General features: G+C 42.4%; 4 protein-coding genes, 3 long non-coding RNA genes, 2 other non-coding genes and 2 pseudogenes across 33 annotated transcripts in view; 4 read left to right on the top strand and 7 right to left on the bottom strand.

Annotated features, from left to right (window-relative positions):
• Positions 1-1,143: 1,143 nt before the first annotated feature.
• Positions 1,144-1,249, bottom strand: LOC127492191 (U6 spliceosomal RNA). The gene has a single exon (XR_007921351.2). It is a non-coding gene; the product is annotated as a U6 spliceosomal RNA (small nuclear RNA).
• An 11,061-nt stretch (positions 1,250-12,310) lies between these two features.
• On the bottom strand, positions 12,311-79,321 carry LOC127492122 (uncharacterized). Its single transcript, XR_007921195.2, has 5 exons — positions 79,108-79,321; positions 51,686-51,747; positions 21,949-22,251; positions 19,161-19,251; positions 12,311-15,715 (listed from the first exon to the last, which is right to left on the bottom strand). It is a non-coding gene; the product is annotated as an uncharacterized lncRNA (long non-coding RNA).
• A 50,977-nt stretch (positions 79,322-130,298) lies between these two features.
• On the top strand, positions 130,299-149,584 carry LOC100352252 (neugrin pseudogene; annotated as a pseudogene).
• A 4,922-nt stretch (positions 149,585-154,506) lies between these two features.
• LOC100352499 (tubulin beta chain pseudogene) lies at positions 154,507-155,926 on the top strand (annotated as a pseudogene).
• A 7,942-nt stretch (positions 155,927-163,868) lies between these two features.
• Positions 163,869-221,157, bottom strand: AKAP11 (A-kinase anchoring protein 11). 15 transcript variants are annotated; one of them, XM_070048750.1, is made up of 13 exons: positions 220,589-220,652; positions 217,368-217,464; positions 205,762-205,870; positions 201,386-201,502; positions 198,944-198,991; positions 195,540-195,674; positions 193,303-193,564; positions 188,266-192,751; positions 183,331-183,486; positions 178,174-178,260; positions 177,378-177,424; positions 173,180-173,340; positions 163,869-167,831 (listed from the first exon to the last, which is right to left on the bottom strand). In XM_070048750.1, the coding sequence occupies exons 2-13, from the start codon at positions 217,391-217,393 to the stop codon at positions 167,691-167,693; spliced, it is 5,775 nt and encodes a 1,924-aa protein (XP_069904851.1). In that variant the 5' UTR covers positions 217,394-217,464; positions 220,589-220,652; the 3' UTR covers positions 163,869-167,690. The 15 variants fall into 15 exon arrangements, with proteins under 15 accessions (XP_069904851.1, XP_051706595.2, XP_051706594.2 ...); XM_051850635.2 differs by lacking the exon at positions 220,589-220,652 and adding an exon at positions 220,445-220,553; XM_051850634.2 differs by lacking the exons at positions 217,368-217,464; positions 220,589-220,652 and adding an exon at positions 220,884-221,151.
• Positions 220,774-260,984, top strand: LOC103349063 (uncharacterized). Of its 3 annotated transcripts, none has more exons than XR_011378783.1 (4): positions 220,774-220,911; positions 222,008-222,079; positions 228,223-228,290; positions 260,103-260,984. It is a non-coding gene; the product is annotated as an uncharacterized lncRNA (long non-coding RNA). The 3 variants fall into 3 exon arrangements; XR_011378782.1 differs by lacking the exon at positions 260,103-260,984 and adding an exon at positions 247,450-247,586; XR_011378781.1 differs by lacking the exon at positions 260,103-260,984 and adding an exon at positions 232,945-233,080.
• On the bottom strand, positions 225,399-459,457 carry DGKH (diacylglycerol kinase eta). Of its 9 annotated transcripts, none has more exons than XR_011378780.1 (31): positions 459,092-459,456; positions 452,009-452,212; positions 364,766-364,876; positions 361,877-361,957; positions 328,024-328,128; positions 327,608-327,740; positions 319,675-319,781; positions 318,889-319,014; positions 314,121-314,223; positions 312,986-313,145; positions 310,016-310,124; positions 309,766-309,905; positions 305,540-305,624; positions 300,419-300,504; positions 290,152-290,251; positions 288,139-288,412; positions 287,261-287,380; positions 284,450-284,581; positions 282,045-282,162; positions 280,644-280,754; positions 280,406-280,502; positions 276,879-276,986; positions 273,928-274,041; positions 273,537-273,671; positions 271,625-271,788; positions 268,723-268,842; positions 267,679-267,771; positions 264,380-264,499; positions 263,581-263,689; positions 262,011-262,141; positions 253,895-256,122 (listed from the first exon to the last, which is right to left on the bottom strand). XR_011378780.1 is itself a non-coding variant. In XM_002712967.5 (31 exons), exons 1-31 carry the CDS (start codon positions 459,149-459,151, stop codon positions 256,033-256,035), a joined length of 3,732 nt encoding a protein of 1,243 aa, XP_002713013.5. In that variant the 5' UTR covers positions 459,152-459,457; the 3' UTR covers positions 253,895-256,032. The 9 variants fall into 9 exon arrangements, 8 of the variants coding, with proteins under 8 accessions (XP_051706604.2, XP_002713013.5, XP_051706602.2 ...); XM_002712967.5 differs by having other exon boundaries at positions 268,737-268,842; positions 459,092-459,457; XM_051850642.2 differs by lacking the exon at positions 459,092-459,456 and adding an exon at positions 453,117-453,218 and having other exon boundaries at positions 268,737-268,842.
• On the bottom strand, positions 445,747-449,442 carry LOC138843790 (uncharacterized). The gene is made up of 2 exons (XR_011378784.1): positions 448,499-449,442; positions 445,747-447,991 (listed from the first exon to the last, which is right to left on the bottom strand). It is a non-coding gene; the product is annotated as an uncharacterized lncRNA (long non-coding RNA).
• On the bottom strand, positions 459,403-461,009 carry LOC138843639 (uncharacterized). Its single transcript, XM_070048329.1, has 3 exons — positions 460,346-461,009; positions 459,527-460,199; positions 459,403-459,456 (listed from the first exon to the last, which is right to left on the bottom strand). Exons 2-3 carry the CDS (start codon positions 460,085-460,087, stop codon positions 459,403-459,405), a joined length of 615 nt encoding a protein of 204 aa, XP_069904430.1. The 5' UTR covers positions 460,088-460,199; positions 460,346-461,009.
• A 19,703-nt stretch (positions 461,010-480,712) lies between these two features.
• Positions 480,713-480,844, bottom strand: LOC127492225 (U6atac minor spliceosomal RNA). The gene has a single exon (XR_007921384.2). It is a non-coding gene; the product is annotated as a U6atac minor spliceosomal RNA (small nuclear RNA).
• A 60,097-nt stretch (positions 480,845-540,941) lies between these two features.
• The window catches only part of VWA8 (von Willebrand factor A domain containing 8), a 407,530-nt gene continuing 371,755 nt past the window's right edge, over positions 540,942-576,716 (top strand). Inside the window, exons 1-2 of the mRNA XM_008260014.4 lie at positions 540,942-541,289; positions 568,258-568,335. Coding sequence (XP_008258236.2) covers positions 541,127-541,289; positions 568,258-568,335 — 241 coding nt within the window. The 5' untranslated portion in view covers positions 540,942-541,126. The remainder of the gene's footprint in view (positions 541,290-568,257; positions 568,336-576,716) is intronic.

Raw genomic sequence — 576,716 nt, 5'->3', positions numbered from 1 at the left:
AGGTGAGAGGTAGCGAGTCCATAGAGATGCAGATAGCAGTGGGCAAGGAAGAAGCTTGGTGAACTCTGTTTGAAGCTCCAAGTAGGAAGAAGGAGAAATTGTAGGGAAACAGGCAGAGAGGTTGGGCAAGCCATGGTCTTTCTGTTTCTCCCCCTTTCCCCCCAACCGGACCTACAGCCAGTGAGAAGAAGCCATATTGATGGTTTACATTTTCGAGTGTAAGCAGGGGACCACCACATCTGCCTCCTGAGCACACACCCATCAATTGCAGGGGACACCTCACAACACGCACCACCTGGGAACAAGGATCACAACACTTCAGAGTGAGTTCCTAAACCACCACGCAAGCTGTACAACATAGTCCTAAACAGTGAAAACCCAAGCTCCTTTCATGAACCAGTAAGAAGTGCACCTAGCCCAGCAGGCGGGGATTAGTGAACCAAAGCCCTGGTACCCACCTCCATCAGGATCTAGAAGTAAACAGGGCTCCAGGAGATAGGGCTGCATGCTTCCACTTGCAACATACAGATGGGTAGCAGCTCACAGCAGACGGAAATCGATTTAAAAATAAAATCAACCAGAAATACCAAAGAACAAAGGAAAAATCCTGAACAAGAATAAGGAAGGCTTTATGAACTCATCAGAGGAGCAATATAAATCCTCAATAATGGAAGCTGAAGAAGAGATCGAGGATATGCCAGAAAAGGAGTTAAGAAAATTAATAGTCAGATTACTTAGAAGCAATCAGAGCTGTGGCTCACTTGGCTAATCCTCCGCCTGCAGCGCCGGCACCCCAGGTTCTAGTCCCGGTTGGGGTGCCGGGTACTAGTCCCAGTTGTTCCTCTTCCAGTCCAGCTCTCTGCTGTGACCCGGGAGGGTAGTGGAGGATGGCCCAGGTGCTTGGGTCCCTGCACCTGCATAGGAGACCGGGAGGAAGCACCCAGCTCCTGGCTTCGGATCAGCACAGCATCAGCCATAGCGGCCATTAGGGGAGTGAACCAACAGAAGGAAGACCTTTCTCCCTTTCTCTTACTGTCTATAACTCCACCTGTCAAATAAAAAAAAAGAAGCAATCAGAGACAAATTCATGATCTAAATGAAAAGCACTCCCAAGAAACTGAGATTTTATTTTATTTTATTTTTTTAAATATGGAACGCTTCACGAATTTGCGTGTCATCCTTGCACAGGGGCCATGCTAATCTTGCTGTATCATTCCAATTTTAGTATATGTGCTGCCGAAGTGAGCACAGAAACTGAGATTTTAAAGAGAAGCCAGAATGAATTACTGGAAATGAAGAATCCAATGAACCAAATAAAAAATGCAGTGGAAAGTCTTAGCAATAAAACAGATGAAACAGAAGAAAGAATATCAGAACTAGAAGACAAACTTCCAGAAATAATATAGTGATACCAAATACAAGAAGAAGAAATTAGAAGATTAAAAATCACTGTTGGAGAGTTACAAGATTCCATCAAACGACCAAACTTACAAATCCTAGGAATTCTGGAAGATGTGGAAAGAGAGAAGGGATTAGAAGGCCTTCTTAATGAACTAATAGCAGAGAATTTCCACAATTTGTAAAGAAAGAGACATCCAAGTAGAAGAAATACACAGAACTCCCAATAGACAGGAGCAGAAGAGAAATTCACCATGAAACATAGTAACAAAACTCACCTCAGTGAAACACAAAGAACAGATCTTAAAATGTGCACAAGAGAAATGATGAATCACATTCTGAGGAAAGCCAATTAGACTCACCCCAGACTTCTCATCGCAAACCCTATAGGCAAGGAGACAATGGTGAAACATATTAAAAAGTCTTAAGAGAAAAAAACTGTCAACCCAGAATACTGTACCCTGCAAAACTATCATTTGTGGAAAAAAAAAAACACCAAACCAGAAACAAGGACCTTCCACAAAGAGCAGAAATTGAAAGAATTTCTAACTACAAAAGATGCTCAAAAAAGATGCTGCACACAGAAACAGGAACATCACTAAAAAAAGAAGATGAATGCAGAAAATGACCCAGCAAAAGTAAAAATGAAATTCAAAATACATAACCAGGACTATTTAAGGAAACATGGCAGGGCAAAAATGGTATTTAACAATAGTCACACTGAATGCAAATGATCTCAGCTCCCTAATTAAAAGTTACCCCATAGGAGACCAGGATAAGTACCTGGCTCCTGCCATCAGATCAGCACAGTGCGCCGGCCACGGCGGCCATTGGAGGGTGAACCAATGGCAAAGGAAGACCTTTCTCTCTGTCTCTCTCTCTCTCACTGCCACTCTGCCTGTCAAACACACACACACACACACACACACACACACACACAGTTTAAAGACACAGACTGGTTGAATGGATGAAAAATGATAACCCATCTATTTGCTTCCTACAAAAAACACACCTTACCAACAAAGAAGCACACAGACTGAGAGGATGGAGAAAGATAATCCATGCTAACAAAAATCAAAAAAGAGCTGGTGTGGCCATCCTAATATCAGACAAAATAGACTTTAACAAAAAACCTATTAAGAGAGACAAAAAAGGATACTATATAATGATGAAAGGATCAATTCAACAGGAAGATATGACTATTATAACTGTATATGCACATAATTACAGGGTACCTGGCTATTTAAGAGAATTGTTAAGGGACTTAAAGGGAGATATGGATTCAAATACAATAGTAATGGGGGACTTCAATACCCTACTTTCAGCAATGGACAGATCAACCAGACAGAAAATCAGCAAGGAAATAACAGAGCTAATCAACACCTTAGACCAAGTAGACCTAGAAGATATCTACAGAGCTTTCCACCCTAAAGCCACAGAGTACACATCTTTTTCTCCAGTGCATGGAACTTTCTCTAGGATTGACCATATGCTAGGCCATAAAATGAGTCTCAGCAAATTCAAAAAAATGAAGTCATACCATGCATCTTCTCAGACCACAATGCATTGAAGCTGGAAATCAGTAATTCAAGAATCTCTACATTATATGCAAACACATGGAGAATGAACAACATGTTTCTGAATGAACAATGGGTCATTGAAGAAATCAAAAGGGAAATCAAAAAATTTCTGGAAACCAATGAAGATGGCAATACAACATACCAAAATTTGTGGGATACAGCAAAAGCAGTATTAAGAGGAAAGTTGATAGCAACTGGTGTCTGCATCAAGAAACTGGAAAGGCAACAAATAAATGAACTATCTATGCACCTCAAGGATCCAGAAAAACAACAGCAAACCAAACTCAAAACTAGCAGAAGAAAAGAAATACTTAACATTAGAGAAATCAACAAGATTGAAACAAAAAAAAAAAAAACAGCAAAATAAAGAGCTGTTTTTTGAAAAAATAAAAACAAAATTGACACACCATTGGCCCAAGTAACTAAAAAAGAAGAGAGAAGACCCAAATCAATAAAATTAGAGATGAAAACGGAAATATAACAACAGATAACACAGAAATAAAAAGAATCATCAGAAACCACTACAAAGAGCTGTATGCCAACGAACTGGGGAATCTAGAAGAAATAAATTCCTGGACACATACAACTTAGCTAAATTGAGCCATGACGACATAGAAAACCTAAACAGACCCATAACCAAGACAGAAATTGAATCAGTAATAATGGCTCTCCCAACAAAGAAAAGCCCAGGAATGGATGGTTTCACTGCTGAATTCTACCAGACATTTAAAGAAGAACTAACTCCAATTCTTCTCAAATTATTCAAACAATTGAAAGGGAAGGGATCTTCCCAAAATCTTTCTATGAAGCCAGCATCACCTTAATTCCTAAACCCAGAAAAGATGCAGCAGAGAAAGAGAACTACAGACCAATTTCCCTGATGAACATAGATGCAAAAATCCTCAACAAAATTCTGGCCAATCGAATCCAACAACACACCAGAGAGATCACTCACCTGGAGCAAGTGAGATTTATCCCTGGTATGCAGGGTATCCCTGGTATGGCTCAATATTCACAAATCAATCAATGTGATACATCACATTAACAAGTTGAAGAACAAAAACCATATGATTATCTAAATAGATGCATAGAATGCATTTGACAAAATACAATACCCTTTTATGATGAAAACTCTAAGCAAATTTGGTTTAGAAATAACATTCTTCAACACAATCAAGGCAATTTATAAAAAACTCATGACCAGCATCATATTGAATGGGGAAAAGTTAGAAGCATTCCCACTGAGATCTGGTACCAGACAGGGATGCCCACTCCCAGCATTGCTATTGAATACAGTCCTGGAAGTTTTAGCCAGAGCCATTAGGCAAGAAAAAGAAATCAAGGGATACAAATTGGGAAGGAGGAAGCCAAACCATCCTTATTTGCAGATGACATGATTCTATATATAGGGGATCCAAAAGACCCCATTAAGAGGCTATTTTTTAAAGATATATTTATTAATTTGAAAGTCAGAGTTACAAAGAAAGAAAGAGAAGAGAAGAGAAGAGAAGAGAAGAGAAGAGAAGAGAAGAGAAGAGAAGAGAAGAGAAGAGAAGAGAAGAGAAGAGAAGAGGAGAGAGGTATTCCATCAGCTGGTTCACTCCCCTGTTGGCCGCAACAGCCAGAGCTGCATTGATCTAAAACTGGGAGCCAGGAGCTTCCTCCGGGTCTTCCCACATGGGTGCAGGGCCCCAAGGATTTGGACCATCTTCTACTGCTTTCTGAGGCCATAGCAAGAGCTATATCAGAAGCAGAGCAGCAGGGTCTTGAACCGGTGTCTGGATGGAATGTCAGCACTGCAGGCAGAAGCTTTACCCATTACAACACAGCGCCAGCCCCCCCACTAAGAGACTATTGGAACTCATAGAAGAGTTTGGTAAATTAGCAGGATATAAAGTCAATACACAAAAATCAACAGCCTTAGTAAACACAGATAATAACACAGCTGAGAATGAATTTCTAAAATCAATCCCATTCACAATATCTGCAAAAAACATCAAATATCTTGGAATAACTTTAACCAAGGATGTCAAAGCTCTCTACGATGAGAACTACAAAACATAAAAGAAAGAAATAGAAGAAGATACAAAAAAATGGAAAAACCTTCCATGTTCATGTATTGGAAGAATCAATATCAACAAAATGTCAATTCTTCCAAAAGCAATTTACAGATTCAATGTGATACCAATCAAAATACCAAAGATATTCTTCCAGATCTAGAAAAAATGTTGCTGAAATTCAAATGGAGGCACAGGAGATCTTGAATAGCTAAAGCAATCTTATACAACAAAAGCAAAGCCAGAGGCATCACAATACCATATTTTGAGACATACTATAAGGCAGTTATAATCAAAATAGCCTGGTACAAAAATAGATGGACAGACCAATGGAACAGAATAGAAACCCCAGAAATCAATCCAAACATCTACAACCAGCTTATAGTTGATTTAGAAGCAAAAGTCGTCGGCACTGCGGCTCACTAGGCTAATCCTCCGCCAGCAGCGCTGGCACCCCGGGTTCTTGTTCCGATCAGGGCACCGGATTCTGTCCTGGTTGTTCCTCTTCCAGTCCAGTTCTCTGCTGTGGCCCACGAGTGCAGTGGAGGATGGCCCAGGTCCTTGGGCCCTGCACCCGCATGGGAGACCAGGAGGAAGCACCTTGCTCCTGGCTTAGGATCGGCGCAGCATGCCAGCCGCAACACTCCGGCCATAGCGGCCACTTGGGGGTGAACCAAGGGAAAAAGGAAGACCTTTCTCTCTGTCTCTCTCTCTCACTGTCTAACTCTGCCTGTCAAAAATAAATAAATAAATAAAAAAGAAAGAAAGAAAGAAAGAAAGAAAGAAAGAAAGAAAGAAAGAAAGAAAGAAAGAAAGAAAGAAAGAAAGAAGCAAAAGTCAATCCCTGGAACAAGGACAATCTTCCAACAAATGGTGCTGGGAAAACTGCATTTCCATATGCAGAAGTATGAAGCAGAACCCCTACCTAACATCTTACAAAAAATCCATTCAAAATAAAAAAATTCACTCAAAATTGTGTGTGTGTGTGTGTGTGTGTGCTTGTGTGTGTTTGTGTTTGTGTGTGTATGTGTGTGTGTGTGTGTGTGTATGTGTGTGTGTGTGGATTAAAGATCAAAATCTATGACCCAACACCATCAAATTAATTGAGAACACTTAGGAAACCCTGCAAGACATTGGCACAGGCAAAGAATTTCTGGAAAAGACCCCAGAGGCACAGGCAGTCAAAGCCCAAATTAACAAATGGGATTACTTCAACTGGAGAAGATTCTGCACTGCAAAAGAAACAGGAAAGTGAAGAGGAAACTGACAGAATGGGAGAAATTATTTGCAAATGATGCAATTGATAAAGGATTAATAACCAAAATCTACAAAGAGATCAAGAAATCTCCACAATAACAAAACAAACAACCCAGTGAAGAGATGGGAGAGGGAGTAGGAGGTGAGATGGGCATGGGGGTGGGAGGGTTGGTATGGGGGGAAAAAACTACTATATTCCTAAAGTTGTACCTATGAAATTTGCATGCATTAAATAAAAACTTTAAAAATAAATAAATAAATAAATTTGTGGCAAAACACATAAAAAATTGGTTATAGCAACTATTTTTTTAAACTTTTATTTAATAAATATATATTTTGAAAGTATAACTTTTGGATTATAGCAATTTTTCAAACCATAACCACCCTCCCACCCGCAAACCATCCCATCTCCCACTCCCTCTCTCATCCCATTCTTCATTAAGATTCATTTTTAATTATCTTTATACAGAAGATCAACTTAGTATATACTAAGTAAAGATTTCAACAGTTATAGCAACCATTTTTAAAAACACAGTTCAGTTATGTTAAGTCACATATCTATGCAACTCATCTCAAGAAATTTTTTTCATTTCATAAAACTGAAATTATGTGGATACTCAATAACTAGTAAGTCACCATATCTCCCTTTCCAAGCCTCTGGCAACCACCATTCTACTTTCTGCCATATGAATGTCACTACACATATTTGTCCTTTGGTGACTTATTTCACTTAGCATAAAATCCTCAAGGTTCATAAACATTGTAGCATGTGCATTAGAATTTCCTTCCTTTTGAAGGCTAAATAATATTCCATTTAATATACAGACCACATGTGTCCACGTTTCATCAGTTGATGGGCACGTGGGTTGTCTCCACTTCTCAGCTACTGTGAATAACACTGCCTTGAACGTGATGTACAAATGTCTCTTTGAGTACTTGCTTCCCATTTTGAGACTATATACTCAGAAGTGGGTTTGGTCATATAGCAGTTCTATTTTTTACTTTGGAGTAGGAGTATCTACCATACTGTTCTCCATGGGAACTGTACCATTTTACATTTGCCCTCCAATTATGCAGAAGGGTTCCAATTTCTTCACATTCTCTGCTACACTTGTCACTTTCTAGTCTTTTCATAATAGCTGTGCTAACGGACATGAGGCGATGATATCTGTTTTTATTAGCATTTCTCTAACCACCAGGAATGTTGAGCATCTATCCAAATATCTTCCATGGAGACATTTCTACTCAATTCCTTTGCCGAGTTTTTAATCTGGTTGTTTAGGGGTTTTGTTTATGTATTATTGGGGGTTGGAGCTCTTTACTTCTCCTAGAATGTAACCGCTTATTAAATGCATGATTTACAAATACTTTCTCCCATTCTGTAATTTTCCATTTCACTCTGCTGATTGTGTGCTGAAACACAGAAGTTTTTATTTACATATAGTCCAATTTATCAGTTTTTACCTTTGTTGCCTGTGTATTTGGTGTCACATCCAAGAGAGGTTTTGCCCTGTATTTTCTTCTAAGAGTTTTAGATTTTTAGATCTTCTGGATAGGTTTTTGATCCACTTTGAATTAATATTTATATGTAGTATAGGGTTAAAGTCCAATTTCAGTCTTTTGCTTGCAGATTTGAGAAGTCCGTCCTTTCCCCGGCTGAATGGTCTTGGCCCCCTTATTGAAAATCATTTAGCCATATGCGGGAGAGTTTACTTCTACATGGCCTATTGTATTCCATTGCTCTGTATGTCTGTCTCTTTGCCAGTACCATACTGTTTTAATTGTTGCGGGTTTAAAATAAAGAAGTGTGAGGCCTCTGGCTTTGGTATTTTTTTTCCTCCAAAATTGTGTTGAATAATTGGGTTAATATTTAGCAATTTTTAAAAAAGATTTATTTTATTTATTTGAAAGACAGTTACAGAGAGAGGTAGAGACAGAGAGAGAGGTCTTCCCATCCGCTGGTTCACTCCTCAAATGGCCGCAACACCTGGAGCTGTGCCGATCCGAACCCAGGAGCCAGGAGCTTCTTCCCAGTCTCCCACATGGGTGCAGGGGCCCAAGGACTTGGGCCATCTTGTACTGCTTTCCCAGGCCATAGCAGAGAGCTGGATTGGAAGAGAAGCAGCAGCCAGGACTAGAACCAGTGCCGATATGGGATGCCTGTGCTTCAGGCCAGGGCTTTAACCCACTGAGCCACAGTGCCGGCCCCTAGCAATTTTTTAAGATCAAAATTCAGATTCCTGTCATCTTCAAAGCCTGCAGTATCTTCCAAAGACATATACAGTTCACACTTCTTACCAAGAGGACCTCAACCCTCTGCAGCACCTGTGAGCCACATCTGCCTCTCCACCATCACCTCTCAGCACCCTGTCCCATCCTGTACATGGTGCTGCAGCCCCACTAGCCTCCTTTGTGCTCTCTAGGTCATTCTTCCTGCCCCAAGGGCTTTTTACCCACACATCCATCTACCTGTTCATTCTGCACCCGCCTACTGAGTTCCTAATCTGTGTTGGGACCTTTTACAGGGATGGACAAATGCTCATGGCCGATGCCATCCCAGCTTTGAGCTGAAAGGCATTCCTCTTCACCTGGCGTGAATTGGTTCTCCTCCCCTCCCACACCCATCTTCCACCCTGGTTCTCTGCTTTTACTGCCTTCATGCCCTTACCTTAGTTCTTGTGTTGATCTCTACATTATCTGTCTCCTACACCAGACATTAAGCTCCAAAAACCAGAAGACACTCAGGGAAGACCCCATACACTTTGCTGGAAGAATAAAGTGAGTTTGTTAGTGATTTTCTCCGAGGACATTAAAGCTCCCTTTTTGAGAACAAAGAGGTCACTCCTGTTTCCAAGCAAAAAAATGGATTGGGATGTTGCTAAGTCACTGTTTGGAAAGCTGTGTTAAAGTTATACTAGACACAAGTAACAGCACAACAGCCTTACTGTTTAAACCTTTGGCCAGAGGTTAAGATGCCAAGTTGCCATGCCAGCACCCCACATCAGAGTGCCTGGGTTTGAGTCCTATCTCCACTCCCAATTTCACCTTCTTGTTAATGCAGACCTTGGGAGGCAGCAGGTGATGACTCAAGAGGTTAAGTCTCTGCCATCTACATGGGAGACTCAAACTGAGTTCCTGGCTCACACCTAGCCATTGTAGGCATTGGGGATATAAACTAATGAATGTGAGTGCTGTCTTGTACGTGTGCTCTCTCACTTGCTCTCCCTCTCTCTCTCTCAAATAAAAATTAAAAATAAACACTAAAAGTGTCTTCTAAAATTGAAAAGCAATTTAATTGAGCAACATTTCTAAGGGCCCTAAATCCCCACCCCACCCCACCCCCATCTTCTGATCTGATCCTTATCAAGGAAATTTGGGAGAGTAAGCATCTAGCATTTTCAAAAAAGGAAGAAAAATTTTCCCCTGAAAGTCTAGGTTGTATTTTTGTTGTGGATGTTACCGGCTGCTTGAAAGTCACTGACAAAATGTAGAGTTTTCAGATTCCATTATTCTTCTGGACAAAATGCTCTAAAATGTGAGTCAATCCAGGTTTAGCTAAAAAGAGGGAATGCTTCTCAAAGAATCCCATTTTTGATGGTAATTTGATTAAATTTGGTCACTGAGATTATAATCCCCCAAATTAACAATGCACGTGTACCATATCATGTTACCTGAATAAAAGAGATTTGTAAGGCAAAAGAAAATTTTTTAAACCACTTTCTTCCACTGGGTTTATAATTCAAAGTGTTTCCTCATAGTTAATCAGAGCAAATGGACACATATTTGTTGTTTTTTGTTTTTTTTAGAAAGCTTTTGTTAATAAACATAAATTTCATAGGTACAGCTTTAGGAATATAGCAGTTCTTCCCCCCATACCCACCCTCTCACCCTGACTCCCATCCCACCTCCTACTCCCTCTCTCATCCCATTCTTCATTAAGATTCATTTTGAATTATTTTTATATACAGAAGATTAACTCTATACCAAGTAAAGATTTCAACAGGTTGCACCCACACAGAAACACAAAGAATAAAGTGCTGTTTGAAGATAAGTTTTACCATTTATTCTCATATTACAACTTATTAAGGACAGAGGTCTTACATGCGGAGAAAGTGCACAGTGACTCCTGTTGTTGATTTAACAATTGACACTCTTATTTATGATGTCAGTGATCACCTGAGGCTCTTGTCATGAGCTGTCAAGGCTATGGAAGCCTCTTGAGTCCACAAACTCTGACGTTATTTAGACAAGGCCATAATCAAAGTGGAAGTTCTCTCCTCCCTTCAGAGAAAGGTACCTCCTTCTTTGACGACCCCTTCTTTCCAGCAGGATCTCTCTCACAGAGATTTTCATGTAGGTAATTTTTTGACAGTGTCTTGGCTTTCCACTCCTGAAATGCTCTCATGGGCTTTTCAGCCATATCTAAATGCCTTAAGGGCTGATTCTGAGGCCAGGGTGTTGTTTAGGGCATTTGTCATTCTATGAGTCTGCTATGTGGCCTGCTTCCCAAGTTGGATCATACTCTCCTTTTTAATTCTATCTATTGTTATTAGCAGACACTTGGGTCTTATTTATATGATCCTTTTGACAATTATTCCTATCTTTACAATCAGTTATGCACTTAAAAAGGACATTTTAACTAGTAAGATGGCATTAGTACCTGCCAATCTAATGGGATTTGGAGTCCCATGGCAATTTTTTAGCTTTCCCCTTAGGTATAAGTTCAGGGGAATGTGTGCTGAACTATATATCTCCTCCCTCTCTTATTCCCACTCTTATTTTTTACAGGGATCAATTTTCAATTGTATTAAACACCTAAGACTACGTCTGTGTTAAGTAAAGAGCTCAACCAATGGTATTAAGTAGAAAAAGAAAATAGTAAAAAGAATAAGATAATAAGCTGTTTCTTGACAACGGACACATAAGTAAGTTCACCTCACAATGAACCACATGGTAAAGTCATATTATACTATAAACCAAAAATATCATAACTTTACATGATAAAAACCTGCTAAAACCTCTTCTATTCAAATTGAAGGTACGATTCGAAATTATCATTTCTTAAATGAATATCAGACTCACCCTGTGTAAGACAAATCATATGAATTCTATCATCTTATCATACTTTATTTTCATTCAGACAACTTCAATCTCCCGCTACATGGGTGAACTCAGCTGTTTGTTTAGAGCACTCTCCTGGCATATTACTCATGAAAAAATCAGACACTCTAATGCTTACCTTGTCGGGACTCACTCATGGCTTTTGGAAACTGGCCACAGATGAAGTAACAAAAACCACACTGATGGGAAAAAGAATATATACTGGCAACACAATATTGTGACAACAGATTTCACCCTGATTTGAAACTGCAGGGGTGGTGTTCTGGCTTTTTTCTCTTTGTATACACACTTATCACTTCCCTTGACATTCTGTCCCCATCTACCATCCATAAATCTTCATCCAAGAAAGATAGTCTAAATTGTCCCCAAGGATCTCCATAAATGACCATCTAAGCATAGTTGGCAGTACATGAGAAATTTTATTTCAAAAATAAATATTTCCATTATGCTTCCTTAGGGGATATATAAGGTCAAGATATGTTGTAGAATTTTGCTTCACAGCACATAATTTCCCCATTTGTACCACAATTATTCCTTTTCAATGAACATATTAGAATGCTTGCCAGAATGTTCACCGCAACATTGCTTGGAGTAAAAAAAAAAAAGCAATTCAAATGTCTAATAGCAGGGGATTTGTTGAATAAACATGGCACACTTTTCAGTGGGATATGATACAAGTATTAAAATAAGTAAAACGTTAATAAACAAATAAATCTTGAAAATAAGAGAGATGTTAACACATTTATTAGAGTGGAAAGATTTCACATTCTTTTATTCATGTGCTATATAACACATATTACACATGTAACATATGTACAACATAATAAATTATGTTAGTGTTATAAAAAGGTGAAACATCACATTTTATAGTATATAAAATATAACATATTACTTCTTTATGACCATTTTTCTGAGACCCATGCTCTCTTGTTAAACATTCTCCTAGTATACCGTATTTTCCTTTAATAGCCATTATTATAAGTGGAAAAAATGTTTAATTGCTTCATAGTTTTCTAAGTCTGTCTTCTTATCACAGTATAATCTCCTGGATGGATATGACTTTTTGATACTCTGATGTATCTAGTTACACCTAATTTTGGATAAGCAGCTCAAAATCTATTTGTTGAATGAAAGAATAACTGAGTGGCTGAAGTAATATGCATATAAAAATTCTGGGAAAACTATAGAAAATGTTAACAATGATTTTTCTGAGGACAGTGAAATTATAGGTGACTTTTTCCTTTATTCATTTTTATTTTCTGTATTTTCTAATTTTTAAGTGAAATATGCCAAACCCAAAAAGACAAAGATCACATCTTCTCTTATTTGTGGTTGTTAATATAGAGAGCATAAAAACTTGTGGCTAGCATATCATTTGGTATATAGTTATCAATATTGCTTCACTGTGTTGCCAAGATGGCTGAATAGGGTACAGCCACACTAACATAAGCTGCTCTGGGATATGAAAAGAACAAAGGAAGGACTATGTTTACAGGGGACCGACTGGTGTAATTTTCAATGCAGAAGTGAAGAAAACAAACAAAAAAACCCACAATGACTCTGTGGGACAAGAGGAGAGAAGACAGAGACACCACAGCAGTGAGCCACGAGGCACAGGCAGCTGCCACTGTGAGCTGCCATCTTACCATGTCAAAGTAGGAAGAAATTGCTGTGTGCCCTCTCACTTGCAGTTTAGCTGAGAGGGATTTCCACAGCCAATCACGGACATTACTTCAGCCTGGTGAGCTGACTGGGGTCCGAGAAGCTATAGGGCTTGGAGCCAGGAGCAGACTTGCTTCCTTCCCTTCCCCTACTCCTGCAGAGCACCATCCTAGGCAGCCAAAAGTCAGGCAGCATGCCTCTGTTCTCCTACCAGCACCATAGACAGAGTCAGGGTAGCAGGTGGGGCAAAGGACAGATCCCCTGAATATTGCAACTGTGGAAGTTTTGGGGCAGCAGCCACAGAGCTACACTCATACACTCTACATTGCCTTAGCTTCTGGGGGCTAACACTAGAAGCAACCCATTAAAAAAATCTGCTCCCACACTGGGAGATCCAGTGAATGACCCCACTACGCCCTGCAATACCAGGGCTGTAACCACTTGTTCTAAATTTCTTGGTGTCACCGGAATCTACCTGCTGGACATAGGGAAGAACTTATCTGCATTCCACCTCTCTGGACTCATACCCTCCAGCGTAAAATATCCTGTATATCTTATAGTCACCCTGCAGGACTGGAACAGAATCCAACTCACACCCCCTGGTCCTAGGACTAGTACTGTTGGTATTAGAAGCCACAGCACCAGTTGGACTCTCCTAGCAGGACCTGAGGAAGGGTCCATCCATATCACACAGTCCTAGAGCCACGCCACAGTAATCTGTGCCCAAGCTCCAGCATCACTCAGGCTTGCTAGTAGGAAAGTGGCAGCCACTCCTGTCTTCCTCAGCACCAAGAACAAGGCCCTGGCTATCCTATTTGCCAGGGAGACTGACACTGAACTCTGTGGAACAAATATACACACCCAAGGAACAAAGAAGATGAACCTCTAGTCAGGTTAACAAAGGAAAAAAGAGAAAAAACTCAAGCAAATAAAATTAGAAATGAAAAAGGAGGCACTACAACTGACACCACTAACATACAAAGAGTCATAAGAAACTACTATGAAGAACTAAATGTTAATAAACTAGAAAACCTAAAAAAAATAAATTCCTGAATTCGTGTAACCTACCAAAATTAAATCAAGAAGATACAGACAATCTAAACAGACCCATAACAAGCAATGAGATTGAAACAGTAATTAAAATGTCTTCCATCAAGGAGAAGTCTGGGACCTGATGGCTTTATTACTGAATTATATAAAGCATTCAAAAAGGAAGTAACTCCAATATTCTTCAAACTATTCCAAAATACTGAACAGGATGGAATTCTACCAAACTCTTTTTATGAGGCCAGCATTACTTTGATACTAAAACTAAACAAAGACACAACATGAAAATTACAGATCTACAGCCTTAATGAATATAGATGTAAAGATTCTCAACAAAATAGTAGCAAATCAAATCTAAAACCACATCAAAAAGATCATATATCATGATCAAGCGGGATTTATCCCAGAAATGCAAGAGTGGTTCAATATTCACAAATGAATAAATGTCTTAAATCACATCAATAGAATGAAGAACAAAAACTATGTGGTCATCTCAATAGATGCAAAAAAAAAAGCATTTGATAAGATTCAACACCTCTTCATGATGAAAACCCTCCACAAATTAGATATAGGAGGAACATTCCTCAAAATTATAAAAGCTATTTATCACAAGCCAACAGTCCATATCATACTGACTGGGAGAAAACTGAAAGAGCATTTCCATTCAGATCTAGAACAAGACAAGGATGTCCACTTTCACCACTCTTATTCAATATAGTACTGGAAATTTTTACAAGAGCAGTCAGGGAGGAGAAAAAAATAAAGGACATCAAAATTAGAAAAGAGGAAATCAAATTATCCATGTTTGCAGATGATATGATGTTGTACATGGAAAAACCTAAACACTCCACCAAAACGCTGTTAGAATTGATAAACCAATTCAGTAAAGTTGCAGGTTATAAACATACAAAAAATACAGATTTTTGGTATGCTAAAGATGAACTCACAGAAAGAGAAATCAAGAAAGAAATCCTATTCATAATAGCCACCAAAAATCCAAATATTTAGGAATAAATTTAATGAAAGAAGTGAAAGATGTCTACAATGAAAATTTTCAAACTTTGATGAAAGGTATCATCAAGGACACCAAAAAATGGAAAGATATTCATTACTCATGGATCAGAAGAATCAGTATCATTCAAATGTCCCTTCTACATTCTCTCCTGATTTGGCCAACATATCAGTCGAATAGTAAGGCCAACCAGCAAGCCCATCAGCTATGTGTAGCCAAGTGAGGGAACCCAGGGAAGACTAGCAAAAGAACTGCCAAGGTTAACATAGCCCAAATAGATCACAGAATCATGAGCTAATGAAACTGTTGTTTTAAGCCACTATGTATGGAGGTAATCTATTACAAAGAAAAAAAAACATTGTACTTTTTAGAAAAAAGGCTAAAATATTATAATTCAGAGAATCAGACATATACAAGGAATTATTTATTTATTTACTTAGACCTTCCACGTAATGATTTACAACTCAAATGTCTGCAATGGCCAGGGGTAGGCCAGGTTGAAGCCAGGAGCCAGGCACTCAGTCCACGTCTTCCAAGTAAGTGACAGGAACTCAGTTACTTGAGTCATCACCTGCTGCCTCCTAGGGCACACATTAATATGAAACTGGAGTCAGGTACCAGAGCCAGGCATGGAACACAAGTACTCTAACTGTGGGATATGGGGGTCTCAACCACCAGGCTGAATACTGATCCCACATATTTTTTTAAAAAATACATATTATTGTGGAAATTTTAACCCATTAGAATTCACCCTCAGTGTTTCCATCCCCTGCAAACTCATGTCAGTCCATCACTAAGCCCCATCAACCAGATCTCTAAAGTCTACTTTGAATGTGGTGCTTTCTCTTCATCTCCTGCCACCATGATCTTTCTGGTTTCCTAGCTACCATTTCTGTTTCCTTGCTACCATTTCTGTTTCCTCACAGTCAATCCTCCCCTAGCTACTAGGAGATCTTCTTAAAAAGTAGGACCCTGTCATGTAAATTTCCTGATCAAAACTGGTCAAAATTCTCAGTTGCCCAAAAGTTGGACATGAGCTGTGAGGTTCCGTGTGATCTGGTTGACAATCTTCAACCTCATCCCATCCCTCTTTCTGTCATCCAGTCCTTGACCTTCATCCAGTTCCCTCGAGAAGCCAAGCTCTACTATCTTACCTTCCACAATCTCATTTCTGTCTGGAGATGCCTCCTCTAGACCTACCAGTAATCCCATCTCATTCTTCAGATGGCAACTTAAACATTAGACAAATATACACAGTAAAGAGCACATTACAGTAAAAACAATTTTTTTCTGGGAGGAGAGGTTCTAGATGGCTTTTATTTCTTTTTTATACTGACATTTTCTAAATTCACTACTCAATAAAAATATATCTCTTTGGTAATCCGAAAAAAATTTTGGACATTTTCCTGGTCTACGAGGTGTTGTTACAAGTATTCTGTGAAATGAGGTACCTTCCTCCAGGAGCAGTGTCTTCCTGTTTCCAGGTGTTTTTTCATTGCCTTTTATGCTCCCCCAAATCTCCTCCTGCTCTTTCTCCAAGTCTCACTGCTCAAGTTTGACAAAATCCCAGCTCATCTCTCTAGGCTCAGCTCAATGCATGCCCTCTTGATAAAGCATCATTGTCCCAGCAGAAGAGACTTTTTGGACCACCATATTCCTAGGACTCTAGGCTTGTATCTCTAGGTTGTGTCTGAATTCATCCCTGAACAATGACTCCACCTAAAGGAAAAGAAGTATGTCCCAAGTCAGTGCCCAGTAGAGGGAAATGCTCAATCAATGTTTGCTAAGTAAATAAATGAACTCTATTATAGAGGTGAGGAAATAAAGACATGACGAGAGTCTGAAAAAGTTGCACACCCATTCACTTACATTTTCTTCTTTAGTTTTGCACATTTAGCAAAGTTAAGCTATGCAATGTTTGTCACATAAATCTCTTCTATATCCTATATTCTTGTATCCCACTTAGCTGAAAAAAATACTTGGTAGGAAATGTTTTCCCTTAAGTTCTTTTTAAAATCCTGTTACCTTCTCCTTTTGACATTAGGATTAGATCTAAAGAGATAATCAAAAAAAGATTTTTCCTTTTTGTGTATAAATTTTGCACCTCCATTTCCTGCCCTAACCCCTTTTCCAATTCTGTATTATTTTGAGCATGATGAGCTATTAGATCTGATCTTCCAATGATGTGGGGAAGTTTTCCTGCCCCAGGAAATGTGACCTTTTCTGCATTTCTGGGAATTCTGTCATTGACCATAATCATTATTTACACCAGATGGACTTCTGGGACTGGACTTATTAACCACCAGTGATCTAAATTCAGTCACTAACACTTTTCTTGGAAGCATCTCACTGTTGCCCTGAAGTTCGTCACTGTCAGATGCATTTTTAGTTGGCCATAATGATGCTTTTTTCAGCACCCATTTCTTCCCAATTTCATTTTCTTGAGATTTTTTTTCTTATCTGGCATTGTTTAATCATTAAAAGTATGTATTTCTGTATCCATTCTTGGCCTTTTTCTAATATTGACATCTTTTCTTGCATTTGAATTTTCAATTCATTTCCTAACTCTGGTGTTTTATTCTCAAACAACTATTTCAATACTTCCTGTTCTATGTACAAATAATTCCTTCCTTCCCTCCCTCCCTTCCTTCTTTCCTTTTGATGACTGCTCTTCTGTAGAAAGAAATTAATTTGTAGATTTTTTTTCACATTTATTTTAAATCTGTAAGTAAGTAATCTCTCATTTTTTTTGTCTAAGGCTCATTGTAAGATAGATGCTGCTCCTTATTTTTCCACACTGAGGGTGTAGAACAAGACATTTCTAATTTTGTGATTTGAATGAAAGCATTTCTTGATTTACTCCATCCCTTTCTCTTTGTTGAGAAACGACTGAGGGTAATTTGAATGGAGTTGGTCCCACTGATGCTCAGAGGTCCATCTCTACTTTCATTTACACCTGGGAACTTAGCTGACAAAAGCTGATAGATAGGAATTTTCACCCTAATGCTTGATATGACTATTATTACAGCTTATTCGTTAAGTTCCTTATAGTACATATTTCTTGTGAAAGCATTCCAGATTATTATTTCTTCCTAGAGATTTTTATTTCTTTGGCCTTTCCATCAAGCCCAGCCATGTTTGTGCTTGTTCCAAGTCAGTTTCAGCTACACATGTTGTACTGTCCACTAGGGCACTCAGTGTTAATCTGTTCTTGACTGACAAGCCCTGCAAAAGCCTTGGTCCTAGAGTTGTCTTTGATCTTTGAAGCATATCCATGATCGAATGAATCCATTATTTCTGATAGTCTGCGTGCTTGGGGCAGCTGTTGCGGTGCAATGGGTTAAGCTGCCCTCTCCAACACTGGCATGCCATATGAGTGCTGGTTCACATCCTGGCTGCTCTACTTCCGATCCAGGTTATTGCTAATAACCCGGGAAAGTAGTGGAAGACGGCCCAAATGCTTAGATCCCTGCCACCTACGTGCAAGACTCAGATGGAGTTCCAAGCTCCTGGCATCAGCCTGGTCCAGCCCCAGCCTTTGTGGTCTTTTGGGAAATAAACCAGTGGATGGAAGATCTCTCCCTCTCCCTCTCTGTACATCCATCTCTCTCTCTCTCTGTAACTCTGTTTTTCAAATAAATAAATCTTTAAAAAAAAATAGATCTGGGTGCTTGTTATTCCTATATCAATAACATAGTTTCCAGGAGATGAAAAACATTTTTTTATTATTTTCTTCTGTTATCACCACAGCTTATTCACCTCCAAAAACAACTACTGAGCTTAATGTCTTGGGCAGCTTGGCACTTATAAATATAAATCTTTTCCCCTTGAAGATTTGTTTTCTTTCCTATTATCCAGGTAGATCCGCGTTTTCACTCCCACTAGCTAGCTCATCAATAGGTAAATAACAACTTTCAGTTTGTGGACAGGAACTGCTTTGAGAACATCAGTTAAACACTCCGGCTTTACAACAGGGTGTCCACAATTGAGTCAACATGCTGTTTTCATGATCACTTTAAGGGATACCTTGGCAAGGTGAGTGCACTCTTCTGTCCAGCTGCTTGCAGGAAGTCCTCCAGGTTGCCACAGCCTTAATTTTGAGTTTTCCCAGGAACATCTAAATCAGACAAGCAAGCAACCACAGGCTTATACTCCATTCTGAGTGTGCTTCCACATACTCCAAAGTGAATGCTACCCTGTGGCTTCCAAGTTCAGGAAAGCCTGTTCTGCCTTTCTCAGTTCATCAACCAAAGGACCAAGCTTCAAATTATCTTTTCCTTCCAATGTGTGGATTTCATCTGTTTGACTCACATTGGTTACCAAGAAGTTCACAGTTAACCCAGCATGATGTCAAATGATTGATCGTGTTCAGTTAAAAGGGCAGTTTGTCCTTCCCCACCTTGTCCTCAACACCAGTCAAAAGTCTATACAGTTCTCTTCAGAGACCATCTAGGCCAGAGCTGGTCCCAACTAGGGAAAATCTGGCAATAGCCATGGCTGCTACGCTGACTCCACTAATCCCGGCTAAAGTCTGCTTTGAAACCACCATGGAAGCAGGTGAAGATATTTTCTTTTTAGTGTGAGAAATAAGTCCATACAACAAGCAAACTGTTCTCACAGGAAAAGAAAAGAATTAAAAATAAATTGAAAACACAAAGGACTCAATTTATGGATGGTGAGTAGGGGGCGGGGCCAGCAGCCCGACTTTCTGATCCGAGCTCTGTGCTTTTCTACAGCACGATGCTCTTATGAAACATGAGTCTTTGGATCCGTGTTGATTGGCAGGGGTCTCTGTATCCCTGTTTACTGTTTAGGTGACTTCCGTCTTCACTGAGAGCCGCATGTTTTCCCCTTGATATGTGGCTACAGACCCAGCCATGAAACCCATGGCTTCCATCCAATAAGCCCCCTCAGTTACCGCAATTGCACAACGTGGCCAATGCAATGGTAAACAAAACGGCTTAAAACCCAGAACGTGGATTCAGAACTTACAGCCACGGGAAGCTCTCAGACACTTCCCCCTAACAGAGTTCTGAGCATACAGCGCAGCGCGTTTGTCCCGTGGCCGCGGGGCTCCCAGAAGGCAGCTGGCTGAATGACTTGGCAGTACTCCCTGGGGCCGTGCTCATTCCTGGTGGCACCGGGCAGGGTGCCAGGCATCACCCTCCGCATGCGAGACAGCAGGGCAAGGTGCCCGAGGCTAAGAAACAAAAACATCTGGCGGAGTCACTGAGTTGTTGGTTGCCTGAGTTCTCTCGCAGTGAACACTGGGGGAACTGAATTGTGTTTCCAGGATGTATTCCCATCCCTGTCCTTGGGAGGGACACTGAAGGCTTGAGAACCCAAGCCGAAGGGTCAGCCAACATGGAAACAAATGCAGAAGCTTCCCCATCACCATCAGCAAGTGGACAAGAGTGGGGAACTGACTCTAACAGGATCCAGGCACAGGCTTGAGGCATCTTAAGATGGCAGCCAAGCCACTGGTGGAAATATAAAGAAACAAGTCTGTCATGATCTTTTCCCTAATTTTGCTTTCTTGCTAAGACACCCACTAACAGCTTGATTAATTATTTTTCATAGAAAATACTGGTTCTGGAGGTGGGGATTTTCCTATTTTGGTGGTTTTTGTGGACTGAGAATAACTCAGGGACAGCCTGCCCTAAAAGGTCATCTCGGCCGGCACCGCGGCTCACTAGGCTAATCCTCTACTTTGCGGCGCTGGCACACCAGGTTCTAGTCCCGGTCGGGGCGCCGTGTTCTGTCCCGGTTGCCCCTCTTCCAGGCCAGCCCTCTGCTGTGGCCAGGGAGTGCAGTGGAGGATGGCCCAAGTACTTGGGCCCTGCACCCCATGGGAGACCAGGATAAGTACCTGGCTCCTGCCATCAGATCAGCGCGGTGTGCTGGCCACAGTGCGCCAGCTGCAGCGGTCATTGGAGGATGAACCAACGGCAAAGGAAGACCTTTCTCTCTGTCTCTCTCTCTCACTGTCCACTCTACCTGTCAAAAAATAAATTAATTAATTAATTTTTAAAAAAAGGTCATCTCCCTCTGGTGCCTGGACTCTTAGAGTGGCTGTGATTTTCTAATGAGTCACTCCTCTCCTGTCTGATACAGTCAGCAAGCTATAGGCAGGGGGTAGCCAGGCAGAGCCACTGTTAGCTAAAGCAAATGAGCTCACCTTGCTGGAAGGAATTTAAAGTTCAGAATCCAAGTCCTCACTGGAGAGTCATCCGAAGGCATTTGTCATTCGATGCACTGTTTTATCTCTTAAATCAGAATGTATATATATTTCACATGATGCCACACCTATAGCATGTTCCATGACAATAATGCAATTTGGAGGATAAAAGCTAGATGACCAATTTATTTCCCAAAGAGCCTATTTGCCAAGCAGCCACAAATAAATATATGCTGGCTTTTCCTGAGTGGTTTCCTTTGCATTGGCAAACCTAAAATTGCTCATTTACTAAATCAAAATCCTTAAATGTCCACTATACATTGGGTACCATGCCAGGCCCTGGAGCCACATCATGCTGAATGAGATGACACTTCCCCTCAGGAGACAATGGGTTCAGCGAGGGATTCTTCACCCATCAGATCAGCAAGCACCAAACGTGGAGACCAAATAGAGGCTCTGGATTGGTCAGATCTACAGCTAAGAGAGCAGCATAGCCCTGTTGGCTTTCAAGTAACCATTTGCTCAGGGAATTCAGGGAAAACACAGATTCAATTATATGCACCTTTCGTTGTTTTTTCTATTTTAAATCACTCACCTTAAATCAGGCTATACATATGTTGAGGTTAAAATACTTACTCAGGGGTTGGCATTTGGTCTAGCAGTGAAGCCACCAGCTGGGATGCCTGTGTGTGTTCCATATCTGAGTGTCTGTGTTCAAGTTCTGGCTCTGCTCTTTCTTCCAGCTTTTGGATAATGCACATTCCAGGAGGCGGTAGGTGGCCATTGAAGTAGTTATGTCTCTGCCACTCCTGTGGGACACTCAGATTGAGTTCTCAGCTTCTGGCTTTGGCTTGGACCAGTCCTGGTCATTGTGGACATTCAAGGAGTGAAGTAGAGAATGTGAACTCTCTCTTTCTCTCTCCATTTTTATCTCTGTTTCTCAAATAAATAAATTTAAACAAATAACAAATGGCTAGCTATCAAAATGCAAAAGCAGAGTTTTATTTATTGGGTAATTGAAAGTCATAAAGCTCTTTAAATGAAGAATACCATATGTAGATAGCTCGTGAGCCCAGAAATGAAAACCAGAACATAAGCCTGGAGTAGGTTGTAGCTCGTGTGACTGGTTGTGGTTGCTGTAACTATAGCACTAAAACTGTGCTGTACAATTGTGATAACAAAAGATGCAAATCATTAGGTCAATGTAACGTGTATTTTAACTACTGCCCAGCTCAATATCCTCGGTAAAATCTCTATATTATGCCACTTGGCAAATTTTCTTTCCTTGCATTTTTATTTGTTTAATTCAGAACCTATTTTCTGGGGCCGGCACTGTGACGTAGCGGGTAAAGCCATCGCCTGTAGTGCCAGAATCCCATATGGGCACCGATTCAAGTCCCAGCTGCTCCACTTCCTATCCAGCTCTTTGCTATGGCCTGGGAATGCAGCAGAAGATGACCCCTGCACTTGGGCCCCTGCACCCAGGTGGGAGACCCAGAGGAAGCTCCTGGCTCCTGGCTTCAGATCAGTGCAACTCCAGCTGTTGTGGCCAATTGGGGAGTGAACCAGTGGATGGAAGACCTCTCTCTCTCTGCCTCTCCTCTCTGTGTAACTTTCTCTCTGACTTTCAAATAAATAAACCTTTAAAAAAAAAAAGAACCTATTTTCCAAATGGGCATTTTGCTGTATGGTTTGGTTCACTAGCATGAGAAGATGGTAGAAGTCTTCCTGAAAATTTGTGTCGTCCCTGGAGACATTGCCCTCACAGGAAGCAAGCTGTTAGGTTAAGAAAACATATAGGCCAAACATACAATGACATCAAGCTTCCTTCCCTGACGCCAGCCGGGTGTTTGATGTGGTGACATCCTGAAGCCATGTGATGCCAGTCTCAGTTGTATGATTCACATGGCTAACCTTTGGAAATGCTGAACATAAATGAATGACCCTCAGTTCTACCCAGCTGTACAAGAAACACTGTTTGTAAATAGTCTGTTCCCTGTTGTAGTGCTGTGACTGAAAGAAATCCTGTAGCTACCCAGCAATTTAGGCAGTGAGTTCAATAGTTCATTAAACAACCGGTGTCAAATTTGCAAATGGCTCTAGCTCAGCTTTCTTTTGCTGCTAATGAACCTCATCCACATTCATCCTCAAGGCCCATTATCCCCAAATATCTGCCTAACAGAAATGAATCAGAAGCAACAACTTCAAGGACTGGAGGCCAACCAAGCTCCCTTGGTGTTAGCACCTCATCAAAAGACAGGAGAAACTGCTCAAATCCATAATAATTACATTATTTGAATTTTTATACTCCTTTGATCATGCCACTATGCAGGGTTTCAGGAAAGATGGAGCAGGCCTGTCCTGAAAGCATTTATTGTCTTTTCAGAATAAAACATGAGGAATGCTATGTTGTTTTAATGCTGATGAGATTTCCATGACATCTACTCATTCAGAAAAGTCAAATGATAGCATTTGCTTTGAAAATCATAACCTGATAAAGAACCATGGGAAGCCGGCGCCACGGCTCACTAGGCTAATCCTCCACCTTGCGGCGCCAGCACACCAGGTTCTAGTCCCGGTCGGGGAACCGGATTCTGTCCCAGTTGCCCCTCTTCCAGGCCAGCTCTCTGCTGTGGCCAGGGAGTGCAGTGGAGGATGGCCCAAGTACTTGGGCCCTGCACCCCATGGGAGACCAGGAGAAGTACCTGGCTCCTGCCATCGGATCAGCGCGGTGCGCCAGCTGCGCAGCGGCCATTGGAGGGTGAACCAACAGCAAAAGGAAGACCTTTCTCTCTGTCTCTCTCACTGTCCACTCTGTCTGTCAAAAAATAAAAAAAAGAACCATGGGATACAAATAGTTCTGAAGATATCTATTCTAAATTTCAACTTCAGTACAATAGAAAAATCCATAGATATCCACCATGCAACATTCAAGACTGTTCAACGAGCCTCAGGGGGTGGTGGCAGGGGTCCAAAGTTTATAGCCATATTTCTGAGCCTCATTCACAGTTTAATTCTTTTATTAAGACTTCTAGTCATAACTCCAGAACAGGCAAGAAAGTGAATAATTTACCCAAGTCATATCTTTATTGTGTTTTCCTTTCAACACATCTATCATTCTCTAACATCTAATCAGCTTGATCCTTAACTTTCCCTACTTTGATATGCCTCTAATATGCAGGCATATTAATAAGTATCCATTTTAAGCATATACCAATCGCAGATGTGACACCACAACTGTGAATCAAAATAGCCACTGACAGGGCCAGCACTGTGGCATAGCAGTAAAGCCGCTGCCTGCAATGCCAGCATCCCATATGGGCACTGGTTCCAGTCCCAGTTGCTTCACTCCCGATCCAGCTCCCTGCTATGTGCCTGGGAAAGAAACAAGATGGCCCAAGTGCTTGGGCCCCTGCACCCCTGTGGGAGAACCAGAGGAAGATCCTGGCTTCGAATTGGCCCAGCTCCATCCATTGTGGCCATTGAAGGAGTGAACCAGCTGATGGAAGGCCTCTCTCTCTCTCTCTCTCTCTGTGTGTGTGTCTGTGTGTGTGTCCCTCTCTCTCCAACTCTGCCTTTCAAATAAATAAATGAATTTTTTAAAGATTTTATTTATTTATTTGACAGGTAGAGTTACAGACAATGAGAGAGACAGAGAGAAAGGTCTTCCTTCAGTTGCTTCACACCCCAAATGGCTGCAATGGCCAGAGCTGCACAGATCCAAAGCCAGGAGCCAGGTGCTTCCTCCAGGTCTCCCATGTGGGTGCAGGGGCCCAAGTACTTGGGCCATCTTCTACTGCTTTCCCAGACCACAGCAGAGAGCTGGACTGGAAGAGGAGCAACCAGGACTAGAACTGGTGCCCATATGGGATGCCAGCACCGCAGGCGGAGGATTAACCTAGTGCACCATGGCACCGGCCCCAATAAATGAATCTTTAAAAAAAATAGCCACTGACATCACTGGCTGCTTCCTCTAGGTCAGCCGCTGAATCTGATGCTCTGTGGACCAGATCTTTTAACTTCATACCAGCCATGTTATTTTTTAGGCATACTGTTGTTTGACACATCATATTAGGTTATTATCCTATCATTATCCTAATCTCTCAGATGCTTAGAGATTTTAATAAGCTCTTCACAGCCAGTCAGCAAGAAAATAGCAGAGTTGGGAGCTGGGATGCAGTTTAAGGGACTGTGAGATGGCCACACATTCATGGCCTGCCCTCTATGAACTCTTTTATCACCTTCACACCTTTTCTCATGAAAATAATCCTGTGTTACTCTGTTGACTTTGTTTCACCTTGGCTCAGTGATTGGGATGTGGTAGAAAAAAAGGCTGATTGCTCCTTTGACAGATGACCCTTTTAGAGCAGCAGAGTTGAGTTGATGCTGCTGTCATGACAACTGACTACAATTTCCTGATAGTTAAGAAACTGCGAGGGAGGGAGGGAGGAAGAGAGAGAGAACTAGAAAGAGAGAGATCCTCTCTGGCCAACAGGCTTGTTTAAATGGAGTAAAACATTTTCAAGTCACAAAAGGGTAGCTATATCCTAATCACAGACCCTATGTGCTATAGCTTGCATATTTTAATGTATTCTGAATTGGATTATGTCACCAAATAGAGATAAGCTGTCAAGATAACCTGGAAAATAAAAATCAGCTTGACTGAATTTTGAATGGCTATATTTATTGTTTCTATAAAAAAAAGATAGCAGAACCTAAAAATAAAATAAATGACATTCATAAGTATGAAAATGATGCTAAAGTGAGACACTTGGGTAAAAGTTAGTTCATTTGTTTAGGGGAAGAAGATTTTGAGAGAATCTTATAGTCTCGACTCTTCCATTACCAGTAATAAAAATACAACCTGAACTGACCTAAGGAAAAAAAAAAAAGGAGGCTTAACTGGTTCACGTAACTGAACAATCTAGGAGGTAAACTTGGCTTAAAAGAAGCAGGTGCTCTGATGTCAGCCTCGGGAGTCTCCTTTTCACCTCCCAGGTTTGTTCTCCTTCATGTTGCCTCCTCCTCAGATTGTTTCTCTATGGTCGTCCAGATAATCCCTCCCAATCCCAGGCTTATATCTCATCAGCTTAACATTGACAACAGAAAGAAAATTCTACCTTTGGAGTAACTTTAGAGAAATTCCCAGGGCAATCACCCATAGACTCACTTAGAGCCACAGGTGTATCCCAGATCCACCAATCACTGTGAGAGAGGTGGGTGCTCTCTGACTCTGAGTCTGGTCCAAAAGTCCCCTTCCCAGGGGAGGGGGAGGGAGAGGCACTAAAAGCAAATCTGGCTGCTGTTACGAAAAGAAGGAAGTCACAAGGCTTTGAAGGCAAAAACACATATTTCAGGATAGCGAAGAAAATTGTACTGCAGGACTAATTCCAATTCTGGCAGATAGAGGGTTTTACTCCTTTGATAACCTGCAAGTTCTAAGTCATCCGAGTCTCGCTGTGAGCAGGTCACACAGCATAACCACTCTGCAGCATTAGGGGTGGAGGTGACAGGAACGGCCCCTCCTCCGTCCACCCTCAGCATCTCTGCCACCAGCACCTGCAAACCCACCATTACAGTCTCATTCCTTTGGGTCTTCAGACTCTCTCAGATTTTAAAAATCTTATATTCCAATACAAGTGTCTCCGCAAAGAAGCTGTAACTTCAACTTTCATTGACTGTCTGAGACATTGAAACGGGGTAAGAAAGGGGATGAAAGACACTGAAATGTGCTGAGGAGAAAATGTGCCAACCACAAGTTCACCTGGTGCTGACCTGGGCAACCGCACTTGTATGTGACGGCTCAGGATTTTCATCATCATAAATAGTACAAAAGTGATGCACATTCATTTGTAGGAAATAGATACAGATGAATTTTACTGGTATAAAAATAAACTCTTCCTCCCCAAAATCCATAATCACAGTCTAAACATGAGAGAAATATCAGAAAAAAATAGTCCCAGTGGAGGGATGTTCTACAAAATCCTCATCAATCCTCGTCAACACTATCAAGGGCAACAGAAAGAGGAAATGTCTGGAAAATGATCATGGCTAAGAGGGGCTCTGGTGTTCTGGATGGGATCTAATGTCATTTAAGAACAAAGAAATATGCAGCAATAATGATGTTTTGCATCATAATCTGCGCCAACTACTAAGGATGCTTCAGTATCAGTTCATCAATTAAATGTATAATATTAATGTAAGATGGCAACAGTAGGGGAAACTGAGTGTGGGATATATGGGAACTCTCTGTACTGTTTCCTCAGTTCTCTAAATTTAAAAGTGCTCTGAAAAACAAAATCTACTTAAATTTTGTTAAAAAAAAAAAAAAAAAAAAAAAAAAACAGAAACTATACCACCCAAAGTAAGCAAGTGAACATATTATTATCTATAGTTCTAAATGTTTTTGTCTAGGTATAAATTCCATTTTATTAAAAAATAGATTAAACTATTTGGGATTGTTTTATCACTCTTTTTTATTTAATTTTTTGACAGGCAGAGTGGACAGTGAGAGAGAGAGACAGAGAGAAAGGTCTTCCTTTTTGCCGTTGTTTCACCCTCCAATGGCCACCATGGCCGGCGCGCTGCGGCGGGCGCACCGCGCTGATCCGATGGCAGGAGCCAGGTACTTATCCTGGTCTCCCATGGGGTGCAGGGCCCAAGTACCTGGGCCATCCTCCACTGCACTCCCTGGCCACAGCAGAGAGCTGGCCTGGAAGAGGGGCAACCGGGACAGAATCCAGCGCCCCGACCGGGACTAGAACCCAGTGTGCCGGCGTCGCAAGGCAGAGGATTAGCCTATTGAGCCACGGCACCGGCCTGTTTTATCACTCTTAACACTAAGTTATGAACATTGTCGGTATCAGGATTTTTTTAATTTATAATTTTGCTTGAGAGACAGAGACAAAGAGAGTGTGTCTATCTGGCAGTTTACTCTTCAAAGCTCACAGTGGCCAAGACCAGGCCAGGCTGAAGCCAGGAACATGAAACTCAATCTAGGTCATAGGTAGAAGTGGGTGGTAGGAGACCAATCACTTGAGTCACTCTGGTGTCTCCCAGAGTCTGTGCTGGCAGGAAGCTGGAGCCAGAAATTGAATGCAGGCCCTCCAGTGGGGGACAGAGGCATCTTAACTGTCTGCTGACCACTCAGCAGGTGCCTGCCCCTCTCAGTGTTAGGAAATTCTTCCAGAGCAGCATTTGTAACGACTGCCCAGGCATTTGCTTGAACTTACTTAACCAGTGTTTCACAGTTAGTTGTTTTCCATTTTCCAGTTCTAATAAATAATTCTGTTTAGAGTTTTGTTTGCTTATTCTTTTATTTGACAAAATGAGACTAAATCATACCTGGTGTTTTATACTTAAGTCTCTCAAAATATGCTGTAAACATCTGTCCAAGTCAATGAACATGAGCTACAACATAAAAGGTCAAAATCAGAATCCTGTCAACAACTGCATTCACAGGTTAGCAATACCCAAAAAAGTTCTTCTAAGTTGCAACTTCATAAAAACCATGAAAGACCATAGAAATATATCATGAGGCCGGCGCCGCGGTTCACTAGGCTAATTCTCCACCTGCAGCGCTGGCACACTGGGTTCTAGTCCTGGTCGAGGCACCGGATTCTGTCCCCGTTGCCCCTCTTCCAGGCCAGCTCTCTGCGGTGGCCCAGGAGTGCAGAGGAGGATGGCCCAAGTCCTTGGACCCTGCACCCCATGGGAGACCAGGAGAAGCACCTGGCTCCTGGCCTCAGATCAACACGGACATGATCAGCGCGCCAGCCACAGTGGCCATTGGAGGGTGAACCAACAGCAAAGGAAGACCTTTCTATCTGTCTCTCTCTCTCACTGTCCACTCTGCCTGTCCAAAAAAAAAATATATCATGAATTAAGTATACTTTATTAGCAGATGAACTGAAGTAGGAATTCATATTAAATGACCCATAATCACTATGCTTGTTTCCTTATGATGTAATTGTCTTCTTAACTGTCAATCTCTCCCCATTTGGGATGTGTGGCCAAGAGCTCTGTCCTGGCTCTGGTTCTCCGTTAGCCTGTTTAGGGGGTCGCCTGCTGACCCTCGGCACACCCCACCTGGGCCAACAAACCACATGAGCATCAACAGATGGCCTCAGGATTTACCTACAAATATCAGAGAATCCCAGACTTTTCTGCAATTACACAAAAGTTGCTTTTTTGTTCAGTGCAGAATCTTTATTTCCTTAGTTGTAACCATGTCTATTTTTATTTGCTACTTCCTTGCTTCTAACCACGCGATTTCCTTGGTTCTAACCACATCTGTTATTTGCTAGCTTAACGATTCCAGCTATATAACGAGATAAAGTATGTCGAGTGCTCAATGTGGCACACAGCAATTATTCAGTAAATGTTATTTGTTACTATTATCTCTCCAATGCATAAACATGACTCTGGGAGCTGCAGAATGACAGCTGCAAAATGGCTCATTGTGACAGGAGGAAGGGGTTTAGAGCCTCCCCCAACTTTTGGCAGGAAAGGATCCATTTCGAATCTGTGTAATTCATGAAAGACCTTCAACCTCTCCATTTTGTGGAGATATTTACTCTGTATGTATTTCTCATTCTCACAACAAAATAAGGGCTACATTGCAACTCTTTTTCTGCATCACCAGGCCCTTTGATGAAACATTCATCGTAAGGCTATGGGTGGACATGGGTGCATCTCAACAATAAACTGGGCGGCAGACAGAAGCACAAGGAACACGTACATCTGTCACACAAGTCATCGTCTGGCTGGGCCTTCATCATCTCATTTGTAAACTGGGAATGACGAAGTGTTTACAGCATCCCTGTTTCCACAGCAATTTTGGAAACACTGAAATGACAGTAATTAAGCTCTGGCCTTCAGAGAGAAGTGCTACACGTGTAAACTTGCTTAATGAGGTAGTGCTGGTTTTGCTACTACTGTATGTATGTGACTATAGGAGAATATACCTTCCTTTCTCTTTTCACATTCTGATTAACAAAAGCTAATTTCTGATCTTGTCACCAATCAAAATTGTGTTTGAAGAGACAAACAATGCCTGCTTAAGAATTCCAGGGAATGACTACAAGGAAATGGCTAGAATCAGAAGACTTAACGGGAGCTCTACCTGCTGGGAACAGTCCAGCCTTGAATCTAAGGGACCACCTATCAGGTTTCAAGTTGACCTTGGACATCAGCTAGTCAGTCAGCTGAGGCCATCATTCTCCCTAACTTTTCTCTTCTTTCTTTCAAAATTGTTCTTGCGATAATTAGCAAGGCAGGGAAAGCATTTGAGACAAGATTGCTGGCCTCTTGAATAAATCTTGTTCCTTGCATCAACTCCTACATTCTGGACCCAATTAGTAGTTTTTCTTATATCACACACCAGAGTTTAAATGCAAAACATGCCTCTATCTGCCTAGTTTGCTCTTCTTCAGACCCTATATTTCTTTATATATATATATATATATATATATATATATATATATATTAAAAGGCTGTTTATATTTCCACTTCTTATATTTATTTGCAACCAACTTATCCTCAGGCGTCCTGGTTCTCCACCCACTGGCAATTGCTATGTCGGAGTTATGCTGCTTTCCTTATTTTTTAAATCAACCTACAAGGACTCTGATGTCTGTGTGTCAATAGTAATTTGAGTACTTGACCCTGGTAGCTCCCTCTCCATTTCTATCATCCTTTTTATTCTTCTTGTGACCCATTGCATACACAGATCCGCTGAAACCTTCTCTGAGTTTGCATCTGATGACACAACAGGACAGAGCTACATCAGAGCTCATCACCATAATCTGCTCCTGCCATAGGCTCAGTGCAAGGTGTCCATGGCACAGGGACCCACCACCCACTGGGCTCTGAGAGCCCCAGGGAGAGGCTCCCTAGGCTTGTTCTAGTTCTGCTCCTGGAGATAGGGGAGCTGCCTGCACAAAGTGGGTTAATAGACCCAGTCTATCCTGAGCCCATGTGGCACACCCTGCCTGCTTCATCCCACCTTCTTCCCTCTCAACAACTCCAGCTTGTCCTGCTCTCCTGTCTGCGTAAATCCACGGTTCCCACCCTCCGGTTCTGCAGGGTCTTCACCTGCATGAATCCATGCTGATGTGCAGATGACAAGAGACTGTTACTCAGGTAAGACAGCTGCACTCCAACAAAAACATCTGGAGATAATACTGTAGCCCAAAGGAAAGCCTCAGAGGAAGTAATATCCCAATTCTAAGAAGTATGCTAAAAAAGAGGCATTTGAGGCAAATAAAGATTTCAGTGCTCCTGAAATTACAGGATGTGTGTAGTTCTTTATTCTTGCTAAGCATAGGGCCAGTCTCCATGGCATAGTGTCCTTGTAAGAAGTGTCACTAGATGCAAAGTAGGGGAGGATGGAGGGAGTGTTAATCTTATACACATTAGGCTGAAGGGGGAGATGATCAGTAAGCATCCAATTTACTTTGCTGCTCTGCCTGGGAGGAAAGTAAGGGAATTAACATTTATTGAAGCTCTTCTATGGGCTGGCCATTGTCCTGGACACTCCATATTCACCATCTCATTAATCCTAAGAATAGCTGCCATTTATTACATGCTTGCTCAGTGCTATACCCTACACTTACACTCTTAAATATATTACTTGTCTCACTCTTCCTAACAATCCTATAAATAAGTGTTATTTCCCATTTTATCAGCCAAGAAACAAGGTTAGAGAAATCAACTTGCTCCGTACCACAGAGTAGTTCAACTTTGATTCAACCCATGCTCTTAACAGAGTTCTGTGACCTACAAATTATGACCCGGTTCTTCAGATGAGGAAACTGAGGTTCAGAGAAGTCATGTAATGTGCCCTATGTCACAAAGCCCATCAGAGAGGCACCTTGCTTCTTCAAACCCTGGAGTACCTGAGTAGAAAGCCCAACTGTTCCATCCTGGTTGATTGTTGAAGGACTGCTCTCCTTCCAAAGACTTTTATTCAAGAACATGTGCTTTTTTTTCCAAAACCAAAAACATGGATTTAAAATGTTAAAAAAAAAATGGATAGAAAACACAAGGATCAGTCCTCCAAACAAAAATTGACCTGAATGTTTGAAACGTAGTCTCTGTAATACCATGTTGATCTCCAAATGTCATTCTCTAAAGTTCAGTATCACTGTACTTAAAAGTATGATGCAGAATGACTTAGTTGTAGAGGGAAGACTCCAGTCAAAATTGCAATAGGTAATTACTTATGTTTCTTATTCCTATGAAATAAAAAAAAATACTAGGAGTGTGTAGGGTAGAAATTAGAGCAGGGTCAGTGTTGAAATAAAATGTAAAACAATGTCTAGAGGAAAAGATTGGTGGTGATCTGGGTGAAGTGGCCGCTGGCACAAAGAACTGCACATGAGAATGTAAGAGGGAATTGGAAGAGACATGAAGAAACAGGTCAGAGAAAGAAGTTCCACACCATCCTGGGGCAAGAGAAAGACCTCATCTTCCCCAGAGCTTTGCTTCGGTAACTGCTGGTTCTTGGGCACTTTCTGCATGCTCCCAGGTGGCCTTTGTCCTGCCCTTCTTTGGGGTAGACTTCATAATACCTAGGTGGGAAGCCCAGGAGGCCTAGCTAACCTCAATGAATTCAACACACTCAGGGTCAGGAAAGGTGGTGGCTACAGCAAAGAGCACTAATTTGGGCATCAACAGATTGGGTCCAAATTTCAGCTCTACCCCTGGAGGTTGTTTTTTTTAACTTCCTAGTCCCTGAGTTTCCCTATGGATGGAAGAATAACTCAACAGTGTATGTGAAATCATCCAGAATGATGTCTAGCACATGGTAGATATTTTATGTCCTGTCACCTGGTATATGTTCTTTCAATGTAAAGATATAAGTTCTCCCTATCCTGGGCTTAACTTATACCACATTGTTTCATTTCCTCCTACTAGTTTTAGGTGAAAACGATATCCCCTTCAGAATCAATGTCAAATTATTTTTAATATATACATGATTCTAAGTCCTAAACCTATAATCATGTGGTTGGTTCTGAGAACCATTCAAAAGTCATCCAGCACCAAATCTGGTGAATAAACTAGATTATATACATATGCATTTTTGGTTTAAAAGTATGGATAGAGGGGGCAGGCGCCGTGGCTCACTTGGTTAATCCTCTACCTGCGGTGCCGGCATCCCATGTGGGCACCAGGTTCTTGTCCCGGTTGCTCCTCTTCCAGTCCAGCTCTCTGCTGTGGCCCCGGGAGTGCAGTGGAGGATGGCCCAAGTGCTTGGGCGCCTGCACCCGAATGGGAGACCAGGCAGAAGCACCTGGCTCCTGGCTTCGGATTGGCATAGTGCCGGACGTAGCGGCATTTGGGGAGTGAACCAACTGAAAGAAGACCTTTCTGTCTCTTGCTCTTTCTCACTGTCTATAACTCTACCTGTCAAATAAAAAAAAAAGTATGGATAGAAGAGAGGGAGGGAAGGAGGATGAAGACAGTCGAAAAAAGAATTTCTGCAAATGGAGTTAGCAGTAGCAGCAAATTCCAATAAGGCCATACTGAAAGGAACAAGAGGACAACACTGATTTGGATATGGATGTCTTCTTGTAGTGACATCCATATGTAGTGATAATGTGTAAGCATCTGAAAATAGGACAGAGGGAGAGGATCCAATGATGTAAAACCTCCCATTCTCACTCTCTCAGAGATCCAGATGGGTTGTGGGGTCACCTGATTACAGCTACCCTCTTTATTGGCTTTCAGCATACTTCTATATGGGGAAAGAACCTATAACATGTTTGTCTTGCTAACCTGAAAAATAGCGCCAGAAATGCCAGTCTGAATAACTGAAGTTACAAGAAGTTAATTCTACTGATTATATAAGTAAGTTTGAGTATTACTTGTCCTCTTTGAACCTCAGCTTCCTCCTGTCTACACCTGTGAAATGGCAGGATTCATCTGGGGTCTGCTTGGCCTAATGCATTCCTGAAAATTTCCATCCTTTACAGGGAAGCACCATGACGTCCATCTTCTACAGATGCAGAAGTGAATTTACTGGGAAGTACCAAAGTGTAAGATTTGGAGCCACTCCAAATCTTTACTACCCTGTGAGGAGAAAATGCCTTCATGGGGTCATATGTTTTCATAAAATCTGCTAAAGTCAATCCTTTTGTGCTCTTAAAAAATAAAAAGGTATTCAAGAGCCCCCAAAAATCTTGATCTACCCGTATTAAATACATATTTCTTGCCAAATCCACCAATAAAATTTAGAGTTCATGAAAAGTAGAGAAAATTACCCAGAGATCTAATAAGGCCAGAAGAAGTTAGTTTAAAAGGAAACCACGTTCAACTTCCTGCATTCCCCATGGCCCCTCTGGCATATGCTGGTTTTTTAGAGCAAGAAATGGAAACCTTAGACAGCAACATGGCTGACCCAAATTCACAACCTAGATTGAAGTCTGAAAATGCACTCTTGATAACAGGCTGTCATGCTCTCCACCCCAGTGCTGAGGGCACCAAATCCCCTGAAAGCAAATGGTGCTCAGCTTCACTAACAGAGTCATGAGTTTCGCAGCACAACCAGGGAAACTGGATACAGTCATTCCTAGAAGGCCAGTTTTGACACCCACCTAGTGTTTTTCTACGTAATTTAAAATAGGGTAGCTGGTGGCTGTCTTTCAGCCATGGCAGAGATTATTTTTGCTCTCAATTACAGTGACCGAAATAGCAAGCACTACTCTGGGAATACAGAATGGACTAGCATTTGTTTAATTCGTTTTCAAGACAGAGTCAGTCTTTCTAACGATTAGCTGTGCTTGGGTTTGCAAGCCTGTGTGTGTGCATGCATGTGTGGTTCCTCCTAGCTGCTTTGCATGCCCTGAGTCTTGCCCATGCCTCTGGCTTGCCTTTGAGGTGCAACCAGCTCTACACATTCTCCTGCTGAAGCCTCTGAGGCCACCCTAGTCTGTGGGAGCCTGCGTGGAAGTCCCTGGATGCACTGTTGAGCACTCCATTAGAATGCACCCAGTCTATTTACCAGCCGCCCGCCTCCCAGAGACCACCAGCCATGGGGCTACCCATCCTGGAGGGAGAAATGAGTCCATTGCCACACAATTACTAAATACCAATTTTGAATCCAGCTGTGGGGGAGGCAGGAGAAGCATCCTTGGGGGGTTAACTACACACAAATATATTTATTCAACTTGTGGGGAATGTGAGCTCTGATGTTCTATTTCACAAGCCACTTATGCAATGGTCAGTCTGCTTCCCGAAACTGATACCACTGGTGGTGCTGGTAGGAAAGATATATCAAGGAAAATTTCTAAACCAACAATAATTAGACAAGTATTAAATTCGACATTTTTCCCCCTTGAAAATTGTTTCTTCTCCTATTTTATCCCCTGCTGTGCCTCCAATATTGTCCTCTAGAGACATTAGTTGTCAAACTCACTTAGCATTCATTCAAAAAAATACTTACCAAGTGCCTATCTTGTGCCAATACTGTGTTTTTTCCTTCGGAGAAAAAAAAAATTTAAAAGGAAAGGCTCCTAGCCTCATTGAGTGTACAGTCTAGTGGGAGTGATGGAGGATACAACAGAAGAGTATGGTGTGTTGTAGTAACTGTTGAAACCCACAGGGAGGTTGGCTGGTGAGGCACTGACACCTGAACCTATGCAACTGCATTGATGGGCTGCCTGGGAGAGGCTTTCAGCGGAGTCACACTCTTACCCCACCCCCAGATTGGCCAAAAGGCTTTGTGGTGATCCAAATAATGCATCTGAAGAAAATGTTCTACTCTGTTTAACAGGAACAATTAATGTCTGGTGTTTGGATTTTTATTGGTGCCATAATAAATTACTACAACCTAACAACTCAAAACCACCCTCACTTATCATCTCTCAAGTCTATAGGTCAGATGTTCAGTCCCATGGGTCCTATAGCAATGGGCAGTGTACTCTGTCTAGGATCTTACAAGTCTAGAGTCACCATGTAATTGGCTGAGGCTCTTCCCCGGAGGCTCTAGGGGAGAATCCACTCCCTAATTCATTTATGTTGGCAGAATTAACTTCCTTTTCATGGTTCCATGTGAGCACTCCCACCCTCAACCCAGCAGTGGAAGATAGGGTCCTTCTCACACTTTCAATCTCTCTTGCCTTCCTCTTAAGATTTCAAGGATTCAAATGACCACCTGGCTCATCTGAGTAACAATCCAAGGTAGCTGTCTTCATTTTTTTACAGTCAGCTGATTGGCAACCTTTATGATATCTGCAAAATCCTTTTGCCACAAATAATAACCACTGTAGTGAAAGAGGCACAAGGGTCTGACATTCTACTTATCTCAGTCACACAGTGGCCTCTGTGGCTCACATCCATCCCACAAGTAAAATTTGTTTACCCAGGGCCAGCACTGTGGCATAGTGGGCTAAGCCCCCACCTGCAGTGCTGGCATCCCATATGGGCACCAGTTTGTATCCCAGCTGCTCCTCTTTCAATCCAGATCTCTGCTTGTGGTCTGGGAAAGCAGAGGAAGATGGCCCAAGTGCTCGGGTACCTGCACCCATGTGGGAGACTCCCAGGAAGGTCCTGGCCCCTGGCTGCAGATGGGCTAAGCTCTGGCCATTGTGGCCATCTGGGGAGTGAGCTAGTGGATAGAAAACCTCTGTCTGTCTGTCTGTCTCTCTCTCTCTCTCTGCTTGTAACTCTAATTCTCCAATAAATAAATAAAATATTTTTAAAAATATGTTTACCTAATATTTAGGTTCCAAAAAGTTTTATGCAATTATAGCAACAACAAAAATCCCACCTAAATCTCATCATCACAAAAGCCCTTAATCTCATTATCAACATATGAATCACATACAGTTGAAGCTTTGGGTGTATTTATGTAAGTACAAACTCTGGCACATAATTCTCCACAGGTGGACCTATGAAACTATGAAACAAGCTCTCTGCTCCCAACATGCAAACATCAGATAACAATCATAGACATCCGAATTCTGAAAAGGGGAAATGGAAAAGTAAAGTTGAAAAAGTAGAATCACCCATCCAAAGCAGATTTAAAATCCAGCCAGGCAGACACCATTAGGTTTCAGTGCCTGGACATAATTCTCTGTGACTGTCCATTCTACCCTCTGACTTACCAGGCAGGTGGAAATAGCACTACGTTCCAGCAGTGCGCTAACAATTTTATATATGTTCACTCATTTCCTTCCAAGGGACCCCAGAAAGTACAGCCATTTCTTAGTACCCATGGGGAATTAATTCCAGGACCCCCAATCCTGCAGATACCCAAACCTGCTGATGAAGTCCCTTACAAAAAGGCATCGTATTTGCATTTAACCCACAACCATCCCTATTATATACTTTAAGTCATCTCCAAGCTACTTACAATACCTAATACTATGAAAAGAGTTGTTGTACTGTGTTGGTTAGGAAATAATGACAAGAAAAACTTCTGCACATGCTCAGTACCAACACAATTTTTTCCAAATTACATTCCATCTGTGATTGGTGGATTCCATGATGGCAGAACCCATAGATATGGAGGTCCAAGTATATGGTGTTTTTTTTTATCTCCATTTCATAGATGAAGACACCAAGGTGTACACAGGTTACACAGTTTTTCCAAAGTTATGCAACCAGGCAGTGGGAGATCTAGGCTCAAACACCAGCAGTTTGGCTTCCAAACCACTAGACTGCACTCCACTCTCACAAAGTCGATAATCATTTTAAACGGCCGAGTTCTGCAAGAAAGCATTTAGAAAGCATTCCAAGCTTTCCCTATTATACCACACTATTTCCTCCGAGACACGTGGGGATGTTTGTAAACCAAGGCCCAGTGCCCCAGGTGCCGTACAGTTGGTTTGAAGACACCTGGCATCCCAACAGAAGAACACGCAGGTGAGAGTGTAAAGGAAAAGCTGAGTGTTAGACTGCTTGCACACAGGACTCTGTGAAAGTCCCCTATGACATGAACTTGCGTGTGAATCTTCCCCTCCTCCCAAAGAATCTGTCTCCTCTCTTTAAGAAAAGAAGGTCATAACTCTTCCTCTATTTTCCAGTTATCCTTTAGTCTTTGCTCCTGAAGGAGAAACACAGTTCTTTAACACTTCTTCATGGGGAGGTAAAGAAGGGAAGAAGGGAGGTTAAACTCTTTGGGTTTGAATCCTAGACCTGCCTCTTCAGATCTGTTTAATCCTGGGTTACTTACTTAACTTCTCTGAGACACTTCTGTGAAATGGGGAGGATGGCAGAACTTACCTCAAAGAGATCTTGTGATAATTAAATGCATAAAACTTTGTGCCTGGACTCTAGTAAATAACTCAAAACTATCTTATAATTTTTCTATATTTGTGATTTTCCATTTAATTTTTTGTTTAATAAAGATATATTTGAAAGGCAGAGTGACAGAGAGAGGGTGAGACTGAGAAAGAGATCTTCCATCTAACGCTTCACTCCCCAAACGGCCACAATAGCCAGGACTAGGCCAGGACAAACTCAGGAGCCTAGAACTCCATCTGCGTCTCCAATGTGAGTGGCAGGACCCCAGGCACTTGAGCCATCAACTGCTGCTTTCCTAAGGAAAAGCAGGGAGCTTGATTGGAAGCAGAATAGCTGGGACTTGATCCAGCGCTCTGATATGGGATGCCAGCATTAAGGCAACACCTTAACCCACTGGGCCAAAACATGGGCCCCATTATTTCTCTATTTAATTTCACTTTCTGAGATGTGCATTTGGCCTACTAATTAAAACGCTCATATACAACATCAGAGTGCCTGAGACTGAGTCTCAGCTCCACTCATGACTCCAGTTTCCTGCTAATACACACCGTGGGAAGTGGAAAGATGCCTGAAGTCCTTGGGCCCCTGCCACCCATGTGGGAGACCTGGCTTGAGTTCCCAGCTGCCAGTTTCAGCCTGGCCCAACTCTGGCCTTGCAGATTATTTCAGAGTGAACCAGTGGATAGGCGCGCTCGCTCGCTCGCTCTCTCTCTGGCTTTCTTACTAACTCACTCTGCCTCTCAAATAAATAACATCATTTCCTTGTTTTCATTTTGTATCTTTAGTAATTCCCTTGAGACTAAATTGTAGATAATATAGATACAATTTTATGGGTCAAAGAAATATTCTTTTTATCTTATTTTATTGTTTGAAATAGGATGAATTTGAAAATTTCATTATAAAAATATTCTGTAAAATATTTTACTGCATTTTCTAATAATGATCCAAACTAAAACAACAGGAATTCTTCGTAAATTTTACATTTTGTACTCTAAATTCACTTTCATACAAACTCCATTTTATTGTGGCTACTCAGGAATAATTTATTAATTTACCTCTTCCCCTTGCTTTATCATTTCAGTTTTCTCCAATATTTTGTCTGTAGAATTTTTGTTCCAGTCCTAAATAGAAGTTGGCAATAAGTCCTAACCAAATGGACAACCAAAATTCTGTAGAAGTTTAATCATGAGGGAAAAAAAAATCTGTGTTACACTTAAAAATTCTTAATCCTATAGCTTTAAATCTACAACACCCATCATGATGGCTATTTAAAAAAACAAGTGTTGGAAAGGATGTGCAGAATTTTGAATCCTTGTTGGTGGGATTGCCAATTGTTGTAGAAAACAATATGGCATATTTTCAGAAAATTCAAAATAGAATACCTATATGATCACACACTCCCACTTATGGGCATAAATATCCAAAAGAATTGAAACATTTATCTAAAAAATATTTGTACACTCACGTTCATGGTAGCATTACAATCCAACAGACAAAAGATGGAAATAAAGTGTCCATTGACAATGAATGGATAAACCAAATACTGTACATGCACACAAAAGAATGCTATGCAGCCTTACAAAGAAGGGAAATCCTTTCACATGGTATAAGATGAATGAAACTTCAGAGTGCTAAACCAGAAGAAATAAGCTTGCCATTTTCCTTGTATATGTGGTATATGCAGTAGTCAAATTCATAGAAATAGAAGATTAGAATGATGGCTACCAAATTGAGGAAGAACAAAAAAGGGAGTTATTGTTTAAAGAGGCAAAGTTTCAGTAATGCAAGGTAGAAAAATTCTAGAGTTCTGATTCACAACAATATGAATATACTTAGCCCTATAATATGAAACTTAAAAGTGCTTATGTATACTTAAAAATAGTTAAGTAGTAAATTTTTGTTATGTGTTTTCATCACAATTTAAAAAATAGAATATACAGTACCAAGAATGGATCCTAATATAAACTATGGACTTTGGATGACAATTATTTGTCTGGGTAGGTGAGTTAGTTTTAACAAATGTACTGTACTACTGCCAGATGTGGATAGTTAGGCGGGATGGGATAAAGTGGGAGCAGAAGGTGGATGAGAACTTGTGCTTTCTGACCAACTGTGTGAACATAAAACTACTATAAAGAAATGTCTGGGGCCGGCGCTGTGGCGCAGCAGGTTAACGCCCTAGCCTGAAGCACTGGCATCCCATATGGACACTGGTTCAAGATCCGGCTGCTCCACTTCCCATCCAGCTCTCTGCTATGGCCTGGGAAAGCATTAGAAGATGGCCCAAGTCCTTGGGCCCCTGAACCCACATGGGAGACCCAGAAGAAGCTCCTGGCTCCTGGCTTTGGAGTGGCACGGCTCCAGCAGTTGCAGCCAATTGGGGAGTGAACCATCGGATGGAAGACCTCTCTCTCTCTCTCTCTCTCTCTCTCTCTGTCTCTCCTCTCTCTGTGTAACTTTGACTTTCAAATAAAAATAAATAAATAAATAAATAAATAAATGTCTTTTTTTCTTCAAGTTCTGAATTCTAGACTATGCAAATGCTGCAAACATTCAAAAACAGCTTCAGAAAGACTTGGCTGTGCCAGGGGTGAAGACAGCAGAGGGTGGCCACAAAGGCACTGGCAATGTGTGGTAACAGAAGCTCTAACCTATGGATGATTCTTGCTCCTTTGGGACTCACTTCTTAGGAACAGTATGACTCCCTGTTTCATCATCTGTAACATAAAGGGCCCCATTATGACCACGTAGGCAAATTTGACCAACACACGATTTTACAAGGCTGTGAGTGCTGGCCTCATACGTGATTTTCAACACGTAAAAAGTTGTAAAATAGATGACTTCAGTTGGGATTTGTGCTTGTAATTTATGGTTATGTAATACTTCCCAAATTCCCCCATTTAGACCTACAACAAAAATGACTATTTCTGTGAACTACCATTCAGCTATAACTGGAATTTTCGTACGTGAGACCTAAAAGCAATTCTGCCGTCATCCCTTATAATTACATGAAGTCACAAAACAAGTTGCAGAAAATTCAAAATGAAATTATACAATGTATCTTTTCTGATCACAATGGAATGAAATTAAGACAAAGCAGAAGAAAGACTAGAAAATCCAAAACCATGTAGAAATTAACACATTGTCTTCTTAAAATTTATTTGAGAGAGAGAGAGACCTCTCATCAGTTTGTTCACTCCCCAAATGTCCACAGTGGTCAGGATATTGCCAGCCCAAAGTTGGGAGCTAGGAAAACAATCCAGGTATCCCACATTGTGGCAGGAACCCAATAACTTGAGCCATCACTACTGATTCCCAGTGTCTGAACTGACAGGAAGCTAGAGTCGGGACTCACAGCCAGGAATTGAACCCAGTTACTAAATGGGGAATGCAGACATGTTAACTGCTAAGCAAATGATTGTACCACAACACACTGTTAAACAACCAATGAGTCAAAAGATAAGTCACATGGGAAATTTGATAAAACCTGAAATATACAGACACACACATTTATGGAATGACATGAAAGCAGTGCTCATGGAGAACTTTATAGTTATAAATGCATACAATTAAAAGATAAAAGATCTCAAATGAACAACCCCTTGTAGGACTAGAAAAAGAAGAGCAAACCAAACCTAATTCCAGCAAAAGGAAGGAAATAATGAAAATTAGAACAGAAAAGAATGAAATAAAGAATGTAAAACCAATGGAAAAGCTAAACAAAATTTAGTGTTTGGTTTTTGAAAATATCAACAAAATTGACTTTCTAATATTGGGGGAAATGAATATCCACAGGCAAGAATGAATTTGGACGCTTGTTTTAAGCCCTATACAAAAATCCAAATAGATTAGTTCTAAGGGGAAGCCTCAAAATTGTAAAACTAGAAGAGAGAGGAGAAACTCTTCAGACATTGGGCTCTTTATTTCTTTAGCCTCACCCTTGATGTCTCCGTTTTGAAACTCTTCTAAAACATATCCTCCACCCCAAGGACTTTGAGTGAATATTAGTTCTCCCTGGAAAATGTTCCTGCTGCTGGGAGTTTTTGGAAGAGAAGCTAGAATGCTACCAGCATCGCCTTCAGAATACCTCTTGAGAGAGTGAGTTAGTGAGCAGAAAGAGTGAGGTCAGGGTGGCTCCACTACAGTTTCATGGTACCTCATAAGCCATCTCTCCCATCCTTCCCAGAAGTTAGTCTTAATCACCTCTCCACCTCCTTTACCTTCAACTTCAATCTCCTTCCCTCCCTTCCTCCCTCCCTCCACCTCTCTCTCCATTCACTCCTCCCCTTCAGTACCTATGTGTGTTCAAGTCTCGTCTCTTAAAAAAAAAAAACCTTCCCCCATGCCCTACATTCATTTTCCTCTCTTTCATTTTCTTACCTTCTTCGCATGTTAATTTTCTTAAAAAATTTATCAGTGCTAGTTATCCCTTTCTCAAGTCCTACCTTGTCATTTAAAGAAATGTTGTTATGACTTTATGAACACTGACAAGTTTACAGAATAACACTGCAATATACATATCACACATTGTTAAATCTTTCATTTTTATTTTTATTTTTTTGACAGGCAGAGTGGACAGTGAGAGAGAGAGAGACAGAGAGAAAGGTCTTCCTTTTTGCCATTGGTTCACCCTCCAATGGCCGCCACAGCTGGCGCGCTGCAGCCGGCGCACCGCGCTGATCCGAAGCCAGGAGCCAGGTGCTTCTCCTGGTCTCCCATGGGGTGCAGGACCCAAGCATTTGGGCCATCCTCCACTGCACTCCCGGGCCACAGCAGAGAGCTGGCCTGGAAGAGGGGCAACCGGGACAGAATCCGGCACCCCGACCGGGACTAGAACCCAGTGTGCCAGCACCACTAGGTGGAGGATTAGCCTATTGAGCCGCGGCGCCGGCCCACATTGTTAAATCTTAACCTTCTATATCTGCTTCAACTCCTATTTTTAAAGAAATAAATCACATTATGATTCAAGTTCCTGTGGATATCACCATGACTTCATTTTCTCCCTTTCTTCCCAAAAATTTTCATATTTATCAGTTTTATGAAAGCTGGTATGTTACTAATGCAATATAAGTATTCATACACAATGTATAGTATTTCTATAGATTTTTGAGCTTTTTATAAATAGCATTTGTTCTCTGTCTGGCTATATTTCACTTATTTATTATTTAAAATGGCGTATGTGCCCATAGTTCACTCCTTTTTACCAATAAGCATTATTCTAATGTCTGAATATGCCTAAATTTGTTCAATCATTCTACTTGCTTTGGGACATTTGAGTTGTTTCAAGCACAGGTTATTAAGAATAAAACTGGGCCGGCACTGTGGCGTAGCAGGTAAAGCTGCTGCCTGTAGTGCCAGCATCCCATATGAGCACCGGTTCAAGTCCCAACTGTTCCACTTACAATCCAGCTCTCTGCTATGGCCTGGGAAAGCAGTAGAAGATGGCTCAAGTCCTTGGGCTCCTGCACTCATGTGGAAGTCTTGGAAGAAGCTCCTGGCTTTGGATCGGCACAGCTCCAGCCACTGTGGCCATCTGGGGAGTGAACCAGTGGATGGAAGACCTCTCTCTCTCTGTCTCTGCCTCTCTGTAACTGACTTTCAAGTAAACAAATAAAGTCTTAAAAAAAAAAAAGAAAAAACTACTATTAATCTTCTCGTAAGTCTTTTTATGAATGAATATGTTCATTTCTCTTCTTGAACAAATACCAATAAGCCACAGTGTATGTTTATATGTTTAACTTTACAATAACTTAATGTTCAAATTAGCTATATGATTTTACTTTTCCAGTAGCAAAATATGAAAATCACAGTTATTCCACAAATTTGCTTGTATTTGGCATCATGTGTTCTCTGACTTTAGCTGGTATACAGAGGTATTTCCCTGTGATTTATTTTATAATATTTTCTTAATATTAAATAATGACACACAATACACCTATGGAACCATTATTATAATCAAAACCATGAACATTTTTATCATCCCTCACCTCAAAGTTTCCTCATACTTTTTATAACCCATCACTCCCTCAACCTCTCTGCTCAGACAACTACAGATGTTTTTGTCACTGTACATCAGTTTGTATTTTATAGAATATTATATAGATGGAATCATACAATATGCACTCTTATTTAATATGGTGGGATTTGCTCAATATAATACTTTAAAATTGATCCTCATAGATTTGTGTGTAAAAAGTGTATTCCCTTTCATTGCTGAGTGGAATTGAATGGATGGATACAGCTTATGTGTTTACCCATTTACTAACTGGTATACACTTGGATTGCTTTCAGTTTGGAATATCACACAAACAGTTGCTATGAAAATTCATTAGACGTGTCTGTTGGACATACTTTTTTAAGTTCACTTGGGTATATAACTAGAAGCAGAAGGACTGGGTTGTATGGTAAGTGAATATTTAACTTTTGGAGACCCTGCAAAATCGTTTTCAAAACTGTCAGCAGGGCCATGCTTACTCTGAAGGCTCTAGGGATGAATCCTCTCTTGCCTCCCTTCCAGCTTCTCATGATTTCAGAAAAATCCTTGGCATTCTTAGACATAGCTTTATCACTCCAATCTCTACTTCTGTCTTCACATGGCTTTCTTCCCTATCTTTCCTCTGGGTCTGTGTACCAAAATCCTTCTCTCTTTCTTCTTGCAAAGTCAACTCCTATGACTACCTCTTAACTTGATTGCATCTGCAAAGACTATTTCAAAAATACTTTTACAATAATCAGGGGTTAGGACTTAAAAGTATCTGTCAGAGCCAGAATTTAACCAACAAAAATAGATATTTACCAATCTAACATCTGATACCATTTCTTTCTCTGAAATTACTTTTAGAAAAATGGAAAATCATTAACATAAGAGTCATATCTTTCACATTCATTTTTCATGATTTTGAATTTCCTTGTCTTTTTCTTCTATGTCCTAGGTGAATTCCTCCATGCTATCATCCTATATTCTAATGCTTTCTTTATATTGGGTTCACTCTATAATTGATTGTATCTACTGAGGCTTTTTGTTTAGTTAGTTTATTGGTTTGACTTTGTGTTTCAATGACTATATTTTTGAATCTGGATATGTCTTTTAAATTTGCTTCTTTTATATTTTCATTGTTATTACTACTGGTATGGAGTAGATAAAAAGTGTATCAAAGTAGCAATTTATGTAGTCACCTATATCAAAAGTCTTCAACTAGCACCTCAACTCCTTCCAATAGGTTTCTAACTCCAAGAATATGGCACTGTTTGCCACACTCTTCCATTTTAAAATGCTCTTCTCTTGGCACTCCAATAACAAAACTCTCTTCTTTTTCACCTCTCTTTCTTTTAAAGTTTTTTCAAGATGCCTCTTGCTATGTCACTCCACTGAAATTCAGGGTGATCTCTTACAATTATGCCATTTTATAGGCAAGAAGGGATGATCACAGGCTTTAAAAGAGGACTAGACTATTTAAAACATCCCTGGGAAAAGAATTTTTTAAAAACTTCTATGTAGAAGAAACTCTCTGCTCTATTCAGATATAGCTATATAGATAAACACAGGAAAATTGCTCTACCCAGAGTTCTAATCATTCTTTTCTGTAGAATCAGTGTGACAAATTATCTTGTGCAGACATAGATTCTTTCTCCATGGCAACTATAATTCACCTTAGAAATCTGACAGAATGGAATGCCAAGTGCTGTGTCAGGTTGGCAACTGGCAGAAATCAAAACACAGGGCTACTCTGAAAAGCAGATGCTTTTTCTCGGCAATTCATTTATTTAAAGCAAGATGGGTACTTCCTGTTTGGAAATTATCTGGTATCCAACATGCAGATAATAGTCACGTGTGTAACTCCCTTGGAAAAAGAATGGGGAAGTTTCTCCTTTTCCCACCTTTCCAAATAATGGAAATACAGATAATTACAAAAAAATCTAAAGGACTGGCCGGCGCCGCGGCTCACTAGGCTAATCCTCCGCCTAGCGGCGCCAGCACACCGGGTTCTAGTCCCGGTCGGGGCACCGGATTCTGTCCTGGTTTCCCCTCTTCCAGGCCAGCTCTCTGCTATGGCCAGGGAGTGCAGTGGAGGATGGCCCAAGTGCTTGGGCCCTGCACCCCATGGGAGACCAGGATAAGTACCTGGCTCCTGCCATTGAATCAGCGCGGTGAGCCGGCCGCAGCGCGCCAGCCGTGGTGGCCATTGGAGGGTGAACCAACGGCAAAAAGGAAGACCTTTCTCTCTGTCTCTCTCTCACTGTCCACTCTGCCTGTCAAAAAAAAAAAATCTAAAGGATAAAAGACTAAGATGTACCTGGTTGCTTTGGAAAAACATTGATAATCCTAAAAATACTAGCAATTATAATAGTTAACAGAGACTAAGATTTTATGTGCCAGGTATAATCCTGAGAACTATATATATATATATATATCCTTAGGATCTAAATCCTTAGGAATCTAAATATATATAAATAATATAAATAAATAAATATATAAATATATAATGCATATTGGCTAACTTAATCCTCATTACTCTTTCTATCAGGAAAGACTATTATTACTCACATTTTGGACATTACAAAATCAGAAACAGAGAGGTTAAGTAGGTTTATCATGGAAGCCATATATCTTAGAGGCCTGCACACTGTCCTTTCCCTTTTCTCTCACTCAAACATACCTCCACTCCTCCAGTCACTCAAGATATGCTTGACAGACAAAACACAGGACACTCCATTATATCTGAAATCCAGATAAACAGCGAAGAGCCTTTCAATAGAACTATGTCTTATAAAATATTTGGGGCATATTTTCCCTAAAAAATGATTAGTTGCTTATCTAAAATCCAAACGTCACTGGGCATCTGATATTTTTATTTGCTAAATCTGGTCATCTACACAGGCACTTTGTGTTCTCTCTACCTCATCAAAATTTCTTATCAAGAAAATTGTAACTGCCCCATTTATCCTTTGAAAACTGGGGTCAACCTGTCATCTTCCCAGCTGTGGTCACAATTTAAACTTCATTTCAAATTGCTGTAAGTGCACTGATGACATAATGTGAGGCTTCAGTGGAAAGTAAAGGATATTTTTGAGGCGGGGCTGAGGAGTTTGTTGCCAGGACCCTGGAGTCCCTGGGATGCCTTCTTGTCTGGGTCCTATCTGGATGTCCTGGATGAAGAGTTGGGATGAGCACAGGAGGGCCCCTCCCCACACTATCCCTGTCAGGCCAAGAGCATCTATTCTAGGGCTTTTCTGCCTTGGTACTGTTGACTTTTGAGGCCAGATAATTCCCTGCTGTGAGGAGCTGTCCTGTGCCTTTGTGGTGTTCTGCAAGAGCATCCCTGGCCGGTTCCCATCAGAAACTTCCACCCTCAACCCAAGTTGAGAAAACTAACACGGTTCCCAGACATTAGCAGATATACCAATGTGAGGCAAAAATCCCCTTTGTTTGAACCACTGACCAAGGGCAGTGCCAAAGACAGGAGCCTCCTGAATGTAAATCTAGGACATCTTGGGATTGAATACACACCCAGCTTCCTGCTCAGAACAAGGGCCTGCAATGACACTGGGACTGAATCAGTAGTCAGTGACAGAAGTTCCTTTGTGGCATTTGTCTAGTTTCTTTACATTGAGCCATAATAGGACCCACATTTTTTTCAAGGAATGGCTTCGTCCATATAAACAGATAAAAGATGGTTAAAGGAACTGCCTTATCTAATGAATTTATATACAGACACTGTTACTGTAAATCAGGATGAATTCTGTTCCTAGTTGCCTTGCTTTCTGCAAGCCTGTTTAAGGTCACTGGGATAATGGGTCATTTTTAGGAATCTAAAGCTGTTTATTTAGATCTAAGATAGCTTGAGAATGGAGAACATTATATTTATAAAGCTATCTTTTGAAACAAAATTATTTTCCCCATGCTTAATTTACACATGGAATATTTAACATTCACAGTATTTTTGCTTATAGCTGTATACTCTAAATCATGAAGTTTTGATGCAATAAGGTGAAGACCACAAACATGTAAAATACTAGAATGTACAGAACCCAGAAACCATGTCAATTTTTGTAGCTTTGGTAATACTGTTCCAGGTTAGACCCAGAATAATCCTAATCATTGTTCTAGAACACATTCAATATATCATCCACTCTTGACTTTAGTTCTAGAAAAGGCTACCCCATGCATCTCTAGCTAATATGATCGTTCCCATCACATTTTCACCATCTCCTTTCTCTCCCACACATACCCACTCCAGAATGGAGCATCATTTCCTTAACACTTTTTCTAGATTGGGGTTCAAAAACGATGCAGTTTTTAAAAGTATTAAATGGAGAGATGGATAGAGAAAGACACATACAAACAGAGACAGAGAAATTTTTATACATTATTTCACTCTTCAAATGCCCAAAATAGCTGGGGCTGGGTTCTGACAAAGTGAGGAGCCAGGAAATCAATCCAGGTTTCCCAACTGGGTGGCAGGAACCCAATCAATCTAGCCATCTCCACGGCCTCCAAGGGCCTGCATTAGCACCAAGCTGGAATCAGAAGCTGGAGCTGGGGATCAAAGTGGGACACAGGCATTCCAACCAGCATCTTAACCACTAGACCAATCACCTGCTCCAACGGAGTTCCTTAAAAGTCTTCAGTTCCATTATCATTGTAGATTTAGAAAAGAGGTTGCTGTTGTAGCATAGCCAGTAAAGCGACAGCCTGTGATGCTGCCATCCCACACAGGAGCCAGTTCCTTTCCCAGCTGCTCCACTTCTGATCCAGCTCCCTGCTACTGACCTGAAAAAAGTAGCCAAAGATCACCCATGCAGGAGATCTGGATGAAGCTCCTGGCCCCTATTTCAGCCTGACCCAATCCTGGCCATTACAGCCACGTAGGGAGTAAATTCACAGATGGGAGATATCTCTCTTTCTTTCTATGTCATTCCCTCTCTGTCTGACACTCTGATTTCCAAATAAACAAATCTTTAAAAAAAAAAGTTAGATTTTAAGTCTCTCCCTGACCTCCCAGCAGGAGGCAGCTGGTTGTGGGGCCTCAGTAGCTAACTAAAGGCAGTTGGCAGTAGCAGTCAACATTTTTGAGCATTTGTTATATCTCAGTCTCTGTTCAGAGTGCCAATATGTACTATCATATTTAATCTTCAAAACAATCTTATGAGGTCCCATCATTACCCCTATTTTACAGGTCAGATAACTGGTACCAGAGAGGTAAAGTAACTTATTCAGGGTCACATGGCTAGTAAGTGGAGGAGCCAACTTGTGTGCCCAAGTATCGATTCCAGGGTCATCTTTGCTACCAACGCGGCCACACTGCACATGAATGGAAGAGCATGGAGTTTAGCCAAAGGGCTACAGGAGTCTTTACTGAGCAGATGCTTGTTTCAGAAAGATGGCCCCATTTGTAATGGATGAGCAGTGACTGCAGGCAGAGGAGCCAAACCAGAGAGGCAGCAGGTAGCAACTGAGGGGGCCTGGACTGACAATGCCAGTGAGGAAGGAGAGAAGAAGAAGATAATGCTGGGGAGGACTGTGGAGGTGGATGCCTCAGAACTGGAGACCACATAGCTAGCTGTAGAAGAAAGGATGAACAGGATCGAGGATGACGCCCAGATGTCAGTTTGTTGGTGAACTGACTGATCCAGAGCACACAGAAGGGAAGACAGCCAGGGGGATTAGTGAATTCGATGTGGGATATGTTGGAATCCCCACAAAGCTTTCCTACATAGAAGCTTCCAAAGCAAACCATTCTTTTGAAAGTCCCATTAAATGGCATATCACTGTCATGAGGGTGGGCTAATGTGTAAGTGGCATCTACGGGCAGGCAATGGTGAATGTGCAGGGGGCTCCATGACACAAGCTGCCTCTAAAAACTGTGAGCCTGGTGGAGAGCTGGCAGCCACGTGCCTGATGGAGCAATCAGTGATTCCACTGTGGGCCAATCCTTCGCTTTCACTGGCCTCCAGATGTTCTGGACATCAACCTTGGCAAAGACAAAAATCTCTCCAGTGAACTTGGGAAAAAGATATAGGAGAGCTCTTGTCCCCTAAGAGAGTCAGGGTAAAAGAAGAAGCAGGAAAAAAATGAAGATGGAAATAACTTTTGATACGCAGAGGTGTCAAAGGCCTAAAGGGGATTTCCACAGCTATAGTACATGGATGTTAAAGCAAGTGCTGGACTGTCGGCCAATGCCCCCATCACCCTATCTATCTATCTAATGTTCAATTCCAGAGATACACAGGCAGCCAGAGAACATCCATTAGACATGAACTCGTTCCAAATAAGTTCTTTCCCTTGCCTCCTATCACATGGAACTTGGGACAAGGCAGGAAGGGAGAGGGAAATGTAGTTTTACCATACAGAGAATATTAGTTATCCAACATCTCTACAGTCTGAATAAATGTTGCATAGAGCATATTCTAGATATTTATTGAGTGCTTATTAAGTACCATAGCAAAGTTCTGTGCTAAGTGTTTTTAATTCATCAACCTATTTACTTTTTACAATGAGGCAGACAGTGCTAATGACACTCCAAATAAAAACAGAAGTCAAGCAGCTTACCCAATATCATACAACCACTCAGGGACAGCATTGAGATTTGAACTCAGTTCTGCCTGACTCCAGAACTGGAGATCCCAAAACACAGTACTGTAATCATGACTTTGCAGCTAACAGAAACATGACATGGTTCTTGGACTATCCTTGTCACCATTGTGAGAAGTCAGGGTGAAATTGCCTTATTCAGTACCAGGTAGAGGCGGTGCCTAGCTTCTGCTACCAGAACGAGCCTCCTTCTCTCTTCTCCTAGCACTACAAGGAACTGCCCAGGAAAACGAGGCTCATTATGTTGATCACATCTCTACTGCCTTACAAATTGAGAACACAGGAATGAAGATATTTAACAATGAAAATGCAAAGCAGCCAGACATGTCACTAAGCTCTTTTTTTTTTAAAGATTTAGGAAAGAGAGAAATGTAGATCTTTAAAGAAAGAATTTGAAAGGACTCTGAAAGTATGGGCTCCTACAATGCTAGTCTAGACTTTTACTTTTTATCCACAGACTCTGTATTAGAATAGAATCTGAATATGCTTAATAGATTTCATTTGGACTTACATTAAACTTAGGGAACTTACCTAGTTCAATTTCATTTTGACAAAGCAAGTCGGATTCTCCAGCTGATGTATTGAGCAGGCATCTGGAAGCCAAAGCAAAGTACTCAGAGAAAAGAAACCCAAGGCAAATTGTTCCTTCCCACTTTGGTTGACATTCACTTGATAGTAAAGGGGCAAGGGTTGTGGGCTCCCTTCATACAACCAAGCTGTTATTTTTGTCTTTGGAACAGATAAGAACAATAGTATCGTGCCCAGGTAGACTACAAATACATGTATTTGCCTGTGTGGCTTGCAAAGTTGCCAGTGTGCATTTGGGGGATCCAGTCCTATTTTTTTAACCTTAAAAATTTGTTTTATAACATGATGGAACATATAGACATTGGTATTCATTTTCTATTACTGTCATAACAAATCATCACCAGCATGGTAAGTTTAAAAAACACAAATTTAGAACTTCCCAGTTCTGGAGTCTTGAAGTCCAGAATGGGTGGAAGTGCAATGCTCTTTCTGGGGGCTCTGGGAAGAGATGGTTCCCTTGCTCTTTCTAGTTTACAGAAGTTTCCTGCATTCCTTTGTCCATGGCTCCTTCCTTCTTCCTCCCTCCTCAAAACCAGCACCTTAGCATCTTCCACCCTCTTTCTGACTTTGACCTTCCTGCATCCCTCTTAAAGGGATTCTTGAAATTATATTGGTTCCACTGTATAATCCAGGATAATCTCCTCATGGTCAGAAAACTAATTTATTCATAACTTTTATCGTGCAAGGGTAGTACACAGGTTCCAGACATGAGGAAGTGAACATTTTTGGTGGTGGTAGAGGCAGGATAGGGTGCATTTTTGCACATACCACAATGATGGCTGCTTTTAATGAAAATTTCTTTTTTATTTTTATTTTTTTTAACTTTTATTTAATGAATATAAATTTCCAAAGTACAGCTTATGGATTACAATGGCTTCCCCCCCCCATAACATCCCTCCCACCCACTACCCTCCCCTTTCCCACTCCCTCTCCCCTTCCATTCACATCAAGATTCATTTTCTTTTTTTTTTTTTTTTTTTTTTTTTTTTTTTTTTTTTTTGACAGGCAGAGTGGACAGTGAGAGAGAGAGACAGAGAGAGAAAGGTCTTCCTTTTGCCGTTGGTTCACCCTCCAATGGCCGCCGCTGCAGCCGGCGCACCGCGCTGATCCTGGCAGGAGCCAGGAGCCAGGTGCTTTTCCTGGTCTCCCATGGGGTGCAGGGCCCAAGCACCTGGGCCATCCTCCACTGCACTCCCTGGCCATAGCAGAGAGCTGGCCTGGAAGAGGGGCAACCGGGACAGAATCCGGCGCCCCAACCGGGACTAGAACCCGGTGTGCCGGCGCCGCAAGGTGGAGGATTAGCCTATTGAGCCACGGCGCCGGCTTAAGATTCATTTTCAATTCTCTTTGTATACAGAAGATCAGTTTAGCATACATTAAGTAAAGATTTCAACAGTTTGCTCCCACACAGAAACATAAAGTGAAAAATACTGTTTGAATACTAGTTATAGCATTAAATCTCAATGTACAGCACACTAAGGACAAAGATCCTACATGAGGAGTAAGTGCACAGTGACTCCTGTTGTTGACTTAACAAATTGACACTCTTGTTTAGGCATCAGTAATCACCCTAGGCTCTTGTCATGAGCTGCCAAGGCTATGGAAGCCCCCTGAGTTCACCCACTCTGATCATATTTAGACAAGGCCATGGTCAAAGTGGAAGTTCTCTCCTCCCTTCAGAGAAAGGTACCTCCTTCTTTGATGACCCGTTCTTTCCACTGGGATCTCACTCACAGAGATCTTTCATTTAGTTTTTTTTTTTCCCCCCCAGAGTGTCTTGGCTTTCCATGCCTGAAATACTCTCATGGGCTTTTCAGCCGGATCCGCATGCCTTAAGGGCTGATTCTGAGGCCAGAGTGCTGTTTAGGACATCTGCCATTCTATGGGTCTGCTGTGTATCTCACTTCCCATGTTGGATCGTTCTCTCCCTTTTTTATTCTATCAGCTAGTATTTGCAGACACTATTCTTGTTTATGTGATCCCTTTGGTTCTTAGTCCTATCATTATGATCAATTGTGAACAGAAATTGATCACTTGGACTAGTGAGATGGCATTGGTACATGCCACCTTGATGGGATTGAATTGGAATCCCCTGGTATGTTTCTAACTCTACCATTTGAGGTAAGTCAGCTAATGAAAATTTCTTATCAGAATAATATATTGGAAACACTATGTTAGTCTTCAAGGGTCAGGGTTTGTTTTGTTGAAGCTTTGCTATCTATGACTTCCAACGGTTGGGTTACCATTGTGATGATTTTCCACTCAGCTTAGGTTGAACTTGAGCTTGGATAGGAAAGAAAATGGCAGAGTACAGAGAACATGCCACCCAAGGAGGAAAGTGTACAATTAACAATAGTGTTTCACTTATGCATTCAACAAACATTTACTTATCAAGTCATAATCAAAGAGTCTAACCATGTACTTAGCAAGTACTAAGCACTAGGAAGATGTAGAGAAAGATGAGTCCCAAAAAGGCGTCCAGGATTTTTAGAGTAGTTGCATCTGGAAACCAGAGGAAAACCCAATTCTCAAAATCAACTGTTTGATTTTGAATGCACAGTCTAGCTCTGTCATTCCTTTTATTTTGGCTGCAACTATGCAGGAGCAGGAAATCACTAGCTATCTGTGGTAGATATTCCAAAGGTACACACCATCAGAAATAGAACACATACTTTAGGTTCACCTTGGAATTACATCAATGTTTTGGCTTCCAGAATAGAGAATCAAACCAAAAATAGAGAGCCACTGACCAAATGTTTTCACAAATATGCATTTTAAAAGGAATGAACCAGTACTTCTATGTGGCTATAACCCAAGGAATAGAACTATTAAAAAGATACTATTCCTAAATAACTATATATGTAGCATTTAAAAATTGGTGATGTTTTAACCACCAGTGAATTGATGACACAGTCTGAAAAGCCTAGTTGAGCTTGAATGTATTCTCATGCTCTTGTTGCACATAAAGGCTATGAAAAGAACCAGAAGGCCAAGGTCACCTGACTATTGCCACCATCCCCATGTGATGCCACCTTCAGGAGGATCTGTGATTCAGCTGTGGAAAGGGCCTCATCCTGGCTCAGAGTTAAAGCAGAGTGAGTACCTTCCAGCCTATCCTGCAAGTGCCCCCCTCCCCATGGAGCCTCAACAACATATCAAGGCAAGAGGCACACAGTTCACCATGGCCTTTCACCTGTGTGTGAGAAACAACCTTCCACCTCCACTGCCAATGCTTCAGTAAATGCTGTGAGGAAAATTAAATGGGTGGCATGGTGATAATAACAGCTAGCATTTATTGGGAACCTACTGCTGCATTCTAAGCAATGTGCTGACATTCACTCTTCCAACAGTCTTATGAGGTAGGTAGCAGGATGATCATTGTTCTCCCTCATTTTACTGATATGAAATGAAGCATTTTAGAACTTATGTAACCCGCCAAGTTAGCGAGTAGTGGAGTTGGTGTTTGAGCCTATATAATGTGGACCAGATTCATCATCTCAACCCTCACACTTCAGTACCTTGCTTTAAAGAGGGCATCCTGGGGCCAGGAGCATGACTTCAGTGGGTGAATGAGAGATATCCCTAGAGAAATAATCCAAGTAGGTGAGAAAAAGCTCAGAAGTTGGATTCCTACACCCCAGGCTGAAATCCACGGCAGCCACAGTTTTGAGGACGTAAAGATAACTGTGGAGTTCATATTATGGCTTTTGCAGGGCCTCTCTCATCTGGAATGGAGGGCAGCAAAATACAGAGAACATTCTGACTTCTGGATGGAACCCAAAAAGTTCATCTTCAGTGGAAGAACCCAGCCAACATCCATGATGAGGTCTTCCTTCTTCATATCTGCTAACTGAGTACTGCATCCAATTCTTAAGAACAAACTCAAATCAAGCTGCAGAAAATCTGAAACTCTGATACAAAAAGAGGGCTTCCTCCTCGGGGATCACACAATAGGCACATTTTCAGTTTGCTGGGACCTGCTCCATAAATGTCACCAGACTACCATACAGTACCTAGATGGAGGCCAGCACTGTGGCGTAGCAGGTAAAGCCGCAGTCTGAAGTGCCAGCATCCCAGATAGGCACTGGTTCAAGTCTCGGCTGCTCCTCCTCTGATTCAGCTCTCTGCTATAGCTTGGGAAAGCAACAGCAGATGGCCCAAGTCCTTGGACCTCTGGATCCCCATGGGAGACCCAGAAGAAGCTCCTGGCTCCTGGCTTCAGATTGGCACAGCTCTGGCTGGCCCTTGTGGTCTTCTCTCTCTCTCTCTCTCTCTCTCTCTCTCTCTCTCTCTCTCTCTCTGCCTCTCCTCTCTCTGTGTAATTCTTTCAAATAAATAAATAAATCTTTTTTAAAAAGTACCTATAGTCCCTAAGGGAGTTTCTTGGCTCTTGGAATACAATGTCTAGGAGAAGCAATGTCTTCCTTAAACTTTTTCAAACACGTATTTCATAGAGAATCAAAGAATTTTTTGCATCTGTCAAATTTTTCAGTTAATCCCCCAAAGCACCCACAAACCATCATTATATTAACATTTTCATTAAAGAGAGTTGTTTGGCCAGATGATTAAAAATAAATAAAAGCACATGTCATGTACAAGGGTATGCCAGTTTCAAGAAATAAAGGTGGTATTCTCATTACCTGTTCATTAGGTAGATTTTTGCTATTGGATTTGTCTTGGTTGCCTGTCACATGTGAGTTCAACTATAGGAAAAAGTGTCATAAAAACCTAACACTGTGACAGCCCAGAGTAATTATAATCAAAGAAGCCACTGATGCTTTCAGGACTCCCGTAGAGTCCACTGTGTGGAACATCATGATGAGTGACCTATGGCACAGACCCGAGATGCACAAATCACCACAAAGGCTTCTTCAACCTAGTGACTGGAAATTTCCTTCTGAGCCCAAAACAAGATTCTGTCAAATCAATCAGGCCAGTCCTAGAATTAATTCTAAATTCCTTTTTAGTTGATTCATAATGAATGTGTTGATTTATCAAGGGTATTCTATGGCTATAAATGTATCTTTTATTCTTCATAAAGGACTTCAAATTATGTATATATGTATTTATTTTGAAAAAAATACTACATCAGATGATTTGTGCTTCAAGACCAACAGTACTTAAAACTCACTTGAACTTGATGGTTACATATTTAAAGAAAATACATTTTGTCAGATGGCAGCATCTTTGAAGAAAAAGGTACAAGATATCATGTAAGCTATAACAAAAAAAGTAAATAAAAGACTGGAATTTAAGGGTTAGTTCACTACTGCTGCTTTTATTTCACAAAGAGCCAAGTGATTGAAATATGACTTCTTCATGCAGGGTGTACATTGTACATGTGTGACACAAGAGTATTTGATGCGCTTAACTGATGTGAAAAGCAGTGGCAAATAGAAAATGAGATAATAATGGAGTGAGATTTAGGTGTCAGCAGCCATAAAGCACAAACAAGTCATGAGTCTACAGGGAGTGTACATGAGCAACTGAAAAGTAGACTTTTCCTGATGGGAAGAGTGGTGGTGTAGGCTTAATGCAGTGATTTCTGCCCTGAGAGACTCTGCTAGGTTGAAATCAAGGCAACTGGCCCTGAATGCTATGTGGCGTTTGTGTTCTCACACTGATATTTGAAAGCTAAATATTTGCAGTGTGGGGACGTACCTGGCCATCTCCCAAGACTGTTGTTCAAGCCCCTTAGAGGTTTAGACACTCTGCTTCCTGAGAGCAACCATGGCCTACACAGAAGAAAAGGATGGGAGGAGTTCCTGATTTTTCTAGATCCTTCTTCCCTTCTCATTTTCTTCACAAACACATCCTGATTCCTCTCCTGTTTTAATTCTGAAGCCTGCTTCAGGCTGCATGCGATGCTATGAACCATGAGACAGGCAGCCAGCTCTTTACAAAGATCACCTCTGCCTGAGCCCAGGCACATCTGCTAAGCTGCTCCAGGGACAAACAGCAGTCAGGGTACATTTCTCCTTCATTCTGTTTGGAGGGAAGCAAAGATCACTAAGCACCCAAATGAAACTACTAAACCTTCCGTGCTGTTCAATAGAACACTTTATTCCAAACAGTCAGCAGTGCCTACCAGAAACAGAGACCTGTGCTGGCTAAACTGGACAGCACACACCTTACAAAGCATACACCTAGTACAGATGTTTGCAACGTGGCTGAGACTGAAACATTCATGTACAAACTCCAATCAGGCTATGAGTAAACGCTAAGAGATATAGACTGGGAGTTGTCAGTGTAGAGTTGGCAGGATGGTTAATTTATATGGCAACTTGACTGAGCTAAAGAATGCCCAGATAGTGGATAAGACATGATTTCTAGGTGTGTCTATGAGGATGTTTCCTGAAAAGCCAAGCATTTGAAACAGTAGACCTAGTAAAGACATTCTACCCTCAGCAATGTGGGTAGGCATCACCCAATACATTGAGAGCTTCCATACAGCAAACGGAAGAAAGGCAATTTCTCTCTTTCTCTCTTTCTCTCTTTCTCTCTATCACAATCACTATCACTATCACTATCACTATCACTATCACTATCACTATCACTATCACTGTATCTCTTGAATGTGGGATATCCATCTTCTCCTGCCCCAGACATTGAAACTCTTGGTCCTTGGGCCTTCAGACACCAGGCCTCATTACACCAGCAGCCCCACCTCACCCCGGGTTCTTAGGCCTTGGTTTGAGAATCATGCTGTTGGCTCCCCTGGTCCTTGGGCCTTTGGACTCAGACAAAATTACACCACCAGCTTCCCTTGTTCTCAGCTTACAGATGGCAGATCATGGGACCTTTTGTGCTCTCTAACTGCCAGTTTTCACAGTAAGTCTCCTCTTGGATAACCTATTGGTTTTGTTTGCCTGGAGGACTCTGACTGATACAGCTGGCAGCTGAAGTCAACTGGGAGAGCTTCTGTGCTCTAGCCCTGTTGACCTTACCCTAGTTCTGCACACTGCCAATCTCTCAAACCTCCAGGTCTTTGTAGATGCTTTCCCCCAAACCCTGGCCAACTATAAGAACTTTATTTTCTCTGGAAAGAATTTTCTTGTCCCTCTTGTATTCTCCTACCACCTCCTGTACTTCCCATACCAAAGCATTTATCACATCACATTGTATTCACATATTAACAGCTCCCTGATGAGACTACAACATTGTAGACTAGAAACTATAGGACATAAGATTAAGTTCGCTTTAAATCTTAGCTCTACATGTGACTAGCTACACAGTATTTCATGAAGTTCTTAACCTCTCTAAGTATGCATTTCCTCAGGAAATAATTCTTGCAGTTAACTCTGAGTAGTAATGTCAACTGAATGAAATTCATGGAAATTCTAGCACAAAGCTGGCACATGGAAAGTGGTCTGGAAGTGCTACACATGCAGACAGTTATAATTGTATCGCAAGCTGTTGAACTTGAATTCTTTATTCTATAAATATATTCATTCATTCATTCATTCACCCAGGATTATGAAAACTTGTTCCTTGTTGTATGTCAAATATCAGCATAAGGTTTACATACACTGTGTACTGATGTTCACTGAATGAATACATGAAAGAATAAAAATTCTACTCATGAAGCTTGGGCAGACCATAGCATAGGGTTAGGATTAGGGTTAGGGTTAGGATTAACTTGCTTCTTATATCACAATTCTATTAACTTTGCATTTCTGAGTTGTTCTATATTAGCAATCAGTGTGTGTCTTTACAACTGTGTGTCTGTGTGTGTGAACATACAGGGACTACACATGAAACTCATCCAGCTTCCTACTCAGGAAATAGTGCTCAACCTACAGTGTTCAGCAGTGATTCCCCCTACAAAAGTCAGCCTAAATCCCCACTTAGATCCACTTGTCGAAGGCCACAAGTCTTGAACTGCTGTCACATAACGCAGGTCATAATCCAGAGCTTTCTGCAGCAGGCACACCTTAAAACCACCTTCCCATGTTTTCACTCTGCCTGTGCACCCACTCCCTAGTTTTTATCTTATTATTTATGTGCCTGAAGTTAAAATACATTGAAACAGGGAGAATTTTGGTGGTTTGGTACAATTTAAATTGCTTTTCAGTACCTTATATATTTACAACATCTTATAAATATTTAAAATGATCACAATGATGCATCCTTTGACTCATAATAAATTGTGTTATGTGTAGGGATGATTGCCAAATTGATAATCCAGAAAATTGGAAAACCCCGTCAAACTTTATGACCTGTTGGTCCCCAAGGAACAGTGTCCTAATTACTGGAAAAGCCTGGGCATTAAGTTTAGCTGTCTTGAGGCTGATCCTAATAGATAAACATCCTGAAATTTACCTCTTTGGAAAAGATAAGTAAAAGAAATATGTCCTGCTGTAGAATTTGTCCATTTAACTACATCTTAAATGTCAAATCATTTTCAGGCAGTGTGCCCAGGCATGCATGTGTGTGTGTGTGTGTGTGTGTGTATATACACATATTTTTAAAAGTTCAGAGTGGAGAATCCCAGAGGTAATGGGCAGAGTATGTGAAGCTGCACCACGGGAGCCCTTAGAAAAGATCCTTGAATACCCTAAAGGCAATGGCACTGCACGTGTGGCCCCTGAGCCAGCCACATCAATATCACCTGGGAGCTTAGTAGAACTGAAAATTCTCCAGCTCTAGGTAAGAAAAAGAGAGTTGAGAACCTGTTTCAAAGGAGATATTTCTAAGTGTTAGAATAATATGATCCAGGGACAGCGCTATGGTGTAGCGGGTAAAGTCACCACCTGCAATGCCAGCATCCCATATGGGCGCCAGTTCGTGTCCCTGCTACTCCACTTCCAATCCAGCTCTCTGCTATGGCCTAGAAAAGCAGTAGAAGATGGCCCAAGTCCTTGAGCCCCTGTACCCACGTGGGAGACCCGGAAGAAGCTCCCGGCTCCTGGCTTCGGATCAGCACAGCTCCAGCCTCTGCGGCCATCTGAGGAGTAAACCAGGGGATGGAGGCCCTCTCTCTCTCTCTCTCTCTCTGCCTTTGCTTTCTGTAACTCTGCCCTTCAAATAAAATAATTAAATCTTTAAAAAAATAATAATAATATGATCCGATCTGAGTATGCTGTTAGCAGTAGGAAACATAGGTCAGAGAGGAAGAAACTGAAGGCAAGTATGCCCGAATAGGATGGTGAAAGTATTGATTGATTAGAGAGATTTTTGTTTATCAAGTCTACGATGCCACTGATTGTGAGTCCCACCACTGCTTTGTTCATCTCTAGGAAGAAAATTCTGCCAACTAAACAGTAACATAATGCTTTTTATCACCACTTGGACTGTCTTATACTTGTTGAAAGGGTTCTTTTAGACTCATATTGCAGATTTTTATCATATATAACACTTGCACATACATAAAAAGGAAAAATCAGCAAAATAATTTGAGTAAGGTATTCCTAATACTTTTTTCCATTCAAGATCGTACTCTTCTAAAGTACTTTCCATTCAAAAACCATCTAAAATGTGAATGGTGCATGTTTTCCTTTCAAACTGCTCCACTGTTGCTCCTGGGACTTTTCTTCCACACAACTGATGCCCATTCCCCAAGGCTGGATGCACAGGCCCACACTATGATGGCAGCCACATGACTGCTCAGCAGACAGCAGAACTACACAGTGCATCCTGACTCTGTAGATGTCAGAACATGGGAGGTGCAGAAAAAATCAGTACAGTCCCAATGAGAGCTCGCGCTGGCCAAAGGCAGTAATAGGAATAATAGGAAGAAGGGAAGAGAAGCCAGTAGCACTTCAGTAGTGGGTATTAAAGTAAAGTACGGGTAATAAATTAGAATTGGGGAAAGGGGAGAGGCAAATGACTCTGAAGTTTCCAATCTAAGTGACTAAATGGATGGCAATGCTCCTAATCTTAGTAAGAAATTCAAGAGAAGTGGTGGATTTTAAGAGCAGGAGAGGGGCCGGTTAATGCTTTCACCTGAAGCGCCAGCACCCCATATGGGCACCGCTTTGAGACCCGGCTGCTCCATTTCTGATTCAGTGCTCTGCTATGGCCTGGGAAAGCAGTAGAAGATGGTCCAAGTGCTTGGGTCCCTGCGCCCGTGTGGGAGACCTGGAAGAAGCTCCTGGCTCCTGGCTTCAGATCAGCACAGCTCCAGCCGTTGCAGCCAATTAGGGAGTGAACCAGCGGATGGAAGACTTCTCTCTCTCTCTCTCTCTCTCTCTCTCTCTCTCTCTCTGCCTCTCTCTGCCTCTTCTCTCTCTGTGTAACTCTGACTTTGAAACAAATGAATAAATAATAAAAAAAAAAGAATACAACTGCAACCCTTTAAAAAAAAGAGCAGGAGGAAAGAAACGGATACAAGTAAAATAAGTTTGATATCAGACTTTTTGAGTTGGGGAGGTCCCTGTGGGATATCCAGGGAGGGAGAGATGATCAGGATGCACAGAGGAATACAAATCAATCACTGATAGAGATTTAGAAGGTCATGATTAAAGAGAAATTTTTTAAAGATTTATTTTATTTATTTGGAAGGTGAAGTTTCAGAAGCAGAGAGAGGGAGGGAGGGAGGGAGAGAAAGAGAAAAAGAGAGAGAGAAAGGTCTTCCACCCACTGGTTTACTCCCCAAATGGAGCATGGCGGTTCTTCTGGGTCTCCCACACAGGTGCAGGGGCCCAAGCACTTGGGCCATCTTCTACTGCCTTCCCAGGACATAGCAGAGAGCTGGATCAGAAGTGGAGCAACTGGAACTCTAGCCGGTGCCCACATGGGACGTCAGTATTGCAGGTGGTGGATTTACCCACTATGTCAACAGTGCTGGCCCTGAGAAATTTTTTTTAATTAACAACATTTAAATTGTAGTTGAAATCCGGAGGATGAGTAATATTTTCCAAGGAGAGAATATAGAAAAGTTGAAGAAAGCTGGGGACAGAACAAAAATAAAGGAGAAGAATAAAGCCAAGAAACAGCAGCCAGAGAAACAGATTAGGTTTAGATTATGTTTACACATCTTATGAGTGCCTCAAAGACAAAAAATGTCCTATGCACACTCTGAATAGCCAGGGCAACCCCTAACCTAGTAATTTTTGTGGAACTAACTTGGAATTGGTGGTGCAAAATCCAAAAAAGTTGAATACTTTAAGATGAAGGAAGTGGTCAAGGATACTGATTGCCTTAGCTGACAGAATAAAATGATCAAGGGGCCAGGGGACAGAGTTAACTTGCACCACTACTAAAAACTTCATTTCATAGATGAAGAAAGGGAGGCCTACAGATGTGAATGGACATGTCCAAAGCCAACCCCCGGCAGACAGGTGAGCCAGAAGTAGGACACTGGTCTCCTGACTCTTGTCTTGGGCTGTTTCCTCTACACCAAGCTCATTTGGAGGTCAACCCCAGATCGACTCCTAATGAGCAAGCCCAGCCATAAAAACAAGCTGTACTAATGGCCACTCAGCAGAACAAGAGAGAACACAGCAGGGGTCTGGTATCAAGTGTCCATTCCAAATTTTGCTCTAAATCTAAACGTGGATGTGGATCTTCCCTGTGAAAGAAACTATTCAAGTGACTTGAATCTCTGGGCACACCTTGAGGTAGAGTTTTCTCTAACTCCAGTTAAATATAATGGGACAAAAAATCATGCCAAGGGCAGGTGAATACAGAGCAGGCTTCCCTCTGTATTATGGTATCGTTAACTAGAAAATTTGCATCAGATTCTATATATAAGGGAGTAAAATTTGAATTCTGTGAAGGCAGAACAAACATATCAACATCATTCTATATCAACATCATTCTCTAGGCTGACAATCGGCTCAGCTGTATTACTGGTTTTTCGGTGGATGATCTTCTGAGAAAATGAATGCTTTCTCAAGATTAATGACTTTCAAACAGCAGAACACCTGAGAGCACCCATCCTTCAGAGATCTTTGGGGAGGCAAAAGTCAGCTGTGTCCTTCAAGTTCAAAATTCTCTGAGAGGCCAGCCCTGTGGCTCAATAGGCTAATCCTCTGCCTGTGGCGCAGGCACACCGGGTTCTAGTCCCAATTGGGACGTTGGATTCTGTCCCGGTTGCTCCTCTTCCAGGCCAGCTCTCTGGTGTGGCCAGGGAGTGCAGTGGAGGATGGCCCAAGTGCTTGGGCCCTGCACCCGCATGGGAGACCCAGAAGAAGCACCTGGCTCCTGGCTTCGGATCATCGTGGTGCGCCGGCCGCAGCACACTGGCCAAAGCAGCCACTGGGCGGTGAACCAACAGAAAAGGAAGACCTTTCTCTCTGTCTCTCTCACTGTCCACTCTGCCTGTCAAAAAAAAATTCTCTAAGAGAAATGGTGAACATGACATTTCCTATATTTCAAAACTCAGAACTTCCAAAGATCAAGCTTCACAACTCATTCACTTCTTTGTGATTCTTGCAGGTCCAGGGGGTCGGCAGGATGACACATGTGTGGCCACAACTCCTGTGGCTTCTGTGTTTTCATTAATAGACACATGTACAGCCATGTGAAGGTTTCCAGAAGCCCTCATCTGGCAAGATGACTAACGGGGCTTTCCCACTGACATCCCAGCAAAGGTGCCAGAAGTCTATTTGTTCCAGATCACAGCCCTGGGACATGATCCTGACAGATGACCCATCTTCCTTTGACAACCTACGTGACTCCCCCATGTGGGATCCTCCTCTCCTCCACAGTAGTAGACACAGAAAGGCATACCTGGACCTCAAAACCAAACAGCGTCACAGCAAATGTCAACCTTTCTATAAACCAGAAAGTGAATTTTTTTCTTCCATTATACAGATTGCTATTTTCACCACTTTTTATATTCTTTGGCAAAAAAAAAAAAAATAGGAAAATCAGATAGGGTTGATTTAGCTAGAATTTGTGATCAAATGAGTTCTGAATGGGTTCAAAAGCAGATGCATACTTACTGGCTGATTGCTGAAAACCATCAGACTTTCTTACAATGCTGGCCAAAGGAACTGAGGGATTAGGTGATGTGTTTGGTGATGGCCTCTGCCTAGTCAGAGCTTGTAAAAATACTCTGAACTAAGAAATACAGACTCATCATTACAGAACACACACTCACAAAGGCAGACAAGATTTCAAACTAGAGATAAAATTCATACTACCACTGACACAATCCTAGTCTATTAATAATTTCCCCCCTTTATTTTGGCTTATGATGAGAAGACACAACAAGAACCTTTTTTTTTTTTTTTTGACAGGCAGAGTGGACAGTGAGAGAGAGAGACAGAGAGAAAGGTCTTCCTTTGCCGTTGGTTCACCCTCCAATGGCCGCCGCGGCCGGTGCGCTGCGGCTGGCGCACCGCGCTGATCCGATGGCAGGAGCCAGGAGCTTCTCCTGGTCTCCCATGGGGTGCAGGGCCCAAGCACCTGGGCCATCCTCCACTGCACTCCCTGGCCACAGCAGAGGGCTGGCCTGGAAGAGGGGCAACCGGGACAGAATTCGGCACCCCGACCGGGACTAGAACCCGGTGTGCCGGCGCCGCTAGGCGGAGGATTAGCCTAGTGAGCCGCGGCGCCGGCCCCACAACAAGAACCTTAATAACAGAAAGTGAGAGCACAGACTGCCCTACTCACAGAGTGACCCTGGGAAAGTCACATAACCTTTCCGGGTTTAAGTGTCTTCATAAGTAAAAGAAGTTTGAACTACAGTCCCTCTTACATATCTTCCACTTCTACAATTCCAAATCTGTGATGGAAGGAACACTGGCTGTGCACAAGTTTAACAGACACATAGTGAGGTATGTCTCATAATACCAAAATAATTAACCTTTCAACAGGAACAGGAGCTTAGATAACTATGACCCTGGGTGTATCAGGAACAGGATTTGAAGAGTTGTAAAGATATAGAGCCTGCCGAGCAGGTCCCTGGAAGACTGGATCCATCTCTCTAGTGATGCCAAATCATATTTTCTAAACAGTGTCGTGTGGAATGGAAACTCTTCTGGGTATTAAAAGGTTTGAGAGGCCGGCGCCGCGGCTCACTAGGCTAATCCTCCGCCTTGTGGCGCCGGCACACGGGGTTCTAGTCCCAGTCAGGGCGCCAGATTCTGTCCCAGTTGCCCCTCTTCCAGGCCAGCTCTCTGCTGTGGCCAGGGAATGCAGTGGAGGATGGCCCAAGTGCTTGGGCCCTGCACCCCATGGGAGACCAGGAGAAGCACCTGGCTCCTGGCTTCGGATCAGCGCGGTGCGCCAGCTGCAGTGCGCTGGCCGCGGCGGCCATTGGAGGGTGAACCAACGGCAAAGGAAGACCTTTCTCTCTGTCTCTCTCTCTCACTGTCCACTCTGCCTGTCAAAAAATAAAATTAAAAAAAAAAAAAAGGTTTGAGAGATGCAGAAAGTCAAGTAAGTTATTGGACTGCAGGCAATCTCAGAGTCTTTCTTGCATGGCACAAACAGAACTTTCTGCAATGATGGGAATGTTCAGTATATACACTTTTCAATGTGGCAGACATTACCTAGAAATGACTATTTAGCCCTTGAAATGTAGCCACTGCAACTGAGAAACTTCATGTTTTATTTATTTATTAACTTCTAGTTAAATAGCCAGATAAGGCTGGTATCTACATATGAGACAGTCCAACTTATACAATACATATCTATAATGTTAGTGCATGTGACATTTGCCAAACTTTTGGGGGCATAGAATTCTGCTTTCAAAGAACTGGAATTCTTTGCAAAATTATTTGGGGAGGCCTAGACTATGAGCCACCGGCTAGGTGGTTGCAGCCCCTAGACAATTCTAGCTTTGATATTCTAACTAACCACTATAGGCATCAGTCACCATCCAGCAAGAGAAACCAGGATGCCCTCTGTTCTCCATGCATGACAATGTCATCTCACAACTCAATCACATCCAAATTTCCCAAGTGCCAACAGACGCTCCATGCTTCCCCATACATTAAATCCACACAGCAGGTCCCAACCAATAGTAAGCAATCAGCTGTTTCTTTGCATCAAACATAAACCTACTGCTACTGGGCTTTACAGCTGACCGCTGTTAGATACACTGCAAACCATGTGGTTACCACAAAAACCCAATGCTGTAGGTAGAAATCTAACTTATAGGCGAGAAAAGTGGGGATTAGACTACTAAAGTGACTTTGTTGCTCAAGGCCACACACTTAGTTAAGGACACTTAACCTCAAATTTCAAATTATATCTCATCAATAACTCTATCCTTTTGAATTGAATAATTTGAATATTTGCTAAATGTTTAGGTCCTTTTAAAAATATTGAATTAATACATACTCAAAATACTAGAAAAAATATACATATCTGATAAAGATAGTTTGTTTTCTAAGGCTTGCTCACACATAACTTGAAAATTATAATTAATTTTCAAGCAATGTTTAATGATAATGGAATAAAAGATGCTAGCATGATTATTCACAAATACATGTAATTCCTGTTAGCTAGGAACATTTCCACCAGATCTGGAAAAATTATTTGCCTCTCAACTGAAAAATTTACATTGGTGTGTAAATCACCAACTACAAATTACATTCACCCAATTATTTCCCCTTTCCTGGGTAAGCAATCCATTTGATGCTTCTGAGTACCATTCATTTAGACCACAATAGCACACACAACTACTCATTTCTGCATCTAATTCAGGCTTGACTCTTTAAGAGGCAGCCTGTGGGCCAAAGTCCTTGAATCAATTTGTTGTCCTATCAGAGACAAGTGCATTCGACTTTGACCTACACAACTGTAGAAATCAAGGTTTTTCAGCAGAATATTGTTTCTTGAACCATCACTTGGCCTTGTAGGAAATTGCCTGGAATATGTTTCTATGACTCAGCACTCCAATACCAGCATTGCCAAAAGTAGACAGTGTAGGACCTGAAACAGTCTGTCAAGGAGACAGCCCTCTGCAAATTATACAGGAACTGCCAGCTTTTTTTTGTTTTTGTTTTTGTTTTTGACAAGCAGAGTGGACAGTGAGAGAGATAGAGACAGAAAGGTCTTCCTTTGCCATTGGTTCACCCTCCAATGGCCACTGTGGCCAGCGTGCTGCGGCTGGCGCACCGCGCTGATCCGAAGCCAGGAGCCAGGTGCTTCTCCTGGTCTCCCATGGGGTGCAGGGCCCAAGCACTTGGGCCATCCTCCACTGCACTCCCTGGCCACAGCAGAGAGCTGGCCTGGAAGAAGGGCAACCGGGACAGAATCCGGCGCCCCGACCAGGACTAGAACCCGGTGTGCTGGTGCCACAAGGCGGAGGATTAGCCTAGTGAGCCGCAGCGCCTGCTAAGAACTCACTGTACTCCGTTTGGCTCTTTAAATAACTACTTTCATCAAAATACCTACCAGTCATTGTTTTATCTGTAATAAATTTTATATGTTTAGGGGCCTATGTTGTGACTCAGTGGATTAAGCCACCACTTGCAATGCCAAGCGTCTCATATCCGAGTGCCAGTTCAAGTCCTAGCTGCTCTGCTTCTGATCTTGCTTCTTGCTACTGAGTCTGGGAGGGGCAGCAGAAGATGTCCCAGGACTTGGGGCCCTGCTACCCATGTGGAAGATGAGGTTGGGGTTCTGGACCTCTGGCTTTCACCTAGACCAGATCTGGCTGTTTTGGCAATTTGGGGAATAAAACAGCAGAATGAAGATTTCTCTCTCTCTCTCATCACTCCCTCTCTCTTTTTCACTCTGCCTTCAAATAAACAAATAAATAAATATTTTTCAAAAATTAATTTTATTAATATAAATATTACTGGACTTTATCATATCATGCCCTGAAAAAAAAAAACTACAGTTTTCATGACAATACTGGAAGCACATATGCCACCTATGATATCTAAATGATTCCAAAAAACCTAAAAGAAAAGTGGAAGGTGCAAAATGAATGAATGAAGAACAAAAAGTTGGCTATGGGAATGGAATTCACACTGATGCCTGGATGGTCAGGAAGAAGTCTGGAACAAACTGACCAGGCACATAAATGGTCTGAGAAACCTCAGAGAGAAGATGAGTAAAGTTCCCATTCCTCTCAAAGGCACTGTGGGGAAACAGGGAATGTTTTGGGAAGGAAAAGATGGGCTAGAGGATTGGGAGTTGGGAAGCCCTGAGTGGGGAGAGGAAGTAAAAGAGCTCTGAATCTAAATCCATTTACACGCATGAGAGTGGGGGAACTTCGCTAGATCACCGCCATATCTTACCACCTGGGGCCCTGTTAACATCACAGATTCCTGCTCCCCACTCTAAGGGCCTAGGAATCCTGTCTTCATCAGGCACTTCCAAGTAGTGCTCCTTGATGGGCATATTTAGGAAGCAGCACTAACATTAAATGGCCCTCAAGGGAGGCTGACAGACTGCAGCTTGAATTCAGACTCATCTGCTCACCAGCTCTGTGACCTTAGACATACAGGCGACTTTCTGAGCCTTTTTTTCCTCATCTACAAAAACAAGAGTATGTTTATTTCCCACGCAGATCTTCCAAGAGAGGTATTTTGATTATCAACCCCATTTTACAGATAAGGAAACCAAAGCACAGAATGAGGAGTGCAAGAGCTCCAGCAAAGACATGCTGCTGGGTACAGAGCAGACTTGGCATCAGAGCAGAAGACATCTGGCTCCAGGTGCTATGCTCTTAGCTGTGACACTGCTTTGCCTCTCTTCCTGGAAAACAACACTGTGCTGAGAAAGGCAGGAGGGATATTTCCCGACAAAGCACTTCGTGTTCATTCTTATTCACGTCAGGTTTTAACTGATGCTCCTCTTATGTAAGTTTCTCTGCAAACTAGCCAAGTTTACTCAAATTAATTTTTGAATCAAGCTTTTCTTCCCCAAGATTAATAATTTATGAGAATCAAGCCATGACTCCACCTGGGAGATGGTTCAGGCATATTAATGCTTCAACAAACTCCTTGACGAATAATGGCACCACAAGTGGTAGAAATGAATATAAAATCAATTACCCATAGTCAATGGCATGAGTCCAGACTTAAGTCAAGGTTGCTGGGAGTCACCCCTACAGACTCCCTGCCCCACAGGCCTTCACCTCCACATGACCTTCTAGAACCTTGCAGATACCTCAACATATTCCTGGGCTAGAAATTTGCAATCTCTTTGAAATCAGGTCTTTTAGCTCATTTCTGAAGACACTGCAGTATACATCAAAATGAAGATCTAATCACCTGCTGTTTCAAGGAGAATATTTATTTTACTGAGATGTGGGAAATGATTGTTTCTCATTTATCATCACGCTCTGCACCCCAGGCAGAGAGGAACATGCATCCTGAAAGATAGGACATGACACCAGAAACTAATTCTGAATTTTCTGTTTAAAAATACATTTATATACTACATAAGATAGAGTCTATTGGGGGCAACTTTTTAAAAGCGCTTTTCAGAGTTCTGAGAAAAAGCAAGAGTAGGAAGAAGAAAGAACAGCTCAACTTTGTAGACCAAAGAAAACACAAACATGTTTAAGTAAAGCAAAGTAGAACTGAGCAAATTAAAATAAGCGACAGATGGAGGTTCTGTGTCATCATAAAGAAGACAACAACCTGGAATCAAATAAAAGGGACTAGATAGGGACCCATGAAGTAAGATTCAGAGGACTTTTGTTAAGTCTGCTTTTATGAAGGGCTAAAAATCCCACAACTAGACAACTAGATAATCTTCCTTTTTTTTTTTTATTTAAGATGAGTGTCTAATATAGGCAGTCTAAGTGTTGCCTTTCCTAACATACTTCTTAAAGAATCTGTCTCCACTGACCCATGAAGCCCTGTGTTCCATAAGCTGTGGATGATTGGAACAGGACCAGACATGCCAGGTGAGCCAATCCAATGATGGGATGCAGCCAAGCTGTTTCTCTAGACTTAGAACTAAGAGATAGAGAGAGATTAATCTTCTGTGAGAGGGTGAGAGGGTGAGAGGGAAGTTCAAGTAGAGCTGGGATTACAGGAGGTAACTTGTCAGCCAGAAACTATGGGGGAGAGGTCAGGAGTAGATGGGCTAGGGGAGCCAAGCTGAAGAAAAGAAGAAAGCAATAGGGACAAGTAAAGGAAACTATAAGGTACTCTTTAATCCTGGTTCTAGAATTTCTAGTTTCAACTTCAGTGGTCTGCCCATACTTTGTTTCTTGTTCTTAAGGGTCAATAAAATGGACCATCTTATTCTTACCTCGGATATTTTTTCCTTGAACTTGCCTCAGAGATTTTATATTTCTTGTAACCAAAGAACCTTATTCAAGTGAGTATAAATAAATGCAGCATATCTTGATATCAGTAGGAAACTTATACTTGGCATAAAAGTCAACTTCCAACTATCCTCAGATTTCACTCTGTGGGGAGCAACTGGGAGCAATTCGGACTAGACTAAGTTACTGGAATTAAGACTTATTCTATGCATCTGCTCTCCCACAATATGGCGCTGGGAGAGGAGGAAACAGCTTCTACACAGCTGCCTCCAGTTCAACCAATAAACTGTAGGACCTGCTCCTGATTGGAGGAGAGCAGCGTACTCGGCGTGTGGGTAGCAGAGTTGGGATTGGTGGAAGAGGACTATAAAGGAGGAGAGAGACAACATGCACCGGGAACACCTGAGGAACATCTGAGCAGCCCCCGAGAGAGCAGGCCGGCGGTGTGCCGCTCCCCCGCGGAAGTGGGGAGAGTGGCAGGGGGAACCGCCCTTCCACGGAGGTGGAAGGGACGGTAGCCAACCCGGGAAGAACCAGCAGAAAACCCGGGGAGGGCCGAGCAGACAAAAGAACAGCGCAGGGTCCTGTGTCATTCCTCCACGAAGAGGGGGAGCGACATCGCTCAAGGATTTTTTTTTTCTGGCGATAGAGAACCAAAAGAATGCCTTGTTCTCATTCCTTCCCAGATGTTCTGCCTTCTGGAGGTCTTAAACCATTCCATTTGAAATATTTAAAAGTGGCTTCCATGGTTTGTAGTTCTGAGTAGTGAGTTTTCTGCCATTAGGGATATGAAGACCAAGGTCAGTTGATCATCAGGCAGAGAGGTGCAGAAGATAAAATCAGGCACCAGAAGCCTGGATCACCTGTATCTCCTAACCTTCAGATTCTAGAATCATCTTGGCCTCTTTCTGTAGATGGCAAAGAGCCCCCTCTTCTATCACTCTCTCTGCAACTCTATCCTATTTCATCAGCCTCATCATCTCACCCTCACTTAGTCCCTCTTAAGGATAACCCTCAAAATTTAATAATTTCATTAATAGGTTTTATTAATAAAATTAACCAATGAAGAACCCTCCAGAACGGCCAGCTCCTTAACCTACATTCATGTCTCTAAATGCGGCCTAGGAGAGTACTTCCTGTTGTTCAAACTATGCCTCACTGGTGGCGCCTGTGGAACTTGGTCCAAAGTAGGAGAAAGTTGAACACAGATTCTGATAGGATGTTGGGAAAACAGAGCCTGTGTACAAAGGGACACCTGTTTGGAGAGGTAATGCTATTTTGGGGAAGGTTGGCCAGGATGTGGGAAGAAAGGTGACAAACTTCCAGAGGTTAATTTCAGTTTTTCTTTTTTGCCTCTAGTTAGCTCTGAGAATTCAGGACCATGGAGACAGCCAGCCCAAAATCTCCAGAATGAAGTTTTCACCTGCCTTCAGCCTAAATCCTATTTTTCAAAAAAGCATCCCCTTCATACTCTCATCTCCAGATCTCAAGATTGAATGGGTTTGGCATTCTTCAAGCCTGGATAGTTGAACGCTCCACTGTGGAAGGATTCAGAGGAAAGAGTACCCAATACACCAGGAAGTATCCCAGGGTCCAGCATGTGGAATGATGGCATGATGGATGCTTCCTTTAAGTTGGGCACCAATTGTGTGTGGCTTCACTGTAACGCAATAATGTGTCCAATGTGCTCCCCACCGCAGCACCCAACACACACACAATGAATATTCATGTTCATGTTACATTTTTAAGCATTAGGAAAAATAAGGAACCTCTGCAGTTTCATGATATATTAAATTCAACCTATCTACCAGGAATGATTGCCCAACAAATTTTCATTGAAGTTATCAACAAGAATTCTATAGGGGCTCCTTCTTCAATTTCATTCCAATCAGACCTCCAACTCAGGTATGCACACAGGGCTAAATCACAGTTCCGCACTCAAAACATTTCAAAGGAATGCAACATCCTCTCTTTGTTCATGCGTTCAATAATTTTCAGCTTTACTAACCAATTTTCTAAAAAATATGAGAAAGTTGTTTCCCTCCTAGATCTCGCCATATTGCCACAGTCACAAGGTGTCCTTATACTCCAAATTCAACATAGCATAATATTTGGCAATACATGACCTACATCCAAATGAGTTATAAAAGCAAAGCACCCTGTAGGAGTTCAAACAGTAAGTTGAGTGTTGACCAGCTGCCACCTCGTGAAAGCAAAGGGGATCCAAGCTGGATTAAAGAGGTCCAATCTGACAACTAAGTTATAAAAGATCAGTGGAGTCTGACTGCCATTTCCACTATCAGCCTGAAAGGCTTGCAGGGAGTCACAACCATTGCAAGCCTAAAGAATTAGGTCTGGAGTTTTCCCGGCAACTCAATTACAGCATGCAAATTTTCCGCGGAGTTGACTTCTCGGCTATAGGAGCCACGCACACGCTCCTTTGGGCTTTTTGCACGAGGAAAACATTGTTGGGAAAGGGGCCTGAGGACCAACCACTGGAAAGTGCACTCAATAGCACTTTGGTTGAGATAATTGCTGCATTTTTTTTTTTAAATTGTAGGCTTTGGACGCGACCACAAGCAAAATTTGTGACAGACATTTGACACTGAGAAACTCTGCCGTGTTTGGGTGAAACTTTTCACATCCCCCCACCCTCAAAGACTGGTTTATTGACTAACAAAGGAAAATTATCTAAAACCACAAGAGTATGTTAGCCAAGTCTTCTCTTTTGTCATAGAGTTCTCTTGCTAGGCACCAAGGTTTCTCATCGTGTACAGTACACACTGCATGGGGTGACAGCCCAACAGCCCAGCTGTGCAATTTCAGTGTTTGCTCTGTGGACACAAACACACAGACTTGCAGCAAGCTGCCTCATGCACTGTGGACTCAAGGACCCCAAACCCCACCTAGGATCTTTGAGGCTACCTTCTTGTCCTCAAGACAGCAAGTGCAGTCTAGAAGATAAATTGCAGCAGGAACAGTGCAAAGGACACATGTCCATCAAGTGGGAAGGATCACAAGCCAAGGAAAATAAAAGACAGCTTGCAGAGGCCCTCTCCTAGCCCACAGGCATTAGGAGCCCATGATATCAGTTAGCATAACAAGGATCTAATCAGAAGAACTCAGCAGAGAGTTTAGACAGACCCCTGGGAGTCCCGTGGATCCTGCCAGCTGGCAGACGCTCCCCAGCAGCTGCACAGTCAGTCCCGGCAGGCCCTCAACAGTTCCTCGGCACTTGAGGAGCTGACTTCCTGAGCAGACTTCCCTCCAAGAAGACAAAGCTTCCCTGCCTCCTAGCCTCTGAATGATTCCACTCTATTATAAGGATGGCAATGCACATATATTCAATCTGGAATCGGGTTGAACTTGGCTCTACCATTTCCTGGCACGGAACATCCAGGATGCTTTTATGGCTTGGTGCCATCACACACACACACACACACACACAAAAAAAAAAAAAAAAAAAACCTGCAGTACTACTGAGCTCCTAGGGTCCTTGAGAAGATGAAATGAAGTGATGTAAGCAAAGGTGCCTCACATAGGGACGTGCACCCTGTTTGCCCTAAATGAGAGTTCATGAACACATCAATTACCTTAGCAAATCTGTCAGAAATCATGCCCCAGATGCTAGGCAAATGAGAACTACAAAAAGGGATGAAGCATTTTTCTTCCACTGGTGAGTTTATAGACTAGTTAAGGAAGTGATATAAACACATGGTAAGATAAATGGAAAGCACTGAACAGGGGAGGCATCTAGCCTAGAGGTCAAGATGCTGGTTAAAACACTCACATCCCTATCAGAGCACATGGGGTCAAAATCTGGCCCTGGCTGCTTACTCTAGCTTGCAGCTAGTGCACATTCTGGGAAACAGTGGTGATGCCTCAAGTAACTGGGTCTGTGCACCCATGTGGAAGACCTGGATTAAGTTCTCAGCTTCCAGCTTCAGAATGGACCAGTCCTGGCCCAATGTGAACATCTGAAGAGTGAACCAGTAGATGAAAGCCCGCCTACTCTCTATCTTGCTCTCGCTCTTGCTCTCACACATGCTATCTCACTTGCCTGCTCCTGCCTCTTAAATAATAACAAAAAGATTCTTAAAGCACTGAAAATGGAACTGCATGACATCCAAAAAGGATCTATATGGCAAGTGCCCCAGAAATCTTCAAGCAAGGACAAGGACAAGCATGGAAGTAGAAAAGAGGGGAATTTTAGCAGAATCACAATGGCTGAGGAGGCTGAGGAGGGTTTTGATGAGCTAAAAAGACATTTCAGGTGGAGATAGGATTATATTAGTCTCCTATGCATGCATACAATGCAAATGGGCTCTCCAAGGGCCCAGCCCAATTGTGCTTGAATAACTATTAGAACTGGAGAGTAAGCCCAGTGTGAGGGAAAGAAGAACGTCCACTTATGACCTCCAGGCTTGTGGCCTTGATTCAGTCCAGAAGAGAGAATATGTACAGTTTCCGAACCCCAGAAAGAGAACAGAAGGCCAAGGTAATGAAGAAAATGAAGCATGTGAAGAGATAACCATCTGTGCTTGCTGAGTTAGTCTTCCTTCCAATGTGTAATTACGATTCTAAGAGCTGAGCTGGCCATTTGGAGAGAGACGATCCAGGTCAAGCAAATACCCCACAATGGAGTAGGTCCACCTACAGACCACGGCCTGTCTCTGTGTGGTTTTTCTCTTAAAGGAGATGGGTGGTTGGCAGCTTAAAAGGAGGTACTTGCTCCATACGTTTTAATTTGGTAGGAAACACCAAATTCACAAGTCTGCAGCAAAGTCTAAAGTGACGCCAACCACTTCATCCCTAGAATAAAACATATGGCTGTATTATTTTCTTTTTGTAAGAAACATTCAAGAGTTCAGGGCTGGAAAATCGTGTGTGGGCTGATGGCTGATGGCATAGCCGGTTATTATGCAGTGACTCACGGTAAATTTCCACAGCTACCACACCTTAAAGTTAAACTCACTCAAGCCAGACAGTAAACTATTAGCAGACATATTTTTGTCACCATAATTTCTAGTCTTTTAACTAATTTTTTTTAAAAAATCTGCAGCATGGCCAGTTTTATAAAAGTCCTAGAGTGCTTTCTTTCTGACATCTGTGTTTAGGAATATTTATCCTTTCAAAAACAACACAAAATAAAAACATGCCCCTGGGACATTTTTAAGAACTTTTTCAGCTGACCAGCTTGGTCAACCAGCAGAATCCTGGAGCATTGGCTCAGTCATGTCAGCCAGCCCGAGCTCCTGGCCACAAGGGAGACTCAGCGAAGGAGTCTCGTGGTGTGATGGCGTCTGCCCCAGGTGCCCGAAAGGAAATCGCTTCGTGGTGAAGCCAAGCAGGAGACGGCACCACGCACGGAGGCAGCCCAGGAAACAACACTCGAGACTTCTAAGAGAGGCTAGGGCTCCAAGGAGGAGCTGCCCAGCTCTCCCCCAGCCCTGACACACAACAAAGCAACTGGGGTAACGCTGCTGTCTCAAGTACAGCCCACCCTCCTCAGCCCATGTCCCGTTTGGGTCACCTGTGTTAACAGACCACACAAACCCGCCAGGAACCTGAGATGAAATCACACGCACCTGTGCCCAGGAGCCCAGTGCTGGAAGCCCCTGTTTAACATAAATGTGTGTTCTGGGGCTGGTGCTGTGGTGTAGAATGTTAAGCCTCCACCTGTATTACCAGCATCCCATATGGGCCCCTATTTGACTCTCAGCTGCACCACTTCCAATCCAGCTCTCCGCTAATGCACCTGGGAAAGCAGCAGAAGATGGCCCAAGTCCTTGGGCCCCTGCACCCACATGAGAGACCCAGAAGAAGTTCCTGGCCCAGCCCCAGCCATTGCAGCCATTTGGGAAGTGAATGAGCAGATGGAAGACTCATCTGTCTCTTTCTCTCCCCGCCCTTCCATCTCTGCCTTTCAAACAAATAAATAAATCTTAAAACAAAACAAAACAAAACGCCCCACAATCAAGTGTTCTAAGAACCCCTGAGAGGCTCTAGAGAGATTCAGGATGGAGGCCTTATTATCACTCCTGAAGCTACTTGCACCTCTTTATTTATGTTCAATTCACTTTTTTTTTTTACAAAGTTATTCCCTTTTTTAAAAATTTTTTTTAATTTTATTTTTTATTTTTATTTTATTTTTTTTGACAGGCAGAGTTAGACAGTGACAGAGAGAGAGACAGAGAGAAAGGTCTTCCTTCCATTGGTTTATCCCCCAAATGGCTGCTATGGCCGGCGCGCTGTGCCAATACGAAGCCAGGAGCCAGGTGCTTCCTCCTGGTCTCCCATGCAGGTGCAGGGCTCAAGGACCTGGGCTATCCTCCACTACTTTCCTGGGCCACAGCAGAGAGCTGGGCTGGAAGAGGAGCAACCGGGACAGAATCCGGCGCCCCAACCGGGACTAGAACCTGGAGTACCGGCGCTGCAGGCAGAGGATTAGCCTACTGAGCCGCGGTGCCAGCCTTTAAATTCTATTTTTAAAAAAATTTATTTATTTGGAGAGAGAGAGAGAGATCTTTTATCTGTTGGTTCACTCTCCAAAAGGCCACATTTGGGCCAGGCCAAAACCAGGAGTCTGGAATTCCACCCAGGTCTCCCATATGAGTGCAGGAGCTCAAGTACTTGGGTCATCTTCTGCTGCTTTCCCATGCACGTTAGCAGGGAGCTGGATGGGAAGTGGAGCAGGCAGGTATTGAACACATGTGCAGATATGGAATGCCAGTGTTGCATGTGGCGGCTTAACCTGCTGTGCCACAACACCAGCTACTCTATAGTTCAAATGGTGTGCTATGGGGTCAGTGAAGGGGAGGGTCTTTTTTAGCTACTATGTTCAGCTCTTTGTCTCTATTTCGAGCTTGGGGTTTCACACGAATATATGCATTGTTCAAACAAATGGATGAGACAGAAATAATTTATCATATGTCTGTTGCCCATGTATTCCCATCTTTAATACCAGCAGGGTCTCACATGTGTTATGAAATTCATTGCTAGAATAAGATCCCTCTCCTTGTTTTCATGCATTAACTTAATGGAGCAAATGATTGCTTAGGGGCCCTTCAAAAACCCTCCTCATTTGGGAACCAGGCTGGCAGAGTGGTGGGATGACCTTGATCGTGTGGAGGCGAGCCAGAGGGCTTCCTGTCGACCACGGCCAGCCAGAGGAACCGCATCACCCTGGCAGAGGCTGCTCACAGGAGACGGGGAGGAGGCTGACTGGAGGCTGCAGACAGAGAGCAGAGTCTCAATCAGGAACACAAACTTGTACACCCTTCAGTCATTAGCTCCTGTAAAGGGGAATCTGACGCAGATTAAGGGTATGGGGAAGTCAGAAAGGTGAGAGCAGAGGCCACATCTGTGCCTTGCTCAGCTCTTGTCCTGCCAACCAAGCTTGGACACAACATGTAGGCACTGAATGAAAGTTCCAGAGCTGAGTTTGGGGAGGAGTGGACTGGACACTGCAAGCAGACAGACAGGGAACGAGCCACACAAACCAAAGTGGCTGCCTCCTACACAGGGTTGGCAGCATGCTCTTCCCATTCAAATGTCAACCATGGGTAGGATGGGTTAGCTGAGTAGGACCACCTTGTGCTAGGAAATCCCATACTAACTTAGTGGGTTCCTCTAATTTCTGATCAGTGGTGCTCCACTACAATAAGAACCTAGATCCAGGGTCTCCCTAGAAGCCCAAAACCCCATCATGCCTTGCTTACCCACCTTGCAGGCAGCTGCTGGCAAAGAGAGGGTTTCCCTTGCTTCTCTTTCATTCTCCTACGAAACCACTTCCTCCCCCACCAACTGTCCCATCCTCCTGACATCCCCTATGCTGTGCCCCAATGACAGTTTCAATGTTGTTTAGACCCATATTAAGACTTAGGGGTCTTATTATCACACAAAAAAGATCCCTGATCACTGATTGGTCCCCCAACCCAATTCATTCTGCTTTTCCCAAATGCTTGACTGCATCTATGCGCTCTGAATCACAGCTGCCACAGCTCCTAGTGAGAAGAGGGAGGCTCAGCAGTTCCCTGTCCTGTCCTCTTCCCTTTAACCTTCTAGAAAGCCCACCTGCTCCACAAAGGCTCCCCACCACACAGACCACACACACTATATCACCTACATGTGGGACATTTTCTCCTGCAGTTTGTAGACCCAGTTATGCTAATTAGTAGGTTAATCTTTTTTTCTTAAGGTAAAAAGGAAGTTGGATGAATGGAGACCTCACCTGAAAACTGGGAGATTTTGAGTTCTCAATCATCTCACGGTGGAGAAAACACTTTGACTCTCTGGGTCAATGGACATCTCAGCAGCCTTGGGTGAGTAGGAACAAAGTATGTCAGAGGAGCATTCTCAGTTGCTGACCCTTCCTACAATAGGCACCCAACAGCTCCATTTCCTGTACTGTTCCTAGGCTGAGCAGGCATTCTTGTTCGTGGTCCTCTTCCTTCCCCTTCTTTCCCTAATCTGGACTATTTGGCACCTTCAGCATTTATTTAAAAAAAAAAAAAAAACTGAAGCCTTAGACATTCCAAACGTCAATGCTCATCCAATAAGCTTGATGAATATCTACTCTGAGAATGCCTGAGGGCCAGCTATGTATCATAAACAGTGTGAACCTGGAAGGAATGAATATGTACCTGGTGTTTGCAACCAAGAATTCTTGTGACTTCTCATCCTAACTTCCATACATAAGAGCCAGAACATTTAATAATCTCAAATAATATAATTTGATCCAACCTAGCTGAAATCAAGAAAGCAATCCATGGGTTTACACATCTGGATGCATTGGATTACAGGCAAAGGTGCTTATAATGTCTCAAACAAGGTCATCAGAACTCTGCCTCTGTCTCCATCTGCTGGACAGGTGTTCTCCAAAGGTGGGGAGACTTGCCAACTCCAAATCCCAGTGGAATGAGGACTTTCTGATGATCCCAACAGAAATATCCTTGGAAGATTCTCTAAGGTTGGGTGCCCATTCCTCTATCTCTCCTGAATCATGAGGCCTCCAGTGTGGCAGGGTGGACCAGGCTCAGGTTGTGGAAAATTCTCCATGAGAGAGAAGTACCCAGTTCCTAGAAGGATGGAAGCAGGGATGCTGGAGAGGCAAAAACATCCATTGTCTCCTAAACTACCCTGAGTGAGCATTGCAGCAACACATATCAGACAGGGATGCCCCCATGCACCCCAGGCTCACCTTCAAAACCTCCAACACAGGGTAAAGAAAGCCCCGAGGCCGTGGGCTAGACAGGCAAAGCATAACCACGTGGCACTCAATTTCACTCTACAGTGGGATCAAGCTTTTCCAGCTTGGAGGAGCTAAGTACAAACAGCCTGAGACTTTACAGCAATCATCAAAATATTTCTATGACTCATGAGATAAAGAGAACAGCACAGGGAAGAGTCAAAAGTGACACTGAAGTTAGATTGCAATCACACCCTTTAGTTCTGACAAGCCACTGACAAAGTTTCCTGCTGAGAGCATACAAATTGACTCCTCTTTCTCCACAGGGAGTAGTGATGAGCCCCAAGCAGATTATCACCTCTAGGCATGATGAGATGAGCTTTTCACACTCAGGTATCCCAGCAGCAACCAGCCCAGCCACTGAGCCGCTTGCTAAAGGGAAACACTGGCCTGCTGGCCCCAGAACCCAAATTTGGGGATACCAAATTATCTGGTGAGCCACAGAGCTGCTTACAGGACAGCACTCTTTCTTCAAACACTAACACACTGGCTCCTAAGTGAATCAGGCTGCTTTTTGACACTAAGAGGATCAGTCCTCCTTCTAGCACAAGGACTATTTAACACTGGGGAGTAGGGCTCACTGGGGGAGGCCTCACTATCAGAGAAGAAAAGCTTCTCCTGGCTTTGTAGGAACCTGGATTTTCTCACTAAGTCTCTGTGTCTCCAATGGGCCCATGTCTCAGCTAATAAATCACCAAAATTCATGGTGCACAAGCTAGTTGACAAGCATGGGAATGCCAAAATGCATTTGGAAGAGCTTTTTTCCCAGCAAAAGGATATTGTGAGTGCAACTTTTTTTTTTATTTGATAGATAGAGTTAGATAGTGAGAGAGAGACAGAGAGAAAGGTCTTCCTTCCATTGGTTCCCCCCTCAAATGGCCGCTACAGCTGGCGCTGCGCCGATCCAAAGCCAGGAGCCAGGTACTTATCCTGCTCTCCCATGGGGTACAGGGCCCAAGCACTTGGGCCATCCTCCACTGCCCTCCCGGGCCACAGCAGAGAGCTGGACTGGAAGAGGAGCAACCTGGACTAGAACCTGGTGTCCATATAGGATGCTGACACCGCAGGCGGAGGATTAACCAAGTGAGCCACGGCACCAGCCCTGTGAGTGCAACTTTGGAGCTCCTTAGTTTTACTTTAGGCCCAGCAAGGATACAGGAATTGTTTGGGACACACATTTAAAACAAAACCACACTGAAAAATCAGACAAATATTTCCATAGAGGAGAAGCACATAGTGGCAAACAGAGTCAAAGCCCTGGACCTGTCTGTCAGTGTCCCACTCAAGAAGGCAGAAATGGCCAATGTGTGATATTTCTGGGGTACCAGGGGGTACAAGCTTCCAGGCATGGAAGAGGACCTGAGTCAGGATCAGGACCTGAAGCCAGGGTGGTGCTGAACTCCCTTGGTGGAAAAAGAGGTAATAAAGCTTATTTGGCAGTTCCTATAAAAGCCAGGAACCTGCAGTGTTGGGAGAAAGCAGGTACAACGCCAGAGCCCCATCCTGGGTAAAGCCACTCACTACCATAGTGGCTAGTGGTATACATCTCCAGCAAGCAACATTCCACCTGGAGCTGGAACAACACTGTAAGGGCCAGGTATAGGAAATATCAAACCTTTGCAAAAAGCAAAGGGCAAGAGGTGGAAGGAATAAAACCCAGTATCAGGGGTCAGTTACTGAGCTCTGGGATGGGACAGAGAGGAGGGATTTGAAGAACATACACGAGGAAGAATTGGCAGACAGACAACCAACTGGAGTAGGCTGAGTTTGGAGGATGTCTTGCAGAGAATTGGCAGAGTTTGATGCTTGGCATCATCATAGGTAGGTGGTGGCTCAAAGTGAAGGTATCAATAAAACTGCCCCAAAGCATGAGAGAAACCTAAGGGTACTCACAAAAGCCATGCAGAAGACAAGGATCTAACCATAAAACCCCCAAGGCAGACAAGATACAGAGAATTCTGTCATATAAGTCACTGATTTGGGGGATAGAGGAGGCAGTGTCATCAACATCAAATAATCCCAGAAGTTAAGTACCAAAAAGCATATGGAGGATTTGACAGTAAGAAATACCAGGGAACTTTGGTCTCATGGAGCTAACAGGTCTAATGTCAGACTGAATCTCAAAGAACCAATCCCATTTGCCCTCAGATTTCTCCCCATGTGACAATGGATGGTATGCTGAATTTAATGCCCTCATTAAATACTATCTTCCAGTAGCCCAAATCTTCTCTGAATGCTCTTGAGGTTCTCCAAACTTCAACAGTTCCCATGCAGTACACATGAGAGGGCTTCAAAAGGTTCATGGAAACATGGAATAAGATAATGTGAATTTTTATGAACTTTTTGAAGCCCTTTGTATACTCATATATCATATACACATACATAAACCTACTTCAACCTTTGAACAGAAGAAAATCCTGCCATTTTCAATGACATGGATGGAGCTGGAGGACACGTTGCTCAGTGAACTAGCAAGACACAAAAAGAGAAATACTGATGACCTCGCAGATGCGATCTAAAATGATAAAACTTACAGAGGCATAGAGGAGAAGGATGCCAGGGCTTGGGTGGTGAGTGGAGCAGAGGAAATGGGATGACGTGGATCAAAGGATACAAATATGGTACCAGACTATAAGTAGAAGTGACAGATGTGTTAATTACACAGTGCTACAGCTCGAGTATGAGTTGTCTCCCTGAGCTCAGACAGAAGTTTATACCCCAAAGTCATAAGTGAATGATAAGGCTGGAAACCTAATCCAACTACTATGTTGACAGAGAGACCCCTGGAAAAGGGTTGGATTCAATTAGATTGGTTCATTAGAGTAGGGCCCTCATGATCCAATCCTAGTGTCCTTATAGGCAGACAGAGACAAAATTAGACACATCTATCTCTCGCCATGAGATGCTCTGTGCCTCCTCAGGACCCTGCCAGCCAGGAGGCCACCATGAGATGAGGCCCCTAGCCCTTGAACTTCCAAATCCTGGAGCCCAAATAGACTTCCTTTCTTTATAAAGTTCAGTTGCCTCAGGTATTTCATTATGGTAGCAAAAAAGCTAACATAGCTGGACTGTGGTCATAATTTCATCATGTACATGAATTTTTTTAACTTTTATTTAATAAATATAAATTTCCAAAGTACAACTTTTGGATTATAGCAGCTTTTTCCCCCCACAACCCCCCCACCCGCAACCATCCCATCTCCCACTCCCTCTCCCATCCCATTCTTCATCAAGATTCATTTTCAATTATCTTTGTATACAAAAGATCAATTTAGTATATACCAAGTAAAGATTTCAACAGTTTGCACCCACACAGACACACAAAGTATAGAGCACTGTTTGAGTAGTAGTTTTACCATTAATTCAAATAGCATATACATGAATATTAAAACAACCAGTTGTACACCTTACATACATACAAATTCTGTATATTAGCGACAATAAATAAATCTTAGGAAAAAACAAGAATTCCTAATTCCTATCTTTCACCAACTTCAAAGTGGCTAGCATAGAGGACAGATTCTTTGAGCTTCATTCTCAGACTTCTGTGCTCCTATTTCCAGGATTTTCTCACTTTTTCTCTTTCAAGAAAGGGATCAGTCTTACTTTATCTTGGAGGAGGGAAGGAAGTCACCCAACTTGCTTTCCTATTCAGCGTAACCAAGTGCTAAGTTCCTTCCGTATACCAGGCCCTTAACTGGGGCTTTCACATACTTCATTTTTCTCCTTACCAACTTTTGAGGAGGAAGGCACTCTGTCCTATTTTGCTGAAGAAAAAACTGATCAAGAAAAGTTGACAAAAGTTGCTTCTTTTAAGCTAAGGACAAACAGGAACACCCCTGGGGCCATCCTTCCAGAATCGAAGTTCTGTTGCAGCCACACTGAACATAAGTAATATCCCATGGGTCTAATACTCTGAGCCAAATTTTGGAATTATGAATAGCTTCTTAAACACTTGGGTATGGAGTGCAAGTGGAACTGTTCAAAGAAGTAGACTTCAGAAGGAAGGGAAAGAAAGAGGAGCTGGAGGGAAGAAAAAGCAACAAGGGATTGTGGGAATCGTGGTGAAGACTCTGGTGGCACCAGGGATGTGGGCCAGAAATGCACAACCACCACAGGAAATACCCAAACAGGACCCAAACAGCCTCCTGGCCAGGAAGAGGAGACAGCTCACACCTGGCTTCAATAAACAGCCTGTGCTATAAACCCTGCCTGCTCTTGCAATGGTCATGAAATATCAGTTATTTTAAAACCCCAAAGGCAACTTGCCTGGCACTCTGCCATTTGAACTGAAATCCTTGTATTTTTTGGAAGCAATGAATTTATTGATGCTTGGCTCATTAAAATGCTGTTTGAGAGAAAAATCTGCTATTTAAAATGCCCAAATCGAAATGTCCTTTTCCAATGTGGGCAGAAAAACCCATTGACCATTCATTGTTCCTTGCTACCCAATACATTAATTTTTCAGTGGATTTCCAAGTTTGACAAATTAAAAGTGTTCCTTCCACCCCTTTTACAGCCTGCTCACAAAAGCACTTGGCAAAAACACTTTAATGGTCTTTCTCCAGTCTCCTTTCTAGCTTCTCTGTCATCAATATCATTTGAATATTCTCTATTTTGTTGTCTGGACTTGGGAAAAAGCCATTGTCAATCTGGTCACTTATGGTTTCCTTAACTTAGTGATTAAGCCAGAAAAGTTCTGTTTGAAATGACATCTAATTTCAGGCTTCAAGATCCAACCATGTATTTCCACTTGCCTGTGGTCCCAAACGATTTCAGTATTTCTTAACGTCTCAAAGTCTCCCCGGATCCGCAGATGTGACCTCCAGCCACCCCACTCAGCAACCTAAAGAAACTGGTGGGCTTTTTCCACCTAAGGCCACAATTTCTGAAACCACTTCCTCCCACTCTCCTTGACCTTACTTCAGCATTTGGCTATATTAACCACACCCTTTCCTTCTCTCTCTCTCTCTCTCTCTCTGTGTGTGTGTGTGTGTGTGTGCGTGCGTGTAGAGCAAAGATTCTTGCATCAACAAACCTGGATATGAATTGCAACCCAACAATTTCTAACTGCAAGAAATTGAGGAAGTTGCTTAAAAACTGAATCTCTGTTGCCAAATCTGTAAAAGAGGAATGATTGTCCCTGCTTCATAGCAGTTGTGATGAAAACTAAACCAGCTGCTTGTAAAGTGTTTAAGTCTCCATGAAATAACACTTGACTGATTTTCTCACCTTCACAATCTTTTTTATTTACATTGAGAGACAGAGGGCCAGACAGACACAGAGAGAGAAAGTTTCCACCTGCTAGTCCCCAAAATGCCTACAACAGTCAGAGCTGGGCTGAGATTGAAACCAGAGCCGGGGATGCAATCCGGGTATTCTGTGTGGGAGGCAAACACCCAATTACTTGAGCCATCACTACTGCATCCCAGGATCTGCAGAAGCAAGAGGCTGGACACAGAAGCAAGAGCCTGAATTCGAACACAGTTCCTCTGATGTGGGATGCATGAGTTTCGACTGCTAGCCTACACATGCACCCCCAACCCACGTACCCCTGCACATTTTTTTGTCTCCTCCACTCCCTCCTAAATATTGACATTGTCAGGATTCAGTCTTCAGCTGCCAGCTTCAGTCTTCAGCCACCTACTCATGCTAACCTCTTTCTACCCTCTGCGTATGTCTCCAACTTCCCCTTCCTATCCCAAACCTCATCTGGGAGTCAGCAAACCAGCACAGTAGTCTTCAACCCACAATATAAGTCGTGCAGAAGTGGATTTATCCCTAAGTCTTGGTTTCTATGTCTGTAAAACAATAAAATGAGGAGGTGAATGATAAGGCATGATTCCTCATTGTCCCTTCCTGAATAAATGAAGTAATTTTCCTCACCTCTTTCTTAATCTTTCAATTATACCCTCATTATTCCTCTCTTCTTCTTCTATCCAATTTCCTAGACCTGAAGTAGAATTTGGATAGTTTGCCAGGCTGCAAATAGCCTAGACTGGGAAATACTGGTATAGGATTTTCTCTTATCTCCAATCACCTGGCTATGGTTTTGGAGATGTGGAGTGACTTTGATGCCTCTGGTAAGAAGGTTTTAAGAACACTCTAAATAAACTTAGTTCAGCCTAGTGAAAGGCATAAAATTCATTAAGGACAATGAGGTGTCCTCCCTTGTTAAGCACTGTATAAGAATGGTCACTATGGCATAGACGAGGTGAGCAAACGGGTAAAAGGAGTGATGGTAAAGGATGCAATTCAACAGCAGAAGCTAATAATTTGATGTTTACATAGCAGTACAACTAGACCTTAAAAGCACAGTGCTGAATTTCTGTAAAGGGAATACACATAATGCAATATTTAGCTCAATATCATTTATGTAATTAATGCCTGCCTGCGTAATTGGCCACCTTGGAGAATGCAAGGGAATCAATCATTACTTTTTTTTTTTTTTGACAGGCAGAGTTAGACAGTGAGAGAGAGAGAGAAAGGTCTTCCTTTTTCCGTTGGTTCACCCCGTTAAATGGCCAGTACAGCTGGCGCATTGTGGCCGGCATGCTGCACCAATCCGAAGGCAGGAGCCAGGCGCTTCCTCCTGGTCTCCCATGCGGGTGCAGGGCCCAAGGACCTGGGACATCCTCCACTGCATTCCCAGGCCACGGCAGAGAGCTGGACTGGAAGAGGAGCAACAGGGACAGAATCTGGCACCCCAACTGGGACTAGAACCCGGGGTGCCGGCGCCTTAGGCGGAGGATTAGCCTATTGAGCAGCAGTGCCAGCCAATCATTACTTTAGAAAACTCATCAATAAGCATGAAGAATCAACCATTTATTATGACTTTCCTTGATGAAAATTATACCATGGATAATCAAATAGTATAAGGAGGGGGGAGCTTCTTTTTATAGATGTATTCCAGGAAATAAACACAGAAGAAATGTTCAAATTGGAATATCACTGTTTTGCCATGCCAATTGTGGCAGATAGATTCTAAGCTCCCAATCATCCCTGATATTCATACCTTGTGCAATTCTATCCCCTTCAGTGTGGGTAGAACCTGTGACTTGCTTCTAACCTGTGTAATACATAAAAGCAATGTGATGATACTTCCACAGTACGTTATGTGGGACTGTTGCTGCTTCCTGCTTTCTGTGTGGACTCTTTCTCACTTCGATGAAGTAAGCTGCTGAATGGAGAGGCTCACGTGGCAAGCAACTTAGAGCAGACTCTGACCACCAGGAGCAACCAGGCAACCCCCAAAGAACCAACTGCCAACAGTGCAAACAACCACTAAACTTGGAATTCGGTGCTTCCTTAGTCAACCCCTAGCCTTGTCTATAAATTTCTGAAAGACCTGGAAGCAGAGAGTCAACTAAATTCTGCCTGGATTTTTGATCCACAGACACTGTCAGATACTTAATGTGTTTTGTAAACCACTAAATCTGTGGCAACAGTGCCATACAACAACAGATAACAAATTGATAACTAAGTGGGCCTAGGCTTTGGTCACCAATATCTGCTGAGATGACATACAAAGAAGAGACAAGTAGAGATTATCTGCATCCTGATGGAAGAACACAAGATAAACCATGAAAACACCTTGTCAAAAAAATAAACATGAATCTGATCAGATCCCTAAGTCCAGTTACCAACTCAATGAAACTACAGAGTTCAGGGGACCTTGTTAAACTACACCACGAAGATAGAATCAGGCAAATCCATGCTGTGGTAAGTTCTACACCACAACACCTAGGCTACTCAACAAATAAGCAGCAAGAAAAAAAAAAGGTTCAGTGGGAAACCTATTGATCAGAAGAGACTTAAATACAACCAATCAGTATGCATGAGCCTTATATAACCTTCAGATCATATAAACAAACTTCAGAAGAAATTACATTTATGGCAGGATGGGGAATTTGAGTGCTGGCTATTCAATGATATTAAGGAAATGTTGTTCTTTTCAAGCTATTGATAAGAATATTGTGTTTCTGCTGTCCTGTAGAGCTATGCATTTAAATACTAATGAACGAAATGATCCAATGTGTGGGAGCAGTGCAGTGGATGGGAGGCAGCTAGGACAGGAATAATCATGGGCTACATAATGGACACAGGGGGTTCCATTCTTCCATTTACTTCTGGGTATGTGAAAAAATCTTCATAAGAAAAAGTTTTTAAAATTACACACAGACAGGAAAACAACTAGCATTTTGTAGGAACACTTATCAACCAAAGCAAAATTCTAGAGTGGTTGCATGCAGGGAAGGAAGAACGAAGAATGATAGCGAAAAGGATAGGTAAACCCATTGATGAAGTAAATTAGGGTTCTGAGCACGCCTGTGATGATGATGGTTACCAACTGAAGAGTGTGATTAACTCGACTTTCTACTCATTGAGGCCCAAGAGGAGAAAGAAAAATATGGCAAGTCCTGTCCACTAGTCACTATCACCCCCTGGCCCAGGTGTGCATCTCAACCTCCAACAAGATACAGTTAAAATCTTTCAATATTCAAGGCCTTCAAAAATCATGCTACAATTTCTTTTCCTACTTTTTCTCAACCTGACCTTAACACCCTCCCCACATCCATCCACCCCAGCATCCCACCCCTCCTCCCCAGCTCAGCCAAACCCAACAAACCCATTCACATCCTAGGCAGCACTGCCCGCTGAACTCTGCTCACTAACCAATCTCTAGCAGAGACCAACCACCCCCCAAACCAGCTTTTAGCCCCACCCCAAGAGGAGGACTGTGAATCTGATTGGGTTGCATCCTCTGTGTATGTGCTAGGAGATATGGTCTGCAGAGAGCTGGGGTGGGTTTTCTAGCAGTGTGGCCTCCCCTTGGCTAAAGTTAAAAGTTGAGCTCCCTGCCCAGACCTGCTGAGTCAACTCCCTCTCATGCTCTCCCTAAGGGCTTTGTTCATGTCTTACCCCAGATGCAGAAGGGGTAAACTGAGGTACAACTGCTCACTCTGAACAGGCTTAGATGTCTTGCTCTGCATCCCCTCTCCGTGTGTGCCTCAAGTTCCCAGGCAGGTGGGTAGGAGGAGTAAACAGCTTGGCTTAGGCTGTGAGCCTGTGCGGCCCTCTGCTCTGCTCTGACCCTAGAGCCCTCACAGTAACAGAACAGAGCAGTGTCCTATGACGATGAGTTAGGTGAAAATCTTGAAGAGTTGAAATTACCCTAAAAAGTTCCTTAAACTGCCCCTCAGATTCTGCCTGGAGTAATAAGATATGTGTATATATCCTCTGAACATCCTCCAAATATTTTGTTGGTCAGTGTTTATGTGCCTTTCAACTAATTCTTTGATTTCTTCCTCCGGGATGCCACTGTGTGTCAGGCCTCCCGAACAAAGTGCTTCCTTTCCCTGTCAGTGGCTGGAAGACCAATAAATCATCTGCAGAGGCAAGAGGGTAGGCTGAGGGGTGGGGCTCTGACACTGCTCTATTTCTTGTCTCAGGCTGTGGTTACACAGGTGCTTTCACTCTGTCATAATTCATCAAGCTGTGCTCTGGTGACAGGTGTGCTTTTTATATGCAAATTGTTCTTCAAGTTCTGAGCAGTTTATTTTAGACATGCATATCCTTTCCTTGGATTTCCCAGTAAGCTTTGCCCTGTGTCAGGCTTGACTGCCCAGGAATCATCTCATTCAACAAAGATCCAAAGATCTATTCCCTCCCTGTCTCGCGTGTGTGTGTTTTCTTTGTCTCAATAGTTGAATTACATTCAAGTAATTAAGGATCGGATGAGAATAAATGCGAAGGCATCTCCTGGGCTCCATCTTCAACTTGCTGTGACTTCTGACAAACATCACCTAGCCTCCCTCTGCAGCAGTCTCCTATCTGCACAGTGAGGGTCATAGGAGTACCACTCCCCACTGCCTCCTAGGGTTGTTAAAGGACCCCCTGGCATGTATGTAAACTGCTTGGAAAGGAATGGCACCTAGGAAGCACCTCATGCATCTTATACTTTTGTTTCCCATTTGTCATTTCCCCCTGAGCATATCTTTCTGCTCAGGAGGATGCGTGTGGCATCCGAACATTTTCACAAATAGGAATCCCTTGAGCCATGACCATGAAATAGGACTCAAACTCTCCTAACTCATCTAACACCATTCTCCCATCCAAATGTTTCTGTCTCCAAGTCTCTTGTCCCACTTCACTCTTTAGGACTTTTCCCTAAACACTCCAGCCCTGAGATTTTTCTTGCCTCTGAACTTGGCATGATCATTGGATCCACTGAAAACCAAACCTCTATGGCTCAGGCCAGCTCTGTTGAAATGGAAATTCCAGCTGTGTCTCTACCTGCAGCTGCAGAAGCCAAAGACTAAGTCCCATCAGGCCCAGAGATTAAGTGACAGATGTGGAATTTATACTTTGCCTGTGGTCCTAATTTCTTTCCTGAATCTTTTCCTCTCCTCCTTAGCCTCTACCTCCTCCTCCTTCCCAGCAAGGTAGGTGACCAAGGATGTGCTTCTTCATCTTTTCCTGTCATGCAGACAAGCTAGACTGCAACCCCTGACTCACTCTCGCTAAATTATGTCCCCTCCGAATTCAGATTACCCCAGTACCTCAGAGTGTGGCTCAATCTGGAGATGGAGTCTTTAAAGAGGTCATTAGATTACGAAGCTGTCACATGGATAGGCCCTACTCCAGTATAACTGGTATCCCCATATGAAGAGGAAATTAGGACATAAACATGGATGAGGGGCCATGTGAAGACATAGGGAGATGTCCATTTCACAAGCCAAGGAGAGGGTCCTCAGAAGAAACCAATTCTGGCAACACCTTGATTCCAGACTTCTGGCCTCCTGGACTAAAAGGGAAAACAAACATTGTTTAAGCCACCCGTAGCCTCTGCTGTTTTGTTACAGCAGCCTTACTAATTAGCATAAGCATCAGTCTCCCTTGCAAGCAAACTATTGCTATAATAAAAAACACAAATTTTCATGCTGTGTGAACTGTCTCCAAATGAACTGGAAATGTCTTGATTTTAATAACTATGATTTTTATTCCATAAAATCTGTCTTAAAGCATGGCACCATCTAGATTCTGAGATGCTCAGTAAATATTTATAACTTGTTTATTTTTTAAATTTATGTATTTATTTATTTATTTGAAAGAGAGACAGAGACATATGGACATGCAGAGAGAACTCACACACATTTCACTACCCGAATTCCACGACAGCCAGGGGTAGGTCAGGACAAAGTGGGAAGCCAGGAACTACATATTGGTCTTCCATGCAGGTGGCAAAGATCCAACTATTTAAGCCATCACCCTTGCCTCCCAGAATACACATTAGCAGAAAGCTGGTATCAAACCTGGAACTTGAACCCAAGCACTATGATACGGGATGGGGGCATTCCAAGCAGCATTCTAACCACTAAGCTAAATCCCCACCCCTAGAACCCTTTTTGTAAACTACCAAATATAAGGAGGACTTCTTTGTCTTCTTCTACTCTAGGGTTTCTCAACCTTGGCATAAGTGACATTTACGACTGGACGATTCTTTTTTGTAGAGGGCTCTCCTGGAATCTGTGGGACATTTAAAAACTCCCTAGACTCAATTCAGTTGATGCCAGTAGTGCACACGCCCTCCCCCATGTTATTATAACCAAAAATGTCTCCAGACCCTGTCAAATGTTCCCTAGGATTAAAGCACTCTGGGTTGAGAACTACTGAACTACTGTGGCTCTATCTTCTTGGACATTTTGTCCAAGTATTCTTGCAAGCATTATATGAATCTGAGGATTCCTTAGAAAAAGTATGCTAAGACTTCTGAATATCAGAAGGATCTCAAAAACATAAGCCCACATTTCTGGGGTGGAACGAGGAGGAATGACTAGGGCAGCCCAGAATCTGGTCTTTTAGGGCTATTTTGTCAAGTTTGGCCTGTAGGAAGAAGAGTCCAGTAGGATAGGCCCAAAGAAGAGGCTAAAAATGGCAAGACGGTGGTTTCTGCTGAGTCAGAAGCCCAGGCTTCTCTTCCCAAGATTTCACCTTCTGGTCTTGGTCACTAGCTGGGATCAACACAGACAAGGAGTTATTTCTATCTACAGTAGTATTGGCTATTTTAAATGACCTCGCGGTTTCTGGTCATTTCTTAGTGGACAAATCCCCACATCACAGAAACCACCAGGGAAATTGCCACTAATTAGCGTGCTCGTTAACGACCTTAGTAAAGAAGGCAGTGGCTGGAAGGGCTGGGGCTCCAGAACTGTGGTCTCCCCTCCAATGTTGGCCTGGCAGCCTGGGGCTAAGGTTGAGAGTGAGCAGACAGCATGGCCTTGTACTTCCTAACCACCTCCCTCTAGGAGAAGCATCTCAGGGTCTCAGGATTATCCTCTAGATTCCATCAATTCACCCCAAAGTCTCTCATGGGTGTTAAGTAAACAAAATGATGATGGTCAAGGCCATGGGGTTGTTCTATCTACTAAGAAAGAATGATGGGTCATCCTTTGGGGCTGAAAACTGCAGTCTAGACTAGTGCTTCTGCCATCTGAGATCAGAATTCATGAAGAGGGCAAGCAGGGGTTAGAAATAAGGCAGCCTGGAGTTGAATTATGGAAGACCTCCATGCCAAAAATAAAGAATTTGGACCATTCCTGGATTCCCATGTTAAGAAGTCATTGTCTCTGATATTGTGGAAATATGAGTGGTATTAAAGACACTACCTTGGGCCCAGCGCTGTGGCTTGGTGGGTAAAGACACCACCTGAAGTGCCGGCATCCCATATGGGTGCTGGTTCGAGTCCCGGCTGCTCCACTTCTGATCCAGCTCTCTTCTATGTCCTGGGAAAGCAGTAGAAGTTGGTCCAAGTTATTGGGTCCCTGCACCTGTGTGGGAGACCCAGAAGAAGCTCCTGGCTCCTGGCTCCAGATTGGCACAGCTCTGGCCATTGCGGCAAACTGGGGAATGAACCAGCGGATGAAAGACCTCTCTCTCTCTCTGCCTCCTTCTCTCTCTGTATACCTCTGACTTTCAAGTAAAATAAAGCTTAAAAATTTAAATAATAAAGACACTACCAGGGGTTGACATTGTGGCATAGCAGGTAAAGCCACTGCTTGCCATGCCAGCATCCCATATGGGCACCGGTCTGTGTCCTAGCTACCCCACTTCCAATCCAGCTCCCTGCTAATGGCCTGGGAAAAGCAGCAGAAGATGGACCAAGTCCTTGGGCCCCTGCCACCTACATGGAAGACCTGGATGAAGCTCCTGGTTCCTGACTTGCGCCTGGCCCAGTCTTGCCATTTGGGGAGTGAATGAGCAGATGGAAGATCTCTCCTTCTAACTCTGACTTTCAAATAAGTGAATACATTAAAAAAAAAAAAGACACCACTAGTGACTTTGTTAGATAGCAGGGAATTCGTGTAATCACCACACTTCTTAAACTCCCAGCTCCCCATTGATAGGTAAGCAATAAAAAGTGACCCAGACAAAAGAGAAGGAAGCACCAGACTCACCAAGCTTCTCTAAAAGCAAAGATAGTGCTTTTGATGCAAGGTGGGTCCAGTACAGACATAGTGACACTTTCTGTTTCCGTTCTCTGAATTACTCACTGCACCATTTACCAGCCTCCATGCACCAAGGGGAGCAGTGAGACACAAAATGTACCGCATTTGGACTTCACAGGAAGTCTGGGTTCTGTTCCACACCTGCTCCCTCTGCCTCTGCTCCGCCCTAGGTGACAGATGCAAAACTCCCTCTGGTTTGACTAAAGGTAACCCACACTTCAGGAGTTTGAATACCCACAGGCCACAGACTAAATCTGTCAGAGGGATTTTTCTAGAGTCCCCACTGGTTCCCCATTTCCTTTCACCTTTGCAGCAGAATGCACAGGGTCCCGCTTGTGTGGCAGCCTGGGGATTCAATAAAGACGAAACGATGAATCGCTTTCAAGAAGGCCGTGATTAGCTGCCCTCAACCATCACACTCCATTCAAACTACACCTTATTCACATCATCACTGTGCACATTGTCCTCTCTGCCATTTTCTGTGACACATTAAATTTCTCATACAAAAGTCATTTTTCCATCCAGTTATTTCCTGTCTCCCTACTTAGCCAGTAAAAGAAGTCAATAATGACCACTTTGCTTGGTGCTTACAATCGTTTCACTACTTTTGTACTCGATTATAATAGTCACAGCACAGTCATTTTAATTCCATTTCACAAACAACAGAAATAAATCAAAAGAAATGAAATGGAGTACTTGAGCTCGTGACATGCAATATACTACAAGTGCCTGGAATGGAAAGTGAGCCGTGTCCATTACCTTGGAATACAGTATTACAAATTTCGAAGTCATTTTTCTTTTTCCTTTTAACATACACTGTGTCTTACAAACCTTCATCCAATGGAAGACTAACAGGAAAATTCAGAATACTTTTAATAAATAAGGCATAGTCCAATGTGCTGTAACCCAGCTACCCCAAAACACAGGGCCTCAAGCACAGCAGAATCACATTTTCCCATTAGCAGAGGAGAGTGGAGGTTGTGGGCAAGACAGGGCAAGGATGTGACTGCCCCGTGAGGTGTTCCAGGGACACAGGATCTTCTTCTTTTTTCTATTTAAGTCTAATTTATATAGAGTCAAACTCACCTTTTTAAGTGTACCCTCAACTTTCTAATCCACCATTTCCTGAGCCAAATGTTTCTCTCAACTGTAGCACCTGTTTCATTCTCTCCCATAGGAAGAGTAAAACAGGGCAGGGCCTTCTTTTTCAAGGGTATAGCAAGAAGTTAAAGCTCACAACCTATTGGCCAGAATTTAATCACATTCCTAACATAAGGAAACCCGAGAAATGGCTGTGTGTGCCCAACCAGACTTTGGAAGATTTCTATTACCAAAAGGATGAGGGTAACAGGAATATAATTAGGGTACTGTGTCACAACATCAAAGTCTTTACAAAACTTGGGAACTGCATTCTTGTACAGTATCTTCAAACAAATGAGAGCAGAGTAGAGTATTAATACTATCTGCAAATAATCATGAAGCAAAGGTTTTGTACAACATTTACCTCTGGCAACCTTGTTTGTTGCTAATTTTTTTTTTGTTAAGCTATTTATATTTCTTTATTTCAACTTAATAGTTTATTTATTATTTTTGAGATATTTTAAATTTACACTGTAGTCAAAGCTTAATGTGCCACAAATAAAGAGTTCAAGAAATAAAAGTAAAAAGTCCATAATTTAGACAGGAAAATAGGCAAGAGCTAGAACATTCATCAAATGAAAAATGTTTGACTTCACTCATATAAATTTTAAAATATCATGATATAATTAATTAACAAATTGACAACCATTTAAAACAAAGTTTAGCAAAACACAATTCATAGCAAAACTGATACACATAGGCATTTCTTTCTTTTTAATCTTTAAAAAAATGTACTTCCCACATATAAGGGAGAACATGCAGTATTTGTCTTTCTGTAATGGCTTACTGCACTCAACATGATATCCTTCAGTTCCAACCATTTTGGTGCAAATGAAAGAACTTCATTCTTTTCTTTAGCTGAGTAATATTCCGTTGTATGCATGTGTACGTGTGCAGGCCACATTTTCTTTACTCATTCATCTGGTGATGGATGCCTTGGTTGATGCCGTATCTTGGCTATTGTGAACAGTGCTGCTATAAACACTATGGTGCAGGTACCTGTTTGATATTACAATGTGTTCATGTCCTTTGGATATATACCTAGTAGTGGGGTTGCTGGATCATATGGAAAGTCTATTTCAGTTTTTTAAAAGAAATCTTTATACTGTTTTCCATGGAGGCTGTGCTAATTTACATTCCCACCAATAGTAGACAAGAGTTCCCCTCTCTACATTCTCACCAGCATTTGTTGCTTTCTGTCTTTCGGATGATAGCCATTCTGATGGGTGTGAGATGATATTTCATTGTGGTTTTGATTTGTATTTTCCTGATGCCTAGTGATATTGAGCATTTTTTTATATATGTGTTGGCCATTTGTATTTCTTATTCTGAGAACTATATTGAGGTCCTTGCCCATTTCTAAACTGGATTGGTTGGTTCTGTGTTGTTGAGTTTTTAAGTTGCTAATATATTCTGGATATTAATCCTCTGTTGGATAAGCAGCATGCAAATATTTTTCCCATGCTGTTAGATGTCTCTTCACTATAGTGATTGTTTTCTTTGTTGTGTGAATCTTCTGAGTTTAGCATAACCCCATTGTTTTTTTTTTTTTTTTTTTTTTTAGTTAAGGCATTCTGACATGTAATTAAAGATGATTCAAAATACACACCTAACATTACGTCAATTTAGGAATAGCAGATAAATTACTGAACGGCTTACAAATGAATAACTCATTCTTATAAATGAAATGCCTGTTACAAGCATGATGCACTGAAATATAGTAATGACATGTACATGGTACATGTTAAACAATTTTAAATAAAACAAAAGCTCGACAGTTACTCAAATATACAGTACAAATTCACAAAACAAAATCTTTTAAAACAAGTTGAGGTAACCGCAAACGTAAGTGTGAATGCAATGACCCAGGGAGTCAGCATCTCCTCGAGAGAAGCCTTGCTCAGTTCCCTGCCAGTAGATTCACATCAGGTTCCATTGCATTCCCATCTACACACCAGCGAGCATAACCCCATTGTTTAGTTTTGCTTTTGTTGCCTGTGCTTAGGGAGCCTTATCCAAGAAGTTATCACCTACACCAGTGTCATGCAGAGTTTCCCCTACATTTTCTTCTAGCATTTTCATTGTCTCAGGTCTTCAATTTAAGTCTTTGATCCATCTTGAGTTCATTTTTGTATATGGTGAGAGATAGGGATCTAATTTCATTCTTCTATATGTATACATCCAGTTTTGCCAGCACTATTTATTGAACAATTATCCTTCCTCCAATGTATGCTCTGGGAACTTCTGTCAAAAATCTGTTGGTTGTATGTACATGGATTAATTTCTGGGCTCTCTAATCTGTTCCATTTATCTATGTGTCATCTTTTATGCCAGTGCCATGGTGTTTTAATTGCTATACCTTTGTAGTATGCTTTGAAATTAGGTATTTTTATACTTCCATCTTGTTTTTTGTTTTCCCTCAGGATCGCTTTGACTTATTCTAGGTCTTTTGTGATTCCATGTGGATTTCAGAGTTATTTTTTCTAATTCTCTAAAGAATGTCATCGGTATTTTGATAGGAATCGCACTGAATTTGCACTTTGCTTTAGGTAGCATAAATATTTTAATGACACTAATTATTCTAAGCCATGAGCCAAACACATTTTGTATACATATGTTTTTTATTTCTTTCATTAATGTTCTATAATTTAACTGAAGAGAACTTTCACTTCTTTGGTTAATTTTATTCCTAAATATTTGATTTGTTTATGTGTGTACTGCTATTGTGAGTGGGCTTTCTTTCTTGGTTTTGCTTTTGTTAAGTTCATTATTGGCACATTGAAAAGCTACTGACTTTTGATCCTTGTTTTGTAACCTGCAATTTTACTGAATTGGTTTATGAGATCTAACAGTTTTTTTATAAAATGTTTAGGTTTTTCCAAGTACAATATCATGTCATTTGCAAACATGGGTATTTTGACTTCTTCCTTTCCAATTCTTGAGCCCTTTATTTCTTTCTCCTCCATAATTGCTCTTGCTAATACTTCCAATATTGTATTGAATAAGAGTGGTGGATGTGGATATCCTTGTCTTGTTCCAGATACAGAGGAAATGCTTTCAGCTTTTCCCCCTTCAGTTTGATATTGGCTGTTGGTTTGTCATAGATAGCCTTTATAATTGTGAGGTATTTTCCTTCTATACCTAATTTGTGGGTTTTTTAAATTTACCATGAAGCAATGTTGAATCTTATCAAATGCTTTCTCTGTATCTATTATGAGGATCACACGGTGTTTGTTGATCATTCTGTTGATGTGAGTTACGATGTTTATTGATTTGCATCTGAGATAAATCCTATTTAATAGTGATGTATGATCTTTGTACTGTGGTTTTGGATTCGGGTTGCTAATATTTTGTTGAGATTTTTTGCATCTATATTCATCATCTTGGATTCCCTTGTTAATTTTTGCAAATCACTTACTTCCACTTTTTCCATAGATGGGAATCAGAAGCATGAAGTATTTTGTCAAACAGAGGAGACAATGTTTTTATTATTTCCCTTTAAGACAATCCAAAATTTTTTTCAGTGACTCTAGTTATCCCAAAATGAAGAAATCTGTGTAGCAAAAACCCTTCAGCCCAGAACATTTCCACAATGTTTGGCAAGTGTCTATAGTTCAGAGTTATCTGGCAACAACATAAAATATCCTGTGTGCTTTTGAATCATAGATTTCCTAATTATAAGCTATGACTCTGATGCTGATCTTAATTTCTCATAACTACTATGAAAATGCAAGAAGAACAAAATTCTGTAGAATGTCAATATTCTTTAGGTAATCATTTCTCTGGATGAAAAAAATGACTAATTTTTAGTGGGGGAAATTTCTGATTGAGTAAAGGAAAGTAAAAGATGCTAGCAGCGTCTTTGTGAAGAGATTCTTAATGTTGTGCCTACAAAACAAATATATGATGATGTCATTTCCAAATGATAAAGAGAGCAGTGCCACAATGCTTTATCTGTTTAGAAAATGTCGATGCCTAAGAGCAGTAACTGCTGTAATTTGTCGTCATAACATGTTGTGCTGATAGCTTAACAGAAGTAGAAATCCTGCCAGGCTCATCAGAAATAATAGCAACAACATCAATACCAGTTGCAGCAACAATTTCTTTAATTCTATTTATTTATTTATTGACCATGATGGCTATTTACTTTTCACATAATCTGACAATTTTCATAAGAGTGTTGCAATGCAAATACAATAGGCATTTTTCTCAGAGAATTAGGCTCAGAGAATAATTTGCTTAAGCTCATCAGGTGGGGCTGGCAATATTGATAACTAATACACTGAACACACTGTCCAATGCCAGGTGATGTGCTAAGCATATTGAAGCCAAGACTGGAATTTATGGCATCTTTGGTGCCTCACAAAATGAGAGCCTTATTAACACAGACTGAAGCCATAGGCATCATCCAACTGCGTGCAACCATGCATGTTGTCTACACGAAGTGTGGTTTCTGAGCATACCAACAAGTCCAGCAGTGATGTGCCACCTTAAAGTAAACCTGTATCATGGGGCAGTTGATATTCATTTTTTTCACATAGAGTACACACTTTCTCTTGCAATTTATTAAATGTGGTCAAATTGGGATGGGTCACAGGGGCAGGTAATAACAAAGAGATGCTAGAGTGGAATTTATGGCTATTAACAATTGTGTTTTAATTCAAATCCCCCCAGTTTGTCTGAAGCAGATAAATAGTGTTGATCAGAAGACATGGTAAGCTGATTAAAGAACTGAGATGATGCTGCTTACTAGAAAGGTTGAATGGCAGATTTCTCCACTGATTTTCTTCCATTAAACAGACAGACATTAAGAATACAGGAGCCTACATTCACTCATCTAACTGTAAGCTTTTGTTTGTAAAACATGCTTTAATAGGTTGTAGAAAGTCATGACTGACACATGGCTAGGCGAAGAATAATGATAATCACCAATTAGACTTATCATCAACTCCTTTGGATATAATTGAATTTAAAATAAACTTGCTGAAATCTATTTCCATCATTGTTACTATGAGCAGTGGTAGTTGCATTTACCTGAATCATACCATGCTATGTCTTTGTTCTAAAAAAAATTTTTTTAACCTAGAAAAGTGCTTCATTGTTCAAATAGCTGTTAGAATTTTGTCTCCCTTCTAGAGAATCTGACAGCAAATACTAGTAAGTGCCAATCAAATAACAGTACTTCTTATGGTCTCTAACTCTCAGCATTCAGGCCTCATATTGTTTATGTCATCAAACTTGTCTCCCCACCCACTCAAGGGGACTTTGCAGGGTAGGGTTTCTGTCTTAACAATTCATTATACTTGACCCACCTTACCACAGTCCAGCAAATTCCCCCAAGTCTTTCTAAAATAGAATGATCACCTTAATTCATAAATTCCTTGAGGGGTAGAATTTTTAATTATTTTTTCAGTAGTGCTTAAATTTCTCCCAATTGCTTGTTTAGGCATCCAATTTGATAAAAGAAACAGAAACCAAAGTAAATGTGTCAGCCATTGCATCAGTTGATAAGAAAACAGAAGCTAATTTGAAGTAAATAGGTTGATGTTTTACATTTTTGGGTACACACAGGTTTTTAAGAATACACCTAGGGGCCGGCGCTGTGGCGCAGAAGGGTAAAGCCCTGGTCTGAAGCGCCAGCATTCCATAGGGGCGCTGGTTCTAGTCCTGGCTGCTCCTCTTCCGATCCAGCTCTCTGCTATGGCCTGGGAAAGCAGTAGAAGATGGCCCAAGTATTTGAGCCCCTGCACCCACGTGGGAGACCTGGCGGAGGCTCCTGGCTCCTGGCTTCGGATCAGCTCAGCTCCGGCCATTGCAGACATCTGGCGAGTGAACCAGTGGATGGAAGACCTCTCTCTCTGTCTCTGCCTCTCCTCTGTCTGTGTAACTCTGACTTTAAATAAATAAATAAATCTTTTAAAAAAAGATATATTAAATTGGGAGCTATGACTGTAATTGCAGGGTCTGTTGTTGCCACAAAAGCTACAACCACATCAGTGGAGCTTATAAAGTTGGTAAAGAAATTTACATGAATTCTGATCATACTTATTGAGTACTTAAAAGGCCCAGCACTGTAAGAAATATAAAAAAAGCAATAAAGAAGAGGTTACTAACAATCCAAGCTATTTACCCCTAAAGATAATGGTATGTGTAGACCTACTTCTTGTGTTTTCTAGCTGTTTATTCTTCCAACCCTTTGACATTCTTAAATACTAGTGAGGCCCCCAAAGAGCTTTATTTGTGAGTTAATATCTATCAGTATTTAATCATTTTATCAATTAAAGCTAAATTTTTTTTTTTTTTTTGGACAAGCAGATTTAGACAGTGAGAGAGAGAGAGAGAGAGAAAGGTCTTCTGTTGGTTCACCCCCCAAGTGGCTGCTACGGCTGGCACACTGTGCCAATCCGAAGCCAGGAGCCAGGTGCTTCCTCCTGGTCTCCCATGTGGGTGCAGGGCCCAAGCACTTGGGCCATCCTCCACTGCCTTCCCGGGCCCACAGCAGAGAGCTGGATGGAAGAGGAGCAACCGGGACAGAATCCGGCGCCCTAACTGGGACTAGAACACAGGGTACTGGTGCCACAGGTGGAGGATCTGCCTAGTGAGCTGCGGCACCGGCCAAAGCTAAAACTTCTTTAACATATATTAAGAGAAAGTAGCAAAAATAAAACCATTGCATGTTATAAAAATAACATACCCATATGGGTAAAAAAATAACAGTTTTCCATTTTGGCAAAACTTGTTAGTATCTGGCTTAATAGATTAAGTTGAACTGTTAGATCCACTTATCAATTCAATCTGCTACCATGCATGCTATTGGTTGAAGAATAGGAATAATATTGATACTTCAAACATCAGCAACTGGTAGTTTCTTAAAGATGAGTTTCAATATAAAATCTAAAACCATCACATGAATAATTCACTGAGCTTTCTTGCAATTTGAATTTCATGCATTGGTAATGCATGATAACGTGTAGATCTTCAAATGCTAATGCTTCCATTATATAATATTTAAAAATTACACTCCTTCATGTCACCACTGTTCTATCAGAAAAATGTCTGAGACTGTGAAGCTGCCAACCTCATGATGGCATGTCCAAGTTTTTTGAAATTCTAATTCCCACTTAAAAGCTCAAATTATATCTTTGTCATTCATTCCCCTTGAAGTGTCAGACTCAGGTTTCTCATTTTTGAGAAATTGTTTGCCAAACCTACAAGTCTGGATAGCCATAGCCTGTCTTGTCAGTCATCCTTTCAAAAAAATATGACATTATGTGGAAAAAGCAGTTAACTGAGCTAACAACAGTATCTGCTTTTCCTTAAATCTGCTTTTCCTTAAAAGCCTGCATTTAGGGGCCTGTGCTATGGCACAGTGGGTAAAGCAACCATCTGTTATGCAGGCATCTCATGTGGGCGCCGGTTCAAGTCCCAGCTGCTCCACTTCTGATCAAGTCTCTGCTAATGTGCCTGGGAAAGCAAAGGAAAATGGCCCATGTGCTTGGGCCTCTGCACCCATGTGGGAGACCCAGAGGAAGCTGCTGGATCCTGGCTTTGTACTGGCCTAGCCCTAGTCGTTATGGCCATTTGGGGAGTGAACCAGCAGATGGAAAATCTCTCTTTTCTTAACGCCACCTTTCAAATAAATAAAAAATATATTTAAAAAAAAAAAAAAAGAGCCTGCGGCCAGCGCCACAGCTCACTTGGCTAATCCTCCACCTGCAGCACAAGCACCCTGGGTTCTAGTCTCAGCTGGAGCACCAGGTTCTGTCCCGGTTGCTCCTCTTCCAGTCTAGCTCTCTGCTGTGGCCCAGGAGTACAGTGGAGGATGGCCCAAGCACTTGGGCCCTGCACCCACATGGGAGACCAGGAGGAAGTGCCTGGCTCCTGGCTTCAGATTGGCACAGCGCGCCAGCCATAGTGGCCATTTGGGGGGTAAACCATCGGAAGGAAGACCTTTCTCTCTGTCTTTCTTTCTCACTAACTCTGCCTGTCAAAAAAAATTTTTTTTTAAAAAGAGCTTGCCTTTACTCTTCTAAAATGTAAAATTCTGCTTGTAAGACATATTTCAGTAGTTGTAAGAGTTGTGAAAGAGAGGCGAGGGCAAGACATAAAGATGCTCACAAATTACATTGCAATGCCTACTAGGAAAAATACACTGACAGATAGGACGATTGGCAACCTGCCTCAACTTATCTGAATATACCAGCAATTTTATCCACCATCAGGGCAAATGTCAACCTAGTAGAATGGACAAATCATGGCGTTGCAGTATTATCAAAATTGTTTTTATCTTGAGGCTCAACTAAAAGGGCATGAGGGCCTTCCCTTAGAAACCGTCAAAGCCCAAGGACTTATGACATTCAACCTGACTTAGGAATTTAGGGTTCTTGGTGTCCTAGGACTTCATTAGCTGCACCAGTGACTATTATCTCAAGTATAAAGCTATTTAACATCCCCTGATCATAGATCACTGCTTCTGTACCATTAAAATCATGGTGGTTTGCAACTGGCCACCACTGCTACTGTTAGGTACCAGAATAAAATTAAAAACCCCATTGCCAATTCTTTTTTTATCTATAAAAGCAAATGCATTTTCTGACCTTCTTTCTCTAAATTACCCCGATGGATGGCTAGCAGGATGAGTTATCCTTTCTGATCTCAGCAAGCTCTCCAGTAGTGATCAAAAAAGGAAAAGAGGGTTAAATGTCACCAGCCCTTCTTACTGAGATCAGAAGGGCTGCTTTCAGGTTTCGTTTTCAGACCTTTTATCAAATGTACCTGGGTGCTTGCCATACACTAACTGAAAAGCAAGAGTGTTAGAAAATGATGGGAGATTTACAACAAAGAATGCCAGAAAGGGATTCTAACTTGGTTTTCAGCCCTGGAAACTTCTCTCTTATATTACAAAATAAGTTTAACACAATAAGTATTTTTAGATATTTAATAGAGATAAGAAAGTATATTCTATTTCCAGCTATTTTATTACATAGGAACAAACGAGTTTGAACATTCTAATTGTAAAGGCAAAACTAACAGAGATACATATATGTGTGTCACACACACACACACACGCTAAGAAGTTCCACAGGTTATTAAAGGGGCCCTGATTTCATCAGATAACGGACTTCTCCATGCCTGGTGCTGACTGAACCTAGTTTGTGTCTTCCTGTACCTTGCTCCATCTGTAGAAAAGGAATGTTTGGACCAAAAAAATGGTGAATCCTTTAATTCATAAATTTTCTTTTTATGGCAGTTCTAATTATGTAGAAAAATGAAACAAGTAGCATAGTTCATATCTACTCCCCCAAACACACTTGGTTTCTTTTATTATCAGCATCTTGCATTAACGGGATACATCCGTTACAATGAATGATTCAGTATGCATGTATTATAGTAATTAAAGTTCACAGCTTACTTTAAGATTCGCTCTTTGTGTCACAGAGTTCTATGGGTTTTGATAAGCACAAAATGTCATGTATCCCTCCCTAGGATATCACTCAGAAGAGTTTTTTTCCATACTCTAAAACCCCCTGTTGCTTCACCTAAGTCATCCTTTCCTTCCCTCCCACTGGGCCCCTAGCAACCAATCATTTTTTCCTGTCTCTATAGTTTCACCTTTTCCAAAATGTCAGAGTTGTAGTCATGCAACGTGTAGCCTGTCTAGACTGGTCTCCCTCACTGAGAAGTGAGCATGTAGCATAGGAGTTTCCTCCATGGTTTTCCAGGGATTGTTAGCTCCTTTCTCTTTATTGCTGAATAATATTCCATTGCGTGAATGGACCAGTCTGTTTACTCATTCACCTGTTGAAGGACATTCGAGTTCCTTCCAGGTTTTGGTGTTAATTAACACAGCTGCTGCAAACATTGGTTGGACATTTCGTATGAGCACGTTTCAACACATTTGGGTGAACGCTAGGGAAAATGATTTCTGGATTCTATGGTAAGACTATGTTTAGTTTTATTTTGGATTGGTTTTTATATGAAATGTTATTTTTTCATGTTAATGTAATATTAATGCAGAGAACAGATTCAATGTAGTTCATAGATAAAATTCTGAATACAATATTCCCTTCCTCCCTTCTATCTTCCCCTCCCTCTGACCTTCCCTCTCTCTTCTTTCTTTTTTTATATTTTTTATATTTATTTTTATAAATTTTTATATTTTTATATTTAAATTTTTATATATTTTTATATTTTTTATATTTTATTTTATTTAATGAACATAAATTTCCAAAGTACAGCTTATGGATTACAATAGCTTCCCTCCCCCATAACTTCCCTCTCACCCACAACACTCCCCTCTACCACTCCCTCCCCCCTTCCATTCACATCAAGATTAATTTTCAATTATCTTTATATACAGAAGATCAGTTTAGTATATATTAAGTAAAGATTTCAACAGTTTGCACCCACACAGAAACACAAAGTGTAAAATACTATTTGAGTACTAGTTATAGCATTAATTAAACACCTAAGAGTAACTGTGTATTAATTACAGAGTTCAACCAATAGTTTTAAGTAGAACATAAAAAATACTAAAAGGGTAAAGTATTAAGTTCTTTTTTTTTCTCTTTTTTGTTATATTGTTATTTTTTATTTAATAAATGTGAATTTACAAAGTGCAACTTTTGTATATAACACACTTTTAATTAACATTAATGCTCCACTAAATAAAGAGAATGGTGGTATGGTGTCTGTTGTTGGAATCTGCATCAATGTGTCGTGCCTTAATGACATAGGTCATTGAGAACCTTTATATTTGCTTATTTGCCATCTGTGTGTCTGATTGGTGGGATGTCTGTTCAGATCTTTTGCCCGCTTGTTCATTAGCTTCTTTTCTTGAGTTTTAAGAATTCTTTGTGGACTCAACACAAATCTTTTATTAGCTCTATGTCTTGCAAATATTTTCTCCCAGTCTGTGGCTGGCTCCTTTTTCTAACAGTGACTTTGGCAGAGAAGAAGTTTTTAATTTTAATGAAGCCAACTTAACAATTTTTTTCTTTCACAACTTGTACTTTTTGTATTGTCTCCAAAAGCTCATTACCAAACCCCAGATCACTCAGATTTTTCTCGTATGTTATCTTATAGAACTTGTACAGTTTTGCACAGTATATTTAAGGTTCATAAATCCATCTGAGTACACTTTTGTGAAAGGTATAATGTGTGTTGAGATAGTTGGGTTTTTTTTTTTTTCTTCTACGTTTGGCTGTCCAATCATCCCTGCACCATTTGTTAAAAAACTGTCCTTTCTCTGTTTGGTTGCCTTTGGTCCTTCTTCATACACCAGTTGACTTTATTAGTGGAGTTTCTGGGGTTTTGTTCTGTTTCATTGATCTATATGTTTATTCTTTCACCAATAGCATGCTGTCTTGATTCCTGTGGCTGTATAATAAATTTTGAAAGCAGTGACTATTCCACTATTGATCCTTTGACTTTGTTCTTTAATACTGTATTGCCTAGTCTGGATCTCTTGCCTTTTGATATAAACTTGAAATCAGTTTATCAATATTCACAAAATTGTTGAGATCCCAGCTTCTAGCTTTGGCCTAACCCAGCCATGGCTCATGCAAGCAATTGGGAGTGAATCAGCAGATGGGAGTACACTGGCTCTTTCTCACTGTCTCTCAAGTAAATATAAATAATCAACTGACTATTACAGAAAAAAACATACACACCTCCCTGGAAACAAGTACTTGATCTATAATTAATTCTTTGGTAAAGGGAAACTAAAACAAATCATACACCATTTAGGAACAGCTATAGAAATATTCCATAGACAACAACTGGCTGAACACCAAAAAGGAAACCTGTTGAAGTGAAATGGACACTATGAGAAACGGTGACTTGATCAGCATAGCCCTGACTGTTAATGAACAACTTAATACATTATCCCTCTTAGGTTTTTTTGTCTGCTCTACTTAATATGACTGGTTTAATTCTGTAATTAATACACAGTTATTCTTAAGTGTTGAAATTTAACTGAAATGTGATCCCTGTTAAACATAAGAGTGGGAATAAGAGAGGGAAGAGATGTACCATTTGGGACATGCTCAAGCTGACTTGCCCCAGATGGTAGAGTTAGAAACATACCAGGGGACTCCAATTTAATCCCATCAAGGTGGCATGTACCAATGCCATCTCACTAGTCCAAGTGATCAATTTCAGTTCACAACTGATCATAATGAAAGGACTAAGAGTCAAAGGGAGCAATAAACAAGTCTAGTACCTGCTAATACTAACCGATAGAATAAATAAAGGGGAGAGTGATCCAACATGGGAAGTGAGATACTCAGCAGACTCATAGAATAGTGGATGTCCTAAACAGCACTCTGGCCTCAGAATCAGCCCTAAAGGCATTCCGATCTGGCTGAAAAGCCCATGAGAGTATTTCAGGCATGGAAAGCCAAGACACTCTGGCAAAAAAAAAAAAAAAAAAAAAAAACCTAAATGAAAGATCTCTGTGAGTGAGATCCCAGTGGAAAGAACGGGTCTTCAAAGAAGGAGGTACCTTTCTCTGAAGGGAGGAGAGAATCTCCACTTTGACTATGACCTTGTCTAAACAAGATAAGAGTCGGAGAACTCAAGGGGCTTCCATAGCCTTGGAAACTCATGACTGGTGCATAGGGAGATTACTGATGCCATAAATAGGAGTGTCAATTTATAAAGTCAACAACAGGAGTCACTGTGCACTTACTCCTCATGTAGGATCTCTGTCCTTAATGTGCTGTACATTGAGACTTAATGCTATAACGAGTACTCAAACAGTATATTTCACTTTGTGTTTCTATGGGGGTGCAAACTGTTGAAATCTTTACTTAATGTATACTAAACTGATCTTCTGTCAAAAAAAAAATAAATAAATTATCAATTCCCAACTTGACTCTCACTGGGATTAAACATGACAATAGGTCTGATCTGATTTCATCATCATTTAAAAAAACCATCTATTATTTTTCACTTTATGTTTCTGTGTGGGAGCAAACTGTTGAAATCCTTACTTAATGTATACTAAGCTGATCTTCTGTATATTAAGAGAATCGAAAATGAATCTTGATGTGAATGGAAGGGGAGAGGGAGTGGGAGAGGGGAGGGTTGCGGGTGGGAGGGACGTTATGGGGGGGAAGCCATTGTAATCCATAAGTCGTACTTTGGAAATTTATATTCATTAAATAAAAGTTAAAAAAAAAAAAAGAAAAGAAATATTCCATAGAAAACTTGAGAAATACAGCCAGTGTCATTTTTAATAGAAAATATATTACTTTTTATATTGTTATTTGTAAGAAAGATTTCAAAAGAAAAAGACATTCAAGAAGCTAAAAAAGAAAAGGAAAAGAAAATAAATTATAATCACAAATAAATGATTTAGAAAGAAAAATTATCAGAATAAATGAGTTATCAACGAACAGATGCATAAAATAAACTAGCCTGAAAAAAATTTTCTATGTGAAAACAGAAAGAACCTCACAAAGCATTGATTTACATTTTAAAGATTTATTTATTATTTGAAAGTCAGAGTTACAGAGAGGCAGAGGCAGAGAGAAAGAGAGTGAGTGACAGAGAGAGAGAGATTTCTTCGATCTGCTGGCCCATTCCCCAAATGGCTGCAATGGCCAGAGCTGGGCTGATCCAAAGCCAGAAGCCAGGAGCTTCTTCCAGGCCTCCCACGCCGGAGCAGGGGACCAAGGACTTGGGCCATGTTCTACTGCTTTCTCAGACCATAGCAGAGAGCTGGATCAGAAGTGGAGCAGCCGGGACTCAAACTGGCACCTATATGAGATGCTGGCACTGCAGGCAGCAGCTTTACTTGCTATGCCACAGGGTCAGCCTCTTGGTTTATATTTTTAAAAGAATGTATTAACATAGAAGTTAGATTTTTTTGTAAATAAATACTATGTAAAAACCTATCATTGTTATGATTCTTTCTAAGACAACTGAAATTAATGGAGTTCAAAGAAATATAGAAAAACTATATTTATTTAATGTTTATTATTTAAACATTGAAAATGTAAAGATTTGCCCCTTGAAAGTAAATTTTAAAAGGCTTGATTAATTTTATAGGTGAATTACAGCAAACATGCAAGGACTAGCTAATTTCTATGATATTTTCTGGTTCTGAACAAGAGGTCTAGAACATTGCCACTTTCTAATTTGCATAACCCTGACCCTAAAACCTGACCATGACAAACGGAAATAACTACCTTTCAGTTTTCCTCCTGAATATTTATGCAAAACATAAACTAAATATTAGCAAATATTTTACTACCCAAAAATGAAAAGGTAAATATTTATGATACATTCAAATAATGCAGAGCTGGCCTTGTGGTGCAGAGAGTAAAGCTGCCATCAGCGATGCCAATATCCCATATGGATGCCAGTTTGTGTCCTGGCTGCCCCACTTTCGACCCAGCTCCCTGCTAATGCACATGGGAAAACAGAAGATGACCCAAGTGTTGGGCCCCTGCTCCAACAAGGGAGGCCTGGAAGAAGCTCCTGGGTCCTGGCTTCAGGGTGGCCCAGCTTTGGCCACTGTGGTCATATGGGGAGTGAACCAGCAGATGGAGGACTCTGCCTCTCCGTCTTTCTCTCTCTCTCTGCCTCTCCCTCTCTCTCTCTCTGTTACTCTACCTTTCAAATAAATAAATCTTTCTAAAATATAAAATAATGCATTATAATTAAAAAGAAATCTTTTTATAAAAGCTACAGTGCAAATTGTCATAAGAGAAAAAAATTATGAATTCCAAAAAGATTTTTGATAAACATTCTTACTGCTCAAAATACTCTGTGAAGTAGGAATAGATGGACACTTCCATATCAAGCTACTTATTTCTGCGTGTGTGTACACCTGTATTTGCCTATAATTTACCCTCTAATATAAGACATGCTCCAAATTAGCAACCACAGGGTGTCCTCCATCACCTAATGGAAGCAATTCACAAAAATCCAAAATAAGAGTCGGTTTTAGAAAGGAAGTGGTCAAGTTATCATTATGTACGGTTAAAACAATAGAGTTTGGTAAAGGGAATGTCTACTAAACCTTTATGTGGATAATCAGTAGATTTCCTTTAGACAAGTAAATCCAGTTAAAATTTTTCATATAAGCCACATATGCCCACACTCAATAGTAACAAAAATCTGAAACAGCCCTATGATGAGAGGAGCCACTTAGCTCCCAGAGGACTGCTGCTGCCTCCCTCAGGACCTCAGCAATGCTGACTCAGCAGAGACTTTCCCCAAGTGAGCAGTGCGTAATCAGAGATTAGAGGTAAGTCACGTCTCACATCAGCAAAGCTCTGAATTCACTTGCAAAACAGGTCCTGCAATCCTGAGTAAATGATCCTGCCCCTCCCAACTCCTCTATAAACATGGAAGGCCCTGGAAAGATCCAGGTCCCTCTCCTGGTGTTCAAACCCCAGAGTGTTCAGTCCTGGTGTAATAGCCACATGCCTCCTGCTGGCCTAGCCTCTGAAGCTTTCCTCACAGATCTGCCTGAATCTGTCCAGCAAGACATTCTCTCAGTCCTTTGGGTACCACTTAGGGTTTGATCAAGGAAGCAGATCCACCATCAGTATTAAAGAATAAGGAACTGACTGTAGAGTTTGACTTTCAATTATAGCAAGAGAAATTAGGAAAGATAAGGCGTAATCTTCAAACGATTGGAGAAAAGTCAGCTACCTAGCCCTGGGTAGGGAAAGTGAGCTGGAGGCTGCAGGAAACAAGGCACACCCAGTTGCTGCAATGGAACTGAGAACACTGCTGAGGTCCAGGGATGGTTTCTGGCTCCTCCCTGCAACCACTTGTGTGAGTCGCAGTGAAATACCTTTCTGGTGGTGCCCACAGACTCACCGTTTGTCAGTTTTGTCTGCAGAGAGGAAGGAGATGGGGAACTGAAGAGAGGCAAGGACCCACTGGAATCCAGCAGCACCTCTTCATCCATACCTCTCCACTTCTAGCCAGAGATGAATACAGAGCGCAATAGCCATAGAGCCCTTTCTAATTTCAAATCCTGTGCAGACGTCTCTAGAGGCCAACCAGAGCCAGGGTCCACAGAGAAAAGAATTCTGGGAAATGTAGTTCTGGATTAGTGACCTTGAGATCATAACTAGAAATAAACTTCATCAGCAATGCTTAGAACTTACACAGAAAAGAACACAAAACGGCGAAAGACATTAAAGAGAATATGAATAAGAAATAGTGATGGATAAAAGGAATCACTATTATAAAGATATTTATTAATTCTGCCAAATTAATCTATACATTTGGTGCAATTCAAATCAAAACTAGTTAATCAAGAATGCTTCTGGGCCGGCGCCGTGGCTCACTAGACTAATCCTCCGCCTGAGGCGCCAGCACCCTGGGTTCTAATCCCGGTCGGGGTGCCGGATTCTGTCCTGGTTGCTCCTTTTCCAGTCCAGCTCTCTGCTGTGGCCTGGGAAGGCAGTGGAGGATGGCCCAGGTCCTTAGGCCCTGCACCCGCATGAGAGACCAGGACAAAGCACCTGGCTAGAAACATACCAGGGGATTCCAATTTAATCCCCTGGACTGTACCAATGCCATCTTACTTGTTAAAGTGATCAGTTTAAATTCATAATTGATCAAAAAGATAGGATTAAGTGTCAAAGTGATTACATAAATAAGACCAGTGTCTGCAAATAATTGATAGAATTAAAAAGGAGAGAATGATCCTACATGGGAAGCAGGATACACAGCAGGCCCATAGAATGGCAAAAGCTCTAAACAGTACTCTGGCCTCAGAATCAGCCCTTAAGGCATTCGGATATGGCTAAAGAGTTTCACAGGCATGGAAAGCGAAGACAATGTGACAAAAAATTACCTTAATGAGAGATCTCTGTAAGTGAGATCCCAGCAGAAAGAATGGGCCATCAAAGAAGGCAGTACCTTTCTCTGAAGGGAAGAGAGAATTTCTACTTTGATTATGGCCTTGTCTAAATAAGATCGGAGTTTGTGAACTCAAGAGGCTTCCATAGCCTTGGCAGCTCATGACAAGAGCCTCGGGTGATTACTGATGTCATAAATGAGTGTCAATTGTTAAATCAACAACGGGAGCCACTGTGAACCTGCTCCCCATGTAGGACCTCTGCCCTTAATGTGTTGTACTACGAGAATTAATGGTAAAACTAATATTCAAACAGTACTCTATACTTTGTGTGTCTTTGTGAGTCCAGTCTGTTGAAATCTTTACTTAGTATATACTAAGTTGATCTTCTGTATATAAAGATAATTGAAAATGAATCATGATGAAAAATGGGATGGGAGAGGGAGTGGAAGATGGGATGGTTGAGGGTGGGAGGGAGGTTATGGGGGGGAAAGCTGCTATAATTCAAAAGTAGTACTTTGGAATTATTTATTAAATAAAAGTTGAAAAGAAAAAAATTGCTATCTTTAAAGGCTTGGATATCAAGCTATTTCCCCTCTCTTCCAATTAATTATATGTTTACATTTAACATGCATAATCTAAAAATATTTAACTTGGGATTTTTTTTAAATAAGGTCATTCAGTTCCACAATGATCCATATGCAGCTCTGCTTCCTCCTTAGCTCTTGGAGACCACTGTCAGACTTCACACAGAAACTTGTTCCCCTAGCTGGTCTTCCTTCCTTCAACTTTTCCCTTGGATGAGCTCTCGTAGACATCACTTGTAAAAGTCTGATTATACTTGTAACAAATGTTGACCAGAGACTTTTTTTTTTCAATATAAAAAATTTAGCAAAATCATTCATGAGCCACCTCATTTCAGTGCCTCAACTCCTATTGCGAAGCTTCTATTTCTCATGTCTTTAGTGTAATCTGAGAACTACAGTAAGTCATAGCATGCAGTTCAGCAGCTTCTTTCTAGAAAGCTCTTGTTTTTCTTTATTATGCAGCAGTGACATTTGAACAGTGGTCTTTTCACATAGACTTCTGGGTGGAGAATCTCAGAAATGAGTTTGTTGTTCTAATACTCTAACCGCCCCTGTAAAGAGCTGTATTCTGGGCCTGAGCTCATGTTATACGTGGGATATGGTGCCTATCACCAAAACACTTCAGTGAGGAGACACCTGTTCCACTTATACAACAGTCATGTCCCTTTGGAAGGATGCAACCACCAACCACTTGCAGGCTCTTTTCTGATTAGAAACATTCACATTAGGAGAATGAGATGGGACTGAAAAACAAAAGTTCATCAGTACTAGCTACTGCCCTGGAAATCAAATAAGAACTCTCTAGACAACCTAAATGTCTAAAGCAAGGACAATTTGCTATCCTTGAAGTGATGAAAGAGAAAGAGGGAAAAAGATTAAATCCCAATAGGAAGCAACATATATGGTATACCGTGTGCTTGATGTTTTAGTGGTGCTTTCAGACATTCAGCAATGCACATACAATACTCTTGGGCATCTGAATTTATTGTCCTTTCACAGAAAAGAAATATGAGGCCTGGAAGACAGGAAGAAACTCATCCTAAGGTCACACAGCTAGAGATGACTTGGAAGTTTCCCCAAGGATAGGGACAATTCCAAATGTATACTGCATTTGTAGGAATCACCTGATTTTTTTTTTGAGTGAGAGAAATGTTGAATATTGAGAGAAACTCTCTAGTTCTTTGATTTTTTTGATAAGACTAGACTACAACACTGCAGTACAGCTGACTGCAAGTCAATATGTTACTTATGACTCTCCTCTGTGTACAAGGCAATATGCTTTAAACTGAAAACTGTTCACTAAAAAATGCAAATCAAAATATTTATGAACTTAATGACCAGAACTGATGGCACCTGGAAATACCATTTTTGAAGTTCAGTTTTCTGGAGTCAGTTTTTTCAAGACTTCTAGTCTACTTACCAGATGGTAAAAAAGAAAAGAAATTTCTTGATTTACTTTACTCTCATGATCAAAAGAATGTCAGCTAATCTATATAAGTTTTCCTGATTCATTTATTGAAAATTTTCCACTAACCTATTCTATTCCCTTGTCCACCATGACAGATTTCCACTATGATCCACAGTAGGCAACCCAACACACTGGGAAGGGCACAATGCATTGATAACACAAAGAAAAAAAGGCTTGACAGGAATGAGGTGGCTACACATCTAATTTTATATTATCACAATTAATTACAATGGTAGAAGTAGACTAGAATGAACCCAGCATCCACACAGGTCTTGATTTTGACACAAGTGGTCATGCAACTTTAGCAAAGCCACTTCAACTTTCTTCAATTATAGAAAAGGAAGCAGAGATCTGATGAGTTAAGATGCCAAAAAAACTTTCCAGTTCTCACATGTGATTTAGTAAACAGCCAATACTTTTGAATATTTATACATTCAGTGCTTCGTTTGCTAGCCAAAATACTTGGAAAAAACAAAAGCTTTTCCAACATATCTTTTAGAGGCTGCCCCACTTTTTTTTCCTCTATGTATCTATAGGCTAAGCTATTTTTACTCTATGTCCATGTGCTAGTACTCATCTTTGGACAACAATTGTATAGATTACTGATTTCTTATAAAACTAAGACTTGCCGATAAAGCAGAAAATTATGGATCTAAAATTATTTCCATCCTATCTTATAGGTTAGTTCTCATATAGATTGCACTTTTTCAATTCAACTCCTCACACATTTACTCATTGTCAAATAAGACAGGCAAGGTTCCAGGTCTCAGAATTCAGAGCATCAACACCCCAGTCCCTTCTCTGGACAGCAAATCATAGTTATCATGTATTGAATATTTACCAAGCCTTTCCATGGGCTTCCCATGTATCAACCATTTAACCCTCACAACTTGTGAGTGTTATTACCTAATTTATAGAGAAGGGGAAAACAATTCCTTGAGATGACTCAGCAACCGGATAGCAAAGGCAGGATTCAAGCTCAGGTAACCTTGCTCCAGAACCATGGCTCCTCACTGTTATGGAAATAAATCAACACATAAACAGAGAAATTCCATGCCACCGGCCTCTCCTCTCCTGTGGGACTGTACAAACACAGAAGCCCAGGTCCCATCCCCAACCTTGGAATCAAATATCAAGCAGTAGGATCCAAGCATCATTAATCATATGTGTTCCACAGTGACTCTGACAGTTGGCTCCAGTTAAAAAGTGCCATCAGGAGCAGATATTTAGTCTAGCAGTTAAGATACCAATTAAGACATCCATGTACCATATCAGAGTATTGGCTTTCATACCCAGTTTGAGCTCCTGACCCTGGCTTTCTAATAACAAGTACCCTTGGAAGGCAGTAGGTGATGGTTCAATAATTGTTCTCATGTCACCCATGTGAGAGATCTGGATTGCTTTCCAAGCTCCTGCACATTTGTGGAGTGAATCAGCACATAGGAGCGCCCTCCCCCTGGTTTCTCTTCTTTCCAACATAAACACAAACTTTAAAAACGAAAAAGACAAAGCAGTGCCACTATCCAGAGACTGTAACAGATGTAGGATTCAGTAAAGTCCAGTTCAATAAGATGAGGTCAGCAAACACTTGCCAGAGCAGTAACACACAAGACAAATGAGTAGTAATTTATCAGGAGGCCAAGGAGAGGAGGAAATGTGCACAACATCAGAGAGGGATATAGTATTAGGTTTTTGCATAGCTGATTTTGACGCCAAGGGAAGAGCAGAGAGGTGAATCTAAACCGGATCATAGCAGATGTGGACAGCCACAATAGAGAGTTGACCTTATGCTATTGGCAAAGAGGATGTTAAGCAAGAAAAGACCTGGGTCTGATTCGCCTGTTTCAAAAAACGCCTTGATCACACCTTGGAAGAAGGAATGGCTGCAGAGAGATTGGAGGTGCAGTGACCAGTCCAGATGCAGCCCAGGTGAGAGGTGAAGAGAACTAAATTGGGACAGTCATCTACTGCTTGATATTTGATTCCAAGGTTGGGGATGGGACCTGGGCTTCTGTGTTTGTACAGTCCCACAGGAGAGGAGAGGCCGGTGGCATGGAATTTCTGTTTATGTGTTGATTTATTTCCATAACAGTGAGGAGCCATGGTTCTGGAGCAAGGTTACCTGAGCTTGAATCCTGCCTTTGCTATCCGGTTGCTGAGTCATCTCAAGGAATTGTTTTCCCCTTCTCTATAAATTAGGTAATAACACTCACAAGTTGTGAGGGTTAAATGGTTGATACATGGGAAGCCCATGGAAAGGCTTGGTAAATATTCAATACATGATAACTATGATTTGCTGTCCAGAGAAGGGACTGGGGTGTTGATGCTGTGAATTCCAAGACCTGGGCACTGGGAAGAATGAACAATTCAAGAAGAGTTGGAGGTAAGAGGAACGGGATGAATCTAAGAAGGTTCTACAGCTTCCAGTTTTGGTAAGTGGGTGGTTAATGGTGTCACAAACAGAGTAAGGAGAAAAGAGAAATGCTGGGGCTTAGGGAGCTCCTGAAGAGCTCAGTTTTGTACAAAGCTTCAATCCCTCCGAGCAGTGCCCAGGCAGAAACAGGCAGTGGGCTACTAGAAATGTAAGTGGAACACACAGGAAAGTAAAGAATAGCAAGCTTTCAGAGCGCATCCTCTGATGTCAGGGTGTATGGATGGTTCCTGCAGTAGACCCAGAAGCATCTCTTGGTTCTGGGTCTCCCTCAAACCCCAGAAGCCTTACCACCCACCCACCTGTTAGAAATAATTTTGGATGTGGCACCTCTATATATCAGAAATGTTGGTGCTCCACGTGGGAGACCAGGAAGAAGCACCTGGCTTCGGATGGGTGCAGTTCCATCCATTGTGGCCATTTTGGGAGTGAACCAATGGAAGGAAGACCTTTCTCTCTGTCTCTCTCTCACACTGTCTGTAACTCTACCTGTCAAATAAATGAATAAAAATCTTAAAAAGAAAGAGAGAAAGAGAGAGAGAGAGAAAGAGAAAGAGAGAAAGAAAGAGAGAGAGAAAGAGAGAGAGAGAGAGAAAGAGAGAAAGAGAGAAAGAAAGAGAGAGAGAGAGAGAGAGAGAGAGAGAGAGAGAGAGAGAAAGAAAGAAAGAAAGAAAGAAAGAAAGAAAGAAAGAAATAAATGTTGGTGCTAACAATCCTCACTTCAAAATGAAAGCCTAACCTTCAATGACTCCCCATTGCTTAGGGATAAGGTACTTCATTAAGGCAGCAGGTCCAACTTCATTCCCCAGCCTCACCTCCTTCAGCTCCCCATTAAAGATTCTATTCTCCTTCCTCCAAACCAATCACATTCTTTCATGCTTCTCTATCTTTAAACTTTTCATTCTTCTGCCTAGAATGTTCTCTCCCTCTTCTCTGAGGGCCAATTTAATGCCCAGGTCCAGTGCTGGTCCTATCTGAAGTCCTGCACATTCTACACAGCTGTCCTCCATGTATCTGTGTTACAGTGGCCATCTAGAACTGCAGGTATACCTATCTGCCTCCTCTATAGGTGAGGAGCTGGTTGAGGGCAGCAATATCCCTAGCACCTAATACAATCACAAAGCAGGCATCCCTGACATGTATAATGAGTAAGTGAGGGAATGAATGAATGAGCATAAAATCTGCACCTTGGATCCTCACATTGCATTCAAGAATAGCTCAGTAGCATGAAAGAAGGGAGCAGTAACTCACACCTTGGAGAAGCACAGGAAGCTTAGTCTAGGGAAAACAAAAAGCCGAGGTTTAAGCAAAGCTACAAAGAAGTTTCCAGGGCACTGGGATCCAAGGTGGCCTGGTAAGTTACAGCACACAATGTTCAGCATGACACCTGAAGTCTTTGCTCAACTGAGCAGCCAGAGTGATCCTGGTAGAAGGTACGTCAGAGCCCACTACACCCTTTCTAAATCCTTCATTTTCTCCCTGGCTGCTTCAGTGTTGAAGCCAAGTACTTATGACGACACCTCAGGCCCTCCCACCTGGCAGTCCCTGTTCCATCTCTCACCATTCCACTCCCATCACTACTCTTTCTTCTCCATTTGCTCCAATCCAGCCACACTGACCTCCATGCTATTCCTTTGAGTTCTGCACCACCCCCTACCCCCAGAGCCTTTGCACTGGTTGTTCCTTCAGCCTAGAATGGTCTTCCCCCAAACAGTTCCCAAAGTCGCTCCTCCAAAGTCACTCCACCTCCAACTCTCTAACCTCCCCCTGCCCTCTTCAGGGTGCTGTTGAGATAACACCTCCTCTGTAAAATGTTGCCTTAACATCTTATTCAAAATTACAGCCTCTTCCCCTCACGCCCACCATAGCCCCATTCCCCTTCCACACTTAACTCTGTGCCATGGCACCCATCACCATCTGACACTCTACATACTTTAGCTAGTTGTCTGATTTGTTGTCCCTGCTCCCACTTTGAGAAACAGCACAACTGTGTGTGATGACTTGTATCCCAGCAGAAACAGAGTCATACAAGCTGAGACCAAGAGCAGGACAAAGGCATGAGGGAGGTCCAAATTGTCTCCTTCCCATGAAATATGGCAGTTATATTCATTTTATTTCATTTTTGATTCAGAATTGCTGACTGCTAAAGCTATTGCTATGGATGGAAGCTGATGCATTGGAGGCTTTCTCTGTTTTCTAAAACATTCAGCATGGCAAAATAATTATAAGCCATGAGGAGGAGAGAGCAGCTCTGATCATCTGCCTGGTAGCCTTTGTACTAAGAACCCCAACTGTTTGATCCACACAAACACTGAAGTTCATGACAGAGCTGAAATTAGAACATGTGGCTCCAAACTCCCAGTTCACTGCTTCTATCCACAAAGCTTCCTATCAAATGGAGGAAGACGATATGCACATTAAAAATGTTTACAGTGGTGTTTACAGCACTGTGGTGCAGTAGGTTAAGTCTCCTCCTGCTACACTAGCATCCCATATGGGTGCCAATTTGTGACCCAGCTGCTCCTCTTACAATCCAGCTCTCTGCTATGACCTAGGAAAGCAGTAGAGGATGGCCCACGTGATTGGGCCCCCGCAGCCATGTGGGAAGACCTGGAAGAAGCTCCTGGCTCCTGGCTTCAGATCGGCCCGGCTCTGGCCATTGCGATTATTTGGGGAGTGAACCAGTGGATGGAAGACCTTTCTGTCTCTCTCTCTGTCTCTCTTTCTCTGTAACTCTACCTCTCAAATAAATAAAATCTTTTTTTAAAAATCATATAAGGGGGCCAGCACCATGGCTCACTTGGTTAATCCTCCGCCTGCGGCACCAGCATCCAATATGGGCACTAGGTTCTAGTCCTGGTTGCTCCTCTTCCAGGCCAGCTCTCTTCTGTGGCCCAGGAGGGCAGTGGAGGTTGGCCTAGGTGCTTGGGCCCCTGCACCTGCATGGGAGACCAGGAGGAGGCGCCTGGTTCCTGGCTTTGGATTGGCACAGCACTGGCCATGGCAGCCATTTGGGAAGTGAAGCAATGGAAGGAAGACCTTTCTCTCTGTCTCTCTCTCTCTCTCTCTCACTGTCTATAACTCTACCTAACAAATAAATAAAAAACTTAAAAAAAATCATATACGTACAGCCATATTCATGGGCCAGTGAGGCATGACCCAAGTGGTTAATTTCTTGAGGACTGAGGAACCTCTTGGGAATGACAGTAACCCATTGGGATGATGACAGCTATCCCCAAAAAAGGACTTCATTTGGTCTCTCCAGCTTCCCACATAACTACTTGCAGTTCCTCCACCAAACTACACCCCCTCAGTTCCTTCCACACACACATGAATTTTGACACAGCTAAGTTTTGCACAAATCTTGAAACTTCACTAAGGTATTGCCTTTGTTTGGATTAGATTTGCCCAATGGGTACCCATAATACCACATTATAATTCCTTTATCACCTTATCTGAATCTTTGGGGCTACAACTTTATTTTTGATCTTTGTGTTTCCAGCTTCTAATACAATGAATGGATACACAAAGATGGGTAGATGACTGAGCAAAAGAGAGAAATCCCACCTATGCAGTGAGAATCAGAAGGTACTATTCTTACATAAAAGATGGAAAATAATAGGAGGTAGCTTTTGCAGCATTAACAAACTGCTGCAGAACTTAATAATGTAAATCAGCCACTGATTTCACTAATGATTCCACAGGTCCCAATTTGGGCTGAAATGAGCTGGATCATTTGTTTGATTTAAGCTAGGTTCTGATTTTGCTGGCTTACTTATGCTTCCACTAATAGTGGATTGCCTGAGGCTGGCTGGGTTATGACAGCCTCGGAGGTCAGTGGAGACATTTAGGGCCTCTCTACACGTGGTTTTCCAATCTCCAGCGACCTTCCCAGGTGTGAGCACATGAAGGTTTCAGGGTTTCCAGCAGTAACAGCAGAGACTATGTGGTCTCCTGAGGTTTACAGTCAGAACTTCTGCAAAGAAACGTGGTCAAAGAAATACACAAGATGAAATACTATGGATGGGAAAAAATATTAGACTCTACTTCTTAATACAGGAGTTGCAAAGCACTGTGGTCATTGAAGAAATCTTCCTTTGGGAAGATGGAAGGAATAACTGACTTTTAATATCCCATGTAACATTTATGTGGTCCTTTTAATCTGGTGTGTATCTTTTTATTATCTTCAATTAATTAATTTGAAAGGCAGAGCAACAAAGAGAGAGGGAGACACAGACACAGACACACATATACCTAATCTTCCATCTGCTGGTCCACTCCTCAAATGACCACAACCACCAGGCTGAACTCAGGAGCCAAGAATTCCATTCAGGCGGCTGGGGTCTAAGCACTTGGGCCATCATCCACTGCTTTCCCAGGTGCATTAGCAGGAAGCTGGGTCAAAAGCAGAGCAGCTGAGACCCAAAATGGCATTCTAATATGGGATGACAGCATCACATGCAGCAACTCAACCAGCTATGCCACAACACCAGCCTCTCTGGCATCTATCTTTTTATCCCTAATCCCCATTTCTACTCCTTTCTCCCTATCCACAGGCAAGCATTCTGCTTTGTTCATTTGCATCTTTTTGTTTCTATATATTCCTGAAAACAGTATAGTGGTATTTTGTGCACATGTACTTTCATCTTACGTAAAAGGTATTTTGTGGACAAGTATAACATTTCACTCTGTTTTTTACTTTACTGAATTTTATGCCCTTAAAGATCTATCTATGATGTTATGATACCTTTAATGTTAATATTGTATTTTGAACTTACCCTACTTGATCAAGATATGCTAATAAAATCCTTGTTGAATTCAGCTAATTAGTATTTATTTAAGGATTATGCATGTACATTCAATAGTGAAATGAGCCTATGTTTACAATTGTAGAAACATACTTATACTCATCCTTTGGTTTTTATGGTAAAATCCTTTATGGCTTAATAACTGGTCTATTTTCTTTGTCTTGATCTGCTTAAATTTCACTATAATCAGTCTAAGTGTACGTGTCTCATTATCTTCTATGAGACTTCCCATCTGCCTTTCCTTCTGTAATTCCAGGAAGTTAATCTCTGTGATTTCTCCAGGTATTTCTTCTTTGATGCTTTTCTCTTTCTGTGATTTCTATGAGATGAATAATGGTGTTTTTCCTTCTATTCTCTGTGCCCTGGGCTTTGAATTTTTTTTAATCTTCTATTTCTTGACCCTTCCATGCATTCTTTGAGATTACCCCAATTTGATAGTCTAACTCTCAAGCTTAGTCTCAGTTACATTCTTCTAAACATTTATCTTTTCTCCGTGCTATTTTTTTTTTCGGTATTACATTTCTCATGGATAATTCCACTTTTTTTTTATTTCTCAATCGTGTTTCCATAGCATTGATATTGTCTTTATCTCTCTGTGTACTTTATCATGCTCCAATGTTCCAGTGACAGTTTGTGATGGTTAATGCTGTGCGATTCATAGTCCTTTGGGAAATTGCTATGACTTGGTAGTTCATTTCCTTGGGAGTGTTAGTTCCTGTTTTCTGGAAATGTGTTTTGGGAGAGAACCAAAAATAAGACCTTAGTCCATATCACTGGGTTTGATCTTAAGAAGGAATGGGAATGGGGATGAACCCCAAAGGTGGAGCCCCAGAAGCATTACTGGTTGCTCTCCTTTGCTCCCTCCTTACCAAGCAACGACTCCAGCCAGCGCTGTGCATGTAAATCCTACAGATGCACAAAGCTAACCCCAAGACCTAGAAGAAGGCTCCAGTCTGCAGGCCAGGCTACACAATTTCCTTGGCTTCTCAGTCCAGTAGGACCTTTGCACTACTGTGAAGTCACCCTAAAACCCTGGTGGCATGCATACCATAGATTCCTACTGCTGTTCTAACAAATTACCATGAACTTCATGGCTTAAAACAACAGAAATGTATTCACCCCAACCTCTACTTGCAGGGTCATATTCCCTTTCTCTTTGACTCCCTTCTGCAAAGGATCGTTGTGCTAACAGCAGGCCCACTCTAGTCATACAAAATAAATCCACAAATGCAAACTGGTAAAGCCACTGTGGAAGACAGTTTGAAGATACCTCAGAAATCTGAATATGGCCCTACCATATGACCCAGCCATCCCACTCCTTGGAATTTACCCAAAGGAAATTAAATTGGCAAACAAAAGAACTATTTGCACCTCAATGTTTATTGCAGCTCAATTCACAATAGTTAAGACATGAAATCAACCTAAATGCCCATCAACAGAAGACTGGATAAAGGAATTATGGGATATGTACTCTATGTAATACTATACAGCAGTAAAAAAAATTAAATCCAGTCATATGCAACAAAATGGAGGAACCTGAAAAATATCATGCTGAGTGAAATAAGCCAATCCCAAAGGGACAAATATCATGTTCTACCTGATCTGTGACAACTAACTGAGCACCTAAAAGGAAACCTATAGAAGTGAAACTATGAGAAGCAATGATTTGATCAGCCCTTGTCCTGACTGTCAAGAAACAGCTTACTATTTTATTCTTTTTAGTATTTTCTTTTTCTACTTAATACCATGGGTTGAACTTTTTACTTAACACAGAATTATTCTTAGGTGTTTAAATCCAATTGAAAATTGATCCATGTTAAAAATAAGAGTGGGAATAAGAGAGGGAGGAGATGTACAGTTTGGCACACGTTCCCATGGACTTATACCTAAGGGTAAAGTAAACTTGCCATGGGACTCTAAATCCCATTAGGTTGGCAGATACCAATGCCATCTTACTAGTTAAAGTGATCAGTTTAAGTTCATAATTGATCATAAAGATAGGATTAAGTGTCAAGGAGATCACATAAACAAGACCAAGTGTCTGCTAATAATAATTAATAGAATTAAAAAGGAGAGAACCATCCAACATGGGAAGCAAACTCACAGAATGACAAATACCCTAAACAGCACTATGGCCTCAGAATCAGCCCTTAAGGCATTCAGATCTGGCTAAAAAGCCCATGGGATTATTTCAGGCAGGGAAAGCCAAGACACTCTGGCAAAAAATGACCTAAATGAAAGATCTCCATGAGTGATATCCTGGTGGAAAGAAGGGGCCATCAAAGAAGGAGGTACCTTTCTCTAAAGGAAGGAGAGAACTTCCACTTTGATTATGGCCTTATCTAAATAAGGTCAGAGTTTGTGAACTCAAGAGGATTCCATAGCCTTGGCAGCTCATGACAAGAGCCTCTGGTGACCACTGACGTCATAAATAAGAGTGTCAATTATTAAATCAACAACAGGAGTCACTGTGCACTTGCTCCCCATGTAGGACCTCTATTCTTAATGTGTTGTACTATGTGAATTAACAGTAAAACTAGTCTTCAAACAGTACTTTATATGTCTGTGTGAGTATAAACTGTTGAAATCTTTACTTAGTATAGAGTTGATCTGTACATGAAATAATTAAAAAGGAATCTTAATGAATAATGGGATGGGAGAGGGAGTAGGAGGTGGTATGATTTGTGGGTGGGAGAGTGGGAATGGGGGGAAGAACTACTATAATCCAAAAGTTGTACTTGTGAAATTTCTATTTATTAAATAAAATCTTTCTATAAAAAATAATCCCCCATATCAAGATCCTTGGTGTAATCCCACCTGCAAAAATTCTTTCGCTGTACAAAGATAACATTCACAGGTCCTGAGGATTAGGCTAGCCATTATTCATCCTACCTCAGCCACCCAGGTTCATGGAGGCTGAAGAAATTTGGATGGTACAAACATTTGTGAAACACCCACTACACACAGAGAATTGTGCTGGGGAGGGAACTTGAAAAAGTTCATGGAAATGTGTGATACACATAGCTGCTCAGCCATTCATTCTTAGAATCATGTTGGAAAGCCTTTTAATAAGCTTATCTTTTAATTTCATTTTCCCATCAACTTTTTGAAGTGCTGTTAAAGATTGTATCTCAACATTGAAAGAGATTTGCAGTACAAAAGTAGTGCAGACATGGAGATGAATAGGATGTGGGTGGAATGCAACATTAATCAGATTGGAGTTTTATAAGACTTTTGGTTTCACCCTGCCTGGGTGACATGGCGGTACTTAAAGGAACCTCCAGCTCTGGTGCAGCCTCCTTGGCTTTGGCATAGGGGCACTCTTCTTGCAGGATCAATCTTCCTTCTTGGGCAGATACTTGGCATTCAGAAAGGCGGAGGTGGTGTAAAGATGAATATAGTCTAGCTCCCTCTACTGGCGAAACAGGCACACAACAACTCATGGAGAATAATACCACCAGCCCCAATACCAGTATGAGCTCCATCAGCCCTCAGGTGAAATAAACGTTGACACATCCTGCATCCGTAAGCAGCCTGGTGCACTTGGCTTTCTGAGAGCCTCTTTCCTCTTTCCAAGTCTTAGGAAGATCATGATCAAAGTCTTCAGCTTGCCTCCCCCTCCAACCTTCCTTCTTGCTCTCCTTTCTTCTTTCTTATTTCCCCAGTGGGGGAATGAACGAGGAGACATCACAGGCCATTATGGCGGCTTTCCCCTCTCAGCTCAGGTCCTTATGCTGCAACGTACCAAACGCCCAGGGCTTGGCAAGAGAGACAGAGGAAAACCAGCGGCAGTGATGTTTGTCAACTCTCAAAAGGGCTGACAAGTCATTTCATCTCCGGAAGCTTATCTCACATTCTTCCAGCACCTGCCTTCAAAGGCCTCAGAGCTTTGCAGATCTTCTCTCCGCCCTCGAGTGCATGCAGGGCTCAGCTCTCAGCGCTCTGCTTTACAGATGAGAAAGGAAAGCCAACAGGGTCTCAGCTCTCCCGAGCAGGCCTCCCAGGGAGCTGCCTCAAGCTCAGACCCCATCTCTGGGCACTGGGTCCCAAGGGAAGAGCCACCACTTTGTTGTCACAAGACGAACTGTGAAAACAATAGTCTCCAAAGCGACATGGGCCGTGGCTTTTTTTGTATTTCTACGCTGTTGTTAAATGGGAAGAGAAGACTGAGAAAGCACTGCCTTTGTTTTTTTCAATTTCCTCCACAGTATTTATTTCTGCAGTCTCACAGAGGAGAACACATTAAAATTACCATAGCAATGGAAAATGAAAAAAAGGCCTCTTGTATGATACAAATTGGACCAGATATCTTAGACCATTAATAACGTGTCTCCTTCATAAACATGGAGTCAGGAAATCCACAAAGACCAAACTGACATCAGAGTTCCATTCTGGCTAATAATGACTCCTTCAGTAGGCAGAAGCAAACAGCCACAACTCTAGTGCTAAACCTGTGTGTAGCCTTCTCCCTAGGAAGAACTGGGAGGCTGCCCACATGGCCGGTCTAGAGCTCCAGCCCTGAGATTGCCAATTAAATGCACCATGCCAAGCACCCATATGCCCTACCAGCACTGTCCTTGTGGGCAGTCCTCGCTGCTGAGGGTGTGCTGCAGCTGGAAGGCTTCCCCGGGCTGGGGGCATTAGATGGCCAGGCTCCACAGTCCACAGGGATTACTGTGAACAGTGCACACAGTTCAGGGAATGGCAGCAGGCTGGCTGTGACCCAAGCCCAGTGCAGAAGCCTTGCTACTGAGGAGGGGATTCTGGCAGATCTCCCATTGCGGAATGACTGGTGGCATTCAGAAAACCACCATCACCAAGTTGCCATGGTGATTTTATTCACAATTTCCAGGCTTACTTGAATGGGTTATACTTGCTCCATGAGTAACACAGAATGCACTGCATGTTTTCACACCAGATGTGCAATTAAATCACCCTATGCTTTTCGATCATGCATTCCTTATGCTTAAAAACAAGAAGTGGGTTGTGTCTCATAGGACTAGCATGGGGCTTTCCAAGGAACCTATAATTCTTAACCATTTGATCCTTACACATTTGTAGCATCTAAGGAAATACCTGAACCAGATGTGATTCTTTAAGAATATTCCTGCTCTTTGAAGCATATATTGCAAATTATAAAAGAACAAATGCAATGATTTTCAGTCTATGAACTTGGAATAGATTATAAAAGAAAAGATGAGGAAAAACTGATCTGTATTCTCTGTGAGGATGAAGGACCATTCCTAACTCCTCCAATGCCTTTTTATCTTATATTATATATAATGCTAGAGATAGAAAGCCAATATTGTTGTCATGCATTCATTTGTTCATTCACCCGTTGATTCAAAATCATTTTTTTGAGCATTTACTATGAGCTAGACACTTCTAATGACTGGTAATATATAACAGAGGGGAAAATACACTAGAGGATCTCTGCCTCATAGGATTGCATTTTCATCAGCAACTGGATGAAATTGAAGGTCAATGAAGTCCCTGAGATCACAGACCCTGTGTCTTCTCTAGCACCGTAATCCTGACCTTACAAGGGGACCATGGGGAAGAAGGAACAAAATATAGCAGGACGATAATTGATTGGCTGTGGTCTGTATTTATTGCATTCATTTACAGGGCTGTTATAAAGGAGGTTATTTTTTTCTAATGTCTAATATTCTTTCAAGAATCTCTGTGTAATTTTTTTTCTCCTCACAGAGCAAATAAAAATTTTTTAAAGTATCATTTCAAGTAATGCACTGGCGCTTTGCTAGTTGTATAAATACAACTTGACAGGTCCAGTGAAAGAACCCTGATTCAGAATGCTTACGGAAAATGGAGAACTTATTTGCTCACATGACTAGGATATCTAAGAGGTCATGCTAACGTCAGGCACATTGGATCCCAGGATTTTGAAGTCCATGTTCAAGATGCCAGGCTCTCAGCTCTGCCTTCCTCTGTGTTAACATCTTTTTTTTTAGTGTCACTACATTCGGTGATAAAGATATCCACCTACAACTCCAGGTCTTTGTGATCCTTTGTCCTTGCAATTGACCTGGGGGATAAAAATGGCCACTGGGACACTGGAGACTTTAGAAACATAACCAGACCAGCATGTCTCTCTGTACCCATTCCCACATGTCTTAGCTTGGTTCCTCTGTGCATGTTAGCCTTATTCTATCCACTGTCATGCATTTCCCCTAAGCACAAGGAGAAGGAGAGTGCAAGGTCGGGGGAGTTTCAGTCTCGCATAATCCCAACTGAGGAATTCTAGGGGAAATGATCGCAAGATCACCATCTCAGTGGTCAAATGCATTCCCTGGAGAGAACCCTGAGTGGTCTGGCTCAGGTACTAGACCATCAGGGAGAACAAGTCGTGACTGACCAGAGCTGGTTCTGTGCCCATTATTCTAGCTGGGGCACAAGAAGATTGTCTGCAGTTGGCAGCCCCATTGGGGCAAATATATGCCTGTCTCCTAACCCCCACGGATGCACACTGCTTTTAGGAAAATGACAACATTTCTCACAGTACTATCTCACTTGCCATAGCCAAAGTAGAACTTTCAAGTGTTCAACAAACACCTGTGGCTAATGGAGACCATAACCAACATGGTAGTGGTGTGCCACTGGCCTGCGTTCTCTTTGACTCTGGAAAGCACAAAGCATTTGTTCAAACAAGGAGGCAATGTGTTTATTTCCTACTGCAGCCACAACAATCCACCATGAGTTCGTGGGTTAACACAACAGAAACTTATTCTCTTACTAGTTCTGTGGGCCAGAAGCATAGAATAGGTTTCACTGATCAGAATCCATGGACATGGGCAGAGCCCCACTCTCTTAGGAGGCTCCAGAGGAGAGCCTGTTTCTTGGCCTTTTCCAGTTTCAAGAGCTTGGCCCATGGCTCATCCCTTTAAAGTCCACCTTTAAAGCTAGTATCACTGCATCTTCACACTCTGTTTCCATTATCACACTGCCTTTTGCCTTGTGTGTCAAATCTCCTAGAACACCCTTGGATTCACCTGGATATCCAAGATACTCTCCCCTGTTCAGGAGAGTCGCTTTATTCATATCTGTTGATACCCTGATACCATTTAAGGTCACCTTCATAGGTTTCATGGGTTAGGACTTGGGTATCTTAGAGGTGTTATTCAGGGGTTGGAGGCAGACTGAGCATTCTGAATAGAAGTAAAAGCCTATGTTAATACCCAACTACAGGGTGGAGAAGACAAGTACAGAGACAGGAAGAGGATGGATCAGATAAAACCAGAGAAGAACAAGAACCAGACGACCAGAGCCTATATCTGATGAAAGTTTTGGTCTTATCCCAAAGAATACTGCAAACCTACTGGGAGAGGGGAAGGAATGTTTTAGTATTTTCAAAAGATCACTCTGTATGTTGAATAGAAAAAGGTTTTGAGGAGGAAGGCCATGAAGAATGAAGGAAAATCAAGTCAGGATGCTGCTGCTGCCATCTCAGTGAGAGGTGATGGTGGCATGGACTGTGGCAGAGGGGCAGCAGAAATAGAGAGAACTAATTAGAGCTAACTAGCAGAAACACTGATTGGAGGAGCTAATAATTGCATCTGGAAGAAGCCTGAAGGAGAGAGCAGTCAAAAGAATGACTCCTGGACTCCTGGCTTACATAGATATGGTACATTCAGTAAATCTGGAAGCAAAGCAAGATCATGCCTTGGGAAGAGGGTGGGCAGCATTAGTCTAGTTTAGACCTGGTTTATGGTACTCAAGAGATCTTCAGTTAGGGACATCTAGTAGGTACTAGTCTGGTCCTCAGAAACAGGAATTAAAGAATTGCCAGTATAGATACAGTCACTACAGCCCTTTCTTTAGATGGTGATGGCACTGGGAGGGTGAAGAAGCAGATGCAAGAGGCTAGGGCCAAACTTTAAGACGCACCAATATTTAACAGCTGGATAGAGAAGGGAGACTCTCCAAAAGAGACCAAAAAGAGAAGTATGTGTTATGAAAAGAGAAGTATGTGTAATGAAGGCCAAGGGAAGAGTACATTTCAAGGAGGAAGTGGTCAACAGGGTCAAATGGTGATGAGAGATTTAATAGAAGAGAGCTAAAAAACTGGTTTAATAGAAGAGAGCTAAAAAATGTGGCATCTGAATGCCATATTTTTACACCTTCCTTACCAACACCAATCACATATGTACTGTAACATGTGCACAACAGGTATTAGTGATGTACAAATATAGCAATATACACTGAGTAGTAAGAGGCAGTGTAGTATAATGAAAGAGCATAAACTTTGAATCTCACATTGTTCACTTGCTGTAAGAATTAGTAAAATGAATATAGCAACAATGGACTTCATATGGTCTCAAGGAATGGTGAGAGGTAGGCACTTAGTGAATTGGTTAAGACAATGCTTAGGCTGCCCTCATCCCGTGTCCGAGTGCTGGGTTTTGAGCCCTGGCTACTCTGCTTCTGATACAGCTTCCTTGATAATGCACCCTCTGGGAGGCAGCAGATACAGGTTAAGTACTTGGGCCCCTGTCGTGCACGTGGGAGACCCAGTTTGACCAAGAGACCAAGAGACCCTGGTCTCTTATCTTTGGCTTGACCGAGCCTTGGCAATTATGGGCGCTTTTAGAGAGTGAATCTGCAGATGGAAGATCTCTCTGTGTCTGTCTCTGTCTTTCTCTCTGTCTCTGCATTTCTAATAAGATGAAAATAAATTAATCAGCTTTTTAAAATAGTGACAATTAATATTAGTGGCTCTTCATTCTTCGAGGTGTTTTCTTTGGCAATCCTTAGATTAGGCAAGCTGTCTAAGAGCCAATCAGCTGCCAAACCCAAGTCTCTTGATTGCTAGGGCAGTGCTCTGCTAAGGAAAAATGCTCTCACGGGATGTCAGAGTTGTTGCTTTGTACCTCTGCTGATGAATGGTTGTACAGCAGCCATTGTTGGAGACTGGCATTCTGGAAATGATGCTGGAGAGGTAAACATGAGTGAGACACAGACAGTTCCTCTCCTCTGGGGATCAGGGTACCGTAGCGGGTACAGACAATACGAGTGGATAATTAGAGGAGCATGTGATCCTCTCTACAGTGGGGGGACTTTAAAGGTAAGGCATGGTGGGAACCCAACAGAAGGGGTGGTGAACACTGTTGGGGGGGTAGGCAGGATCTGGGTGGGGGGGAGTCTTGGTCAGTAAGAACAACCAATCTGGACTGCAGTGAGAAAAGGCCTTTTAAAATTACAACACTTATACCAAGATATTGGAATTGAAGACACAAAGGTGAGGTAATTTCCTAAGGCCAAGAGTTGGCAAAAGACTCCAGGAGTCCCAACATTCTGTCCACAGATCTTTCAATGTGGCTTAGTGTGAGTCAGGAACACAGTAATCTGGCAGAGGGCTCTTCAGTGTTCAGATGGTCTGGCCCATGACTTCAGGCAAGGCTCAACTGACCTACTCTGAACTGGACACCTTGAATTGCAAGGACAAGAGCCTGAAGGCATTGGTGGGCACTCACTGGAAGGTTGTAAGAAATAGATCATTCTCACTCTGTGATAGAGAAAAGTGGTTCACGTAGCTGATTTTAGACAAATGCAAGATGTGGTAGGGTAGAAGAAGGTCTAAAAGAAGCTCTATTAACACGGGGGATACAGATTGGGAACAAGGAGAAAATGGCTCCTCATTCTGCATATATCAAAGTAGGAACCATTGTGAGAAAATCTCCAATGAAAACAGATGGACAAGACCCCTACCTTACACCTTACACAAAAATCCTCTCAACATGGATTAAAGATCTAAATCGATGATCCGAGACCATCAAATTATTAGAGAACATTGGAGAAACCCTGCAAGACATTGGAAGACTATCAAAGCCAAAATTAACAGGTGAGATTACATTAAATTCAGAAGTTTCTGTACTGCAGAAGAAACAGTCAGGAAAGTGAAGAGGCAACTGATAGAGTGGGAGAAATTATGTGCAAATGATGCAACTGTTAAAGGATTAATAACCAGAATATACAAAGAGGTCAAGAAACTCCACAACAACAAAATAAAAAACCCAGTGAAGAAATGGGCAAAGGACTTAAACAGACATTTTTCAAAAGAGGAAATCCAATTGACCAACAGACACATGAAAAAATGCTCAGGATCACTAGCCATCAGGGAAATGCAAATCAAAACCACAATGAGGTTTCACCTCACCCTGGTTAGAATGGCTTTCACACAGAAATCAACAAACAAATGCTGGTGAGGATATGGGGGAAAAGGTACCCTAACCCACTGTTGGTGGGAATGTAAACTATTACTGTAGCCACTATGAAAAACAGTATGGAGATACCTCAGAAATCTGAATATAGATCTACTATATGACCCAGCCATTCCAATCCTGGGAAATTTACCCAAGGAAAATGAAATCAGTAAATAAGAGTTATCTGCATCCCCATGTTTACTGCAACTCAATTCATATTAGCTAAGATATGGAATCAACATAAATGCCCATCAACCAAATATTAAAGAAATTATGGGATGTGTACAATATGTACTACTACACAGTGGTACAAAAAATGAAATCTGGTCATTTGCAACAAAATAGATAAAATATGGACTACTACACGGTGGTACAAAAAATGAAATCTGGTCATTTGCAACAAAATAGATGAGTCTAGAAAACATTATATTTAGTGAATTAAGCCAGTCCCAAAAGGACAAATATCATATGCTCTCCCTGATCTGTGAGAATAGAGCACCTGAAATGAAATCTGTAGAAGAGAAATTAATACTTCAAGAAGGGATTACTTTAGTGGCCCTTGTCTTGATTGTTGAGAAACAGTTTTGTGGGATTTTTTTGCTTCTTTCCTTTTTTCTTCATAATATTTGTTAAACTCTTTACTTAAGACAGAGTTAATCATATGTGTATAAAGTCAATTGAGGATGAATCTCATTAAAAAAGAGTGGGAATAAGAGAGGAAGGAGGACGCTTGTAACTGTAAAGCTGTGTAGTTCTGCATACATTCCTACAGACTTACTTCTAAGGGTAGAGTTCAAAAATTTGCCATGGGACACCAAATCTCATTAAGCTGGGTGGTAAAAATGCCATCTTAAGTGTTAAAGTGATCATATTAAGTCTTAAAGTGAACATATAAATAGAATTAAGTGTTAAAGTGATCGTATAAATAGGATAAAGTGTCTGGTATTAATAAAAGGATTAAAAAGGAGAGAATGTTCCAACATGAGAAGCAGTCCACCCAGCAGACTTATAAAATGACAATTGCTTTAAATAGCACTCTGACCTCAGAATCAGCCCTTAAGTCATCCTGGTCAGGCTAAAAAGACCACAAAAGTATTTCAGGCAAAAAAATGTTCTGTGGCAAAAAATGTTCTACATGAAGGATCTCTGTGAGTGAGACCCCAGTGTAAAGAAGTGGCCATCAAAGACGGATGCACTTTTCTCTGAAGGGAGGAGAGAACTTCCACTTTGCTTATGGCCTTCTCTAAATACTGACGGAGTTTGTGGATTCAAAAGTCTTCCAAAGCCTAGACAGCTCATGTCAAGAGCCTCAGGTGGTCACTGACATCATACATAAGAGTGTTAATTGTCAAATTAACAACAGGATTCACTGTGCACTAACTTCCTATGCAGGACCTGTGTCCTTAAAGTTGTATTATGAAAGTTAACCTTAAAACTTGTCCTCAAACAGTTTTGTGTGTGTGTGTATGTGTGCAAACTGTTGAAATCTTTAGAGTTGGTCTTCTGTGTACAAAGTTAATTGAAAATGAATCTTAATAGAGAATGGGACTGAGAAAGGGAGAGGTAGGAAGAGGAGTAGGGGTAGGAGTGTGGGTGGGAGAGCAGGTGTGATGGGAAGAATCACTATATTCCTAAAGTTGTACTTAGGAAATTTGTATTCATTAAATAAAAGGTTTCTTTTGGGAAAAAAAATAAATTGTGTAATAATTATAAAAAAGAAAACAGATGGAAAGGCCCTAATATCAAGAATATTTACAATATATTCACAAAACAGCCTATCAAAATGAGGTATTTACCTCAATAATTCTGATCCCTTTAAGGTATGAGAGAGGGTTAGGAGAAAATCTGACTCAATAGAAAATTAAGTAAAACAAAATGGATTATTTGGGATAGGTATTTGATCTAGCTGTTAAACCACCCCATATCCTGTATCAGAGTGCCTGTGCACAAGCCCCAGTACCACTCCTGATTCCAGTTTCCTGTTAACAATGTACCCTGTGAGACAGCAGAGGGTAGCTCAAGTCATTGGGTCCCTGCTACCCACATGGGAAATCTGTATTGAAGTCTTGGCTCCCTGTTTCAGGATGGCCCAGCCCCACCTGTTGTGGGCATTTGGGGCAATTAACCAGCAGAGGGAAGCACTCTCTCTCTCTCTCTCTCTCTCTCTCTCTCTGCCCATGTCTCTCTCCATCTCTGCTTCTCAAAAATTTTTTAAAAATTAAACCTATCAATTCACATAGATTAATAGATTGCTATCAAGTAAAGCCCTTGGAAGTTAAAATTTTAAAATTATACCGATCTGTAAACTTCTTATACTACATATCAATTGTTTGTTAGCACACACCTGTAACAAAACTTGATAATACTGAAAAAGTCTCCTTCCTGAAAGTGAAACACAGGGCTTCCTTTGAATAAACGTTATCTTTATAGACATTAAAAACATAAGCTTCTGTGAGTCTTTTTCTGAACTACAAAATTCCAAAATGGAATCCAAACGAATTAATTTGGAAAGTCCCTTGAATTCTTTGGAATAGAGTTAGACCTGCAGGTCATTTTTCTGAGTCTTGCCATGGCCATTATCAACAATTTACAGTGACACTTTCTTAAACAACTTGGACAGAGAAGGACAAATATAATCAAAGATTGTTAAGCAAGTACTAGCAAACAGATCTGTCTGAACATGGTATTTTTTTAAAGTAATGGTATATTTCAAAAAAATTTAAATAAAGCAAAGCCACATTTATCCAGCATTGTTAAGCAATGAGGTTGTCCATACAAGTGTATTTCTAGGTAGCAGCTGAAAAATTATCTTGATGGAGAATATTTTAAGATGTAATACATACTTCTTTACTAGTTTGTTTGATCTTCTGTCTTTGCTACGACTAATTTTCAAGACTCAAGACCCCCCAAACGTTAACAGCTATTGTGATAACTGTAGTACAGTTTTATCAACAGGGTTGGCCAGAATTCCCGAGGTTTTAGCTACAGACCCAACAGTTACATTTTCTTAATTCTTAAAGGTCTCTTTCAACACTTTATCTCAATTTTTTCCACATTGTTTTCTGCCAGCAATTCTTTCCCTAATTTGATGTGTTTAAAGTGTTTTCTTGTGTTTAGTTTTCAGTTATGAGAACTCATGCTCATTTCATAAAACTCAAGGAAACATGGAAAATTTTTAAATATTCATGTACTTGTACACAGATATTCCTTCCTTATCTTTTAACTTATGAATTTTAAGGGATATTGAAAAGCAATAGCTGCAATAATGAAAATGTGTTCTGCTTTTTGTACTGAAGAGAGAAAAATTATTTTTCATCAAGAGTAACAATACAACACTTCACATCACATCCCCAAAGCAAATCCACTTCACAGAACATGACTGAAAAATGCGGATTCTGTGGAAGGTTTTCTGGAAAGACAAGGAAGCATTCATTTCCTAATTTACAATTTAATAATATCCACCAAAATGAAAATGTATTAAAATCATCATGCACTATTTATAACAAAAAGGATGAGCACAACTTTTTTTTTGACAGGTAGAGTTATAGACAATGAGAGAGAAAGACAGAGAGAAAGGTCTTCCTTCCGTTGGTTCACCCCCCAAAATAGTCGACACAGCTAGAACTGCACTGGTCTGAAGCCAGGAGCCAGGTGCTTCCTCCCAGTCTCCCATGTGGGTGCAGGAGCCCAAGTACTTCGGCCATCCTCCACTGCCCTCCTGGGCGACAGCAGAGAGCTGGACTAGAAGAGGAGCAGCCAAGACTGGAACCAGCAACCATATGGGATGCTGGTGCCACAGGCGGAGGATTAATCAAGTGAGCCATGGCGCTGGTCCCAAACACAACCTTTTTAAGTGACTATTTTTATTTATTTAAAAAGTAGAGCAACAGTGAGAGAGATCTTCGATCTTCTGGTTCATTCCCCAAATGCCCACAACAGCCAGGGCTGGGTTAGGCTGAAGTCAGGAGCCCAGAACTCCATGAAGTTCTCCCACATGGTGGCAAGGACTCAAATAGCTGAGCCATCATGTGCTGCCTCCTGGGATATACATCAGCAAGAAGCAGGACTGGAAGAGAGGAGCTAGGACTTAAACCAGGCACTCTGATGTGGGTTGTGGGTGTCTCAAGCAGCAGCTATGCCATAACATTCATCCCTAGGCACAATCTTAATAATCCATTTATAAGGGAATGATTTCATATATCTATGAAATGAAATACTATTTTGCTATGTAAAGGAATTCTCTAAATCTATTCTAGAATGATCACTAAGATAATTTATAATATGAAGGTAGGAGGTACAAAACTGAACATTATATATATACATATACATACATATTCATATATGTATTCACACAAACATTTCTGAAATACATGCTGGGAAGTATACACATATATATGCTCCAGAAACTCAAAATGATTGTGAAAGATAAACAGGAAAGTGTGACCACCTCAGGATGGGGAGGTATCCAGAGCCTAGGTGTAGGAGTCACATTTACTGTTCACCTAGTAGTCCTAACAGAGGGTCCTGTTCATTATTTTGTTTAACCTTGTGCATAAATCACCCTGTGCATAATAAACATCACTGTGGATTCATTTAGTTTTTGAAAGTGTAATAGCAATAGTGAGTACTTACTGTTTAGCTTGTGCTAGGCAGCAAGAATGTGTAACCCCCATTGTCCCTTTTAATCCTGTCACCCCAACACACAGGTACACACAGCTATTATCCCCATTCTACAGATAAAGAAACAGAGAGGTTAACTGATGTACCCAGGATTTCACCTTTGGGAAGCAGAGCTGAGATTTCAACCCAGACAGATGCATCCCAGAATCTGCATTCTTTACTTATATATCTTTTAAAATTTATCTGAAAGGCAGAGCAACAGAGAAAGAGACAGACACACACACACACACACAGAGAGAGAGAGAGAGAGAGAGAGAGAGAGAGAACTTCCATCACTGATACACTCCCCAAATCCTACAGCAGTCAGGGTTGAGCCAGGTCAAAGTCAGGAGCTTGGAACTCAATCCAGGTCTCCAAGATGGGTGGCAGGAACACAAATACTTGAACCACCATCTTCTTCCTAACAAGGTATGAAAGAACAAGAAACTGGAATTGGAGGCAGTCCAGGACACAAACTCAGGAACTCTGATATGGGGTGCTGGCATCCCAATTGACATCTTATCTGCTGTACCAAACACCTGCCCCAGCATATGCATGCTTAAACCTCAAAATATATAAGCCACAGGCACAAGATGAAAATTAAAACCATAAAGCCATTTACAAATTCAAAGTAGACTCCACAAGTAAAAAGAAAATTTTCATCTTAGGAAATAAAAAATTCATAGAGGCACTAGGACACTGGGGCATATATTTTTTCCATAACTTTACAGCCCAAGATTGAAAGCAACAATATAATGGGGAGGACAGTCAAACTGGGCAAAGAATTTACTGCATATGTGTATATAAAGTATTTTATACACAGTTGGCCTTCCAAGTTTATGGGTTCCACATCAACAGATTCAACCAAGGATCAAAAATATTCAGAAAAAAATCGCATCTGCACTGAAAAAGTATAGCTTTTTTTTCTCATTATTCCCTACAAGGGGTGGAGAATTTTTTTTTCTGCTAAGGGCCACTTGGATATTGATAACATCACTTGTGGGCCATACAAAGTCATCAACTTAAAGATGACACTGCTATAGATTAACTGAATTTTGGAAGTCCTGCCTGCAGTTGCCTTGGCAGGCCCAAACCAAATGGTTTTGTAGGCCTTATATGCCCCACGGGCCATGAAGACAATCCCCACCCTGTGCCTAGATGATAGAGTAATGTTTACATTGTATTAGGTATTATAAGTGATCTAGAGATGGTTTATTAAAGTCTACAAGAGGCTGTGTGTAGGTTGTATGCAAATACCTGTACTTTATACGCCATTGTATATAAGGGACTTGAGCACTCTTGGGCTTTGGTCTCCTTAGGTGAGGGGAGGGAAGTTCTGGAACCAATCCCCTGTGGTTATCAAGAGAAGATGATAGCTGCCTCTGGATCCCCTGGCACAGCACCCTCTTGCTGCAGAAGCCATCAACAGCATCACTCCCATGTCCCATCCCATTCCCATTTCCCACACCTCTCCACAAGTGCCTTAGCAGCCACATGGGTCTACTCATGGTCCTTGAGGGAAAGCCTTGACTTGTCCTACTCCTGAGTTCTGTTATGCCTGAACTGCTCCTTCAACTGTATATTCCTGCCATTCATCGTCTGAGACATCCTTCAAGGTCATGACTAAATTCCACCTCTCACAACATTCACCTATAACAAACCTCCTATTTTTTTTTTCCAAACCTCCTATTTTTGTCCTTAAGGGCTTTCTTAACTCCATTCAATAGAATTACAAACACAAGTAAAGGATGCAAAGAAAATGAAGATTGTAAGAATATTTTTTTACCACTGCCTTGAAAGGTGACTCTCAGGAAAGCCACAACAACCTTCCCATTATTCGCACCACCACTTGCACACTGACACAATATTTGAATATTCAATGGAAGATTGAAAGGAATGGACTACTGTACAGGGAATGGTGTGTGAGTCATCAAGCAAAGCCATGGCAGATGGATATGTGGGAAGTGTGAGCAGTCCCCACTGAGCTCCAGGATGTTAGTCATCTTCATGCACTTCAAGGTATGAGATGGAGGTGCCCTTCACAAAAGAAGCAAGAATTGCTACCAAAGGAAGCCTGTGTTTTGAAAGAAGCAAAATGGAGAGGGAACCTGTTTCTGCTGCAGTGAGGCTTGCATGATGCAGCCAGCCCTCAAAGCAAGACCAAGCATGGAATCTGAAGGCTGCTGGAGAATGGGTCAAGCCACTAAACAAGCTTGTCTTCAACCTCACCCTCACAATCTCACCCCATTTTGTTTCTTTTGAGTGTTTAGGGTGGGAGTGCCTCTGCATATTATGCATCCAACTTTTCTATTAGCAAATTTGGTTTGATTTCCTTTGTTTTGCTTTGGTGGGGGATGATCTTGTGAAAAATATTAAGAACTCAAGGTCAACTGAACTTGTCCACACCTAAATAAGAAAAGAATATGTCCTGGTAGCAGGATGAAGCAGAACCCTGAAAGAGAGAGAGAAAAAGAGAGCGGAAGAACACGCAGGGGAAAAAGCAAGAGGAGAGAGGATGGAAATGTGTCCAAAGGAAACCCCCAAAGGAATGCTACACCACGCTCCAGCCTCTGTGTAGCTTCTGCTTGGCCATAATGGAGAATGGACCAATCCAAAGCCAGGTGGCAGCATATTAATGCATAAAGAAAGCAGGCTTCCTGAAGACTAAAACCTGCTTTCATTGTTAGGCAGCATTGTAGAGGATCTTTGACAGTATGCGGAGAAGAAATGAGTGAGGGGTTAGGGCAGAATCCCTCTGAGACCACCCAGAGGAAGGGAATGAAGAAGGTGACAACAAGGTCAGAGCTGGGTGGCTCAAAGCCCAGAGGAATGTCCTGGGGGAACAGACAGGAAAGTACCTCCTCAGTGTGTGTGTGTGGGGGGGGGGGGGGATGAAGAGGATCTGGCAAGGAGAAGCTAAGGCAGAGCAGCCAGGGTCACCATCCTAGAGGCAAGACCGCTAGCTCCGCCTAGTGCCCTGTTCAGATTCACAGACACACAGAGATCTCTTTTCTGACGCTGTCTCTATCCATTTGACAGTGGCTGTCACCATTTGGTTGCTTAGTTGTATTTAATTTGCTTCTTCAGCCAAATTATCATCCTCCACCGTTAGGAGCTTTAGAAAGTGAAGGAGAGAAGAAAACACCTCGAGTGGATACACAAAAGGGTTCCTTGAAAGTCTTCTCCCCGGGAAAGTCCTTTCTGGACATAGCTAATTGCACAAATTGTTGGAATTGCTGGATGGGAGATGCTGGAGTTGTTTAGCACACACTCACATTACATTATTTCAGATGTAGCTCTTTTTCCTCTTTCCTTTAGGAATGAAATGACAAATTCTTCCCTGGTGGCAGCAAAAAAATTAAAAGTACAGCCCATCTGTACTCTTGCCTCAAATGGAAAAAAAAAAAAAAAAGAAAGAAATCCCATTTTGAATGAATTTCCGCCATCAACTCAAGCACAGCAACAGATGTGAAAAAGCCCCTGTGAGACACAACACAACAATCCCAAATCCCAATAAAAATAATCAATACTGGCTTTGGTGCCAAACAACACAAGCGCCTCTGGAATACTCCAGGGTGTGCCAAAAATTGTACCTGGAAGACAGAAGCTGCTGACAAGGTAGCCCACCTAGGGGAAGAGTACCTGGGAAGATCTTCCATTTCCACAGCAGAACTGAGGGAGAACAGGTGAGGAGAAGTCGGTAAGAGTGGCATGGGGCACCGAAGAGGAATACAAAGCAAAGGGCACAGCTTGAGAGTTTATATACTTATATCTGACAAATGATCCTTGGCCATGAAACCAGGACATTCAGTAGTTTAAAAATTTCCTAAGGCCAAGGAGTGAATGTAATTTGTTGTTATCACTTAATAGAAATACTACCAGATGCATTCTGCAAAGGTAAACAGATGTTCAGCTGTGGTATAGGAGCCAAGACAAACATGGAAACCAAGAAGAGCCAAGATAAGCAAGAGCCAGTTAACCTGATGTTGGGGTGGTTTTGGGGGAAGTGACTGAATTTTCATCGTTGCTGTAGAGTGTTCAAAGAGATTGTGAAATGGGTGTTAGGTGCCCCTCTATGATTTGCTGGGTGAGCACAGCATGTATATTCTCTGCACCTAGCTATCAGTCTAAACTCAGTTACAAAGGCTAGATGGCACATTTCCAGGCAGACAGGAGAGATATTTACCCATGTGCAAGCCTACATGGACACACATACAGACACTTGCTTGGTGCCCAAGGCAAACACTAAGTCCCATTCCTACAGTGCAGGCTCACCCACGACCCTTCACTTCCCCTGCATAACTCCTCCCTGAATTGCAGCCCAGCCTCATCACACAGCCAGCCCTTAGCTTTGCTGTCCCTGGCTACTTTCTGAGCCTCCCTCTCTGGGAAGTCTCCAGAAAATTCTAAGGCAGCAGATGATATGACTCCAGATCCTCTTTGATGAGGGCTGGGTGCTAACTCACAACAACTGCTGTGCTCATCTAGTGGTGTGCCCAGATGCCATGCAGCTCCTGAGAAAAGACTTAAATGATGATTCTTCTCTGGTCTTTAACTTTCTTTTTAAAAAATGTTATGTTTTGAATGCTAACAAATAAAATTGTACATGAGGGGACTTCAAAAAGTTCATAGAAAATCAACAACCCACAAGTAGAAACACATGCACAAAGTTCATTTTAAACAGTGGTGATGGTACCAGCCTGTCCCATGGCCTCCATTTATACAAGCTTGCAAAGTAAAGAAAATAAAAAGGTGAATAAAAGACACTGCTTCCAAAAGCCTTCAAACTGAACATTACAATTCATGGACAAAAAGCTATTCATTCCCCAGAGTGGTAGCAAGATAGTGGAGAAAGTATGTATTTCTTCAAAGTTTGATCCAACTGTGCTTTCCTGTACATGGTCTCATAGTATTCTCCAAATACCAAACTTTAGGCTTGGTCAATTAGAATATAATTTTGGCTAATAAAATAGTCTTCGATATTTGGTAGAAGCTTTGAATGACTATGAAAATGGTTTGGAGAGGATAAACATATATGGGTATCATAAACTATACCCATATCATTACAACAGGTTGCTTTAGACTATAACAAAACAGTTGGATTTTATCTTTATTGTTCTCAGCACAGATGTTTAATGCCTTGATCCCTTCATTTTTAGCTTGCTTTTTGGCAGATAAAATATTCAACTATGACACTTTCAGTGATAAGATGGTCAGTTACTCTCAAACCATATTAGTTGTCCTAACTTCCACACTTTCTTGAAGCATCAGGAAAAATATAACTTGGTGTATGTGTGTGTATTTGCATGAATATTTAACTGACCAGTCATATAGCAGCACTTTGAGAAAGGGCTATGACTATGAACACAGAGTGTCTTAAATAACCAGGCCATCAGAGTTTTCCTCATTAGCCACCCATACCATGCCCCAGCATGGGATCCAGACAAACGAATGATCTCAGCCTGTTTCCCAGGCAACTGTCTCCACGGACAATGTTTTCATAACTAATTCTTATTGCTCTTGGGATTAAATTCTAACACCCTCTCTTTTGACCAAGGTGCAATGAGTTCTCAGCCTAACCAACCTAGGAAGGGGCTTGCTGTAATTTCTAACAGACCAGCCATCTTCTGAGGGCTCATGAGCAGGTTTGTTCTTGGAACATAGCCTAGATTTGGAGACTTTTGGTCTGAACCAGAGAAACATAGAAAACATTTTATGGAAGAACTGGAGCTCAAATCCATGTTGCTAACCTCAAATGATTAGTTTCCATATAGAAAACAAAAATAAAGATGAGGACAAGATAAAGTTGATTCCCCAGACCACTCTACTACATGAATCATCTCAACCAAGTAACCAGGATATTTCCGTCCACAATACCTCAAGATGGACTCAAATGACATTAAAATAAATTGTATTTCCCCATTTTTAATGGCACAAAGTTCACTTGAGTTAAGCAAATGACGTCACACAGGGGGTGAGTGGGGGAGAGAAACCAGCAACATTTAGCTACGTATAACCATGGGTGAGTGCTTTCAAATATGATATTTTGGACCTATAAAACAGTTGAACCATAACAGAATCCACAAATGTCAAGATCAAGGCCCAGTGAAACAACTATAAATTTCCCAAATCCTGTGCCAGGATAATTTGTTACTAAAGCAAATTATTCCTGATATTAAATATATACATATATTTTTAAGTATAAACCCTAATTAATCCACACAGAGCCCAGTACAAACATAAACATTTGCCTTTTACAGCAGGCATGATGAAGGACACTACAGGGAAGCAAAATAGATTTCGGAGCAAATCATTGGCAAACCAGAATTTCAAATGAAAAATTTGTCTCCTATCTCTAAGCTCAAGCTGTGCTTCTCTGTATGGGTGAGAAAGTGTCACAGAGATAAGAAAGGGGCCAAATAGGAATCACTACACAGAATGCTTCTTGGTATTTGGGCACAGACATCAGATGCTGCCTCTTGGCATCTTTCTTTGCTGGAAATGGTAAATGACCCTGTCCAGGATGGGTAAGATAAGTAACAAACACTAGTCAACAGGTGAAAGACCCAGTTGTTGCACCTTGCTTTCTGTTAGGCCAGCTTCAAGTTTCTTCAGGGCCACTGCTCAACACAAGGGTGCACTTACATCTCAGGGCTTATCAAAGCACCATCTATGGTCAGCAACAGCAACTGCATGCTCTGCAATTCTGAGAGCTTGAGCCAACCACTCTGCTGGGTGCTCAGTATATAAAGGTCAGTGCCATCTTCCCTTATGGTCCAGTTCAGGAAGATGCAAGACAACCTGACCCTTCCTTTTGGAAACCCATACCTGAATGTTCTCCCTGCTCACCACTTGGTTGCAGAATGGCCTGCTGTTGAAATGACAACCTCTTAACCTTCAGGGAGGCTTCCAAAAGAAGCATCATGCAGGCTGAAAGTACAAGACACACGTGTGTTTTCCATTTTCTGATAGTCACATTAAAAAATGTTTTTAAAACATGTGAAACACATTTTAATAATGTGCATCATTTAAGCCAATTACTCTCAATATTACTGATATGTAATATTTTTAAATAGTTTTTAAATATTGTTTTAATATAGTTTTAAATATTGTTAAATAGTTTTAAAATTTAAATATTTTTTAAATTGGTGAGATATTTTACTTTTCTCACACCACATCTTTGGTTTTTTTTTAACTTTTATTTAATGAATATAAATTTCCAAAGTACAGCTTATGGATTACAATGGTTCCCCCCCATAACTTCCCTTCCACCCACAACCCTCCCCTTTCCCTCTCCCTCCCCCCTTCCATTCACATCAAGATTCATTTTCAATTCTCTTTATATACAGAAGATCAGTTTAGCATATATTAAGTAAAGATTTCAACAGTTTGCACCCACATAGAAACACAAAGTGAAAAATACTGTTTGAGTACTAGTTATAGCATTAATTCACAATGTACAGCACATTAAGGACAGAGATCCTACATGAGGAGTAACTGCACAGTGACTCCTGTTGTTGACTTAACAAATTGACACTTTTGTTTATGGCCTCAGTAATCACCCTAGGCTCTTGTCATGAGTTGCCAAGGCTATGGAAGCCTTTTAAGTTCACCGACTCTGATCATATTTAGACAAGGTCGTAGTCAAAGTGGAAGTTCTCTCCTCCCTTCAGAGAAAGGTACCTCCTTCTTTGATGACCTGTTCTTTTCCCTGGGATCTCACTCGCGGAGATCTTTCATTTAGGTTGTTTTTTTTTGTTTGTTTGTTTGTTTGTTTTTTTCCAGAGTGTTTTGGCTTTCCATGCCTGTAATACTCTCATGGGCTTTTCAGCCAGATCCGCGTGCCTTAAGGGCTGATTCTGAGGCCAGAGTGCTGTTTAGGACATCTGCCATTCTATGGGTCTGCTGTGTATCTCACTTCCCATGTTGGATTGTTCTCTCCCTTTTTGATTCTATCAGCTAGTATTTGCAGACTCTAGTCTTGTTTATGTCACACCACGTCTTTGTAATATGTGAACTCTGTACTGAACATCTCAGTTTGGAACAGCCACGTTTCAAGGGATAAGCAGCCACACGCAGCTGGTGGCTGCAATTTTGGATGGTGCTGCTCTAAACTCTGGTCTAGCCTCTGTGCTTCTTCTAAAGTGGAACTCAAAGCATCCACTCATACAAGAACTCAATGCTCAACGTATCTGGTTTTTTTTTTTTTTTTTTTTTGACAGGCAGAATTAGACAGTGAGAGAGAGAGACAGAGAGAAAGGTCTTCTTTCCGCTGGTTCAACCCCCAAATGGCCACTACGGCCGGGGCGCTGCGCTGATCTGAAGCCAGGAGCCAGGCACTTCCTCCTGGTCTCCCGTATGGGTGCAGGGCCAAGCACTTGGGCCATCCTCCACTGCACTCCCGGGCCACAGCAGAGAACTGGACTGGAAGAGGAGCAACCAGGACAGAACTGGCGCCCCAACCAGGACTAGAACTCGGGGTGCCGGCGCCGCAGGCAGAGGATTAGCCTAGTGAGCCGCTTTTACTGTTATAACAAATTAGCACAAACAGTACCTTAACTCCCATAAATTTTATTACGTTACATTTATGATTAATGGAGGTCAGATAAGGGGCTCATTGGGCTAAAATGAAAGTGTCCTCAGGGCTCCCTCCCATTCTGGGAGAATCCATTTCCTTGCCTTTTCCAGTTTCTAGAAGTTTCCTGCACTCCAAGGGGCTATTAGCTCTCTTCCTCCATTTTCAAAGCCAACGAAGTTACCATTCTCTGACCTGCTCTGTAATTACATCTTCCTCTGGTCAGAGCTGGGGCAGGTTCTTCCAGTTTAAGGAGATTAGACTGGGTTTGCCTGGATGATCTCAGATACTTTCCTCTCTCAAGGTCCTTAACTTTATCACTTCTGAAAAGTCCTTTATGCTATGTAAAGTAACAACATATTTTCAGCTCCAGGGATCAGGACCTGGGCATGTTTAGGAGCCTTTTATTCTGCCTGCTGTTGGTTTCAAGTTTTGTTTTGTTCTCATTAAGAGAGTAAACATTTGAAACTGAGGGCTTGGAGAACCCACTAGTCACAAAGGAGAGGCACTGCCTTTTCCCCTCAGTCTCATTTAGAAGGAGCAAAGATTTCCTTCCTTGAATAAGAAAGGTAGAATCATTTTCAGGAAGTACTTCATGGAATTTTTTTCTCTAGCATGTTACTGACCATCATTCAAAAATTACTTTAATGCTTCTACATAGCAGACATGTATCAATCCCATAAAACAACAACCAAATAGAGAAAAACTATGGCATAGTGAGGGCTCTTTTTCAAAGGTAAGGGTTTTCATTATTATTATTTTATGTTTAAACCTTTTACCATGTCAGAAGCACACCAAGAACATGACAGCTTTCGCAAAAGGATGTTCCTACTGAGGAGGCATAGCCTAAGAGTTCAAATGAAGCAGAAAAATAAAAAAAAAAAAAACACTAAACTCTTGAGAAAAATTAAAATCATTAGTACATGGAACCAGGGGTCAACATGGAAACATAAACAAAGATCAATATATTGGAGATTTTCTTAGGGAAACAATTTTTTAAAGAGTGAAATATTATGAAGCAGTTCTGCTTATCCACACACATAAACTTATCTTCCAATGCAAGGTTATTACTTCAACAGTGCCCTGCTGCAAACACATGCTGTCTGTCACCCAGATACGCCCTTGGTCCCTTTCAGAAGCATAATCACAAAACCAAAAACTGTCAGGACAGGAAGGAACTTCCCACCACACTGTACAGCTTACTCACCTTACAGGAGGAACAGGACATGCTGACGAGCAGGAGACTGGCTCCCAGTCCTACAGGTAACTCATGGCTCAACTGCAGCCAGGCCCTACACATCAAACTCTCAAGACTGTTTTTCCCACGGGCCTTGGGGGGAGGGGCACGACTCTCCTAGCCATCCATCCGTCCACCTGTCCATCCAACAAATAGTTGCTGAGTATCTCCTAACTGCCAGACACAGCCCCATGGCAGAGACCAATACTAGCAAAATCCCAGCTCTCACGGACTTCACCCTCTCGGGGGTGAAGCAATAAAAAAGATCTTTGAATGCCAGGTGGTAGACAGGTCAGGAAGGAAAATCAGGTAGCAGTGTCCAAGGGACACTGAGTAAAGGAGGGTTCCTGCTAGTGGGTCCCAGGTGTTAGGGAAGACCTCGAGGATTAAGTGACATGTTGAGTGGAGAGTGAATTCTGGAGTCAGATTAAGAGTACTTGAGTACTCTTAATGGTGCAGACATAATGGGATGGTAATGCTGGACCCAGTGAAAATTTCAAAAAGGCTACTGAGGGGTGGCTATGGATGTGTGTGAAGGGGAAGCAGGTGGGAATGGGTAAAATAGGAAGCAGGTGTTCTCAACAGGGGAGGCAAGCTGGTGGTGACGGCACACCTGAGCAGGATGTGGCCATCCTGGGAGCCCCTGTGAACTCACCTGTGCTGTAAGCCTGGCCCAGGGCCAGGTGGTGCCCATGAGGCCAGCACCATTCCCCCAACACACACACACCCTGCCACCATAGGAGAGCAGTACTGATCTGAAAAGGAGGTTGCACCTGAGCAGAAGAGGCTTTCGTTTGCAGCAATCAAAGAATTCAGAAAACCACCCGGATTCTGGCTAGGAAGGGAAGCGGAAGAACCTGCAAGAAAGGTGAAGCTAGGGGAGGAGCCAGGAGGTAAGAAAGTGAGCCAGGGTTCAAGCAGGCAGGCAGGCAGGCTTATCAAGCCCTGGGAAGGTTTTTGCAAGTGTGAATGAGGCTTTAGGAGAGCGGTAGACTGTGCTGCTGTACCACCTGGAGGCTCAAAGAAACATTGCAGCCTAAGCACAGAGGCTGGTGTTTCCGGACAGGGTGTCTGGGCTTCTGTGGTCCATTTCCAAAGTCTGCTTCTGTCTCTGGGCTGCACGCAAGCACTTCCCTGGACTGAACCATGCGGGAGAGGCTACTGGAACACCCAGAGAAGGCAGCCCCCAAGGTGGCCAGCCCACCCTGCAACTCCAGGGACAGTCCAGCCTGGCTGTGGGGTGGAGGGTGCCACTGTCAAGGGCGACCTGCCACGATGGCCTCCTTAGCCCACCCAGAGTGCAGGCCCCTCAGCCCCTGGGTCTCACAAGCCAGCCCCTGAGCCCATCGGCTTTCCTCCCACACTGGCCACCCCTCAGCTTTGCGCCTCTCCTACCCCCAGGTCAGAGGTATTTATTTGTTCTTGATGAAGGCTCTGGCTTTGAGCTTCGCCCTCCCTCTCCTTCCCACTTGCCCCTGCGACCTCCTCCTCCAACGCAGTGCCTGTGCAGGATAGCAGGCACCTCTGTGTTAGAAGCACACAGTTGGAGTTGGGGTCTGGGATTTGCAAAGCTGAGCCTCTATGTCAGGAGTTGGGGTGGGAGTCCAGACGGAGGAATAGGGACTGAGAGGTTCAAAACAAGCAAAGATCCATCATTGCAAAGCTGCTCTTTCTCTACAAACTTTCAATTTTCATTTTATTTGAAAGGCAGATAGAGAAAGATCTTCCATCCTACTGGCTCACTCACCAAAGACCTGCAACAGCCAGGGCTGGGCCAAGCCAAAGCCAGAAGCCTGGAATTCCATCCGCATCCACACATAGGTGGCAGGAGCCCTGGCATCTAAGCCATCGACTGTGGCCTCCCAGGGTGTGCATTAGCAGGAAGTGGAATCAGTAGTGCAGGGACGCAAACCCATGCACTCTGATACGGGAGGTGGATGTACTAACTGCTTTGCTGAAAACATGCCCATAGCTTGTTTTTGACTGACTGCCCAGCAGCCAGCAGTCTCCGCCTCACCCCTGCCCACTCCAACTTTAAGAGACAGAACAGTCAAATCATGTGTCCTTTCCCCAGGAGGCAATCCAGGCAATAAAAGTTTTCTTTTTTAAAAAATAAACCATCCTCAGTTGTGCTTGAACAGTATTTCTCCTCAAAGCTCTTTTTTACTTTTGCAAAATTTCAGAAACCACCCAATTAGTACACCCAAAATTCCCTCGAACAAAGTATGCTCTTCAATGATAGATTGTAAATAAAATCTCCATTATGAAATACAAGGGTACTTCAAAACGCTCGCGGAAAATGAAATCCAAATCTGACACACATTTTTCTGTGAACTTTTTGAAGTCCCCTGGCACAGCATCCATTTGAAATAATACAGAGATAAAACGGCATATAAAGTATGTGTACCGGTGCTGCCACGTCCCGGGCTGCTCGCAGAAGCTTGGTGTGCGTCGACATGGCGGCTATCTTGAGCCCGTTGCTGGGCCGGCATGTCCGCGCTGCCTTCTCTCGCTGTGGGTTCGGGACCCCGGGGATGACAGACAGGGGCCCCAGTGGGCCCCAGGGCCAGACCCCGACGCCCACTGCGAGCCTGAGGAGCGGGAGCTGCAGGAGCTAGAGAGGCAGCAGCTCCTCCACAGGCCCTCGGGCGTCCTGCCCTGGCGTTCGGGCGGCCCCTGTGTGGCCTTCCCTCGTCAAGGCGCAGGGGAGGTGAGTTCAGCCCCCTTGGGCCCACAGGTCTCCTTGCTCTTGGTGTATTCCACCATCTGTGTAGCGTTTGGCATGCTTGTGGGCAGTTGCTGTGCTAGAGGTTAGATTCCAGGGGCGGTGCACGGAGCGGCTCCATGCGGGGCACCCTGGCCCAGCGGGCCTGGCAGACAGAAAGAAGGCTGGGTGCCTTGTGATTCAGCCCGAGGCAGGCTCTTCAAAACCCATCTCGCGTCCTCGCATGCTTTCTGCCATTGGTTTTCTCCCAGAACACCCTGCAACTGACTTAGGACAGCTTAGATAATTTTAAATTCATGAGGGGGAAGCCTCACCTTCGCTGTGTTGCCATGTTTATCTGTCAATCAGGGGACCCCCCCCCAGGAAGTACCTCCTCTTACCTGGGACGTGGGGGTGGTACCACGTAAAGACTTCCGTCTTTCTAAGGCGTAAAATACTAGGAAGTGCCCTTTCTCAACGTGGACTCAGGACGAGCACAGCGGGGTGTGACAATCTCCTTTCCTTGGCTCCATTCTCCCTTAATAAAGCCCTAATGGGCCTGCGTATTTTTTGTCATTTTTTAAATAAAGTTTATCACACTGCATGCCGTGTTTGGACCTGTATTTAGAATTCTTCTCTAAGTAAAAGGCAAGAGCCTGGAAAATTAATTTAGGCACTAAGCTAGCCCATAACAAAGGGACAGAAAAAAGCAATCCGATTCCAGAAAATCTTGGAGGCAAATGGAGGCATCTGGGGCCCCGCCCAGAACCCTGACTGGGAAGCCATGGAGCAGATCCCACATAAGGAATTTGCAGAGACCCAATCACTTCCCAGACTGGCTGAGGCTTTGATGTAAGCACCGATGTGATCTGAAGGGTTTTAAAAGGCAGATTTGTATGCTCATTGGAACAGAAATTGAAACAGGATCAAAAAATCCTTAAGAAGGCCGGGCTTGCCCATTCACTGCAGCGGCTCCAGGGCTCAGAGGCAGGAAGCCACCCGTTGCAGGCCACTCTTTGTCACGGGCTTTGCTGGTGCCAGGAGATGAAGCCTCATCCAAAGGTCAAGAGTACAGTTTTGAACGCAATTGTGGCAAACATGCCTCGAACAGGGATACCAAGGAGAAAAAAGGAAGGAATCAAGAAATCCAGGGCCCGGAGAAGGAGGGCTTTGTGCCTGATGCTGCAGCCTTGGGTCAGCAGAGAGAGCTACCAGTGTCCCCCACTCGTGACTGCACAGGTACCAGAGAAATGACGGTCAGTGGCCAAGTGATGAGAAGCTGGACAAGGTGAAGGCAGAGGGAGCAGGTGACCAGAACTTAAGCAGCAAAGTAGTGCAGAGGGGTTGGGGGTTCTTTGGCAGCAATGGGAACTTCCTGTGCAAAATGTGAGCAGGGCCTACCTTGTGGAAATGTCTTGTGACACTCAGATGGGCCAGTGTATTTGGAACTGCCTGGGTTTCTGCATATAGGTTATCCATCTTGGGATAGAGGAAGTTGGAGGTGGGAAGAAGCTGCTTGGGTAGATTGAAGCGTTCCTGGAGCACTGTTCCCAGTCTGAACCCTGTGAAGCTTTCATGCTCACCCTTCTTGCTTGGGCTCTGTGTTGCAAACCAGTGTTGCATGTGTTAGGGAGTTTCTGTGATACTTGTGTAGTATACATTTGGGAGGAAATGAAAAGTTTGCCTTCTTAACCTCATTTCCTTGTTGATTAGTGAACACCAGCCTTGTCAATTAGTTATTTCCTTATGTGTAGAAAAATAAAATGACATAGCAAAAAAATAATAAAGAGTATGTATAATTTGAAGAAAAAATAAACACCCAGGAGCACACAACTCATAAATTGAGTATTACTAGGATCGCAGAAGCCTGTATGGTAGCCTGCCTCCCCTCCCCCACTGCTCTAGGTAATTCACTATCCTGCATTTTGTCATTCTCTGACACTTTTGCATTCATATGTATTCATAGGTACATTTAATAGAATGTATTTTTGAGAGGCAGAGAGACACAAGGAGCTTCCAGCTTCTGCTGGCTCACTCCCCAAAAAGCAAACAATTGCTGGGATCCAGGAATTCAATCCAGGTCTTCTACTTGGTGGCAGGACCCCAACTGTATGAGCCATCATTGCTACCTCTCAGAATCTGTATTAGTATGAAGCTGGAGTCATGAGCAGATTCCAGAGCTGGGTATCAAACCAGATACTCTCACTTGGGACATGAATATCTTAACTGCTAGGCTAAAGACCTACCCTAAGTTTTGTCTGCTTCAGAAACTTAGCTAAGTGAGGTCACTCTTTTGCATCCTTTTGTGACTTTATTGCGACTATGTTTTATATAATCCACGTTGATGCATGCAGTTGTACTTTTTTTCATGGTTTTAACCAAATTCCAATAGATGAATATAGATATTCATTTCTTGCTATCCAGGGGAATTACTTCCAGAACCCCCACGGATACCAGTTCCAATGGATGCACAAATCCACAATGGCCTAATGTTGCATAGAACCTCATATACCCATCATATACTTAAATCTAATCTCTAGACTACTTATAAATATCTAATACAATGTAAATGCTAGATAGCTGTCATACTATATTGCTTAGGTAATCATGACATGGAAAAATTCTGTATATATTCAGTACAGGCAAAAATATTTTTCTAATAGTTTCAGTCTTCATTTGGCTGAACCCGTATGTTTGGAGAGTTGACTATATATCACAATTCATTTAGTTATCCAGTCTACTGTGGACAAACATTTGGTTGATTGTAATGGTATCCCACTGGGAGCAACTCCTCTATAAACATCTTTATACATACTTTCAGGTGTATATGCAATGTTTTCTTGGGAGTCTGTGTCTAATAGCAAAAGTGTGTCACAGGGCATACACAAGTCCAACTTCATGGATGTCCTTTTTTCCCAAGGGTGTATTAATTCCTACTCTTTCACAGCTTGGGTTGCCCTTGAAACAGATGTTCTTGTCCAGGAGTTTTATGGAAGAGTACTCTCAGGAACATCAGTGAAGGGAGAGGCCAGATTCTACCATCTTGTTTTGTTTTCTATTCTAGGCATCAGTCTGAGGCTACTACAGGTACCTATGAACATTCATATACAAAGTTTTATGCAGTCTGCACCATTTTAAATTCTCACCAAGAATACTCATCCCAATTTCTTCACATCCTTTACACACACACATGCACACCCTATGGGTTTGTTTCTGTCAAGAGTTTTCTTTTAAAGATTTATTTTATGTATTTTGAAAGACAGAGTTACAGAGAGAGGCAGACAGAGAAAGAGAGGTCTTCCATCCGCTGGTTCACTCCCCAGATGGCCACAACAGCCAGAGCTGCACCAATCCGAAACCAGGGAGCTTCTTCCGGGTCTCCCACATGGGTGCAGGGGCCCAATGATTTGGGCCATCTTCTACTGCTTTCCCAGGCCATAGCAGAGAGCTGGTTTGGAAGAGGAGCAGCAGAGACTAGAACCAGCGCCCATATGGGATGCCGGTGCTTCAGGCCAGGGCTTTAACCCACTGCACCACTGCGTCACAGCACCGGCCCCTCTCCCGAGAGTTCAAATAGACCAGCTTTTTCCTATGTGCCATTGGCTAATCAACCCTGAACCTCAGGTTCATTTGGTGGATTATCTTCAAAGCCAAGGTTGGCTTTACTTTCTACCTTCATCTCTGAATTTCTACTTCACTAGGGTTTTGGCCTGCATATTACTTGTGTTCATTTTAGTCCATCAATACATTTAAGACTTTTTAACATTTGATCCAGAATGTTCAGTTGTTTCCACTGGGAAGGCTGAGCAGGTGTCGTCTGCCATAACCAGTTAAAATGGAAGTTCATACAATACTGATTTACTGAGATTTCCCTTAACTTACCTTACAGACTATTTAATCATGAAAAGTAGCTCATCTCTCAGTGGCTCCTGGATATTACAATGCCATCTCCATTTTGTCATACTCAGCACATAATATCAAATACATAATGTAGCAATGATTAGCACTACACCTATTCAAAATCACTGAGAAGCAAGTTAGATCTTTACTGGCTGTCTCTGATAGCTGTGGAGTACAGGTTTCCATTGTATCTCACTATCCACTCTCCTACAGACCTTGGAACATTTTACTTTCTCTCCACATCCTTCTGAATGGAAGACTTTCCCTGACACCTGCCATCTCTCCTGTATCACCATCTCCATCTTCTCCCTCAGAGAAGGGAGTCAGGGTGGAGAGGAAGGGGTCTGAGACAATGAAGCAACCATTGAAAGAAGTCAAATTTGAGTGGCTAGGATAATGCTTGGTACATGGGAGGAGGTGCATATTTGCTGGACAGGATGAGCTTGGTTTGAGATATACTACAGTATAAAATGATGAGAGAGCAAGGGGAAACTTTTGACAATGGGCAAAGGGGGCCTAGAGCTTGGAAAGCACATTTGTTCTTTCTAGAACTTTTTGTTCACATCAGGTTCTGAGGGGCATGAAAAGCACACAAGAAATAGTATCTATTACTGTGAGCTCTTGAATGAAGGAAAGGAAAGAGGAAAACCACAGTTAAGCTGACAGAATAAATACTTGCGCCTGGTTTCTGGAAGCCAACCGGAGATTCTTCTGACATACTGTCCTTCTCACAAGATCTACTTAAAATTCTAAGATTGTAAAGACTGTCAGTTGTATCAGCTTGAAATTCACAGCAGCACCACATAGGAGTAAAAAGGAAACACAAGCATAAAGCAGAACGAAGGGCTCTGAGAAATCTCCAGTCAAGGAAGTGACCAGATTCATCAATTACCAAACTTGAAAAGTTCAAAGGCCAGTGTATGGTTTTAAAAAGTGGACAAACATTTCTGAAATAATTCTTAATTTTATATTTATATATTTGTATGTATATGTGTATGTATACACTTCGGGGGGGGGGGGCTAGAATGAAATACACCAACCTGAAAACAGTTGCCTCTATGTTCCATGACAGGTGTTTTGATTGGTATTTTATATATGTTTTAAAGTATTGTGGGATGGTGTGGTTTAATAGGCCTGACAGACCCAGACATTACCACGATGTTCAGTGCATAGAAACTCACTATGAAAACTAGGAAAAATGACAAGGCTGATACTGGAACCAATCATATGGAAGTGCTTGCCATTGATGGGGAATAGGAATTCTATTGAGTATGACTGCATTTGGGACATCACCGTCTCTCATTTTCTCTCTCAAACCATGCTTCTTCATTATTTCCTTACAAGCTTGGGTCCCTTCTTACAGAAGCACTCTTCTAGCACAGTTCGCTGTAAACTTTCAATCTATTGGAAATTACCTTAAAGGGGCATTCACTCCTGACAAATAGTTTAGAAAGATATAAACTCTTAGAAGCAACTTTTTCTTAACCCAGTACTTAAAGCATTATTTTTCTTTTATTGGAAAGACAGGGAGAGACAGACAGGCAGAGATCTTCCATTCACTGCTTCAATTTCCAAATGCATAGAACAGCCAGGCCTGGACCAGACCCAAGTCAGGAGCCAGGAACTCAATCCAAGTCTCCTCCGTGGGTGGCAGGGACTCAACTACTTGAGCTAGCTCTGTTGTGTCCCAGGGTCTGCATTAGCAGGAAGATGGAACTGGGAGTGGGGCTGGGACTAGGTACCCTGTTATGAGATGTGGGAGTCCCAAACAGTGTCTTAACCACTGAGTCAAACATCTACCCCTATCATAAGCGTTCAGCAGACCACTATATCAATTTTGTTTTGCAGATAATTCATCTGTACAGTCTCTGGTGGTTTGGTTTTTTTGTTTTGTTTTTGACAGGCAGAGGTAGACAGTATGAGAGAAAGACAGAGAGAAAGGTCTTCCTTCCGTTGGTTTACCCCCCCAAATGGCTGCTACCGAAGGCGTGCTGCACTGCTCCAAAGCCAAGAGCCAGGTGCTTCCTCCTGGCCTCCCATGCAGGTGCAGGGCCCAAGCACTTGAGCCATCCTCCACTGCCTTCCCCAGCCACAGCAGAGAGCTGGCCTGGAAGAGGAGCAACCAGGACAGAATCTGGCGCCCCAACCGGGACTAGAACCCGGGGTGCCGGCACCGCAGGCGGAGGATTAGGCTAGTGAGCCGCGGCGCCGGCCATCTCTGGTGGTTTTTTAAGACAATTGGTCGGTGGACCCCCACTCACAGGGTGCTTGGAATGCCTGGGCCGCCCAGTTGCGCCACGTTCCCACCCCAGGCTCTGGGAGGCTGTGGCTGAGTGCAGGGAAGGGCGCGGCCGGCACATAAAGGACTGTCAGGGCCGCTCTGCTCGCATCTGCGGTGGAAACGAGGGGCGCGTGGCTGACAGGAGCTCTTCCCTCCGCCACGCCCGCAGTTCTGGGAGGCGATCAGTGATGAGCACGGCATCGACCCCACTGGCACCTACCATGGGGACAGCGACCTGCAGCTGGACTGCATCTCCGTGTACTACAACGAAGCCACTGTGCTATCCTGGTAGATCTAGCACCGGGAACCATGGACTCTGTGCGCTCAGGGCCTTTCGGCCAGATCTTCAGACCAGACAACTTTGTTTTTGGTCAGTCCGGGGCAGGCAATAACTGGGCCAAGGGCCACTACCAGAGGGGGCGGAGCTGGTCGACTCAGTGCTCAGCGTGGTGTGGAAGGAGGCTGAGAGCTGTGACTGCCTGCAGGGCTTCCAGCTGACCCACTCGCTGGGCGGTGGCACAGGCACCCTGCTCATCAGCAAGATCCGGGAAGAGTACCCTGACTGCATCATGAACACCTTCAGCGTGGTGCCCTCGCCCAAGGTGTCAGACACCGTGGTGGAGCCCTACAACGCCACCCTGTCCATGCACCAGCGGTGGAGATCACGGATGAGACCTACTGCATCGACAACGAGGCCCTGTACGACATCTGCATCTGCACGCTCAAGCTGATCACACCCACCTACGGTGACCTCAACCACCTCGTCTCTGCCACTATGAGCTCAACGCCGACCTCCGCAAGCTGGCCATGAACATGGTGTCCTTCCCTCGCCTGCACTTATGCCCGGCTTCGCGCCTCTCACCAGCCAAGGAAGCCAGCAGTACCGGGCCCTCACCGGGCCCGAGCTCACCCAGCAGGTCTTTGATGCCAAGAATATGATGGCCGCCTGTGACCCCCGGCACGGCCGGTACCTCACCGTGGCCGCTGTCTCCCGTGGATGGATGTCCATGAAGGAGGTGGACGAGCAGATGCTGAACGTGCAAAACAAGAACAGCAGCTACTTCGTGGAGTGGATCCCCAACCATGTGAATGGCCGTGTGCGACATGCCGCCCCGGGGGCCTCAAGATGGCAGTCACCTTCATCGGCAACAGCACGGCCATCCAGGAGCTGTTCAAGCGCATCTCGGAGCAGTTCACGGCCATGTTCTGGCGCAAGGCCTTCCTGCACTGGTACACGGGTGAGGGCATGGACGAGATGGAGTTCACCAAGGCCGAGAGCAACATGAACGACCTGGTGTCCGAGTATCAGCAGTACCAGGATGCCACCGCGGAAGAGGAGGATTTCCGGGAGGCCCCCTCAGCTGCCCTGTCCTCTCCCTCAGAATCTGTGTTGCTGCCTCTCTCTCTTTTTCCTTTGTGGGGAGGGGGATCTAGAACAGTGCCTGGCACATAGTAGGGGCTCAATAAATCTTTGTTGAATGTCTCCTCTCTCCGCTCTGGGAAACCCAAATCCTGCCATGTGTTTCTTTCTGGTGCCCACTGCTCCCATCTGTCCAGTTAATATTTCCCTTCTGTTTCCAAAATAATTCTCCATAAGCCCAAGTACTAGACAAGAGAGAGAAGAGGTCGGAGCCCCTGCCAGGGAGGAAATCTTTGTTTCAGGTATCTCACGATCCGTCTCGGCTTTGGGGGTGTTAACAGTATTATCTCCGTTCCCAGTCTCTCTCCAGGCTCCGTCCTGAGCTCTCTCCCTGTCTCACATGCTCCATTCCTGCCTTTCCCCTGATGAAAGGAAGGGGACTCAAGAAGAAAGGCCAGTCTTGGTCCCTGAGCCTTCAGAAACGTCCTCCCTGACTTTTCCCACCCCAACACCACATCCCCCCATACCCCCCCCCCATCCCTGCCGTGCATGGGAGGTTCCCTCTGCCCCCTGCAGGAGTGAGTCACTCCCTAGAGCACAGGGGACAGGACAGCCTTCTGTCGGAGATATCTCAGCTCCTCCTTGGCTATTCTTCCCCCTGTCCCCTGTTCCTTTAGTTTTGTCCCACACTTCAGATTTCTATTTTGTGTTGAACTTGGTGTTTTTTTTTTTTCATATTGAAAAGATGACATTGCCCCAAGAGCCAAAAATAAACAGGAATTGAAAAAAAAAAAAAATCAGTCTTGCAGTTGTGTTTTGGGGTGTGTGTGCGTGTATGCACATGCAACTGTTATATGAAATGTATACACTGAATTGTACAAACTCCATACAGAAAGTTTTACCACAACGCAAGTAAAAAAGAATAGTTTTGAACCATAGGAGCTTCCTATATATCCTTCTCCCGTAGAAGTCACCACACACCTGACTAAATGACTGTGGCTGTCGCTCCCTATTTTTTGACACTTGAAAATTTACATCCTCCAATCAATTATAAGAGCCCACCCAAGCTTTGAAAGGGCCATATAGCATGTCATCATCAAAGCACAAACTGTAGAGTAGTTGTCTCCTGGAGGCGGTGCTTAGTGGTAGCAGAGCAGGAAGAGGGACACTTGTCACTGCACTTTCTTACACCTTTTGGAGTTTTTTATATATAAATATAAATATAAATATATATCCCTTCCAAAAAGATGTAAGAGAAAATAAAAAGGCACTAATGGCAAGGAAATAAACAAAAACTAGTAGAAGTTTTAAATGTAACTTAAAATATTAAGAGTGGTTACCAGCTGGCACCGTGGCTCAACAGGCTAATCCGCCTGCGGCACCGGCACCCGGGGTTCTAGTCCCGGTCGGGGCGCCGGAATCTGTCCTGGTTGCTCCTCTTCCAGTCCAGCTCTCCGCAGTGGCCTGGGAGTGCAGTGGAGGATGGTCCAAGTGCTTGGGCCCTGCACCCTCATGGGAGACCAGGAGGAAGCCCCTGGCTCCTGGCTTCGGATCAGCACGGTGTGCCGGCTACAGCATGCGGGCCACGGCGGCCACTTGGGGGGGTGAACCAACGACAAAGGAAGACCTTTCTCTTTGTCTCTCTCACTGTCCACTCTGTCAAAAAAAAAAAAAAAAAAAAAAAAAAAAAAAAAAAAAAAAAAAGGGTGGTTGCCTGAGAAGGAATGTTGGATAAACTATTAAAACATTATTCTAAAGGATAAGACAGCTAGTAAGACATCAAGGACTCACTAGCTCTCCCGTGTGGGTGGCAGGGGCCCAAGCACCCAGATCAGCTTCTGCTGTCTTCCCAGGCATTATCAGCAGGGAGTGGATCAGAAACACAGCAGCCAGGACTCGAACTGGTGGGATGGGCAGAGGCTTAACCCACTGCACAACACAGCCCATTTTTTTTAAACTTTTAAAGTTTTTTCAAGATTTACTTACTTGAAGGAAAAGTTATGGGGGGGGGGGTGGTGCTGAGAGACAGACACAGTTTTATTTTTTTCATTTAAACATTTTAATGATTTGTGGCTATTTTAAAATTTACTGTTTATGAGTGAAGTTGAGCATTTTTTCATCTGATTATTGCTTTAAGCCCCTGCCTATATTCCTGCTGAACTATGGTTTTTTTGATTTTTTATTTGTTGAATTCTTTATTTAGTGGGGCATTAAGCCATTGACTATAACATAAATTAAAAATGTTATCTCAAAAGTAATTAAATGCTGAAAAAAAAACTTGTAGAGCAAAAGGAAAAACATGTATTCCCACTCACAACAGGTCACTGGCACTAGCCTGCTTTCTCTCCCTGCAGCCTCTCAGGACAATGGTATCAGCCTTGGGAGCTTCCCCCTTGCCCATCTATGTACGACCCAAGACCTAGAACTCACCCTCCACCTTATCAGAGCACTTAGCCATTTGGGCCTTTTGAGGCCTCACTGGATCTCTCACACCACACTGACTGCATGCCACCTGCTCTGTGCACCTTGTGGAAGCCATGGCTTCTTAAAGAGTTCAAGGGTAGTGAAGACGTCCACTGGGTTATGCCAGCTAAGGCAGATTAACTAATCTCCCTTTTATTTGCCACCACCCACTGAAATCAGCCTCAAAGGAAGAGCCTCAGAGATTGGAAAAACCATTGTAACATCATAACCTCCTTACACCATGCTCACCCATCGCTCAGCCACCCACGTTAACAGAAAGGAAGTAAGAGGTAGATTGCAGGTATCAGTAGTTTTGTTTTGGCAGCAGCTTTTGCTTTTCTTTTCTGTTGTGGCCTTGTTGTCTTTTTCAGGAGCCCACAGCATTTTATGCCCTATGAGACCTCTTGTATCAGTTCCCATATTTTTAGATGACCTGGATTCACAGAATTTTATATAAATGACAGGGGAAGAATGAAGCTTGTATCAAGAAAGCCATGAAAATATAGTATCTGGAAGAAAATGTTCAAGCCCATAGTTATAAAAGGGCAATATGTAAATAAAGAACCTTCCCACACCTGGAGGCAAATGTCAAACCCATGATTCATGTTCACAGGCCAAAGAGAATAGATTCAAATCCCTCACTGCTCCCCCAGTTTATTTCTCTTCTATTAGGACATTATCCCTCCACATGGTTACTGTATTGCTCAGCAGAATGCCCAGAACCATCAACACCCCTGTCCAGCATATTCCAGCAAAATCTTCACAGCTATAAAAAGACTACACGAACCGGCTTCTGACATTTCACCGTGCTGACCTCCAGGGAGATAACGATCTATATTAACCACAGGTCTTAGGAACACACTCTCAAAACATTAGTAAGCCACAGTCATTTACTCTTTCTCGCCACAGAAAACACATCATTAAAATCTATATACAGGGTACTTCAAAATGTCTGTGGAAAATGTATATTATGAACAAACTATGCATGGATTTAAAATTTTTGCACGAAAATAAACATCCTTTAATTCCATCGTCCTGTGAGGTTTTGAAGTGCCCTTGAACTATGTCTCTAATTCTAATATGCCATGAGAATAATTCTGAAGATGAGATGTAAATCTATAGTCTGCCCTTGATAAGCCCATGCTGGCTCTCCCTTCTTCACAGACTTAAAGAAAACTATGCTCTGAACAGTTACTACTTGCTTCCTGCTCAGGAGCCATTAACTAACCAAGTCTACACTTTTTGGAAGTGTATTATCCACTCTTTGAATTCTAGAAATGGAAGAGCTGCTAGAATGTTGTTCAGTTTTTCAAAGCACATTCATGATCTCTCTGCTTTGTAAAAAAAAAATTTATCAAGGTTTTCTTTTTCACTCACAAAATACCATGGGCATAGATTTACTTTCACATAGCTGAGTATGTTGAGTTTTATACTTTCCTTCTTCTATCCTTGGACTTAATTCTAGTAGCTCTCATCTGCTTTAAGTCAGGGGTCCCCCCACAGACAACAGAAATGAAGGTCACAGAGCAAGTTAGAACAGAGGCAAAAAACAACCGACTCTAGCACTTTAAGAGACAATTATTCAGATCCTGCCAAACTATTGCCACATTAAGCAGGAAAAAAAGGCTAACCAATGTTCTAGAGCTCCAACTTTTCAAGAAGCTCAGAATGTAAGATGTATTTAAATGTGAAATCTCATTTTTAAGTGTGGGTAATTTTTTTTTTTTTTTTTTTTTTTTTTTTTTTTGACAGGCAGAGTGGACAGTGAGAGAGACAGACAGAGAGAGAAAGGTCTTCCTTTGCCGTTGGTTCACCCTCCAATGGCCGCCGCTGCAGCCGGCGCACCGCGCTGATCCTGGCAGGAGCCAGGAGCCAGGTGCTTTTCCTGGTCTCCCATGGGGTGCAGGGCCCAAGCACCTGGGCCATCCTCCACTGCACTCCCTGGCCATAGCAGAGAGCTGGCCTGGAAGAGGGGCAACCGGGACAGAATCCGGCGCCCCAACCGGGACTAGAACCCGGTGTGCCGGCGCCGCAAGGTGGAGGATTAGCCTATTGAGCCATGGCGCCGGCTCAAGTGTGGGTAATTTTTTTAAAATGCTCCCACCCCATGTCAAACATTATCACTGGACCAAATGCAGCACACTGGAGTCCAGTTTTAACCCCTTGCTCTAAGCTAAGAAATTCATTCAGGTGTCTGTTTAAAAGGGCAAGGGGAAGAGCTGAAGTGAACGCTGGGGTTTCAATCTCTTGAATGGGTTTTTCATTCTTTCCAGTCTAAAATGTGACCCTCTGGCATAGAGCACCAAAGTTAAATGAGTGAGATTACAGAATTACAAAGGATACTCTTCTATTCCTGCTATAAACATAATGCTGCACCAGCATCATGCAGTGTTCATCACTGATACAACACCTCTCCGTTTATCAAAGATTTGAGGTTAAATTCTCAAGCTCTATCCTAGCTTAGATACCAATCTCAAGTGACCCCAACTGCAAAAGTGTTCAAATATACACTGCCACACTTCCCATTCCACTGGAGCCATTTTTCCTTTCTAGAATTACACTCTATGGAATCTCATGCTTTGTCAACATTTAAAATTCTTAAACTGCTTTCTTAGTATATGGTATACACTCATATCCAAGCCTTCCCACTGCTGCTACTTCCTAGCATTTTGAAACATTCACAGAAAACTAAATTTGCTCTCTTGTTTCATGATAGGGCATTGAAACTATTTGTATACTACAATGGTGGAAACATATTACACATCTGTCCAAAACCATGAATAAGCAATACCAATAGGAAACCATAACATGAACTATAGACTTTGACTGGTGACAGTGTCTCAATGTGGATTCAGACTATAGAAATAGCACACTGTTGGAAGTGCCCACATGGAGACTGGAGAGTAAATGCAGGGGTACTTGTATTTGGCAATAATGCAGTTTATGCACAATTTTGCTGTGCACCTAAAACCATCATTTAAAAGGTTTTTTTTTTTTTTAAAGATTGTATTTATTTGCAAATCAGAGTTACACAGAGAGAGGAGAGGTAGAGAGAGAGAGAGGTCTTCCATCCGATGGTTCATTCCCCAATTGGCGGCAACAGCCAGAGCCGTTCCGATTCAAAGCCAGAAGCCAGGAGCTTCTTCCGGGTCTCCCACGTGGGTACGGGGGCCCAAGCACTTGGGCCATCTTCTACTGCTTTCCCAGGCCATAGCAGAGAGCTGGATTGGAAGTGGAGCAGCCGGGTCTCGAACATCCCATATAGGATGCCGGCGCTTCAGGCCAGGGCATTAACCCACTGCGCCACAGCGCCAGCCCTAAAAGGTTTATTTAAAAAGAAAAAAAAATTAAGACAAACTAAAAAAAAAAAAAAGCAGCAGCAGTTAACTTTTAGTATTTTAGTATTACAGCAGCAGTTAACTTGTAGTATTGCATGCATATGTAACAGAAATACGATCTATAGGAGCCAGCATTGTGGTATAGTGGGTTGGGCCACCACCCACAATGCCGACATCCCAAACGGGCACTAGTTTGAGTCCCGGCTGCTCTATTTCTGACCCAACTCCCTGTTAATGTGCCTGAGAAAGCAACAGCAGATGGCCCAACTGTTTGGGTGCCTTGTACCCACAGTGGGAGATCTGGAAAAAGCTGCTGGCTCCTGGATTCAGCTTGGTCAAACCCTGGTTGTTGTGGTAGTTTGGGGAGTGAATCAGCAGACGGAAGATCTCTGTCTCTCTAACTCTACCTACCAATTAAATAAATAAAAATCTTTAAAGAAAAAAAAAAGCAACAAGTATGATCTCCATATACTATGGAATGAGTGCTCAAACCATGTTCATATTCAAGGCAACCATAATACTATATTTTGCATTCAATCCAAAACAGACTGGGAATCAGCTTTTAAAGTCACTTATGCTTGCTTTATTTAGGTGCCTATAAGTGGGTAGAATCCAATATCCAATTAAAAATGTTCCATATAGGCAGCGCCATGGCTTACTTGGCTAATCCTCTGCCCGCGGCGCCAGCACCCTGGGGTTCTAGTCCCGGTTGCTCCTCTTTAAGTCCAGCTCTCTGCTGTGGCCCGGAAGGCAGTGGAGGATGGCCCAAGTGCTTGGGCCCTTCACCTGCGTGGGAGACCAGGAGGAAGCACCTGACTGCCGGTTTTGGATCGGCACAACACGCCAGCTGTAGCGGCCATTTGGGGGTGAACCAACGGAAGGAAGACCTTTCTCTCTGTCTCTATCTCTGCCTGTCAAAAAAAAAAAAAAAAAAAAAAAAAAGTTCCACACATGGTGCACACTGGCATAGGCAAAGGCTTCTTGGAAAAGAATCCAGAAGCACAGGCACTCAAAGTCAAAATTGACAAATGGGATTACATTAGGCTGAGAAGCATCTGCACTGCCAAAAACACTCAAAGTGAAGAGGCAACAGACAGAATGGGAGAAAATATTTACAAACCATGAAACTGATAAAAGATTAATATCCAGAATCTATAAAGAACTGAAGAAACTCAACAACAACAACACAATCCAGTGAAAAAACAGGCAAAGGTCTTGAACAGGCATTTTTCAAAAAAGGAAATTAAAATGGCCAACAAACACATGAAAAAATGCTCAGGATCACTAGCCATCAGGGAAATGCAAATCAAAACCACAATGAGGTTTCACCTCATCCTAGTTAGGATGGCTCTCATATAGAAATCAAAATGCTGGCAAAGATGTGGGGAAAAAGGTACCCTAATCCACTGTTGGTGGGAATGTAAACTGGTGCAGCCATTGTGGAAGACAGTATGGAGATACCTCAGAAATCTGAAAATAGATCTAGCATATGACCCAGCAATCCCGCTCCTGGGAACTTACCCAAGGGAAATTAAATCAGCATATAAAAGAGTTATCTGTACCTCTATGTTCACTGTAGCTCAGATATGGAATCAACCCAAATGTTCATCAACTGATGAATGGATAAAGAAACTATGGTATATATACATGATACACCATGGAATACTATTCAGCAGTAAAAAAAAAAATGTATTTTGCAACAAAATGGATGCAACTGCAAACCATTATACTTAGTGAAATAAGCCAATCCCAGAAAGACAGATACCATAAGTTTTCCCTGATCTGTGGTAACTAATAGAGTACCTAAAACATAATAGATTGGTGTAAAACTGACATTTTGAGATTTGATGACTGTTTACATCCTTTGTCTCTACTCCTAAGGAAGTGTTTTGTTTTGTTTTTTTCTTCATACTATTTGTTGAACTTTTTACTTACTGTATAGGGTTAATCTTAGGAGTACAAAGTAAACTGAAAATAGATTTTTATAAAAATTTAGAGTGGAAATAGGAGAGGCAGGAGGAAAAAGGTGGGAGCATGGGCAGGAGGGAGGGTAGAGTGGGAAGTATCACTATGTTCCTCAATCTTAAGTAAAATTTTTTAAAAATAAAAACTACTTTAAAAAAACATGGTATGAACATTTAGATATTTTTATGTGTCTTCCATTGTTAACAGTCCCACAAATATGCCTTTGTTTTAGATGAATACAAAACATTACAGAATGAAAACCACACCTAGGCATTTCTTATATTTATTGAAACATTCTTAGTTGGGAGAGGAAAGATCACAGGCTTAAACAATTGTAAGATAAAGGAATAATTAATCGCAAATTATTACAAAAGCAATTTGTGAATTTTTGAACCACTGCTAAAACAAAACTTTAGTGAATCTTGAAGTTCATATTTTGGAAAGAGAACATATTAAATTACTGAAAAGCAAACCAAAGTTACGTTACACAGTATGAGATTTTAATGTAGTAACTGGGCATAGCCAAATAAACAGCTATAGTTACACAAAGCTGCTTTTGTTATATATCTGGTGTATGAAACAAGAATGTGTATTACTTTTAACACTGCACAAGGAACCAAAGGTAGCAATATTAGAACCTGATATTAAATAGAATTCAAACATTACAACAAAAACAAAGCAAAAGCCCTGGAACTACAACTACTACCCAAATGAAAGGAATGTACATGGATGGTAAAAAAAATAAATAAATAAAGTGACATGAGTGACTAACACTGTATCTGCATCTTCAGAGCAGAAATACAGTCAATGAGTAAATGCTTGCAGGGTTTTTGCTGAAAATGAGAAGAAAATGCATTTCACTTTAGTACAATTTTTCTGATTTCCATTAAAGCTCTCATTCTCTTGTGCTGGTGACAGGTGAATAGGGTTTTAATGGAACATATTTTTCCTACACCCTGAGTATGGATGTGTCATTAGAAAAAAAAAAGTCTATGGAAAGTTTCCTTTGGAGACATAAAATTTTCAGTAATATAACGAAGGGAAACTGACAATAGTACTATGGAATAATATATTTACAAGTAGACATTTGAGTCTGGACTCTGATAACAAATCAAGATTAAATTGTACATTTGGGGAATGTGTACTAATGTCAAAATCACCTAATAAAAAATCAAATAAGTAAACTATCTTTCACTTTCTACATAAGTACACTTAATTAAATTCTCCTAACAGCAAATAAAATCCTTATTTAAGCAAAACTGAATTCATATCAAATGTCTGAAAGGATCAGTGGAACGCTATTCAGAATATAAAGATGTTCTCACATATATATTCACTAAGTGAACACTCTCAAAGGTTTTCGAATGCCATTAAGTCATATCAAACACCAAAGAGACAGTCATTTTCTTTATGATTTGTAAATAAGTCACTTCTTTTGTATAAATCAGGAAATATTTTCAAAATCAACATCATAATACCAAAAATATAAATGTAATTTAAAGTTGGCTTGAGAAAAGAACATGGCATTTCAGTCTGAAATAAATGCTCTGAAAACCCCATTTCAGAGGTCTTACTTACTTCTTTTCCACAGATCACAGGATGGTTTTGAAACTGGTAAACAGAATTCAGCTCAATGCACATCACAACTTTAACAGTACTGAATAAGACATATTTCATAGAGCCAAAATGTATAGAATGGCAATATTACAATGTCACAATATAAATACATCAAGCAGATTTGTAATAAAGTCAGAGCTGTCCTCAGCAGATTGAGCAACCAAACAGATCTGGAAAGTCTTTGGGAAAATACAAAGTGCCTTTAAAGAAAGTTTAGACTCTACTTAAGATACTGTTTTAAATTTAAATGTTTTCTCTCTGTATAAGGAAACTTAACTCAAGCTTCTTTTCACATCTGCCACCATGTCAAGGCCCTTCCACAAAGTCTCTGCCCCTGCACTGAATTTCCTCAGTGTGGAGTTCCACGATTATTTTAACCACAAATGCTAATGCCTAATGACTCATCTGCCATTATGTAGTGGTTAAATAAGGGAATGCTAAACCCAGCACAGATCCAGCGAAATGCAAAAGAAGTAAGAACATGAGGCAAACCTTACCTAAAAATGATTAAATAATTAACATAAAAAACATTCTCAAGCACAGAAAGTTTTACAAAACTAATGTACTGTTACTTTAGTATAACAGAAATTCAGAACTCAGTTTTGCTGTTAATCAAACCCAAGTTACTAAACACAATTTGACATTAGATACTTATAAAATGTACTCTAAACATAATGATCAATTAATCCATGTTATAATTAACAAGAACAACAAGTTCAACAAGTTAGATACTTGTAAAAATATACTCTACATTTAATAATCAATTAATCCATGTTATAATTAATAAGAGCAACATGCCCAGTCCTATAATCTAAATACCCCTCCTTGATGCTGTCACGGCTTAAAAGTTCTGAAAAGTTAAAGGCAGAAACAATTCTGATTATATATTCCCTATATCTCTCCACCTTAAAAAATACTTGAGGACATTTTAGGAAACTCGATGTTTAACATATACTCTTATTTCTATATCTTAAATTGAGATAAATCAAAGCTTACAGTGTAACCACCAAATATTTCAATAGCTTTGGGGATTTTTCTTAAAAAGCAAATTTGAATCTTTTACTGTAAATTACATTACTCTAGTATAATTAGTAATTCAAATGTAATGTAAGTGCCTTTATTCCCTACTCCCTGGCAGGTGCTGTGTCTTCTATATTTTGTGCGGCCTCTATAGTCAGTGCTCAGGAAAAAAGAAAACATGGTGGAGCAAAAATCAAAGTCCCCAGGAAAAGCAACTTATTCTACATTACAAAATCCACTAGTGGGAGAACCAGAAATGTACATAGAGATATCCACACGCACAAAACCGAGACATAATCCTGGTCACCAAGTCACATCAGCTTGCAGGTTCCAAAGACAAAGCAGTAGGAAAAATGCAGAGCACAGAGAGACCACATCAGAGAACTTCACAACCGCAAATATATTCTATCTGCTGGACAGAGGTAGAAGGGGATCCCAATATTTTTAGAAAAAATTATCCTTGGTAAAATGAAGAGCTTTTCTCAAAAATCCAACAATGAAAGTCACTATTGGGCTTCTTTAAATGCTCTTCTATATTAAAATTAAATATTAAAATTTCAACATGTTTTGCAACATAAATGTTCATCTACAGGATAAGCTGGGGATCCAAAATAGTCAAAAAGGAAAAAAACTTCTTACTGCACAATCTTTATAGACATTTTCCTTTTAAAGCACCTTTTTAATATTAACAGCAGATTTTTAACTAGAAAAAGAACAAAAAAACGAGGGAACAAACCACTAGTAAAGGCTGAAGTACCTTTACACACACACACATACACACACACACACTTTCACGCCAGAAGGATTGGCATAATTGGCAAGTAAGATAACTGCATGAAGGCCAGAGAAACTATCACTGATGGTGTTTACAGAAATCTAAACTACCAATGTTTCTGTTTTAAGTAGTTAAGAGGAATCACAAAGTTTCCGACAGCTGAACTATGAAAATAAAACTGATTTTCAAAAGCAGAACAAAAAGACTAAATCTACCAGAAACAAAAATTAGCCTCAGATTTGTATTCTGATGTCAGACTAGTTATTAACTGGATACCATTTGTTGGCAAAGGGGCAAATTACTAACACCATCACTGGACCCTCTCCTTGGCCACCTCAGTAGAGTTCCTAGCAGCACAATTTAGATGCACAAGAACGCTGTTAAGACAACGCCCAAAAAGCTCCCACCAGACCTGCCTTCACATACAAATTGTTAGGGTCTCAACACACTGCATATGTGTATAGAAGAATAACTGAAGGTACTATTTTGACAGAAATTACAAAAGTATGAACTATATACATCGTGTAATGACATAAAGCACTTAAAAAGCTGTTATTAACTTTCCTCCCAATTCAGTTAAAATGTTAATATTCAAATTTCATCCTAAGCATCTTTATCTGTTTTCCCCTCTCCCAAAACAAGCAGTAAAATATACTGGTTTGGGGTGTATGCATTTCTTCTATGCATTTTCCATGAGCCAATCAAACAGTGACTTGCTTTTCTCCTCGCTGGAAGTGTTTTCCATCCCTTCATAATATGTAAGCACAGCCTGCAGAAGGTCTCCCACTTTGCATCCTTTTTCCTGTAATCGTTTGGAAAGCTAAGAAAGAAAAAATATGTCAGATATTAACCACGAAATCACATAACAATAAAGTTTTCACTTTTATTTTTAACATCAAATAAAACTATGAATCCTGCCACTGACGATTAAACGTTGCTTCCCAGTTATAACAAGTTCTCTTCCCCTAAACCAATATTCTTTTACCCAAATTAAACATGTTCTCTTCCTGCCCTTCACAAACACACTTCCTGCACAGACTTCTGGAGCCAAAGCTGCACAAACTTCATCCAGCACAGAATCCGTGGCAAGTGCAGAGGCTTGTTTTCTCCGGGAAAGCCTTCACCCAGTGAAATACATCCACCGCACCCTCAGTTAGGAACAGCAAATAATAAAGGCAAGGTCAAGCTTAATAAAAGGATGTGGGTTTTCCTTCCACAACATGTAGTGTGGTTTTTTCCTTTTTTTCTGGAAAACATACTCTAGCCTCAACGGAAACATGGCTTTCTAAGTTAAGAAATGTTAATGTTTCAACCAAAAGCAACCAAAACATAAAGACAGGTTTAAGAAAATTCTACCATCACCAAACAGAACATGCATTCTTCATTTTTTTTCCAAGTAAGTTCTGCAAAAGTTCTCATGGGTCTTTAAGTTATTTTATCTATCTATTTATTTTTGTTGAAAGGCAGGAAGAGAGAAGTAACTCATCCGCTGGTTCACTCCCCAAATGCCCACAACAGCCAGAGCTCGGCCAGGTTAAGACAGGAGCCTGGAACTCAGTCCAGGTCTCCCAAGTGCATGACATGGACCCAAGTACTTGAGCCATCACCTGCTGCCTCCCAGGATGACATCAGCAGGAAGCCGGATAAAAAGCTTGAGCTGGGGAGCTGGCATTGTGGCACAGCAGGTGCAGCTGCTGTCTGTGACACCGGCATCCCTAATAGGCACCAGTTCAAATCCTGGCTGTTCCATTTCTGATCCAGCTCCCTGTTATTGGCCTGGGAAAGCAGTGGAAGGAGGCCCAAGTGCTAGGGCCTTGCACCCATGTGGGAAACCTGGAAGAAGCTCCAGACTTCTGGCCTCGGCCTGGCCCAGCCCCAGGCCACTGGGGCCATTGGGACCATGTAGGGAGTGAACCAGAGGATAGAAGACTTCTCTCTTTCTCTTTCTCCCTAACTCTGCCTTTCAAATAAATTTAAAAATCCTAAAAAAATATATATATATAAATGATCCAGCACTTGAATCCAAGCTCTCCAATATAGGATAGAGGTATACCCAGCAGCATCTTAACCACTGTGTCAAAGGCCCAGCTGAATTGTAAAATTTGGAAAGGTAAGTTCTGAAAAACCATTTTAATTTTTTGCAATATAAATATGCTTTCCATTTTTAAAGTTGGTTTATTGAGATTTAATTCACATAGCATATAATTTACCCAAAGTGTATTAGTCAATGACTTTCAGCATACTCACTGAGTTGAATGCAACCATCACCACAATTAATATTAGGACATTTTCATCACACCAAAAAGAAAGCTCTACCCATTAGAAAATACTCCCCCTCAACCAAAACCTGTCCACTCTAGGCAATCACTAACCTACTTTTGATCTCTATAGATTTGCCTATTTTGAACATTTTCTTACATATATGGAATCATAAAGTATGTGTACAGCCTTTTGTTGACCACCTTTTTTTTCATTTATTGTAATTATTTCAAGGTTCCTCCCTGGTGCAGCATGTTCCAATATTTCATTACTTGTTATTGACAAATAACATTTCCTTGCATGGGTATAACACATTTTATCCACTGTTTAGCTGATAGACATCTGTGCACCAGGTTATGATTTCATTTCTCTTGGATATATAACCTAGGAGTGGGAAAGCTGGGTGACATGAGAATATAGTTTAACTTTTTAAGGCAGTGGCAGAATGTTTTCCAAACTGGCCGTACCACTTTACATTCTCATCAGGAATACTCATATGTGAAGGATCAAATTTTTCCAACTCTTTGCCAACACCTGCAATCTTTCTGATTACAGCTATCCAGCAGGTGTATCTCTGAGTGGTTTTGATCTACATTTCCCTAATGGCTGAAATTGAATATCTTTTCATGCATTTATTTGCCATTTGTGTATCTTCTTTGGAAAAATGTATGTTCAGATTCTCTGCCCATTTTTCTAAGTGGAATATCTGCCTCTTTACTATTGAGTTGTAGGAGTTCTTTATACATTATGTGAATTGTCTTCATTTTCTTGATGATGTCCTTTGAAGCAGCGAAGTGTCTATTTTGATCTTTTCTCAGTTGTATACATATGCTTTTCTATTTTCTTGTCTCTACAATTACCTCTCATTTTGTTGTTAAACGGATGGCAATAGTGCTGTTTCTATTTACCAGTGAAGATTTAGAATTTATAGTATATTATTCAGGAATATACAAAATAAAGTATTTCCACTATCATCATTATCACCAAAGATATTCTGTACTTGCCTCATAATTGCTTCACAGCATGACAGTAGTGCTGAGGCGGGGGGCACTAGCTAGACATGACCAATGATGGTCATTAGTGAAAAGAAGTCACAGACATCACAAGACAATGCTGTTCATAATTAAGTATCCTATGTCACTCAATCTTCAGGCAAAGATCTCCTGATCTATGTTGACTGCCCTATTTCATCTGTACACATTACATATGCATGTATTGAAATAACACACTGTAACCCATAAATATGTACCATTATTAACAATTTTTTTCTTTTTTTTTTTAAAGATTTATTATTTATTTGAAAGGCAGAGTTACACAGAAGCAGATGCAGAGGCAGAAACAGAGAGATCTTCCATCCACCAGTTTACTCCCCAAATGGCTGCAACAGCCGGAGCTGTGCCGATCTGAAGCCAGGAGCCAGGAGCTTCCTCTGGGTTGAGTCTCCCACTGGTGCAGGGGATCAAGCTCTTGGGCCATCTTCTACTGCTTTCCTAGGCCAAAGCAGAGAGCTGGAACAAAAGTGGAGCAGCCAGGTCTCAAACCAGTGCCCATATGGGATGCTGGTGCTGCAGGCAGTGGCTTTACCAGCTATGCCATTGAACCAAAGAAATTGCACAGGGCTGGTGCTACAGCATAGTACGCAAAGCCTCCACCTGAGGTGCCAGCATCTAATATGGGTGCCAGTTCATGTCCTGGCTACTCCTTTTCCCATCCAGCTCTGTACCATGGCTTGCAAAGGCAGTAGAAGATGGTCCAAGTCCTTGCTTCTGCACCCATGTGGTAGACTTTCTGCACCCATGTGGTAGACCTGGAAGAAATTCTCAGCTTTAGATAGGTACAGCTCCAGCCACTGCAGCCATTTGGGAACTGAACCAACGGTTGGAAGAGCCTTCTCTCTGTCTCTCCCATTCTCTGTCTGTAACTCTACCACCTCTCAAATAAATTAATTAAATATTAAAAAAAAGTAAGGAGTGGGCATTTGGCTCAGTGTTTTGAGATCCTGTTTGGGATGCCCACATTCTATATTAGAGGGCCTGAGTTTAAGCCCCAGCTCTACTTCCAATTCCAGCTTCCTGCAAATGCATACCCTGGAAGTCAGTCCTGGCTTCTGTGGGCATTTGGGTATTGAGTCAGCAGATGGAAGATCACAATCTCTCTCTCTCTATCTGTATCCCTCTAGCTTTCAAATAATTTTTTTCAAAAAAATCCTGTTGTTCAAAATCACATTGTGTATCATAAATATATAAATTTTTATGTCAATTAAAAATATATATATAAGAAAAAGACTAAATGACTCCTGAAAATGTTTGTCTCCATAAGGTCTAGCACTTCCTCTGCCTGTTCTTTACCTTGACAATGCACTACCTGAACATCCTTTTCTGTCCTATTGTCTCTTTCTGTCCCAAAACAGAAACCCAAACTGGAAAAGTCCAAAATGTCTACACATAAATAAATTATAAAGTGCAAAAAAAGTTATTTTTATATAACATCTTCATCACATACTTCAATAATATCTTCATAAAATCTGAATCAGAAAATAAGAGTAGGGTTGGTGTTTGGTATAGCCACTAAGGTGCCGCTTAGGACACCAACATTCTATACCCCAGGCGGGGAGGAGACTATTGTGGTCCATAAGCTGTGCTTTGGAAATTTATGCTCATTAAAAAAAAAAAAAAAAAAAAAAAAAAACATTCTATACCCGAGTGCCTGTCTTGGAGTCCCAGCTCTGCTCTGATTCTGGCTTTCTGTTAAAATACACTCTGGGAGGGAACAGGTGATAGGTCACATGATTGAATCCCTGCCACTTATGTGGGAGACCCAAATTGATTTCCTGGCTCCTAGCTTTGGCCTGGCCCAACCCTGGCTATTGTAGATGAGAGATCTTTATATTTCCTCTTTCTCTCTGCCTTTGTTTTTAAATTTTTTTTTTTAATTTTAAAGAGTAACATGACTGTTTCTTTTTTATTATTGCTCAATCTATTAAAATAGTTATTTACTAAGCTATTTCATACCATGTGATAAGATTAAATCAAAGTTCTAATAAGAGGGGCTGGCGCCATGGCTCACTTGATTAATCCTCCACCTGAGGCGCCGGCATCCCATATGGGTGCAGCGTTCTAGTCCCGGTTGCTCCTCTTCCAGTCCAGCTCTCTGCAATGGCCTGGGAAGGCAGTGGAGGATGGCCCAAGTGCTTGGGCCCCTGCACCTGCATGGGAGACCAGGAGGAAGCATCTGGCTCCTGGCTTCGGATCGGTGCATCACCAGCAGTAGCGGACATTTGGGGAGTGAACCAATGGAAGGAAGACCTTTTTCTCTCTGTCTCTCTCACTGTCTAACTCTGTCAAATAAAAATAAAAGTTCTAATAAGAAAAATTATGGGACAAAATCAAGACTGTAAACTGAAATCTTGATTAACAAGGTGCTTGGCCCATACTAAGTGCTCAATAAAAGTATCTTTTAAAAGTTTTCATTGGTTTTTTGAGTACCAGAGAAAGATATTAGGTACAATTATGATCAATTAAATATATAACTCAATTTTCTCATAGAATGCATGAAGTGCTTAATGGCAGCATCTAGCTTTGAGAACTTGGTGTGTGCCAGGCAAGAGATTAAGTATCCTTTTTCTTTTCATCAGTTTTATATTTAATCCTCACAAACCCCTAGTTTTTATATTGATTTCCATAGTGCAGCTAAGGAAATTGAGATTAGACTGGTTAAACTGCCCCAAGCTATACTCCTAATGAGTGACAGAGTTGACATTCAAGTCAAATATTTAGACTCCAATGCTCATACTCTAAGCATTTAACTCATCTGCCAGTCACAACCATCTTAACTAGACCGACAACATGACAAGAACATCATGTACTGTTAAATATAGCCTCATAATCACTTTCTTAGGCAGGTACTTACTTGTATAAACTCCTTCTTTTCAGAGTCATGAAAATAAAGTTCTGTAACTTCAGCCTCAGAGGCAACAAGCCACTGCAGAACAATCCTTAGCTGGGGGTCTATGGTGCATGGCTCCATGTCAACATTCGTGATTAGCAGAGTCTTTCCTTCTTGCCCCAAACCTAATATTTATATTTAAACAAAGGAAGTAAAACTTATCAGTTCAACTCTAAATCTTCTGGCTTCCAAGTACATGCAAATATTTTACATTTCTTAAGATTCCAATGAAGGGTGAAAAAAATTCACATTTTCTTAACCACATCATAACATCAACTAGTATGTTTCTTCAAAATGGAAAATACTAAAACAAAGGGATATCAGTTGATCATTTACTGATAGTACAAATGTAAAACATTGTTTTAAAATACTAAATTCAAGTTCTATAAATACCACAATTTGTGTTAAATTAGGGCTGATTACTAGGAAAGAAAATACAGCTACCAAACTATCATTGAAATTAAAATAAAAATAAACACAAATAAATTAAGAACAGCAACAGACACTGTACAAGGGTACTTCAAAAAGTTTAGAGAAAGTGGAATTAAAATATTTTGGTTCAAAAACTTCAAAATCAGTGCAAAATTTTTTTATAATATGAATTTTCCATAAACTTTAAGACTCCTTGTATATAATGATTTCATATTTTTGTATCAAAAATGAACTTATCTTTTAGTTCCATCTTTTCACAATTTTCTGAAGTACTCTCAAATAGCACATATTAATGCTGAGTATTGTTTTGAGGTCTTTATACATACAAATACCCTTAATGCTCACAGCCTGCCTATGAGACAGGACCTATTATCATCTCCTGGGGCTGGCACTATGGCACAGCAGGTTAACACCCTGGCCTAAAGTACCAGCATCCCATATGGGTGCTGGTTCGAAACCCGGCTGCTCCTCTTCTGATCCAGCTCTCTGCTATGGCCTAGGAAAGCAGCAGAAGATGGTCCAAGTCCTTGGGCCCCTACACCCGCGTAGAAGACCTGGAAGAAGCTCCTGGCTCCTGGCTTTGGATCGGCGTAGTTCCAGCCATTGTGGCTAATTAGGGAGTGAACCATCAGATGGAAGACCTCTCTATCTGCCTCTCCTCTCTCTGTGTAACTCTGACTTTCAAATAAATAAATAAATCTTTATAAAAAAAAATTATCTCCATTTACAGGTGAGGGATTTGAGGTAGACAGACACAAGGTCTTACAAAGGGGAAATGGCGGAGCTATGATCTGAATACAAGCAGTCTGGCTCTATGCTCTTAGTCACTCCATTCTTTTAGATAAAATAGGAAAAATAAAAAGTCTTAGTCAACCACTTACTTACATCCCAAAAGCCAGGCCTGTGAGTTTTCTGGTACATCTTTAATATATAGGCGGATGCTCTCAAGTTTATTTTCTTTATAATGAACGAGAACATTTTGAACATAGAGAAGGATATCCCTGCTGACTGCAAAACTAAAGTTTGTGGACCAGTATCATGAGTTTACCATTCCTGCTTCAGAATTACTGAGCCTAAGGAATACTGAGACCTGGAGCCCACACCACACCACCAAAGGTGAGCACCTGATGTATGCAGGTAGGCACCGTGCCAATACCTACCATAATGGAAATGCTATACATGTCCTGATGCTCTCTTTTTTTTTTTTTCTTTTTGACAGGCAGAGTGGACAGTGAGAGAGAGACAGAGAGAAAGGTCTTCCTTTGCCGTTGGTTCACCCTCCAATGGCTGTCGCGGCCAGCGCACCGCGCTGATCCGATGGCAGGAGCCAGGAGCCAGGTGCTTTTCCTGGTCTCCCATGGGGTGCAGGGCCCAAGCACCTGGGCCATCCTCCACTGCACTCCCTGGCCACAGCCGAGAGCTGGCCTGGAAGAGGGGCAACTGGGACAGAATCCGGCGCCCCAACCGGGACTAGAACCTGGTGTGCTGGCGCCGCAGGCAGAGGATTAGCCTAGTCAGCCGCGGCGCCGGCCTGATGCTCTCTTGCAGATTGCAGGGCATTCTATGCCACTACTAACCAATTGTAGGATTTGCACTGTGATCTAACTTTTAATAGGAAAAATTCGGTCCATATTAAAATAAAAATAGTAATCTTTTCCTTCCCCTTTTCCTAATGACTCTCAATTAAAAAAAAATAGGTCTGATACACTAATGATACAAGACATGGTCTCTAACTGGTTTTGTAAACCCTGCAGAGTTGGAGAGGCTGGAAACCAGGTTACCCTATACCTCTCTGTACTGCTAGTGTCTCCTCAGATCAGGGCTCCTGGCTGCCTGACAGTACCTACCAACCACTAATGAAAAGGGAAGGGACTGAAATCCTACACAAACAAAAAGGAAAAAATAAAACAGGTTTGTTGCCTTAGGATTTCCATAATTTGCAACTTATCTCCTAATTTATCAATTTCTAATTTGACAAATTTGAAAGTTGCCTATAACTTTCTATACAATGACAGACTCCTATGACCTCAAAAGCTGACTAGTAACATATCTGCGTATAATTAATCTTCTGATTTCTACCTACTCAGAAAAGAAATCCTCAACAGTCTGGCTTTTGCTTAAATTATTTTAATTCAATTCATATGTATATTAACTAGCATATTTTTCTCTTAATCATCTCTCAATCAAATGAGTTAGGTAATAACTAGTTCACTACAGAAAATGCTCACAGGTTTTACAAAGATAATGCTTTACTCTGGCCTCAGAATCAGCCCTTAAGGCATTCATATCTGGCTAAAAAGCCCACGGGATTATTTCAGGCAGGGAAAGCCAAGACACTGTGGCAAAAAATGACCTAAATGAAAGATCTCTGTGAGTGAGATCCCAGTGGAAAGAAGGGTCCATCAAAGAAGGAGGTACCTTCTCTGAAGGGAGGAGAGAACTTTCACTTTGATTATGGCCTTATCTAAATAAGGTCGGAATTTGTGAACTCAAGAGGCTTCCATAGCCTTGACAGCTCATGACAAGAGCCTCGGGTGATTAGTGATATCATAAATAAGAGTGTCAGTTGTTAAATCAACAACAGGAGTCACTGTGCACTTTCTCCCCATGTAGGACTTCTGTCCTTAATGTGTTGTACTATGAGAATTAATGGTAAAACTAGTCTTCAAACAGCACTTTATACTTTGTATGTCTGTGTGGGTACAAACTGTTGAAATCTTTACTTAGTATAAAGTTGATCTTCTGTATATAAAGATAATTAAAAATGAATTTTAAGAATGGGATGGGAGAGGGAGTAGGAGATGGGATGGTTTGCGGGTGGGAAGTGGTTATGGGGGGAAAAACCACTATAATCCAAAAGTTGTACTTTTGAAATTTATATTTATTAAATAAAAGTTTTCTATAAAAAAAGTCAATGCTTTCCAGTGGAGAAAAATAAACAACATTATCTGATCAATAACTCTATTGTCCTACTACAGAACTTGGTATCTGGGGAGAAAAGCTTACTTCTAGATTCCCACTTGAAAATGGTTACTGACAGAGGCTTTAGAACTAAATACTAACACTACTACCAACAGTGATCTTGCATCTGAGGATTTTCCCTTGAAAACTATTACCTGGCCTCCATAAACATGGGAGTACAGTCAGTACAAAAACTGACTGGAAACTTAAGTGTCACAAAACACATCTTAAAAAATTCTTCATGGCATTTTCTCAGTTTGTCTGCTTCTAAATAAACAATTACCAAAAAACGCACTGGTTCAAAAAAACAAGTATCTCAAATGTTACAAATCTTTTATTTATATGTGTCACTCCATAGAATGCATTATGAGTATTTTCATAAATAAGAAAAAAATTGAAATTGGGGGAACAAACTCAACAACTATCCATATACAATGAAAACTCAGTTTCAATGTGGAAAGTTACTAGATTCACTCAGACAGTGTATGAACTACAAACTATAGTCCATAACTGTGACCAATGATATTGAGTATTTACATATCTGAAAGATAAATAAGACTTGAATATTTTCTACAAATACACGTACACCTGCATGAGTATAATGATCTGACTGGAATAGAGGGGGAGAAGAATTAATTGACTTACAAAGATCTTGTTTACAAAAATAATTTAGGACCTCTCTGATGAAAATGCACAAATACAAAAAAGCAAATAGAGTCCTTTAGGGAACATTATGCAAAAACACTTTCAAAAATAAACTGTCAATTACCTTCTACATCGTCCTCATTCTCCTCATCTTTATCATCTGGTCCATCACTTTTCGAATAAAATAGCAGAAGTGTGTAAAAAAAACTTCAATTAGTAATGATATTAAAATCAATTTTTAAATATACGGTAAGCAATGAGTGTTACAATATGACATATGACATTTAGAAAGAGAAGAAATGACAATAAAAAAGGAAGCTTTGCTTCTCACATCATTTCATGTTAAAATCTGAATTGCAAATAATGTCTAAAGTTAGCAGTAACCAAGAAGTCCTACTATGATATATAGAGCCAAGTAATTTCATAATAAAATTTAATTTATAATAATTTAAAGCTGAAATATTTTAATTTGATTTTACATAATAGTTTTTGAATATTATAAAATGCTGTGAATAATTATTTGTTAATGTTTCTGCTGATGCTATTTATCTTTTAACACAGTAAAAACACATCTTTCCTATAGTTTTCTCATATATAAAATAAAATAAAGCAACAAAAAAGGATCCAGAAATCCTGTAGGAAGCAAGCTCTTTTTAATGAAATAATTGGTAGGATGAAAAAGAGCAAGCACAGCAACACATGCATAACAGTAACATATTTTTGCAATTAGATGTCAGTCATATCTTAGCAGAGTTGAATTTTTTCATTAGATGTGAATTTATCAAGCAGAATCATGTCAGGATATAGGAGAAAAGCAGGTTGATACATATTGGCATTGAACCCACATTCTCTTAAGAATATGACATCATGCATTAGTGGTGAAAGACTCATCAGGTTTTAAGTTTCTAAACTGGACCAACCTGTCTGATGTTGGAAAGGATAAATTGTCCTCATACAAATCTCCTTCTAAACCAAGACTGCTCCAGCTACTGCTGTTACCATTACTGCTGGAGGAAGAAAAGAACAGGGCTGAACTAGCAAATGAATAGTGAAGAAGTCCTTCGGTTTCCTTGGCACAGCTTCAGTCCTTGTTTACTGTGGATATTCTGAAGCTGCCACAACGGAGCGGAGCATTCACCCAGGCAGGGACCATCCCTGCTACTTTTTTAAAAGGTAATGGACCAATGCGGAGATTCAGTGCTCTCAGTTGATCATGAAAATTATTCTAAACCTACATTTATTTTGCAGATTAAGACAGAATGACTTACAGGACAGCAAATGAACATACAAGTTTCATAATAAAAATCGATGCCTTAAGGCAAATCTTTGGATTTAATTGGTTAAAAGAAAAGTCAGGGGCCGGTGCTATGGTGCAGTAGGTTAATCCTCTGCCTGTGATGCTGGCATCCCATATGGGCATCGGTTCTAGTCCCGGCTGCCTGTCTTCCAATCCAGCTCTCTGTTATGGCCTGGGAAAGTGGTAGAAGATGGCCCAAGTGCTTGGGCCCCTGCACCCACATGGGAGACGGGGAAGAAGCACCTGTCTCTGGGCTTCGGATTGGTGCAGCTCCAGCCGTTGCAGCCGTCTAGGGAGTGAACCAACAGAAGGAAGACCTCTCTCTCTGTCTCTCCCTCTCACTGTCTGTAACTCTCCCTCTCAAATAAATAAATAAAATCTTAAAAAAAAAAGTCAATACTCTTCAGTTTGAATTAAGTTTAAAAAGAAAAAAAGACAGGTTACCTCTCTCTCAAGTCTTCAAAAACAGTGGTAAGGCTTGAGTGGGTGAGGCGGGAGGGGGCACAAAACACACTCACACACTGTCCCAAACAGAATTTTTCTAAATTTTTCAGGGAAATGATATACTCCAATTTTCAAATATTGTACAAATTACGTTCATTTCATATATTAGGTGTAATTCAGTAGGTGGCAAATAACATACAGTTCCTTCAGAATAAAGCTATAATAACCAAGTTTTAATCAAGCATTACCCTTGTCTGGCCGACCAGTCACCAGTGCCACGGACAGATAACTTCTTATGCTACCTAACCAAAAGAAGAAGCAAGCAACTATATTCTAAAACTGCAGCAAAGCAATGTTTAAGAAAGCAACCATGTTTAGAAATAAACTTAAATTCAAATTCAATGTTTCAGATTAACATCTTCAACATGCAATTTTTTAAAAAAAGTTCTTATTCCTAATTATTAAAAAAATTAGTAAGCACATTAGTTTGCAGTGATAAGCAGCTCTACAAGTATTTCCTAATATTAGGCTAGGCAATTAAAAGTTAATATTTATAAAAACTAGAATTTTGGTTCTAAAAATAATATAAAATCATTTTATATGCATTCATAAATGTTAATTAGGTAACAAAAAAGGAGAATTACACCAAGTTCCAAACAGTTTCCAATTTCAAGTAACTTGCATATCTATATTCATTTTAATACTACATCAAACTGTCACAAACCATAATGTATCTGAGAATCAAAGTTAAAACTGAGAAGAGCCTTTTCAACATATGTTCAAATAAATATATCTCTATTAAAAAAAAACATTAAAACAACCAGATTTTTGCCCACATAGTCTATTGTCAGACAAACTAAAAATGAGAAAACACAAATACATAATGGACTGCTGTGAGCTAAGGAAAAAGAAAATTAATGATCTCAAGAATTGATTTATTTCTACAAATATAATGATTATCCAAACAAAAAGTTATAAAATTAAAATCCTTGCCCATATTGTGAAATAACTAATGATTCCTCCATTCATTTAATGATAAAAATCTGTCAACTGATTGTTAGATGAACATAAAAAGAAGTATCAGTTAAATAAAGACTACAGATTCAAACTCTAACTACCTCATATCCTCTCCCATTTTGTACCTCAAAATGGGTCAGATGTGAAGTCAATTATTTATAAAATACCACCTCCGGCTTGGGTGGCCATATAAATTTTTCATCTAACTAGGAGATTTTTCAAAGACGAAAGAAGTCACCATTAAAAGCTACATGAGAACAGCAGAAACAATCCAGGACTATCCTGGGTAAACTAGAAGGTAGGTTCACTCTACATTAACCCCACATTTAAAAAAAAAAAAAACTTAATTCTTTTCACCTAACAGATTTCCTATTTCGTTCTTAAAACACTGTCCTACTTCCATCATTTTCTTGAATGTCTTTTTATCTTCCTCACACCTAGAATAGCCATACTTGCACCCTCAAACGAGTGGTAGTCAAGTACTAAAATTCTTTGTTTTCAGTCATATAAAGACCATGATGAATTCTGACACAACTCAAAAATTTTCTCCAAAATTACACAATTTAATCTAATACAGAATTTCTGAGATTCACAAACTACTGGAAATATTTAAGAGATTTACATACACAGACTAGTTTTTTTTTCTTTTGCCAAATAATTATAGAAGTCTCCTAAACACTTAATAAAAATCTGAAATTGTTTAATTGTTGCCCCACACTGAATTTACTCAGTAAAAGCGCCAAGGTGCTTGAAATCATTCAAGTCTATTGCCCACCTTGATTACTGTACCAGAAAAGAACAGTACCTACAGTAAATGTCATCCAAGGACACAGCATATAAAGCAATGGACATTCAAGTATGGTCTCCGAACCATCTGCACAAAAACAATCTGAGGTGCTTATCAAGCATGCAGATTCTCGGGACCCTCTGCTGACCTCATCAGTCACTTATTTGTGGAGGTGAGGACATGGAAACTGGTGTGCAAGAAGCACATCACCAACCCCAGATGAATCCACTCTCTTTTTCTTTTTGCCCAAACCTAAATACCACATAGCATCATTAGTTCATAATAAGACCAAGTATTTTCCTGACAAAATGCTTTCAAGCCAGGTTTGCTCCCCATCTGAATTCAAACAATTATTTTTTTAATTCTAAATGCAATTATCAATGTTAAATGTAACAATTTTGGCCTCAGTCCAATTTTTGAACCATGGTTCTACTAATAGGGTTATCTTTCAGGCTACTTTTCACTAGCGACAAATGAGTATTCTCCATCATTCATAAAACAGACTCCTCCTTCTTTTTGTCAAATTAGATAACACTCCACATAGAGCTGTTCAACTGGCTACAAGTCCTATTCATGTCATTAGCCTCTACCCACAGTTCTCCTGTTTTAACACCAGGATTTTCCTAAGCAACCCTCCCTGAAATCCTAGAAGCCTGTGTTTCTCAAAGATGAGGGAAGAAATTAAATGTTAATAGTCGAGTCTAAAGTTAGGGGAAAGGACCAGATTATGATTTGTGAGACTATTCCATTTGCTTCTACTACTAAGGACTGCCTTTTTGGATCCTGATTTTAAGAAACACTGGCAGTTGGGAGAACATTATGGCACAGCAGGTTAAAAAGCAGCTTGGGACATCAGCATCCCATATAAGAGAGGGCCAGTTCCGGCGCCGCGGTTCACTAGGCTAATACTCCGCCTTGCAGCGCCGGCACACCGGGTTCTAGTCCCGGTCGGGGCGCCGGAGCCTGTCCCAGTTGCCCCTCTTCCAGGCCAGCTCTCTGCTGTGGCCAGGGAAGTGCAGTGGAGGATGGCTCAAGTACTTGGGCCCTGCACCCCATGGGAGACCAGGATAAGTACCTGGCTCCTGCCATCGGATCAGCGCGGTGCGCCACCTGCCACAGTGCACCGGCCGCAGTGCGCCAGCCGCACCGGCCATTGGAGGGTGAACCAACGGCAAAGGAAGACCTTTCTCTCTGTCTCTCTCTCTCACTGTCCACTCTGCCTGTCAAAAAAAAAAAAAAAAAAAAAAAAAGATGGGGGGGGCAGTTGAGGCCTGGCTACTTTGGGATTCCAATCCAGCTTCCTGTTAATGCTCCCAAGAGGCAACAGGTGACAGCTCACATCCTTGGGCTCCTACCACCCATGTGGGAGACCTGGATAGCATTTCTGGCTCCTGGCTTCAGCCTGGCCTAGCCCCAGCTGTTGTGGGCATTTGTGGAGTTGAATCAGACAGAAGATCTCACTCACTCTGTCTCTGTCTTTCCCTCTGTGTGTTACTCTGCCGTTCAAGTAAAATAAATATTTTAAAAAGAAATACAGATGTCTTATATAGCATTGTAACTATGCAAAATAGATCCTTTATAAAAATATTTATAGCTACTGCTTAATACAAACATCAAACAAAATACTCAATTGTTTTAACAGGTGACAAGCCATTTCCTTTCCATATGCTACCTCATGACCTCCTCCAACTGTCTTCTTCCTCCTTCATCCTAGTAAGTCAATGTCAAGGCCTCTGTTTAACTGAGGCTCACAAAATCCTTTCCACACATGCCTGAAACTGAAAGTACACTGTGAACCCTTTCATCTCCCTACATTCAGTAATGGATGGTATTTATTACTTCCAATTATCAGTTAATGTGGACAAGATTTTATGGATTTTTATATGTTAACGCAAAGTGCCTTTAGGGTAGAAGAATGTAAGAAACAATGGTATCATAATTAATAAAATATTTCAAAGACTATGGTTATGAACAAAGTTAAGAAAGGTTATGCATGAAGTAGATGCCTTGTGTTACACAAAAATATATTTTTATGATGAGTTTAATTTACAAAAGTATTTTCAAACATTCAAGTACAAAAGCTCCAGAGCATTCTGTTCCTAATGGCAGGACAAGTAAGTCCCCTCCACCAATATGATTTTGAGTAATATCAAGAAAATCGTAAGACTATTTTTATGCCTTTTATAGATAACTGTCCTTTTTCCTAAGCACTAAAGAAAAAAAAAAAAACCTTTTTAAAGTGAAAAAGAAATATTTTCCTAGAAAGTTCACTAAAAAGTTCAGGAAAAGCTTAAAAGGTATAGAATCATATATATTTAGTATTTTTCTAATAAGTTATTGGCACAACCAAAGAAAATTAGCTTGGCTGATTACTGCATTTAATAAGTGGCAAATGTCAAATACACTATGAAAAATATATCTTAAATTAATGGCAGATTTTCAAATGTATAATTTTTAAATAGAACTCAATGTAAATTTATAACTCAAACTGGAGATCTGAGAACTTAAAACTATACACAAAATTTTAGTTACCTTTCACTCAGATGATGAAAACTGCTGCTTTCGTCTTGCTGTTCATCCTCAAAACTTAAGTTAGACCAGCTACCAGTGCTGTCATCACCAATACTGAGATTCATCTGCTGGCTAACAAAAGACTCAGTTGACTGAAAGTCTTCTATCTCTTTTGAACTAAGAAAAAAAAAAAAATAAAACCAAAAACATCATGGATCCTGAACCACAGAGACTACTGAGTTGACAATAAAGATAACAAAAACAAGAAGTGATATGCAGTCATTCCATTGGTCCATCCAATCCTATGTGTGAGAATTTGCAAAACAACATATTAATTTCAGAGTTAACTGAGGTCAACAATAAACTCACCTTGTTAATCTAGTATGGATCCATTCCCCAGGGCATCATTTATCTAAATTCTGATTTAAACAATTTAGACGGAGGCTAGTGCTGTAGAGTAGAAGGTTAAGCCTCTGTCTGCAGTGCTGGCATCCCATATGGGCACCGATTCCAGTCCCGGCTGCTCCACTTCCAATCCAGCTCCATGCCAATGCACCTGGGAAAGCAGCGGAAGACGGCCCAAGTGCTTGGGCCACTGCACCCACATGGGTAACCCAGGTGGAGTTCCTGGCTCCTGGCTTCGGCCTAGCGCCACTGTTGTAACCATTAGGACAAAGAACCAGAGGATGGAAGGTATCTCTCTCTCCTCCAACCCTTCTCTCTTTGAATCTCTGCCTTTCAAGTAAATGAATAAATCTTTAAAAAAAAAAAAAAAAATAGGGGCCAGTGCCATGGCTCAGTTGGTTAATCCTCCGCCTGCGGCACCGGCATCCCATATGGGCGCCGGGTTCTACTCCCGGTTGCTCCTCTTCTAGTCCAGCTCTCTGCTATGGCCCGGTGGGCAGTGGAGGATGGCCCAAGTGCTTGGGCTACTGTGCCTGCATGGGAGACCAGGAGCAAGCACCTGGCTCCTCGTTCCTGATCGGCGCAGCACCGGCCGTAGCGGCCATTTGGGAGGTGAACCAATGGAAAGGAAGACCTTTCTCTGTCTCTCTCTCACTGTCTAACTCTACCTGTCAAATAAAAAAAAATAGTTTAGGGGCTGGCCCTACAGCGGCAGTAGGCTAAGCCTCCACCTACAGCACCAGAATCCCATACAGCTGCTGGTTCATATCCCAGCTGCTCCTCTTCCGATCCAGCTCTCTGCTAATGGCTTGGGAAAACAGCAAAAGATGGCCATGTCCTTGGGCCCCTGCACCCACACGCGAGACCTAGAAGAAGCTCTGGACTTTGGATCTGCCCAGCTCCAGCCATTGTTGTGCATTTGGGAAGTGAACCAGCAGATAGGAGACCTCTCTGTCCCTCCCTCTCTGTAAATCTGCCTCTCAAATAAATAAATTTAAAACACACACATATACACACACACAGTTTAGACTGGGGATATTATGCAGGAATGTAAGTCTCTAAGTTTATCATCTTACTACAACAGTCCTTTCATTTATATTAAAGGAGGCTCTTTATGGCTTTTAGAACAACAAAAAAAGTAGTTTAAAGAATTCTAATATTATGAATCAAACCTATATTCAAACAAGCCAAATCTCTTCAAGATCTTTACCATGGATCATAACCTTTTCACTTTTCCTTCCAATGAAGAACCATTTCTATTTTTACTCCATCATCATAACCCACTCATTCAGTGTTCAACTATCATGACTGCCCCCTCTTCAATTTACCCTCAAAACAGTTTAAAGTGAGGTTGACATTGTGGTGTAACAGGTAATGCCACCACCTGCAATGAGAGGCATCCCACATGGGTGCTGGTTCTAGTCACGCTGCTCCACTTCTGAGCCAGCTCTCTGCTAATGGTCTAGGAAAAGTAGCAGAGGATGTCCCAAGAGTTTGGGCTTCTGCCAGCAACATGGGAGACCTGGATGAAGCTCCTGGCTCCTGGCTTGGGCCTGGCCTAGCACTGGCTGTTGTGGCCATCTGGAGATCTTTTTCTTCCCCTTTCTTTTCTCTGTAACTCTATCTTTAAATAAATCAATAAATCTTAAAAAAAAAAAAAAAAAAAAAAAAAAAAAAAAAAAAAACACCTATCTGCTTGCCTCCTAATATTTAATTAAAAAAAGTTCAAAGTGATGTCTTTAAATGTGAAGAGGGAAAATGTCAATCTTCTAATCAAAATCTTACACTGGGGGTGGGTATTGTGGCACAGTGGGTTAAGCCACAGATTAGGATACCCACATTTGGTACTCAAGTATTAGTCTGACTACTCTGCTTCTGATCCAGCTTCCTGCTGAAGTATCCTGGGAGGCAGCAGGTGATGGCTCATGCTAGGGACTCTGCCACCCACTTGGGAGACCCCAACAGAATTCTCGGCTCTTGGTCCAGCCTTGTCTGTCGTGAGCATTTGGAGAGTGAACTAGCAGGTAAAAGATATATGTCTGTGTGTGTGTCTGCCTTTCAAATAGATGAAAATAAACAAACAAAAACAGCTTCTAATGGCTTCTCACCAATCAGAACAGGAACAAAAGTCCTAAAATACCACCACTGCAATCCCTGCTACCTATTCAAAATTGCAAACCAGCCCAAACTACTCCACTCAGAGCTACTCTCTTTGATTTTTCCTCTGAAGCACTTACCACCAAGTGATATACTATACATTATACTTATCTATTGTCTATCTCAGTCTACTATAACCTTCAAGAGAGGGGCCAGTGCTGTGGCATGGCAGGTTAAGCCACCGTCTGCAGCACCAGCAACCCATATGGACACTGGTTCATCAAGTCCTGGCTGCTCCACTTCTGATCCAGCTCCCTGTTAATGCACCTGGGAAAGCAACAGAGGATGGTCCAAGTCCTTGGGCTTCTGCACCCACATGAGAGAATGGAAGAAGCTCCTGTCTCCTGGCTTCGGATTAGCCCATCTCCAGCCGTTGCAGCCATTTGAGGAGTGAACCAGTGGATGGAAAACCTCTCTCTCTCTCTCTCTCTCTCTCTGTTACACTCTTTCAAATACATAAAATAAATCTTCAAAAAAAAAAAAGTGTTAAAAAATTAAACTCCAAAAGAAGACAGATTTTTTTTTTTTTTTTGCCTTTTTTACTTAACTTCTGAATGCTCAATAGCTAGAACAACTCCTGAACTGCACTCTTTCTTTGGGCTATTTTCACTTTCTACTTAAGACACAACAATCAGCATTATTCTATTAGGCAGTCCAAGGACAGGCATATTACAGTTGTGGACCACAAGAGAGCATTACTTTCTTCTTTGAGCCCTTTTCCTGTTATGTGTCACATTCATTTGGCTTTTGGCTGAAATGATCCACAGGATGAGGTCTAGAGAAGAGTTTTTGATGACTGCTGGGTTATTCTAGCTCAGAAAAATGATAGTTCAGAATGTAGTCTAGAGGTTCTGCCCTTCTAAAAATTCACTTCCCAGGTTAAGCTGCTGCCTTAGGTGCCAGCATCCCATTTGGGCACTGGTTCATGTCCCGGCTGCTACTCTTCTGATCCAGCTCCCTGCTAATGTGCCTGGGAAAGCAGCAGAGGAAGGCCATGTGTTTGGGCCCCTGCACCCATGCGGGAGACTAGGAAGAAGCTCCTGGCTCCTTGCATCAACCTGGCCCAGGCCTGGCCATTGTGACCATTTAGGGAGTCAAACAGTGGATGTAAGACCTCTGTTTCTCCATTTCTCCCTCTCTCTCTCTCTCTCTCTCTTTCGAATAAGTAAAATAAATCTTAAAAAAAAATCACTATCACACAATTTCCCATGGACATTCACATGTCATACATAATCATTCTTAGTTTGAAGTCTATACAAAAACAAGCAGTGGAGTATATCTGGCAAACAGAAAGCTCCCCAAGTTCACCAGAAACCTGCAGCATCTCTCATCTCAAGAGGATGCCATGGAACAACTGGATTCAAGAGCCCTGGCCAAGCTCCCTCTTTGAAGATGACTGAAAAAAGAAGCAATCCTAGTCACATTTGACAAAAACTACTCAACAATCCAGGATAGCACACAAATCCATTAAATTCCACCTTAACTCCGAGCATTTCTCTTTCCAGTGAGACTTAGAAAATACAATCCTGCAAACAAGTAACACAGGTTGGCACCAATGTTTTCTCAGGGAGAAATAAGGTTAAAAAAAGAGGTTGGTTGTCAAGTACAAAAACACAGGTAAAGATGAGGAGGAAGTTCTACTGTTCTTTACAAACTAGAGTGACTAGGGGTTAACAATAATTTATTGTGTACTTTAAAATAGCTTGAAGAAAAGATTTTGAATGATCTTCACACAAAGTAATGATAAGTGTTTTGGGTAACAGATATGCTAACTGTCCTGATTAGATTACACTTGCATACACTGAAACTATCACTTTGTATTCCATAAATGTGTACAATTATTATGTGTCAATAATTTGAAAAGGGAAAAAAGTAAAAACATTAACTAAGTTGTTAGAATCACTGAACTCAAGAGACAGCTACTCAAAGACAAGACCTGAAAGACTATCAAAAAGAACTATCCCTTTAGATTGTGAGCTGATCAAAAGAGGAAGCATAAGTATTTGGAGAATTTCTGTTTTCTGCCCCAGGGCAGTAGGATTAATCCAAGCTGTCTACAAGAAAACTTACCTTGCAGGCAAAGAAAACATTATATGAAAATTTAACCTTAGAGTAGAAAATTAACATGGTAACATTCCAAATTCCCCAGCTATTTCTTTCATTCAACTTTACCTACGCAATAGCTCTGTGAACTTGTAAAAGTAATGATCTGCTACTAACTCATCTTCCAGCTCAAAAGGGATCAGGAGACAGAATCTATGAGTCTGCCACAGGATATGAAATAACAAATGGAATAGGGAAAATTTTTGTTAATTTAGGATTAAAAATAACAGTATCTCCAAAGAGGGCCTAACACAATCGAGTTTAACTTTTCATGTTAAATTTGAAACTTACCAGCTAACAGCCTGGCCAACATCTGTCATGGCTGATGTCATTATTTCTGTGGTAAGGCTTTCAGCGAAGCTAACACCATCTTGCCCAATGCCACTATCAGCTGCCAAACTGGCATTGCTCAGCTCTCTCTCAGCTTTTTCAATTGCTTCAGCAACTATCTTCTCAGCAAGCAACGTCTTCTTATCAAGGTTAACGTGAATTTGAGGGACATCAAGATGAAAAATTTTTGATTTCTGATAGACACTGCTAAATTTTGAATTTGAAATTGGCTTCCTACAAGAAAGTGAACTCTGTCTGGGAAAGTGCTGAGATGAATTTCCGGTGCAATCATGAAGTTCTTTAAGGTCACAGTATCTGCAAACTCGACTTATAAGTGGTGACAGCTTTTCAGCATAAGTGAGCCTATCTGCTGATCTTGTGGCATCAGACACTTGGGAAACTGCAGATCCTAAACTTAGCTCTATAGTGTCATCCACTACTTTTTTAGCATACTGTTCTATAGCTTGAACAACATTCTCTCCATATCCATGTCCAGTAACACTGCCCGTTCTTTGGTAAAATCTGTGATGCCGAGAGGAAGGCATAGGAGATTTAGGAAATTCTGGTTCAATGCGATGCTCAGTGTCTTCAACACACACCGATCTGTCATAAAGGCAAGGCTCTGTTAAGGATTTTGGCAAGCCAACTGTGGATTCTGTCAGTTCTTTTTTAACGTTTCTTGCTATACTGTGAGCAAGAGAGGCTGAAAAACTACACAGTTCAGAGCACTCACTTCTGTAAGTATCCTGTGTCCTTTCACAAGTGTGAGTTTTACAAAGGTAACCTCCATTTCTTTTACTTTGTCTTTGTTTATCTATTTCTTGGTGGTGCTCTTTATTTGAAAGCATTAGCAGCTCACTGTTTGTCTTCACCTGTGAGCTCTGCACAGGAAACACTGTTGCGTTGCACTTCACTTTGGCTGTCTTAGCTGCTTCTTGTAATCCTGACTTAACAGATCGATAAGCAAGTCTATTGGCATACTGATCCATTATTAACTCACTGTTACCACCTTCCTGTTTTAGTATTTGGATAATGTGGCCTGCATATTCATCTGTCACACTTTCACAGCTGGGATACTTATACATCAGCCCTGACATACAAGAACTTGGTGGTAATGAAAGAAGAAATGGGTCCACTTCTCTTGGGTGTGCTATAACGTCCATATTTAATCTCTCTTCTGATCGATAATCTCGGTCACCATCAAGATAACAACTGTTCTTCCTCTGCCTAAAAAGCATGCAACTTCTAGCTTTTGCAATTTTCTCAGCTTCTGTAATGACTTCTGTTGCCATATCACCTGCAAAACTGCACAATGTTTGCAAATTTTCAGCTGAGCAATTTAAAAAAGTAGGCGATGCATTTCTTTGACTCTGCACATCCAAGTAAGCACATTTACCCTTGGGTTCTTGAGTTATTTTATTATCTAAGTGGGAAGCTGCCATTTCAGTTGCCACAGAAATGATGTGTGTAGCTAATCCGTCGGCAAATTGAACTTTCTTCCCCAAGTGCTCTGACTTCACATCCAATTGTGGGTGCTCTTCATCTTCACTGCCTTCAACTTCTTCTGAAAGAGACCGCATGAGTTTCAACATGAACTCTTCTTTCTCTATGGTATTTTGTTCATTTTCAGACAAACTACCAACAGATGAGTTGTGAGGGGTGGAAGGTGGTGTAGCAGGTGCAAATTCTTTGGCTAATTCACCCTTCAGCTTTTTGGTTAACTTCTTAATATCCCACTCAGAACTGGCCTGGGATGGTAGCAGAGGAGTCGATGGAGGAGTGTCAGGTATTACATTTCTGTCTCTGATTTTTGGCTTGTCTTCCACATGAAAGCCATCTACACAGGTAAGCACTGAAGACGAGAAAGCATGTGAATGAGGAAAGGAATTTTCCTGTCCAAAAGTCAAGGGCTCAAGTGCTGTATTCTTCACATTATGCTTTTTCACTGTTTTATCCTTAGCAAGTTCTGTCAAATCAAGTTTCTGACCTGCCATGGTTGGATAAGTTGGCAGTGTCTCCAAAGGAAATCCATGAGCCATAGAACCTTTATGTTCTAGAACACATTCCTTTCCAACTGAAAGTGAACAGTCAGTCAAGTGATCTTGAACATCAAGAAATTTGGGGAACTTCTGGAAAGTCAACTGTAATTTTTCTCCAGGAATTGGTATGCCTTCCTTACATACGGTTTTATCTCTATTTGGGGTCACTGATTTGCTTTCATCTATGGAATGTTTAATAATAGATTTAGATAAACAGTCAGCAAACATGTCCCTACTGCTGATTTCACTCTGTTGCGACGTTGCTGGTTCACAATGGGACAAAGGAGAAGCTCTTCCCTCTACTGCTTTATTTAAACCACCTGTGTATTCACCAACTGGTTCTGTAACTTCAAATGATGCTACTGACTCTAAGGTTTCATTTACTAATGTATGTGCCATTGCTGAAGAAAAGTTGCTAATAATCACAGGATCACTTGTTAATTTTGAAGAACTCTGCATTTCAACATCATCATTAGCTGTTTTAAAATCATTCTGGTTAGGAGGATTGTGTTCTGAAGGCAAACAAATATTTCTTAGACAAGCTACTTCTTCTCCTTTGCTTTTTGTGGCAACATTTGCTGAGGTAGAATCACCATTTGAATTACTACCATCAGAGGACAGAGGAGACTTCGCCTGACATACAGATGAAATATGATATGGGAGAAGGGCACTTCCTGCCAAGGGCACTGGTATAGAAGTAACAATTCCAGAAGTACAAAACAAGGCCTGCTGCACTGTGTATTCCTTCTTATAGTCCTGTGTTGGTTTCGTCACCAGAGTTGCTTGGTTGTTGAAAGGAGAAACTGTGAAGGTCTGTGTCAATGGCACTACGCTTTCTGCACTCACATACTTGACATTATCCACAGAAACACTAACTGCTGCCTTGGTTGCGAAGGTCATATCAACTTGTGATAGTTCAATGAAGGCTTCCTGTATTACAGATTCAGACAAATCTCTTGCATACGACTTCACTACTTTGTTTTCAAAGTCAAATGACTTACATTGTGGAGATGCAGGTGTTGGCGGATACGAAAACTGACACACTTCCATGATGCCTTCAAAAACAAGCTCTTCAGCAAGATCTGCAGCAAACCTAGCAACTGTGTTTGTGAATATCTGCTTCTTTACATACTGTAAATCTTTTAAGGCATTGGCTAAAGCTTCACTCACCAAAAAATTAGCCAGGCTACTAATGGCACGTTCTTTCAGTGAAAATGCACGTTGTCTTCTCAGTTCATTAAATGCCATCTGAAAAACGGATGACGTCAATTTGATGGCTAAGTGGCACAAGGCATTGGTACACGAAGAGAGTCCTTTCTGCAAATCTTTAAATGCACTGCCCAAACTTTTTTCCACAAGGTCTGCTGCAAATTTCTGAATACTATCTTTAATCATTAATGATTTGTTTTTAGATTTACTTTGCTGGTCAAGGTTTCCATGCTTAAGAGCTACAGTTTTACTTTCTCCCCTTTTAATAACATTGATGTTTGATAGTGAATGACCGTGATGGGTATGAAGAACCGAGTCCAGCACTCCACATGAAACACTATCTGCATAATCTTCATAGGCGTAATAAATGGAATCATGATTCTCATGAAGCCTATCTCCTCCACCATCTGTTTGGCAGAAACATTCAGCAGGGGTACAGCCTCCAAGGGGACTAAAAGCAGAGGAACGAATAGGACTGAACAAACCACTGTCTTCTCCTGAGGCCTTCACTGGGCGAGGAGAATCTGGAGCATCACACGGATTGCCATATGGAGATTCTGGCTTCCGAGGAGTAGGCTTTCGAACATTAGCCGGCAGGGCCGGACGATCGAACTTTTGAGGATTCATACAAGACTTTTCAAGTTTGTGCGCTTTCTTTTGTGATGACTTTCCTATAGCAGGATCTTTTATAAACAGACAAGAAGTCTCTGAGGCTTGCTCTAGTTCATCAAACTGATCAAAACTATCAAAAAATTCACTTACTTCTGAGTCTGAATCTTCAATATCATCTTTCATCACAGGAATTTTAGGCAGCTCAAGTTTAGCCTTTAAACTTTTTTGATATCCTTCTTCATCCAAGAAAATCACAGGACTTGGGCTTGAGCATTCTGATTCAGAGGAGTAAGCAGGTGAAGAAGACAAAAAGGTTTTCTGTATGTCACTGCCTTTCTCAGCAGCTTTAGAAGATCTGTAGAAACTCCTTTGGATCCAAGGCTCTGAAATTGGTGTTGTGACTGAAGTTTTCACAGAAGGTAGTTCTTTATGTTCCAGAACATTTATTAAGGAGGTTGAAGGTTTAGTCAATGACTTCTGTTGTCCAGAACTAACCAGAATCCTTAAATCGTGGTTTTCTAAATGGTGACCAGAAATAGTCTGAGAAGCAGCATCACACTGGCTCCTTAATGCAATAACATTTATTCCTAAATGAAAAGAAATATTTCTATATTATTCCTTGCAGAGAAAGTTTAAATTTTTTTTAGAAATTTAAATCAGTAGAATAAAGTATGAAATATTTACTCCAAATGTGTCTTCTAAACTATGTTAACAAAAAGATTCATCCCAAGTAATACTTGAAAGCAAAATACACCCTTGACTATAACATCATTTTACCCTGTCTGTGGTATTTGGTCTACAGAATGGTTGGCATACTGTCACACATGTTAGAAACATACTAGGGTAGGTCTGCCAGCTAACTCTTCTGAAATCTGAACCTAAGCATGTTCCAGACACTGACGATAAAAAGGTAAACAGTGCTTGAACAGTAAATCCTAAAAACAGAAATAGCAAAACTGAAATCCAGTTAACAATGAACTTAAAAATCATAAGAAAATTAAGTCTTCAATCAGAAAAAAGGAGCTAAAACATTTAACTGGACCAAATTTCAGCTGAACAAGTCTGCCTTAAAACTTTCAAAACTGCAGTCTAAACTTTAAATCCCTAGTTTAAGAAAAAGTCTAGCAAAAGAACAAACCATCAGTATACAGTTTTGAAGTCTCTTCTTCCTCTAAGTGCTCAAAAGCTGTGACAAAGTCATCCTCTATGGAAGACACGGACTGGTTAGTATCATCATCTTCATCAGTTGTCTCAGGTTGGTGATTCTGATTCAAGTATGTGTCCAGGGTGTATCTTATGCCAGTAGTATATTTACTTAGGAGACTAAAGATAAAATCAATTCTGAGTCTTGGTAATGTAGGTGACACTCTCATGACACAAAGCATTCCAGAATGATGACTCTTGGGAAAGATGAAAGATGACAACAACAATTTTAATTTCAAATAAAAAATATATTATCTGAAAGTGAAGCCTATTAATAAGGGGATCTCAGATAAAAACAAAAACAAAACAAAACAAAACCAAGAAATACTGCATCCTGAGGGCTCCCTGGTTTTACAAAGTTTAATTCTTTTCTTCACTCTTTACATTTCTCACTTTCCAGGTCATCTTCTATTTTTATCTCTTATGGAGGTATTCAATTCCTACTTAGTTTCTCTCTTTAGTTATAGAACATACTATCTATCCATATCTTAACATAATTATGTTTTCCTGTACTATTGTACAAACCCCAGGGTAGAAATCAGGTTCTAGGGGCTGTGCTGTGGTATAGCAGGTGAAGCTGCCACCTGCAGTGCCAGCATCCCAATTGGGCGCCAGTTCGAGTCCTGGCTGCTCCACATCCAATCCGGCTCTCTGCTGTAGCTTGGGAAAGCCGTGGAAGATGGCCCAACTCCTTGGGCCCCTGCACTGGTGTGGGAAGCCCAATAGAAGCTCCTGGCTCTTGGCTTTGGATCAGCACAACTCCAGCCGTTGTGGCTATCTGGGGAGTGAACCAGTGGAGGGAAGACCTCCCCCCCCCCCCAACCTCGCCTTCTCTCTCTGTGTAATTCTGACTTTCAAATAAATAAATAAATCTTTTTAAAAAAGGGGGCGGGGGTGGCATTGTGGCGTAGCAGGTAAAGCCACCACCTGCATCGCTAGCATCCCATATGGGCGCCGGTTCAAGTTCCAGCTGCTCCACTTTCCATCCAGCTCTCTGCTATGGCCTGGGAAAGAGTAGAAGATGGCCCAAGTCCTTAGGCCCCTGCACCGGTGTGGGAGACCCAGAAGAAGCTCCTTGCTTCAGATCAGCACAGCTCCAGCCATTATTGCCATCTGGGGAGTGAACCAAAGGATGGAAGACCTCTCTCTCTCCCTTTCTGCCTCTCCTCCTCTCTGTAACTCTGCCTTTCAAATAAATAAATAAATCTTAAAAAAAAAAAAAAAAGAAGGTTCTATTTTATTTTTATAACCCGATTTCCAACAGCTACCACCTTATCTCCTATTACCATCAAATAACTATATCCTCCTTTTACTTAAATTTACCTAGTATTAAAATTTAGAATGTTTGCAGCTTTGATTAAAAATGCAAGTCAGAGTTTTACCTAGATAATATCTACAACATGCATATATTGATTGATTTGTTCAAAAACTAGACACTGAATAGCTAACCACCTCATATAAACTAGCAAATAAAGCAAAGTAAATATGAATATAGATTATAAATAAGGAAACAAGCAAGCATTCTTAATTTTATTGGTAGTCTTCATAAAGAACACAGCAGGTTTTCTATCTGGAATAACTAATCCAACATTGAAATCTATGAGTTCAATTGTAAATGATTTATCTCCTAAAACTCTGACTTACTATTAAAAAAGTCATACCCACTAAAAAACTAAGAAATGAATATTATGAAACTAATCACCTGTCTGAAATGGTAACATTTCTGTTTAGAAATAAAGAATATTATCAGGTATCTACTTTACATGGAATTATTTTTTTAAATAGGAAATGAATAGATATACATTCTCTAAAACATACAGCACAACATTTATGCAACTCTGGAAGTGGTCAGAAAGGAGAAAGTCCCTATGGCTTATATAAAGGTAGAGGTAGTTCAAGAAATCCAAAAATAATGAATTTGCTGAAAAATTAATATGTATTTTCATATCACTTATGGAATTACAGACAGAACATCTAATTCATAAGCTGTGACCAAAATTATTCTAGCTTTCAGAGATGTCAATATCATGGGAGTTAAGAGTTATGAATTAGATTTCCTTAAGATAGCATTTAAAAAGAAAAAAACTACATCCAAGCGCTTAAAACTTTTATATTCTTAATCAAATGTGGTAAGAGTCACCTTAAAGAACTCATTATAGCTAAAATAGTTACCTGGTGTAGAGGATCATTGCTAATATCTGATGATTTATTTATATCCTTCGTACAAATAATTTCATTTTCATTTAGGCTGCAGAAGTGGAGTGAATTCAGAAGCTCTGGAAGTTCCAAAGACACAGCAGCTAAATCCTAATTTAAGAGAATAAAAATAAACATCACTGTAAAATAACCATTTTGTTAAGGTTTCCATAATGAAGACATTATACAAGAAACATAACTGCTAAACAAATTTCCCTATTTCAAATAGTTAATGTAATCAATTTTAAACTCAAAATACACTAATATTATTTAATAGTGGCTTTTCTTGTTTTTTTTTTTTTTTTCTCTGTCTCTCTCTTTTTAACTTTTATTTAATGAATATAAATTTCCAAAGTACAGCTTATGGATTACAATGGCTTTCCCCCCCATAACTTCCCTCCCACCCGCAACCATCCCCTTTCCTGCTCCCTCTCCCCTTCCATTGACATCAAGATTCATTTTCATTTCTCTTACATACAGAAGATCAGTTTAGTATATATTAAGTAAAGATTTCAACAGTTTGCACCCACATAGAATCACAAAGTGAAAAATACTGTTTGAGTACTAGTTATAGCATTAAATCACAATGTACAGCACATTAAGGACAGAGATCCTACATGAGGAGTAAGTGCAGTGACTCCTGTTGTTGAGTTAACAAATTGACACTCTTGTTTATGGCCTCAGTAATCTCCCTAGGCTCCAGTCATGAGTTGCCAAGGCTATGGAAGCCTTTTGAGTTCACCAACTCTTATCATATTTAGACAAGGTCATAGTCAAAGTGGAAGTTCTCTCCTCCCTTCAGAGAAAGGTATCTCCTTCTTTGATGACCCGTTCTTTCCACTGAGATCTCTCTCGCAGAGATCTTTCATTTAGGGTTTTTTTTGTTTTGTTTTGTTTTGTTTTGACAGAGTGTCTTGGTTTTCTATGTGTGAAATACTCTCATGGGCTTTTCAGCCGGATCCGAATGCCCTAAGGGCTGATTCTGAGGCCAGAGTGCTGTTTAGGACATCCGTCATTCTATGAGTCTGCTGTGTATCCCGCTTCCCATGTTGGAATAGTGGCTTTTCTTGTAGCCTTTCAAATACATTGATAAACTAAGCTATTCTTCAAATTTTACATGGTGCTTCACACATCCATGACAATTCTGCATTTAATTCTTAGCAAATGTCAACCTCAGTTCTTCAGGTCTAACTCTGGAATTTTTCAGACAGGATTATCAATCACAGAATGAACTTCCTCAGAGCTTAAGTCTTAATTTTGTAAAATTCAAGTCCATTTTTCTGCCTTCCCTCTCCAGGGTACTATCAGACTTTACCTGAAAGTTTTATGAAACTAAAGAACATAGCTCTTACTTCTTTCTTATTTGCAGTTTTTGTGTCAATATCTTATCAGTTAAAGAATTATTAAAGTTTTTGATCCTTTACTGAGTACTGTGTTTTATAAACATGGCATCTCAGTAACTCTTCAAGAAGAGTATCAGAAATACTTGGAGTGGGTGGGAGGGACGGTATGTGGGGGAAGCCATTGTAATCCATGGATCGTACTTTGGAAATTTATATTCATTAAATAAAAGTTAAAAAAAAAAAAGAAATACTTGGAGTATTTCTCTTTACAGCCATAGTTTCAGGAATATGTCCTCTTGTGTTCCTTCCAAAGTATTTCCTGCAAGCAAGGGCACAATCAAGGCACACAGCAGAGTTTCCATTCATAATTATTCAGCACCCAGTAATCAGGAAGAATGGAATAATGTTACTTCTTCCTCTATCAAGAGACATTTTACTGTCACAAAAGAAAACAAGTAACAATGTAAATTATTTTTTAGTTATTCCAGAGGCAGAAAAGGAGAGAGAGAGACAAGAGACAGACAGAGCACTCATCTACTGGTTAACTCCTCAAATGCCTGCAACAGCTAGGCTGAGCAGGTACTGAGCCAGGAGGTTCATCCGGGGTTTCCACATGGATAGCACAGACCCAATTACTGGAGCTATCTCCTGTTGCCTCCCAGTCTACACAAGGACAAGAAGCTGGAATCAGCAGACAAAGCTGGAAATCAAACCCAAGCACTCCAATAATGGGATGTGGGTGCCTTAACCAGCATCTTAACTTCTAGGCCAGACATCTGCCCCATGATCACAAATGTTTAAGAAGCAGTGTGAGGAAAAAACTGAAGTACCATCTCCATGAGCTTCAACCACTTTTCACATGATGGTGAAGCTTTCCACTGTTGGTCCTCATCTCAAACATCAGTCACTCTGTAGACAACTGCTTAAATCAAACACGCTAAGCTTTTTTAAAGTTCTGTTACTTTATACAAATTTTATCTTTTTGTTTTAAAGATTTATCTATTGGCTGGCGCTGCGGCTCACTTGGCTAATCCTCCACCTGCGGTGCCGGCACCCAGGGTTGTAGTCCCAGTCGGGGCACCAGATTCTGTCCTGGTTGCTCCTCTTCCAGTCCAGCTCTCTGCTGTGGCCCGGGAGGGCAGTGGAGGATGGCCCAAGTGCTTGGGCCCTGCACCTGCATGGGAGACCAGGAGGAAGCACCTGGCTCCTGGCTTTGGATCGGCGCAGCGCGCTGGCCACAGCACACCAGCTGCACTGGCCATTTAGCTGGGTGAACCAACGGAAAAGGAAGACCTTTCTCTCTGTCGCTCTCTCTCTCACTAACTCTGCCTGTCAAAAAAATATATATATATTTATTTATTTGAAAGGCAGAGTTAGAGAGAGAGCAGAAGAGACACAGAGAGATCTTCCATCTACTGGTTCACTCCCCAGATGGCAGCAATGGCTGGGGTTGGGCCAGGCCAAAGCCAGGAGCTTCTTCCTGGTCTCCAAAATGGGATGCAATGGCCCAAGGACTTGGGCCATCTTCCACTACTTTACCCAGGCCATTAGCAGGGAGCTGGATCAGAAGTGGAGCATCCCATAATGGATGCCAGCATTGCAAGTTGTGGCTTTACCCACTATGCCACAATACTGGTCCCATAAATTTTATCTTTTAAATTTAACTCTATTGCAATGAAAAATACAAGAATTTTTAGTCATGAAGTCAAATTATGAAAATCATTAAAATAAAAAAACAAGTGTTAAGGTCCTATATTATGAACAGAATGGAGAAAAATGCTGCAATTTCAACCTACTCTGATAAATGCCTTGTGCTGCTTTCCACAACAAAATACTCAGTAAGAATAACCCAGGTGAAACTATGCAAAAGCACAATCAAAAGCTGACCTGAAAATGTCACTTTTTGACTTTAAAAAGGAAAGACCCTAGAAGAATTTAGTACAAATTCTTAACAACACAAGAATTCATGTAAATTTAGGACATCAAGGGAAATTTAGTCTCAAAATATGTTCCACAGTCCTTTGAGGGTCAACATACCTGTATATGAGCAGCATCTGTTTCTTCATTAAAACTAAGAAATGTGACCTAAATAAAAAAGCAGCAAAGTTCTATTAATTTGAATTTTTATGTCTTATCTCACATTTGTTGATACAGCTGAGAAACATTAAAAAAAAAACAGTAAGGGTAATTTTTTCAAAATGACCAAAAAGATTTCTCCCCAAGATTCATACTCACATCCCTCAACAGCAAATTCAGTCGCATCTACCCCACATATCTGAAGTACATCTACTTTCTCCATCCTTCCTCACATGTACTACAATTATCTCCCAGTTGTTCCTACTTTGATTCTACTTCCTTGTCACAACTCTTGAACACTTCCCAGTACAAAATTCCTAGTGGGAACCAGCTGATCCCTTCAGGCTTCCCTCATTTTCATTCATGCACACAGGCCTCCCTTCCAGGTCTGTAACATGCCCTGGATGTGCTTGCCCAGTCTGGATCATCCTTTCTTGGATATGTACGAGCCTGCATCCTCCTCATTCTTCAGGTTTCAATCCCAATGTTACCTCTTTGGAGAGGCCTTCTTAGAGTAGACCTCCAAAGCTACTTCTTCATTGACTTTCTATGATCATCAGTTACTCCCTTCAGAAATACACTTTTATAAAGATTACTCTGTAGAAGTTTATAATTTTTCTAATAACTACTAATGACATGAGGAAATGTCACAGTACTAAGTAAAAAAAAAGGTCAGAAAAATGAAGCATAACATATAAACAATTTTACCCTTTATGCATGGAAAATACTGAAAGGCAGTACACTAAACTATCAGTGAATAACTGGATGGCAGAGTTACAGATGATCTTTTTTTTTTTTTTAACTTTTTTTTCCTGTGCTTCCCCCCAATTCATAGGATCAATGATAGTCATTTCCCTTTTTACAGTTTCAGTGTTGTTTTTCTACCAAGAGTATGTATTACTTTTACGACATGAAAACATATTACTTCAAAAAGCCGTATTTTCTTTATATCTTTGACATGAACTTTTTTTCCATTTGAACAAAAATATTAAACTGTCTACTAAGCAAGGACTGTGGCTAAAAGCAGGTAATATTTAAGTGATAACATATGAATAACCAATTCTCAAGAGTTGGGGAGAAACAGCATGTTAAAATATAAAGCAATACCAAATAAAACTTCTGAGCTGTTTTCAATAACTGAGAAACAAATGAGAATCTTTACTCCAGGATCTTTATTCTACTCATGGTTATTGCCTCCCTGAAGTGTTGCAATTAACTTCCAGGTATCAAGGTAAACTGTTGGCTCTAGGAGCCTGTCCCCTCACCTATAAAAGCAGGGCAATGCAATTGCCATCCCACAGCTGTGAGGATTAATTAAAGTAGAGGAAAGTGTTGGGCACTTTCACAGGCAAGTAGTACTCAAATAACAAATTTCCTCCCTTTTTTCAAAGATACTTTGAAATATGCACACCTGAAAGTAGGACAGAAATTCCTTCTATTCTCTCAAGTTTCCTTTACTGAACACAAAAGAGAAAATGAGGTGACAGGGGGTTCTGAAGATGCTGGGGGAGTTTTTATTTCCCACTGATCAAGGAAGGCCACACCAAGCAATGTGCTGGAAACTGTTGGAGGGTAGGACATGGGAGACTCATCACACTCAGCAACGATGGAACAGAGTAACAGTGAAAAGGGACCACAAGAAGATGACAGTCAAGTTGAGGTTCAACAGAACAATCCAACCCTCAAAGGTTCGCTTATCTTCCTATGATATGACACCAAGGATATGAAAGAAAATCATTCCAGAGTAAACGAATAATCAAGTTTTCATTGGAACCCTTATTTCATCAGTTTGAAGCTGCAGTGACCTGATACCACATCTATTATTTTGGTTACAGGAATATGATGATAAAGTACGGATAAATTAAAGGAAAAACTGTACTCCTTTTTATAGTAATAAATTTAAATGAAGACTGGAAACTATGGCTGCAGCAGAGAAAAAAGCAAGCAAGCCATACTGGTGTATAGCTTATCCTCAAGTACTAGATTAACTATCTTACTTTCAAAGACAAATCTATCACTATCTTTTCATTTTGAATCAAAGCATTAAGTTTAAACAGTCAAGGAAACTAACAATAATCTGAAAAACAGGTAAGAGATAAGTATTTATGTTTCAGGGTAGAAAAATTTGGTATTAAAATTCTGCTTATTGGATATGGCAGGAATCATCTAATGCGATGCTGCATGTCCCATGAGTGGTCAACAGGCTCCACGCACTGAATGACATGTGTTCTTCATAACACTAAGACAATGATGTTAGCCAGTATAAGAAACAGATGCTTTTAATCCATATAATAAAAAGTAGAGATTTTAGACATTTTTAAAAATATGGCTTGCAGCCCTACAAATATGCATGAAAACGTGTTGTGCTTTATTAGGAAAGATTTAGAAAGCAAAATGTCGCACCTCAGTTAAATTGGCATGTTCATTCTGCTTTAGACTGCCCTCTGGTGCTACACTGCATAGTTCCTTTTCACTCTGTAACAAAGACTTTACAGACTGGAACACATCTTCACTGAAGCTCTGGAAAGAAAAAAAAAAAAAAGACGTTTTTACTTATTTATTTAAGATAAAGGAACAGACCCTGGAGACAATCTGTTTTTAAATGGAGAGTCACTGATCCTCCAAATAATATCCACTGAGCACCTCTTGATACTGGATGCACAAGACAATTTCAGGTCAGGAGTACAGCTCCAGTCAGCTGAAAACCACCATGTACCTTTACACATGCCAAAAACCCACACCCACACCTGAGCCTAGGCATTCAACTCACTGGAAGTCCACATACAGCCGTATGCCAGGTTTACTTTCTTACTCCTAGACTAAAACTTAAAAAACTCCATGTCTGACTTCCAACTCACTCGAAGAATAGAAGAAATAATTTATATAATGAGTGATAATACGGAGGCTTTGGTAAGGCACTCTAGCAGCAGCAATTATTCCTTTAACAAAGCTAGAGACAGAATAAAGGAGACAGTAACCCAAACTAGGGTTTGTTGGCAGTCCTAAGGCAGCTATATGATAAAAATGAGGGAGATTTCGGCCGGCGCCGTGGCTCAATAGGCTAATCCTCCACCTGCAGCACCGGTACACTGGGTTCTAGTCCCAGTTGGAGCACCGGATTCTGTTCCCGTTGCTCCTCTTCTAGTCCAGCTCTCTGCTGTGGCCCGGGAGGGCAGCGGAGGATGGCCCAAGTCCTTGGGCCCTGCACCCCATGGGAGACCAGGAGAAGCACCTGGCTCCTGGCTTCGGATCAGCGTGTTGCACCAGCTGCAGCGCACTGGCTTCAGCGGCCATTGAGGGTTGAACGAACAGAAAAGGAAGACCTTTCTCTCTGTCTCTCTCTTTCACTGTCCACTCTGCCTGTCAAACAAAAAAAAAAAAAAATGAGGGAGATTTCAATCTGGGGCAGTCATTATAAGTGCAATGGAATAGAGGGAAGAAACAGTTACATAAAGAAAATAATGAATACTACAGTCAGACACAAACAACATTAATTTCCTTCTACCTTACTCATCTTCTGCTGATTTGTTTATCTGTTCTTTTATTAGAAATGTCCTTACTCCCGAGTCTTTGCCTATAGAAATCCTATCCATTTAAAACATAGGAAGATTTTGTTCCATCCCGTAATCATAACGCACTCTCAAAGTTCCTGCTGTGTTGTTTGTGCATTAATATCATTTAATGTATATCACACCATATTATAATTACAATACTCACATGTATTTGTCTTTTCCACCCATTAAACCAACTTAAGGAGCTTAGCATTTCATTCACTTTATTTCCCCAGATTTCAGGACCTCACATACTACACGAACTCAAGAAAACAGGCAGCTTATTTATAAGCAAACATAATCAAAATCTATGATCCAAGGTAAGAGATACAAATATGAAACAGAATTTAAGAAAAACATAGTGTTACATTTGAATGTGATGTGCCAATATGAATTCATAATTCCTTAATTATATGTATTATGTTTTCCCACTGAAACGCCTTCGGAAGCAATGAGCATACCAATTCTCAGATTTTGGTTTCTAAATACCACCAGTTAAAAGAACTAGAGCCCCTTGGAGAAATGGTTGATACATCTGAGGAAGAGAAACTATGAAATGGGCATGGAACACCTTACTATGCCAGAATGCAAGGAAGTACTCCAAGAGTACTTGGGTTATTTAAAAAAGAAGAAAAAAGAAAATGGAAGGAAGGAGGGTAGGTAGGAAGGAAGGAAAAAAAAAAAAAAAAAAAAACCCTAAAAGCCAACTTGAAAGAATTTCCAAAATTTCCAATATCCCAAATGTGGATAAATGGGGCATCAAAAAAAAAAAAAGTAACGGATTTTAACTACTGATGTTTATAAAAATCTATGAGCCCATAAAAAGAGGGAAAAAAAGTCAAGGGGAGCATTCTCTATCTACAAATGCTGACATACATGGGCAGTATGGCAAAATTAGAAAATGTGTAACAACCATCACAATTACTGATAGGCAAATATCATCAATGTATACTAAATTTACAGGTTAAAAGCTTTTGGAGAACAAAATGCCCACATTATCTCAACCTATCACTCCACAGATTATTTACTAATCATATTAATTATAAAAGTACTGTATGATAAAAGTACTATACGCATTCAGAGTAGGGATATCTGGTGGTTAAATTCTTGACCACTTGATCAAGCTTGGTATCAACAATATATTCCTCCTGATCTGACATAGCAGGATGAATGCAACATGACCTTTGGGGTATTTCTGCTGAATCTAACCACAGGGAAAGACAAATGAACCCACAATAGGGTGATGCGCTACAAGACAACTAACCTAGACTCTTCCAAAGGTTTGCTGTCATGAAAAAACAATCTACAGCGGGGAGACCAAAAAGATAAAATACCCAAATGTAGCATGTGAACCCTGATTGGAATCCTAGAGAGGCAGGAAAAAACTGCTAAGGATATTTGAGACTACGGGGCAAACCTGTGTATAGATCACATTAGATGAGATTACTGGATTGATGATTTTTCTTAGAAGTGGTAATGATGCTGGCATTCTCAGAAGTACAAATGTATGCAGGCCAGTCTCATACAACTGCAAAAGGGAAGAGTGTTTGTGTGTGTGTGTGTGTGGTGGTGGTGGTGGTGAGGGGAGAAAATGAATGGGCATGGTAAAATGTTAATGGAGGGTGAAATAAACAGTATAAGATGCTCATTGCACTAGTTTTTCTTTGTGCAAAAGTTTCTGTGGATTGGATATATTCAATATTTAAATAATTTTGTTTTCATTAATGAATAGAGGTTTTCATACTAATTTATTACCATGAAATTAAAACAAGAAAAAATATAAAATGTGAACTCAGAATCTGAACTATCAATATAAACTCATGGCACTGTAGGAGTAAAGGGCACTCCTAGATCATGGTTTCTAAATATTTTTCAGAGTTCTCTAAGGAAATAGCCAATTCCAGGCAGGGAAGCAGTCAGAGTGATAAGCCCAAGACAAAAAGGACACAGGCAGCAGCTTGAAATTCTCCTAGGTATTTATTTTGGGACTTGAGAACAACTTAAAATGAATGAATGAATGTAAATAAATAAAAGATTGAGGAATATAGGAATGTGAAAATCTGTGAGTCCAGAGTAATACATATGAATGAATGAAGAGAAAAACCAGTATAATGAGCATGTCACACATTCTTCACTTGCCACTAGTGAAGGTGACTATTACACCCTGTATTAACATGAAAATTGATAATTAAAGGGCATTTATCCTTTCCTCATCTTCTTAGATGAACTAGATGAAAGCAGGAAAAACATTGCATTGAAAGAAGTCAAAGCCTGTCTTAACAGGTAAGGGCCGGTCAAGAGAGTCATATCATGCAGAAGACGTAGCCTAGAAAAAGCGCTACCAAGAGTAACCATCCTGCTCTCTTCCCTTGTTCTTTTAAGTAATGCCTCAATTTTTTTTTCTTCAGATTTATTTATTTGGAAGACAGAGTTACAGAGAGGCAGAGGCAGAGAGAGGGAGAGAGAGAGGTCTTCCATCCACTGGTCACTCCCCGATGGCCGCAACGGCTGGAGCTGCACTGATCTGGAGCCAGGATCATCTTCTGGGTCTCCCACGAGGGTGCAGAGGCCTAAGGACTTGGGCCATCTTCTACTGCTTTCCCAGGCCATAGCAAGGAGCCTGATCAGAAGTGGAGCAGCCCGGGGCCGGAACTGGTGCCCTTATGAGGATACCAGCACTGCAGGCTGCAGCTTTACCTGCTAGGGCACAGTGCTGGCACCAATGCCTCAAGTTTTATCAAAGACAAAAATGTCGAGAAACAGGTTAACCAACTCATCTTCAGAGAGGAAGTGAGGGGACTATAAAGAAGAAAGGACCAAGAATTGTATTTCATTTGCTCATTACTAATTACCCAGCAGGTACTATGGTATTTGACATATAAGTGCAAGTTAAAACAAACAAAAAGCACTCAAATTCACATTTACTGAATGAATAAGTGAATGGTAATACTTCTTATACAATTTAGGTTAAAGCTAAGAGATGGCCTACACTGCTAACAATACAGATGGAAATTATTGTTGGTAAGAAATGAGGAACAGGCATTGTGGTCTTCAGAAAATAAAATCTTCATGATCATGATTTCATAGCATTATTTTCATACATGCCAATCTTCGTATTTTACTGTTACTAAATAAGATTCATTTAAAAACAAAACATCAAAACAATAATACTCAAAAACGACCAACTTTTTTTTAATAAAAAAATTGTCACTTTTTTTTTAAACTTACTGTTCTGACAGGCGCTCTCATCTTCAGGTAACTGTTTCTGAGCTGCTGGGAAGTCGCCATAACTATGCTACTATGTGTGTCATCAACAAGGAGGAAATCCACAAAACACCTGAAGGAAACACATGGCGACAAATTACTCAGTGACTGATCACAATGACTCAAGCAAGCTCTTTAATGCTAAAATAAATTTCTTTAAACTTGGTCATTTAAAGAAAAACAAAAGCAAATCAAATCATTCTGTGTCCTAAAAATTTACTTCATAGTTCGACATGAATATCTGAAAAATGTGTGGATATCACAAACTTATTATAAAAATCTTATTTTAGGTTCAAAATCATAGTTTACCCTTATCCAATCTCATTGCACTTTTCAAATACAAAGCTGCAATAAGAGATATCTGAAAACTCTTTTTAAATCTTACATAGAAAATATCACAACAAAGAATCCCATCTTTCCTGCCTCCTAAAGTCACTTTTATCTCTACAGCACTAGTAAATGCTGCAGACATCCTTGGTTCTTGGGCAGAAAGGTGTGATAATACTCAAGAATATGAAATCTGTACATATTAAATTAGACAGATGAACAAAAACAAATTCCTTATATAGGAAGCCTAAGAACATACCAATGACTACAGGTCAGAAAACATCCAAGTTACATGATTAATAGCACTTACACAAGCACACACACCCCTGGGGAGAAGTTCTAAAAATGAAATCTCAATGTTTGAACAACACTTTCATAAAATATCTTTAAGAACTTAACATTTGGCTAATATAAATTTATACTGTGAGAAGATTTATAAGCAAAAGCAACTTAATCTAGCTCTCCCTTCAGAACTTCAAGCTCCATTTTAGTGAAATTCTGTATTCTTCCTCTACACAGAAAACACAGTGAGTGTGCTGCAGATGCACCTTGCTTTAAGGATTTCTAGATGCTGATTTTTAGACAAAGAATTATGATGGTATTCTGATCTGAACTAAGGTAAGTCACAGCAGTCTCTACAACAATAAAACGCAGCTAATTACTGAAAACCAAAGCAGCACTGGGAAAGAGTCTCAGCGGAGAACCAGGGAGCTCCCCTCAGCTAAAAGAGAACCACACGCCAGCATGCAGAAGAGTGCCATTCCTGTCCCACTTCTGCCTCGGGTTAGCTCTGTTCCTCTTGGTAAATGCAAAGTCTGTCTCTTCTAGGTAGATGGCATCCTATTTACCAATGTCTACTCTAAGAATCAAATGGGAAAGCACTGATGGGAAGTACTTTGTAAATAAGAAAACACAGACCAAAAAAAAAAAAAAAACATTTTAACATGTGCCTAAAATATTAAAATGATCTGGAGGAACCAAAACCCTCAAAACAAGGCTTAAGTAAAAAGGGTTACATAGCCAAAGCAAGAAGATAATCCTTTTATTTATCTCAGACCACAATGTTGTTCTCTTCACTGCCAGAAACCCTCAGGGGAAAGTGCACTGGCCTCAAACTTCACATAAAACATAAAATATAAAGGCCAGGGGCTCCAGAAAAGCAGAAACCCTCCAACTCAGCTCCTGAGGAAAGTCGCACCAACTTTCTGGAGGGTGATTTTGTAATACACTTTAAAGCCCTAAAAAGAGTTCTACTGCTGGACCCAGCACCTCTACTTCTGGGAATTCATCAAAGCAAATAATGAACCTGTAACACCTAGGGGCCTAAGGAGAGTTCATTTTACCTTACAACCAGTAGGGTAGTATTATCATTTTATAATGGGAAAAGCTGAGGCAAGCGTAAGTTAAGCAACTCATCCAGGCCCACACAGGAAGTATGGACATTTTCTAACTCCAGTCCTGACCACGTAGCCACTACTCTACAGGGCATAAAGGTTTGGTAAGCTGTTCCTCACACTGTGCAGCAGAAATAAGTAGAGATCTAGATGCAGAGACAGGAGGGTGAGGGAACAACCTTGGGTTCTTTCCCACGGTGATACCATTGCTGAAGTCAGAACGATGCTGAAGCACAGGGGACAGCACACACATCTGTATTTTCTCTGACTCCATTCCTAATGTTGCCTGAAGGAGTCCAGAAAAGAGATGGGAAACAGCAATCACCTTTGCAGCTGCTGGCTAAAGCTGACTGAGCAAAGGGGAACACTAACTTCTAAGAGACGTCACCACGAAAGGGACTAAGTAGATAGGCTGCTTACCCTACAGTGCAGCATGTCTCTGGCACAGAAATAGCTTCAAGAGGAGGTGGGGAGGCCACAGTGGTCTGAGACCAGCCCCTGGATCTGACAAATCCAGCTACCCCAGTTCACTGTACCCACAACATTCCTGAGCAGCAAGGCCACACAGAACACCTTTATTTATGGCTGAAAAATATGCACAAAAAAAATCCAGATAAATAAAATCATGTCCCCCTAAAATTCACATAATCTAAAAGTACTACAGAATTATATCACTGTCTGAAACTGACTTTTAAACTAAGTTTAATTCCACACTAACATTCTTCTTCACTTCTAGAAGAAAGATTACTAAACTCTACTCTACTACGTTGTATTTAACTTCAACATAAGTGTTGCCTCACAAGAAAAACATCAGAAAATATCTGTACAATATAAAAGTGGCTCCAATAAGAGATGACACATATAGGACTTGTAATTCTGGTAAAGGGAAGAGAAACAAAAGTATCTTGGAAATGATGCAAAGAGAGATGTGGGGAGAAAGACTAACAGCTAGAGCAGGGTGTTGTCTTATAGTCCACGAGAGGCAAAAGCACAGTATTCAGTATTTTCCCCGAGACTCCCCTTGTGGAATGATAAACCTTTCACTTAATTTTTTTTTTGCATTGTGCCCTATTCTGGATGAATAAAAAAGAGTCCTAGGTAGGGAATAACTAAGTAGGTTAGATATAGTAAAAAAAAATATAGTTAGATACAGTAAAAAATAACTAAGTAGGTTAGATATAGTAAAAAAAAAAATTAAAATGAACCTAGATCGCACGGGTGGGAAAAAAATCTGGGAGACTAAGTATAGATGGACAGCCCAACAATGGACAGATGAGCTCCAAGAGCTTAGGAAAGACAAAGAAAATAAAAAATAACATGACTAAATGTGAAATCCTCTTACAAGAAACAAAAAACAACAACAAAAAAAGCAGAACAGGTACTGCTAAAAACAGTGGACAACCAAGGAAGTTTTAAGAATAGAATATAGAAGAAAACAAAAGCAGCTAGAGAAAGAAACCCTGGGAACACTGACACGGAACACTCTGACTAAATATGCATACACCTTAATCCTGCAATTTCACCTGTTAAAATTTATCCTATACATACACTGAGACAAAATACAGACTGGTGAAAGAACAGTCACTGACACAAAACACAACACAACACAACACAACAAAAAAAAAGGGAAAAAAACCCTAGAAATGTTTCAGTTCAAATGAATTAGAATACACTTGATTATGACCTACCTGATGGAAAAATGGTTTAGAGTCAGACACACTGGTGCCGAACAGCAAGTTGTAAAATTGTGTAAATACTGTGTTCTCACTTAAGTCATAGACACATACAATTCTGACACATAAATGTACTTGTACACACCCAGGAAATGTCTTGAAGGAGGTATACTAAGGATGACAGGGACCAACCATGACAACTGAGATTCTTACAAAATGTTATAAGCTCCCATCTACCTATAAAGTGGGAAAATTATAGATTAATAAGTAAAATAAGAGACTGGAACATGTTGGTATTACCCCATTTTGTATAAAATCTGTATGTCTACATATGTATATTTATAAAGGCAATATAAAAGAAGTTATATTCTACATAGGCATAGACATTGGTTTTCTCTTGGTAGATGAAACTGTGTTTCCTTTTTGTCTGTGAAAGTGTGTTTTGTGTTTTTATGAATGATCACAAATTCTTCTAAAATAAAATTTTAAAAATCATCTCCAAGTCCTTCTCCTCTAGCTGAAGAACTGTTGAAGTCAGGAGCAGACATCCAGCGCAGTGGTTAAGATGCCACACAAGCACCTGGATCTAAGTTCTGGCTCTGCTTCCAATTCCAACTTCCTGTAAATACACACTGCGGGAAGCAGCAGGTGATGGCTCAAGTACTTTAATCTGTACCACCACGGAGGAATCCTGGACTAAGTTCCAGGCTCCTGGCTTCCATCTGACCCAGCCCCAGTTATTGCAAGCATTGGGAAAGCAAACCAGTGGATGGAAGATCGCTTGTCTGTTTCTGTCTCTCTGCCTTTCAAATAAATAAAAATTATTCACCTTTTTATAGCAGGAGAATTAACTGTGTCAAGGCACTTTTGAAACATGTTTCTTCTATCACAATTTCCTACCTTAATTTTCCTACTGCATCGATCTTCTCAAACTTCAGTACAGGCACAAATCAGCTATGCTTTTATTTTTATTTTTTTTAATTTCTGATTTTTCATTTATTTGAGAACCAAACAATCAGAGGATAAAAGATCCCATTTGGGGCTGGCACCATGGCTCACTTGGTTAATCCTCCACCTATGGTGCTGGCATCCCATATGGGCACTGGGTTCTAGTCCTGGTTGCTCCTCTTCCAGTCCAGCTCTCTGCTGGATAGCATAAGATGGCCCAAGTGCTTGGGCCCCTGCACCCGGATGGGAGACCAGGAGGAAGCACCTGCCTCCTGGCTTCAGATTGGCGTAGCTCCAGCCGTAGCGGCCATTTGGGGGGGGTGAACCAACGGAAGGAAGATCTAACTCTGTTAAATAAATAAATTAAAAAAAAAAAAAGGTCCCATTCACTGATTACCTCCCCAAATGACTGCTATGAGTAGGGAGGGGCCAAGGCAGCAGCTAGGAGCTGAAAATTCAATACTGGTCTCCCACACATGTGGTAGGGACCCAGTTACTTGAGCCATCATTGCTGTTTCCCAAGATCTCCATCAGCAGGAAGCTAGAATCAGGAGCTGGAAGCATGTATTGAATCCAAGCATTCCAATATATGGACTAGGATGTCTTAACTGCTTTTGTCAAATGCCTGACCTGAGTGACTTTATTTCTAATCCACTCACAGCAAGAAGATTCAGATTTGGTAGGTTTATGTGGAACGCAAAAATCTGTATTTTAGTAAGTGCTCTATGTAATTTCTGACTAAGAAGCACTTAGCTCTCCATTAATCTCCTTCCCTAAATTCCTCTGTAACTTAATACTCAAAGACTAATATTTTCTAACCTTCACCCCATCCTCTTCAGGTCTCAGTCTGGTTTGCCAAAGGCAAAGTACTACTCCTACCTCTGGTTTTAACTATGCAAATTTTTAAGTTTAGTTCTTTATATTCAATTTTCTGTTCAACACTTTCAACTGAATATTACAGTTACCCCAAAATTCTAAGTTCAAAAATTGAATAAAACTTCATTCCTAATTTCCTCTGATATTCTCTTAGTAAACCAATCCCAGACAATAGGCCAAGCTGGATCTTGCCTTTCCCCAGATCCCTACACAGCACCATGTCCAGTAAATTATCATGTCTTCATCTGCGCTCCTCCCAGTCTTCTTTTGCGCTCCTCCCAGTCTTTTTTTTTTTTTTTTTTTTTTTTTTTTTTTTTTTTTAAGATTCTATTTATTTGAGAGGTAGAGTTACAGACAGATAGAGGGAGAGACAGAAAGAAAGGTCTTCCATCCACTGGTTCACTCCCCAACAGCCACAATAGCCAGAGAAGAGCTGATCTGAAACCAGGATCTAGGAGCTTCTTTGGGGTCTCCCACAGGGGTGGCAGGGGCCCAACCACTTCAGCCATCTTCTACTGCTTTCCCAAGCCATGGCAGAGAGCTGGATTGGAAGTGGAGCCACTGGGACATGAACTGATGCCTAAATGAGATGCCGGCGGCCACAGGCACAGGGTTAGCTACTGTGCCACAGCACTGGCCCCACCAATCCTTCAAATTTACTTTTTCACTTTCCTCACCTGCACTACTACTTCCTCTTCATGCACCAATTCAAGGACTTCCCTCCCTGAGTACCGTTCTACTTCCTGGCCCATAGAGTAGACAGGAGGTAGAAGGCTTCGCCTTTTAATCCTTTGGTGCCACTCTTTGCATGCTTCCCTCCTGTTGTGAGTTTCCTGAAGACAAAAGTGTTTTTACCAATACCTATTTTAACACAGTAGGTATTCAAACAGCTGAATTAGTAAGAGTAACATATTTAAAGGGATAAAGTATGCCTTTAGATGTTTAAAAGAATATATGTACATTTAATGAGATTTTTGTGAAAATACATTTAAACATTTCCAATAATTTCTATGAGATATTTGTAATAAATGTTCCAAATACACATTTTGACCAAATGCCAAACAGCCAAGTATTTAAAAAAAAACCAAGATTCTGTTGACTAGAATTACAACAAGACAGCATAAACTATACAGAAAACACTGGTTTCCAAACAATAGGTAAGAGGCAACGCAAGACTATGATCCCGAGAGAAACACTGGCTGCCAGCTACTTCTAGGTTACCACACAGGAACATGGAAGCCAAGCAGTCAGAGTTTGGGGAGACCAGGGTGGCTGGAAATTACAAGGTCCAGTCAGTACTTGAGAGAAAGTTCAAAAAGAGTGAGAGCTCGAAAGATCTGCAGATGAGCTCCCCTGGGACCCTTGGCCGAATCCCAATCCGTGCGGAGTGCCTGAGGTTGAGGAAATAACAACCGGAGAACAGCAGGCCAAACAATACCTGGAGTCAGACTGGGCTTGGAAGGGTTTGCATTCTCACTAACCAGAGTGGAAAAATGCTGTACTGTTCAAGCAAAGGACAGGCTCCTCAGAAGGAAGCTGCCTGATTAGGTGGACTACGTACCGGCCCCACACTAACAAAACTTAAAAGCAAGCCTCAGGACAATCCAACAGATTCCAAATACCCTACTGTGCACCCAAACTAAATCACTCTTAAGGAATACAACAAATAAAGCAAGCTTCAGTGTAAGACTCAATGCTGGCAAACAGACAAAAATCACCAGGCAAAGGAAGAGAAAAACATGACCCAGAACCAGGAGAAAAACAGTCAATAAATGCAGAGCAAGAAATGATAATAGCATAAACAGAAAAGGACTGCAAAACTACAGAGGAAGTATGTTCCATACATACATTCAAGAAGGGATAAGAAAACATGATCAAGATATGGAGAAAACAGAAGATATAAAAAAGATACCAGAATGGAACTTGTAGGGATGAAAATAGAATATAAAATATATAAAATGAAAAACATACTGGCTGCAATAAACATCAGATTATTGCACCAGAGTATAAATGCTTGGACAACTTGTAGACACTGCAATAGAAACCATCCAAAAAGAAATACAGAAAGAGAAACCACCACCCAACCCAAGGCATCAGTAACTTACTAACCACTGTAAAAGGTACTCCCAAATATAGAGATAGAAAAAGAAAGTGAAGACAAAACACCCCAGAATTCCCCAAACTTGATGATGAAAACCATAAACTCACAGTTCCACAGAAACAAACAAAAAGAAGAAAGAATAAGCCAAGATACATCATAACCAAACTGCTCAAACTCAACGATGAAGAGAAAAATCTTAAAAGCAAGCAGAGGCCGGCACCATGGCTCACTAGGCTAATCCTCCGCCTGCAGAGCCGGCACCCCAGGTTCTAGTCCCGGTTGAAGCGTTGGATTCTGTCCTGGTTGCTCCTCTTCCAGTCCAGCTCTCTGCTGTGGCCCGGGAGTGCAGTGGAGGATGGCCCAGGTCCTTGGACCCTGCACTCACATGGGAGACCAGGAGGAAGCACCTGGCTCCTGGCTTCTGATCGGCGCAGCACACTGGCCACAACGTTCCAGCCATAGCGGCCACTTGAGGGGTGAACCAACAGAAAAAGGAAGACCTTTCTCTCTCTCTTTCTCTAACTCTGCCTGTCAAAAAAAAAAAAAAAAAAAAAAAACAGCTACAGAAAACAAGGACAGCAGACTTCCTGTCTCTGCAAGAAACAAGACAATGCAGCAACATCTCAGTCACACCCAATGAAGACATTTCAAAAATTAAGGAAAAATAACATTATGCAGACTAATAGAGCTGTTGAGAATTCACCAGTAGCTAACCAGCACTAGCATAACTGTGAAAAGAAATTCTTCAGCAAAGAAAAACAAAGCTAAATGGAAATTTAGAGCTATTCAGGGGTAGGGAACTCAGGGCCAAATATGGCCCACAAAAGCATTTGGTCTGGTCTTGCCACTGCAACCACAGGTGAGGTGTTTTTTGTTTTTTTTTTTTTTTTTTTTTTTTGAGACTCACTTGAAAGTTAGAGTTACACAAAGAGATGGGAGGCAGAAAGAGAGAAAGAAGAAGAAAGAGAGTTCTTCCATCCTCTGGTACACTCCCCGATGGCCACAACAGCCAGAGCTGCGCCGATCCGAAGCCAAGGGCCAGGAGCTTCTTCCAGGTCTCCCAGGTGGGTACAGGTGCCTAAGGACTTGGACCATCTTCTACTGCTTTCCCAGGCCATAGCAGAGAGCTGGAACGGAAGTTGAACAGGCAGGTCCTAAACCGGCACCCATATGAGACACTGGTGCTCAGGCCAGGGTGTTAACCTGCTGTGCCACGGCACTGACCCCAAGATTTTAAATTCAGTAAATCTACAGCAGGCTTATTTTTAAGTCAGTAATTTTGTATGATCTGTGAATGTTATAAATACCCAAATGGCCCTTGGCAGAAAAAAGGTTCCCCACTACGGTATAAAGGAGCAAAGAATACCTGAAATGGTAAATATGAGAGTATCATAAAAGTAATTTTCTAATTTTTAAGTCTTATCACATATTTAACTAGTTAGGTGTTGGCATGGTGGTGCAATGGGTTAAGTCACTGCTTGCCAACACTGGCATTCTCACATCAAAATACCAGTTCAAGTCCTGGCTGCTCTGCTTCCGATCCAGCTCTCTGCTAAAGTCCCTGGGAAAGCAGCAGAAAATGGCCCAAGTACTTGGGCTCCTGCCACCCATGTGGGAAACCCAAATGGAGTTCGAGGCTCCTGGCTTCAGCCTTGTCTAGCCCTGCCTGTTGTGGTCACTTGGCAAGTGAATTAGTGGACGAATAGAATATTTGTCTATCTCTCCATCTCTATAGTTCTGCTTTTCAAATAAATACATAATTTTGAAACATACATATGTATACCTGTATATAACTAATAACAATGTATTATCGGGTTTACAACAGACACAGAAGTAAAATTTGACAAAATAGCGCAAAGAATGCGGTGTGTGGGAGATTTAAAAATACCATCATGATTTCTATCTTATATGTCAAATGGCATTATCCAAGAAATCCCAGGATCAGTTTATCTTGTAAACTCTACGGCAACTACTAGCAAAATCAAACATCAAGTGAACAGTGGAATAAATGTGAGGTTATCTCCCTAAGGCTCACCTTCACTGACTGCAGTGAGAATACAATGCAATAACAACATATGTAAAAACAGTACTGATACAGCAGGAATTCAAAGACTAGCTCCTTCCTTGGGTATCGATCTACAAAATGTAAAATGCCATAGACATTCGTCATTATTATTTCATCATTCAAAACAATCATATTAAAAATATTTCAGTATGCCCTAAATGTCTATTAAGATAGTTGCTACTTTGTAGTTTCTGCCCTTTTGCTTTTTAATCCTAAGTCCGCCTCTTTCCTGTATTCACATTCTACATTATGATCTGACTGTTCCAGGATAGGAATGCTGGCAACACTGACATTTTGTTAGATGAGTCTTTGTGTTAGAGAACTATCTCTGCATTGTAAGACATCTCACAGCATCCTTGGCCTCTAGCCACTAGATGCTGGTAGCACCCACCCAGTTGTGATAGCTAAAAAATGTGTACAACCATTGCCAAATGTCGTCTTGAGAGCAAAACTATCACTGCTCCTTTTCAGCACTTGAGACTACAGTGTCTTACGTAACCGTCAAATATACACATGCCCCCACCTTGCACTGCACTGTAAACAACATTAACCAAGATTTCCAGATGTCTGTGCAACAGTGATTAGGAGACAACAGTGAAAGGAGCTCACATTCTATGGTCATGCCTTACTCTTTTATGCATTTCCCCAAGGCCTTTATCATGATAAACAACCATATATTTATTGAACTGGGCAAGCTTTAACGTGAGGGGAAACTTTCATCAAGGACATGAAATTCAGAGGGGCATTTGGAGGCAAAACTGACACCACTAAATAGAAAACACTTGGGGCAACCTACCTAATGACTTTTCAAAAAATTAACTCAGGGATGTCTGTTCCGCCCCTTGGTTTTCTCGAACATTCACAGAGGAAAGTTACTGGTCCTTCAACTACACTCAAGGTTGGGATTCATTTCAAAAGTATGTCTGTGCCTGGGTTAGTCGCTGGTATCTACAGTAATAATATGGGCCTAGTGTAAACTGCTATTGGCTTGAAAACTCCCTGTACAACAATAAACTTAAGGCACATGTGGATATGCTGCCTAGAAGCTGAAATAATGGTCTTATCTTACACATAATCTCATCTACAAAACTGTATTTAACCAAAAATAGGGGCAGGATCCAGGAACACATTTTTCTTGTTATCAGTGACATCTGTCCTTCCCTGACATCGAGAGCATATTGCTGAAATGGCTTTTTAGGCAGCTCTTGCAAAGACAGATATAGAAAAGTTCTTCCCCCAACTGCCAATGGCAGGAATGAGTGAAGGTACCTGGTTTGGAGAAGATATGGTGCTTACACACAGGAGGCATCTCACGATCCCATGGAGAACCTATGAACTAACAGGACATAATGCTGGAGGGCATAACAAAAAAGTGTGAAATCCATTTTAGGATTTCAGCTCTGGGGAGCTAGAAGGTAGTGTTTTATGACCATGTGGTAATATCCAAAGGCAACTAAAAATTAAGACTTAGTTGGGGCCAGAGCTGGAGATGTTACTTGAAGAATCACATTTATATAACTTCAAAGCTGATCCAAGAGACTAGGAGAGAACAGAAGATCAAGAGAAAATCTAAGGGGAAGTCATGATCAAGGGTTCCAGGGAAGGTAAAAAAATAAATAAATAAATAAATGGCAGTGTGAAAGGTGAACAGTAGCTACCACATGGTACACATTCAGTAAGGGAATACCATACCCTCAGTACTGTACCTGCCACGTGCCAGACAGATACTGGTTACTGCTTTCAATCCATGAGTTCCTAATTCTCCTAACAGGTGCTGTTATTACAGCCGTTTCAAACATAAGGAAACTGAAGCACAGATCAGTTAAGTAATCTAACTCACACACCTAGAGGAATCTGCTCTAAAAAGTAACCATTGGATTTGATTAAATTATCCCCAGGCCGAGAGCAGTTCAATGCTGTGCTGGTGGAAGAAACCAAATTGCAGGACGTTGAAGTACACCAGAGATACCCATCATTTCCTCCCTGTCCACACTCCTTTTTTAGGGAACTTGACATGGAAAGTCTAAAAAGTGCAGGCCTATAAACTGTGAGATACACCTGCATCTCCTGTCTATCCAATTTTCCCATTCCCATCTTCCTCCACCCCAGCCAACTGGACTAGATGTAAATACTAGACCAATTGGATTCCCTCTCCAGAAATTCTAAAACAAAGATTTGGAGATAACCTTTGAGAACCATGCTCCAAAGTCATAGTGAAGCTGTGTTGGCGCCACAGTAACCCAAAGTTTGGGGAAGCAGCAACCAGGAGCTTTCAAGACCGATCTCAAAGAAATTGCAAAAATCAGTTAAGGGCAGAGATACAAGATCATGTGTTTTTGGAGGAAAAATGAAGAATAACTGCCTGAAATCTTTTTGGTTTCCAGGACGCAGAGCTGGAATCACACAGCGGACTTCAGAAGCAGTATTGAAACTGTTACAACAAATGCTTTTTAAAATAAGCTAATTCAACGGCTTGTTGTTCCTTGCAGTCAAATAATCCTCAAGCTATTAAGAGAGGCCAAATGAAAAATACTGAGCAAGCAGCTCCTGTGTGCTTCACATTAACTTTCTGTGATGGGCATCTGAACTCGGGTCAAGGATGAGGAAAATGAGGCTCAAGGATATTAACTAACACATTTGCCCGACTCCAAAATCCAAAGTCTTTACACTGCACCTGATCACCACGCAAGTGTCATTCTCACTGTTCCAGATCACTTCACCACTTATCTCTGTCCCCCATGAAACATTTTCAGACTGATCAGAAAATGCTAACTTTTCTCCTTTATCATGCCAGTGTCTGATCTATACATTCCAAGTGACTATGTCCCCAGGAAATATTAATTTAAAAAAAAATGAAAATTCATGTATGAGTAGAAGAAGGAAGACACTTAGATCTGACCAGACTATTCTAATAAAACATTTTCCTTTCCCTTCCCCACATCACTATTTTCTTATGCCCTTAATTCATACCCAAAATAAGCTGAGATCTTTCCCTGACCTCTTTTCTTCCAAGTAGTTGATTTTGTTGATAAAATGAAAATCACCTGACACCTGACACGCCCTCCAAAAAAATCAGTACACCTAAGTAACTTATCCTAACCAAAGTTACTTCAATTACCTTTCAAAGTCAAAACAACACCCTAAACACTTGAAATCCTTGCCATAAGGTTATGACAGGCAAAACATTATATTTTCTGAGACTCAGTTTGCCAAGATGTAACGGGAGAGAACTTTTCTAATCTAGACTAGTCATCTCCGCCCATTCACAAAAACACATTTTCTGAGGCCCGCACTGAGGTGTAGGGGGTTAAGCCTCCACCTGTGGCGCCAGCATCCCATAACGGCGCCAGTTCATATCCTGACTACCCCTCTTCTGATCCAGCTCTCTGCTAAGCCTGGGAAAGCACAAGATGGTCCAAGTTCTTGGGCCCCTACACCGTGTGGGAGATTCAGAAGAAGCTCCTGGCATGGGATCAGCTCAGTTCCAGCCGTAGCTGCCGTCTGGAAAGTGAACCAGCAGATGGAAGACCTATCCCTCCCTCCCTCTGTCTGTAACTCTACCTCTCAAATAAACAAATTGTTTTAAAGCAACAAATTTTCTAAGTTTTTCACAGCTTCTTCAAGTGCAGACAGAGAATTCCTCTACCCGTTTACTGCCCTTAATGTGTCCTCGAATGTGCTGTCTGAAATGGTTAAAGTTCCTTTTCCAGCAGTAAGTTCCTGAAATTAAAAACACAGTACCATCCTTTTTCCAATCTACAGGCAAAGGAAGACTTCAGCTTCCAGACTCACCCCTGGAGTTCAAAGGCTTCAGAAGGCTCAAGGATTTCTGACTGTTGTTCTGGGTCTTAGGTAACTCTCATAACCTCAACGACTGGGAAATAACTCTTAGACCCTTATCTATCCCATCAACAGTGCAGTTATGCAGGTCCATGTACTAATCACCAGTGCAGCTTGGGAACTCGCTTCTTCCCTCATTCCCTTACATTCTTTAGCTTCTCCTAAATAAATCACTTCATTACAATGACAATTAATTGTGAAACACAAGCTCAACCTCTGGGTCACAGTTCTGCAAAGAGGAACATCAGAAAGTATGAATAACCAGTGTACACAGTGTGGCTGTGTTTTTAAAGGGCTCATTAAATTGCACTATTGCAATGGACATCAACAATGCTGGACAATGCACTGTCATTTACCCTAAAATTATAAACAAAACATTAACAACAAAATCATTTTTTGCATTACTGAGTTCCTTATCTTTTCTGAGTATTTTCCGACATAATAAGATCAGTACCTATCAACCGACAAGGTGGGAAGAAGCTAAGGAAAATTTGGGCGTTTTGCACACGACTGAAAAATTACAAAACTGGAAAGAGAACCGAAATTTTTAACTCCAGTTTGCAAAAGACCATTAGATATGTGTCTCTCAGCAGTATTTCTCACCATGAAATTCCTTAATATCTATGGCTAAACCATCTCCAACTAAGATTCTGGAAGAGAGGGAATGCGGAGGGAAGAATCGTTACCACCCTATACCACTGTAGCGGTTTACATCTCACTATTATTGTCATTTCCCAAAAGTTAAAAGGGGGGGGGGGGTATTTTGTCTACATCAGCGTTTTTAAATAAAGCCGTTTAAATGCCTGGAAAAACAGAAGTACGCTCAATCCTTTCGGATTAGTGAATGACCAGCATTTAAGCCACTAACAACCTAGCAGAGAATCTGACAGCAAACTATCGATACTCGAGGAGTCGCTGGATGCGTTCGGTTTCTGTGACAAGGCTGGGGCAGAGCCCGGCTCCGGGTCTCAGGGGTTCTGACAGCGAAGGATGCTGTTCGGGGTCCAGGTGCAACGTCCTTGCCCCGCTGCGAACGCTCCTGTGCGCAGACCGCGAACACGAACCGAGCTCACGCACCGAGGGCCCGGCTCCGAACACCACCGCGGGGTGGACACCGAGCCTGTCATCCACAGGAGCGACAGCTCGGCCACCACCCTCAGGACCCCCGGAAGACCCGTCACGCGCTCGAGGACACCCCCCACCCCCACCTCCTCGGGCCCGCGCTCCTCCTGCCCTCCTCCCACCGCCGGGAGAAGGCGCCGGGCTCGGGCGGCCCTGAAGCCAGAGCTGGGACTGCGGGGAAGGCGGAGGGGCTGGGACGTCGGAGACAGGCCGCTCCATCCATCCCCGCCGCAGGACCCGCCGCCAGCCCGGTCAACGAACGCGCTGCTTACGGCCGCGGGCGAGTCCGCTCCCGGCTCACCTGGCAGCCTCCGCAGCTCACAAGCATGTCACCGGCCCGCAACGCCCAGCCGCGCGAGCCGGCCGAGCAGGCGGACGCCCCCTCCCGCACCGGCCCCCAGCCCTCCCCCCTCCCAGCCCCGCGGCCCGCCCCCGCCCTGCCCACCCCTTCGGCTTCCGCCGCCGCAGCTCCAGCCAGCAACACCGCCTTCTCCCCACGCCTCCCACTCACTCTCGCGAGAGGCTGCAGTCCCTCTCTCGCGAGAAACACCCCGAGGCCAAGCCCGCGCAAAAGTGGGTGGGCTCTTAAGAAGGAAAGGAGGAACAAGAAAAAACCTTCCCACGTGCTGCGAGGCCGCTAGCGGGGCGGCCCTGCTGGTCACATGACGCCGGGGAGGCCTACCTATTGGCCAGAACCCGCTCAGCCGTGGGAGCTTTAAACTCGAGGCTGACCTACGAACCTGCGGCGGACGTCTTGCGCGCTTCCTGGTGCGTTGCCTTGGAAACGGCTTAACCCTTTCCGCTGGCCCAATATCCGGGCCTCGGCTGGTCCCACGGGTTAGGTTTCAGGCCTGCCCCCTCTCCTTCGACCTCTTCGTCTCAGCGCGGGGCGTCAGCTAGGCTCCTTCTTCGCCTCAAAGCTCGATTTGCTGTCTCCTGGAGCCCCGGGCCCCAGCCGAAGCCCCAGCCCCGCTAGATCCGACAGCCCACGACAGGCCCATCCTTGGGAATAGCTCCGCCCCTTCTCCCCAGCATCTCCAGGGAGAACCACTCACAGCGCCCCTCAAGAGTTAGCACCGAGCGGTCTCCGGGCCCTAGTGCTCGCCCTGATGGCTTTACGTGGTGCCTAAAATGGGAAAGTAAAGCTCTGGTCCCTGAGAAGCAGAGCCCGAGATGCATAACTAGTCTGTTGAGTATTTCCACTCAAAACTGGAAGGGCCAAGCACGTCATGCTGTATCCTGCATAGCCTGTGCCCCTCAGGACGGAGATCCTGAGAGATGATAAAGACCCTTTTTTGAGGTGGCTCGTCATCCTAGAGTTCAGTTTTGCCCTGTTGAGGGGAGAGGTGCGGGTAGGAAGGGGTATTCCTGGGTTCATTTCTATGGTCAACAAAGTTTGGTTGAGCTCCTATGAATGGTAGACACTTCTCCAGGCAGGTGATTGAGCGGTAATGAAGCGAGTCTAGGCTACACGGGCTTATCTGAGAGGGGAAAAGAAGAAAGAACACGCAATCCGTTGGTGCTGAGCTTCAGGCAGAGGCGTTAAAACAGTGATGCCCATGCTGACTGGGTGGGAGGTTACTTCCGGGACGGCCCCTCTGGGGAGGAGACACTGGAGCTTGGTGAGGACATGGGGCGAGCAGGTTTCAAGGAGAAGTAGAAATCATGGGCCCTGAATGAAAACCTGTTGTTGCGCATTTGAGGGGGAAAAATGGAAAAGGGGAAACAAGTTTCTCTGGGGAGGTCAACAAAAGTGGGCCAGGTCCTGTAGAGCTTTGTTAGCCAAGAAAGGAATCGGTAGTGCCAACGAGGGCATTGAGGTTTTACATAGTAGAGAGAGCTATACTGTTTTTTTTTTTTTAAGGTCTTCCATGGCGAGAATTGATTTTATGGAGGCCAAAGCAGAAACTGGGAGATTAGGAGACTTGTAGTCCAGGTGAGAGGCAATCATAAAAAATGTAATTTCCAATTATCTTGAAATTGCTGTTCTAAAACCCATTAAGTCGGAGCCTTAGTGCTAACTGCTGCCTTTTCTTAAGAACACGTATTTTGAGTAGGAGAAATAAATGGGATTTTGTTGTTGTAACTTGGAAAAGGGGATGGCCCAGAAGGAAAGGTCCTCCTCTGATCTTCTTCCCTCCATTAATGCCACACAGGTTGCCACCTCCTGTGTCTACTCTTAGAGTCAATCTAAAAAAAAAGACCATAAAATGATGTACCATGTAGAAACTTACTCTTTAGTGTAAAATTCGCTAAGATAGAGGTTCAAGGCTGGAAAAGGAGCAGGCTGCTTCCCTAAAATAAATAGGAATCAGGAGGTTTCACTTCCAACCAGAAGCCTCTCATTTTCTAGTATCACAGCCAGATCAAGGTTCCTTATCATCCTGGAGTCTCAGCTTCCTCATACATAAAACAAGACAACATAACCAGTCTACCCACAAAGTAGTTAAGGCTGAATTACACTTTGGCATGCACACACCAGTAGGACGGAAGCTGGAAAGGGAAATGAAATAAATCTTCATGAAAACCTAACAGAGTCAGCAGCACAAGCCAAATGAAATTGGACTTACACACACACCAGCTGAGGAACTATGAAATTGATTAATACAGATACCAGGAATGCTTTCCTAAGAAATGTTGGCCTTCTCGGAGTGTGAAAACGGAAGCGGTGCCACCTGCTCAACCTCATATTCCCTTTCTCTGGAGCTATTTTGAACCTCTGTAGTATTTAATAAATAATGATTCACATGTTCCTAATCAGGGCTTAAGAACAAGATAGAAAATAAATTTTTAAAAGATCTAACATTGTATCTTAAAGTTTGGCTAGTACCTGAATTTTGATGAAAACAAGATTTCAAGAAACATGATAGAATTACTTTTCGAAAGGAAAAATGCCAGAGAAAAATTATTCTAACAAACGGAGATCATTTGTTTAAAATGCTAATTGAGTACTTTTAAACCTTGTTTACTGCCTTCGTAATGATTAACTAAAACAGCTGCTTGGTACTGCTAATATAGAGGAACAGTGGATTCTGCCATTCTAACATGTATTAATAGAGTTATAAATACTCCAGTAAGACAGTTATTCTGGTCTCTTGTGCTAGGTATGATTACTTGCAATACGATGAATAGAAAGTGAGAAGAAATTTCGGATTGAGACCCAGTTCCATGATGTCCCTAGTTCTTGTATTTTAAAAATTATTTTATTTAGCAGTTTTGTTGAGATATAATTCACATATCATGCAATTCAATGCTTTTTGGCACATCCACAGAATCATTCTATCATCACCAAAATCTAATTTTCCAACAGTTTTCTTCCCCTTTAAAGGAACCCCATATCCATTCAGTCAGTCCCTCACCTCATTCTCAGCCCTAAGCAATCACTATGTCTTGATAAATTTGCTTATTCTGTGGACATTCTACATAATGAAGTGAAGCAATAGATGGTCTTTTGTGTCTCACTTCATAAGCGTAGCATGCATTTTGCAAGGGTCACCATGTTGTTGCATGTATTAGTGCTTCCTTTCTTTTTATTATCAAATAATTATTTTATGCATAGAGCACAGGTTAATAATTTGTCAGATGGTAGACATTTGAGTTGTTTCTACTTTCTGGCCACTATGAATAATGCTGCTTTGAACGTTCATATAGTTGTGTTGTGTGGCCGTTGTGTATTCTTTTTAAGACTTGAAGTATAAAACATTAAATTGGACCAACTTACAAAGTCCGTATTTCTTGTCCTAGCCTAGTCACTTTGTTCCTGGGCTTTGTCTTCTTGCCTGCTGCGTGAAGTATGTGCAGAGGATGGGTGTTCCCACTCAGGCAGTTCGCAGCTGACCATGTCACTCCCCTACTTAGAGCCCTTCTGTGGCTTTGCATGCGTTGCATTCTCCCAATGTCAGCCTACCTGTCTCTTCTGCCCCTCCCTCTTTCAGTTCCTCCTAGTGGGACTAAAACCCTCCTTGCCTCAGAGCCTTCTCATGAGCTGTTCCTTCAGTAGCGAATCTTCTTTCTCTGTCCATCCATCCTAAGCCTCTGAGTGCCCAGGAACCCCTCAGCTTTCAGTTCTGCTCTCATTCTCCCTGCCCCCCAGACTACGGTAGTCCCCTTTATCTAAGGCTCTCCACTATTTCTTCAAAGCAGTTATCAACTTATAAGGATTTTTATTTGTGTGATTATTCTGTTAACTTCCCCTAGAGTATTGGGTCCATAGGCAGGGACTGTTTTTGCTCACCAGTGCCTGGCAATAGTTGCTCAATAACTACCCTGAGGAAGGAAGCATGGAGCAGAGAAGGATGGGAGGGGAGGATAGAAGCTGTCCTCCCAGTCAATTCTATATTCCTAAGGAATCTTCAGTAAAGTCTTGGTAAATGATATCTGCCAGACTGTGCTGTGCTAAGGGGAATTAATGATAAGACCTGCCCCACATGTGGGGTGGTGCATCACAGAAAAACAAGTGTCCTCTACCAATGCAGTGGTGTGTAGAGGAGCCAAGGCTGAGCAGTATGACCAATCAGAGAACACAGGCTTGACTAAGGAACTTAAGAGAACACCTGGAAAACCCAGGGACATTTTGGTAGGCTAATTTCTAGCAATAAAATTGCTAGTGTCTCTTCCACTGTGATTTTGTAATTTAATGGAAATATTTTGAGTTTTGGTCATAGACTAATGGACCCAAGAAATTTGGGTTATAGGTACATGAAAGAATTAACAACTGAAGATGGTTGAATGATTTGTTCTAGATCAGATTGGGCACTAAATGTCATAGTTCAGACTAAAATTAGCTGGTCCTATCTTTCAGTGAAACTAAGCATACTGCATAGAGCTTGGTCTCAGCCTAATCCTTTGACTACAAAGGCAGGCATCATCTTTCCCCAGGAGCTTTGGAGCTTTACACCAGCAGCTCTGGGACAGCCAGAAGCAGATTCCATGCCTCTTCCTGTTTGAAAACTTGTCTCCCTTTGGCCCACTTGCTGAATTCCTGCCTGAGTGATGTTTCCTGCCTGACTGATAGCCCCAGCTGGCAGTTCACTTGTGAGAGGGAGATAGCAAGGCCTTATTATCCACATGGCTCAGTTTCTGGATTTGGGTTTTTATTTTTTAATGCTCATGAATTAATACACTTTATGTAGAACGTTGAAAAATACAGGAAAAGATAATGAAGCAGACTGCCTCTTTTGGTGGTTGCATTACATGCATTATTTAATAGTTCTTAATAAAATAATGGAAAACATTTTGAAAGTAGAAAATGTAGCTTTAGCAGTCCCTGAAATAATGTAAAAATGCTTTGTAGATTTTAGAGACGAAGTTCTTCCATCTTGCCTTTGTTCTTAAGCATGTATAAGCATGTCTGTTGCGTCATAGTTTATATTCTTCAGTAATTCTTTTGTGGTAAGTCTTCTGAAGGGTAGAAACCATCTTAACCACTGCTGTAACATAATATTTAGTAATTTTTAATATACGAAGGCACTCATTAAACTATGAATTCTAAAATCATAACTATACTTATTAGTATATAGTACAGATAATAATTCACAAGTGCCACTATGAATTAAAGAACTCTTAAATGGCAAAATAAATCTGAGTGCTATTATATCTCATAGTCAAATACTTTTTCTTTTCTGATTTAAATCATTATAGTCACAGGTACTTATTGACTTATGCAACTTTTAACATGTGAAGTAACAATGTACCCTCTCAAGAAAATACACGATTGAAATTCAACAGCAAATAATCATGCCTCAGTGTAATTACTTCAGATGAGACTCTCTTTAAATATCATTGCCCTGATGGTTTCAAATGCCTGACATATAGTTAATTATAAAATAAAAGCACAAAATATTATAAAAGTTTATGTTACGGAAATTACTAATTCAAAGAAGTATGAAGGTTATCAAGCATTTAAAAACAGTATTAAGTAAATAGAAAATATAATTTGCAAAATAAATTATACTCAACTTTTAAAAATTGTCTTTTGCAAAAGGTAAGGTAGACTTCTATTTCATATGAGCCCATAACATACATGCTTACTGTTTTTAAAATGGTATCAGATAATTTTCCCTGGATTGCATTCAAATGGCAAGGGCAGTCTTTTGAATATTGTCATAACTTTATGACAGATAAAACAGACCCTGGATCAAGCTGTTCCTGGGTCTGCCATTCGTGTTACTTGGCTGCCTTGCTTTTCAAATGAAACATTAATTTAACATGCAAATAACAACATCCTCGTTCATTAGTTAACTCACATGAAATTCCACAGAAATATCCTTATGTGATTAGATCTTTAGGTGCCAGTCGTGCCCACAAAACATGTCTCCTTCTGGGGCAGGAAGTCATTAAACACTGTTGTAAAAATCTAGGTTGAAAACTTTCAGAGCTTTTAAGATACCTTGAAAGTTTCCTAGACTAAGCTTTAGGATATCTCTGTTCTACTGAGGGTTTTAAGCCTTTTAAACTATGCTAGAGATGTCTGGTCTGCCCCCATAGCAGTTTTGATCCTTATTTGTTTTAGATTCCCTTGGGCCAACTTGAACAAATCCCTCACAATGGAATTTGTGAGATCAGCCAAACTTCTGAAGGGACAGACTAGGATTCCTCATAGCTAATGGTCGTGAATACTGATGTAGCCATCCTCACTAATTTGTTGATTGACCTGCCTACCTCACTTCATAGCTAGCCCAATTTCCATTAAAAGTATGTGGTTATGGCAAAAAAATAGCAAATACAACCATAGGTTTCATGAATACCAGTGTGGTGTTCAGCACAAAAGAAGTGGTGGCCTCGGTCTACTCTGAGCTAAGCAATCCACACCTGTATCACCCAAGTGAGGTAGGACCAGAGATGAGGGCATTCAGGAAGATAGCAAATGTGAAATTTAACCCATGGGTATTTAGACCAAAGAAATTAAGACTTAGAGGGGTATAATAAACTGAAGTTGAAAGGCTATTAAACAAGAAATGTCTTAGGCTTCCTCTCTCCAAGAAAGAAGGCACAGATTTTGGTTCAGTTCTAAGGAAAAAAAAAAATCATTGCTGTTTTAAAAATGGAATGGGTTATCTAGGGCTGGCGCCGCGGCTCACTAGGCTAATCCTCCGCCTTGCGGCACCGGCACACCGGGTTCTAGTCCCGGTCGGGGCACTGGATTCTATCCCGGTTGCCTCTCTTCCAGGCCAGCTCTCTGCTGTGGCCAGGGAGTACAGTGGAGGATGGCCCAAGTCCTTGGGCCCTGCACCCCATGGGAGACCAGGATAAGTACCTGGCTCCTGCCATCGGATCAGCGCGGTACGCCGGCCGCAGCGCACTGGCCGCAGCGGCCATTGGAGGGTGAACCAACGGCAAAGGAAGACCTTTCTCTCTGTTTCTCTCTCTCTCACTGTCCACTCTGCCTGTCAAAAAAAAAAAAAAAAAAATGGAATGGGTTATCTTTATAAACAATGAGTATCAAATTTCTTTTTATCTAGTTAATAATATTTTTAAAATAACTTTTGTATAGCCCAGTTTTTAAAATATGAAACATTTATTTATTTATTTGCTGAATAAACCGACAAATAGCTCTCCCTTTGCTGGTTTTCTTCTCAAATGCTCCCAATGGCTGCGACTGGGCCCAGCTGAAACCAGGAGCTGAGAACTCAATCCGGGTCTTGTGTGGATGGCAAGGACCCATCACCTTGAGCCATTACCACTGCCTCCCAGAGTGCACGATAGCAGGAAGCTGGATTCTAGAGCAGAGCTGGGACTGAAACCCAGGCACTGTGATTTGAGATGCAGCTGTCCCTACTGGGATCTTAACCACTAGACCAAACCCCAGTCCTGTAGAGCCCAGACTTGAGGCACTAAACTCTTCAAAATATTCTGCTCTTATCTCTAAACAAATTGAAAACTGTTCCTTTTTAAGTATATCCCTATCTCACGTTTGATTGTACAAGTTACTAGCCTTATTATTGCTATAACAAGATTCTTAAAAAGCTCTTGTTATCTTCAAAGAGCATGCCTATAGGCAGAATATTATGGATGTATCAAGATTCCTACAGAGTTCTTATTTAACAGTAAAAGGCCTGTAATTTTCTTTCTCTTTTTCAGATGGTCATTAACGCTTCTGAAACTGGCATATAAACTCCTGATGAAAGTTAAGTCTGCAAGGAAATAAGGTCTGGTAAATCACTAATTTTTATGTTTGGTTTAAAGAAATGGCATTCTTCCCTGGGGAAAAGAACGTTTACACAACATTTACAAGATGCTACTTGAGCTTTAATGTCAAACTCTATGCCCTTCAAATTTTAATATTAATAAACCTTTTATGTAAGTCTTTAAAAAATCTTGAACATTCTCTGCTCAGTTAATTCTTTATGTTATTCTAAGAGTTAAATTTCAGTGGGGGGGGGGGGTCGGTAAGAATCCTCTACTGCAGTTTGCTGAACTGTGCATTATCCTATCTGGGTTCGTGATCATTATCACCTTTCCACACCAGCATCCACTGAAATGCATGCATCTCTGCCTGGTCTCCAGCTACAGTGTCAGCGCTGCTTTCTGTTACAACACCCTTATTAAGATGCTTGAACAACACCATCTCACCAACAGGGAGCCCCCTCTGCAAAAATGGCATTTGATTCTTAGATACCATACAGAATCTGGATACCAGCCCTTCCTGCCAGGGCACAACAAATACTTACATTCTTTGTTTTCAATAATTTGATTCACCACCTCCTGTGGGGACAAAGTTTTGTGAAACCACAATGTCTCATCCTATGACCCAGCATATTTTGGGCCATTTGTCTCTCACCTAGGAAGGGCATTAATAGTTATATTAATAGATCAGGCAAATCCTCAACTTGCCCTCAGAAGTCTCTGTCACAGGACCTGAAATTCATAGAATACTGTCCTGAATTCTTCTCTTTGTTCATTTGTTTACTTTGACCAAATTAAGGTTCTACTTTGGCTCATGACTTCTGCTAGCTCTAGGTCAGAAAGTGAAAGTGATGGAACACAATGATGTAAAGATACATGCAAAAACAAACACCTGCTGGGAGCAACCACAAGCTTTACCTGCCTCCTGCCAAGCATCCAATTTCCCTGGACCACCTTCATAATGGATTTCCTCACTAAGCTCCCTTCCTCTCAGTAATGTAACACCACCTTCTTGACTGTTCCAGTAACAAGTGGCTCACTTCCACTTACGCCAGAGAATCCCCACAGGAGTCACTTGGATCATCATACTGGTCAACTGCCTCCACAAAGGCACCACCAAGACTGCTGTGCTCTGAGGACCCCTCCCTTTACATTCAGGGTGACCTTACACCCAGCATTGTCTAGTATAGCATTTTTTAATCTACTGTCAGCTCTTCTCTTCTTTCTCAAAAATATCTCAGGATATTGTGGGCGTAGTTAAGATGCTGCTTGGGATGCCTGTGTCCCATGTTACGGTGCTTGGGTTTGAATCCCAGCTCTGCTTCCTTTTTTTTAAAAAAAGATTTATTTATTTATTTGAAAGTCAGAATTACACAGAGGAGAGGCAGAGAGAGAGGAGGAGAGAGAGAGAGAAAGGTGTCTTCCACCCACTGGTTCACTCCTCAATTGGTCACAACAGCTGGAGCTGCACCCATCTGAAGCCAGGAGCCAGGAGCTTCTTCCAGGTCTCCCACACGGGTGCAGGGACCCAAGGACTTGGGCCGTCTTCTACTGCTTTACCAGGCCATAGCAGAGAGCTGGATTGGAAGTGGAGCAACCAGGTCTCGAAACGGTGCCCATGTGGGATGCCGGCACTGCAGGCAGCAGCTTTACCCACTACGCCACAGCACCGGCCCTGCAGCTCTGCTTCCTATTCCAGCTTCCTGCTGATGTAAGACCCTGAAAGGCAGCAGGTGATGGCTCAGGTACTTGGGTTTCTGCCACCCACATAGGTCGAGTTCTGAGCTTCTGGGTGCAACCTGGCCTACCTCCAACAATTGTAGGTATTTGGTGAGTGAACCAGTGGACAACCAGTGGACAATCTCTCTGTCTCTATGTGTCTCTCTGCCTTTCAAATTAAAATATATATATATATAATTAAAATTTTAAAATTATATCTCAGTATGGAAAATCTACAGATATCATGTTTATATCATGCCTTAGGCAAATACTTTGTACTTGTCTATCAAAGTGGACTTGTCCCAGGATACCACCCCCAGACGGTAGGCTGGTAAATATAACTGGCTAAACTCAAAAGATGACTCCTCAGTGCCACCCTCCTCCAACTCCAATATAACTAATGGTCACCTCTACTTCCCACTTCTATTTTTAAAACATCATCCATCTTTATCTCAGAACACCAAATATCTGGGAACTACATTTTCTATTTCTTGAGTTTAATTCTCCTGTCAGTGTTTATAACTGTAGCATATATTGAGGAATTGTAAGCCACAAAGGATAACTAGCAGACTTTCTCAGGGAAATTGAGACCTTCAAATGATGAGCCAGTGGTGGTACCCAGGCATGATCCTAAAGGCATATTACTAGTCTCCATAGCATCTTGAGCATTTCTTTGCCTGCAGTTCTTCACAAAGCTACAGGTACCATTCTCATCTTAGCATTTTGACCATCGTACTTGGGATGTACAACTGCAGTTCCTAATGCTGTACATTCTACAGAAAACTTCATTCTACAGAGACCTCTTTTTTTGTTTTTAAGATTTATAAATAATCTTGAAATGCAGAGTTACAGGGAGAGATTGATAGAGAAAGATGGCATTGTAGGTGGTGGCCTAACCTGCTACACCTGGCCCCCATAGGTCCCTCTTCAACCTGCTCAATTAAACTCCTACTCTTCATAGTACTAAAGGATATTTAGGAATACATAGTTCATGTCATTCCAGATTCCTAACTTCACTGGGAACAAATCCAATACTTACACAAATGGAATATCATCAGAAAAAGAAATCTGAGGGCTTGCCACCTCATCTCTGCCTGCTATTTGGGGGTCCTTGGCCACTACCTACAGGGAAGATGTAGGAACTTGTAATTCTGGGATTTCTACTGCAATCTGATCCCTAGAAAATTCTTGAGTCCATGTGGAGGAGGTATCATCACCTATCACCAAACTTCAACTCTGAGAAATTTTGAGAAGACATTTGTCAGGAAGCCTACATGAGATAAAATTCCCCAACCTCGGACTCTGGCCCGTCTCCTGTTTCACTCATTATCTTTCCTTTTACACAACCAGTTTCAGTACCATGCCACTGGAAGGCTGGCAGGACTGTGCCTTGTTTATAATTGATTCCTAAGAGCCTGTCACAGAAGTGGGCAGTGGACATTAACTGGGCAACAGGCACATCTGTGCTGTTCCACGCTACTTTTTAACTCTTTGCTTGAGACTTTTTGCTTGCAAAATGGGGACGAAATAGTGTGTAGCTCTGGGATGGCAGTCAGTAGACTTCAAGGTAATGGAGACTGCAGGTGGGATGTGGTCCTGTTGCTAAAGAGGCTAAGTCAGGTGTGAGCCGTGGACTGTAAAAGGGCAACAAATACAGAGTCTTGTAGGGAAGAAGCCAAGGTAGCATAGAACCAGAGAGAAATCTTCAGAGAGCAGAAGGGTCAAAATACTCAAATACAGAGCTTTTCAAGTGAGCTAAAGTGAAAGGTTGCTAAGCAGATAGGTGCTGTGCAAGTAGCTGGAGGGCATGCCTTCCTGGGTGCCCACTTAAGGGACTTGGGATGTCCTTATCATCTCCAATACAGAGGCTCTAGTTCCAAGAAGTACTGTATCTCTAGGTCTGACAGTGAGGGAAGGTAATGAGAGAGAGCTGGGTCCCAATAAATTTTTATTTTAAGGGCCTGGATTGCAAGAGTGGTTAATTTGATCAGTCTGACACAGGTTAGGAAGGAAATCAGAAAGCTTAGCAAGTGCTGAGAGCTATAAATTTTTGTCTCTCTGAGCTAGGGCTCTCTATTACACACATTCACTGGATCAGGACAGGTTTTGGGCAACAGAGCTAAGTGAAAATCCAGTCTGGAGTTCAGAGTTCCATATCCCAAAGATAGTTCATGAATGCAGCAGGTGTAAAGGATCCAAGGAGACCAGGTGACAAAATAGAGCACCAGAGAATCTAGCCTTAAGAGCTTCTCAGAAATCCAGGCTGACAGGCAACAGGCACTAAGAAAGTATAGCAACAAATAAAATGGCCTCTGTCAGACACTAGTTTGGGAAGAGGGATAGCCAAAGCAAAAGGGCTTCCAATATGGGATCATCTCCTTAGTTACCAGGGAACTCAGGTCCAGAAAAAATAGAGGAATCAAGTTTTGTGAGTCAGGGAACCATATGATCAGATTAGAGATATAAAATAAGAGTTAGAGGCAACATCTGGGTGTTTTATATACCCTGAAAAGGTTTTGAAGTAATAATAATCATAGAGCCTGGTGGGCATAGGGTTGTTCTGCAGGTACAAGATGGAGAAAGAAAGTGGGAATTAGGTAGAGTATAATTTTAAATTATTAAATGTTTAAATATTTAAATTTTAATATTTAGAATAAAAATGAAATAACATGAGTCTTCTTTTAAGAAGCAGAATGTTCCAGATACAGCTAAAGCCCCATTCTCAGAATCTCTTTCCCTTTCCTTTCTCAATGTAGGAAACCACTCCCTTGAAATTGACATAGAATACTACCAAGAGTGTTTTTATATGTTTCCTATATGTGTATGAATCTATGAACAATATGTAGTATTGGCTGAGTGTTTAACTTTTTTCCTGTTTGTGAAACCTCAATAAAGCTTAAAAAGTTAAGTGCAACAGTATTCCCAGAGACTTGCGAATCTGTCTCCTTGCTTCAACAGTGTTTGACCAGAATGGGCCCCATGGCTCATTCTCCCAGCTTGCCATGCCCTCCATTCTCCTCTCCAATTGCAACCTCGAGGACCACTTCCTAGCCATCTTCTGTATCTGGGACAGCCAGCATCATGTCTGGGGTGATCTCGGAGTTGCTGAGCAACCATGACCTCCATCAGAAGTACTTCACTGAGGTGGAGGCTGCTGTCACCCACCTGATCAATTGGCATGCACAGTCCTCCTGCGCAGACCTCTCTCTGGACTTCTATGGACACTGCTCCGGAGGGCCTGGGTCACTTCTCCTGTGAGTTGGCCAAGGAGAAGCACCAGGGCCCCAAGCATGTGTGAAGGTGCAAAACCAGAGTGGCAGCTGCACACACCCTCTTCTAGGGTGTGCACTACAGAAGCTGCCATAGCCCTGGAGAAGAATCCGAAACAGGCCATTTTGGATTTTCATGCCTTGAGTTCTGCCCACACAGGCCATCATCTCTGTGACTTCCTAAGAATTACTTTATGGAGGAGGAGTAAAACTGCTCAAGAAGATGGGTGGTGACCTGACTAAACTCTGTGGGCTGGCAGGAACCAGGTGCCTCCTCGTGGTCTCCCATGCGGGTGCAGGGCCCAAGCACTTGGGCCATCCTCCACTGCCCTCCTGGGCCACAGCAGAGAGCTGGATTGGAAGAAGAGCACAAGGGACTAGAACCCGGAGCCCATATGGGATGCTGGTGCCGCAGGCAGAGGACTAACCAAGTGAACCAAGGTGCCGGCCCTTATTTCCTTAATTTTTAAGCAGTATCTTTCTTACAGTCTAAGGCACATACCTGACAATGTCCAATATTTTTTTGCCTTTGTATTTTATCCTCTGACAATGAGATTTTACTAGCCAAAAATCTTATTACTTCTCTCTCACAGAACACTTGAACAGATTAATTACAGTGTTGTAAACTCATTACTTCATTTACCTTCTGAAAGAGAACACTGACAGCAAATCAAGTGGTTATTATATGTCCTCTTTCAGAATATAAATTATAGGAAATACTTGGAACCCAAAGTCTTCTAATCTGTTATTCTTCAAAAATTCTTATCCAGTTAAAAAATTCATCCATTCTGTATAAAATAAAAGCAATTTTTTAAGTATTCTGTAACGTAGTTAACATCCATAATATATAAAGGACTAATACATTTCCCAAATACTATTGCTCACTAGATTATTTAGATCAGCACAAATATAACTCTTATATGAGTGCAATGCAAGCCATGTATATAGAATTTTAAATTTTTCTAGTGGTCATGTTTTTAAAAAGTTGAGAAACATGCAAAATAATGTTATGTAACCCTAAATATTAAAAATAGTTTAACAATCAATATAAACATTATTGAAACATTTTACATTCATTTTTCATACCCAGCTACAAAGTTCAGAGTGTATATTTAGAAAATTCAGACCAGCCACATCTTGAATATTCAATAGTCAAATGTAGCTAGTGGCTGCTATATCGGACAGTTCAGGTCTGAGCCAATCTTCCTTTGTAACTAACTAAAAATGTTGATTAATATAAATGAAAGCAAGAACCAGAAAGTTCATCCAATCATCATTTTGTTTTAAGGCATTTACTTCATGGTTACTTTGAGCTTTCGTTTTTAATTTTTTTTATATTTGTATTTATTTGAAAAGCAGACAGAAATCTCTCAACTGCTTGTTCACTCCCCAAATGTACACAACACCAGAAGCGGGTCAGGCAGAATCCAGGAGCTGGGTACTAAGTCTCCCACAACTCTTATGTGGGTGACAGGAACCCAAGTACTTGAGCCACCACCTGCTGCCTCTTAGGGTATGTGTTAGCAGGAAGCTGGAATGGAGAGCAGAGCTGGGGTTCAAACTGGGCCCTCTGATATGTGAAATAGGCATCCCCCTTGGTGACCTAACTACTGCCAAATGCCTGCCCTGAGCATTTGGAAAAAGATAGTCAAGCCAGAACCCACTGTCACTGGGCAGTCTAAGGGGACACCTCTGCCCCAGATCTAAAACACAAAAGGGCACACCCCAAGTGTGATACTCCCTCTGGCTAATAAAATATCATGGACCAGGTGGCTTATAAACAAGAAACACTTCTTGCTCACAGTTCTTGAAGCTAACAAGTCCAAAATCAAGGAGTCAGCTGATGAGGTACCTGCTTCTGCATTGATAGATGGCCGCGCCATCTTTTCGCTGTGCCTATATGTGGCCTAAAGGTGAAGGGAACTCTCCGGGGCCCGTGTTAGAAGGGCATTAATCCCATAATAAGGACTGTACCCTCACAAACTCATCACCACCCAAATGCCCCACCACTAAGTACCAACACTTTGGGGGATTAGGTTTCAGCATACAAATTTTGGGGGGTTGGCCGGTGCCGCGGCTCACTAGGCTAATCCTCTGCCTTGCGGCACTGGCACACCGGGTTCTCGTCCCGGTCAGGGCGCCGGATTTTGTCCCGGTTGCCCCTCTTCCAGGCCAGCTCTCTGCTGTGGCCAGGGAGTGCAGTGGAGGATGGCCCAAGTGCTTGGGCCCTGCACCCCATGGGAGACCAGGATAAGTACCTGGCTCCTGCCATCGGATCAGCGTGGTACGCCAGCCACAGCGCGCCGGCCGCGCCGACCATTGGAGGGCGAACCAACGGCAAAAGGAAGACCTTTCTCTCTGTTTCTCTCTCTCTCACTGTCCACTCTGCCTGTAAAAAAAAAAAAAAAAGGGGGGTGGGCACTGTAGTATTCAGTGTAAAGGTGAACCAGTAGCGAACCCAAGGTGTGGACCTTCACCTCTAGGGGAGAAAGCTACTCTTAATACATTCCCTAAAATCCTGTGAATTAAATAAATTACTCATATAGTAAATTGCTAAGTGCTTGAAATTGGATAATGATGAGATTACATATAGACCCTCCTCAGCATGCTCAGCTCCTCAGGCCTCTGCCCACTGGAGGTAGCACACAGGATCAGTGTGCAATGGCAGGTCTAGTGTTGGAGTTGCCCTCGAGTCTGAGTACCCACTGAATTCCTGAACATCGCTCCACCATGCTGGTCTGCAATGTCCAACTGGGATTCTGCTGGGGTTTCCTAACTACCAATTCCCTTGCTGGGGTTTGAGGCCATCCAGAGTCTCAACTCACTGACTTCCTTTCCCCTGTCCCTTGCATTCCTAGATAAGCAGATGGCCATCTTGAACCTAGACAATGCAGCTGAAAAAATGAAATAGAATATAAACTACTTTGTGGGAGGCAGCTAAAATCAGTACTTAGCAGAGATTTGATAATTTTGCATGCTTTTATTAGTAAATAAATTAAGCATCCAACTCAAGAAGTTAGAATAATAAATCATTACAAATGCAAAATAATAAAGCTCTGACTAGATAGTATTACAGATAATTCTCCCAACATTCAAAGAGCAGATAATTCTATTCTTACACAAATTCTTTCACAGATTAGAAATAGAGGAAATTCTCCCTGAATTCATTTGATGACCTAATGTAACCTTGACTCTGTATAATGTCATGAGCATGGATTTAAGAAGTTTAAACAAAGCATTCCAAGTACCATTCTCTCTTAACTAGTTCAAGTGACATTTATTGAAGAACAGCTAGAAGATAAACTTCGTGTAATGGGCTGGGGACAAGATGCATAATATACAGTCTTTGTCAAGCCGATGCTAACTTAGTGGGAAGATAACTGTGTTAAGAATTATGATGCACGGCCGGCGCCGCGGCTCAACAGGCTAATCCTCCGCCTAGCGGCGCCAGCACACTGGGTTCTAGTCCCGGTTGGGGCGCCGGATTCTATCCCGGTTGCCCCTCTTCCAGGCCAGCTCTCTGCTATGGCCAGGGAGTGCAGTGGAGGATGGCCCAAGTCCTTGGGCCCTGCACCCCATGGGAGACCAGGAGAAGCACCTGGCTCCTGCCTTCGGATCAGCGCGGTGCACCGGCTGCAGCTCGCTGGCCGCGGCGGCCATTGGAGGGTGAACCAACGGCAAAGGAAGACCTTTCTCTCTGTCTCTCTCTCTTTCACTGTCCACTTTGCCTGTCAAAAAAAAAAAAAAAAAAAAATCATGATGCAGTGTGTTTGCTCTCGTGGAGGTAAGTAATGAGAACCGAATGTAGTGAGAAGAGAATACCTATGAACTTGTAGATATTTTTGGCAAGTTTTAAAGGGCTCTGTTGGGGGAACCCCTTAAATTGAGTCTTCATGGATGAGGAGGTCTGTCACAGGTGGGTAAGTAACAGTGGTCGAGGTGGGGAAGACAGTAGGAATATAAGTCAAGGTAATGTGTGTGTGTTTACACACATGTGCTTCTGTGTGGACCAGGTAGCCAGGAAAGAATGAGAGACACAGATGAGAAATTTAAAAAAAAAATCTGTGTGTTAGAGAATAGCTTGGAAGCTTTCTTTTTATTTTAACTTGGTACAAAGAGGGAAAATGTAACTTCAGTTAATATCTAACATACTCCATCATTAAAGTTATCAGAGACTGCATAACATATATGAATATGCTTAAAATGAATATAAGCATTTAAATTCACAAAGACAATGGGTTTTTCACTAATTTTGGTTTTTAATTTTCATTCATGCCTATTTTGTCCAATTTATTGTTTTAATATATGGAATTCTACACATAAAATCTGCATCAAGATAATTTCTATCTTGATGAAATTATTTTGCTTTTAAAATTAGGATTACTTCAGACCAAAGAAAAAAGTTAAACATGTTGCCAGCATGGTCTGATCACTTTCAAATTAACTGATATGTTTTAGTAATTTGATTTCCAGTTGGAATTGCATAGTTCACCAAATCATAATGAAGCTAATTAATTATAGTGTTGGATATTAGTTTTTTTGGTTGGTGGAAAATTTGTCATCATAGAGTACTAAGCTCTAGATACTTATGCCTTTTGGCTGAATGATGGTTTACAACTAAAGTAGTCTTGAGATGCTTAATATTATTCTAATTATCATTTTAATGGGCATTGGCTCAGTCCTTTAATTGATGATCACTCTCTGCTGAATTGCTGCAGGGATATGTACTGAACAAATTATAAGAGGTGACTTTTATGTCTGGATTCAGATAACTTTTTATTAATCTGTAATGTAACTGCACTGTGGTAAGAGTCCCCAGCTTGTATGACCGGGATCTTTAAAATTTTAGACAGTTGTTGTATCCTACCATGTAGCATTTTCATGGCTACCACTGATTATCTGTTTAGAAAAGGCTGGGGTGTCCCTGCTAATGCACCTGGGAAAGCAGTGGAAGATGGCCCAAGACCTTGGCTGCCCATCACCCGCCCCCTACCGTCACCCACATAGGAGTCCAGGATGAAGTTCCAGGTTCCTGGCTCCCCCAGCTCCAGCAGTTGCAGCCATTTGAGTGAACAAGAGGATGGAGAGTCAATCTCTCCATCTCTCTCTCCCTCTTCCTCCCTCCTCTCTGTAACTCTGCCTTTTACAAAACAAAGTAAAATCTTAAAAATAAAATGGAAGGGCTGGGGTGAGTGGGGAGACTCGGTCAGATCAGAGACTCCTCAACCTGGCCACATGTAAGAACTGCAGGGAAGCTGATCCACATGGTGTAGTCCCCACCCTTGTTCCCAGAGTCTAGCTCCAAAAGTCTGGGATTGGCCCTGAGAAAAAATTTTTAACATACTTTCCAGTCACATGAGCACTGGAAACTGTTGAACTAGCTCTGTGTTTTTATAAGCTGTAAGTACTATGGGCTGTGACCCGTTAGTACAGGAGTTGTGCCAAAGTTTGTTTTTGTAAATAACATTCTACTGGGATACAGCCAGGCCCATTCATCTACATATTGTCTATGGCTGCTTTCTTGCTATGATGGCAGAGTCTTGGCAGAGACCACATGGCCTGCAAAGCCAAAACTATTTACCTAAAATGTTTGCTGGCCCTTTCATTGGTGGTTTATAAAATCTATTTAATGGGCTGCATTCAGTCCTTTTTTTTTTTTTTTTTTTTTTTTTTTTTTATTTTATTATTTTTGACAGGCAGAGTGGACAGTGAGAGAGAGACAGAGAGAAAGGTCTTCCTTTGCTGTTGGTTCACCCTCCAATGGCCGCCGCTGCAGCCGGCGCACCGCGCTGATCCGATGGCAGGAGCCAGGATCCAGGTGCTTTTCCTGGTCTCCCATGGGGTGCAGGGCCCAAGCACCTGGGCCATCCTCCACTGCACTCCCTGGCCACAGCAGAGAGCTGGCCTGGAAGAGGGGCAACCGGGACAGAATCCGGCGCCCCGACCGGGACTAGAACCCGGTGTGCCGGCGCCGCAAGGTGGAGGATTAGCCTATTGAGCCACGGCGCCAGCCCTCAGTCCTTTTTTTTTTAAAGAATAGAAAATATTAAAGCACACTGATGTAGATCAGTTATTTTGTTAAGCTTGCTAATATATAAACATGTATCTTTATTTATTATATACTGTTCTATATATACATATGAACTCAAAAAGTTTATGGAAAAGTGACATTGTCTTTTTTTAGAAAGATTTGAAAGAGTTACACAGAGAGAGGGAGAGACAGAAAATCTTCCAACCACTGGTTCACTCCCCAGTTGGTGGCAACAGCTGGGGCTGAGCCAGGCTGAAGCCAGGAGACAGGAGCTTCATCCTGGTCTTCCAATGCCAAGGGCCTAAACAGGCCATCTTCCACTGCTTTTCCCAGGCCATTCGCAGGGAGCTTGATTGGAAGTAGGGCGCCGGGACATGAACAGGCGCTGTATGAGATGCCAGTGTCACGGGCAGTGACATGCCACAACACCAACCTTGAACATTATCTTTAAAAATATATTTAAAAAAAGCCGGCGCCGCGGCTCACTAGGCTAATCCTCCGCCTAGCGGTGCCGGCACACCGGGTTCTAGTCCCGATCGGGGCACCGGATTCTATCCCGGTTGCCTCTCTTCCAGGCCAGCTCTCTGCTGTGGCCAGGGAGTGCAGTGGAGGATGGCCCAGGTGCTTGGGCCCTGCACCGCATGGGAGACCAGGAAAAGCACCTGGCTCCTGGCTCCTGCCATCGGATCAGCGCGGTGCTCCGGCCGCAGCGCGCCGGCCGCGGCGGCCATTGGAGGGTGAACCAACGGCAAAGGAAGACCTTTCTCTCTGTCTCTCTCTCTCACTGTCCACTCTGCCTGTCAAAAAAAATATATATATATATTTAAAAAAATTTTTTTTGAGAAACAGAAAGACATGGGGAGAGTGGTGGTACAGAAAGAGAAAAAGAAAGAGATAGAGTGAGCTTCCATCTGCTCTTTCACTTCCCAACTGCACTGGGAACTGGGACTGGGCTGTGGCTGAATTGGGAGCTGGGAACTCAATCTAGGCCTCCCATGTGGGTGGCAGGAACCCAATTACTTGAGCCATCACCACTGCCTGGCAGGGTGGGTATTAACAGGAAGCTGGAGTCAAGAGCTACAGCTCAGAGTCGAACCCAGGTAACCCAATATGGGACATGGGCATCCTAACAGCTGGACTAAATAGCTGCTCCTCACATTATTATCTTTTAATTCTGTTCTTCCACAAACTTTATAAAAAGATTTATTATTTATGTATTTAAAGGCAGAGTGACAGAGTTCTTCATCTACTGGTTCACCCACCAAATGACTACAACAGTCAGTGTGAGTGAGGTCAAAGCCAGGAGCCGGAAACTGCATCCTGGTCTTCCCATATGGGTGGCAGGAACATTTTCTGTGCCCTCCCAGGCACATCAGCAGGAAGCTGGATCAGAAGTGGAACAACCAAACTTAGCGCTCTAATATGGGATGACAGCATAGCCAGTGGCAACTTAACCCACTGTGCCACAATGCCAGCCCCTTCCACAAATTTTTGAAGTTCCAAGAGTACTTTTTTTAAAAAAAAAGATTTATTTATTTATTTGAAATTCAGAGTTACACAGAGAGAGAAGGAGAGGCAGAGAGAGAGAGAGAGAGAGAGAGGTCATCGACTGGTTCACTCCCCAATTGGCCGCAATGGCCAGAGCTGCGCCTATCCGAAGCCAGGAGCTTCTTCCAGGTCTCCCATGTGAATGCAGGGGCCCAAGGATTTGGGCCATCTTCCACTGCTTTCCCAGGCCACAGCAGAGAGCTGGAACGGAAGTGGAGCAGCCAGGACCTGAACCGGCACCCATATGGGATGCTGGCACTACAGGTGGTGGCAGCCTTACCTGCTTCGCTACAGCACTGGCCCCAAACCAAGAATACTTTAAAAAGTTCACAGAAATTTTGTAATTAAAAGTTAAGTTTATTCTGGTGCAAAAAAAAAAAAATTGAAACACATGCATATATGCATAGTTTTTAAATAACATACATGTTCCATGAGATTTTTAAAGATTCCCTCATGCATGGATTTCAAATATTTTGTTCAAAATATATTTAAAATATCTTTTACTTCCATTTCCATACGTTTTTGAAGTCTCACATTTGTGTACATATATACATTCCTATATATAAATATATATGCACACATATTCATAAACATGTATGTATACTGGGGAGAAATGTCTGTGTAGCAGCAGTCAAAAAAAAAAAACTTGAAAAAGCTTAAATGGAAAGAACTAATACTCCTTTTATTTTTGACCATTCTTTGGGTTGCTGGGGTGCTATGACAGCATGGATTTGGGTAGGAAGGAAATCTGCGTAGATGAAGAAATGTGGAAAGAACACAGTTTACCTGACTCACTGGGTTTTTTTGGGTGACCTGCTGGGCTCCAGTGCCTCACATTTATCTAAAATGTCATGCCAGAAGTAGAACAAACTCCAAAGGTGTTAGCATGCTTCAGTTGGGGTTAATGCTGAACTCACAGGATTCATCCTGTCTCTCTTCTCCTCATTCATTCATTCACTCATTCCCAGCCTATCTCCAAATGCAGGTCATTTATAACTGTGTCTCAGGTCTGTTCCCTGCTTTCCATTTCCACTAAAACTGCCCTAGAGAAGTCTCTTGTCATCCTGTGCATAGACCCTCTAACCCAACTCCCTTCCCTTGGCCCACTTCAAGTCCACCCAACACGTAGAGCTCACAGATCTGTACAGGGCTCAAATCTGATTGCACAGTTCTGCCCTTGCTTGCCCTAGGCCCATCTTCCTTCTTTCCCATCTCTCCTGGCTGTTTCTGCCACATCATCGCTTACGCTCCACTCTCCTTCACTGTCCTCTCTGCCTTCCTTTTTGCCGTTGGTTCACCCTCCAATGGCCGCCGCATTGCGCTGATCTGAAGCCAGGAGCCAGGTGCTTTCCTGGTCTCCCATGCGGGTGCAGGGCCCAAGGACTTGGGCCATCCTCCACTGCACTCCCGGGCCATAGTAGAGAGCTGGCCTGGAAGAGGGGCAACCAGGACAGAATCTGGCGCCCCGACTGAGACTAGAACCCGGTGTGCCGGCACTGCAAGGCGGAGGATTAGCCTATTGAGCCACGGCGCCGACTTCCTAATACATTCTTTTCCAGGCTAAATTTTATTTATTTGAAAGTCACAGACAGAGAGACAGAGACAGAGAGGGAGAGAGATATCTTCCATCCACAGGGTCACTCCCCAAGGCAGCTTCAATGGCTGGTACTAGACCAGTCAGAAGCCAGAAGCTTCATCTGGGTTTCCCATGTGGCTGGCAGGGACCCAAGGATTTGGGCCATCTTTTTCTGCTTTTCCCAGGCTGTTAGTAAGGAGTTGGATTGAAAGTGAAGTGGCCAGGACATGAACTGGCACTCATGTGGGATACTGGTATCCCAGGCAGTGGCATTACCCACTAAACCACAATGCCAGCCCCCAGGCTAAATGATTTAAGATGAATTTTATGACACCTATACAGGAAGGTGCCCCTAAACCTTCCTTTCATTCATACATTTGGTGGCATATGTTTATCACTGAACATCACACCTTGTGTTAGAATCCTTTCTTCCCCCACTAGACAGTGATTTCAAAGGACTACCCACAGATCATTAGCACCAGAGACAGAACTTGTCATGCTTTGTGCTCCTAAATGTTCTTTAATGACCTGCAAGGAATCATTACTAGAAGGGTAAACCAAATAATGTTTTTACCATTAAGAATTCCTCTACTTATCAACAATAATAATAACTATTGCTACACACAACAATTTGAATTCCAGAGAATTATTCTGAGTGCAGCACAAATCACATACAATGAAATTCCACAAACATTTCATTCTTAAAATGAAAGGCTTATAGAAGTAGAGATGGATTAGTGGTTGTCTGGGGTTAAGAAATGGGTGAGGGTATGAAGGTAGTAGGTATGCTTATAAAAGGACAAAATAGGGGGCAATCGTGTGGTATGGTGGTTAAGTTGCTGCTTGGGATGCCTGCACCCCATACCAGAGTGCATTACACAAGTCCCAGCTACCCCATTTCCAAACCAGCTTCTCGCTTCCCACATATTGGGAGACAACAGGTGATGGCTCAAGTACCTGGGTCCCTGCCACCCACATGGGAGTCTGAGATTGAGTTCCTGGCTCCTGGCTTCTGCCTGGTCTAGCCCTGACTGTTGTGGGCATTTGGGGAATGAGCCAGTAGATGGAAGGTCTCTCTCTGTCTCTCGCCCTCTCTGCCTTTCACAAAAGAAAGTAAATTAAAAATTTGAAAATAACTAAATGAAGGGCAACATGTGGATCCCTGCTGTGGGGCCCTTGTGCTGATAGAAGTGTTCAGCATCTTGACCATATAGATGTGAGGATCCTAGTTACAATATTATACTGAAGACTTGCAAGATATTACTACTGGAGGCAAACAGGTCAAGGGCATACAGAGTCACTGCATGTGACTCTACAACTTTTTTTTTTTTTTTGACAGATTTAGACAGTGAGAGAGAGAGAGAGATAGAGAGAAAGGTCCTCCCTTTCCGTTGGTTCACCCCCCAAATGACCGCCACAGCCGGTGCGCTGTGGCCAGTGCGCTGTGCCGATCCGAAGCCAGGAGCCAGGTGCCTCCTCCTGGTCTCCCCTGTGGGTGCAGGGCCCAAGGACCGGGGCCATCCTCCACTTCCCTCCCGGGCCACAGCAGAGAGGAGCTTGGAGAGGAGCAACCGGGACAGAATTTGGTGCCCCAACCAAGCCTAGAACCTGGGGTGTCGGCGCCACAGGCGGAGGATCAGCCAAGCGAGCCACGGAGCCGGCCTCTACAACTTATTTTTACATACAAAGTTTAATTAAAAAAGATTTTCCACCCAAAAGAATGTAGACAACACACCTCTTTCAAATGCATTCTTTTTATTTGAGAAGAACTATCTCAAGGTAGTGCCCTTTGGGAAAGACATCTCTCATTATCATGGACATCAAGATCAACCATTACTCTCAGCAAAGTACAAAAATACACACATCAGTGACTTCTGTACAATAAATACATAATCATGCACTCCACAATAAAAGGCACCAAAAACTGGTCACTTAGTAGTCATAAAAATTTCTAGCTACATTAACAAAGCCACCCAAATTATCTGTACAAGGAAATGTAACAATATATTCCAAAGGTGAAAACACATAAAACATTTTTAAAATAGTATGCAATAAATATCTCAATTGTTGTATATATCTTAAAAATTATGCCATTGTAAACAGCATGTAAACAAACAAAACTCACGTTGTCTTACCATTATTAAAATTAATTAGAGCCAAAGTTAGAACCTCTGCTCTGTCAGGTATGTTTCACTGGTGAGTGTGCTAAGCAGTTAAAAGTTTCACTCTTTTCTGCAGCAAACAGAGCCCACTGCTGTGTAATAAATAAATAGACATTATCTGCATCTTTCAGATACAAGTACTTAGCTTCAACAGACTACCAAAATGTAGTAAATTCTTAACTATAAATAATACGGCAAGGCTAAATTACAATTATCTTTTGCAATGTAAGGGACAAAAGGAACCCTACTCTTATTTTCATCAGGGTGATAAATGAGGAAAATGATTTTCGAGTCTCTTTATTGGAGGAAAACTGAATGTGCTGAATCTAAGGGGTTAGATGTCTGGCTTTCTGAGCTTCCTTCTTTTGTGGATCCTTAACAAAGCTGAACAAGACTGAAGTTGTATCAAACTTCCAATTTTCTTCTGCTAGAGAACACAGAAATGGTTGATACTTTATACTGATACGAAACTAACTTCAAAATATGCCTCTCACAATGTGAGTAGTCCTACAAGGGAGGCTTATTCCAAACATCCTGGACAATAAAGATAGGTTTTTTTCTATCCCATAAAGGAACCCAATTTCTAACTATCAATATGTTTTAAGATAAGTTATTATTTTATAATCCAAATATATTTTGTTTCGCTTCATCTAGGTATCAGTGCCTTGTAGCCCTCAAGTGCTACTAGTATATTTACTATATGCTTGGATCAGGATGCTAGCTGTTAAACACTATCACTCCCTACTCCTCATTAAAAATAACTGTAAAAACAGCAAGCTGTAACTTCAATTGGAGCCTTTAAAGTCTGCCAGAAAACATTACTTTATAAACTTCCTACTGTCCTGTGAGTTTGCAATGCATACCTCTAACATATTTTGGTGTAATTTTGGTGTATGTATCATTAGTGGGGATGCAGGCCTTTCTACAATGAACTTTAAATTGGACTCTCACTCTACATCTATCAGTCACTTGGCTGGTGCACAGCACATGTGGTTGTGGAAAAGGGGTTCTGTAGGATTGATGAAACAGGTACTTCACAAGACAAGAGATAGCCAATACTATTTGTGGCTGACATACAGACTGGAGATATAATGATGTGGTTACTTCTTTATGACACTAACTTGCGTGAATTTGGGGGTAGGGAGTGGAAAGAGATTCCTGACATTAAATAACCTGAGAAAAATATTTTGTAAAAAAAAAAAAAAAGTCCTCCTATTTTGGCAGTTATGTAAAAATTCTCTCAGTCTCACTTTTAGAAATAAGAAATTGGATTTGGGAAGTCTTTCTGATGCACGGCTAATCGATGGTTACCCACCACACAACTGCTTTTCCCTGTTTTTCTTCCATTGCTTTGTCCAGGCTGCATCCATGCTCCTGAACACACACTCACCTCAAGTGGACTTTTAGGAAATCCTAAGTTTTTACTTGTGAAAGTATAAAAATACAGAGGTTTGGGTTTAATATTACCTTCATTCAAAATCATTCATCAAAGCCCTATGATTTCTAGCTAGACATGAAGGGTTCAAAAAGTTCATGGAAAATGTGTATTATAAAAAATGCATGAATTTCAAAAATTTTTATACCAAAACATACATCTTTTAATTCCATTTTCCACAAACTTCTTGAAGTATATGTGTATGTGCATGTATAAAAATGTAATGTTATTTTTAAAGAAGAAAATTCAAGACATTATGGAGCATGGATGAACTACCTACCTGCCCAGAGAAGTCAGGTGGTGCTTCACAGAAAGACACATCTAAATCAAATCTTGAAGATGGGTGATTATGACAAGGCACTAACTCCTGACTAGTTCCAAAATCCTGGATTACAAAAAGTCAAGAGAGTGATGCTACAAAAGTGGGAAGAGGTGAGGTCATAGAGATTGTTACCCATCCTGCTAAGAGTTATGTTGCTGTGCTGCCAAGAAAGGAGAATCTACTTAAGAATTTTTAGAAAGGAAATGACAAAGCACATTTGTGTTGTGGAAAGACCACTGTTGTTGGAGAGAATGAGAGTAGGAAAGCTGGTTGCTGAAAAACTGTGATAAAAGCACAACGAAAAAAATGATTTTTTTAACTGATGGATGCCTTGAACAAGGCAATAGAATTATGACTTTTTTGCAGCTAATTAGAAAATATAAAATGCCAATTCAATTTTTGAGATGGTCAGAAAAGTATACAAATGCTTAAAAACTATAACTATTTATGCACATATATAAAATGCTTTCACTTGTATAATCTAAAACCAAGATTAGGATCAAGCATATAAGTTTCCTGGCAGAAGAACATAATTTACATAATGTAGTTGTATAAATTATATCATCTGAAAGCGTCTCAAGAAAAAGGAGGAGCGGACACAAAAGGACTGGTCAGGTTTGCAGCTTTCTCACCCTCATCACATTGTCATTGTGCTACAATTGAAATCTGTAAACAGGGCAGGTTCTAATTAAAATTATAATTAATTTCAATTATACTAAGGCCATCTGCATATCAGGGCATTGTGGGAAGCAAATTCCCAGAAAAGGAATTCTTCTAGTCATTGTACCAAATCATTCTGGAATAATCAGAGATCTGTCATTATGAAAATTGTGTCATTAAGACAGATCAAAATGCCATGCTGGTGAATTCTAATTTAGTCTGTTCTCTCATGTCCCCCAACTTATCCCCTCTTATAATTCCATAGGATATGCAACAGGAGCTCCAAATTATCAAATTATGCAATTATAAATACCAGAGTTAGCAAAGAAAGCTTCAGGGAAAGAGTAAGACTGTGACAGAATTAAAATGTCATGTAAAAATAAAGTCATCTTATCCTTACACGTAACTGATTATTTTAACTAGGTTATTCTAATTTCTCTTTTATTTCCCTTAATTGTAGTTAGATATCTATGATAGCCATCACTAAGACACCCTCTTGTTAAGTTTCTTTTTGGGAAGTTTTGACGAAGCTTTGCATGACAGAATACCATCCTATGACCAGAGAACACAGTGATCCATGCTCTGGATCAAAGAAGCCATTCAGAACTGACAGGACACAGAAAGCAACATCACTGGGGAAAAAAAGGTAAGGGAGTCCTATACCCATGTTTTTGACCACTGATATTTAAAAAGACATTTTCCTATTTGAAGAATTTACCTAAGAAAAGACATTAAGGCCTTAATTTAAAAAAGACATTTAAAAATGCACACACTCACACTCAACTGTATAAACATTGTGTGGGCTGAGTGTAGAAAAAGTTGAAACTACTCAGAAGTTTTGAAGATTTTAGAACTTTTCAAACTATCCTAAAATAAATGCTATGAATTTGTAGTAGATAGATGAAAAACCCATGACCTACTGTGGTTCAGATGGTACTGATTTCTCTTTGTGCTCATTTTTAAACTGAACATCAAGGGATATCAATTTCAATTTTGAATTCTCATGCTATCTATAGTCTGGGAAACCTTTATGTCTAAAATGACAGTGGGAGAGAAATGGTAAATTTAATTGTGATTCACATTTATATAGTTCCTTTTGTAAAAAGAAAATTACCAAGTACTTAAAACTCATAATAATGTATGCTATTTCTAATGAGGGAGATCATGGCACCAAAACAGGGAACTTGTAGAAAGGGCACAATGAGTTAGTACCAAAGTTAATTATGAAACCCAATAAACCAAAACAGCTTTGCCATCACCAGAATATTAGAATTCAGCTGTTTATTAAAACTGTAAATTGTAAATTTTTTTGGTTTCAAATCAAAGGAAAATCTAATATTGCTAACAAATTTCAAGACTTAGGAAATTCATAAAAAATCTCTGGTCCACATAATCTGGTCTGATCCATATCTACCAATGTTCTTAGAGGAACTACCTAACCCTTCTGACTAGTTCTCCCCACATGAACTATTCATTTGAAGGACAGACATTGCTTTGTAGTAAACACATGTGTTTACCAAATGTCTTGATTGATTAGGTCATCTAAATTTTCTTAACTGATTTTTCAATTTCAACTGAATGGGCTCACTGAATTCACTAGCGTTTTGATAGATCTAGATACAATCTCAGATTTCAACGGTGAGATGTTTTTGTTTTGGGGTATTGTGCGTGTCACACTATACCTCTCACATGTGCCTTGTGCTCCTATATAAGGTGAAAGAAATCTATATTCAAACTATTTGTTCCCAAATCTTTGCCAAATTAGCAACTCAATTTCCTTTTTCCTATAATTTCCATATAGTTTCTTATATATTTCCTGACCTCAATAATTGCTTGTGAAACAGTAAAATCAATATAAAATGCTATATCTTTCAAATTATAGCAAATTAATTCTCAATCTCTTATTATTCTCAACTCACAATTCATTACTGCTTACACTGGAAAGTAGAATAAGACACTTGAATTTAGGACTTATCAAAATGATTTCTTTGGTATACACATTACTTCACATTAAATTGGAACAGCTTTTTATTTTTTAATGCGAAAATGTGATTGTACTTTGTGTCATATGTTGATATTATGTTTTAATTTTTTAGTTTTTTGAATCGTGGAGTTGGAAAGACATTTGAATAGAAATAATGCAAAATGATTATAATCTCATCGATGATTTACTTAACAGAAACAAAACCATTTTCTATCCTGGTTACTATCTGTAAAGCAGCCCAGAATCAATTGCAAACATAGATTAAAAATATACAAATTGGAACCAAGAGTGATTGCTAGAGGGTATCTGATTATTTTAGGGTATTCAAGATTCTTAATGCTCATTTGAATGTCACATTGGCAGTATAATCACTGAGATCTCTTGCATACTAGAAACTGAAATTCACCACAGAAAGAAGTCATAACTTTATGATTATTATAGATTGGCAAAATATTGTACAATAAGTCTTTTGGCTATAATGAATTGTTAATATTGGTGATTTCCTTTTGGCTTTATGCTTGGATATGTATTTCAAACATGAAAGTTATTTTTTAACAAAGTCCCATTACTATTCAGGTATCTACAATGGTAAAGAATATCTATTTTTTTTAACAAGAAAAAAGTTGGGCATCTGTTTGGCAGAAATGAGTACTTCAAGTATTTAAGTAAGTAAATCATTAACAAGAGTTATTACACTCTAAGCAACAGCAGTAAAAAGGAAAAGAGCTAGAATATGCATTTTCTATAAAGATGAAACAACAACATAATAAATAAATGCACTGATTTATACAACCAGTGCAAACCTTCTTCTAATGATTACAGATAATACTGTATATTGTTGACTTTGCTGGTAACAGCACTGCCTCACATAGAGAAAGTCAAAGAGAAAATTCTTGTCCCTAAAGCCACAAAATATACAAAGCTTATATTTACGTTTTATTAAATATTTTGTCTGCCAAAAATCCTGCAAACTAAGATACATCTTGGCAGCTTGAATAACCAGCATGATAATTATCTTGGTATAAAAAGATAAGAAAAATTTTAATATGAAAATTAATAACACCAGTAAAAGGAGAGATCTGTTGTATAAATAGACATTTTACACAAAAGTAAGACTTTTATCTCACTTAAGAGGAAGAAAAAAAATCTGGTACAAGTTACTTGCAGATTTGAAAATAATTACCATATTTTCCCAACTGTACATAAATATATTACTCCAATTCACTAGTCATCTTCAATATACATATATAACTCACAAAACAAGGAATGTTTCAATACCAAACCTGTCACAGCACTAGTTACCAGTTACCAGAACTGTAAGTAACCTGTAGCTATCTATCAGCTTACGACTCAGAATACAGCTATGCTGAGGGAAATCATAGTGCAATCAAACATCAAGGGCCACAAACATATTCTCTTTCCTTTTTAGCTTATTTATCTAACTGCATTGGTTTACTTTAGTGGCATTATCAACCGAGTATTAAACTCCTCTACTTAAACGCATCTACACAGTAACTCCTGGTTATTTCAGGCTTGGTTATTTTACTCTTGGAATGCAGTTGCTATTAAATATGCAGACTCTCTATAAATTGAATAATGTGCAGCTAAAATGAACCATTTTATGTGGATTTTTAAAAACATTTTAATGGTTGGCTTTTATTTTTTCCAATTAAAACTTGGAAGTACAAAAAAAATGAAGAGCGTAAATAAATAATGTAAATAGATTACCTTAGTTACATAACAAGAATTAATATATTCACTTACATAACATAATATAGGGGTCTATCTTAAACATTGCTACTGAATTAAATACATAATTTTACTTTGTTAAACTTCTTTTCCTGAAAATAACAGCATTATACAAATAAGTACAGTCCAGCTGTCTTTGATCTTTCTGTTCTCTATGATAAATCTTTATAGTATTTTTAACATGAATGTCTCTAAACAAACTTGATAAAAAAATAGAATAGTAAAGATTTTGAAAATGAATGCTTTGCATATTATGGAAGCCAATAATCATCCCCTTGTACATCTAGTTGTGTGCCTGGGAATGCTTCCCATGGCAAAGGCATCCTATGACTGCTCTGACCAGAGACTGTGACACTGGTTGGGGCTGCCAAAGCAGACAAAGCTCTAGGCCCCGAGGCACTGGCCTGGGGCAGCGAAAGGACAGCAAGAAGTCTGGCAGCCTTATAATGTGGGAACCGAGGGGGAAACTATTCCATGGCCCACACTTTCTACTACTGGAGGAATTTTCACAACTCGCTTGTCATTCCAGCTGATTTGAAGAATTTTAAGTTTTAAAACTGCCCCTTGGATTATCAAACTCTAAAATCGCTGTCTTACCCAACTTAACACTGAAAGATGTAGGGTGCATTCATTGCAGTGGAGATGAGGCGAGGCGAGATCCAAGACCTCAAGCCTGAGATATGTATTGTTTTTACAGCTTAATTAACAGCTACATCCTTAAGAGAGTCATATCCCATAGAACATGAGACTCCTCTACGTTGTCTGCCCAGTCAGAGAAAAAAGACCAGTTACTGTGAAGTGGTATTCATAGGGAACCCCTAACATTTTCTAAGTCATAGGTTTGCATGAATATTTCTTTCCATGATTCCTCTTAAAGATAACTTCCATGAAGAATACAGTGTGCCCTCTTTATTCATCAAAGCTGGATAAACATGCTCTAGGCCATTAAGTTTTGGTAAACATAAAAATTAGTAAGTGAAGGATTCCTGACAAATCATTGGGAAAAAAAAAACCTGCTTATAGAAATAGATAATTTGTACTTTTGGGATCAAGAATATAATATGCTAGTTTTAGTGTACTATTTTAAGGAATTATTAACCATGTGAGAAATCAAGATAAGCTCATGTAAGAAAAGCAGTCCTCAATCTAAAAAAACATACCTTCTTTGAGGCCTTAAATGCAACATTCATTTTACTTGAAATCATTTTGGTTCTTGCCTCTTTTTTTTGCATACCTAGTGATTCACTGAATGTGTGTGTACTGTTATGTGTCTTCAAGCATGAGCTATGTCAGCAGGATAATCTACTGATAAGAGAAAATGAAAACGAACGTGTTGTAATAAGAGACTGGCCTGGTCTTTACTTATCTCAGTACACATTCTTCTAAAATGTTCCCTGTGACTTAAGTTGTGCAAAAATGAACATGCCACATGAGCAACCAACTGAGCAAATGTGGTCTGCTACTGACTGAGTTGTAAAGTGAGGGATTGGAGAGAGGCCAGCTATGTGGGTTGGCCAATTTCCTGTATTCCACTTTAGCTACCAAAATACAACCACTGGATAGACAGAGCTCATCTAGAACTAGAATTAGGAATAAGGAATTAAAAGGAAAATCATTTAGAGTAATTAATGAGTTTCAGTTCACTTCTGGGATTAGCCAGACGACAAAGAAGAAATACCAGATGGAGGAGCAAGCTATTCTGGGGAACTCTTGAAGACCTCAGACCTCAGAGTCCCAGAATCTAAGAGGGATAATAATGGATGTAAGTCAATACTAATCCTCAGAGGCGTCTTGTTACAAGGAAGATTCGGATTCAGTAGGTCTAAAGTGGACCTGAAATTCTGCATTTCTACAAGTGTGGCACAAAGACCACACTTTGAGCAGCAATGACATAACCAGTATTGTTCAACAGAATTTTTGAGGTGATGGAAATGTTTACAACTGTACAGTCCACTGCCGTTTTACTAAGCACGTGAAATGTGGATACCGCAATGCAGAAACAGAACCTCTAATTAAATTAGCCTGAAACTGAAACGGCCACCTGTAGCTGTCGGACAGCATGCATGTCGACATTTACAGGCCTCCTTTTTAGCCACAGTAGTGTATACCGCAGTCCTCACGTCACCCAGTCCATCAATTTGCTTAGATTATTTAGCAAGTTCTTTTCATAAATACAAATTACAAAATTCATTTCTTGACATTGTTTTCTTCCTACCACTTGGCTGAATGACCCACAACGTGTACTTATGGTAGGGAGAGATAAAAAGGGTCATTTTATAGTGAGGATCAGGAAGGGAAAGGACAGTAGATGGCAATGAGAATCTGAGCGACCATCACTGTACTGCACATGTGGGAAAATGGAAAATGAAGAACCAGGACTCTCAGAAAGGGATGAAGAAAGATCAGAAGAGAAACACCAAGTACTCCAAAATTTTACAAAAGCATGACGCTTTCCCTTTCCTTCTTGAAAAGAAAGTTCTTTCTCTGGAAAATGAAATGGAAATTAAGATTTTGGCTGTGATGTCCCACTGCATGCTGATCTTCCAAGTGTTGGGGAGCCTGCCAGGGAGAAGAGGTGACAGTGACAGCTGGCAACCAGCTGTAGACTGAGCTTCTCACCTTGACTTCTGCATGGACTACAGCAAGGCCTGGAGCTGTGATCCGATCTGATCCCAGGCAGAAGCTCATGGTGGCTCCTTTCTTTGCTTCTTTGTTTCTTTCTTTTTTGGTAACCCCTACCTATGATGAGAAGCTGGTCTCTGTAATGCTAAGGAGGTTTCTGAGGGCACCATGCTGGCAAACAGGTGCCAGTGAGTCATTTGAGTCTTACACAGCCATCCATGGACAAAGCTTCCAGAAAAAACTGCTCTCATTTAACAATGACAAAAATTATCCAAATTGTCATGTTAAAGGATTTCCCTCATCCCAAATCCATTTGCAAGAAAATTCTGATTCAGGATTCCAGTAAGATTTTATAGCACATATAAAAGCTCTTTCAAGACTAAAAAGATCATCAAACACCAAAAATAATTCAAGCACTTACATGTTCTCTTAAATTCAAAAGATGCAGTAGTTTAAGAATCTTTTCTATTGCAAAGGAGTATTTTAATGAAGGACAGAAAATCAAATAAGAATTTAATACTAATACATTCTTTATTCTAAGGTCCCTGCCTATTTATTTATTTATTTATTTATTTATTTATTTTTTGTGAGGGGTGGAAGTGTAGAGCTGAACAGGGATCTATGAACTCAGCAGAGTTCTGGGAATCTGGCACCTCCTATCTGGACATCACAGGAAAGCACTGAGAGGGGCAGGACACTGTGCAGGGTGGGAACAATAAAAGGGACTGGGAAAGGTAAGCTTTGATTTCAGAAATGTGTATCAAATTAAAATCACTGAACAGTGTACTACTCTTTTAAACTACTTGAAAATTTTCTACTCACCCACAGTATAGGTAAAATACACTCCTATAGTCAGACATACATGGCCAGGAACTCACCAGGTTCATTTATTTTTAAGATATTCAAATTTTTTGAGTTGACTAGTAGTTAAATAACCAAGTTATAAATAAGAATAAAGTATCAAACAGTTCACCTCCTTTGAGATAATTAAATTATATATGTCTGACAATAGTTTATTTTAAATACTTTCCTATTAACATTTCTCTTTAAACATTGGGCAAATAATTGTCTAGAAAATAGCAATGAAACTATATCTCAAGATTATATGTACATATGTGTGTATATACATATAAACATATATGTGTATGTATGTGTATATATACACATATGTGTATATAGAGATATGTGTGTATATATTTATCTACTGAGCACCTAGCAGGCTACTTTACAAAAATTGTCACCAGTGGGTCAGTACCCTGTTTAATTCTCTTATACACAACATTTAAAATATTACAATCAATTTTTTGGTACATAGTGGCTAAAGAAAGCCTATTTGAGGATATTTTTGTGACCTTTTGATATGTTTGCCTTTGGCTTTCAGAGATTTGGTCATTATAGTATTGAATTCTGATGTGCTACACTGACTTATAGTGGTTTATGCAAAGGAAAATTATATCTATTAGATTGGATAAAAGATATAAGTGAGACAATAATAATAATAATGTAAAGCCCTGAAGAAAAAAAATTAAATGTCTTCATTTGGGAAGTGTATGTCAGCAGTCACTGTAGCAAGTGAATGAGTCTAGTGATGAATCAATATACAAATTGCAGTTGAAATACAAAATGCAGTTGAAACCTTGGAGGATTCCTGGATGTCAATAGTCTGTCATATTAGAAATCCAAACAGAATATCTGATCATTATCAAGTTGAAAGGAAAAAATGGGAACACAATGTAAAAATTTTGGTTTGCAAAGTGGCAATAAGTTTTGTCAGGCAATGGAGCATGTGATTTTATGGAACTATCCAGAGAATTTTCTTGATGTGCACACCTGCTGTTTATGATAGGCCAAAGTACAAGTGACTTGCATGACGTGTATCATTTGTTGGCTACAGCACAGACACATGTTCACAAAGTCTCAGGTATGGAAACATTTATGCAAACTTCCATGTGAAAGAACAGAAAAGTGCAGTGCCCTTAGCCAATTAAAAGGTTCTTGGGTAGTAATAAATTAAATTCCATTAAAACTGACATCAAAGCTATTATAGTGTTACAATATCAGATGTGACATGCGGGAAAAGGAAAGACAATTCAGGTAGGAACACTGTGCATTAAGATTTGCATTCATCATAGCATCTGATGGTTTTAACCATACCCTTCTGAACACTGAATGCTAGGAACCCGACCAAGTTGATACCAATCCAACATTCAAACACAACTTAATTTACATCTTGTCTCCTAAGCAATGATTTGAAGGAAGAAGCCGGTGCCTCCAAAATGAGACCTAAGAAGTTTCAGCCACATACTGTTACATGCGGTTGCTCAGCCAGAACATTTTATCAGACCAGATCTGAGGAAAGTAAACATTTCACTCCGCCTATTAGAGGATGCAATCATCTCATCTCAGATTCAGCCTACCTTTTTTTTTTTTTTTTAACAATTGTGAGTATATTTGAATGTGTCAGATTTGCACAATAAGAAAATGGCTTTATGGAATGTATGTTTTGGCACAAAAATATTTTCTAATACCTCAAATCAAAATTTGTCACCCAGAGCAACATATCAAGCCATGGAGGTGCTTCAGTGGTGCTTACTTATCTACCGGGAAACTATGAGAGCAGACAGTGGCTTCCATGAACTTTGTATTATGTAGCAATGACTTCACTTCCAAGGAATAGCACCAATATGTTTACACCTCAGCCTGAGGCATGCTCCTGCCAAGCTCTTTAATTCCCTGGAGAATTCGCTTCACATGGCCCACTTTCGGTATCCCCAGGTCCTACAAGAAAGAAGAAAGGTAGGCAAAATGAAGGAGAGAGAGAAAGAAAAAAGAAATTTATTGATAAAAGGAAGCTGGGATTAAATATTTAACCAGCAAGTAACATCATTAGCATTCATTTAATCCATTTTAGTTGAAATTAAATGAATCAGGCAGTGAAAGTTAGAAAAATAAGTAAAAAAAAAATAACCTAACACTGAAAAATTACCAACTGATTAAAAAAAAATCACATCCTACACACAATCTTAATCACAACATTATCATAAATTAGATACAGTGATATTTTAAGAGCAAAATTAATTTAGTTTATCCTTCCTGTATTTTTCCCCCAAAAATAGGCTCTTTAGGATCTCAGAGAAGAATGGTGTATGACACCATGACATTGTCAATGAGTACAAAGGCAAATAGTGATGGATATTTCTTGTGCTAGATTATTAAATTTAAAACTGAGGCCTAACCCTAAATGAAGATGCTAGGGCTTGCCATCTAAATGTGGTATGTAAGTGCATCAGTTGAATTATGAGTCCTTAATCTGAGTGAAATACTTAAATACTCTTCATACTTTATAGTCTGTATTTTTTTAACAGGCAGAGTGGACAGTGAAAGAGAGAGAGACAGAGAGAAAGGTCTTCCTTTGCCGTTGGTTCACCCTCCAATGGCCACCACGGCCGGCACGCTGTGGCCGGCGCACCGTGCTGATCCAATGGCAGGAGCCAGGTGCTTCTCCTGGTCTCCCATGGGGTGCAGGGCCCAAGGACTTGGGCCATCCTCCACTGCAATCCCTGGCCACAGCAGAGAGCTGGCCTGGAAGAGGGGCAACCGGGACAGAATCCGGCGCCCGGACCGGGACTAGAACCCGGCATGCCGGCGCCGCAAGGCGGAGGATTAGCCTAGTGAGCCGCGGCACCGGCTTATAGTCTGTATTTGTAAAACATTACTTAACCATGGGTATCTGTTGGTTGACACTTTCTCTCAAAACACCATTGGCCTTTATTCTCTCAGAATTATTCCTTATTTCCTAAAGAACCATCCTTTTGTAAGTGCCAAGAATTCAAAATTTAACTTTCAGAAATGGAGGATCACTGTAGAGTATGCATTACAAGCTCTGGGCAAGTATTTGTTACAGGAATGAATGAACCCTTCTAAAACAGCCATGACATTCACCATCTGAAAAGCTAAAAGCAAGAGTTAAGGCCTCCAAAATATATAGTTTCTTAATCTGTAAAGGGTATAATCAGTTTGTCAATGTGTCAAGCCAAACAACTCCTTCATAAGACACAGTTTGAAATAGTAGGAAAATATTTAGAAAGGTAATTTCCAAAGCAGTCTAGAAGTTAGGGTTCCAAGATACCACAAGATTACCTGTCTGAGAAGATAAAGCTTCAAAATATTCATCCTGTCTTGTAACAGCATTATTTATGATTAAACTCTTGAATGGAACAGATCCAGCCGGTTTAAGTTCTGTCCCCTGCCCTCCTGTACTTAATGAGTTCCACAGCAGCATTGCTGCTGACGATTGTGACTCCTTCTGGAAAAGGCCCTTTCTATTGCCACTTTTTTTTTTTTTTTTTTTTTTTTTTTTTTTTTTTTGGACAGGCAGAGTGGACAGTGAGAGAGAGAGACAGAGAGAAAGGTCTTCCTTTGCCGTTAGTTCACCCTCCAATGGCCGCTGTGGCCGGTGCACCGTGCTGATCTGATGGCAGGAGCGAGGTACTTATCCTGGTCTCCCATGGGGTGCAGGGCCCAAGCACCTGGGCCATCCTTCACTGCACTCCCTGGCCACAGCAGAGAGCTGGCCTGGAAGAGGGGCAACTGGGACAAAATCCGGCGCCCCGACTGGGACTAGAACCCAGTGTGTCGGCGCCACAAGGCGGAGGCTTAGCCTAGTGAGCCGCGGCGCCGGCCCTATTGCCACTTTCAAACTAGATACAACCTCAGTGTAACATCTTTGTAATATTTTACTGGTCCTGAGAGAGACTTTCTCATGTGACATTACAGTATCCAAAACCAGTCCTTAAGCAATTATACATTCCTTGAGTATGTGCTAACCTATCAAACTGAAAAACAAGGCCAAATCCCAGGAGAACATACCAGTGCCTACCACCTACATTTATAATCCAAATGCAGTTAGAGTCACATTTGACTGTTTGATTTAAATGGAATATCAAAATTTTTTATATTTTGTGATGACATAGATATGATTATCAAAATATTTCAACATTAAATATCTTACGTTATGCCATATTCATATTGTATTTTCAAGAATAAAAACTTAGGGGCAGGATGACTAAGTAGAATTACTATTTTAGTGTAAGGAGAGGAATGTTTTCCATAGGGTTACACTAACAGCTGACCTATATTTTCTTCAGTTTGTGTTAATTCTTTTATGTCCTTCAGAGGTTAGGCCATGATAAAGTTATGACATGGTATTTGTCATATTTTTCTATCTTTCTTTTTATCAATACATCTGTCACATATCATTGTATATTTATTTCTGTCATACTCTTTTTATTTATTTATTTGAAAGTCAGAACCACACGGGGGGGGGTCCTCCATCTGATGATTCACTGCCCAACTGGCCGCAACGGCTGGAGCTGCACCCATCCAAAGCCAGGAGCCAGGAGCCTCCTCTGGGTCTCCCACGTGGGCGCAGGGGCCCAAGGACCTGGGCCATCTTCCACTGCCTTCCCAGGCCACAGCAGAGAGCTGGATCTGAAGTGGAGCAGCCGGGCCTCGAACCAGTGCCCATACAGGATGCAAGTGCTTCAGGCCAGGGCTTTAACCCACTGCATCACAGTGCAGCTCCCTGTCATTTTCTTTATTATTGGGCTTTTCCTTCTTAGGATGAATAGGCTTCATTTTGCCAAAGCAGGATTTGTAGAGACTTAGTTATCCTTCCAGCTATATACATACAGCTTTATAAATAGATAAAATAAACAAACACCCACCCCATCCCCATCTTTACTGTTTCTTTGATGGCCCTTGCTTCCTCCTACTGTGTTGTGGCTGGGAAAATAATGCAGTTAGTTTGCTCCTTCATCTGCTAAGTACCTTATACATACTTTCCTTCTCCCATCTTCGGACTGTCATGTTCCTATTTCCAGTTGTTTCAGCAATAAGGAAGTAATGCTTGAGCCAAACTCTGAGTAGGCATTAACCAGGTGAAGGGTAGGAGGAGAAGAATAGCAAAACAGGGTACACCCTAAGGTGAGAACAAGTTCAGCGTTTTTTTTTTTTTTTTTTTTTTTTTTTTTTTTTTTTTAAGCAACTGAAATACAGGCAGAGTGGATGCAGCACAGCTGAGTGAGGGGCCAGGCGTCTGAATGAACAAACAGAACCTTGAAGGCCTCCATAAAGCTGTGGGTCTTTGTTCTCATGGAAATGGGAAGCCACTGAAAGGTTCTGAGCAGAAAAGTGACACACTTGATGAATAATGTTAACATTTCACTCCAGTATCCACGTGGAAATGGACTGGAGAGAGAGAGAGAGTAGCAGTGTAAGGCCAGTTAGGGAGCTACTGACCTCACTGAACAAGCAAAATCTGACACCGTAGCATGGAGTCAGATTCTGGAAAAGAGACAGAGAGAAATGAATGGAGATTAGAATCAGCATGGCTTGGTGATGGGCTTAATGAATTAAGGGGGGCTACATAAGGAATAGGAAGGTGCTAAATATGACTGCAGGTTGCTCTGTCTTGAGGTTCTGGGGGCCGGGGCATGCTCTACAAACACAGAGCACTGGAGAAAGGGCCCAAGGGGAGCCGGACGCATCAAAGTTAGCTCTGGGCATGTTCAGATCAACATTCCTGTGTAGTGTCAGTAGTCAGTTGGTGATAGAACCCTAAAGTTTTTAAATGAGGTCAATCAGGGCTGGAGAGATGACTGGATGTATTTGTAAGTAGCATGTGCAGCATTGGGGAATGGTGAGATTACCCAGGAAGCAGGTAATCCCAACTAACATTTTGAAACTTTCTCTCACAGGGTTCACTCTTCCAACAGCTACGGTGACAGAGAACAAGGGAAGGCTGTTCTCCAGCTTCACAATTTCGTGCTACACAAGGTCCTTACTGTGAAATTTCCCTTTGTCCCACACTGTTTTAGTATCAAATACAAATTTCTTTAAAAGAAAAATTTTAAGGGAGAGAATGCAATTTTCATTAAAAATAAAAGCAAACAGAACAAAAAAACCCATGAAAACCTAAAAGGAAAGTTTACTAAGATAATTCTTAATCTTATCTCCTTTCTACTCCTATCTTTTTCCAGCCTGTCCCTGAAGCTCTGCCTCAGTATATCTGTGAGCTTCGGTTCTGCAAATATTTACTTCGTTCAGTGTGTGGCAGAGTGTATGTGTGACATGTGTTCACCCATGTCTGCATGTACTTATGTAACACACATATATATGTATTTATATAATACACATATAAATGTATTTATATCCATGTGTTTTTTAGACACACACATACACACAAATGTGTTCCTTGAATGTATGCTTATTCGTGGCCAATGAAATGCAAGCTTCAAGAAGGTAGATATCACCTAGAAAAGCAGGCATAATATATTAATCAGTAACTACTCAATAAATATTGTAGCCGTCCCAGGATATCATATGTTATACAGATATAAGGAATGTAAAGATCCCTTGTATTTAATTTTGTTGTGTGCTATTTTCAAGTCAATATTTGCTTTATGAACTCTAAAAATGTATATATTTTGCTATGTTCCAGATTTAAGACTCTCAACCAAGGTAGTGAATTAATCTATTATTTTGTTAATGCTGAATACAAATGTTTAGATGTAAGTAGGACTTACCTTTGATGTGCTAAAACTATGACTCTGTTTAATAAAGATCTCTACTTTATACTATCCATTATCTGTTTAAAGAGCTCTGCTAACATACTTGTAGATTAAGGTACAACAATCCATGAATTTGTTAGAAATTCACTATATCATCATTCTATGCATACATATGCATTCTATGCGATTTGTCAGAAATTCACTGTATCATTATTCTTAATCTACAGGAAAAGGAACCATTCAATAATGTCATTTATTAGAATTTTTAAATGGCAGTGTGAAGTAAGAAAACATAAAATGACAGAATCCTGTTCCTAACTGTTGGACAGAACAGGGTGCTTTCCCTGTTTCTACTATTGAGTCTTCACCCAAAGAATAAAAGCAAATTGCTACAGACCATGAATTAATGATTTTCCCTCTCTGTTATAAATGACAATTAGGCTATGAGCTACTTTCTAGCAAAAGCTAGGTATAATTTTTCCATCACTTACTCAAGAAAGTAATACATTTCTATTAAAGAAAAGTCAAATTTTAATACATAATGGAAAAGAAATATGAATTTATTCATCTAGTTGTTCATGTTTGCCTAAGAAAGGTCAAACAGAAACACAATAAAACCACAGGACTATAAGTAGTCATTGCTATGTCTCTCATCTAGTTCTATATATTGGAAGCACTTTGTTATTGATATTTTTAATCAATTTTTAGTTGTTAACCATGTATTACATTTTTAAAAGTTATTTTTAGCAACAATCATCACCTTCCATGCTGATCCAATAAAAGGAACTAATGGAAACAGGATCTGTTTGGAAATATTAGCACAGGAGCCATCAGACCAATGGATGCACAGAAAAATTAGCAAATTCATGCTGAACTTTAGTTGTAACAGAGGGTGAGCTTGATGGGAAAACATTGCAGATGTTCTTGTGTAGAAAGCATACCAGGGACTCAGACCACAGAGCAGTGAATGTTAGAATACTGCACATTTCACAACATAAGCCAAGCTAAAAGCACATAACAGAAGAGGCACAGAAGAAAGGATTCTCTTTTGCCAAAAAATGTTTCAAGAGCAGAAGGGTAGCACAAAGGAAATACCTTAAGATCTCGCCTTTCCAGATGCAAAAGTTCAGCCCCTCTGATGTCATGGCGGATGAAGATTTCTTTGTACTCTCCCAAATTGAGCAGATCCAGCCAAGCAGCAACTTCCTCTGTGCCCCATTTCTGAACTACCAAAGTTAAGAGCAAAACCCCCTTAATTTCTACATGCTCAATGCATCACAAAGCAAAAGTTGGCCAAAGAAGATGCAAAACAGAGTGCAGCTGCAGCTAGCAAAGGAAAGGGTAAAGGTGTTCATTTCAACAAAACTACAGTTCCTTTATTTCCATGCAGGTTACACACTATCAATCAACACAAAGAGCTGACTGTACAAGGACATTTGCTGCCATGCACCCATGCCTTTACCTTTCATTCAATTTCATCAAAGCAACCCCACTACCCGGTATGTATTGAAAATGTATTTTGATTATTTGATTATTAGGATCAGTGGTGCAAGGTCTAAATAAGCTCTGGTGAAGTCTGTAAGAGCACGTATGAAAAGTTACCATTGGAAATGAGCTACAAACGATAATCAACATTTAAAATCTGATGCGGTATATTTCATTTTGTACAAGTTTTCTGTATTAAGGTCTTGGTGAAATCAGGTGTTACCTTCATTCATTCTACTGCTACTGATAATTACAGCAATAAATGTGCTGTTAAACCAATTTAATGTCATTTAAAAACTGTCAGCATTGTTCTTTAAGGTGAGCTGCATTATGTTCTTTTTTAGTCTCTATAATCATTTTTATACATTTTATTCAACATTGATTAGAATAATAAAAACCTATTTATTTGCAACATTTGGACTTTTAAATGTCCTTCAATAACTGCTTTATGAATATCATAAACAAGGTTTCCCATCAGATAGCTAACTCAGAACGATTATAAAATGATTTAATTCTGAAAAGCAGCCACTGTTACATACACAGAACTTGAAGGTACTTCACCCCTAGGACTGCAGTGAGTTTAATCTCAAAGGAAAGGTAGAGAAAGAAGTAGAAAAACGGTAGCAAAGAAGGCTTTAATCTTTGCTTGAGAAAGCAAGCATCACAGCACACGGTCATTACCAAGGCTTCAAACAGTGTCCTTCAAACAGGAGAAAGAGAATATAGAACTTGAGGTGAAAATATACTAAGCAAGTTAAACGAGTGAATAAAAGCATCTGTGTTCAATGGAGCAAAACAATCTAGAGTTTGAACTTTGAAGACAAAGAACAAGTTACACACTGATGCTGTGAGCTGCTATGGCCAACGAAAAAGATCCACTTGAAGAAACACATGGACATCTGCCCAAGAAAGTAGCATCAGCTTAGCAAGCACTTCATTTTCTTGTGGGCTTCCTCACTACAGACACCTACTGATATGCTGACAAACTCTAGGCATGATATCTTGTGGGAACATCCCCCGCTTTAAAGTGTACAACTCAATGCTATTTAGAACACCCACGATGCTGTGCAATGCTCACCACTACCTAGCTCCAGAACATCCTCATCAACTCCATGACATCACCTGAACAAGTAAATTTTTCCATCTTGTTGTCCTTTCCCTTCCAGTGTGGACCACCTACCAGGCTGTGAACTGGCCTTCTGCTTCTGAACCTTTTCCTTTTTAAATTTCGGCACTATTCGGAACACCGTGCTTCTACTGTTCCTTTTGGCACAATCCATAGAGGGCTCCTGTTCAAATTGAGCAAAAAAAAAATTTTTTTTTTCAGGACATTCAGAGAGGAAAAGCCAATACTTAGAATAGAGATATAACAGGAATAGGTTATAAGCACTAAATGCTAGAATAGTGATTACTTCTTTCAAAAAAGTTCATGATACAATGTATTGTTGAAAATGTTCCAATTCCCATAATATGTATGTGTTCACAAAAATGCATTTCTGGCTAAAGACCAGTGACTTTGGGGGCTGGCATTGTGGTGCTGCAGGTTAAGCCGCCACTTGCAATGCTGGCATCCCATATCAGAGCACTGGTTCTAGTCCTGGCTGCTCCACTTCCAATCCAGCTTCCTGCAAATACACCTGGGGAAGCAGCAGCAGAGGATGGCCCAACTACTTGGGCCCCATGTGAGAGACCTGGATGGAGTTCTTGACCACTAATTTCAACATGGCACAGCCTTGGCCTTGTGGTCACTCGGGGAAGGAACAAATGGATAGACGATCTCTCTCTCTCCCCACCCCTTTATCCCCTCTCCCTCTCCCTCAAATAAATAAACAAATCTTAACAATAACAAAAAAGATGAATGCCTTCAAAAGTAATAATCAAAATTTATTTTCCCCTAAAAATCTCCTTTTCCAAGATAGGTTCAAATGCTACTGTTAGAAGACCTACATTCATAAAGAAACAGGCTGAAGTTTACATACCTCATCCTCATTTGGGTGCAAAATATAATAGAGCCAAGGGATCTCGGTTAGTTTCTGTAACTCCACCTCCACAGAGTGTAGGGCACTGGACACCCTCTCTTCATGTGGAGACTCCAGCTGCTATTTATCAGCAGATCAAACACAAAACAAGCCTCAGTGACCAACCTCCAACAGAAGATTCATTTTATCTGGACAGTGAGCATCCTCACCTTTTATAAGAACCATTTTGTTTAAGTAAAAGAATAGAGCAAATTCTTTAATGTTGACTTTTGTTTAACAACCTGGGAAATCCTGGTCTGATCCCTAGAGATGATGGAAGTAGCCGGTGTGACTGTGACTTCGATCATTTCACAGAAAATGGACTGCTTTGGGTGTTTTCTTTTAAACATAACCCCCTTTCTTGCCTCCCTCCTTCTTTCCAAGCATCTACCCATTCTTTTTGCTTGTACTACTGAGTTGTCTCATTATTCTATTCACTCGTGCCAAAAATCCCTCTAATTTCCACAGGTCACTATCTGAATAAATAATAATTTTTAAATTGACCAACCATTTGTCATATAGAAAAGAACTACACAAAAGTCTCCTAGAGAATTAAAGAAATGAATTTCACATACATTTGTCATGAAAAGTTGTGTTAAATACCAGGCAAAACAAAACAAAACCCTAAATGGCTTATAATCTGCAATAGGCTTTGGATACTTTGGAGAGAATTTAGCTGGTCACCTATTACCACATTTACCCACTCAAATAAGTTATTAAAAATTCACTGATTTACAAGTTCAATAAATAAATAAAGGTGAAATAAACACTGCCCGGCATGGAACTGGAAGGCAGCTGACTACATCCTAGTTTTGCCCTTGTTACTATCAAGTATACAATCAAGAGAAGGTTACTTGATCTCAGGAGCATCATCTCCTCTTCCAGACACAGCACAACATGACCAGATTATTTCCAAGGTCTCTTGCAGCTCATTAATATTTTTTTAAAAAAGATTTACTTAGGGGCCGGTGCTGTGGCGTAGTGGGTTAAAACTCTGTATGCAGCACCGTCATCCCATATGGGCACCAGTTTGGGTCCCAGCTGCTCCACTTCCCATCCAGATCCCTGCTAATGGCCTGGGAAAGCAGTGGAAGATGGCCCAAGTGCTTGGGACCCTGCACTCATGTGAGAGATTCAGAAGAAGCTCCTGACTTTGGCCTGGCCCAGCCCTGATCATTTTGGCCATTTGGAGAGTGAACCAGTGGATGGAAGATCTCTTTCTCCCGCTCTGACTTATACATAAATAAGATAAATCTTAAAAAAATTATTTATATATTTCAAAGCCAGAGCTACTTGGGCCATCCTTTGCTGCTTTCCCAGGCACATCAGCAGGGAGATAGATCAGGAAGTGGAGCAACAGGGACTTGAACCTTACGCATGTGGGGTGCCAGCACCACAGATGGCGGCTTAACCCACTGTGCCACAGCATCGGCTCCTGATCAATACTTTTGAAAATTAATTTAAAATCAAACCATTTCTATCCATGATCATTCACAGAATTTTAGAACTATAAGTGAAGAGCGAATAGTGCTGTTGTTTATTATGGACATTCAGTTGTTGCTGGATCCCTAGTTATTTAAGGTATCGGCCATTTCTAGTAGCAAATAAAACATGGAGCTTCTCCAGCATATTGTGTGAATTTGCCACTCTCTTTTTGCATCCAAGAATATAAGTCTCACAAAATTTTTTAATGGTTATGATATATTCGTACTAACAGTAAAATAGTAAGTCTTAGTTGTACTCAAGTGTCATTAACTATTGTAAAATCACCATTGACAAAGGTTTGGGCAAAACTGACTGGTATACATTTTAAACCAAACATCCATAGTTGACAATAACAGAAAAGAGTTCTTCTGTATTAATATATCTGATAATTATAATATATATTATCAGATAATATATCTGATAAGATCTACAAAGTAATACTGAATGGATACTTGTGGTGTCAAGCATAAAGTTATGCTTGCACTTCCTGTCAAAAACTATTTTAAATATTCAAATAACACAGAAGTACATATCCTCAACATAAAAATTAGGCCAGAAGTCACAGCTCATTGCATTTCCTATAGTACTTATGTTAGAAGAGTAGTAGAATATACTAGTTACCAATGGTAGTGCCAAAAACAATCAAAAAGAGAGCCCCACTGGTTTTACCAAAAAAGATAACCAACGTTTCTTCCTAAAAGTCTTCCTTTGTGGCCATAATAGAAGCTACTGCCTCTTGCGCCAAGGATCCAGTGTTTTAGTTTCTACTGCAGAGAACAAGAGCAATGGCCTTTGTGCAACCGCTAGGCTTCTTTTCCTGAGCAAAGGATGTTCAACAGTTGGCAGTGTTCTGTGCCACAATCAATCAAATCACTTCAGTATATACCAGTGTATATATATATTCAGTATATACCAGTTTGCTAGGCTGGTATATACTTCCCACCCATTTACCACTATGCCAAGAACTGTGACTTTCAATATCACTATTATTTAGGTTTGCATTTGCCTAAGATTAAATTACTATCAAAAAATGTTTCAGGATTACCACCAATCAACTAATCAGACTTTTTACAAGGAAGGGAAAACTAGATAATGCTTCAGGCCTACTACATGGTCACATGCAAGGATTAATATGCCACAATCAAACTCTAGGTGGTAACAAGATCCAATATGCTGGAACATTTGAAAATGGTGAGGGATTTTTTTTTTTAAGAAAGGCTGACTTTGGATAATTTACATAGAACATCCATGGGGCCGCAGCATATGTGGCTGAGGTCTATGGACCATGGGCAGATTCGGACTTGACCTATACTTGATATCCAGGGTCAATTTGGATTTAACCAGAGATAGTTCTTGAAATTGCCTACTTGAAACACTGATTAGAAGGTGTGCTCTTTTCAGGACTATCCTAATCATATTCCAAACATCAATTCACAGAACAAACCCATGAAACTTGTACACCTTTGTGCAAACTGAGTACCCAAGGAACAGCTACTGCACCTTGGCTAGCTCAAGTCTCCCAAGGCTGACTGGGGAGAGCTGGAAGGCACAACGTCAGGATGGCATGCACAAGGGAATTCTCCGTACCTGTCAGTCCCAGTCATAACCCCCATTGTTACACATACATTTCCTGGAAGGCAAAAGTTAGGGGGAAAAGGTGGAGGCCAGAGGGCTGCTCCTGTCTTACAATCTGTGGAACGTGTGTTCCCGGGGAAGGGAAGGCCCACACATTTTTTCCATCATCCTTGTGTTATCCATCTTTTCTTTGTTCTTACCAGAGGAACTCTGCCAACTAGCAAAGATTCTGTTTCATTATACAGTGCCTTCACATTGATGGCTATTTCAGTTGCGGTGTCTCTGGTAAGACTCTAGAAAAGAAGAGTATCAAAGACACGCAGTTCTGTATTAAAGTGGGATCCACCATCAGTAAATACGTTAAATTTTAGCCTCATGACTTAAATTCACATCACAAAACATTTTTGTAAACTCCAAAACTTCTCTTAGAAATTTGATATCTTGTACTCAGGTTTGCTAGTACAATTATCTCTTCAATTATTACTATCACAGAACCACAAGATCACACTGCCAGCAAGGAATATGTTCAGGGCCGCATCGGCTACCTACAAATATAGAAATGCTAGTCCCAACACACACCCAACATATAAATGTTCCCATAAAAAAGTTAAAGAAAAATTATGTCTCAGCAGGGGCATTTTCTGATTATAATTATTCCTAAATACTCTCTTTCACTCAGGGGTTCTAACCAGATTGTGTTACTATCAATTGAATAAATAATAAAACAATACTATCAATTTTCTCTATACTGCTATATATATATAGATATATATGTAACACATACTATAGCACATATCTTCTCCATTCTGTTAACATCTACGTTAAAAACTTTAAAGAAGCATCAATTTCCTATTTAGTAAATCCAACTCAGGTATGAACAGTGCAATGTACCACCCGAGGATAGAGGAGCAGCTCGAACACAATGTACATGGATGATATCTAGCTCTGCCCTTTATCAAGGGGCGAGGGAGAAGGCAGAAGGAATAAGGAAGGACAGCGGCCTTCAAAACAGAGTAGAGGAAAGATGGCTAGACGACAGTGACTGACGGTGAACTTTTAAAAAAGGAGAGAATTTAAGGGTGGGAATGAAAACTGGCAGGGAAAGGAAAATGGAGAATTTGACTACAAATTCTTCAGGTAGAGACTCAGATTTAGCTGCGTTAAGTTTCTTTCATGAGGTGTCTCTATTTTACAGAATTAAAACATACACGTAACACCAAAGAATCTGTGGAATGAGAATTTACCATTAGATCCTCACCTCCGGGCACCTTGGGTTGGCCTTATTCAGTGCATGTGAGCATGCATTCACAGCGTGGGCCAGTTCTTGCTCCAAAAGACAATGAATTGTGGCTGCATCACATATCCTGGAAGCAAAAATGACACAAGTCAATAAAACCTTTATTTAAAAGCATTGCTGATTTTCTGTGACATGTACAAGTAGTAGGATAAAACAAGTAAAGAATTATGCAAAGATTGGTAAGGAAAACAATTTGTAATTATGAATGGTATGGGATAGACTTAACAAAATTCAAACACCATCACAACAAAGAATAGTAAGTCAAAATGAAATAAAAAGGTTTATTATCAGGAATAAACATACTGAAGTGCTATTTGGAAGAGTAAAAACATAGAAATACTTCATTTTGCAGAATCATTGGAAAGTAAGAGTGGTCACATGTAGAATGTTTAACGAACCTTCAAATATAAGAGACTTGGGAGAAGTACAATGGCCATATTTATCATCTACATACTAAGAGCTTCATAAACATTATCTAAGTGGATATTCACAGCTTACAAAGGTAGCCGTGATTAATTCAGTCCATTTATACATGAAGACGTGGAGAGACTGAGTGGTAGAGCTAAGATTTGAATCTTAGTCTATTCAACGCAGCCTAGTGTGCTGATATATATACATATTTTTTGACAGTCAGAGTTAAGACAGTGAGAGAGAGAGACAGAGAGAAAGGTCTTCCTTTTCCCGTTGGTTCACCCCCCGAAATGGCCATTACGGCCGGTGCGCTGTGCAGATCTGAAGCCAGGAGCCAGGCGCTTCCTCCAAGCACTTGGGCCATCCTCCACTGCCTTCCCGGGCCACAGCAGAGAGCTTGACTGGAAAAGGAGCAACAGGGACTAGAACCCGGGGTGCCGGCACCGCAGGCAGCGGATTAGGCAAGTGAGCCGTGGCGCGCCGGCCAAGTGTGCTGCTATTTAAACCTTTAAGAATAGTCCTGGAAAGACAAAATCCTGGAAGGCACTAAAGACCAAAGAAGGGAAAGGAGGAACAGATCCACTGATTGCTACAAAATAACATGGCTGGCAGATAAGCAAGAATGCAAGACTAGTCCAACACTTGTTGTTTGCCACATCTTTAAGGAGAATGGTTGTCAATATGGAAAGGATAGAACAAGAAAAGGAAAAGGAGCCCTATCTAAATGAATCGAGACTAAAGAGAAAGAGTTTCATTCTTAAGGATCCCACAATTGATACCCAAGGTACAGTGGAACTTGCAAATGAACCATAGCATTGTTATTAATAACCTTGAGACATGGAGAATGGGTTACTTAGAAGAGCAGAGATGGGTAAATGTTACTTTCATTTTCAAAGAAAGGGAAAGAGGTACAACAATCTCAGGTTGACATTCTAACTGCCTGAAGAGTTAAAATTGCATATGTGCGGGTGTAAAAAGTTAAGCTTAAGCTTACAGGTTTAAACCTTCCTGGTGCAGCTGTGAAATTAAGACAGAGTGAAGTAGCACCTTGACAGTAGGGACTCCATTTTGGAGCACTTGAGACGCCATTCTGGGAAAGCACCCCCCCACCGTGAGACTCTGGTCTGAAACTATGATCTCAAATAGTCGGACAATAGCAGTGCACTACATCACCCTTGGCAGAGCACAAAAACCCCCTAGCATGATTGCTCAAGCTTAAAAGTAGAAAGGTTGCATCTGGGTTACCTGGGCTAATAATGAAGATGTGATTTGTCTATGTCTTAAGATCATAATTGCTGATTGTAAGATTTTAGCAACCACTTAGCAACCGTGTATTCTCTCCCCCCTCCCGATTTTGCGGTTTTTGCCTTTATAAACCCTATACTTCAGTTCCTCGAGGCTGCTCTGTTCTGGTCTGATCAGAGAGCCCCAGCATGCTGGAAAAATAGTAATAAAAAAAAAAAAAAAACCCTTTGCAATTTGCATGAGTCTCTTGGAGACGTTCCCCAGGCGGTGGGTGTTTTTGGACCCTAACATGCCCAGTGAATTCCCCCACACCCAGGAATTTCTAGTGTAATTTACATTCCTAATTCTCCAGGGAACTCATCATTGTCCCCTGTCCAAACTCTCCTCGTTATGGTGATTTTTACACTCACAGAGCCCATTTATCCCTTTCCTTTTTGTCTACCAAAATTAATTTGTGTGTGGTCTGGAAATTTGTCATATATTTGTCAGAAACTGGTTCTTGGGGCCCAGCACTGCGGTGTAGCAGGTAAAGCCTCCGCCTGTGGTGCCGACATCCCATATGGGCACTGGGAAAGCAGAGGAAGACGGCCCACGTGCTTGGGTCCCTGCACCCACTTGGGGGTCCTGGAAGAAGCTCCTGGCTCCTGGCTTTGGTTTAGCCCAGCTCTGGTCATTGCAGCCATTTGGGGAGTGAACTAGTGGATGAAAGATCTCTCTTTCTCTCGCTCTCTCTAACTCTACCTTTCAAATAAATAAATAAATCTTAAAAAAGAAACTGGTTCTTGGACTCTTTTGTTTGCCCACAACTAACCTGGGAACGGCGTTAATGTTTATATTTCGTACTATAGTCCAGAACTCTTAATCAATTATAGGGCAATAGGTAAGTGGGTGACACAATGTAAAGGTCATATAAAATGGGGAAACAAACAAGAATGGTAAGTGTTGGATTAAGTCAGCCATCGTATTTCAGGAAGTGTGTGGTTTGGACTGCAGGGGACACGAGTGTGTGTGTGTGTGTGTGTGTGACAGAGGACCTGATACTGAGGTACCCGTGAGGCAGCAAATAAGGAAGAGTAAATCCATGTCTTGTAGATCCCACAAATGACAGGAGCAGTGTATTCAAACTGAGGAAAACAATAATGCCACTGGCTCAGACCTGAGTTCTCAGAGTACAAAAGCCGGAACCCCCGTACCTTGTAATGAGCTCCTCGGCCGCCTGGGAACACAGCTGCATCTGGGACACCTCTTCCGTCGCCAAGTCAACGGCGTGCTGGATGTACAGATGGGTTCGAAGAACTGGTTTACCAGAATCACACTTCTGTTTATCTTCCCAAGACTTTAGAGTGCTTTCAAAGGCCTAGTTAACATCAATATCGCGATGAATAGAGCGCTGAGCCCCATGCAAATGTGTATTTAGATCTTACATGAATGTCTTCGAAACCACAATCGCATTTTCTCTAATCTGATGCCTCATTAAATAAATCATTAATAGTAGAAAAAAAGCCACTTTAAAGTTTTCAAATGTACTGTGACAAACAACAGTAATGTAACTGGTGAAAGTGAATATATTATTGAAAAGAAAAGATACTATGCTTCTGTCTTTAGTATTTCTTCAATTTACGCTTTAACCAACTATTTCATATAGGCTAGATAGATAGTCTGGATATTGTCAGTCTTCTTTGTTAAGAGTTGATCTTAACTAAAAATACTTATTCCAGGAAAGGCACAACTACAGAGACAGGGAAGTGATTAACGGCTGCCAGCAGTAGGGGTCAGGGTGAGAGAGATGAACAGGAAGACTACTGGGGAATTTAAGTGAAGCTATTCTGTGTGACACTGCAATGGTGCATGCACGTGATTACACATCTGTCACAATCCAACAGATGTGCAACATGAAGAATGATGCAAGCTAGGGACTGCAGTTCGGAGCAAGACATCAATAATGGCTTGCACGTAAATCATACCAACTGTGCATGCCACATTAATGCATACTGTTAACAATAGGGCTAGTTACGTGTATAGAGGAGAGAGGAAAGAAGCACATAGGAAGAGAATTAGAACTCTCTGTATGTTCTGCTCAATTTTTCTGTAAGCCTAAAACTGCTATAAAGACTAAAGTCTATTAATTTAAAACAAAACAAAATAAATAGTTGCTCATATTTAAAACCTCTCTGCGAGTGAGATCCCACTGGAAAGAACAGGCCATCAAAGAAGGAGGTACCTTTCTCTGAAGGGAGGAGAGAACCTCCACTTTGACTATGAGCTTGTCTAAACAAGATAAGAATCGGAGAACTCAGAGGGCTTCCATAGCCTTGGAAACTCATGACTGGAGCATAGGGAGATTACTGATGCCATAGACAGGAGTGTCAATTGGTAAAGTCAACAACAGGAGTCACTGTGCACTTACTCCTCATGTAGGATCTCTATCCTTAATGTGCTGTACATTGAGATTTAATGCTATAACGAGTACTCAAACAATATATTTCACTTTGTGTTTCTATGGGGGTGCAAACTGTTGAAATCCTTACTTAATGCATACTAAACTGATCCTCTGTACAAAAAAAAAAAAAAAAAAAGAAAAGAAATTATCAATTCCCAACTTGACTCTCACTGGGATTAAACATGACAATAGGTCTGCTCTGATTTCATCATCATTTTAAAAAATCATCTATTATTTTTCACTTTATGTTTCTGTGTGGGAGCAAACTGTTGAAATCCATACTTAATGTATACTAAGCTGATCTTCTGTATATTAAGATAATCGAAAATGAATCTTGATGTGAATGGAAGGGGAGAGGGAGTGGGAAAGGGGAGGGTTGTGGGTGGGAGGGACGGTATGGGGGGAAAGCCATTGTAATCCATAAGTCGTACTTTGGAAATTTATATGCATTAAATAAAAGTTTAAAAAAAAAAAAAAACTTGTTAAGTCAACAAAAAAAAAAAAAAAAAAAAAAAAAAAAAAAAAAAAAAAAAAAACCTCAATGACCTACATGTCAAATTTAAAGAGACAATTTGAAATTTTCCTGTTTTATTTTTTTTATAGCAACTTTAAAATTTTCAGAAACAGTTTGGTAAAATTCTGGAAGAATGTGTTTTGTTACATACTCTGTCCCTGGTTAGCATCTGAGCTCTGTTTTTGTGCACAATTTTGATAATCCCCGGAGGCTGAACCCAAGCTTCACCATCCACCTGCACTGGGACTCCTTCATCGCCAAAAATAGTGATTTTTACAGTGCGGCACTGAAATAAAACAAGCAAACTATTTTAGAGTACAAATCATCCCGAGGAAATTGACCCTCAAACCCCATTCAGGCTTGATTTTTTAGTCAGTTCTATGGAAGGGAATACTATGCATTACCACTTAGGATACATGGTAACCATTGACACCAGCAACATTTTATAGCTGGACAAACAGTGTAGAAGCCATAGCTTCCACCCCCCACCCCCCCTGCGTTGCCCAAGAAATGTAGTCAGCTTTGATTAGAGAAACCACAACCTGGGCTATTCGATGATGCTGCAGTTTAATCACCCTCGAGACTGCCATCTGCATGCTATCAAATATCGCCACAACTTCCAGGATCTTGTCATCAAATGATGGTGCAGCAAATATCTAAGAGAAAAATGACACGTGCTTCCACTGAAGGTTTAGGCGACACAGTGGCACATCAAGGAATATAAACTACGCACTATACGTATTTTAAAAAACCTATGTCTTGGGGTCAGTGCCGTGGCACAGCAGGTAAAGCCACTCCCTGCAGTGCCAGCATCCCATATAGGTGCCATTTCGAGTCCTGTCTGCTCTACTTCCTATCCAGCTCTTGCTATGGCCTGGGAAAGCAGCGGAAGATGGCCCAAGTCCTGGGGCCCCTGCACCATGTGGGAAGAAGCTCCTGGATCCTGGCTTTGGATCGGCCCAGCTATAGCCATTGCAACCATTTGGGGAGTGAATCATTAGACAGAAGGTCTCTCTTTCTCTCTATCTGCCTCTGCCTCTCTGTAACTCTGCCTTTCTTTTTTTTTTTTTTTTTTCCCTAAGATTTATTTATTTATTTATTTGAAAGTCAGAGTTACACAGAGAGAGAAAGAGAGGCAGAGAGAGAGAGAGAGGTCTTCCATCTGCTGGTTTATTCCCCAAATGGCCACAATGGCCGGAGCTGAACGGATCTGAAGGCAGGAGCCAGGAGCTTCTTCCGGATCTCCCACATGGGTGCAGGGGTCCAAGGACTTGGGCCATCTTCTACTGCTTTCCCAGGCCATAGCAGAGAGCTGGATCGGAAGAGGAGTAGCCAGGTCTAGAACCTGCGCCCATATTACACCACCTGATTGCTGTTGTAAGTTCTTACACTTCAATAGGCAAGACTATATTCATATCATGAAAATTGCAAATACTTTTCAAGTTATTTTCTACTTTAATCTTTGCCAGTTAATTTATTTTTTTAAAGATTTATTTATTTACTTGAAAGAGAAGTTGAGAGAGAATCTTTCCTCTACTGGTTTACTCCCCAAATGGCTTCTAATGACCAAGGCTGGACCAGGCCTGAATCCAGGAGCCAGGAGCTTCATCTGGGTCTCCTACATGGGAGAAAGGGCCCAGGGACTTGGGCCATCTTCCACTGCTTTCCCAGGTACATCAGCTGGGAGCTGGACTAGAAGTGGAGCAGCCAGGACTTGAACCTGAACCAACACTGCGGGCCTCAGCTTAATGTGCTGCACCACAGCGCTGGCCCCGCCTGTTCATTTAAGAGTTCTGGAATCACAGGGTCAAAGCCGCAGCACATCATAAGCTTCAAAGCAAAATCAATGTAATAGACTCCTCCAGTAGCCTGTGATACATATATTTTTAATAATTTTTTATATTTTATATTATATTTTATATTATATTTTTAATAATTTTTAATAATTATGTCTTCTCTTTCTTTTTAGAACAATTACATTTGTGAAGTATCTCTTCCTTTTTAATTTAGAAGAGCATTAAAAAAATCCTTCCTGAACCTCATTCGCCAAATGAATCCTCTTGATATTTTTAATAAAAATAATAACAATAATCTACACCTAGATTTATGAAGTTAAAAGTACAATTACTGTGGGAGGCAAAATAATGCCCCCATCCCAACCCCCAAAAGTCTGTGTCCTAATCCCTGGAGTCCATGAATTTGTTACTAACCGTGCAAACCTCGCCTCAGTTTCCCCAGTAGTAAATGAGGTTCAATGTGTGGGTATTAAACAATGAAGGAGACGCTCTCAGAACGTCCTCTGACAGCAAAAGGCAGCTTGCATGGATGATTCAGTGAAAGATGGAGAGACTGTGCTGGCTGACGTGGGTGGGAGGCGACAAGGTCATTAGGTAGGAGAGGAGATGGGAGTGGGGCAGCAGGAGGCAGATTCAGTCTCCTTCTGTTAGCTCCAAGGACAGAAGGAGCAATGTGGCCACCCAGAAGAGCTGGCAAAGTCAGGCAGAGGATTCTCCCCTCAGGCCACCAGCAAGAACACAGACCAAGCGACCAGCAGTGAGACCATGTCAGACTTGTATCACGCGGGACTCTAAGACCATCAATGTGTCTATTGCTGAATTTATACTAATTTGTTATAGCAGCAGTAGAAAACCAATCCATGTATGATATTACACAAAGTAAAAACTGGGCAGGCATTTGGCATGGCATTTAGGACTCTACTGGGACACTGGCATTCCATATTGGAGTTGCCTTGTTCAAGTCCCAGCTCTGCTTCTCATCTAGCTTCCTGCTAATGTGTACTAAGGGAGGTGGCAGATGATGGCTCAAGTACTTGGATCCCTGCTACCCATCATGGAGACCTGGAATGAGTTTTTGGCTCCTGGCTTCGGTCTGGCTCAGCCCTGGCTGTTGCAGACATTTTGGGAGTGACCCAAGAGATGTAAGATCTCCCTCTATCTGTGTCTCTCAAATAAAAGTAAAAAATTTTTTCTTTTCAAAAGTAAATTCTACTGTTTTACCCAGAAAGTTTATTAGATTTTTAAAATTTTTAATAGTTTGGAGTGACATGAAATACCTGTGTATGTTTTATGGGGTATAGTGCAATATTTCAACACAGATGGGAAACAAAGCAATCACACCAGGCAAGTAGCTCTTCTGTTTCCTTTACTGAGAACCATAGCTACCCTACTGCTCTGTGGAACTCCAGAACCCATCCGCTTCCCCCAACTGCATTTTAGTAGCCATTTCCAATCCTCCCTACATCTCAGGATCATGCACAGCTATATATCCAACATGAGAAACACTGGATTATATCTGAAAAAGTTTGTTCAAATAAAATTCTCAAACAAATGTATTCCACCGCAACATTCTCAATGCAAAATATTCTGACATGAGTTAAATTGTTAATAAAAATAAAATTTTAAAAACAATATTACCACAATAATTCCATTATTTTTTGAAGAAACAAACTATTGACCCCCATTATGCTACTTACATCATCCTCTTTGGTTCCGCCCCAGAAGTTGGTGCCTCCGGCATAGCTGGGGATGTTCAACACCGCTATGCCTTGCAAGCTGGGGAGTGGAATGTACTGTCCATCACACTGCAAGGTAAAAGCCCAGAGTCACACACAGAGAGCAACGCCACAGTCCTGGAACAGCAAAATAGCAGAGACAAAGGTCGACAGAGCCAGTGTGTCGGTAACACACTCTCTCCAGTAAACATATTCCCATATACTACAAAGGCATTCTCCTGGGTTTTTAATTAAAAACAAAACAAGGCTGGCACCGCGGCTCACTAGGCTAAGCCTCCGCCTTGAGGCGCCGGCACACCAGGTTCTAGTCCTGGTCGGGGCGCCGGATTCTGTCCCGGTTGCCCCTCTTCCAGGCCAGCTCTCTGCTGTGGCCAGGGAGTGCAGTGGAGGATGGCCCAGGTGCTTGGGCCCTACACCCCATGGGAGACCAGGAGAAGCACCTGGCTCCTGCCATCGGATCAGCACGGTGCACCGGCCGCGACGGCCATTGGAGGGTGAACCAACGGCAAAGGAAGACCTTTCTGTCTCTCTCTCACTGTCCACTCTGCCTGTCAAAACAAAAACAAAAACAAAAACAAACACTAACATTATAAATAAATACAGCAGTTGCAAAAATCTAAACTAAATAAAATGTTTTTCCTCTTCTTTTCGCTGAAATCAGGCAGCTTGGGATATTCTTGCTTAGGTTTTGGTCTTCTCTGTTCTGGGAGGCATCCTTGTGAGGGCAGGCTCTGGTCCTTGGCATCTGACTCTCACCTCTCACAGCCCCCAGCATACTGTCCCTGCTCTGCTGCTGACTGGTGATGGGCTTAACCCAAAGTCCAGGGTTTCAAGCAGGCAGAACCAAAGCCAAATAAAAAAGCATCTGCCTTGGAGAACACCTTATACTCCCCGCCTTCTAACTAACCACTTAAACAATAAGCAAGTTACCATTTAAATAAAGAATACATTGAAGATACCAGTGAATCAGGGAATAGACCCAGAATTGTTGTCTTTTCCCAAATGTTACTTCTTTAATTAACTCTCTTAATACTCTGCTTTATTGTATCTATTAATTCTGAAGTAAAGCCTATTTAGCTATTAAGTAGAAAAACAGTTAAGGAATTAAGTTTGTTAATTACTTAAAACATTTTTAATTATTTAAGAAAAATGACTGTAATTATTAAGTACATTTTATGATGATCACACTTAATATTTTAACCACCATCTAAACAGATCACTACATCAACATTTAATCCAATGGAAACATTCAAATCTTCAATTTAAAAAAGAGCTTATTTAAAATAGATGCTAGATCTTTATTAAATAATTATTATACTGGGGGCTGGCACTGTGGCAGTGTGGGTTAAGCTGCCACCTGCAAGGCTGGAATCCCACATGGGGGATGGTTCAAGTCCCGGCTGCTCCACTTCCGATCCAGCTTCCTGCTAACATGCCTGGGAAGGCAGCGCAAGATGGCCCAAGTACCTGGGTGACTCCCACACGTGGGAGACCCAGATGGAGATACAGGCTCTCAGCTTTGGCCTGGCCCAGCCCTAGTGGTTACAGACATTTGGGAAATGAATCAATGGATGGAAGATCTCAATCTCTCTGTTGTGTTTCACGCTGCCTCTCAAATAAAGAAATCTTAAAAAAAAAAAAAAAAAGACATGTCTCCTTCTATATCACAGTATAATAGGAGAAAAAAAAAAAACTTGTTTCAGCAAAAAAAAGGGAGAAGAGTTTCATGCCGAGGACTGCCACTGGACAAGGGATCTCTCAGGGAAGAGCTCTGCACAATGTAGCTCTCTCTTCTCCACCGACATTCCACGTGAACCAGCAGCATCAGGCAAATGCATTTTAGACATGTCTGTGACTCATAGGAGCAGAAAGTTGAGTTTTAACTATGGCAAAGAATTCTCTTCTTTTTCTGTATCACTTTTTTATATACTTTTCTGCATCACTTTCTATATACTTTTCCATATATATTAACATGTTTTCATTTACCTTGTTTTACTAATCTTATTTCCTTTTTTATTATTCAACAAAAACTTTATATCAAGGGTTCTTAATGTGAGGTTCAGAAACCAGGATCTCTAAATAGATTCAGAAGGTCTGTTACAGTGGTGGTTAAAATATACTCGTTTATGTTCACTACCCTGTGAAATGTAGCATAGCCCTCAATCCTAAGTAGGTAGCAAAGCAGCCACTAGAAATGTCAGTGGCTTCAATGTCAACAGAAACACAGGCATTTCTGTATCACATGTCAGGTGTTTCAGATACAGATGTTAGCACTCATGTTCACTGTGACTTTGAAATAAGGGAAGTTGGTGGAGGTGTTGTTAGGTTTGTATTTAATGTGTCATGATGAAACACATGTATGAATATTACTTAGTATTATTTGTTTCCTTTCTAAGTGTATGTACTTTATATGATGCATTTAAAAATGATAATCTGAAGCCGGCGCCGCGGCTCACTAGGCTAATCCTCCGCCTTGCGGCACCGGCACACCAGTTATGATTGTACGCTATGGTATTTAATTTAAAATATCTGGTTATAAAAACACACAAGATCTGAAGGCATGCTTATCAGCATAAATAGCAAGCCCTGGGCCAAGGATGGGTGACAATAAAATTCAAAGAAATTAACAGACTCTTATGAGCCAAGTTATTAGAGAAGCTTAAATAAGTTGATATCCTTAATTTCCTCTGTAAATTATTTTTTAAAATACTAAGTTGGGGCAGGCATTTGGCCTAGTGGTTAAGACACGGGTTGGGATGATTGCATCCCACATTGGAGGGCTTGAGTTTGCATTCTGGCTCGTTCCTGATTCCAGCTTCCTGCTAATGCACACCCTGGGAGGCAGTAGTAATGGCTCAGCTAGTTGGGTCCCTGCCACCCAGCTGGGAGACCTAGACTGAGTTCCTAGTTCTGCCTTTGGCCATAGCCAGCGGCTGTTGCATTTGGGGAGTAAACCAGTGGATGGGAGCACTCTCCCTGTCTGTCTCCCTCTTTGTCTCTGTATCTCCTGAATCATATAAATAAGTAAACAAATATTTTTTTAAATATTTAAATTCTCAAAGTTAATTTTTTTACTCCTTGTTAGAAATAATTTAAACAAAAAATAAACCATAGCTAAAGATTCTATTTACTATGGATGTTACTTTCAGGGACTTGTGAAACTTGGAGTGTAATAGAACTGTGCCAATTTAGAAACTTACATGAGAAAATCTATTAAAAACTCATCCTATAAATGTACCCCCACGGCTCCACCTTCTCATGTGGCATCACCACCCCATAGTAGTCCCAATTTTAGGAGCTAAGGAGAATGACAACTGTTTCACTCACATCCAGTGTATGTGCTCTCTGTAGAATAAAGCTAGGGAACAACTCCATTATTCCCCTGAGTATTCAATCACTAATCACAAGGAATTTAGGCCAAGTTCATTTCACAAATTCTTTTTCTAAGTAAGATTATGTGAAAGGTCTTCAGTTCAAGATGAGCTCACCTCGAGCTGAACCCTTTGTTCTAAATTCTTGTATGATCTCTGCAATAGCTCCCGGGTGCCAAGGACTCCGTACCACATCAAGTTTTTAGTTCGGCTCCTGAAAATAAATATCGGCAGGCAATTTCAGGACAATTTACTTTTTTCCTCCTTAAAGGCAGAGCAAGCAAAAAGATACAATAAATGGAATGAAAGTAAAATTGCCTTCATGTAATGACATTATTGTTATTACCAAAATTACCTGCATTTTTCAGGGTGTTCCTCTCTCTTATTGTTAAATTCTAATGAAATTTTTGCATCTAATCCAATCCCAAAGTAATTGTTCATGACACATTTTTCTGAATATCCATCTCTATGACAATAAAGAAAGGTACAGAAAAGTCAATTTCACATTCATTATGGTAACAACGTACACACAGAACAACACTGAAAACCATTTAAGCTTCATCCATTCCTGAAAGAAGATTATAAAGCTTGGCGGGAATCACATGCCATGTGTCCAACAGCTACAATTTCTGGTACACATGACATAAAAGGACAGTGGAGAAAGCAGATACGAGAGAGACTGTTTTCTATTAGTTGTCCCCAAAATCTTAGTTCGTCTGTCTCCTTACAGAAGTCCCTCACTAGACAGACAAATGAGGATGACTGTGGGAGCGTCTTGTGGTCATTAGAAAGTTGCTTCCACAGGCCTGGTGTTGTAGCACAGCAGGTAAAGCCACTGCCTGCAGTGCCGGCATCTCACATGGGTGCCAGTTCGAGTCCCCGCTGCTCCACTGCCAATCCAGCTCTCTGCTATGGCCTGGGAAAGCAGTGGAAGATGGCCCAAGTCCTCAGGCCCATGCATTTATTCGTGTGGGGGACCCAGCGGAAACTCCTGGCTCCTGACTTTGGATCCGTGCAGCTCTGGCTGTTGTGGTCATTTGGGGAGTGAACCAGTAGATGGAAGACCTCTCTCTCTCTCTCTGTCTCTCTGCCTCTGCCTTTCTGTAACTTTGCTTTATTGAGCTAAAAAGAAATCCCTGCTAGATTCAATGAATTATTTTGGGTGTCTGGGGAAGTTTAAAATATATTACTGTCTTCCAGGAACGTCATTACTGAAATGAGCCAGAGTAAAAGCAAAATTAAAACCTGAAATATAAGGAAGTATATCTCAACTTGCTACAGTGCTTCTGTTTTTAAATTATTTTAGGAATTTTGAGGGGGAAGAGATCAATACGGGCCAGATGCTTCCTGAAATAAACCTAGAAGCTCAAGGCAGAAAGATGGCAGATTCGGTAAGACTGAGAAGAAAGGAGGTGAAGGGAACAGTATAGACGCAAGCGTGAAGGCGCTATTAAGTAAAATACTCCAGGGACAAGCAAGGAGCACTATGCCCCTGCTGTGGCCAGAGGGTTTCTCCAAAAGAAGCCAGGCTGGAAAGGGACCTGTCTCAGGAGCTGACCAAGACCAGACCTATAAAGGGATCTGTGTGCTCATCATGGTCAACGTCTGGAATTTTCTGAGTAACCTTTTATACACAGAACCATATTTTTTGTCACACATTTAAAATGTTACAAAGTCACCAAAAAAAAAAAAAAAAAAAAGAAGAAGAAAGAAAAGAAAAGCTGAAACAGAAATATGTGTAAAAGCAGATTCTTACAGTGAATCTAAATCTGGGTCAATAAACGGCGTCGCACCGAAAGGATCAACATTCGCTAGCAGCATTTTGTTGATTATAGAGCTCCCAGCAATGGAGGCAGCCAGTCCTGCCCTTAAACCTGGACAAAAAGAAAAACACACACAAGGGCCTCGTGTTGAGTAAAAGCAGTGAATCAGTCGACGCAGGTCTAACTGCAAACATCTCACTGCCAAAGCTTGGTTTTCAGTATTTATTTTTCTCAACAATCACAACTAAGAACTATGACATTTGTGAATACGAAATTGTTGATCCTTCCAGGTATCTCATTTATATATTTATATAGAGTCATAAGGATTAAGGAAGTGAGAACTTTAATAGGAACCTCTCCATGATATTTCTCACTTACTATTCTAGTAATTCTGCAATCCCAACAAATACATGTTACTTCCTTTGTTATAGCAAATAAGGTATTAAGTCTGTAGAGAATTTACAATAAACACGAAATTACCAAAATGTTATCACCTCCATATTCTCAGAGCGCAGATGATAATACTTAATTTAAAATGTTAAGAGATGTACTAAGATGAAAACTCAGTGCCAAGAGTAAGCAGTAAAATATGAAATGTGGGTATATTCCAGCAGAAAGAAGTGGCCATCAAAGAGGAATGTACTTTTCTCTAAAGGGAGGAGAGAACTTACTCTTTGCTTTTGGCCTTGTCCAAATACTGACGGAGTTTGTGGACTCAAGAGGCTTCCATGGCATAGGCAGCTAATGTCAAGAGCCTCGGGTGGTCACTGATGTCATATATAAGAGTGTTAATAGTTAAATTAAAAACAGGAGTCACTGTGCGCTAACTCCCCATGCAGGACCTCTGTCCTCAATAATTGTATTCTAAGGGTTAACTGTAAAACTAGTTCTCATTTTTATGTATGTGTGTGTGTGTGCAAATTGCTGAAATCTTTACTTAGTATAGAGTTGGTCTTCTGAGTAAAAAGTTAATTGAAAATGAATCTTGGCCAATGCCGCGGCTCACTTGGCTAATCCTCCGCCTGCAGCGCCGGCATCCCAGGTTCTAGTCCCAGTTGGGGTGCCAGATTCTGTCCCGGTTGCTCCTCTTCCAGTCCAGCTCTCTGCTGTGGCCCGGGAGGGCAGTGAAGGATGGCCCAAGTGCTTGGGCCTTGCACCCGCATGGGAGACCAGGATAAGTACCTGGCTCCTGGCTTCAGATTGGCGTAGCGCGCAGGCCATAGCGGCCACTGAGCGGGTGAACCAACGGAAAAGGAAGACCTTTCTCTCTGTCTCTCTCTCACTGTCTACCTCTGACTGTCAAAAATAAAATAAAATAAAGTGTTACTTTAAAAAAAAAAAAAAGAAAATGAGTCTTAATGGAGAATGAGACCAGCAAGTGGAGAGGGAGAAGGAGGGGTGGGAGTTAATCTTTACTGATCGTGTAAGGTAGGGACCCAACTTCATCCTCTGCTTGCGGCTATCCAGTTATTTCCAGTACCAGCTATTAGTATTGAATTGTGATCTATATTTCAAAATCACTTGGCGAAGATACTGATTTTCAAGGTCTAACATGGATTTCAGTCTATTCTGAATGAACTGGAGGGTTTTTTGTAATTCAGATAACTGGTACTGAGGAGGAGGTTTAACCTCGCGATTATAAGATGCCTGTGTCTGACACCAGAGTGCCAGCTCAGGTTCCTGATCCTAGCCTCCTGCTAATGCAGACCCGTGAGGTTCAAGTACTTAGGTTTCTTCTACCACACAGGAGACACAGACTGAGTTCCCAGCTCCTGTCTTGAGACCTGCTCCCAGATCCTGGCTTGAGACCAAATCCGGAGTGAACCAGTAGATGGGAACAGAACTCTCTCTTTCTCAGTAAATAGAGAAGTAAATAAATAAATAAAATGGTACTGCAGGAGGCCTCAGAGACCCCTATATTTCCCTCCATCTTCTGTCCCACAGTCCTTTACTTTCTATTAGACCTAGTCTAATCCCAAGATAAATTCAATTATTAGGGCTGGAATTGATATCTCAGATGTTCAAAAAGGAAGCAATATCACTGGTCTAAAAACTACTACAGACAGACTTGTGACTTAAAAGCAAAAGGAAAGCTGTGCAGGTCCTTAAGAGGTAGCAGATAAGATCTGGTTTATTTTGGATTAATACAGATTCCTGGGCTGTACTCTAAACCCAATGAATCTCCATTGCTCTGGCCAGGGCCCAGAAACATGTTTTAATTCTTTCAAGGCAACTGTCACACACAGAAGAATCTAAGAGCTGGGATAAAATGAGCCAAATACATTCTCCAAAAAGAACATTTATCTTTAAGAACGTAGATATTAGTTCGTGGCAATGAGTAATTCTATATTTTTACAGAAATACTTAAGAAAACACCGTGTGGCAGCATCGGCACGACCTGGGCAGATGATTCTGGTGTTGAGCACAGGGAGAATTTCTTTGCTGGCTGCCACAGCTGGGCCGGAGACACAATCAGCTTGGGAAGGGCCACGACTTGTCCGGGCATCTGGAGACCGACATGCAGATTTAACTGTTGGCAGAAAGTCCAGATTAAAAAGAAATAGCAGTAATGTGTTATATATATATATATATATATATATATATATATAAATACATATACATATATATATAATAAATAAAACTAGACCTTATACATTCAAGACATCAAATAAATGAATACCTGTTTAAACCAATCAGTAGACCTGAAAATATTCACTGTTTGTCTATTCTTTTACCATTTTGCTTTCATTTTCTTAAGACTTATCTGGAGAGGACCTGCCACAGTTGATGTCTCAATCTCTGGTCTCAGAAAGACAGAGATCAGTAGAAAACAGATACCTGCCAGAATTAAAATCAGTGATACTGAAAATCTGCATATGATCAATCCAAACTTCAAAATAAGTAGAGGGGGTAGCACTGTGGTGTAGCAGAGTTAAGATGAGGCCTGCAATGCCAGATCCCATAAGCGCACTGGTTCAAGTCCCAGCTGCTCCGCATCTGATCCAGCTCCCTGCTAACATGCCTGGGAAGCGTGGAAGATGGCCTAAGTGCTTGAGCCCCTGCCCCCATGTGGGAGACCTTGATGAAGTTCCAAGCTCTGGGCTTCGACCAGGCCCAGCCCTGGCTGTTGTGGCCATTTGGGAAGTGAGTTAGCGGTCAGTGGATCTCTGTCTCTCTTCTCCTGTCACCCATAACTCTGCCTTTCAAATAAATAAATAAATCTTTTTAAAAACTAAGTAGAGGGCCGGCGCCGTGGCTCAATAGGCTAATCCTCCACCTTGCGGCGCCGGCACACCGGGTTCTAGTCCCGGTCAGGGCGCTGGATTCTGTCCCGGTTGCCCCTCTTCCAGGCCAGCTCTCTGCTGTGGCCAGGGAGTGCAGTGGAGGATGGCCCAAGTGCTTGGGCCCTGCACCCCATGGGAGACCAGGATAAATACCTGGCTCCTGCCATCAGATCAGCGCAGCGCGCCGACTGTGGTGGCCATTGGAGGGTGAACCAACGGCAAAGGAAGACCTTTCTCTCTGTCTCACTCTCTCACTGTCCACTCTGCCTGTCAAAAAAAAAAAAAAAAAAAAAAGTAGAAACTTTGAAGCCTGGTGATTTTTTAAAACGAAACATATGTATTATAACATTTACTACCAATAATCCATTTCTCATGAATTTTGGGTGAAGGATCCAATTTAATCAATATAATTCCCAGAGTGAACAGATGAAACATGAGGTAACACTGTCTTCTATGAATGGAAGGAAAAACAGTTTATTTTCAAATGAAATCATTATACTTTTCCTGCACTTCTCTCTTATCCAAAATGATGATTTGCCACACAGAAGTTCTATCATATTCTTGTAAAACTTGATTCATTTAAAATATTATTCTGAAACAAAATTACTGTTAGAATAAACAACCAAAGGAAATTTAATTCTGTCCAAACTGAGGCAATTTAATGGAGAACAAATAGTACCTTTAAGTAATTTGGGGGCTATTGGTAGATTTTAAAAGCAGTAGTCCTCAAACTCAATTTAAAAATACTCTAAAACTTAATTATCTTCACTTTTCCCAAGACTAATTACAAACTAATTATATTAATCTTACACTCTATTCTCTCTGTTCAAAAACAGTCCAGCTACACTGGCAAAGAGTGACAAACAGCTCCTCTTTCCTAACAGATGGAACTCCTGGAGCTAATAGAAAGAACTTTTTGATGTTTATCTCTGTTAAAAAGCAGAGAGCCTACAAATGACCAAGACTGATGTTCTCCTGCAGGTAATTACATTAATGTGTCACAGTTCTTCTTGAATGAAGCATTTCATTGATCATTGCAATATACTGCATTTCTCACATCTCGGGCACATGAATTGAGGATTTAATTGATTTTCAATAAGTTGAATTACTAGCCAAATTAAGATAAAATACTGTGCCATTCCAGAATTTTCTAAGTCTATGTCTACTTAATCTATAGAACAGTGTTTGCATTTTTTAGCTTCCTTTACAGACTACAGGGGAAGAGGCCGGTTGGAGAGTACAGAGAGGTGGGGGCCTACTGACTAGAACGCTGACTCCTCGCCAAGAGTCACTATCTCCCCAGAGTTACCAAGCAGCACCCTGTATGGCTGCCACTGTCAGCCCATCTTTAGTCAGTGTCTTTAGAGAGATGAAAGCATCTAAGGTTTGCTTATCAAATTCACAGATGAAGTCAACTTGACATAAAGGAATCAAGTTTCAAAAACTCTTCACGGGATGAAATGATCCATCCTGGTCTTCTGAGGTTAGCAACAGAACCCAAGGGATGACCGAATCTCTGAAAGGCTGTATTTCGTGCCTGTGGGGCCTACAGTCTTCTACAGTCTTCAAAGGAACATGTGGGCTAACCTACACATTGTAACCCATATCAGATGATTTAGGTGTTAGCTCCTCTTTCTATAGGAAAGCTAAAATGTTTAGTCATCCTTGATTCCATAATCCTTGGTTATTTATAATCTCTCCATTGCACACCAAGAGAAGCACATGAGGGTAATTGATAACAGTGCAAATAATCTGTTACATGTGGATTATATTGGCACTCGGGAAAATCTTTAATTTCTAAACAGCCTTTTCAAAAATAAGAAATATACATTTTTTAAAATTTTAACCTGAAAAGTCTTTTGAAAATCTGAAGGAAAATTACATTCCTATTTAATTCCAAAATAACTTCATCATGATTTTCTTACCAGCTAACTCTTTTGTATCATAATCTCTTAATTCTTCTTTAGATTCATCTGTTTCTGTACTGTCGTAATCAGATGACTGGTTGAGCACTTCACAGGACTGAGGTGCCTGCTCTTCTATAACTTTAAGTAGTAAGAACATAGAAATGTTTGGACAAGTAAAAATGAAACCCATCAATAGGAACATATGCTTAGGAAAGGGAAATTGAAAAATATACTCAAAAAAATTCCATTGTCACAAATGAAAATCATTTAGCAATTAACTTGGGGGTTGTAAATACTAGAGCTTATAAAATAAGGTTAAAATTATATATTAGCAGAATAAAAAATAAAATATAAGAATTCTAGATAATGGAAATAGAAATCTAACTACTAGTTATAATCTATAAAGGGAATTTTGAATACAAATTATTCAAATTCAACTTGTCTACTAACAAAATTATCAAAGAAGCATATAAACATTAATGTAAAGTTAAAATATAGGTAGAGTTTTTATAAATACTTTAAAAAAGCAACATGAATATTTAGGAAATTAATGCTAAAAATATTTTCTATATTTCAGAGTAGTTTACCAGGTTGGATTTCCTTTAGGAATTCAATTAGACAAAAATAATTAAAATTTTAGAAATGTTATTTTAGATCAATTTTCTATCTTAGATGGACTAGAAACATTTTAATTAATTTGTCTCTAAGATTTTATCTTATGAACCATCAGTGTGATCCTTACTATTAAACAAACATAGCTCAGCACAGATTTCCTGATAGCGCTTTTATCTTCTGTAAGAGTGTTAATAGCATCTCTATTTGGGCCACTATGAAAACTCTGTGACAGGTGCAGAGAGTGCTGCTAGCTGCTCGCCAAGCTCATCGTCAGTGTGTACCTTTTCCAGCTTCTTCAATGACTTGCCTCACTGCTTTCTTTAAACTGTTTGCCCGCAGCATTATCTCCCTGTGTTTGCCAGATTTCTGGGAGGAAGGTTTCGTGACGTCATCCGCCAGCTGCTCCTTGCTTTCGCACAAGGATTCTTCACTGGAGGATTCCACAACGTCCTCTTCCGCGATGACCGAGCTCACATCCGGGCCAGCAGGCGCCTCCTGGAAGTCTGTGTGCAAGGCCTGCAGCAGTTCCTCAAGCTTCTCATTCAGGAATGAACACTGAGAAACCCCAAGAAAGAAACCCATAAGAAGCAGCACCAGCAGATAAAGGACAAGGGCATTTCTGCAAGACGGTTTAAAAGCTGAGTCACGGAAAAGTTTTCACACTGAAACGCAAATGGCTATCGCCTTTCAGACTTGGAGAAGTTCTACTTTAGGGAGCGCCTCACTTAAAAAGCTCTATTTAGTGCTGGTGGAAAATGCTAATTTAAATTAATAGTTTCCTTTATTTAGAGGGAAGATGTCTCTGTTGGTATTAACTATTAATTGACCATCTATTATTATTTACACTTTAGAACTAACTAAATAATTTACAATTTAAAACAGATTAACTGTGACAAATATACTAATGTGACAGGTTAATAATAGGGGGAGCTGAGTGTGGAATACAGATTGTGACAAATATATCTCACTAGTATTTGATGAAGCTGGGTGTGGGGTGTAAAGGAATTCTACTACTTCACAATGTTTGATTTGTAAATTTAAAACTCTTCTTAATTAAGGAGTTTTTAAACAAAGAAACCAAACAGCACAATTGTTATGTAATTCTTATACTCCCAGAAGCATGGACTGCACTTTTCATGGCTAAAAATCTTTACAAAAACCTTGGTACAGTTATTTTTCTTTGCAATAGCACAACAAACACTTTGTTGTAAAGTGACACATTAAACATTATATATTATGCAAGATCTGCTATATGTTATACAAGCTACTAAATATACTTTTAAAAAAAATAATTGGCTTATGGACCATTCTGAGCACTATAAACTTCAGGTCTGGCTGCCATGCAAGGTGGCCTTAGAAGCTTCAGTTTGTAAAGAGGTGAAAAGTACTGAAAGGATTATTGGTTCAAAGAAAGATGGAGAAGAAAAACACACAAGGATAAAGAGGGAAACAAGGAGAGGTATAGGAAGAAAACTAAGCACCTGCCCTTGTTTCTTTCTGCCCTTCTCCCATTGCTAGGGGTGAAGGCACATTTAGGACTGCTGCTGTAGATGCTACTTCCTAATCTACACAATTTCCCTTGCTTTGCTTTGATGACAGCAGAAAGAGAGGGTCTCTGTTTTCTGAAGCTCTCCCCAGAGGAGAAAGACAAGAGGAAGGGGTTGAGAACTTGAGGCGTATGGTTATTTCTATTTCTTTTCCTTCCACTCAGTTAAGCCACCATCTACAGCATGAATCTGGGAGAACAAATTTCTTTGCCAAGATATCCCAGCATTTTGTAAGAACACTCTGGCATGAACTTGGGGTGGAGTGGGATGTGTGTGTGTGTGTGTGCACCTGTGCGTCAGAGAGGCATCTGTAAAGAAAAAGGCAATGCAAGAAACAGAGCTCTGCAGGGGACCAAGGACTGTAATGTGTAAGCAATCCAAGGACAGGGCTGCAGGGCCCTTGATGGGCCTGTTGGCTTGGAAATGCGGAGCCAGCTGCCCAGCCCTGTCCCTCCCTGCCTGACTGCTGTGCACCTCCCTGCGAGATGTCAGTTAATGCCAAGAGGACTGGGGCTACAGCATTTGGCTGCTGCATGGTTTTTCAGCAGTTTGGCCACACAGTAAGAGGAGATTATAAAATAGCATATTTTCAAAAAACCCTCGTATTGAATTCAAAAGCGATTTTTTGCATGATTTGAGATGTTTGACAGAGGAAAACAACGCCACTTTTGTGAGTCAAGCTTTAAAACACAGTTCACTGCTAATATGGTTGGTCTCCAATGTGCATGCCCTCGCGGTCATCCTTACTTTACTGGCCAGGGTATCGGCCACCACGGTGTTTTCCAAGGTCTTGTCATAGGCCTTCTCTATTTTGGCTATGAAGTCCCTTATAGTTTCACAGAGTACCCTTTTGAGGAAAAGAAATTGTAGAATTCAGTAAACACAGCAGGCTGGTTTCTTTTGCTCTATAAACACATTTGAAAAACAAGAACAATTAGGCAAGCCGTCAACATATCTAGATCATTTTGTGTAAGTCTATACTTTGATCTGCTGAATCAAGCATCTTAGATAAGTTCAAGTTGGATACATGGATGAACTTTGCTCTATATCATTTAAAATTGCAGTCATTCTAAGGTTACCATAAGCCTTTGTAAATATGTAATGTAATATGATATGTAAATATCATTCTTAAGAATGATATTTTACATTACATTCTTTAAGTTACATTCTTAAGAAGACTACTTTTAGATCCCATTAAACAAAGTAAAGCAGTATCGTCTACAGTTGCTATTTTCCATAGCAGAATCTGCAGTGTTGAACAAACGAGGAAGAGGCTACCATCTACTTTGTCATTATCCATCTACTATTTAGTGTATGGCATCTTGACAGCACATTGTTCCTGAAGAGGAAAGAGGTTGTATATTATGCTGGAAACCGATCTGCCACTTGAATTGAGTTATGTCCTCTTTAATCCACTCATTTCTCCCCTTAAAAGAACCAATGCAATAACACACAAACCTAATTTAATTTAGGTCTCTTTAGTGTCAGCAATGTATGGTTTACTTGTTTGTTTGTTTTTTTTTTAAATTACATTTGGTTGCTTTGCAATGGAAATATGCTAAATGAAAAAATAACCCAAAACACTGACAAAATCTGTCTTTCAAAAGTCTTAGGACCTGGTGCTACAATTTTAACACAACCAGTAGGATGGCAAATGATCAGTTTTCTTTCAGCAAGGTTTCATACTGATACAATCAGACCACTTTAAGATCACAGGGATTTAGATGGAGGAGTTTGAAGAAAAAGAAAAAAAAAAAAGATTCCACAGTTATATTTTCGATTATACTCATAATTTTCACTCATAGGTGAATGGCACAATAATAAGTTAATAATTTGAAACTGAGCCATTCAATAGACAAACGTACACACATACCCATGTATATACACACTCCCTCTTCACATTTATCATCTAGGAAATAAATGCATTATTCTTAACAATTTGTGTTTTGTTTGTTGTTTTTTGGCACTCATTGATAGATTTTACTTGGACAGAGAGGTAGTAGTTCCTAACCTCCAACCTTCTGGATTGGCTTTTTAAATTCAAATTTCTATCAAGAATTTAGCTTATGGAGTTGGCATCGGCATTGTGGCGTTGCGGGTAAAGCCGCCACCTGCAGTGCCTACATCCCATATGAGTGCTGGTTCTAGTCCCAGCTGCTCCTCTTCTGATCCAGCTCTCTGCTATGGCCTGGGAAAGCAACAGAAGATGGCCCAAGTCCTTGGGCCCCTGCACCTGCATGGGAGACCTAGAAGAAGTTCCTGGCTCCTGGCTTCGGATCGGCACAGTTCCAGCCCTTGTGGCCATCTGGGGAGTGAAGCAGGTTGGAAGACCTCTCTCTCTCTCTCTCTGCCTCTGCTTCTCTGTAACTCTGCCTTTCAAATAAATAAATAAATCTTAAAAAAAATCTTAAAAAAGAAGAATTTGCTTACTACCTGTTAGAGATACTTTCATGCACTTCACAAGAAGCTTTGTCTCTTTAGTCATGAACAATACATCTATGCGAGTCCTTAAAACACGAAGTCTGCCTACCATGAACTTTGTTCTATGGGCTTTACACAAAGTTTCTTTAAGCGATCCCACTTCCAGCGAGAGGAGATACTGCACTCTCAACTCTTTGTATAATTCCCAAAGAGAGTCTTTCCTTGCCATGATGATAGCATTACTCGGATACGATTTCCTGTAAGGTTTGTGAAACTACATGAGCAATAACATTGTCATGGCTGCTTTTGTTAGTGTTTTTCTAACTCCGGGGGTGAGAGGCCTTGGGTCCATTGGCCCAGGAATAAAAGAGACAGCAGAGGTTTCCTTCCTCAGTTTGCCACTTCCCTGAGGCAGAGAGGCTGAAGGCTTGACAGGATGATCCTGTGACTCCTGTGGCCAAGGGGCTGATCAACGGGACTGTGAGGGTTAGCAGGGTGCTTGCCACATAAATTGTGCAAAAAATTAGAAGAAATGCTCTATCTAATGGCCCATTAAGTTCCACATTCCACAAGGAACATTTATATTCTGGAGGAATGAATTAATCTTTTATCCACACCTAAAAAGTGAATGCAGACCATTTAAAATAGAAATAAGATGCATACTTAAAATAGTACGATTTCAAGGTCATGCTAATTGAGAATTTGCAAATTGGACAAAAACAATTTTCACACACAATTTCCTACTTCACTCCATGAAAGACTGACAGAAAACAGTTTGCAAAGCAAATAAAAGTGAAACATAGATTATTCCCCCAGAGCATAAAACCTGTTAAACCTCTAATTACATTTTTAATATTAAAATTTTTATAATTCCAACATTTTACTTCTTCAATTTAGTTTTCTTCCTTCAAAGTTGAACAGTCAATGATACGATATGAAATATTCAGTTGAAGCCAATAACAGTCCACATTTAACATGTGTGATACTTTCCACCATCATTTTATTATACTTATCACTAGAATCTATACCTTCATTGATCAGTTTCTCATTTATTGTTTTTCTAAATAGGGGCAAAAGGCAATAAAATATGCAATACTGGATTAAGATAAATATGGTCACAGTACTCAATCACAGATTGACAAATTTGTTCCTCACCTAATACACACATTTCCAATTAGAAATTAAAGATGACTGAGAGGTATCATGCATAATTCAGAAAGACTTCTAGCCATCTACATGGCTGAGTATATATTTTAATAATTATGTACCCTATCTCTTCTATTTATGAGGAAGCTGCCTACTTATCTCTAAAGCACTTTCCAAAGCTAAATTCTGTGGTTCCATATTATCTTATTATTATTTTTTCCCATCAGTTTTCTCATTTTCTGAAAAAAAAAAAATGTATACAGAACACACTGCACTTATTTTAAACATTTGGAGTGAGTAGGGTAAGACATCAGAGAACCTAATTAAATCCTACTGTTAAAGTTAACAAAGCTTAAAAGCTAGTGACTAAATAAAAATAGAGCCATATATATTGCAGGAGGTAAAGACAACTTATTTAATAACATCATTTTTTATTTTATTCATTAAATTCTATCTATGACTGTTCATTTAGAGCTTCTGACTTTCAGATCATCACTCCTGTTACTATAGTGGATAGATAAAAGTCCAGCAACAGTCAAAGAATTATTGCTTTAGGTTAACCTACATATCAGCTGTGTTAATGAAATATAACTTTGTCACTAGCATTTCAAAGTTTTTTAAAATATTGAAGTGGTTGAGGATATTGGAGATTATTATTTTACAAAATATAAGTATTATATACACAAGAGAGTTAAAATATTTTGTCTTAATATTGTGTCATTTGGGCCGGTGCCGTGGCTCACTAGGCTAATCCTCCGCCTTGCGGCGCCGGCACACCGGGTTCTAGTCCCGGTTGGGGTGCCGGATTGTGTCCCGGTTGCCCCTCTTCCAGGCCAGCTCTCTGCTGTGGCCAGGGAGTGCAGTGGAGGATGGCCCAAGTCCTTGGGCCCTGCACCCCATGGGAGACCAGGAGAAGCACCTGGCTCCTGGCTTCGGATCAGCGTGGTGCGCCGGCCGCAGCACGCCATCCGCGGCAGCCATTGGAGGGTGAACCAACGGCAAAGGAAGACCTTTCTCTCTGTCTCTCTCTCACTGTCCACTCTGCCTGTCAAAAAAAAAAATTTAAAAAAAATATTGTGTCATTTGATAAACAAGTGGAATGAACAAAATAAGGGGATTATTTATTTTATTTAGGTTCAAATCAGGCTACAAGCGAGTGTGTGTGTACACCATGTTTTTTTTTTTAATCATTGACTCACGCACCTGTGATTTGTGTACTTTACTGGTTTTATGCCATCCCTCAATCAGGATTTTTTAGATTTTAAAAGTCATAAGAGGCATCAGTGTTATGGCATAGCACCTGTGATTTGTGTACTTTACTGGTTTTATGCCATCCCTCAATCAGGATTTTTTAGATTTTAAAAGTCATAAGAGGCGTCAGTGTTATGGCATAGCAGGTTAAGCTACCATCTCTGATGCCAGCATCCCATAGGCCACAGGTTTGTGTCCCAGTTGCTCTCCTTCCAATGCAGTTCCCTACTAATGACCTGGGAAAAGCAATGGAGGGTGTCCCAAGTGCTTTGGGTCCCTGCCACCCATGTGGGAGACTCAGATGTAGCTCCTGGCTCCTGGCTTCAGCCTGACGCAGTCTGGGCTGTTGCAGCCATTTAGGGAGTGAACCACTGAACCTCTATGTGTGTTTCACCCTCTCTATTTATAACTCTGCTTTTCAAATACATAAATAAATCTTTAAAAAAAAAGTCTTAGGGAGATGACACTTAAGTGTGATGACTGAACTGTGTTTGAATTCTGATTTGAACAAGTCAACTATTAAAAAGAACCTCTCACATAACCAGGGGAAATGGAATATGGATTAAGTAATATTGATGGTATTGGGATTAACTCTACTAATTTTTTTAAAAAATTTATTTATTTTTTGGAGCGGTGAAGTGACACAGAGAAGAGAGAGAGAGAGAAAAGAGAACAACTTCCATTTGCTGGTTCACTCCCCAAATGACTGTGCAACAGCTGGAGCTGGGCCGGGCTAAAGTCAAGGGCTTAGAACTCCATCCCAGGTCTCTGATGTGAATGGCAGGGTCCAAAATACCTGGGTCATCTTATGCTGCTTTCCCAGGTGCATTAGCAGAGAGCTGGCTCAGAAGTGGAGCAGCTGGGACTTGAACCTGTGCTCCAGTGTGGGGTGCCAGTGTCACAGGTGGCAGCTTAACTTGCTGCACCACAATGCCAGCCCTATAGTAAAAAAGTTTTTTATAGAACAATATACGTGTTTATACAAAAAGTGGAATAAAAAGATCTGTAGGATTTGCTTAAGAGATCCTACAGCAAAATGAAGTGGAGAGTAGATGGCAATATGTTGATAAGTACTGAAACTGAGTAATGGTACGGTCGGAAATCATAGCAGTCTCTACTTTTACATATGTTTGAATATGTACATAAAAACTGAAAACATATTGCATAAACTGGTATAAAGTGATTACAGACTGTTTTCTCTTTGCCTTCTAGAATGTGGAATTTTAATCTGGAGTCGTAAAGGCCAGGCTGCAGCAGGCTGGGGAGAACAAAATAGTGATAAGGGGAAGCCATGGTTGGGACAAAATCTGCTAACAGGCAATGAACTAGCTAGGGAGAAACCCAGAGCTGGGGCTGACAGCAGAGCCTAGACAAGGAGGTAGACCAAGGTCCAAGAAACAACTGGAAATGAAATCAGGTAAAATATGAGGCGATATCATATTTAACAAAACCCTCTGTAGTTCATAGACTCTGCATTTATTTCACTACTCAATTGAATTCTCCTAACAGATCCATGAGAACTAACTGGAAATTCTTCCATTCTTAGACTTCTAGGGCAGAAACAGATCTCAAAGCTGGCACATGGTTGGGTCTCAACTGGAGCACAGACTGACTCCAACTTAGCAAACCATGGGGCTCACTCCAGGGATTCTCACGCTCTCCAGAAACACTCTGAGGTTCCCTCAAACGCTTTATTCAAATTTCATTTAGGAATATAAGTTTTTTTAAAAATACTCACATGGTTAGACAGAGACAAATAATATGTTGACTTCTACTTTAGAATTAATTAGTTTTTGTGTAAATCTTGGACTAAAGCAAATTCTGCTATTTGTATTTAATTGAAGCCAATTGCCTTACAGCCTTCTAACTAAAACAATAGCAGAAATAATTGAAACTACATCAAATATAAGATTATATCTCAGCTATAACTTTATTGCTTAATTTTTCTCATAGAAGACTTCAATAATTCAATTCTACCTAATTTATTAACAGCAAAAAACTCAAGAATTTTATTAATCTGCACCAAGGACATCAAAGATCTCTAAGATGAGAATTAGAAAACATTAAAGAAAAAAATAGAAGAAGACACACATACACACACACAATGAGAAAATCTTCCATGTTCATGGATTAGAAGAATCAATATTATCAAAATATCTATACTATCAAAGGGAATTTATAGATTCAATGTGCTAGCAATCAAAATACCAAGGACATTGTTCTCAGATATAGAGAAAACAAAAACAAAGCTGATGGCATTTCAATATCAGATTTCAAGACATACTACAGGGCAGTTATAATCAAAACATCCATCCTGGTACTGGCACAAAAACAGATGGATAGTCCAATGGAACAGAATAGAAACTCCAGAAATTAATCCAGGAATTTACAACCAACTTATCTTTGACAAAGGAGCTAAAATCAAGCCCTGGAACAAGGGCAATTTCTTCAACAAATGGTGCTGGGAAAACTGGATCTCCACATGCAGAAGTATGAAGCAAGACCCCTACTTACACCTTTCACTGAAATCCACTCAAAATGGACTAAAGACCTAAATCTATGACTTGAAACCATCAAATTGTGGAAAATTCTTATGCTATGAAAAAACTAAGCGTGGACTTCAAAATATTTTTGCACCAAAATAAACTTACCTTTACTTCTATTTTCCACAAAGTTTTTCAGGTTCCCTTGTATTAAACAAAGGATGATTTTTTAAAGTCACATCTTTTTATACTTTGCAAACCTTCCATTTCAGTTTTCCATCTTTTCTAACAGTGCTCTCCGATTTGCTCTACAAAGATGCATTTGATTCCCAGGAGCAGCGTGGCACACTCAAAATGCAACTTAGATGTATGAATGGGGGTGTTCGGGACACCAGCAGCAGACTCAACGCACCAGCACTGGAACGCAAGGTGAGCCGAACCTCAATAACCCAAGACACCGGCAGGCAAGCGGAAAGAGGAGTTTAGAGGGAACAAGGCCTGAAATCCTGTGGGAAAAAGTTCACCAGGCTAACTAGAAGAGAGAGGAAAAAAAAAAGTGACCCATACGGACACGAGTTTCTCTCTCTCTGCTCACCTCTTAAAGGCGAGCAAGACAAAGAGCAGGCGCCATCTTGGACATACATCATAAACAGGGTGACCTCAGGTCTGCACTGGCCCTGAGCCTAGCAGAAAAACCTGACTCTGGGGGTGGGGGGTGAAATAACAGGAGATTAGGACCTAGTGAATGTGTGGTGCTACTGAAATGAGACTGTGAAAAAAGAGACGGTGGGGGAGAGAACTCACGGAATTCACGTGAGTACTCTCCAGAGACGCTACAATTCAGTAACCTTGGCAACCCAGTGGAGACTGCAGGAGAATTTGAGCCCACACTGAGGGCAGGACAGATTCCCTGTGTGATCCTTGGGAAAGAGCTTCCGATCTCTGGCTCCTGTGGGTATATCATTCGCCTGCTAACTACCTCCAATTCTGTTCAGCTGTGCGGAATTACTTCCCTTTTGAATCAAAAAAAGAAAGAAAGAAAGAGATTTACCACGCCAAACCTGGGAGTGTCACCTTTGGCACACCCTTAACCCTGAGGAACCAAACAGAGCTCTCAGGCCACACCCATCTCAAGCCTCTGAGGCTCCATCAAAAGCAGACAGTCCACTTAATCTAGAGTCATAGTATAACAAGAAAAAATACCACAGTGAAGAAACCAAAGAATATCTCCAATATGCCAAACAACAAATGCAAAAACCGAGGTAACAAGAACAAGGAAGACACTATGACGCCCCCAAATGAAATAGACACCCAAATTCAAGATTATGAAGATGATGAGATAGAAGAAATGCAAGAAGCAGATCTCAAAAAATTGATAAGAACATTAAGAAGTTCTCAAAAACAAATTCTTGAACTACAGAAATCCTTAATGGACAAGATAGAAAATCTTTCTCGTGAAAATGAAATATTAAGGAGGAATCAAAATGAAATGAAACAACTAGTAGAACATGAAACTGTGATAGTGATGAGAAATCATAACAAAATGAAGAATTCAATAGATCAAATGACAAACACATTAGAGAGCCTTAAAAACAGAATGGGTGAAGCAGAAGAGAGAATATTGGACTTAGAAGACAGAGAACAGGAAAGGATACAGTCAAACCAAAGAAAAGAAGAGGAAATTAGAAATCTCAAAAATATTGTGGGGAATCTACAGGATACTATTAAAAAACCCAACATTCGGGTTCTAGGAGTTCCTGAAGGCATGGAGAGGGAGAAAGGATTAGAAGGCCTTTTTAGTGAGATAATAGCAGAAAATTTCCCAGGTTTGGAGAAGGACAGAGACATCCTAGTACAGGAAGCTCATAGAACCCCTAATAAACATGACCAAAAGAGATCCTCACCACGACACGTTGTAATTAACTCACCACAGTGAAACAGAAAGAAAAGATCCTAAAATGTGCAAGAGAGATAGGTGTTTAATTAATGCTATAACTAGTACTCAAATAGTATTTTACACTTTGTGTTTCTGTGTGGGTGCAAACTGGAAATCTTTACTTAATATATGCTAAATTGATCTTCTGTATATAAAGATAATTGAAAACTAATCTTGATGTGAATGGAAGGGGAAAGGGGAGTGTTGTGGGTGGGAGGGAAGTTATGAGGGGGGGAAGCTATACTGTATAAGCTGTACTTTGGAAATTTATGTTCATTAAATAAAAAAAAAGAAAAAAAAAGATAAAAAAATGTGCAAGAGAGAAATGTCAGATTACTCTCAGAGGATCTCCAATTAGACTCACAGCAGACTTCTCATCAGAAACCCTACAAGCTAGAAGGGAATGGTGAGACATAGCCCAGGTACTAAGAGAGAAAAACTGCCAGCCCAGAATATTATATCCTGCAAAGCTCTCATTTGTGAATGAAGGTGAAATAAAGACCTTTCATAGCAAACAGAAATTGAAAGAATTTGTCGCCACTCGTCCAGCCCTGCAAAAGATGCTTAAAGATGTGTTGCACACAGAAACACGGTCATCAGTATGAAAGAAGGTAAAGGAAGGAAACCTCACAGCAAAAGATCACAGGGAATTCAAAGCACATATTAGATGTATGAATGGGGGCCCAGGATGAGACAGACAAGGAATAGGGAGTGTTGAGGCCTGGGACAACCTAGAGAGTCACATGTTTCACCAGAAAGCATTACAATTCAGTAACCACACATTCACCAACAGCAGCACTGCCCAACAAACAAGGAAGGTCTACAGCCCAGGCATTCTGGACCACCCAGTGTGCTTGGCTGGCCTACGCCATTGTGCTCTTCCTTTTCCTAGTCCTCTTTCCTCTTTCTGAGGGCTATGTTGTCCAAAGCAACTGTTACGCCGATTATACCTTGGTCACCAGATGTGTTTATGGCTTATCTTGTCTTTCCTTTCTGGGGCAAACTAGGTCCACACTACAGTGAAGTCTGTGTAGTTTTCCTTCACAACCCTCCCACTCCCTCCTCCCTCTCCCTCCTTGTCTTTCTTTCTGTGTAACAGTAGTATTTGCTCGCTAAGCCAGAATCCTAAAAGCATTCTTCTACTTATAAGTTGAAAATTTCAGTTGGTTTCACCTCTTTCCTCTGGCTGACTTTCCAATTCTCATGACATCAGTATAGAATGCTTCAAAAGCTAAATTCTAAATTCCAGCCAGGAAATATTTGGGTAACATCAAGTGGCATTGGCTCCATGTATGGAATCAACTTAAATAAAATCTGGCAATTTTGAATTAAAACATAATTATGCAATTTTAAACATGCTGAGAAAGGTAATTTTGCAAAATCTCATCATTAGTTTCCTTCTATTGATGTACATAGTTCCAAAACAGTAGTGTTTATGAAAATAATTATAATAAAACATGCTTTTCATTTTGTGATTAATCATAAACACTTCCTTAAATAACATTTAGATTAAAGTCTAGAGATGTATTATACCTTTTTTTTGACAAAAAACGTTTCAAATAGCAAAAAATATACCCTCTAAATATAGTCTACTTACAAAGAAGATGTTAAAGTGATTTTTAGAATTCAGTTTAAACTTAGTGTATTGAATCCTACAAGCTACTTCACAGATACTTTCTGAAAAGAAAAATCACAAAGTAATGATGTCAGAGCTAGGAAGCAGCTTTCCTTCATCGTCACTGTGGAACTACCTCCTGACGTAAGCTCCACAACTCACTTGGTAGATGATAAGACCACTGCATGTTCACCAGAATTGACGATCTTCGTAAGATGATTTGCAACTGAGTCTTCATAAATTGTCATCTGCAAAGAAAAAAAAATAAAGCCTATGCTGTATTTCCGTGGGTGCCATTTACACAACTCAGTCCTTACTACTGTTTCATACATGGTAACATTCACGAGGCATGTGAGATGGAGCACTGGCTACAATGAAAAAGGGGTCCTTATGCCAAACAGATAAATATCTCATTTCTGTGAAAGGATTTCAGTTTCTAGACTTTATTTGTATAAAAATCCAGAAAAATATCTTTTGAACAAAATATGTCAAACACCTTACTGTAAAAAGAATTCCTACAAATTAGTACAAAACAGCCAAACAATCTAATTTTTTAAATGGGCAAAAGACTAGAAACTTAAGTTGGAGAAGATCCAAATGGTCCAGAAACAGATGAAGAGGTATTCAGCCTCATCAGCCATCTGGCAAATGTGAACTAAAACTCCAATGCACATACGCTATAAGTCATATGATAATGAATGGTGTATGTATCTATCAGAATGGGAAAAACAAAAACAGTAACAAACAGAAAATGCCAATTGTTAGCGTAGTGTGGACCTATACAACCCTCACACACTGACAATGAGAGTGTAAATTGATGTAAATACTCTAGAAATCTATCCAGTGTATCTACTAAAGCTGAACACATGTGCAATACCATGGGACCAACAATTCAACTAGTATATCTACATCCCAAAGAAATGCAGATGTATGCTAGATGTTCCCAGCAGCATTCACATTCCCAGATAGCACAGTGGATAGCAAACTGTGGTTTGCTTATGCAATGGGCTAGTGTAGGACAAAGAGAATGGAGGAGTTAGATGACTGTGCCGCAATATAAATGAGTATGACAAACACAGCATTGAGGGAAAGCAACCAGATACTAAAGAGAGCATACAAGATGACTCTATTTTACAAAGCACAAAAACCGAAACAGTACTCTATGTTGTTAGAAGCCAGGATAGTGGTGGGGGGCCAAAGAGGACTCCTGGAACACTTGAATGCTGTCCTGTAATCTCAGTACTAATTACACAGGTTTGTTTAGTTTGTGAAAATATACTAAGCTGTGTAGTCATGATACGTGCACCTTCCAGTATGTATAATTTCATAGAAGTTTTTTTTTTTTTAAATGTTGAATGTTGGGGCCAGTGCTGTGGTGTAGCGGGAAAAGCCGCTGCCTGCAGTGCTGACATCCCATATGGGCACCGGTTCAAGTCCCGGCTGCTCCACTTCCAATCCAGCTCTCTGCTATGGCCTGGGAAAGCAGTAAAAGATGGAAGCAGTAAAATATGAAAGACTTTTTCTCTTTCTCTCTGCTTCTCAGATAAAATAAATAATCTTTTTATAAAATTGTTGACTAGACAATCATACAATCAAGTAAATAAGGACCTCTTAATAAAACCATAATACTCAAAATGTCCTCCATCCCCTTTTCTATTTGACTCAAGCTTTAACACCTTCTTGCAAAAGAACACATCTCCCTAAAAAAATGTGCACACAACTTGAACAGCCTCATGTTCACAGCTCTCTACTAAACGTTTGCCCCAGATACGCCGCCTGCCACACAGTGCAGAAAGCTCCAGTGTAAATGACCAGCTGTGGAGGGCCTCCTGTGTTCTTCTGCCCATCTCTCCACGGCTCCGCGCCCATCAGCCTAAGTCTCTTCAGACTACACTCAAGATTCAGTTAACGTCCCTCTCCCCATCACGCCTTCCCCACTGGCCTCTTCCCCGAGGAATTTCATTGCTAACCGACACTCAAGTGCACCATGGCTAGTCAGTATGCTTCTCCCTTAAATTTCTATCCCACCTCCTTCAGAGAGAGGTCATGTATGGAAAAATAATTTCACACCAAGGAGAGAAGGGGAGGGCAGGAACTCCACAGTTACACTCCACACTGTACTGACCCAGGAACCTACTTTACTGATCTCCTGACATAATGCTAAAATGCATCTTTTTTTTTTCTTTTTTCTTTTTTTTGACAGGCAGAGTGGACAGTGAGAGAGAGAGAGAGACAGAGAGAAAGGTCTTCCTTTTTGCTGTTGGTTCACCCTCCAATGGCCGCCGCAGCCGGCGCGCTGCAGCTGGAGCACCGCGCTGATCCGAAGCCAGGAGCCAGGTACTTATCCTGGTCTCCCATGGGGTGCAGGGCCCAAGCACTTGGGCCATCCTCCACTGCACTCCCGGGCCACAGCAGAGAGCTGGCCTGGAAGAGGGGCAACCAGGACAGAATCCGGCGCCCCGACCGGGACTAGAACCCGGTGTGCCGGCGCCGCAAAGCGGAGGATTAGCGCAGCACCGGCCTAAAATGCATCTTTATACTTAACATCAGAAAAAGGCAAATACCTTTTTAAAATGCAAAAAGCAAACATTCTTCAAAGATTAGTCTTATTCTCTGAAAAGTGGCAAGTGTTTTAAAAGAACATGTATATCGCCGGCGCCGTGGCTCAATAGGCTAATCCTCCACCTTGCGGCGCCGGCACACCGGGTTCTAGTCCCGGTCGGGGCGCCGGATTCTGTCCCGGTTGCCCCTCTTCCAGGCCAGCTCTCTGCTATGGCCAGGGAGTGCAGTGGAGGATGGCCCAGGTGCTTGGGCCCTGCACCCCATGGGAGACCAGGAAAAGCACCTGGCTCCTGGCTCCTGCCAGGATCAGCGCGGTGCGCCGGCTGCAGCGGCGGCCATTGGAGGGTGAACCAACGGCAAAGGAAGACCTTTCTCTCTGTCTCTCTCTCTCTCACTGTCCACTCTGCCTGTCAAAAAAAAAAAAAAAAAAAAAAAAAAAAGAACATGTATATCACTAATTAATGACTCAGTCATTAATGCCCTTCAAAGCTTAAAATTTAAAAATCCAAGTTTTTGTTCATTAAAAATATTCAAAGACAAAAAAACCACAACCTCTTTTAGAGTAAAATAAAATAACCCCTATGTCCAAGGATTAAACTATAGGTGTCACTTATGTACTCACTTAGCAGGGTCAGGAAGGGAAGTCATACAAAGGTTTAACATTTTCTGTTGTATTCCAGACACTGTGCTGTATGTATTTATTTAGCATCCTGTTTGACAGCCTAGAAACCTGAGGCTTAGGTGGCTGGAGTGATTTTTCCTAAGACCCACAGCTAGTAGAGTACAGATAAGCAACAAAGAAGGGTTTAGCTTGATTTTAATGCAGTTGTCAAGGTCAAGAAGTCTCACACACAGTCAAGTGCATCTCCAGTGGCAGTCAGAGGGCATCTGAGTCTTGGTCAGGGTCATGCAGAACACCCAATAAATCTATAATCTTGAAAGATGCTTTCCCTTTGTTCTGAAAATACATCTATAAAAACCAGAATAAAGCTCATTCAAAATCCTTTTGCACTAAAAAAAAGAAAAGATACCCTTCATCTACTTAAAATTGTACCTCCTGTTTGGTGATTATAGATGTGACAAAAATAAGTAGAGCAAAAATAACTCCCCCTGTTCTCTTTTTTAGAAACAAAGCTAATAAATTTACCAAAATATTATTGAGGCAAAAAGACTGGTTTCTATAAAAACATTATGTTTATAGTCAGAAGAATACTGTATCTAAAATTGCTGCTGGGGATAAAGTAAATAAATATATTCATCTTCAACAGTTATCTCTGGGTGAAAAGACTAAAAGTGACTATTATTTTATTTTTCATTGTTATTTTCTGAAGTTTTTAGAAGTTGTTTTTGCCACCATTATAACAGAAAAAGTATCAAAAATATAATTAGCTTCTATAAGGAATAGGATCATATTTCTAGCTATTATTCCTCACATTAGCTTTGACAAGTTCATAATTTCCTTAATGACAAAAGACAAATTTGAACTGGAGAGAAAAATAAGTTAGCACAGATCAAATGGACTTAGTGAAACGGAGAATAAAGCTTTAACTGTCACCACTGCTGGGGCAGGTGTTGGGTGCAGTGGCTAAGTCACTTTGGACACCTGATCCCATGCGGGAGTACCTGGGTTTGAGTCCTTGCTCCACTCCCCATTCCAGCTTCCTGCCAATGGACACCCTGGAAGAAGGTGGGAGCTCAAATAGTTGGGTCCCTGCCACACGGGAGACCTGAGTTCCCAGCCCCTGGCTTTGGCCTAGCCCAGCTCTGGTGTTGCAGGTATTTGGGGAATGAACCAGCAGACAGGAGATTCTCTCTCTTTCTCCATCTTTCTCTCTCCTCTGTGTATGTGTGTGTGTGTGTGTGCCCTGCTTTTCAAATGCATAAACTCACAAGCCTGTATCCTCACTTACAGATGACATAACGAAGGACCATAAAATCAAGTGACAGCTAAATTCACCTTCCTAGTGTGGATGGTCAGGGAAGATCCTAAAACCTCAATCTTCAGCAAGAGTCTTGTCTCTGGGGGAGAGGATGGGAGTAATCACTAAAACAGGAAAGGAAAAATCCCTGAGATGCCCTGAAGGTAGTGATGAGGTGGGAGGATGGAGAAGAGGAGAAGCAAGAAAAGCTATTCAGTTGAACAGCACTGGGACAAACCAAAACGACAGGAGTGTGTTCACAATCCTCAAGGGAAAAGCCCAGGAGGATAACCGCCAAGGTGCCGTGGTTCTGCATACGAGCGCGGCCACTCCTTCTCCAGGTAGATCGTCCCCCTACTTCAAAGCTCCACCCACTCAGTGCTGTCCCACAGCTCTCATCCACAGCCCGTGTAGAGCCAGTGTGAGCACTTCGGGTTTTCTTCTCCCCACGTTTTTACTGTAAAATACTCTGGCTGGTGGCTGGGGGGCGCTTGTCCCAGGACCAGTCCTGCCTCTCTGGCTAGCACCTGTAGTGGCTCAGAGATTGCTCAGTTGCAAGAACTTTGGTTTAATAAGATTGTAAATAAACCCCACCTCTCCCCCCACCACCACCAAAAAAAAAAAAAAAATGAAATTGAATAACACATTGTCATAGCTTATGAGTAAATGTTCTTATTTTTTGCAAGGTATCTGCCCCTATTTCAAATGGCAAATATGTAACCCTTTATATAAGTCTTACATAAAGTCTTATATAAGTCTTACATAAAGTCTTATATACTTAAGTCTTACATATAAGTCTTACATAAAGTTCTTCCGATGTTTCTGGAGGTCCTGGAAGTAGAGCAGCCTTTGGTGGCAATTTGAGTTCATACGTCATTATACTCCACCTGAGGGGAAAAACATCTTTGCTCTAAAAGTCCTTTGAAATTTAACAAGCTGAGAGTTCCCATCCCAAATACATATATCAGCATATACATATACTCACGTACTATGGATTATTGCATCTTAAAATAGCCACAAATGCAGAAAGAAATGGCGTTTGGGTAATTTACAAAATGCTGAATTAAATTCTTTTTTTATCTGAGGCACAGGAACACACAGAGAGTCAGAGTAGGGGTGGAGAGAGAGAGAGAGAAGAGAGAGAGAGAGATATTGATTCTATCTTCTGGTTCACTCCTCAAATCCCTGCAACAGCCAAGGCTGGGTCAGGTCAAAGTCAGGTGTAGGAATTCAATCCAGGTTTTCCACTTAAGTGTCAATGACCCAACTATTGGAGACATCACCTACTGCCTCCCAGGGTGTGCATTAGCAGGAAGCAGGAATGGAGAGCAGAGATGGGACTTGAATGCAAGCACTCTGATATGGAATGCAGGCATCCCAGGTCGCAGCTTAACTGCCCACAGTGCTCACCCCAGGGAGCCTTGTTACCAGTAAAATAAAGATGACAATGTTAGCTATCCCTAGGAGTGCAATGGTGATGCACAGAGATGGTGAGAGATGAAGTCAGATGACTAGAAGTGCCAGGCAGACATGAAATACCAGTAGTTCTTACACCCATGGTCTCTGCAAGCCTGCACTGCAGGCAGAGGATTAACCTCGTGTGCCAAGGCACTGGCCCTCCTCTTCACTCTTTCTGTACAAACAGTACATTAGTAAAGAAAACACAGCAACATGATAGTCATTTATTTCTAACAGTGTTCCTAAGTTTTTATATCCTCTAAGATTTTCTTTTCTTGTGTATTTTACAGGCCATTCTGTTTTAAGGAATTTCACCACCAGAGTGCTTATTCTTAGCTAACTACCTGGACAATTGAATTTCTGTAACACACAGGGGAAAAGCACACTTTCAGGGTGCAGAAAATACCGAACAGCATTTCCTAGCATGCAGCGGGAATGGTCTTTAAACTTGCAACACGAAAGCATTTAAAAGACTCCACTGTTTCCTAACACAGAATCAAACAGCAGTCCAGGATTCACCTTCAAGCTCTGGTATGGATAAAAGCAATTTTAATGTATCATTTCCAATCTTTTCCGCTCAACTTTATTAAGAATTAATTGACAACTAAAAATTTTATATATTTAAGATACACGGGTGATGTTTTGATACACAGACACATTATGAAATTAGCCACATTATGAAATAATCACCACAATCAAGCTAATTAACACATTCATCGCCTACCATAGTTATCATTTTCTTTTTCCTTTTTTTCACCTCCAGCCTCTTTAAAAGATTGGAGACTGGGGGCCAGAGCTGTGGCATAGTGGGTAAAGCTGCTGCCTGTAGTGCCAGCATCCCATATGGGTGCCAGTTCGAGTCCTGGCTGCTCTACTTCCAATCCAGATCTCTGCTATGGCCTGGGAAAGCAGTAGAAGATGGCCCAAGACCCTCGTGGGAGACGTGGAAGAAGGTCCTTGCTCCTGGCTTCAGATCAGCCCAGCTCCAGCTGTTGTGGTCAACTGCAGAGTCAACCAGCGGATGGTAGAACTTTCTCTCTCTCTGCCTCTCCTTCTCTCTCTGTGTAACTATGACTTTTAATAAACAAAATCTTTTTTTTTTTTTTTTTTTTGGACAGGCAGAGTGGACAGTGAGAGAGAGAGAGAGACAGAGAGAAAGGTCTTCCTTTGCCGTTGGTTCACCCTCCAATGGCCGCCGCGGCCAGCGCGCTGTGGCCGGCGCACCGCGCTGATCCGATGGCAGGAGCCAGGAGCCAGGTGCTTTTCCTGGTCTCCCATGGGGTGCAGGGCCCAAGCACTTGGGCCATCCTCCACTGCACTCCCTGGCCACAGCAGAGAGCTGGCCTGGAAGAGGGGCAACCGGGACAGAATCCGGCGCCCCGACCGGGACTAGAACCCGGTGTGCCGGCGCCACAAGGCGGAGGATTAGCCTAGTGAGCCGCGGTGCCAGCTTAATAAATAAAATCTTAAAAAAAAAAAAGATTGGAGTCTGAATTCAGCACCACACTAGATTATGAATCTTTTCACACCCAAACTCTAGGAGTGTCCTTCTCATACAATTTTAAATAAACAGACAAATGCTCTACTGACCGATTCTTTTTTTAAATATTCTGCTAGCAAAAGAATCGGCCATGACCACATTATCTGATGACAAGTGAGGTTACAATTAATTAGGTTATAGCTCATCATAGAGTAATTACATTTTGGATGGGTAGCTCGCTGATGAGATTTTGTTACCTACTTTCGGGAAGAGTTAACACAGATGGCTAATCCTGTCAAAGTTGTTTTGATTCATGCTAGGTCCAGCGCATAACAATATATTGACATTTGTCTTCCAGTCAAGGTCAGGGGGTGGGCAGGCATTCCTGCTTACTGAGTTCTGTTGCTTCCTCTGCCCAAATTCTAAGCCCCTCCCTCCACAATGCTCAGAAATTGTGATTTCTGATTTAGATGTGGGGCATTCAGGGAAAACGTGGTTATGAGATGTGTCCATCACCCAAACACAGTGATAGCTCCTCTGGATGCTTGCTCCTAACACTTCCTCCTGCCCTGGGAGAAGATTCATTTTCTTTTTTTTAATATATAGTTCTTTGTTAGGTCAATTCATTCGTCATTTGCTCAACTAAGAAGAGATATCCTAAAAAATATATATCTATAAATCTCTAAAATATATATATTTTTTTTCTATGAAGTTTCTATCTTCCTTCACTTTTGTGAAAACACAAGATGAGAAGTCCCTACTTATTTTACTCATCAAAATCCACCCAGCTGGCCGGCGCCGCAGCTCACTAGGCTAATTCTCTGCCTGCAGCGCTGGCACCCGAGGTTCTAGTCCCGGTCGGGGGGCCGGACTCTGTCCTGGTTGCTCCTCTTCCAGTCCAGCTCTCTGCTGTGGCCCGGGAGGGCAGTGGAGGATGGCCCAAGTGCTTGGGCCCCACACACCATGGGAGACTAGGAAGAGGCACCTGGCTCCTGGCTTCAGATCTGCGCAGTGCATCGGCCACAGTGCGCTGGCCATAGTGGCCATTCTGGGGGGTGAACCAATGGAAGGAAGACCTTTCTCTCTCTCTCATTGTCTGACTCTGCCTGTCCAAAAAAAAAAAAAAAAAAAAAAAATCCACCCAGCCAAACTTCAGCTTTCTGACCTGAACAGCGATTAAAGGTAATTAGTATCATCATAATCTTCTATCCTTAAAATACTGGATTCATTAGACTAGTTTTTTCACAATTTATTCATTCACTAAGAAAAACATCTTAATTGAGTGTCTGTGCCAGGCCCTGCTCTCACTCACCATCTCCAGAGACCAGGAATCTCTACCTTCATGGGGCTTATTGTAAAATGATCAAAATATGGTTTTTATAGGAGCAGGTGTGCAGCCTATGGGTTAAAATGTCCACATCACAAACCATGTGTCTGGGGGGGGGCAGGGGGGGCGGCACCATGGCTCACTGGGTTAAACCTCCGCCTGTGGCACTGGCATCCCACGTGGGCGCCAGTTCTAGTTCCAGCTACTCCTCTTCCAGTCCAGCTCTCTGCTGTGGCCCAGGAGGGCAGTGGAGGATGGCCCAAGTGCTTGGGCCCCTGCACCTGCGTGGGAGACCAGGAAGACGCACCTGGTTCCTGGCTTCGGATGGGCGCAGCGCCGATTTGAGGAATGAACCAACGGAAGGAAGACCTTTCTGTCTCTCTCTCACTGTCTATAACTCTACCTGTCAAAAAAATAAAAATAAAAACTATGTGTCTGGGTTGCATTCCTGTCTCTGACTCCTGATTCCAACTTCATGCTAATGCAAGCTCTAGGAGACAGTGATGCTGGCTCAAGGAATTGGGTCTGTGCCACCCACGCTGAAGACCTGGATTGCAAGCCAGGATCCTTGCTTGAGCTTGGCCCAGCCTCATGCACTGTGGGTATTTGGGGAGTGAACCAGCGGGTGGGAGCTTTCCTGTCTCTCAAATAAACAAAAAATAATCAAAATTAAAACAAAATAAGTATTTTTGTTAAATAAAAAAGAAACAATGATTTCAGTACACCATCTTCAATCTAGTTATAGAAGAAAATTTGCTTTCACCTGTCCAACATTTTGGTACTGGCCCGTTCCAGCTTCTCAAGTATCTGAGGAAGTTGGGTGTCGTCATCGTATGAAGCTCCCCAGCCAAGCACTCGAGCAAGGTCATTTCCCGTACCCAAAGGCAATACTCCCAGCTGACACTAGAAGACAGCACGGCAAGCAAATGACCAGACTGGAAGAGCAGGCCTGCTCTGGTGAGCATGCTAGTATATATTCACGTCACGGAGCAACAGAAAGTTTTAGCACTTGCCTGTTTATTCAAGTTGAGCTTATCAATTTCTGACAAAACCCATCCTACACTTCCATCTCCTCCACATACAAGAATCCGGAAATTGTCAAACTTCTGAAATAATCTTAAACTGCAAGAAAAAAAGTATTTCATTTTAGCATAAATAAGTAAAAGTGACTTTCCCCAATTTTTTGTTATTCCATATTAATTGGTATTCACATTCAGTTTATTTTTTTATTTTATTTCTTTTTTTTTTTTTGACAGGCAGAGTGAACAGTGAGAGAGAGAGAGAGACAGAGAGAAAGGTCTTACTTTGCCATTGGTTCACCCTCCAATGGCCGCCACAGCCGGCGTGCTGCAGCCGGCACATCGCGCTGATCCGAAGCCAGGAGCCAGGTGCTTTTTCCTGGTCTCCCATGGGGTGCAGGGTCCAAGGACTTGGGCCATCCTCCACTGCACTCCCTGGCCACAGCAGAGAGCTGGACTGGAAGAGGGGCAACCGGGACAGAATCCGGTGCCCCGACCGGGACTAGAACCCAGTGTGCCGGCGCCGCAAGGCGGAGGATTAGCCTATTGAGCCACGGCGCCAGCCCACACATTCAGTTTATATATGAGAACACTTACATATTAATCATAATAATTAATCAATTAATTACATATAATAATAATGTAATAATATAATAATTACATATTAATTATGCTACAAGAATGCCATTTTTAACTCAAGAAAACAGCTTAATCGTAAGAAGGAAAGGGAATTATAGGCAGAAACGGCGATAGAATTAGAAAGAAAGGGGAGTGAGAAATGAGAAAAATCAACAAGCAGCAGAAACCAGGAAAGAGAACTAAAGGAAAAGTGAGATGGTGAAAGCAGAGGCATTTCTCTTTCCATTGCAAGGTTACGTTGCTTCCTTAGGAATTCCACACCGGGGTGGGGCATCTAGGGCACAGATGCTAATGAGCAGCAAAGCTAGCAATTTCCTGAAGAAACCTGCCAGATCCTATCAAGAGTCCTCCTTATAAGACAAATGTGTTCGATATGGGGACTAGGAAGGTGGGAGAGAGGTGGATGAGGGAGCGCCCTCTAGGGCTCCCAGGGTGAGGCGCAAGCAGACAAAGGAAGAAGTTGGGCGGAAGTGAGGCAGGCAGATCTCAGGTGAGCAGATGCAAGGGAGACAGGGCAAGGAACCAGCTGTGGAAATAGTCAGGGAAATGAAAAGAGGACAGAAAGAACAGAACCAGAGAAGTCGGAGGAAAGTCTCAAACTGTGCCTTGTCAGGTCCTGCTCTCTAAAATCTCCATGCCTAAAGCCAAGCGCAGAAAGACGTGTCTCACTCTTACATGGAGTCTAAAAAGAGGGTGATGTTATGGGACTTAAAAGGATAATTGTGGCTACCACGGGTTGGGAGGGAAGCAGGAGAGAAGGAAGGGGAAAGGTTCATTGACAGCTGCTAGGTTACAGCTGGACAGGAGTAAGTTCTGGGTTCTACAGCACAAGGGGTGGCTACAGATAATGCACTGTATACTCCTTTATTTTAAAAAGCCTAGAAGGTAGGATTTTAGATATTTTCACCATAACAAAATAAATGATGTTAAATGTTAGAGGAGATAGACATATTACCCTAGCTGAACATTATACAATGTGTATCCATGTATCCAAACATTATATGTTAACCCATAAATATGTACAATTTTTATGTTGATGTGTATGCATATGATAGCCACTTACGAAGTGAATTTGGCAAAATGTTAAAAATTGTTAAATCTAGGCCGGCGCCGTGGCTCACTTGGCTAATACGCCACCTGCGGTGCCGGCACCCTGGGTTCTAGTCCTGGTTGGGGCGCCAGATTCTGTCCCGGTTGCTCCTCTTCCGGTCTAGTTCTCTGCTGTGGCCCGGGAAGGCAGGGAGGATGGCCCAAGTGCTTGGGTCCCTGCACCCGCATGGGAGACCAGGAGGAAGCACCTGGCTCCTGGCTTCGGATTGGTGCAGAGCCGGCCATGGCGGCCATTAGGGGAATGAACCAACAGAAGGAAGACCTTTCTCTCTGTCTCTCACTTTTTATGACTCTCTCTCTGTCTCTCTCTCTCTCTCACTGTCTAACTCTGCCTGGCAAAAAAAAAATTGTTAAATCTAAAAGATTGATTTTAAAAAATTTAAAGAAAAATTAAAAATTTAAATGAAAAAGCAAAGGAAAAAAGAACACCATAAAAAACAAAAATAAATAAATAAATAAAATCTCCATTTTCCACTTCTGTGTTTGTGTTTAAGTTAACAGTAGGACTCAAGAGAAAAAAGCTGAGTTGACCTAAAAAAACTCATACAGCTATGGAAGGTCTCTGGGTCAGAAGACACCATAGCAGCACCTCTTAAAAAAAACAAACACATATACTAAAGCTGTATTACAATGTCTCAAGATATATTCCTTTCAATGAATATACTATTTAGTTCATTTCGTTTCAGATTTTAAGTCAGATGATATTCCAGAAAGCTGAAAAGAAGAGTCCACAAAGAATTTCATTGTCATTTGTGAGAACCGAGTCTGAAATTCTCCAGGAACTGTCCTTAAGAACCAGGATCATGTTTGTACTCGGCTTTGTGGACACCATGGAAAGCAATTATATGTGGCAAATATTAATCAACATTAGCCCTTCCACGCATATCATCTAACATTATTGCATAATTCTATATTGATGCAAGTTGACCTTGGAGCTAAAAAGCTGTCGGTATTGTTCGATGTTGGATATATTCTAAAAGATTTTCTAACAAATTTTGGAATCTGGAATTCAACATAAATTGTGGAATTTATGTAAGGAAGATGAATAACTATCAAAAATTATGCTAAAGTTTGATGAGGATTTTACAACAGGGAAGGAGATGGAAAATCAACAGAGATGTCTACAGGTCTACAATTTTCATGAGCTGCTAAGTCAGACACATTTCATTCCAAGAGCTACATTTTATTCAAATAAGATAATTAATAATCAATTACCCTAAATGAGGACCTCCATTCATTAAATCAAACACCTGAGCCGGATTTAGCAACTGTTTAAAACGGCGAAGGAACTTTACTCCCTGATTATCCCCACTCTTAGAATTGACAAAAACCAAGAGAGGACTAACACAGAATGAAAATGTTGCTCTACAGAAACCTGTAAAAACAAACAAACACAAACACAGCACAAGATTAATAGGCAGCTTTCTCTTTTAAAGCATCAGCAGACATTCAGAGAACAGAAGGTAAATTCCTAAGAGTAAAGAATCTTGTTCATTACTAGAACAGTAAATTATAATTTAGTCTCAAAACAGTCTATGCATTTACATGTGTCAAATAATGGCTGTGGCCTTATTTCAGTATCCTAAGGTATTTTAACTGCTCCTTGGTGAGGCTGGAGAAAAAAAAAAACTTGAAATTTACAATAAGCAAAAGAAGCTTGATATATCAGGGCTTAAGTGAGGGCGGAGGGCTGTTATTAGCACAAATTAACAAATATATATTTGAAGTTTACATTCTCATATCTGAGATCTCTATTGCCATAATTTATCTAACAAGTTTGAAAAGTATAAAGCGTGATATCAATGCAAGACATTAATGACAGTACATGGTAAAAGCCTTTTGTGATACGGCATGCTTAGAAGAGAGTTATTATGCTATTCCAAAATCAGTGTGGTACAGAGTTCTTCAGCACTTACAAGTTAGCTGTAAGATTCTGGAAAAAGTGAATGCATTTACAGGAATATAAATTCCTGAAATAAAATTATGGGAAAACAGATTTTAATAACAGCCACGCTAATGGGCAGTTTCAATTATAGAGGAAAAAACACTTACAGAAATTAACCTTTTCGGAATGCATTTCAGTATAGAATAATTATCCTACTTTTATTTCCTCAAATGTGAAATATGAATGTCTATACACAGTAATTTCACCAGTGTTAATACTATATTACAACTCTAATTTTAAAATATTCTTTTAAAAATTAACTGTACTGCTCAGCAATTTAAGTGGAATTATTATATAAAAACTGACCAGGATGATCAATTATAGTTCTCTGATTCCAGGAAAATAAATGTTCATATTCACATTAAATATACCAGGAATATACATACTTACACTACTGCTACATACCATCAGAATCGGTGCTGTTTAGTGCAATTGGAGGTATGATAGAGACTTTACATTGGCCAAGTGGACATACAAGGTGGTATGAATCTTTGCAGGCAGTGTGTACCTAGTAATAAACAAATAAAGCTTCAAGAATCATAAAAACAATTAATGTATTGATATGTTATAAACTACATCTCAGGACCTGACAGTTTAGGAGCAACTGCCTCACCAATTAATGGAACAAAGTGAGCATTACAGAGACAGGAATTTGTGCAGTCTTTCTCTGCGATGGTCTCAAGTATGGAGCGTATAGTCAATGCCTGACTGGGCAAGGAGAGAAGAGATGGGGTACACAGAGGAAGGGAGGGGGGATGAAGGGAGAAGAGGAAGAAGAGGGGGAGAGAGAAAGTGGGAGAGCTAACCAGTATGTCAATATCACTGCCCATAAAATAAAGTGATGAATGTCGATCTTACACACTGTGGTGTAGCAGGTAACCTGTGGCGCCCACATCCCATGTGCTAATGTGCCTGGGAAAGCAGTGGAAGATGGCCCAGGGCCCCGGGCTCCTGATTGGCCCAGCTCCAGCCACTGCGGCCATTTGGAGAGTCAAACAGCAGATGGAGGATCTCGCTTTCTCTGTCTCTTCCTCTCTCTCTAACTCTGCCTTTCAAATAAATAATATTAAAAAAAATTCTGACAGTTTAATGAAAATAAATAAAAGTGCCTGCTCTTTCTACAGCAATCCTATAACTTTCTATTCATACTTCTTTTGATAAGATTACCATATTATTATATTTACAAGGACACCCAGGCCTATTTTCTCAGCTACACTACTGCTCTGTCAGGAAAGGGAAACTGATGCACATCCTAGGCCCTCAGCAAATGAGGACAAAACAGGGCTAATTTATTAAGTAGAACCCAGGCAATTTAGAATCCTCTATGTACTTACCAGAGAGCTTTGTAAATGTTCTAAGCAACAAAAGCAGACACGTCATAAAGCACTTACTTATTATGGCTTTATTCCATTAATCCTTTTAGAAACGTGGCATTCTAAGTACGCTTGTATTTATCAAACTTTGGGGGAGAATAACTGAAATTGAACAGTGATGATTATTTTGTTGATGACCTGTTTTTAGACAGTTTCCTATTCTCATTTATAATAGTTAACAATCCAAATGCATTTTTAAAAAACCAGCATGCACAGACAGCTTTAAAAGGAATTGAAAAATTTATGAGAATCACAGAACAAAATAGAAAGGTATTTGTAATAATGTTAAACGAGAAAAGCAAGAGATAAAAGTATATCTACACGACTTTTACAGACAAGATAAAGCTATGTCAGAGACTGCATGACAGCTAGAAAAATTAGGAATTGACTTACTGGGATTGCAAACTGTGAGATTGTCTGTGTGTGTACTAGATGGCTGTTTTTTCAGTACTAGATATTCTGCCATTAGAAACTCATAATTTAAAGGCAAAATAATTTGTAAATAGATAAATGATAGTATTTAAGAAGTATAAGACCAAAAAAAGAGTTTCAAGGATGACAGAATGTCAGAAAGCAGCATGTCCAGCTTGCACAACATGGGACAGGGACGATGTCACAACTGAGGTGAGATCTGATTTCTGCCAGGAATAAAATGGGGGGGGGGGAGGGGGAGAGTCCATAATGCCCCTGTGCGCCTGTAATAGCACCACTATTCTCTTTGTGACATTTTTTAAAGCTTGGGCTGGATAGAATAAGGAACTAAAAAGCCTAATTATATCAAAAACTACTAAGTAAAAGAGACATACAAGGGTACTCCAAAAAACTTTTTGATAATGGAATCTTAAAAGAGAAGCTTATTCTGGTGCAAAAAAATTGTCGAATTTAATGCATACAAGGGAGTCTATCAAAAGTTCACAGAAAATGCTTATTACGAAAAATTATGCATGGATTTCAGAATTCTTTTGCACCAAAATAAAATCATCTTTTAATTCCATTTTCTATGAACTTTTTGAAGTACAAGCATGTAATTTTTAGGTAAAGGCAACTTATATAAAGCATTTCTAAAATACTTCCTCACACACAATATGTCCTCTTTCAAAGAAGTAAGAAATGAATGGTTGAGGGGCCAGCACTGTGGCACAGCAGGTTAAAGCCCTGGCCCGCCGCACTGGCATCCCATATGGTGCTGGTTCGAGTCCCGGCTGCTCCACTTCTGATCCAGCTCCCTGCTAATGTGTCTTGGAAAGCAGCAGAGGATAGCCCAAGTCCTTGGGCCCCTGCATCCATGTGGGAGACCCAGAAGAAGCTCCTGGCTCCTGAATGGCTCAACTCTGGCCATTGCAGCTATTTGGGGAGTGAACCCGAGGATGGAAGTCCTCTCTCTCCATCTCTAATTCTCTCTGTAACTTTTTCAAATAAAGAAAATAAAAAAGGAATGGATAGCTGAAACTCTAGAGATGGAGAAACAAACTTCAGTAACCAAGCAGGAAATGCTATCAGTGGTTGTCCCCAGAAAGAAAACCATAGGTTGGCGGAGGGGATTTACAGTCTAGTTTATGGACAGTACTCTTATAAAATATGGGCTGCCACAGGAGAATTTTAGCTAGAACTGCACTAGGATTCCCAATAGAGGCACCTATTACAGGTCTACATATTACATTAATGGGATAGGAGAAATAAAAAGTGTTTAGGGGCCGGCGCTGTGGTGCAGCAGGTTAACGCCCTGGCCTGAAGTTCTGGCATCCCATATAGGCACCAGTTCTAGTCCTGGCTGCTCCACTTCCCATCCAGCTCTTTGCTGTGGCCTGTGAAAGCAGTGGAAGATGGCCCAAGTCCTTGGGCCCCTGCATCCGCGTGGGAGAGCTGGAAGAAGCTCCTGGCTCATGGCTTTGGATCAGCACAGCTCCAGCCATTGCGGCCAATTGGGGAGAACCATCGGATGGAAGACCTCTCTCTCTCTGCCTCTCCTCTCTCTGTGTAACTCTGGCCTCCAAATAAATAAATAAATCTTTTTAAAAAAAGTTTTTATTTGTCTACATGTCTGCCTCGGAAAAGAGGGAATTGATGAAGAATAACAAATGCATGCACAAAGAGTATTTGATTTAAAAATAAAAGGAAACACACGTTACCTATCAGGCCTACAAAATAGGTGGAGGACTGACTTTCCTCTGTGGCCGATGCAATCAGTCACTGATTAACAAAGCAACACATTGGGAGCTGGTGCTGTGGCATAGCAGGTTAAGCTGTTGCTGGCAGCACCAGCATCCCATATGGGCACTGGTTCAGGTCACAGCTGCTCCACTCCCACCAGCTTCCCTGCTAATGTGCCTGGGAAAGCAGTGGCAGATGGCCCAGGTTCTTGAGTCCCTGCACTCACATGGGAGACCCAGAGGAAGTTCTTGGCTCCTGGCTTTGGCCTGGTCCAGCCCTGGCTGTTATAGCCATTTGGGAAGTGAACCTTCAGATGGAAGAACGCCCCTCTTTCTGTCTCTCCTTCTCTCTCTCTCTCTCTCTCTCTCTCTCTCTAACTCTGCCTTTCAAATAGATAAATCTTTAAAAAAAAAAAAAAAAAGCAAGCAAGCAACACATTGTTCTATTTCTGATACCTGCTGATCTATACCATACTTACCAAAAGCAATGATTTATCCACATCTTTTGTTTGAGGCTGACTTCCAAATTTAGGCCAGCAACTTTTTTTTTTTATTTGACAGGTAGAGTTACAGACAGTGAGAGAGAGAGACAGAGAGAAAGGTCTTCCTTCTGTTGGTTCACCCCCCAAATGGGCGCCATGGCCGGCACTGCACTGACCCAAAGCCAAGGAGCCAGGAGCTTCCTCTTGGTCTCCCATGTGGGTGCAGGGGCCCAAGCACCTGGGCCATCCTCCACTGCCTTCCTGGGCCACAGCAGAGAGCTGGACTGAAGAGGAGCAACCAGGACTAGAGCCCGGTACCCATATGGGATGCCAGAGGATTAACCTAGTGCGCCATGGCACCGGCCCCATAGCCCAGCAACTTTTGAAAAAACTGCAAGACTTGAAACAACACCAAACAAATCAGTCACAAAGCAAGGCAGTCTTCGTCCTCAAAGGCCGGCATCTCCCTGTGCTAAGATGAGCAGGCACAGCATAGCCACAGCCTCCTTGCTCTGTGCCCGTTAGCCTCAGCACTGCCTGCATGGCCTCCACTCCACTCTGACACACCCCAGGCAGTACAAAGGCCCTGTCTGCACCAGGTCCAGCACAAGGGAGACCACTCCTTGCTGCTGGCTCCCCATTATGCCATTTGTGCTTGTTGCCTTTTTCTTGCACTTGCAAACAAGTTGTAAAGTTTGTATTTATTCATTTATATAATGTTACCTATATCACATAGATTGCATTAGTGTATGCTGTCAAAGCTCAGCGTTCAGTCAAGGAACACACATGAGGTTGCAGCAACATCACGTTTTGGATGTCAACCAAAACCTGCTGGCACACCACCGAGGGGCTTTCTGTGTCCAGTGAAAATAGCACCCCACTGTACAGCTGAAGCAAAATGCAAAACAATTACAGCTGTGGGAAAGAGGTCCTGAGACACAGAAAACACAGGAAAAGAGTAGGTATTATTTGAAAGGGGTGGAGGGCAATTGAAAAAATGACCAGACCAAAAAGAATGCACGTGTGAAGGAGAAGAACATCACGGTGGGGTGTGCGCTGCCTGGGTGTGCTCTGCCATAGATTTGGTGCCTTATCTCTGAGCCGCACTGACGGCCACATCGGGGAACAAGCTCAATTTACAAGGGTGAAGCGATCTCAAAGCCCTCACCATTGCTCTACACCAAAGACACCTCCAATCCTGAAGACGGAGCACGCTGCCACACGTCTTGTCACACACGGCACACTTGGCGCTCACGGGCAGGTTGCCTTCCAGCCACTGGTGAGGCATAGCGATCTGTGGAACAGGAAGACAGGCGGCCAGAGTGAGGCCATGGGGGCCGGTATCCGGACCCCAGTGAAGATACTGACGGAGTTTTTACTTTGTGGGAGCAACAAAATGTATTACACGTTGGCATTCACACAGTCGCCCCGTGTTAGTACAGCAGCTATTATTCCTGAACCCTCAGGGATACAAAGAGAAGGAAAACCAAAGCCCTGGTCTTCAGGGGAGGTCTAGCTGAGAAGAGCAGCAGGTAACTGGTTTGGTAAAGCCACCAATGAGGGCAGTCAGAAACCCCCACGCAAGAGACCATGGAGGCAAGATCAGGAAATGAGGGGTACTGTTGAGAGGGGGCGCAGGGGGAGGGGGCGCTCCCTAATCTAAAGAAAGAACATTTCTCATCTGAGCCTTAAAAAATCTCCAAGCTGATGAGGTATGGGGCCTGCAACACCTGTGCAGTCCAGCAGCCACTTCTAAACCCAACTCACAATCGATTCCCCTCAAAAAATCCAAGAGCTGGAAAATACTATGAAGGACTGGAATGAAACCCAAAACTCAGAAACAATGTTTGACCCTAGTAGGAGATCTCCCCACTTAATGCTCTATCCTCCTCTTCCACAGCGGTGGACAACGGGAAGGGGCAGTGGGAAAGCCCCGGGCTCGGCAGCAGCTTACTCCGTCTTCATCTTCTATGATGTCCTTCCCGATGGAGGCCAGTGTGGTCCACTTGCAGTTGTTCATGGCCCTCACAGCACATCTTTTGTGAGCCTTAAATTTACACACTAAAAGGCGAAACAGAACAGAAAAGGCAATCACTTTTCAGAGAACAACTATATGGAGACCAGGGATGAAAGTAAAGCATAGTGTGTGAGATTCTTTTTTTTCAAGAGTCAGAAGAGGTAGAAGAAGAACAAGTTAAAAAAAAAAAAAAGATTTATTTACGTCTTTGAAAGTCAGAGTTACAGAAAGCCAGAGGCATTGAGAAAGAGAGAGAGGTCTTCCATCTGCTAGTTCACTCCTCAAATAGCCATAATGGCTGGAGCTGGGCTGATCGAAAGCCAGGAGCCAGAAGCTTCCTCCAGGTCTCCCATGGGGTATAGGGGCCCAAGGACTTGGTCCATCTTCTACTGCTTTCCCAGGCAGTAAGTAGAGAACTGGATTAGCGTGGAGTAGCAGGGACTCGAACCAGTGTCCATCTAGGATGCCAGCACTTCAGAAGGTGGCTTTACCCACTATGCTACAGTGTCAGCCCCAAGAACAAATAAGCTTAGAAGTCTGAATTACTCTCCAACAATAGGATAGTCTCAAAGACAAATACAGCTATGTACTCAGGAAGCGCTTTTATCAGGCGATGAATAACATGCTACTTAACAGAACAGAAGGAACTTAATACAAATGAACAAGTGTTTGAGGAGAAGAAAGGGAAAATACATATACAATCAAATAAAAATCAGTACTGGGGGCTGGTAACATCCTATCATTGCTTTGAAATATATGTGTATTCTTTTATTAATGTGAAAAGTAGAGAAACAAAATCAGACAGAGAGAGAGAGACAGAGACAGAGAGAGACGAGACAGAGAGAGGTCTTCCATTCGCTGGTTCATTCCCCAAATGCCCACAACAGTCAACAGTGGGCCAGGCCAAAGCCAGCAGCCAGGAATTCAACCTGTCTCCCATGTGGGCAGAAGGATCCAACTACTTCTGTCACCTGCTGCCTCCCAGAGTACACTTTAGCAGGAAGTAGATATCAGGAACAGAACAGGACCCAAATCCGGGCACTTGGATATAGGACTCAGGCATCCCAAGTGGCATCTTAACCCCTCGCCAAACATCTGCTTCCATCCTATTTCTTAACCTGAGTATTGATTACATGAATGTGTTTAAGTAAGAAAATTCATCAAGGTGTGCAATGTTGATATATGCAATGTTCTCTATGTATAATGCACATGTTTGAATAATGCAATACATACAGCATATTATAAATAGGTATGATATATTTACAAAAAAGAAGTCTGAAATTGTCACTAAGATAAAGACAATTCAAAGAGTTTTAAAATGCAAGTACCTCAAAAAAACATCCATGCACCATGAGAAATAGGTTGATAGGGGTCACAAAGACAGCACTGTCTTTTACAAGCATTACATTGGGATGGCCATAGTATAAATGCAGGACTAAATGATCAAGTAACATACTCATCGTCAGCTTCACTGACTCTCCCCAGCCAGACTGACGTGGGATAGGCAAGGAGTCGCTCAGGGAACAGTGAACTGGAAGATTTTGCTGTTTCTACCTCTAGCCCTGTACCCTAACCACCCCCTTGCATGCCAGTTTAGCACATTCACTTCCCCATGATGCATCTGAGCCTCTTATGTGTGCACTGAGCTCCACTTGGAGATGCCATGAAAACTTCCCCAGAGGACATGATGTGTACTGAGCCCCCACCCCAAAGTCCACCCCCACCTTTGTGTATTCAATTAGGACCCCATCTCCTACCCAATGAAAGGGTCCACTGGACCAGGCAGGAGGAGCCTTTCTCTCTTACTCACTCCTTCTGGGTCTCTCTCCCTCTGCCCTCTTCCCTCTCCACATGGAGCTAGATCCACCTCATGGCAGGTGTCTGTCCTTGTGGGATTGCCCACACTCACATCTGATGAAGGTACATTCACTCTCTCTCTCTTTAAATAAATCCTGCTCCCATTTTTTCACTTATGTCCCTGCTTTGAATTCTTATCTTACACAGGGGCAAGAGCCTGGACTCAAACAGCCAGGGAACACACTCCCACAACAACGTTATCATAATGGAGCTTGGAAAAGAGAAGTAATACCTAGGGAAGCAGTATCTCATATAAGGAAAAACAAGTAAAACCACAGGTTATTGGAAAAAGTAACCAAGCTTATGAAAATCAAAACGTGACTACTGCCAGACATACTTGTCTCCCTCTGGAAGCAAATTATCCAAGCACTCATGGATGAGTGTGTTCTATCGGTTCCCAACTTTTCAGAGATTACTTCAGTCAAAACATAACAACTGTTGCCAAATGTAAATGTAAGCTGGCTCCTTACACGTGATTCCTGGACTTTATGATGTCAGTCACTAACAAATCTCACCTGAGGAGGTACACATCATCCTCCTTAAACTGCCCTAATCTGACATAACACGAAAAGGAAAGGTTCCAGTAAAATAGCTCAGAGGTCTAGAACCCAATGTTCAAAATGTCTCAAATTCTGTGACTACTGTTATACAAATGGTCACTTAAACACTTAAACTCAGCTGGGCTCTCCTTGACAAACATTGGTTCAGAGACATTGAACATGTTTTACTTACCTGCTTTTCCTTGTACTTTGACAAATCCTTTCCTGGTGATCCCACCGTGTGTTCTATTCACGACTGTGTGACTGGAACACAGTCTTCACGTAGGAAGTGGTAACATTTCAGGGAACTTTGTTACCACTATATAGTAAGTGTGAAGACCTAGCACTACAGGATGTAAACACAGATTGGGGGAGAATTTGATCATGGCCCTTTGGTTCCAATACATGTGACTGTTTAAATTGTGTTAGGTTAGTGTTTCTAGGCCTTTTCATTCATTACAGTATTTCTCAAAAGTGATGTCCCCAAATGAGCTGGAATAGAGTCCCCAGGGTATTTTTTAAATAAAAATAAATACTTGATATTAACAATGAATACTCGATTTCTGAGGGGATGAGAAGGTAAAAGGGGATAATTTCATCACATTTTAAAAATTTTACCATTAAATATCAAACAGCTCATTAAAAACAAAAAATGATTACTTTTATAATAATAAAGTACTTTAAGCAATGAACTTTCAGGAAGACAAAGTTGCTTAATATAAATATAGTTATAGCAATAAAACAATCAGACTGTAATTACGGTCACTAAGGAATGGAAATGATTAACAGGCAACTTAATTTTGTTAGATGACAATTAAATCTCTGCAGACAAGTTATTCTGAAATAAAGCACTTTTCCCTGACTTATAAGGCCATTACTTAAAACTACAGAACTTAAAAACTATACTGATGATAAAATTATGATTTGCATCGCATTATTTAAACTTTACCACATTGAATCTTTGTTAAGTGTTAAATAGCAATTAAGATAAAAATTTGTAGCTACCCATCTTGACATATTTATGTTTGGCCTGACAATTAAAACATCTGTGGGAATGTCTGTCCCATACTCGATGGATGCCTGGGTTCGAGTCCTAGCTCTGTTCCTGATTCCAGCTGCTTGTTAATGTGCACCCTAGGAGGCAGCAGGTGACAGTTCCAATACCTGGGTCCCTGCCACCCGTGTGAGAGACCTGGAAGGAGTTCTGGCACCACACTTCAGCCTGTCCAAGCCCCAGCTGTTGCTGGCATTTGGGAAGTGAACCAGTAGGTGGGAGATTCATCCTCTCTCTCTCTCCCACTCCCTGTCTCTGTGTATCTCTTTTAAATATACAATATGAAATTTTTTAAAATTCCAACTTAACCTCTTTTTGTTTCATGACTGTTAATTGTGAAGGGCAATTATGCTGTGAAATTATAATTAACATTCTCAATTGATCTGGGGATTTATAAAATCCTGGGGAATTTTAAAATCTTCTGCTGTGGCTCCAAAAATACTAATGGGCAAGATATTACAGACTTACAAATTTTACCAGCAGACAAAATTAAAAACTAATATATAAATTCCTAGAAAATTTTTTAAACCTAGTAACAGAAAAAATGCCAGGAAGACTATATTATTTATGGAAGAATACAAAAAGTACTTAAAGACCTTGTTTTAAAGACTTACTCATGGGGGCCAATGCTGTGTTAAGCCTCCACCTGTGGTGCTGGCATCCCATGGGTGCAGGTTTGTGTCCTGGCTGCTCCACTTCCAATCCAGCTCCCTGCTAATGGCCTGGGAAAGCAGTGGAAGATGGCCCAAGTGCTTGGGCCCCTGCACCCATGTGGGAGACCCAGAGGAGGTTCTTGGCTTCTAGCTTTGGATTGGCCTACCCAACTGTTGTAGCCATTTAGGGAATGAATCAGCAGATGGAAGCTCTCTTTCTCTGATGCTCCCTCTCTTTGTCTATGACTCTGCCTCTCAAATAAGTATTTAAAAAATATTTACTCATTATTTTTTAAAATATCAACAAATATTTTTTTTCTTGAATGATTATTTATTTTCATCTAGTTGAAAGAGAGAAACAGAGAGAGGAGGGGAAAAGGAGAGGGAGACAGACAGGAAGAGGGAGAAAGAGAGAGATCTTCCATCCTCTGGTTCTCTCCCCAAATGCCCACAACCGCCAGGGCTGGGCTAGGCTGAAGTCAGAAGCCCAGAACACCATGCAGGACTCCCACATGGGTGGCAGGGGCCTCAAAGCTGTACTGGTCACCGGCTGCCTCCCAGGGTGAGCATTAGCAGGAAGAGGAGTGGCCAAGACTCCACCAAGCACTCTGATACAGACGCAGGTGTCCCATGTGACAGCGTAACCCACTGCACCACAATGCCCGCCCCTAGAGACACGTAAGCATTTTATTCTCACCAACTGATGTGCGTTTTTCCTTTAAAGTGCTTAGAAAATCATTAAATCATTCACTACTGACTCAACTCCTAAATAATTAAATACACTCAATAACAAACACCTCACAAATCAGAAATACCACATGATGTGTCAGGTCAAGCATTCTTTTTAGCGTTTGAGGCAATGAGAGATCAGAAGTCAATTAAAAAAATGTTCAAAACAGTACCATATAATATTACAGAACTTGTAGGGAGTGCCTCAGATCTACATAAAATGAGCCCATTCAAGTTATTAAAGTCATAAAGGCCAATTAATTTCTGTCTGCCATAATTTCTTAAATTAAAAAAAAGGTTACTATCTTCTCCAAATGTTCACTTTGATGAATTTTAATGTACCAGGCTATGACTCAGTCTGCAATTATTTATTTGATACACATCTTACAGGACACAGATAAAAACGTCTAAAATTTATTTGACTAGAAAAATAGCTTTATTATATGTATTCTGATTTGATTTTCATAGTGATTCTATGAGCTATAAATTCCTATTATCTTATTTTACAGATGAGGATAGTCTAAATGCATGACACTGCTTCTTCTGATTATGATTTACAATGGAAGAAATGGTAGGGAGCTTCAAATGCGCTATGTAACTAGAATTCTGTATGACACTAAATAGATGAAACAATGATGTAGTCCATAATTTATAATTTAAAATTAAGTAGGGGCTGGCATCATGGTGTAGCAGATTAAGCCAATGCCTGCAACGTCAGCATCCCATGGAAGTACTGGTTCAAGTCCCAGCTTCCTCGGCTTCCAATTCAGCTCCCTGCTAATATGCCTGGGAAAATAGCAGAAGATGGCCCAAGTGCTTATGCCCTTGCCACCCATGTGGGAGACCCAGATGGAGTTCCAGGCTCCTGGCTTTGGCCTGGCCCAATCCTGGCTTTTGCAGCCATCTGAGGAGTAAACCAGCAGACGGAAGATCTCTCTCTTTCTCTCTCTCTCTCTCAAATAAATAATAAAATAATTCTTTAGAAAATCTATTAAAACTGTGACAATTACTACTTTATTACTTAATATTAATTATATTCCAAAATACTTAAGAAATTTTCACATTAGAGAAAAAAGTTCTTCATATTACTACAATATGTTCACAAAGCAGTTCACAATGGTGTGATCATTGAGATATGAAATAAATTTTTAAGAGTTATATGCTTTCTCTTGGTGATTTTTAATGTACTTACTTTTGATAAATTTTAAAAAATCAGGTGTGGGCATTTGGCCCCGCAGTTAAGATGTCTGCAACCCACTTTGGAATGGCTGTGTTCAATTCCTGGCTGTGGCTCCTGATTCCGGTTTCCTGCTAAGGCAGACACTGGGAGGTGGTGGCAATGGTTCAAGGAATTAGGTCTCTGCACCCACATGACAGATCTGGATTGAGTTTCCAGCTCCTTATTTTAAGTCAATCAAACTCCTGGATTGAGTTTCCCAGCCAAGTCTTTACCATTGCAGCATTTGAGAGTGAACTAAGGGATGGATGATTTCACTGTCTACCTTTTCATCTCTCTTTTTGCCTCCCAAAAAATAAATAAACAAAACATGTAATTAAAACTCACAAGGGCCAGTGTTGTGGTGCAGGATGTTAAGCCACTGCTTGCAATGCCATCATCTCATATGGGAGACCTGGTGTGAGTTCTGGCTACTCAGCTTCTGATACACCTTCCTGCTAATACACCTGGGAAAGCAACAGATGATGACCCAAGTACTTGGGTCTCTGCCACTCACATGGAAGCCCGGCTCATGGCTTTGGTCTGGCCCAGCCTTGGCTGTTAAGACCATCTGGGGAGTGAACCAGGCAATGGAAGATCGATCTCTTTCTTTTTCTCTCTCTCTTATTCTTTCTTTCAGATAAATAAATAAATAAACCCTTAAAAGAACAAAAACATCACAAATCCTATAGAGAAAGTGATAGCATAGGTTTTATTTTTAGAAAATTTTAAATAAATTAAAAAGAATGATATTAATTATAACACAAACGAAAATAACGTTTAAAAAATGCAACATAAGTAACGATCAGAAATTCTGCCAAAGAATATATGCAAGGGTACAAAGAAGAAGTGAAAAGATAAATTTATTTTGGTGCAAAAAACTTTCAAATCTACACATATAAAAGGTTGCTCCAAAATATGGAAAATGCATATTATGAAAAAAGTATGCATGGATTTCAAATGTTTTTCTACCAAAATAAACTTACCTTTTAATTCCATTTTTCCATGAATGTTCTGAAATCCCCTCTTAATGTCCTCACAGAAAATCCTGCTCTCCAAGATCAACTCAGAGTAGAGTATTAGATGGTCTACAAAGTCCAAAGTTACATTTTGTTTTGAGACAGTGATTCCTAGTTTCTGAGGACTAACATGCAATATTTTGGTTTATTCTTCCTTTTAAGCAATTTTATATTATCTCTTCTTGAGCAAAATTTTTCCCAGGTTAGTCTTATGTGTGCAGAGCTGAATGTTAAGCTACAATAAAACCAGTGCAGGTGTTTGGCACAGTGATGAAGGAGCTGCTAGAGGCACACGCACCCCAAATCAGAATGCCTGGGTATGAGTGCTCACTCCACTTCTGATCCAGTTTGCTGCTACTGTGCACCCTGGGAGACAGCAGATCATGGCTCAAGTACTTGAGTCCCTGACTCCAAGGTGTTAAACCTGGACTGAATGCCAGGCTCCTGACTTGGGCCTGGTCCAACTTCAGCAGTGGCAGGCATTTGGGAAGTGAACCAGCACATGGGAGAGCTCTCTCTTTCTGTCTCTCTGTTTCTGTGTGTCACTCTGCCTTTCACATAGATAGATAAATAGATAGATCGATCGATAGATGGATAGATAAAGTTATGGTTAAGAAAAAAATAAAAACAAAAACAAAAAGACCCGAAACTGTGTTCCAGCTGAGATACCCCAGCCCTGGCTTCCCACCCAAGAGAACTGTTTTCCTAGGATGTTTTTGTTTGCTTTGCAGGACTATCCATGGTGGCATCTACAGCACTGTGCCTGTTGGGAGAGGACACATACATGCTGGATACTACAGTACCTTCACAGGACAGGCCATGGGAGGTGACTCCAGAAAGACTCTCTCTGCACACGTTACAGAAGGTGGGGCGGGCGTGGGAGCAGGCATACCAGTTATGCATCCCTGAGAAATGTTCCACATTGAACTGGGCCACCTAGAAATGAGACATTAGGACAGATTTGCCATGCAAGAGAGTAAGACTACAGATGCTGAGCTATTTGGAATGTATATACTGTAGTTACGATCACAATTTCACAGCCGACATTTTTAACACCAAAGTACTTGGCTTCAAGTAAGAAGTTCCAAAATCTGATTTAAACAAGATGTCAAATGAGGCTACACATACTTTTTTTTTTTTTTTTTTGCACAGTGTAGCTTCTATTCTTTGGTTACCAAAGAACTAAGAACAGGAGTTGACAGAAGAGATGCTATTTTACCTCATAAGATTCTCTGGTCTGTACAGACTTCAGTGAGCTGATCCAGTCCTCCATCTCCTTTCTGTTCTCAGCACAAAGCATTAGCCTTCGAAAGGGAGTGATTATCTGAAAGAGATAATCCAATCTGATGATTGTTAATCAACTAAAGGGATTACTGGGAAACCCAACATGTTAGAAGGCACCTCTACTTCTCACCGAGTCTGTATTTCCTTGGTGAAGATTCTCTAAGTATAAATGAGTTTTATTCTCGCTGTGTGTTATAATGAGGTCTAGGGAAGCAAACTTTTAGCAAGTTTTGTCTTTGAACCCGTTACTACTGACTTATCAGGCCTTTCAGCCCTTCCCCAAAGTCTAGGAACCCAAATACAGTGATGTGTTCTCATTTTGTGGAATCTGTCTTGAAAACTGATTCTCAATGTTCTTCAAAGTAATTTATCATAAGTTTAGAATTTTTACAGTTTTCAATAAGGAAAGTATTTTAACTGAAAAACCACAGGAATACAATGTTAAATGATTTAATAATTGGTGCACTATGCTATCAAGAACATTCTATTAATAGTTAAATAACACTGAACCTACTGCCTATTTTACCATGATCTCTATGATGGGCCCCCCTCACACACACCATTGTGCAGAGCCCCACTGTAATATGTTTTAGTTTGAGTCAGAGGAAGAATTAGCCTAAAAATCCTCTCGCTGGCTTTAGGGAAGAAAATAAGTCTGACTTTTATCTTTTCTCATGTCATTAAAAAAGGAAAATTAATTATATTCAGAACCTTGCAGCAAGTGGAATGAAAACTTCACGCTGTTATAACATGGAAAGTGCTCCACGGTAAGATGCTAAAACGACTTGAAAGGAAACCCCTATTTGCACATGAATACAGTATTCTGGTTGTGATCTTGCAGTTACCAAATCCTAAGCATCAACAGCAAAGAAGGAGGGAACAGGAACACAATGCTACATTCCTACCTAGAAATTAGTTCCAAATACTAAACAACATATTTATTCATATAGCAAGTAAGAAGTGCTGTCTGGTTAAGTCTTTTGATCAAGTGATAATTCTAAACATTATATTGTATGAGAGAACAGATTTCACAAGTAATGAAAAAGCAACAATCATCTAAAAAAAAAAAAAAAAAAAGAAGAAACCTTTTCCAAAACAAGAAAACTAGTGAACCTCAAACACTACTACTCACCTAAAAAATAAGTCCCTTATTCTAGAGATCAGTGCAATCTTAGCTACTCACCGGTCGCCACCCCCTCGCTTGTCATTGGGTTAGGCTGCGCAGTCCTTCCTTAAAATCGGGCGCTGTTAGTACTGCATCTGACGGACACTCAACACTTAAATACCGCTGTCCAAAAGTCACATGGAAGAGGTGCACCAACCATTCAGCCCCGGGCATTTGTTAATTGCATACGAAATCGAAGAGAACCTCACTTTTACATTTTCTTCTGTTTTTTCCATGACCCTCTTTGGATAACGCTTATTAGCAGTTGGTCACTTTTCTTCCTGAATAAATAGTTAATGCAAAGAGCAATGCTTCCCTCATTACTCAGGAGCCAAATGGATGTTTTATTGCTTCAAAATGTTTTTCTAGGACAGCTCATCAAATGCAGCAGCAAGGTACCATTAAATCATAATATACTCCTGGCTCTGCCAATTGGCACAGCCTCCCAGAAACCCCTGACTTCCACTGGATTCACCGATGTTATCTGAATAAACATCAGCATTTATTTTATTTATCTCTTGCTATCTGATGCAACTGTAAGGATTCCCTCTCTCTTATTCATGACTTTAACAGGAGACAAGTATTATTCAGCAAGTAAACCAGGCTTGCCATTTCACTAATTTTGTTCTTTGTTGAATTCTAAGTAAAGCACGCTGACTTAAGATTTTAATTATCTTTAATGCCTTTATATTAAGAGTCTTTAAAATTCATCATGAATTCAATAAAAAGAGAAAAAATAAAGAAAACAGCTTCTAATTTATCTTGTAGATTTTGGATCTACATGCCAATTCCTAATGATTCCAATAATACTATATAACCAGGTCACACATGTACCTTATATGCTAGTGAAGTGAATGGTATACATTTGCAGTGTCCCCTTTACAATAAAAATTTTTTTAAAAGAATAGTAATACGCAAATAAAGATCATGACATGTTCTTAAATAGAAAGTTAAGTTTGTCAGAGGCAAAAAGAAACTGTTATTTTTATCTACAGCCCTTACGATTTAAAAAAAATTTACTTATGCATTTATTTATTTCAAAGGGAGAACAACAGAGAGGAAGAGATACTGCATCTGCTGCTTCACTCTCCAAGCAGCCTCAACAGTTGGGTCTGGGACCGCTGAAGCCAGGAACAGAAACTGCACCCGAATGTCCCACATGGAGTGTCGGAGGCCCAAGTACTTGAAACTTCATCTGCTGCCTTCTCGTGTGCATTAACAGGAAGCTGGAGCAGAAGTGGAATAGCCAGGACTTGAACCACTGCTCTGACTTAACCCACTGAACCATGACGCAGGCCCCTAAAGGTGGTTTTAATGCCTACTGATTCTAAAGTTACACTGTAAGAAATCAGTATGAAAAAAGCACCCGTTTATAAATCACATGTGCAAAGCTGTCTGGCATTATGGTTACACTACCCAGAACACCTCAGTGAGTTGTCTGGGCTGACTGAAGACAAGCCTGGCCTGCCCAGCAAAGCTGCACCACCTCCCATCTCCAAACCAGCCCCTTCCCTCCTGGGCTAAGCCCTCAGCAGGCCCCCAGTGCTGAGTTTCCTGCCCACCATCCTGTGGCTGGCAGGCTCTGCTTATACATTCCTGAATTCCATCACGCGACAGTGGCTTCTCCTCCACATCTTTGAAACGTCAGGTGAGGAATAAATTCCAAAAATTACTTAGTAGTTACTGTGAAAGCTCGTTCAATTCAGGGTCTTAGGACAAGTGAGTGACAGGGATGATGGATGGATAGAATGTGATCCCTTCATCATACTGGGGAGGGAAGCTATTCCCCAGGGAAGGCAACCTGTTGGGGACAATATCCAGGAAGTTTCTCGAACTACAGGAGCTTTTACTTCCCTTGAAGGTCCTGACGCTTACCTCTCCTGAAGTGTCTCACAGCCCTGTCCTGTCTCAACACTACCCTTACTCTCTCTTCCTACTACTTCTCCTGAATAAGTTTTTTGCAAGTACATCTGATCTTATTTCAGTAACTCTTTTTTTTTTTTTTTTTTCAAAGTGTAACTCCGGCCTCAGACTCTGGGACACTTCTTTCTGTCTGTTCTGCTACTGGAGTATTTATTGCACATGTACCACATGCCAGAACCATGTAGGCACTGCTGCCAAAGTCTATCAGGGAGACTAGAAGCGCAACAAGAACTTACTTAGATAAGTGCTGTACAGGAGGGAACCAAGCAGAGACGTAGAAATCAGCTTCCTACCTGGTACTTCCAGAAACACATACTTGCCATTAACTGCTCCCCTTTGAGGATTATTGGCCTAAAGGGATTTCTTCAATGGCATCATTATGGAGGTTTAGAATCAAGAACTTATCAGTTTGGTAAAGCAAGTAAATACATAAGATGGGGAAGACAATTTGGCACTAAATATATGAAATGCTACCTGACAGTAATATTATGAGAGGCCTTCAAGAGCATGTGCAGGTGCAGGCATTTGGCCCAGCGAGGAAGCTGCTGCTGGTTGGGTTGTATGCATCCCTTATCCGAGCGCCTCGGTTCCAGCCCCAGATCCATCCCCAGTTCCAGCTTCCTGCTAAGGCACACCCTGGGAGTTAACAGGTGGTGGCTGGGTTTTTGCTACCCACAAGGAGACCTGGATGGAGTTCCTGGCTCCCAGCTCTAGGCAGGCCATGGTGGCTCCTGCAGGTATGTGAGGGGTGAGCAGCAGATGGAAGCTCTGTCACTCTCCCTCTCAAATAAGTAAAGACATAAATACCTAAGATAAAAACACACATGGATTTCAGGACTTTTTTGCACCGAAACAAACTTATCTTTTAATTCCATTGTTCATGAGCTTTTTGAAGTACCCTCATATAAACAAGACTTTAAATACCTAAACATGCATGAGGCAAAAAAATAGACACAAAATCTGATACTGCACTGTTACACTGTTATCTTTTAGTGAAGGGATTACAGATCATTTTAATTGTAACTTTTGCATTGTCTGAGGTTTCTAAAGCAAATAAATGGTATTTCTATAATAAAAACCCTATTTTTTCTTTTCTTCTTTTTATTTTTTTACTGACGAATTTAGAATTCAAAAATTTTCACTATCTGGGGCTGGCATCGTGGTATAGCAAGTTAAGTTACTGTCTGTGATGCTGGCATCCCATGTGAGTGCCAGTTTGAATCCTGGTTGCTCCCTTCTGACCCAACTCCCTGCTAATGTGCCTAGGAAAGCAGTGGAAGATTGCTGGAGTGCTTGGGCTTTTGTACCCATGTGGAAGACTCAAATGGCGTTCCAGGCTCCCGGCTTCCACCTGGCCCAGTCCTTACAGTTATGGCCACTTGGGGAGTGAACCAGTAAGAGGAAAATCTCCATCTCTGTCTCTCTTCTTCTGTCTGTCTCACACTGTCTTTCAAATAATTAAATTAAATCTATTTATTTATTTGAAAGGCAGAGTTAGAGAGAGACAGAGGCAGAGAGAGAGAGAGAGAGAGAGAGATCTTCCATCCGTTGGTTCACTCCCCAGATGGCCATAATGGCTGGAGCTGTGCTGATCCAAAGCCAGGAGCCAGGAGCTTCTTCCAGGTCTCCCATGTGGGTGTAGGGCCCAAGCACTTGGGCCATCTTCTACAGCTATCCCAGGTCACAGCAGAGAGCTGGATCAGAAGTGGAGCAGCTGGGACTCAAACTGGCGCCCATATGGGATGGCAGCACTATAGGCAGCGGCTTTACCTGCTACACCATAGCACCAGCCCCTAAATATTTTTTAAGTACATTTTCCAAAGCCATAGTTCTTTTTTTCCTTAAAGATTTATTTATTTATTTATTTATTTATTTATTTGAAAGGCAGAGTTATAGAAGGTAGAGGCAGAGACAGAGGGAGAGAGAAGCCTTCCATCCACTGGTTCACTCCCAATTGGCTGCAACAGCCAGGGCTGGGCCAGGAGTCAGGAACTTCATCAAGGTCTCACACATAGATAGCAGGGTCCCAAGTAGTTGGGCCATCCTCTGCTGCTTTCCCAGGCATATTAGCATGGAGTTGGATCAGAAGTGGAGCAGCCAGGATCGGAATGGGTGCCCATATGGGATGCCGGCATCACAGGTAGAAGCTTAACCAGCTACTCCACAGCACCAGCCCCAAAGCAGTTCTTAAGTTCTGCTGCACAACAGAATCACCTGGGGGAATTTTAAAAATCCTGACATCCAGCCCCTAAATACTGATGGACTGAGAATATTGAAGGTGGGACCAAGCCAGTGGGATTTTTCTTCTAACACCCAGCTCAGCCTTTGAGTGTCTAAAGCAGCTGTTCCCTGCAACAATGGTCGCGCTTGCAAAAAATGGGAGAAATTTTTAAAGAGAAGTGAGTTAGGAAATTGTCTGCAAATTCTCAACTGGAAATCATTAACAGAAAAGCAAAGTGATTCAGTCTCCAACTTCTGAGCCAGAGCAGCTTGGCTGGAACCTCAGCACCCCTTCCTCACCTGCGTGGCCGTGGAAACGTTTCCTGAGCTCTCTGCTGCTCCGTGGGAACCGAGCAGTAACTCACAACCCTGCAGAGCCAGGTGCAGATTAAGGAGATGAGGCAGAGCATTTAGCACGGTGCCATGCTCAAAGCTCACCAAATGTTAGCATCACAATCCTTAGCAGGGACAGAAATAACATACATTTACAGATTTCTTCTGTAGTGTCTACACTTCTTGTTTAAATACGATCAAACAAGCTGATGTCAGAAATAGAGGCATTTTGCCAACAAAGTAGTCACTGACTAGCAAACCACTAAAACAGAAATGACGACTTGCTGACCTGCTCCTTTGAAGAATTAGGAAACTTTCAGGGCAGGCATTTGGCAGTGTTGGGATGCCACTTGGGATGCTTGCTTCCTGGGTCAGAGTGCCTGGGTTTGAGCCCTGGTGCCACTCCTGATTCCGGCTTCCTGCTAACATACACTGTAGGAGGCAGCAGGTGATGGTTCTAGTGGTTGGGTCTTTGCCGCCCACATTGGAGACCCGGATTGAGAAATCAGATTTCAGGCATTTGGGGAGTGAACCAGCAGATGGGAGTTCTCTGAATCTCACTTTCTCTCTCTCTCTCTCCCTCTTCTCTGTCCCCCTACCTCTCAAAATACCAAAAAAAAAAAAAAAAAAAAAAAAAAAAAAAAGTTTTTAAGATATTAGAAAAATATCAACTACTAAATTAGGAAAAAATTGACTCTCACTAATTGCACTACATCTAACTTTGACTTGTATAAAACAGGAAAAGGTTGACCAGAACTAAGAGGACCCAGGCACCTGAACAGCACTGCAAGAATTCAGCATGCCATCTCTTGTAAGGCCCATACCTAAGCTGTCCAAGATAGATGGCTACTCATTTTAAATCAGATTTTTAAATTCTGCAATGAAGGAAATTCTGCAATCATCACTTGTTATTTTAAATGTTGGGAAGTTCTTATTTCTCATCTAAAGTTCACAAGAAGCTTAACACGTCTGTACTATTGCAGGACTCACAAGTTTGTTTTCTTGTCAGTGGCTAATCCTGAGCTGCTCTCAGTGAAAAGCCGTTGGTGAAAAGCAGGAGGCAGCAGAAAAATCTAATTGTGCAACAGCAATTTTTATTGTGTATATTTATTATAATTTAGAGGATATAATTTGACTTTTGTTATAGACTAATGAGGTATAATTATGTGCCTTTCTAACACTGCTTTGCTGTAACCTGATGTTGTCAACTATGCAGTCTTAACACACCTCTTCCATCTTTCCTTACAGAATCTACAGCCAACTCTTCAATTATGGATGTTGCTTTGTTCATTCTTTCTTTACAGAGTGGAATAATTAATCCAGTTTGACAACTTCAATATGCCAAGCTGCAATGTAACCATACATCTTAAGTGACTATTCTGGAGGCAGAGAGTTCCCCATACTTTAAGGAGTAAACTGGAAATGTCCACATCCAAGAATGCAGATCTGCAACACTCGTGTGTATCTGAATCAAAACACAACCAACCAACCAAGCTCCAAACTAGACTTGCTGAACCACGTCTTGGTTTGCAGAGAGGTGAAGTAATTTCAGATGCACTTTGGCACAGCTCCACAGCTGGTTCTGACGACAGCCCTGTCTATCAGCCATGAAGGGTAGTGGAAGTGTCTTCCTTTCTTGTCAGTAAAGATAGGATCTGGTCTAAATAAGGTTAAGAAAATGTTTTGAATCCTTCTGGCCCCCATCTCTCTTTTTAGGACCCTGCTGCTCCCAAACTCCCAGTGCTCTTGGCTGCCCTCAATAGGATTACTTGGCATGGGTCCAATCAAAAACAGTCTTCCGTCCATCCTGTGTAATATGACAGAGGTCACCAAGCTGTGATATCTGATGGTTTTGTTTGGCAATGCTGTCTGAACCCTAAAGAGCTTTCTTGTTAAAAAAAAAAGTTACACTCCATTATAATTAGATAGGTACAAGTACAAGCAGTTTAAGCCTGCTTTCTTCTGTTGATCACTTCAGACACATATACCCAGCAGTCCCTGGAGGCTTTGAGTTCCTAAGTCCTATATCCACTCTCCGGATTCCTGTGCTTTGGGGATTGATACTTCCTCACCTTCTAATCCAGTTTCCTCAAGCCCTATCTGTTTCTTAAGAGGACAGTTATCTAACTTAAAAGCAATTCTTCTTAAGTCTTAACAGATCATAAAGGTTTAATGTACATTTTCTTTCAAGGTTGTTTGAATTTTAATGGCAGACTAAGTGCAATGTTATAACAAATGCATTCCTGGCACTGTGACTGAAAAGGTGCCACAGGTATTTTCAACAGGTAATATAATTTAAATCAGTAGGATAAAAGATTTTGAGATTAAGTAGAGACCTTAACATACTGGCACGATATCATAAATGTTCAGTTTATAAATGTGAACATTATAGAATCTGCATTAAGTGCTCAGGAACAATAGTTCCATGAAACCCTAGAAGACAATTTTCAGAATATCCAAAATGATTCAAAATAACTTCTAAAGATGTAATTGACTAATGATAAGAAAAAGAGGTTGACAGACAATTCACACACACACGCACACACACACAAATACTTCACTAATAACCAACTGCTGAAATTTATCCAGAAAGTCTGTTTTGCAGGAAGCATACTATGTAATTAGGATCCTAAATCAAATTGCTTGATAGGTGAACTTTCCCCTTCAGAATGGTCTAGAAATCTCTACAGAGGTCTACACAGAATCATGCTTTACATTTGTACATAAACACACAGATACACTCCCTACTGAGATTCAAAGAAAATTTTTGATAGTCATTCTACACTTCCGGTTTGGCTGATCCTCCTTCTAATTGGTTGATCATTTCGGCTGGATGACAACTAACTGATCTCAGGAAGCATTCCTGTCACACAGACCAGGAGCTCTCAAGCTTCAAGCCATCCCTACAGGTCTCTAACATTAAGAGGGCAGCATTTGTCACCATCACAAGAAAGGATGCAAAAATGCTGCCTGTTTATCTACCTAAGGAGAAACCATGCATGAGGGTACTTCAAAAAGTTCATTGAAAACATCCGTTTATTTTGGTGTAAAGAAAATGAAACCCAGGCATAGTTTTTTCATAACATACATTTTTCATAAATTTTTTGAAGACATTGCCTATGCATGCATTTTAAACTTTTGCACCAAAAGTAAGCATTTTTTAGATTTCATTTTCCATAAACTTTCTGATGCACCCATGTATCTTCTGGATATCATATGTATTTCAAAAATCAAACTGGAAATCTAGTAATAACTTATACATTGACATATATAATTAATTGAGAACTCTGTAGCATAAACATGAAACACTGTGACAAGGTTCTATCAAAAATGCTAGTATTGAAAAATAAATTCTAATACATTTTATAAATATGTAACAATCATTCTGAGAAATCAGTTTATCAGATAGAGAAGTGACTTCTGGACAACAGCAGAACATCTTTGCCAAGGACATGTCTTTCTCTTTTTCTTCAGAAAGACGTGACAACTGACTTAGTTCAAAAAGGCAACATCTCATTGATCCTTCAATTATCTCTGTAAACCAACTGTAAGTTAATTTTCCTAAAGCATGTTGAACAGAAAAATCAAACACAGCCACTGCATAAACTGCCCACAATCTGTTAATGCACTGCTGATGTGAGCTCAAAAGTAACAGCAGTGTTAGAGCAAGAAAATAAATTTTTAAAGATTATTTCTTTAGTGTACACTATTTAACTATATAACTGAATTCAGTGTATCTTTCTCTTTCACAGCTTCTTTGGACCTATGCAGCATTTAAAAAATAAAGATAGAAAACAGGAAGAGTTAACATCTGGCCACCGTATTCTAAAGGGTCACTACTGGAGAATGAGGGGTGAAGTGCAATGATGTGAAGGATTTAAAGCACTCCAGGGCCGGCGCCGCAGCTCAATAGGCTAATCCTCCGCCTAGCGGCGCCGGCACACCAGGTTCTAGTCCCGGTCGGGGCGCCGGATTCTGTCCCGGTTGCCCCTCTTCCAGGACAGCTCTCTGCTGTGGCCCGGGAGTGCAGTGGAGGATGGCCCAGGTCCTTGGGCCCTGCACCCCATGGGAGACCAGGAGAAGCACCTGGCTCCTGCCTTCGGATCAGCGCCGTGTGCCACCCGCAGCAAGCCGGCCGTGGCGGCCATTAGAGGGTGAACCAACGGCAAAGGAAGACCTTTCTCTCTGTCTCTCTCTCTCACTGCCCACTCTGCCTGTAAAAAAATAAAATAAAATAAAAAATAAAGCACTCCAGACAGCACAGGGGAAAGGAACAAAGCAGACGCAACAAAACCTAGGCAGCACAAAGAGCTGGACAACGCGGGTGGGGAGTTCATTAACAGAGTGGTCCTGGGTTTGTTTACATTTGAAATCTTTCAAAATTACAAAAAAAAAAAAAAAGGAAGAACCCAAACATTTGAGAAACTTAAGCACAGCTCTTCAAGGAACTAAGAAGGGGAGGGACATGGAGGTCTCTATCTTTTCAGACACACATGGATGGGCCGTGCTGGGCTCAAAGTCTGAGTGCCCTCCTCCCTTCCCAGATCAAACTTACATTAGCTGAGCGATATTGAGACAGGGAGGTAGAGGAGGCACTTGGGCCACCTGGAGGAAACAGTTGCCATTATCTCAAGATCTACAGGACCCAGGTCTGGTTCTCACTGAAGATAAGCAGAACCCCTGCCTGGACCCAGCTTATACCAGTTTACAGGGCCATGGCTGACCTAGATCAACCTGCAGCTCATTGTACACTCACTGTAATACCTTAGCATGAAAATGACACCCCCACCAGCTGCCATGCAGGAAACGTGGGGCCATATGTGATGTGAAAGGGGCTGGGAGCAAGACTCCAGGAAATCTCCAACTATTTCCCGCAAAAACCATGAATATTCTTCCACCTTATTAGAATGTCCCTCCCCTTTCATTAAATGACCCTTACAATGTTAAACAGCGCAGAGAGGGGCCACTCCCCTCTAGGTTGGCCCCAGATAGCAGATATCTTTTGTTTTTTTTTTCTCAATCAAATTCTTGCCGTTCACCATTCCCTACTCTGTGATTCCTGAATTCCTTCTTGAAAGGCAATCAGGGACCTAGGCACCAGGTGTCTTCGCTGCCGGTGTGGTTCTCCTGCTTAAGTGACATCAGTGTCCACAGAAGCTGGTGACTTAGGGCTTCTGGGCACAGGTGCAGAGGGAGTGGCACGCACTGAGAAGGATCTCACTCCTGAACTCCTGAGTCTCCTTGGCTCTGCTTTCCATTGGGCCAGTTTGACTACCTAATCACACAGCTTCTTGACAGAGAAGTCACGCGTGGCTGCATCAGTGTTCCTTGCCAGGTGAACTTGACGCCTTTCTATGACAGACATTAGATCATTCTTATTTTCTTAATGCATAAAATATAAATTCTGATACCTGTTTCCATGAAGAACCACAGATTTCAACAGTCAGTACCACTGCATACACAGTACTTCCATAAGATCTCAAGTTCTAAAAATGCATCTTTAAATTTAAAAATTCAAAACATTATAAACTAAAATTTTGTTGAAAAGTATTTAATAAAATATTATACTTTAGTAAAACAAAGATATTTAGGGTGAGAGAATCCATTTTCCAAATCAACAACTAAATTCAACATATATACAACCTTAGAATCTACACAGAGTATCAAAGTAACCAGTCTTTTAACCTCCTTCTGGGATTACTGGTGTTGTGCTATCTTACTAAATATTTTACACACACACAGAGGCTTCAAAAATTTCATGGAAAATGGAATTAAAAGATAATGCAACAAATCACATCCATAATAATAAACTACTATTTCTTTGAAGACTAACAAAGCCAATACTGAAAGTCCTAGAATTTCAATAAATTTTCATTATTAATGATTAGCCATCTCCCACTGGATTAGTCTCCTATCGCTGCTGCTACAAATTCGCATAATCCTAGTGGCCCCAAATGGCACAAATGTGCCTCAAGGTGTGGAGGTGGGGTGGGGCTGCATTCCTGTCGGAGACTCTAGGGGAGAATCCATTTCCTCATCCTTTTCATTCCCTCCTGGGCTTGCCGCCCTTTCTGACGTTTCTCCAGTGTCTTGCTTCCACAGTCGCATCTCCTCTCACACTGACTCCTCTTGCTTTGCTCTTACCAGGGCCTTTGTCATGACACTGGGCCCGCCTGGACACCCAAGAACAATCTCCACATCTCAAGATCATATACACCAAGTTTCTTCTGCCAGGCAAGGTGACATTCACGGGCTCCAAGAATTAGGACAGGAACATTCTTGGGGGTCCACTACTCAGCCTACCATACTCATAAAATAAACCTGCAACATAACTACACATTTTGGTATTGTAATAATCAACTGGTAAATTAACACCTGAAATCTATGTTCTTATTATACTCATAGCTCCAGTCCATATCTAGGGATGCAAACAACTTTTCCTCAAAGGAGCTAATAATTAGCTTCACTGAAAGTAAGACATTTCGGGAGCTCTGATGTTGAAAAGCAAGCAGAAGGACGACTTCTGTAGCAAATTTGATTTTCGAAGTACTTCGCCATCAATATGGTCATGTACATCATCTCATTTAATCTTCCAGATACCTGGCCTTCACAGGAGGGGAACCGAAACCTAACTGTTTCAAAGCAGCAAACTCAGTAAGAGGCAGAGCCAGAGTGTATCTCAGTTCTTCTGAAACTTTAAACCACAACCTCTATCTTCTGTTATACCAGACAACAAGCTTCTTCAGGGCAACCACAGAACCCTGCCCAGAATACAATCTATTTTGCTATCATTTGATATATGTAGGTCCTAGGAAATCAAATGTCATCCAAACAATTGTTTCAACAGAAAATCGTCAAGATATAAAGAGTTTCAGATTAGCAATAATAAAATTGTTCTTCCTATAAAAGTTTTCAAAATAATTATGCTATAATTTCAATTAGTTATATAATAAATAGCTATAAATATGTCTTATTACTAAAAAATACTTGGGTCATCCAAATCATTTTTTAGTGTTTGTAAGACTGTAAGCTCCATGTTTTTTGAAAATTGGTTCACTAACTCTCCCTGATGACTTCATCTAAGTTATCCCCTGTACCCTTCATCACAACATGCTATTCTTAGCTTTACAGCACGTTTCTTCACTTATGTATTAACATTTGATTAATCCCTGACTCCATCCACTTCCCATCTGTTTCACAGTCATACTCTAAAAGCCACACACAGTCCTATAACAGAATATGCTACGGTTTTAAGTGTCAGGTAAAGACGGTGGGTTAGAGGCACTGTAACATCTTGAGGTTATCTATTGCGATAGTTTAAAACTTACACTCTCCATTGGAACTCATTCATTCATTCATTAGAAAATGAAAAACATGCCTATTTTCTGCAAAGCACTGTTGCAGCCTGTGGAACAGAGATGAAATACCTAGGCCCTTCACTCAAAGAGCTCAAAGAACTATGGGAAACATAGATAAGTAAACCAAATTTGATAAGGTCAGTGCCTATTACCTTCCAAACCACTGGGCACAGCTTAGGAGATTATTCATGATATGAACCCTATAGCATCCAGGGTTCAAGAAGAACACAGCCAACAGACAACTAACCAAAACTAAAGAATCAGGGGACGCTTTGTGGGTGAAGAGGAGACTTGAACAAGGAGAGAGAAAGGGTAAGATTTTGTGTGTGTCTGTGGGGAGGAAGTCAGCAGGAGGTGTGGGAGGGTAGGCATAGATACCACGAGTCAAGGGGACACAGGTACACACAGGGAGAGGTTACAGCAGGGGCTGGGTGTTGTGAAAGGTGATATGACAACCACAGTTTTAAGTGACTGGAAAACAAAGCCAGAGGGGATATAAAGGAAAAAGTTTTTAGCCAACGAAGGGGTACGGGTCTGATCCTAAAAGTGTAGAGTGCTAGGACTAACGGGCTTTAATCGGGGAAATGACACAAGCAAGGTGGCTTCATCCGATAAAGATGAAAGGCAGAGTGAGAGACAGACAGACATAGAGATAGAGACGGAGTGAGAGGCAGAGTGAGAGACAGATAGACAGACTTAGAGAGAGAGAGAGAGAGAGAGAGAGAGAGAGAAAGAGAGAGAGAGAGATCTTCTATCCGCTGGTCCACTCTCCAAATGGCTGCAGTGGCCAAGGCTGGGCCAGGCCAAAGCCAGGATCCAGGAGCCGCTTCTGGGTCTCCTGGATCGGTGCCAGGGGCCCAAATCTGCTGCCTTTCTGGCACATTAGCAGGGAGCTGGATCGGAAGTGGAACAGCCAGGACTCAAACTGGCAATACCAGTGCTGCAGGCAGTGGCTTAACCTACTATGCCACAGCACTGGCCCCAACACTTCTGCATTCTTTAAAGGCAAACAGGAAAGTGGATACAAACATACTGGTGGTGGTTGTTGATGATGATGATGATGATGGTGGTAGTGATAATGACTTCACTAACATAGGTCTCTGCAAACTAGGCATCTTCAGAGAACAAAATATTTACAAGATAAATAGTCATCTAGGTCTTATATTGGAAATATAACAATGCACAGGAGAAACTTTTTTTTCCTGTATTTGCTGTAATAGCAAGAATCATAGTGCTCTCACAAATTATTTATGTAAGCTGTCACATATACTCCCATGGTAAATTAGTGGTATTAGTTAATGGACACATTAAAAGTTTTACCATTCATTTAGTATTTTCAGACTGTACCAGAGATTGGAACAATGCATTAGCCTCCCTCCCTTGGCATAAATTCTTTTGATGCGTAACCGTAAATGGCTTTGTACAGGACATGTATGTAATGGAAAATTTCAAAACAACGTAATTATCTTGCTTTGTACTGGTCACCACAAAACTAAAATGTTTCTAAAATTTAAATCTTTGGTTAGTCCATAATTATTCTAAAGAATAGAAAGGATACTTAAATATGATAGAAACTTAAAGGAGCCGTCAAAAAGGCCCCAAAAAAGTACTTTAAGGCATCTTAACTAGTGTTTAAAGCACTTCTTCTGATCGCTTGCTGGACGTCCTAGGTGACCTTAACCATCACAATATCCAGAACTTCCCTTTTCACTTGCCTCCATCCCCTACCTCCCACAAGCCTGGTTTTATTCTCACTTTTTTTTGAGCATTCATTAAAAGCATCATTTCTACATACATTCTCCCTAATTCAACAGTTCTCCATCAGCTTCTTCCTCTCCTTCTCCCCTTCCTGTGGCTGTAGCTCTCCAGGCTTTATGCACAACCACCTCTTCCTTCCTTCCCATTACAGACAATCTTATACGGGTCCTATCATGGTTTCCCTGGGCGATATGGCATTGGCCAAGGCCGCCCTGTCAAGCCCATCTCTCTCGTCAACTGCATCTGGTAGGAAGCTGCCAGAAAAGACTCCCATAGAGCATTGAAAAATTGCTGACTAGATAACACACATGTACGATACAGTATTTAAAATGTATTCGGAATGAAAACCACATCTCCTTCCACCGCATCATCTGCCTCCAGTTACCAAGTTCCTTTCCTGAAGTCCTATCTTTATAATCTTCTTCTGTATTTCTCCAGGAATATTCTCTGTCTATACAGCAACTACATGGCCTTCTGGGGTTTGAACGCATGTGTGTGTGCACACACACAAACACACAAAGAGTAACACTTTCTGGTCGTGCATGCACATTCTTGCATCGGCTTTTCCTACTGAATATAAATAGGAATTCAGTGCCAATTGTTACACACAAAGCCTAGAATCATTCTTTTTCATGGCTGGGTAACATTCCATTATCTAATATATTTCATAATTCACTCCTACCAGTCTCTCACTCACATGCATGGAACATTTCCAACCTTTTGCTATTATGTTGAGCAATCCATATCTTTATATGAGTGCATATGTCTTTGTGCATATAAACCCCTGCTGATTCTAGATGGTGGGAGCGGTGAAGGTACTGATAAATCTAAGCACTTGAAAAGCTTTCTTTACAATCAGCTCTTTAAGGTGTGTATCTTCTCATATTGTGTTAAGTCCCAGGGTAAAATGTTTTCGAGGTTTTTCCGTAGTCATTTTGAGGACAGAAATGCTTGTCCTCGTTGGTAGGCATGCTTCTTCACATCCTAAAAAGGCAAATACAATTCTTTTTTTTCTTTTTCTTTTCTTTTTTTTTTTTTTTTGACAGGCAGAGTGGACAGTGAGAGAGAGAGAAAGACAGAGAGAAAGGTCTTCCTTTGCCGTTGGTTCACCCTCCAATGGCCACCACGGCCAGCGCACCGCGCTGATCCGATGGCAGGAGCCAGGTACTTATCCTGGTCTCCCATGGGGTGCAGGGCCCAAGCACTTGGGCCATCCTCCACTGCACTCCCTGGCCACAGCAGAGAGCTGGCCTGGAAGAGGGGCAACAGGGACAGAATCTGGCGCCCTGACCGGGACTAGAACCCGGTGTGCCGGCGCCGCAAGGCGGAGGATTAGCCTAGTGAGCCGCGGCGCCGGCCGCAAATACAATTCTAAAACACACTCTATATGGGGTCCTCAACCTGTAAAACAAACTAACAAAACACAACCAAAAGTTGGATTCTTACAGATGTCTTGAAGGAAGAAGGGCTAGTGACTGTCCTGACAGCTTCTCTCACTCATGGGCCGGCCTAATATAGAGGGCAACTCTAAGGATACTGATGAGCAACTGGGAAAAAATAATTAATTGTTGCTTATTGCCAGAATTTCAAAAAGGAAAATGACCAACGTTTATGCAGAAAGCAGACCACAGAGGCCAAACACTCAACCCACTGCTCTTACAATCATGAGCCCTACAACGCATGGAATACTGTGACTCTTCCCATTGGACATACCAGGGGCAGGCCTATGGTTACTTCCCCAGTAGCTACACACTGCCAAGAGTTCACACTGAGTAGTATCGTTCCAGGTGATTACAAAGCATCAATGGAGTGTGTGAAAGCACCCCATCCAGAGATTAAGAAGCCCTACTCACTGATCCCCACAGGCTGTGTCCCTGAGCAAAGCCTGGTTCAATGGGGGACATCACTCAGTCGAGATGAAAGTGGCTTTATGAATCCTGATGTCATGTGCCAGAGCTGTCAGGTAGCCACACTACCTACTTGAGGATGTCAGCTCTTTTTAAAGGTTTCTTGATGCTCATTGATTTTCCTCCAAGGCACAAAGACTAACTTTAGCCTTGAGTTCCACACCAGGAGGGCAGCTTACAGAAAGCTTCTGAGGGTGCCTTAAAACACCTGATTGACCATCTACCCCAACCCTGAGCAGCTAACACAAGTTGAGTTCCTGGACTACCCAGAATCCTTTACATCTGCTACCAGCAAGCCTCAACTTACAACAACCAACAAAAGTAAACTAAAAAAATAAATCAAATCAAATCTCCACTTGATACCATTTGATCACCCTGCTGGCAATAGGAAAATCGTGCTTCTGACTTCACTTGTCTGTTGCTCTCTACGTTGTAACTTACCTCCTGTTAAGTACAAACCTACATTTGCCTTCATGAATTGAGATGTGGTCTTAGCCAAGTTTAAACTGGACCCAGAGACTACAGAAGTGTATTAAGACACAACCTTTTGAACTGAAAATCTCTTTTTGCCAGAAACTAATTTAACAACTTTCTCTTAACTGAGACCAAAATTCAGAGGAGTATCAAAATTGTTCATCCTATGGAGATAATTTTTTAAGGTCTGGGACCCACCCACGGGTAAGCACAACCACTCCCACTAGTGGGTATGGGCTCTCAGCAAGGCGTTCCTAGGCTGTGCCACAATGGGGATTGGGGTTCACCTGACTCCTAGCCAACTTCCTTCCTTCCCATCTCCCCCCTTACAGATGGGAACCATAAATTCCAATATTCCTACACATTCACCATTATGTTTGCTGGATCACTGGAATGATCAAGCCAAAGACTAAAGAGGCGGGCCCTCATTTCTCCTATACCCAGGCTTGGCCCAAGTACCCTTTGGGAGATCAAGAGAAATGTGGCCTGAAGGAAGGACCCTCAACTACCATACCATTTCCCAGTAAGATCTCTCTTGTAAGAAGGAAGGCAAATGGTCTGAGGTCCCCTATGTCCCACCCTTCTTCACCTTGAGAGACCAACCTAAGTGGATAGGAAAATGCCACCTAGACCCCCCTACTGGCCACAATGGGAGTTTCCCCTCCAGCTCCTGAGACGACCTTGTTAAGTCCATCAGTAGTTCTGAGCGACTCTATGCCCTGTGTGACTTAACCTGGAAAGATGTGACTCTCACGTTGGATGAGATCCCAAACCCAACTGAGAGGAGGAAAGTGTGGGAACAGCCTATCCAATGAGGCTGAGGCTATAACAGGTCATACTCTAAAAGGCACAAGAATGTCCCCCATGAGAGCATCGCCTGAGGTGGACACTGACTGGGACCCTGAGGAGCCGTATGAGGAATGGGGATGTAAATATTTCCTCTACTGTATCACTCATGGTCTCAAGGGTTCCCCAGTAAAGCCAGTAAATCATACCCAGTTGTCCCTGGTTCACCAGGGAGACAAAGAGACCCCTTCAATTTCCCTACAGTGGTTGAAAGAGACTTGGGCTAATCACACTCTGATAACTTTGGAGTTAATGCAGGGGCAGGCGCTCCTCAAGAACAAGTTCCTCAATCGGTCTGTCCTGGACATGCGCCCTGAGTGCCAAAAAATGGTGGCGGAAGCTAACAAAACCCTGGAAAATTTGGTATCTGAAGCCACAAAGATTTATTATCATCAAGAGCAGGTAATAAATAAGAAAAGGGAGAAGGAATGTTATGAGAGAATGGTAGCTTTGCAAGGAACCCTGGTGACAGGCCAGAGAGAAGGAGGAGAAAAATTGGTCTATTTCCACAATCAGAAACTGGGATACTTCAAAAGGTCATATCCCCAGAGGAGCCGCTCACCTCCGGGACCCTGTCCCACATGTAAAGTGGACCACTGGGAAAAACTCTTGTCCCCAGGGAGAATAGGGCCAATAATCAACCAGTGCTCGTCCCCAGGGCATACTATACAGGTGCCCCACTTGCTTGGGTACAACTCGAGGAGCCCTAGGCGACACTTATAGTAGGGGACCAGCCTATAAAGCTCCTGGTCGACACTGGAGCCCATTTTCCTGCTATTTCCTTTTCCACTGGACCTAGGTTTCATAACAAGGTGGCCATCCAGGGAGATTCTGGACAACCCATAGAGAGATATTTCTCTCAACCTATCGCTTGTTCTTGGGGAGACCTCCACTTTACCCATTCCTTTCTAATAACGCCAGAAACTCCTGCTCCATGATTAGGCTGAGACATCCACTCCAGTCTCATGTACAGCTTCTATTACCACTGGGAGTCACAGGCTGTCTTCCCCTCCTTGAGCTACAGGTAGACCCTCAGGTATGGATAGATAGGACAGTAGTGGGATGGGAAAGACAGTAACTCCTGTAAAAGTCAGACTTAAGGATCCTGCCAATTTTCCCCATCCAAAACAATATCCTCTCCATCCAGAGGTAAAAAAGGGCTTAAAGCTTCTCTCTCTCTCTCTCTCTCTCTCTCTCTCTCCCTCCCTCCCTCCCTCCCTCCTTCCCTCTCTGTAAGTCTGCCTTTTAAATAAATAAATAAATTTTAAAAAAATAATTTGATTATTGTTAACTATATGAGGGTACTTAGGAAACTGTGGAAATGGAATTAAAATGTTTCTTTTTTGTATTTTTATTTAATAATCCTTTAATTATTTATAAGTACACCTTACAATTCTTATTATATAAAAGCACCTAAGAAGAAATACTGGACAGATAAACAAAAACAAGGAGTTAATTTTATAGTAAAAATAGGTTTACTATCTCCTAATGCCAAGCCATTATCAGTATCCGTGATTGAAAGATACAGCCTATATACTAAACTACCGTTTACTTAGAATAATCTCCATCTCCAAAGGAAACAACTATATGAGTTCTAGATGAATGGTTACAAGGAAGTCATGGGTACATTATGTCACCTTCTTATGACTGAAGTAACTGTCTTTTATGCTACCTCACAGTAAGCAGTGTAAAATAAAATAGCTACATATATTTAACTCTGTATGCCAGCCACACCACAGTTCAAATACTTTGAGTGGTTAGCTTAAGACCAGTAATTTTCTGCTTCATCATAATAAAAATTCTCTTATTTCTGGATATATATCTTTAAATAAGCAAACATAGTTTCAAAGGAGGTAAGAGAATAGAAGCAGGGACTGTGGCACAGCAGGTTAAGGTCCTGGTCTGCAGTGTCTGCATCCTATATGGGTGGTGGTTTGTGTTCTGGCTACTCCACTTCTGATCCAGCTCTCTACTAAAGTGCTTGGGAAACTGGCGGAGGATGGCCCAAGTCCTTGGGCCCTGAACCCACATGGGAGACCTGGAGAAAGCTCCTCACTCCTGGCTTCAGATTGGCTCAGCTCTGGATGTTGAAGCCAACTGAGAATGAACCACCGATGGAAGACCTTTTTCTCTCTCTCTTTCTGTCTCTACCTCTCTCTATGACTCTTTCAGATAAATAAAATAAATCTTTAAAAAAAGAAAAAAAGAATAAAACAATTCATTTCTGGAAAGAACACAGGAAAAGTTCTTTTGCTTACAACAAATAAACTGTTGCTTTCTTTCAATGAATCAATTTCTATGCAAAAAAATCTGAAATACATGCATAGGTTTTTTTAAAAAAAATTTTAAGATTTATTTTATTTATTTGAAAGAGTTACAGAGAGAGAGGTCTTCCATCCACTGGTTCACTCCCCACATGGCCGCAACCGCCAGAACAGTGCTGATCCGAAGCCAGGAGCCAGGAGCTTCCTCTGGGTCTCCCACGTGGGTGCAAGGGTCTAAGGACTTGGGCCATCCTCTACTGCTTTCCCAGGCCATAGCAGAGAGCTGGATCGGAAGAGGAGCAGCCGGGACTAGAACCCGTGCCCATATGGGATGCCAGCGCTTCAGGCCAGGGCTTTAACCTGCTTTAAAATGGCCCTATAGGTTTTTTTAATAACATGCATTTTCCATGAACTTTTTGAAACCTCTCATATACATGTGCCCAAATTCAACAAGACCAAGACCCACAGCCCTTCTCTCTGTACACATCAGGGTGATTTAAGACTATCAGGCTTGGGTTTCTCATAAGACACAGAGCTGTAAATATCTCTGGGATTTTCTGGAGAATTTGAATACCATGGCACTCTGCTATTCTCAATTTTGTTAACATGACACCAGATTCCAGCCTCCTTGGTGATCAGAAACAGAACACTGTTAGCAAACAGAACTCCAGCATACTAGCCAATGGAGAACGTCCAAGATATTAAAAATATCCAGGGGTCTGCAGCTTCATTGGATGGCCTTTAGGTGTCAGATCCTCTTGAGCTAATATCCAGATATTTATAGTGTTTTATTTTTAAAGCCTTTATTGTCAGTAGCTTATTTTCTCATATTAGGTCTCTACTCCCAGGACAGAAGATTGTCTTGTATAAGATTTGAGGCTTCAGTCTGTACCACAAATGAGTATCAGAAGTCAGAGTTAATGAGTGTGGGACTAAAGAGCCTCCTACTAAATAACTTCAGTCATGTAAACACTATAATAAAGTCCAAATAAATCCTGTAGCCTTGGAGTTTACACTCGGTGCAGCAGCTGGGTTGCTCTGAGGGATACCCGCATCCCGTATCAGAATGCCTGCTTGGAGGCAGGCTCTGCTTCCTATTCAGCCTCCTGCTGATGAGCACCCTGGGAGGCAGCAGGTGATGTGTGGGGAGCAACTCGGACTAGACTAAGTTACTGGAATTAAGACTTATTCTATGCATCTGCTCTCCCACAATATGGCGCTGGGAGAGGAGAAAACAGCTTCTACACAGCTGCCTCCAGTTCAGCCAATAAACTGTAGGACTTGCTCCTGATTGGAGGAGAGCAGCATACTCGGCGTGTGGGCAGCCGAGTTGGGATTGGCAGAGGAGGACTATAAAGGAGGAGAGAGACGGCATGCACCAGGAACATCTAAGGGGAACACCTGTGCAGCCCCCGAGAGAGCCGGCCGGCCGGCAGTGTGCCGCTCCCCTGCGGAAGTGGGGAAAGTGGCCAGGGGGAACCGCCCTTCCACGGAGGTGGAAGGGACAGTAGCCAACCCGGGAAGAACCAGCAGCAAACCCGGGGAGGGCCGAGCAGACAAAAGAACAGCGCAGGGTCCTGTGTCGTTCCTCCATGAAGAGGGGGAGCGACAGTGATGGGTCAAATACTTGGATCTCTGTCATTCACAGGGAAGACGCAAACTGAGTGCTGGGCTCCTGGTTTTGTCCTGGCCCAGCCTTGGCTGTTGTGGGCATTTGGGGAGTGAACCAGCAGATGGAAGATTCTCTCTGTATCTGTTTCTCTAACTTTCTTTGTGTACCTTTGCCTTTCAAATAAAAAAAAAATTTTAATCCTGCAACCATTCAAAAAGTACATTGGTTTGAGCCATTCTTGCCAGTTCTATGTAGAACCTCTTAGTAGAGAAGATGGGTTCTAGAAATTTAACTGCACGCAGAGAGCTGTAAGTGCTGTCTGCAGAGTCAGGATGACAGTGGCATCAGCAGCTCAGGATCGTCTCTTTGAAGCCTGTGGGGAAGTCTTGCATGTGGAGCCTGTGAGTGAAATGCAAATGTATGACCTGCCCCCAAACTAGCAGGCTGTGCAGCGTGTGGTTACTCAACGGGAGCTACAAAACGACAGGGTACAGGGAAGGGCAATGCCCCCAATACAGGTTAAAACTGGCCAGGCTGGGGCCTGTGCTGTGGTGCAGAGGGTTAAAGCCCTGGCCTGAAGCGCTGGCATCCCATATGGGCACCAGTTCTAGTCCCAGCTGCTCCTCTTTTGGTCCAGCTCTCTGCTATGGCCTGGGAAAGCAGTAGAAGATGGCCCAAGTCCTTGGGCCCTGCACCCGCCTGGGAGACCCAGAAGAAGCTCCTGGGTCCTGGCTTCAGATCCACTCAGCTCTGGCCACTGCGGCCATCTTGGGAGTGAACCAGCAGATGGAAGACCTCTCTCTCTGTCTACCTCTCTCTGTAGCTCTATCTTTTAAATAAATAAAATAAATTAAAAAAAAAAAAAAAACTGGCCAGACTTTCTAACTAGACTGCAATCATAGCCATCCACAAGGTGCCCTAGGCTAAAGGCCTCCTTCAGTTCCAGCTTCATTGCACTGCCATCCAGGCCCAGGTGTAAGAAGTTCTCCAGGGTTGCCACACCTTGGCCTTAGAAATAATAGTATAGGGGGTGTGTTTGTGGTGTTTGTGGAGAAGAGTAGACGAGGCAACTCCAGAGGAGCCTGGGCCTCTCACTCTACAAGGATGTATAGGCCGGCGCCGCGGCTCACTAGGCTAATCCTCCACCTAGCGGCACCGGCACACAGGGTTCTAGTCCCGGTTGGGGCGCCAGATTCTGTCCCGGTTGCCCCTCTTCCAGGCCAGCTCTCTGCTGTGGCCCGGGAGTTCAGTGGAGGATGGCCCAAGTGCTTGGGCCCTGCACCCCATGGGAGACCAGGAGAAGCACCTGGCTCCTGCCTTCGGATCAGCGCGGTGCGCCGGCAGCAGTGCACCGGCCGCGGCGGCCATTGGAGGGTGAACCAACGGCAAAGGAAGACCTTTCAAAAAAAAAAAAGATGTATAATCTTCTGACTCTTTCTTGTAACTTGGTCCCTGTAATGGCCCAGTTTCCAGGCCCAGTTGGGAAATCCTACACTCAGGCCATATACTTTAAAGACAGAGAGCTCTTCCCTGCAGGTAGGCACTGTAATCTTCTAAATTTATTTAAACTCAAGTCAAAACTTATAAAAAATTTTGTTATTTAGTAGCCAACTTTTTTTTGTTATTCACTGCTGTATGCTCAGAATCTAGCAAAAACAGCTAATACATACAATGAACTCACAATAAATACTTGCTAATTGGGTGAATGAATGAATGAACTCTAAGGGCAGTCCTGGAAGTGGTGGCCCGCAGTGCACCAGCCTGGAAGGATAGAGCAAGTGATACAGGCAGCAGATGGAAGGTTACTGGTTAGAAGCACCGTGTTCTCCCTGAGCAAGGATCTTCAGCAAGACCAGACACAGGGTAAGGTCAAAGTGGTCATGCCAAGCACAGAAACTTACCACAATACCTCCCGGCCTGGACCTCCAGAGACTCAGCTGCTCAGTGAGGAGGCCCCCTCCCCCATCCTATTAACGTAACTAACTGTTCAGACAGACCTTTCCATGAAATGGACCTACGTGCTGGGACTCCCATGGTCTGATTTTTCAAGCAAGCCCCGGGTTCCCAAAAGTTGGCAGAATTCTCAAGCACGTGGTTTTGACTTTCTCTACAAAGTCCGTTTGAAAGATGCATGGAAGACTACTAAGACGTTAGGAAGTGTATTTCCCAGGTTCATATACAACAGAGACAAACACACTGTTCTGCCCACATCTTCTCTCCAGCCCGACATTTTATCCAAGCTACAAGGGGGCCAATGGTTTCTTATCCCTTAGGACTTTGGTCTGAGGAAGCCCATTAAAAAATTTATAAGATATTTCTCTGAGTAATTCTTAGAAAAAATGTTATATCACTAAATGGAAAGGTAACTACGACACAGTCACAGAAACAATGATAAGATATTTCATTTTTAAAAGCCTCTAGTATGTAAGATATAGAAAAAGGAATATAAATTTCAACTTAAAAATGATAAACTTTCAAAGCATAAATCCATCCATTAAATTGCCTATGAGTCAATTTTAAAATATGAAACAACTACTTAAATTGCATTAATATGGTATCATTTTAGAGTACTATGAACTATTTTAACCAACACAGAAATAAAAGATATGTGGCTTGCTTCTTCCAGGTATTTAATAGTTATGTAAGCAAATGTGGGATCACTGCAATTTTTAATGAAATCCAAGGATCATGTTTGTAGAACTTACTGTTGAAAATAGTCTGAGTCATAATATAAAGATTTCAATGAAGACTCAAGTATGTACAAGTATATTCTACAAGTAAAGCATCCCCAAACTGAAAATCAATGCCTGAAATGTTGTTACATCTAATTTTTTGAGCATTTTAGATTTTCAGATTAAGAATATTCAACTGGTAAAGTCTATGCAAATGTTCCAGAATCTGAAAAACTCCAAGAACAGGCAGACTTTGGTCCTAAGCATTTGGGATAAGGCAATACTCAACCTGTATAGCCCAACAACATTGTGGGGATGAGGAGGGGAGACTAGAAAACTGTTCTCTAAGCTAAAACATGAAATCATATTTTTTTGCCCAAAGAAAAACTAGAGTTTGAAATATCACCCATTCATTCAAAAAGAACACATCCCTTCATTCACTCAACAAATATGCACTGGATTTCTTCCCTATGCCACATGGCTGCCTTAGCTGTGAGGATTCAATGGTGCAACAGTGTTTTGCACCTGCAAAGAAATTTCCATCTCCACCATGTCCCTGCCCCCACCTCCTTCCCATACACACATCAAAGATGTCTCTAACAGCACTCATGCTGTGTGGTATAAAAAGACAAGACGTGTAACTAGGCTGGCATAGTGTCCAGCAACCTCCGAATGCACTCCTGCCTAACTCAACACATCTCAAGAGCCCCAAGTTCAGTTCTAGCTGTGCCCAGTTATTAGCCATCGAACCTTGAGAAATCCGTTCAGCACTTTGAACCTGAGTCTGCTCTGAGAACCGTCTTCGTTCTGAAGTCCCCTCTCGGCTCGCAGGCAAGGAGATGACTGAGACTGTCAATAATGGGCAGGCCAGGCCATTACCTCACAAAGGGTCTCTTCCATCAGAAAGTTCTCTTTTACGCTGAGCTGAAACTGCCCTCCATGGTTTTAACCACGGCTTTTTGTCCTGCATGCTAGATCTACCCACTGTGTCTCTTCCATGGTAATCCCTCATGGGGTCAGGTGCCGTGGCACAGCAGGTGAAGCCATCGCTTGGGACACCCACATCCCATATCTGAGTGCCACTTCAAATCCCAGCTACTCCACTTCTGATCCAGCTTCCTGATAATACATTCTAGGGACAGCAGCTGATGGCTCAAGTGTTTGGGACCCTGCTACCTATTTGGAAGATCCAGATGGCAGAGTAACAGAAGGAGAGGGAGAGACAGAGAGAAAGGGATCTTCCTTCCACTGTTTCACTCCCCACATGACCACAACAGCTCGGGCTGGGCCAGGCCAAAGCCAGGAGCCAGGAGCTTCATTCAGATCTCCCATGTGGGTGCAGGGACCCAAGCACTTGGGCCATTCTTTGCTGCTTTCCAAGGCACATTAGCAGGGAGCTGGATCAGAAATGGAGTGGCCAGGACTTGAGCAAGCACCCATATGGGAAGCCAGCATCAGATTTGGTGGCTTTACCCAGTACACTACAACACTGGTTCCTACTCTGCCTTTCAAATAAACATTTAAATCTTAAATGACAATCTCATGATTTTCAGACTTTTCATAATGTTGGTTACTCCTCCCTTAACATTTCTATTTAAAATATAGTGCCTGAAATATAATTAATATTCTGTAGGTATGGTCTGAGCATCAAGGGTTGCTATACACCTGGTAATGCATCATATGACTCTCATTGACTTGAGGCAGGAAGAACAAGTGGGCATGTAATAACCTTTACAGGAATACAATCTGAACCATGTTTGTTCAAAAACCAATAAAGAGGCAGGGTAGCAAAGGTCAAGAGTACAGATTGAAGCCAGATGGCCTAGAAGGGTTCAGATTCTAGATATTACATAGACCAGATGACAGCCTCTCTGGTGCAAATTCCTCCAAAATAGTTACCTAATAGGGCTGATATAAAGAAGTGAATGAGTGATCAGACATGAAGCATTCTGAACAGGGACACAGAGGTTACAACAAATACTATGTAAAGTAGGCAGCCGACATTTAAGTGATCAGTCACTCAGGTGGTTATCTAATAACTTCCACGTGATAACGATCGTGTGCTATGCATTCGCAAATTACAGGAAAAGCAAATAACTTTTGGCTACCTCCCTGGTAACTAAATATGGAGGCATCAGTGGATAAAAGTAAACTCACACTTTCTTAGGGTCAGGTTCACACGCTACTTTATCTACAAACTAGGAAGTCTCCATGCCAATACAATCATTTCTTCAATATGATGGCTCATTTGTTTAAAGTTCAGCCTGGCTGCCATTAAAGAAAATAGTCACTTTACCACCATGCTTTGAAAGCCTAACATGTGACTGCAACGACCTCTGATCCTTGAAAGGCTTTTTGTTAGCAAACAGTATTTACCTAGCTGGGTATAATTTTAATTTTATTCATTACCAAATGGTTGCCTTTCCCAACATCACTAATATGAAATAGAAATGGGAATACATCTTCATTATACTCCTAAAAGTCAGGCAGGATGGGATTCTTTCTCCAGGAAAGTTCGCCCATATTCCCCTTCAAACTTCCCAAGATTTAGGAATCGGGATCAGCCTGCTGGTTGTGAAGGAAATAAGGGCCGATAAGCTCAGGGTAAAAACACCCAGCTGCATTCTTTAAGTGCATGTGCTCCTCCCTGTGCTAGGTATTTCCATTTATTATCACATTTACTTTCATCCTCATCACCCTATGAAGACAGGTACCACTGCGATCCTCAATTAGAGGTGAGAAAGCCGGCATCAGAAGGAGTCACTCAGAGGGTCACATCACTAGATGTGACTGAGTCAGGACTCGGATCCAGGTTGTCTGACTTCATAGTCTAAGCTCTCCCCCTCTGCAATTGGGTAAATAAGAAACATCTGGGAATACACACATTCTGGTGAACAAGAGACAAAGACAGCAGTGAGGAGACCAGCCTAGGCAAAGCCTATCCCAGCTGGAGAGGATGCTGTGTGATGGGAGAGTCCTGGATGAGACATCAGGAGGACTGGGAGCCCCTTCAGAGGGTGGACGACCCAGGGGACATCAAGTTTTCTCTCCAACCTAATGTAAGAACACATTCACATACAGAACAGGGGTATGCTAATGATCAAAATGTTAAAGTGAAAGTAAAACTCCAAAATACCATACAGATAAAAAAGAAAATGAACAATTGTTAAAATGAGTAACAAAGGGGCAGGCATTTGATGTGGTGGCTAACACTCTGCTTGGGATGCCACATCCCTCATCAGAGTGACTGGGTTGGAGTCCTGGATCCATTTCTGATTCCAGCTTCCTGCTAATGTGCACCCCTGGAAGCAGCAGGTGGTGGCTCAACTAGTTGGGTCCTCCCTACCACCCATGTGGGGAACCTCAATCATGCTTCTGGCTCCTGGCTTCAGCCTTGTCCACACCCAGCTTTTGTGTGTGTTTGAGAAATGAACAAGTAGACAGATCTCTGCCTGTCTCTCTAATTTGAAAAATGAACAACAAAAAACATACAGATTCCTCAGTCACAGAAAATGGCATGGTAGAACTTAGACTACAAACCTCTCATCATATACAAAAATCAGCTCAAGACAAATCAAAGACCTAATGTAAGACCTGAAACTATAATATTGCTTTAAGAAAACATAGGGCAAACACTTCAAGATATTGGTGTAGGTATTGATTTCTTGGGTAAGTCCCCAAAAGCATAGGCAACAAAAGCAAAACTAAACTAATGGGATTATATCAAACCTAGAAACTTCCACACAGCAAAGGAAATAATTTCTAGAGTGAGGAGACATCCAATAGAATGGGAGAAAATATTGCATGCTACTTATTCAATAAAGGTTGAATATCTAGAATATATCAGGAACTCAAAAAACTCAACAGTAAAAACACACAAACAATAGTTAAGAAATGGGCAAAAGAACTGAATCGACCTTTGTCATAAGAAGAAATATAAATGGCCAATAAATATATGAAAAAATTGCCTAATATCACCAGACATCAGGTAAATGCAAATCAAAACCACAACAAGGTATCACCTCACCACTGTCAGAATGGCTACTATCATAAAGACAGGGACAAATGCTGGTGAGGAACTATTAGACACTGCTGGTGGAGATGAAATTAGTATAACAACTAGGGAAAACAGTATGGAGACTTCTTAAAAATCTAGAAATGGAACTGCCACACGATCCAGCCATCCAACTACTGGGTATATATCTAAAAGACATGCACTCATTGATTCAAAGAGATACCAATTCCATCATATTTATGGCAACACTATTTACAATAGCCAAAACATGGAATAAACCAAGGTGCCCATCAATAGACAAACAGATAAGGAAAATGTAGCATATACACGATGGAATACTACTCAGCCATAAAAAATAATTAAATCCTGTCATTTGCCACAAAATGGACGGAACCAGAGTACATCATGTTGACTGAAATAAGTCAGACATAGAAAGACAAATGCTACTCATATATGGAAGCTAAAAAAATTTAAATCAATCTAAACACAGAATGTTGATTTCTAGAGGCTGGGCAAGGTGCAGGGAATAAAGAGGGTTTGGATTAAAAAAATTAGGGGAAGTTGGGTTTGGCGCATTAATTATGACAAATATACTAACATCAAATGTTCATAATAGGAAAAGCAGGTGAGGGGTGTACAGGAACTCTGTATATTACCACCCCACAATTTTGGTTTTGTAAATTTAAAACGTTCAAAAATAAAATGTTTTTAAAAATTTTTAAATAACTTTAAATAAGCACTAAGTCTGGTCCAATTTAATGTGGTTTAAAAGTTATATATGTATGGGTATATATTATAAAGTTACATATAAACAGATATGTAATCTGTAAAAACTGTGAGGAAAAAGAGCATTTTTTAAAAGACTTTATTTATTTATTTATTTATTTATTTGAGAGGTAGAGTTAGACAGAGAGAGAGAGATAAGAAAAAGGTCTTCCATCCACTGGGTCACTCGCCAAATGGCTGAAATGGCCAGAGCTGGACCCATCCAAAGCCAGGAGCCAGGAGCCTCTTCCAGGTCTCCCACAAGGGTACAGGGGCCCAAGCACTTGGGCCATCCTTTACTATTTTCTCAGGCCATAGCAGATCAGAAGAGGGGCAGCCAGGACTAGAACTGGCACCCACATGGGTTGCTGGCGCCGCAGACAGAGGCTTAGCCCACTAAGCCACAGCGGTGGCCCTGGGCATTGTTTGAAGCCACTGTTTGTGGTAGTTCATTTACACAGTGATAGAAAACTAATATAATGCTTGAATTTATTTAGATAGCTGAGAAGAACAGGTCAGTGATTAACTCCAGAGATGGGAGAGGGGGACTACAAGAAAGGAAATGCATCCTTCCCGTAAACAGGCTTTAAACCATGTCTGCAAGTCCTTTGTCTCTCCTCTCATGGTATTCACATCCCCGCCCCTTAAAGCTGGTCCAGCCTAGTGACTCACATCAGCAGAGGCCACAGAAATGACGCTGAGCAGCTTTCAGCTTAGGCAGAGGCTGCCCAGCTTGGGGGAACCTTCACTCGCCTGACTCATTCTACCAGCGGTGTCAGGAGCAGATACGCAGGCAAAGCACGGGTTTTCCATTTCCCACTTACTACTGATAGATTTTCCCCATTCCTATTGTCCTCTGTCACTGTATTATCCTCACAGGGCCTCAAGAGGAGGAGGGATGGCTGTAATGAAGCAGAATTTGGCCATTCGCGTGTTCTCCAGTCATAATATCATCAAATGACACTATTAACTTCTCATACGAACTAGACAAAACAACAGCTTCAGCAGTGGGCAGTATAATCTAGGAAGGTGGGACATTTAAGTATTAAAAAACAGGGGCCGGCGCTGTGGTGCAGCAGGTTAAAGCTCTGGTCTGCAGTGCCATTATCCCATGTGGACATTGGTTCAAGTCCTGGCTGCTCCACTTAGGATCCAGCTCTCTGCTATGGCCTGGGAAAGCAGCAGAGGACGGCCCAAGTCCTTGGGCCCCTGCACCCACGTGGGAGACCCAGAAGAAGCTCCTGGATCCTGGCTTCAGATCGGTGCATCTCTTGCAGTTGCAGCCATTTGAGGAGTGAACCAGCAGATGGAAGACCTCTCTCTCTGTCTCTCTGCTTCTGTCTCTCTGTAACTCTGCCTTTCAAATAAATAAATAAATCTTAAAAAAAAAAGAAATATTTAAAAAGTATGGAGGATGGTCAATTGCTGGTGTTCAACCATAATTTTATGCCCTGGAAAGTTTGCTTGTGGTAAAACCCTAAGCAATATGCCTATCTTTTTAGTCCCCACAGTTCTAGTTCAACAAACTTCAGAAATTATGTATGCTTGAAAGAAGAAATTTCTTGAAAATATTTCAACAGAAAGTCTCATGCCTAAAATAAACTTGCATCTTATCAGTTCAAATCAACCAATACTTATGGATAAGGCACCATGAGAATGTTACCTCCTTGACGATGTTATTACAAAAATAAGTACTTAACTAACTATAAGGCAGAATATGGTTAAGTTCTAGAAGAAGACAGAACAGGAGAGATCACATGCATCTGGGAGCCAGGAAAGAACTAAACAAAGATTAGAATCTGCTCTCCAACTCTGTGCTTTTCACTTCCCTTTGCCCTTATCTACGCCAAACCCTAGGCTGTGTCTTCATTTGAAAATTTTCTGTCCTTTAAATCTTAGTTTGGGACCCTCTCTCAGGTTAATTCTAGATCTCTGTTAGGAGGGTTCTCTTAATCTCCTCTCCATGAACCTCCATGGAGGAAGAGGACCCAGGAGAACAAGGGGTTAATCCAATTGCTAGGTCTGGCAAGGCTCTTTCCCCCCTGCTATCCCACCTTCACTTGGGAGAAAGGAGAAAGAACACTTTGGCCATAGGCCTCTGACAATTTATCAAAAGCCCTGTGTTCCGCGGTTATTGGATCCTTTTACCCATTAATACAGCTGTCCCTTATTCCCTATGTCTTATGTTCAAAAACTGAGACGTCAGAGGAGGAAGATGGATGAGTTATTGATCCCTCAACCTAGCCATCCCTTTATCTTTCTGTCCGATATGTCCTATAAACCATCAACCCTGGATCAATTCATTTGTTTGTTCTGCACTTCCATTTAAGAAAAATGCTGTAAGCATAGGAAAGGGCATTACTAAGTGTGATCTCCAATATTTTGGTAGACATTACAAGGATATTTCAAAAAGTTTGTAGAAGTATAGGAGTTTACTGCACTGCAAAAGCAATGTGAAATCTACACACAACTTTTCCATAATAAACATTTTCCATGAACTTTTTGAAGACCCCTTGTATTTCCTTCCATGTGACCTCCCTGTTCAGTTTCAACACCCTTTTTCTTTTTACAAAAACTACCCCAACCCTTCCTAACGTCTCACTTATAATAAATAACCTGGTCCTTTATTTTCATGGAGAAATAATAGGATTCAGGTCTGAAACCCATGAATTGCTGCACATCCCTGCCTCTGTAAGTTCTCCGCTCCTGTCCAGTGCTCATCTCTGAACTTACACTCTGGTTCCCACACCTTCAGCTGACTCAGCCCTCATGCCCCCACCCCTCTCCCTCCTGCATCTTCACCTTCCAATTCTAACATCCCTCCCCTGCTTCACATAAATACACTCACAACCAAACAGAAGAAAAGGAGCAATAACAAAATCCAAACTCTTCCAGCCTAAACATCCTTCTAGGTAAACCTGTTCTCCTTGTAATAGCAAACCTTGGAGAGAAAGTCACTTATCCCGGTGCAGCCTGATGCAGGCCACCCCTCCGCCGACACTACTCCCATCAAGGGGATTCAATTCTTCTTTGACTTGAGCTGTCCACAGTATGTGATACTGAACGACTCCCATCTTCACACTCCCCTCCACTGGGTTTTTACAACACGGTTGCCTCCTGGTTCTCCTTCTACGTTTAAGAATGCTCCCCCTCTGTCTTTACTGGTCAAACCTTAATGTTAACATTTTTCCCAGGATTCTATTCTTGGCTTTTCTCTTCTCAAACTAAACTCTCCCTTGGGATGGGGGAGAGGGAATGGAATATTTACACTCTGAGTTATCCCACATGTCCATAAATCAATACGACTAAATTAGAGTTCATCTGCTTCCTCCCCCACCCCTACCCCTACCAGCGCTCACCTCCATCATGGCACTGCTCTGCACTTGTTTATCTGGCTGTCTTCCCTGCCCTGGCATGCCTAGGGGATGGACACAACACACGTCAGGGAGGGGGCGAGAACACAAACAAAGCAACGCATCTTACTGGAACTTAGGAATAGGTAAAGAGTGCCCCACGTGAACTCCCTGAACTACACAATGACAGTGTGACTGTTTTGAGGGAAATGGAATGTCTGTGTGCGTGTACAATAATTTTTAAAATTATAAGCATTATACAAATACACGAAAAACTTTTGATATGTATATATAATACACACACACACACATATATATATAATGTGTTTATATGTGTATTTGAATTTCCTGTGCTTCACCAAATGCCTGGCACAAGCAGTGTGCTAATTTATAATTTTTGAATGAAAGAAGTCAAAAAAAGAATGGCTATCTGAAATAGGCTTTGAAGAATGGGTGTGATTTCAACAAAGGAAAATAGGAAAGCGCAGGGACAAGACAGAACTGATTAACTGGCTGGGCACGTCAGGACAAATAATTACCAGAAACACGACAATGCTGAGGCACGGCTGACACAAGACTTTACAACTGAGCTGGAGACGCAATTTGCAGGCAATAGGAACAAGCTAGGCCTTTAAAGCAATGCAGTTCATGACTGGAAAAGAAGAAACTAGCCCAGAGGACACCTCTTCTATAGCCAGCAAACGAAGTACCTAAGGGAGAAGAAATGAAGCCTTGAACTACAGCACCTGTGTGATTGACAGCAACTAGAGAAAAATAGAAAGAGAAAATCTTATTTTTAAGACAGTAAATAACAAACTTTTTGAATACTCAAGAACAATGGAATCAACTGAAGTATCAAAGGAAGTGAAAAACTTAAAGCACTAAAATTAATCTGAAAAGGAAAAAGGAATAAATAAAGAATACATATAGCCTCGGGTTTCCTGAGTTAAACAATCATGAATAGTACTGGATGTTGGAAGACACAGTGTACTGATGAGAGTCCATTACATATTCAAGAACCTCAACATGCATAAATTCACCATCAGTTGACAACTGCACTGTACACGCTTAGGACAAGCCACTGTGTAACTGGGAGCAAAGAGGTCACAGACTGGAACCCTACCGTGAAGCTGTTGTTGGCATTTTTTGTGCTTGCTTCAGCCACGCTGGCATCGGAGAGGTCAACTTCATCAAATATGAGAGACTGTCGGTGAAAAAGAACACGAAACACATTAAACGAAAACCCAACGCGATGCTTTTCCCCCACGTTTTTGCTGTCAGGTCATGACTAGGCAGCTAAGTCAGGAATCAGGAATAGAAAACACAGGAAAAGCTGAGTTAGTGCTACTTCGCGTTATCTTCTTAGGAAGGAGGAGCAAAACCGTAACATAAATCCCAAACTGAAAAGCCTCATCCCCAAGCCCCAGCACCCTGAGCAAATGCCCTGTGCACTCTGGAAGCCCCAACAGCCACCACTTCTGGGGAGCCTGCAGAGTGCACTGCACACTCACACATGAGCCAGTGTCGGGAACGTTCGAACAAGTCTTCCCGGGAGCCCCGGGCAGGTCACCGTTCCCAGGCTCGCTAAGTGACAGCTGAGAACGAGCCCTGCTCCAGAGCACGCGGAGTGTCTGAGCCTTTGCAACCTTATTTTCCCATGTCTATGCATGCGCTCAATGCAGAGGCTAAGTGTGTTCTGCAGACAGAAGATGCCACTTCTTTTATACTCTTATTAAAAGTTCCTCTTACAACAACAAAAAAGAGCGTCAGTGGTAAAAATGTGCAAGTTAGCAAAGTAGGACATTCTAGCAAAAAAAAAAAAAAAAAAAAAAAAAAGGTTAGGCTTGCCACTTTCAATCAGGGAGTCACTGGTCACACTCATTCAGGGTCCTGCCAGCAAGGCAGGCCTAGCCACACACCTCTAGAACTGAAGAAGAGGGGGCTCTCCTTTTCTGATAGCTCCACATACCCTCTGCAGCCCAGGATCTCTAGAGGCTTAGGCTGGTCTACTTCAATTCACCCAATCTGACTACAAGTCTTGTTCCCTGACTGGAAGAGAATTCACAGTGTATCACAGGAGACGAAACAGACACAGCTCACTTGAAGGGAAGAGACTAATTAAAGTGGGAGAGAAGAGATGCGATGGAATCCCACAGAAGGTCACAATTTCTGCAGCAGAAAAAAGAAAATCGAACTTTTTCTTCTGTGTGTAACAGAAGAAGGCTGAGTTGAGGGAGACCTCAGAGAAAGCAGAGTGTTTGAGCAAGAGGAGATGGGAGAGAGAGGGGCTTTGCACTGTAGCCAGGATCCTGCTTAGGGATCCCACATCCCTTTTCAGAGTGCCTGGTTGGAGACCTGGTTCACCAGCTCACAGCTCCAGTTTCCCACCAAAGTGCACCCAGGGAGGCAGCAGGTGACGGCTCAAGTAGCTGGGTCCCTGTCTCCCACATGGGAAACCCCAGTCAGGTGCCAGGCTCCTGGCTTTGGTCTGGCCCTGCTCTGGTTGTTGTGATCATTGGCGGGGGTGAACCACCAGAGGGAAGATCTGTTTCTGTGTGTCTTTCTCTCTGTGGCTCGGCTTTAAAAAAAAAAAAAAAAAAAGTGAAAACAAATCAGCAAAAATACAAGAGGAGCCAGTGGGAAAGGTGCCCTGCAGTTGAGAGGCAGGGGCCAAGGCTGGAGGCCATCAGGCAGTCAACACCGCCAGGAAGTGGCTGTGCCAAGTCCGCACGGAGCCACAGCAGGGCCAGCTTGGGCCATAATGACTTTCCAAATAAGATTATCTTATTTGGTTCTTACTTCTACATAAGTATTTCGTTATTACTTCCATTGTGGCTGCATAAACTAAGAATTAGGTCAGTTTATTTGTTTTGCTAAGTGGTCTACACCTCTACTAATTATATGAGGGCCATACGTTTCTAAAAATGAACATGATTCAACTAGCACAGTAGCAAGAAATTTCAATGTTTATTTTATTTTTTGAGAGGCAAAGAGACAGAGGGAGAGATAGGCAGAGCAGAGCAAGCTCCCATCCACTGGTTCACTTCTAAGATGCCCACAAAGGAAAGACCAGGCTGGGATGAAGGTAGGAGTCAGGAACTCAATCCAGGTCTTGCATGTGGGTAGCAGGGACCCAGGCACTTGAATCACCTCCACCGTCTCCAAGGTTCTACATTAGCAGGAAGTTAGTTTCAGGAGTCAGAGCTGCACCTGAACACTGAACCCGGGTACTCTGATATGGGACACTGGTCTCTTAACTACTAGGCTAAACATTCATCCTTTAATGTTTATTTCTGAAGCACTGCTAAAGCATTGGTTTTAGTGGAGGCTTATCATCACAAAAATTTCTCCAAAAATTACATTATCATTTTATTTAACTAATATATGAAAATTATTTCAAGTCTTTACTTCAATCGAATTCTTATTCTTGACTGCTGGCATAACGGATTTTGTGTCCGGCACCATGTAAGCACTTGGCATGCATCATCTTCCTTAAGCCTCGTGTCAACAACTCATGCTATCCATGGCCACTCCACTGGAATGTGCTGGGAACAGGACACGAATTCTTGTCTGAATCCAGAGCATGAATTCTTGGCAACTATAGCAACTCTCTATCATGGTCAGAGAAGAATTTCTGGGGTAAAAAGCAGCAGAAAAGGGGGGAAAACCTAAGATTTGGGTTTAATTTGATTATATCTCGTTTTATTTTATTTAGAAGGAAGGAAGGGGGAGAGAGAAAGTGAGAGGAAGAGAGAGAGGGAGAGAGAGAGAGAATGAGAGAGAGAGAGAGTCATACTAGAGACTTCCTATGAGATTATTCTTAGGAGCATGTCATGGGACTAACTCAAATAGAACCCCTAGGGATGGGGCGCAAGAAAGACCACATCTACACTGCATTCATGAAAGAGCTGTGATGCTACAGGGAGCTCCAAGACAAAAACAGTGCAAGCAACCACAATTTCAAATGCATCTACAACTTCCGGCGTTTGAAATGAGTGTTCTCGCAAATTACCTTCGAGTCCTTTGCGTAATAAAGCGTGCGGCCTCGGAGTTTGAAGTATCGTTTTTTCCACCTTTGGAAAGAACTGGTCTGCTTCAGTAGTTGTCCCTCTTTAATACTCGTCTGGAGAAGAGCAGAAACACAAGGACATGGTTAACGTGAAATTCAGAGTCAGCGACACATTATCGTGAACATTTTAAATAATATTCCCCGTGTCTTACAAACTATATGAGAGAATATTGCATTTTCATCACAGTTGAATCATGGGAACACATATGCAAAACCCTAAAGAAACAAAAGCAAATTTGACAGGGTTCTCTGCCTTCAAAGTACTCTCCAGTGGAATGGAAGGCACGTGCACACAAACTAATACTTGCTATCCGGTGTGATGTGCATACCACCTCCTATGAACAGAGGCACAGTGCAGTACAAAGATTAGACAAGCACGTGGGCTCTGCAGCCATGTGCCTTGTGATCAACTTCTGGCACACCGCTTAATAGCTAGGGATCTGAGGCAAGTTACTAAACTTCTTCATGCCTTACTTTATTCATCTGGAAAGTGGGTATGACAACAGAACTCAACTTACAGGATTGTTGTGGGTAATGAATGAAAACCACATAAAGGACTTCCTGTACAGCACACAGCAAGTGCCATTAAATGTCAGTTACGATGTGTATATGTTACAATTAATTATCTTCACAAACACGTATATGAAGAGCTCTGCATGGTGGGCCAGAGAACCAGTGGGACTTGCCTCAGTGGGAGTCACTGACCGTCAACAGCCTCCAAGAAGAAGGAGTCTTAAAAGGGATTATTAGAACCACGTCGGGTGGAGAAGGGCATTGCAGATACGTGCACAGTTTAAAACAGCACGGCTATTTGGAGAGTCTTCAAAGAGCATTCTGTTACAAACACAGCAAAGGACTTGCAAAGGGGAGTAGCAGATGTGGCTGGAAGGGGTAGGCCGGCTCTGTGACTTGGCTGGAGCCAGTGTTAAGTGCTTTATGAATGCCAGTGCATTCCACTGTCACCAACAACATACTCCAGACCTCTCTGACCTCATCTAGGACCTCCCCCACCCCCTCCAACCGCAGTGGCCACTTTGCTTTCAAGTGGGCATGCATGCTCCTGCCTGGGGTCTGGACACCACCTATTCTCTCCTCTTAGTCTACTCTTCCCTCAGATTCCCATCTAGCCAACTCCTTCACCTCCTACAAGTCTCGACCTTTGCAAAGCACCTGTTTAATACTACAACTTGTTCCTGCTCTCCATAGTTTCCCCATTGCAATCTTATTACCCACCCACACCAAATGCCTTCCCTCTTCTAATGCATAATTTAATTTACTTGCTTATTATGTTGATTGTGCCACTCCTATTAGAATATAAGGTTCCTGAGTTCATTATATCTAATAAAGTTAGATTTAATGTTTCTTCTTAATTGGAAGGAAAGAAGAAAGGGAGTACACTAGAGCCTTCCTATGAGATTGTCCTTACAGCACATGGCACAAAGACTGGTCCAAATAGACCCTTTAGGGGTGGGGGTCAAAGAGGGGTCACATAACTGAATTCATTAAGAGTAATAACGTGGCCAGTGCCGTGGCTCAATAGGCTAATCCTCCGCCTTGCGGCGCCAGCACACCGGGTTCTAGTCCCAGTCGGGGTGCCGAATTCTGTCCTGGTTGTCCCTCTTCCAGGCCAGCTCTCTGCTATGGCCAGGGAGTGCAGTGGAGGATGGCCCAAGTGCTTGGGCCCTGCACCCCATGGGAGACCAGGAGAAGCACCTGGCTCCTGCCTTCGGATCAGCGCGATGCAACGGCCGCAGCGCCGTGGCGGCCACTGGAGGGTGAACCAACAACAAAGGAAGACCTTTCTCTCTGTCTCTCTCTCTCACTGTCCACTCTGCCTGTCAAAAAAAAAAAAAAAAAAAAAAAAAAAAAAAAAAAAAAAAAGAGTAATAACGTTATAATGAGCCTCCAGCACAAAAAGCTTACAGAACCAAAATCTTAAATCATCCCACTGGATTGCGCTCTGACATTTCCCAAGTGCCTAGAAAATGACCTAGCACATATGATGATGAGATCTAGGTGAACACAAGGCAGAGGCTGAGATGAAAACGCTTTCTATTTGCTGCCAGAGTTTATTTCCAACTTTTGCACCACACTGTCTCTTACCATCAACAAGACATGAAACATTAAGAAAGGCATATGGCCTCCACTAAAGGTAGTCGTTATATTAATATCCACTTTCAATTTCCATAAAAGATTTACTCTACAGCTTACTCTAAGATTGTCCCCCAGGAAATACTGTCAGATCATTACAATTTAGCAGTAACAAAACCCTTTGGAAACTTCTGGACCACAGAGCTGATTTAGTGAGAGACAGACAGACTTGGTGCCAGGCTCCACCACACAGCACAAAGCTGGGCAGGTCACTGCAACTCTCTCTGCCCTACTTTCCTTTTGTCAAAACTGGGAAGAACAGCATTAACTTCACAAGCTTGTCGCAACTAACTTAATTACAAGATAATTATAAGATAATGCCTGGAGAGCACTTAGTACACCGTCTGGGTAGGAGAAAACATTCGGTAAGTGGCAGAAAGTGTTATTATTATGATATCATTATGCTATTAAGTTCAGAGAGTATTTGCCAGGCATCAAATTATGAGCTTCCTGGAAGAAGTAAATAAGTGTCCACAGGCCACTGTCAGGGCAAATAACAGCTGGAGTAGATGGAAAGGATCAAGGGATGCGGTGATGGGAGACAAAATCCAGGACAATCTATCCGCAACAGGGAGTCTGCTTTTCATCCTAAGTGCAAAAAGCAAGTGAAATGTTTGAGGCAGGGAAGTGACACGGGGGAAATGGGTGAGAAAGGAAGTGGAGGAACAAACAGGTGGCTGCTGCAGGAGTCCCAGAAGAGGGAACGCTGGGCTGTCGCATCGCCTATTGAGATGGAAAGAAACAGGAAGTTGAGAGGTTACTGGGGGGTGGGCGTGGGGCAGTATCTACTGGCCATGCTAGTAGATATGAAGGAAGAAGTCTGGAAGCACCTGCCTTGAGCAACCTGATGCCAAAGACTGGGCAAGGAAGATGCTGATAGGGAAAATGCACTGTTTGAGAAAACCAGCTCAAACCATGGCTCCAAATATCACTCTCCTTAAATTCATATGGGCAGTGCCACGGACAGGAAGACTGAGTGAACTGGAGTTAACTGGTGCAAACCATGAGTCCAGCTGATGTCAGAGTCTCCTGGGGAACAGCCCTGACCTGCCCCCAGAAGCCCTCACTCTCAGATCAGAGGTGAAAGGGGTCAGACATTAGGGTTACCCATGCTGGATAGAACTCTGACCAGCCCACATGTGAAAGCGTCCCTTAGCGCTGTGCCTGGGAGGAGTGGTTGAGGCTCCTGACCCCCAAGCCTTTGCCACCAGAAACCTACGTCCCTGAGACAAGCATACTGCCAGAGCTGCCAATTTTATTTTATGATGCAGAAATTCCATAACAACACTAATGATGCTGCCACATTTAGAGATATTTGTATCCAAATCATTCATTGTAGTACAAATTGTTTTAAAAAGAAAAACCAAAGCAAAGGCTCCTGTAACAGCCAGGCCCTCCTTCATGCCCAATATGTGTTAATAAATGGCAGACTATTTCCCAAAGAACATGGGGGGAGTTTCAGAGTCAGTTTACACAATGGGGACTTGGGGACTTGGGAAGTTTAGGCAATGACAAAAAGGAGCTCTCTAAGAGAAAGAAACCTGGTCATGGATTTTCAAATTGCACCAAAAAAGGCGGTAAGACAAAAGGAGTGAGAGGAGTTCAGAGCAGGGAACATTCTACAGAGCCTAAAAAAGGTCTAACACATGCTTAGGGAGAATCCTGGATACCCTGCCGGCATGGTGGCGTAGTAAAGCCACAGCCTGAGATGCCAGCATCCCAAATGGTGCCGATTTGTATCACAGCTGTTCCACCTCTGATCCAGCTCCCTGCTGATGGCCTGGAAAACACAATGGAGGCTGGCCCAAGTATTTGGACCCCTGCCACCCACGTGGGAGACCTAGAAGAAGCTCCTGGCTCCTGGCTTCAGATCAGCTCAGCTCTGGCCATTGCGGCCATCTGGGCAGTGAACCAGCAGATGGAAGATTTTCTCTCTCTCTCTCTCTCGCTCTGGCTCTGGCTCTGGCTCTACCTCTCTCTGTAACTCTGCCTTTCAAATAAATAAAATAAAATATTTAAAAACAAAAAGGTTAGGGAAACACCTATGACTGACTTCAAGGGCGCTGATGACAAAAACTCACAAAAAACAATGGCACTTTTTAAACTTTGACCAGGTTAGTGACATGAGTTATAACTGAGCATGTACTTTATCTTAATGGAAAATGGTTTAATCCTCAAATTCTCATAAAGAAATGGTATTCAACCTTGCATGGACACCCATGTTACCGAGGTCTTAAAAATATTGACAGCTCGGTGCCAACTCCTCGAGATGCCGCTGACTCAATGGATCTAAGAGGCAGCCCGGGAATCAGGGAATGCCCAGGGAATTCCCAGGGCAGCCATGGGAGAGCACTGCTGCCTTGGCCTGCAGGAGGGTCCAACTGCACATCTACAGCAATTGGAGTTTCCCTCCACACCCACAGCCACAGCTTCTGCGTCCAAGGACTCAGCCAATGATGGGAAATGTTTGGGGGGGGGGGGGGGAAACAGTCGTGTCTGGTCTGGATTGACTATGTGCAGGTGGAACCATGGCCTGTGGCACCAGCATGCTGTAAGGACACCAGTTCGAGTACCTTGATAATGTGCCTGGGGAAGAGGCAGAGGATGGTCCCCTCAGTGCTTGGGCCCCTGCACCCATGTGGGAGACCTGGAAGAAGCTCCTGGCTTCAGATCAGCCCAGTTCCAGCTGTTGCAGCCATTTGAGGAGTGAACCAGTAGATGGAAGATCTCTCTGTCTCTCCCTCTCTTGCTGTAACTCTACCATTCAAATAAATAAAATATTTTAAAAAATGAGACAATGTGTGCAGGTTTTATGAAGATCCTGTGCTGTTTTATATCAGGGACTTGAGCGTCTGCAGATTTAGGTGTCTGAGGGGGATCCTGGCACCCATTCCCCATGGACACCAGGGAACAGCTGCGTATCTGCTGGAGTCCACACAGAGGCAAAGTTAGAAAAGCCTCCTGGAGCCAGCGCTGTGGCGCAGTGGGTTAACGCCCTACCCTGCAGTGCCGGCATCCCATATGGGCGCGGGTTCTAGTCCCGGCTGCTCTACTTCTGATCCAGCTCTCTGCTGTGACCTGGGAAAGCAGCAGAAGATGGCCCAAGTGGTTGTGCCTCTGCACCCACAGGGGAGAACCGGAGGAAGCTCCTGGCTCCTGGCCTCGGATCGGTGCAGCTCCGGCCTTTGTGGCCAATTGGGGAGTGAACCAGCAGATGGAGGACCTCTCTCTCTCTGCCTCTCCTCTTTCTGTGTAACTCTGACAAGAAAGAAAAGAAAAGAAAAGAAAAGAAAAGAAAAGAAAAGAAAAGAAAAGAAAGGAAAGGAAAGGAAAGGAAAGGAAAGGAAAGGAAAGGAAAGGAAAGGAAAGGAAAGGAAAGAAAGGAAATCAGTCGTATGGTTTTGTAAGACAATAAATGTTTCTGATCCATTCAGAAATCTACCAACAACAGATGCTGGCGAGGATGTGGGGAAAAAGGGACACTAACCCACTGTTGGTGGGAATGCAAACTGGTTAAGTCACTATGGAAGTCAGTCTGGAGATTCCTCAGAAACCTGAAGATAACCCTACCATTTGACCCAGCCATCCCACTCCTTGGAATTTACCCAAAGGAAATGAAATTGGCAAACAAAAAAGCAGTCTGCACCTTAATGTTTATTGCAGCTCAATTCACAATAGCTAAGACCTGTAATCAACATAAATGCCCATCAACAGTAGACTGGATAAAGAAATTATGGGATATGTACTCTATAGAATATGATACAGCAGTAAAAAAACAATGAAATCTGGTCATTTGCAACAAAATGGAGGAATCTGGAAAACATTATGCTGAGTGAAATAAGCCAGTCCCAAAGGGACAAATATCATATGTTCTCCCTGATCGGTGACAACTAACCTAACTAAGGAAACCTGTTGAAGTAAAAGGGACACTATGAGAAACGGTGACTTGATCAGCCCTTGCCCTGACTGTTGATGAACAACTTAATACTTTATCCCTCTTAGTATTTTTTGTTTGTTTGTTCTACTTAATACTATTGGCTGAATTCAGTAATTAATACACAGTTATTCTTAAGTGTTGAAACTTAACTGAAAAGTGATCCCTGTTAAATATAAAAGTGGAAATAAGAGAGGGAAGAGATGTACAATTTGGGACATGCTCAACCTGACTTGACCCAAATGGTAGAGTTAGAAACATACCAGGGGATTCCAATTCAATCCCATCAAGGTGGCATGTACCAATGCCATCTCAGTAGTCCAAGTGATCAATTTCTGTTCACAATTGATCATAATGATAGGACTAAGAACCAAAGGGATCACATAAACAAGAATAGTGTCTGAAAATACTAACCAATAGAATAAAAAAGGGAGAGAATGATCCAACATGGGAAGCAGGATGCACAGCAGACTCATAGAATGGCAGATGTCCTAAATAGCACTCTGGCCTCAGAATCAGCCCTTAAGGCATGCGGATCCGGCTGAAAAGCCCATGAGAGTATTTCAGGCATGGAAAGCCAGGACACTCTGTCAAAAAAAAAAAAAAAAAAAAAAAAAAACCTAAATGAAAGATCTCCGCGCGTGAGATCCTAGTGGAAGGAACACGTCATCAAAGAAGGAGGTAACTTTCTCTGAAGGGAGGAGAGAACTTCCACTTTGACTATGACCTTGTCTAAATATGATCGGAGTCGGTGAACTCAAAAGGCTTCCATAGCCTTGGCAACTCATGACAAGAGCCTAGAGTGATTACTGATGCCATAAACAAGAGTGTCAATTTGTTAACTCAACAACAGGATTCACTGTGCACTTACTCTTCATGTAGGATCTCTGTCCTTAATGTGCTGTACATTGTGAATTAATGCTATAACTAGTACTCAAACAGTATTTTTCACTTTGTGTTTCTATGTGGGTGCAAACTGTTGAAATCTTTACTCAATATATACTAAACTGATCTTCTGTATATAAAGAGAATTGAAAATGAATCTTGATGTCAATGGAAGGGGAGAGGGAGCGGGAAAGGGGAGGGTTGCGGGTGGGAGGGAAGTTATGGGGGGGGAGCCATTGTAATCCATACGCTGTACTTTGGAAATTTATGTTCATTAAATAAATGTTAAAAAAATAAATAAATGTTTGTGATCTTGGATCACATATATATTTGAGTCAAATAAAAGAATATGTTTCACAATTATTTGGCTAACATAATTCTAATTTTTTAAAGATTTATTTATTTATTTGAAAGAGTTACAGAGAGGCAGAGGGAGAGAGACAGAGAGAGAGAGAGAGGTCTTCCATCCATGGGTCACTCCCCAAATGGCCACAACGGCCAGAGCTGCACTGATCTGATCTAAATATGATCGGAGTCGGTGAACTCAAAAGGCTTCCATAGCCTTGGCAACTCATGACAAGAGCCTAGAGTGAAACCAGGAGCAGGAGCTTCTTCCAGGTCTCCCACTTGGATGCAGCAGCTCACAGACCTGGGCCATCTTCCACTGCTTTCCCAGGCCATCCCAGAGAGCTAGATTGGAAGTGGAGCAGCTGGGACTCGAACCGGTGCCCATATGGGATACGAGAAGCGCAGGTGGTGGCTTTACCCTCTATGCCACAGTGCTGGCCCCTAATTCTAATTCTTAACGTAAATTCATAATGCCACTCCCAAACACGCTCACTTGTGTTCTCTGAATATGAAGCGGACACTGCATTCATCTGTGTGGAGGGCATGCCTTCTGGATCCATGTTTGAAAACATGGGCACGAACCACACACAATGACCTGTCATGCTAACCAACCTAAAACTCTCCCAGGATCAGGAAAAACTATGAAGTGACTGTCTAAGTGGCACAATGGATGCTAAACCTCATGTGATGGCATCACCCAGTTCTGGTCCCCTCTCATTCTCCTACTTTCTTGGTTCTCCTTGTCCTCATTAGCCCCTCCTGTCAATCAACCAACCAACATATATTACACAATTTCCAGTAGAAACGACGAGGTCTAGCTACAAGGAATTACCATGTCTTTGATCAAGAACCTCATTTGAGGGCTGAGGGATAATTTTCATGTGTATCTCAGAAAAATCTGACTTACAAACATTTGAAACACAAGTGGTCACTAACAAAGAGAAGATCTTCATTCTGGCTAACTGTGTGAATGACTAACTCCACAGCAAACGAATCCATGCCAGAGGTGAGGGGAATCCCAACTCCTCACGACCCATAGGGGCACCCACTAATGATGCACCCAGGTGGGGAAGCTCTGTGTCCCAGGAACCTGAGTTCCAAGTTGGAAGTAGGAGTCCAGCTTTTCCAATAGAAACCACATCCCATTTTTTCTTAATTTGGGGTAAGTTCCCAGGCCACTCTATCCCTATATAGATGTCATGGGCATACCTCCTGCTGAGAGAAGCCGGGCTCTGTCCTTTTTTACCAAATCCCTCACAGCTAAGGACTTGCTGCCCTGCCTCTCCACTGCCTTTAGAAACGAAGCTGTAGTGGTGAGACAGAATTAGCCCTGATACAGCTGCAGAAGCATGAACAGGAAGGGCACTGGTAAACTGCGAGTAGAATTGCAACTGAAGATCAGGTGTACGTGTCTTTTTGCCCTAGGCTGCATCATAAACTCCTCGGAGCCTGGGAAGTCTACCTCCTTTGTCTTTGTCCATTGTGAAGACTCCATTGTATTTGCATAAGTGATATATCCCTATATTTACATAAGTACTGTAAATGGATATGTTACATTTTCACATAAAACGTAACCCAAATTCCAAAACAATCAGTTAATAAACAAACTACTTCTGGAACAAAACTAGCTGTGACTTGGAGTCTGTATGTAAAGAGGAAAATGGGCAGAGTAACTGCGACAGTGATTGGTAACTTTTTTTTGAAGCAAGAAGACTTTTCAGGATCTGATGAAATCGATGCCCTCTCTCCAGGAACATGCACACACACATTCACACTATAAATTACAAATGGTTGTAGGAGGTTCATGAACTTTCTGGATCCACCATAACCAAAAACAATGGCTTTCATATAACACCAAGTTTGGTGAATCTTTTGCTTGTTGTTTTTTAAATAAATCAGGCCTTAATGTGGTTATGAGTAACAAATATTATTTTTTAATTTGTTCGTCAGTTAGCCTAATAGTTTCTTAACAGCAATGGAAACAGCATAACTTAATATTACTTAAAAGGTTATGGGGCAATAACCAAAAATCTGGGTTTCTAACTTTCTGTTGTAATTTTAGCAGTAGCGAATAACTGCAGCTCATAATCAAACCTATCCTAAAATATAAGGCATTGCCTAATTTGAAAGTCTAAACATCCTTACTTATTCAATTTAAAAATTTGATTGTGAAGACACCTCCTTAATTTTTCCCCAAAATCATTGAAGAAAAAATTTTATGAAAGTGGAAAGTTCTCCCTAAAAAAATATTGAACCAAAGTACTCATTCCTTTGGCACACCAAAAGACCTGAATATTTCCCGTCTACATGTTATGTTAGTCCCAGTTTATTTTCAAACCAAGACTGGAGATGTGGGACCTACAGGGAAAACAGGCTATTTTCACTTGGAGACTAAAAACACTCTTAGCACCTACACCTCAGTAACCTCAAATCACCAAACAGCTGCAAGAGTCTCTCATGTCCTCTCCAGTTTTATGGTTGATTGGTAACAGTGCTCACTTGTGACTCCTGAAAGGCCAAAACCATAGAGAAGTGAAAGGGCAATATGGAAGAAATACATTAGAAACCATAGTAGGAAGAAAGTATCAAAGATCATATTATTCAAGTGCAGTGACAACTTTAAGCGTTATTTTTTTTTAAATCTTTTTTTTTTAATTTTTTTTTTGACAGGCAGAGTAGACAGTGAGAGAGAGAGACAGCGAGAAAGGCCTTCCTTTGCCGTTGGTTCACCCTCCAATGGCCGCCACGGCTGGCGCACTGCGGCCGGCGCACCACACTGATCCGAAGGCAGGAGCCAGGTGCTTCTCCTAGTCTCCCATGGGGTGCAGGGCCCAAGCACTTGGGCCATCCTCCACTGCACTCCCTGGCCACCGCAGAGAGCTGGCCTGGAAGAGGGGCAACCAGGACAGAATTTGGCACCCCGACCGGGACTAGAACCCGCTGTGCCGGCACCGCAGGCGGAGGATTAGCCTATTGAGCCATGGTGCCGGCCTAAAAAAAAAATCTTAACTAGTTATTTATGATGGAAAAATATTACAAAAAATTGAGGGAAAAAGTTTAAAAATAATACAATAGTACGTTAAATAAAAATAATTATTAGCCTGATGAGAAAGGACTATGAAAATAAGTATTGGCTTAAAATTGAAAAGATTACATCGTAAAACAATGGGAACATACTTTACTGACATGTACATTCAGAAACAATTCAGGGGGCTGGTGTTGTGGTGTAGCAGGTTAAGCTTCCACCTGCAACGCTAGCGTCCTGCTAATGCACCTGGGAAAGCAGTGGAGGATGGCCCAAGTGCTTGGGCTCCTTCACCGACATGGGAGACCTGGGAGGAGCTCCTGGCTCCTGGCTCCTGGCTCCTGGCTCCTGGCTCCTGGCTCCTGGCCCCTGGCTTTGGCCTGGCCCAATCCTGGCTGTTGCAGTCATTTGGGGAGTGAACCAGCAGGTAGAAGATCCATCTCTCTCTCTCTCTCTTCATTTTTTTTTTTTTTTAAGATTTATTTATTTACTTGAAAGAGTTAACTGAGAGGCAGAGAGAGGGAGGTCCTCCATCTACTGGTTAACTCCACAAATGGCCGCAACAGCCAGAGCTTCACCAATCCAAAGCCAGGAACCAGGAGATTCTTCCGGGTATCCCACGTGGGGGCAGGGCCCAAAGACCTGGGCCATCCTCCACTGCTTTCCCAGGCCATAGCAGAGAGTTGGATAGGAAGTGGAGCAGCCAGGACTCGAACCAGTGGCCATATGGGATGCCAGCACTGCAGGCAGCAACTTCACCCGCTACACCACAGCACTGGCCCTTCTAACTCTTTCAAATAAATAAATCTTAAAAAAAAAAAAAAAGAAACAATTAAGATGGTAATTTTTATGTCTGTGTTATTTATTGCCAATAAAAATAATTTATTTTTGAAAAGATTACAAAATTGTAAAACAGCCCGGGAAGCCCTGGGGTTTTGTGTCCAAAGGGTTGTGTCAAAGCCTTCTACTATAACGAAGTTAGTGAGAGAAAGCCACACCACGTCAGTGTAATGTGTCCCGCAGGGCTGTCTCCCCAGACTGAGGCACATGTTTAAACTCTCATGTCTCATGCTGATGGCGGATGGATTAAGGCTGCAGATTTGACCTAACCAGGGCGTCCAGGAGGTGGGACGGTCCAGTGGGAGGTCCCCAGGTCACTGAGGAATGCCCTCAGATGGTGGCTTTCCCAGAAAGGGGTGGTTATTTAAGCTGAGCCTAGCTCCCCTCTCTCTGCGTCCTGCCTCACCACGTGACCCTCCTCGGCCCCGGCTGGCCGCGGCCAGTCCCCACAAACGGCAGATGGCAGGGCTGCCCGATCCAAACTCCAAGCTGAAAGAAACATTTTCTTTCCGGGAAAAATCTCCTGTCAGGTATTTTGCTTGCATTAATGAAAGGTGGACCAATGCCGCAGACCATAGACGACCGCTAACGATGCCGCAGGAAGGCAGCCCGGGCTCCCTGGCCAGGAGGCGCATCTCTGAGCTGTGTGGTGCTACATGGTACCAAACCTGGAGTCTCTTCTGACCATCGACCAATTCCTTGTCTTCCAGAGTCATCCACAAGCAAATTTTCTTTTTCCCGAAAACACTTAAAAAATATGCATCATAGGCCCACCCCACTAACACACTGCTGTTTCCAGATGCCGCAAGGAGAAACATAGGAAGTGCCCCTTGTTCCTGCGCAGGAAGGAGTGGGAGGACTTACGGGATGCACCGCTGCCTGGGAGAGAGCCTGCACTCTCAAACCCACGCACAACGTATTGAAATGCTGCAACAACACAACCTACCCAGACAATAAATCACTTGGAAATTCAAATTTTATATATATATGGATTTTTGTAAAGTTCTGTTTAAGGTAATTAGGAAGAAAACTTGATATTTGGTAAATATTGTTTTAAGAAAGCAGAAATATGCGGCATGGTGGATTAAGCCACTGCTTGGTATGCTGGCGTCCCATTTCAGAGTACCTGGAGTGGACGACATCTCTGATCCAGCTTCCTACTAATGCACACCCCAGGAGGCAGGAGAGGATGGCTCAGGTGGCCCCAGACACCCACATGGGAGACCCCGATGGAATTCCTGGCTCTAGGCTTTGGCCTGGCCCAGCCCTGGCTTTTGTAGGCATTTCGGGAGTGAATAAGTAGATGAAAGATTTCTTTCTCTGTATTTCCCCCTCTCTCTCTGACACTCTTTGCCCTCCAAATAAATAAAACCATACCAAAAAAGAAAAAAAAAAAAAAAAAGCAAGCAAGCAAGCAAGCAAGCAAGCATAAATAACCTACTTAATTCTCCATGTGGTTAGTAGGCTACTCTTCTGAAATGAAAACCGGATTATATTATGCCACGGCTTCGTTAGCTGTCTCTTACCTGTAGCATTGAGTAGGGACCCCCATTCGGATCATAGAAGAGCTGAGCAGAACACTCCCTAGCCTCATGGCCTGCCCCTTCTAGCCCCTCCCTCCTCCCTCAATGTCCTCTCCTCAATCTGCTTGTCTTGGAATCTCCCATTCATCTCCACCCTGGCTCGGTACCACTGGCAGGTGAAGGCTTCCTGACCCCCACAAAAGAAGCAACATGCCTCCTTCTGCCCCTCCAGTGGGCCCTTATCCTATCGCTGGAACAGCACCGATGAAAGTGAATGGCACTGGTGTGCACATTTATGGCATGGAGGTTTTTATATCATCTCTACCTAACACATAGGAGGGCCTCCACACGCAAATCTCAGCCAAGTGACTCCTAGTGACACTGTAAAATGCTAAGTAAGGTGACTTCGCATTTTAAAACAAGGAAAAGATTAGAAAATGAGAAATCATTGGGCCTCTGGTTGAGGAGGAGCAATACCAATGAGTAAAGAAGAAACAATGGATGCCAATTATTCCAAGTCTGAGCCTGTCTCACGTGGATGACAACAGCAGGGATGACACTCAAGGGTGCATGTGCCCCAGGGGCTCTTGATGGATGAGGGTTGAGGAAAGACAGGCAGAGGGACACTGAGTATCCCATCTATTCTGATTTTGTAAATATTGCTCCCTTCAAAATGTTCCTTACATAGTCACTTCTGCTGCAAATTATGTCTCCCCTGACACACACCCCCGGTAACCAGTGTGATCTTCAACTCTTAGTCAGCACGGATTAACCTGCAATAAGTGAGGCTGTGGGGGTACTGAAATGTATAAGACACAGCCCCTGCCTTCGTGGATTCACAAACCTCCATGTTTTATAAGGCACAGTGATTGTAAATTCTTGCAGAAAATAGAAAAACATTTTTGCTTCCCTTTAAAAGATTTAACTGAGATGCATTCATTCACTTGAAAGTTAATCCTCAAAATACAAGCTCTGCTGTGGCTGGCTAGACAAACACTTCTTATAAAAGCATAATAAAAATCATTAATTTATAGCATCCTTAGGAAAGATAGCCATGTAATCAAAGTGTGGTTATGAAAAAAATCATGTTCTTACATGTGGGTTCAAAAACTTCTAAATAATGCATCTACTAAGTGAAGAAACAGGGAATTATTTTTTAAAACACTTTATTATATTTTAATATTCAACCAGAAAAACAAAGTTAGTAATATATGTAAGAAGTGATTACCAGTGTTATTATTATGATGCCTGTTAAAGCAGGCCTCATAATCTAATCTTATTCTCTTTTACAGTTTCTGGGAACAGGGATTAACACACCTCTCTCCCCAGAAAACAGCCTGGAGACACACATATTTCACCACCACTCAGTCCTACAATCTGACAGTTAGTTCTCTACAAGTAGCTGACCCTCAGGAAAAATCAGGAGAGGGCTGGCGCTGTAGCACAGTGGGTTAAGCCACAGTCTGCAGCACCCCAAATCCCACATGGGTGTTGGTTTGAGTCCTGGCTGCTCTATTTCCAATCTAGCTCCCTGCTAATGTACCTGGAAAATCAGGGGAGGACGGCCCGAGTCCTTGGGCCCCTGGACCCCTAGAGGAGACCCAGATGAAGCTCTTGGCACCTGGATTCAGCCGGCCCAGCCCTGGCTGTTGCAGCCGCTTGGGGAGTGGACCAACGGGTGGAAGATCTCTCTATCTGTCTCTCCCTCTCTGTAATTTTGACTTTCAAATAAATAAAAAAAATTTTTTTTTTTAAATCAGTAAACCCATTTAGACTTCAACTGTAACCTAATAACCCAGTTTCTAGACATTAGAAACAAACAGGTAAACTTGGGCTTGAAAAATATTTTCAAAAAATAAGCTTTAAAAGTTGAATGAACTCTTATCCATCTGGTTTTCTGAGAGTGTTTTTAATCCAGTATCTTAAAGCTATGGAATTATTTATTTCACATCCCTTACTTAAAGCAAGGAGTGAAACAGTAGATGGGAGATCTCTCTCTCTCTCTCTTTTTCTCTCTCCCTCCTTCTTTCTGTAACTCTTTCAAATATTTTTTAAATTGGTATTCAATGAGCCTTTCGTAAAGCTACAAATAATTGAAAAATCAGTCACTCTCTGACATACCTCATGAGTGGACATTTTCAGTATACTGGCTTTTGGGGAGGCAGAAGTTAAACACGTGTGGTAAGGTGAGGAGATCAGTGACAATTCATACCTTTTACAGATGCCTCCAAATGTCTAGAAACTTCTCTGACTTCCACCAGTCTTACCCAACATGACCCACTGACTTCTTTTCTACGGAATGTACTTCGGAGTGTGGGAGCAATGTGTCTTAGGAGCTTGCAGCACTACATTTTCCAGGTATCGCTGTCTCCTGTCCTGACCCCAGTGGGCCGTCTGTATCCAAAGCTTTAACTAGCTGGGTTGGAAATATTTGGGGTGGGGAGCGGGGTGGAATTGCGCCTTACTGAACATACACGAACTCTTCCCACTCATCACTGTTCCCTAAATAATAAATTATTGGCCTAGCATTTACATTGAACTAGGTATTACAAGTACTCTAGGGATGGCTTAAAGCCTATGGGAAGATGTGCAAAGGCTATGACATTTCATATGAGAGACTTAAACATCCACAGATTTTGGTATTTTCAGGGAATCCTGGACCCAGTCCCCCACAGATACCGAGGGAGGATTTTACCAGCTATTCTGTCCTTTCACACGGGATGTTTGATTGCCCTATCCAATTTTTTACCCATTTGTCATAAAGGCCACCAGAAGGCTGTGCTGCACCTCCCCGGTGTCTACACAGAAGCTGCAACATCATGACCTCTTCGACCATCTCCAATGATGAGACTCTTCTTTTTTTTTTTTTTTTAATTTATTTGACATGTAGACAGTGAGAGAGACAGAGAGAAAGGTCTTCCTTCCATTGGTTCACTCCCCAAATGGCCGCTACGGCCGGAGCTGTGCTGATCCAAAGTGAGGAGGTAGGTGCTTCTTCCTGGTCTCCCATGTGGGTGCAGGGCCCAAGCACCTGGGCCATCCTCCACTTCACTCCCGGGCCACAGCAGAGAGCTGGACTGGGAGAGGAGCAACCAGGACTAGAACCAGCGTCCATATGGGATGCCGGCGCTGCAGGCGGAGGATTAACCAAGTGAGCCACGGCGCCAGCCGATGAGACTCTTACAGTTTACAGACCTCAGCCTCAGAAGTGTAAATAACACCTGCACATCACCGTGTGCTATGATGGGACGTGACGTAATGGATATGAAAGAATGTGTAATTCTTTTAAACTGTGGTATGTCAACAATTACCATCATTAACATTAATTCTCATTAGTAAGCATTGCTTATTACAGGAAAGACTTCACTTTCTTAAATGCATGCCTCTCCACTCCTCCTGCCATTGCCCTGGTTCAAGCTCCCTTGAACTCAACCGTTTCCTGAATGTTCTCCGTGCTGTCTGTTCTTCCCACACTGTACAGAATTATCTTTGAAATAAAGATTTGATCCTGCCAAGTTTCGGTTTAGTATGGTCAGTAGTTTCCCATCACCACCGGTATAATCTAGACTTCTGAATTCAAGACTCTTCCCTTCCACAAGGGACGCATTTTCTTCAACAGCCTCATTGTCAGCAGTCCTCCCAGGTTCTACTCTCTTCACAGTAAAGTAACAGAGAAGTACTTTCTAGACGCCAAAGACACCATGGTCCTGAAGTCCAAGTTTCTTCACTAGCTCTTTGTTCTACTCAATATTGCCCTCTGCTGCTGCCTCTACAACTCCCAGCCCAGCTATCACCCATCAAGGCTGAGGCCACTATCACAGCTCTGTGCTCAGACCTAAGCTCCAGCATTGATCATGCTGTAGAGGAATGAGTTTCTCTCTGGAGTTTCTCAAGGGTGGAAACTGTATCTCATTTATTTTGCAATCTCACATAGGGCCAAATGTCTGATAACTTAGAAAGTAGTATAAGCTAACTGATTTACTGAAGAAGCAAAAAACAAATAATAAAAATTACAAAGACTAAGACTTTTTTTTTTTCCCTCTGACTGATAGGTGTTTGAGGAACTCAATGGTGAGAGATATTTCCATTTTCCCCTCCACTGAGTCACTACATTTTAAAGTCTGAAAGAAATAGACCTGACTCCTGCGAAGAGCAGAGACTGGGTTCTTCTTCTGGCTCCACCGTATACTACTCCTGGGACCCCAAATAAGTAATAACAGCCATGGACATCTGCAAGGTGACGATAACTATCATCTGCCTTGTGTTTCTCAGAGCTGCTGGGATGAACAAAGTGATATGCAACTAACTCGTAGAAGCTCCCAAGTGGCACAGAAATATAAAGGTTCATAAGTAAGGTACTGGTTCAGCAGGACACACTTTTGGGAATGGGTGTTTTAACTGGGACTGCCACAAGTTAAACAGATAATCCGGAATAGGGGTCCAATGCATCCATTTGGACATAATATGAACACAAAACCAACATACAGTCTTGAAATTTTCATAAAATTTTATTTAACATAATAATGGAGCATAACCTATGACATATTATATATTATGGTTGTTGCTGTTATTTTACTTCTTGGAAAACCAATCACTGTTCTCCAGTAACATTAGGAAGTGATTATAACTGATGCTGGGTACCTCCACGTGAATGCCACTGGCTCTTTAATATTAAGGAACCCCAAATATGTATATATGCCTCCAACCAGTCTGTATGTTCATAGGACGCAGGGGGTACATCCGCCTTCTCCACCCCATAGCCCCAGCATTTACCATGGTTCCTGGCACCCTTACCAATTACATTGCAAAAATGAGTAAATGAAGACTGACACTCAGATGAAGCCGCTGAAAATGGCTTTGGGGGGAAAACTTGAACAACAAACTCTCTTCCTGAGCTCTGAAGGGAGACCCTGGGCAGGAAACTGGTAGCACGCTGGAACTGGATCTGGAAGTACCTAGTTTACAGGCAAGCATCTCTTTCTCATTTGCAAATGTCCTTGTGGCACATGTAAATATTTGATCATTGTCCATTCCAGTTTTTTCCTCCCAAACTAAAAGCCATTCTGCTTTTATCCACTACCACTTTATCCTTATTGAGGGAGGCCATACATCTTGCCAGAATTAAGATCATCTTTGGGTGGTAGACAGAAAGACTACACCTCTAAAATATGTAAATCAACTATTCTTTTGTGTAAATCATGAAATTAAAAGGATAGATTTTTCTATCCTTCAGTGTTTTATCCAACATTAAATTCACAGACTTTAGCTTGAAAGGTGGCCAGATGCAAACCACAGAGACTCATGCTTTACCCCACATCTCTAAAAAACTTAGTCTTTCTTTATAATGTTTGCACTCCTATGTCTTGAGTCTTCCATGAGAGTACCTGAAAAAGTCTGTAGAAAAATGAAATTAATAGAGACATTTATTTTTGTGCAAAAAATTTTTGGAAATCCATTGCAGTATTTCAATAAAATACATTTTTCTCGAATTTCTTTCTTAAAAGATGTATTTATTTATTTGAAAACCAGAGTTACAGAGAGAGAGGGAGAGACAGAGAGAAGATAGAGATCTTCCATCTGCTGGTTCACATGGGAGACCCAGATGAAGCTCCTGGCTCCTGGCTTCAGCCTGGCCCAGCCTTGGTCCTGGTAGCCTTTGGGAAGTGAAGCGGAGGATGGAAGATCCGTCTCCCCTCTCTGTCTCTCCTTGCAAGTCTGATTTTCACAATAAAGAAATCTTAAAAAAAAAAAAAAAAAAAAAAAAAAAACCTCTTTGCACCAAAATAAACTTACCTTTTAATTACATTTCCCACTAAGTTTTTGAAGTATGCTTGTAGCATTGCTTTTTTTGTTTGTTTTATTAGCCCTTGTAAATATTTTTGTGTGACTATAAAACTAGAATGATTTTTAGCCCCCAACACGCCAGAACTTCAAACTGAATGATTGCTGCTCCTCATCCCGTGACTCTGATTCAGTCACTCAGCCTCCTTCATCAGCCACGTGTGAAATTGCTTCAAGCCCAGATTTCCTAGCGGTCTCCAAAATGTCTCAGCAATTCCGTGGCTTCCAGACCCTTTTGGCTTTGTGCCTCGGATCCTTTCCCTTCTGGATTCGGTGCCACCATACGTTTCCTACTCTATCTTAAAAATAAATGTAATCCTCCTTATGCAGATAAGCACACATCCATTAACTTAAGGTCTGTTACCCATGCCAGATGTTCTAGAATGTGGCGAGGAAGTCTGCAAACATTCACACACCGCACTGCCTCAGACAGCTTCAGACTCGGTGTGTCTGGAGCGCAGCATGGGAACCCACACACATGAAAACCTCCCCTGGAGATCAGAATAACTGCTCAGGCTTAAGACATTCCATGGGGCAGGACGGTGTCACAGCTCTGCACTCGTCATAGTTCTTTCCCTGGGGATGGAGCTTTGTAAATACGTCACTTCTGCCCTCTCTCCACCCCTGCTAGCTCTATACTCCCAGATCCTGGGGCGGGAAAGGGTATGGGGAGGAGTCATTCTGGTGAAATAGCTGAGCGTGCTCACTCAAACTCCTCTCTTCCGACTGACAGCCAGCTGTCCACCAGCAACCGTGCTGTACTCAGCTATAATTCATGCAAAAATCAATTGCAATGCACACAAAGACAAGGGTAAGACCTCTTGATGAGAGGAAAGGCGTTCCCATGGGTACTAGACATGACCGCCATGGGCTGCGAAATTTCTTTTTAATATTTATTTATTTGAGAGAGTTACAGAGAAAGAGAGAAAGGTGACACAGAGAGAGAGAGGGAGAGTGAGAGAGAGAGAGAGATATCTTCATCTGCTGGTTCATTCCCCAAATGGTCACAACAGCCGGATGGGTCTGAGGCCAGGAGCTTCTTCCAGGTCTCCCACATGGGTGCAGGGGCCCAAGCACTTGGACCATCTTCCAATGCTTTCCCAGTCACATCAGCAGGAAGCTGGATCGGAAGCAGAGCAGCCGGGACTCGAACGGGCGCCCACATGGGATGCCGGCACTGCAGACTCGCTGTCCCACAGCGCTGGCTCCAGGAAATTTCGAAGAGGTGGGGGTAGGGGTGTGGCCCTAACAACTTCCTCTCCCCTCGGTGGTGCCTGTGCTGCAACCACACCGGGGCTGGTGCCAGCGTGACCTACACCAAAGACTGCCAGTGGATCCACGGCATAAACACTGGAGGGGACGGGTAAGAGGATCATATCCCAGCTTAGGGAAGAAGGAAGGTGAGAGATGCTTCTGGAACTGGTATTTCATGAAAATGCTCAAATAAGATGATAATGGTGCTCTGCCAGTTAGTTATAACATCACAAAATATGTCCCTCTTTATAAACCGCCTCACAGAGAGTTTTGTGTATCAGAATAATCTAGAGGACTTTTCCCAATAAAATCTCTCTCTCCATCCGTCCATTCGTCCATCGGTCCACCCAAGCACCCTGAACAGAGGGTCAAAACCTGACTGTCTCAGACTCCCTACTCGGGGAGACCTCTGAGGAATTTTACAACCACAGAGCCGGGCAGTTCACATATAGTACAATGCTATTTAACATTCACCCCCAAGTCTTGCCATTTAATATTCTGGAAGCTTGTCTAATAGCTGTTTTATTCTCAGGAACACAGACAAGCACCGTTATTTGTGAGTGTGTGTGCACTACAAGCCACTGTTGACTTTCACAGGTAGAACACGTGCACGTGCACGTGCGTGTACACACACACACACACACACACACACACTCCCTGATTCTGCTCGTCTGATGCCAAAGCTGGGGCCTGGCACCCACCATGCGCGGGCAGCAGATGCCTCAGTACTGCGCAGGGCCAGGGGTCGGGTGGGTGAGGCTACCATAAGGCTCTAAGTTAGGCCTGTGGCTCTGCAGCTGCTCAGGCGGCTGTGTCCAACCCGACAACGCAGAAGGCTTTCCTCCGCCACTCCTGTGACCTCCTCACTGTCCAAAAAGGGAAAATCCAATGACCCGTCAAGTGACGATCATCAGGCTGCAGTCTGCCTAGAGCTGAGAGGTGGTCCCTGGGAGAAATCCAGGCACCGCATGCATGGGGAAAGGCAATGAAGAAGCCAGTCTCCCTGGCTGGCAGAGAAGTCTCAACGCCACTGAACATAGCAAAAATTCCTTCACTACGTTATCAGAAAATTCCAGACGTTCTAACACTTGGATATTTATATTTAAATATAAATGAATGCCCTCTAGAGCAAATTAATAGACATCATTCAGGATATTCCTGCATACCAACAAACCAGCATATTTAAGCCCTTACATCTGTTTGTCTCCTTCTTGGAAAAATTCATAATTTTTTTCAAAAAATATTTATTTTGTTTATTTGGAAGGTAGAGTTACAGAGAGAGAGAGAGGTAGAGACAGCGAGAAAGAGGTCTAGCCCTGGTTCTTGCGGCCGTTTGGGGAGTGAACCAGTGGGTGGAAGACCTCTTTATCTCTGTCTCTACCTCTCTCTCTCTCTCAAGGAGCCAGGAGCTTACTCTGGGTCTCCCATGTGGGTGCAGCAGCCTAAGGACCGGGTCATCCTCCTCTGCTTTCCCAGGTGCATTAGCAGAGAGCTGGATCGGAAGTAGAGCAGCTGGGATTTGAACTGGCACCCATATGGGATGTCCGCACTACAGGCTGGGGCTTTAACCTGCTGTACCACAGTGTCGGCCCCTGTAAATTTCTTGAGAAACATATAATGGCCTTCTTGAGACTGATCGTCTTGTCAATATTTATTTGTTGAGTCCTAAAATTAAGCTCCTTTTCCATCTTTAACGCGTACCTCCTTCCAAATGTGTCTTTTCCTGACTATTCTATTAGAGAGATAAAATGTACGCTTCATGAAGTGCGTTGTGCTGAGAAGGTACAGAGTGCAAGCTGTGTGACTATGAGACCCACTCGCTTCATAAAATCCTATGAATGACAACATTTCACCACTAGGTGGCGGTGGTGCTACGTCTTTCCAACGTGAATACACGCAAGTAGGCATTTTGCTCAGGGTTTCACAAATCCTTTCTGATTACTCTTGGGGGCTACGGAAGTCACTCTTGTGAAGGAGCAAGAAAAATCTATCCTAAATTCTGAATTTACTTCTTCCTTTATCAAATGCCCCTGTGCTTATTTCTAAGAATAATCCCTTTGCCCACATGTGACATTTTGACATAGTCACTTTCCTGGCCACAATGATGCAACTATTTTGTTGTAAGGTCACTGTGATATGCCCCAAAATAAACATGACATTTACTGTGTTTTATTATTAGTGTTTCTGAAAGGGAGAGAGACAGAGAGAGAGAGCGTCCGTCCACTGGTTCACTCCCCCAAATACCTGCAACAGCCCCAGCAGGGCTAAGCCAAAGCCAGGAGCCTGGAACTTGATCTGAGTGTACCAAGTGGGTGGCAACCCAACTACCTGAGCCACCACCTGCTACCTTCCAGAGTGTGCATTAGCAGGAAGCTGGGATCGGGAATGGAGCCAGAACTCAAACCCAGGCGCTCCGATATGAGATAAGGGTGTCCCAGCAACAGCTTAACTGCTAAACAGCTATATAGGAAACATGTACCACTTTTTGTTTTAAGTAGTGACTAATGTATAAAATAGACATTTTTGAATCTCACATCACTGCAGCTCCCGACAACCCCGTCCCAGAATGCAGCCTGAGGCTGAGCCTGCGGCCGGCTGAGCAGCCGAGGTGTGGTTGGAGGGGAGAGGGGAACCAGTGGGAGCGCGGGGATCCAACACACCAAGCACAGGTAACCAGGGTCCTGCGTCATCCTGCACACCTATCTCAGAGAGGCCGATGGCTACTTCCAAGCTGAAAGTCTGCCTATTTTCTAGAATTCTATTCTCAAAATCTGTCTCTCAAGTTCTTTAGTCCTTCCCCCGAGATTAACTGGGTCCCAACTGCATGGAAAAATCCTCAGCTACACATCTGCCAGTTCTCTGAATTCAGAGGGATAATCTGTACATATATAAATACATGGAGGCAGACTTAACAAACACATATGTTATATTGGGTAACAGAAGCTATGCTCCGAAGATGGTTTTGATGGGCACAATGGATACTCCTAAAAGGATAACCCAGTTCTGGCAGAATTTTTTTTTAATATCTTCTTTGTTCACAGAAATAAATAGAGAGAAATGTGACTGTCTGTGATTAGGAGGAGGCAGAGGAAAGGTAAGAGGGGAAGGCCATGCAAGTTCCTAAATGACGTGGCACTTGAGCAGGTGTGTGCACACACACATGATGCCAACAGTCTCCAAACCTTGGTCATAAAAGTGTGTTCCACTCTCTTTCCTTTCTGTTGTGTGATGGCTTCTGCTATGTTTCAATGCAGCAGAAAGACCCTCAACAGATGCCAGCATGTTGCTGTTGGCCGTCCCAGCCTCCAGAACTAGCAGAGCATTCTAACCTGTCAGAAAGATGTGCTACTGGGGCTGGTGCTGTGGCATGGCAGATAAATGCTGCCGCCTGCAGTGCTGGCATCCCATATGGGCTCTGGTTCGAATCCTGGCTGCTCCACTTCCAATCTAGCTCTTTGCTATGGCCTGAGAAAGCAGTGGAAGATGGCACAAGTCTTTGGGCCCCTGCATCCATGTAGGAGACTTGGAAGAAGCTCCTGGCTCCTGGCTCCTGGCTCCTGGCTCCTGGCTCCTGGCTCCAGATCAGCACAGCTCCTGCTGTTGCGGCCACTAGGAAGTGAACCAACAGACGGAAGACCTCTCTCTGAGTATCTCTCTCTCTCTCTCTCTCTCTCTCTCTCTCTCCCTGCCTCTCCTCTCTCTGTGTAACTCTTTCAAATAAATCAATCTTAAAAAAAAAAAAAAAAAAAAGTGTGTCCGTCCCTTTACCTGGGTGAATCTCCTGTCTTCTCTTATCCCTCCTCTAAGGTCTGGCCTCTCCTCCTCTGGCTCTGGACAGAAAACCCGGGCCTGTCCTCCGTTAATCTACTTCTGCTTCCATCTTTAGACTGCAGTATAATAACTCGTCTATACAGCACAGGTAGGTACAGAGCACTGGCCTTGTGCAAAATTATGTAAGCTTTCCATGCCTGGGTTCCCTCTTCTTTGTGGATGACAACAATATTGACTGACTGCCTCTCCACTTCCACAAAACTTTGAAAACTGATTGGATTCTCTTGCTGCCTCTTTCTTCCTCGGCCTTTCTCACCTGACAGCTTTTTCTCCTTCCTGTCTTGTGAGGATGGCCCCTTAGCGATTTCCCACATGCCAAGTCTCCGAGTTTCCCTTTCCCATGGCTACAATGAACTCCACTAAAACAAACATCCACGTTTGTTCTCCAGTTCCATTTGTAACTGCCTCCCTGACAGCTCCAGGTGGGGATGCCAGCACCCCTGAAACGCAACAAGTACATTTTATTTCATGTAATGTACCTTTTAGGATAACAGGGAAAAAAAAACTTTAGCCTGGATTCAGGAAATCTAGATTATATTCCAGAATTTCCAGTAACTACATGACAGCAGATAAAAGTCACCTAACTCTCAGTAACTCTGCATGGACCTCAGAAAGAATTCAGCCCCTTCGCAAGGCAACACGGCTTCTCTTCCTGGGTCCTCAGGTGCTGGCTACAACAGCATCCTCCAAAGCACAGCGCCCGGACTTCCCAGCTACCTTCGTCTCCCCACACCCCCAAATCAATGTCCCTGTTTGCTTGTACTCTTTCAGGTCCCCATTCTCTGAATTTTATTCTCACCTAGATCTTAGCAATGCCCGATTGTGGAGAAATGCTTCCAGGTCTGGCACTGGAGGAGCAATCCCCTAATGGGAAAGGCAGCTGGAACCCTTAGGTAGGAAGTTAACAACGAGCCTGTGTGTGTGAAGGATCCAGCACCTGCTGGGAAAGCTCCAGGAGGATTCTCTGTCCTCAGGACCGAATGGGTTACCTGAGCTGATGACACAGGGCAATAGAACCTTCACAGACGCCCGCGCTAGGGGACGCCCCTCTGCTCCATCGTGCCAGCAAACCTGGAGAGGAATTTGCTGATTTACTCTCCACGAAACCCTTATCCCAAAGGAGAAGGGGCTCGCTCAGCCCTCTGCTCTCTGCTGAGCCGCCCGCCTGGCCTGCCCGGCTGTATTCTCTCCATTCAGCCATGTAAGCTCACTCTCCCCAGTCCGAGTGACTGGGCACTCCCTGTCTGTCCCTTCCACCCTGCGGATGCCCTGTCCCCAATAAAGCCTTACTACTTTGCTCTCTGTCTCACGCCTGAATTCTTTCTTGCGTGAAGACAAGAAGCCACAGCTTTTCTCTGGGGACAGAACCACCACCCGCTGCCACCAGCGCTGACTCTCCTTTGGAGGCTACTGCTTCTCCTTGAAGCTTGGCCCAAATGTAGAAAGCAATTCTACTGTTTTTTAAATATTCCTAAATTTTTATTTATGTACTTAACTTATTCATTGGAGAAGCAGAGAGAGAGAGGAGAGCGCTCATTCACTCATTCACTCCCCAAGTGTCCACAACAGCAAGGACTGGGCCAGGCTGAACCCAGGAGCCAGGAACTCAATCCAGGTCTCCCACAGGGGTGATGGGTGGCAGGACCTGGTTATCTGGGCCATCACCATTGCCTTTCAGGGAACACCTCTGCAGGAAGCTGCAGCCAGGAGTTGGGGATGGGTATTGAACCCAGGTACTCCGATCGGGGACAAGGATGTCTTAACTGCTAAGCTGAACGCCCACCCCCCAGACTCAACTCTGAATAACCCATAAAAAAACAGAGGCAAGACAGAACACGTAAACAAGAATCAATTGACAGCTGGCAACAACAGAGGCAGGTAAACAGAGTCTCATCTCAGCAGAATAAAATCTCTGAGTTCAGGCCAGCGCCACGGCTCATTAGGCTAATCCTCTGCCTGAGGCGCCGGCACCCTGGGTTCTAGTCCCGGTCGGGGCGCCGGATTCTGTCCCAGTTGCCCCTCTTCCAGTCCCGCTCTCTGCTGTGGCCCGGGAAGGCAGTGGAGGATGGCCCAAGTGCTTGGGCCCTGCACCCACATGGGAGACCAGGAGAAGCACCTGGTTTTTGGCTTTGGATCAGTGCAGCACCGGCTGTAGCAGCCATTTGGGGGATGAACCAACAGAAAGGAAGACCTTTCTCTCTGTCTCTCTGTCTAATTCTGCCTGTCAAAAAAAAAAAAAAAAAAATCCCTGACTTCTCCCTGTGAGTCCATAGGGACCCTTTCCTGTTTCAGCTCCTGCCCAGCAACATAGCAGGTGGTCCCCAGAGGGCAAGCAGCCCAAGCTCAGAAAGACACCACACTCACGGTGTAAACGCCAAAGCCCAGAAGCCAGCGTCTTGCTGGCCTCGCTAGGGTCTGTCCTCACTCGGGAGCAGCCTTACCCACGCAGGCCTCACCTGAACACCGCGACCCCACAGAAGCTAACCATCGTCCATCAAGGAAAATCCCATGGACATAAACATGACAAAGAGAATCCGCTACACCAAACTAGCCCCCACCAATCTCCCATAATACCTCCCAGCACAGACTTGCTTCCCTAAGACAGAGGCCTCACCTGATCACGTCCCTGTTCAAAACCCCAGCATAAGCGTTGAGGGCACTTGACTGTCCCCGTCTTCACTGCATTTGTAGCCCACCCACCCAACGCAGCTTCCATCCGTGCTGCCCGGGCTTGGCAGACTGCTCTACTGCTGTTGGCCAAACGAGACACATGTCCTCCTCCCTTGATGATAGGGGGCTTCCCACAAACTGCAGTTCCCTCCCCAACACCTCTCCCCTTGACTCACCCTAAATTCTGCACTCAAATGCCCACCATTCCAGTGTCACTCAAGCACAGCTCATGCATCCACAATTCCGTGTCCTCAGTCTCCCAGAGCCCGTTCGTAAGAAGTTACACATGTGCACAGGAGAGGGATGCACCCAGACTCGCTTTATTTTAAAAAGCTCCTCTGATGCTTGTTTTCAATACTTTCAATGGCGCGTGGATTTTTAAATCTAAACTACGGTAAGAGGAGAAAGTAAATAATAAAACAGGTCAAGTTACCCAGTCGGTCTAACCTTGTCTCCCCAGTCCTCAAAAGTCATCCTAGGATCTGTGCTGCCTTTTCTTCCGCCTCCTATCTAGACATCACTCCATTACAAAGAGCCACCTTGGAAAGAGTGGGTGTTTTTTGTTGTTGCTGGGATGAAACAAAACATTTCCTTTCTCTCTCTCCAGTTCGCACATCCCTGCATCCTGTGTCAGGTCACAGCGCCTGTGCTACCCTTATAATACCCAATTACCTGCACACAAACAGCCCCTCTGCGGAGGTTACAGAGGTTCAGGCAGGACTCAGGCTTGCTGTACTCGTCCCTCGGACGGTGAGCAAATAAAGATGACTTCATCCAAATGTCTAAGCAATACAAATTCCTTAACTGCAGAGCTAAGAATCAGGTTGGATTTTTCACGCATGGACTATACTGTATTTTCCACATCTACTCGTTCATTAACCATACATTTGTTGAGTGCCTATTACATGCCAGCAATTGTTCTGAGCACTGGAGACAGAGCAGCAAACAGAATAGATAAAAATGCCTTCCCACGAGGAGCTAATACTGTATTGCACGCCGTAATTAAAATTCTAAACAGAATTTCTGACAATATCTAATTTCACTTTATATCTACATATAAAAGGTGTATACCTACTTACATACCTTACTAAGCTAGTTGTAGGTAAGGCAGAAAGATGAAAATAGCATGTAGAAAAATAAACACCAAAATTTAGGACAACATCCTACGACTACTCAAAAGAATAGTTTTCCAGATGAGAAAGTGAGTGGCAGTAGGACCAAAGGCCAAACAGCCTTTGGGAACAGAATTTGCCACTCACTCCCAATGAGAGGGGCAGTCTGGATGTGCCCCCCAAAGTTCCTGCACTGGACGACCGGTCCTCGGCGTGCTGCTGTGCTGGGAGGTGGAGTCTGGCGGGAGGTGTTTGGATCACAGGGCACGGCTCTCAGGAATGGGTAACTTCTGTTATCTCGTGACTGGATTCACTTACACAAGCGTGGGTTCCTTATAAATGGACAACTTTTGCCCCTCTTGCTCTCTTTTGCCCTCTCTTGCCCTTGTGCCTCCCACACTGGGGTGAGACAGCAAGGGGCCCTCATCAGATGCCAGTCCATCATTCTCGGGCCTCCCAGCATCCAGAACTATAGGCCAACACATGTCTGTTCATGACACATTACCCAGTCTCAAGTATTCTGTGATGGCAGCACACAACAGGCCAAGACAGGCATGAAGGTTTAAAACATACATATAAACATACATACATGACAAAATTATACAGCTGTTTTAGAAGGCCAAGTTTACATATATGCACCTTGTAAAAGGCAAGCTTTGAAAAAAATTTTTTTAATTTTATTTGAAAGGCAGAGTGACACAGAGAGAGGGGGGCAGAAAGGGAGATCTTCCATGTGCTGATTCACTCCTCCAGTAGCCACACAGCCAGATGTGGGGCAAGCCGAGCTAAGGGCCAGGACCTCCATCCTTGTCTCCCACGTGGGTGGCAGGGGCCTGGATACCTGAGCCACCTTCCACTGCCTTATGACGCACATTGGATCAGAAATGCCATAGCCACGACTCGAAGCACACTTCCACAGGGGAAGCTGGTGGTGCAAGCGGCAGCCTGCACTATTAGCCACAACACAGGGCCTTAGAAAATGTTGTGTCTGTAAGGACCCTGCTACGGTTGCATTACTACTGCGGTCAGTCCTCCCTATGGTAGAAGGCTGGCAAGTAACCAGATTCAGCAGGATGGTCATTGGCTTTACAAAGAAGGTCTCCAGATAGGAAGATCCCATGCAAGGCAAAGAGAAACCTTTGTGAAGGGAAAACAGCAAACGATCTGCCATACGCATTCCTTCCTTCACCCAGCCCCGACCTTCCCACTCCAAACCATATTTGCTGACCTCCCTTTCATGTGACTAAGTTTAGGCCAACGGGATGTAAACAGGAAGTGACGGGCACAACCTATGCATCATCGCCTTAAAGACACTTGACTTGGGTTTGGATTCTTTCTGCTGGCGGGCAATGGCGATAATCTGAGCAACTTGACGCTGCCTCGTGAAACTGTATTTCCAAGGCTTTATGCGGCCAGATGCCCCCATGAGACCAAGATCTTGCCAGTGGCACTTGAGCTGAAGTAGTGGGTGTCCCTTTGGCCTAGGCCTTTACACCTGGGCCTACCTCCTCCATGTCCTTGTTCTCCACTTTCTAGCTGGGACCCGGACATGGTGACACAACTGGACGCACACAGGCAAGGACGACCCTGGTCAGGGGCCGGCACAGAGACAGTATGAAGTCACCTGGGTCCCTGAATGGCACGAAGCCACAGAGACACTCACTTCAGAAATCTTCCTTGAACCGGGGCATAAGAAACAAACTCCTGCTTTCTCTAAGTCTCCAAATTTGGGGCCTTATTTTGTTTATAACTTGGCCATTTTAACATCTAAGCTATGATAGAACAGAACCACCTCACCAGCCCCAGACCACATGTCCCTGAACTGCTACTGGTGAGAGAATGATAAACTCTCAAATTATTTAAACCAGTCTAGGTCACAGCTTTGTCAGAGCAGATTAGTCTACCAATACCATGTTCCTACCACCCTACCTGTGATTAGCAATGTGTGATCGATTATATTAGCTGTTATGCCTTAATTCTAAGGACAGATGCAAGACTCCACCGAGCACCCATGTCCCTCTCCTGCTTTCTAACAGAACAGTGACTTCTTGTTTGTACCCAGAAACCTTTTATTTAAGGTATACAAACTTCATGCATTTCATAACTACAACTTTAGGAACACAGCGATTCTACCCCTCCCCGGCCTCCCACCCTTCTTCCTCAGAGAGAGCTGGTTTTCCGTCTGCTCTCTGGATGGGACATGTGGAATTGAGTCAGCCACCCTGCTCAGCCTAGAGCTAACACAGGGCAGCAAAGTCCTGAAACTCACAAGCATAAATGAGTCACAGCCCGCCCCTCCCCCAGGTGCCTAAGTCAGTATGATTTAGTGCTTTCTGCTGTTGTCCTTACATGTAACTGATGGCATCCCAACTGATAAAGTAGGACAGGAGACCCCAGGTGACGTGCACGGTAAATTGAGCAATCCTAGACGTGAACCAGAAGTAAGATACTATCCCGATACCAATCATAACACACTCCAGTCGTTACACAGGGGAGATACAGGTTTGATTGCCACCACCTACTAAGATCCAAGGGCACCTGAGCCATCACACACAGAGGAAAATTCAGTATGTTAAAGCATCATTCTCCAGTCACTTTACTCTTACTTCAAAATGACAACGATGCTTCAGATTACCAAAACTATAATCCCAAAATAGACAACAATTCGTCTCCTCCCTACCCATCGCTACAGATCGCCGGGAGGGGAAGCACAACTCTCCTTTGACTGTTCCACTGACTTCACTCCTGTAGCTCGGTGTATACTGGGCTATTCGTGCACTCCCTCCCACCAGTTCTCGGCACATCTCTTAGAGCTTTCCTAACAGTCTGTACTCTCATCGAACTCCAAATCAGTGTGGCCATGACCGCAAATAAGCAGGACTCCACAGACGCAAGCAGCAAAAGCTAGCTTCTTTCTCCATGTGCCTTTAAACCCATTCAAAAGCCTATTCATTTCCTGTCCCGGACACAAATCTGTTCCAAGGCTTTTCATTCATAAAACAATTAAAAGTCGGAGGAAGAAAGGCAAGGCAGGAGTATGGGTGGGTGGGAGGGAGATGGCGGGTGGGGGGGAAGGGGGAGGGAATGGACCACATCATCATGTTCCCAAATCTGTATGTATTAAATACACAAAGTTGTAGACCTTAAACACACAGACAGAAAGTTCACAGAAAAAAATTAACTAAAAGTCCTCTGGCCACTCCTAGTCACAAAAACAATCACTTTTCAGTCGGGAACACATCCAGGCCCAGACTCGGCATTATTCAAAGTCCCCCCCCCCACCCCCGCACCGCAGGCGTCTTCTCTGGAAACTGGGGGCTCCTTCCCTCCATCTCTAGGCAGCCTCCGACTCCTCCGCACTTCTGCACAGCTCTTCCTGCTGCGGCCAAGCAGCTCCTCTTTGCGGGGAGGATTACTCAGAGTGCTGGCCCCCCTCCAACGTCTGCATCCCACGGGCATGCTCCCAGCCTGTGCTGGGCAGGTCCTGCTCTACCTGGGCGGGAGAGCTCATGGGGGCAGACCTTTTCAAGCACCTGCAGGGGTGTGGGCATGTGGCCTAGTAGTTAAGATGCCCACGTGCCATCTCCGAGTACCTGGGTTTGATTCCCAGCTCTGGCTCCTGACTCTGCCTTGCTGCTAACACAGACCCTGGGAGGCAGTGGTGTGGTGATGGCTCAAGGGACTGAGTTCCTGGCTCCCAGCACAACCCCAGCTATTACAAGCATTAGGGACTGAATCAGCAGATGGGAACTCTCTCTGTCTGTCTCTCTCTCTCTGTCTATGTGTCTCTTTTTTAATATATTTTTTAAATGTATATAAGGTGAACGAATTTCATGTATTTCACCCATACAGATTTAGGAGCACAGAGATACTTCCCACCCTTCCCTCCTTCCCACTCACACTCCCACCCTCCCTCTACCTTCCCTCCTTATTCTTTAATTTTTACAGTGACGTACTTCCAGTTCATTTTATAATCGTAAGATTAGCCCTCCAGGCCAGCGCCGTGGCTCAGTAGGCTAATCCTCTGCCTTGCGGCGCCGGCACACCAGGTTCTAGTCCCTGTCGGGGCACCGGGTTCTAGTCCCTGTCGGGGTGCCGGATTCTGTCCTGGTTGTCCCTCTTCCAGGCCAGCTCTCTGCTATGGCCAGGGAGTGCGGTGGAGGATGGCCCAAGTGCTTGGGCCCTGCACCCCATGGGAGACCAGGAGAAGCACCTGGCTCCTGCCTTCAGTTCAGCGCGGTGCGCCGGCCGCGGTGGCCATTGGAGGGTGAACCAACGGCAAAAGGAAGACCTTTCTCTCTGTCTCTCTCTCTCACTGTCCACTCTGCCTGTCAAAAAAAAAAAAAGATTAGCCCTCCACTAAGTGAAGAATTCAACAGACAGTAAGAAGAAAAAAGCACTGTTCCTCAACAGCAGAGACAAGGGCTGTAAACAATAATCAATTTTCAAAATGTCAATTTTATTCATATACATTATTTTTTGTCCTCTATTAGTTACCAAAGATCAGGGAAAACATATAGTATTTGTCTTTCTGGGATTGCCTTATTTCACTAAGTATACTGGTTTCCAGTTGTAACCATTTTGTTGCAAAAGACAGATTTTTTTTTAACTGCTGAACAGTGTATATATACCATAATTTCTTTATCCAGTCATCAGTTGATGGACATCTGGGTTGATTCCATATTGTAGCTATTGTGAATTGAGCTGCAATGAACATAGGGGTACAGATAACTCTTTCATATGCTGATTTCTTTTGGTTTTGGTAAATTCCCAGGAGTGGGATGGCTGGATCATATGGCAAGTCTATATTCAGACTTCTGAGGTATCGCCACACTGTCTTCCACAGTGCCTGCACCAGTTTACATTCCCACCAACAATGGATTAGGGTACCTTTTTCCCCACCTCCTCCCCAGCATTTACTGTTTGTTGATTTCTGTATGTGAGCCATTCTAAAGGGGTGCGATGAAACTTCACTGTGGTTTTGATTTGCACTTTCCTGATGGCTAGTGACCTTGAGCATTTTTCCAATTGTCTGTTGGTGATTTGAATTTCTTCTTTTGAAATCTCTCAATCTTTCTCTGTGTGTGTGTGCATGTGTGTGTGTGTGTGTGACAGAGAGAGAGAGAGAGAGAGAGAGAGAGAGAGAGAAATAAAAACTTCCAAACATGACCACCAGGCCTTCTCCCAGTCCCTGGAGAACTGCCCTGCAGGCTCCCAGTGTCACCCCTCTCCATGTTCTGCAGCCACACAGGCAGGTGCAGCCCTAGCAAGTATCTGTTCTCTACCATTTCTAGTCTGAGCTCAGCACCTCTGTGGCCTCCAGAGAATGCAGGTCAAGTGAAGGGAGGCAGGCGACCTCCTTCCAACCCCTTCCCCTAGCCTGCATTGAAACGGACTCCCCTGCCTCCTTCCCACCCTCCCAGCCCCTGTCTTGTCCTCCTCACCTCAGTTACACTTTCAAAGGCACTAGGCTCCTAAGCCTTACCAGGAGTAAGGCTGCCATTGCCACTTACTGTTTTGTTTGCAACATTTCGGAGCCAACGCAAAAGAGACAGAAAGAAAGCTATTTCCGCACCTTGTTTCACGGGCTCTCCCCACATCTACTTCCTCCTACACACTCCTGTTCCGGGCTCCAGAACAGAATCGGTCTTTCCATTACCACAAACATTTCTTCTTTGCCCTTAAGAAGAGTCCTTCCTCATTCTCTCTATGGCCTCTTTTACTTGGGCATGCTTTTTACACTGTCGGGCTCTAGAGCCAAATGCCTATACTCATCTCCACTCTTTCTTCACCCAGCATTTCCTCCAAAAACATCTCCAAGTGTCTCTCTTCCCAAGAAGTCCCTGAAACAAACGCCCCAGGCACCTGCAGCCAGCACTGTCCAACTGACTCTTCTGCAGGGGCAGGAAAGTCCAACACCCACACTACCGCTGGCCTCGTGTGACTAGTGACAGGTGACCAGTGAGACCGGGAAACTGCAAGCTCACCTATGGCATTTTAATTGATTTTAAATTAAATAGGAGCCACACATGGCAGGTGGTCATGGTGCTGGACAGCAGAGATCTCAACAAATCAAATGGCTTGTCCCCACTTCTCAGTCTCCTTACTGTGCTATTATTTGGTTCGCCTGTTGTTCTTCCAAGGAATTTTCCTCAGTCAATAGTCTAGAAGACTATTCTTAAAGGCTGAGCAGAATTTAAATCAACAGCTAAAGATGCCAGTCCAGGCTGGGAAAATAACAGGAATACATACAGAGCCTAATTAATCAGCAAATGGTGTGTGCAGAGAGGGAAGGGAAGAGACAGGAGTGGTGGGAACAAGGAGTGAAGAGCAGGGGACAAGGACAGGGACTGGTGGAGGGGACACGTGCACAGATAAGCCAGAGGCAGCTTAGGGAAAAGTCCTAGGAGGAAAAACTCAGAGCGAAGAACACACTTACAGATGAGAAAGCAAAGACCTCCTTCAGGGCATTCTGTGGCAGAGCTGTAACGAAATCTAGGTCTATTTTCCCTCACAACAGCATTTATGCTTCACAGCGTTTAATTAAAAGCTTCAGTGTTTTAAGAAAATTACTCTCGCCATGATATGCAAGAGAGCTTACAAGGGGGAACAGAACGTTGGAAGGTGCTAAAAGCAGTACGATAATCCAAGGTTTAATTCCTAAAAGGTGATTCTCAAGTGAATCTAGCAGTGGATTCCTGATCTATGAAAAGCATGAGATGTTTTATCAAAGTAAACACATATGTAGGCTTAAGTAAGGAAAAGCATATATTATGAAGTCAATCAATAAAACACAATTGTGTTGATATCCAGTCTTCTTTTCAAATGTGAGCTACTGCAGTGGCACAAGTTAGTTCTTTGTTTTGGTGGTATGTATCTTTTGTATATATCATATATGTATGCCTGTGTTGTCTTTTTGAGACCAGGAAACTGTAAACTCACCATATGGCATTTTAATTGATTTTAAATTAAATAGGAGCCACACATGACTGGTGGTCATGGTGCTGGACAGCAGAGATCACAACAAATCAAACACCTTGTCCCCACTTCTCAGTCTCCTTACTGTACCATCATTTGGTTCTGCAGTGTTCTAAAACATGCTAAACACAAAAAATTAGAACAAATACTTGCAGACCCCTGAGGCATCTCTGCAGCCCCAGGTTAGGGCCCAGAACCTCAAATCTATCACCCACCTGTATCATTATCCTAAGTGTGTATCCCCTTCAATCATAACGCACCATCAGGGGCCATAGTTGTGGCATAGTGGACAGAGCCTCCACCCGCAACGCCGGCATCCCATGTGTGCGCCAGTTTGTGTCCCGGCTGCTCTACTTCTGATCCAGCTCCATAACGCACCTGGGAAAGCAGTGGAAGATGGCCCAAATGCTTGGACCCCTGCCATCCACACTGGAGACCTGGACGAAGCTCCTGGCTTCATTGCAGCTATCTGGGGAGTGAATGAGTGAATGGGAGGTTTCTGTCTCTCCCTCTGACTTTCAAATAAATAAATAAATCTTTTTAAAAAAAGCATTACATATAATCAACTTTCTTTGTCATAGTTGTCATATGGTTCCTGTCTGCGACATAAGAATTGTCATGTATTTTGTTCACTGCTGTATCCAGCTCCAGGAGTTGCCTGGAACACAGTTGGAACATAGCTGGCACATTCATTATTTGTTGAACTAATAAGAAAAAAAAAAGTGTGTACCTTTACTCTTGCTAAGCTGCGTGACACTGGCCTCGGCACCATCAGCTGGGTCCCCAGGTGGGAGCCCTGTCACGCCTCCCTGCTGCCACTGGATCCTGCACAAACACTTTGCAAACACACCCCACTTTCTACCCAAAATTCTTAATCCCCATGTCTACTGCCCTCACGAAGGGACACAGTCTCCTTGAGAGGCCTTCTTCAGCCCCAGCACTTTGCACAATACGGACTGGGCATAGGGTATGCGCTTAAACAAACACACTGGGATGCGAGAACTGAACAAACTGGACCCATCTTACAAGGGAAGACTCTGCCAGCTGTGCCAGTGTGGCCTGGAGTAAGAAACTCGGCTGGGGAAGTGAGCGACATTAAGGTTACTCCAGAACCTGTGACCTCATGCGTCAGTGTGGACCAGAAGATCAGGAACTCAATACCCCCGCAGAGGTGAAGCGTCCTTCTGCTACTCTGACTCAGGCTGGTTTCTCTCTATTGTGACCTTCAACAGGACTTTAGTTTAACATACTATTTGGCATTAATGATGCATCTGTAATTTTTTCAATGAGAAAAGTCCTGGGTATCTCCTTATGCATGTCCATACATTTCTGCCACCTGTCCTTTCAAGTAAACAATGGTTTTCCTCTGGGTAGGCATCTGGCTTAGCAGTTAAGACACCCGTGTCCTGCATCGCAGTGCCTGAGTTCCATTCTCAGCTCGGCTCCTGACTACAGCTTCCTGCTAATGCAAACCGTGGGGGGCGGCAGTGATGGCTCGAGTCGTGGGGTCTCTCTACACACACAGGGGAGACCCAGCTAGAGTTCCAGGCTCCCAGCTCAGTCCTGGCCCTTATGGGCATTTAGAAAGGTGAATCAGAGGATATGCGTGTGTGTGTGTGTGTGTGTGTGTGTGTGTGTTGTTCTGCCTCACAAATACATTTTTTCAATAAAATAAAAATGTTTAAATTTTGTTTCAGCTAACAGCATCTCTGAAGCACAGACTAGCTTGAGACACCATGACCTCTCGTAGCACTGGCACATATATTCATTCCAATGCTTGTCAAATTCATGAATTTTTAATATAACTCACCTGACAAATACACACTACTAAAAATCATATGAGTCAATTATTGACATTTATGAAGTATTTGCTGCTTCATTTAGGTCACAAAGCGAGCAGCAATACCCCGAAACGTACAGAAAATGAAGAGTTGCAGAATCTCAGGCCCGCATGTCTTCTCATTTCTTTTGAGGGAGACGTCAAAAGGAGGAGCTCTCTAAATATGACCTGAGTGCCACCACACATTAACAGGCTTTTAATTAAATATTAATTATTAAATTACATTAATTCTTTTAGTAGCTTGTGAGGTTTTAATTTTCCAAATCCCCAATTAAAACTGGCTGACTGAACACACGCTGCTAGTCTCCCACTCAGGAGGCTGTGGTCTGTGTCATTCAATTCAGTAGATTTGGGTTATGGTTTCACATGCCATTCACATTTCACCGACGTGGTTGGCTGTTCACAAGACTTGCCGGTTCTCTCCCATCAGAGTGTCAGTAATCTTTATTCCACGATGTAGTGCACTGCACTTTCCACTAGGCTTCGTGGCATTTGCAAAGATGCATTCAGCTGGCGCTCTGTGGGAGGAGGTACATCTGGTTTTTGTATGCATTTGTATACACGACAACTACTTCAAAAGCACAGAAGAGAGGTTTTTTAAAGGCATAAAGCTACAAAAAGGGGAGCCTTTTGTACACAAAAGGGGAGAAATCAGAGGGGCAAAATTTTGTAAGCTAGAAAGCAGATGGATGGGTGAGGAGTGACTTATTAGCACAAACCCAAGACAGCAATGGGAATAGTTGAAAATCAACCCACTTGAACAAACAATTCCAAATGGCTCAGGAATTGGCAGCACCTCTGGATGCTAGGGTCAAGATGAGGCTAAACAGAATTGGTTGGAAATCTGCTTTGGAGTCCCTAAGCTCCCCTTTCTTCCCTGTGCCAGGCTCACCACTCCCACTCCCACTCCCACTCTGGAGAGCCCTCCCCCACCCAGAGGTACAAGTGGAGTTTTACCCTTGAGAGGGCCAAACAAACCAGGTCTGGGACAGGAGGCCCGGGAGTAACTGCAGGCAGGGATGTATTGGACACAGGGGCAGTGTGTGCTACGTTGCATGTTGGATACTGAGAGCTCCCCAGCACTCCTGCTCCGTGGGGCTCCCCACTTTCCATGGGAACAGTCTTCTCTAGAAATCTGACAAAGTTGAAAGAAAAGACTTAAAGATACTGAGATCAGGGGCTACCCACAAAATAACTGCTTCAACTACACAGGAGCGTACACAGTTTACAAGCCCCACATGCCCAGGCAGAAATTTCAGTCAGCTCCAAGGGTTCTTGTGAGAGTGTGTGCATGTGTGTGCACATATTTACACAAACATGTACATGAGTACAGGTGTATGTATCTATTTCCATCTGCCCATATGGAAATGAAAACGCAATAGAAGAGCTGGAAAATGAAGTTGAGACAATCTCCCAGAAGCAGAACCAAAAGACAACAGCATGGAAAGTGGAGGAGATGAGGGGGGCAGGAAAGTTAGATGAGGAGTAGAGGCGGTGCAACATCCAAACAGCAATGATTGCACAATGAAAGAACAGGGAAAACAGAAGGCAGAGAAGCTTCCTGACAATTTCCCAGAACTGAAGACTGAGAACTGCAAGAAGTGCACACAGCAGAAGAAAATAAGCGCATACGAATTTCCCCGTGAAGTTTCAGATTCAGGAGGAAATGCAAAGGTCCTGAAAGCTTCCAGAGAGAAGTGAGAGGGAAAGGGAGGAGTTACTGTGCAAGCATCGAGGGGACAGCACTGTGGTGAGGTGGGTTGAGCCTGGATCCCTGAAGAATCTTTGCACATTTTCCTTTAAAAATATTTAAAAGGCAGAAATACAGAGAGAGAGAAAAAGAGAGAGAGAGAGAAAGAGTTTCCATCCACTGGTTCATCCCCAAATGGCCACAAGAGCCAGGGCTGGGCCAGACTGAAGCCAGGAACCAGGAGTGTCTTCCAGGTTTCCCATATGGATGCAGGGGCCCAAGTCCTCACTGCTACTTTTCCAGGCACAATAGCAGGCAGCTGCATCATAAGTGGTACAACCAGGATTCGAACCAGTGTCCATATGGGATGCCGACACGGGAGGCAGAGGCTTACATTTCTATGCCACAGCACTGGCCCCCACATTTTCCTTTTCCACATGGTCCCTTCCACCCCTTCGCCTCATATGACACACCCACCCTGCTTTATGGTCTCAAGTATTTTCTGTGAACTTCTAAGATGTACCCCCTCCCGGCAGAGCACCAGCTGTAAGCATCTTTGCAAACCCCACCAAGCCTTGTGGAAAGTGCAGTGCACTACATTATGGAATAGAAATGCTGAAATTAACTGACAGAAGAGAACACACAAGTCTCATGGAAAGCCAACTACATCGACAGAATCTGAACTGAATTTGAAATTGTAACCTAAATCTACTGGATTTACACAATCAAAACATAATTATTCATACAATGAAAAGAAATTTTAATTAGGAAAATAACAATCAACACAGAGACAATATAATTTCAAAATAAACAAATATCTGCATCTCTCTGTTCTCTAAATTTACACAGATTTAGGTCAATCAAATGCAGTCTTTTTACAACAGAATGCCAACAAATACACAATTATCCATTCATTAGTGAAATAAGTTATAATTTTAATTAACTTGTGTTAATTATGATAATATTATCCACAGATACTAAGTCAAATACTATTTTCTAGAAGTGGGATGCATAAATATAAATAACTATATATATATATGCATTCACAGAGATACACAGAGTTGGCAAAATGTTTATTTCATTTTAAGAAAAACATAAAGAACAGGTTCATTTGACCTTCCTCTAAAGGAGAAGGAATAAAGAAAATTGGGAGGAAAAAAATGTATTAATCACCATGTCTAATTCAAGTTACAAGGCTGAGGAACACTTCTAAAAATACAATTCCTAATTCTAACATTTAATTTCTTCTTCTGTCAGATATTAAGCACTCATTAAAAGCAATAAACATTTATTAGGCAGCTGCTGTGAGGGTACTTGAAAAAAATTCATGCAAAAATCAAATTGAAAGAAAAGTTTACTTTGGTGTAAAAAATTTTTGAAACTCATGCCTATCACTGTTATAATACACATTTTCCACAGACTTTTTTTTTTTTTTGGACAGGCAGAGTTTGTGAGAGAGAGAGAGAGAGAGAGAGAGAGAGAGAGAGAGAAAGATCTTCCTTTTTCCATTGGTTCACCCCCCAAATGTGGACTGGAAGAGGAGCGACCGGGACTGGAACCTGGCGTACCAGCACCGCAGGCGAATGATCAGCCCATTGAGCCGCGGCACCAGCTCTCCATGGACTTTCTAAAAGCTGCTCTTGTATGCATACTAAAACACTATCTTCCACTGGCAGAACAGAAAACTTCGAGGGAGTTCCTGGGAAGGGCAGGCATCTGGCCAAGTGATTAAGATACCATGTCCCACACTGGAGTACCTGGGCTGGACACCGGGCTCTGGCTCCTGACTCCAGCTTCCTGCTAGTGTGCATCCTGGGAGCAGCAGCTGATGCTTAAGTATTTGGGTTCCTGTCACCCACATGGGGGACCTGGAGTGTGTTCCCAGCTCTTGGCTTCAGCCTGGACCAGATCCAGCCACTGTGGGCATTTGGAGAAAGAACTCTCTCCATCTATCTATCTCTGCCTCTTAGAACTTAAAACACACACACACACACACACACACACACACACGACATGGGGCCACTTCATGTTGTAAAGCAGGCAGAGTGTCTTGGAGCGCCCCCTTGCCTTCCCATCTACCTATCTCATTGTCATCTATCTCTCTCATCTATCTTCCTATCTCATTAGCCAGTTCTTCCTTCCTCTGTGCCTTTCCCAATTCTCTGCTACCTTTATACGGGTTTCCTTCTACGACAATTATTAAGGATCTAGCGAGAAATTAATGAGTGACAGCCCTGATGCACGTGTATCCTGTGAGATGCAGATGTAGAAATCTGTCAATTTGCATGTCTTTCTGAGACTGTGCAAAACAACATATGGGCTTTGCATAAACAAAAACTAATTCTGAATCTCCCTCTTGGCAGAAATTTCCCTGTATAAAGATTTAAATCTTTTTAAATACAATTTGTCAATGGTACACTGTTGTACATTTGGCTCTTATCACTTTCCAACTGATAATGCTCAGTTTGTTTCCTTTTTTCTTTTTTTCTTTTCTTTTTTTTTTGGACAGGCAGAGTGGACAATGAGAGAGACAGAGAAAAAGGTCTTCCTTTTCCGTTGGTTCACCCCGCAATGGCCGCCGCAGCTGGCGTGCTGAGGCCGGTGCATCGCGCTGATCCAAAGCCAGAAGCCAAATGCTTATCCTGGTCTTCCATGGGGTGCAGGGCCCAAGCACTTGGGCCATCCTCCACTGCACTCCCGGGCCACAGCAGAGAGCTGGCCTGGAAGAGGGGCAACTGGGACAGAATCCAGCGCCCCGACCGGGACTAGAACCCGGGGTGCCGGCGCCGCAGGCGGAGGTTTAGCCTATTGAGCCGCGGTGCTGGCCTCAGTTCATTTCATATTTAGGCCTACGGGAAACAGGGAAAACAATACAAACCCTTCCTGAAGTATGAAATTCAGGTAAAGCATCACTGCAAGGTAGCAAGATAAGTGTCTCAACTTCTTGATGCCTTTTACAGACTTGCACTAAATTCTAATATTTCCCCAGACTCAACTCTAAGTTTTGGGCTGGAAAAACACATGTTTGGAGATGAAAAGCATACTAACAATTCTGAGGCAGCACTTGCTTTCTGAAGCTCTTTAAAATCTATTAAGTATATCCAGGTCCGATCAACTGCTGCCAGGCGCTATTTTAACATTGCATTTAAAGCCTCTGCAAGGTTTTTTTGTTTGTTTTTTGGTTTGAGTGGTAAAATATGTGTAACATAAAGTTTTGCTATTTTTAAACGTGCAGTTCAATGCTGTTACGTACACTCACACTGCTGTGCAACCAATCTGCAGAGTTCTTCCCCTTGCAAAAGTCAAACTCCCAAGTCCCCCTCCCCCGGCACCTGACAAACCACCCTCTACTTCCTGCCTGAATCTGACTACTACTCTGGGTACCGCCTGTAAGTGGAATCACACAGTCTCCTTTTATGGCTGGCTTATTTCACTTACACAAGGTCCTCAAGACTCATTCATGTTGGATGTGTTACACATTCCTTCCTGTTTAAAGCTGAGTCAGAGCTGTGGCATTGTAGGTTAAACTTTCGCCTGTGGCACCTGCATCCCATCCGGGCGCTGGTTCATGTCCCTACTGCTCCTCTTCCCATCCGGCTCGCTGCTTGTGGCCTGGGAAACCAGTAGAAGATGGCCTAAGTCCTTGGGCCCCTGCACCCACGTGGGAGACCTGGAGGAAGCTCCTGGTTCCTGGCTTTGGATCGGTGCAGCTCCAGCTATTACATCCATGTAGGGAGTGAACCAGCGGATGGAAGACCTCTCTTTCTGTCTCTCTCTCTCTGTAACTCTACCTCTCAAATAAATAAAATCCTTAAAAAAAAAAAAAGCTGAGTAATATTCCATTATACTAATATGCTACAATTTCCTTATGTAGCCATCTGGTCATTGACCCTTGGGTTATTTCCACCTCTCAGCCATTGTGAATACTGCCATGACACGGGGGTACAAACATCATTTGGAGACCTGGCATTCAATTCCTTTGAGTCCATACCCAGAAGTGGAACTGCTGGATCATATGGCAATAATATTTTGAATATTTCTCACAGTAGCTGCACTATTTGGCATTCCCACCTCCAGTGTGTATTCCAATTTCTCCACATTGTTACTAACAAGTGCTATGTTCTTTTAAATAGACAGACAGAAGCCATCCTAATGTGAATAAAGTGGTACCTCATTGTGATTTTAATTTGCATTTACCTAGCAATTAGATGTGGAGAATATTTTTGTGCACCTGCTGCCAATTTACATCTTTGTAATTTTCATTTTTGGAGAAACATCTATTTAAGTCCTCTGTCCATGTTTAAAAGTACAGTTGCTGGCATTTTTTGTTGAGCTGTAGGACTTCCTTATATATTCTGAGTATTAACCCTTCACCAGACACATGATTTCCACATTATTTTCTCCTATTCTAGGAGATGCCTTTTTGCTCGATTGATTTTATCTTTGACACACAGAAGCTTTAAATTTCAATATATTCCAATTTCTCTATTTTTTCTTTTATTATATATGCTTCTGATGTCATAGTCACAAAATCATTGCCAAATTCAACATCATGAAGATATTCCCTTATGTTTTCTTCTAGGAGTTTTTAGCTGTTATGTTCAGGCCATTGATCAACTTTGAGTTAATTTTTATAAAGAGCATAAGGGTCCAAGGTTATGCTTTTGCCTGGAGGTACACGGCTTTAGCAGCACCACTTGTTGAGAACTCCATCTTTTCCTTGTTGAATGGTCTCGGCATCCTTGACCATACAGGCTATTGGAATTTTGAGGAGTCACCACTATGATGTAGTAGGTTAAGCCTCTGTCTGCAATGTCAGCATCCCATATTTGAGTCCTGGCTGCTCCACTTATGATCCAGCTTCTTGCTAATTGCCTGAGAAAGCAATGAAAAATGGCCCAAATGCTTGGGCCTCTGCACCTGCATGGAAGACCCAGAAGAAGCTCCTGGCTTCTGGCTTTGGATCAGCTCAGATCCAGCTGTTGCAGCCATTTGGGGAGTGAACCAGTGATGGAAGGTCTCAGTCTCTCTCTCTCTCTCTCTCTCCCCTCCTCCTCCTCTCTTGTCTGTAACTCTGCTTCTCAAATAAATAAATAAATAAATAATTTTTTTAAAAAAAAGAAAAACATGCTACTGGAATTTTGATAGGGATCATAATGAATCTGTAGATCACTTCTGGTAATATTGACAACCTGATAATATTTTTTTTTTATTTTTTTATTTTTTTTATTTTTTGACAGGCAGAGTGGACAGTGAGAGAGAGAGACAGAGAGAAAGGTCTTCCTTTGCCGTTGGTTCACCCTCCAATGGCCGCCGCGCTGCGGCCGGCGCAGCGCGCTGATCCGATGGCAGGAGCCAGGAGCCAGGTGCTTTTCCTGGTCTCCCATGTGGGTGCAGGGCCCAAGCACCTGGGCCATCCTCCACTGCACTCCCTGGCCACAGCAGAGGGCTGGCCTGGAAGAGGGGCAACCGGGACAGAATCCGGCGCCCCGACCGGGACTAGAACCCGGTGTGCCGGCGCCGCTAGGCGGAGGATTAGCCTACTGAGCCGCGGCGCCGGCCGACAACCTGATAATATTAACTCTTTCAATCTATAAACACATATTGTCCTTTCATTGATTTATTTTATAATATTCAGGACACAGGTTCTGAATATAGCTTTTAAAAATGTATGTATTTCAAAATTTTGATGCTATTTTAGGTATTTTTGTTTCCAATTTTTTTATTTCCAATTGTTTATCAACAATATATAGAAACCTTTGGCTTCTGCATATTGACCTTGTCTGTGTCAGAAAACAATTTTTTTTAATTTCCAAGAGTTACAGAGAGAAAGGGAGAAACAGAGAGAGAGACACACAGTGGGTGGGTGAGGGAGATCGTCTATCAGCGGGTTCACTCCCAAACAACCCCAAAATCCAGGGCTGGCCCAGGTCAAAGCCAGAGGCAAAGAACACCATCCTGGTCTCCCACATGGATAACAGGGACTCAAGCACTTGGGCCACCTTCCATTGCCTTCCCAAACACATTAGCAACCAGTTGGACAAGAAGTGGAGTAGCATGGACTTGAATCAGCATTTTCATTTTGATTGTATACCAGCGTCACAAGGGGAGGCTCAACCTACTGTGCCATAACATCGGCCCTAGGATTTTATTACTGGTGACACAGCAAGTATCGTAATCATATTTGCATCAGTTTCTTTTGTCCCTAAGTCTCAAGGGTGAGATAGATGGGCCCAAGTGGATGCCTGTGCATACAGCAGGTTGACTAATAAGAGAACGAAGAGACTGGGGATTCCATTCCTTATAGCAAGCAATAAGCAAGCCTACTCTTTGGCCCACAAGAAGACATCTCATCTCTCATGGTTGCTCCTTACAATCAACACTGAGAAACAGCCCAGCTCAAAAGTATTCAGGGCCCTGTATCCCCCAGGATACGTCAAGTACCAAAGACATGTAGATCATGTCTCTCACCAATCCAATCCACTCCACTCCTCTTTTTTTTTTTTTTTTTTTTTTTTTTTTTTTTGATAGACAGTGAGAGAGAGAGAGAGAGAGAGAGAGAGGTCTTCCTTCCATTGGTTCACACCCCAAATGGCTGCTACGGCCAGCATGCTGCGCCGATCCAAAGCCAGGAGCCAGGTACTTCCTCCTGGTCTCCCATGGGGTGCAGGGCCCAAACACTTGGGCCATCCTCCACTGCACTCCCGGGCCACAGCAGAGAGCTGAACTGGAAGAGGAGCAACCAGGACAGAATCTGGCGCCCGAACCAGGACCCAGGGTGCCGGCGCCGCAGGCGGAGGATTAGCCTGGTGAGCCGCGGAGCTGGCCCACTCCTTTTTCTTAAACCATCTTCATTTCTAGCAATTTTTCGAGAGTATACCAGTCGGTCAATCTAATTAATCTCACAGAGGCTGAAATCCAATCTGTTTACCACGTCTCATACAGCACTTAATGAAAGCTTCTGTCAACAGGACTCCAAGCAGCAGGATGAGGCCAACTTGTAGCCAACGTAAGACTTGGTAGAAAGGAGGACCAGTGGGCCTTAATTAAGATGGCCAGTATGTAGGCTGAGGGCAGGGCAATCTACTATCCATCACAACCAACCCACTGCATTTAAAAGGATCTGTTAATTTTTGTGTGTCAACCACTACAGGGGAAATAGGCAAAAAGCAACCATCATACTCAATGGTGAAACACTGCCCAGTCCACTCTCTCCCACACGTATACATAGAACACGCAGGAACACAGGTTACTCCAGTTAGATTTATTGTTAATTTTGATTCGAATCAGTGACGTCGCTCTGTTTAAGCTACATGAACAGCAGCCTCAACTATGTACTGCAGGTACTCCCATACAACTAGAGATTCCCAGGGCCACAGGAAAAGCAAATGAATTTGCATTAGTTGGATATGAGACACAGGTACACCAGGTCATGTGTTTGAACATGTAGGAGGGGTCAGTGTTGCAGAGCTCCTGTGGACGGAAGTCGTGCACGGTAGAACACTTTTGGACTCTCCATGTCCAAGTGAGGTTTTTTCATTCGAGGTGGATGAGAATGACCTACCTAGCCATGGGTCAGTTGCCACTTGACATGTAGATCACTTGACTGGTTTTCTAGGTTGCCGCAAGAAAAGAAAACTAAATACTCCCCACTCTTTACTTATTGGAGTCTCAAGTTTTTCCTCCATATGTGTAAGGACCACTGCTCCACAAAATCTGTGCATTCTACTCCAGTAAATTTATCATTTTCCTCAACCAGTTCCTCCAGAATTTACCCCACTCTTCCAAATGATATAGAATTAGGCTTACAATTTCTGCCTTTGATCCAAGGATTATTTAGGAGTGAATTGCTTGGTTTTCAAACATTTCAGAGTTTTGCAAATAACATTCTAGCCTTTTTTCCTAATCTAATTCCTTTGTAGTCAGATAATATAGTTGGGCTGATTTCAATCTTTTTTTTTAAGATTTTATTTATTTATTTGAGAGGTAGAGTCAGACAGTGAGAGAGAGACAGAGAGAGAGGTCTTCCATCCGCTAGTTCACTCCCCAGATGACCACAACGGCAGGAGCTGCACCAATCCGAAGCCAGGAGCCAGGAGTCTCCTTTGGGTCTCTCACGCGGGTGCAGGGGCCCAAGGACTTGGACCATCCTCCACTGCTATCTTAGGCCATGGCAGAGAGCTGCACGGGAAGAGGAGCAGCCAGGACTAGAACTAGTGCCCATATGGGATGCCAGCACCACAGGTGGAGGATTAACCTACTGTGCCACAGCACTAGCCCCGATTTCAATCATTTTAAAGACAGTGGGTAGAGGGGGCAGGAACTGTGGTAGCAGGTAAAGCCGCTGCCTGCAGTGCCTGCATCCCATATGGGCGCTGGTTAGAGTCCCGGCTGCTCCATTTCTGATCCAGCTCTCTGCTATGGCCTGAGAAAGCAGCAGAAGATGGCCCAAGTCCTTGGGCCCCTGCACCCACATGGGAGATGCAGAAGAAGCTCCTGGTTCCTGGCTTCAGATAGGTGCAGCTCCAGCCATTGCAGCCAATTGGGAAGTGAACCAGTGGATGGAAGACCACTCTCTCTTTCTAACTCTGTGTGTGTGTGTGTGTGTGTGTGTAACTCTGACCTTCAAATAAATAAAAATAAATAAATCTTTAAAAAAGAAAAAAAAAAGTGGGTAGAATAATGACTCCACATGAGAGTTCACATTCTAATCCTTACAACCTATGGCCATGCTACTTTACATAGCAAAGTTGAGAAGAATGTGTATTCTGCTTTTGTTGGGTTGAGGATTCACAAATATCAACTAAGTCAAGTTGGCTAATAATATTTAAGTCTTAATATCCTTAATGATTTTTTGTCTATGTGTTACTGGTATTTATCTGGTATTATTTTTCTTTTACCTAGAGAGCTTTAAGATTTCTTCCAATGAAATTCTTTTGGTGTTGAATTCCCTCAACTTTTGCTTTTAGACTTTTGTCTGAAAGTCTTCATTTTGCCTTAACTTTTGAAAGTTTTTTTTTTTTTTTTTGGCTAGGCATATAATTATAGGCAGATGGATATTTTTCTTTCAGCCATTTAAAACTGTCATTCTATTGTCTTCTGTTTGGCATAGTTTCTGTTAGAAGTCTACCGTTAATCTTATTTTCATTCTTTATAAAGCTTATCTTTTGGAGCCAGTGCTATGGTGCAGTAGGTTAACCCTCTGCCTGAGGTGCCAGCATCCCCTATGGGCACCGGTTCTAGTCCCAGCTGCTCCTCTTCTGATCCAACTCTCTGCTATGGTCCAGGAAAGCAGAAGATGGCCCAAGTGCTTGGGCCCCTGCACCCACGTGGAAGACCTAGAAGAAGCTCCTGGCTCTTGGCTTCAGATCAGCCCAGTTCCAGCTGTTGCAGCCATTTGGGAGTGAACCAGTGGATGGAAAACCTCCCTCTCTGTCTCTCCCTCTCACTGTTGTAACTCTACCTCTCAAATAAATAATAAATAAAATCTTTTTTTTTTAAAAAAAAGCTTATCTTTTTCCCTCTGCTGCTTTTAGGATTTTCTCCTTACTACTTGGTTATAGCAAATTGACTTTTATATGCCTTCATCTTGTTTTATTCATGATTCCTCTGCTTGGGTTTGACCAAGTTTCTTGGATTTGAACACTTGAAATTTTCATCATATTTAGAATAATTGTGGCCATGCCTTCTTCAAACATTCTTTGTGTCTCTCTCTCTCCTTCTATGAGACTCCAATTATATAAACATAAGAAGCTTAATAGTATCTTAAATCTCATTAAGAAATGAGCACAGCATTTTTTACCCTGTTGTAAGTCAGCTAAGTCTATGTCTTCAAATGTACTATGTAATCTGCCATTAATACTATTCAGAGTATCTTGTCATTAAAAAAAAAAAAAAGATTTATTTATTTGAAAGGCCAAGTTACAGAGAGAGAGGGCAAGACACAGAGTAAGAGAGATCTTCTATCTGCTGGTTCACTCCCTAAATGGCTACAACAGCGGAAGCTAGGCTGGCCCAGGGCCAGAATCCAGGAGATTCTTCCAGGTTTCCCACAAGGGTACAGGGGCCCAAGGACTTGGGCCATCCTCTGCTGCTTTCTCAGGAGCATTAGCAGGAAGCTGGATCAAAATGGAGCAGCTGGGTCTCAAACTGGCACCCATATAGGAGGTGGCTTTACCTGCTACACTACAATGCTGGCCCCCAAAGTATCTTTTCAGATATTGAACTTTTCATCTTTGTTGAGTTTGACTCTTTTTTCCTCTGAGTTCTTGTATCATATTCATGTTTTATTTTACCTCTTTGAACAAATTAAGTATATTTATAATAGTCCTTTTAAAAATATGTTGGCCAATTCTTTCATTTCTAATTCAGTTTTCCATTGATTACTTTTTCTCCTGTTTCTAGCTTGAATTTTCCTGCCTTTGTATATCTGGTAATTTTTATTGGATGTTGGACATTATTAATTTTATGTCATTGGGATCTGGATTTTATTGTATTCTTTTAAATATTAGTGGGCTATGTGGCGGGATACAGTAAAATCAACTAAGTCTTGTTTTCAAAGCTTTGTTATGGAATGTCCAGAGCAGCCTTTGTTCTGTGGCTAATTTGTCCCCTTTACAGAGAGGCAAAGTAATTCTGAGGCCTCTACCTGATTTCCATGAACCACCAGGTCTTGCACACTGTCAAGTGGGAACATAAGCTCTCCCCAGCTCTGTATGCATTCTAATGATTCTTTGCCTGTTTTCTGATGTCTCTCTCTTGTTTTTCCTCCTGGTGTCCTTCCACCCCCACCCCACCGCCCTGCCAGATGATCTAACCCCTTCATGCAAAGATTAGGTCCTGGCCAATGACTCAAAGACATTCAGCCGTTGTCTACAACTTTGCGCCTGTGAAGCTCCCACTTGTCTGCTATCTTTCCCTACAGATTCTGACCTCTTCAAACTCTGAACTGCTTTTTCAACTTAACAAGAAGCTTTCTTTGGGTTTCTTCCCTAATATTGTGGTTGGAAACTCTCTCCAGGCAGTAAGCTGGGGCAACCAAAGTGCTCACATCCTGGCTTGTTTGGCAGGTTGGTTTTCTCCCTTTCCCTAAGGAGTCATTCTCATACGCTGTCTGTCATCTGAAAGACAATGCTTTAATATACTTCTTTAAGGCAGAAACCCCGGGCAGAGGCAAACTGTTTTCTTGTTATCAATTAAAATTTGTTTCATGTCTCTAAAATTCTACTTGTATCAAATCAATTTTTAAAAGCAGCATACTGTAAATGTTTGTTACTTGGCTAGGAGAAAGTGTTGGAAAATTGTATGTTAAAAGTAATTTTCTTCTCAGTGGTCATACTCACAGAAAATAAAGCAATCTCCAGGTTGATTGTGTAGCAATAAAACTAGCACAATTTTCCGCCCTGTCCTTATAAGAATATTTTGGAGACTGCAAAGTAAGAGAAATGGCAAGGGAGATATTCCCATTCATTCATTAATAAACACCTAATGAATATCTGATTGTAGCTAAAACAATACTTTAGGCACCAAGGTTGATACAATGATACATGAAAGATCCCTGCTCTTATTGCTCTTATAAGATACCTGAAGACCAACAGACGAGACAAAAATACAGACATCACTCATACACATCAGTTTGCAATAAAAATCTTTAGAAAAATATTTCCTGTTACAGAATTTCTGAAGGAAAAAAATCACTCACATTACAGACTTTATGTATATTTGGATCTTCCAAGAGTTGAAATCATTTAAAAAAAAAACTATTTCAATTTAAAACTTCAAGACTCAAGCAAAAAGCACAGGGTTATGCTTCAAGAATCCTATTCTGGCCTTGTTTGCTTCTCTGTAAAAATGTTAGTTTTAGTTTACATCCTCCCCCCAAACAAACCATTCCATCCATATAAAATGCTACTCTGTGCCACACCTATTATCCTCAAGCATTTCTCTTTCTCTCTCTCTCTCTTTTTTTTTTTTTTTTGTGTGTGTGTATGTGTGTGTGTGTGTGTGTGACAGGCAGAGTGGACAGTGAGAGAGAGAGACAGAGAGAAAGGTCTTCCTTCCGTTGGTTCACCCCCAAATGGCCGCTACAGCTGACATGCTGAGCTGATCCAAAGCCAGGAGCCAGGTGCTTCCTCCTGGTCTCCCAAGCGGGTGCAGGGCCCAAGCACCTGGGCCATACTCCACTGCCTTCCTGGGCCACAGCAGAGAGCTGGACTGGAAGAAGAGCAATCAGGACAGAACCGGCACCCCAACCGGGCCTAGAACTCGGGTGCTGGCACCACAGGTGGAGGATTAGCCTAGTGAGCCGCCAAGCATTTCTCTTAACATTTCAAAGCGTACAGGCACTCTATCACAGCAGCCTGACTGCTTGCATTCTCAGAACCCTATGCATCGCCACAAACTCCAAATCCCATGATCACTGCACTTCCCATCCTTATTTCATTCAATGTATCGCAAAGTGTATTCCCCAGAGGCATAGGCATCCTGGGGAGGTGATGGTAGGCTGGTCACGTGGGGGAAGATGTAGGGACCCAGGTGGAGGAAAATCTGTGAAACTATTCTGTTCACTTACATTTCACATACACGGAGTGCAATAATCATTACGATGTACATGTAACTGTCACATCCCCCGAGGTTCCACACACCCCCGAAAGCCCGCACTGGTCCGAAGACCGTTCCTGTTAGTTATCCATCATGTCTCAGCTCACACTGTTCAGTCATTTGCATTTGCACAACCTAAATTCGCTTTTTTTTCCTTCTAATGTTGTACCACATCCTCAGTTCATAAAAGGGATGACTGCTTGGTGTTTAAAAGTAGGGATAAAAATAGCCATGTAAATTCCCATGAGCCGAAATAGTAAACAGAAACCCTGTGTGCACACATAGTATCCACTGGTAGGCTTAAAGATTATTTTTTCACAAGGAACAATCATTATGAAACTTTTCACTGGGTCATTTCAACAAGATTAATCTGGGCACTAACACCTGTTTTCCAAATTCGTTACACTTCTCCTTTACTCTCAGGACCTAGGCAGCTGTAAAGGCCTTGTCACTTTGCCACAGCTCTGTCAATCCAAGTTTTTTTAGATAGATCGCAGCAAACAGAGTCCTAGCACATTTATGTTATTAGTCTGGAAAAAGAAAGATCTACTCCTTAGTTATCCCCTATAACCTACCATAACACATGAACTGCAAAATCATATTCTAAAAATATAATGGTTGGATAAAACATAACCATCGAAGTTATTTTAATATTTGTTCAGGTTGAAAAGAATGTGTTCAGGGTTCTGCCATGCTAAAGCTTGAATATATTAAATACATTTTCAGGCAACTACATCTTATGTTTATATAAAGTTAGCCTTACTATCAGTTTTTTAATTGTACAACTCATTAAAGATGAATGAGGCTATTGTGAATAACTTCCTGCAAAAATCTGGTCGTTTTAAATATTTACACCTAAACTAAAAACACACAAGCACTCTTATATACAACACTGAATAGCAGATGGGATCATTTCCTACGATGTGGTATCAAAGAAAAAAGAACAGATTGTACTATTTCTGTTTGGACAGCAGTAAGATGAACAGCAAAGAGCTTCCAAAAGATACCTGTGAACAAATACAGCAAACTTTTTTCTTTTAACCACTTATTTGGGGCAAGTATTGATAAACACACAAAGTACACCTATGTCTAAACGCCTATGCTGTCCCTTAAACTAAATATGTAACATGCTCACGTGAATATGGATGACTAAGCGTTCTTTCTTTCTTTTTTTTTTTTTTTTTTTTGACAGGCAGAGTGGACAGTGAGAGACAGACAGAGAGAAAGGTCTTCCTTTGCCGTTGGTTCACCCTCCAATGGCTGCCGCGGCCGGCGCACCGCGCTGATCCGATGGCAGGAGCCAGGAGCCAGGTGCTTTTCCTGGTCTCCCATGGGGTGCAGGGCCCAAGCACCTGGGCCATCCTCCACTGCACTCCCGGGCCACAGCAGAGGGCTGGCCTGGAAGAGGGGCAACCGGGACAGAATCCGGCGCCCCGACCGGGACTAGAACCCGGTGTGCCGGCGCCGCTAGGTGGAGGATTAGCCTAGTGAGCCGCGGCGCCGGCCTGACTAAGCGTTCTTTCATCATCACCCTCGGGTCTAGTTTATCACTAGAGCGGACTGACTTCTGGTTCTGGCTGGGCCTTCATCTGGTCCATTTGGTGACTGCCCAGACCGCTCCTCCATCTCCCTCTGCCTTCTCAACACAGGTTTAACACCAGCTCCACCTCCATTTCTCACTGTGTGTAACTGTAAGAAAATCTGTTGGTTGGTTGGTTCTGGAGTATTTCCCACCCCCTTTTATGGGGGGAGGTGGAGCACTGTTTTATATTTCCATTAACTTTTTAAAGCTTCTAAAGGCTGAGGAAGCTGTCTGTCCTGGAGTTGGGGCTCTCTAGAAAACAGGGTCCACCCTGGCAGGCAAAGGAACGGCCAGAGTTAGGAAAGGGGTGGGTTAGCAGGCCTGCAGAGGGTGCACAGGCAACCGGCTGCTCAGGGAAACCCCAGTTAACCCTGCGGGGGACAGGGGCGGGGTTCCCTCTGTGGGCTGCAGGCCAGTGGGGTGAACCACCCCATTGCCAGCCTTGATGTACCCTGGGCTGTGCTCCCAGCTCCCTCTGCAGGGCGACCCCTGCAGGCAGCGACCAGGCCCGTTGACATGATACTGTGAACCTAGGGTTGCAGCTAGGACTCCCTGAATTACCCAACAGTAAAATAACCCAACCTTGCATTTGCATGACTCTCCAAGGGTTTTTTTTTGTTTGTTTGTTTGTTTTGCTTTGTTTTTAAGTTTCTTCACTTGAGACTCGTGACTGAATAAAGCAAAAAGGGAGGAAGGCATGTCGGTGGTTCAGTAACAGAAAAGAGGGTTTCATGGCTTCCGAGGTCATCCCACCACCTACTGGCATCACTGACCCCTGAAGCTCCACTTCCCCTGCCTCTGCCCACTTCTCTCCCCGTTTAAGTTGCAAGTTCCTTCAGGCAGAAGGAAAACTGCTCTCCTTATCCTTGAAAGTACTTTTGTCTATCTATGTGTGTGTATGCATAGGACACATGTCTGGAATGATGCACACCTAAGGTTACATGTATAGTTATTTTTAGATGTCTTTGCAAGACTTTTTTAAACTTCATTTGCATGCTTCGGTGGGGTACTGTCTGCTGGCATTTGGTATCTGTGAGCACCGCTATCCTCCTTGCCCCTCAGAGCCCAGGGCTGAAAGGCTGAGGACTCCATTCCCAAGGCAGCACTGAGGTGTAAAAGGTGAAGCCGCTGCCTAAAGCGCCGGCATCCCATATGGGCACCGGTTCTAGTCCCAGCTGCTCCGTTTCTGATCCAGCTCCCTGCTAATGTGCCTGGGAAAGGAGCAGAGGTTGACCCAAGTGTTTGGGCCCCTGCACCTACGTGGGAGACCTAGAAGAAGCTCCTGGCTCCTGGCTTCGGCCTGGCCCAGCTCTGGCCATTGAGGCCATTTGAGGAGTGAACCAGCAGATGGAAGACCTCTCTCTCTCTCTCTCTCTGTAACTCTGCCTTTCAAATAAATAAAATCTCTTAACAAGCAAACAAACAAAAAAAGACTCCATTTCCCAGACTCCCTCCTGTAACTCCTTGAGGTGACTTAGGAGCTGCCAACAGTGCAGAAGCAGACAATGGGCAAAGTCCAAAGTCTGTGCAATGGCCACAACCTGTCCTGAAGCACAGCCCCTGGCCCCGCACACACGGGACAGCCACAGCTGTGGCAGCAGTGCCACAGACAACCGGGCAGCCTCCTGACCACCGGAGGGCACCTTCGCACACACAGTCCAGGGGTGGCCTCTGATTTCACTCACCCTGACCTCCCAGAGATTCTGAAAGAACCCAGTTCCTGACTGAAATCCCTCAAGTGCTTTGCTTCCTGCACTAAAACCTCCCTGACTTGGTACTTTACTGTAAGTTTCCTGATTCTTCACAACTGCATGTATCACACTCAGATCTGCAAAAACAATACAACATGACAAGAGGCTGACGCTGTTTCACTCTGGATGGTGGGAGTATGAAAGTCTACTGTCCTCATTTTAGTTTTCTCTAGAGAGAGGACTAGAGGGAAGCAAGACTGGAATCAGGAAAACCACTTAGAATGCTGATGCAATAATCCCAAACTACCCTGGCAGCCACATTATAGCTGGATATTTTTATCCTAATTCTATTTGGTTGAAATGGAAGTGGACAACATTTAAATCTGGATGGTCAGAAATCCCTTCTATTTAGACAGAACAGAAGATGAGTGCTTTGAACCAAGAGCCAAACAAGTCTAAGATGTTTCTAAATAGGCTGACCTAAATCACCCTAACATTTCCATTAAACAGAGAAGAGTTCAAGGCCAGGCCAAGGACATTGAAAGCTACTTTTCAATTTCACTTCTGTTTCACAAGTACAATATTCACAAAACTGTTTTCGTCATTTATTACATGAACCTATTATTAGTTCTGCTTTCGTTTCTTGGGTAAATGATTTTATTCTTTCTTGGTATTGTACCACTAAGTCAAGTTCCACCAGTAGTAATCAATAGTAAAGCTTCATGAAGTTTTCCAAGGTTTGAAAAGAGGCTTTCTCTACTAATTTAGTTCTGCTTTAAAGTTTGCAACATCACCATGAGTGAATAAACATTATGAAAAAAGAAAGGTACACACAAATCTAAGTTCTAAAAAAAGTAGGTGAAGAAAAATGTTGCAGACTTTTAACAGGATAAAGGTCTTAAGTTACAGGCCAGTGCCGTGCGGCTCACTAGGCTAATCCTCTGCCCGCGGCGCCAGCACCCCGGGTTCTAGTCCCAGTCGGGGCACTGGATTCTGTCCTGGTTGCTCCTCTTCCAGTCCAGCTCTCTGCTGTGGCCCGGGAAGGCAGTGGAGGATGGCCCAAGTGCTTGGGCACTGCAACCGCGTGGGAGACCAGGAGGAAGCACCTGGCTCCTGGCTTCGGATCGGCACAGCACGCGCCAGCCGTAGCAGCCACTTGGGGGGTGAACCAATGGAAAAAGGAAGACCCGTCTCTCTGTCTCTCTCACTAACTCTGCCTGTCAAAAAAAAAAAGGTCTTACTTACAAACCACCAAATAGAAAACAAAAATGTATACAACACCACAGAAACACATTGTAAAATACAGGAAACATAATAACCTATAGGTCTTTCTCAATGTTTAGGTACCGTATCAAATTATTTTGATTAGTAGACCTAAATAACTTTGATCTTTGGATGAATTATACTATCACATCTGTAGAAAAAGATCTGAACAACACACTTTTAAAAGACAATTTTTTGCTGTTTACAGATTCTTGAAAGAGAGCCACAACTTACTTGCGGTAAAATAATTAAATGTTCAATATTTTATATTAAAACTTTATGGTCGACAGGCGCCACGGCTCACTTGGCTAATCCTCCATCTGTGGCGCTGGCACACAGGGTTCTAGTCCCGGTTGGGGCGCCAGATTCTGTCCCAGTTGCTCCTCTTCCAGGCCAGCTCTCTGCTGTGGCCCAGGGAAGGCAGTGGAGGATGGCCCAAATGCTTGGGCCCTGCACCCGCATGGGAGACCAGGAGGAAGCAGCTGGCTCCTGGCTTCAGATCAGCACAGTGCGCCGGCCGCAGCGCTGATCATTTTGGGGGTGAACCAACGGAAAAGGAAGACCTTTCTCTCTGTTTCTCTCTCACTGTCTAACTCTGCCTGTCAAAAAAAAAAAAAAAAAAAAAACTTTATGGTCATAGGAAATAGAAAGTTAAAATAGAGCCACATGTAGAAAACAAATGGGTTAACATAAAGTTGAAAAGCAGGAAGAATGCTGGAAAAATGGCAAGCAAACAAATGGGTTAACATAAAATTGAAAAGCAGGAAGAATGCTGGAAAAATGGCAAGCAAATAAGAGGGTTATGATGTTTTCTTATAAAACACTTTGCTTAAATAAGTCTCATATCGCTCTCCTTCTAGCTTTACGGTGGAGGTTGGTTTTCTCTTCTCTCTTCAACAGGCCATTCTCCAAGGCCAGTATAGAAAGTTTCCATGACAAAAATATGATAGGCCATAGAAAATAAATTACTATTTCAGGGCCGGCGCCGCGGCTCACTAGGCTAATCCTCTGCCTTGCGGCACCGGCACACCGGGTTCTAGTCCCGGTCAGGGCGCCGGATTCTGTCCCGGTTGCCCCTCTTCCAGGCCAGCTCTCTGTTATAGCCTGGGAGTGCAGTGGAGGACGGCCCAAGTCCTTGGGCCCTGCACCCCATGGAAGACCAGGAGAAGCACCTGGCTCCTGGCTTCGGATCAGCGCCATGCGCCGGCCACAGCGCACCAGCTGTGGCGGCCATTGGAGGGTGAACCAACGGCAAAAAAGGAAGACCTTTCTCTCTGTCTCTCTCTCTCTCACTGTCCACTCTGCCTGTCAAAAAAAAAAATTACTATTTCAGATAGATTACAAATCCAAATATACAAAACATCAAAGTTTTTATATTGAACGGTCTCGTCTGGCTATCCAACATAGAAATCTGCTACAAAGGCTACCAACAATGTGAATAACAATTTTACTAGCCAACTAAATTTTTGAAACTTATTTCAAGTTAGTGTCTTGGTGCTTAGATACTAGGGTTGTTTTTTTTTTTTTCTTTTTTTTAAATCATGAACTAAATTTTGAGCACTTCATTTATAAAAGCCATTTGTACCTTATTTACTAACACCATCTGGAATTTCCAAGAAAAAAATAGAAGGCTCTAAGACAATTGCATACAATGATCCAAAATGGAAAGATGAAAAGTGGAATCACATCGAAAGTGGCTCATATTAAAAGAAAAAGGCTGTTACTACATGCGATTTTAAACTTCAGGAGACTGAAGACACTGAAGTTCAACTGGGAACACAGAAACCAAGGATGGAGTTAGGTAACGCTGGTGGAACTTAGGAGGCAATGAGTCTGTAAAATGTAGACAGCAGGCTGAAAATAGGAAGGAGTGGGAGGGAGCTGCTGAGGCAGGTAGCAGCCGGTGCTTTCCATGGTAACCATGATCACCAGGCGAACATACACCTTGGCATAAGGCTGACAGTCCCCACCTGCACCTTCCTTCAGTTTCACATAGTGACTCCAGCAACCCACAGACATTAATAAGCTCTATTTACATAGACCAAACAAGCTGCCAACAGTAATGGGGACTAGTCCACAAGCCTGTTAAGGGCTAAATTTCAAAGGGACTTCTGAAAGACTTACAAAATAATGGGAGAAAATGACAGTATTTTATTTGTGGATTAACAATGGTACAAAAACTGGGTGGAAGCTGGGTCAAGTACTTATTGCGCTTTTACATTCAGAACTCATATTCCCCAGTGTCCTTGGATCCAAGAGACATGTTTTCATGATGAAGTAAATATTTTAGTTATAAAGCTCCTTCACTTTAGAACAGTGAGAATAAAATGCACCGGCATGATCTCCACAAATCTGCCAGTCCCCAGATTAAATTCTAAACGTATTGCCAAATGGGGGGGATTATTACACCTTCAAACATTACGAGGAAATCTATACAAGAACTCAACAAATTGCAGACACATGACCTAAAGCAGGAAAAAGTACAAAAGTGACAGAAAATAAGGTTGAAGCTCACTTGTACTTAACCCATGTAATCTACATAACCCAACAAGATCAATCTAGTGATCACAATTGTAAAATTAAGAAACTGAGGCTTGCAGATGCTAAGTAATTCACTTACTATCATACAATTAGTAAGTATAAGACGCCAAAGGGCTGATTTACCTTAAAATCTCAAACAATATCCACTACCATCCCACTGCCACTTTGACAAAGTAAAATAAATACTCATTTAAAGAATGGTGCATACATTCAAATATTCAATCCTATTTTTCTAAGAACTGTTAAATTATACCTTTATTAGAAGTAATTTTCTTACTTTTAGTCAATGTTACAGAACTCACCAAACAGGGAACATGTAAATGTGTTTTACTAATCTTAATCATTCCAGAACATAAATAAAGCCTATGTTCAAGATGTTAGATGACATGAGATGGATTGATGGCTGGGTGGAAGGATGATCAGACGGTAGCCTGCTCTGAAAGATCAGCCGAGTTAGGGCATATACAGATTTGACGTATCTCTATGCCAAGATAGGACCAAGGGTATCTTCTTCTGTCTCTCTGATTGATATGAACTGCTTCCACTGTTACATCTTAACAGCTATTTGAATATGTCATTAATAAGTATTAATAAGTATTGGAAATATATCCTTTGTTTCATTTATTAAAAAGGGAAATGAAATCTAAACGCTTTCCTCAGGATAGATTTTGATAAATTATATGAACACCTGAAAAAAGGCATGATACTGTAAGAAGGGTTTTAAAATGACATAAATCACACTTTAAAGAATCATTTCATATACTTAAGCTAAGTTACTCTTAAAAACACACACTACCCAATGTAAGTCAGTATGTCCAAAACACTGGAATTTGCATAAATCAGCTTCCTCCAAATGTTAGTATATGGACCTTCAGGTCATAATGACAAGAAAAATCTTTCATTCAAAAGCCCAAACTCCATGGTTATCATATTAGAACTGTAGCTATGAAACACATTAAATCTGTTCTCTTTATATTAATAAAAATAAAATAAATAAAACCACTCAATCATGATTATAGTGCAACTAGAACTCAGTAAGTATTCTAATTGTAGAGTGTCTAACAAAAACACTATGGTAAATTATTTTCCTGAAGAAAAGTTCCATGAATTCAGCGGACACTAAAATGAAAGTGCTTTTGGGAGAAGGTGACAAAGTGCTCACGGCACAGAGTACGTCATGTCCCCTTGGTGCCAGAACTCACTCCTCACCATGAGCTTTTCAGAACACCTGCCAAAACTGCTCAGGAGCGCCCCCCAGTGTTTGCCTCTGTTACAATATGCATCTATATATTTGCTCATGTGGCTGGCTCCCCTACTGCATGTATTATACCCTGCTATAATGTGAATGTACCAGACAAGATACTGGTCTGAACTTTAGTTACTCTTACCAAACAGCTAACAGAGAAGAGGATGAATGTTATTGGCACACACAGCTAAAAATGTAAGAATTTCTCAAAACAAGAATTATTCCTTTATCTAGGGGAAGGGAACCTATTTTTATGCCAAAGGCCACATGGATGTTTATAACATTATTCATGGGCCATACAAAACTATCAATTAAAAAGTGGCTTGCTGTAGATTTATTGAATTTCAAATCTCACCTGTGGTTGCCTTGACAGGGTCAAGCCAAATGATATCACAGGCCTTAATATGAGCCACGGGTGGAACCCCTGCTTACATTCAACAAGTATGTTTTAAGCAACCACTATGTGACAGTGTTCTAGGCACAGGAGACAGCGCAGGGAACAACAGCCCTGCTCATGTGAAGTTTCCACTCTACTATTAGAAGATGGACATCAGGGGCCAGCGCTGTGGCATAGTGTGCTAGGCCTCCACCCCCAGTGCCAGCGTCCCATACGGGTGCTGGTTCTAGTTCTGACTGCTTCTCTTTCAATGCTGCTCTCTGCTATGGCCTGGGAATGCAGTGGAAGATAGCTCAAATGCTTGGACCCCTGCACCTGCGTGGGAGGTGTGGAAGAACCTCCTGGCTCCTGGCTTTGGATTGGCCCAGCTCTGGCCATTGCAGCCATTTGAGGAATGAACCAGCAGACCTTTCTCTATATCTCTCCCTCTCACTGTGATTCTGCCTCTCAAACAAATAAATAAAATCTTAAAAAAAAAAAAAAGAAGAAGATGGACATCAGAGAAAATACAGCATACAGCGTATTAGATGGTGATCGTGATAAGGGAAAGGAATTCCAGGATGAGTCGCAATGCTGGGCGACGCTACCAGTGCAGGTCCTCACTGAGAAGATGACAGCTAAGGTGGGAGACAGAAGAGTCAGATAGTCAAAAATAATTCTTTCCTTATTTGGAAACTCGTTGGTTAAAGACATATATTCGGTAAGACATTATTTCAAAACAAGTAGGCTTAGGGCCAGCACTGTGGCACAGTGGGCTAACACCCTGGTCTGAAGCACCAGCATTCCATATGGGCACCGGTTTGAGACCCAGCTGCTCCATTTCTGATTTAGCTCTCTACTATGGCCTGGGAAAGTAGTGGATGATGGCTCAAGTCCGTGGGCACCTACATCCACGTAGGAGACCAGGAAGAAGCTCCTGGCTCCTGGCTTTGGATCAACACAGCTCTGGCCATTGCAGCCAATTGGGGAGTGAACCATAGGATGGAAGACCTCTCTCTCTCTCTCTCTCTCTCTGCCTCTCCTCCCTCTATGTAATTCTGATTTTCAAATAAATAAATAAATCTTAAAAAAGTAGGCTTTCCTAATGAGAATTCACAATCTTCTAGATGCAGAAATAATCTAAAACAGAGTTAATGGGAAGCCATTGTCCAATGATAATGGGTAGATCTGTATTTCACTGCAAGTTAAACTTTTTTTTCTTGATCATCACAATTGAAGTTTGTTTTAGATGCTGAATTTCTTTAAACAGTAAAGTTGCTATGACACATCTCTTATATTATATCAGTATAATAATTGATCTCTTTTAAGTAGCAATTATCTTCCAGTCACTGCTCTAAATACTTATCTCATTGAAATCCTCACACCAACTCCACGAGGTAGGTATGGTTATTATTAGACAAGTTTGGAAAGATTAGGTAGTTTTCCCAAAGTCATTTAGATGAGAAATAATGCAAATGGAATTTAAAACCAAGCCTTTTCCAAAACAAAAAACACATAATCATTTTTAAAACTGTTCTTGATTTATTTGAGTGGCACAGAGACAGAAAGACAGACAGAGCTCCCATCTGTTGTTCACTCCGCGAATTCCCACAAGAGCTGGGCTGGAGCCAGGAACGCAATCCAGGTCTGCAATGTGCATGGCAAGAACCCAATTACTTGCACCACCATTGCTGCCTCCCATGGTCTGCTTGGGCAGGGAGCTGGGGTCAGGAGCTGGAGCTTAGAACCGAACTCAGCCACTCCCATGTGGGATGCAGGCATCAGAACCACTAGACAATCCGCCTGCTCTAAAACCCATAATCTTAACACAACACTCTACAGCCACAAAGCTAAGATCAGTTACGTTCAACAGTATTTCAATGTACCCGCTTATTAAATTTTCTAATACAAACTTAATACTGAAGCCCTCATAACTAAAGTTCTTCTTGTAATGCAAACATTAGGCAACATGAACTCATGAGAGCAAAACACGAGCCCTATTTTTCAAGGCTATCTTGGGAATCTATTACATAAACACAGTGAGTACTGATGCCAGAAGGGTGCTCACAATAGGGAAAAGGAAATAAAATGTACTGATAAAAACAAAAGCAAACCGCATCCCTCTGTCTCTTAGAATATCTCTAGCCTCAGAGTCGTTCCTTTTAAATTAAACCAACACAGACGTGAGAAATGTATTATTGATTATTGGATCAATTGTAGCAATAATTAATAATTAAACCAAGGATGAAGCACTAATGTAAAGTGTTGGTGTTAGCAAACACAATGGTATCTACTTGTCATTTCAAGCCTTTATCATCTTTGCTGGGTTCACAGTCATTTTTCTATGACATGAACGGATTATCTCAAAGCCAAATATGTGTTTGGTGTAGAAAAAATAGATTGCCTTAATGAAATGAATAATTCTATATTTGACTTTCAAAATTCTTTTTTCTTTAGTGTGTTGACAATTAAAATGAAGCCTATTTTCCATTCTGACAGAAGAAATGTTTGATAAACTATTCTGATTTGATAGGTTCTGTACTAATTGATGGGTTTCAACTCAAATACTGGTTTTCCTTTAAAAGCACAGAAATTAATGATATTGTTTCACTTTAAAATATTTTAATATGCATTTCAGTCTTGTTATTTAAAATGCTGAATTAGCAACTACTGAACCATTGACCCTAGGGGAAACACAGGGTTAGGTTCCAATAAACTGCTGGGCACAACACTTTCATCATTTGATCAATATACAACCTTTTTTTATGTATGCTTCTGATCCAAGAATATATATTTAGACAAAAATAGCTGCAACAAGGGTGCAGAGCATCGCCTGGGAATCTGCACATCGGGCAGCTCAGGTTTTTCACTTCACACGTGTCCTGCAAAAGGCACCCTGAGTATTGATTTTGAAGCTAAAAATAAATGTTAGCAAGTAAGTGGATTAGCAAACAAAGAAGCTGTGAATAAAGAGGGTATGAAATGTGAGGTAAAGGCATGTGGTGCTTCTTTTAGGAGAAAAGCTATGGTAAATGTGCTCAACCAGGTGAGCAAGGTGCACCAAAGATTGCCCAACTGAAGGTGTGACTTTGGGTGTCACAGCAAAGGCACCGTTTCACTGATATTTGTCTTTGAGCTGCGTCATCACTGATCTGGGTCATGTGTTTTTGTCTTATGATGTCTAAATAAATTTCAATGATTTCTGTACATGGAGCATTCGTGGTACACACCCTTTTGTGACATTTCAGGGCTGAAAGAAAGGAGCTCGGGGCTACCACAGCAGGTGAAGATACTGCCCGCAGTGCTGGCACCACCATGTGGGTGCTGGTTCCAGTCCCAGCTGCTCTACTTCGGATCCAGCTCTCTGCTATGCCTGGGAAGGCAGTGGAGTATGGCCTAGGTCCTTGGAACCCTGTACCCACATGGGAGACCTGGAAGAGGCTCCTGGCTCCTGGCTTTGGATCGGCACAGCACCAGCCATTGCAGTCGTTTGGGGAGTGAACCAGAAGACAGAAGACTTCTCTCTCTCTGCCTCTGCCTCTGCCTCTCTGTAACCCTGACTTTCACATAAATAAATAAATCTTAAAAAAAAAAAAAAAAGGAAGGAGCTTTTCACCCAAAGGGTACATTTTCTCAAATGACATCTGTTAGTACTCTGCCAATATGTTATCATTTGGTAAGTACTTTTGTTCAAATAGGTTTTCTATATGCTCCAAATAACCAAGGGTTTTTATTATCAATATTTTCTTAAGAATTAATATTCAACTTAGCAATATAAAAATTGGGCAGCCTTAATGTAACTTCAGTTTACAAGTCAGATTATTCTATTTATAAATTTGGCTGTCTCTCTCTGTCTATAACTCTACCTGTCAAATAAAAAAAAATTTGCAAATTTTAACAAGTCTTTTTAGAGTTTTCTGACTTTATTACCAATATTAAACTCACTGTTTAATAAAAATTAGGTATTGCACACTTTCAATTTTTAATACCTCAATAATATCTTAAAAGTAACCATATTGATAAGTATGGGTCACATTTATGGGTTTTTATGTTTTTACTTTTACAGAAATGATAAATTGTCAAATTGTTATCATTCAATTATTCCTTTACATAGAAACAGAAATTAGGGGGATGGCATTGTGGCATAGTGGGTAAATCCACCAGTGTTGCCTGAATCCCATTTGGGCACCAGTTAGAGACCTGGCCATTCTACTTCCAATCCAGCTCCCTGCTAATGCACCTGGGAAAGCAGTGGAAGATGGCCCAAATCCTTGAGCCCCGGCATTCACATAGGAGACCTAGAAGAAGCTCCTGGCTCCTGGCTTCAGATTGGCCCATCTCCAGCCATTATGGTGGTGAGTCAACCAGAGGATAGAAGATGTCTCTCTCTCTCTTTCTCTCTCCCTGCCTCTGCCTCTCTCTGATAACTCTTTCAAATAAATAAATAAAAATTATTTTAAAAAAAGAAACAGAAACTAATGCACACTATTAGTTGGATAATATCATCTATCTTTAATTATTCCAACAGAAATATTTAATTCACCTCTAGAAATATGAAATACTATGCCATCTATTAATTATATGTGCTTTATTGAGTAAACATTACATATTGAGTAGTGTTTGAATTCCTTTAGTGTATAAGAATTCAAATTTTCTATATGCATTTTTGTAATATAATGGAGTACATTCATTATTACAAAAGAAAGCAAACTACTTGAAAAAAGATTTAAAGCAGAAATAAGCGAAATGAAGAATAAACATCTACAGTTCTTTAATACAGTGAGAGGTTATTATAGCTCTCTTTATCTCCTACCATTCTTATACTGATGACTATAAATATATGAAACAGTAAAATGAATATGGTCTACACATGGTACTGTAATCTCTTTTTTCTATTTAATTTATTGTATTTATATGGTTATAATTTAACCAATACTTTATTATTGGACATTTTTATCATCAACTATGAATGAGAAATATCATTCTAGCTAAACACTGGAGTAGTAGAGCAGTTGTTTGTCTTTCAAACATGTCAGGATCTAAAAGCTTTTTTTCCATTTTCTTCCTTTACTGTTGTTTTAGAAGCCCCTCAAATCCTGAAACTATGAGACTGTTTACTTATAATTATTCTAGTACTTCTATGACTGATTTATTGTAAATTTTATCTTTAAGCTCCTGGAAAGTATATAGTGCATAGTGTGAGGTAGGGATTGAGCTTCAGTTTTTAAACTTATTTAAAAGATACACAGAGAGACAGATAGACAGATATGGAGCTCCCAGACTCTGGTTCAGCCCCCAAATGCCCATGATGTCCATGATGGACCAGGCCACAGCCAGGATGCACAAACCTAACCTAGGTCTCCCACATGGGGGTCAGGATCCCAGGAGGTTGAGCCAGCACTCACTGCCTCCCAGGGTGCACATTAACAGGAAGCTGGAATCAGGAGCAGAGCCAAGTATCAAACCCACACACTCTGGGATGGCATCTTAACCACTAGGCCAAGCACCCGCCCCTACTGTTCCCTTCTAATATTTAATTAAATTTTTTCATGATCTTTCAAGTCACCTTACTACATTAGAGGAAATTCTAAAAACAACTGTAATTTTGTACGACTCACAGATAAATTGGGCAAAATGGGTAACACCCATTCAGATTATTTTTGTCCCTCAACAAAATTTCATCATTTTCTTCAGGATTTGTACCTTTCGTGTTCATTTTATTTTTTATTTTAGCTGACTTTAAAAAAATCTTTTAATGTCATTTGAGTTTATACAGGCCCATTCCTTTATGCTTGCTTTATACTTTTAAAAATTGTGTTAAAATATGCATAATAAAATTTATCACCTTAACCTTTAATTTTATTTTAATTGTCTAACAGGCAGAAAGACAGTGATACACAGACTTCCCACCTCCTGGTTCACTCCCGAATACCCACAACAGTCAGGACTGGATAAGTCCACAGTCAGGAGCTCGGAACTCAGATACACCTGCGTCTCCCACATGGGCGGCAGGGACTCAAGTGCTTGAGCTATATCACCTGATGCCTCTGGGGTCTGAGCAGTAGGAAACAATAATCAGAAACAGATCTAGCACTTGAACCCAGGCATTCACATATGCAATGTGGGCATCTCAAGCAACATTCTAACCACCAGGCCAAACGTCTGCCCCCGGTCCTAACCACTTTTCAGAGTACAGTTCAGTGGTATTAAGTGCATTCCCATTTCTGTGTTACCAACAGCACCATCCACCCATAATTCTTTCATCTTACAAAACTGAAACTCTGTTCTCATTAGACAACAACTACCTACTCTCCAGTCCCCTCTTTCTGTCCTTATGCATTTGTGGTTGTTTTTTTTTTTTTTTTTTTTGACAGGCAGAGTGGACAGTGAGAGAGAGAGACAGAGAGAAAGGTCTTCCTTTGTCGTTGGTTCACCCTTCAATGGCCGCCGCGGCCAGCGCGCTGCGGCCGCGCACCGCGCTGATCCGATGGCAGGAGCCAGGTACTTCTCCTGGTCTCCCATGGGGTGCAGGGCCCAAGCACTTGGGCCATCCTCCACTGCACTCCCTGGCCACAGCAGAGAGCTGGCCTGGAAGAGGGGCAACCGGGACAGAATCCAGTGCCCCGACCGGGACTAGAACCCGGTGTGCCGGTGCCGCAAGGTGGAGGATTAGCCTAGTGAGCCGCGGCGCCGGCCTGTCCTTATGCATTTGTAAAGTATGTTTGCTTTCATGACTGGCTCACTGCACTTAGCAAGACGTCCTCAAAGTTCATCCATGTGGTAGCATGTGTCAGCATCTCCTTCCCATCTAAGGCTGTAAAATATCCCATAATAGATATTACTGTATTTTGCTTATCCACTCTTGAGTTGCTTCTACTTTTTGGACCCTTGGGAATGCTGCTATGAACATGGTGTACAATTGCTTCATGATTTTAACATTGTACATATCACGTGCCCACAGATGTCCATAAAGGAGTTCATCAGACTGCCAGGCTCTAGCAGGCTGTGGGGAAACTTGGGATCATGATGACCCCAACAATGCACACTTGGCTGGCTTTCCCCTTACTCATTCATGTGGGAACCCAGTCGTCCCGCCTCCCCCAAGCATGTGCAGGGCATGTCTCAAGGATCCTCTTCTTTGCCCCCTGTCCCTAGCGAACAGGAAGGCCCAGTACGTGTGACTTGCCCTACATTCCAGCCTCTCTCAATTACCCCACACATAGAGTAGGGCCTAAAGGTTAAAATGCTGCATAGGGATTTTCATTCTGGTCCTGTCCAATCACTATACCCACGTTCCTGTCTCGTAACAAAGGACTCTGGATGAACGACTTGGTTCAACGAGCTAGAGTGAGCCTCCTTGAAGAAGAGGAGAAAGAGCGTGACTTGGTCACATGGCATTCACTTGGGACTGCTGTGGCACACACACGGACGATGACAAGGTTGCCAAGGCGGAAGGGCTCACGATCATAACCACGGGAAAGTCAAATCTCCTCCAACATTCTTCCCTTCCTAGTTCTGTGATCAAAATCTCTGCCTGCTTCTCAAAGGACACCCAGGCTACAGAAAAAGGTCTGACACTGCTCCAGTCTCTGCCTTGCCGTGGGCAGGACCAGCGTGGGAATTCTCTCCGGAGGGCTGCAGGTCCCGCTGGCACCTTGTTCGCTTGCATTCTTGTTCAGGACAGAGGTGCTCTACGGGAAAAAGGCTCCGGAGTCAGGGCTGCACCACTGCCGCACACCAGCACTCAGCGCAGCCCGGCGCGAACCCAGGGCGCTCTCCTTCTCGTCCACGCAGCAGCCCGTGGGGGTTCCTTATGAGGACGCTAAGGCTTACACTCCTTCTTTACCTTGCCCGATAAGAACTGGAGCTGGCTAATGCAGTTCGGGGCTTCGTTTACTTATTTTTTTTAAATTCCAATCCAGATTTACTTATGCTTTTGGAGAACTTTCTTTTTCATGTTCTAAGCAAAATATATTTTGTATTTTTCTTTTTTAAAAATATTTTTATTTATTTATTTGAGAGGTGGAGTTACAGACAGTGAGAGAGAGAGACAGAGAGAAAGGTCTTCCATCCGTTGGTTCACTCCCCAAATGGCCGCAACGGCTGGAGCTGAGCTGATCCGAAGCCAAAAGCCAGGTGCTTCCTCCTGATCTCCCACGCTGGTGCAGGGGCCCAAGCACTTGGGTCATCTTCTACTGCTTTCCCAGGCCATAGCAGAGAGCTGGATAGGAAGAGGAGCAGCTGGGACTAGAACCGGCGCCCATATGGGATGCCGGCACTTCAGGCAGAGGATTAACCTACTGAGCCACCATGCTGGCCCCTCTTTTGTATTTTTCTAAAAAATAGCCTCCACTTGTCATACATGACCTAGAGTTTTCCCAACAGAACTTACAATTAATATATCTTTAAAGCACATTTTAAATAATTAACACTCTATATTTTCTTCCAGTAACCTTTTTCTTTCTTCTCCTTTTTAAAAAGTTTAAATGACTCTCAGGCTTGTTTTTGCCAGTCTCCTTTCCCAACCTGGACTGCTTGGTGTCAAGGTTACTCCCTATACCCTGACTCAAGCCCTCACTCTTCACCCAACACAAATTCCAGAGCCTCACATTGAAATCTCTGCTTTGGATCTCCCCACTCGTCCCTTCCCCTTGCCTGGCTGTACTGAGATAAAGCCCAATCTGAAGTCTAACCCAGCTGTCCACTTAATTCACTGTGCAGCTGAACACAGTCCCACGACCAGGCTGATGGCACTTACAGTAAAAAAATTCCTGGTCCCGCCTCAGGTGTGCCCTATGGCAGTTTGATATGTACACTGTATTTCTCCAGATGGCCCACTTTCCCACTCCCCTATTCCAGAGTTTCATCCTCTCTTTCATCCTCTCTTCTCCCTTCCTTCTCTCTTGGTTCTCAGCTGACAACCTAGCTTCCTATTCCTCTGAGAAACTCAAAACCACTAGAAAATACCATCAGGAAGTGATCCCCCAGCATCGACCACATCCTGTGGGTCACCTGACCTGCCCCCAGTGCAGCTCTGCATGTGATCCCATCCTGCCCCACATATGCAAGGACCTTGCTCCAGTAAGCCTCTCTCTTCTGCGTCATCCAGTCTTCTCTCTCAACTGGATTGTTTCTCTCAACACCCATAGTCTTTCCCCTTATAAAACTAATGCGCATGGGGTAGATGTCTGGCACAGCAGATAAGACACCACTTGGAACACTTGCCTCCCCTACTGGGGAGCCTGGTTTTGAGCGAGTCCTAGCTCTTCTGGATTCCAGCTTCCTGCTGAAGAGCACCCAGTAAGGCAGCAGATAATGAGTCAAGTATACTTGGGTCCCTGCCACCCATGTGAGAGACCCCACATTTCTAGGCTCCTGATTTCAACCTGGCCCATCTCTTACTATTGCAGGCATTCTCTCTCTACCCCCCCCCAATAATACAGAAATAGACAAAAATTGTTCTTAAAAATCACTGCACTTAATAAGAGCTCCCTCCAGCTATTACTTCATTTCTTTCCTAGCTTTTAAGTACTTATTTTAGATGCTGCTTTCAGAGATCTGACTTGCTATGGAAGTATTTCTTTAATACTAATATAATGACTAGCCTCTTTTAAGTTAGGTGCTAACCACTGTGCTTAATCATCAAGGAAACTGTTGCAGCAACCTATCTGCTGTGACCCACCCCCGACCTCCCTGACATTTGTTTCCTGCTCTTACTTCCCTCTCATTCCTTCTGCTCCAGCCACCCTTAGCCTCTTAATGTTCCTGAGATACATCTGGTGTCGCAGCCACAATGCATTTGCTGTAATTTTTTTCCTGCTCTGCTTTTCCTGCAGATGTCGTCACAGACTCTGTCAAAAAATTTTTTTAAATAAATAAACAACAGGTCTAGATACATGGAGCTATCAGGTTCTCCAAGAGTTCTCAAGACCGCTGCAGGGGTCCATGAGGTCAACACTATTGCCATAATGATCATAAAAGAGGAAAACATAGGGGAAATGCTGCAAGCCATTGGCCTAGACAAAGACTTCTTAGATAAGACCCCAGAAGTAGAGGCAATAAGGGCCAGGACAGACAGATGGGACTACATCAGGCTAAGAAGTTTCTGCACGGCAAAGGAAGCAATTAACAGAGCAGGGAGGCAGCCAACAGAATGGGAGAAAATATTTGCAATCTATGTATCCTGTAAAGACTAATAGCCAAGGCCGGCGCTGCGGCTCACTGGCTAATCCTCCGCCTGTGGTGCCAGCACCCCGGGTTCTAGTCCCAGTTGGGGTGCCGGATTCTGTCTTGGGTGCCTCTCTTCCAGGCCAGCTCTCTGCTGTGGCCCGGGAAGGCAGTGGAGGATGGCCCAGGTGCTTAGGCCCCTGCACCCACATGGGAGACCAGGAGGAAGCACCTGGCTCCTGGCTTCAGATCGGCGCAGTACGCCTGCCATAGTAGCCATCTGGGGAGTGAACCAACAGAAGGAAGACCTTTCTCTCTGTCTCTCTCTCTCTAACTCTGCCTGTAAAAAAAAAAATACTAATAGCCAGGATATATAAAGAACTCCAGAAACTCAAAAGCAACAAAACAAGCAATCCAATTAAGAAATGGGCAGGGGCAAGCATTGTGGCATATTGAGTAAAGCCACCTCCTGCAGCTGCAGCATCCTATATGGGCATCAGTTCGAGTCCCAGCTGCTCCACTTCCAATCCAACTCCCTGCAAATGGCTTAGGAAAAGCAGCTGAAAATGGCCTAAGTGCTTGAGCTCCTACCACCTACACAGCAGACCTGGAAGCAGCTCCTAGCTCTTGACTTCAGCCTGGCCCAGTCCTGGCTGTTATGGCCTTCTGGGGAGTGAACCAGCAGATGGAAGATCTTGATTTCTCTTGATCTGTGTGTGTGTATGTGTGTGTGTGTGTGTCCCTCTCTCTCTCAGTAACTCTGACTTTCAAATAAGTAAATAAATCTTAAAAAAAGAAATGAGCAAAAGGTATAAACAGGCATTTTTCAAAAGATGAAATACAAAAGCCCAACAATCCACAAAAAGATACTCAGGATCACATGCCATCAGGGAAATGCAGTAAGGTGATACCTCATTGCAGTTAGAATGGCTACCATCCAAAAATCAAGAATAACAAATGTCAGCGAGCTTGTAGAGAAAGAGGTACCCTAATACTCTGCTGGTGGGAATGAAGGTGGCCATGGCCATTGTGGAAAACAGTATGGAGAGTCATCAGAAAACCAAAAATAGATCTACCATATGACCCAGTTATCCCACTCCTGAGAATATACCGAAAGAAAATGAAATCAGCATATGAAAGAGATGACTACACACTCATGTTTATAGCAGCTGAGCTCACAGCAGTAAATACATGGAACCAAGCTGGATGTCCACCAGCTAATGATGGGCAGACTATTACCCAGTATTGTTCACGCTGAGTGAAATAAGCCAGACCCAGAATGAGAGAAAGTCATGTTTTCTCTATTTGTCAGTTAATATAGAGTGAAAAAATTGTGTAGATTTCATATCACTTGAAATTTAGTTACAAATATTGCTTCACTGAATCATACCATATAAATGATAACATGTTCTTCTTTCCTCATTTAAAAAATTTCACTTAAGGTATACAAATTTCATGTATTTCATACATACAGATTCAGAAACATAGTGATGCTTCCCACCCTTCTCTCCCTCTGAGCCATGCTCCCACCTTTCTTCTTTCTCCCTCTCCTATTCCTATTCTCATTTTTTATAAAGACTTGTTTCCAGTTAACATTAAACTCCTAAGATTAACCATACACTAAGAGTTCAACAAATAGTATGAAGAAAAAAATGAAACATTGTTGTTTGCATCAAAATGGATGCAACTGTAAACCACTATACTTAGTGAAATAAACAAGTCCCAAAAAGACAAATACCATTATGTTTCCCTATGTTAAAAAAAAATAAAATAAAAAGAAATGGTGGAATAGTGAGGACTACTGGGTTACCAGTTGTGTTTGTGTTTGTTCTTTTTTTTTTTTTTTTTTTTTTTTTTGACAGGCAGAGTGGACAGTGAGAGAAAGAGAGACAGAGAGAAAGGTCTTCCTTTTGCCGTTGGTTCACCCTTCAATGGCCACCACGGCCGGCGCGCTGCGGCCGGCGCACTGCGCTGATCCAATGGCAGGAGCCAGGTGCTTCTCCTGGTCTCCCATGGGGTGCAGGGCCCAAGCACTTGGGCCATCCTCCACTGCCTGGAAGAGGGGCAACCGGGACAGAATCCGGCGCCCCAACCGGGACTAGAACCCGGTGTGCCAGCACCACTAGGTGGAGGATTAGCCTATTGAGCCGCGGCCGCCGGCTGATGTGTTTGTTCTTAATTTGGGTATTGATTATGCATATACTCAGAGGACAAAAAATTTATTTATCTGTATACTTATGCGAATTTCTTGGTATGTTTACTGTATTTCAATAAAATGTTTAAATTTTGAAAAAAGAGGAAAATAAAATTGATTCCATAAATTACAGTAACCCATACAAAGAACATGCCAAAACCATGAAAATAATGAGGTTGATATTTGCATTTGACATAGAAAATTTTCTACAATGCATGTTTGCTGAATGAAAAAGTAGGTTATAACCCAGCATGTTTAATACAAACCCATAATTTCCTACAATTAAAAAAAATGATTTTTACTTCCCATTTCTTATACTTCATGATGACTTGAACTTCTTAGAATAGTCATGCGTTGCTTTTGTAAAATCAAATTAAAATATTTATTCATTATAAAAGTATACATGCTTAATATTCTATAATACAGTCGTGAAGCTCTACAAACATATTTCTCAAAAACCTGAATGTAGAACCATTTTATCATTTTTTATGCACATCACCCAGAAACACCAAATTTTTATTTCATATTAGCTAAGAACATACCATTCAGTCCCCTCTTGTCAACTGCATCTGGATAAATAAATAAAAATGCAAGATAATCTAAAATTCTACAACTCTATTTCAACAGACTCCTGGTTTAACAGGAAGATTATTTCAAGAATCTGTCATTTTCTCAATCTTCAAAAATAAGCTGGATTTCCTGCTTGGATTTCGGTGTATCTAAATGTGCCTTACTTAAATCCTGCACAGAACTGCTGTCACAAAGTTGAAGTTTGGATTACGTTGGATCTTACTAAGGAGACAACTCCCAAGTTTGTGTTATGATAAGGGTAAGAAGAACATCTGAGGTTTCTCTTACTGCCCCTCTACATGAAAGTCCAATAAAAGAGATCCCGTCAGTACCCCCAAAGCTTTTTCTCTCACTAAAATCAAGAGGGCCGTTTGCAACATACAATACAATTTTGTAATTGATCTTGTTGCTTTGGCTGCCAGGAGCTCTCTGCTGTGGCCTGGGAGTGAAGTGGGGGATTTCCCAGGTCCTTGGGCCCTGCACTGTCGCTCCCCCTCTTCGTGGAGGAACGACACAGGACCCTGCGCTGTTCCTTCGTCTGCTCGGCCCTCCCCGGGTTTGCTGCTGGTTCTTCCCGGGTTGGCTACCGTCCCTTCCACCTCCGTGGAAGGGCAGTTCCCCCTGCCACTTTCCCCACTTCCGCAGGGGAGCGGCACACCACCGGCCGGCTCTCTCGGGGGCTGCTCAGATGTTATTCGGATGTTCCCCTTAGATGTTCCTGGTGCATGTTGTCTCTCTCCTCCTTTATAGTCCTCTTCCACCAATCCCAACTCTGCTACCCACACGCCGAGTACGCTGCTCTCCTCCAATCAGGAGCAGGTCCTGCAGTTTATTGGTTGAACTGGAGGCAGCTGCGTAGAAGCTGTTTACTCCTCTCCCAGCACCATATTGTGGGAGAGCAGATGCATAGAATAAGTCTTAATTCCAGTAACTTAGTCTAGTCCGAGATGCTCCCCACAAAGGGCAAGGCTTTTTACATCACTTCACCATCCCAGCACCTAGAGTAGTAGTCCTTCAGTATTGGTTAAATGAGTACAAATCTAGTTTAGCATGTTTGATAGTAAATTTTAGGCGTCCCCTTGACTAGGTTCAGGAACAGCAAGGGAACTGGTAAAAGGATCCTTTCTGGGTGTGTCTGTGAAGATGTTTCTAGAACAGGTTGGCCTGGGAATCAAGGGACTGCAGGTTAGCTCTCAATATGGGTGGGAATCATCCAATCTAGGTGCTCAGATGTAACAAAAAGATGTCCTCTCTCTTCTGTAGCAGGAATGTACTTTTTTTTCCTTTAATATGTAGGTTTTTTTTTTTTCTTTCTCAACAGAAGCTCCAGTCAACTCCTAAGGACTGAGTGGGCTGGGAATTTAGCTGTCAATACAGTCTCTCTACATTCTTAACTGAAGAAAAATGGGTACCCTTTAAAGATATTTTATGGTTGGGAAACAAAAAGAAGTCAGAGGAAGGAAACCAGGACTGTAAGATGGATATTAATGATTTCCCATTGAGAATCATGGAAAATTGTGGTGTTAAAAGGACTCTCTGGGCCGGCACCGCGGCTCACTAGGCTAATCCTCCGCCTTGCGGCGCTGGCACACCAGGTTCTAGTCCCGGTCAGGGCACTGGATTCTGTCCCAGTTGCCCCTCTTCCAGGCCAGCTCTCTGCTGTGGCCAGGGAGTGCAGTGGAGGATGGCCCAAGTGCTTGGGCCCTGCACCCCATGGGAGACCAGGAGAAGTACCTGGCTCCTGCCATCAGATCAGCGCGGTGCGCAGGCCGCAGCGCGCCGGCCACAGTGGCCATTGGAGGGTGAACCAACGGCAAAAGGAAGACCTTTCTCTCTGTCTCTCTCTCTCACTGTCCACTCTGCCTGTCAAAACAAAAACAAAAAAACAAACAAACAAAAAGGACTCTCTGGTCTAGCTTTCCTAGGCATGTTTTCCGCTAGAGCTTTGAATGACATTTCAAAATATTCTCATAATTCACACATAGCATAATTTGGCCCTCCACAAAGTCAACAAGTAAAAAGCCTGGAGTATTCCAGAACACAGCTGCCATGACCTTTGCTCCTGATGGGTCCACTTCTGCTTAGCCTGGACCACCTCCACGTCCTGGTAGTCACTGCTTTGATGGTGCTGATGGTGCTTGGTCTTCAGCATAATACCTCTTCTTCTTCTTCTTCTTCTTTTTTTTTTTTTGGACAAGCAGAGTGGACAGTGAGAGAGAGACAGAGAGAAAGGTCTTCCTTCCATTGGTTCACCCCTCAATGGCTGCGGCACACTGCGCTGATCCAAAGCCAGGAGCCAGGTGCTTCTCCTATGCGGGCGCAGGGCCCAAGGACTTGGGCCATCCTCCACTGCACTCCCGGGCCACAGCAGAGAGCTGGACTGGAAGAGGGGCAACCGGGATAGAATCCGGCGCCCCGACCGGGACTAGAACCCGGTGTGCCGGCGCAGCAGGCGGAGGATTAGCCTATTGAGCCGCAGTGCCAGCCCCATTACAATTCTTCTAAGAAAAGTTTCACGATCTTGATCCCACTCATTTAAAATTTCCTTTGCAAGCTCTGCTCTTGTCTGCATCTTTGATAATGTCCACACATTTTGGGACCCATTGAGTCAGTATGTTGTAAGTGGAACCAACTGAGATGCCTTTGGTGTTACCTAATGCTTTTGCTCTTCAGTCCTCTTCAATTAGGACACAAACAGGATTAATCTTTTCCCTGCAAATTAATATAGATGGTCCACTGCTGCGAGCTGCTTCCTCAACATCCTCTCAACCCTCCCTACAATGTGCTCTCCATTTGTAAACCACTAATTTCTTTGGGGCATTGTACCCATAAACTTTTCATAAAGCATCAGTGATTTCACCACTCTTCCACCCAAGCTTCATCATGAATTGGGTGTTTGTTCTTGCTTCAGTTTTAACTGAATTCATGTTGCTCTGATAAGGATTCTTTTCAAACTGATGTCTCATCCTTCTTAGTGTGTCAAACTGGATCCCTGAAATCCCTGAGACTTGGTCTTTGCAGCCTAGAGGAGTCCTAAGGGTGGAGCTGGAAAGAGGGTAGTCAAAGGGGTCCTGGAGGGAGAAGAGTACTGTGGTGCAAAAGCTGGGAGGGAGGTGAGAGAATGTGGCAAGATCCAAGCCTGAGACACGGTGCAGAGGCAGCCATGGGTCTGAGGGTACTGAGGAAGCAAGATCAGGGCACGGCCTCACTGACAGCAGCAGTGGCTACGGAGCTAGCACCCTCAATACACTCTCATCTCCTGCACTTGGATATCAGAACGTCAGGGACCTTCGCATGAGAAGTTTCCAGGAAGTGGTTGGGGCCAAAGTCAGATGGCAATGAACCAAGGAGTGAACAGGAGTTGAGGAACAGGATATATTGGGAAAATGTGAGGAGGATCATTTTTAAATAAATTAGATTTGGCCATGAAAACACCAAAAAAAAAAAAAAAACCAACCTGGCCAATTATTTCCATACCCACCTCTCCAAGTGGTCATTCGTTCTGAATTATTTTTTATTTAACACTCATGGTATACATTACTCAAGAAACAAGCTTCCCCCTGTCAAAAATCATCCAAAACAACAAGGCTATTGTTACCTTTATTGTGTTTAAAGTCATGAGTTTTGGGCAGTGTTTGCTGCAGCAGTTATGATGAAGGTATGTCAAAAAGTTTATGGAAAAGGAAATGAAAAGACAAATTTAGGAGAGGGTTAAGTCACTCCTATCCCATATCAAGAGTGTCTGGGCTTGACTCTCAGCTCTGGCTTCTGATTCCAGCTTCCCTCTAATGAAGACTCTGGGAGGCAGCACTGATGGCCCAGGTTAACTGGGTTCCTGTCACTCATGTGGGAGACTGGATTGCAATCCTGGATCCTGGTTCCTGGCTCCTATCTAGCTGAGCCCTGGCTATTGCAGGCATCTGAGGAGTACACCAGCAGATGGGAACTGTCTTTCAATCTCTTCCAGTGTGGTTGTGTGTGTATCTGTGTATATGTTTACCAAATAAAAAAAAAAAATTTTTTTAAATACAAGGCCAGGGGGCCAGCGCTGTGGTACAGTAGATTAAGCCGCGGTCTATAAGACTGGCATCCCATACAGGCACCAGTTCAAGTCTGAGCTGCTCCGCTTCTGACCCAGCTCCCTGCTAACACACCTGGAAAAGCAGTGGAAGATGGTCTAAGCTCTAGGGCCCCTGCACCTACATGGGAAACCAGATGAAGCTCCTGGCTCCTGGCCTTGGCCTGATCCAGCCCTGTCCATTGCAGCCATAATTTAGGGAGTAAACCAGCAGATGAAAGATTCCATTCTCTCCCTCTCTCCCTCTCTCTCTTTCTCTCTCTCTCTCTCTTTTTTCTCTCATCCCTCCAATTATTTCAAATAAATAAGTCTGTTTTTTTTTTTAATAAAAGCTAAGTTTATTTCAGTGAGAACAATTTTTAAAATTCAGGGCCGGCACCATGGTGCAGCAGATTAATTCTCTGTCTGTGGCACCGGCATCCCACATGGGCACCGGTTCTAGTCCTAGCTGCTCCTTTTCCAATCCAGCTCTCTGCTGTGGCCTGGAAAAGCAGTAGAAGATGGGCCTGGGCCCCTGCACCTATGTGGGAAACCCAGAAGAAGCTCCTGGCCCCTGGCTTTGGACCAACACAGCTCTGGCCGTTGTCTCTTCCCTCTCACTGTCTGTAACTCTACCTCTCAAATAAATAAATAAATAAATCTTTAAAATAATAATTTTTTGTTTTTTCATAATATGCATTTTCCATGAAACTTTTAAAGATCTGTTATATGCATGGATTTCAAAAATTTCTACACCACAATAAACATCCTCTAATTCCATTTTCTAAAAACCCTTAGAAGTCCCTTTCTGACCAGCGCCAGGGCTCACTAAGCTAATAATCTGCCTGCGGTGCCAGCACCCCAGGGTTCTAGTCCCAGTTGCGGCGCCGGTTCTGTCCCAGTTGCTCCTTTTCCAGTCCAGCTCTCTGCTGTGGCCCATGGAGGCAGTGGAGGATGGCCCAAGTGCTTGGGCCCTGCACCCCATGGGAGACCAGGAGAAAGCACCTGGCTTCTGGTTTCAGAGTGGCCATTTGGGGGGTGAACCAATGGAAGGAAGACCTTTCTCTCTGTCTCTCTCTCTGTCTAACCTGTCTAACTCTGCCTGTCCAAAAAAAAAAAAAAAAAAAGAAGTCCCTTTCTACATACAAGGGGACTTCAAAAATCTCTTAGAAAATGCATAAATTTGAAAATTTTTATACCAAAACAATTTTTAATTATATTTTCCATAAACCATTTGCAGTATCCTCATATATACCAAATATTACATTACATAATTTTAAAGTGCTATAGAAGATTGTACTAATATTCCAACTCAACATGTTATGCCTGCTCAGGTATATACCCTTGTACCTTTTCTTATCAAAATAAAATAATAGTCAGATGGAGAAAAGTAGGTCAAAAAAACAAAACTCTGATTTTCATTCCCTGGCTAGTTAAAAATAGATTTCACTCATATTTCTTGCTGAAATATGTCTTAATAGGCCAAATGGAAAATTACTTCATATAATTCTTTTTAAATCTATATCATGGCCTTTTAAAAATACCATCTTACTCTATAGAAGTGAAACTGACAGTTTTCTTTGAAAACCTGCTTGAAAGATTAGGTACCTAGAAGCATTTCCTTCTAAATTAGCTCTTCTAAGTATGTTTTTAAAGGTGTTTTTTGCCCAGTTTAATTAAAATTGGTATAAATTTCAGTTGCCATTTTGAAGGCCAAAATTCACGTTTCAGATGTATCCTCTTTCTACTTGTCATTAAAAATGGAGGATTCAAATGCAAAAAGGTCCTAGGAACCCCAGCACACAGATGACAAATGGGCTCTGAAGTCAAAAGAGGGCAGGGAATGGGGTGGGATTTAAGGAAGTTTCTTTCTTAAACAAAGAGGGGAGAAGAGCAGAAGGGGACAGAGGCCTGGAGGAGGGTTTCTGCTTGCACACACACCAGGGTACCTCACAAAGCTTGTGGAAAAATGAAAATAAAAGATATGGAGGTTTTTTGGTATAAAAACTTTAGAAATCCATTTCATGATAGATGTCTTCCATGCACTTTTTGAAGATGCTCATGGAAAACCTTCGGCACAAAAACAAACTCATCTCTCAATGCCATTTTCCATGAACTTTCTGAAGTGCCTCTGTGTTCCTATACTGCACCTTCAAGTTTCACTGCCCAAGAAGTCATGGAGCTACTGGAAGCCAAGCCACCCACTTCAATCCACCGATCCAAGGGGGAGCAGCCGAAGCTACAAGGTCTGCTTTTGAGTTCCAGCTCTGCCATTTCCTCGCAGATACTCAATTTCCATCTGCCTCAGTCTGATTCTTTGAAAATTGTAGGTGACTTTACATAGCCGTTAAATATGACCATGTAGCTAAAACTGCTCTGTAAGTAACAGAATGCTAAGTAGAAAGTTATTTTAAACTTCTGAAATAAATGCACCACACTTCTATTTAGAAGATTTAATATATCAGATTATATTCTAATGGTTCAAAAAAGTCCTGGTACTCAAATGGCACAGTGCAGAGTGGAGAGATGGGGTGGGCATTGGTCTAGTACGGAAGACGCTGCTTGAGACAACTTCAACCCACAGAGAAGTACCTGGGTTGGAGGCCTGGCTCCACTCCCGGCTCCAGTTACCCCCAAATACTCACCCCAGGAAGGCAGCAGGTGATGGCCCAAGTACTTGGACCCTGCCACCCACATCTGGAGTAAATTCCTGGCTACTGTCTTCAGCCTGGCCCAGTCCTAGCTATTGAGTCCATTTGCAGAGTGAACCAGCTGTTGAAAGATCTTTTTTTTTTTTTTATCTTTTATTTAATGAATATAAATTTCCAAAGTACGACTCATGGGTTACAATGGCTTCCCCCCCCATACCGTCCCTCCCACCCACAACCCTCCCCTTTCCCACTCCCTCTCCCCTTCCATTCACATCAAGATTCATTTTCGATTATCTTAATATACAGAAGATCAGCTTAGTATACCTTAAGTAAGGATTCGTTGAAAGATCTTTCTCTCTCCCTCTCCCTGTCTCTCTTGTTCTCTCTGTCTTTAAAATAAAAATATACAAATAAAACAGTTTAAAAATGAGGAAAGTTTAGAGATTTCAGCTCCACATACAATTAAGTCAATCATTTAGATAAGAAACAAGTAAAAAAGCAAAAGTGAAGGAATTATTACTAATATTCATTAAAAAGGAAAAAAACCAGGGGCCAGCACTATGGCACAGCGGGTAAAGCCGCCGCCTGCAGTGCCAGCATCGATATGAGCGCTGGCTCAAGTCCCGGCTGCTCCACTTCCGATCCAGCTCTCGGCTATGGCCTGGGAAAGCAGTAGAAGATGGCCCAAGTCCTTAGGCCCCTGCACCCATGTGGGAGACCCAGAGGAAGCTCCTGGCTCCTGGCTTTGGATCGGCGCAGCACCAGCCGTTGCGGCCAGTTGGGGAGTGAACCAACAGAAGGAAGACCCTCCCCCCCAAGCCTCTACCTCTCCTTCTCTCTCTGTGTAACTCCAACTTTCAAATAAATAAATCTTTTTTAAAAATACTGTATATGTTCTTTTAAAAAAAATTAAGCAACCACATAAAACAGAAACAATGAACGCTTAATCCCAAATTAAATCTATCATCAATAGTAATTACTGACCATATTAAGCCTGTTAACCAACTCAAAAATACAAACGTATTTCCAGTAACTAGGCACAGAGTCAAACACTCAATACCCAACAAAACCACACACATTGGCCCCTGGAAACTGTACTGTACTACCATGTTACAGTCTTTTTCAAATGTCTATTCTTAGATAGAAAACAAACTCTAATTAAAGCCTTTGCTTACAAACACATTTCCTGAGTCAGCAATGCCTAAGGAATCCAATCTACGTGAAATGCTGTACTCGGGAAACTGAAAGGAGCCCCAAGTCATTGTCAACAGTGCTTCCATGTGACCTTGCCTGCCACCCGCCTCCCGGCCACAGCGGCAAACCCCAGCGCAAGCTTTCTAAACTTAGCCCCTTTCAAATAATGCATCTTAAGTTATGGGCAAAGGCCTAGTAAATTATTTATTATGCCTCTTATCTTTAATAATGGGATAGCATGTTTAACTTGTAATGAGAATGGAAAGAAAGCTGTTATACCATATATTACTGTACTAAGACTCAGAGTTTCCAGTCTATATTTAGTTCACGTTAAAATGGAAGCTAAGACGCAAACCAAGCTAAAAATAAAATGTTCTACAAAGATGAGATCTTGTTTTAATGGATTGAAATCTAGCTTTATTTGGTCCCTTAAATGCTGATCCTATTTAGCAGCCCCTCGGCTTTGGGGTGCTTTGCCAACCTGCCCGTACCAACGTCCGCCTGCCGGCGCAGAGGTCAGCCAACCACAGCCCACAGACGGTGCCCAGGGCCTAGGTCTGCCGTCTGGCTGCGTGAGTTCATATAATCAGTAGGCTAGGCAGGCTTTTATAGGCTTAAATTATTGTTTAAAAGAATCATAATATTCCTTAGCACATGAAAAGTATGTGAAATTCAAATCTCAGTGTCCTTAAAATAGTTTCACTGGAACACAGCCACACTGATAATTCACTTAAATACTGTCCGTGGCTGCTTTCCACCACAACAGCAGAGTGAAGTAACTTTTTCTCTTCTTGTTAACATAGAATTAATCAACAAATACAAAACTAATGACTAAACCAAGCAAACCAACAAACTTAGCACCTCAAATGCTTTTTGTGTGTGTGGTGGGAGCATTCAAGATGGACACTCTCCACAATTTCCAAATATTTAATACATTACTACAGTCTCCAAGCTTCACGATAGAATTATCTGTTCGCCAGAATACGTTCCAGAATGGATCCACCCCGACGGAGACTTCATGCCCTCTGACCAAGACCACAGCGCTCGCGGCCACCCTGCCTCTCACCACCATTCTCAGGGCTGTGTCATTTTGACAGGGACGTTGTGGCCCACGAGACTGAAAATATTTACTATCTGGCTGGCCCTTTACAGAAAATAATTAGCCAACTCCTGGCCTAGATAACTGCTGATCAGTATAGTATTCGAGATGGCTTCCTGCTCATCACCTATTACAATGTAAGCATTCCCCTTGCTTGCTGCTTGCTGAGCTTCTGAACAAAAAGCCTGCCAGTGTCACTTTCCCCCTCTTGTAGCTCTGTGTCTATCCTTTGTCCTAGGTGGGTCAGTACCCACTTCCCGTGTATCCACCTAGGAGGGCAACTAAAAAGGTTTAGGTAACAGTTTCTGATTTGTTCTGTCTGAAATGCAGGATGTGAACCATCAGCACCCAGTACTAATGCACTGCTGCCTGCCTATGGGTTAAAAAACACCGAGCAAGGCTTCCCTAGCCTACTCTACCTAGTTTGTGGTGAACAGTAAGGTTTTAATTGCACAAATTGCATCTCATAAAGCAGTAAAAAAACATAAATCAGTATTTTTATATTGCCTTACCATAAAGGTAGAGGAGTTTATTTATTCTCATACATCCTTCAGGTTAAATTAGAACCAAGACAATAATGGAAGGATGTAATCATTACTCTTTCTTATTGGGCTTCCAGAGATGTCTTGATCCAGACATAATGCTGTTGCACAGGTCTCAATATCCTTCCCGGGGTTTAGGCAGGTTTTAGAGACTCAGTTATGACCATGCAAAATTAACTATAATTAGACATATAAATGAGAAAAAAATGAGAACATAAGAAACCTAATCAGGACTATTTTTAACACATGAAGCTTCAAGATCTTAGCCGAGATGACGCAATGGTGGAAAAGTCAAATGACTGCTATTTGTTTAACACCATTCGGTTTACGACAATTGAACAAACCTAGCCTGCAAGCCTGAGCAAGACTCTTCCTAGCATTCCTGCAAAATGAAAGGTTCCAGTATTCACTGTCCAGCGAAAACTCACAAAGCTTCCTTCATGTTCATGTTCATGTTCAAAACCCAACAGTTTGAGTTTGTGTTAGTGGTGTTTCAAAATGTCTCACTCTCAGTCAACACCTGTGAAAGTTTTACAACAGCATGTCTGAATGCAAAACCCGCATCAGCTTGTGTGTGCACAGAACCTGTCTGGAGGCACACCAAGAAAACATCAACAGAGACTGTCTGACAGGGAGACAGAAGTGTAGGCTGTGAGTAGGGGGAGAGGAGGAGACTCTTCATTGGATACCCTCCCAGCATCTACTGTTTGAATGTCTTAGCATACACATGTGCTGCTTTTTTTAATCAAGAAACATCTGGGTACTTTTCAAAGGCCACAGTTAACTTAACGTCCTTTGCATTTTACATTGTAATTATTTAAAACATTAACCAGTGCTCCCAAGAAAGAACATGTCAAATTAAAAACCAGTGGCCTTTTATCACTCTCAAACTAAACTGGCTATCAAACAACATCGTAATCCCAAGAATCTTAAAGGAAACGAAGATTAGCACTACCTATGTTTTCAGAACAATATTCATATATGTCAAGCATTATATGTAAGTATGTATATATGTACACAGTCATTCATTTTAGAAACATTTTTTTCCTCCACATGCAACTCACTGTGCTGGAGTCTGTATGCATATCTACATGCATATGCATACATGCATACACCAGGGTAAGCCTGTGGATATGTGTGTAGAGGTACGTGGCTGCAACACATACTGTCCTAGGCTGCTACTCCATCAGGTTGGAAGACCTCACTAGTAATGGCAACCTGTCCAACCTAGTGATCCTTGGGAGACTCAAGATGCTTGAGCCAAGAACTGCTAATGCTTTCTTAACAATGACTGAGCTTTGAGCTAGTCCTAGGGCTTACCTCTCCCCCACGCTTTCCCAACTAACACACCTAAGGAGGGGAATCAAATGAGTATCCTGTCCTGAATTTTTATCTGGATCGTAATTGGAGACCAGGAGGCAATGCATTTAGCAGTTAAACGTAGCAGTTCTCACTCGGTAAATCCCTCCACTGCCTCTTTGTCGCTCCCCGTCTTCATGGAGGAACGACACAGGACCCTGCGCTGTTCTTTTGTCTGCTCGGCCCTCCCCGGGTTTGCTGCTGGTTCTTCCCGGGTTGGCTACTATCCCTTCCACCTCCGTGGAAGGGCAGTTCCCCCTGGCCACATTCCCCACTTCCGCAGGGGAGCGGCACACCGCCGGCCGGCTCTCTCGGGGGCTGCACAGGTGTTCCCTTAGGTGTTCCCTTAGATGTTCCCCTTAGATGTTCCCCTTAGATGTTCCCGGTGCATGCCGTCTCTCTCCTCCTTTATAGTCCTCCTCCGCCAATCCTAACTCGGCTGCCCACACGCCGAGTACGCTGCTCTCCTCCAATCAGGAGCAAGTCCTACAGTTTATTGGCTGAACTGGAGGCAGCTGTGCAGAAGCTGTTTTCTTCTCTCCCAGCGCCATATTGTGGGAGAGCAGATGCATAGAATAAGTCTTAATTCCAGTAACAGTATAGTCCGAGTTGCTCCCCACACCTCTTCCCTTAGAATCAGGATACCTGACCAGATGTCACTGATGAAGTTTAAGGTGTAACTGAACCATTTAGAATGGGGGGTGAGGGCAGGGAGGTTGAGGCTCCCTGGTCTCAACAACCTTTGGCCCTGACCTCAGGTGTTTATATATGAGAATGTTAACGGTTTGGGCAATAGTTTGGGTGTCTCCCAAGGGTCCATGCCCTGGCAGCTTCATCCCCAGCCTTGTGTTAGACTTGACCTAGTTATGGTGTCTGGACAGTAGGCCTGGGGAGAGGTCTTTAGGTAATTAGGAGCTGGCACTCAGAGAGCACTTCTCCTGAGGGTATGGTTACAATGCTGAGACTGGCCTACCCTCTTTGTCCACTTCCTGGCTTGCCATACGATCCTCCCCCCATGCCTGCCCCATCCACCACCTCATCAGACACCAGACCCAGGGAGCCACCTGATCCTGGACTGGGAACCACCAAAACTGGGCCAGAACAAACCTTCCTTCTCAAAAGGTCCCTCTCAGGTATTTGTCGTTGTACCAACTGGCTAATACACTAACTTATATGCACCTTCACACAGAACCAAGTATAAAATGCAGAATTCCTGATATTCAATATATCTTCTGAAATCTAAGCAATATTGTATTTAATGATCAATAATTCTAATCATAGCAAACAGAAAAAAATCAAAATTGTTTTTAAATTTGGTTTTTAAAATAATTTTTAAATTAAATTTTAAATTAAATGAATTTTTTTTTGACAGGCAGAGTTAGACAGTGAGAGAGAGAGACAGAGAGAAAGGTCTTCCTTCCATTGGTTCACCCCCCCAAATGGCTGTCATGGCTAGCGCTGTGCAGATCCAACGCCAGGAGCCAGGTGCTTCCTTCTGGTCTCCCATACAGGTGCAGGGCCCAAGCACTTGGGCCATCCTCCACTGCCTTCCCAGGCCACAGCAGAGAGCTAGACTGGAAGAGGAGCAACCAGGACAGAATCGGCGCCCCGACCGGGACTAGAACCTGGGGTGCTGGCGCCACAGGCAGAGGATTAGCCAAGTGAACCGCGGTGTCGGCCAAAGTAAATGAAATTTTAAAATTTTAACTTAAAAAATTTTTAAATTAATTTCTAAAATTAATTTCTCCAAAAACAAGGTTTGCCCAAACCACAGGCAACATCAAAATTAAAGAGTATAATCTCCAGCTTTACTTAGTTCATGAAGCCTACAAATTTTAGTGGCACTCCCAAAAAATCTGTTGACTTCCTCACTTCAATTCAGAGCAGTATAAATCGACTGGTTAATGTTGATATAATTATGAATGAATTTTTTAAAAAAAAAGATTTATTTATTTGAGAGGCAGAGTTACAGACAGAGAGAGAGAGAGACAGACACAGAGACAAAAATCTTCCATCTGCTGGTTCACTACCCAAATGGCCACAACAGCCAGAGAGGGCCCATCTGAAGCCCAAGAGCTTCTTCCAGGTCTGCCACGCAAGTGCAGGAGCACAAACACTTGGGCCATCTTCTACTGCTTTCCCAGGCCACAGCAGAGCTGGATGGGAAGTGCGGCAGCAGGGAATGCTGGTGCCACAGGCAGTGGCTTTACTCCCTATGCCACAGGGCAGGCTCCAAGTGTGTTTTTTTGTTTGTTTTTTAATTTGAGAGACTCAGAATGAGATGATAAAAAGAAAAAAGACTCCCATCTGCTGGTTCACTCCCCAGATGCCTGAGAGGGCCTGGATTAGACCAGGCCAAAGCCAGGAGCTGGGAAATCAACTCAGGTCTTCCATGTGGGTGGCAACACTCCAACAACTTAAGCCATCACTTGCTGCCGTCTAGGATCCACAGTAGCAGGAAGTTGAATTCAGGAGCCAAGGCTGGGTGTTGAATCCCAGCACTGTGATGTGACAAGCAGGCATCTTTAGTGCTGGGCAAAGGAATATGCCCCATGCATGGAACTGCGACAATTTCAGATATGTAACATATACCATTTTATAAAAACCTGCCAATTTAACAATTATTAACACTGTCTCATGAACCTTTAAAAAAAACATAAGATTTCCAGGGGTGGAACCCAGCACAGCAGTTAAGATGGTGCTTCAGCAACCTAGCATCCCGTATTGAAGCAGGTGGTGTGGGTCCTGGCCCTTCTGTTTCCAACTCAGCTTCCTGCTAATGTGCACCCTGAAAGGCAGCTGTCCCTGGATCAAATACTTGGGTCCCTGCCACCCATATGGGAAATCCAGACTGAGTTTCAGGCACATGGCCCAGGCATGGCTGTTGCAGAAATTTGGGGAGTGCACCAGCAGATGGAAGATCTGTGCCTGCATGTCTCTCTGCCTTTCAAGTAAATATATATTAAAAATAAATAAATTTTTTAAACTAAGATTTCAAGTGATAAAAATGCTATTAGGAAGTCCTCATCTTGCTTAGGCCTGATCGCCACATTCTTACTTTATTACAAATGCTAAAAATGTGACTATTAAAAAAAGTTACAAGATGTTCCCTTAAATACAACAGACTGACTCCTTGGTAGGTGTACTTGGTTAACAGTCACCTGTGTCTACCCCACACAATCATCTGAGAAAGTAAGGAAGGAGGCTACCGCAAACACCCATCCACACATATAATAAAAATGCCATCTCCGTAGGAGTCCATGGACCACAGGAAACAGTCTCCTAAAACAAGTGTAGAATGAATTCTACATTGATTTGTAAAAGAGGTCCCAAACCCAATGACTTTATTGGTTCCCTTTCAAATTCCTCCTTAAAAGTCTCCCACTAATAACAGACTCGCTGTGAAGCCTTTTTAACCATGATGCAAAACAGAATATGTTTTTTTAAAAAAAGCATTTAACATTCATAAGCATTTGTTTCATACACGGCCATCATCAAATTAAAACTCAACCTGGAGACCAAGCAGGCTGACAGCACTAGCTTCACAAACCAGAGCAACACCACATGCTCATTGCCGCCTAATATAAAAGAGGCCACTTTTCGTTATTAAAAAAAAAAATCGTGGGAGTATGAGCAAAATCTGCGCTCCACACTTCGCGGGAACTTGCGCCGAGCAGGACGCGCTTCCGCGGCAAGCCCCGTTCACCGCCCGCCGCAGGAGGCAGAGGCTCGGGCCAGCCCGGCGGTGTCAACACCCACTCAGCCTCCGAGGGGCCAGCCAGCCAGGGAAGGGCAGGCAGCGGCGGCCCCGAGGCTTCGGCTGCTCGGCCTGCTCGCGCGCACCCTACCCAACCCTGCACGGCCGCGAGCGAAGAAAACAAACTCCAGCTCCCTGAGTGGGAACTCGCGACGCGCCCCAGCTTTTTCCCACGCTCCGCCTCTGCAAGCCCAGCCCCCGGAGCCCACCCTGTCCACCCCGGGGATCCCCTCCTCCGCGCAGCGACCCAGAGCCCTGGCCCCGCCTGGGGCCCGCCCCGACTCCGCCCCACTCCCCACGCTTGCCGGGTCGCCCCCGGCGCACCCCACGCCGGGCGCCCTCTCTCCGCCTCCCCGCCCGCCTGCCCCGCCTCACCTTGGTGCGGAGCTGCCCCGAAGTGGACACTTTGCGAATCAGTTTCTGAGGTCCTTCCTGCTCCGCTTCGCTGTCGGACGAGTCCTCTCCCGGCGCCGCCGACGCAGCGGCCGGGGTGACCGCGGCGCTGGCCGCGGCGGCTGCTCCTCCCGCGGCGCCCGGAGGGTGGTGCTGGCCGCCGGCCCCGGCCATCCTCTGCAACTCCTGCGGGGACACAGCACCGCCCGGCGAGGGCGGCGGCAGCGGTCAGCTGGTGGACTCGCTCGGCCCGAGCGGGGCCCTGAACCCCGCGCCCAGTCGCCGCCATCTTCTGCGCCCCTGGGTGCCCCCGCGGGGGAGTGGTCGCCGGGAACCAGACTCCCCCACTGGCAGGGGCCAGCCGGGCTCCTCCGCCCGGTTCCCATAGTGGACCCAGGAGGCCACCTGGACTCCCTGCGCAGCCAGCCTTGGGTGTCCTGGGGTCCGTGACTCGGAGTCCTGCCAGCACGGTGGGAGAGGGTGGCGTGGACAGGGGTCTGGGCCATGTCCCTCCCAATCTCCAGGGTCCGGGATTCCGAGGATACGGCAGGGACAGCTGGTCCCGCTGCCGCTGATCCTCCCACGCGTCTTGGCAGCGGGGGCCAGAAGAGCCCCTAGGGAAGGAAGGAAGGGAACCTGGGGCTTCCCCCACCCCGACTCCCTTGGGTGCAGCCCGCCACCCCCTGGACTCGAATCTCCCCCTAGACACTTGGGCCTCGTCGCAGGGTTCCAGCTGAATAGAAGTCCCCTCGGCCTCCGAGCTGGACGCGCGCCGCTCTGTTTGCCTCACGACCCCAGCCCCACTCCGGGGACCATACCTCGCCCGCCGGCGCGCGCGCGCGGGGCTCGAGTCCTTTCCGCGCGTGCGACCGCGTTGTCTGATTTGGGGCCCACCCCCACCCGGCGCACACGGAAGAGAGGAGCGCTTTTCCGGGAGGCTCAGCTCGGCTCTGAGAACTTTTCGTTCAGAAAGAGCGATCCCCTTTGGCTAAGAGGAATCTGGGAAGGGCGTGGAGGCAGCGCAGAAAGAAGAGCGCACGCCGCCCGAGACGACGGCGTGCAAAGGCAGGGTCTAAGCTGCAGCGCTTACCGACACCGCCTGCAGGGAAACCCGGCGCTGGAAACCTGCGAACACCAGTGCCGGGGGCACCAGCAACACTCCAAGTCCCGGGAGAGCCACTCCCTACCCCGGCCCGGAGAGGAGGAAACTGCGTCGGCCGGCTGCAGCCCCTGCTCTCCGCCTCGCGCCAAGCGAGCTGGTTCAGCGGGCCCTGGGGAGAGCGGCCTCGCTGTGGGCTGTGCAAGCTCAACGCCGACGAACCCTTGCAAGGTGTGGGAGGACTCGGGGGAGAAGATGCTAACATGACGGAGTCCTTGTGTCATCTCAAGAGAGCTCCCAGCTGGTGTTAGCTGTGTTTTTAAACAGAGCCCGAAAGTGCCTCCCAGACTGTGGGGTCTCCGCCTGCATAAAACATTCCACCGCTTCAGCACGTCTATTCGTCTATGTCCTGGTCAGCCACCCCGCCGCCCCTTTCCTTTTCGTCTTTTTTCAGCTGACCTTAAAGTCAACTGAAATGACCTTTAAGGTTTCTCCAAGCTGACATTCTACGTTGAAGTGCAATCTTAGAGAACCATAACTGGATTTCTGTGTTACGGCTGGCATTTTCAGAGGTTTTATGACACAGAATGCAATCCCAATACTGTGCATCAAGTTGTGGATTAAATTCAAAAAGTTGTAAAAGGTGCTGTTTACATCTGCAAAGACAGGAGATGCCCACCATGTACTATGAACCTGGAGGCGACTCCTCCAGCCTCAGCTGTCATCCCCAGGAAAGAAGGGAGTTAAGCGACATGAACCTTAAGAGCCCTTATGGCTTTTATAAATATGCAATTCTGTATCTACAGAGATACTATTGGGAATTCATGGAAGAGAAAAATTACTAAAAATTAGTGGCCTTCATCCCCACCTAGCTATTTGGCCACCAACAAATCCAATGATTTGACTGTGTAGACAAGGACATGTGTTAAATGGGGTTTTTCTGAAAGAACAGGCTTAGTTTAAGCATCTCTTTTAATGTAAAGAAACTGAGGCCCAAAACCACAAACCAGAGCCTGTGTCAAAACCATGATTCCTATTGTGCCGCTGTATTTGCGTTCCCATACCTTGCAACGTTAGTCAGTGTGTCAGCGATCCCGCACTTTCCACTCACAGTGACATTCTCCAGAATCCACCCGCGCCTGGGGCCTACTGTGTACAGAACTAAATTTCCCACTCCTTGGTTCAAACCCTGACTGCTTAAAGATACTTTAGATCAGTTGCACATCCAAATGCAGGGCAACGAACACCTCCCAGTAGAAGTATTCTGTTACTTATGGAGGTTAAACCTCCCAGCCAGTTCTGTTCTTCCTGACTCCCAGAATGCCGGCTAACACTTGGTTGTAACTTTGTAAGGGAAGCAGTCAAAGCCAGTTCCGGCTGAACAAATGACTGCTGTTCTACAACTTCCCAGCACAAACCAAACTCCCAATGAAGTCACTGGATGTCACCTCCCTTCCCACAAAAGGCCACTCATGAAAATCCTCTTCTCTTCAGAGGAGAGACTGTTTGAAGGAATTCCTAAAAAAGGGTGCCTGACCCACTAGCTTCCTCACGTCTTACCTGTAAATTATCAGTTTCTAGAATGAATATCCCATATGCACACTGTATACTTTTAATGTACTTCACTTTCCTTCAAAACAGGGTAACCATGTCAAGATCTCAATACTTTCAACTATTTTAATGTGGTTGAAAGTGGCAATTGAAACCAATTTTGAATACGTGGTGTATGACCTTATTTGATAAGAGTTCTTTGATCTTTTTCCATGCTTGGCATTTTCAGATTTTCAAATAATTTCTAAGATGCATCTTACATATTTCTTTAGTTATTGACACTTTAACACCTGCTTGGAACATATCAGAAACACACTATCAAAAACTTTGACAGAAGCCACGTAGACACTGCATTCAGAAGGAAAGGGAAATAGTGCTGCTACCCCCAAATTAGGTTTTCTGCTGCCCCATTACACACACACACACACACACACACACACACACACGGGGAAGGGAGAGAAAGAGAGAGAGAGAGAGAGAGACACTGTAATAAAGTTGCATGTCACGGCCAAATTTCATGCTGACCTCAACTCTGAGTATTAGTATTATCTACCATGGGAGGGGAGGGTGTATTTTGAATTATATATATTCTTACCGATCACTACTCAAGACAGCTTTAATATCCATTTGCCAACCTTTAAATCACACATGTTCTCCAGATTTTCACTATATATTATGCCATACACATAGAAATGCTACATTTTCTATCCCAGAGAACTCAAGTAGGCACTTTAGAAACAGTCACATTGACTCACATTCCTCATGGAGGAGGAACCATGCAATCAAAGAGCACTGCCCGCTGAACAAGTAGGAGGCCTTAGGAGGCTGCTTTCATGAAAATGTTAGTACTATTTCCATAATACACTGTTTGTTACATAGTCAGACCTTAACATTCAAAACTTTGTCTTATTAACACTTCCTTCACTGTTACCAAAACGACAAAGATTTTGAAGCTAATTATGGTATCACCTACACATACGTACAGCCATCCTTGCACTCTAGACAAAAATCTTTCATCATCTAGACATAATGCATAAACATATAACCTCACATTTATATCCTGGCCCTTTCTCCTTTGATCTTTCCTTCCTAATTTTCCCTTACTCCTAGATAGTTTGTTAGAGACTAAGTAAGTATAAGATCATTTGGAAATAAAAGAAAACTGAATTGAACTCTAGCATGCCTTCACTAAAAAGCACTGAGTAAATACATTTTCCAAGTTTTTGCTAGAACTCTTTTAACTGTTCACACACCCCCTCATCCAAAGTATTATCTATGAGTAAGCGTCACTCGATGGAAAGATCTTCCTATATACCCATGCCCTGCACCAAAATATTTTTAAATTAATTAGAAATTTAGGTAATGCTTATATTTCCATGGAGCTGTGATTACATTCCAAAGCTAGAATTAAAGAGACTACACTGAAACTTAAACGCTAACATTTATCATCTTTTTAGGCCCAGTGCCCTAGTGACAGTAACGATAAAACTAATAATTTATTCAAATGCTCCCACTTAATAGCTTTGTTTCATCTCCAAACACAAAGAATGTCATGAAGTCCCATAACTGCCTCTCAGCTGCTGACATGGATGCATTTTAGACAAAATACTCTCTTCCCTATTCGCATCAATTCCCGAGGTTGTGTTTGCTCTCCTGTCTCAACAGTTCCACGCATGCAGAATCGTGTCATCGGGTGTAAGATCCACCAAAAAATGAGAGCGAATCCTTACACATAAGCTATTCTATGCCATAAAGGACAATGCAACAGGATCTGTAATATTAACAGTTTATTCAAAACTGAATACTCCTTTTCATAAACATAAATGGGCATATTTTATAGTGAAGTATTATGTTGCCTATATTTAACTTCAAAAAGCCGACTTTGTAATGAAGACCAGATGACAGTAGGTGTTCTTAATCTGAGGTCATTGGGGGGTCCAGAGATTGGTCTTCAGGAAAACTGACTCTCTTGAAATGATAGTAAAATGCATACACACACACAGTATATATTAATACATACAAGCACACACTACATGATGTTTCCATCAACGACAGACCACATGTACCATGATGGTTTACATGGGCTAGTGACATCATAGCCCCCTTAGTCTAAGTAGGCTGTAGGATGTTCACACATTGATAAAGAGCACCTAACAACATGTGTGTCTCAGGACTTACGCTGTGGCACCTGACTCCACATCACATGGATGCATTTTTGAAGCAGAGACAGTCCACAGCTTTGATCAGCTTCTTAAAAGGATCTGTCTCCCAGAGAAAAGTTAAGAACCGCTGGTTTTGATGGATTTTGTGTTTTCACAAAACTTCTTTAAGTTAAGCTCATGCTCCTCCCTCCACTATCTTTGCCCCGAAATACCTGAAATATTTAACATCTAAACACTTTTCCCCCCTTGGAAAAAGCAGCTCTCCTTTTTTTTCTAGTGTCACTTTTCAGTAATCTGAAGAACTTGTCTTTTTTTAACAACTACATTGAGAATGTCCTTTCCTAATTCTTAAATAGGTCTTAAATGTGGTCATACATGTATGACGATCAGGTTCTGAATAAAAACACTCGTCAGAGGGAGCATTTTTATGTCACATACCTGAGATCTCTGAATGTAAACCATTAACAGATGTCCAACAAAGACAGTCTGTTAAGTTAAAAATGCAAGCTTTCTGAGGACAGGATTTGTGTGTGTTGTTAACTGTGGTCCAACAGTCCCAGAATGTGACAGGTGCAGGATAAAAATATCTGCTGAGTAAACAGAAAGGTCTTTAGTGTTTAAAGAAAATAAACCTAATTTTTGTAGAGCTCCACAGTCTAGATGAAATATCACAGTTCACTCACACCTTTCGGTCAGGGCTCTAGTCTTTAAAAGCTCCCGTGGTGAGACTGGTACTGAATATTTTCTGCGCAAAATCATTCAGCATTTTCATTTTTGTCACTTTTGAGAGGTAAAGGGAAAAATTTTTTTTCTCGAATTTTCTAGGCACTAAATAGTTTCTGGCATCAGTAACCTAAAGGAAAATACATGGGTATTTCCCACCGTGATTGGTGTTGGTTCAGAGTATCCAAGTTCAGCAGGGACCGTACAACGCACACTTTAAGACTGGTCACTGGATTTAGTTCTCAGCCACCTTTGACTTACTCTTCAAAACTGGATTGCATTTTTAATGTTCAGAATAAGTTAATCCCCAGCGATAACCACAATGGAAGAATCAGGAGCAGATGGGCAACCTAACAACATGTTCAAATGCACAAAAGCAAAGACAGCTGCGGATGCAGATGGATCACTGTGGAAGGACGCTCCTGAAAGGTCGGGGAACAGGCAGCAGAGAAACGCACCGCGGGCAAAAGAGCTGCGATTGCACGCATTAGCCAAGAAAAAGAGAATCAACCGGGGCACCTGACCTAGTTGCTCCCAAGGGGAAGAGGGCCGGCTAGAGCAGGCTCACGGAACCCCTGGGAAAACAGCATCTAAACACGCTGACCCGGGCACTGGTGAGGCCAGTAATTTCGGACAGGGCTTTTCATACTAGTTCAGAATGACAAGCAAGGAATAGTAACAAAAATCGAGGCAGGGTGCGGACGGCCAGGGAAAAGGCAGCCAGCCCACACGCGATTGCAGAGGTCCGAGTGGCCAGGGCGTTCCGGGGTGGGATCCCGGGAAGGATGTGAGGCGGCTCTGCCTGCTGGAGTCGGAAGGAAGAAGTTGGTGGAGTTGGAGGGAACAAATCCAAAGCCCCCTGCCCCGCCCCGGTGTCGTCCTTATCGGCGCGCCGAGACACACACACACACACACACACACGCACACAAAACCCTCGGCCCCGGCAGTTACACAACCTCCGCGCTGCTTGTGCTGCGAAATCCCGGGCGAAAAGCGAAGTTAGCGTCCCGCTAGCTGCACCGGGGCAAAGCCCCTCGACCCCGCCAGAAGCCCGAGATTTTAGCGGCCCCCAAGGGTCGGAGGCGTGGTTCCCGGCTTCGCGCCACGCTCAGCGCCCCGAGCCGCGGTCCTTGGGCACCTGCGTCCAGGTGACCCAAGGCCATGGTCTGCCGAGCCCCGCACGCCGACCGCGCAGCCCGAGTTTCGCCGTTACCCCCTCCACCCCACCCTCGCCTACACCGCACGCTCCCAAATCAAGCGCAAAGTTGAAAAGTCGAGGGAGCACCGAAACGGTCCTCCGAGAACTGTCGCCGGCGCTCCGCCAGCGGCCCCTCGGGGAGAGCCCCGGCCGGCCGGACAAAGGCGCTCCGGGTGGCGCGCGAGGAGGAGCCCCGGCGGCGAAGGAAGCGCTGCTCCGGCTGGGAAGCAGCTGGGGACCTCATCCCGGGCCATTTCCTGAACGGAACCCGGCCCGGGCGGGGGGGAGCAGAGGAGCAACGGGAGGGGGGTGGGCGCGGGCGCGGTACCCACCGGTTCCTCCCAGGCTGGGCTGCGGGTGCCAGGCGCGGGGCGCACGTGCTGCTGCTCCATCGCGCCGGCCCGCGCCCGCCGGCCGCCGGGACGCACGGACCCGGGCCGCCGCCGCTGGATGCGCTTCCCTCGCCGCGGTCCCTCTCGGCCGCCGCCGCCGCCGCCGCCGCCGCCGCCGCCGCCCTGGCTCCCGCCCGGGCCAGCCGCCGGCCCTCCCGCCGTCTCCCGCTTCCGCCGCGCCGGGCTCTCCCGCCCCCGCGCCGGTCCCTTCCTCCTCCTCCTCCGCCGCCGCCGCCGCCGCCTCCTTCTCCTCAGCGGTCCCGCTCCCCTTGCGCGGCTACGAACGGTCCGCTCCCCGCCGCCGCCTCCCACGGCCACAGAATCCGCCCCTCGCTCCTTCCCCCGCCCCCGACTCCCTCCCCTTTTCCTCCCCGCTTCCCGCCCCTCCTCCCGCCGCCCCCTCCTCCCGGCGGGCGGCCCGGGGACGCACGTGACCCCCCTGTCAGGCCTTATAAGGCGCGCAACCGAAAGCGGCCGCGGGGTGGTCGCCGGTACTCCGGCGGGCGGCTGGCGAGGAACGGCCTCCGGGCGGGCTAGGCGCCCGCCGCGCCGGCGAGGTGGCCGCGAGTCCCGGGAGACGTCCCCCTGCGCCCCTCTCCGCGTCTCGCCGCCTAGGCGCACACGCTGGTTGCCCGCTAGGCGCCCGGGCTTGAACGAAACCACACGGGACAGGAACCCGCTTCGCGGCAGAGCCAGGGAGGTGCTGGCGCGCCCACGCGCGGGAAGGCGCTGCTCCGGGCTGGGCTGGCTCTCAGACGTGGAGGAAGATTTGCCGCTGGGTTTCGGTCTGCGCGAGAGGCGCCGCTCGGCCGACTGCTGCTTTAACTCCTGTGTAGGGCTGGACGGTGTCGTGGGAAGGACGCGGCTCGGGAGCCACCGCGGGGCAAGTGCCCACTCGCCTGGCCGGCCCTTTGGAAAATCAGCCTTTCGGGCCATCTTCGTGGCGTCGGAGACGGCTGGGGTCTGGTTCCAACCCGCGGGAGGCTGGCTGAACTCAGGCGGTCCCCTCTGCGGGCAGTGTCTCACGGCTCATAGTCACACCCAGGGCCTACGCACAGTTTAAAAACGCACACGGAAAATCGGGAAACCTGACCTGACCCAGGCTGCCCTGCCCCCGCCCACCTCACACTTCAGAGCCCCGCAGAGGGACTTCTGAGCCTGTTAGCCCGCCTGGTGGCTGTGGAAGTTACCTACCTGGTAAGCCTCACCTTCCTCCACCTGGCTGCAGCATTTGTCCCTGCTTCCGTCGGTCTCCAGGGTGTCCGGTCATTTCTCTCCTGCCCGCCTCTTAGAGGTTGGGGTACCCCTCCTCCACCCTAATCTGCCCTTGGCGTCTTTCCAAGGCGGCATGGGCCCAGTGAGTGGCCTGCCCAGGCTCTCCCCTCGCTAGACTAAAGCGTCCTACCACGAGCTGGTAACGCACATGTCAATCCCCTGTCCCGGGTCTCCAGTTCGGGAAAGCCAGCTAAGCAGACATCCCAGTCCAGGAGTTCCATAGGCCTTAAACTAGACCTAACTGAACCGGAAGTTAAATTTCCTGACAACTGGGTTTTCTCTGTGGCCTCATTCACAGTGAATGTCACCGCGGCTCACTGAGCCGCTCAAAGAAGAAACCTGAAAATTATCCAGGCCCCTCCTTTTGTCTCCCCTGCCCTCCCCTCCCTCCCCACTCACCCGTGCCCGCATTGTTCCCTCCCTAGTGCCTGGTTTTGAGTTCCTTGTTTTGAGCCCCTGAAACTTTGACTTTCCTCGTTAGTCTTGCTGCTTCTAAGCTGCTCTTGCCTCCACCCTGTCAGCTCTCCTATAGTGACCACAGTCAGCCCTGTCAAATAGAAAACTGAGGCGGTCTTTCCCCTGTAAGCCCTTATACAAGAGGCCCGAGACAGACTCCTCAGCCCTTCTGTGACGTTCAAGGCAGAAGGTGATCTGTGTGCCAGGTGCCAGATCGCTAGAGCCTTGGTCTTCCCAGCTTCCAGAACCACAAAATACAGATTTCTGTGGTGTAGAGGCCACTCACTGTTGTAGCATGATGGCCGTCCAAATGCACTCAGCACCTCCATGGTCTTGTCACCTTAAATCCTATTTTGCAAGTGATTTCCCAGTATATCTCTTGATCCCTTTATTTTCAAACATCCTGAGTCATGTGTTTTAAGTACACCCTATAAATAACAAGTTGAGTGTTGATATAACTGACCCATTTTGTAATCGATTTTAATCGGTTTTCAATCTCGTGTGTGTGTGTTGTGTGTGTGTATTAATTTGGGTAAAATGTTGGAATAAGAAAGTCTTCTCCCTGCCTTCCTACATAGAATGCTTATTTCCCATGGGACTGTGCCGGGCTTAAGGGGGCCAGGTTGTTGAGCAGTGGCTCTCTCAGTCCACATTGCTGTTTCATCCCTTAGGCAGGGGTGGGGAACGTCCAGCCCATGGACCAACAAGATCCATGAAATCATTTGGTCTGGTCCTGCCATAATCATTGTGGGCATTTGAGGAGTGAACCAGTGGATGGAAAAGCTCTCTCTTTTGTCTTTCTGTCTCTCTGTGTATATCTCTCTGCCTTTCAAATAAAACAAAAGTTTAAAAACCATATTTTAGTGAAAATTAGCTGTAATATTATGATCACTATTTTTGGACTTATTACCTGCCTCTCGTTTTGCATTTATTTAAATTTCTTTTCCCTTGTCTTTGCCCCCCTCCCTTTTGTCTTATAATCTAATGATTAAATATAATGAATTTTTAAAGTTGATTCTTTTTTCTAAACACATCCACTGAATTGAAGGTTATACCTCTGGGGTAGGCATTAGGGCACAGCGGGTAAAGCCACTGCCTGTGACTCCAGCATCCCATATGGGCTCTGGTTCAAGTCCTGACTGCTCCACTTCCAGCCCAGATCCCTGCTAACAGTCTGGAAAAGGTAGCAGAAGATGGCCTAAATACTTGGGTCCCTGCCACCCACATGGGAGACCCAGATGAAATTCTTGGCACCTGACTTCAGCCTGGCTCAGCCCCAGCCATTGTGGCCATCTGCGGAATGAACAAGCAGATCAAAGATCTCTCTCTCTCTCTCTCGATGTACAATTTGGGACATGCTCAGGCTGACTTGCCCCAAATGGTAGAATTAGAAACATACCAGGGGACTCCAATTCAATCCCATCAAGGTGGCATGTACCAATGCCATCTCACTAGTCCAAGTGATCAATTTCAGTTCACAATTGATCATAATGAAAGGACTAAGAGTCAAAGGGATCACATAAACAAGTCTAGTACCTGCTAATACTAACCGATAGAATAAATAAAGGGGAGAGTGATCCAACATGGGAAGCGAGATACTCAGCAGACTCATAGAATGGCGGATGTCCTAAACAGCACTCTGGCCTCAGAATCAGCCCTAAAGGCATTCGGATCTGGCTGAAAAGCCCATGAGAGTATTTCAGGCATGGAAAGCCAAGACACTCTAGCAAAAAAAAAAAAAAAAAAAAAAAAAAAACCTAAATGAAAGATCTCTGTGAGATCCCAGTGGAAAGAACAGGTCTTCAAAGAAGGAGGTACCTTTCTCTGAAGGGAGGAGAGAACCTCCACTTTGACTATGACCTTGTCTAAACAAGATAAGAGTCGGAGAACTCAAGGGGCTTCCATAGTCTTGGAAACTCATGACTGGAGCATGGGGAGATTACTGAGGCCATAAACAAGAGTGTCAATTTGTAAAGTCAAGAACAGGAGTCACTGTGCACTTACTCCTCATGTGGGATCTCTGTCCTTAATGTGCTGTACATTGAGACTTAATGCTATAACGAGTACTCAAACAGTATATTTCACTTTGTGTTTCTATGGGGGTGCAAACTGTTGAAAGCTTTACTTAATGTATACTAAATTGATCTTCTGTAAAAAAAAAAAAAGAAAGAAAAAGAAGAAATTATCAATTCCCAACTTGACTCTCACTGGGATTAAACATGACAATAGGTCTGATCTGATTTCATCATCATTTGAAAAATCATCTATTATTTTTCACTTTATGTTTCTGTGTGGGAGCAAACTGTTGAAATCTTTACTTAATGTATGCTAAACTGATCTTCTGTATATAAAGAGAATCGAAAATGAATCTTGATGTGAATGGAAGGGGAGAGGGAGTGGGAGAGGGGAGGGTTGCGGGTGGGAGGGATGTTATGGGGGGGAAGCCATTGTAATCCATAAGCCGTACTTTGGAAATTTATATTCATTAAATAAAAGCTAAAAAAAAATCTCTCTCTCTCTCTCTCTCTCTCTCTCTCTCTGCTTTTTTCAATCTCTCTGTTTCTCTCACTCTCTCTGTAACTTTCAAATAAATAAATATTAAACAATAATATAAAAATATAGTTATACTTATATTTCAATTCTTACTGGTGACCCTTAAAATATTCACACTTATAGGTAACATCCAAAGTTAATCAACATCTATCTTCTCCTATGAGATAATATTAAATAAAAACATTAACCCTTAAGTTCCTTTCTTATAAACTATGCCTTGTTATCTTTTACTATTAATTATCATTTGTTAAAAATTCTCAACTAAATTAGTCATCATTTTTGCTACTTTCATAGTTATTAACTAATTATACTAAAACATTTTCCCACTATTTTTCCTACTGTTTGCTTTTTGTATCCAATTCTTTTAGGCTCAATTTCTGTGTTAATGAAGCACGTTCTTTAATAGTCCTTTTCCCAAAGGTCTGTGAGTAAAATTTCCTTTCTTATTACCACTCTCATTCAGTTTTCCCTTACCGTCTTAAGTCATCATGTCATCAGCTATGGAATTCTAAGTTGACAGTTACGGACACCAACATCTGAAGCCACTGTTCCATTACCATTTGTCATCTACTGCTGGTGATCAGATGTCTTCAGTCAGTCTCGTTGTTACTATTTTATCCCTTTCTTCCTCTAATAACTGATATTTTCTCTTTTCAGTTGATGTGTGCATTAGTCCTGTGGGTCTGGGTGATTTTTGTTTTACAATATATTTTTTTCAGAAATTTGTAAGGATTTTAACCCAAGGACCCAAGTCCTTTAGTTCTGAAAAAATGTGTAGCCCTCATGTATGCAAAAATTACTTTCTCCTGCCCCTACTTCATGTATTTTTCTTAATTTCAGACTTCTGAACTTTTATTATGTATGGGCTGGGTTTTCTCAGTTTATCTTTCATATCTTAAATGTTCTTTAATATTTCCTACCTTTGTGAATCTCTGCGCTGGTCTTAGATAATTTTCTCAAATCTGTCATCCAATTACCTAATTCACTTTGCAATTGCATTAACCATGTCTATCAAGATAGAAGTATCAGGAATATCATGAGAAGAACATGTAGGAATATATATACTTGTGCAGCCACCTGTGGAACAGTCCACCACAACGGTGTGTCTCAGTAAGTTTCGGTAGTCATGTTTCTGGGCAACCAGAGGACACTCTGGCACAGATGATATGCATAGAAGGCTATGCCTTCCCTCTGATACAGACCCTGGAAAACATGGACTATAATCCATGGGGAACGCAATCTCACTAAAATGTCAGCATTGAGTCCTCACTTTGTAACATCCCACCATCCCAGGCAGACCTTTTGGGGGGGGGGGTGCCTGTTGGATGCTTTTTTATTTTAATGAAAATACGTTAGAGGAGCTTTTGGAGAAGGAGAGAGTTGTCTTGGGCTTACAGTTTGGAGGTCTGTAGTTTGGGATCAGTGGCCCCTTCACTAGTGGAGCAGATGAAGAGGAATGATCGTATGGTGAGTCAGGAAGCAGACAGGAAAGCTAGGCTGAACTTGGCTTCAGTAACCGACCCTCTCATGAGAACGCCTCCTGAGGGCAAGGTCCCAGTGACCTACAGCCCTCCCATTGGACTCACATCTTAGGTGCCATAATTAGATCAAGTCTCCATCCTTCATCCATCAACCCTTAACCTAAGACTTCAGAATTTAAGCATCTAAATGAGTCTGGGGACCCAAGCCCTGCTCAACCCATAACAGAGCATATTGGAGTCTAATAAACTTTCCCACAGAAAGAATCTGATAATGACTTTCTACTTGAGACTTTCACTTGAAGCAAGTTAATAAACAGATCATATCTTAGTCATAATGCACCTGAAGCAAGAAATGAAAACTCCAGCCCCTATTCCACTGTATAAAATTAATATTGAGCACATAAAAAAAGGATCCACAGCAAACCAGATGAATCTCTAGTAATTACGGCTAAGACTACCCCCACTGTCCTGGTGAGCATGGCTTTCATGGTTCTTCTTGAAGCAGCAGGCAGGGATGGTCCCAATTTCTACAGACCACAGCTGTCGTGTACGAATTCTACAAATGATCTTACCTTGCTCTCCTCATCCCACATAATATCAAGAAAAGAACACTTTAAAAATCATTAAAAATTTATTGGCCATGGCTATTTACCTGTAAAGATGCTAATAATAAGGAAAGTAAAAAGTTGACTTAAAAATACACTGTGTGAAAAAGCTGATATTATATAATTATGAATTAAAAATATGGTGGAATATACCCCAAAGTGTCAAGCAATTATTGATTGGCAGTGGATTCCAAAATTTCCTGTCTTTGTTTTCTTGTTTTTGTTTGATGTGTGGTAGTACTAGATAGATGTTTCTTTTAATTTTCCCAGAATAACTATTTGTCATTTGTAAGAAAACAGTTATTAATAATTGCTGATAATTAAATTAACAAGGAGATCAATATAGCATAATGAAAATATAAATCCATAAATGCAAAAAATAAAGATGTAGTCAGCTGCTTATACCCATGATTCCACTTTTGCAGATTCAGCTCATCAGAGATGAAAAATATTTGAAGAGGGGCTGGCAATGTGGTGTAGCAGCATCCACTATTCGTGCCAGTTCCTGTCCCGCCTGCTCCACTTCTGATCCAGCTCCCTGCTCATGACCTGGGAAGGCAGCAGAAGATGACCCAAGTGTTTGGGCCCCTGACACCCACATGGGAGACTTGGATGAAGATTCTGGCTCCTGGCTTTGGCCTGGCACAGCACTGGCCATTGTGGCCATCTTGGGGGTGAACCAACAGATGGAGGTTCTCTCTTTTTTTCTCCCTCTCTTTCTAACTTCTTCAAAATAAACAAATAAATCTTTAGAAAAATATATTTGAGGTGTGGGCATTTGGCCTAGTGGTTAAGACGCTCGTTAAGGCATCCATGTACCACATACTTGGATTCAATTCTTGGCTCTGGCTCCTGATCCCAGCCTCCTGCTAATGCAGATCCTAGAAGTCTGCACTTCTAGTTCATTTCATTGGGCTTCTGCCACCCATGTGGTAGACCTGGATTGAGATTCCATCTCCCATCTTGAGTCTGACCCACCCTCACAGTTGCAAGCATTTGGGGCATTACTTAGGGAATAAAGCATCCTTGCACTAGTGCTCTCTTGCTCCCTCTCTCTTTCTCTGTCTCTCAAACAAAAATAATATATATTTGAAACAAAAAAAAGTTGCATCTGCACTTTTATTTTGTTTGTCACTGTTCCCGAAGCAATACAAACAACTATCTACATTGTATTAGGTGGTATAAATAATCTAAAGATGACAAAGTGCATTGCACATAGGCTATATGCAAATACTACGCCAGTTTGTATAGGGGACTTGAGCATCATTGGATTTTGGTACCTGTGTTGGTGGGTCCTGAACCAAACCCCTTGGGACGTTATGACTGGAAAATGAGGTAGCAATGAGGCAGAGGAAAGGGGGAAATAACAGGGGTGTCAGTGTTCTGCTCTGTAGGCCAGAGAAGGGTGAAGGCTTGGGTCTAGAGTTGTAATACAATGTGGTGGGTTTAGTTGTGATTCAAGTAATGGCAAAATGCAGGGCTCCCACCAAGTGAGCCAAACCAAGGACTGGGACTAGTTTTTGTGGCCAGTGAGAGTATACTCAGCAGACTCAGCAGGGCCCCAGCCACTTCAGATTCAAGGTCAGAGTTTTAGATTCTAGGGTTAGGCCTGTCAAGACCCGAGTAGCAGGAATTGAGCCAAAGCAAAGTGCTGGGCTCTGTGGTAGCACAGAGGGAACTCCAGCCCCGGTGGCTCAGCACCAGGCATGCTGCCCAGCAGAGAGACAGGGAGCAGGATCCAAGGAGGCTGGTGAGAATGGTGGTCACCAGAGAATCCTCCTAATTAAAGGACTGATGTTTGTAAGTAGTCTTCTCAGGGAGCACAGGAAAATTTTTCTATTCGACAACAATACAAAGAGGAGATATAGGCAATAATTCTATAAGGCCTGGCACTTTGTAATTTGAGATACACTAAGACTAAGTAGAAAGAGGGTGGGACTTGCTATTATAGGAGACTAGGCTCACACTCTTGCTCTTCTACTTATTAACCCTGATACCTTGGGCATGTGGTTTCCTCCATTTAAAACGAACCTAAAAATACCAATTTCCCAGTACCATGAGAGGATGAAATGACCTGCCATACTAAAAATTTCTGCCATGATATAGGTACTCCAAACAGTGCCAGCTGAGAAAAGGAAAGAAATGGGGAGGTGGGGAACAGCACTGTGGCACAGCGGGTAAAGCCGCCACCTGCAGTCCAGTATCCCATATGGGCACTGGTTCGCGTCTCAGCTGTTCCACTTCCGATCCAGCTCTCTGCTATGGCCTGGGAAAGCATCCGCATGGGAGACCTGGAAGAAGCTCCTGGCTCCTGGCTTTATCACCGAAGCTCTGGCTGTTGCGGCCTACTGGGGAGTGAACCAGCGGATGGAAGACCTCTCTCTCTCTCTCTCTGCTTCCTTCTCTCTGGGTGTAACTTTGACTTTCAAATCAATCAATCAATCTTTTAAAAAAAGAGAAAGAAATGGGGGCACCATTTCATTCATGTCTCCAAAATAGTTGGGGAGCATTGCCCCTCCTTATTCCACAGGAAATCGCATACCCTTTGAAATTTGTTTCCACTGGAATTAGGAAGCCATTAACATTTACCAATTTTTAAAAAGATTTATTTATTTATTTGCTTATTTATTTATTTAGAAGGTAGAGCAAGAAGGAAAGAGAGAGACTCTCCATCTGCTGGTTCACTCTCCAGATGGCTGCAACATCCAGGTCTGAGCCAGGTCAAAACCAGGAGCCAGGAACTCCATCCAGGTCTCCTACAAAGGTGGCAGGAGCCCAGGTATCTGAGGCATCTTCTGCTGCTTTCCCAGGCACAATACCAGGGAGCTGGATTGGAAGTAGAGCAGCCAGGACTCGAACCAGCACTCCCATTTGGGATATCAGTATCATAAGTGGTGGCTTAATCCACTGCACCCCAATGCTGGCCCCATATTTAAGAAAATTTTGTGTAAAGCTCCCTTTTCCACAAGTGACCCTGGTTTTAGCCACCAAAACAAGCATATGAGGTTATTATTACAGATGAGGAGACTAAAGTTCAGGGTTAAGCCGTTTGATCAAGGTCACAGCATGTGTAAGCTGTAGAACTGAGATGTGGGATGATCCTTAGCAGGCAGAAGTCCCCTTAAGGGGAGAAGAAGAATTAGGAAGGGCTGAGAAGGAGAACGGACTACACGGCAAGTACTGGGGTAGTGAGAGTGGAGGGGAGATGCCTGCTGTCCAGGAGTGCAACAGGGAAACAAACATGTGTTTTGGCCAGAAAATAGGAGTTGGTGGAGGGAAAAATGACGGAAATGCCGAAGACGAAAGATGGTGGCAGGGGAGAGGTGTACCGCGGAGGCTGAGGCGAAAGGCGGCATGAAGAACTCTGTCTCCTCAGACCCAAGAACAGAAAGGTGAGGAAGAGACGCGCACAGTAAACGCAGCTGTTGTTATGACCTGGACTGGCATCCAGGTCTACAGTGTGTTTTCTTTCCCGTTGCCACAGGAAACAGCAGCTGCCTTCAGTACAAAGGTCTTAAACAGCCTGGGTCCCGGGTCCAGTCTCCTTTTCACCTGCCTCCTGCACGCGCGCCCCGCCCCCTTGCACTGCGCACTCTCCTTTGTTGCTTCCTTGGACTCTGCTTCCTGCACCTGCACCTTCTCACCCTCCTCTGCAGGGTCCCCTTCCTCTCCTCCACTTCTCGGCCCTTTCAGCCCCAGTAGGAACTGGAGAGTCCACCATTAGGGGATGGGGCAGGACTACAGGAGCTTGGCCTGAGCCAGCCGGCGTTGTCTCATGCTCTGCCACAGATGGGTTTCAGCTGTCACGGAGCCCAGAACAAACCACATACCGTCGTGTCCACCCAGTACTGCCTGTTGCCTTGTGCGAGCCTGCCTCTGTGAACACTCACAGAGCGCACACCTGGTGAGGTGGGCGATAGACTAGGGGTCCCAAGTGAGGCTGCTGAAGAGGTGAAGGCCAGGGAAAGTTGGGGGCTGTTTGCATTCCGTCCTCATGGTCGAGAGTGTGCAGGGCAGCGAGTCAGAGAGGATGTTTACAGGGCTGCTAACTTGGCCGTGAAAACCATTTAACTAGACGTCCGCTGTGTGTGTCACCAAGAAAGTACCTCAACACCTTCAAGTTTCATTTCCTTACCAATAAAAAGTTATTGAACAGGTATTTTGCACGCATCATTGACTTTGTCTTGTCCAGAAATCATGTTAAATGGTTTTCCTTAGCTAAATGGCTTGGGATACAGGTATGGAACTTCTAGAACTTCACAGATTGCCAGACTGAAGTTCAAGTGTTCATTCATTTCATGTTTTCTTTATCACGGTCATTTTAAAACTGTTTTTTAGACTCATTACTTAAAAATTCAGATTTCCTCAACTTGTTCATTCAATAAGTACATCCTGAGCAGCTACTAGACCTGCGGCTCAGTACAGAAGGACCTCTGAGCCAGGTAGCTAAACCTTTACAGGGGGTGTTTGTCACCACAGCAATGCTGCACTGAGCACCAGACCATGGAGAGGGGATGCCTAATACAAAGTTGGGTAGTTAAGGAAGGCTTCCTGCAGGAAATGACATCTAAAAGGCAACCAAAATCTCATTCATTAGTAGACCATGACAGGTAGGGAAGGGAAGGGGGTGTATGTATCCCAGCAGAAGTAGGACTGGTTCTTTACCAAAGAAGCAAAAGAGAGCTCAGCTGATTCTTTCAAGTTTAGAATAGCATTGTTGTATGATTGCTAACTACAGTATCAGGTGTGAATAGAGGTAAGACTGAAGAAATGAACATAGAATGATTCATGAAGGACTTAGTATAGCAGCAAAGACTTTTTAAACTTTTATTTAATAAATATAAATTTCCAAAGTACAACTTTTGGATTATAGCGGCTTTTTCCACCCATAACCGCCCTCCCACCCGCAACCATCCCATCTCCCACCCCTTCTTCCATCCCACTCTTCATCAAGATTCATTTTCAATTATCTTTATATACAGAAGATCTACTTAGTATTTACTAAGTAAAGGTTTCAACAGTTTGCACCCACACAGACACACAAAGTATAGAGTACTGTTTTAGTAATAGTTTTACCATTAATTCACATAGTACAACACATTAAGGACAGAGATCCTACGTGGGGAGTAAGTGCACAGTGACTCCTGTTGTTGATTTAACAATTGACACTCTTATTTATGACGTCAGTAATCACCTGAGGCTCTTGTCATGAGCTGCCAAGGCTATGGAAGCCTCTTGAGTTCACCAACTCTGATCTTATTTAGACATGGCCATAGTCAAAGTGGAAGTTCTCTCTTCCCTTCAGAGAATGGTACCTCCTTCTTTGATGGCCCATTCTTTCTGCTGGGTCTCACTCACAGAGACCTTTCATTTAGGTTGGTTTTTTTTTTTTTTTTTTTTGCCACGGTGTCTTGGTTTTACATGCCTGAGAAACTCTTATGGGCTTTCTGAGGCCAGAGTGAGCAGCAAAGACTTTCTGTGTTCAATCTGTAATATCAGGATAATAGCAAGCAGTGAGTTCACCATTTGATAGATTGATTAATCCTTAGAACTCATAGAAAGCAATTGAGGTTTGATTATAGGAACTTACCTTCCATCTTTTTTATTTTAAAGATTCATTTATTTATTTGAAAATCAGAGTTACAAAGAGAGAGAGAAGGAGAGGCAGAGAGAGACAGAGAGAGGTCCTCCACCTGCTTGTTCACTCCCCAGTTGGCCGCAATGGCTGTAGCTTGCCAATCCTGCCAGGAGCCAGGAGCTTCTTCCAGGTCTCCCACATGGGTGCAGGGGCCCAAGAACTTGGGCCATCTTCTATTGCTTTCCCAGGCCACAGCAGAGAGCTGGATAGGACGTAGAGCAGCCGGGACTCAAACCGGCACCGATATGGGATGCCCGTGCTTCAGGCAATGGCTTTACCCACTACACCACAGCACCAGCCCCTCCTCCCATCTTTAATACTCTACTATTATGTCTTCAAAACTTGAGAGCATAGATAGCATTTTAAAAATATGAACTACTTGGCCGGCGCCACGGCTCAATAGGCTAATCCTCCACCTAGCGGCGCCCCCACACCGGGTTCTAGTCCCGGTCGGGGCACCGGATTCTGTCCCAGTTGCCCCTCTTCCAGGCCAGCTCTCTGCTGTGGCCAGGGAGTGCAGTGGAGGATGGCCCAAGTCCTTGGGCCCTGCACCCCATGGGAGACCAGGAGAAGCACCTGGCTCCTGCCTTGGGATCAGCATGATGCGCCGGCCACGGCGGCCATTGGAGGGTGAACCAATGGCAAAGGAAGGCCTTTCTCTCTCTGTCTCTCTCTCACTGTCCACTCTGCCTGTAAATAAATAAATAAATAAATAAATAAATAAATAAATACAAATCTACTACTGGGGACAGGCATTTGATCCAATGGTTAAGGTGTTGCCTAGGACACCTGTATCCCATATTGAAGTGCCAGAATTGGAGGCCTGGCTCCATTGCTGATTCCAGCCTCTTGCTGATGCACACCATGGGAGGCAGGGCTCAGGTACCTGGGTCCCTGCAACTTACATGGAAAACATAGATTGGGTTCCTATCTCCTAGCTTCAGCCTTGCTCAGTTGTGGGCATCTAGGAAGTGACCCACTAAACTGGAGTTGTCTGTCTGTCTGTCTCTCCTTCTCTTCCACTCTCTGCCTTTCAAAGAAAACCTAAAACAAGTAAATATGTGGTTTTTAAATCTCTTCTTTCTTTTTTCTCTTTCTTTCCTCCCTTCCTCCCTCACACCCTCTCTCTCTTCTCTCTTTCTTCTCTCTTTCTGCCTTTCTGAGTGGAGAGGAGTGAGCAATCATAGGAGTGATGACCGAAGGGGGCCAATGTGAATGAGTTTAGAAATCCTCTGACTAATCAGCTTGGCATCTGCAAAGATTTAGAAATTTACAGTTTCCTGCAGGGTGGAGTAAAGATGACAAGCCACAGCAGGCTTCACCTTGGAGGGGGGAATGGGAGGCCAGTTTGGAAACCTACTTCAAAACACAAGACTTTTACAACTTAGTTTTTAAAGCACTGCTTTGAATAAAGACATCAAGATGAATAAACAATTGTAAGTCCATCTGGCCTAAGATTAGAACATGAAGTTCTTACCTCACAGTCTACAAAACACCTTATCTAGGATGAGACATCAGATGGATGTTACCTGTGGAGTGAACTCTCCTGAAGAGAAATTTCCTGTCGGAATCCATCAGTGACTAGACCGCAGAATTAGTCATGTTGTTAAATTTGTTTAAGCATAACGTTAACAAGATTAAAAGCTTTCCAAAAGCTGGTATTTGAAGGTAAAGCGTTATTAGCACTGAATCCCCATACCAAAAAAGTGAAATGGTAACTTAGGAAATTCATATTCTAATCATTTCTTGTCAGTAGCAAAGATGATGATGGGAGGTTGAGCTTCGCAGTGAATAGAGAAATAGATTGTGACAGAAACCGTAAACATCCCTCCCTAAAGGTTCTTCAGAGAGAAAGTACAGGAAGGGGCAGGGAGCCAGTGAACTGCTAAGAGGCTTTGCTCCAAAACACGGCGGCGGCGCAGTGCTGGGTGAGCTGAGCTGGGCTGGGCCAGCAGCGAGGCACCCTTGCTCATTCTGCCTTGAATAACAACACACTGGCCTTTTCTTGCCCTCTTCCCTTACTGCCCGAACGGTGAGGAAACAGTCCAAATAATACAGTCACTGCCTGCACTTCCCCGTTCCCCCACCGCTCACTAACTCACTCCTGGTGCAGTTCCTAGCACTCCCCGGTTGTGGAAGCCGGTCTTGCCAGGGTCACCGGGTAGTCCATGGTAGTAAAAATGCAGCGGACACTCCTCTCTCCTCCTCTAACCTAAACTTTCAGTGGCACTATGCCTTTCCACACGGTTGACTGACCACTCCCCACTTTTTGAAATACTTCCTTCTCTTGACCTCCATGTTTACACAGACCAGTGCCATTGCGCTCATTTGGTTTTTTTCCCACCTCAGCGGCCGCTCCCTTCTCCTTCTCCTTTGCTTGCTCCTCTGCTCAGCCTCTGACTATGGATGCATTCCAGGGCTCTTTCTGCTCTCTTGTCTGTACCTTCCGCCCTGACACCCTCATTCAATCTCCTGGCTTTCTGCTCCATCTATTTGCTGATGACATCTGCATCTGTATTTCCGATCCCCACTCTTCTCCCGCGCTCCCTTCTCATGCGCTCACTTGACACCTTCGTTTAGATATCTAGTTGATACATTAAGCTTCATGCTCCCTAGATAGATTTCCCCCACCATCTCTGTCCCTCGGTTTCTCCATACCAATAACAAAGCATCAATTTTTGCAAAGTAGCTCAGGGGAAAGGCCTCCAATGAGTCCTCTTTTACCCTCAACCTCCATCTCCAGTCCATCACCAGGTTTTGTCAACTTTACCTCCAAAGAGTTCCTACATAGCTTTCTCCATGTCTACCTTAGTGCAAGTTACAAAGATCTCTTCCTGGGCTGTTACACTATCTCTTAACTGGACTCCCTGCTTCCGTTTTATCTGACCTGCACAATCCATATTCCACATTCCACATAGCAGACATAATGATTTAAAAAAAAAGATTCATCTATTTATTTTGAAAGTAAGAGTTACAGAGAGATGGGGGAAGGGGATCTTCCATCTAATTTACTCTCCAGATGGCTGCAATGGCCAGTGCTGGGCCTGGCTGAAGCCAGGAGCCAGAAGCTCCTTCCAGGTCTCCCATGTGGATGTCAGGGGCCCAGGCACTTGGACCATCATCCGCTGTTCTCCCAAGCTATTAGTAGGGAGCTGGGTTGGAAGTGGAGCAGCCAGGACTTGAACAGGTGCCCATATGGGATGGCAATATTGCAGGCAGTGGCTTTACTCGCTATGTCACAATAATATGCCTCAGATCAATTTTTTGAAAGTAAAAATCAGATAATGCCAGTTGTTTGCTTAATATTCCCAAATGGCTTCAACGTGACTCCAAGGTATCTAAGATTCTTGTAGATATTCAAGTTGTGTCGAAGTCCTTGCTGATCTCTGCCCTGGCTGCTTCTCTGCCCTCATGTACCAACCCAGCCACAGTGTCCTTTGTGTGCCCTGAACCGTTTGGTCAAGCATCTTCCAGCCTTGGAGACTTTGTATGAGCTGTTCCCTTGGCCTCTGGTGCCCCTTCCCTAATGACCACATTACTAATGTCTTCCTCTAAGAGGTTTCCTTATCACTCAAACTACAGTTCACTGTCAGTCACTTTTATGTTCTTCAGAGTATTTTTTTTTTGCTTGCTCATTGAGTTACTAATCACCTCCTCTCTACAATGGAAGCATCACATTAGCAGAGACCTGCTTTTGTTTGTTGCTCTATTCTCAATGTGTAAGTGGCTGACACACAGTAGACGTTCAATAAATATTGGTTGAATGGGTACTTTGTCTCCATGTCTATAAGCTAATGCAAATAACACCTGCTACATGCCAAAGACAGATATGAAAGCTCTATGCATAGCCATTCATGTTAATCCCAAAGCAATGCTTGAGCTAGGTAGTATGATTTCTGTATTATACAGGTGAGGAAAATACAGCACTAACAGGTCATGTACCTGCTAAATAACAGAGCTGAGATTTCACCCCAGGCAGCCTCCCTCCAAAGCTCATGCTAATCTACATGATATTACTCTGCTTGGTCTAGGCTGCCCACCTCCAGCCCTCCCCAGTCAGGACCAGTGAGCCCTGACTTCCAGCCCAGAGACTGATCCTGACCGGAAGCACAAAGAGTGAAGCCCGTGTTAACGAAGGAACAAGCCATCTGGGCTTAGATGGGTGCCTCTTGCTTGTCTTATGAGAATGCCCCAGCCATTCAGGCCATGGTTTAACAAAATGTGTGGGAGTGTGTGTGTCCATCCCCACCACCCCACAGCCCCTGGTGGGGGGAAGGGAAAAGGAGAACAAGAGCCAGCACTCCCCTGGTTTTTGTTCAGTTCCCACGGTGGTCAGTCAGAGGGGAGGACATCAGTAAGACAATGGAAGAGCCCTTTCCACAGCTTCAAGGGGCTGCTACCTACCTGAATCCTGACCCTGCCGGTACCCCCTCGGGACTGGTAAGAGGAAGGGGTGCCTGAGCCTACTCGGGCGGCCATAACAAAATGCCATGGATGAGGTGGCTCATCAGCAGCAGAAAGTTGTTCCCACAGCTCTGGAGGCCGAGAGATCCCAGATCAAAAGGCACTGGTGGGGGCCAGCGCTGTGGCACAGCGGGTTAAAGCCCTGGCCTGAAGCACTGGCATCCCATATGGGTGCTGGTTCTAGTCCCAGCTGCTCCACTTCCGATCCAGCTCTCTGCTATGGCTTGGGAAAGCAGAAGTTGGCCCAAGTCCTTGGGCCCCTGCACCCTTGTGAAAGACCCGGAAGAAGCTCCTGGCTCCTGGCTTCTGATCGGCACAGCTCCGGCCATTGTGGCCAACTGGGGAGTGAACCAGCAGATGGAAGACCTCCCTCTCTCTGTCTCTACCTCTCTCTGTAACTCTGATTTTCAAATAAATAAAATAAATCTTAAAAAAAAAAAAAGGCACTGGCAGAGTGCCTGGCAAGGGCCTGCTTCCTCACAGGTGGTGCCTTTCTTGCTATGTCCTCACGTAGTGGAAAGTCTATAGGCTTCTTTATAAGGGCACTAATCCCATCACTGGGGCTCCACCCTGCTGACCTAAACACATTCCAGTGTCCCAAAATGCATTCTTCCTGGCGGTTAAATGCAACATAGGAATTTGGGGGGATACAAAATTTCAGACTGTAGCACAGGACTCAGCTATGTCCTCCCACTCGATCTTCTTCTGTCTTTCTGGCTGCAGGACCCTTTCCATCCCTGTCAGCAGAGATCACAGCTTCCTCTCCAGGCTCTTCTCCCAGCCTCTGTTCATCATGTTGACTCCTATCACTGGCGCTGAACCTGAATGTCAGACACCCTAGTCTTGTCCAGTCATGTCATGAAAAGCAGTGAGACCCAGGTGCACGCTCCTTCCTCTTTCCCACGGGTCTTCTACGGCCTCAAGCCACCGCCTCACTGGACCCTTCTCTCCTTTAGCATCTGTGGTCTTTTCTAGAGCTGCAACTGTTTCCTGGGCAACAGCTCGGTGTGCATCGGGACACCCTGTGCTGCTCTGCTGGCTGACCTGTTGTACCACTGCTACTGCACCAGTCTGATAATCCAGGCCCTCCCCTCTCGGGCACAGGAATGGGTTTATATATATATATATATATATATATATATATATATATATATTTTTTTTTTTTAAAGCAATGTTGTTCATGTTTAGGCTTTAGATGATCTAATTTAGTCTTGCTTCCACACAAGAAAAAATGACTTTTGCCATGTGGCAGGTCCACCTGTTCCTTAGTGTTTGTTCACTGATGGACTTTGCCACTCTGGGACCCTGAAATCCGTAGCCACAATCTAGGCTCATGCAATATGTGTGAGGCTCTCACAGAGTCCTGTTGTCAGACCACACAGCCCACTGTGACTGGCCTTTCTGCTTACCTCTCAGACTATCTATCCACAAAATTATAGAGGGAAGAGGTCTATAACTAGAACCAATCTGGGAGCTCACAGAGTTCAGAGGCTCTGCTGATACGCCACAGCATTTCCCGCAGTGGAATATGACCCTGGTTCCTCCTCACACCCTAGATCGCTTCTGAGATGTGGGCAAAGATAGGAAAAGAGAAGTGCTCATAAGAAGAAGCATGACTGGGGCATCCAATCTAGAAGCCTATGGCACTAACAATTAAAACCAGTATTTACCCACTTGGTGACTCTGCTTATCTGAGGGTAGCCTACAATAGCCATGCTGAATTTCATCACTATTATGCAGTTGTTGTTATTGTGATGTTTTTTCCCTTCTCTTTCTAAGAAGATTTTTTCTGTGATTTTTCTGCTCTGACATGATTTTCACTACTATTGCAGATGACCAGCCATAAGTAAAATACAAGCAAGAGAAACAAACTGAGGTAGAGAAAGGGAAAAAAAGGACTAGAGAACAAAAGATTGTTAGTCTTCTCTGTGGAAATATACAACATTATTTCCTAACTCTTCTGTGCAGAGGAAGGGTTGTAGGCATAAATAGGGACTCCAGTGATATTGCCCTGTTCCTTCTGGGACACACCAATGCCAGAAGAATCTGATTCAAGCTTCATAATGTGCCATCCAAGACCCCCAATACTTCCTTTTGGGATTCTTTTTTCTTTTTCTTTTTTTTTTTTTAACCTTTTGGGATTCTTATTCACTCACTGTGGGGGTGTCAACTCAGAAATCCTTCTCAGAGGGAAGCTGTGGGCCAGGCAGGGACTCTGAAGTAGGACTGGCTTCAGTCAATGGACAGGCATTTGGAGGTGACCTTGTTCAGTCTTCCCGACTGTTCTATACACAAGCCACATCCCTTTGTGTCCCGTTCTGCCTGAATGGTGAAGTCAAGAGCTTGAACTTGACTTATATATAGTTTAGAACTGTTTAAGCAGTCTTTAAGATTTTTCATCTTTGTCAACCATAGTGCATAAATATGATATTTTCCAATATAATTTCAAAGTTTAATTGAGGTATTTATAATTTACTTTGGCAGATGCTCTGTAAAGATCATAAAGCTGTTCTTCATTTGTGCATGAATTTATAAGTGGCTTTACCATTTGTTGGAAGAAACAGAAGTGATCTGTCTTGATTCCACTTCACTCTTTGCTATTCTGATTGACTTCTGTAGGACTTAAGTGACTTCTACAGAGCAATTTGGTAGAATTACATAATAGGTACAGCTCACCAACAAATGTTACTAACACAGAAGTAGCTCTAATTTTAAGATTTATCAAGATGACTTTAAAGATCTTCAACAAAATCTGTCATATACAAGTAGTCATTTCACACCATTAATATAAAGATACAAAAGATAATGACTAAATCTGGTGTGTAATTTTCACACTCAAATTTTCTATGAAGAATGTTCTAAGAATTGTCTTAATAGATAACTTCAAAAGGTATTTAATAAAATCCAGCACAAAAACTCTGCATATGTTAGGAAAAGAGGAGGGGCCAGCATTATGGCATAGCAGGATAAGCTGCCTCCTGCAGCACTGGAATCCCATATGGGAATCCAGCACTGCAGGTTGTAGCTTTACCCGCTACACCATAGCACTGGCCCTTCTACCTGTATTGAGGTATAATTTTCAAACAAAAATTATATGTATTCAAAGTTTATATGGTGATGATGATTTGATATAAACATATGAAATGATAACCACATAAAATTAATTCACACATACATCACAACCTAGTTAATATTTGAGAGAGAGAGAGAGAGAATGATGGTATCAATTTTGGAAATACTTCTGAATGCAGAATTAATTTTTACAGCAAAAAAAATGGTAAAATGGGATCATGTCCATGAATCCATTGATCTTACCAAGTGCCCATCTTCTAGAGACCCTTAGAGGCCCTTAGGCAAATACTGGAATAGTGCAGGGTTGGTGTTCTCTCCTATAGGATTTAGTACATTTTTTGATCCCCAGAGCTTATTAGTGACCAATGTTACCAACACGTGGTAATAGTATAATATGTAGTAATACCAGGTGTACGAATTAAGGTGTAGAGGTGGAAGACACTTCTCCTACTGTCACATGTAAAAGCCAATTTGTAAATATTTGTGCCATCCTGAAACTTTAGGCTCTTCTGGTCCAAAGTTATAGTTCTCAAAGTAGGAACCCTTCCTTTGAAGCCTACAATAATGCTTTTCCTATTGACCTAGAACTTGAGACTATCATCTGGGCATTTTGAGTTCCACTGAATTAACTTGTAAAGAAGAGAGAAACAATCTGGAATGATTCCTCTGTTCTTAGCCTACTAAAAGAACATATGGTATGTTTAAAAGTTCAACAGGAATAGAAAACAAAATCCTAAGAGAGATGGCTTAAAATTTAAAGCAATTTTTAAAAAATCCTATATAGTGTAGACTAATGAAAAAGATCTTTCCAATTCATTCTATGAATAATATTGCCAGAGAAAAAGAGAAGAAAGTTATCATAGAAAGCAAACTGACAGAAATCATTCAAAGCAATTGGTTCTCAATTAAGAACAACAGATCTTTCTTGAATATCTGTAGGTCTATTCTGGATATTTACTTGTCAAATTTTTGATCTAAGAAGACATGTGATATTTAATGGAAACAGATAAAGAGGAAAGACAGCTTTGATTCAAAGATTTGAAGACTAACAGATTTTTAACCTGAAATAAGGTAATACAACAAGCCCTTTGCATAAAATCATCGTAGATCTCTTAAAACATACTTGATTCTCATTGCAAATCCATCATACTGTCATTCTTTCGTTTTTTGGGGGGATGGTCCTTATTTATTTATTTATTTTTGGTTGGTTGTTGTGTTTAAGGTTTTTGTTTTGCATTGGCCAAAAACTGCAAAAGATTGAGACTATAGAGGGGCACAAGAAATTTGAATGATTTAGATGACTATTACAGCAAAGGTAGTGAAGTACTTTAAGTATTATTGTTACAAAATCTAAGACACAGAAAGATATAGTTTGATCAAGATAATTTCTAATCAATTTTTGAAAAATTTTCAATTTATTTGAAAGGTGAAGAGACAGATACAAGAAGACAGAGAACTCCCATCCTTTGGCTCATTTTCCAAATGCCTATAATTGCCAAGGCTGGGCTGGGGCCAAAGCCAGGAGCTGGGAACTCAGTCTCCCGCGTTGGTGGCGGGAATCCAATCACTTGAGTCATCACTACCACTTGACAGGGTCTGGGTCTGCATTAGCAGGAAGCTGGAGGCAGGAGTCAGAGCCAGGGACTGAACTGAGATACTTCAATATAAGATACTTCTTAACCTCTATGTTAAACATCTGCTCCCCTGAGTTTAAAAATACCACTAAAAGAGAATCATAATTTTAATCTATACTAAAATATGGTATAGAATAGGGAGAAGATTCCATAAGAAAATAAGGACAGATTGGAAAATTAGAAAGCAATTTCCGAACAGAAGAAACAGTTGGTTTCTTGTAGTAAGAAAATTGTTCGCCCACTAGCATACCTGGGCCCAAAGAGACAGAAAACAAACTTAAAAAGAGAAGATCTAAGATAAAGAGAGATCTGCAGCAACTATTATGAAAAACTGGTTAAAGACTGCCCTACATAATGCATATGTGTTAATTTTTAAACCTAAGTGAAAATTCCAAATATACAACTGACATATGAAGTAGGTGGCAATGCCTTAACCGTATGTGTGTTGTAACGCCTGAGGGCCTCTTCCATCCTTGTCAAGGGGAGTGCTAACCTTCTCTCCTTTCATACAACACTACTGACATATGACATAGAAAACAAAGTTTGAGAATTTTTCTATTGTTTCAAATCTCTGCACATCTTTCTCCCCCTATAAATTTGAGCAATAGTCAGCTATTGTTTTCTCTTTGTAATCTTAATTACATGGAGGCCTCCATCTGATTCATCAGAAACTTCAGCCTCATACAAAGCACTATTTGCTCTCCCAAAGATTTGAGGAATTCCTGGAAGGCACTTCTGCAAAGCCACGATGGTTCTGATGTATTGCCAGGTTCCACAGCCAGGACAGTCACACATCTCTGCCAGGCCGACGCTGTGCCGATGACAATGCTCTCGCCTTTCCAAGGAACACATCTTCTGGGAGCTCATGGCATTATGACAAATTGGCATTCTGGAGAAATGGCTGTCTTCCACATGAGCAACAGTCTGCTAGAGAGACACCACAGCAAAATTATCTGGGTATTGGGGTCCAGGGTTTATTCTGTTTGAGGTGACCCTAAGTAGTTACGATGCCACTTACATCTAGGGGTACCTATGTCCATCCTGGTTTGATTCTGATGCCAGCTTCCTACTAATGTGCACCCTGGGAAGCAGCCAGTGATGGCTCAAGTGTTTGGGTCCCTGCCAACTACAGGGGAGATCTGGATTGAGCTCTGGACTCCTGGCTTTGGCTTGGTCAGTCTCCAGCTGTTGTCGACATTTTAGAGTTGAACCAATGGATGGATAATCTCGCCACCCCAATCCCATTCCCTTCTCTCTCTCTTTCTCTCTGTCTCTCTCCCTTGGCTCTCAAAATAAATTTTTGAAGAGAGATTATGACATAAGCATTTTTTAAAAAAGATCCTTATTTTGCTTCATTTACAGCCTTTGGCCCTCAGTGTACAAACTAGCTGGCCTGGCTGAGATTAGCTCATGTATTGTGGCCGCCAGGCTAATGACCACAGTCTAGAACCTCTTTTCACTCTCACACCCCCATCACTGTTCCCAGTTCTTTCTGCAATGGTTGCCTCTCTGCCAGAGGGTCCATATTCCATCAGTAATCTGTCACTTCTTATCACAAACTCTACCCTTAAACTCCCACACACATCAGCTTTCCATATGTGCCCATTAAGGTCTACAACTCAGGAGGAGACAAGATTTCATCCCCACCCCCTCAGCCCCAACTGCCCCAGGAGGTTCCTGGCTGTTAGACAAAGTGATGACGGAAGTAAGGGTGGGCATAGATAGTAAGGATCACCTAACTCTGCTATCCAGGGAGTTTACACTTTAGTCACAACCTGGCGGACATGTCCTGTGTATCAGTGAACAGAGGGCATGTCGGGAACACAGCAATGACTCTGGGTACTTCAACAGATAGAATGCTAACATGGTGATAAAATGCATGGCAGCTGCTTTGTAAATTCTAAACCACTGTACACCATAGAAACCATGTTAACAAAGCACCAAGGAACTCCAGAAGGCCAAATCCACTGGACACTTAACACACCCAACTGCTCTGCAATGCTTCAAGCTTTTGAGCATTGGCTTACTCCTGAAAGCTTAGCTTCTGACACTGGTTCCCCTGCCTCTCCAATCACACCCTCATAAGCTCTCCTCAAGTTCTCTACTCCCATTTAACTTAACCCTTAACACGTATTTACTGAAAACATTATCATCGATTTGCAATTTGACATAAGCTCTACAATTTTCAATTAATTTTTTCTCAGATCTTTCACCAAATAAATGTTTAGACTGTCAACATTTGAGCCCTTTGTCCCAGAGAATTCATTCCATACGGTTATTCTTCTTTGTGTAAACAGGAAACTCAGGACTGAAAGAGAAGCCATGCGCTGAAGGCTACTCAGTGGAGTTAAAAATCAAAGATCCAGGATTTAATCCTGGTTCTTAGCTCTGCTCTCAGACAATGGTGCCTCTTCAAATAACCAGCAAATAAAAATTCCAGAGGAAGTGACAAAATGCCAGCAGGCATTGTTCTTGTCATTTCCTTGTTTCTGTTTCAATTTGCTTATTTGTTTGTTTGTTCTGAAAGAAAGAAGAAAAAAATCTATATATAACTTTACTTGCATGTTTCTGGCTTACCCATTTCTCTCCTCTACCCTTAATATTATGTTTAGAATTTTTGAAGAGTAGTAACAGAGTTAACACAGTATGGTTGATATAACATTATTCATTGAAGTTATAATTTATTGAATTATATTATACAAATGTATTTGAATTATATTTGTAATATAGAAAACATTCATCTGAATGCTTAGCTTACTGACTTTGTAACATAAATTAGGGGCCCGTGCTGTGGCGCAGCGGGTTAACGCCCTGACCTGAAGCACCAGCATCCCATGTGGGTGTCAGTTCAAGACCTGGCTGCTCCACTTCTGATCCAGCTCTCTGCTATGGCCTGGGAAAGCAGTATAAGATGGCCCAGGTCCTTGGGCCCCTGAACCCACATGGGAGACACAGAAGAAGCTCCTGACTCCTGGCTTCGGATTGGCGCAGCCCCAGCCATTGCGGCCAACTGGGGAGTGAACCAACGGATGGAAGACCTCTCTCTCTCTCTCTCTCTCTCTCTCTCTCTCTGCCTCCCCTCTCTCTGTGTAACTCTGACTTTCAAATAAATAAATAAAGCTTTTTAAAAATATAAATTATATCATATGTTATATGTTCACGGAAAAATGGAATTAAAAGACAAGTTTACTTTGATGCAAAAAATTCTGAAATTTATGTACTTTTTTTCATAATGTGCATTTCCATGAGCTTTTGGAAGAGACTTCATATGTACCTTTATTATGTATATTATATGCATATATGTGTTATACATGTGTGTGTGTATATATAGTCAACTCTCCAAATCAACTAACCATGGATCAAAAATATTTGGGAAAATATTGTACCTGTATGAAAATGTAGACATTTTTTCTGGTCATTATTTCTTAGCAAACAGAAATAGAAAAATAGAATTTTTATTGCATTAGGTATTATAAGGGTTCTAGAATGATTTAAAGCATACCAGATGGGGTGGGTGTTTGCCCTAGCAGTTAAATTGCCAGTTGAAAAGCCTGTGCCCCATATCCAAGTGCCTGGGTTCAATACCTGGTTCTGACTCCTAACTTCAGCTTTCTGCTTATGCAAATCATGGCAGATGGTAATGATCACTCAAATAATTGGGTCCTGACACCCATGTAGGAGACCTGGATTGAGTTCTTGCTTCCTGATCTCAGCCTGGATCAGTTCCAGCTGTTTTGGGCATTTGGGGAATGAACAGGTTGATAGAAATGTTCTATTGTGTGCATTCTCTCTCTCAAATAAATAAAATAATAATAAAATACCAATAAAAGAATTAAAAGGAAATGTTTTAAAAGATGAGTTGGATATTTGATGCCATTAGGATGCCCACATCTTATATTAGAGTGTGTGGGTTCAAGTCCAAGCTATGTTCCTGACTCCAGCTTTTGTTAAGGGGGACTCTGGGAGGCAGCAGGTGATGGAACAAGCAACTGGGTTCCTGCCACCCATGTGGGAGACCCAAACTGAGTTCTGGGTTCTTGGCTTGAGCCTGTTCCCGCCCCAGTCAGTGCAGGCATTTGGGGAGTGAGTCAGTGGATGGGATCTCCGTCTGTCTCTCTACCTCTCAAATAAATACATCTTTACAAAGAAATGCCTTACAATAAGTTAAAAACAAAGCATTGCACAGGTTATGTGCCCACACTGCACCACTTTATATAAGAGACTTGAGCAGCGTCAGATTTTGGTACCCACGGAAGGCAGGGCTCCAAGAACCAATCCTCACAGATCCTGGAAGACAACTGTATGTATAACTGTAGGTGACACTACAAGAGAGCTGATTTGTTTTGCTATAAATATCCCGCCTATTCCGTATTGGAAAACATTAATTTTCAATCTGTTTGCCTCTACACAAGTTATTTAAGTGAATCATTTTGTTGAAATTTGGATAGGTTTCTAGCATTTTGTCTCCTGGACCATGAAGGGAAAAACACAATGGCAGTGAGGGCTACATAGGTTGAAAGTAGACCTCTGAGTCCCACATGACCTGATTCCACCCGCACTCCCTACCTCTCTGGTCTTCCCCCCTTCTGCCTCTTCCTCATTCACCCTGCCCCCCTCACTGTCCCTGAGATATGCCAGGCACGCCGCACCTTGGAACCTCACACCAGCTGGTCCCTCTGGGCCTGGGATGCTCGGCATTCAGAAAGCTCAGGAGTCCTGCCCTCCCCTCTCCCATATCTTTGCTCCAAGGTCACCTTCAGGCAATGTGGGGAGGGGGAGCCCTACTTTGACTGCAGGGTCTAAAATTGTAACGGCACCCCCCACCAACCCCCAGTATTCCATTTCTCTTGCAGACCCTCTTCTGCTTGACCTCCCAGCACTTCCCACCTTCAAACGTTCCCTATAGCATTTATAGTCTTGTTGATTTTGTGGGTGCAGATTTTACTACAAAATGACTTTAAGCTGAGCTGGGGGCTCACTCCTACTCCTGAAAAGGGGCTGATAAACTCCACCACCTGCTTGTTTTCTTTGCAATGTGTCAGCAGAAGAGGAAGATATTAACCCACGGCAGGTTCAGGGCTCCAGTCTGCCAAAGGGGGAGGTTTTCTGCATTTCCAGAGCCAGCATCTTGGCTGTGACTTGCTCAAGGTTGTGACATCATGGAAGCCACACACTCTATAACAGCACAGCCTGCTGAGTCACTGCTAACATTTTCATTTTTCCTTGAGCACGAAGCTTGGAACTGCCATCAGAAATGGGGGGCTTCTATATGCTCGGCCTCCCTGGGTGGAGCTTCCACTCAATGGGCAGAAGGAGAGCCCCCGAGGGTCATTTGCATTGGTCTCCTCATCTCACTGGACCCACATAAAGGCAAACATACATACTTCGTGGAAGAAGTAACAATCAGAAATATTGGAGAAGAGAAGAAGAGAAGCCCCTGACCTGGATAATCCGCAAATTATTAATATGGGATCATACAACTACATTTAGTACCTTTGCATGAAAAGTACTCCATAGGAAGATGCAAAGGGTCATCCAAAAATTCATTGAAAGTGCATATTATGAAAAAAACTATCCATGGATTTCATCATTTTTTGCACCAAAATAAAATTACCCTTTAATCCCATTTTCCATGACCATTTTGAATACATGATATTCGATAGAATATAGTGAAATATTTGGGAAATAAATTTCCATATTTATTCTCCATTTTTAACTGCTTACATTATAAGCCCACTTTACCCTTGAATAAATTCCAATAGATTCACAACAATTCATTAAACATTGTATAAAGAATGAGGAGGAGTTGAAAGGTTCTTTTTTTTAAAGATTTATTTATTTATTTGAAAGGCAAAGTTAAAGAGAGAAAGGAAGAGACAGAGAGAGAGAGAGAGAGGTCTTCCATCCACTGGTTCACTCCCTAAATGGCCACCACAGCCGGGGCTGAGCCAGGCCAAAGCCAGAAGCCAGGGGCTTCATCTGGGTCTCCCACATGGGTGCAGGGCCCCAAGCACTTGGGTCATCCTCCCCTGCTTTCCCAGGCCATTAGCAGGGAGCTGGATAGGAAGTAGAGCAGCTAGGACTTGAACCAGTGCCCATATGGGGTGTTGGCACTGCAGGCTGTGACACAACCTACTATGCCACAGCACTGGCCCCATCTATAATTGTGTTGGGATGACCCTTTGAAGTGCGTCCTAAGTGTCCCCATATCCACCACCACAGTTGCCATCGCCTTTTCTACCCTTCCCACCCACTGCAGGAGCAAGCAGGGCGTCCCGAGCCTCAGGGGAGCAGGGCCACATGGAACAGAGAACAAAAGAATTAATTCTCAGCTTTTTAGTTTCAAAATAGACTTTTGAAACTCCTGGCAAGAGACAAGAGGTTAAACAATAGCTTTGCAAAGAATGAATGTTGATCTAAGAGCCAGTTTTCCTGCTTTAGATGACTTAAAAATATTCCAGGAGAGAGAGGAGAGTTACGGACAACAGTATCACACTGGGAATCAGCGTGCTGCCCTCCATGGGCTGAGGCACAGAGAGCACCAGAGTCCAAGACAATGAGGAACCATGCCCAGTTTCCTGTCCAGGGCCCCGTAAATTCTCCCTTGCTGTCATGGCGCAGGAGTATTGAGCAGAGACAGGGACAATACGTGCCAGGCAGATGGGCCTGGGGCAGCTTCTGCGGCTGGTACTGGGGAGCAGCCTCAGGTTTCAGGTGCAGAATCAACAGCCCTAGGCCAGCACAAGGTCACCCCTGCAGCAGCGACCTGCTCTGTACCAGATGTTAAAAGGGAGGTCAGTGGGCAGCAGAAGCCCAAATTCAGATGTGGTATTGGACACTGCGATAGATGGTAGCAGTTCAGATGTAGCTGAGCAGTTGTGGCAACCTCCACAACGCCCTTCCAGCCCCATGGGATCTAGAACAACAGCAGCAGCAACAATGGTTTAGTGTAGGAAAGCAGAGAGGAACCTCCTCCATTGACTGGGAACCCCTGAAATGCCTGCATTTCCTTTAAATTGACAAACATTATGTTTTCTGCCCCCTTGATATATCTGGAGCTCAAAACAGACACTGTTTATTTTTAAAAACTTAAAATTGGGACTGGTGCTGTGGCATAGTGGGTAAGGCTGCTACTTGCAGTGCCGACATCCCATACGGGCACCAGTTCAAGTCCCAGCTGCTCCACTTTCCATCCAGCTCTCTGCTGTGGCCTGGGAAAGCAGTGGAAGATGGCCCAAGTGCTTGGGCCCCTGCCCCAACGTGGGCAGGGAAGCTGCTGGCTCCTGGCTTCGGATCAGCACAGTTCCGGCCATTGCGGCCATCTGGGAGTGAACCAGCAGATGGAAGACCTCTCTATTTTTCTGCCTCTCCTTCTCTGTGTAACTCTGACTTTCAAGTAAATAAATAAATCTTTAAAAAAAAAAAAAACTTAAAATTTTGCCCTCCTGAATGTGGTGTCCTGAAAATGATCATGCCTGCAATGTGTGGATACTTGCTAGTTTAGTAAGTAGAGAAAATCAGGAAAATATTTCAAAAATTTAAAGGGGACACCTCTGGGGGTAAATGTGAAAGGTTGGAGGTATCATGGACCTTTTGCTTGTACGGTCTCAATTTTTCTGCATGGTCAATTTTATCATGATTTTTTTTTTTTTTAAAGACCCTGTCCTGGCCGGTGCCGCGGCTCACTAGGCTAATCCTCTGCCTGCGGCACCGGCACACCGGGTTCTAGTCCCGGTCGGGACGCCGGATTCTGTCCCAGTTGCCCCTCTTCCAGGCCAGCTCTCTGCTGTGGCCAGGGAGTGCAGTGGAGGATGGCCCAAGTGCTTGCGCCCTGCACCCCATGGGAGACCAGGAGGAAGCACCTGGCTCCTGCCATCGGATCAGCGCGATGGGCCGGCTGCGGCGGCCATTGGAGGGTGAACCAACGGCAAAGAAAGGAAGACCTTCCTCTGTCTCTCTCTCTCACTGTCCACTCTGCCTGGAAAAAAAAAAAAAAGACCTTATCCTTACAGAGCCCAGAGGATATGAGGTAATGCAGACAGGTTAGGTTGCAACTCTGCTGTTAGGTTGCAGCAGAGTGCGGTACACACCCCAGTGACACATCCAAAGAAGCACGATGAGACAGGATAGATGTTCCGCAGCAGCAATGATGCAAGAAATCAGGTGACCCCTTTGGGGACCCCAAAATACTGAGTAGACGCAGGACCTGCTGGGAGCACCCTCCATTCACTATTTCCATTGCCCCTTGAGGACTTGGTCCATAAGAAGAAGGTGACTCTTTTTCAGGAAGAAGCCTGAAAGTTAAAAATTGAATTTCTGAACCAGACCCAGGAAAAAGAGAAATAGACACTGAGAATCCAGTTGTATCCATGTACTCACTCCTTTATGTTAATTTATGCAAAGGTCTATAAATGTAACTTTTTACAAAATATTTATATTTTATTGTACTCATATTTTATATGTAACTTTATATATTTATATATTATATGTTTTATTTATTTATAACTTATTTATTTACTTTGAAAGTCAGAATTACCGAGAGAAAGGGACAGAGACATCTTCCATCTAATGGTTCACTCACCCAAATGGCCACAACAGTCAGTGCTCTGGAAGGCTAAAGCCAGGAGCCAGGAGCTTCATCTAGGTCTCCCATGTGTGTGGTGGGGGTCCAAACACTTGGGCCATCCTCTGCTACTTTTCCCAGGCATATCAGCAAGGAGCTGGACATGAACCAGCACCCATCCGGAAAGCTGGCCTTTTGTCAGCAGCATTACCCACAGTGACACAACACTGGTGCCTATAAATGTAACTTCTAAAAAGCTGATTAATGGCATTTGTAACAAAATGGATGAAACTGGAAAACATTATACTTAGTGAAATAACCCAGTCCGGAAAGGACAAATACCATATGTTCTCGAGGATCTGTGGTAGTTAACAGCACCTAAAAGGTAATATATAGATGTGAAATTGACACTTTGAGAGGCAACGACTTTGAACAGCCCTTGTCTCGATTGTTGAGGAACAGTTTTTTTTTTTTTCAGACTATTTGTTGAACTCTTTACTTAATATAGAGTTAATCATATGTGTATAAAGTTCATTGAAAATAGATCTTAGTAAAAAATAAGAATGGGAATAAGAGAGGGAGGAGGAAGAGAGGTGGAAGTGTGTGTGGGAGGGCAGGTGCAGTGGGAATATCACTATGTTCCTAAAGTTGTACTTATGAAATGCATTAAGTTTATATTCCTTAAATAAAAGTTTCTGGGGGGAAAAACAAACTGATTGAAACAGCTTTGTACATGAATGCCCACAAATTTATCAATATCTGTCTTAATTAATTTTCTGTTGCATCACAAAATACTTGAGATGGGGTAATTTATTAAGGCTAGAAATTTACTTGGCTCACAGATCTTGGCTTGGGAAGTCCAAGACCTGGCCAGGGTCAGGGAAAATGGGAAAATGGAAGGACCCCTTTTTATAAGAACCTGCTCTCGCGATAACTGACCCACTTTCTGTGAGAATTAACTCACTCCTAAGAGAAAGGCATTAATTAATTACCTCTTAAATGCCCTTACCTCCCAACATCTCCACTACAGCAATCAGAATTCAACACGAGTTTTCAAGGGGACAAACTACCACAGTAGTATCCTTTTTATTTTTTTAAATACATTTATTTATTTATTTATTTGAAAGTTATCCACTGGTTCATTCCCCAATTGGCTGCAATGGCCGGAGTTGCGCCCATCTGAAGCCAGGAGCCAGGAGCTTCTGTCAGGTCTCCCATATGGGTGCACATTGGGCCATCTTCTACTGCATTCCCAGGCCATAGCAGAGAGCTGGATTGGAGTTGGAGGGGCCGAGTTTTGTGGGGCCCCATGGGCTGGCCAGCCATGGGGTCCCCATGTCAGGGTTTGGTCTGATAGCTGTCATTGTGTCTTTATTGCAAGGCGGATGTTGCTAGTTTCAGTTAGGGCAATGCTTTCCAGCGGTCGGGACTTTCCAGAGAAGTTGAACCTGTCTCGTAAACAAGATGGTGCCGAGGACTGTGCAGTGAGCCCGCCTGCTGCGTGACACTTCATCTGATTGGCCCGAGGACGCGTGCACACCACGTGAACAAGCAGCGGATTGGAGTGTTCCGTGCATGGACTAGAGCCCGCTTGCAATTGGTTGAATTTCGTATATAAGCTGTGTGCCCAGGAAGGAGGGGGCTTTTTTCTCTCTCCTCTCTTCCTCCTTTCATGCTTTCTCTGTCGCTGTTATTTTCTCAATAAAAGTCTACAGAAGACCGATCAGCTGCGAGTATCGTCGTTCCTTTGCGGGCAAGGGAACGGCAGAGTTTCAAACCGGCACCCATATGGGATGCTGGCACTTCAGGCCAGGGTATTAACCTGCTGCGCCACAGCGCCGGCCCCAGTAGTATCCTTTCAATACGTTGTGTTCAGCATGCAAGTGACCTGGGTTTACGTGTGAGATTGGACAGAACATCTATGGCCACAACCACATTGTAAATCATGCTTCTGTCCAGAAACCTGAGTGGAGAGACCACTGGTTATACCCTAAACCATGGAGGGAACAACTATCTTTTTATTACAATTGCTTTTGTTACTGTCATCAATATTCTTCTCATTGGTGGGATTGGGAGAGGGTTGGAAAAAGGAAAAAATGTCATTAGAGCAAGGTTCAGACAGACACCTGAGGGGAAATGAACTCCAAGCTGAGGGAAGAACAAGACCAAAAGCCACCGTGGGAGCCCGAGGCATCTGAGGACAGCAGGAAGCACCTGAGGCAGTCAGTGTCCGGAGAGTCATGCCCAGGCCTGAAACTTTCCAAGGCATTGCCAGGACTCAGGTTTTGCCCTGAAGGATTGGGGGGTAGGAGGGTTGGAGGGGAGGGCTATGCAAATATGCAGTCCTCACTGGGCTGCTACGATTTAATGGGACTCCAGAGCGACAGGGGCAGAAGCACAGAGCCTGGTGAGGAAGCTAGTGCCACACACATGACGTACAAGGCAAAGGACTTGTGTTCCCACACAGTAGACCTACACCTCCCCTACGCACCTCCCCTATATCCTGTAGTTAGACACTACAGGGTGTGTCTTGCTCTGCTTTTAAAAGTCCAACTTTAGGGACCGGTACTGTGGCGCAGCAGGGTAAAGCCCTGGCCTGAAGCGCCGGCATCCCATATGGGCGCTGGTTCTAGTCCCGGCTGCTCCTCCCAATCCAGCTCTCTGCTATGGCCTGGAAAAGCAGTAGAAGATGGCCCAAGGCCTTGGGCCCCTGCACCCTCATGGGAGACCCGGAAGAAGCTCCTGGCTCCTGGCTTCAGATCGGCGCAGCTCTGGCTGTTGCAGTCATCTGGGGAGTGAACCAGCAGATGGAAGACCTCTCTCTCAGCCTCTACCTCTCATTGAAACTCTCTTTCAAATACATAAAATAAAATTTTTTTTTAAAAAAAAGTCCAACTTTAAACAAAATAAGTCTTTAAAAAATATATGAGGTCAACTTTATTGTTAACTTACTGTCTCCAAATAAAAATGGGATGGCGACAGGTGAGTGATGAGCCCAGAGCCTATTTGGTCCCTCCAGTGTTAATAATATGACCTCTTTCTGGTAACAATTACTCTAAGTTTTAAGCAGGAAAGCCAGCAAGGTAACAGTTAAGGCCACACAGAACAAACAAGTGAGGAAGGGAACAGTCAGGCTTGAAGGATGTGCTGGAGGCAAGAAGAGTCTGGGTTTAGCAAGGAAGTGTGCAAGAAGAGTGAAATAGTACCTAGAGGCACTGCCTGGCATGGAGTCATTTAAGCCATTTTTAAAAATGTATTTGTGTTATGATTTTACTTTGAAAACACTAGGCTTCTCTAGAGATGCGGGATAGCTCTCTATGCATCATGAAATTATTAAAATGATTGCAGGAAAGCCTAGCACAGAAGGAAACACTTTGCAAAGGGCCATCCTAAGTGGAATAGGCAGCAGACCTGGGCACATTCCCTGATGCTGAAGACTCTCAAGCGAAGTCTGGACCGACCCCTTGGAAGGGATGGAGTGGAGAGAATCCGCAGGTATGGGGCTGCCGTAACAGAATCTCACAGACGGGGGGCGGGGGCTTAAACTACAGAAGTCTATTTTCTCGCTGTTCTGGAGGTAAAGAAGCCAGGAGCTTTGATTTCTCCTGCAATTTCTCTCCTTGGCTTGCAGCCTGGACCACCTTCCCCTTGCATTCTCACGTGGTCTTTCCTCATTGTGCATTTGCTGGCTTGGTGTCTCCACGTGGCCAGATCATCTCTTCTTACAAGGACACCAGTCACTGGAGCCCACCTTAGCAGCCTTATTTTAACTTAACCACCTCTTTAAATGCCCTATCTGCAAATACAGTCACATTCTGGGCTACTAGAGGCTAAGAGCTTCCACATATGCATTTTGTGGGGTATAATTCAGCCCACAATTCAACGAGTCTAATGATTTTAACAATCACAAGACAAGTACCCCAAAATGGATTAGTATTAACAGAGAAGAATAGAGATGAAATTTAATGTGCTAAAATACAATGAAAGAGGGGGAAATGCTCAATAATAACTTAAAGAAAAGCATTTCCCCAAAGAGTTAAATCATTGTCAAATCATTTCAAGCCACTGGTAAGCTGGGTTAATTGTCAAATACTTCAGCAAGATCTAGTGGGGGAGTTAACAGCAGTTATTATCTCAAAAAGAACACATTTCTTTGAAATGCTATTATGTTTGAGAAGTGCATGAAAGGTTTCCAAGGAGAGTCCCTTTTGTGCAACGATGCAAATTGAACTAAGTAGTGTGCATCATTGCTGGGGGGACAATTGTGGGGAAAGGCAGAGAAATCCAAAGCCTGCACGTTCTGTTAAGGGAAATTTTCTCGAACCGGAACAGGTGAGATTGCTTCTGAAGATGGAACACAGAGAGAATTGTAAAACAGAGACAATGAGAGAAATAGCAGGTTTTAGCTGGCAGGTTCCCTGATGTGTACTGCTTACAGATCCAAATATAGTTGTGTTTTAAGTTTCTAAAACATTCATTTTGTGTGAAAATCCTTCTCTATAGTGAAATAGACTAGGAAAGGAATATCAGTAAGCACACTGATGTCTTTTAAAGGAGGTGATTTGCCCCGCAGATGCCTGGCTATCTGGATGTCCTGAGAATAAACAATGGAACTTCTGGGGGAAAAAAAAGAGCAGAATAAAAATCAAAAATGGGAGAAGAAAAGAAAAGAGAAACAAATTAAAAAGGAGATACAAGAGTCTGCGATGACTAATTTTTATTTCTCCTAAGTTACTGTTTTATTTCCCAGCACTGATCCCCAACAGAGCACAAGAATTTTGTAGCCCACTTACTTATGCACTATAACCGGTATTTATTTCCCCCTGAGATCGGTATTCACATTGCATGAAGAAATCAAACATTTGCAAGTGCTTTGACAGTGGGTTTTCTGCTTTATTTATTTTAACACGAATTCATTAGGCCTCTACCTTTATCACATTTGAATGCACCTAGAGTCTAATAAAGTTCTGGGTGCATCTAGGTCATACATCAAATGTCTCTGAAGTGTTTAGGTGCCACTGTGATAAGAACTTCATAAATAATTATGCACTAGGGCATCACATCATTCACCAGTGAGGCATGCTCTCGATTAAAGTTGTTTCAAAGAAATCATCTGTGAGGTTCCAGAAAAAGATCCGTCCGTTTTTTAGTACCCCTCAAACCCAGACAACTTTGATTCCCAGTTCCAAAACTCCATCTTGCCTACAAACTTTCTGAGGAAGCTGAAAGTTCAATGGCAGCACCTCTGTGACTCCATTGTTATTGTCTCCAACCCAGGTATTCGGTTCTGATGGCATCCTCCAAAGAACCAATGCCCTGCCATTTGTGCATGCATCATCTGAAACAGTGAAACATAACTACCATGTGAGGTAATTTCCAAAGTGATGCGACAGTATGATGTAGCTCAGTCACATAAGGACTGCATCATGAACAAACACATGAACAAAAAGCCCACCCTGGGGCTGTATCTACCTTATAGATTCTTTTCTTTTTTTTTTTTTAAGATTTTATTTATTTTATTTCAGAGGTAGAGTTACAGACAGTGAGAGGGAGAGACAGAGAGAAAGATCTTCCTTCTGTTGGTTCATTCCCCAAACAGCTGCAATGGCTGGAGCTGAGCTGATCCGAAGCCAGGAGCCAGGCGCTTCTTCTGGGGCTCCCACATAGGTGCAGGGGCCCAAGCACCTGGGCCATCTTCTACTGCTTTCCCAGGCCATAGCAGAGGGCTGGATTGAAAGTGGAGCAGCTGGGACTTGAACCGGCACCCATATGGGATGCTGGCACCGCAGGCGGAAGAATAACCTACTGCACCATGGCACTGGACCCCTTGTAGATTATTTTCTAATAATATTATACATTTGTACTGTGTTAATCAAATTTTGTACTTTCACAAAATGAAAAGTATAGCAGTAGGAATGGCCAGCACTAAGTGAGAGTGATGTTGGCCAAAAGTCTGTCTCCCCTCCCTCTCCCTGCCTCTCCTTTTCTCTCTCTCTCTTCTACCCGATTTTACATATTGTGTATTTTAACCTAGGTCCTACATCAGGGTACTGGGCACTAAAGATGCAAAGATGAATGTGATAACTCAACACAATAAACACGATTGCATCAGTAGAGACCAGAGATGCTCAGAGTGGAGGGCAAGGCAGAGGAGATGAACAGCTACCTAGGGATGTCAGTGAGCATGATGGGACACTCGGGCACCATCCCACTGCAGACCCCCTGCAGAACTGAACAGAATGAACCTCAGAATTATCCCACCAAAAAACCTACTAACTCTTTTCTCCTATTAATTCGCAGATTCCCCTGGGGACATTAGCTTCCTCTGGCTTCTGTGTTAATTTTCCCACCAAGCTAAGTAGCTCCCTGTGTATTTAGAGAAATCCCTAAGGCAGCAGAGCACAGAGACACTTCAGAAAGGCCTGCGGGACTCTTCACCTATGTGCCAACAAGCTGTGACCCAGCGCATTGTAAGCATTTACCACAGTGTGTGTCCAGGGGCTTCTCACTTGATCCTGGGGGAAGGAGAGGAGGTTACCTAGAGGAAATAAGCCCTCAGCTACTTCTCAAAGACAGAAGGAGTAGGCAAAGGAGAAAAGACATCGCTAACACATGAAGGAGCTTGAGCAAAAGAGGATGCTAGCACATTTACAGAAGTGCAAGTATTTAGGTTGGGATAATGTGAGGGAATAGACAGAAAGAGATGAATCCAAGAGGGACTTAGGAGATAGACCAATGCAACTTGTTAAGAACAGATGGCATTTTAGTGGGAGTAAAAGGGAGTAAGAAGTTTCTGGTTAGGGTGTCCAAGTAGAAGGATATAGGAGAAAGGATAGAGAACTCATATATGGGATAAGGAATCAAATGAGTTTGGCTTTGCACATGAAATTTCTGACATGTTTGTTGAAGAGGTGGACAAATCCCATAGATAACTGGATGTTTAAAATATGAAACTGTTAGCCACCTGCTTTTATTACATTTATCAAAGCATTCTGAGCCTATTTCAGCAATTGGGTGCATCCAGCTATAAGTTAAATATCCTTGAGCCTATGGAAAAGGTGAGCCCAGAAATAGAAATTTGTAGAACTCCTCCCCAAGGCTTAATCAAAGATGTGGTGTGGAAGAGATCTTGCAGGGCCACAATGTGGCATAAGGATCAACGAGAGCTGGGGATAGTGCCTCTATGTTTAAGTGATGGCAGAGAAAGAGAATCCCAGGGTGGACACTGGGAAGCTATGGTGAGTAGACCAGAATAAAAACCACAAGAAAGTAGTAAAATGATGAAAAAACATCAAGGATAGTGGTCAACAACATTGGCTGCTGGACAGAGGTTAAGGAAGACAGAGGTGAAAAGTACTTCCTGGATTTAGTGACAGGAAATTTATCAGAGACCAATGCTGAGTGAAAAGTTGCTGTTACTATTCCACATCAGGCTCAGGCTAGCTGCTTCCTTAATCCTCAAACCAATCCTCTGAGTCGTTACAACTATTTTACACTTAACTCTGATGCAGGAGGGATGTGAAACACAGAAAGATTATGTCACAGCCCAGGAAATGGCACAGCCATTTGGTTTCCAAGCCCAACATTATAGTAATACCTCAGTCTGTTCAGGATACTAAAACAAAATTCCATAAATTAGGTGAACTATAAACAGCAGAAATTTATTGATCTAGGTTCTGGAGGCTGGAGAAGCCCAGATCAAGGTGTGGTGAGGGCCTGATTCCTCACTCATACGTGGCTACTCTTCACTGTGCCCTCACATGGTAGAAGGCACTAGGAGAGTCTCAGGGGTCTCTCTAATAAGGGCCCTAATCACCTCCCCAGAGCCCCATCCTCATATGGGTAGTGCAGCTGTGGTCACAGAAAGAGGCTATGTGATAAATGGACTTGACTTTATGATCACAGGTATTTGGCCTACCAATGGCCACCTGACCCAAGCTTAGCCAATCTTATTTTCTTTCCTCTCTGGTCAGAGTATGCTAATTAGGGTTCTTCTTGAGAAATCTTGGGAGTGGAAGTAAAAAGAAAACTATCTCTCTTTGACTCTAAGGATTCTAAGATTTAAAGCTGGTGGATATTGGTGGCTGTGGATTTTAAGAGGGTTGATACATAAAACCTTTGCTGTATTTACAAATATATATTTATTTAAGACATACTAATATATGCCCAAGTTTGGAATCAAATAGGAGATAAGTGCAGGACTGAAACAACTAGATATCAATATGTCAGATTTATTACTGATGAATGCTAGCCTGAAGATCATAGCAGAAAATATGATATATGGACCTGCTGTTGTTCCACCTCTGAATTAAAGAGCATGACCCATCCAGTCAAAAGCATGGTGACACAAGGGCTGGCTTCCACCAATGGGATGTTGCTCTTCAAAACTTACTTTGTGGAGGAGTGGGAAATGTGTGCTTTCAGCAGCAGACTGATCCCCAGAAGAGAGGAGGACCTGAACACCCGAGCCACACACCTTCAGTCCCTTCCTCCAAACTTGCAAATCAGATCAATCACTCTTTCACTGGAGGGCAGCTGGGGAGTAGGGCTGCAGAGCCAAGCAGGCAGTATTCCTGAGTAGAAGTGCCTCCACATGGATCCATGAGAGCAAGGGCGTGACGGGCCTCTGCAAAACAAGGCACTTCCTTTCCGTGTGAACCAGAGAAGCAGATGAGACTGCTGCAGAGACAAAGAGAAACAGAGAAACACAGCAAGAAATATAGCAAAGGAGCAATATAGGGAAAGTCTGGATACATTCAAGTCCTCCAGTTCCAGTTATTCTCCCATCTTTGAATTTTCCCACTTTGCTCTATTCCATAAAATCTGGAACAGAAACATCCAGCTCAGGTCCTGGCCTGGTGATGATATTTTCAATGTGTTTTTCTCCTACCCATCATTGAACTAGACCTTCATTGGAACCACAGTATTGTATGTTGGAGACTATCCTAGCCTGGGCTTCCCCAGAAAGCAGAGCCTGAAACAAACACTTAAGTTCAAGTGCTTTGCCGAGGAGTGTGGTTCAGGATGGAGGAGGGAGGGTCAGGGAATTGAAGCCATAAGGGAGGAGAGCGACTGCACCGATGCCGTGCTACTTGCTCACTCCTGCTCACAGGACCTCCGAATGGCCTTGTAAAACTCCAGGCTTTCCAATCAGAGGAAAAACTGGGAAGAGCATCTATCCATAAGCTCCAACCCAGCAAGAGTTTGCCTCTGCCCATGAAGGTTGTTGCATGCATGTCTGCCTCCATGTCAGCAGAGAAGCCCTGTTCTGCAATGCCTGAGAATGTCGTGTGCAGAGGTAGGCACTGTCTGATTGTGTTTGCAGGAAACTGGAGCCCACACAGAGCTGGCTGAGATGGGAGGAGCTGACATCAGAGACATAGAAGGCCCCCAGGAGCTGAAGTGGTGCTCCAACCTCAGAGACCTTGTATCTTCAGAACAACACTGACTCCACTGACTCTTGAAGTTTTTGAGTGTCTTTTTAAAAAATATACTACACATTTTTATTTGAAAAGTTGATCCAGGGCCAGCACTGTGACACAGCAGGTTAAAACTGCAGCCTGCTGTGCCAGCTATACTGTATGGACACTGGTTCAAGTCCTTGCCGCTCCACTTCTGATCCAGCTCCCTGCTAATGCACTTGAGAAAGCAGCAGAGAATGGCCCAAGTCCTTGGGCTCTTGTACCCATGTGGGAGACCCAGAAGAAGCTCCTAGCTCCTGGCTTTAGCCTTGTCCAGCCCCAACCATTGTGGCCATTTGGGGAGTGAACCAGTGGATAGAAGATTTGTGTGTGTGTGTGTGTGTGTTACTCTGCCTTTCAAATAAATAAACCCTTTTTTTTTATAAAAAAAGGAAGATCATGGTAAGAATATGGAATATTTAGGATTTACCCTATCAGCTCCCCAGCCCTCAGTGCCACAGCAATTGTGAACTCAATTAAATAACTTCCTTTTGCTCCATGGCATGTTCTTGGTTTCCTGCAATTGCTTGACTTTTAGTGAAATTACCTTCCCCTTTCATTCTGCAATAATATTTAACCAATCCCCAGTTAAATCCTCTCTGTTTGAAATATTTTGAATATTTTTTGCTTTCTTGAATGGATACTGACAAATACACATATACCTGTGTGTGTGTGTGTGTGTGTGTTTTCCAGATAGAGGCTTTTTTATTGTATGGGTGTTATAAAACAGTTCACATTGTCCTATATCTCAATTTTTTAATTAATTGTACATTTTAGAAAGTAATACATACAAGCTTATTGATTTTAGAGCTGTGAAATATCCCCTTGGTTAGATATACCATCATTTATGTAACCAGGAGCCCCCTCAATGAACATTTACTTATTTCTAAGTTTTTCACTATTACCCACAGTACTGCAATTAGCAGCGTAACATGTATGTATTTACATACATGTGCATATATTTGTAGAAATGCATGAAAGTTCCAATTTTTTCTTTTCAAAATCTATTTATTTTATTTGAAAGTCAAGTTGCAGAGAGAGAGGAAGAGACAGAGAGAGATCTTCCATCCACTGCTTCACTACCCCATATGGCCAAAGCAAGGAGCCAGGAACTTCATCCGGGTCTCCTCTGTGGGTGCAGGGGCCCAAGCACCTGGGCCATCTTCTGCTGCTTTCCCAGCGCCTTGGCAGGACCTTGATCGGATGTGAGGAGCTGGGGTGCCCGCACTGCAGGCAGCAGTTTAACCTGCCATGCCACAGCTCCAACTCCTTGCTCCAGTTTTAAAAACTATTTTCAAGTCCCAAGCCCTGCCTTGTGGCCTACTTCTGGTAATTAGGTCACAGATTTGATTTTCTATGTGGCAGTGTTTCTCCTTTTTTTAACCAATGTTCTAATCTCTAAAGAATCTCTCCAGGGCTGCTCTGTCTCTTGCTACCTTGCTACCTCCTGGTAGGCTTCCCTGATGTCTGCCCGGATTTTGAAATATTTTCTTTACCTAAATGTAAGTTTTCATGTTCTGTCTGCCTACTGGGATATCTGTTAATAAATACTGAATCCCCTAGATGCTATTTATATCAACTTACATTTATTGGCTGAATTTATGAATACTGCTTTACCTACTGAACTGGATTATTTGGGATCTGCAGATGAATGTCTTGAAAACATAGACAGAATTGCATATTCTTCCTCTTTGTAGTTTCAGGGCCTGTCTTGTGATAGAGGCTCGAAACATGCTATGATGTACTCGTGTATCCGAGGATTATCAAACAAGAGGGGAGATAGTTCCTGGGAATGGAAAGGGTAGGCTGTAATTAGAGAAAGTACTTTAGAATTAGGACAGAAGAGGGAGGACAGCAGAGACAGAGTTTCTGCAATCCCAGGAGCCAGATAAATGAAATGATGGTATTCTTGCTTGGTTTTAGTGTTGCACTCAGGAAAGGAGAGCTTCCATGGCGACCAGGGGGAGCGCAGGAGGGCCTGTGGCTTGGTATGAAGCTATCAGGAAGGTTATATATCCTCTTCATACTAGGAAGTGGGCTGAGGGATTCCCACTCTGACAGCATGATGTCAGCTCCTGTCGCTCATGTTAGAAACCCAAGCTACAGAGTCTCTACGAGGCAGGGTCAAAACTCAGAGTTAAAAGTTATAAAAACCATGGAATATTTAGCTGAGATACCACACACATGGACATGCACATGCCTCCAGAAAAAAAAAAAAGACTTCAGGGGAAGAAACTCTTCCAAGTATCCACTTAGCAAAGAGTGATAAATATAAGAAGTAGTCTGAAGTTATTGCCAATATCATGTGTAGAATGTCATTGTTACTATCTTTACATGCTAAACAGCTTATATTATTTTAAGAAATATAAAAATATCAATGAGGACTTTTATACATCATTCCCGATTTCAGTCTTCATAATCTTGTTTTTCCATAAAAGTCTTAAAGTTGTACACTGTGAGCTGCCCCATCAGCGACATTTATCAGAGCAGAAGGGGCAAATACACTGGAAGTCTACCTGGGAGACGTCGTGGCATTTTTTTCTAGTAGCTTTAATGCCTGAGATGTGTCTTCGACACAAAGAGCAGAGTTTGTCCATGTGACCAGAGAAGAGGGGACTCCCTGGGCAAGGAAACAGCATGAACAAAAGTGCGCACACCTAAGAAAGCAAGCCATGTGCCAAACTGCAAGTATGGTATTGTTCCACGTATCTCTGGAACATAAAATAGAAGGGGCAGTGTACCCATGATCTACTGCTGCATGACAAATCACCACAAACTTAGTGGCTTCTGACAACTTAGTGGCTTGAGATTCTCTGACTCAGGGGTCTGGGTTGTCTTCACTGAGTCCCTGTGAAAATCTCATGAGGTTGAAATCAAGACGTTGGCTGGCTGCGTCCTCACCAGGAGCCTTGACCACGGAAAATCTGTTTCTAGGCTCCCTCGAGGGCAGTTGTAGGACTTGTGACTGTAGGACTGAGGTTGCCATTTTGTTGCTGGCCATCAGCTGAGGACTGGCCTTGGCTCCCAAGGCCACTCTGATGTCCCCACCTTATGCCCCACCCCCACCCAATCCATTTCAGCAGTGGAGAAGTTCCTTTTCTGTGGATCCCTGTCTTACCCTGAATCTCTCTGTCTTCTTCTAGAGCCAGCAGGAGGTCACTCTGACCTTTATAAGGGTATATGATTAGGTTAGAATAACCTAGTCAATCTTCCTTTCTCAATGTTGACCTATTAGCAGCCTGCATTCCATTTGCCTTCTTAGAATCCCGCCTACTACAGGCAGAACTGGGAATGATAGTGAGCAAGGAACAGTTCCAGATAACTCATTTTAAAGGGATGAAGACTATCTGTGGATGTTCAAAAGAGAGCAAACTGGAACTTAAGAGGCCATCTAAAAGGATAGGTTATCTGTAGAGCAACCAATGGTGGGTGGAGGTCACATATAGAGATGATGCAGCACAATACAAAGAACAATTTCTATTCTCTCCTTTTGTTGTGTTTCTTTTTTTTTTTTAATCTCTTTAAAAATATTGATTCTTGAACTCCACTCAGATCTGTGGATCTTGAATTTCTGGAAGTAAAGCAGAAGATCTTTAACTCAGAGTCAAAACTGCCTCCTCTTTTCATACCTCATCCTATTTATTAAACCCTTAACCCATCATTTCCACTACCATCTCCACCAGCACACACTTGTTCTTTTGAGTTTCTCATGAAGGGGAGTCAAATCACACCCTAAGCAAAGTTTCCAGAGTCCTTCTGAAGCAAATTGATGTGAAATATTATACAGATACAAGAAAGATTGACAGGCTCCTTTTTAGCTCATCCACTAAAATGGGAGATTATACACACATGCAGGCCACAACATGTGTGAACCTTGATGACATCACGCTAAGTGAAATAAGCCAGTCACAAAAGGAGAAATACCAGATGACTTCACTTACATGAGATACCTAACATAGTCAAGTTCATAGAAATGGAAAGTAGGAATGGGGGTTGCCAGGGACCAGAGGAACCTGGAATAGAGATTATTTTTTAATGAATACCAAGTGTCGGCTTTTCAAGATGCAGGGTTCTGCAGATGGACGATGGTGGTAATGAATATATTTAATACCATGGCACACAATTAAATATGGTAGAGATAGTAAATTTAGGTTAAGTATATTTTATCACAATTTTTTTTTAAAAGGACAGGTGTATCCATGAAAAGTTGTGAGAGCTCCCTAGCAATTGTCTTTCCTGGGGCTTCCTCCTGTGACCTCATAAAACTAAAGCACTTTCACAGAATGCAAAAGTCACAGAGCTTCAGCTTCAGTTGCAGGCCACATGTTGGAAGGGAGCACAGCTTTTAGAATGTGGTATACTTTTTTTTTTTTTTTGACAGGCAGAGTTAGACAGTGAGAGAGAGAGAAAGGTCCTCCTTCCGTTGGTTCACCCCCAAAATGGCCGCTACAGCTGGTGCACTGCACCAATCTAAAGCCAGGAGCCAGGTGCTTCCTCCTGGTCTCCCATGCGGGTGCAGGGCCCAAGCACTTGGGCCATCCTCCACTGATCTTCCCGGGCCACAGCAGAGAGCTGGCCTGGAAGAGGAGCAACTGGGACTAGAACTTGGGGTACCGGCGCTGCAGGTGGAGGATTAGCCAAGTGAGCCACAATGCTGGCCAGAACATGGTATACTTTAATGTTTATTTTATTTGTTACAGATTACTAAGTGGCCATTTGACTAGACTGTGATACAGAAACAAAACACCACCACCAGTTTTCAATAGAAAAGTCTTCACGGAGTGATAACAGGTTATCTGTAATAAGCCTCTTCTTCCTTTGAAATAAATGCATGAATGAATAGATATAAATTATCAGGTGACAAATGCCTCCTACCCCCATATTCATTCTAGGTGCTGAGTTTACCTTGCTCTAAATATAGAACCAGCAAGCACTGAATGTCAAATATCAAGACCCATCTAGAAACAAATACTGTTGCACCTACAATGCTGTTGTTTTTCCTCTTTGAGGACAGCTCCTATTTTTATAGTCTCTTCCAAAACTGTAGGGAAAACTCTCCTTTTCCTAAACCTTTCTTCCTTAAACTCTCATAGATCATATTAAACTTAACGTTTTCTATTTTGGAAGTAGTTTTAAAAATTGACACTATTATACTATTTGAGGTTTCATTCTTCCAAAATTACCAAAGTACATATAATGAAATTCCTCTTGGTCTGCTTCCCTTACTCATCATTTTTTGTTTGTTTTTAAAAATATTTATTTATTTATTTACTTGAAAGGCAGAGTTACAGAGAGGCAGAGAGAGAGAGAGAGAGAGAGAGAGAGAGAGAGAGAGGAGAGAGTCTATCTGCTGGTTTACTCCCCAAACAGCCACAATGGCTGGAGCTGGGTCAGTCCAGGAGCCAGGAGCCAAGCGCTTCTTCCCAGTCTCCCACTCGGGTGCAGAGGCCCAAGCACTTGGGCCATCTTCTGCTGCTTTCCCATGTGCATTAGCAGGGAGCTGGATAGGAAGTGGAACAGCCAGGACTTGAACCAGTGCCCGTATGGGATGCTGGCACTGCAGGCAGAAGCTTTACCCGTCATGCCACAGCACCGGCCCCTTCCTTACTCATCTTTACATTTTCATTATTTATTTATTTATTTATTTGAGAGAGAGAGAGAGAGAGAGAGAGAGATCTCCTAACTCCTAATCCTATGCACTGGTTCAATCCTCAAATGCCTGCAACAGATGGGGTTGGGCCAGGCCAAAGCCAGGAACTGGAAGCTCAGTCTGGATCTCCCACATGGATGGCAGGCACCCGGTTACTTGAGCTGCCACCTGCTTCCTTCCAGAACTCAGGCAGGTTTTCGGTAAAGCATCTCATTTCATTGGGATACGTGTTTTCTACAATAGCCTCAGTTTTTTTTTTATGCAATAGTAACAAAATAACACCAGTATTTTGCCACAATTAAGGAGCAAGTCTGATAATGAGCATAAGTAAAATTTTGTACTCTCTCCTAGGAATCTAGATGTAAAATATTGATTAAAAGCCAATAATCATCACACAAAATCAAATGCTTATATAAAAGATGACACGCATATGTTTCAGAGGCAGGCATTTAGAACCATGCATTTTGGGGCCTATGTTCTGGCGTAGCATGTTAAGCTGCTGCCTGTGACACAAGCATCCCTATGGGCACAAGTTCGAGTCCCGGCTGTTCCACTTCTGATCCAGTCTACTGCTAATGGCTTGGGAAAGGGAGGAGAATTTGAGCCAAGTGTTTGGGCCCCTGCAACTACATGGGAGACTCGGAGGAAGCTCCTAGTTCCTGACTTTGGCCTGGCCCAGCACTGGCTTTTGAGGCCATTTGGAGAGTGAAGCAGTGGATGGAAGACCTCTCTCTCTGTCTCTCTCTGTGTAACTCTTTCAAATAAAATAAATCTTAAAAAAAAAGAATCATACATTTTCTGATTAATTATTTGGGCTCATGTCTAACCCTGTTGAAGAAGCTACTGGTTTTCTACCCTTAAGTCAGAGAATCAACTTTCTGAGCGTTAAATATGAAACTGTAGATAATTGCAAAACGCTAACAGCATCGACAGAGGCATCCCCTTCACATGCCCTAATTGTTGCCACCCACAGGTTCACACTGTGGGCATCGAGGCCACAGTTTCTGCTGTTTCTCCATCATCATCATGAGGCCAGCCACAGTTGGCAGCTGTCTCTTCTGGGGCTGTCATCCCCGTGACTATGCACGTGTGTGTGGATGTGATAGCGAATCCGTCCAGGCCTGAGGCACTTGACAGTGTTCTTTCTGTTCACTGACCACAAATTGTAATGAAGCGTGCAATCTGAACTTGCGTTCTGTTCCACTGTCTGGCTCCTCAGAATTGTTTACCTTTGTAGAACGTTGTTAGCAGTTGCAGTCCAATAGTTTTTTTTTTTTTTTCTTATCCTTCTAAGCTACTGACTTCTTTTCAGTTCTTATTAATGGCCATCATATCACAGCCTAGTTATTTCTTGCCTGGTTAAAGCATGCTTTCCAAAAAAAAAGGAAAAAAAAAAGGAGTTCTTTTTCTCTTTAATATGTTCTATATGCTAAGTTTAACTTTTTTTCATGATATTATTTTCTTTCCTTAAATACATGCAGATATCTTCCTCTTTTTAAGGAAACCAAACTGTTCCTTACTTTCAACACTCTGCCATGTAATAAAACTAAAACATTTTTCTTAATCTAAATGAATAGGAAATTGCATTATGATCTTCTTGTTCAAGGGAAAAGGTTTCTATAAATAAATATCCCAGGGAAGAGGAAGCACTTGGAAGCACGCTAAGCTGCTTACATGGCGTTGTGTGCGTCTATGATGCTATCAGCCTCTCATTCTTGACGACTCAAGCTGATGTGCTGGGGTGGGAAGCAAAGATATGAGGGGTCTTCCAGATGTGAGAGGCCCTGAAAAAGTTTGTGGAAAATGTACATTATGAAAATATTGTGCATATATTTCAAATCTTTTGCACCAAAATAAACTTCTCTTCTAAGCCCATCCATTCCATGAACTTTTTGAAGTATTTTCATAGTTTGTCACAGAAATTGAGTAGTTAAGCATTTCCCAAAGTGCCCTCCACAGAACCCCAGTTCCATAAGGTGTTCATTGTTATCATGCCTCAGAGAGTTTTCTTTTTAATCCCCCCAACTGGGAAAATAGTAGTTGAATGAAGTAAACAAGTTTAGTTATAGCACGACTTCTAAAAATCTTTAGAATGCCAGCATGCATTGTAGGGCACTAAGAGTTGGATATTGAATGCAGCATTTCCAACATAGTGGTGCCTGTTCCAGAACACCTGTTAAGACCAAGGTTCTGTAAAACAGGAGAAATTCTGAAGTAGCGGGTAAACTCTTGACCCATAGAAGAGCTTGGCATGGTGTAAAGTTAGCTGAAGTCATGTCCTCAAATATTGTAGTGGCTTTCTAGGAGCCACACTGCAAAATCTGATAAAGCCTCAATGTTCAACTGCCTATTTAAATAGCCTCACATTCATGGGTGGGGAATCTTTTTTCTGGAGAGGGTCACTTGGATAGTTACATCATTTGTGGGCTATACAAAGCTATCAATTTAAAAATTAGCCTGCTACAGATTCATTGAATTTCTAGTCCTGCCTGCAGTTGCCTTGGCAGGACCAGAACAAATAATTTTGAGGTTGGCCCAAGGGCCAGATGTTCCCGACCTCTGATAGACAAAGACAGAATGAGACAAGAAGGTGAGGGGATCATTTTGGGGGTGGTACACAAAGCAAGTGGAGGCCACTCCTAAACACACATAGCACCCACGCTGATTGTGGCTGTGTGAGTGTAGGTGTCTGCTGAAGAGACAGTGGTAGTCTGCTGTCTGACCTTTCTCCTTTCTCTGCACACAGAAGATGTCTGGGAGATGCAGCAGCCCTCTGATGATCATAAGAAAAACTAGAGAATAAAACCTATTGGGCTAAGGAAGGCAGGGCATGAACACAGAGTGAGCATGGGACCTTGACAGCCATCCTCCTTGAGTCACCACTGGCCCTGGAGCACTACTCCTGCCTGCCTTGCTATCACACACAAATGAAACTATTTAAGCTCTCATTAGTCGGGCTTCATGTCATTTGCAACTGGAACACCTTTTTTTTCCTTTTTTTTAAATAATTATTTTATTTATTTGAAAGAGTTACAGAGAGAAGTAGATCCAGAGATAGAGAGGTCTTCCATTCTGCTGGTTCACTCCCCAAATGCCTGCAGTGGCTAGGGCTGAGCTGATCTGAAGCCAGGAGCCAGGAGCTTCTTCCGGGTCTCCCATGCAGGTACAGGGGCCCAAGGACTTGGGCCATCTTCTACTGTTTTGCCAGACCATAGCAGAGAGCTGGATCAGAAGTGGAGCATCCGGGACTCAAACCAGTGCCATAGGGGATGCCAGTGCTGCAGGCTGGGGCTTTAATGCACTGTGCCACAGCGCCAGCCCCGGAAGACCTTTTTACCAACTGACACTCAGTCTGGATTTAGAGAGAGCCACTGTGGACATAACACATCCATGTGGCAGGTAGACCAGAAATCAGATGTATCTGAACATATCTGATAAAACAGAGGGAGGAACCTTCTATAGAGGCAGTCTTGAGCCCTGAAAAGCCTCTCTGAGGAAACTCCTTCTGTAGAAAGCAGCTGCTACACATTGCAAGAACTGGAAACACTGAGAAAGCTTCAGTAGGAAAGCAGAAGTTATTACAGAAATGGTCTTGAAATTCCAATATCAGTCTCAAACAGCAAATACTCACATTCACTGGACTTACATTGGGTAAGCTGGAGGGAGGGGTACGTAAAGGAAAAACTAAAGGAAATATTTAACTGCATGACCTCACAGGACAAGCCTGACTTCTGGTCAACAGCATCACACAGAAGCAGACTCGAGCAATGCTCTGGCACCTCAAAAACTCTGTGTATCAGCTGCTTTAGCAGGTGTTGATGACCCAGGAAGCTGGCGGATGCCAGGTGTGAGATGGTGTTGATACTCCGTGCAGACAGATATATCATCAGAAGCATAGAAGATACTCCCTTGGGACTCCCTGAAATGTGTGGAGAAATCTTTGCAGGTGGACTCACAGGTAAGCTACATGGGGCAAAAGTCCATGTCCCCAAAGGCATGGGGGTGAATGCTATTAACATGACCCTCATCTACACCTGTAGGCCTAGGCTAATTCATGTTACAGAATGTGCAGAAGTGTGCGCCACACATTCAGCACTCAGCCCTTCATACTAGCCTCCCCGCAGAAGGGATCTTGGGGCCAAGGGCTGAAATACTTGGCTGGACAAATGACGAGGTTACAAAAGCCATCTTCCTCTCTTTGGGCTTGCTCTATGTGTTCTTTCTTGCAGAATCAGGCATGGGCTGTATGTGCCATCTTAGGTAACATCTTTGATTCTAGATTTTTAAGAGAAAATACAGTGAGGCCAAAGTTGGAATTGAGAAGGTGGTTCTTTAGAGCTGACCTCAGGCTTTGGAAGAGGATAGGCTGACAGGTAAGGTATCTGTGCTCTGCAGCCTTACTCTATAGGATGGGAAAGCAGAAAAAGAAGAGGGGAAGACACTCCAGAAAAGTACTTGGCTGGAATAATTCCCTGCATTTTACTTATAAACCATAGCACAACAATAGGCAATAGAATTCAGATTTACCCAAGCTGAGTTATTTGGGAAATAATAACATAAACTCAGAATCTAAATGAGAGCAAAACTGGAATTGTTGAATTTCTTCCTCCTCCAAAACTCTTCTCCTTACAAACACACACACACACACACACATACACAAACACACACACACACACATACACGTATACACCATCCCTGGACATCCCTCTGTCCTATCCAGTGGCTGAGCTTCTTTACAAGGAGGGAGCTGGAGTGGGATTTGGTACAGTGGGTTACACGCTGCTTGGGATGCCCGCCTTCCATGTCGGAGTGGCCAAGTTTGAGTCCCAGCTTCACTCTTGATTCCATCATCCTGCTATTGTGCATCCTGGGAGGTAGCAGGTGATGGCTCAAATAGCTGAGTGCCTGCTACCCACTAGGGAGACCTAGATTGATTTCCTGGCTCCTGGCTTTATTCTGGCCCAGGCTCAACTGTTGTAGGCATTTGGGGAGTGGAACAGTAGATGGCAGGTCTCTGTACCTCTCTGTGTGTATTTCTCTGCTTTTCAAATAAATGAGTAAAAGTTAAAAGGGGAGGCCGGTGCCGCGGCTCAACAGGCTAATCCTCCGCCTAGCGGCGCCGGCACACTGGGTTCTAGTCCCAGTTGGGGCGCCAGATTCTGTCCCGGTTGCCCCTCTTCCAGGCTAGCTCTCTGCTGTGGCCCAGGAAGGCAGTGGAGGATGGCCCAAGTGCTTGGGCCCTGCACCCCATGGGAGACCAGGAGAAGCACCTGGCTCCTGCCTTCGGATAAGCGCGGTGTGCTGGCCACAGCGCGCCAGCCGCGGCGGCCATTGGACGGTGAACCAACTGCAAAGGAAGGCCTTTCTTTCTGTCTCTCTCTCTCTCTCTCTCTCTCTCTCACTGTCCACTCTGTCAAAAAAAAAAAAAAAAAGTTAAAAGGGGAAAGAGAACAGACTCTGTGGTGAGAACAAAGAATTGTGCAGAGAAGCCTAAGACCTTAGTTCCAGGCTTGCTAGCCCTCTGAATGTTAGTGTGACATTCTAGTTTCTGTTATTAGTTTCTTCACATGATCTGCCTCAAAAGGATATTGTGAGAGGAAAATCAGGTACATACACAACAAAGCCTTTTGTAAATAATGAAATGCTACATGGATGCGTGTTGTCTCATGTGTGCAGGGTATGGTGGTGTCCAAGCAGAGTGTGCAGAGGGGCCAGAATGGGGAGTACCGCTAGGTGGCTCTGGCAGGTGTCCCAGTTGGAAAGGCCTTGGCTAAGGCCAGAAAGTCTCAGCACTGGAAGGAGGTTGAGCTGGGTGTTGAGAAGCAGTGGGGCAGGATGATTGAGTGCAGGGCAGGAGTAGCCAGGAAATTTTCAAATGTCTTAAGTAGGCTGGAATCATTCATTCTTTTATTCCAAAAGAAACTGATGCAACAAAAAGAAACACATAGTATGATTTAACATATGTGAGTACCTAGACCAGGTAAATTTAAAGAGACAGAAAATGGCTGCAGGAGGTACCAACACTTATGCAAGAGGGGAGAAAAATGAGTTGATGGTTGATGTCTGTGCTGATCCTTAAATAGATACGCAGCAGCCATGCTGAACTGAGTGTCATTTCTAAAGGGCAAACGGGTCCCACATGGACTCAAATTCAATGACTTTCTTAACCCTAGCACTGTTTAACTGACAGGAGCTTTCACAGGAGCTCTCCACAATGGAGGCATTCAGGTACAAACTAAACTCAAAAATTAAACTCCTATGTCAACAATGTGTTCAGAGAGAATTCATTATCTGATGTGACTTTAAACTAGACTATCTCTTGGTTTCCCTGTTTGAATTCTATGATTCTATGAAAGTCTGCATTTTCATTAAAAGATAGGGTTGGTTAATGTAATTTTTTATCTTAACCAAGCCACGTGAGGATTTTGCATTGTCATATTAAATTATATTTAAAAAGTAGCCATCTCAAAAAAAAATCCTTTGGTAGAAACCATGCTAGTAATACTGCTCAGAACCAAGAAAGTATAATGGTTTTAGCATCCCAGTAAAAACGATGTTATGTAATTAATAAAGAAGCATTTCCTAGTACATCTGTTCCTGTCATGTGTTAATAAATAACTCAGACAAAAATAAACATGAATTTTGCCCATTTGGCTTCCACTTTTTCCTCTTCCACTGTAGACGTCAGACCCAAGTACCTTCACAGAGCAATATTACTCCATTCTCCTTCTGTGGTCATGACAGGTAGAAGGAAATTGCTAAACTGTTCACACAGCATACAAGCCAAGAAATAAAAGTTCTAGAAGACATTGGTTAAAACTGTTCCTGGCTCTGGTACAGAGAATAAAAGGAAAATTCTCTCAGACACAGAGCTTAGTGTTAAGAGCATGAAGCACAATAAAGGTCAGTAAAAACCATTGTTCATTTCCCTTGGAAAACATGCAAAACCCAGAAATAAAGTCCAGGAGAAAATTGAGCATGAAAAAGAAACCCAAGGATAATTATTCTTACTGCCATGAAGCAGGCTTAGCAATAACCGCTTAGTTGCTTGCCCACGGCAGCTGAGAATTTGTACCAGATGAATGAATAATAAGGAATTTTGACTATTTTACTCTTATGGGAGAGCTTGATTCGTTGAAACAAAAGCAGAAATTGGAGAATGTTTTAAATTTGTTTTCATTTTTGTATAAGAAAGATGTGGGGATGGGAAAAATAAAAATCACAGGGGGATTTAAGAAAAAAGAAAAAAAAAGATACAATTTTTAAAAAACAAAAGACAGAGAGTGAGCTACTATAGTATGGACCATTTCCAAGGTTTAGAAGCAAGGAGAAGGACGGGTATTTGGTGTGGGGGTCAAGACTTCCATGGGACACCCTCATCTCATATCAGAGTACCTATCTTTGAGCCTCAGCTCTGCTTCTGATTCCAGCTTCCTGCTTACGTACATCCTGGAAGACAACTTGTTATGGCACAAGTACTGGAGTCCCTATCATCTATATGGGAAACCAGAATTGAGTTTCTGGCTCCTGGCTTCAACTTGGCCCATCTGTGGATGGTGTGGGCATTTATGGGTAAAGCAGCAGATGAATTATCTCTCTGTCACTGTTTCTCTGCCTTTCAAATAAAATGGAAATAAATATTTTTAAAGACTAAAAAAAGGAGAAATGAGGTGATTCACTATATGTGTTAGGATGCACAACAACACAAATGAGGATAGAAAGTGAATAAGCTAGAAAAGTTTGCATTGTCATGGGAAAGGAATAGAAAATGAGAGATAAATGACAACAGTACTCATAACAAATGGACCAGAGAAGAAAAAGGACTTAAGAATATTTATGTATAAGAGAATATTTGGATAAGAACCCAGATGCACAGGCAATAAAAGCAAAATTAACCAATGGGATTACCACACCCTAAGAAGATGCTGCACAGCAAGGCAAACAATCAACAGAGTGAAGAGGCAACCAACAAAATGGGAGAAAATATTTGCGAACTATGCATCCAATAAAGGTTGATACCCAGAATATATAAGGAGCTCAAAAAATTCAACAACAACAAAATGAACAACTCAGTTAAGAAATGGGCAAAGGATATGATTGGGCATTTTTCAAAGGAGAAAATATAAATACCAAACAGACACAAGAAAAATTGCTCAGGATCGCTAGCCATGAAGGAAATGGAAATAAAAGCCACAATACGGTTTCACTTCACCCCCGTTAGAATGACTAACACCCCAAAATAAAAACTAACAAATGTTGGTAAGGTTTAGGAGAAAAGGTACCTAGTATACTGTTTGGCCTAGTACCAAGAAGAACAATGGTGGCAATTTGGGAGAGTGAATCAGCAGGTAGGAGATCTCTCTCTCTCTATCTCCATAACTTCTTTTCAAGTAAAAATAAATAAATCTTTCTTTGAAAAAAAAAAGCACACAATTGGGAACAAAAAATTTAGAATTCATTGAAAAAATTATCCTAATCTTAAATCTCTTTCAAGATAATAATCAAATTATGAGAAAAATGTCTGTTAATTGAATTTTCAACCAGATATCCTGACATAAAATGGATGAGATTCAGAAATAAAATTAAGGGGAAATGTTACTTCAACAGTAACACAGAATTTCATATCCATAAGACTCATGTGATCTCATTTAAACAAACAACCGAACTTCCTGGTAATACTGGGAGTATCTGATGGTGACAGGGTGCTACATTCTTACTCTTTAGAGGAATGACTGCCATAGCTCAAGCATTACACTGCCCCTAAAATGCCTTTCTGCATGAGACTCCATTATTTAATGAGAAAGGTGACCCCGTAAGTACACTGGTTGAAAAGGCAGGGAGTAAGCGGTAGTCATGGACTAGCAGGAAGAAAACCTAATTAACGTCTAGAATAGTGCCTTGTTTCGCTGTAAAGTGGGGATAAAAAAAAATCTGTCTGTGTTTTGGGTTGCATGGTGCACATGCCGTGATCTGCAATCCAGTACTGACAGCACGAGCTACCTCTGAGATTGTTATCAGAAACAAGCTCAAGAGAGTGATCTGAGCTCTGCTAGAGAGGTGTCCAATCTGTCTCGGCTTACATGTGCTTGGGACCTACCTAGAGCCTCTGGCCCTCCACTCCAGGCTCTGCTGCTGCTGGGGACAAGGCTCTCCAGAGATGTCTTCTCTCTGCTCTCCCAGATGGTGGCTAGCTCCTGCTCACTTCTCCACAACATGGTGGATACCAGCATGGAACCTTCAGTGAGCTTCTCTGATGTTTCAGAGATATCAGATAGAAAGTGAGAGACAGAGAACAACCTTTAAATACTGTACTGATCCGTATTCATCCTAAGCCTCTTCCAGTTACTACTCTATCCCTCTCCTAGCCTGCCTCCTTGTGGCAGTGTATGTCATTTGGGCCCTGTGGAAAGCAGATGTGGGGACGGAGTCAGGAGTACAAAAAGGTTAGTTGCAGGGAATAAGACTTGGGATTGACTAAGATGCACACCTGACAAAGTCACTGCTATCTAATGGGTGTTGGAGAGCAAAGTCTGTCTTTAGAGGAGCCAATCTTCAGGTGGAAAGGGCTAGACTTGTACCACAGCCTTGCTCAGTCTTGGGGCTACTTGGAGAAGAGCAAGAAAAATGTAGGGGCTGGAGTTGTGGCACAGCAGGTTAAAGCCCTAGCTTGCAACACCGGCATCCCATATGAGTGCCAGTTCAAGTCCTGGCTGCTCCACTTCTGATCCAGCTCCCTGCTATGGCCTGGGAAAACAGTAGATGGCCCAAATCCTTGGGTCTCTACACCCTCATGGGAGACCCAGAAGAGCTCTAGGCTCCTAGCTTTGGATCGGCTCAACTCCGGCCATTGCACCCCTTTGTGGAGTGAACCAGTGGATGGAAGACCTCTCTCTCCCTCTGCCTCTTGCCTCTCTGTAATTCTGCCTTTCAAATAAATAAATAAATCTTTAAAAAAATGTGACCTTGACCCAAAAACTGAGGTGGACTTGAAGGACGCAGCAGCTGGAGGCTGTCAGCTAACCATATTCCTTGGAGCTGAGCCATGATCCTTTTCTGAAGGGTGCTCTGAGCAGTATACATGCCTATGTCGACCACACAGCTCTCGGCTTCCAGGCACTCAGTCCAGATCACTGGTCTCACCCTGCCTCCCCTCCATGCCAAACTGACCCCGCAGAAGAGAGAAAGTATGAAACCTGGGTCCTGTGTTCTCATGTCCCCTAACATGCATGACAGTGGGAATGTCCCTTCCACTCACAGGGAAGCCCATTGCCACCCACATAAATGTAACCTGCTATGGTCCTAATAAGACAATCCCACAGAAGCCAAATATCAACCTGGCTTAGTCTATTTTGAAAAGTACCACCTATGGCATATCAACAGCTAATGCAAATGGCCTCCTGCCAAACTCAGGAAAGATCCCATCAGCCTCCTCTTTTCAAGACTGTCACAATTTTGAAATCTAGCTACAACCTGGGGCAGATGATTAAAAGAACAATGAATGTAGAGGGACATTGAGATTCATCTTCTATGTGATTGCAAAAGATTATCTGGATAGTGCCAAATATTTATAGATGTATGAAAACATTCTTGACTGAGTTTCCCACTTTCCTTCTAAATATAACTATCACGTACATTCAAATAGTGAGTAATCAGCAGGAACAAGCCAGAGTTTAAGAAGAGCGCATTTAAAGCATTTTCTGATTTTCCACTTCACATTATACACTCAGTATGGTTAGTACTCAGCTCAATTACAGAGCTGTTTTTCCTTCCAAAAGTTAATTGAAGATGTTTGTTTGAAACTCAAAACATATTTCCCATAGACATTTCCCATGGCATTTACTTTCCTGGGTGAACCCATAATAGGTAAAGGACCTGGAACTGTAAGCACTTTTGTTTTTTCTATTATAAAATATACTGAGAGATATGCATATAAAAACATCTTTAAATAGACAGATTTTTCACTCCTTTCATAAAACAATCCAAGGTGGCTACTTAAGCATAAAAGTGACCCCAAAAATGGGAAGGGAAACTGTCAAAGAGAAAGAGAGGACCAGAGGTCTGGAGTATGGATATGAAGAGAAAGGTTGGGCAAGTTTCCCCCTCCTTTGCAATTTCAATTTTCCTATCTCTTAGCATTTCTTAGTGTCACCCCACTTTCAAATGCCTTGCAAGCACCAGGCTGGGGGAGGGGCAGGAAAGGGACTTTTCCCTCCAGCTCCATCTCCACATCCATTTCTTCCTCATCTTCCCCACCCTTCTCCCCTTCTTTCTAACACCTTCTCCACTCCATGAGCCACATGCCCCATCATTTATGTCCCATCATTTCCACATTCACATTCCTTTCTAGTTTATCTCCTTTTCCTAACCCAGTGTCAACCCCAGGATTCAGGACCTTACCCTCTCTCACCAGCACCCAAATGACTCCCCCTGCCTCCACCCTTAGGCTTCCCACCCATTCTCCAGCCTGTAAGTAGGACACATCTAACCCCATTGCTCTCCTAATTAAGAATGCCAATATTTTGGGGAATTAAATTGCAACTCCTTATGTCTGGTTTCTGCTGGCCTCTTGGGACTCACCCCTTGCCACAGCTCCATCTGTTTCACCTGACTGGTTCCATATCAGACCTTCCTCTGCCTGGCTTGGGCAGGCCTCCTTCAGCCCCCACCTCCAGGGGATTCCTCTCGCTTAGCATTTTTGGTTACTTTCTTCCTTTTCTGCCACCAGACCCTGAGCACTGAGAGAGCAGACACCAAGTCTGTTATCTGGAGGATAGGGCTGCAGAATTAAGTCCACTCCATTACCAGTGTTGAACGCAGTGACAAGTGGAGAGAGGCCCCCTCGGATTAAGGCAAGGAGTGACCAGGAGCTGAGGGGTAAGGAACAATCAGACATGTGAGAGAGATGTGTCATGGTGGGTGGTGGAGCTCTGTATTAGCATCAGAGAAAGGGACCCCTCCCTCATGAAGCAGGGAATGCTGTGCAGTTGCTGCAGGAGAGGGGGCACTTCTATAGGCAGGGGACCCTTCAGGGAAACAGGCGGGCTGAACTGTGCACAAGGAAGCCAGGAACTTCCTCTACTCTTCTTTTACTAGATCACAATGTAACCAAAAACAGACTGCAAATTGATGTCCTGGCTATAATGCATTCATCACATAAGCTCCATGGAAAATAAGCACTACATTCATAATTTGTTTTAAAAATTATTTGAGAGGAAATTCATGGTATTTAATGAAATCAAATGCATATATTTAGTGTACATTCTGAAACAAACCCCTGAATAGTGATTAACAAGGTGTATACATGAAGAGTACCTTTCGCACTGGGAGAGTTCCCTGTAATCCATGAAACCTTTCCTTTCAGTCTAACCTTGTCCTGAAAAAATAACATTTCTGGGGAACAGGCATTTGGGCAAAGCAGTTAAGATGCCACTTGGGGGCCGGTGTTGTGGTGTAATGGGTTAACTACCACATTCCACATCGCTGTTGGTTCAAGTCCCCTCTGCTCTACTTCCAGTCCAATTCCCTACTAAAGCACCTGGGAGAGCAGCTGAAGATGGCCCAGTACTTGGGACCCTGTACTCATGTGGGAGACCAGATGAAGCTCCCAGCACTGACCTGGCCCAGACCTGGCCATTGGATGGAAGGTCTCTCTCTCCCCCACCCTCTCTCTGTAACTCTGATTTCCAAATAAATAAATAAAATAAATATTTTTTTAAAGATGCCACTTTGACTATCTGTACCTCATATTGAAACGACTGGGTTAGAGTCCTGGCTCCACTTCTGGTCCTACTTTCCTGCTAACGTGTACTCTGGGAGGCAGCAGGTGATGGTTCAAGTGGTTGGGTCCTTACCACCCAAAGAGAGGCCCAGATTGAGTTCCTGGCTCCCGGCTTTGGCCTGGCTCAGCCCAGGCTACTGCGAGCATATGGTGAGCAAACCAGTGGATGTGAGATCTCTCTCTGTCTCTTTGTCTTTCAAACAAATTAAATAAATGAAAATTTCAAAAAGAATAATCATTTTGACAAGAGCTACAAAACTAAGATTGCTGCTAACGTGAACACTTGCCTGAGAATTTTTCTTCGTTAGGAGTTGGGAGTAGCCACGTGCTAACCATGTCAGGCAACAAGGGAAACACCAGCTTACTAATTCTGGTGCTTTCCCCTCTTCTATCCAAACCTTCTGGCCCATAGAAATGACACTAACAACAAAAATCAACCAAGGCCTGCAAAAATATGTAATTTAATATAGGTTTTAAAAATCAAGGTACAAAGTATAGCCTTTCATACTTTAGTACAATAAATAATAAATATAGCAAACAAAAAGTACTTCTGTTCTTTCTTTCAGTGCAAGGAAGGCAGAGGATAAGGAAGAATGAGGAAAGGGATAAAATTGGGAATAAAACCTAAGAGAAAGATCCAGAAACAGAGAGCCACAGGAAACTCAATATACAACTAGAAAGACAGAAAAAGGCAAAAGCAGAGTGCAGCCTGAAGGAGGATTAAGTGTGGGTAGTTGAGGGCACGTGAGGTATGAGCAGAGAGGAGTGCAGAGGCTCAGACCTCACAAGAGGTGTGGCCACTAAGATGAGGACCTTGGGGAAGGGAGAGGAAGGGGAGAGAAAGGAAGAGGAAGAGAAGGGAGGAGGCGAGGAGAGGGGAGGGCACCCCACTGGTTTGAACACACTGTAGTCTAAGGACCTGTAGAAGAACCAGGTAGAAGTTCTAAATCAATAGCTGGAAACACAAGCCACTGAACTTTGGAGGCCACCCACTTACAGAGAGCAGCTGAAGCTGTGAGTGACAGAAATGAAGTCTAGGCGGCCAGTGAAGAATGACTTCATTAAAATACTCTAAGAACTTTGTCCTGTCTTTCTTTTAGTGAAAGAGATGTTATGGAATATGCAACATTATTGTGCAATTTTGTTTTGATGTTTTGTGATACATTGATTTAAATGACTATTTCTAACTTGACTGATAGCTACCCTTTGTTTTAATGGTAAAATCTCTCACAAAGATATAAGGAATCGAATGGAAGAGGTGCATCATTGGAGGCACTTACTTAATAATGATGCTCATGTTTCTATCCCAGACATTAATTATGCAAAAGTTTTTATTGAAACCCACATGAGCAATTTCTGTCTTTCCCGGTATTCATTGGTTGTTCTGGCACATTAATTGAAAGGTGTTGTTTTTAAAATTTTTTTTAAACAAATGGATTCAAATTCCACTGAAAGTCCTCATTTGGAAGATGTTAATGTTGGTTAGAAAGAAAAGTGTTTTTTTTTTTTTCCTCCAGTTGTGTAGGTATGCAAGTTTTAGTTACATTGATTAGGCAATGAAATCACTTAAGGGTGGAAACACTGCCAAATCTTTTTTTTCTTAAATATTCCTATAACATAGTTTCTTTTATAAAGTAATGAAGCCATTTCTCACTCACTAGCTGACTTCATTTCAGATCTGATTAAACCAATATCGCTTTCCACATTGTACGGCTGATGACAAAGCTCTTACTAGAAAGTCACTTCTGTCATTTAATGGACTTTAGGTTGGCATTCATTATTTGTATCATCTTCAATCAGTGGCTCCTTTACAGAGGTCTTTTTTTTTAAAACCATTTCTCCATTTTTTGAGTTAGTTTATTTAAAACTAGATATTATAATCCATAAGTCCATGTCAGTTGCAGTCTGCTGAAAGCAAGTGAATTAATGAGATCATAAGCTCAATCAATTCATTATGCAATGCCCAGTCTTCCCCCTGGGACATGTTGTGTACCTAATGTGACACAGATAGAGTGGGACAACAATGCCATTTTATATATAGATATTAGTAAAGCCTTTCAAGTAGATTTTCAGATGTTAGGAAAATATAATTTCCTTCTTATCTTTACATTTTAAAAAATGTACATAGGGGAGGGTGGGAGGTTGAGGCCTAGAGAAATCTGTATACCTGGATTAAACTAACCTACGGCCCCACCCAGTTAAATACTCTAGCACAAACCCTGGCCTTGTCACAGCTTCACAATTTACTGCTCTTTGGCCAACTCGTGTGTGTGTGTGTGTGTGTGTGTGTGTGACTCTAACCGCATCTTTGGGTGTTCATTTCCTTGTGAGAAATAAATTTGCATGATTTCTTCCTGTTAAAAAAATGCTATGTACTTTCAAGGGGGAAGAAAGAAGTTGGAAGAAACACCTCCAAAGGATGATATTTCAAATCAGTACTTATTGAGATAACTATTGCTACTTTAAATTTAGAGATAATTGGGTAAGGTACCAAAATCTGAAAAAAATCTTTGATTCTAGGATCAGATAGAACACATTTATTCTTAGTCAATATACTTTAATATTCTCATTTGCGTAATGATATTTTTTACTTTTTGCTTCTTGATTTTTCTCTCTTCCAGAATCATTTGTTTTTATTTCTTCAGTGAGTCTTTCCTAATCAAGCTTTACTTCTAATCTATGTTTTCTTTTTTATTAATACTTATAATATTCATTTTTATTTTTATAATATATTTTCATCTTTTTCTCTTTGAAAGCTCATACTTAAATAAAGTACATATGTTTAAAAAGCAAAAAAAAAAAAAAAAAAGAAAGTGTAACTAGGATTTCTATTACTTTCTTCCTATGCCCCAGTGATTTGTCCTCTAGAACCTGAAGATGTGGTATCTCCTTGCTTTGGAGACCCCCAATTTAGAGCAATGGTTCTCAGATTTTAGAGAGTCTAAACATCTCTTGGAGATTATGGATGTTTGTATTTATGTATGAAATCAGATTTATTGAGGAATAACTTATATGCAATACAATCTACCTTTTTAGGTATACTGTTCAATAAGTTTTGGCCACTGTGTGTACAGCCATTGCCACAATCAAGATATAGAAAATCTCCATCATCCCCCCCAAATTATCTTCTGATCCTTTATCATCCATCCCTTCCCCCATTTGCAGCTCTGGCAACCACTAATATGATTTCTGTACCCCCTTTTTAATTTAGATAAAATCCATATAACTTAAAATTGACTCTTTTTTTTTTAAACAAAATCTATTTGTTTGAAAGGCAGAGTTAGAGAGAGAGGGAAGGATGGGGACTGGAGGGAAAGAGATTTTCCATCTGCTGGTTCACTCCCCAAATGGCTACAACAGTGAGGGCTGGAACAGGCTAAAGCCAGGAGCCTGGAACTTCATCCCTCCCATGTGAGTGGCAAGGGCCCAAGCACTGGGCCATCATCTTCTGCTTTCTCAGATGAATTAGCAGGGAACTAGATTGGAAGTGGAGCAGTGGGACTTCAACCAGTGGCCATATGGGATGCCAGGTTGCAGGCGGTGGCTTAAACATCTGTGCTACAATGTCAGCCCCAGAATTGACTATCTGAACCATTCTAAAGTACACAATGCAGTATTTTTCAGCATATTCACCATGCCTTACAACCATTACTACTACCTAGTAGCAGGAGATCTTCATCACCTGAAAAAAAATCTCCTACCCATTTAAAAGCCTGAAAATACTTATTTTAAAGGCTTATTTGGGGGCTGACATTGTGGCACAGTGGGTTAAGCTTCAGCCTGCTATGCCAACATCCCATAAAGGCCCTGGTTCAAGTCCCAGCTGCTCCATTTCTGATCCAGCTCCTTGCTAATGTGCCTGGGAAAGCAGTGGAAGATGACCCAAGTGTGTGGGCCCCGGCCACCCACTGGGAGACCCAGAGGAAGCTCCCGGTTCCTATCTTTGCCCTGGCTCATCTCTGGCTGTTGTGGCCATCTGGGGGAGTGAACTATCAGATGGAAGATCTGTGTGTGTTTGTGTGTGTGTGTGGGGGGGTGTGGGTGTGGGTGTGCATGTCTTTCTGACTTTGAAATATATAGACAAACTTTAAAAACAAAACAAAACAAAACAAAACAAAACAAAACAAAAAAAAAAAAAAACCAACTTCCCAAGCATGCAGAATCCCAAGTTCCAGAGATTCTGATTCAATAAAGGTGAGGCTGGGCCCTAAAGTCTGCACCTTTAACAAGCTCCCAGGGGTTTGATACTGGGGTCTCCAAATCACATTTTGAGAAGCTCTCCTCTAAAGACAAAGCTATTTCAATAGAGTACAAGATGGTCTAATTTTAGAAGAGGCACACATGAAGAAATTAGGTGACTTCCTTAGAAGGGTAACCTAGATTTCCCTGAGATTCTATCATCTTCCAACAAATAAGGTCTCATTAACATTAACCATTAAACATTTCCATGTCTTAAGCCTACTGCCTATTCAGCACCTTAACTCCTTGGGGGGCTGGGTGGGGGACCCTTCAGCTGTTTCTGAGAGTCCCTGGGGAGGCATAACACTGCTTTGTCCTTGCCCTCTATTCAGTCTCTTGGTGACTCCTCTTCAAGGGGCCATACCAAGAATGTCAAGGTTCTGCTGCATTCCAACTCTCCCTATCTTCGAAGGCTGGAAACAAACTCTGAGATGGAGATTTGCATATGGAAGGTTGTATGGAGAGTGTTCTCAGGAGACATACCTGAAGAGAAGTAAGGAAGGCAGCGCCCATAACCTCACCTAATCCTGGGGCCAAATCTGGAGGAAAGATGGCCTTTAAGTGTGGTCCATGCTGAGGTCAGCTGGCTGATTCTTTGGTTCCTGCAGAAGCCAGTCCCTGGCCATAAGATACTCTCCAGGAAGGCAGGGAAGCAGGAGTGAGTTCCCTGTGGAGAAGAATGTGTTCCTGTGATCACAGTTGTGAGCCACCAGCTGCCTACCTCACCAACATTTCAGATACGGTGTGAAAGCCCTGAAGAGGGTGTATGAGCAGAGCACTACAGAATTCACTACAGGTCACTGTTTGTACCATTCACATCCAAGTGCCTTTTTAGAGGAATTTACTTGGTTGAAAAACAGCTTCTCCAGCATTCTGATTGGTCTTATTTCCTAGGGAACTTGGAAGGAAAGGTCATTGGAAGGAACTAAAACCTCCATCGTTGAACAGTTGATTTGGTGGCTATGACTGATACTCAATACCTACCTTTTCCTTTACCCATTCTAGAGTCCCCTTACCCTCAGCTGTGACCTAAGGTAGTCTAGGTGGTATGTGTAGTACGACAGCCTAGAACCTCATTCCTGTAGTGTTTGAGCCTGTGGTTACCACGGGCATGCAGCTTCTGTATTCTGCCATTAATATTGGGCAGCTGAGAACCAGGAGATTTTTAATTAAAAAAAAAAAAAAAGTCTACCCTGGGACAGGAGCTATGCTTTAGTGAGTAAAGCCGCTGCCTGTGCCTGCAGTGCCAGCATCCCATATGGGCAACAGTTTGAGTCCCGGCTGCTCCACTTCTAATTCAGCTCTCTGCTACGGCCTGAGAAAGCAGTAGAAGATAGCCAAAGTCTTTGGGCCCTTGCACCCACATGGGAGACCTGGAAGAAACTCCTGGCTCCTAGCTTTGGGTCAGCCCAGCTCTGTTGCAGCCGTTTGGGAAGTGAACCAGTGGATGGAAGATCTCTCTGTCTCTTGCTCTCTCTCTCTTTCTCTCTCTCTCTGCTTCTTTGTAACTCTATCTTTCGAATAAATAAATAAATAAATATATTTTTTAAAAAGTCTATCCTTCCCTCATTGTGTAGCAGCAACTCTAAATGATTAGGGTCAACTACCCAGACCCATTTCTAGTGGGGAGGGGATTTTGACAGAAACTATCATGACATTCCTGAAGCCAAAGGAAATTTAAGGCACTGTAAATTGCCTTTCAGATGCTATCAAGTTTAACTTGCTTATAACCTAAATATAAAGGAAATAATCTGGTGAACTATTTCTGAGCTGTCCCATCCTGATATTCTTGAGCCAAGACAATTATCCTGAGCAACTGATCCCTGGTAACATACCAACATTTTGAGATTCCATTGCCAGTAGACCTGAATTAAGAGAAATGAAAAATGACATTCTTCACGTTGAAGGAAGATATTACCAGACAGAAATTCATACCCATAGAATGTACTGGAACACATTGAGAGTGGTAAACATGTGGCAAATATAAATATATGTTCTAATATCATTCTTCAATTTTTGAGTAAGTATGCTGGATTGTGTGTGGTCAGTGTGATGCCACAACTCCCAATGGAGGCTACATTTTTCTGGATTCCCTTCCCACGTGTGGTTCTAGGTTACAATTGGTCGCAAGAAGAATTTTTCTGAGATCTGAAAAGCAGAAATAATACATAACTCACTGTTCATTTGAGACTGTGGCAGTTACACATACAAAAAGGTGAAAACTTCACTCACGATGCTCATTCTCCTTCTGTTCTGTGTCAAGATAATATTCCCAACTGCTGGTCCTGTTGACAATAATGACCCCAAACCCAGCACCAAGTACTTGACTGTAGGCCCAGAGAGCACTAAAATGACTTTGATAAAGACTGCAAGTGACTGTCATATTTTCCAATCCCTTTTACTATTTTTAGTTTTCTTCTTAATTGATTCCTCCTTATGGTATTTGATGACCCTCCTCCCCCCTTTTAGTGATATACACTACTCTTCATCTGTCTATTCTAAAAGTGTGTGTTCATGAATGCACACTCTCTCAGAAGGATCTTCATTAGTTCAACAAAGAAGTTGGAAATGCTCTGGTTTCTGGCGATTTTCAGAGATAGGACACTGATGCTGCCACTGGGGTGCCCATACTCTACTGGATGAGATAGAAGATTAACAGAAGGCTACTTATAATTTAATTGAGTGGGATAGCAGGAGAGCACTAGATCATGAAGAGGCTTATATAATTGAGAAAGAGTTTTAAATTAATCTTCAGGGTAAAACAAATCAGATTCCATGTGATGAAGTGATGTGATTATGTTACCAGAGAATGGCAGGGTTCTTGTCATCATGCAAGAAAGAATTCAGGCGTGAAACAGAGAGTAGTGGGAGGTAAAATAGCAAAGTTTATTAGGGAAGGGACATCTGTAAGAACGGATGGGCACCTCTCCAGACAGGACCTGAGAGAGAGTGCGCAGTCGTTTGGACTGGGTGGGGGAGTGAGGTTACATGGTTGAGTAGAGAGATTACACCTGGCAAGGTGAGGCAGGCGGCTCTGTAGAGGGGCAGAGGGCTGAGCACGTAGTCCGGTTGAAGCCGGGGGATTTTAAGGAGATGGGTCTTGCTTCCCCACCTCTGCTCCTCTTGGAACAAAGGGCTTTTTGGATGTAAATAGAAAAACTTCTATCTGAGTTTTCCCCTGAAGGTATCAGACAGGAGTTTAGAGGAAGGGTGAGCAGGACCCCCTAGAGAATCCAGAGCAGGGTGTTTGAAATGCAGATACTGTGCTGCATCTGGGAGATTGTGGAAGATTTGTCAGGCAGAAGGGGGCGGGGACCCCCCCCACCAGGCAGGATATCAGGTAGAAGGGGGCAGGGCAGGATGCGAATACCGGACTGCCCCTGGGACTGCCCCTGAAACATGACTTTGAGATGCAGATGCATATGCTGGACATAGACATCTTCTCTTTAGGCCTGTCACACATACATAAGCTCATATCTGACTTCCTACCTAACAATTAGATTGGAATTTTAGAAAGATCATGATAGAGCTAATGTTGGGACTGGATTAGAAGTTGACAAGATTGGAGACATAATCTCTCTAGGAAGTTCCTGCAGCAATACAAGTTAAAAAGTCTGAATCAGGGCAGTGGCAGAGAGATTATGAGAAGAAAGCATCAGATAGATATGGAAGAGGTAAATTTGATGGAGTCTGGTTATCATTTGGTTATGAGAAGTAAAGGTATGAAAGGTTTAGGAGGACCTAGGTTTCTAATTTGGTTAACAAATTAAAAAGGGTTACTAATGACTAGGATAGGTGTTAGCCCTCACAAAACACACTGAACACCGGAGTAAGGGAAAGAGTTTATTGGGGAAAATGCAGCAGACCGGAGGGGAGGTACAAAGAAGGATAAGAGAGAGAAAGAGAGTAAGAGAGAGAGAGAGAGAGAAGAAGAGATAGTGAGGAGAGGAGGAGAGGAGAGAGCAGGAGAAGAGAGCCAAGAGAGCCACGTGTTCAGGAACAGGTCCTTGTAAAACTTTGCTGGAGGGCAGCCAGGGAAGCAGGAGCATCCCAAGAGGATGGGGGTGGAGCTTGGAACAGGTAGTTGGGCCATGTGGCCACCTGGCTTTCAGTAATGGTGGTGGGAAGGGGGGGGTATAGAATGTAAATCAAGGTGCAGATCATGCCACAGATAAGACTGCCAGTTTCCTAACAATAGGGACATAGGAGGAGATTCCCATTTTGAGGGAGAAAAGATTAGTTTGGTTTTGAATTGAAAGTACCTGTGAGTACTTTAGATAAGGGTTATCCAATTTCAGCACAACTGACACTCTGGGTCAAATCATCCTTTATTGTCCTGTTATAGAATGTTTAGCAACATCCCTGACCTTGTCCCACCAGGTGCCAGTAACACTCTGCCCCCAGATATGAAAATCAGACATGTCTCCATCCATCACCAAATGTTCCCTGTGGGACACTCTGGGGAAGCACGGATTTAAATGAAGGCTGCTCCCATAGTTTCTAACATCACTCATACGAATATGGTAATGATATTCATGTTCGCATCTCAGCCCACACCTCCTGGTCTCTAGACTCATGTAATAAACATTCCCAGACATTTCCAGATTGGCTGGACAGGCTGTGGACCATTTCAGCTCAGGGTGATATTTACATTCCATCTGCGCAAGTGCTATTCGGAATCCCATTCAAGGTGCCAGTTCTTTAACTGCCTTTGGGGCGCAAACTGTTGTCAAATTCTTTTATGGATAGAGCAGTTTCTCTCAAGAAAGAGAGACAAATGAGAAGGAAAAAAATCTGACCCCTACTCCTGGGAGTAGTTGTCTTGGGCAGTTAAATAGGTACATCTTTTAGGACCTTGGGGAAATACATGAATTCAGAAACTGACTACTCAATTACCTGACTTCGGTTAGATAATAGACCGCCCTAAATTCATGGATTTAAATGTGTCAAGGATAATTCATTCTCTCTGTGTGGAAATATAGCTGATTTCCCCCCTTTCATTTAATTATTTTCTTCAATAAGAAAATGAATATAGGTTTTAGTAAATATATTTCAAAACATGCAAAGAATAAACACATTTATAATTATTCAGCAACTTGTTATATATATATATATATTGACAGGCAGAGTAGACAGTGAGAGAGAGAGACAGAGAGAAAGGTCTTCCTTTTGCCATTGGTTCACCCTCCAATGGCCGCCGCGGCCGGCGCACTGAGGCCGGCGCACCGAGGCCGGCACACCGTGCTGATCCGATGGCAGGAGCCAGGTACTTCTCCTGGTCTTCCATGGGGTGCAGGGCCCAAGCACTTGGGCCATCCTCCACTGCACTCCCTGGCCACAGCAGAGAGCTGGCCTGGAAGAGGGGCAACCGGGACAGAATCCAGCGCCCCGACCGGGACTAGAACCCGGTGTGCTGGCGCCGCAAGGCGGAGGATTAGCCTAGTGAGCCACGGCGCCGGCCAGGAACTTGTTATATATTAATGTTAGCCATCGCAAAACACACCGAACACCAGAGTAAGGGAAAGGGTTTATTCTGGAATACCCAACAGACCGGAGAGAAGGGGTGGTGAAGGAAAAAAAGATAAAAAGTATAAGAGAGAGAGCCAGAGGAGAGGAGCTAGAGAGGAGAGAAGATAGAGCAGAGCAGAGAGGAGGAGAGGAGAGCAGAGAGCAGGAGAGGAGAGCTAAGAGACCAGAGGAGGAGGCTAGAGAGAAGAACTGAGAGAGCACGTGTTCAGGAACAGGGTGGGCAGGTAAGCAGGAGCAGCAAATCCCATTAGGATGGGGGTGGAGCCTGGCTCAGATAGCTGGGCCATGTGGCCACCTGGCTAGAACCGCGCCAGTTTCCTAACAGAACTTACCACTCAAGTATAACCTACTTTTTGTCATTAATATACGTTTTCTTAAAAATTTGAATCATGCTGGAGAATTGGCTTTGTTGCTTTGTTTTTTAGTCTGTTAAATATTATAGAGTGAAGATTTTATGAATGCATAAATTATTATTGTAAAATAGTTAGCCATGCCTATTGAACACTTGGCTGTCCATATTTTGGTATTATAAATACTTGCTGAAAAAACATTCTGATGTCAAATCTTTTTTTTTTTTTTTTTTTTTTTGACAGGCAGAGCGGACAGTGAGAGAGACAGAGAGAAAGGTCTTCCTTTTGCCATTGGTTCACCCTCCAATGGCCGCTGTGGCCGGTGCGCTGAGGCCGGCGCAACGCGCTGATCCGATGGCAGGAGCCAGGTGCTTCTCCTGGTCTCCCATGGGGTGTAGGGCCCAAGCACTTGAGCCATCCTCCACTGCACTCCCTGGCCACAGCAGAGAGCTGGCCTGGAAGAGGGGCAACCGGGACAGAATCTGGCGCCCCGACCGGGACTAGAACCTGGTGTGCCGGCGCTGCAAGGCGGAGGATTAGCCTAGTGAGCTGCGGCGCCGGCCCCTGATGTCAAATCTTTGATAATAACGTCTCTATTTCCTCAAACTAGCATCCTGGAGGAGAGTAAAATGTGTCTAGGTCTCTGATCCATGTTTTCATATTGCATCCCAGAATAACTGTACGGCTTTGCACACCCACTAGCAATATGTCAATATATAAGATGCTTCTCTTACCTCATTCTCAGCTTTATTAGCAAGGCATGTTTTTAAAATTGTTTCCTATCTGATATGCATAAGCATTTATTGTTTTCACATCAAGTCGAGCAATAAGATTTGTGTTTTTAGGCATTTTCTAAGGGGTGTGATGCCCATTGTTTTGATGGGAAAGGAAAAGTACTGGGCAGATTGGAATCAGCAAATTCCAGGCCAGGGCACCCCAGGGAAGGCTGCATGGTGGATTCACATTCCCACCCTGCCTTATACTCAGGCACCTCCTATAACCCCCTCTGTACTGGGGCACGCAGCTACTTGATGCTTTTTTGCACTCTCAAGATTTTCTCTCAGAGAGGCTTGGTACTACTAGATTTCCTTAGCTGTCTCTGGGCACTTGAATTTTTTTTTTTTTTTTTTTTTTTTTTTTGCTTACAGATACAATGTGTCTCTTCTAAAACATAGGCTCCCCAAGTCTCTGAAGTTTCAAGGAAGACCCCTGAGCTGGTCCTAAGAGAGTGCTATCAACACAGTGTGTTCTGAAATCCAACTTCAGAACAGAGGGAGGGAGTGATGGGCCTCGGGGTGCTGGGCAAATCTGTACATCAGGGCTGTGTGTCTGTTCTGCTGATCTGTTTGTTGGGCCTGTGATCATGGTGGTATAAGATGTACTTTCTTTTCTTCTAGCTTCTCTCCCTTCGCTTCCTTCCTTTTTCAAGTTACAGAAATAACATACACTTGTTTGAACCTGCACGGGCTACAACAAGCTTGTGCTATTTCTGGAATTTAGGAGAATAGCAAAGAAAATGAAAGTGTTTCTCCTAGCCTGTCATTTCTCCTACCTCCCTGAGGTAGCGTGTTAACAGACTGGTATGTGACCCTCACACCTTTCCTCACACTTATGCAACACACACCAACCTACCCATATTCTGGGGAGGGGGGACAGGCATTTCTTTAACTGTTGTGACCATTTATACCCATAATTTGCAACATGCTTTGAAAACTGTACCATATGTACATCCTTCTCTTTTGTGCATTTTATTTGAAAGAGAGGAGAGGGGGAGGGGGAGAGAAGGAGGAAGGGAGTGAAGGTCAGAAGAGAGGAGGAGAGAGAGAGATTAATTAATTGATTGATTTTCCATCTACTGGTTAATTCCCCAAATGCCTGTAACACCTAGGGCTTTACCAAGCTAAAGCCAGGATCCTGGAACTCATTCTAGGTCTCCCATGTGGGTGGCAGGGACCCAAGTACTTCAATCATCTCTTGCTGTCTCCCAGGGTGTGCATTAGCAGGAAGCTAGATTGGAAGTAGAGGAGCCAGTATTTGAATCACATTTTCCAATATGGGATGCAAGCATCCCAAGCTGTCTTAACTGCTCCATCAAAAGTCAGCTCCGTGTACATTATTTCAAGTCAATCCACACAGACTAACTTATTCCCTTCTGTTTTAAAATAGATGACTGTAAATTGAATGAAGTGATGCACATGATGCGAAGTCAAGCATCTCACAGGGGTATGTGGTGAAATGTTCCTGTGCCTCCCACCCCAGACCCTCAGTCCTTCTCCCAGAGGCAACTGAGTATCCATCACAACAGGATGGTAGAAAGGATCATTCCCTCCTCCCTGGTACTGAGAAGTAGGGCCCAGAGCCAAGGACAAAGAGGCACAATGAGTCTTCATTCTAAAGTGTCTTTCAACATTTGGGACTGGACATCTCCTCAGAGTTTACTAGAGTGGGTAGAATTGGGTTTCTACCATCAGCAGGTGCCCATGGAGCCCTGGGAGGCAAGAGAGGAAATGAAGGCATCACTGTTATTGTGGTCTTTTAAGCCACAAAGCCAAGTCAGAAGGAAGATTCCAAGGGAAGCACAAACATTGGGGTTGGCAGTGGCAGATCTTCCCTAAGACTTACTGAGCGAGGATGCTGGAGTTTCCTGTTAGTCAAGGGCAGTCTGTCCTACGTGGCTGAACTAGAGCCACTAGACTGCTACACTCCAGAGAACAATTCCAAATTTAAGGAGAAGCAGTGACAAACAACAGAGAAAGGCCCATAACTAAATACAGGTAAATAAAGAGACCTTGCTCTTTGCCCTTCACTCCTCTTCTGCTCATTTATATAAGGGGAAAACCTGCAAATAATTACCAGATCCCCGGACCTAACTGTGTCTTAAATAGAACTCTTTTTATAATTTTAAGTACAAAGATCTGTTGTTCTAATTTCCCCTTCATTTTACTATACAATGATTATGGGCTGTGATTTGGCATGGCCTTCCCTAGCAATCCTAAACTTTTAGCTGGGGGCATGGAACACATTGTGCTATTTTTGCTCTATTTGCAGGATGCTCTTGAGTTTGTAAAAGGGTCTCAATAACTGGTACAGATTTTGAGCAGGCAAATATGGATGAGTTTCTGTTGGGGGAGGGTACCTGATTATAGTTTGCTCTTGCTCAAACAGTGGACACTAAGAGGAGGGAAAGGGAATTACTATTTGCTGAAGACCTGAAATATCCCACAGATGATCTCACACAGATAACTGCTCCTGGGGTCTTCATGATCACTAGTTCTCGCAGATATCATTATCCCCATTTTATGATGAGGAAGGTAAGGCTTTACCTAAAATTAGGTTAATCTGGGGATGGTGCTGTGTAGCAGAATGTTAATCTTCCACCTGCAGTGTCAGCATCCAAAATGGATGCCGGTTCCAGTCCTGCCTGCTCCACTTCCGATCCAACTCCCTGTTAATGCACCTGGGAAAGTAACAGAAGATGGCCCAAGTACTTGGGCCCCTTTACCCACGTGGAAGACCGAGAAGAAGCTCTTAACTCTGGCTTTGGCCTGACTCAGCCTTGGCTGTAGGAGTCGTTTGGGGAGTGAAAAAAGCAGATGGTAGACTTCTCTGTCTCTCCTTCTGTCTCTGAAACTCTGACTTTCAAATAAATAAAAATGAATCTTTTAAAGAAATTAATTTAAGCTTCCTGGATTATCCATCTATTTTTACTCCTTCTTTTCCATTCACATCTTGAGCTTCAAATACTTTTGTTTCTCTATAAAAGTTATCACCTTTTCTCAAAGTGGCATCCCTTTTTTTGCAATTACTGATATGTCCAAATTCTTCCTATGGGACACAATCTCAAGTTTGCTTTGGATCTTCTTTCTCTTCTGATTTTCACATATAATTAGTCATTTGACATTTATTCTGCAAAGGCTCTTGAATTTAACCTTTGCTTCATAATAGTTAAGTTCCTCAACACTTTATATTTACATATATATATTTACATATTCTCCCATTTATAAAACAGAAATAACTGTCCCTGATAGTTAATAAGCATTCAATAAGGGTTACTGAGGAAGCCAATCTGGAAAACAGATTTTACAATCATATGATGCCTTCCTCCCCTCTCTTTCCTTTGCAGACTCTAGAAGGGCTCTATTTTGACACCAGCTGGTAGACTGCAATTCTATTCTGGTGCTAACCACCTGAAGTTAGTGCAGACCCCACAAATTTAAGGGCCTGTTCCACAACAAGGCTACCCTCACTTTAGACCAATGACCTACAAAACCGAGAGGGTCCCATGAACCCCTCCCACCCAGGTTTGATAAATTCACTAGAATATCTCACACATCTCAGGTAAGTGCTATATTTACCCCTACAGCTATAAAATATATAGCCAGGAGCAGCCAAATGAAGACTCAGGTCTAAGAAGGACCCAAATGCACAAATTCTACATATTCTTTCCCCAACTGAATCAGGGTAAGCTACCCTTCAGGCATATCAATGTGTTCACCAAACAGGAAGCACCTCTTAGCTTTATGGAGCTCAATCTTCAGATTCCCCCACCTCCCTGGAGGTCAAGAAGTTGGGCTGATATCCTATGGTTTAAACCCTGACCCTCTAGGCATATGGTTAGTGCTTCTGGTGTGGTCAGTCTCCATCCTAGGGGCCCTCCATGAGTCACCTCATTAACATACACTCAAGTACGACTCAAGGGGATCATGAGTAACGTTGACACCCCCACCTGAGTGAGAAAACTGGGACAAGGACCAGATACGTTCATTTGTATTATTACACGTCCAGCCCAAAGCATAGACTGTCTTCCATAGTGGCTTTACCAGTTTGCATTCCCACCAACAGTGGATTAGTGTCCCTTTTTCCCCACATCCTCGCCAGCATCTGTTGTTGGTTGATTTCTGTATGTAAGCCAATCTAACTGGAGTGAGGTAAAACCTCATTGTGGTTTTGATCTGCATTTCCCTGATGGCTAGGGATCCTGAGCATTTTTTCAGCACAGACTTTATAGTTGAGACTCTCTATTCTGGGAATCTGAAATGCCTTGAAACCCAAAAATTTTGAAGGTAAAGATTTCAGATTTTGGGATTACGGATGCTCAACCTACACAGAATAGCTCCTAAGGGTCATGAGAGTAAGAAGCTGCCTTATTTACTACCATTACCCCAGTGAACAGTGGAGTGCATGGTATTCAGTAATGTTGTATGGAACAGTTTACATTACATTTAATCAGGTGTTGTCTAGTGACCGTCAGCATGAATATGAATTTTTCCTTCCCCATATCTAGCCTGTTAGCTCTTGCAGGCCTTCACCTATCCTGACTAAAGATTTGATCAATGCTCACTGAAGAACAAATCCTTCTTTAGGAACGACTTACTTCAAGTGGTATAATAATTAAAAAGAAAACAGTTATGCTCAATTTGGTCATAACACAAACTAATCGCAATGGCAATTCTAAATAATTATTTACACTTAAATTTTGGGGTCTTTTGCTGAATTGAGAGAAGTCTATAAAAGACTAGGGTATGTGGAGAATTGATAGTTTGGAATAAGGGTTAAGAATCACCTGTAAGGGCCGGCACTGTGGCATAGAAGTTTAAACCTCTGTCTGTAGTGCCAGCATCCCATATGGGTGCTGGGTGGTGTCTCAGCTGCTCTACTTCCAATCTAGCTCCATGCTAATGGCTTGGGAAAGCAGTGGAGGATGGCCCAAAACCTTGAGCCCCTGCACCCACATGGAAGACCCACAAGTTCTGACTCCTGGCTTTAGCCTGGCCCCGCCCCCACTGTTGTGGCCATTTGGGAGTGAACCAACCAATGGAAGATCTCTCCCCCCCACCAAAAAAAAGAGAATCATGTGTTCAGATATAGTTTTGCAGCTGTTAGTAAATTTACGTTTTAATACTAAATATACTTGGTAACATTTCTGTCACTCCACTTACAGTCAATGTGTTTGATATAAAGTCATTTCACATGATGAAGAACTACTTTCTTTTCTTCCATCTTGCTTCCCCTCCCAAATATAATATATATATATATATTTTTTTTTTGGACAGGCAGAGTGGACAGTGAGAGAGAGACAGAGGTCTTCGTTTGCCATTGGCTCACCTTCCAGTGGCCGCCGCGGCCAGCGTGCTGCAGCCGGCGCACCGCACTGATCCGATGGCAGGAGCCAGGTACTTCTCCTGGTTTCCCATGGGGTGCAGGGCCCAAGCACTTGGGCCATCCTCCACTGCACTCCCTGGCCACAGCAGGGAGCTGGCCTGGAAGAGGGGCAACCGGGACAGAATCCGGCACCCTGACTGGGACTAGAACCTGGTGTGCCGGTGCCGCAAGGCAGAGGATTAGCCTAGTGAGCCGCAGCGCCGGCCCAAATATAAATTTAAATGACCACTATAACCATTTGGTTCTGAGAAAAAAAGATTTCTCCATATCATACCGCCCACATTGCCCTATTTCCTCTTTGTCATCTATTTTGGGTCTGCTTTGCCTAAGCCTAGCCACTTCCTATTTCTTCTTTAGACTTTGTTTACCATATCTTTTGAAAATTATCAATATGAGTACATATTCATCATCTATGGTATCAAGCATTGTCTCTGACACTTGTGTCTTCAGTATTAAGTAGATAATGTCAAAGAACCTAGTAAAAGTGACAAAAGTTGACAGAGGCAGAAATGACTAAAATTTAAGTATAAAAGAAACTAAAGACTACCTCACATTTCTTAGGAAGGCTGTGATCAAAACAAACAAAAATCTAGAAAATAACAAGTGTTGGAGAGGATGAAGGAATTCAACTCAGATCATCCACAATACTTGAGCCATTACCTGCGACTTCCCAGGGTACATATTAGCAGGGATGTGGAATCAGAAGTGAAGCTGCCACTCAAACCCAGCTACTTGAATACTAGATACATATGTCTTAACTCCTAGGTCAAACACCCACCTCAATTTTAAAAGTTGTCATGAAGTAGAATTGTGTTCTCCAGTCTCTGATTGCTGTTGAAACATGCTTTGGCTTTTTAATAGAATCCATTTAAGTGTTTGTTTATTTATCTATTTGATTTGAAGGGCAGAGAGACAGACAGATTTTGCATCCATCGATTCACTTCCTAAATGCCTGCAATGGCTGGGCCTGGGCTGGACTGAAGCCAGGAGCCAGGAACTCAGTTGGGTCTCCCACGTGAGCGGCAGGGACCCAAGTACTTGAGTTATCACCAGCTGCCTTGGGTGCATTTTGGCAGGAAGCTGGTCTCAGGAGCAGAACCAGGACTCAAACCCAGGCACTCTAATATGGGATGTAGGAGTTTCAAGTGGTAGCTTATTCACTAGGCAAATGCTATTTTAATACAACCCACTTTTTAATGTCACATATGTTCTTCAAATAATGTGTACTCTCCAACTGATGCTTGTTGATTTTTTGTATGTTCATCCAATAATACTTGGCAATTGTGCTGGTCAAATATCCCATGTATTTATTGAATCCACGTTTGATGTTATCAGCTTATATTTTCCTTCATAACAAGGAGATACTATGAATTAAAGACACACACCTTAGTTTCAGATAGAATTACAAATTCTTAGAGGAAAAAAATCAAGCAGACAGAAATGACTTCTTGTTGTCTACCTCTGCAATTTCTTCCCTCTAGTCCAATACTTAGCTAATTGTGGGCCTTTTTCAGTCCAGGCTTTATGTAGGAAAATTCAACCCACTCCCTGGCCTGTCTGGGTCCCTGTAGCTGAAGGCACCAGGGATGGTCAATGTCCCCAGAGCATCCAGTATCTTCAGTGATGTCTTGCCTTCCCAGACTCCCTCTTTCCAACTACATTCATGATCTTAGAAAATTTTCCCTACTTTCTCATAAGCTTACAAATCCATTTCAAATAATGTTTCAGGGGCAGGCGCTGTGGTATAGTGGGTAAAGCCGCTGTCTTCAGTGCCGGCATCCTGTATGGCTGGTTTGAGTCCTGGCTGCTCTACTTCCTATCCAGCTCCCTGCTAATGTGCCTGGGAGAGCAGTGGAATATGGTCCAAATCCTTGGATCCCAGCACCCACATGAGAGACCCAGAAGTTCCTGGTTCCTGTCTTCAGATAGCCCCAGCTCAGGTCATTGTGGCCATTATGGAAAGTGACCCAGCAGATGGAAGATCTCTCTGCTTCTGCCTCTCTGTATCTCTGCCTTTCAAACAAATAAATACATCTTTTAAAAAATGTTTCAAAAATATTTTATCCAGCATTATTAGGTGTTTTATGGTAGGAGAGTTTTAGCTGAAAATCCCATTTATTTAACTCTCATAGTATATCGTTTCTCCCATTTTCTCTGTCTCTCTCTACCCAAACCTGTCAAGACTTTGATGCTTCTTATTTCATAAATGCTACATATTCTAACATTCCTTTTAAGCAGGGTAAACATGTTTTCTCTACTTACTATAATAAATTTTCAATTATTTACAGACCCCAGAACTGACAAGATGTTATACTATTTTCTTTATTTAATATTGTTAAATCGATTCTATTTCCTCCCTTTTAGCTTATTCTTGAATTTAGAATGATCTATGCAGACCCTGTCTACTTATTCATGAATGTAGAGTGGTACGTTCAGACCTAGTGTTACCCAACGTATCAATAGGCCAAAATTTTTTTTTTTTTTTTTTTTTTGCCCTCTGTCTGTCCACTTGGGTGTTGGTCAAGTTTCCTTCACAGATCTTAAGTTAAGGTCTAGAGGGCTTTGGTTCTCATGGCTCTGATGGACTTGGATAGGGTATTTTCATATATTATCACATTCACAGTAGATGAAGTTTAAGTAAAACTATAGTTCCTGGTCTTCCCATGGCTGCTTTTCCCACCCATGTCCTTGTTCAAAAACATTTCATGCTGCAAAACGGCCATCATCTGTTCTCCTGCCTCTGATCTTTGCTCCAACTTCCTGCTCATTTTTTTTTTTTATTATGGTTTTGGTTGTTTGTGGATGGAGGGATTGCTTACAAATTGTTTTACAAAGAAGTTCTGGGGAGGGATGAAAAGGTGAGGCAGGCTTAGTGGCCAAACAGCATCAGAGAGAATTTCTGTCTAGCTTCATGACTGAAACATGTAGCATGTAAGTACATGTAGCATGTAAATTATCTCTTATAGATATTGCTAACAATTCATATTTCTGGACTCTTGCAGACCTACTGACACAGAATCTCTGGTTGGGGATGTGGGATGAAACCTGAGAATCTGCATTTTAACAAGTGGCACATCAATTTAAGCCCTGCTTGCAATGCAGGAATACTATATCGAAGTGCCAGTTCAAGTTCTGGCCGCTCCACTTCCTATCCAGATCCCTGCCAATATTCCTTGGAGGCAGCAGATGATGGCCCAGGGCTTGAGCCCCTGCCACCCAGGTGGGAGACCCAGATGGAATTCCTGGTCCTGGCTTGAGCCTGGCCTAGACCTGGATGTTGCAGCCATTTGGAGATTGAGCCAGCCAACTAAAGGGCTCTCTCTCTCTGTCTCCTTCTGCCATTCAAAATAAAGAAATAGGAACAGGCAAATCAGAATGCTGGTTCAAGTTTCATCTGCTTTGATTCTGATCTAACTCCCTGTTAATGTGCCTGGGAGGACAGCAGGGGATGGCTGAAATACTCGGGCCCCTGTTGCCCACATGGGAGACTCAAATGGCGGTCCAGGCTCCTGGCTCTAGCCCAGATCAGGCCTGGCCATTTTGGCCACTTGGGGAATGAGCCAGTGGAGGGTCTCTTTCTCTCTGCTTCCTTCTCTATCACTCTGCCTTCCAGATAAATAAATCTTATATATATATTAAAATCTTTTTTAAAAGTTCTCTAGGTGATTGGGATGCATTCTAAAGTCTGGGAATCATGGTTTTGGGCCTTTGATAGTAGGAGGAATAGAGCACTTAACCTTTTCCAACTCAATATGGTATAGATGGATTAGTAATAGCACTTTCCATCAGGTTACATTAATGTGGTATGTAATAGGGGCCGGTGTTGTGGTGTAGTGGATTAAGTGGTTGCCTGCAAGGCCTGCATCCCATATGGGCACCAGTTCAAGTCCCAGCTGCTCCACTTCTGACCCAGCTCCCTGCTAATGTGCCTGAGAAAGCAGTGGAAGATGGTTCAAGAGCTTGGGCCCCTGCTACCCACGTAGGAGACCTGGAGGAAGCTCCTGACTCTGGCATGGTCCAGCCCTAGTTGTGGTCATTTGAAGAATGAACCAATAGATGGAGGACCTCTCTCTGTACTCTACCTTTCAAATAAATAAACAAATAAATCTTTATAAAAAACGTGGTATGTAACAAATATTCCTCTTACATTCTAGGGAAGCTTAACGGTCAATACCAGTTTTTCATTGTGTGATTGTTTTAAAGTATGTGATCAGATATTTTTATGTTTTTTTTTTTCTGTCTTTTTAAAGAAGATTTATTTATTTTGAAAGTCAGTTAGAGGCCGGTGCCACGGCTCACTACGCTAATCCTCCGCCTGTGGCGCCAGCACCCCAGGTTCTAGTCCCGGTTGGGGCGCCAGATTCTGTCCCGGTTGCTCCTCTTCCAGTCCAGCTCTCTGCTGTGGCCCAGGGAGGCAGTGGAGGATGGCCCAAGTCCTTGGGCCCTGCACCCGTTTGGGAGACCAGGAGGAAGCACCTGGCTCCTGGCTTCGGATGGGCACAGCATGCCGGCCAGAACGCGCCAGCCGTAGTGGCCACTTGGGGGGTGAACCAATGGAAAAAGGAAGACTTTTCTCTCTGTCTCTCTCTCTTTCACTGTCTAACTCTGCCTGTCAAAAACTAAAAAAGAAAAAAAAAGTCAGTTAGAGAGAGGGACAGACAGAGAAAAAGAGAAATCTTTCATCTGCTGGTTCACTCCACAGATGGACACAATGGCCAAGGTTGTGCCAGGGTGCAGCCAGGAACCAGGAGCTTCTTCCAGATCTCCCATGTGGGTGGCAGAGCTCCAAGCACTTGGGCCCTCTTCCGATGTTTTTCCCAGGTCATCAGCAGAGAGCTGGATTGGAAGTGTAGCAGCTAGGACTCAAACCTGCACCCATATGGGATGCCAGCATTGCGGGTGGCAGCTTTACCTGCACAGCCACAACACTGGCCCCAGTCAGATACTTTAGTGAGAATTTGAGAAAAGTTCTGTAGAGATTGTGATGGACATCTTTTAAAACCAATCTCCTTTGATTCACCATTATACCCATTGCTAAAGTCCATTCTTTCTCATCAGCCTCATTGCACCCAGCAGGGGTTTACTGTTGCAAGCAGAGACTGTTTCGACTGTAATGTAGCTAGTACTTGATGCTTCCTGTCTTCCTAAATTAATCCATAGTACTTGAGACCACCTCCACAGGATAAAAATGTCCAGTGGCTGCCTACTTTCCTGAAAGATGAAGTCCAACTTCATCCAGCCATTCAAGATCCCTCACTCTATAATCCTTTTCTTCCTATCTGACAACACCTTCTACTCCTTCCTGAAGATTGTCCTTTCTCAGGACTCCAAGCCTCTATCCATACTGGTTTCTCCTCTTTTTTTTTTTTTTTGACAGGCAGAATTAGACAGTGAAAGAGAGACAGAGAGAAAGGTCTTCCTTCCGTTTGTTCACCCTCCAAATAGCTGCTACGGCCAGCGCGCTGTGCCGATCTGAAGCCAGGAGCCAGGTGCTTCTTCCTGGCCTCCCATGTGGATGCAGGGCCCAAGCACTTGAGTCATCTTCCACTGCCTTCCCGGGCCACAGCAGAGAGCTGGACTGGAAGAGGAGCAACCGGGACTAGTACCCGGTGCCCCAACTGGGACTAGAACCTGGGGTGCCAGCGCCGCAGGTGGAGGATTAGCCAAGTGAGTCACGGCACCGGTCACTGGTTACTCCTCTTTTATCTAACTCACCCTATCATTCAAATAAAGCTTGGGTGTTACCTTTGTTTGGTTCAAAACTTCCTTCCACATTGTGACACTGTGGATTTGTCACTTTACTCAGTCTTCACAATTTTTCCAATTCCTGGAGGCCAAGGTGCAAACTCTTTCTCCCGGCATATAATAAGGCCTCAGTTTCTCTTTCTGGTGTTGTCTCTGCAACCCATTTTCTGTACAAGGCCTCTGGACACATCACATCTCTCTGTTTTCCAGTCTTGTTCTGTACTTTGAAGTTTGTGCACACTCTTACCACTGCCAGATTTCACATGTCCTTTCCTCAGCCTGACAAACTGATATTTCCTGTAAGAACCAGTTCAAACATTACCTTCTCCTGGGAGCAGTGTTACACCCAAGGACCTGGAGCCCAAGTCTCCTGCACTTGTCTCGCTGGGTTGCATGTCTTCGCATGTCTTCTGTGCTGGATGCAAGTCCATTGTTTCATAGGACCTAGAACACTGTTTATGCAATAGTTGCTCCATGAATGTTATTGAATGCTGTAACCTCTGTTGCTCTCCCCATTGTCTGAACTCCAAGCGCTCTTAGTATATCAGCCATTGTGCTAAATTGTCTTATATTGTTCTTCCATTCTGTCAGATGTGTACAGAGTTCCAATGAGATTAAATAGAGATACTCTGAACAGTTTAACACTTCCAGACATGGTTTCTTCATTTGTAATAGGCATCAATCAAAGCACTGTTATATGAAATGGGACAGTTCATTAAAGTGTTTATCACAGTGCTTGGCATAACGTGCTCAAAGTGGGGGAAAATTATGTTATAAACTTAAACCCTATATTTATGTCATCTTCTACTCAGCTTATAGGGATGCTGTGGGGGTGAAATCAGAAGATACATGTGACAGCATATTATCATGCACTGTATAAGTACTTAGCACCTTATTTTCTCCCCAACTAGGTTAGATGCCTGTCCCAGTTTTCATTTCTCAAGTTCAAGTCTAGCAGGATGCAGAGAGCCTTCCTTACCCAGCCCAGCTTCTCTTTTACAGCCTCCATTTTTTCTTAAGATTTATGTATTTGAAAGGTAGTGTCAGGGGCAAGAGAAGAGGGGGAATCTTCCATCCACTGGTTCACTCCCCCAGATGGCCCCAACTACCAGGTCTAGGCAGGCCCAAGTTAGGACCAGGAACTGCATCCTGGGTTCCCACATGGGTGGCAAAGGGCCAGAATACGTGGGCCATCATCTGCTGCCTTCCACGGAAGCTCGATCTGAAGCAGAGCAGCCGGGACTCAAACTGGTGCTCAGATAGGGGACGCTGGCAATGACACAGGGGTCGGCCAAACTTGTTGGGCCACAATGCAAGGTCCCCTCCATCATCTTCTCCTTGGCACCTATCACAGCGACATTTGAACAAAACAGATGCATGTATTTCAAGATGTCGGCAGCTCTACAATTATTAGCAATGAGTTCTTCTGTATCCTTTGTGCTTGATTTTGAGTTGTCAACTCGATTCAACCTTTCGCATGGGTCCATTTCACTCCTGACGTGCGCAAGGCGCGGTATAACTACATCAGGCTTCCTTTGCGTTGTGGCAGGATGGCTTCCTCTTAAAAGAAAAGGAGGTGCCCTTAGCCATAATCCTACATTTTTCTCTGACCGAAGACATGAGCTTATGTTTCTATGACTCTTGCACTGCAGCACGACTGAAGAAATACTCGGTTTGGGTCCCTTCTGGTAGTTCAGCAACTTCTACGTATCACGAAGATGTGAATGAAAAATCCAGGATTCAGGAAGCAGTCACAAAACACGGAGAAAAAAAAAAAAATAAACTGCCTCGAGGTGCTGCAAAGCCACACTAGCTTGGTTACAGTGAATGAAGAAAGGTGAAAGTTCCCATCTCAGTTTCCGAAAAGGATGCGAAACAGCGGCCAGGGCCCAGAGGTAAGACTGGGCCATTAACGAACAAAGAAGACAATGTAGCCGCCCCGACGGCCGCGCCTCAGACCCGCGGGCAATTCCTGAGCTCGCGTTCAGGCGACTACAGGCAAGGGCCGGAGCAGCCGCAGAAGCCAGGTGAACGGCCGCACGGACGGGAGCCAGGGCCCGCCCGGCCGCTCTCAAGCGCGCCTGCTCCGCAGACCGCCCGCGCCAGTGCGGGCCCCGTGGGTTCGCCCTCCGCAGGTTCCCTCCGCCCAGTGGGCCGGGTCGGCCCGACACAGCGGAGCCGGCCGCGCCGGGGGAAGGAGTTTCCGGCGGACTCGCCTTGGAGCCGCTTCCTGTCCCCTTCGCCGCGCCGCCTCACGCTGCTGCCAGACCCCCTCGCTAGGCGCCCGACCTCCTGGCCGTCCCCACAGCGCCCCAGCTCCATGCAGTCCCGGCTCCTGCTGCTCGGGGCGCCCGGCGGCCACGGCGGCTCGGCCTCCCGGCGTGTGCGGCTGCTCCTGCGGCAGGTGGTGCGCGGCAGGCCGGGCGCCGACCGACAGCGTCCGGAGGTCAGACTGCTGCACTCCGGGGCGGGGGCCGACACAGGTAACCCGGGGCGCCCCCCGCCGTCCCTGTGCTCGCGGAGCCCAGAGACAGGTTCTAGTCTTGATCTCGCTGCTCATTGCTGTGCGACTTGGGGCTAAGTTCTTGCACTCTCTGGGCCAAATGGTGCTTTCTTTCCTCACTGCTGCTTCTACCTTCAGCATTCTGACTTGGATTATAGTTCACGCCGAGGTTAATGCAGCTCTCCAGGGGGAGCGTGAAACCGGACTTGACCTTGCCCTCTGAGTCCCAAAGGCCTGGAAGCCAGTCTGTGCCATGTTCCAGCCACCGCTCTCTGAAGAGCCGTAACTCACGATGTTTTAGAAGTGTCCAAGAGCCTTTCCAACAGGAGTTCCTCAAATGTCACAGAGTCTTAGAGCTGAAAGTCACAAGAGAATTTAGTTAAAACCCTTGACTCTACAACTGGTGATTGAGACCCTAAAGGAAGAGTGACTTGCTGGAGATCATAATTAATTAGTGACCACACTAGAATCACGTGCTCCGACGTCTGTGCTCAGTGTGTATGTGTGTGTGCGTATATATATATATATATATATATTTATATATATATATAAATATATTTTGGTGTGTATGTTTTGTTTGCTTATTGCTCCTTTTTCTTAGTAGGCAGAGGTTAAGGGTAGCATAATCTAGACCTTGGACTTTGGAATCTTGGTTGGCATCCACTTCTACACTGACTAGCTATGGGGACTTGAGGGTACGTTAGTTGGCTTTATGTCTCAGTTTTCTTAACTATAAAATGAGAGTGTTAAGAGTACCTCTGCTAGGGTTACCATGAGGCTTCAAAATGAGCATCTTTTATTATTCTTAGTGTGTATGCTATCAGCTGTGTATGAGTTATTCTGTTTTTGTGGCTTTAGAAAAAAATGGAACCAGTTCCTTTCAGGTTCAGAACTGTCAGGATAAGCAGAGCAGTTAATTGAGACGAAAATTTTTTTAGAAATAAAGATTTTTTTATACATGAATAGTACATGTGGATTATAGCAACAGTAGAAATGAATTTAGATGTGAAGGTTTTTTTTTGATTTTTGTTTTTTGACAGGCAGAGTGGACAGTGAGAGACAGAGAGAAAGGTCTTCCTTTGCCATTGGTTCACCCTCCAGTGGCCACCGCGGCCGGCGCACCGCACTGATCCGATGGCAGGAGCCAGGTACTTCTCCTGGTCTCGCATGGGGTGCAGGGCCCAAGCACTTGGGTCATCCTCCACTGCCTTCCCGGGCCACAGCAGAGAGCTGGCCTGGAAGAGGGGCAACCGGGACAGAATCCGGCGCCCCAACTGGGACTAGAACTTGGTGTGCCGGCGCTGCAGGCGGAGGATTAGCCTAGTGAGCCGTGGTGCCTGCCTAGATGTGAAGTTTTAAAGTCTGTATTGTGCAGGTTTTGGCAGATTAGTTTTAAATGTCCTCAAAATTTGTGTATGATAGGAAATCAAAGCAGCAGGTGCATTTCAAGTGTGAGAGTCATGGACGTATTACACACAACATATTAACTTCTTAGATTCAGCCATTGACTCTGGCAGAATCAGACCAGAAGTACACTGATGTGCCTTGCTACTGCAAAGATTCACAAGTTTGAAGGTGTGAGGATTGTGGATAAATACAGCTGGGAGCTCACCAGAGATCTGGACCCAAATAAGAACAGCTGTGAGCTAGGTAAATAGAAGGCAAGCTCTTGGCCACTCTGAGACATAAGGGTAAGGCCATCAAGGTTGGAATGTGCCAGAGGTCATACACAGACAAATATAAAACCGCAGATAGCTTCGGGCTGTAATGGGTTATGGTTTGTGTTGGAAGATGCTCTCAGCAGCACTCATACATCAATTACTCATTATGCCTTCTCTGCCTGTAATTGACATTGTGTTTTAGTAGTTTGAAAAAAGAGCAACAAAGTATACAAATAATAGATTCAAGTTATATATTGCTCTCATTTCTGCTGGACTGGACTCTGTGTCTTACTCATCTCTGTGTTCCTTTGATGCCTGCCAACACTTTGTACCCGGTAAGCATTCAGTGGCTTACTGTGTTAAAGTTCATACAGTGAATGACTGACAGGCTGGAGCTGCCTTCTTGGCTCTCAGCTTAGTCTTTTATTAAGCCTGATAAGCTTAAGATGAGAGGTCGTTTAAGTTAAAATGGCCAGGAAAAAAATAAAATAAAAAAATCACTGCTTTTTATTATTTGTTATCGGGTAGTGTAAGTATCAGTAATATCTCTTGGTTTTAGGTAGAAAGAATTAAACAGGAGATTACCTCCTGCAAAGGCTTTTCAGTAGAGATTATTGTAGTGTTTTCACAAGTGCAGCCAAGTAAGTTGGTTCAGTAGGACACAGATATTAATGGACTCAAATATACCATTGAGTAATTGGTAAACTTCAAACAGAACTCTGTAAATTCTTAGTGCTGTCCTTTAACAGAATCATTATTGAAAGGATCCACTTATTTTCCCTTGTGACTCTTGTGTATGAAGTAAATTTCTTTATATAAATGCTCTAAAAATAACTCTGCACAATCTATGTTTATTGTAGAAAAATGAGAATACAAATCACCTACAACATCATCCTCTCATTCATGTTCATAATTTTTTTTAAAGATTTATTTTATTTATTTGAAAGACAGAGTTACAGAGAGGGGTCTCCAGCCTCTGGTTCACTCCCCAGATGACTGCAATGGCCACAGCTGTGCCGATCCAAAGCCAGGAGCCAGGAGATTCTTCCGGGTCTCCCATGTGGGTGCAGGGGCCCAAGGACTTGGGCCTGCTTTCCCAGGCCATAGCAGAGAGCTGGATTGGAAGAGGAGCAGCCAGGACTAGAACCTGCACCCATATGGGATGCCGGCACTTCAGGCCAGGGCTTTCACCTGCTCCCCATGTTCATAATTATTAACTTATAATTCCATATTTTAAAATAATGGGATCATGTATGTTTTATAATTTATCACATATGTTATTGGCAACATACAGTGATAAATGTTGTGTATATGATCATTTAAAATAGGTATGAAGTTCATATTTATCCATATAATTGATTTTTACCAATTTCTCATTGTTAGGCATGCACATTTTCTACTTTTTATAAAGATTTATTTATTTATTTATTGAAAGGGAGAGTTAACAGAGAGCGAGCTTCCATCTGCTGGTCACTCCCCTAAATGGCTGCAATGGCTAGGACTGTGTCAGGCCAAAGCCAGGAGCTGCTTCAAGGTCTTCCATGTGGGTTAAGGGGTCAAAGCACTTGGGCCATCTTCTGCTGCTTTTCCAGGCTCATTAGCAGGGAGCTGGATTGGAAGTAGAGCATCCAGGTCTTGAACCAGTGCCCATATGGGATGCTACACCACAACACCAGCCCCAAATTGCCTATTTTTAACTATATAACCAGTGTAGTAAATATGTACATGGATATTTTGTGATTTTAAGGTTATGTTTTGGGCTGCAGTAGAAAAAGTGATCAGTGACTTTGGAGAGAAGAAATACAGATTTCTGTCTTCAACTGAGAAATAAATTATAAATGGAAAATAACTGTATTGTGGTTTAATTAAGTTTTAGCTCTGTATTTACTTGGAATTGAGCCTTGGGGAAATTATTAACTAATTTGAACTGCTGCATGCTATTTTGACCATGAAGATATCCTGACCCTGTGTGTATTAAAGAATTTTTTCAAAGATTTATTTGAAAGGCAGAGTTACAGAGAGGCGGAGGCAGAGGCAGAGGAAGAGGCAAAGAGAGAGAGAGAGAGAGAGAGAGAGAGTGAGTGAGTCTGTTTTCCATCTGCTGGTTTACTCTCCCAAATGATCTCAACAGCCAGAGCTGGACCAATCTGAAGCTAGCACCCATAAGCTTCTTCCCAGTCTCCCACATGGGTGCAGGGGCCTAAGGACTTAGGCCTTCTTCCACTGCTTTCCCAGGCCATTGCAGAGAGCTGGATCGGAAGTGGAACAGCTGGGACTTGAACCAGCACTCATATGAGATGCTGCAACTGCAGGCAGCGGCTTTACCCAGTACGCCACAGCACTGACCCCATCTATTAAAGAATTTTAAAAGTAAACACCCAGAGTAGTTAAAACCTTATCAGTTATTGGGAGGACCCATGTTGGGAGCACGCTGACTAATGTGAGAATTGCTGATTCATTTGATTTTCTCTTGGATGTATGTTTTGTATATTTAAAAAATGGTGACACTAAACCAGTAGTTTTTATTCCGGTGATTCCCATCCTTCATGGGATCAGTTGGTAATGTCTGAAGACATTTTACATGATCAGAATCAGGAGGGATAGGTGCTTCTGGCCTCTAGTGGGCAGAGACTACCAGTACTGCTAAACATTTTGTAATTCCCAAGACAGTCCCTCACACCAAAGAAAGCCCAAAGTGGCTCTGTTGAGAAACTCGAGCTAAGCCAACTTCTTTGTCAAAGCTATTGTTAAAATAGGAACTTGAGACGCATAAACCCCAACAGTTTACTTGAGTGAATCTGGCAGCCTTCAGCCCCAGAAGAGGTTCAGAGCCTTGTGCTCTTCAGTGTTTATGGACAGAAAATGGGAAGAAGGCACAGAAATAGCTTGATTGGGTATAGCTTGGATGTTTGGCTCTTTCGAGCATGGTCTGATTGAATGGCAGCCTGTGACTGACTCAAGTTCAGTTGCAATGATTGGCTGAAACTCAGCTATTTCTTGGAAAAGTACACTCCCAAGTTAAGCTGTTAGTTTGTATGCTAAGACTGTGGTTACCTTAGGTTACTTTAGATTACCTAAGGTACAGAGGAATCCTCAGGATACTTTAACACTGAAAACAAACAAACAAAACCATTGTATTATGAGTATATTTCATAGAGCTGAATGTCTTAAAAATATATACATTTATTATCAGAATCTGAGTTTGGAGGGGATTAAAAGCACATTTTAGGAGCTGCAGTACTACAGATGTTCTTGAAATATATGATTGAAAACATTTTTTAAAACTGCTAAAGATCTTAATCATAGAATAGCCTCTAAATATCTTAGTATTCAAATTTCTCAGGGATTGGCCAGGAATTAAATAAGAAATAACAACTATGGGTCATATCAAAATTATAAGCAATAATTAGAAATTATCCATCCAAAATATACTGTGACAAAAATGTTTACTTCAAAATTTGTTACTGATGGCCGGCGCCGCGGCTCACTAGGCTAATCCTCCGCCTTGCAGCGCCGGCACCCCGAGTTCCAGTCCCGGTTGGGCGCCGGATTCTGTCCCGGTTGCCCCTCTTCCAGGCCAGCTCTCTGCTATGGCCAGGGAGTGCAGTGGAGGATGGCCCAAGTGCTTGGGCCCTGCACCCCATGGAAGACCAGGATAAGTACCTGGCTCCTGCCATCGGATCAGCACGGTGCACCGGCTGCAGCACGCCGGCCGCGGTGGCCATTGGAGGGTGAACCAACGGCAAAGGAAGACCTTTCTCTCTCTCTCTCTCACTGTCCACTCTGCCTGTAAAAAAAAAAAGAAAAAAAAAAATTGTTACTGATGAAACATCAAGGGAAAATGTTGCTAGTATTTGCCCCAGGCTAATGGCCTCAAAGGAGAGAATACAATCTTAGATGGTATACTTGGTAAAATTCTATAGGGACAAAAAAAGGAGATGAATAGTTTTTTAAATAAAAGAGAAATGAATCTCTGCTGTATAGATTGATCAGTGAGTTTTTTTAGCTTCTTGAATTTTGCTCTGAAAATGACTGATGTGATGAAAATTTATGAGTGTTAGTATTGTTCTGATTAAAAGATTTGTTTTCTGAATGTCATCAGGTTTAAAATGTCCTGTCTTCTTCCCTGAGCTTTCATCTTCATCCACAAAATGGGGATTGTTGCACTTCTGTCTGCCATTAACTTACGAGAATTGCTATGTTATTTGGCAGTGATTAGATTTTAAGTGGAAGAAATGTACAAAGAAAAACCATGTGGATTCCTTGACATTGAGGGGAGGCCCAGTGACTTCAGGCTGGGCTGGATGCACAGTGCTCAAGTAACATCTTTAGGACTTGGGCTCTCCTTGCTTTTCCTTTGAACCCTCCACTTTCCACTCTGATAGCCCTAGGTTTTCACTGTCCTTACAGTTCAATGTGAAAAGGAGATCATCTTTTTGTGCAGCACTGACAAAAATCCTGGAGAGAACTCTCATTAGCTAAGCTTGGGTCATGTGTGCCTCTCTGAAGCAACCACTGTGGCCGAAGGCTGGAAGAAATGTTCTGGTTAGGTTTGTGCAGGGTGTTTACCTGTGGGGATTTTGGTCAAAGGGTAAAGTTTGGGATTGGGATGAATGTTATAAACCTTAAGCCAGATGTGATAGGTTGTCCATTGAAGAGAGGGATTCTATTGTCTAAAGAAAGGGGAAAGGAATGTTGGACATGTAAAACACAACAGCTGCTCACTGAAAAAGACCTAACACTCAAGTGAGTAATGTCCAAAGGATTTATATTGTGACTAGGTATTATGTAAAATGTACTGTTGATTTTTAACTGGAGTATAGGGCCAGCACTTTGGTGTAACGAGTAGGGGTGCCAGTTGGAGTCCTGGCTGCTCCATTTCCTATCCAGCTCCTGGCTGGTGAGCCTGGGAAAGCAGCAGAGGATGTTGTTTTGGCCCCTGCACCCACCTGGGAGATGAGGAAGAAGCTTCTGGCTCCTGGTTTTGGATCAGCCCAGTTCCAGTCCTTGTAACCATTTGGGGAGTGAACCAACAGATGGAAGATCTCTATCTCTGTCTCTCGCTCTTTTTTACTCCACCTTTCAAATAAATAAAAATAAACCTTATTAAATGATTTTTTATTTGAAAGGCAGAGTTACAGAGAGAGAGACACACACACAGAGATCTTTCATCTGCTGGTTCACTACCCAAATGGCCATAATGGTGGGGGCTGGGCCAGGCTGAATCCAAGAACCTGGAAGTCCATACAGTTCTCACACATGGGTGGCAGCGGCCTAGGTACTTGGGTGTCTAACACTGTTTTCTTAGGTACATTAGTAGGGAGCTGGATCCAAAGCAAAGGCACTAGGACTAACCAGCACTTGATGTGGGATGCTGTTACAAGCAACAGCTTAACCCACTGTACCATGTAGGGCCCCAGTATACTTTTTATTTAACTCATTCCAGTTATTCTAGTAATTTCTGCTAAAAGTATCTTATGTTGTTAGCAATTCTTTTTTTTTTTTTTTAAAGATTTTTGTATGTAATTAAAATAGCTCATTTGAAGAAATTCACTCATTAGCTTCTGCCTAAATTATGTTACCTGTTTGTCTTATAAGTATTCTCATGTCCCTTTGGAGAATACTTAATCTACCTTATTTAAATAAATCTATTACAGATGGCTTGATATATGAGCATATTGGGAGATAGGATGTGACCAAAGAATGTGTAAAATCAATCAAGGTTCAAAAATATTAATTAAAAATGATATTAAAAACTGTAATCACTAATTTATCCATTTGTCAGACACTTATTGGTACCTGGTGAGTCTGAGATATGCTTTTGGCACTAGAGGTGGAAGGGTGAATAAAACACAGGCCCTGTACCAAAAAAAGTCTTGTAGACTAAACAGTAGTCTTTAAACATTTCTCTCATCTGTTTGTTGAAAGGATTTTGTAAATATATAGTCCTTTGCACATTTTTAGATTGATAGCTAGAAGTTTGCCTGATAAGTATAAATAGTTGCAAAGGATGGCATTTCTAATGTGTTGTAAATGTTGACATTTAGAAGAAAAATTGTTACAAACTGTTAAGTGTATCTTTTAAGTGGGAACAGAAAATCCTGGTAATTTGCCACTATCTCTATTTTCAAAGTAGATAAATTCTTAAATTACAGAAAATGTACACGATTGCTTTATCTCCTTGAATTTGTATTTAAGTTATAGTCTTTGCAATTTTAATTGGTTTTTAAGTTCTTGAAAGTTTTATTTTCATCAGACTTCTCTGCAATAAAAAAAGTCTAAATGACATTTCCAGCCCGTTGTAAATGTTGACATTTAGGAGAAAAATTGTTACAAACTGTTAAGTGTATCTTTTAAGTGGAAGCATTTAAAACATTTCTATCATAACCAGTGCACGGTTGTTCAGAACTTCTATATGTTATACATTTTGAAAAAAACTAAAATTTAATGAAAATATACTTTTTAATGACATGAGTGGCATTTTATCCCAGTTGAATATTAAATAACATTAATTTATTAATACAGTTAATGCCCCCAATCATTATAGCAGTAATTCTAGTGATAGCTAGAAAGTGAAGAATTTTTATATAGCAATATAAATAACATTCTAAGATTTTTGCCAGAAAATAATATGCAGAGTTGTGATCAAAAGCTTTGTTTTTAATGATCTGTTATCAGCTTACAACTTGATTGGAGCCTTTTTCAATTTTGATGGTAGCAAAGAATAAAAAAACCACATGACTTGCCAAAATATGGTGTGTATGCAGCTAGTAGTCATTGGTGCCTTAGTTCCTGAGAGGGTCACTAAAGAGGCTTTACCAAAATTTGTCAGGTGGCTTTGTCTGTTACTTTCTTGCGTAGCAGCTGCTTGTTTTATCTATTTACTCAGAATGAGTTGGTAAAATGATGCTATTAGCCTCAGCATACTTTTATCAGTATCATATTTTTTGTGATATAGCTTTCCCCCATCACATGTTTAAATACTTTTTTGAGGCGAAATCTTAAAAAGTTTTTATAATTCACAAATGTCTATACTCAACCTGTCAGTTAAATTAAACTTTGACATAAAATCATTTGTACCTTTCAGTTAAAATGAATGTATTAATATACATATTTTAAGGAATGCTATAAAAACACTGAAAAATACAAATTAGAGGGCATATTCTGTAAGCTAGATTACTAAAACTAGCAAAGCTACGAGTAAAGGAATTTAGTGGTTACATTTTTATGTTTGAATTATTTCATAATATATGATTGTATAGTTTTGCTCTTTTTATATGCTTTCTAGTAAAGTAATATAGTATTATTTTTTTATGTAATGAGAAGGCATGATGTTCATTTATTAAATGTGCCATAAATTTTGCTGAAGGGCTTTAGAGAATAATTAAAATCATGTATAAAAATTGTTTCTGTTAATTTCCTTAGTCCTTATGATTAAACTTTAAAAATATTTTAATTAATTTTTCAAGATTTATTTATTTGAGAGGCAGAGTTACAGGGAGAGGGAGAGATAGAGAGGGGTCTTCCATCTACTGGTTCACTTCCCAGATGGCTGCAATGGCTGGAGCTGAGCCCATCGAAGCCAGGGTCTCCCATATGGGTTCAGGGGCCCAAGCACTTGGGCCATCATCCACTGCTTTCTTAGGCTATCAGCAGAGAGCTGGATTGGAAGAGGAGCAGCTGGGACACAAACCAGTGCCCATATGGGATGCTGGCACTGTAGACAGAGGCTTAACCTGCTATGCCACAGCATGGGCCCCATGATGAAACTTTTGCCATTATATTTAGTAGAACAACTAATTGGTTTAGAAACTAATGTATAATCTTTTCATAATATGAATTTGAAAATAGTGCTTTATAAGATGAGAAATCACAGTAAGTAGATTATACATTTCATGAAATTATTTAGAAATAAGTTTTAACTATCTTAATGAAAGTTGCACATTTGAACTGAAGGGAACAGCTTAAAACATGTATGCATTTTGGGGGTCAAAGCTTTCGTAAAACTTTACTTGAAAGGCAGAGAGAGAAAGAGAGAGAGAAAGAAAGTAAGTGTACTTCCATCTGCTGGTTTACTTCCCAAGTGCTCACAACAGCCAGGAATGAGCCAGGCAGAAGCTAGGGATCCACAGCTCAATCTAGGTCTTCTACATAAGTAGCAGGGATACAAGATTGATTTATTTGATAGGCACAGTGATAGAGAGTGGGAGAGATGTCTTCCATCTGCTGTTTCACTTCCCAAATGGTCTCAATGGCTAAGGCTGGTACAAGCCAATGCCAGGAGTCCAGAACTCCATCTGGGTCTCCCGCATGGGTACCAGCAGCCCATATATTTAGGCCATCCTCTGCTGTCTTCCCAGGTACATTATCAGGAAGCCAGATTGGAAGCAGAGCAACCTGGAGCTCAAACTGATGTTCCTTATGGGATGTCAGCATCACAAGCCATGGCTTAACCCACTGTATCACAACTTTTACCCCTGGACTTAAGTATTTGAGCCATCACGTGCTGCCTCCTCAGGTGTCCGTTAGCAAGAAGCCAGAATGTACAGTGGATCTGGAACTCTGCCTCTATCAGGCATTCTGATATGGGATGGGGGCGTCCCAAGAGGCGTCTTAACCACTGCATCAAATGTGCACTCCCCCTCCATCCCGCTAAGCAATGTTTAATAGTTTTCTCTCTGATATTTACCTGTGTGTTATAAAAAACTTGGTTGTACTAAGAACTATGTCAGTTACATTAAAGGAGATCAGCATCAATAATATGCCTTGCTTCAGATGTTCAGAGGTGCTTATTTCCTGCAGCAATAGCTTTAAGTTAAGGATTGAGAAAAGCTGAACAAATTATCTTTATGAGAAAAGCTAATTTTTAAGCTTTCTTTACTTTGCTCTCTGAGCTTTCCCATCTTGGCTTATTTGACAATACTCACTTTTAATTCCCCACTCTGCAATATACTTTATCTGACACAAGCCAGCGCAGACCAAAATACTCCTCAGTTCCAAAGCAACTCATCACTTTTCTTAGAAATATTAAAAGTCCTTAGGCAAATTTGTATTGATTTGCATAATTTTAAAGGGAGACTTGCCTCAAATCATAATCGTTTAAAAATTTTTTCATTTACTTATTTGAAAGGGAGAATGACAGAGAGACAGAGACATCTCCCAACCACTGATTCATTCCCCAGATAGCCTCCATGGCTGATGCCACACATAAGACAGGAGCCCGGAATTCCATCCAGGTCTGCCATGGGAGTGGCAGAAGCCCAAGCAATTAGGCAGACACTTTAGTAGGGAACTGGATTGGAAGTGGAACATCTGGGACTTGGAATGGCACTCCAACATGGGATACCAACATCACAGGTGGCAGCTTACCCCACCGTTGAGCCACAGTGCTGGCTCTTCCATTGATAATCTTATATGTCCTCTTGTTTAGCATTAATATAGTGAAATAAGTGGGAGAAGGGCCGTTTTCAAAGAGCTTATGGCAGTGGAGAACCTACAGAACCAGTTCTTAGTCAGGTTCATGTTAGGAAAGAACAGATGAAAGTGAAGATCATGAGACTGCCATGTGCGGCACCCTTGAAAAATGTTTGTACATTAGTTCAAAGGCCACTGTTGTGGAAGAGACATAAACAGTAATTTCATCAGTGTGAGAAAAGCATTTAGAAAGTATGAATCTGATCCTATGCCAGTAGAAAGGAACAGAGTGACTTTTTTTTTTTTTTTTTTTTTTTTTGATTTGAGAGGCAGAGAGCATGCATGAGTGCTAGCTCTCTCATCTGCTGGTTCACTCCTTAAATGCCCTCAACGTTGGCCAGGGCAAGACCAGGCTGAAGCTGGGAGCCAGGAACTGAATCTGGGTCTCCTATATGGGTGCAGAGTACAGGTGCCCAATTGCTTGAACCATCACAGCTGCCTTCTATACATGAGCAGGAAGCTAGAATCCTGAACAGGATACTGAGTCCAGGTGCTTGCATATGGGAAACGGGTGTTTGAGCCAGTGTCTTCACTGCTAGGCTAAACTCCTACCCATGAAATGATCAATTTTTGAGAGAGGTGGAGATCATGCTACAGGAAACATCAGGGGTGTCAGGGGAGACATGAAGATATTTGAGGACTCATTGTGTAAGGGAAAGCAGTGTGAGAAACAGGGGGGGATGTTTAAGCTGAGGGGATAAAGTATCAGTCCCTGAAAAAGTTAGAGCTGGCTGGAGATGGTTGGGCACACAGAATATAGTGTTTTGTTTTTCTTGTATTGAAGTTGAGGTGTCTCTGGAATATCTAGGTAAAGTGTCCAGCAAGCTACTGGCAGATATGAAACTCAAAGATCTGAGCCAAGATAGACATGTAAGAGTTTTATGAAGGTCAAGAGTTGGACTACTAGTGTGGTTTATGTGACTCAGAAAAGAATAGTATAGTAACAGAAGATGGCCAAGAACATCAACATTTAAAGCAAAGATGGCTAATATGAATGTCATAACCCATCTCCTTTGTCCAGAGCAGATACGGTTCATTGACCACACCCTATTTCTTAATGAGTCTAATTTGCATCTTGATTTCCTTTTTGGAGATGTTAGAAGCCTGTTGCCTGGTTTCCAAATGTTTGGGGAATTTCGCAGTTAACTTTTTTTTTTGTTAGTGATTTCTAGTTTAATTCCATTGTGGTTAGAAAACATGCTCTGTATGATTTCAGTCCTTTGAATTTATTAAGTCTTGCTCTATGGTCAGGTCTGTGATCTATTTGGGCGATTATTCCATGTACACTTAAAAAGAATAGGTGTTGTGTTATTGGGTGTTGTGCTCTGCAGAGGTCACTTAGGTGGAGTGGGTAAAGATGTTTTCAGATCTTCTTTAACCTTCTGCATTTGATAGACTGAGAGTCAATGATTCTTATTCCTGTATCCTCACCCCATGTCCCCTGCTGCTCCCCTCAGTCACTGAGAGGGATATAATAAGCAATCTAGATACAACGGTGGTTTTGCCTATTTCTACTTTTTAGTTCTGCCACTTTTTGCTTCATGCTTATTCCCCAGCCCTCTCCTTGTCAGGTCACCACTACAGGCTTGCCATGTTTTTCCACAAAGATCCACAGCTCCTGTTAGGAGGGCTACACAGATATGCTCTTTGCTGACTCTCTCCTTCTTCCCCTTTAGGCCAGGGTTTGGTAACAGCTTTCTGTTACTGCTAGTTCTAAGGTCTCTTGTTGCTTTTCCTAAAGTCTGCCCACTTCTTCATAAATGATTCCCTGATTATCCTCAGTTTAAATGTACCATTTGTTTCTTGCTGGGTGTGGGGAGCAACTCGGACTAGACTGTTACTGGAATTAAGACTTATTCTATGCATCTGCTCTCCCACAATATGGCGCTGAGAAGGGAGTAACAACTTCTACGCAGCTGCCTCTCGCCAACTTGAGTGATGACCTGCAGGAGCTGATCCTGCTCCTGATTGGAGGAGAGCAGCGTACTCGGCGTGTGGGTAGCAGAGTTGGGATTGGCGGAAGAGGACTATAAAGGAGGAGAGAGACAACATGCACCAAGAACACCTGAGGAACATCTGAGCAGCCCCCGAGAGAGCCGGCCGGTGGTGTGCCGCTCCCCCGCGGAATTGGGAAAGTGGCAGGGGGAACCGCCCTTCCACGGAGGTGGAAGGGACGGTAGCCAACCCGGGAAGGACCAGCAGCAAACCCGGGAAGGGCCGAGCAGACAAAAGAACAGCGCAGGGTCCTGTGTCGTTCCGTTCCTCCACGAAGAGGGGGAGCGACATAATGGTGCCGTGACTCGGATAGGAAGCCTAGGAGCAACACTGGGAGCCTGATTGATGAATGGAAAAGCATTGTAGTTAGTAAGAAAAGCTTGAAATGGAGCTGATGTTTTCAAGGAACAGTGAGGAGACACTTGTGGCTTGAGTGCAGTAAGAAGAGGGGAAACCAGCAGGAGATGAGGCCAGAGAGAAAAAAAGGGAGCCAGATCCACCCCCCCCCAAAAAAAAAAAAAAAAAAACCTTATGAGCCATTGCAGACTGAGGATTGAGTAAAGAATTGACTTGACTTTATTCTGATTTTGTTAGGGTCACCGTGGCTGCTCTGTTGACACTAGACTGTAGGGAAACAGGGGCTGCAAGAGGAGATCTCTTAGGGAGTGAGAGTGAATGTTGTCTTGGACTAGCACAGATTGGGGTAGAGGGAGAAAATTTAAGAATGACTCCATGCATTTTGGTCTGAACAACTGGGAGGATTTAGGAGAGCTGGGAAATACTGTGAATGGGGCACATTTTGGTAGAAAAATCAGAAGTTCAATTGAAGAAAAATATCCCTCTTTGTGTTTTTTTTTGAAAACCTCAGCAAAGAAGTTATAGTACAGATGTACTATGGTTTGTTATTGCCCTATTAATGAGTATTTAAGATTTTTTCTATTTTTTTTTTTTTTGACAGGCAGAGTGGACAGTGAGAAAGAGAGACAGAGAGAAAGGTCTTCCTTTTGCCTTTGGTTCACCCTCCAATGGCCGCCGCGGCCGGCGCGCTGCGGCCTGCGCACCGCACTGATCCGATGGCAGGAGCCAGGAGCCAGGTGCTTTTCCTGGTCTCCCATGGGGTGCAGGGCCCAAGCACCTGGGCCATCCTCCACTGCACTCCCTGGCCACAGCAGAGGGCTGGCCTGGAAGAGGGGCAACCGGGACAGAATCCGGCGCCCCGACCGGAACTAGAACCCGGTGTGCCGGCGCCGCAAGGCGGAGGATTAGCCTAGTGAGCCGGGGCGCCGGCCCTAAGATTTTTTCTATTTTTAAAAATATTTAAAGCTGTCATAATCTGTGTAGGTTGCTGTAACAAAATGTCATAAACTGAATAGTTTGCAAACAACAGAAATATTTCTTACGGTGCTGGAGGCAGGGAATTCCAAGATCAAGATTATTTGCTGTCTGGTAAGGGCTGCTTCTGGTTCATAGAAACCTTCTATCTGCACCTTGGATGGTGAAAGGGGCATATGGGCTGCCTAGAAACCTTTAGAAAGATTTCACCTTTATGACCTAATCACCTCCCAAAGCCCTACCTCTTTTTTTTTTTTTTTTAATAGAAAGCTTTTATTTAATGAATACAAATTTCATAGGTGCAGCTTTAGGAATATAGCAGTTCTTCCCCCCCGTACCCACCCTCCCACCCCCACTCCCGTCCCACCTCTTATTCCCTCTCCCATTCCATTCTTCATTAAGAGTCATCTTTAATTATCTTTTTATATAGAAGATCAGCTCTGTACTAAGTAAAGATTTCCACAGTTTGCACCCACACAGACACACAAAGTATAAAGTATTGTTTGAAGACAAGTTTTACCATTAATTCTCATAGTACAACTCATTAAGGACAGAGGTCCTACCTGAGGAGCAGATGCACAGTGACTCCTGTTGTTGATTTAACAATTGACACTCTTATTTATGATGTCAGTGATCACCTGAGACTCTTGTCATGAGCTGTCAAGACCATGGAAGCCTCTTGAGTTCACAGACTCCATCATTATTTAGACAGGGCCATAAGTAAAGTAGAAGTTCTCCTCTCCCTTCAGAGAAAGATACCTCCTTCTCTGATGGTGTCTTCTTTTCACTGGTATCTCACTCACAGAGATCTTTCATCTAGGCCATTTTTTGCCACAGTGTCTTGGCTTTCCATGCCTGAAATGTGCTCATAAAGCCCTACCTCTTAATATCATTACCTACGGGTTAGGATTTTAGCATAACAATTTTATTGGAAAACAAATATTCATACCATAGCATAAAGAATGCTATGGTAGCACATCCTTGTTTGTGCCTTGTGGGAGATGTAAATGAATGGCTACAGCAGCTGGGGCTGGGCAAAGATAAAGCCAGGAGCCTGGAACTCCATCAGAATTTCCCATGTGGGTGCAGGGGACCAAGCACTTGGGCCGTTTTCTACTGCTTTTCCAGGTTCATTAGCAGGGAGCTGCATCAGAAATTCAGCAGCTGGGACTTGAACCGAGGCCCGTAAGGGATGCTGGCATCACAGGCAACAACCTAACCAACTATGCACCAATGACAGCCACAATTTTATTTTACTTAATGTAAAATATTTTGTCTTTTCCTTTCCTTTTTTTTTAAGTTCTTACATAAGAAGTGTTTTTCTAGGTCATGATTGTGCCTGCATGTTTTTCTAATTATATATAAGCATATTTCAAACATAGAGAGTGAGTGAGAGAGAGAGAGAGAGAGAATCTTCCATCAGCTGGTTTACTCCCCAAATGTTTGCAGATTCAGGGTTGGGCCAGGCCGAAGCCAGGAGCCAGGAGCTTCATCCGGTCTCCCATGTCGGTGGCAGGGGCCCAAACATGTAAGTCATCTTGTGAGGCTTTCCCAGGCTCATTAACAGGGTCGTGGATGGGAAGTGGAGCTGCTGGAACTTTAACCAGCACCCACATGGGATGCCAGTATTGCAGGCAGTAGCTTAACCTACTATGCCACATTGCTGGCCCAATATTTTTGTTTTTAATGTTTGTATCTTTAGTCTATTTTGAATTTCCTTTTTATGAGAAGCCTGAGGTGAGAATCTTACCTCGATTTATTTGTAAACAAATTGACATCAAATTTTGAAGTTCCTGTGATTTTGTATAATCTGTTCTTTCCCTAGGTTTGTTTTTAGAATGATTTGGTCAGACTGAAGCCAAGATTTGTAATGAGACCTGGTACCTAAAAGTATTCTCATATTCAGGTTAATTACCTGGCACCTATTTTGTCAGGAGACGAAAAATTAGTCTTTTCAGGATGTGAAATGACATTTAAAAGGCATCTCATTTGAAACTACTGAACCTGAAATTCTTTACAACTACTTCTTATTAAATGCCAATAGGTACCACTCATATTTGCAAGCAAACTTATCCTTTAAAAATATACTTTAAAATGTGGCTAATTTATATATTTTTTCCTGCCTCAGGTAAAGTAGGGTGGCATGGCCTGTCAGACAATACCTGGAAGCAATTAAGGTTGTATGTGAGACTCTGATGATCACTTAGTTAGAGGATGTTAGAATTTCAAAGATCAGTGATTCACAAATTTGTATTGTAATTGTCCTGCAGAGCTTGTTGAAATACAGGTTGGGGGCAGGGGGGAATAGTACTGAAAAAGTACATTTCTCTCGACTTCCTAGGATATGTGCTGCTCATCCTAGGTGAGGTGGATGCTTGGAGCATCTCTGATAGACTAAGGACAGAGTGAATTGAGGGAGCAGGAGAGGGTCCTGATATATTATGGAAGACATTTGCAGTCCCTAGGATTTTTCTTCTCACTGTGTTTTGCCTTTCTGCCTTCTGGCTGCTAATTTTGGATCTAGCAAGTACTTGATTTTACATGTAATCCTTATCTTTCTCTTCCAATTTACCATGTATCTGTAATAAATGTCTTCATCTATAAGACTTTCACAGATCAGCAGATTTTCTCATTTGTAAAGTCTGTGTCTCAGAGGGTTATTTTTAGATGTATAAAGTTCTTAGAAGGTAGTAAGCATTCAACAAGTATTGGCTTTTGTTTTAATTGCCACAACTTATGATCTTAGCTCTGAACTGGCAATACTGAATGATGTGTTTTGTATAGCTACTTTTTCTAAGTATCTTTATTAAGGATATATTTTATTTATTTGAAAGACAGAGTTACAGAGAGAGGTAGAAGCATAGAGACAGAGAGAGGTCCACTGGTTCACTCTCCAAATGGCCACAAAGCCAGAAGCCAGGAGCTTCTTCTAGATCTCCCATGTGTGTGTGATGTGGGAAAGCTTACATAGATAATTTTAAATTCATGAGCTGGAAGCCACACCTCCTTTGACCTGTGTTGCCATGTTCACCTACCTGTCAGTCAGGGGACCCCTCCCCAGAAATTACTTCCTCTTACCTGGGATGTGGGGGTGATACCATGTAAACACTTCAATTTCTTTTCCTTTTTTTTTTTAAAAGATTTATTTATTTATTTGAGAGTGAGAGTTATAGAGAGAGAGAGAGAGAGAAAGAGGCAGAGAGAGAGAGAGAGAGAGAAAAAGAGGCAGAGAGAGACAGAGAGAGGTCCTCCATCTACTGGTTCACTCCCCAGATGGCTGTAATGGCCAGAGCTGTGCTGATTTGAAGCCAGGAGCCAGGAGCTTCCTCCGGGTCTCCCACATGGGTGCAGGAACCCAAGCACCTGGTCCATCTTCCACTGCTTTCCCAGGCCATAGCAGAGAGCTGGATCAGAAGTGGAGCAGTTGGGTCTTGAACTGGCATCCATATGGGATGCCTGCACTGCAGGCAGCAGCTTCACCTGTTATGCCACAGAGCTGGCCCCAGCACTTCAATTTTTCTAAGCTCATAAAAAGCTAGGAAGAATGGAAGTACTTGCTTTCCTCCTTGTGGACTCACGACTCATAGAGCAGGTAGAATAATTCCCATTTGGCCCACTTCCCCAAAATAAAGCCCTAATGAGCCTGTGTATTTTTCTGACTTTGTAAATAAAGTTTATCACACTGCATGCCATGTTTGGGCCTGTATTTAGAATTCCTCTCTAAGTAAAAGGCAAGAGGCTGGAAAATTGATTTAGGCCCAACCCAGCCCATAACATTTGGCGAGCCAGCCAGGAGAAAAATTTATTTTCAAACAAGGCAATGCGCAGTGTTTTCACCTCAGCAAATACACAGTTTGTTTTTTTTTTTTTTTTTTTTTTTTTTTTTTTTTTTTTTTTAATTCCCCTCAGGAAATGCACCTAAGCAAATGTGCTTGGCTTTCGCCTCAGGCCGGTTCGGTTTCATTTTCTCTTTTCTCAGCTTTTGAGGCTTGAACTAAAATGCAGATTTTAATGTCTTTTGTGTTCCTAATCTTGATAGCTTCAGGAAGCATAAGCCAATGGAATTAGGGAGAAGAGTTGAGAAGAAAAGGAGGCCAGTTTACCAGTGCTTGCTGATATTTAAATTCTTCCAAGTTGTTTGTGATGTGTTTTTAAGGATAATTATATATTTAGAAAAGCTAAAACTTAAGCCTTTAAGTTGTATGGAAGGATTTCATGGTTATCAACAATGGGTTTACCTCAGGATTTGTTTTGAAAAATCAGGCATGCTAGAGTGACATTTGTTGGTTTTGAGTGGTACAATCTGGAAAAAAACAGTTCTGTTGCCTAGTAACCACATAGTCTCAGGAAACGGGAGTCCAAACATGGCTGAAGGTCCACTTCTTGTGTTGGAGTGTGGAACTTCCACCACAAAATGGCGGTTTCCAGTAAAACACGTGGTTGCCAAGTGGGCAGACACCATGAGGACTTCTGTTTTTATTGGAAGATGGGCAACAGACTCCATCACCAAGATGGTGGCCACTGTGACTGGCTACCACTGCATGCCTGATTAGCATAGTGACTTTTTTATTTTTTATTTATTTTTTTTTAGTCTGCTATTTTCTTGGCTATGCACCATAAGGTAGAATTCATGTAATTGGATTCCCAATCTTTTCTTATTTCGTGGCTCTGTGGCAGTCACCATTTGGATTTCCCCCCTTTTTCCCCCTTTATCCTTTTGCCTATGTGCTGGTCCCCTCTTGGTTTCCGGTTTTTTATTTAAAAAACCTTTTTTTTTTTTTTTTTTTTTTTTTTAACAGGCAGAGTTAGGGAGAGACAGAGAGAAAGGTCTTCCTTCCATTGGTTCACCCCCCAAATGGCTGCTATGGCCCGTGCGCTGCACCGATCTGAAGCCAGGAGCCAGGTGCTTCCTCCTGGTCTCCCATATGGGTGCAGGGCCCAAAGACCTGGGCAATCCTCCACTGCCCTCCTGGGCCACAGAGGAGAGCTGGACTGGAAGAGGGGCAACTGGGACAGAATCCAGCGCCCAACCGGCACTAGAACCCGGGGTGCCAGTGCCGTAGGCGGAGGATTAGCCTAGTGAGCCGCGGAGCCGGCCTATTTTAACTTTTTATTTTAGCTTTACGCTGGTTCTCTTTGGCCTCCTGGGGTTTCATTCCCCAGGTATGGCACTGGCCTCCTGGGAATCAGTATCTCAGACATGATGGGCCTTCTGAGATTTCATCTCAGACCAGAAAGCTTTCTCTTTGGCCTTCCGGAATGATGTTTTCCAGACCAGGCAGTGTTTTGTTTTTCTTTTTTATTTTGGTATGGTGTTTTGGCTTTATGCTTGTTTAAAGAAAAAAAGGGGAAATAATTGGGAGCCCCCTCAGTGGGCTTTGGAAAATAATGGACCTCATTTTGCATACAAATGCAGACTCTTAGGTGTCAAAATTATAGCTAATGTGTTGTATTCAAGTCACATGCTTAAGGATAATTAAGCTAGCAAAGAGCTGTGTCTATTTTTATCTTCTCAGGTCCTACAAAGAGATTGTTCAGCTGTGTAGTTCTACATACATTCCTATGGATTTACTTCTAAGCGTATAGTTTGAAAACTTATGGGATCCTAAGTCCCCATGAGCTGGATGGTAAAAGTAGCATTGTAAGTGTTTAGTGATAATAGGAGAGAACACTCCAACATGAGAAGCAGTATATACAGCAGACTCATTGAATGACAATTGCTATGAATAACACTCAGTGACCTCAGAATCAGCCCATGAGGCATTCTGGTTTGGCTAAAAATCCCACAAGAGCATTTCAGTTGTGGAAAGAGGACATGGTTGCAAAAAGTGTCCCTACATAAAGAACCTCTGTGGATTAGACCCCAGTGGAAAGAAGTGGTTGTCAAATAAGGATGTACTCTGCTCTGAAGGAAGAACTCCCACTTTGCTCATTGCCTTATCTGAAAACTAATGGTGTGTGTGGATTCAGGAGGCTTCCACAGCTTAGGCAACTCATGTCAAGAGCCTTGGGTGATCATTGATATCATACATAACAGCGTTAATTGTTAAATTAACAGAGTCAGTGTGTACTAACTTCCCATGCAGGACCTCTATCCTCCAAGAGTTGTATTATTAGAGTAAATGGTAAAATTTGCTCTGAAAGATTTACTTTGGTTTAGTGTGCTAAGTAGAGGATATTCCTATGTCTTAAGTTTTAGTTATGTCTAAGTGTCCAACTCCATTTCTTATAAGATTTATTAGCTTCCTGGTGCTTCTTTAAAGTTAAGTTTTTCAGACATGGACTCTTGGTTCCATGTCTTTCTCTCTGTAACACTTCCCTGTTTCAAAGTCAAATGGAGAGTACAAAATGGTTAAAGGCCTCAGTGCTGTTAGTGATGCAGTTGTTTCTTTTTTTTTTTCTTTTAAAGATTTTATTTATTTGAGAGGTAGAGTTACAGACAGTGAGTGGGAGAGACAGAGAGGAAAGGTCTTCCTTCTGTTGGTTCACTCCCCAAATGGCTGCAACAGCCAGAGCTACGAGAATCTGAAGCCAGGAGTCAGGTGCTTCTTCTTGGTCTCCCATGTGGGTGCAGGGGCCAGAGGACTTGGGCCATCTTCAACTGCTTTCCCAGGCCACAGCAGAGAGCTGGAATGGAAGAGGAGCAGGCAGGACTAGAACTGGCACCCATATGGGATGCTGGCACTGCAGGTGGAGGATTAACGTATTGTGCTGCAGAGCTGGGGGGGTGGGTGCTTCTTTAAAGAGTTTATTTATTTATTTGAGAGGTAGAGTTACAGATAGAGGGAGACACAGAAGAAGCAGTTGTTTCAATATATTCTATTGTGTACTAAACCCTTGCCTGAGGGATACTTTTTTCTGCATTCCATTAAACCCAGAATCTGGGAAAAGCAAGGATACAGAGTTTCTTCAATAAAAGCTCAGGTTTCTAAACAAGAGGTAGATTAACTGAAGTATATTCTTTTATTTTTTTTCTTTTTATTATTGTTTATAGGTTTATTATCATTTTTTTCATTGAATCTATTTTATAAGGTATACGAATTTCATGAATACAGCTTTAGGAGCATAGGGATAGTGATTCTTCCCACCCTTCATCCTCCTCCCTCTCCTATTCCCATTATTTTTTTTAATAAGATCTATTTTTCCCATGTTTTTCAATTTTTTTAGAAAGCTTTTATTTAATGAATACAAATTTCATAGGTGCAGCTTTAGGAATATAACAGTTCTTCCCCCCGTACCCACCCTCCCACCCCCTACTCCTGTCCCACCTCTTACTCCCTCTCCCATCCCATTCTTCATTAAGAGTCATCTTTAATTATCTTTTTATATAGAAGATCAGCTCTGTACTAAGTAAAGATTTCCACAGTTTGCACCCACACAGACACACAAAGTATAAAGTACTGTTTGAAGACAAGTTTTACCATTAATTCTCATAGTACAACTCATTAAGGACAGAGGTCCTACCTGAGGAGCAGATGCACAGTGACTCCTGTTGTTGATTTAACAATTGACACTCTTATTTATGATGTCAGTGATCACCTGAGACTCTTGTCATGAGCTGTCAAGACTATGGAAGCCTCTTGAGTTCACAGACTCCATCATTACTTAGTCAGGGCCATAAGTGAAGTAGAAGTTCTCCTCTCCCTTCAAAGAAAGATACTTCCTCCTCCTCCTCCTCCTCCTCCTCCTCCTCCTCCTCCTCCTCCTCCTCCTCCTCCTCCTCCTCCTCCTCCTCCTCCTTCTTCTTCTTCTTCTTCTTCTTCTTCTTCTTTTTTTTTTGGACAGGCAGAGTTAGACAGTGAGATAGAGAAAGACAGAAAGGTCTTCCTTTTTCTGTTGGTTCACCCCCGAAATGGCCGCTATGGCTGGCGTGCTGCGCTGATCCAAAGCTGGGAGCCAGGTGCTTCCTCCTGGTCGCCCATGTGGGTGCAGGACCCAAGCACTTGGGCCATCCTCCACTGCCCTCCCGGGCCACAGCAGAGAGCTGAACAGGAAGAGGAGCAACCGGGGCAGAATCCGGTGCCCCAGCTGGGACTTGAACCCAGGGTGCTGGCGCCGCAGGCGGAGGATTAGCCTAGTGAGCCGTTGCACTGGCCAATACCTCCTTCTTTGATGGTCTCTTCACTGGTATCTCACTCACAGAGCTCTTTCATCTAGGCCATTTTTTGCTACAGTGTCTTAGCTTTCCATGCTTGAAATGCTCTCATGGACTTTTTAGCCAGATCTGAATGCCGTATTAAGGGTTGATTCTGAGGCCATTAGGGCGTTTTTCATTCTATGAGTCTGCTATGTGGCCTGTTTCCCATGTTGGATCATTCTCTCCTTTTTAATTCTATCTATTGTTGTTAGCAGACATTTGTTTAATAAGATCTATTTTCAATTAACTTTATACACAGAAGATTATAATAGGTAAAGCTCAACAAATAGTATGGAAAGAAAATTTGTTCCTCAACAGTTTCCTTATTTCCCTTTTGATTTATTGTATGACCCAGTGTTCATTCAGGAACATGTTGTTCAGTTTCCATATGTTTGCATATGTTCTAGAGAATCTTGAGTTGTTGATTTCTAGCTTCATTCCATTGTGGTCAGTGAAGGTGCAAGCATGGTATCATTTAGATTTTTTTGAATTTGCTGAAAATTGCTTTATGGCCGGCCTGCAGTCTATCCTAGACAGAGTTCCATTAATTGGTGAGAAGAATGTGTAATCTGCAACTTTAGGATGAAAAGTTCTATAGATATACATTAGGTCCATTTGGTCTACAGTGCCAATTAACTTTTGTTTTTTTGCTGATTTTCTGCCTGATTGATCTATCCATTGCTGTAATTGTGGTATTGAAGTCCCCCATTACTGTTGTATGGGAGTCTATGTCTCCCTTTAGATCCATTGACATTTCTTTTAAATAGCCAGGTGCCGTATAATTAGGTGTGTATACATTCATCATAGTAACATCTTCCTGTTGAATTGATCCCTTAGTCATTACATAATGCCCTTCTTTGTCTCTCTTAACAGTTTTTGCGTTAAAGTCTATTTTGTCTGATATTAGGACGGCTACACCAGCTCTTTTTTGCTTTCTGTTAGTATGGCATATCTTTTTCCATCCTTTCACTTTCAGTCTGCTTGTATCCTTGTTGGTGAGATGTGTTTTTTTGCAGGCAGTAAATAGAGGAAAAAAATTTTTTTTTTCCATTTAGCCCATCTGTGCCTTTTAACTGGGGAGTTGAGGCTATTTACATTCAGGATGATTATTGATAAGTAACCACTTGGACCTACCATTTTTCCATAAATATTACTGTTGTTTACTTTGGATTTCTTTTGTACTTTTACTGGGAGATTTTCTGCTTTCACATTCATTACTATATTTTCTGTGTGTAGCACGTCCTTAAGCATCTTTTGTAAGGTTGGACGAGTTTTGACAAATTCTTTTGATTTCTATTTGTTATGGAAGATCTTTATTTCACCTTCATTCATAAATGAGAGCTTTGCAGGATACAGTATTCTGGTTGAAAGGTTTTTTTCTCTTAAGACTTGGACTGTATCTTGCCATTCTCTCCTAGCCTATAGGGTTTCTGATGAGAAGTCGGCTGTCAGTCTAATTGGAGATCTTCTGAATGTAATCTGTCGTTTCTTTCATGCATATTTTGGAATCTTCTCTTTGTGTTTTACTGTGAAGAGTTTGACTAGGTTGTGTCATAGTAAAGATCTCTTTTTGTATATTAGGAGTTCTATGTGCTTCCTGTACTTGGATGTCCCTTTCTTTCTTCAAATTAGGGAAGTTTTCTGTGATTATTTCACTAAAAAGGCCTTCTAACGCATTCTCTTTCCATGCCTTCAGGAACTCTTAAGACCCATATGTTGGGTTGTTTGATAGTATCACATAGCTCTCTGACACTGTTTTTTAGTTTTCTAATTTCTTGTTTTTTTTTTTGTTTTTTTTTTCTTTATCTGACTGTAAAATTTCCAGAGATTTATCTTCTAAGTCGAGTATTCTTTGTTTTGCTTCACTGATTCTGTTGCTAAATATTTCCACTGCATTTTTTATTTGTTCTTCATTTCCAATATTTCATTTTGATTTCTCTTTAAAATCTCAATTTATTAGATAAATTTTTTTCATGTCATGTATGGATTTCTTTAATTCATGTATTTGTTTCTGATTATTTCTAAGTGATCTTATGGTCAATTTTTTGAAGTCCGTTTCTGGCATTTCTTCAATCTCTTCATTTTCACATTCTTATATTGAAGTGTTGTGTTCCTTTGGGGGCATCATGTTGTATTCTTTATTCTTGTTTCTTGAATTGCTGCATTTATTTTTAGGCTTTTGTGGGGATACTTGTTGGTTTATTTTTCCCCCCCTGTGATGGATTTTGTCTTTGTGCTATGCTTCTGTGTGTTAGTGGAGTGTCTGCTCTTTCAGTGAATACCCTGAGGCATGTTCTCATTGTTGACAGGGAGCTCTGTTCGGTGCTCCAGGGTGAGGGGAGTATCCAAGTTAACTGCCAAATTAGGTGTGGTTAATCTCCTTTTTTTATTTTTATATGAGGGGAGGTTTGTTAATTTCTGTTCTTATAGTCTCATGCTCACCTCCTCTCCTCCAAGGAGATCAATGCCTGGCGCTAGCCCCAGTGGGTACATTATTCATTCAGGCTGTCACAATATTCACACAAAGGATTCATGCAGTCCTTGGCGTGAGCACAGATCCTGCAGGAATGACCCTCACTAGGGAACCAGGGAGCCCTGAGCATATGGACCCACCACAGTGACTGCCCGAAGACTAACCACACCCTGTGTCCTCACATGCAGCCTCAGTGTTTTCATAGTCCTGGCACACAAGTGTCCCACAGTCACGAGCACCCAGCCTCCTTTCAGTTCTCCTAGTGAGACTCAGGCGTTGCCTCTCAGCTGGTTGCTAGGTGTTCGGACTTGAGCTGGCACAGCCGTGACATATGTCCAAAATGGCACCTGCCCACACTCTACTAGTTACAGGACACCAGTGCCAGATAGTCAGGGAGGGAGAAATATGCCCCCTAATTTTTCCTCTTGGTTGGCAGATATACTGTCCTCCACAGTGCTCCAAGCCAGACTCATGCCAGGCTCTTACTGGAGCTTTATTGCCAGTGGCTTGGGCTGCTGAAGTGTGGTCTCACCTCACTCTCCAAAGCTGGTGCTGAGGCTCTTGGCTGCTGGTGTCCTGAGTTCTGTGCATCTGCACCCTCCACGTAGTTCCGTGGTGTCCCTCTAATTTGTGAGGAGTTTCCTCTACAGTTTTCTCCCTAACTCTTCCATGAGATTGCACTCACCACATTTTTTTTTTTTTTTAAGTTATCTTCCCCTAGACTAGAGTAAGCTCCCTTCTTATTCCACCATCTTGGTGCCTTGGCATATATTCTAACCTTAGGAAAGTGGGCTCTTTCTTTCAAGAGAAATGAAGGTATTCTATGTATAAGATCACCAAAGATGAAAAAGCAGCTAAGGACATTTCTGGGAATGACAGGATTCTGTAGAATATGGATTCCAGGATTTGGGTTAATAGCCAAGCCTATGTATGAAGTGCCCACGTGGGAATGCCGGCCCCACAGGGTGGGGGTTCACCTGCCATGCCACAGAGCCAGCCCCATGATGCTGCTTTAAAAAACAGACCCCTGTATAACTTACTTAGAACTTGTGCCCTCTTTCATTAGTTTCATGTAGGAATTCTTGGCATCTATGACCCTGGGACATTGTTCTTTTTATGCATTTAGAAGTATTGAATTTTGAGGGTCATTTTGCTTGAAAACTTGAAATTATGTGTGGTAAAATTAGCACTGTATGGAAATAGAAAAAAGATGAAGATATGCATGGAAGATTCTACCCTATTGTGCTTTGATTGATCTTAAAAAGCTTTTTTGTATATTGTTATCTACATTAGCATTGCTATAGTGAAAATATGAAGCTGGTTACTATACTTTATTGTACTTTGTCTAATAGCATTTAGATTTGTATTTAAAAATTTTTTATTTTATTAGAGAAAAACAGTGCTCTGTCCGTGGGTTTATTCTCCTCAGGCCTGGAAGGGCTTGCCTGGTGGAAGCTGGGAGCTGGGAATGTATTCAGGTCTCCTGTGTGAATAACAAGGACTCAGCTACTAGAGTCATCAATGCCTTCCTCCCAGGGTATGCATTAGCAAAAGATTGGAATTGGAGTGGAACTAAATCCTGGGTGCTCCAGTGTGGGGTGTGGATATCTCACCAGTAGCTTAACCATTAGGTGAAAAGCCCACCTCCTACTTAGCATTTAAGATATGGGTTTCCCTGATTTCTCTTGTTTCCTATGTATAATGTATACTTTGGATGGAAGTTTTAGAGCAGAGCATAGTGTTGCTGTCTCCGACTTAGGTATGGTATATTTCTATTATATCCCTCTCTGTAGGTGAGGACCTTGTTGCCAAAGACAAAGTGTGTGGTTTTCTAACTTGTCATTGTAACAGTTCTGTTTCTTTCTTTTCTTTTCAGGGGATACAGTTAATATTGGAGATGTATCCTACAAATTGAAAACACCTAAGAACCCAGAACTTGTGCCACAGAATTACAGTAAGAAATATTCTTTTATTTATGAATGAATAACTTTGAACTTTTCATCTTGGGAACTTTCCAAATTATACAAGACTCAGGAGAATAATATGAACCTTATGTGCTTATCATCCACATTTATCAGTACTGTGCCAATCTTCTTTGAGCAGAGCCCTATTTTTTGTGCATGAGTGTTTTTTAAAGCTTAACCCAGATAACCTGTCACTTCATCCATGACTGTTTCAATAAAACATGTATTTTTTTCACATGCTGCTCTTTCCTTTCTACTTGGAATAAAATTTATATATACGAAAATGCATAGATTATGAGTGTTTGTTTCAATGAATTTTGACAATATTACAAACCTGTTAACCACTAAAATATTTTTGTCACCTGAATCTTCTCTTTTGTCCCTTGCCCTGTTAACCTGCTTTGCAAATGGCTGTTTTCTTTTCTACCATGAGAGGTTAGTTTTGCTGGTCTCTAGCTTTATATAACTAGAATCATATGGTATAGTTTGTGTGTGTAATTGTGTATCTGGCTTTTTTCTATCAAGATCATGATTTTAAAGTTTGTCCATATTGCTGCACCAGTTTTTCATTTTTAATTATTGATTAGTATTCCATCAAGTGTGTATATGTGTTGCTGTGGATTTGTTCTGAGAGGAGGAGCATAGTGGGGGCAAGAGGCACGGAGTCACCACACAGACACCGGGAGTCAGGTGAAAGCGGGCCAGAGGTGAACAGCCAGCAGACTCATTTATTTCAGTTGGTACAGCAGCTTATATAGCTGAGGCAGCCAATCCAGTTAAGGGGCAGTTTATGCCCTAGCCAATCACTGCCTGTTGCCAGGCAGGCTCCATTGCCAGGTGGGTTTTGAAGCCATTCCTGAGTAACTAATGCTCGCTTGCCAGCGGTCATCTTGGCATGGCCTTCTCATTCCACCACATTTCCCCCTTTTCGTTTATTTTTGAGCAACGGGAGGCATGATCCTTAGCCATACCATTGTTGACCCCATTTCCATGTGGTCTCCGTACGTGGCTGTGCCTGTCTAGGTTGTTCCCCAGGGGATCTTACCCGTCATTGACTAACCAGCCCTCAAAACGGGAGACCACAGGAGTGCTTGCTCAGATGGGGGTAGGAATGAGGAACAATGGTAATCAGGAATGGTGAGACTGCACGCAGGCTGTTGGCTGTTCGAATGGCTGACCAGAGCTAAGTGGGGTATAAAGCAGTAGCAGATGTGGCTATGGGCAGTTTCTCAGGGTAGGATGTTAGGGCAGGTGCGTCCACTAACAAAGCAGACTCTCAGTCTTGTTCAGCTGGTTCTGGTTGACCGTCAGTTGCAGGCTTGTTGTTTCTGGATGGTACCCAAATGGGCTGTCCCGCATTCTCTGGAAAGACATAAGCATATCTTCGGCCCTTGGTTAGCAGAGGTTGTGGTCCCTTCCATTCTCCTGTCAGGGGGTTTTTCCAGCTAGTCATAGGGGCTGGAGTCTGGAATGGAAAGGATTCCCAGTGTTTATAAGCTGGGCTGACCCCTTGGGAATCAAAAGTAAGAAAATTTATAGTGAAAAGGACCTCAGTCAAAGCAAGCTGTGGGTCTGGGGGCATATGACTGTTTTTCTGTCTTTGAAAGAGATCTTTAATCTTCCTATGAGTTCTTTCAGTGATTGCCTGTCCCTGTGGGTTGTATGGGATACCTGTGGCAAACTGTATGTTTCAGGACCTTAGGAAAGAATTAAATTCCTGTGATGTATACACTGGCCCGTTATCAGTCTTTATCGTCCAGAGGACAACGAGGGCCAGCATGGCTGACTTAACCACATTACTAGCCTTTTCTCCAGATTGGGCTGTTGCAAATACAGCCTTTGGATAAGTATCTACCACCACGTGGACAAACTTAAGTTTACCAAAGGTTAATGTGGGTGACGTCCACTTGCCAGAGCTTATTAGGAGCAAGGCCTCGTAGGTTCACTCCTGCTTGTTGCAGTGGGCCTAACGGGGTGAAGGGGGCACAGTTCTTGCAATAGTGTACTAGGTGTTTGCATTGGCTCATTGTTAGCTCCGGGCTTGCTTACATATGAAATTTTTGGTGTAGAATATAGGCTTACTCTAGGTGTCCGATGAAAGCTGTGTTGTAGAAGACGATCAACCTTTCTGTTGCCTTGGAAAATAAAGCCAGATAACCCAGTATGTGATCTTATATGTGAGATATACCATGGGTGTTTTCTATTCTCAGTTAGCTCTTTAAGTGTTGTGAACATCTGGTCAATTGGCTTATTGGTCGGGTTAAAGACTGCAAAAGGGATTGTCTTTGCTACCTATACTGAGTATTTACTGTCCGAAAATATATTTACCAGCCCATCCTGGCTAAGAAGTAGAACCTTGACTATTGCCCTTAATTCTCCCAACTGTACTGATCCCCCATGGGGTTCTACATGGATCTTATCTTTTTGAGGATTTGACCACTATTCCAAACAGTGACTTGTTGGTGTCCATAAATGCACACAGTGCCATGGGTATAGGTTGATTAGCAGGGGAAACATGTTTTGGATAGTCTGTTTCTAAGGTTTGTAATGTCTAGAGTAGCCTGTGCACCAGCAGGTGATTGTCAACCTGTCCTGGGAAACTGATCATTAAAGTTTGAAAGAGCGTGCTATTCTGCATCAATGTGGACAGTTCTAATTGTGATAAGGGTAGGACCACTATGTCTGGCTCTGTGTTAAATATCTTACTGGCATAACATCTTAATTTAAGTCCCATCATAAGGATGGCATCTACTTTGTTAACTATTTTACGACACTCGCTCCAAGCTATATGCACACGAAAAAGTGGTCCGTATTGTTGCCAAATAACTCCTAAGGGGGCCTTGAGGGTAGATATGGTTATGGCAAATAGAGGCACCTGAAATTCATATCTAAAGGTTTTTAAATTTGGCAACTGGGTGTTGATCTTTTCTATAGTGGATTTGGTTGCTGATGTACTCATATATCAATATATATACACATACACATATCACATATACATATACATATATCTCCATATCCCATAGTTTGTTTACCTGTTTTCTTGTTGATGGATATTTGGCTGGCTTCCATTTTTGGATTGTTATGAATAAGATGCTATGAACATTCCTATAAGAGTAATAAGCTATTACTTCTCTTGAATAAAGAACCTAAGAGTTGAGTTGATGTGTCTCAGGTTAAATGCCTATCTAACCTTATAACACCACTGCCAAACAATTCTCCAAAGGAGTTGTACCATTTTACCCTTTGATCAACAGTGATGTTCTACATCCTTGCCAAAAATTGCTCTTTAGGTTTTTTTTTTACGATTTTTAAAAAAATTTATTTGAGGCTGGTGCCCAGCTCAATAGGCTAATCCTCTGCCTGCGGCGCTGGCACACCGGGTTCTAGTTCCGGTTGGGGCGCCAGATTCTGTCCCGGTTGACCCTCTTCCAGGCTAGCTCTCTGCTGTGGCCTGGGAGTGCAGTGGAGGATTGCCCAGGTCCTTGGGCCCTGCACCCCATGGGAGACCAGGAGAAGCCCCTGGCTCCTGGCTTCAGATCACCTTGGTGCGCTGGCTGCAGCACGCCGGCCACGGCGGCCATTGGAGGGTGAACCAACGGCAAAGGAAGACGTTTTCTCTCTGTCTCTCTCTCTCACTGTCCACTCTGCCTGTCCAAAAAACAAAAAAATTTACTTGAAACTACTAATGTACTCTCTGTTATTTGGAGTTATCTGTTCTGGACATTCCATATAAATGGGATCATATGTGACGTTCTTTCATTTTTTTTTTTTTAATTTATTTTTTTTTTGACAGGCAGAGGCAGAGTGGACAGTGAGAGAGAGAGACAGAGAGAGAAAGGTCTTCCTTTGCCGTTGGTTCACCCTCCAATGGCCGCCGCTGCAGCCGGCGCACCGCGCTGATCCGATGGCAGGAGCCAGGAGCCAGGTGCTTTTCCTGGTCTCCCATGGGGTGCAGGGCCCAAGCACCTGGGCCATCCTCCACTGCACTCCCTGGCCATAGCAGAGAGCTGGCCTGGAAGAGGGGCAACCGGGACAGAATCCGGCGCCCCGACCGGGACTAGAACCCGGTGTGCCGGCGCCGCAAGGTGGAGGATTAGCCTATTGAGCCACGGCGCCTGCTTGTGACGTTCTTTCATTACATGAGTATTCTCCCTTTTGTTTATCTGTTTACCGATTCGTGGACATTTGAATTCTTTCTACTTTGGGGCTGTTAAAAATAATGCTTCTATGAACATGATTATGCAAGTTTTTGTACAGACATATGTCTTTAGTTTTCTTGGGTATATACCTAGAGGAGGAGCTGCAAGGTCACATGGTAACTATGTTTAACACTTCAAGGAATTACCAAAATAGGTTCCAAGGTAGTTACACCATGTTATAGTCACACCATCACTCTATGAGAGTTCTGGTTTCTCCACATCATCACTAACATTTGTTTTTGTCTTTTTGATTCTAGCCATCTTTGTACACGTGAAGTGGTGTCTTATTGTGGTTTTGCTTTGTATTTCCCTGATGACTTGCACTCACTGTTTCGCTTAAAATCATGTCACCTTTTTTCTCAAAATACTTAAATGACTAATACCTTCAGAACACAGATCTATCCTTAGCCATCATAGTCTACTCTAAGCCACATCTGATGCCACACTCCTCTCTCCTATTCTATGTTCTAGTAATTGGGAATGATGTAGAATAACTTTTGTTCATTCTTCAGCTTCTTCATGAGGCTATGTGTACCTTAAGGAAAGAGCATCTCACTTCCATTCCACACAGTTCCATTGACTCTACCTCCTAAATGGCTCTTCAGTCTGACATTCAAGTCCATCGCATTTTTCTTTTACAAATTTTTTAACATTGTTTTCTTAGTATTCATCCTAAGGCTTAACACTGTAACTTAAGTTACTTAGTTTCAGAAAATTAGTCTTTGCTTAGTTTCAATATTGTAGAAAAATCTTACTACAATGTACTTCTATTTGCTCCCATGCCCTTTGTGCCATTGTCAGGCAAATGACCGTTTTATAGACTGAAAGTCCATCTACAGTTTTACAATGATTACTTTATGTTTTTGTTAAAAAATCAGGAGATGAAAACAGTTACAAACAAAAGTATATTTTACTGTTTTTGGATTTACTCATGTATTTCTCTTTACTGATACTGTTTCTTTATGTAGATTTGAGTGTGTCATGCTTTCATTTCAGCCTGAAGGAAGGACTCCGTTAGTATTCATTTAAGGGTAGGTTTGTTAATGATGAGTTCTCTCCATTTTTACTTGAAAGTGTCTTAATTTCGCCTGCATATTTTAAAGGATAATTTCACTGGGTATAGAATTCTTGGTTGATAATTTCTTTCTCTTTCTTTCTTTCTTTCTTTCTTTCTTTCTTTCTTTCTTTCAACAGGCAGAGTTAGGCAGTGAAAGAGAGACAAAGGTCTTCCTTTTTCTGTTGGTTGGTAATTTCTTTCAGCACTTTGAATATGTTGTCTTATTCCCTCTTGCTTCCCTAATTTCCAATGAAAAGTCAATTATTACTCTTTTTTTTTTTTTTTTTGACAGGTAGAGATATAGACAGTGAGAGAGAGAAACAGAGAGAAAGGTCTTCCTTCTGCTAGTTCACTCCCCAAATGGCCTCCATGGCCGGCACTGCACTGACCCGAAGCCAGGAGCCAGGTGCTTCTTCCTGGTCTCCCATGCGGGTGCAGGAGCCCAAGCACTTGGGCCATCCTCCACTGCCTTCCTGGGCCACAGCAGAGAGCTGGATTGGAAGAGGAGCAACTGGGACTAGAACCAGCGCCCCAACCGGGACTAGAACCTGGGGTGCTGGCCCGCAGGCAAAGGATTAGCCAAGTGAGCCGTAGCGCCAGCCCACTTATTACTCTTACCAAGGATCCTTTCTATACTCTTCTGTCAAGATTTTTCTTTGGATAGTTTGACTATGAAGTAGCTAACTGTGGATCTATTTGAGTTTATCCTATTTGAATGTATAGATTAATGGTTTTCATCAGATTTAACAAGTGTTTGGCTAGTATTTCTTTTTTCTTCATTGTTATTTCTTCCTTCATGCCTCTGTTTCTCCTTCTAGGATACTAGATGTATGTTGATAGATTTGATGATGCCATACACATCTCGAAGACTCTTCATTTTTCTTCATTCTTTTTTCTTTCTACTCCATAGACCAGGTAATCTCAATTGGTATATCTTCAGGTTTGCTGATTCTTTTCTCTGCCTGCCCACATCTATTGTTGAGAGCCTCTACTCATTTTTTTTTCACTTGTTGTAGTTTTAAGTTTAGAATTTCTATGTGGATTTAAAACTAATTTCCATCTTTATTGGTATTCTCTGGAGAGACATGGTTATTATACTTTCCTTTAATTCTTTGCACATTATTTAATTCTTTGGACATATTTATAAAAGCCGATTTAAAGTGTCTGTTCTTGAATGTCTGTTTTCCTCAGAGACAGTTTTTATTGACTCCCTTTTCCTCTGTGTAGGAGCCATGCTTTACCATTTCTTCATTTTTTAAATTTTTGTTGTTATTGAAAGTGGATATTTTGAATAGTGTAATGTGGCAATGCTGGAGATCAGTCTTCTTTTCCCAGGATTTGTTTGTTGCTCCTTGTGTTGCTGCTGTTTATTTCTTTAGTGACTTGCTAGTATTATTTCTCCTAAGTTTTTATTCTTTGTCACATGTAGGCATTGAAGTTTCTGCTTGATTAGCTTAATGGTGAACTGATGATTGGACAGGGATTATACTGGATTTTGTCAAAAAAGTAAGTTCCATGTCCTTTGCTGAGGAGGATCTGTGCATACAGGCTTGGGCATGACTTCAGGGCTCACAGACAGCTAACCATTGTGTCTTAACCTTTCTTTCCTGCTTGTGCACACCCTCAGGGTCAGTCAGGGGTGAGATGTTAGGCTCTTCTCAGCAATCAGGACTTTGCAGGACGTGGGCATTCTCTTCTAGATGTATAGCTATATACTGGAACTTTTCAAAGCCTCCTGTGAATGTCTCAGTTCAGTTTTCCTTTTAAGTATTTTGGTTATCCTTTTGTTGGCTTCAACTGGTTTCCCTGCCTGAGGCAGCTTAGATGTTCAACAATTGTTGTTGATGTTTTTTGACAAATGCCTTGTTCTTTACACACAGTGAGCTCTGAGTGGATCTAATAAAGACAAATTCTAAGAATGGAGCTTTCTTGAGAGCTGCTCGACAAGTCAAGCAGGGACAGTTCTCTGGGGATGGGGCTACTGGGGAGTTCCAGTCTGTTCTCCTCCTCCGTGGCTGCCATGCAGCTGGTTTTCCCTGTGATTATGAATTCGTTTTTTTTTTTTTTTTTTTTTGACAGAGTGGACAGAGAGAGAGACAGAGAGAAAGGTCTTCCTTTGCCATTGGTTCACCCTCCAATGGCCACCGTGGCCAGTGCACTGCAGCCAGCGCTCCGCGCTGATCCGAAGGCAGGAGTCAGGTGCTTCTCCTGGTCTCCCATAGGGTGCAGGGCCCAAGGACCTGGGCCATCCTCCACTGCGCTCCCAGGCCATAGCAGAGAGCTAGCCTGGAAGAGGGGCAACCGGGATAGAATCCGGCGCTTCGACCAGGACTAGAACCCGGTGTGCCAGCGCCGCAGGCAGAGGATTAGCCTATTGAGCTGCAGTGTCGGCATAAATTCGTTTTTAAGACAATCACAGTTCTGGAGAGATGGGGTTGGGATTTGAGCAATTCCAAACACAACAAAGCTAACTGTTCTTACTGAGGTTCTTATCTTTTGCTGATTATTATCTGATTATCAGAGTATTGAAAGCATTTTGTGAATTTCCATGGGTCTGAAAAAGTTGATTTTGACAGTTTTTGCCAGTGTTATTCTTTAAAATGGAGGAATGAACTTTCAGAAGTCCTTATCCATCTCTTCCAGTCATGCTTGTCCTTTGATTGTGGTTTTAATTTGCATTTCCCTGATGAGTAATAATGTTTAAGATATTTTTCCTATGCTTACTGGATTTCTGTATATCTTTTTTTGTGAAATGTCTATTCAAGGCCATATACGTATTTTAAAAACTTGAATCATTGCCATTTTATTATTGATTTGTAAAAGTTCTTCATATATTATGGATAAGGGTCTTTTGTCATATGGCTGTATTATGAATAATTTTTCCATCTATTTGTTTAGTCATTTTTTGAAAAGACATTTATTTGAAAGGCACAGTGGCAGAAGGAAGGAGGGAGGGAGAGAGGCAGAGGGGCAGGGAGAGAGTCCTGTGTGTCTGATTTGTAATGTATGCCCCTGTGTACTTGGGGGAGCTGTTGAGAAGCAGTGTGTAGGTCCAGATTTTCTCTGTGACTGAGACTTCCCAGCGTATTAATCCATCATGCCAGTTGTGTGTGGC

This window comes from Oryctolagus cuniculus, chromosome 9 (genome assembly GCF_964237555.1).
Source record: "Oryctolagus cuniculus chromosome 9, mOryCun1.1, whole genome shotgun sequence".
In the NCBI taxonomy this organism is placed as follows: Eukaryota; Metazoa; Chordata; class Mammalia; order Lagomorpha; family Leporidae; genus Oryctolagus; species Oryctolagus cuniculus.
The sequence above is the reverse complement of the archived record's forward strand: the minus strand, read 5'-3'. Positions and strand labels throughout refer to the sequence as shown.

Bases quoted from the DNA above. Each gene is read 5' to 3' on its own strand.
- LOC138843639 (XM_070048329.1), bottom strand. From the start codon at position 460,087: ATGGCCCGAAAGGCTGATTTTCCAAAGGGCCGGCCAGGCGAGTGGGCA. The intron at 459,457-459,526 runs GCGGGGAGGAAA...TGGCCGTGGGAG, and splicing joins GGCGGGAGGAGGGGCGGGAA to GCGGCGGCGGGGAGCGGACC.
- DGKH (XM_002712967.5), bottom strand. From the start codon at position 459,151: ATGGAGCAGCAGCACGTGCGCCCCGCGCCTGGCACCCGCAGCCCAGCC. The intron at 364,877-452,008 runs GTGAGGCGGGGC...GCTCTTCTCCAG, and splicing joins CGGGGCAGCTCCGCACCAAG to ACGAGTATTAAAGAGGGACA. The intron at 290,252-300,418 runs GTGAGTTGTGGA...TTTCCTCAAAAG, and splicing joins GTGGTCTTATCATCTACCAA to GGTACTCTGTGAAACTATAA.
- AKAP11 (XM_070048750.1), bottom strand. From the start codon at position 217,393: ATGACTTTGGAGCATGGTTCTCAAAG. The intron at 201,503-205,761 runs GTAAGTTTAAAA...TTTTCTTTCCAG, and splicing joins TGAGAGCGCCTGTCAGAACA to AGCTTCAGTGAAGATGTGTT. The intron at 195,675-198,943 runs GTATGTTGACCC...CTCTTAAATTAG, and splicing joins CAGATGCTGCTCATATACAG to GATTTAGCTGCTGTGTCTTT.